Below are 576,716 nucleotides of genomic sequence, written 5' to 3' on the forward strand. Positions count from 1 at the left end.
AGACTGGAAGCACTTTGGGCTGTAGCAACCATGTTCTTGTTGAGTTCATGTTCTGAAGGAATATGGGCACAGCAAAGAGTAAAGTCAAGACCCTGAGCTTCAGGAGTGTGAACTTCAGGCTTTAAAGAACTGTTTAAAGAACTGCCAAGCAAAATTGCATGGCAGGAAACTCACTACATCAGTAGTTCTTAAGACTGACCTTTTACTAGCTTCTAGTAAACCATCTACCAATTCACCATTATTTGTAAAGATATGGCAAAGAACTTTGTCACAGTACTGCTGTTACTGTTAAAAAATTGTAAAAAACCAATGATTGCAATTGACCACTTCATGTTGTTTTGTATCCCTTCATCACAACGTTTTGGTTTCTAAGAATATGTAGAATTATATTATTTAAGATTATATACTTTTGGATACTAACTGTGTTTCATCGTACATGCTTGTAATATGAACACAATTATGACATTTTTTTTTCTGAAAACAAGGATTTGCTGTTATTTCTCAGTCTGCATAGTATGCTCTCCATATTTGAAGGGGAATTCCCCAATGAAACTGGTGAAGTTAGAGAGATTTAGAGCCTTTCTGTCAGTGAAACAATTCAATTTTTCCATCAAGTTTTATGTTCTAATAGTTATCTTTGGGGCCTTGATTCAACATCACTGAAGTCCATCAAGCTCTTTCCATTGCTCACAGAGCCAATGGCATCAAATTTTCATTTGGCTTTGGTCACTACTGCCTGACATTCAATATGCCTTCTTTATCATCATACTCCCAGCTAGCTTTATACAGATCATAACTGTTGACATTTTTATCATTTAGCTTTTTATTTATTAACCTGCTCAGCTATTGTTCCTTATATTAATACTGCATACTTTTGAGGTGTTCCAGACAAGCCTATATGAAGGTAGTCTAGCTTGTATTCAAATATTGATAAGTATCTTAGCATTTTGCAAGAAGAGGTTTCTTTCTCTCTTGACTCTGGTATGAGGTCAATAATTTTCCGTAAGTTTATGTGGGGAAAAAGTTTGTTGAAACGATATCCAGGGCCTCTTTTTAACAATAATTTTCCTTTGCTGTATCTTGCCAAGATTATTTAAGCCTCCCAGTGCATATTTATAGGAAGTTTGGACAAGGATGGAAGGAGGATTCATTTTCTGAGAGTCTGAGTATTTCATTGCTTTATTAAAAAGAGAATTTTCACCCTGCTGTAGCTTTTGGATACCTGCATGAAATGTGTTTTCACAGGTTACTGCAAGGGTTTTAGTGCAAACATTTATATCCAATATGCAGTCAAGGCACATGCCAGACTAATTCCTGTGCCTTTGAGGTGATGGATAAACTCCAGAGCCTTTTGCACCTACCGGGCACAGATTCATGCTGCCTGACTCTGGATGCTGCTGAGCACCCTGTGCTGGGCAGATGGCTGTAATGCACTGCTGGTGAGCAGAAATGGAGCTCTTCAAGGCAGGCTTGGTAATGTGGTCCTGAGTCACGTCCTGCTTGCTTTTTACTGGAGGCTATGAAATGGCTTTCACCTGAACTTTGTCTGTCCAGTTTCAACTGCCATTAGATTACACTTCTCTTCTTTGAAACTGCTGCTCTTCTTAGAATCATAGAATCATAAAATTATAGGATGGCTTTGGTTGGAAGGGACCTTTAGTATCATCTAGTTCCAACTCCCCTGCTACAGGCAAGGACACCTCCCTCTAGAAAGGTTGCTCTTGCATTACCTGAAATATAGATCAAATGGAGGCAAATATATAAAACTTATGCCCAGTCATTTTGACTGTTGCCTAGGCAGAGTGATATGAACACACACCAAGAGAGTGCTATAAACTTACTTGTTGGATTTTAACATATGCTTAAAGAATTTTTGGTCATTGTCACAGATCATAGAATGGCTTATAGCCCATCCAGTTCCTGCCACAGACAGGGCTTCCACACACCAGATTAGGCTACCCATCCAACCTGGCCTTGAATGCCTTCAGGGATGGGGCATCCACAACTTTTCCAGGTAACCTGTACCAGTATGTCACTGTTCTCTTGAGTAAAGAATTTCTGCATAACATCTAACCTAAATCTCCCCTCTTTTAAAGCCATTCCCCCTGTCCTATCACTATCTGACTATATAGGAAGTCAGTCTCCTGTTTATAAGCTCGAGTATTGGAAGGCTGACATGAAGTCTCCTCAGAACTGGTTATATTGAGATATAACATCATAGAACATGTTCAGTGATCCTGAAAGGTTCTCACCCTGGTGCTGGTACATATCATTTGGAAATGGAAATACTCCATTGTGTGTTCCAGATAGAACCAAAAAATTAAATTATAAGCTCTTGACTCAGTCCAACCAGCAGAGTGAAAGGTTGGTGGAGCAGCAGGAAGAGAGGTGCCTCCTGAATCCTAGGAATAGAGAAACACTGCTCAGTACAATACCTCCACCAATGGACATGACCTCTCTAATTGGTGAGGAGCACAGGCCCTGGTACCTTGCACAGTCTGTGTTCTGTTCATGATTTCCCAGCAGAGGTCTGTCTCATCAGATAGCTGACAAATGGAATGCAGCTGTCATTCTTCATTTCCTGTGAAGAAGCTTGCAAGAGGTGAAGATTCAAGCACAACCCTCTCTCCTTTCCAAACTGCATTCCTATCAGAAAACTTGGAGAAATTATGATTGGGAAAAAAAAGAAAGAAGATTTTGTGTGTTCTCAAACTGTTACGTAGGGTCTATTAAGCAGGGCACGCTGCTGTGTGCTGGATAGGCTGTGTACTTATTTGTTCCCCGACTGCAGTGTAGAGGCTCCTATGCATCAATATATGAATTCCGACTGGCAAAGGGTCTGAAAAATATATGTACGCACTGCTGTTGCACATCTGGAATTCAGAATTGCTAATGGATATACTGTGATAGAAAAGTGTCTGGCCAATAAACTAGTTTTATATATTTATTCTAAAAAGCATTACCACATTTCTGGCTAGTAGCCTTTCATCCTCTAGACTTTACACCAGTGCATTTGGAATGCTAAGCAGCTCTGTCAGGGATGCAGCCATGTTCCAAAAGGCACCCTGTGTATCTGAAACAACTTGAAAAACTAATTAAAAAGAAGGAAGGTGGTGGTTTTCCTCAGGGAAACCTTTTTATATCAACTTCTATTTCCTCAGAAACCACGCGTGAAAATTCTCTCAGGTGCTCAGTTAACCCACTGCATCTTCCAGGGTGCTACTATAAACACATGTATCTGTCTCAGAGTAATATATCTTGACCTGATATCATGCACAGTGCCAGAGGATAATGGATTGTGAATGGTGCACTGTGGGATTAGCAGTGGAAAATGAAGCCCTTTGCATTTCTATGTGCTGGTTTGACATCCGTCGTCTCCCCATAGCCACGGAACCTGAAGACAGGGCCAATGCCTGAATCACTGTGCATCTTCTCAGTAGCAGCAGAGATTTTCTGATTGCCATCTTGGTTTCTTGGAAGAACTGGGAAACTGCAAGGAAGATTTGGTAAGGTAACAGGCATGCCTTGTCCTGCTGGCCACCTTTACTGACATGAAGCACTGGCAGCCATGGCAAGTATTTAGTGTACTGAAGCAGAGGGAATCTGAAATGCTCCTCCACACAGAGGTAGTCATCCATTTTATTTATATTTGCTTCTGTAAATCTCCAACCTTACATACAAAGTGCTCTGTGCACATATTTTTAAGACAGGAACCAGCCCAGAACCAATGGCAGCACACAGTAACTCTCTGTTTAGGAAAGATTTGCAGGATTAGATTATGGAACCAGAGACATGTTTTAGTTTTCTTCGCTCCTGATAAGGAATTGGATTCAAACTGTGAAATAAGGGCTAAAAGATCCATTCTTCGTGCTCACACTGCCAAGGTGATTTAATAATAGCTGTTTAGCAGTCTATGTGTTGGCTTTGCAGGTACTTAGAGGATAAGAAGAAACCAATCCACAAGATCCCTTCCCACCCATTTCTTACTAAAGCTCCCACCATTGGCTCCACCAACAAAAACAGAACTAGAACAGCCACTGCTTTATAAAGCTTTATTGCATGATGTGTTTACATAATGCTGTAGAGGTGAGCTCTTTAACTACTTATATCAAGAAATTTTGGACACAGGTCTGTGGTCACTTTTCCAAATTGACCCTGCATGGCACAGAAAAAAAGTGTGATTGCATTTTTCCAGACAGTAAAGAGAAGAGAGTGTGGGGAGAAGAGGCAGCCAAGGGGTGCGTTGAAAAGAAAACCCTCCTGGTTTACACTACGTGTGACAAAGCTTCTGAACGATGAATACAAACTGTAGGTGAGCTCTGTGTGTAGTAAAATATTAAAGAGTAATTCAAGTTCTTTATGAAATAAAACTGAGAAACAAAACAAAAATGCAGTTTCATGGACAATTAAATTTAACATAAAACAAAATTGACCTAAAATGAGAAAACAACAAACAAAAACAAAACCCAACCAAACAGAAGGACCTGCAGATAATATCTCTGACCATGCATGGCTTGTTTTTTTAAATTACAATTCACAGAATAACACTGCTGGAAAGTCTATTTTACACTATGCTACACAGAACACGAAAACATGAGTAGTGACATTTACACAATTTTACAGTATTTCTCCTTCGTCTAAGAAACACGTCCTTTTCTACTTTACATTTTTTTACAATTCCCAGCTCACAGAAAGGACACTGTACGCGCAAAGACAGTCTTTAAAAAGGTGAAATGCACCCAATGCTACAAATAAACCTTTTCTTCCACAGAAGCCTCTGTGTTAGTGATTAAACAAAATACATCTCTATCTGCCACTCAATGTGAAATGAATTAATTAGAAATATTTTATTTTATTTTATTTTTTTAATAATTTTTGTCGTAAACATGAAACTATACGTCATCTCAGAAACTCCTTTTGATGCACTTGCTATGGAACTACTAAGCTGCTATCCAAAAACCTCCTGCTATTGCATCTGTGATGCCAGTTCCGCCAGCTGCTGCCCTGGCCTCACGTGTTGTTCAAGCGTTTGCAAATCATATTCAATAGTTTTCCATAACCCAAACATTTTTCCCTTATGAAAATGCTTCAGTTTATTTTACTTCTGAGCCTCTAAGTACCTGGCAGTTTTCCCTGCAGAAAAACATCAGCAGTCACAGCCCTTACAGCCTAGACAGCGTTTCCGGAGTCCAGATGCTGGAAACCCAGGGCCATATGAATGCTGCATGGGGTTACGCTCTGTCTACACCCACATGCAACACCCATCCCAAAGGCCATAAGAGGAGTGGTGTGTGTGCAGTGTGTGCACAGGAGAGAAAGGGTGGGAGGACAAGAGCTCAGGGACGCCATGACCTCTGCTCAAAAGGCAGGCTATGTGTCTGCTGCCTCTGTAGACAATGGGAGTGAAGTTGCAGGACTGCCTCCTTGTCCCCATTGCATCCAAGTGAAGTCAAAGTGTTGTGAAAACAGCCACCACGCAGCATTTTGAGAGCATTTTTGGATGGACTCTTGTTTTTGTTGTGCCACCAGGGACAGCAACGTAGAGGGGACACCTGGCAGAAGGAATACTGCAGCTGATGTGGAAAGGAGCACCTTGCAACAGGCCCTGGTGACAGCCAGGCTCTCACTCTAAATTTCTGTTATACTGGGACATGAGAGCCCATCTAGATACTCCATGTAACTTACTACTAAGCAATAAACAAAGGCTTGTCTGCCCACAAAGCCTTATTTTGCTGATACAGTCAACTAGAGATCTGCAGTAAAAGGAGATCAAAAGAGAAAAAAACCCAAAACATATTCCAAACACTATCTTTGACACCGTTTCCAGTATTTAAAGAGCAAGAAAGACCCTCATTAAAAACCATTTTGTTAAAGGTTTTGGATTATGGATAGGGGTTTATCAAGCAGAAGGCTCACATGTGGCATCCAGTGCGCTATAAAACAACTGCAATCCATGAGGCAGCTGCCTGGACTCACAGAGAGATGAGGAGTGATGCCTTCCATTGTTGTGAGGGATCTTTCTTTCCCAGTTGTGGAATACAGAGTGGAAGTTTCTTCATCACAGCCCCATCACTGCTACTGGAGGCTATCCCTTGGTTGGGACTGAGGGACTACAAATTATTTAGTACATTCTGCTTTTAAAAACCAAGGGAGACAAGGAAATTAGGACAGCTTCCCCCTGGCTCCCATTTCAGATGCTAAAGTTTAACTTGGCATCCCAATCAGGAAGGTATTGGGGTGGTAGACAGGCAGACAAGTTACTGACAGCAGATGGGTGCTGAATGGAACACCATTGGTGACCCTGAGAACTCCGAGGCCACTCAAAACTTTGAGCACAAAATTTGCAACTGACTGGTTCTGTGTAAAAGGCAAGTGTGGGAGTTATTGTGTTTTCAAGTGTTGTAAACTAGCCTTAATGGATCTCTAAGTGAGAAACAGCTACATTAGGTTTCTAAGACCTTTGTATTTGCCACAAAACCAGTCCTCATCTCATGTGCATTTTAAAACGGCTGCCGTATCCTTAGGGTGATCTCTCTGGATGATGAAGGGACAAGCAGTAACTCAAACCCCGTAGGCTGCAAGACGATCAGACAGAAAGAGGCACACAAACAAAGCCAATTCTTCCATTTCATCTGGAATCCATTGGTTAGATGATGGGGAACAAATGTTATTCCCAGAATCGGGCCATGCTATCAGACACAGGAGGAAATAATGCCACCTTCAGTATTAGCACATTGGGCTTCTAGCCATTTTTATGATGAACTGAAATAGAAAACTTTCCTGTAGTTACTACATTGTTCCTGCTCTTGATCACCTCGTTGCAGTAAACGCTGACAACCGGGGATTAACCTTACAGCATATTACTGCATAAACAAGACCAAGTTATCCTTCAGAACAATTGGTGTCAGTTTTACAGGAAGAAAGCAGAAGATTGGGAAAAAAACACAAAAAAACAATCATAATGGAAGAATGGACATGGAATAGAATGCTTCACGTGTACACACTTGCATCCAAAGAGTCTGAAAGAAATGGGAAATTTTTCTGACCATATTCTAGCCCTGTTCACCATATTTAAACTTCTCCTTGGTAAGCAGCATATGAAATTTTACACTTTTTTTTTTTTTTTTTTTTTTTTTTTCCCCCAATATTTCTGGAAAATACCTAAGTCCAACTATTTCTAATTCATGAGCAATATTATTCTTACAGGCACAGAAATTGTGATACATCTAAATGACACAAATATATTTCCAGTTAGCAAGTCACAAGCAGCTAACCACTTTGCACACTGAGTAAATTTTAGTTAAAACACTGACTTTTAAAGGTGTGTGATTCTCTCCCATCATACGCAGAACCTCTGTCAATGTAAATACATTTTGTTGCATTTGGGCTTCTTTTATCACTAAACAGGTATAACAGCTCGACATAACTATTACATTCAGGGTGTCTTCCTCATTTCAGACCTCAAAGACCTCCACAAACCCCCATTACCTTCATTTCTTTGTTTAAAATGTCCTTAAGAGAAATTCCTAAAGTTCATAGTAGAAGGTAGCACATAAAGATCAGCTTTAAACCCCAGATGCTAGTAGGTCTTGCTTATTTTACAGTGAGAAAATTATATGCCACTTCTTTCTGTTTCCTGACCTTCCTTTTTATAGCTTTCCAACACACAACACATTTTTAATTACAAAACTGCTGCCTTCTGCCTGCATTTAAAATTGACTTTTTAACAGAGGAGAAAATCACATCCTACTCAACGTGTAGTCTTAGAATCAACAGTGCCATCCTTAAGAACCTTTACTCAGAAGTGATTTTTTACTCCACAGACTTTCACATGTGAAGATCCAAGGCAACAGCAAATAAAAACTGAAATGTTACTACTGAGAGTGAAGACAGCCCAGATAGGATGCTCCAACACAGATCTTGTTGTAGAGCTGTCAGCTACTTGATTCTCTAACCAATTGGATGCTCCATTCAGTGTGACAGCATGAATGATCAAGGTTTCACAGTTTTATTCTGTTTGTTGCTAATAACCTGTACAATCTAGGACTTTCCTGTCCTTAGAAGAGAGCAGAGTAACTTGCAGACGTACCTGACCTAACTTAAGTGAACAGAAACAACACAGCTGTGACACTATAAGCCCAGCATAGACTAATCCTACCTTTCTAGTGTGTTCTGCAATCAGAATTAGTTCCTGCAACCATGACTAAACTGCTGTTCCCCAGCCATCTTATTTGAAGGAAGCCTCAACTGCTACTCCTAGGCACATATTCCCTTAATCTTAGAGTCTAAGGCAATGGAAAGAGATAATCTTGTGCATCCTTGAGAATAAGATAGACTTTGGCTTAAAAAGTTCCCTTTTATTTTACTGTTAACTGCAGTTCTCTTAAAAATGCTTCAGCACTGGCTAAGGTGACTGTGTTCAAGTCATTTTCACTCACGTGTTTGTCCTCCACTTAAAGGCAGATGAGCTGACTAAAAGTTCTCCAAATACACATGTTGAGGGCAGTTACAAAAAGTCAGCTATCAAACAGTGAGATGAGGGCAAGCATACTGGAGTATTCCCTATGGTACCCTCTCCACTTGCATCAAGGATAACCACAAAAAAGAAAGAAGAAAAGAGAGTAAAGAACAGCAAAACCACAGCAGGCTTTTAGCAGGGCCATTTCACGTTCAGATCAATTACTTTGAAATAAATCACCACCACATTATCTTGCAGCAGAGAAAAGCAGCATGAAGGGCACAGGCAAGTAAACAAAACTTCCTGATGTTACTATCTGAATGCATTTACTGAGTGTGTAAATTGTAGGCGCAGATTTCTTTGAAACCGTACAAATGGACAGCACAGCCAAAGCTCATCAAGAGAGAAGTATTCTGTGACCTCTCCTCTGTGTCCATGGTGCTATGTACAGTAAAAGCGTGTATTAATACACACAAATTCAGGATCCTACACTCTCTTCTTGTATTGCAGGCCATTTCCTACCCCACAGGATGAATACACTTGAATAACATTGAGCTTCTACAAAATGACATTCTTTTCCTCCTGTCCTGGTGGAGGGGTAAGGCCCCAGAGTGACAGTCATGGTCCAGCTAGCTTCAGCAGGAGCATGACTTCACACCATGACTGTGTATAGATACATGCACATATATCCACACATTCATTCTGTACATATACAAAGGTACACATACATTTTTACATTCTTTGGTGGCAAAATAAAACAAAACAAACCACAGGGTTGCACAGAATGTGCATCTTTGCTTAATGAATCAGCTCCAGGAAAAATTGGGTTGCTGTAACAGGAGTTATTTTGCTTCTTTAAGGACTGTTCATTGCATTGACAAAATGCCATGCATTTACAATGACTAAAACGGGGCATGAGGAAAGCCAACGCAAACACAGCTCACATAATGACAGATAACTCAGAGAAAGGCCTCTCCTACCCACATCAACACGTCATGAGAGAAGCAGCCACATGCTTTTACCTACAGGCACTCATGTGCTTCCCTAGCTACCGTCAGGATGTTGTGCTGAGCCGCGGCACACCCTTCTCCTGCCCTGTCTGTGGGTTTCCACTTTTTGTTGCTTATTAAAATTGAACTAACAGAAGACGGGATGTTGGGAGCAGCAGACGAGGCTGGCACGACAATGCCACGCCGAAGGGTTGTCAGCCCATGTGTTTCAGATGACAGATCTTCTTGTTGCCACCTCTGGGATGTCAAACCTGCATCTCAGAGGTGCTGATGAGGCCCAAAGCTTTGGCTTCTTCTGGTGTCAGTCCGCTCTTTAGTGTCCTTCTCACTGCATGGCCATAAATTCCAAAAGGAGAGAAAAAAAAAAAAAAAAAAAAAGAAAAGAAAAAAAAGAAAAAAAAAAGAAAAAAAAGAAAATGCAAACAATTAAAAGTGATAATTACAGGAGAATTTCAGCTGAAAAACACTCAACATGCATACCGAATCAGATCAAGAGTTGCTATGCAACTCCAAAAAGTCAGGGGAAAGCCATTTGTCATTGTCATTTAGTCAACAAAAACTTCTCAGGATAAACATCACCACATTTTATTCTTCTTTCTCTAAGATTTTATGAGTAGATTCTCAGTGCACAGAAAATATTGTGTACCCCATTATCTCACAAAGAATTTTTAAAAGAGCTTCTGGATCTTTATAGGGCTCGATTGAATTTATCACTATTAAATCCTTTGTGACCATTCTAAAGTGTAAAAATAAGCTCCCCACACTTAAAAGATTTAAAATGTAATAACTTTATAGTCAATTCAAATCATAACAAATCATGTGCTCATACATGCTCCCTTTTCTTCTGTCATGTTCCCTCATTGAAGCCCACATCTGATCATCTTTGTCACTTTGTACATAATTTTATATGAATTTGAGTGTTAAATCTTGGTCAAATTTTCTTACTTTCCTATGAAGTATTCTGAATGGTATTTATAACATAAAACTTTTAAAATTCACATTTACATTCTTTACTCAGAAATCTAAGTGACAGTGTGACTGCACATGGTTTTCAGGCATGTTCAAGATGCAAGCGAGGTGTTCACTCCAAACTTTGATATTCTTTAAGTACATTACATTACATTTAAGTACATATGCACATTTAAAAGTTTTATCTGCATGCAAAGCATAAACAGTGACTACGTTGAACAAAATATATTCAGAGTTTCAAAAGAATTAAGTCTAGAGGAAAAGCAAAAGAAAGGAATTACAGGTGGTGGTGAAGAACTTCTTGCATTGCTGTTGTCTAGTGCAATTCAGACATCTAACTTCCAAAGATAATGACTCTGTGTAATTGAAACTGAGCAGTCACGTTCAAGGGTCTGGTGGAAGTGGGAGGGGTGGATGGGTCAATATCAAAAACAAGGAAATAACAGAAGGGCAAAAGATGGCATATCTGTACATCTGGCACCATGCAAGTAGGACAAATACGACCTATGTGTAATAGTCAAACCATTTCCATCAGTTACTGAGTTTAATTGAGATGTGAGTACCAAATTTATAACTGTTCCACCATTACCGAACTGTTGCTTGAAAGTTTCTTTTCAAGATTAAATCCTACCTCCTACAGTGTTTGAAAAATGATTAAAGATCACCAGAGGCCTGCATGGCAGCCTTTCTTGACATCCACTTTTTCCTACAATAGGGATCAGCAATATCTTCCAAGTTTAACCATGCTTTGGTTAAAGCAGCATGGGATTAAGTTAAAAGCAACTCATAAAGTCAAAGTGAGTTAAAACTAAACATGTGTTATCAGAAGAGCAAAACACTTTGAAAATGCTCTGAAAGCCGCAGCAGAATTTTTTCTCTCGTTACAAGTAAAGGTTACCCTGAACTGCTCACCTGGCTTAACAAACTGCTCAGATCATTTTCTGTACACTCTCTAGTACGTGAGCAAAGAAGGTACCACGGCTAGCTTAGCCATCAACACTGCAGGGGTATTAACAGAGACTCACATACACTGATTTAAAATGGAGCTTTTCAGGTACCAGCCAAGCCCAAATTATGGAATTACTAGCTTACTAGAAAATACCAAATGGATTTACAATATCATATCTCTTCAAAAAAACTTGCATGAGCTTCCTCTAAAAAGCCATAATCAGGAGCTAAAATTCCACAGCAGAAACCATCTTCATTAAAAACAAACAAGAATAGAAACAACGCTTTCTTCTTTAAATAAACAAGGCTTCTCTGAATCTCCAGATGCAGATCTATTAAATGTATTGTGCCTTTTGTCAGAGAGCCTTGCATGTAACCCTTGGAAGACTAAAAAATTCCAGTAAGGCAGCATGTGACACGGGCCAGTGCCTTGTCCTGGATCTGCCACACACCTCATGCAACAGATGCCAACCCCTGGTTTATACTTTTTGTGCCACTGCTAAACAAATAGGAATGACAGCATTCAGTGAACTGCTGAGACACGTGTAACTGTAATTAAACAAAACAATCTCTTTGCATCCCTTGGTTGATTGTTCTTATTTATCCAGGTCTCTCTTATGACAAAGATAATTTGCATTTAAGACATCTCAGTGACCTGAGCTTTTAAGGGCAGCAGTTCTGAGGAAACAGCTCCAAACAATGTAAGAGTTTGGCAGTCCTAACAAGACTGTCAAGAAAATGGTTAATAAAAAGAGGTGAAGAAACTCGCCAGCGACAGAATGGTTCCCATAAACACAGTCAGCTGCTGACTTGTATAAACTAAGCATGTGGGGCCAAATGCTGCAAAGTACTGTGACTATTTGCAAGATTCAAGCTGTCCACCATCAGCAGGCAACCTGAAGGATAACAGCTGACAGAATCACAGTCCAGACACAAATGACTGAATTCTTGCTTTCAGCCAAGCAGACACAGATGAATCCACTTGTAGTTCGCAGTAGTTTGCACTCAGGGAGACACAAGTGGCCTGATAAAGGGTATTGGTATCTTTGTATGAAAATTACATGCAGTATGTGCAAATTACTCACAGTACTTATCCTCACTAGACAATACAGCTGATGGATGCAGCATCAGCAGTAGCACAGAAGAGTTTTCACTGCTCTCTGCACTGGCTGGTAGACTGTGAAGGCTTGTGGGCAAGGAAGCCGTAAGGCATCTGAGCTATCTACAGGAGCAGGGACCACTCAGGGAGGTGGGTGAACTTTGTGTCATGTTGTTAAACAGATGTCCTTGGACTTTTTTCTTTTTCCTCATAATGGATTTGGTAAGGCTCCTTTGCTCTGGGAGAGGTCATGGACACGTTCAGTCATCGGAATTGAATGTGGAGAGATATTTTCCTTTTGTGTTTTATAGGCATTGCAAAATTACGTTTCTCTAACTAGATCTTCACTCTCCCCTCTGCAGTGAACTCTGTCGTGTCTCTGACTGGACTAGACATAATATCTTGGCTTGTAAAACTCTTGGCCTGCTGCAGATCACATTAAACTGAGTTATGGAATGTATTTTGGAGGCAGTGACAATAAAAATAAGGCTTTCAAATGACCTTTTAGGTTCTTTAAGCAATTTTTAAAATGTTTGCTAAAGAAACATAACGGAGAGAGAACATAACTTTGACTCTTGCCACAATCAAGGCCTGCTGAGATTCCATAACCAAGAAACCAAATGTTGTTTTTATGGGGTCAGAGGGTATGATATTCTTTGTTAATCAGGAAATCTAGAATTCTATTTTATATCTTGGCAGAATGCTTTGTGCTTGTGAGGAACTTGATGAATTTGACTATGCCCACTGGGTCAGAATCTGCACAGACATACGGCCCTCACAGAACATGGGGATGATTCTGAAAAGGTGATTTCCTAAGTGTAGTTTTGTCGGATACTAGTTATTGAGATGCTGATGGCTCTTTAAAGGGCAAATGGTGCTCCTGATTTACTCTCCTACTTTGTTGTTGTTGTTGTTTGATTACTTATTTTTTAAAATGCAACAAACAGTTGAGAAAAATCTGCCTGGTGCCATTTACTCTTATATTTGCAATGGATTCTGGAATGTCTACATAACACTTGTATGGCAAAGTCATTTGCAACGCAGAATATTCTCTGCATAGATAGGACCATTTTCCTCCTCTAGAAGTTGCAGAGTTCGTGTCCCTCTTACTATAAAAAGATGTGGCAGCCACAGAACTTTCCTCCAGGCCCAGATGCAAAGGTAATGCAGCTGCTACTTGCTCATTTGGCACAAAGAAAATTACACAGCAAGGACAGCAGGAAAGCAGATTATAAGAGGCAATACAAACTAGCTCTACCATATCATTTCATTTCATGTATCCTAATTTTATTTTCTGTTACCCTTTGAAAATGCAGCCTGCACACCCAGTCTTTTTTTCTCATATATTCGATATGTTGCCTTGGACTTTACTGCAGTGAGTTTGCCAATGGCAATTTGCAACACAAAAGCTCTATCTGGATACTCTCAATCAAGTTCGTTCCTTTTAATCTTTTTCTGCATTTATGTATATCACTGTCTATATAAGCCATACTTAAGCTCAGTTACGTGTATCTCATTGTACAATATGAGTAGGCCAAGATGTGTAAAAATTATAGTAAAAGAATGAAGTGTATAGGTTTTCTTACAGTGATTTGTAGGTGAGTTTTTGGATTTTGCTGGCACCTCTCTGAAGAGGTAAAGCCAAGCAATACATGGTCTTTGCTTTGCCATACTGAGAGCTCCAGGAGACAATGTATGGCTGCCCTGCAGTTCTGCTTCATAGATGGTGCAAGTCTCTCCTAACAAGAAACAGTAGTGCAGCTGCCACCAGGAGTAACTGATACTAAAAGACATAAAAAGGAGTCTGGCATTGTTGATGGACAAAGTAACATACTCTAATTTGTTCCCCTCTGGGTGGCTTTTGTTTTAAGGAACAAAAAGTAATATTGCTTTAAACACCATGAAGATACTGTTTTTAAAGCAATATCCACATGTAGTTGAAGCTGCAATTTCCAGCTTATTTCACATATAATCATTTATACAGTCCTAAAAGTAAAGCGGAAAGAAGGACATAACTCCTTTCTTGAAAACTTCCCATGACATAAAAATGCACCCTCATTTGTAGGAGTTCTGTGAACTAAACTAAAAGCAATCCTGCTGCCACCTCCTTCATCATTTTTCCCACTTAAATCTATCAATCAGAAGTGAGTTCACTATTAATAGGTGAAGCATCAAGAATACAGAGCTCAGTAACAACTGAGTCTGAACTTAAGCACTATGTAAGACTTGACCATACATTAGAAATGCACAGGACAAAAAAGGCAGGAAACAGGATACAAAAAGTAAAGCCATCTAACACAAGTGCTTTGGACATGCAGCTTTTAAATTCTATTTTCAAATTGTGAAATGACTTGAAGTCTATTTTCAAGTGATATATGATTAAGTAACAGACTCTCACTAACTGGGTAGCTCAGGCTTATAAACACAGAGCTCAGGATTTACTTGGCAGGGAAGTGTGACCATGTTTGAATACATGGGTTCTGAGGAACTCAAATCAATTATCATCTCCATCAGGAATCTGTGTTGGAAAATACAACAGCAGAAGGAATCATCTCCACAGGCCCATCAGTTTTAAAATATCTATAATCAAAACAATCCTGTAGTTATGCTGATCAGATGGCACTGTTCTGCCTAGAGAAAGCCATATACACACACACACATATATACACTTTTTGACTGAGGCAAGATAAATGTATAGTAGCTTTGTGTGAAGCTCTTTTTTTTTAATCTCCTAACAAAGATGCATTCAAATTCCTGCTTACAGAGATCCTTGTGTTACACATCTTTGTGGCAGCAGAGGGCTCTCTTTGGCAGCTATGGTATCACAACAGACTTCTAGAAAACTGCATGAGACACCATGTCTGTTGCTGCACTTCTTTTATAAGGAGACTTGTAAAGCAACCTTCTACCTCATTATTTTTCTCAGTCTCAGATGAAGTGCTTTCCACAACAGCAGTTTGATCTTGATTATGTACTCTTGTTGCTGAAAACAATTCCCCTTCAAGAAGGAAGGATGATGTACAAATAAGGAGCATGCTGCTGACCAGTGTTAGATTTGAAAGCCTTACAGAAAGAAAAAAAAACACCAAAAACTTACAAAGGAAAAAAAACTTTCAGAAAGAAACAAAACAAAATGTATATCCTATCAACAGAAGGCTAACAGTGTGTTCCTCAACCATTTATTAGTTTTTTAATACTTGGAATTTAACTATCCCAAGATAGAGAAATGGTGTACTATAAATAAATTCACTGACACAGTGAATAGGAAACTGGTGAAAGTGAAATGATCTATGTGTATCTCTTGGAAAATGCAAACTGATGATGTAAAACCAGCTTTCTTTTCTACAGAACTACAGCTGAATAATTACCAAAAGCACAAATTCTTAAAGAAAAATATATTTTAATGAAAATGTTAATACCAAACTTTTGTGACCAGGGAACGTGAACAGCTCAATCTCCTAGGTATACTGATATAACTTGCTTTTACCAGCTGCCCATTACTTGCCAGTTTCTTCCATGTTACCTTTGTTTCTTTCTTGTAACAAAGAAAGTGCCATTTGGGTAAGAAAAGATGGCCGGAACAATTCCAGCACCTATAAATCTTTGTCTAAAAGCGCAGAAAAAGTTGCAGATCAATCTTATTTTTGGTTCTCCCAATGCTGAGATACATCAGAGGGAATGTGGCAATGGTCTGGCTCAGCCGTGGGATTCTGCTGAGCAATGGGCTTCATTTGCCAGAGTTTAATCTGTGCTAAGACCAAAATCCAAGCTGTGGCCACCTCCTCCATGGAGCAGCATGTCTGGGCAAGACATGTGATCACACAAAGTGGCGGTCACTCTAAAATCACTAGGGATAATTTACTGCAGCAGCAGTTTTCTCCATATATCTACATCATCTCCTTTGTGCTTGTGTTCATATTGCAACATATAGGAATGTCTGTATAGTGCTCAACATCTCCATCTTCTCTCTACAGGGACAAACTGATGTAAAAATTGCATTTTTAATTCTGACTTCCCAGGTCACTGCAGTGTTTTCTCACTTTTCATTTTCTGCTGCTGTATCAAAATAAAGCTGCTTAATATTGAATAAATTATATATTTCACAGGATCTCTGAACCCTGTTAACAGAATTCAAAGGAAAATTAAGGAGATCTGAATTATATAGGTTTGGTTACTATACAAAAAAAAATTTGCATCAGAATAAAATTCATTACAGCAATGACTCATAGATTCCTCTAAAAAAGTGACTGGAAAATGAATTTAAGCCTCTCTTAAAAGTAATTTTTTACTGGATTTTTAGAAAACGCTTTCATGAAATCTTTTGTTCTGAAGGATACCCCATGTTGAACTGTGCAGAATTATCCCACCTGTCCTCTTCTTTCTCCTACAGCTGTTGATACTGGCCTCTGGCAGTGGTGAGGCAAAGGACTACAAAGGCTTCACCCTGATAGGTTACATTCATTGCTACCATTTACTGTGGTCATCTGTAAGCCCACTAATTAATTATTATTGATACTGTTTTTAAAATTACTGTTACTATTTTACCATAGGCCATTCAGCACAGTTTTGTCACTCTTGCAAAGATCTTGCCATTCTAAGAATGAAAGAATGTACTACTTAAAAGGCATCCAAAAGACACTAGCTATCTTGGCATCTTGGGGAGATAACCTCCCAGCTGCCAGAGTTTTAAGAGTTTTATCTCACATTCTGCTTTCATTCAATAATTAGATTTTTATTAACTGGGTGTTGACCTGGAGACTCAATACTGAGGACACACAGACTTAATACAATCTGTAAAATATTTACTTTTCTAAATACAAGGAACTGTTGATAAATGTACATCACTAACTAGATTACCTTTCTTCTAACTTCTGATAGGATCTTCTTACTCAAACCCTAAATCATTCACTGCAAATTCTAGGTAAAGTTGCTATTCTTTAAAGTGTTTTATATAGACCTTCTTCTTGTAAGGTTTCTGTTGTTTTTTCTTAAGCATAATTTCCATTAACTCCTGCTTTTAGTCTGGCCATAAATACCAGAACAGTCTCCCTCCTGGTATTTTGGCACCTCTATATCTTTTCATAGCCAGAAAAAGTAAGTGAAGTGACATGAAAATAAAAAAATAATGAAAAAAAAAAAAAAAAAGAAAAAGAAAAAAGGAGAAGAAAAAGTTGACCGAAGCACTCCGTGATTTCCAAACAGAAATTACACACTTCCAGATTCAAATAGACTCCCACCTATTATTTTGTTTGCTTATAAACACATCTATTCCAAAGCAGCTCTGCATGTGTTATTAAAACTTGTCTAAAACCTGTTTCCAAGCCTGGTCCTTTGGCAGAGTTCTTCCCCTTATTTTGGCACATGATAACAGCATGCTTACTCCCATTTCACTTTTACTGAAGGTGGAATTTAGCAGAAATACCTGACCTGGGATGTTCTGCAGTTAAACTTAATCCATCAGCCCTGAGCTTATTTGTCTAGGATTCAGATAATCTTGATTCAATTCCTATCTTCTCCACAGTCCCCTTGTATGAGTTTGACAGATTACTTGAGTCACGTCTCAGATCCATTTCACCAAAAAGACTGTTTTACTCTCCACAAGACATTACAAAAATAAATGATTAAATCCTTATGATGTATCCATATCCCAGAGGTCAGTTAGCAGGTATATTTTGGGCCTAAAATATGATTCCAACATCTAATAAAAGAATAAGGCATCATGGAGATGTTCAAGGCCAAGTTGGATGTGGCCCTGGATAGCCTGGTCTAGTATTAGATATGGAGTTTGGTGGCTCTGCCTGTAGCAAGGTGTTGGAACTTGATGATCCTTGGGGTCCCTTCTAACCCATGCCATTCTATGACTCTATGCCTCTCCTGTCTCTTATCTAAACATCACAAGTAATTTCAATCAAGTCATTTCACTCAAATATTGGATACTGATTCAATTTTCTGCTCCAAACTGATTTCTTCAATACAAATCTAAGCAGATCTTTAGTTTTAATAAAATCTGTGAGAAACCAGAGTGCACACAAAGAGAGATGCTATGAGATAAAAACCATGTTGGGGAAAAACTAGCCTCCGGCAGAATACAGTGTAACCACCACTAGAATATATGGTACTTACTGTCAGATATTAGTCACACCTTGGTCCTACATTATGACCATTCAGGGTGAGATGAAGATCCAAATGCATGTAATGTTGTATAGTTGTTTTTAACGACCTGTCTCCTTGGAGCAGTTATCTGAAATTATTTGTTGGAAAGAACACAACAGGATCCTCACTCTTTGTCAACGGCCTTGAGTTTAGGGAGCCAGGAAATACATTTTCAACTATGAAATACCTGCTGATACTAATAATACTAATGCTAATATTTAATTCATAAAGGGAGAATATAAAGGTTTGTGTTTCAGTCTAGTTGCCTTAAGGGAATTGCATGTTGAATGATGATATGATATCTCTATGATACACCGTGGCTTAGTGAGCATTTCAGCAACGTAATGAATCTACAGGACTTTTTCTTTGTCCTTTTTCAGAGCTCTGACATAGTCATTCACAGAGGTCAGAAACCCACCTTGTCTGGCTCAACATTTCCAAGTATTGCGCTCCATAAGCAAAAGTTATTTTGAATACTTTATGAATGCTGGCTCACTCCTAAAAAAAACGGAGTATGATCTTTGTGATGCTGAGTTATGGGAATTATATCACACTCCTGACACAGATCTGCCCAGTCAATTGGAACAAACAGAAAGATGTCCAGTCTACTCTACAACAACCTAATCCTGAGACAATGATTTAATGGTAGGAGATGGATGCTGTAAATAAACAGCCAGATCTAGAAGGAAAAGAGCATCAACTTCCTACTTGTCCAGCACTGGTGTTTGTTTTTTTTCTTCTTTTAAGTAAAGTCTTCTATGGATGATAATCTATGTCTTTACATGTCTTCTGTTGTATTAAAGCTGCCATGGCTAGAATAATTTTGTTTTTTTTTCTCCCCCAGATAGACAAAATTTGCACAGGCTGTTCATGAATTTTCATTTAAGAACAGCCCTAGTCTTTGTACAAGCTGTTTCTTCCATCACTGCTTGTAATCTACACAGCAAATTCTGCTTACACACTTTGCATTCATCTTCCTTTTTTTTTTTTTTTTTTTTTCCTTTTTTCCAATTCAGACCCATTTGAACTAAACGAGTAAGTTCCATTCTTTACAGTTGCTTTTTGAAATATCAGTGGTATCTCATATAAAGGATTTCATTTTTGGTCCCCAGTTCCATTTTGTAAGTTGCTAAAATTAACTTTATCAATTATATTCATTGGAATTTGGACTATCAAATAGACCGATTCTTAAAATTTCCTTATTCCATCTTTCCTTTGCACTCATTGTTTGTTATGGCATCATTTGTAAAGGTCATCTTAACCTGGCAGAAGATTCAGACAATCCAAATTATATTATTGTTTTATTTCTTTACTGAGTTGAACAGTTCCCTGTTGTTATGAAAACTTCTCTCACAGAAAGCTGCCCTCAGTCTTCTAGAATGGGAACAATATATTTTGCAGCCTAATTTTCATTCCATGCTTTTAAAACACACTGAACTGGTATCTCTAGAAGTTGGAGTCTGTTGCTGACACATCAGAGCAAAAAAACAAAAGAATCTTCCCATGGCAACTTGCCTTGAAGCTGTCTTTGAATGACCACCTCCAGGGGTGAAAGAGCATTTCAACTTCTGTGGCTCATTCACTCCCGCAGCTCTCTGTTGAGGCTTCTAATCAAATAATACAACTGTAATGCTGTTTTTGCATATATAACACCACTCAAGTACAGTAGGCAGGTCACTGAACACCCATCATGAGGCAATGACTTCCATTTGGTTATTGTATTTCTAAATGTCAGATTTTATCTTTAAAAACCTTCACTGTGTAGAGGTCCAGAACAGAATAAATTCTCCCTCGGCAGATCACCACAGGAACTCAGACATCATGTATTTACCATGTACATTAGCTTTCATTAGTTCATTTCAGCCCCTGCTGAACAAATCCCTTCCTACCAGTTCTCAGTCAGATTCAGTTACATTTGGTTTTATCAGTCACCCTTTGTATCTTCAACTAGCAGATAAAGGTATTTCCATCTGTCTTTGGATTACTCACTTCCTTATTCCTCCTCCCAACTTAAGGTTCTGCTGATTGCCTTGAGTGTTTAAATTTTTTCACATCATTAAGATCTAATTAAGCTTTCTGCATAGCAGATACAGTCACAATGCTCAACAAAGACAAAAGATAAAACTGTTCAATGAATGTTACCAAAATAGCCAATTTTTCCAACTGCAATTATTTACTGAACTTAACCGAACCTTTTCCACATTCCTATTTCGGTTTCCCCCTAACTTACTATGACTTGACTATCACTCGCTTTTTACTTCATATTTTTGTGTGTCTATAGCAAAAAACTTCCAGCCCATCTGAAAGTTTTACCTAAACCACAGCAAACATACACAGTGCACACAAATCTTTTGGGTTTCCGATTTTGCCGAAGGCATAGAATTCATTCCAGTTTCATTCAAAACAGGTGAATTTTAGGTGAGCCTCAAAGATTTTCAGTTATGCACTGAAAACAATTAGATACATGGTATATAATGCACAGAAAAAAACATTCCTGTCAACTGAGTTTCACTTTGATGAGACTAAATACTTATCTAATGATGAAAAGATGTATATGGGATCCTGAAGATTGAACCTGGTGAACCAAACTGAACAGAAATTTGAGTCTCTTTGTTCTGCCAATAACAAATACCGCAAATCTAAATAGTGAAACTATGACTAAAATTTCATAGAATCATAGAATCACAAGGTTGGAAAGGACCTACAAGATCATCTAGTCCAGCTGTCTTCCTTTTACCATACCTACAGAAAACCCCTAAACCATATCTCCTAGCTCCCTATCCAGACGCCTCTTGAACACTGCCAGGGATGGCGACACCACCAGCTTCCTGGGCAGCCATTCCAGTGCCTGACCACTCTCTGAGAAAAAAAAAAAATGTTCCTTCTTATGTCCAGTCTAAACCTCATCTGATACAACTTGTGGCCATTTCCTTGGGTCCTGTTTGTTGCCTGGCAGAAGAGGCCAAGCCCTTCCTCATCACAACCTCCCTTCAGGAAGTTGTAGAGTGCAATGACGTCTCCCTCATTTACTTTATTACATGCAGGACTTGTGTTATATTTCTACTAGGGAGATTTTCTGCTTGTTTAACTCACATTCTGCATTAGCAAGGGCTGATCTCTGCTCTTTTTCTGGAGCTGTCATGTTATCAGTTCAGCTGAGTGCATTTTACAGTTAAGCTACTTAATTTTTTAGTTACTCAGGTACACCAGCTACTACCACATATTTCATTTATGAAAAGAGATGCTAAACTGCTGAACTTCATGTTTGTTTTGAAACTGCCTTTTAATCGAGTTTAAAGCCTCATCCAGATCTTGAAGAACAAACAAGCAAAAGAGCTGGAGTCTATCATGATTAATTACTGCGGAAATCAGTTGCAGCCTAAACATTTAGTGAATGCTTAATCCCTGTTACTGTTTGCACTGAGTAAGTGTAAAAGCCAGCTCTGTAGAAAAATAGACACTATTTTTATTATCACTATCTCTTCTTTTCTTTTCTTTTCTTTTCTTTTCTTTTCTTTTCTTTTCTTTTCTTTTCTTTTCTTTTCTTTTCTTTTCTTTTCTTTTCTTTTCTTTTCTTTTCTTTTCTTTTCTTTTCTTTTCTTTTCTTTTCTTTTCTTTTCTTTTCTTTTCTTTTCTTTTCTTTTCTTTTCTTTTCTTTTTAATAATTCAGCAAGTGCTTCCTTGGGAAAAAGATGCACAGTATAAGCAGAAATCAGACTTTTTGGTGAGTGTGCACAAGGACAGGGTTGCTAACAGATGAAATAACTTATAATCTAACAGATGAAATAACTTAGAATAGGAAAAAACATAGAGATAGGCAAACACACAGGAGGTTCATTTCATATGCACAAGCCAACTGGGGCTGTCAGCACGTGCAGAGCACCAGAACCAAGTGGGGAAGTGGGGAGCAGCAGAAGGTGATGCCACGAGGAGGTACGGCACAGTGCATGACAAGGGGTAAGGTGGATAATCCAGTGTCAGCTCATTTCATTTGCTGAAAGTCTGCCTCATCTATCAAGTGTCCACTTTGAATTTAGTCTTGCCACATGCAGAAGTTCTTTTCTTAGCATGTTGGTGAAAGTGAATATGCTTTCAGCACATGCTAGTTTATAGCAATCAATCGACTACCGCTTATATCAAATGGTTTTGATTAACAGCTTTGTTAGAGCAACTCCAAAAATAAAAAAAGTTCTGTGTGATTTTTCACTCACTGTTGTTGACTTCTCTTTGTCCTAACTTCCCAGAAATGCTAAAAAGATGGATGGAAAGGTAGTCAAAAAGCCACATTTGGTGAATGACATTTAACACCAAATTCTTATATCCTTTGGGTACTTATCCATCTCACAGTAATGGCAGTAGTCCCTGCACGTAAGGAAAAAAAAACTCGAGAGATCATAGCCTCTTAAACATTGCATTTTTTAAAGCATGAAATCAAATTGTTCAAACTAGTATGCCACAGCTCTGCCCTGTGGTCACACTACAACATTAGACCATTTTATAAATGTGTGACCTTTTCTTCCCAGGGGCTTCTCCACAACCATTTTTCAATCAAACAGCAGTAGACATTTTGCTTTACAGGGCAGCAGAAGTATGGTATACAACATGAAAGATTTTTTAAAAGATAAAATCTCCCAAATTGTGTCTTGCTTATGAATAAATTCAGCTTACAGACAGAACTATTAATCTTTATGCCACTTCACAGTAACTTATGGCATTTAAGCGAGTCTCAGTTTGAAGTCCTGATCTAACTACTTTAGTTTTGAATAAGTACTGTCATCAGATAAGCCCTAAAGCACCATAAAACATTCTTCTGTTGCTGCTACAGACATCCAAGTTTCTCTAGAAGATAGTCACCCACTGTACACAACACTGTTGAAACAACTGTAGGAGACATATATCCCAATCATAAGTATACTCCCAAGGTACTACCAGCGCATGTCTGCAATAGTAGAAGACAAATTCAATCACCAAGATACATAAATGTTTACTCTTTTTCTGATAGGTTTAATAACCATTTACTCACATGACTTCCTATTTGCTCGTGACCGCTTTCTCTCTCTAGGCACCGCTCGCTGGCTTGGCACTTGGGTGGCGGACTTTACAATGCGATCCATGATCTCATCTGCTGCATCATCTGTTGCATTAGGTGAATCATCATTGCCAGCATTCCACGAACCAATACGGCCTGGAAAAGTCCAGCAAATATACTTAGGGAAAAGACAAGAAGAGCCTCTTGCATCACTTTGGATTCAGAATTGGCTTTCTGGAGAATTGAAGCAGGCAGCTCAGTCACTGCTACTTCAAACCAGCCAAAGGAGAAGAATCTGCCTAATGAAGAATATTTTAAAGTAACAACCTAGACTCTCTGCTGTATCAGCAAACAATGTAGAGCTCAAATGCAATTACAACTTTCTACTCCTTTTAGTCTCAGAGTCTTATTCATGATCATACAACTGGCAAATGTCTGCTACAGACTGTGTAAGAGCTGAGAATTGCTGTAGTGTTGTATGGCCATGTCTGTCTCTGCTCCAATTACACAACAACTGGAAGACAGAACATATGTTAGAAACTGATTCAAATCACCAGGACAGGTCCTTTTTACCAAAAGAGGAGAATAATCTCTTTTAAAACATCTGTATCACAGTATACAGAAAGGAGAAAAACAGCATTTGACATGTCTAGCTGTCCCTTTCACAAGAGACAATCCACGTCCTCAATATATATGTGTCCTGGCACAACTGCACATACTCTGCTGTGAGCAGAAAAGCAAGAGTTGTTGGCAAGCTAAAAAGCTAAATAAGCAATTTTGGTTAAAGCCACAAATAGAAAGCCATGTCTTTGAACGCAAGGATCTGGCACTCCTTACTCCACAGAGCTGTGTCAGACACATCTTTTGGTTCCTTCACAACAGACTACTGTTCCACATGCTTTTTCTTTTTTGAATGATTTGAAGGCTAGTATGTAGTGAGAACACTGACAGCAAGCTTTGCAAAGGAGTGGGTGTGTTAGAACTGCAAACAGCTAGAAGTCACTGGCAAGACTACTCCATATTACATTTCTGATGTCAATAAACAACAGCTTTGATTAGCACTTTGTTCTGCTGCTTTTCTCCTGGCTCTCATCAAGAGCATTTCCATTATGATAGTGCTCCTGACAAGCTTCTGTCTGGCTCACCCTTCCTCTGCCTCTGCTACTCTTCAGGGGAATGCAAGCTGACTTTCATTATCAGGACACACTGCTTGTTAGCAGTCAATGGATTACTTCAGCTGTTCTGCTTGAACAAAGCAACTTAAAGTATTTCATCTTTTTACTTTAGCTAGTTGGCTTGCTTCTGAAACTGGAGCAGCGTAACTTAATTAAACAGAATCATGGTTTAAAACCTTAATAAATACATAGTGGTTAATGCTCTGGACAAGGTATTAGTGTCACCAAAAAGAAGGAAGAAAATGTAAGATATCTAGATATAGTGGAAAAGAAATACAAAAACAGAAAGCTATGAACTTAAATATTGGTGTATTCCCCAATACTTCAGTAGCATCTCCCAGGTAGCATTTGTATATGAGGGCATAAGGCAGAGACAAAAGAAAACAAATTGGTGATCTCAGTCTCTGCAAAATGATTTAGCAACAAGGAAGTGGTTTAGTGGCTGCTCTTCTGAAGAGGTATACTGGTGAATCACGTCTTGGACAAAAAGCAAAGGTATCTTATTGCCAAGAATGGTTGTATCATTGAACTCTTCTGTCAGAGTATCAGGTGTTGGAAACAAAGGAATGGGTCAGATTTTCACTTCCTCTGTGTCAGCTTTCAGAAGTCACTTATGCTGACACTAGAAACAGCATAGCACTGTGGACCTCAGAGAAGGAGGCTGGACAGCAAGAAGGCACAGGTCAGTCAACAGCAGTTTTTCATGTCCCTAAACCCCACTTAGTCCAGTAGCTCTGCTGCTAATCGAAGATCCTGTCTTTTTCTTGCCCCTTTTTTTCTCTCCTATTGCTCAGAAAATGCTACATGGCCCTTTCTCTTTGAGTTGCTACTTTCATTATCTTCTGCTCAAAACCAGGAGAAAACCACACCATGTATATTCCATTTTAGTTTCATAATGAAAACAGGAATAGAAACTGGAGTGTGAGTAAGCAGTGAAGCTGATGAGGCAGAGGAGAGAACTTTGCTGCTCTGTGCTCACACCACCCTCCAGCACTACTGTGGCTGTATGCTCATGCTCCAAATCACCACCTCCAGTGTGCAAATACCACTGGGGTTTTCACCTCCCTTTCTGACTCTCTCTGCCATCTTTTCACCTATGCTTAGGCCATCCTGCAGCTGCAGTATCACTTAGGAAGATGGCTAAGAGGAAGCTGCCAGCACTTACCCCTGCTGATCCGGCTGCGAGTGCGAACCCCCAGCGCCGTGGTGCTCTCCCCACTGACAGAGGAGGTCTTCAGTACAGCCTTCATGTTCTCGTGCTCTGCGGCATCCTCAGCGTATTGCAGGCCTTGGGGCTGGACTGGGGAGGAGGGTGAGGTGCTGGAGAACTTGCCAGACTGTGGAAGGAAAGCAGATTTGTTTTTTTCAAACAAAAAAACTGGTCAGTGTCCAGGTGATGACTTGTAAGAGGGGAAACCTAAATCCTTGTCCTTGCAGATCATAGAATGGTTTGAGTTGGAAGGGACTCTTTGAAGTTCATCTAGTTCAGCTCCCCTGCAATGAACATCTACAGCTAGATCATGGTGCTCAGAACCCCCTCCAGCCTCACCTTGAGTGTCTTCAGGGACATGACAGTTACTACCACTCCCAACAACCTGTTCCAGTGCCTCAGCCATCCTAATCATAAAACACTTCTTCCTCATCTCCAATCTGTATCTCCCCTATTTTAGTTTGAAACCACCTCCCTTTGTTTTACCACAACAGACCCTGCTAAAGAGTCTGTCCCCTTCTGTTTCCTTCTTTCCTATAGCCCCTTAGTGTGGTTTTATCCTTTGCCATAACCTTTCACTATCAAGGCAGGACTCTTAGAGCAATCTGGGAACACGGGGGTCTCTGGTCTGCCTCTCTGCACTGCTACACAGAGAACTCTCAAACTGCTCAAAAACACTGACATGTGCAGTAAACTTAAAATACACTGCCAGTAATGCTGAAAAAATCCCCGGTCCACAAACACCCAGCCAAATTATTTCATGGCCAAAACACAAAAATTGCTGTCAGCAGTTAGAAGAACAAACAAAACCTTAGAGAGATTTTGGAATCTGCCCTCTGCTTGCCCAGCCCACCCGTGACTTCGCTGTCACCACAACAACGTTAACAACAGCAACTGGATTAGCTACATGCAACAGCTCCATCAGCCACTAAAAACTGGCCTGCAGAATTGCAGCCAGGTGAACAACAGCAGGAACAGACGCTTTCAGAGAAGAACAGGGGCTTGCATCACTGTGCGTTGGAAGCTGAAGCACTTCACTGCTCTCCTCCTTCAGCTTCTGCCTGAAAAAGGCTGCAACAGTGGTAATCACTCTGTTACTCTCATCTACAGAAAGACTGCAGCATATCTGAAATACAGTCCTAGACAAGGAAGCAACAGGCTCTCATCAGCAAACAGACATCAATAGATAATGATGCCCCTTGGTATTTTCAGTCCTATCAGTTTTCAGAAACTGAAATATGTTTTCCTTTTCTTTTTAATCTTTCTTATTCCTACAGATCCAGCACAGATAAAAAGGAAGGTGTGCTGCATTCTGTTCCTCCTCTGCATACTAAACAACATTACTTATTAACTTGATGGTATCAAGCCAGTCAGCTACAGCAGTGCAGACATCAGAGTCCTTCTTTCGGAGAACAGTAAACTGGAAGAAAAAGCTCAGCCCTACTTTCAGAGCTTTGATCGAGTCCCCTGGGCTGTTAGGCTGCAAACTGAAAATATTTCATCTGGAAACCACCAACAGGATCATTCTATTCTAACATAATGACTTTTTGGGGTAGGACAGCAAGCTGAGTAGCAAAACAATAATCCCTACAAGGCACTAAGCTAAATATAACAGTGTGATATTTATTTTTAATACTGAGAAGTTTGTTTTGTTTTTAAAGTACTAGCTTGGAATATTTTGATGTGGAAGATGTGCAAGTGCTAGAATACCATGTGCAATTAATAGACAAAAAATAAAAAATAAAAATAAAAATTAGAAACTTCTATGAAAGTACATGCAGCTTTTGCATTTAAGAATACTCACTTCTATACAACTGGTTGTAAATCTAAACAATACTGCCTTAGGAAAAGTAAAAGGATAATGACTTCATATAACCATTAGTACTCACACGTGTTAGTTGCACTTCGGTATAAAAAGTCTGTTTCTGTAATTTTCTTTCTGCAGCCCAATTTATACAATATAAACCATCACCAGGGAGAAGTGACATAGCCAGGAGATTTAGTTTAACTTCCTAAACTTTCAGACACTGATGTAGATTAATGCCCAAGCTTCAGCCTCTTGAGCAAATAAGTGATATTTTGAAACACCGAGATTTAAGCCACACTGTTTATGTTCAGAGCCTGATGCTGAACAAAAAATGCATTGCACAATAGATGCTCTGCAAAGCAATAAACTGGTTTATTATGAATATAACCAGTACTTTATAGTTCTTGAATTATTTATTCACTCCTCAGTTCATTCTTAACATCATCTTCAGGAGGAATTCATGATAAATTATGAACTATGCCATAGCTAGCCTCTATGGTGAATCATTTACCTTGTTCACATTTCATATGGCAAAGATAACCATTAAAATTTACTTTGCATCCCTATATCCCTATGCTTTTAAACAATATATAAAATAGGAATAGTTGGACATGCGCCGCTTAATAATGGTTATGAAATTACCATGGAAATCTGTAATGCAAATAAACTGATGATCCTTACAACATTTAGATCACTGACTACTTTGCAGTGTAGCAGAAAGATGCTAAAAGAAAACAAATGATGAAACTTCAAATTATTAAGTCCTCAGATCAAATCAATCTCAATGAATATCAATAGGGATATCCCTATTCAAGAGAGCAGGTATGCATACGGTTAAAGCTGACTGCAAAAATACACTCTTATGATAGAGCCAAAAAGCTATGAGAAAAGTGTCATGGTTTGTAGTTCCATTTGAGAAGATGAGTTGAGCAGTCCACAATATCTGAGTTAGAAGTTAGATGTCACAGCACGCAGGGGACATGGGAATGACATGCTCTTTCAAAGAACCATACCTCAGTGTCCTCTTCTTCATCAGTCTGCCACCGGAGACAAAGGACAGGGCAGAGAAGGACAACAGGAAGATTTAGGAAGGACAGCATGATCAAACCACGACAAAGTAAGAGGTAACCATGGTACTGTTTATACAATTATAGGAGGCCATAAAAATACGAAGCATATAAGGAATTCATTCCTTAGACAATCGACTGGCTAATGTCTTTCAATTAATGCAACACAATCGTACTATAAACAGAACAGACTGTCACTGTCAGTTGGATAAGATTTCCTGTTTTTTCTTAGAGTGTTTATGAACTGAAATTATTCCTCTACGCCATCATACTTCTCTCTCTCCCTCTAGTCATACTGTTGCTTGCCATTTTTTCATCTTGAGGAAACAGAGCAATAGGAAGGACTCTCCTTTTTTCAGCTCTGTTCAGATCATGGAGGTCCTGCTAGCTTTCTCCCAGTGCAGAGGTCAGTTTCTAGGTGATTCCCTATTCTCTACACCTCAGTGCTTGCTTTAAATCCCTTTTAAGCTGTTTTTTTTTTGTTTTTTTTTTTTTTTTTTTCTTCCCCCAACTTCAAGTTCCAATTGAATGGAGCGCTAAAATCAAGTGCTAAGTAATCTTTGAATATGTGTTTAAAGTTCTTCAGTAGCTGCCTAATACCATATCCTGGGAATTACAGGGATGTAATTATCCTTTGCCATTCAGGGCTTTCTCTCCTGGTCACAGCACGCATGTGTAACTATTCAGATAGTTACACTACATAAAAGATAATGGGCATGTCAAAATATTATGGTACATGGAGTGTTCTTGAACCTGGAAGTTACAGGGAATTAGGAAATATTTTTCTTTGCCGTGATGTAAAAAACCCACTTAAATGGTTCCACAAGTGAAACAGTTTCTGAAGAATCTGGGCTGCTTGTTTCCATAAGTTTCATTTAGACCTACAAATTTGATGCATCTTTTTAACCCGTGGGTTTTATTTTGTTTCTATAAAAGAAGCATTCCACCAATTTTCTTCCCTCCTTTGTGTTACTAATACATATTTTTGACCTTATCTCCATCTCAACTATGATTTCTGTCTGGGATTGATACATTTTGTTCCAGAAACATTCATCATTAAAAGTGAAAGCCTGATTTACTTTGGCCCTCAGCTTAGTTTCAGCACAATCTCCATAAGAAGATTAGCTGTGAGAGTGCAGTGCAGCATATTAACATTACTTTTTAAGGGTATGTTTTATTCAAAGCATGAGATGCCTATTTTGCTTAGGACACAGTGGCACTGACAGTTAGACAAGCAGATATTTTGCAGAGGGACCTTGGCAGGTATGTTCCCTATGCATTATGAAAAGATCCATTTGTTTTTTCCAGCCCCTGGGGGGGAGGGGAGGAGGGGGGAGGGGAGGCGAGGAGAAGGGTAGGGAGTCACACAGTAAAGCAATTCATCTGAAGAAGGCCACTTCACTTTCTGGCATGAATTAGAAACAGAAAGGAGAAGAAGGGGAAGCAAGAACATGCTTGTGTAACCGTACCTAATAAATAAAAAACAGGAGGAGAGTAAATTAAGCTAAAAAACATACAGAAGGCACTGAAGGAAAGGTGCAAGAGCAGAATACATACATTACAAAGAACGTGCTCCAGACCAAAATGAATTATGTTATCTCAAGCCAGATTTTTACAGGGAAAGTCCCAGATGCTGGCTTTCCTGTCTGTTTAGTATAGCTAGAAGGGACTTATTTGCAAAGGACTTATATTAAGGGCAATGTACTCCTCCTATCACTAGTTTCCAGGGCATTGTCATTCTCATCCTCACACCTCCAACCACTGCTTGACACCCAAAGCTGTTCAGGAGTTCATGTTTCCATATCTGGAGAGCAATTTGCCCCTAGTAAATACTGGCAACAGGAAAAAAGTAGCAAAATCAATCAAACTTTAGTTTCAGGAAGGGAATACGCTCTCATTCCACTGTGCGCATTCTACCTTCCCTTCCATCTTCATTTCATTATTATACATACACTTAGAAATGTGAATAAATTGGGACAATTTTGACAGATGTACCTCCTGTAGGAATAAGGTGTAAATTTTGAGAAAAAAAGGTTGCTTGATTCTTCTGTCATCCACTGTGTTGCAAGACAGTTTGTGGATATCTTCTCCCTTCCTTCTTCTCTCTCTCCCTTCCTACCTCCCAGTTTTCCATTAGGCTAGCATTTGTATGTGGTGGATTTACCATTGAAAAATATTTCTATTACATAACAATTTTGGAATTGAGACTCTTAAGCATCATAAAAAGCAGAGCTTCATAAACCTGGGAGACAGACGCTTATATTACCTACTATTACTAAAAAACATTTAAAAGCTCAGACTGATCTATAATTCCATTTCTTTTCTTTTGCTCGCTTATTATTTCTAGCTGTGCCTGAACTGAGTGACTGCCATCACTGGCTCAAGTCAGATACAAGTGACACAGAGTAGGCAACTTTCCTGTGAAACTGTGACAACTTGCTCTTCTCTTTTCCCCTCTCCTTGTTCTCCCTCTCTCTCCTGCAGGCACCTTTCACTGAGATTTGAACTGACAGTGCCCAGTCTGTTTCAGCTACCAAAGAACATGTAAAGATCTCTGTCGTAAAAGGCTAAAAGAAAGATGAAAATTGTGCCTATTTCTCAGCTCTATACCCTGTGAGCAGTTGCTGAAGCTGATGAAAGCTCTCCGTGAATGGAGCCAGCAGATTCTCCAAGTGCCAGTACCCCTCTGCCTTCCAAGTCCACAAGAGGCCAACAGATCAGAGATGTGCCTTCGTGTTAAGGACTGGGATGGTTCTGGCTCACTGCTTTTCAGCTTTGCTAAAATCCTTCTTCTGCCTGAAAACAATGCACTAAAGGGCAGGACCCTAAGGAAACTTTTAGAAGGACACTGAGGTAAATATCACAGAATCACAGATAAATATTTAAAATTTCAGGTCCATATTCTTATTAGTGTTAGTTTCTACATAATGTCAATGTCTCAAATGTCTCAAATGTCAAGATCTAAAATTTCTTCTCTGTGTTTTCTCACTAATTCAACACACTGTCAGTGAATTACTGATATAATTTCCCTTCCCAATGTAAGTATAAAGCAGTGAGAAAAACAGAAACAGCTACAAAGCACAGCCAACACAGTACTACAATAAGACCCTTGTTTTCATCACTCTGCACACAAAAATCTTCCATACTTCCGACTCTAAGATTTGTTTTGAGGAAGATTTGACTTTGAAGTTGTCAAAGGAAGCTGGAACGTAGTTTTAATTGTTTGAATAGGTGTCGCAATCAAATAAATGGTTATTGAGGCCATACCACTGGGCTACAGAATAAGTATTTTAATAAGTCCTGAAATAACCATATGGCTACATGAAGAACTCCTGCAAAGAACAACTCTGTAAGGGGAATTTCAAAGAATACGTTTATTCTCTGCATCGAAGTCTTTTTCTAAGCTAAAAGACGATTATATAATTATTAAATAGTGATAGACAAAAAATGTTCCCTTTCAGTGGACCTGGAAGATTTAGGTGCGATATCACCTGTCAGATGGCATTTAATTGCCACATCTCAACATAATATTGAACTCCAAACAGTACTCGTTCTGGATAAAGCCTAACTGCCTGTTTTCTTACATTTTCAGTCAGCCTTACTTTTCACTTACCAGCTATCAACCCTCACCCTTTTTCTTGTTTTAAAGGCTACTTTCTCTCTGATTCCTGAACCTAGCTTCCAGTAGTCACATCTTCTTTTTTTCTATCACATTTTCTGCAGGAATAGGACTTAGAGAAACTTCTCAGTTATGCTGCAGCCAATTTTCCTGGACATGCAATATAGAAACACTATGCTATATACTAAAGACCAGGAACTCTTTTACATCCTCCTACTCTTTAAATTAGTAAAAACCATTGAAGCTACCTGAGGAAAAGAAAATTTTAATTTACTAATATATCTGATGAAAGATATCTCCTCTAGAATACTGTAGAAAGACTGGAAAGCAAGTGAAGAAAATTATCTCAGTTCCTCAGTGGTAGTTCAGAAAGTTTGTGTGACTGTATTATACCCTTCATGTAAAATTAAAATCCCTTCCTTAACCTGAGGCTAGACCAAAAGGAAAATCTTTGGAGATAATAACACAGGTTTAACATTCCTTGTAGATGGGGCAGATATCCAGACTTAAAGAGGATATTGCCAGGAAAGATTTACCAATGATTGTGAGTCAACGGATTAAAAATAATCTTTATTTATATCAATCTCAATGCATACACATTTTTTGACCTAAGTTGCTGGACTCATAAAACTCCAATCAGCTTTAGGCCTTTTCCTGCCAAAGGCAGAGGTAGCTTCATATGCAACGAGCTACTCTCATCTAATTGAGACTCCAGATTTGGATTTTGAGACAGTTGGAAACTTTTATTAAGTACTGGCACTCCTTAAAAGTTTATTTGGATTGAGTTAAACTACATCAACTTAAAAAAGATAAAAACAAAATCAACTTTTTTTTTTTTTTTTTTTTTTTTTTTTTTTTTTTTTTTTTAGTGCTTGCCATGATGAGAAAAATAAAATAATATTTTTTCTAAAGATTTCTTTTATCAGAATGCAAAAATCCTTTCAGCAAAGCTTGCAGGTAACATCTATGGTGTACATAAATTTGTCAGGTTTTTCAGAATCTCAATGAAGTCTGTTATAATAAAATTCCCTGGTTTGTGCTTTAAAGGTAAGAAGAAATATTTTTGAGTGGGCATATATGTATATACTCAAAAAAATATGTCAAGTACTAAGATTAAAGGCTATACGAATCAGGATATTCAAAAATGCGAAAAAAAATCCTTTTAAAATTCAGTTGTAATCACTTAAATGGTTACAGTGGTCCATCATTTGTGATCTTCTGATGCCCTCAACCAGCAGCCTAATTCTACAGTTTTATTTTGTCTTTTTGTATTCTGGCTGACTAGATACACAAAGCTCCTGGCGTGCCCTAGAGATTCTGTGCACTGTTTTAGCAACACACAGAGATAGTCTTTTTGGACGCATTGTCTGGGTTTGTTCTCATTCTGTAAATTAGTACAAAGCAAAACACATTCATTCTCAAGGATAGAAGCTGTTAATTTCATCAGAAGAACTCCCTAATAATAATAATAATAATAAAGGTTAGCAACACTTCATACACAACATTCAGTGAAAGTCTGTTTTAAAAATTGATGCTCTGGGAGATGTACTTTGCTACTTACATCTGTGATCATTTTTCCTCTAGTCTTGTTTCTTTCCCTGTGGTTAGCTCGTTTCTGTTTTTGCTGCAGGACTCGTTCCCTGGTAGTGCGGTATTCCAGAGCAAATTCACTAATAATTTTGCAGAACTTATTGATGTTGACTTCACGTATTGCATAGGGAGGATGGCCCATAAATAACAAAAATGAGTGAAACCTGAAAAAGAATGAGTTTATGAATGCAAAGGAGAAAAGCCTTTATTTATAGTTTCTAGGAAAAACAGCAACATTTCAGTGAGTTCATTTACTAATTTATTAGCTCCCATAATTTCATTTGTGCTACAAAATTTTTACGAATTCTTTGCATAACATTGTTATGCTTTATAATTAAAAACATAAAAGTGTAGTCTATGATAACTTCACCCCAGTCCAATTTCTCAGGCTGATTCAGGAGATAAGATTTTTATAGAACTCTATCAACTTTATATGACTAATTTGGCATGTGAACAACCAACTTCATTTCAGTTGTAGAAAAAAGTATTTATTAAGTTTCAATTATATTTATTTGTATTAGGCAACTTCAAAGAGGCTGCTATGATGTTGGAGAAAGTCTAGACAAGAAGAACGCAGATTTACAGGCTAGCAAACACAAGAAGAAAAGAGTTTCTGTTTCATAAAAATGTCCATAGTTATATTATCAGCTGAATACTTTACTTTTCACAGTTTTACCAGTTCCATGGCATTCAGAACTTTCACACTACTTGCAACTTTTACTAATGCTTCTGTTTTGCATGATTTACAATTGCACACTGGGTGTTTAGAAATGCATGTGAATCTCTTTAACTGCAACAGTATCCCCAGTGATAAAAGTTTTCCCAACCCTAGAAAGACACAGTTTCACAAATACATTTCTGGAGAAGTTTATAGCATTCATTGCAGCACATAATGTGAAGAATTTAGCATTCTTTTATTATTATTTGTACAATGCATACGCAACAGGAGATTGGTGAATCCACTTCCCTTCTTCTAAAAGTAGGATTTCTGCTTATGTATGGCATGAAAAAAGAAGTCATTATGAAAACAAAAGAAGAGCTAAATTAAATTCTCAGCTTGTATATCCACAAATATGGGATCACTTGGAATCTAGATCCTAATTTTTATCTGAGCAGTAAATGGAAACTCTCAAAATTTCATTAATAACCTGTAGGAAAGTAGTTAAATTAATCAGATGACTCAAACTCAGATAGCTAAATTCATGAATCTGAGAAAAAACATCTAGGTTTATCATGAAATTATCATATATATATGTACATCATAGAGCACTAAAGTTAGCGCCAACTCCATTGGATGAAACTAAAACCAACAAGTTCTAATGAAAGGAATTTTAAATTCCATCTTCAGATATAGGCACAAAACACATTGTAATAGATTTTGTAGACAAGGATGCTGCTGATCATAGAATAACTCATGGCATAGATGAAATGAGTCCATTTCAGCTCACACGTATGACATTTTTGTCCTTAGAACTTCAGGACTGTGCTACTATGTACTCTTGTTAACCAGACAGCAAACTGATTCCCCACCAAAGGAAGGATAGAAAACAAAGAACTTAGTCAAAAAGTCACTAGCATTTGGGGGTTAGGAGTCCAAAGGCCCAATTACTGCACATTGGCAACAAATGATTGCCTGGATGACTGCATCTTTTGCTTAGAAATACAGGAACTCTCTTGAGTGAGGATATTTCTTGAACAGGTGTCAGTGAGAATTTATGCACCATATACACACAGTTTAGACATTTATTAAAATCGTATTTGTCATAATTCATAATTTTAGTGAGTTACGTATTGCCAAGATAGTGCTGTCTCCAGCCTAATTGTGTACCTGTTAATTATTCTTCTATGAACAATCTTCAGGATTATGATTCTTTCTGCACAGTCCTTGAGGAACTCAGACATTTTTTGTTTTAGAGTTGGCTTCATTTCATGCTTTGCTATAGCTTTAAGGTGATCCCAAGATGCTTTGCACCGTCTTTCCATCTGACACAAGTTTTCCTGGAGTTGTTCAAAGTCAACCTAATAAAGAACAAAATAAAGAATATTTAACACTTCAACAAAAAAACATTTTGGTAACATATTTGGACATCTGAACAGTTCAATTCATGTAAAAGGATAATATTTATTCACATTATTAATTACTTCTTAATAATTAATGAAATCATAGAATCACAGAATTGTTTGAGTTGGAAGGGATCCTTAAAGGTCATCTAGTTCAACTCCCCTACAATGAACAGGGACATCTACAGCAGATCAGGGTGCTCAGAGCCCTGTCCAGCTTGAAATCTCTCTCTCCATTGTACTTAATCTACATATGGAATAGTGGTATGGAAAAGTGAAATAAAATAAATATTCTCATATACAAATATTTTTAATTTTGGTTTAGGAGCCCTAGCACCTCCAGCAAGTACAACAAAACACTGTGATGTACTCTTTTCCCTGCTAAAATCTTCACAACTACATGACCCAGTAAGTTCTGTTGAGGCAACACAAAACTTTATCTCCCCTTTTCTTAATCTTTTTCTCTACTACCCATAGCTTTTCATACCATGGCTGTTGCTCACTGTATTCTCCAGCCAACACTTCACTAGTTTAGAAAGCACTTGGATATATTCCCTTCATTGCGTGCTGACTTCTAATCACAAAATTCAGAGGCTAGTTTTTTTTTTAAAGTGTTATTCAAAGCAAGTGTTACTTAATGATCTCGGCACTACCTTTCATCCCTTGATATTCAGTGTGAATTCTTTAGCTTCTAACATGATTATATAATGTCTTTGAAACTCATCAACATAGTTAAAATAAACGATTGCATCCTACAGTAACGGTCATCAGGACAGAAGCCAACACATTCCATGGAAGGTGAAAGAGAGGCTCTCCTTTACTTATCATCCAAAAAAGGGGTTCAGATCACAATGATCTACAGAAGTCACTCAGGATGCATTGCTAACAACTGGACAAAGTGCTTTAATTACCCAGATGCAGCAGACAAGTGTGTAAAGTCAACAAATTTGTAAAGTAAAACTACCCAGCACATTCTTAAATTCTGAGAAAGGAAAAATGTATTTTATAATGCCACTTTCACAGTTCAGATGAACTCGAGCTATAAAACGCAGATTTAGCTGTCAGATTCCGAACACATCAGTTTGAAATGTTACAATCCGGAACTCCAGTTAATTCCTTAATGCTGAATGAAAATCAGTGACAGACACAGCTTTTAGTTCACTGCAGACTGAACTACAAGTGGCTGTGCTCAAATGGGAGTGTATTTTCCTATCTGTGCTAAAAGCTATTCATGACTGCAAAAGAAATTAGTCTTGGAAACCAGCTATTTCAATTCTGGAAAAGTCTGGATTAAAATCTGTTCGGCTGAGATGAATACCTAATGGAGATAAGTCTCAATGCAAGTTTTCTTCTTTTTAAGTCCCAATACCTAATACTGGTTCCAGCATCACATCACACACAACGAAGTTTTTATCTGTATGCAGCACTCACTGTTGAAATCTATGCTAAGTACAGCCATAAGAAAGCCATTATGACTAAAAATCTCCTGGTATTGATTGTATTTTTTCTTGCCATGATTTACAAAGTGATGATTTTATCCCCATCACAAGGAAATAAAAACATCCTTTGATCCATTCTGCTATTCAGAAAAGCCCTGCAGGCGGAGCAGCTGTGGGTTTTTTGTTTTCTTTAGCATATCAATGGACGCACACACACACATACATATATATTTAAAGTCACTTCCAGGTCAGTGTTTTCACTGTTGAAGATAAACACATTGCTGCTTCCCATAGATGATGCATCTAAGACGCACATGGGAAGAAATGCTAGCATTCCTAGGAGGAAAAAAATAAAGTCAGGAGGAGGTATTTCTAGATTTTACTACTAAGAATTATCTAGTTTGGTAGGGGAAGCTTCTTAGCCCCCACTGCACAGAACTTTAAGAAATAAGCTTTCACTTTAAGAATAGCTTTCACTACAGACTGAGTTTTAATCTATAAAAAATCTTGGATGATCAAGCTTGAAGATCCTCAAGAGAGATATCTGGAGAACAGCACATCTGTATGGAATAGTTCTGGCAGATTCCTTGATGCCTGACACCTGCCAACTGTCAAAGGAATGTATCACAAGAATGAACAATTTCACTGGGGATTGGGGATATCGAGTCTTGCTGAAGGATGCATCAGGATCTTTAAGCACGAAAGAAATTCTTGTGTTAATCCTAAGTAATCACAGAAATGAGAGTGCCACTTGAGCTTCCCACGGAACACAGGTGGCTCTGCTCATGCAGAAGCTGTACACTCCTGGAAGGAGGATACCAGGAAATCCAATATGGAGTAATTTGCCTGCAAATTCCCAATGTGACTAAAGCATGTGCAAACTGTCCTGTGCATAGAAGAATGTGACATATCTTCATCAAATCTACAATCTTCTAGCTGCAAGTTCTCCACAGTTTGCTTGTGGATAAAAAGGAATATGCTTCTGGAAAATTATCCACTTGTGAAATATTAAAATCTACTCTTCAATTGTGTTCCAAGCAGCATCAATTCAATGACTACGTGACCAATACTCTATGCACATTTGTATCATAAAACAGCAGGTAATTGCATCACTGAGAAATGTATGTAAAACATGAACAAAGCAACAGTTTAGCCACATTTTAATTGAGGTAAATGGCTATGAAAGATGAGAGCAGATGAGTATTTGTACACAACCTTTTAAAAGCAATCACAGTGTTCAGAAATATCTTTTGCAATTTGCTTTTGTTGTCATTTTTGCATCTGTTGTTCTTTTTGGAATGTCTTCCAACAATGAAAATGTCACAAATACCTTGTAAAAGTGACAGTGATAACTAATGATCACAGGGACATGATACATTTTGGGGATAAGGAGAAAAGGATAGTGTTCCTTGTGCATCAGTCTAACATACACAACAAGAATAGACATATTTACCACCACACTAACTTCCTGGTATCCCAGATAGGCAGCAAGGATTGAACCTTTTTGTATGTTTATTTCCAACACTTTACTAAAATAATTCACAGTGCACAATGGTAGAAATATTGATTTGCTGGGGTTTTTTTGTTCATTTTTTTTCTTGAAGGGAAAGAAGCGCTCATTCTTCCTCGCAGCTGAAAGATCATGCTGCGGCTAAGAAGAAATTCAGGGGAGTTTTGCATCGTGCTGTGAACTTCAGGAGACTTTTAAACAGCAGGTGCTCAGATAACAACTGACAAGGTATTATTTTATAAATAACGCTCTGCTGAATAAAAGGAAGCAGTAATCTGAAATGGACATCACAGCTTTCTCCTTGGACAGCAGCATACTGATACTGTATCCAGCCCTGGAACTTTCAGTAAGGTGGACCTGCTCCACACCTCAGTGTCCCATCTGTATTCAGGTGCCCAAAAGTGAACACAATACTCGAGGTGAGGCCTCACCAGCACCAAGTACAGGGGCACGATTGCTTCCCTAGTCCTGCTCACCACACCACTCCTGATACAAGCCAGGATGCCATCTTTTTTTTTTTTTTTTCCCCAGGCAAAATAAACTGTGGTCTTAGGCTCTTATGCAATGTAAAAATGGCTCTTCTTTCAGACACTGAGTAATGTTTATTTTCATTTATAAACCAATTTTAAAAAAGGCAACTTTCTAAATTCTTGTGGGTTATATTTGATATGTTCCTCCTTCCTGCTGATGGGTACTTCTCCATTCACAACCACACTAGCTGAATAATATTCAGAACTAATTGTGATTTATCTGTGAAATCTCTTGCTAAGCCCACTGTTCAGTCCTCTGAGAAGTGTGTTTGTAGACACTGATGCATCAGAGCACAGTAGCCAGAGATGTTCCATCCAAACAGGCTAGTTAATGAGATATAAGCCCTGCAGGGTCAGTTTCATACAGAAAACCACTGCCATAAGTCATTAATGGGCAACTTTAAAAAAAACGAACACCTATTTTATATTTTTTTAGTTTAAGGCACCACTGTATTTTGCACAGTGGACACTCAGACCAAGAATAAAACTTTCCAACCTCATGCCAGCAACTCCAACACTGATTTTAATTCCTTTCTATCATTATTTATTGCTTGCTACCACAGTAATGGATGACTTGGAATAAATCACAATAACAAAAATAAATTCTATCAGGTTTCTCTTCACTGGGTTGAAACAACAATATCACAAGATATGCTTAAAATCAAAATGACTTCAATTCTCCCCCCTTTTCACCTGAATCTTTTTTCCTCCAAAAACAATCACCACCACCAACTGGCTCAGCAGTTAGCTCTCTGCACACTCAAATGCCATGAACCTTGATCCTTTAAAAGGCCTGCATTCTGTTCAATTGTAGGCAGTAAATCCAACCTCATGTGCCGTGTTTATAAATTGCACATTTTCTCTTACATGAAACGATAGACCATGCTGGTCACTCAGGTAGGACATGTTTTAGAGAGAATCTTCTTGGTCTTTGGGTTGGGATGTTATTTGTCTACACTTTCAGCTGTTGGCCACAAATATCTCATGGTAACACAGGAAATGGACTCATAATTTTTTGGGAGAGGAAGGGCTGTTTGAGGTGATGTTGGGAATTAAATGGGATGGTTCAAACCCTAAGCTGATTCCTGTATACTCCTAAGCACAGAATATGCAATTCTAGGTATGCATTCCCATAAACAGCCAACATCTGTAGCTGTTGTGAGATACTAGGTTATTTTCCCTCAGCATTTCCTCATCTGTAATGTGTTCTGAACATAAGTTTCTTCTTCTAGTCAGATTTCGTCTATTATCTGGGCTAAACTTGCTGTTACTGAGTACAAAACTGTACTAAAATCAAAGATGCTGCACCTGATTATACTGTCTCCCGTCTCTTTATTTATGTACTTCCAGCCCTTGAAAAGGGTAAAAAAATGTACAATTGGATTGAAGTAAAAAACCCAAAAAACAGTGATTTTCTCACACAACTGGTCAACCTGAGGTTTCTCTTCGAAAAGCATTTATTTTCAAAATCCCTCTAAACTGTCCTAACACTGTATTTTGAATAACAGTACATAATTTGTTATTTAGTCTTGGTAACCTTGTTTAAGTTTTCTGTTGTTTGCTAGTACATTTATAGTCTATTGCTACTGCATGTTTCTCTTAGTGGTAAACAAATCCAGACATTTTCTAAGCGAAACTTGAATATCTGCATTTTTGTTATACCCACAAAGTGCACTGAATAGTCTGATACCTTCCCAGTGACAAATATTGCCTTAAATTCACAATGAAATGGCAACTATTTTATCAAAGGTATTAGAAAGATGTAAAGCATCATAGATAAAAACTTTCTTTCTTCAAAGTTATACAACGTTCTACAGTGGTAAACAGATAAATTTGAGGTGTTTATAATTCAGGGTCAGACTGTTCATTCTCACATTATTACAGGGATGAATTCTGTCAGGGAACATGAAATCTTTGTCTTTTCCTGAGATGGTTCAGTGTCAAAGGAAACTCTGAGCTTTTCTCCTTGCAAGTATGCTGTCGTCTGAGTGCAGTGACCTTCGGTGGCTTACATTCTAAACTCTGTCTTCTCCACCATTCCCACTGTTTGCCTTACTGAACATTGCAAGAATTAGCTCAAGACCAACATCAGTGCAACCTGCACACTGTTGGTCACATACTGTAAGTGAAGTGGATGCCAGATCTCAGAGCAAGCAAAGGATAAAGGAGTTTCTGTTCGTGCATTTCTGATTCCAGGGAAAGAGACAGCATCCCACTAAAATAATTCTGGACATGAAAACATTGATTGATTGGAATCAATCCACTGATTAACAATTAAAGAAGTGCTTACTGACAGTGTGAATCTATACAATACTTGCATTTTTGTTGTTTCTTAGTTTCTCTAACAATCTACAATAAACACACTAATATGTGTGAGATCTATTGGCAAATGTTTCTGAAAGTTCACACTGGGAGGAATAGAAGCAATAGCAGTAAGCAGTGATGCAGGTCACTTCTTGGTATCATGGATTTACAATACCCCTTGCTGTCACTACATCAGAAACATTACTGAAATAGCACTGTCAGGTATATGTGCTAAACTAAATGTGCTCTATTTTAGACCAGATCCTGAATTCTCATTCGCTACTGCAGCTTTGTCTGTCCCCCTTATTTCAGTCTGCCTACAAGCAGCCAGCTGCCTCATCCTGCTCTGCTCCCACCTTTGCTCCTAGCAACCCATGCACAGAGTTGGAGTAGCTGCAGCTGGCACTGTAAGGAATGACACAGCTGTAAGAAACCTTGTGCCCACATTTCCAAGCAAGCTTCCTTTTGGCACTTGTTTTTAAGTAATGCAGAAAAAACACCCTTGAGTGAAAAGTGCAGACAAATAGTTTCTGTTGAGCAAGACAAGAGAAGTCCAACTGAAGCAGAGCAGGAAGGAGCATGAGTTTCCTACTACAGGGGTTAAAAAACAGACAGAAATTTGGCATTTTGTAATTAAACCCCTAAGACAATTTATGATTTACCCTATGGAAATGGGTCAATGCATGGGGAAAACTGTTCAAGAAAAGATGAACAATTTGAATATTCACTAGCAGAAGATGTTAGCGTTAATGTAATTTCTTCCTTTCCATACTGGTAAGAAAACTGATAGAAACAACCCCAAGTTTAACTGCAGAAACCTGGGGGTTCTGCTTCTGTGTTAGGTACAACACTTGTGGTACAATGCCACTGAAAAATAGCAATAAAACAAATCAAATTATGTAAAAAAGACCAAATAAACAAGGGTTTATAGTCATGGGATCTTAAGCAAATTGTGTTCCCAAGCGTCCCAAGTGATTTTAGGTATTTTTATACAACTATGAATACTTACACTTACCTAGAATTCTATTTTTTGGTTATTTTTTCACATGTTTCTGGTTTCTTTTTGCCATTTTATGAATTCAGTTTTTCAACAAAAGGCAAAGAGTCTTGCAGTGACTGCACCATTTGGTTACAAGTCTGATTTTTTCTTCTGTGAACCGAGACTCAGGAAATTCTCAAATGATGTGCATCTCAAGGGATGGGGCAACTCCGTTTATCTATGGCACGGAAATTGTTTAGCCTTTGTGGTTTCTGAAAGATGTTTGTAGACAAAATGGAGCTCAAAATACAGCCTAATCCACAGTGAAATATTAGTTTTCCTTTCCTGTCAGCTTTCCTAAACTAGGACTTTGACTAATCTGTGAACATTCTCTTGAAGAGGGCAGCTTGGATGGCTTCCATGTCCTAACTCTTTGATTTGTGGCAGCTAAGATCAAGTGGGAATAGAGCTTGTTAGAGTAATCCATCAGTGGTATAACACATGTAGGAACATCCCGAGGAGGGAGACCTTGGGCGTCACACAGAAGGTTAAGGCTATAATTTCTCTTAATGTGATTTTGTCTGGCCTTTTCAGAATTTCATCCGCTTTGGGCAGGGCCACTAGATCAGCAAACCACAGACTGAAAGACTTTGCTCAATTTTGCATGCTCTTAGACCTACAAATTTTTTACAAGTGACTGCATCGAGTTAAGCTTTCTTCCACTTTCTAAGGCTGAAAAACAGAAATAGAAGATTCACTTGAGAGCACCCAGTATGCGGTGGTGTGGATTTTAGAAAATGACAGCTGTTCTCTCCTGTGGCGATTTTCATTTCAGCGATTAACTTATGTAAAAAAGTGAAATAATTTCTTAACAAAGAGAAAGGAGAAACAAATACACCTAAGTTTTAATACATGAAGAATCACTCAACAAAATCAACAAAAATTAAAAAATCCTCAGCATGAGAAATCAGACCTAGCGAAGGCAATAAAACATAATCTAAACATAGGCTGTACAAGAGGAAAACCAGTAGCATAGAGATGGAGTCCAAAGAATAAATATCTAAGGATACAAAACAAAAGCCACAAATTCCTTTATGGTATCTAAAGAAAGAAAAATATGTAGGAGGTCCTGGATGACTGGGGAGGAGAGAAACAGAGGAAGACAAAAGTTAGGGGAGGGAAGGAAGATGAACTTTCTTCATCCAGCTTCATTATGTAGGGGGAGAACCAATTCTGGTACTTGCTTGTATTTTCTGTATTTTATTTGTTAGCAGACATAAACAAAGAGCAAGTATTCAACTGCAGAAACAAATGTGCTGGAGGAAGATATCTTACAAAGCAACAAACAACCAGAAGAGAAGAATTTCTAAAGACAATTAGAATAAAGCAATTCAGTAACTGACTAAAATGGGTATGCTTTCACTACACTTAGTAACTTGGAAAATGAGAGGACAGCAAAAGTTTCACCTAGCTCTTTCAAAAACAGTAAGGGACATTCAGAAGACTGCACAGCTTCAAGCTTTATTACTGTACCAGGTAATCTATCTGAAAGAACAAATAAAAACAGGAGAACAAAACAGCATAAAAAATCACTACATATCTAATATGTTCATGTAACAGTGAAAAGGATAAGAGCACATAAAGAAAACTGGACTTTCAAAATCTTTACAAGAAGCCTCAGGGGAGGTAATTTATGAAGCACAAGGCTAAGAGAGCAAAAGAAAAGAAGTAATTCATACATATTAATTCTCAACTGATGACAAAGTTAACAGTAGGTGTCTTGTGGTTTGTGCTACATATTTAAAAATTATCTGGAAACAAGGAAGCAAGCTGAAAGGGTAAAATCTAGAGATGGCAAGAAATTACTTAGATTAGCCCTGACTTCAAAGGGTTATAAGGGATTTAAGAGATGAGTAGCCAGACTGCCTCAGATGATCATGGTCATTACTTTGAATTGCAATGAAGTGTACTTAGAAGGCACTAACTGGGAATAACTCAGTAGCTGGCTGAGTTCTAAATGGCCAGATGAGCTGTCTGGATGCCCCCAAGAGAAGTGCAAAGTTGACTTATTTCAGAAAGACAGCAACAGTCAAAAAACACAAATAAAATCTCAGGTTACCTACAAAAGACAGCACAGACAGGATGGGCAAATGTAGAAAGCATGTAACATCACTAAGCAGGGGCTGGAATGCTGTGTTTTAACACATCCCAAAAGGGAAGATGGAGAAAAATTGTGAAAACAGTGGAAAAAAAAAATATTGTAAAAGGGTAAAAGGGTTATTTGAAACACAGGCAAGGATCTGAGGAGTCTGCTTTTATTGGGCATCGCAATAGAGTGATGACCAACTTAAATAAGTCTATGATTCCATGATATATATAGAAAATAAAAAGTTTCTACTGTTCAATATATTAAAGGAAGTAAAACCTGAAGGTGGTGAACACAACAACAGACAAAATCTGATTATGGAATTCAATGTCACAAGAACTTTTCTAGAAGCCAAAATATGACTTGATTTTTGAAGTTTAAAAAACAATTGCCTAAGAGTTTTATTTTTCCCCCCTTAAAATATTAAATCAACATGTTTTTTGAAAAATAAATAATTCCCCCATTTGATGCATATAATGAATATTATGATTCACGAAACAAAGATATGAGAGATCTACTCCTTCAAAGCAACATATGCTTTCCTCCCAGGTAGCTGGTACTGGTACTGGCAACTGTCAGAATCAAAACACTGGACTAGATGGAAATATTAAACCAGAATTTTCATGTTGGTTATCTCAAGTTTACTCCGCTAATGGGTTATATATATATCCACCAGACATACCTTGGCTGACCTAGTGATGGCCCCAATCTCTGAATAAAGATCAGTGCTGTCTGGGAACTTTTCCACAACCATAGTGCAGACATGGTGCAGAAGAGACTGCTTATGCACTGTGTCCTTTACTTCTGGAACCTTCTCGAGGTAGCTCAACTCAAAAGCTTTGGCCTGTATGAGGGAAAATAAGAATAAAATACAAATAAAAATGTTACTCCCTGCCATGAAGGTTAGTAGTTGAAAATACACAAGTAGAAGCATAGAGGAAAGAAGAAGAATTCGACATCAGAAGAAACTTACTGCTTTATTTATTTATTTATTTATTTATAAACTGGTGAAGAATAGGACTAAAATCACTCCATCTGCAGTGAAATGACTTAAGACACAGTTATCACTGTTTGAATGGTGAGCATCAACACTGAACTCAAAGAACTTACAAGAGAGAGTGCCTAGCTTTAAATTTCTTTCAGGTTATGCAGGAAGAGGCAAAGAGCACTCATGGAACACTGGTTCCACAAACTAGAACTAGTAAGTTAGTTTTTTAATTTACATTCCTTGTAAGAAGTAAATAGTGGCTTGTAGCTGTCACAATGACTTCTATTTTTTGAAGGAAAAAGCTATAGGGGAAATGTTGGGAAACAGGACTTACATTGGTTCCATTCAGAAAGTTCCCAATGGCTAGTAGAGTAGAAAGGATAAATCCCAAAGTTTTATTGTGCTCCAGTTGGTCCATTCCTTCCTTCAGGTCTAGAAGTGGTTCTGCAACTTCCTGCCATGAGAAAAGAAATGGAAAAGTAAAGGCTGCAGTTGCCTATGGTTTCTTCTAGCTTTTTAATACTATTTATAACAGTTTAGATTAATAACTGCAACAAGTACCCGAACTGCAATCTTGCAGAGCGTAAACTGGCCATGTGTGATGGCTTTTTTCCATGTTCCAGTTAACCAGTCACAGCAAAGAAATACATAAAGTACTTCCCCAATGTTGCCTGCTTATGTATACAATTAACTTATTTGTACATTGGATTGCTCTATGACTTCTCTCCAAATAGGAGAGGCAGTATCAGTAAAGTGGGCTGTTGCATTTGAATTAGAGGTTGAAACTTTAAAACTGGTTAGGAAAAAAAAAACAACACACACAAAAAGAACCCCAGCACACCAAAGTAACTAAAAAAACTACTGCAAATATGAAACTTTACAAGTGGGTCTCATTTTGATCTTTTAACTTAATGCAGGTTCCATCCACACACATTATCTGAGAATAGGTATGCAAACTGATAAGACTTGAAAACATAAATTATGTTCCATTACCTCAAGAAGTGCACTACAGCATAGAGTTCAAAGGAAGACATTGAAGGCAATTCAGTTGAGTGAGTTTATTTCTATCTTTGTGTGAGGCCCAGGGCTATTTATTTTACGTGCACAGTAACAGCTCACGTTGTTTCTATCTCCGAATGCGATTGCATTCTCTAAGCATCTCTGGGAAGCACTCTTTTCCCAAATCACTACAATTTTTATGAGCTAAGAAGCCAAAAATTAAGCTGTTACTTTAGACCAAGAGGGAAAATAACAGTACAATTTACTTTGTCAGGGAAACGCAATGGGACATTTAAAACCTGTAGTGATATTTTACCATAAAAAAAAAAAAAAAAAAAAAAAAGAGAGCAGAGAGATAAAAAAAAACCAAAAACAAAAACATGCATTTCTTGTCACTACTGTGACTAGAAATTCAACTATTGAAAAGAGTATGTCAAATCCTACATAATTTAAGAGATGTCACAGCAAACGGAGTTATGCATACTTCATAGGAGAACCGCTAAATAATCCAAGACATTATCAAATTGAACGAAAAGCAATAAACTGATGCAGAGAAATCTCTGGGATTTTTTTGTTTTGTTGAACTATAGAGATGAAATGGCATTGCTATAAAACTGCTGTAAACACAGACTTTTATGTGCATTTTGCCTGCATGAATTTGCAAACTGTTTAAAAATAATTCCTAAAAGGTTCATTTTAAATAGTCTGTGGATGTTTAAAAAGGTAACACAAAAAGCTTCCAAGCAGGTCATTTTGTACACTTTCATGTGTACAAAAGTGTACAAGAGCTCAGGATTTCTTCTATATAGTTTGTATTTATAATTACTCCAAATTTGTCAGTTTATTGTAGCAAAAAAATACACAAAGCAAAACAACCAAAACAATGCCAAACCAAATGGTGTGCTAGACACTGGACAAGCAGAAGAAATACTCATGCTTGTTCTCTTTTAAAATTCACCTCTTACCTTGACAAGACAAATACATAATGCAGAACAATCTTGTATCCTTCACTACCACACAACACCCTCCCCCCCACCTTTTTTTAAACCTTAAATTATATTTGAATGAAATTTAAGGACTGTCCCTGAATCTGCCAGACATCTGCCAGAATAACGTAAAGGATAAATGTAATGTAATATAAAGAATAATGTAAGGTAATTGTTCAATATGCATGCATAAGTGAACTCAAGGACGTGTGTCATGAATTCAGTAGTCCTGGTACAGCGAGGACCTGACAGAATTGAAAAGAACACCCTTGAAGGATGCTCCTATTTTTTGTTTATAATTCTGAGAGTTACATATAGAAATAACTTTAATTAATAGTGTTTTCCTTAGTTCAAATGGATGTAAGATCAGTATTCTCATGATACATGAGTGAATCCTGTAGTCCATTCAGTCTTCATCTAAGGAAAAAATTGTACTGCCTGAAACTATACATTTCCCGAATAGCAACATCTGGAACAAATATGGTCAGGATTTAGCCTGCTTCTTTGTTCCAATGTCATTACTGCCTAATTAAAGGAAGGAAGAAATAATCCCTAATTTTCTTTCATAGAAGGAACAGACTGTGAAGGATCATTTCAGCTGTTTCCTGGTCAGCCACTGAAACAAAAGTGACCCATTAACTATTCCCACAAAATACACAGTCAAAATATATAGTTAGGAGGACAGAGAAAGACTAAGCAAAGACTCAGAACAGTGTCTCCCTCAGCCTCCCCATGCTCATCTCACCTTTTCCACTATCTCATAGTCCATCTTGAAAGCCCAAAGCTGGAGCCTGGCGGAGAGTTCAGTGATAGAGGAGAGGATGAGAAGGAACTGTTCAGCACTGCCCAGGGGGACATCAGGGTTCGCCAGCTGTGCCTCCTGGATCTTCTGCTTCTCCTCCTCGGTTGGGATCATGGTCAAAATTTTCTGCAAAGGGAGATAAAACGCAATCATCAGTGGAGAGACTAAGATGTGCTCAAGGGGTGGGCATAGTGGTATGGAGACACATCAGCAGCGAGCACTGAAAAGCTTCATTTTGACTTCATTCAAGCTTGTTTGATACTGGGTGACTTTTCAGTGTCAATGACAGAAGCCCTTGATTAGCAAGCACTAAACCATTGTGGAAGAAACCAAAATGCTGTTGAAAAATACATCTGTATTAGAATGCATTGTTAAAATGTGTATTCAGCCCGTATGGTTAATAATGGGATTAAACCCTGAAGGAAGACAGGGAGACGAGGCAGGACTGATCTCCTCAGTTTTATGTCTTCAGAGCAAAACTGGCCACCTTTCTGCAAATGATGTATGAAATGTTTTTAGCCTCAGTGTCTATCCATCTCCCATTGTACATATAGGTATAAAAGAAATATCAGAGGACATATTCCACCTGGAGGAAGGTTTCATACAGTGCAACTCAACAATCTGCAGTGTGGCAGTCTGGTTTTTAGGAGGGAAGCCTGGAGGATGAGAAAGGGCTGGTCCTCAAGAAGATGGCATGAATTAGATACACCCACTCTGTGGCATAACAGGAATGTCTGTTCCTTGCACTTCTTATCATTTACTGTTTTTCATTTAAGCAATTTTGACTCTTAAGAAACCTAAAAATGATTACAATACATTAGGACATTCCTAAAAACGTCACTAGAATTGAGGACAGGCTTCCAAGGGTCACTCACATAACTGCACAGATTACAGCTGCTTTCTTTTATGATCTCAAAAGTCCAAAATATTGATGAAAAATGATGTCAATATTTTCAGTTTCTGTTGCCAGCATGGCTCAAAACATTTACATTTCCCCTTTAATTCTTGGATTTTACATGCTGGTTTACATGCAGCAGCTTTCCTCTACAAAGGTATTATTTTTTATTTTATAAAAGAATAAATGCATTTCAAAATGAAAAAGAGAAGCAAACCCACATAAAGACATCAGATAAGTCAAGGTCTTTGCCCTGCTGATCAGTGCCTTATTAAAACAAATCAGTAGGCCTTAAACACAACTTATGTTTATTCATCAGAGGAATTACATTTTTGCTGTAGCCTTCTATAATGATAAAATACTGTTTTGAAGGTAAGAAAGGAATAATAAATCTACAGCCTAAAAGCTACCAGACCTGCCAATTCAAAGTATAGCTTTGTTGGACAAAGTACAGTTTCCTGGACAAAGCCAGTCCAGTTCAGGTCCAGAAAAGAGCTGCAAAGATGATCAGAGAGCTTGAGCACCTCTTTTACAAATAGAAGTTGAGTGAATCAGGCTTGTTTAGCTTGGAGAAGAGAAAGCTCCATGGAGACCTCACTGTGTCCTTCTAGCACTTGAAGGGAGCTTATAAGCAGGAGAGGGACCAACTTTTTACACAGTCTACTAGTACAAGAACAAGGGGGAATGGCTTTAAAGAAAAAGAGAGGAAATTCAGGTTAGATGTTAGGAAGAAATTCTTTACTCAGAACATGGTAAGGCACTGGAACAGTTTGCCCAGAGAAACTGTGGATCCTCATCCCTGGAAGTTTTCAAGGCCAGGCTGGATGAGGCCCTGGGCAGCCTGACCTTGTAGGTGGTAGCCCTGCCTATGCCAGGGGACTGGAAATGGATGGACTTTAAGGTCCCTTCCAACCTAAGCCATTCTATGGTTCTATGAAATTGGCACAACAGTCTCCTTCTAGTACCAATAATTCATCTAGCTCCTTGTACAGGGCTGCACCTAAGTGTGGAGAACAAGGGATTTTCCTGCTCAGTCAGGCAGAATACAAGGGTTAAGCAAGCAAATAATGTTAGTAAGGGGGAAGCAAGCAAACAAGCTCCAATCTGATGAACTGGGACTTATCTAATTTCAGCCAGAGGATTTGTATTGCTGATCATCTTCATATGCAAGCTTCCACAAATACAAATAGAGAAGCAGTTTTTCCTATTGATGTTGTCTTTCAGTTTAAAAGAGAAAAAAATCCTCCTTGCTTAAATGCTGCAATAAGATGCCCTGGCTCTCACCTATGACTAAAGGCATCATAAATGTTAAAAGTCTATGAGCTTCTACCTAATGACAAACAAAGACTTTCAATCCATTCTTATCCCAATGGAAAAAAAGAAGAGGAGAAATATTCCTTTCCTTCCCTCATCAATAGTTATTTGGAAAATGTTCTGCTCAGAACTGGTAGTAATTGTGCTGATGTTCTATCCATCCACCCACAGATGCTGAACTCTGTAACTCAGGTGACAACGTTAAACTAGAGATTTTAACTAGCTGCTTCATGACACTTCTCAGCACTCAGCCAATATCATTTTAAAAAGTTCACAGAAGAGAGACTGAGCCTCAAGAGAGAGCCTGAACCTTTGAAAAAGTATCTCTTAATAACAAAAAGTAATGCTTCTCCAAGTGAGCCAGGGAAAATTGCAAATAGGATCACAGGAACATCCCTACATGGTGAGTTTAGCAGTAGCCATGTGATGGATGTAAAAATGCTTCTCAGGCATTTTTGAAGGCTAACACTTCAGCAGTATTCTCAATTGCCTCCTACAAATAACTAGGGATTTTGGCAGCTACCCAGGGATTCCACAAGTATTTTGTGGTGATGTAGGGCCTATACTCCAGAGATTCTGCTTTGCTTTCGGGCATTTCTAAGAGGGCAATGAAACAGTAAGCTTTACTTCCAAAGGGACTCTCCTCCTCTTCGTGCTTCATGTAAGCACCATGAGCCAGATGGAGCTGACAAAAATCTGAACCCAAGTATCACAGAGTACTGCAAGTCTGCTGTGCTGTGCACTGTAGTATGTGAAAAAGGGAAAGCCAAGCAAAGAGCCTGTAGATGATATGTCATGACAAGAATCACTCCTGATGCTGCAAGCATTGCCTTGATAGGATCAGAGCTGCATTTGTGAGCTGGCAGGACTCATACCATCTGCAGCCCAACCACCCCTATAACAGCTATTTACTCTCCAGAACTTTTAGTCTGTTCAGGCAAACAATTCTTACCCTGCTGGTTGTCATCCCTGTTGTGTTCCTAGGCAAGTAGGCACATGCTCTTGTTTTTGATTTCCACTCTATGACTAACTTGAACCATTTGTTCAGCTCCAAAAAACACCTGCCAGTTTCTTACTATTTTTCTTGCTATTTTTTTTAAACATCACTGACAATAAAAAGAGAATAAAAACTCAATAGGGAAGAAGGTTACTGGCACCTAATTTGACCATTAAATCATAAATAGATTTGAATCCAATGATCAGTTCATAATGCTCTCCTCAGTGTGACAGTATGCTGGCAGGTTAAAAGAAGATTGGTTATCAGCAAGCCCTACACTCGTATCCTCCCATAACGTGACACAACACTGTATCATGCACATATTTCATCTGCAGGAGTTCTCATAAAAATTGCTTGGGTCAATTACTAACATTCTGAGGAAAAACAGTACACAAATCTTTACACGGAGAAAAAGACAAAAAACCCACAAAGGTGATCTCATTCGCATTAGATCATCAATCCTATTTATTTTACTCCTTGAACTTTCAGTGAAGGGATCAAACTAGTTATTTCCTGAAGTCTGCCTTCCTATTGTATGATTTCCAAAAACTTCTCAGAAACCTTGCAAGGCTCTGAGGGTGAAAGTCATAGGAGACTCAGGCCATCCCCCAGGCACTCAGGAAGAAGTAGGCACCTCTGAGGGAGTTCACAGCAGAAGCTGCTTCCACTCATTAGAGAGACAGACTCACAGTTTGCAGAAGGGCAAAAAAAAAATGGACTGTGAGGAGGCACCTAACCAGAAACTTTTAACATCCTCTCCAGAAATTAGGTGCTTAAGTTATCTCTTCCAAGAGATAAGGGGGCTTCTCATTGTTGAAGCTGCAAGAGTAGCTCAGTGTTCACATGTGATTTCAGTCAAACAGTAACCTAAAAAAATTAGGAAATGAAATATCTGGTTGTTATTGTGCCCTAAGCTTTCTGTGGCTAAAGGCTCATCTGTTCATAGGCTACATAACCAAATACACATTATCTGACATTTGACAAGTCTCAACAGAAGATTCAGATGCAATAAAGCTCTCATGCTTCATTTTTTCAGGCATCTACTATGGAGCCACATCAGTGGTTTATATTCATCATTCATTATATACAATCTTCATTACTTGGAGAAAATATATAAGTGCAAAGGAATAGAATAAAAGAACGTGAAACTCGTGATTCCATAGTAAATGAGGCTTCCTACACTAATTTTTACATGAACTATTAAAAGAAATGAACAAATTTCGAGAAGGGACTATATCTAAAATGCCTCACAATGATCTCTGTAAATCAGAAACTGACAGCCATGGTTTCAGTCAGATTGCTTCACATTTTCAGCTCTCTACTGAAATACATTAACATGCAATTGCTGTTCACAGAAGCCATGGAAAGTATTTTTGTTTTCTGCAAGGAGTGAAAGGGAAGTTGTTTTTTTTTTCCCATTAAATTAAGTCTGAAACTTGTTAGGGCAGTGATACACTGACTGCTAAAGTACAGCCAACAAAGTATTGCTTATTCAGTTCTGTGTTTTGTCCAGACTTGTGAAAAAAGGTGTTTTTCCAGGTCAAGCAAGCTAGCATAGTTTGAAATACCCCATCAGTCTTTTACAAAGCTTTAGCTAACCCAATTGGAAACTGCGAAAGCCAAAACACTGTGGTGGCAACTATGAGAACAAATTTAAATGCTTTGATCATTTCTGAAAACCAGCTTTGGTGGATATTGTTTGTTTATAAATGTCACCATCTGCCTTCGTAATACTAAGCTCTCATTTCTTATCCCTTTTTACATCTCAAGGCGATGTAATCACTCCAAACACATAGCCTTCAAAATACTTAACTGTTTGGTTATGGAGGACCTAGGGCAGCTTTTTCATTTCAAGTAGTTGGCAGTAGGACCTATGGGCAGCTTTTTCATTTCAAGTAGTTTTACTAAATGCTATGCCCACCCACATAATACAAAATTGCACAGCATCACAAAGCTACACTGTAAAACACAAGGCATACAACCTTAATTTCCTCTTGGAATTATCCCCCCATTTTACTTGGCTAAATTAATTAAATTATCTGGTATAATTTGTTTTTTATTCTTGTTCCCTGAGTAGTATTCTGCGGATGGACCTACTTGCTTCCTTTACTGAAGACAACCAGCAAGGACTGGTCTGGTGGACTGTTCTTGCAGTAAAATTACATGCCAGGATTTTAAACTTGCTTTTTTACTTAACTCTGAGAGAGCCCTCATCCATGCTAAGCAGGCAGTTCTTTGTTTGCAGCTGAGTTCCAAGTTGTTTGAACACAATTGTTGCCAAGTTTTCAAAGAAAGGAAAGCACAACCACTTTGGCAAATGTAAGGTGGCAAAAAAATTGTTTAGCTAGATTGATGCACGCTCATAGACACACATTGTGCCTTCTTTTGAAAGCATGTTTCCTAATAGTGCCCATTCTGCATACTAAACTGACTGCATCTGTTTTTCTAGAACCACATCTCCATTCTCAGTGGTCCCTAAGCACTTCAAACACATGGTCTAAAATACAAAACCTCTAAAATATACATCTCCTGTTCCCTTCAATCTAACTTTAATACCAAAGCCAATGAGCAGATGAAAATGGGAAAAAAAGTTAACAAAGTTTATCCACACTGTTGGTCAAAGGAAGAATTCAGAAAACTGTAGAAAGGCTCTACTGAGAACAGCAGGATTCAAGACAAAGCAATTCTATGTCTCTTCTTGTACCTCTTGTCTAATTCTACGTAGCTCAATCCAGCCCTCTGTTTTGCTACATGTTTCTCTGCAATTATGTGCTATAAGAAAAATCTGTAAACTGAGAATTGCAGAATAGAATCTGAATTCATGGTGCCATTTAACTTGACAAACAGTAAATCATAATGGAACTACACATTTAGGAAAAAATACATTTTTTTTCTCCATGAACACTAACCTTCCCAACTAATGAAGGCTTCATCCTTCAACATGGAAAGCATCTGGACTCAAGCCTATTTATCCTTTCTCTCAGTTTTAAATACCTGAATGATCACATCAGGATTACTCACATCCTTTAGCTGTGGACACTCAGAACACACAGAAATTCTATTTTCTTTAGCACTGGGCAGGTATATCAACAATGTAGCATTTTCTGGTTTCTGAATTTTTAAATTTAAAGCTGCATGCATTTATTATATATATTTTAAATTAAATTACGGGTTTCTGGCAGCTAATGGAAAGGCTACCCAAATAAGGGTGTGGTGGTACAAGGCACTCCCAATTGTGGACACTGCAGGTGGTTGGCAGATGGGCACACCAACTAGAAATGGTGGCACTGGGAGGGTGAGCGGAGCAGAGCAGCTGAGCTGCTGTAGAGCACACCAAGTAAGGTAGCAATTCAAAAGAGATGATGCTTTATCAGCCATTTTATGCAGGACTTTCTTTGTAAACATCTTCTGCAACACTTTGGTCTAACAGGTGGTCTGAGAGCTGGATTTGGCTGAGGGGGTGCTTCTCTCCCATCCTGGAATGCTTAGTACTGCAAAGTATAGTGGTGGATACATGGGGCTAACAATATTTTGTTATAAGTATTTATTTTGTATGAAACTGTTGGCAGCTCCACTTCCATTCTATCCAGCTTTCCTCATTTTCTTCTGTAGTCAGCACAGAGAAGGTGGAAAGGGGGCCAAACCACTTAAAGGTGACTATGAATCAATACAAGACATTGAAATTTGCAGTTGTGTAGATTACTCAGATGATACAGGCTTATTAAAAAAAAATAAAAATGAAATGAATACAAGCACAATGAAATAAAACACAAATCAACAAAAAAAGGGGGAAGCAGAAGGCTCCTTTTTTACTTCACAGAAGAAAAATGTTTTGATAAAAGAATAATGAGCATTGCTCATCCTGGATCTTGCTAAGAATATCTGCAAAGTCTAACATGTAATGGTAAAAATTACATCATCTGTAATCTTTATACCAACTGCTTTTCTTCAAACAACAGTAACACAGAAATGCTATTTTGAGCAGAACTAGTCACTGTATTTGTTTTCCATTAGATATATAATCTAGAATGACTCCAACAGCTAGCTGGGCATGAACTTTATTAAACTGCAGTGGTTGCATCAGCTTTAGAAAATCACTGCTTATTATTCGGTGCTTTATAAGTGCTCAGCATCAGATACCGTTCCAATGTATGCATGAAGAATCTGCTCTGTTTACAAGTTTAATAGCTTTAATAAAGGTAATAAGAAACTGAGCTTCAGAATAACGTACAATACTCTGAAAATCTCAATAGGAATTAACACCATTGTTATTCAAGCTTAGATACAAACTAAGCAGAGACATCCATGTTTACCATCCACAACTTCAAGTGAGCAATATCTGCTTAAGTACACTGCACTGATTTAACAAGACTCAGCTCTGTAATGATGTTATATATTATCTTTTCTCTCCTCCAGTAATTATTTGGCCCATACCGTATGTAATATTCAACACAATGAAACATTGAAAATGCAGACTTGAAGACACTGACTACTCCTTACCTCTATTCCTTCTTTGTTTAAGGCATATTCGTCGAAATTCAGAATAGCAGTCTTGATAGTCCGTGGAGGGGGTAGCACAGTCAAGCCAATATTAATAGCATTGCTTCGTTTTGAGTCCAATACAATGATCTCCTGTCGCTTCCCATCTGCAGCAGTTTTCTTGATCAAGAAGAGAACAAGAAGAAAATTACCCCTCCAGTCTGTTTGTTGAAGTCACTCCTTTCACCAAAAGACTTTTCTGGTGCAAGGGTGATGACAGTGAGTGCAAATCATTTAGAACCACTAACGAAAGCTGACTCAGATACTGAACAGGAAAGATGAGCACAAGACACACAGGTTATCACCAGCCTTGGGAAACTGCAAGCCTGACAAAGGCTGGAGGCTGTCTCATGAGCTGAGGGCTCTCCATGTGCCCCAGCAGCTGCTGGAGCCCAGGAATGCCCAGGGCAGGGCTGCCTGAAGGACTCCAGACCTCTGGGCTGTATGGCCCTGGAGCACTCACTGAGTCTCCTCCAGTTGGGGCAAGGTGGTTTTTGCTGGCTTGCAGGGCCTCTTCTGTGCTGGGACACAGGATGAGGAGCTGGAGAGACCTTCATGGAGACATCAGTGTGCCTGCTCTCCCTTTGACTGCCCAAGGAAGGATAATATTTTGTATCTTGCAACTTATGGTATTTCAGTTTACGTCCAGTAAAAATGATAGTACTTTAAATGACAGTAAAGATGAAAAACCAAAGAACTGATAACAAGCTTTACACTTCATTTTTGAAATAAATGGGATTTTTTTTTTTTTTTCTCTGTCTCTATTCTTCTAATGGTAAAATGTATACTCACTATGCACAGTGACTTACAAACCACTTATGACAAAACACAGTGCTGAACATTGTCTTTACTTTCATGTCACGTCACAACTTTTATACTCTCATCACACTGTGCAAAAGGGTGCCACTTTGGCAACTGAATATATCATGTGCCAGGTAGCTGCAACGGATCTGCTCATTGTATGTGGGGGTATTGAGAGAGAGAAAATGAGAGCATACAGCACAGTCCAGCTTCTTAGTTTGGAAGCAAGTTTTCTGTTTTCTCCCTTCCTTTTCTCTATGAGAGATGGATTGAGGGATGCTGCCAGGCACTTCAATGTAGGGAAAAGACTAGCACAATGAAGCAAGCAGGCACAGACTTGCTCTGCTGTGTACAAGCCCAAGTTTCAGCACAGCACAGAAGGCAGAGATGTGACCATACAATGAGATGTTACTGCTTTTAAAAATATATATATATAAAGAAATGACACTTTCAGAACAAACAGGATAAATTTCAGGAGTATAGTGATGGCATTTTATTTTGCTAGAACTGCTCTTCTGTTAACACCTTAAAAGCATTCCTGAGCTCTCCCTGAACCTTTCCTTTTTTAAGCATGAGATCTCTTTTCCTCAGGGAGCCAGCTGAGTGATCTGAGATAGCACTTCTCCCTTAAAGCAGTCATTTTTACTTTCTGGGCCATTAATTGCTTTCTCAGGGCCAGAGTTAGTGGCCAAGACCACATAAAAACAAGTGGGGTTCACCACAGCCTGCTTCCTCTTAGTCTGTCCTGCACTCCTCTGTATTTACACCACCATTTTTGCAGCACAGAATCACAGTGCTCTGAAGGATCCTCACAGAAGGGAAGAGGCTGGGGGAAAGGAGTTAAATTTAGGCTTCTCACATGCGGTATGGGTAAGTAAGCCTCGTATCTGCCAGCTCTGTGTTTCGGTTCCTAAGTTTGTCAAAAGAGACATAATAATTTGTGGGATGTCTGATGCCAGCTGCTGGGATGACTGTGATCACAGCAGTGTGATCCCTCCTCAGCACTGAGTTAGGAGAGACACGTGAGCTCTACTGGGGACATAAGCAGGAGAGGTATTTTCCAGAGCCACAGCTGCACACTGCACACAAAATCTGGAGTAATTCTTCACAAAAACAGTGGCAGAAGAGATTTTAAATCCATTCTCGGGATGAAGGCTAGGTTACAAAGAAATCCCTTCAGAATGAACAAAAGGATGAAGGAAAGAAAAAGATTTTACTGCTTCAAATTTTATTATCCTAATGCTAGGAAAAGAATTCCTTTTGGTCTGCAATTAAATCACACAGATGTAAGTGCCTAACTACTACAATGAGTTACAGCAACCAATTTCTGCTATACTATTAAGTGATTTCAGAATGTGTTTTATTAGTTCATTAGTGCACTTGATTTCACATCTCAGTGTGCCAATACATAGCCTTGAGCTGCTGGTTATTGTATTAGGGAATATAAATCAGGTGGTGGAATCATTTCTACAACGTACCAAGAACTGCAGTGAATTTAGACTTTTATAAGACCTAACTGGCCAGATGCTGTTGCCTTTTACTGAAGGCTTGGCAGACCAGATAGGTTATTCAAAAACACCAGCGGTCTCACAGAAGGTGACCTGTGGTTTGGTAGTCTAAAAAACACCTATCTGCTTTAATTAAGCATGCAGAAGAATTTCAGTCACTTTTTCAGCGCTCACGTAAACAAGCAATTTTACATAAAAGCACCAAGATAGAAATATTTCTTCCATTTAAACTTGCAGAACTATGTGCATCAGTAGTACAAAAAAACTTGGGAAATCCCTTAATAATGAGATGGCAATTTCTTTTTGTTTCTATCTTAACTAGCAAGGATTTAACACTGGGGATTTGAAAAGGAATTATTCAGCTGACACTTACTTTGCTGAGGATACCAAACAGGTCATCCTTGTTAGAAATGTCATTCCACATGTATGACAAGGCTTAGCATTCATTCACCTCACAACAATCATTTTTACTAGGCACACACACATACATACACGTGAAAATAAGTTCCTTAATTTTTCACTACTGCTTGCTTTTGTTCCTGTGGATGCATGATGATGATGACTGTCTCCCACTGGGTATAGATGAATCAGCAAAATGATACTCTCCAATGACATGCAGAACCAAGCGGATTTCAGAAGGAGTGGGCAGTAGCTTTAGATTCAGTAGCACACACAACTATTAAATTTCTTGTCACAGAAAAATAAACATGTTGATGTTCTTTGCCAAAATACCTGCTTTGTTTGGCAGTATACGAAGGAAAGAAATTCTAGGCTTGTTTGGAGGGGTACCTGATCACTCCTTCTCTCCCACTTATAAAACGTTGTGGCCCTCCAATTCAGAAAATAGGCATTCTGCAACAAAAAACTGCTCCACCAACTATAATGAATGTGCATACTGCCCAAAGCAGAATAAATTTTCCTAAAATCAAGAACCACCCCCCCTACCTTAAATTCCCTTATTATATCCTACAATTTAAAATCCGTTTTATTTTATTGGAGTCTATTGTGTTTAATGAAAAACTTCTCATAAGCCAGGAAGTAGCTGTTTATAGCTGTGTGTTGTGGAAATCACAGTGAAGGATTAGAAACTGGAGTAAAATTGGTTACAGCTGGATAAAAGCATATGCTCAAGACTGAGCCAAATACCCCCAGCCCCCGCCCCAACACACACTCTGGCTGTGCTTCTCTCATCCTTCTGGACTATTCCTTTTCCATGCACCTGCTTGCATCTACTGCTATGAAATCTGGAGGTCTGACTTTTGATTTGTTGCTCTGTGCTCTTTATTTCAGCTGAACCAACTGAGCTGTGAGTCAGACTTTACGATATTATAGAATAAACCTGTTTTGGATTGCAGCCATTGGACACGAGAAGCTAGACACAACGGGGAATGTACTTCCTGGAAATAAACCAAGCAGTCTGGAAAAAGCGAGAGTTATCCTAATTTGAGTGCAATCTTCATACCAAACCTCAAGTCCTCTATGGATTCACCCGTCTGCTTAATTATTCCCACTCTCACTTCATCTAAAGACCATCTCATGCTCTGCAAGATTTGCAGGTATTCACAAAAAATATGCAAGACTCTCAGAAGTTGGTGTGGAGCTCCTTTATGATTATTTTCAGTCATCATTGTTTTCTGTACTGAGACAATGATACACTATGTCTGTGTTACGGGATGAGATGGAAAGCAAGCCAAAAGTATAATGTCTCATGCAGAGAGCAGTACTAGTGTCCAAGAGAAAAGCAGTCACCTAAATCATTCCTCAGACTTGCACTAATTTCAAAGAAACCTGCTCACTCATCTTTCAGCTAGGAGCCAAAAGTTGTGCCAAAACATCAGGCAGCCCAGGCAGGTTTGGGAAGACTGCATATGGTGGGGGGGAATGCCCAGAAGTTGTTTGGGAGCATAAGTGACAAGTGACTGGAGAAGTAAACAAGTCCACATTCCGACAATTCAACATTTTATCAAAATTCAGGTAAGAATAAAACCTAAGAATCAACCAGAAAAATCCATTACAATATTGGCATCTAGCACAAAACTAAAGTTTGGAAATGGCAAATATGTCATAATTCCACATTAAATTCAAGGAATTAAATGCTTCATCGATCTAAGAAAACGTTCTCATTCTTTCCATCTATGAACCATCTGTGGCAGATTTGTATTTACAGGGAGAGAGATGAGGAGTAACACGCTACCATGTCACCAACATTCCTTCCTCACCAGAAAAGGAATGAGTGAAAGAAACGAATCTCAACATCTGCCAAATGAACTATCAGCTGAATATGTTTTTAAGGCATTGTGCCGTACATTTCAAAGTTATAAGCAATGCATGTATGAAAGCTGTTTCTGTATCACAGAAAGTTTAATTTAGAAGAGTTATATGTAAGATTTAGGTGAGTCATATATTCTTACACATATTGTTTGGCATGTACTTAAAGAGGCACTGGATTGGTCAAACAGTGGTGTTTCTACTTTCCCAGAAAATCAAGAACAACCATTAGAAAATTCTGAGCAACTTGGGCAAGGAACGTGAGACTGGGTAGCCTTACCACATTAAGAGTAACAAATAATACTTACGACATATGAAATATAACTTTTGTCAGTCAAGAAGAGGTTAAATATTCAAGGTAACGGTTGTTTTTTATGTCACCATAAAACATACAAGGAAGTTATTTGTTTATTTTAACAAAGAGAGATGGATAGCCCTATTATCCAAATTAAAGATTTTAAATATGTCTTTTAACCACTATTAAAAAATAAAAAACAAAATCCCCCTTCCTCACAAAATCCTGCAGAGTTTAACTGCAAACTTGGTATAGCTTATACAGCAACCCTGCACAATAAAACACGAGTGGGCACTTTGCTGCGGCACAAATCTGATATTCTAACCTTTCTACGCAATTATTAGGAAAATACTACCAAGTGAAGAACTGTCAAATACAGATATGAATCATCATGCTCTGACCTTTACATAAGGGAGGTTGTGGTGAGCTGGGGGTTGGCCTTTTCTCTTGTGTAGACTGTTGCCGTGCGCAATTATAATCCAAACCCCATACTTGCCCAGGTGCTAGCGAGACCCTCGCTAGGGCCAAAAGGACCACCGTGACTCATCAAGAAAGGTGGCAAAATGGCGTTTATTAGGAGTAATCAATACCTTATATACCTTACTACTTCGTCTACGCCCCCTAGGGCACGTTTGAAATGCGCGCGCCCAAAGTACATCACTAGATTAGGAAGTATTTCTTCTCAGAAAGGGTAGTCAGGCATTGGAATGCACTGCCCAGAGAGGTGGTAGAGTCACCGACCATGGGAGTGTTCAAGAAACGTTTGGATGTTGCGTTGAGGAATATGGTTTAGCTGGGAAGTATTGGTAATGGTTGGACTAGATGATCTAGGTCTTTTCCAATCTGAAAAATTCTGTGATTCTGTGATTCTTTAAGTGTAACTAAACTAATTAATTGGCATAAACTACAAACGTGTCAATGTAAAGTTTGTTGGTATTCCCCACCTGAACCGATATCTTCAAACTGGTAGACCTGAGACAAGAGGACAGGCTTGGCACAGACACCACTGTAGGCTCATTTCCTAGTTTCAGGTTATGGAATATCTTCTGTCATAGACCAAGCTAGAAACACATCCTGTAATTTCCACTGTTTTCATACAAACAGCATAAATCATCTACATCTAAGTCAAAATGAATACCAATACAATAGCAAAACAACAGTGAGCTGAATATGAGCTGTACCTTTGTGACAGGCAGTTCCTTGGACTTCGACTCAAAGAGATGCTCCAGTTTGGAAGTGTCCACCTTAATGGGTTCCAGTTTCGACCACAGGAATTCTCTGCAGCGTTTGTTGTTTTTACACTGCCACTCAAATGGCCGTACTTCGTTCCAAAACAGACGGATGGTTTTCTTCTTCTTTATAAATGCTGGCTGACCCCTAGAAACCTGGGGTGACCCTAAACCCTGAGGAGTGCTGAACAGCGGAGGAGGAGCCAATAAATTAGCAGAGGGTGGAGGTGGAGGCGGACATCCAAACAGTGGGGGAGGTGGTGGAGGAGGCAAACCCAGGAAAGAAGGTGGAGGTGGAGGAGGGGGAACAAGGGAGTCCCCAGGACCCATATCCATGTCCAACACATCTACATCATCCTCCTCCCCCAAGTCTGTAAAATCCATGTCTTTGATTTTAAGTTCTCTAGGATTAGCCATGAGTTGATCCCAGATGTAGTCAGATTCCTTCTTTGGCTGTGCTGGTGTTTTCTCAGGGACCTGTTCACTGATTTCATCTTCAGGCAAGGCTGTCCCCTTGGCCAGCTCACCACTGTTGAATTTTTCTGCAAAGGCTTTCACACTGCCTTGGTTGTCCAGGTTTCCAATCTCCATCTTTTTGACACTTTCATCTTTGGCCTGCTTTGTGGCCTGAAGGATAGAGATCCTACTGGCTAGACTAGTGAGGGACTCCTCGCTTTCCTCCGTCTCCTTCTTTTCCTCCTTCGCCTCCAGCTCCTTCTCCTCTTCATCCTTGGGCTTTTTGTTATGCGCATACAGCATGTCCAGCATAAACCGCTTGTTGTTGAGGATGTTGCTGCACTGCTCATTCACGCCAGCATCCTGAATGGTCTGGGACCATGGACCTGCAATCACACACACACACACGTAGAAAAAGTCAGGAGACTGGAGCCAGAGCATCAAGAATGCTCCCCACCACAAGAAAAACATTTTTGGGTTGCATGCACAACTACTTGGAAACTGGGTAAGCAACGGGTTGGGAAATTTTGCAATTAGTGACAGTGCTGATATATGGTTCAATCCCAGTGGGCCAGGAGTACTTCTCAAAGAAAGAACGGGAGCAGAAAATAATCTGTTTAGCTCAGGAGGGACATTATAACTGTCAGGATTTTGAGATTTTGGGTTTCTTCTGAAATCTGTCAGATTTTATTTTGTACTTCCTATCCCAGCTCATTATATATTGTGCATAAACGCTCAGAATATTTTGTAATCCGAAGTGGGGTTTGAATCTTGTGACCATGGCACAAGACAGGTTGCTGTCACACTCTGATCAATCCATAAACTGGAAGGAAAACTTCCTCAGGAGAGGAAGTTTACATGCCTGACTTCGGGGTCAAGATGTAACTACTTCCTCCTCCCCCTTCTCCCTCTCTGACCACTAGGGGAAGACAGCTTTCACATCTGGCTGCACTTTGGACCTCTTGGCTGGTGCCTGGGCTGTTTTCATAACACAGGCTACTTGAATCACAGAACTGATTGAATAGTCAGGGTACAGCTCTCAGGAAAACTTCATGAGTAGAATCATAAAAGCAAGATTTTCAATATTTTAGGAATACAAGTGCCTAAATAAAGTCTGCTAGTGATTTCTGAAAATGCTGCTCATCAGATGCTGTTACCCTTCTGTAGCATATGATGGAACTGAAAACCTAGTAGCCTTCTTCCCACATCACAACCATTTAGAACATCACTGTAATGAAGCTTTTTTTTCCTGACAACTGCTTTTTAAAACTATAATCTGCATAATAATCTGTTTAAGACAGAACTATAAATAACAAACCATATCAGTCAATTTGTAAAAATAAATGATGCTGGCATCTCAGACTACATTTTCCTGAATATAATACTGTTAACCAGTGTGGATAATGTGACAAAAAATTATGGTGCTTTTTTTCCAAAGGGCCAAAGATGAAGTGGTTAAATATGGACAAAGATAACTCTTCACACTTTATGTATCCTCTTTATGAGATTCTTTCTTTTCCCCATAGTCTGTACATGTTATTAACATATTTTTGTAAATTCTATTTCTTAAACATTTTATTTTGACTGTTATCCTGTCCTTTTGGCCAGATATGGTTAAAGGTTTCAATTTATACCTTGCAGTTGCTTTTTCACTTATACTTCCATTTCAGGTTTATTTCTCATATGTTCCTGATGTTTTCAATACTTAAAGAGTTTTAAATATCTTTTAAGGTTTCTGCTATCATAGAATCATGGAATCACAGAATGTTTTGGGGTGGAAGAGGCCTTTAAGATCATCCAGGTCCCAGTTCCCTGCTATAGGCAGGGACACCTCTCTCTAGACCAGGTTACTCAAAGCCCCATCCATACTGGCCTTGAAAGCTTCCAGAGAGGGGGAATACACAACCTCGCTGTGCAGCCTGTTCCAGTGTCTCACCACCTTCACACAGTAAGTCATTTCTTCCTAATATCTAGTCTAAACATACCCTCTTCTGGTTTAAAACCATTTCCCCTTTCCCTGTCACTACCTGCCCCTATAAAATGTCCCTCCCCAGTTTTCCTGTAGGGCCCCTTTAGATACTGGAATGCTGCTATAAGGTCTCCTTGGAGACTTCTCCAGGCAGAAGAGCCCCAGCTCTCTCAGCCTGTCCTTTCAGGGGAGGTGCTTCAGCCCTCTGATCATCTTCATGGCCCTTTACTGGATCTACTCCAACAACTTCATGTTCCTCTTGTGGTGGGGGCTCCAGAACTGGATGCAGTACTCCAGGTGGGGTCTCATGAGAGCAGAGTAGAGGGGCAGAATCACCTTCTTCAACCTGCTTCACTTGATGCAATCCAGTGGGCTGCAAGCACACACTGCTGGCTCATGTTGATTCTCTCAAAACTCAGCACTCCCAAATCCTTCTTCTCGGGGTGGCTCTAAAGCCATACTCTGTCAAACCTATATCTGCTCTTGAGATTGCCCCGACCCAGATGCAGAACCTTGCACTTGGACTATCTTACTATGACAGCTACCCCTGCATACTGATCAAAAAACTCTCCAGACAAAATCTCTAACATGGGATCTGTTATTCTACCTGCATTTCCCCTATTAATTCAAATGTTTTTGCTCTGAATTCTTCTTCTCTTGCTACCTAGCTGCTCACTTCTCTCCCTTTGTCCACAGAGGTAAAGTTGTGTCGTCAAAGAGATACGAAGAAAGAAGTCAGGTTTAGCAGCATGGCTGGCAAAGAAGGCCTTATTTCTTTGCCCTCAGTGCATCTGAGTAGAACCAATGGTGGTTCTAAAAAGCTCATGAATGGTAAAATATCTGCTGGGAATCTGATAGCTGCTGGAAACCAGTGCTTCCCTTTGTTTTCTGATTCTCCTTATCTAGTAGAATGCAAACAACTAGCTACATAATAACTCTTTCACAGCCCAACCTAATAAATCTTTGGCCTACTGATAACATATGTGACTTTTAAGAGGCTGTTATTTGATTACTAGGATACATTTCTTAGCTTTTAACAAAAAAGGTACATATGCATTTATTTAGAGCGAAAGGATCAGGACAAAACACATGAGATTTGGGGAAAATTGTAACCTATTCTCCTTTATTTGCACTTGGAAGATCCTGAACTTTGTCACAATGCAATGATGTCTCTTATCTATCATATCCATCATGCCTTTCCTACACATATACTCATCTACTGTCTGTAAAACAACATTCTAAGTGCCTAATTTAACTTAATCTTGAAGCTGGTTGAAAAGAAGATAGCTCTTAAATTTAGAACAAAATTAGCTCAGTGCTTCCAGAAAAAAAGTGATAGTGTTTATGCATGAACATTACAATCTAAAAATTCGTCATGATGAAGTAATCCTTGTTACTGGGTCATCACTTTTCTTTCAGTAAGAAGTGAGGTTGTTTCACACTGTGTAGCAATTTTTGTTTTCTTATCTAGAACTTAAAGCACAGGGCTCAACAGTTTTTCACTGTTGAGACCTAAGAAGACTTGGGAGTACCCTAATTACACTTACTCCTTAACCTCTTTACAAAAGCCAGCAAACAAACAAACAAATGAGAAAGGAAAAGTATAATTAATCAATGAAGGTCAAAATCTGCCTTTTACTCTCTGCCTGGACTGCATGTCTAGCTCTGGTTGTAATTATCAATCCTGGACGGAAAACTGATTCTTCTCTTAAGATGTTTTCTAGGCTTGGCTACCCTTCGCATGTCTAACCAGAAACACTGATCACTACAGAGCTGCAGTCTTTGATGTGTATTTTATGGGCCTTTTCCACCTGAGCTAATGGAGGTCACAGTCTAGAACTATAGTCTGCAGCTCCTATGTCTCTCTCTCTGCTTTCTGAAGCTTAAGAAAGGAAAATTACAAGGATGGAATAAAGAGCTCAACCTTTATTTCTCTTCCTATTTAATTAAATCTAATGGCATGTGAAAATTGGTTTGGAATCTCATGAAAAGCTGTATCAGCAAAGCCCCTTATCTCATTGTTTTAAGTGTAGAAACGACAGTTCCTTGGGGGGTAGAGTCACTACAACATCATGATTCAGCAGTCACTGCATTAACACTCAAGGAAGGAAATAGTCTCACATTAAAGGAAACCTCATTTCATCGTGGCTTTTTTGCCCCTCAGACACAGAAATCCCATCAAAGTGTGTGGATTTCCGAGTGGGGAAAAGACACTGATTTGGCCAGAGAAGGAAGTCTTCAATTAAGATCAAAGGGTTTGTTTGCTAAATAACAAAACAACAGAGCTCCAAATTTTACTTTTTTTTTTTTTTTTTTTTTTTTTTTTTCCACACCAAAAATTCTTCATTATTGAAAAAACTTCAATTTACCAGTTTCATTGTCACTGGTTAACTTGTCCTCTCTCTCTTCCCTCTCTAAAGTGCTGCTTGCTGAGGATATGCTGGATGCAGAGCAGTTGTCTTTTTCATTCACTTCCTCATTCTGCCTCTCTTTTTCACTGAGTATTGCACTTTCTTCTGGCTCTCTCTCTGGTCCTTGCTCCACCTCACTCTCTGGTCCCACCTCTGTAGCCTCTATTTCCTTGGGTGTCTCCGTTCCCTGCTCAGGCTCTGCCTCAGTCTCCTGCTCTGCTTCTGGTTCTGTCTCTGTCTCTGGTTCGGGTTCACTGGCACTCACTGGTGGAGAGAACAATGGGAGAAAGAGATGCACTTAACAGCAGAGTTGTGTCAGGCTCACCCGTCTAAATGAGAACGACGTGAAAACTGTACAAGTGCCTTATGGAAAGAAAATAAAAAGCAAGTCCACAGCATGCTTAACATTATGAGCAACAGATTGATGAATGTTGTATGACGACAGCGTTGCACATGAGAGTGGCCTGGCAAACCCCTTCGCTTACTGTCTGGAGCCAATCCACTGTTTTTATACATACTTCCACAGCTGGAGTGTTGGACTCACATAAGGATTTGAACCAGCAGAAAATGGGCATCCCACCCACGACACTGAAAACTCAGTGCCTAGACAGAGTCAGGAAACAAGACATCTTGTACAAAGCAAAAAGGAGAGAGACTGTGGTTTTTTGGTTGAATTTTCTTTGGTTTCTGGAGGAATTCTTTTTTCACCTGATGAGGAACACTTCAACAAAAAAATACAGTATTAGTTTTATTAACACAATGAAATGGCACAGTCTGGAAATGGCACTGACACACATCTGTTTGACGAAAAACATATGCTTTTTTTCATGCACATTTACTTCAGAATAGCCACATCAAAATTGAACAAAGTTTCCAAATGCTTGGCATATGGCCCAAATTTAGTTTCCAATTGGTTGGCATATGTCATACATTGAGCTTTTTATCTGTTAGCAATGTGGCGAATACTATTGATAGCACACCTGGTTTCTTCTTCCCTGCTTTATCACTGACAGTGAACTTCATTCTTCTGTATTTTTTTTTAGCTAAAACATCTGATTTTCACATGCAAATATTCTCTGCATGCGGCAAAGAAACTGGAGAGCATCCACTCATATTCACATCAAGCAGCTCATGATTTTACAAATGCTGAAAGTGCCATGCAAGAGTGATGAAAACAGGCATGCATGTTAGTTTTGCATACTCCCCAAATTCCCTTTGTGCTAAATTTTGTGTCAGGTGACTACAATGACCAAGTCATACTCATTTTTTCCTTCTACTACTTGTCATTGCAATGTTGCAAAATATGCTTCTGGACTTGTCATCATCTTTGGATTGCATGATGTACGATGAGACTTTCTTCAAGAATTAAATGATCCTTTAAAGGCAAGAAGTATCACACTGGAATGTAGCTGAAACAGGTCAGTCCTCTAGGGAACAGGTAGTGGATTTATCCAAAGACAGTGTAAGCCAAAATAACAAAAGTCACAACGTTTTCCGAAGACTGCAGCACATTCGGTGCCTATTCTTTTTTCTGTGACACCCACACAAAGAATGATGATTACTAACAATGCCCGTGCCTTCTCTTTACAACAACACACATTTCTGTACTAGCTTTGAGGAACGCATCTTCAGTAACACACTATTTTGCTTCATTTTATATAATTTTAGTGTAAAAAATTGCAAATTAATTTTGTCCTTTGTTTTGTTGGACTTCAGCTTTTACACTTTCACAAATGACTTTAAATGTGTAATTAGTTAAACAACCATCTATGCATAAATAAAAGATAAACATAAAATAAATGTTGATGTATTCTATTTAATAAATAGTCCATGCATACTCAATCTTCTTTAAGATGTTTTAAAACACAATTAGCAGCTTACCTTTTTCCCTCTTCAACAAAAAGAGAATTTAAAAGTCTAACATTTGATTTGTGAGCAGCTCTGCACAGGCCTTGTCTCTTTAAATGTCTTACTTACAACTCTACTCTTGGCATCGCCTGTGAGAGAATCAAAATTTTAGAGAGCTGGCAAGGATTTGGGCAAATACACAGTGGTGTATATCTGACTACAGCTGTTAGTTTGAAGGTGTAACACAAGAATATTTTCAAGTCAAGCTAAGATTTGAATACAAATGGGGTACAACCCTAGGTATCCTGGAACTAGCATAGTACTGCACAGTGAGATTCTGAACTTCTCATTCTGCAATGGTAACTAATGTTTTGTCACCACAAAGGTACACTTAAGATTTAGTAGGATACAGTCAGGGAAGACATCAGAAATGTTTGAGAAAATGAGAATTTAAACCTACAAAAGCAGTATTCGAAAGAATTCTGAATCCTCAGCACACCAGAAATATTCCACTCATAGAAGAAAGATGTGGTGTCTTAGAAGATCTTAATATATGCCAAAGAGTAGACAGCAATATGCTGACACAAGCTGCCTTTTTGAGTTCAAATAGTATCAAAATCTGTATGCATCTAGAACAAAACAAGGGTACACTGTTATTTATCTTGAAAGGCTCTTTCTCCTGTGATCATGTCAAACTACCTACCTATCAACCAAACTATATGTAGTGAACTGTGTCCAGTAATGCTTCACTTAAAATACTGTTCAGAAATCAGTTTTGTCAACAAACACTAGCAGGAGAATGAAGCTAGTAAGTCAGCCATATATCCATCACTTGCAGTTCCATTCATGGGCTGATATTGTTGAGAATTTCTAAAGCTGTTAACAAAACTTTTGGTGAGTGAAATGAGATGAAACGTTCAGACTAGTATAGACTCACAAGCATGAGGAAAACTGAGCATGAGTTTAAAGAGTAGTTTTTGAAACTTAGGCCCATTTATTTTTTTCCCCAAAAAGTGAATCTCTGAAAATGCATTGTTGGAAAAAAAAAAGATTTCTGAGGAGAATGAAATCTCCCAAAGCAGCTGCATATCCTCAGAACTGATGGACATGGTAGCAGGGCCCTTCAATGAACGTGTAAAGATTTTTCTGTTTTGAGAATTTTCATCTCCTAACACTTTTAAGACTTTGTCACACACACACACAGAAACAACATAACAATGTGATTTGCTGTGTTATGATCATATATTGGTGATAGCCCTTTTCTGAATAAGGTTGACTGGACAGCAAGCTGCTTCCTTCTGAAAATAGCTATGAACTCACAGTGCTGCACAGTGACATGGAAGGAAATTATTTTTGATACTCAGCTATTAAAGAACTCTGAACCGACATAGGTTGTCATATCCTTACTATCTGCTAAGATCTCAATCCCTTAGGCCTATAAACCCACAGAGAGAACAAATATCCTAGGCCTACACCTAATCCCTTGCCATTGTAATAAACTAGTCAGCCTCATCTTCACCTCTTTTCCTTGCTCTCTATTTGGAGCTGGGAAATGGCGTCTCTTGAGAAAACATACAATAAGTCTGAAGAAGGTTAGTTGAATTCTTCAGGCAATTCAGCAAAAACTTAAAGCTTAAAGTCTTGGCTGGATCTCCCTTCTGCTCTTCCAGCACAGGATTCATCTTGCAGTGAATTCAGAAGGGCTCATCTCCTTTTCTCTTTCTTTCTTTCTCTGACACCAACCTCCAACCTTTTCTCCCCATCCCTTGCAATGGTAGAAATTAGCATAGTGTGATTGCCAGGAGGGAACTATCTCTTTCTTCCTTTGGCCCTCTCTCTATATCTCTTCCTCCTCTGTTCTGCTGTACAGCTGTGGCTGTGATGGCCTCACTGCACCTTCACGCTTCAGTGCTTCACCATCTCCAGGCAATTTCACTGGTCATACTTAATGCAGTATTTGGACCTTGCTTTGCTACTGATATGTCCAGAAGGCACACTTAGGTTGATCTGTTTACTTCCTCGAGTACGGCATGAAGCTGCACCTCTAAGAGAAAGGATTGTATCTTATACTTTTGTGGTTTTATTTCAGAGATTTCTTGGTTATTGTTGCTTTCCTTTAATGCACATGTGCCTTTCATAAAATATCATCCAATGAAATTACAAAAGAGGAAGTAGTTGCTCTAAAATAAATAAATAAATAAATAAATTCTATTTTGCAGTTATGGGACTGCCTTCATTTCCTCTGAATGCCATACCACAAGTTTTACAAGAGTAAACTGCCTAAGACTTGATTACTTCAGTGGAACCAATTGTTTTATATGAGAAAACACCCCAGATCACTAAGTCCAGATTTTTATGTGGAGACACTGAGATGCTTCACAGCGTGGGAGAAAGTTCCACAGACAAAATCAATTTCCCACTTAAGCCCAGTAGATACTGTATGGCCAAAGCATACTTCAACACAAGCAGTGTAAAATTTAACTTCTAAAACCAGGTATTATTTTGCTACTAGAGGAACACACTTCTCATGTGACTTTGTGTCTGAATACTGCAGGCAAGTATCACACATCCGTTAACATTACTATTGCAGAGTCTTTGGAGGGTCCTATGAACAGAACTGAGGAATTTTTTTCCTTCTGCAGTTTTATGCTTGTTTGAGAGGATGAGAACCATGTTCAACACAACTGGTTGAGGTTAATGTAAACTGGCTCTGTTCAGGGCTCTTTTTCAGCTTTCCTACAACTTGCTTAAGCAAGTTAATGTCTCAGTTTCATTCTCTATTAAGTGCAATTCGTAACATTTCCTAAGAACAGAAATGAACATAAAGAACTCAGATAATAAATGGCCCAGATGCCATGGCACAAAATCTGCAAAGAAGCCTGACAGTTGTTGGTTGATCCAATCATTTGTCCACCTCCAGAGAACAAGAGAACGTGCCCTGCCCACGTGCTCATTATTTCAAATGACCTTTCCAATATTTTTCTTAGGCCTGAGAGAGCTGTCCTTTCTCATGCACAGCTTTCACTGCAGAATGCAGATTTCAAGCCCATGTTTGGGTGCTGTCCTGGCTGTATGCTTTCAGTTGCCCTTGGCTGAAAGCTCACCCTGCTCCGTCTGTATTTTTTCTCCCTGTAGTTTACTGCTAAGCTTCCAGGTGTTGCTCTCTGATGCTATTGATGTTGCCAGGATTTTCAGTACGGAGGTCCTGCCTAGCCATGTCTTGATAGCTTTGCCACAACTGGGCTGTCTAATGTTACCCTGTACACCTGCTCTAAATGTACTCTCCAAATGGACTGTGCTGTTCCATTTCATGCTTTTTTTCTTTTTTTCTTTTTTCTTTTCTAATGCTTCCAGAAGAAATATGTTAAAATAATCATCATAAAAGAGATACTTGCTCCCTACCCAGCTCTGAAATCGTAATGGTGGAAAAATCCAGCTTACTTGCTCTAAAGGTAATATAGAGCTCAAATAAATGGGTATCTGGATGTTTCTGACTATCAGATTTACAGGAAAATATCCATGTTTTTAAATTCAAATGATTCCGCTGAGACTTTTAAGGTGCTAGATAATAAAACTGGGAATATAATTGAAAAAGCATATAAACCTAAATTAAATAAACTTCACCTACTTAATGCAGTGAGAATAAACATATGTAACATTCAGTATTTGTAACTTTTTTCTTAAATTCCCTTGCTTTACAGCATGCTACTAGCCAAAACACTCAATAAAACCAAGCAGTGCAAGTTACAAATGCATTAATCACCAATAGCATGTAGCAGGAAATAAAATAAAAATGAATGATGGCGATAATTCACCCTCAACATGCACTCTAGCTCCCAAAGTTAATGCAATATTGTGTGGTGCAAATATAAAACCATATGGTGGGTGTTTTTTTTCAAGACTGAAGGAGGGGAACATGTTGCAAATGGCAGAATGACGTGCACACACAAAAAAATATTGCTCTGTACACCAATAAATTATACGACAGCAAACCAACCGTGCAAACACTAATTATACTTTCCTTTTCACTAATTGTCTGTGGTCTCTTTTAAGTCCTTTACTACTTCTGCTACAATTTTAAAAGCTTTTGTTGGTGATAAAAATAACCAACACACCCTCCCTGCTTTCAATTAAAGAGCCTTTCTGTTTGCCCCATTCAGCCTGTGCTCTACTGGAAGATTATTATAATCCTGGCATTCATCTGTTGTTCCAGAGAATCCACACAAGGAAAATCTGCTGGCAGGAATATTGTTTGTTTAGTATTCAGTAACTTCTAATATACAAGGGGCACGATGTTAAAATTAAGACCCTCTATATGATATATTTTCCAATTAACCCATTCTAATAACATTAGACAATACTAATATAAATTGTAGCAATGATTAGCGGTGTATCATTTGCTTGAATACAAGACATCCAATTCTATGAATAAAAAAAATGGAAATTTAGGAAGACAGCAAGGACCAATATAACAGGACCCTTTACTTTGGCACCTCAGAGGTGATGTTCTCACATTCATGCATGAAAAATCACTGCTAGTCAGAGAGAGCAATCATAAAAGCACCCCTCTTTTCCCCTTGCCCTGTTTTTTACCTACCTTCTGAGTGCTGAGGAGTTCCACAGGGGGTAGAAGGGGTCTTCAACTCTTCCTGGGACTCTATGGATGCTGGGCTGACACACTTGGGTACAGGTGAGGATGGGGCTGAAGGAGATCTCAGGTTCAAGGACAGCTCACTTCTGCCTCGACTCACACTTCGACTCTTCAGCTCCTTCTCATACTCCTCAGCTGCCAATCTCTCCAAGTATTTGTATCTGAAAGTTAAATTCCAAAGGGTTTCCGTAAAGAAAAAGAAGTCTGTGGTTGATGCTTGTTTATGGATGAAACACCTGCAAAGAGTGAGCTGACTTCCAGACTCAATGGGTACAGCACTAAACTGGTTCCCTGGTCAATCTGCCAAAAAATGCACACCAAAGCAAAGACTATTGCCCTGAAAAATGTTAAACTGCTCATGACAAAACAAAAGCAAAAGAAAGTCCTTAGATATAGTGTTGTGTCTGCATAGCACTTCTCCTTTAGGAAGCATTTGTCTGTCCTCCTTTTCACCCTCCTACTTCATCTCCTGCTCCTCCCAGCCCTCCCTCTCCCAAAACTAAAATGGGAGAAAAAAAAAAAAAACATCGAACAACCTCCAAAGCCAGACCCCCTTAATACTGATGCAAGCAGCCAAAGTCTGAGACTAGCTGCAAGGAGAGGAAAATGGTTCAGTGCAGCAGACAAAAACAGATCTCCCTGAAAATAATACCAATATTAAATGTTGGATTGACTATCTAAAGTCTCTGAACCTGCTCCTATTTGCTCTGAGAGCAATGCACTGGAATTCACTTTGTTCTCTCCAGAGCCTACAATGGAAAGTTTTCTTTTTTCTATTCTAAAAAATTTCTCTGCCGGACTCAGACATCCAATAGCTTGGACCTGACGTCACATGTAGTTTATTCATCAAAGTCACTTTAAAAGAACAAAGATACATCTGTTTTGCATTTTAGGCAGGCAGAACTCACTAACTGTTTATTAAGACCAGCTACCAATCATATTCTTCATAGTGTGCTTTATACATTGTGACCAAAATAACTTTGAAATACGTGCCTCTACCAGATGCCTGCTAATTTTATCCACCATTATTTGCTAACGAATAAATTCACGAATACAGCTGGATCAGGCTTTGTACTGTTTGTCTCACCCACAAGTGAACTGTTAAACAGGTTAATCAAGACTACTATCTACATCCCTGAAACTCTGCAGTCATCCTCCTCTAAACCACTGTTGTGAACACTTTGTAACACGGAACACCTCTCCTCCTCCAGCCTGTCTCACTGACAGCCTGAATTAGTGTACAAGTGTGCATTAAAAGCAGGAAGGGTAAAGAAGTCAGCACCATGAGACAACAAACATGCTTTGTACATATGGTAAGCACACACACATGCACATTTACAAACATCCATGCGGAGCACAGAAAACATGTCTTTGAAGAGCTGTTCTTGTGTTTTCAGAGGCAATTTGCTTTATTGCAAACAGCAATAATGAAGAACAAACTCGTTTTCTTTTTTTCCTCCTGAGGTATGCACATGCTTTGAACAAATTTTGCAAGAAAAAAAGAACCCCTACTGATTCTGGATGAAAATATAATAAGCCACATACTTGTATGGCTATAAAATAGGAACTGTTTACAGTTCTAACATGAAGCCAATTCTAAAGAATGATTTTTGCCTTTTCAATGGAGGAGAAAGCCTTCTGCTGGCATTAGCATAATGTTTTGTTACAGTTAATGAAGCCAGTCTTTCTTTTAACTTTGGTTGCTTACAAACCGTGTTTTCCACCTTCTCACAAATAGAGCAGAAGGGATTTAAGCCTCATAAAGAGCTATTCAAATTGACCACTTAGTTAAAACAGGTACAGCCCAGCTGGCTGCAGTGGAAGCTTTTGCCGTTTGCCAACACACTGCAACCAAGATCTGGACAGATCCTTCTGTAACAGGGGAGCTACAATGTTTTATTGTCCTCAGTTTTTTGTCAGCTGTTTTAACATTTTAGCTTCTGCTGCTGTGTACTACAGTTAACTGGCAGAGCAGAGGGTTATCATCAAGATGTGTCTTCTCAAAATATATCTGCTCATTAGAGTGAAAGAAAAAACAAACAGAACCAGAACAGCATCTCTCACGACAAGACAGAGACTGAACTACTTAGCAAAAGGGCAAACTAATAAGCAGGTGTGGCAACTTAACCAGGAACTAATATCATTCTATAACCCTTTATTAATGCTTCAGCCTTGACAAAGAACATATATTTATCTATTGGACTTTAAAATGAAGCAGATGAAAGGATGAGGTATCTTCCTTCTGCTACACTTCCACCAGTACAGGATGGACACATTGATTCTATTCAGAAGCAATACTGCCATATTCATTCAAATCATGGAAACCTGCAGCTACCATCATGCCTATGCTGACTCCTTTCTACAGACAAAGAGCCAAGTATTTATGGGCTATCCATTTGGTACGCCTCATGAACATTACATTCAACACCTTCAGGAAGATAAAAAAATACTGTGAGTTGTCAAGGTCTCTGAGCAATGTCCTTAGGTCAACTTGAATTGTTTCTGTGCCAACAAAACCAGTAGGTGAAGTGTAGAATCATCCCATCTGATCTGTAAATCACATCAGGGAGAGGGTTTGGAAGCTCACCTTTGTAGGGTTAAACTACTACTGGAAAATACCCAACCAAGCAAAATAAAGAAGCCTCAAATCATCAAACAAACAGAACTCATGAAATGAATGGTGCACCAATGTTTACTTGTTGTCAAAGCAAATACATCTTTCTTCTTTATGAGAAAGAACTTCAAGTTAGCTTAACATCTTAGTTCAAAAGCAGCCTAATGATAGACACACACTCCTGCTGACCAGTGAAATTGTATTAGACTGCACAGCAGAAATGCCCTGCTGGTGAACACTTCCAAAAATGACTCCAGCTGACATAGCATGCTCCCTTACAACTTGAAAGTGATGAGGAGTTCACTTCTAGCTTGTTTCAAATTCTGCTGATGAGCATTCTCACTGCAAAAGATTTTACTCAACTGAGATCTGTGTAAGATGATCACACACATTTCATTTTAGAAAATGTTTTAAAGCATTCGTAATTGTTTTGCATGGAGTGACAAAGAATGACCACCCAACATTTGTTACTCTTAGAGATGTCAAAATCATGTTTTAATACCAATTGCTTTGTTCACAATAGACATGCTGGCAGATCAGACTTCAGTCTGCAGAAAAGAATTGCCTCATGTCTGATGATATGATGAAAAAACTGCAGTAGCACAGTAATTTGTGAGATGGCTACTCTCATAGTTCAATAATATAATTCCAGATCTTGACAATTCCAAAAGCACCTCTGTACAGCAACCTCCAGAGGACCATAAAAGCAGAACTGGGCAATCTGGGTCATTTTTCATCTGCTGTTTGTTCAGTAACATGCATATTTTCCAGGTAGAAACAAGAAATCCCTCCAGAGTGTAATTACTAGTGAATATAGAGATGAAGCTACTGAAAGGCAAAGGTCTTCAGTCAAGTATTCCTTGAAAAATGTGCTTTCATAAGCACTTAACTCCCAGTCTAGCCCAGAGCTTTGAAATTCTCTAAGTGAATTGGAAAAAGAAAAAGAGAAAAGTAAAAAGTTCAGTCCCTCTAAGTACTCTATCTAAAAACTAAATCAAACTCGTAATGACAAACACTGCTAAGCTTCATAATTTCCTCACAGATGCTTAAGAGAGATCGACAAAGAAAACCTGGCCCTGAAATACTAAACTATGTTGGGAGTAGGTGTCAGACTCATTTCCATCACCCAGTTTTCCAGTGTTTGTTACCCCACTTTCTTTGCTATATCCACAGTTACCTTTTCTGACCCTCCAGAAAGCTTGGGACCTACTGAGTGAGAAACACGGGCTTCTTAGATTTATAGCTACTAAATTTAAGCAAATTTGTGAGGTAAATGGAGAAAGCTGATTTCCCACACAAACAGATAAAAGGTTATCAATCACTCTTATTCATTACCGTCCCACTGCTCCTTATTTATTGCTGTGATTACAGCTGGACTTGATTTTCTTCTTCAAATAACATAACAGCTTTCTTATAGACTTCTTTTTCAATGGTAGTGTCCTGAGCATGCATGGTTAACAGTGTAAATAAACAACAATAAAGAATAAAGAAAGTGGAAACAGTCAAAGTGAAGGATGGATGCAGCATATACAGACCTCTCTTCTCTTGCTTGTCTTAGTTCTTCTCTTTTGTCTAAATAATCACGGCTAAAAAGAAAATTGTAGTAAATTGCAGAGGAAACCAAAAGAACAAGGTAAGTTACAGAATTATACGCACAACAGAGGAAACCAAGAGCAGTTTAAGAAAAGTGATCAGAAACAATGAAGGTGGTTTTCAACAAAAAACATTAGACTCCTCTGAAAAAAATTATTATATGTATTTATGTACATTTATCTATGCATATAGTACATATATGTGTACACCAAATACATAGTTTGGGGTAATTAAAAAAACAAAAACACCCCCCAAAAAACCTCTTTGTTAAGGAAAAAGCCCATTAGTGGCTGTAAGACAATTATTCATTGGCCCCACATGGAATACCCTGAAACAAGGACTGCTTGTATCTGGCAGGTTCTATACACGGACATTAAGTGTCCTGTTTCTAACATACTTTTCTTAAGCGTATTTTAGCTTACAGTTGCAAATGTGACAGCAAACTGGCTGAATATTTGGCTTTACCAAGTAGGACAATTCTTAAAAGGCACATTCAGGATCATCCAGTGGTGATGTTGTTTTGCTATTTATTTTTCACCCTGAATTTTAGACACAGAACTCCATCTATCTTATCTCCTCAAGTAACTCGTACGTAGGTCCCTCTGAAAGTAATGCCTCCTATTTATTTCCACAGAAACTACTACAGATAAAAAGATCAATATAACACTACTTGATAGAGCAAACTTCCAGCTACACAGCATTTTCAACATAACCACTACCATCAGCTCTTCTTTTTTGCTAGAGCTGAACAAGAGCCTGCATGCTGCACTCATAAGAATCTGCACCAGCAAAGGTGATACACTGTTGCCGTCATCACTACTGAAACACACCACCCACTGCCTCACTATACTCATGACCATTCTTTGGTCTCCTTAAACGTTCAACAAGTGTTGATGAATGTCAGTAAGTGCCATTTTTTTGTTTATTTATTTTTTTTTTTTTTCTGCATGGAGGAATTAAAAGACACACCTTTGCTCCATATGCATTTCCATGTCAGATGTCATTTTGTCAGACTGCCCCTCTACTATCTGTATCATGGCAACAAAATATAGTGAAATATTGGTGGGAAAGTTCAATCAGTACTGTCATATGACCAACATCCACCTCTGATGTTGTGGGCTAACATAATAAAAAAGGAATAATTACTTTCAGAGCAGCTCCCACACATTTAACTTCTGCCAAGTCAACTTTGCAGAATACCTGAACTCCATGATTTCAAGTAGGCCTGCTGTACCACATATAAAGAAAATATCAGCAAGCAAATTAGTGAATAATTCCTTGGCAATCAAATTTAATTCAGATAATAGTAGAACCCAATAAATATTCAATAATAGTTTTAATATTTAGTTGAAACTGCTGACATGGAGGATGTCACTGTAGCTGTTAGATACTTTTCCATTACAATATACGAGTACCAGAAGGACTTTCAGAACTATTCCAATAAAACACTACTTTTTATATTTATGATCATCAAGCTTGCCATCTATAACAGTAATCATACAGTAACAACAGTACTAATTACTCTAACAGCTATTAAAAGTCTGCTCTTCAAAGATCAGCATTAACATAAAACACACATTGTTTCAGGCTACCTTCCACATACTTCTGAATCACTACCGGTTATCCCTTTTTTGCAACTACAATAGTTACAGGAATAACCCCAAGGAAAAAAAACAAAACAAAACAACAACAACAACAACAAATATCCAAAGAATTTTTCAGTGAAATGTGAACTTTACTCACTCCCTTCTGACTACTTTCACATCTAAGTACATCTGAAGAATAATCCACTCGTTTTAGGACAAATTGTTCTACATATGCGAATAGGGACAAGAGGCCTTCTACTGAGAAAAACATCCATTTTGTAAAGCATTCCTTTTGCTAGTAGTAGCTTTTAAAGCATTTTAACACTTATGAAAAAAAGGTCTTTCACAAGTGTTGATGCTCTCTCCTAAATAATTCTCAATTTGTCAACAATGGTGCCAGAATCCACTATGATGTTGTCAAGGCAGAATTGGAAAGAATGAGATAACGAATGAGTCATGATGGTAAATCCAGTACTGCTCACAAGTTTGAAGGCTGTGATTTGGAAGTGTTATTTTTAATCAAAAATACATCTTCAGAGCCTGATGATACAGTAATGAAATCCCATGAACTCTTACGAAACTGTCCACAACAGCTTGCTGTGGCTTTGTCCTCCTCTTTCCAGACTGGTTAATCAACTGTGGGATTCTGCCTGCAAAGTTAATGGCTTGGGAGACCCCTCTTCTCAAACACAACCTCTAACTTTTTTGGGTGAACAGGGAACTCAAATATTGAAGATGAAAAGACTGGGCATTGCTGTCTCAAATAAGTAACAGTCATAACATCTAGTTAACCACTTCCTGACTCTAGACTAATGGGATGAAGATGTAAATTTTAAAAGAAGGGTTTTTTTTTATTATTTTTTATTCTTTTTAGAGAAGCTTTTTCAGTGACAGAACAACTATTTTAGCCAACATTTAGTGAAATGTGTAGATCTGTTATTCAAACAGGTCAAGCTGCCAAATGTCCTAGTGGCTTTTTTTGGTCTGGGAGTTTCCTTTCTGAAAGATCATGTTGGCTTTCCATGACAGCCTGCTGCAGACTGATGCTACCACTTAGAGGGAAAGTTTTTGGAAGACGCCTGAGGACTGAGACCTGATTGTTTCTGTTTCAGGAGAATTTGGGCAGCTGTTGGCTGCCAAAGATCCTATTATGGTGCACTTCCACCTTCCCTCTATCTCTCATTTTCTTTCTAACTAGCTATCTTCTGGAGCCAGTAGAGTATCTCCTTCAACCAAGCAAGCAACCAACCACTAGCAAGTTATTCCTTTTTCTAAATCCACCATGACTTAGACCATTTCCACTTCTTACTTACTAAAGAGATGATTACAGTGAAAACAATCCTGTACACTAATACTCAAACTGACATGAAACCTAGGGCCATGCTTCCCATAAACAGCATCTCTTGGGCAACAAAACATATATTCTACCATTATTTATATTACCGTATTATAACTTCTGACTACTGAAAATGCTTACTTTGTACTCCTGGCTACAAAAAACTAAAATTGCTTCTTGAGATGCTAGGCACATCATCAGTAGGCACCTTACATATCCTAAGCCCACTGCTGTTTTTGCCGATGGCTACACTGGAGTTTCTAGCCATGTATCAAACAGGAAGTGAGAATTTGGCTCCTAGTATCTGCAGGAAGAACATCATCGTACATGACAAGGGCTCGGATGTGAAAATGCAGAGTCCTGCATTCAGCTGGGGTCCTTGACCACAGTCTGAGCAATAATTTTGATAATTGCTTTCTGTTACTGTTTCCACAAAGAAGAGACGCATGCTCAGAAAAGCAGGAAAATGTTCAGCTATTCAAACACTGCCTCACATTCTAAGACAGCAAAATGCCTTTACTTTGTAAAACATAAAAGCAAAATATATCTCAGTGCTTTATCTTAGTCCTTTCTTGATTCCATTCCTTCCAGATTCACCCTTAAACTTATGCCTCACTGAGACTATACTTTGAGAAGGGGCATTTTAGCTATTAAAAATTAGCTTTCATGGATATCCAAACAGAATAATTGACTAAGGTAGATTTGACTTTAAAAGTGCTGACTTTTTAAATGATAAGATTCATCATAATGTTTAATATACCAGTTCTTCAGACATCTGTATCAAGAAAGGTATCCAAAGATAACCAGGAAATATTCAACAATTCAATTTTTTCACAACTAAATGTCTCAATAATTTGCAGACCCATCTCATATTAAGACAACAGAGTAAATGTGATTCTTACTTGAATTTGTTCCTTTCTTCACGTTCTATCCTTTGCAACCTTTCTTCTCTCTCTTGACGTCGTCTTTCTCTTTCTGCTGCCAAGGACTCCTGGTGCTGACGGAAAGATGATGTAAGGAGACCACCCAAAGCTGGCCTGCAGAAAAGGAGGAATCAGGTTTCTCAATGTCACTGTTATTGATTATACTGGCAAAAAAATAGTAGTAGTCATTTAGCAAGTAACATAAACCCAACCAGTGGAATGACATGGCAACATCTATGTATGGATGTTTCAGACTACTAAGTATCTTCTTGATTTTAGGCACTAAGATGAGCTTAAGAATGGCAGATAATGTAGGCTTCCTATATCACCAAGTTTATATAGAGTACAAATAAAGTACCTATAAGAACTCTTCAGCATTTTTCAATTGCAATATTCTCTACTCTAAAACTTCGGTGTTCTTAAAACCTACAATGGGTTTTTGAAATTTAGAAGAAAAAAAAAAACAACCTTGAACACTTTTCAAGCACTTTCCAAACATCTTATGCAATAATGTTAAAAACAGTCATGTTGTAAGCAACTGAGATTCCTGTACACAGAAAAACAGAAGTAAAAGAAGATTTCAGAATTGCCTATCAACATTTTAATGCTCTCTTAAGAGAGAGGCCTACTTTTTCTTTACACACTGTCAAATTCTGTTATTATCATTTTCTTGCTACATCTCATGCAAAGGCAAAATTAGTAGTGCAGGAACATATCAATAAAATACCCAGGGACTGCACAGCTAGTCATAACAATCATTAAGTGTCTTCAAAATAGCTATAACAAAATTAGTTGAAATGCGGCTGAAGAAGAATTACCCATGTTCTTTTCTTCATTCAAGGCAGTGTATAGTCTCTTCAATCCATTCCTGAAAAGTGTTTTTCTGGACTGCCTTCAAAGCCCCTGATGGATGTATCATATCCAGCCATTTCAGTGCTTAACTATCCTTACGAGTAGGAAAGTTTTTTTGTTTTTTCCCCTTTTCTATTATTTATTTATTTATTCATTTATTTTTCTGGTCATTTAGCCTGTCTCGTTCTTGTTCTATCTACAAATGAACAAAAAGAACAACTTACCACCACATGCCTTATGGATAAAGAAGAATTAGTCTGAAATGTAACATTCCCTGCAGTTCTCTTACCATAACTTAGGACTGGATGCACCACAGTAGTTATTATAATGAAGAGGTCTAAACGACACCACTAGCAATGCACATCAAACTTCTGGCTGTTGTTCAGAAGGCTGTTAAAATGCATGGCCATGAAAATGACCAGCCAATAATGCGGGAGTTTTTTTCATCACAAACAGTAAGGCCTTCTCAGATATGAAACTGATTTTTACTTTGAGATGAAACAGCTCCAGGCAGTAAATGTACTTTAAAAAGCTACATTTATAAATTCTTATAGTTTGGTCTGGACACAGTTTTTTTGTTTGTTTGTTTGTTTGTTTGTTTGTTTTCTTCCCTTCTTTATTTTTTTTAACCCTTTTATTTTTTTACTGTAACTTCTGCTTTGGATAAGGGAGTGATTCCTCTCACACATCTTTTCCCCAGAGCAATGGTATTGGTACCACCAACCTTTCACATGGCAAGAGAGCTCCCTCAGAGAGAACGTGTTTTCCTTTCTGCCTCTTAGACAGGAAAGATCTATATAGTAGAGGATAGATTCATACAGATGTAAACACATCCACACTGACTGAATTAAACTGATAAAATCAAACAGACATAACTCATGTAGAGCAGTTTCTGTGCACTGCTGTAACATGAGTTTGGTAATGAAAGGATTAAAGAAATGTATATTACCTTTTTTGAAAAGAGAACGAACTCTACATGGAGGATGGGTAAGATCATTTCCATTTTTGATTTACATGCCTTCAGTGCACAGTGTAGGTCTTTTGTGTAAGGGCACTGGTTTGCCAGTGAAAATGGGTGTAGAAGAAGACAAAAACATTAATGCAAACTTATTTCCAAGTGCCTATGTCTGTGAGAGCAGCAACGTCACAGAACATAGTCATTTTAGCCCAACTGGCAGCAGGGTAGCATGAAAATAATTTCAATAATTTCACTAAATGGAATTTCAATATGTTCTATCCACCAGCATAAACATTACATAAGAGGTATAAAACTTGATATTCTGTAAGCCTACTTTCTGGCACTTGTCCAGAGCTATAGTATCAATGCTGGATCGTGCTCAAAACCATAAAAATCTACAATATTCCTCAGCACAAAGAAAGAGGGAAAATATCCCCCAAACCCTGACAGTCAAGTATGTGTGGTGATTTTTTCCTTGAACTTACTTTAACTTTTGAACTTCTAGTGCATTCTGCAAGAGAAAATTCTCAGCAGGAACACTGACATTATCAAAAAATCACTGTCATAAGATTGAGTATATCATCAAAATATGCTCTAGGAAGTGGAAAACTGGATGCCATCTAGATAAGAACAGGAAAAGATGGCAAGAAGAGGGTTCTTATCAAGTGTATGCTTTTGTGTGTTCCAAGTATTTAACTTGCCATCCCATTCCGTCCAGGTTCCTTAAGTCTGCACTCTCCTTTTACAGTCAAATAATGGTTAAAGTAAACACTCTCTTTCAGTAACCTCACAGTTGAGTGGCAAATGGAAGAGGAATAATACAAATGAGCTTGTAGGAATGCTTGGAATAAGCCTTTCCATAGTTTTGATGTTTTGATGCTGTCTGAAGGGTGATGACAACTCTGGGCTTCAAGAAGGCACAAGTCTAAATGCTCTAGGCTGCATTTTAAAAATAGGTAAGTAAAGAAAAGGTTGAAAAGAAAGAAAGAAAAAAAAAATCACTGAATTGAAGGCAGTAAGAGATTTTAGAAGAAAATAATACTTGAATACTCAATGAAAGCATAATAGAGTAATAACCCAGAAAATTGAGTTATAGCTAATATTTGACAGCATTTTAACACTGGTGTCATATGTTACGAAATGGTAATATCAGCCACTGGTTCAGCTCCACAAACATATCCAGAAAGATCCTTACTGTGAAAACTATTTTTAGTCTTGAAGAGAACTTAAGGGTACTAAGAATGGATTGGTAATATAGAAACTAAGAAAGCTTTGTTCTGCCTGCTGCTAAAATCAGCAAAAGCTAAACAAGATGAGCTATCACAGCCTTGAGAAAACATTCTGAAAGAACATGTTAGAGTCCAGGGATCTGTGAATATAGCTCCATAACATACCATTTTGAACTTGGAACAACAACAACAAAAAAATAGAAATAATAGGTGACAAAAATACACACAGGGTTGAGGATACAAAGCAAAAACAGTCTGCCAGCAAAAACTCTTGAAGAAAAATTCAGCTCATCTGACCTCACTGTTGCAGTTATCTCAATAGTAAAATAGCCATCATTATAAAAAAAGAAAGCTCACAAGATATCTAACCATTTTCTGACAATATTCCATCACAGACCATATGTTGTAAAAGTGAAAAAGGGACCTGAAGTATTATAATTTTGTTGAAAAACAAAGACAGCATGTCTGTCTCATTCGAAGCCACTCTGTTATACTGCAATTGCATTTATCAGCTTAAAATGTTCTTCATTAAATTTGGAAAGAATCTTCTGTGCTTGTCTCTGTTGATCGAATTTCTAAAATTTACGAAATGGAAATCATATCTATAGCAAGAACATCAAAAACAAAAGCTTATTTTAGAGCTAAACAATAATCAATTGAAATATGAGGGGAAATCCCCCTAGGTCATGAGGTTAATATTCAGGATTTTCTTTAATATAACAAGGTTAAGAATCATTAATAACTTTAATAAGCAAACATTAATTACCCACTCTTCCAGAGTGCTCCTACTCCAGAAGTCATGGAAAGACTGCAAAGAGGGGACAGTAAGCAGCTCCTGCCCAACGAAGGCCTCAAGTAACTCTAAATGCCTCTTGGCTTTAACAAAATAAATCTGCTTTCCAGCTTAGAAAGGGACCAAAGAGTAGACAAAGCTGCCAAGAGCCATATTGCTTTTCACAGTTAAAGAAAATCTCCTTGTGTTATGTCTCTCTACGTGACATGGCAAATTCAAAAGTGTGCTGATATAAGATTTTGCAAACAGACTAAACATTACTAGAGGAAACTACAAAACTCCTCTCAAAAAATAAACAAAACTTTGAGAGATAAAACTACTGACTAATGCTTTCTTTGAGGAAGAAACTTGAGAATGACCAAAAGAAGAACCGATTAACCTTGGACTTTTAACTGGCCTGAAAGACTCCATAAAATGAAGCTATAACATAGAATCTCTGTGCAGAGTTGTAGCAATGCCCCAGGACCTTTTGCACATGTAGAACTCCTGCAGACTGACATTTACAGTTTTTAAATCCTGTTTCTGTCTTTGTGCAACACAGTGGCCAATCTGTAGCTCCTTACTGCTCTTTGATTCACAAATCATGTGGAAGTGACTTGCAAAGCCACTCTCTTGACAGAGGCTAAAGTATGTGTTTACCTAAATACCAGTACTGCTGGTATTTGTGAGTGACCACGTCCTCCAGTCCTCCACGTGCACTGTGTGTTCAGCCAATAATGCTTATATTTTAGCCTGAGGCTGTAAATTGTCTCATGTTTTTTGTTTAAATCTATGCTGCTGCCATATAACAAGGCATGCAAAGCTGCAATCAAGAATACTGCTTACACAGTAGTTCAATGAGCAGCTAGGCCAGTGTAAGCCATCATTGCTTCCCAAACTGTAAATCATCCAGTAATTCCTAGGGTCTCTTTTCCTAGTAAAATTTCAGTAATAAAGTTGAGGCTTTTGCCCTGGGCAAGTATTATCAACAACCAGGCTATCCCTTCTTCATTATGTTATTCAGAGTGAAAGATGTGCTTGGCATTTACCACAAGAGAAAACAGCCACAGTCTCTGGTCTGGAAGTCCAGAAGTACATACTAAGGCACACAGAAGATGGTAGAAGCAGCAAGAAAATGAAGCCAAGGAAAGAGAAACTGTTCTTGGGAGGGCAGCAGTCTTACAGAGTGTACACTGGGTTTTATTTCATACATTTCTTGCTTTTCTTCAGTGTTTCACAGCTGAAGTAAAGTAAATCCAGAGTGCAGTTTAGTGATAGATAGCTAATTGGAAAAAAAAGAAAAAAAAAGAAAAAAAAAAAAGAAAAAAAAAAAAAAAAAAAAAAAAAGGGAGAGAGCCTGCCAAGAAGCTTCATCAAGCAGCACTTCCCTGATGAAATAAATTACAACATCTAATTTTAGAATTTTAGTAGAAAATCTACCGGAAAAGCTGTTTACCATTCTCAAGAATTTCTGCTTTGTTTTTAAGAGACACAAATCTGAAAAACCATCAGATTGCCAGAAAATCACTTTCAAGCATCTGGAGAGGAAACAAAATTCTAAGGAAAAGTATTTATAGACTTGTGCTGAAATTCTTGCTTAAGCTTCTAGTATGATATTTAACATATCTTTAAGATCAGTGGAGGAAAAAATAATCTATAATCCAGCCATGCTAAACTCAGTGTCTCTGTGCACCTTGAGTGCACATAAATGCCTTAAGGATAAACTGGGGGGTACATTACCTCTAAAAGATCTATAAAAACATTGAGCTGAGTCAGTGTTCAAGGTTCATTAAAAAAGCCTAAGCTAACCTACTGCTGTAGATCATAATGCAAGCAAGAGAGAAGACAAGTTAAGGGATATGAAGCCTTTCTTCTTTCTTAAGTCTGTTTTCTATTAATCTGGAAATGCTGGAGAGTGCATCAAACTGGAATAATCTGCAAGTGTTCTAGCAGTGTTTTACCAAGCTTGTACCATCAGAGGAACATCACAATGATCAGCCAGAGCTGAAGAGTAAGTCTGCACCAATTGGCCAAGCGGATTCAGCAGTCAAATTTTGCAAATTGAACTTTCTGGCATTTGAATGATCAGATAACAGCAAGAGAATGGGGTCTGTGAGCTCCTGTTCCTAGCACACAGTGCTAGCTTGGCTAATTGCGTAACTATGTGACTACCAAGCCCTGTGGGAACTGTCTCCTGGCAAATGCTTCAGAATAAACTTACCTTGGCAAACACAGCAGCAGAAAACAAAATATATTTTCCTGGCAATGAAAAGCTGATGTCAAAGTCAGGTTTTCTTGCCACATAAGTTAGATCCTTTCAGGGTCTCCTCTATATACTATACTACTCTAGCTACTTCAACAGTGCATACACCTCAACATCAGAAACACAGTGTGAGGAGCTGACAAGCTTTGCAAGCAGCTGTTCCAAGCTTTCAGTGACTCCAGAAAACTGCAGACTGAGGCTGCAGTTTTCAATTTCAGTAACCATATTAGATTCAAAATCTGAGAAAGCAATCTTTGGTGAAAATTAAGTATCACAGATGTGAAGATAAGGCAAGGAAATACAGACCAGTCTTGCAACAAACACCTTCCCTTAGACAAGAAGGTAATTCATCAGATGTACAGAAAAATGCTTCTCTCATTGATGTGCTCCAACAATGTCTGGCTATTCCCCTTTGTTAGCAAAATTTATGAAGCCATGAAGTTGAAACTGAGATATATTTTTTTTCCTTTGGGACTGGAGGACAGAGTTAACTGGTGATTTAAGTCATGAGGACAGGGAGCAGTATATTTCTGGAGCAAAGCAGCCTTTAGCAGTTAGAAACAGGAGGACTGGGCTATACTGGTATGCATTAGGAACAACTTTAATAAGCAGAGAGATATGAGAGAATCAATAACATTTCTTTCTTAATAAAAGGCCAAGCTGAAAGGGCCCTACAATTTGCCCTTCTTCAGCAGGATTTCTATGGCTGCAATATGCACTTCAGAAGCACAGCTCTCCACAGGAGATCCAGAGAAATGAAAAAGAAGAACAGTATTGCAAGAAGTTGGCAAAAGGCTGCAGCTGAATTTAGAAACCAAGAAACAGTCAAGTAAGCCTTTTCTTCTGCTGTACAATCAAAAATACATACATTATGTGTATTTCAAAGAACAAAATCTGGTTACTTTTGCACTGAATCATGCTGATCTTCTGGATTTCCTATGGTTCTTAGCCAAACAGGGTTTTAAAAGTATGAATGTCAAAATGTAAACCACTCTGCTGCTTTCCACCTAAGCTGCCATAAGTAAAATGCAACTTGAGGTTTGGGAAGGCCTGTCAGGACAATTGGACGGGGAATGAATCATTCTGCGGGGCACTGCTTTATGTGCTGCTGCCTCTTTCTTCATCCTCCTTTTGGAGGTCAGATAAACAGTACCAGGAGCTGCCTCTGAAGCTTGCCCCTGTGTAACAAAAGATATGGGTCTTTCTGCAGAGCCCTTGGATAACTGCAATCCTAAACTGAAAGCAGAAAACTCGCCGCAGATAAGCAACTTCTTATCAACTCTTCCACTCTCCTCATCTTTTAACTTTTTTTTTTTTTTTTTTTTTTTCCTGTGCAAATTTTTGTCATATTCTAAGGCAAATACCATTGGTAGAAATCTGTGAAAGCTTTCACAGTATCTTCCACCTAGTAGTTAGTGATGAGCAGCATGTTATGCACTACACAGTTTACCCTCTGATGAGCAAAATGCTACCTGTGGACCTATGCACGGCCACTTCTGCAACTCACATGTTTCAGGACAATGAAATGAAAGCAGACAACTGACCTTCAGAATAGTTGTGTCATTAGAATTTGCTGAACTCTATGTCTGGAGTGGCAGCATAGGAAAAAATAACACGTCTTGATGCAAAAAAATGGCATCCAAATTTGTATATTTCATTATCTTTCAAGAAAAACTGCATCTATTCTGCCGGCAACATGCAGCTGTGACATGTGGGCATTTTTCACACTTCTCAGAGACTCATAAACAAAATGTGTCAAATGCAAGCATGTGGAAAGACTGATGAGATCAACAACCATAAATAGTAAGCTACAAATTTAAACAAGAAGGAAGAGATTTTATCAGGTGAGGTGAAAAATGGTAAATGTAACCTGAAGGAAAGACAGAGATGCAACTCCAGCAACATGTAAAAGAGATTTGTTGAAGGCAGAGTGTTTGCCAGTTTCAGAGAGAAGCAGAACGAGGTGCAATGGCTGGAAGATGCTGCTAGACAAAATTTCCTCCAAAACATGAAATATTTTCCTAGCATGATGATAAATACTGGAATGCTTTCCAGAAGGAGTCACAAACTGTCTCTTCAGTGCTAGTGAAGATATGGGGGCTTTCACTTAGCTTCTGGGAGACACATAGCAGGTTGGAACAGATGATCACGCAGCTCCCCTTTGGCTCGTCTATCTATGAATTTGTGAATTTTACAGCTTCATCCTGTGGGGCCAAGGCATTTTGGCTCCCAGCCACCAACACACTTATGCTGAAATGAAAGCTTGCCTCCTTTGCTGTATTGGAGCCAGAATAGTTGACCTCTTGCAGGACAGTCTCAACTGTCTTCAGCCATCTCAATATGTGACCACTCGACTTTCTTTCCTTTAGTAGCAACCAGAAGCTCTAAAATGGAAAGGGTGTAGAAAGCTAAACCTTCAGAGGCAGTGGGATATCTTTGATTCTTGCTTATCTTACATCTATTTTGCTAGGGTAAAAGTGGGTGAAAATGCTGCTATGGAGTTTTTATTATGGTGTCACTCAGCAATGATTTAACTCAGATCAGGAAAGACAAATCAAGGCAAGTTATTTGTGGAAGAAGAGCAAATGAAAAATGACGCCTTTCTCCAGGGATAAACTTAATGTAATTACTCACTTGAAAAAAAAAGATTAAATCAATACCTCATGGGTAGAAATATACACATGCTGAAAGCCTAACTTGAACCGTTCTGAGTAGTAGACTCAATAGGATGTGAGGCAATTGGTAGGTTCAAACATAAATACATACACACAGAAGAACATACATATATATTTCTATACACATAAATATCCCAAAACAGCTAATAAAAATTAATTAGAATGTAGACAAAGAATATTGAAAAAACAGCCCCCAGTTCAAACACAGAGGAGGGAGATGGAATTTTTTTGAATCAAAGGCCAATTTGGCACCAAACAATATGAAGCCTTCCTGGCCTAACTGGAAATTAGTAGTCTGCCTTGACAGCATGTGTAATTAAAATTTTTTACCCTTCCTTCGTAAACTCAGCATGACATCCTCTGAAGCTGTCACTTACTTTCAGGTTGTAACAGTCAGTTCATTTCTGGTGGTCCAAATTTCTTGCCAAGAAGACTTTACTTTTCATGTATTCATAATATTTTCCTATCCTTTTTCTTCCTGAAGTATATTACATAACTCAAAATAGTATTTCAACTTTTAAAAATACCTTGGTTTTGTTGTTGTTGTTGGTTTTTTAGTTATTTTTTCCTATGTGAGAGGATTACTGGTATGTTAACTTGAGCTTCCTTTACCTACAGTAAGAAAGTTTTGCCCTTAACAAAATACAGTGAGACAGATCATGTGTATTCAAGGAAGGACGAGTTAAGGCCTAGGAAACTCTGAGCTAAGTACATTCCTGTGATTTTACACTTCATGATGTGAAAATGATCTGTCTGAATTGAATTTAAAAAATAGAAATAAACAAAATGTGCTTTAATTCACCTTTTTGATACGCAGGACAACATACATGTGAGAGAAATCCGTTTTATCCATTTGAGTGAAAGAAGTAGAATTAGGATTGAAATACACCCAGTCTTTAACATTAGCTAAGCAAATGACTTGAGAATGAGCAGGAAATGAAGATGTTGAGATTTTTGTACATTCTCTTTTCAATGTTAAGGAAGATCTGGCTCTAAGATATTTTGAAACAGCCCACAGTTATCTCCTCCGTACTCTATATAAAGTAATTGTATCAAAATGGTGATGAAATTACAAACCTGTCAGACTTGGACTCCTGAGGTGGTGAGAGAGTTGTCCCATAACGAGAAGTGGGTGTTGTAGGAGCACTCAAACCAGAGTAAGGTCGTGGAGAAGAGTAGGAGTTGCTGCCGTAGCTATTGTATCTGAAGAAGTGAGAAGAAGTGTAGTACAAAGGGAGAGAAAAAAATCCATCAGCAAGCAGACACAGAATAGTCAATCCTCTTGCCTAGAGGTTGGCAATGATATCATACCCCAGATCTATGTACCTTCTGAAAACTTTTTTCTAACCTCACTTCAAAATATGTACCTATCATTTCACATTAATGTAGACTATGTCACAGAAATACTTAATTCAAATACTAAAGTATTGTTATGGAAAATAATTACAGACCAGAACAATCCTCTAAAGTGACTATTCTGAGCCAAAATACTCAAATTACTGCTCAGTTACTTGAATTTATTAGCTGTTTTGGGTGCTTTTTGGGACTCCCAGAAGTCCATGTCAACAATAGCAATTCCTAGGGAAATTAACGCAAACAACAGCATTCCTGAGTATCCTCTGAACAGGGACATATACAATTTGTGAGTATTTGTGTTATAAATATAAAGCATCCACATCCTTCCCAATTGAAGCAGGCAGTGTTTTCTTTCCCTCCCCTATCGTAAGTCATAGCTTATGTGCTATACATGCTTACAATGTCTGTAAAAAATCATCACCGTGGTTAAAACTACGTGTTTCTTGAAGAACGGCTTTAAGAATTTCTAAACTGCCATTCCCTCTTACAAAAAAAAAAAAAAAAAAAAAAAAAAAAGAGAGAAAGAAAGAAAAAAAGAAACAACCACACATAACCACTTGATTTCATTGCGAGTTTGCTGATCAAAGAGAAATTGCTTCCAGGGCTCTTGAAATGGCCACCTCTCCAGAGTCCCTTGTATCAACGTTTTCAACCTGGCTCCTGTACTGAGCAGGAATGGCAGTTGTGTTGCTTTTATGTGCCTTTTTAGCCACTGTATTTAAACAGCATTTCTTGGAGGCACAGAGCTTCCGGATTTGTAAAAATGATAACATTTCTTTATACACAAATTACCATTTTCCCTTTTGGAAAGCATATGAAAGCATACATATGCATGGTAGGTGAAATATTTCACAAGGCCGCCTGATTCAAAACTCAGTTCAGAAGAAGGAGCACCATCATTTTCGTCATTACAATTCATAATGTATAATAGATCCCCTTTTACATTATCCTTTCTGTGATGCTTCTTCTACAATGCACATCAGCACACAGTAATTTCTCTTAACTCAGCAACATTATTTGAAAATACTGTTTGTTTTCCTTCAGCTCCATTTAACACACACATCTAGTCATGCAAAATTTCAATTCCTAAGGGCACAATAGCATTGCTAATTGCCAAGGTTCGTGTTAAAAACAAAATACATTTAATTTAGCGTTTTTTAATAATGCAAGGGATAGTACTTTAGAGTTCCTTTTTTTTTTTTTTTTTTTTTTTTTTTTTTTTTTTTTTTTTTTTTGCGAAAGCCCAGTTTTATGTTCTAGAACACAATACAAATCCCAGACACTATGCTGCAAGTCTAGGAAGCGCGGAGTTGTTTGGAGAATAAACGCTGCTATGAGTATTTCTATACTACAAAAGGAATTTTGCTGAATGGGGAATGATTGCCTTCATGGAAATCCTCCCCTAGAAGAAAACCAACTACAAAAACAACCCTTGTGGAGGACTGTGCAGCTAGGTAGGATAGAGCTGTCCTGTAGGCACAGACCTCACACAGGTCTTCTCTCCAGTATACTCAACTCACAAAACATCCTGCCTGCGGCTATACTGAGTGAGAAGGCAAAGCTCAGTTGTCCCAGGAGAATCTCAGTGCTTACTCACTATGTTCTAAACACTAACAGAAAGCTTCACTTCAGTTTTAGTCATGTGCTATAAGACCTTCTTATCAATTATTACGTTTACTTTTCTTCGGCTTTGCCACTTGAAAAAAGCTGATACAGTGCAGAATCCCTTTTTCAGACCAAGGAATTTCAATTAGTGCAACAGTAACTCTCACAAAATTGGATAGATCTTGCTTTCCTGTCCAACCCACTCCAGGGAAGCGATGTAGCAGGGAGGTTGGATTAGATATCTCCAGAGGTCCCTTTCAACCGCTACAATTCTGAGACGTAATTCCAAGGACTGATCCAATCACTCTCAGTTTTATATCTTGAAAGCTCCATTAATTTTCATGAAATCATGCCTGCAAATTAAATTGTTTTAAATGAGAGCAAAATGATGCTCTTTTATGTGATCTCCCAGATCACATGTTATTTATCTACTGCTGCCCAGAGGAGGCTGGAAACTAGATGAGATGAAAGCAATAGAGGCAAGGGAAGAATATCAATCAAATCAAAACACAGGCTTACATGACTAAAACTAATACAGTATGTTCTGGAAATAATACAACATTATTACCACTATAAAACTCTTGAAAGGTGTTACTCATTTATCTAAAAATTCGTGTCAGCTATATAAAATCTACCTGTTTTCCCTCATCACCTCTGCTTCCTTTTCTTTCACAGATGCTGGAGACTCTTCAAAGTCATATGAGAAGAGGTGAAAAGGAGTATGTGGTACATAAGGCAATTTCTCTACCGTTGGAGAAGCCTTTGGAGTAATGGATGCTGATGAATTTTGGGAAGAGCTTAGCAAAACTGCTGCTGGTGAGGATGGTGGTGAAAGAATAGAATTATGATGAGAGAGAAACGAATCAGGCACAAAAGAGGTGCTGCTAGAAGAGCTCTTTGCTCTAGTGCAGGGGAGAGGCCTCTCAGCTTGAGAAATGGCACCGGAGGTGGCTGAAGAATCACAACACTGTGAAAAGTTTTCTTTCACAGCTTCCTGTGCACCTGGGACCCCACTGCAGGAGGAAAATATTGTGGGAAGGGGAAGGATGGGAAAAGGAAGGGAAACAGAGAAAAGAGAGATAAACAGATCATATCACTTGGAAGGAAAAAAAAAAAAAAGTCTAGGAGTGTCAGGCAAAAAATAACCCCTTTCTAATTGTAGATAATCATATTTTCATTTTTTTTTTTTTTTTTTTTCCCAGAAGTAATGAAACAGATCTTTGTATCTTCTTGGGATTAGAAATACATAGGCATGGAAGTGACTCAGACAAAATGAGTTAGTTCAGAGACTTCTTAACAAATTTTCATGAGCATTTTCATAACCATTTTCTGAATAATTTTCAAGTAATTCAAATTAGGTTGAAAATGTAGTCAGAGCAGCACAAAGCAGTATCATGCCAGATGATCCATTGCACTGAGTATAGATACTCAGATAGACACAATCTGCATGACCGCCTCTTGAAGGACAGGTATCTGATTATCATTCCCCCCAGTGAATGGATATTTTTTACCAAAAACCCCATAAAAATCCTTTATCCGTCAAAGAGGAAAATTAAAACAAAACAAAACCAAATCAGCATTTATCTGAGCGTTAGCATCCCAATCAATTGCTGTGTTTGTGTTAGAGACCTGCACTGTGTGAACAGAAAACACATCTGCTTTGCTTTGGTGAAGGTAGGTGTTGGTAAGCAACAGAAGCAGCAAGGCAGGGGAAAAGCCATGAGATACACATGCCTGGACATCTGTTATCCCAAGCATCTCCAGCATAAACACTGTGCAGGGATTTGGGCTGGATCACTCAGCAAGTGGCTGATTAACTCTTCTTGAGACCACCTCTGCAATACACCTACATGCATGCAAGGCACGGACTTTATCTGAGGCTTGGCAAAGAATATGCAACAACAACAAAAATAATATGTGCTATATGAGCTAGAATATTATGAAGTTAATTAAGTATATAACAAGTAATTGCTCTCACAACTGAAGCACAGTAGGCAATCTGGAAGCCTTCATCTATTTCACAAGCTGTGCATGACAGGAATCCCTGAAGCTAGGTTTTTCCTACTCTTCCTGACAGGATTTAAAACAAATGGCAAGGATTCAGATCTTTTTTATTTTTTTTTTTAAGCCACATCAGTAATGGTGAAGGGAGATATTTAAAAAGTCATGGGAGTATCACCCAGTTATCTCAAATTGACTATTACTTCAAATGAACAAAGTCTGAAGCACACGTTATGTTCTTTACATGGCTCTTGCACTCAACATTTTTACACGGTGTTTTGTTATTTTCATGTGATTTACTAATAACTGGTGTCTTAGCTTTGACTTTTAAGAATAGGATTTGAGGAAATTATCACTTAATTTTGAAATTTCAGGCAGCCATTGGCTACATTTGCAGACTGGAAGATATTAATAACAACAGTACAGTATTTTCTTTGGAATTTGCACATTAAACAGTTTCCTTTCTTCCTTCCGTGCTGTATAGTGTCTGCATGAATGTGGTTTATTTAAGAAAAAATCCAATCTCATTTGCCGAGTTGCAAAGCCAAACAATTTAACCTAAATCAAATGGCTGTCTGGAAGAAAAAACATATTTTCTTTCTTCCAGTTTATTAGGATAAAGTTGCCAGATTCCAAAACCATATATACCTCAGAAATAAGTGGAAAATTTTACATGAGAATATTGTTTTGGTAAGTGGTTTGTTTATAGCCATATATACAGAGGTGGGCGTGTATGAATAAAATGATATATACCTATCAGCTTTGCCTCTAAGTAGTTCTTTCCTATTTAAAAATGTGCAAAGCTGATATAAATCACAGGCAGAATTTTAGAAAAGTCTATCTATCTTCTTCCCATCTACAGATATTGATAATAAGGCTACACCATCAAAATATGGAAGAAATCTTAAGAAGTCAAGCAATATACAGCAATGCACTGCATTCTTTCAGCACTGTTCTAACTAAAAGATAAACTTACACCATGCTTAGAAATTATTCTATCAGCTAAATCTTCTTATGATTTGTGACTGGTACTCATTAGGTAATAAAAAGAGGGAATGCAAACAGCTCTCAGTGCCCTGACTAAAACTATTTACTTTTCTTTAGTTGCATTCAGTGACAAAGCTTTTGAATTCAAAAATATTTCTTTAGGAGTGACTTTAAAAAGAGTGCTGGAAACGTGAGTGGAAAGGTAGATACTGCTGCACACTTAGTGGTGAATTAATGCCCGAGTGAGAAAAAGGTGCATGGATGATGCTGAATCCCAGTACCTGGCTTTGACCTGCCTACTGGTCTCTTCCTCCCCCTCATCCTCAGTATTGGGTTCTGTGACTGGCTGTTCTTCTTCCTCTTCTTCATACTCCTCCTCCTCTCTGAGGTCACACCAAGGAAAGAGGCATGCAGTGGTATGGAAAGAGAAAAGTTGGAAGAGAAAATGACATGAGTCCGCAGAAAGAGAAATGCAATGAGGTTAGAAATGGAAAGAAAAAGTTGAGAGAAGCAGTTGTGGTGCAAGCCAAACAGTCACCTAAACTTCATGCTAAGTACATGTTGCCACAAGGGTAGCAGTAATGCAATAAATTTTATCCTCTCTCCCATTTATGCCTTTTTTTTTTTTTTTTTTTTTTTCCTTATTAAAGACTCCCCAAAATAGCTTTTATTATTATTATTTTATTTTTGTTTTTTTAAGCTTGGCTTTCCATTCAATACCACAGTACCACTGTTAGACTCATTAGTAGTTAAGATGTATCTGGCTTAAAGGACAGCATGCACTGTGTTGACACTGAACAAGTGGAACTGCATATTACACCTTAAAATTAACACAGATAAAGCATTCTGGTTAAGCAGCCAAAAGCTCAACTACAAAAAAGAGCAGGGTGAACCATTAAGTTGGAAATAACAGAGAGACCAAATCAGTTCAGGTCTATTTGCACATAGCATTACTTAAGTTATTAAATGCCAGTAAATGAATTATATCAGTAAAGAATCATTAATATGGTCGATGCAGGCTTTGGTTCAGCCCTCAGTCTGGCAGAGAAGAATTTTAAGTCACGCAGAAAGTCTCCATAACCTACAAACCACATAAGTAATAATAAAACTATATTAAACAAAACAAAAGACTGTATTTTCTGCCTCATATCCTTCCCATTTATACCTCTTCTTCCACAGACCAACAGACCCACAGAAGATTTAGAAAATATTCTCTTTGGACTTCTTTTGCAGTCGCAATTGATTCAGTTTTCCATTTGATTCAAACGATGAATACTATTAGTTTATGTCCCACGCAAAGAATAAAGCATATGAATTGTAGTAAAGTTTGTAAGAAAGCCATACATTTCTTGCATTTTTCTGAAAGCTGGTTATCTTTAATTGTAAAGGAATGCTTTGTGATTTTTTTTTTTTTTTTTTTCCTATTTAGAATTGGTATGGTTACATGTTATAAGGAATATTTACAATGTGAGATCACAAACTCATCATGACAATGCAAAGGGTTAATCCAAACTCTGTTGTGTTTGTATGTGGTTAGTCTTATAACAATCAGGAAAATGGCAGTAGTTGGAACTTCTTCCAGAACTCAGGCAAAAATCTAGTGTTTTTAACAGTTCCTAAGGTATTGCAGCATCATAAAAATGTTGTAGAAGATCACAGTATGTACTACCCATATTTAAAGGAAGAAAAAAGAGACCAGAGAGGACCCATACTGTCTGTTCTCCTTACTATCAAGTAGACCAACACTAACTTTGCTGTTTTCTCCTGTGAAGGGTAAAATGTCTGTATCTGCCAAGCAATTATTTTTAGGAAATAACTCACAAAGCTCTGTGAGATCACAGCTTTCTGATAACAGCACAGTGAATCCTATAATGTTGATAAAGTGGCTATTGAAAATATAAACAAAACTCGTCCTGTCACTTCTCTGTTTTAAGATCCCACCAACTTTCTGGACTGATGTCAAATTTCTCACTTTCCTCACTCATCTCAAAAACGCCCCACCCAAACCATTTTGAAAGGTCTTTATTCTTTGATCTGAGTAAAAACTATTAAGGACAGGAGCATAAATACACTAAAATCTTGTACAGTGCAAGTGGAACTGGGAACCATCGATTTTATATTTGCAACAAACTGAAGAAGAATAGGAAAGGAAAAATATACCCAGAATTAAAGAGAGTTGGTGCACTGGATAAGGCCTCTTCAGAGCACAAGAACATCAGGCCTCTAAATGAATGCTTGCTGTGTGAGGAACATGCTGAGTATTTTTCTTGAGATCTTGTTATCCTGTTTCTGCATCTTATGTTTACAAGCTTGAACTTACATTCTAAATCTTGATATTACATCTTTTATTTACAATCAGTGACAGCCACTCCCTTCCCCATTTTAAATCTGTATTTATCAGATAAGGATATTAATTGGTATCTAAAGCCCCAAATCTACTTTTACCCTGCAGTCTATTCCCCTACAGCCCGCTGAAGTTTGCTCAACTGGGACTTACAATTCCATTTTAGACACCTGTTTTTGAAAATGTTGAGCTTCTATGTAAAAAGTGAACAGCTTTCTAGAGATCCATACAATAAATACAGCAGGTGAGCAGTAATCGATTAAAATACAGTACTTGGGGTTTCTAATTACTTTGCAAATCATCCTTCTAATCCATTAATGGGAAAATCTAATCCTTGTTCAACTTTATTAACTGCAAACACAAAACCACCCCAAATTAAGCCTATATGTTATAGCCTTTATAAAATTTGGATATATAGCCTTTCTGTTACAAAACATACAGCATCTTACCTTAGAATAGAAGCTAGTTTTCTGAAACAAACAAACCTCCTGAAAACCAAGCAGCTTAAACACTTACAATGGAAATGCTCCTTACAAACCCAGTTGAATTGGTCAGCAGTTCAGAAGACAAATGTGGAAACTGAACTACATTATCTCAGTTCTCAAGGCTACCAATGACATATTTTCCATAACCACTGGCATTTCCTTAAAAAACATAATTAAGATATAACTCTTCAGAATGTATGTAAGAAAGCCATGTTTATAAAACCTGAGCTTTTTACATACACCCTTCTTTCAGATGAGCTGTGCAGCCATACACCAAAGACTAAGTGATAAACAAAAATTAATTTTACCTTTAAGTCAATTACAAGAAATTAAAACTCTTCTCAGAGAGACCATTTGAGGACCTGTTTTAGTTCAAATTTGTCTGAATTGTCTACAACAAGAAACAGCACTTCAACTGTGAGGTGATATGAACTACATGGATCTGAAGGAAATGTGCAGGCTCTGATCCCTTCATGATGCTTCGCGACTGTTCATAACATGACTTGAAGGAAATACTTCTGCCTGCTGTGATGTCTATCTTCAATTTCACCTGAAGAAGCCAAAAATCAAGAGCTCTGCTTCTCAGACATTATGACTTGCTGTACTCCAAAGGAGCCAACCAATAGTTAACAGCCTTTCCATTTGAACATTTCTTGAGAATATCATGTTTCAAATAAACTTTGCATGCGCAGCTCTGTATAGAACACTTTTTATTATAGAGTATAATCAGACATTAAACACATCCCTAGTGGGTACTGTTTCAAAGTTGAATATTTTATTGGAGGTTTATCTATTATAGATTATTGCACATATTATTCCCATAATTGCAGTCAGATAATTCATGTGTCAGGCCAAGGATTTCTGTGAGTCTCCTTGACTTCTTAGTGAGCATAAGTTTTGATTAGAAAACTCTCTTCCTCTGCTAATGTTAACTCTGTGTTCATGACAATTAGCTGGGGAAGTCCGAGGAATGAGCTGATTTTTTGTTTCTTCTGTACTGGTGGCAAGTGCTACACACAGACATGGTCATACTCCCCAGCTGAAGGAAGCCAAGTTCGATCAAGGGAAATTTACACCATGAAAATATATGTGCACAGGCTCAGTTAGAAGACCTGGTGAATTGAGCATGGTTCATTCAACAAAGACAATAATTATAGTTGTTTGTCAGTATTCCACTAGGTAAATCATTCCCAAAAGACAGAAAAGAAAAAAAAAATCCACTTGAATATTTATTGAACAGGAAAACACTACCAAAAGACAGACAACATTCTTGTAAAGGAAAGAACACCAAACAGAGGGATGCTCAAATAGAACAGCAGACAGATTTGGGAACTCATCTGGGTGCATAAGTATTCTGTGCTCATTTTTTTTGTGTGAAATGAAAAAGAGAAGGTATGGAAAAACACTTTCTCTCCCACATACAAATGCAAATGCTGTGTCAGTGCAATAATAGAATTAAATGAAGAAAAATGATTCATAGGGAGGTTTTCAATTGAACTAGGTTGCAGAAACCAGCACATTTTTCAGTAGCACAGAACAATTTATCCTGTTCCAACTCAAGGCAAATATTTCTTTCCTGAGACAGCAATGAAGAGCTTCGGCTAATGCTGAAGGACCTGATATATTCAGCTAACGTTAAGGCTATTACTAGATTATTTCAGTTCCATGACAACAGTACCAGATTAGAAATGCTTAAATAAGAGCTTTGCAGCAGTGAAAACAGATTTAACAATCATTCACCATGTTTATTATCATCTTTAAATGGATTGCTGCTACAGGTTGTCAGACCTTCCAACCAAATGAAAATTCCAGTCCCACCAATCTTTATAAATTGCATCATCAGCCATGGCAACTAACAAACATCTACTAGGGCACTGTTTGAACGTGGTTGAACAAAGTATTTATAGCCACTCAAAATACATGTATGTTTAAAAAGATTATAAAAGCACAGTTTATGGATAAAGAATTGCTGAGGCATCAAAATGAAATCTAAAAAAAACGTAGAAGAGTACCAATCAAATTTGTCCTACTGATTTTAAATAGTTGCCTGAAGTTAAGCACAGGTATAAATGTTAATGAATGCAGACTGATGAAAGGAAATGATGATCAAGGGACCAACCTGCAAGTTATCAGAAGGCAAGGCAATGACCACAAGATGCTGAGCATCTTACCTAACTTACAGACACTTAACAATCCTGACATTTACTTCTTCTTCACAAAAGTACAAATGAGTACCTTCCATTGTGAAATATGATTTTCAAAATCTATGAATTGATGTGTCTGCTATGTACCTGAACAGTGTGTACAAGGTTACCTAGTCAATTACTAGTTACCCAGTACAAAAGTTCCCCTCCAGTCTTCCCAACAACACATCCCTTTATAGCTGATGAATGCAGCTTGAAGACACTCACACCTTTGGATGTTCTAACTTGTAGTCTTTCAATCTTTCTATTTTATTTTATTTTATTTTATTTTATTTTATTTTATTTTATTTTATTTTATTTTATTTTATTTTATTTTATTTTATTTTATTTTATTTTATTTTAATTTTTAAAAACAAAGACATAACCAATAGAAAAAAGGAAAGGATAGGACTGTGCTGAAGGAAAAGAAACAAAGCCAGAAAAGAAGCATGAGCACAAAACCATATTCTACTCTGCTTGATACCAGTGGAAACTTTTAAATTAAAAGATATGCTTTAAATCATTTTAATTCAGTGTGGAAGAATTTGACCACTAATATTTGAATAGAGAACAAAATGAAAAAGGATGATCTTGCCATATTCAGACTACTAACTTTTTGGTCTGCACATACAATGCATATATAACTTAAAAAATGAGATAACAGCATATTAAAAAAAAAAAAAAAATCTTACTATGGTATATGATTCCAGTTCATGAAGGGCTCATTTAACTTTCGCTAAAGTCATAATAAATATTTCCTTCAAAATTTTTCAGGTCATTAGACAAGGATCTAAGTGCACTTCTGAGCCTTTTTAGACCACCCACAGAATTATATTGAAATTCTCAAGAAGGGAACACTGGACTTCAGTGAAGAAAAGGGCCTTTAAGTTATGAAGTGACCCAGAAAATAAAGGACTGGGAAATTGTAGAGCTATTGACCATTATTCCCACACTCCCTGAAAATCACCCTATGTGCAGTTAATTGCTAATTAGGGATTTTCTCTCTCTCCTTCTCTTTGTAATTAAGTCAAAGGCTTTTCAGTTTAGCTTCTTTAAATTACTTCCATTTAAACTTTCAATGTCTTTAAGAAGCAGCTACTAAATAGGAATAGAGGCCACATTTAGCTAAGAAAAAGTGACCATTAGCCATTCTGCAATATTATTATAAAAGAAAAACTGTACAGTTGAACTCAGTAGCATGGTTTTTCTTTCTTTATCCCTCTCACTTCAAACCTCCGATCCACATTACCTCTTGAACAGAACTTGGAAAACTGCTTCTCTGAACTCCTTACAGGTGAACAAACAGAAAATGAAAAACGTTCCATCAAAGAGAAATCTTTATAAGTCACCGTAGATGACATTATATTTTCTTTTGTATTTGCTAGCCACTGTCCGCAATTTATGAGTAAAATTCCACTTTCACTGGTTAGACTGCAAAATTCATACCTAAATTATTAAGTCCTCGTAAAACAAACAAATGCTTTGGTACACTTCTGCTGCTTCTTCCTTTCTTGTATGCTAGCTGCCAGAACACAGTCAAGTGGTCTTTCAAGAAAGCTGAAAGCAGTGATAATTGAAATCTGTAATTTCTTATTTTGTAAGAAACAAGTATTTTCCTCCTCCACCAAAACTGAAAGGAATAAACTATTAAGTTCCCAGTTCCCTTTCCACTCTTCCATTTGGCAGATCACTGCAATTTGTGCAACTACTTGAAAATGAAAACACACAAAATGGTATGGAAAACAAGTTACTTGAAAAGCCTAAAAATACGGCATTTTGCATAGGAAGAAAACTCAAATGCATAATTACAGTGGTTAAAAGGGAACTTCTCCTAGTATTTTTACCCTAAATAAAGAACTTATCAGAAACAAAGTTTTGGAAATCACAAGTAATGTAAAGTACATATGTTTTCCATGCCTTCATTTTATGCTGCTCTTTCTCTTTAGATTACTGCTATTTTCTTATTCTGAAAATGTGCTCAGTAAGAACTTTTCACACCTAAAAATGTAGGTAATGCCTTCACACTTTATTCATTGCTGCAGTTTGTTTATATAGGACATATCAAAGCAGTGTGGGACAACAAAGTCTTGCTTAAGATACCGACAAGGCTGTGCAAAGACTTCAAGAATCACAGCTCTCTGATCAACGAACAGCACTGCTGTTTTTATATCTGTATGAGTAGCAGAGGTAAAGAAACAAAATCCTGATGAAGAGAGGTTTTAGGAGCAATAAATATTGAAACACATACAGGAAGAGAGAAGAAATAGTGTTTTCAGAGCTTGGAACTGCATATTGGTTGACACCTTAAGGTCATTGTTACTGCCCCTTACTTCAAAGGGAGGGTTCTGGAAATGGAATCCAGCCAAATCGTTGTCTTTTTTTCCTCCCATCACATCATATGTGTAAAATACTTCCCTGGCATTACAGAGTCATGTTTACAAATACTGGGAACGTGCTGGAGAGGTTAACTCTCTGAAACACATATGCCAGTCAGTCAGACACAACCATGGACCTCCAGATATACAGATTCAAATCCTTATTCACCATTACATTCCCTCAGATAGTTTCTTGAAGCTAAATGTGCAGTGGAAAAAAAAAAAAGACTTAAGTTATGCTGTGCTTGCACTAGTCATGCAGACATAACCTCACTTAAGTCTTGGTGTTTTTTCATTACTCTTTACATTCAAACTAGGAAAATCCACCATTTCTTCTACAACAAAATCCAGAACTGAAAACTGGATTCTGTACATAATTGTACCTGAATGAGAGAAGTAAGTGTGGCCTCCATTTTTCAAACCCTAAACTAGCACTGCCTTGATAGAACAGTTTTTTACATGTTTCTGTTGTCTGGCTGTTCTGTGGCTGATAAAGTGTGAATGGATGCTACCTCACCAATCTTTTCAATTTGATACATAAATCATAGAATCATGGAATGGCATGGGTTGAAAAGAACCTCAAAGATCATCCAGTTTCAAGCCCCCTTGCTATAAGCAAGGTCAACAACCACCAGACCAGGCTGCCCAGATCCACATCTGGCCTTGAATGCCTTCAGGGATGGGGCATCCACAACCTTCTTGGGCAACCTGTTCCAGAGTGTCACCACTCTCTGAGTGAAAAACTTCCTCCTAATATCTAACCCGAACCTCTCCTGTCTCAGTTTAAAACCATTCCCCATCAAAAAATTCCATAGTTAAAAAAAATCCACGCAGAAAACCTACCACTATACCCAGAACTTCAACTCACAGTCATACGTATTTACATAAACATTTCACGTTGTGCAGCAGAGTCACCAGAACTTGAAACATCATGACAAAAACTAGCATTCTGCCACGGTAAATGTTACAGAAAATAAGAAATTAACTATGGCTTATGCTGTCAGAAGACAGAAAATCACTTAAAAAACAAATAAGAAGTCTCAGCTGAATTTTGGACAATCTACCCCTGCAGGCTTGGCTTTATATCAAGCAAATTAAGTAATCAGTTAACAGGGCATAATAGTCACATAAAGATCTGAGTAGTTGGTTAAAAACTCTACAGGAATCCAAAGCTGAGCAGAAAAAATGTTTTAGCTCAGCTATGTCCATTGTTTTCTGGCAAAACCAAAATAACATCAAGATCTTTTCCTGAATCTCAGCAATCCTCAAACATCAGAAGCACGTATTTTCTGACAAACAGATCCTTATGACTTCTCAGCACAGTTTTTCTTTGTTCAGACAATAATTTTCCAACTTTCTGTGGGAATGTAAAGGGCGTGAAAACCTTGAGCTCAGTGTGCACTGTGCAACAGTGCTGTGTCCAATGAGCCCTGAAATACATAGAAAACTTTGGAATTCCCTGTGCTACTCTTTGCTTAGAAGAAGAGTGACTAAAGCCTTCCTGGCAAGACCATAACACTGCTACCAGTGAACCTGGTCTTCTGAAGGCCAAATTTTTTCCACCTGAAAATCTGGAAGCCTCAAGTGGACCCACACGTTTGCTCTTCTTTTTACATATTTAGCCTCTTTAGCTTTTTAGGTCCAAAAAAGACAGCTTTCTGGTGCCCTATCAGGTTGCAAACTCCACTCTGATGAGTTAAGATGGCAGTCAGATATTCTGCATGCTAGGTTCAAAGAACAACACCAATACAAAAGTCCTACCAAAACCTTGGTTATCTTCGGAGGAATATGTATAGTGAGCAGTTCTGGTAATTTTTATTTCAGTTTTGGATGATGTAAAATAAATGAGACTACGTGGGGAAAAAAAAAGAAAAAAAAGAAAAAAAAGGAAGCAGAAGAAAGCAGAAAGTTTGGCAAAATGAGGTAAATACCTAATCCTAGCTATCTGCAAGTTTAGAAACCACAGATTCTTTGAATATAACCAATTCCACAGAACTTTGAGAGCCATTCACTCAAATGTTGGTAAGAGCTCTCATAGTAAATCTCATAGAAGCTTGCCTGAGTTTGTTAAGTCTGGCTAACTCAGTTTATATGGTACACCAAAGGAGAGAGACAGTGGTGGTCTCTGTGCAGTACTGACTGAAGGGAAATGTACAGCAAAAGGAGAAGTTGGCTCATTCAAAAAAAAAAAAAAAAAAAAAAAAGAAATGAGATAAAGAATTGTTTCTGGTTTGTATGTATACGGCTTTTGTAAAGCACCTGTTCCAGGAAGACAGTACTGAGAAATTTCAAACTATCTGTCTTCTACTCTCTTGAAGCCAGACACAGTGAGACTGAAAGAGAGAAATGCCCATTTTAAGACTTCTACCCATAATTCACTGCATATAATAAAAACAGCAATCTAGTCTAAGTTCGATGGTACTCCTTACACATGCATTGTGTGGTTGGAAAAAGCTAGCTTTACTTTAAAAACAAAACACTCTCACACTAAACAACCACGAAAGAATTTCTTTAAAACTCTACCAATTAAGTAACAGAATGCGAGACCACAGATTGAGAGAACTGAATTTGAACTAGGACAGAAAACCATAGGAGGTACCCTCAGCAAAGCACTTAAAAGTACCAGGTGGTAAGAGGAAAGATGTTCCCCCCCGGCCTTTTTGGTGCTCTATGCCATCACAGTAACGGAGAGAGGTTTTGAGCAAAGCAGACCTACTGGTGAAGTATATAATTTAAAGTATGCTGTAGCAGCTATATATCACTAAACCAACCTCCAGCCTTTCTTATTTAAGTAGTTGTTATCATGTTATTTATTTATTTTGTAACAGGCACATTAGGCTCAGTTTCACTCTCCGTGAAAATTATTTTAACACAAAACAGATTTGGGCTTTTGTTTTTATTTTATTTTTATTTTTTTGAACCACGAGCCAAAAAGCAATGCATTTGCTTTAGTAGAAGGTTTCCAAATGGATGAAAAAGGCCTGCAAGTTTTTGTTTTGCTTGCCCTTAGCATTTACGGTCAACTTTTCCCAGCTCAAAACCCTAAGTCTGCTCTCAATTAGCCTGGCATAAATCAGAGCAACTCCATTAATTTCAGACAACTTTTCTGGGTAGAGAGCATTGTAAGACAAAATTTGGCCAATACTGTCCTTTTTGTTTTACCGGCACCATGGGTTTTTCTCTTTTTTGGAAGACTTATCGGTTGACACAAAGCAGATGACTGTGGATAACCTGTTTGATGTGGTAAACAAAAGCAAAATAACTGCCAAACCAGCCAACACAGTTAGAAAGAAATGAAACATGAACACTGTGGGAATGAGAATCTGAGGAGGATCATAAACCTTCTACTGATTTTGGTAGTGAAGTCCAAAAGTAACCAAGAATATTGTCTAAAACAGAAGTATGAAGTATAGAAGTATGATTTTAATCTCTAATTAAGTCCAACAGAAGTAATTCCACTGAACTTGATAGTGTTAATCCAAAGTAAAAACAGACATTGAATCTGCAACCACACAGACAGTTCAGACACCATCAGGAGCAACACAATAGCATTCTCACAAACGTTATAATCTTTTTACTGGTTTCCTACCGGTGAAGAAAATGTAGTGAATGAGTAGAGACTGAAACCCCTTTTGAAGAATCTATTTCTGTAAACACAGCACTGCAAAACCCTACTGCAAACTTTTTACCTTCTTTGAGAGAGACCACAGTTATGAGCCAAAAAGAAAGTTAGTGGCAAAAGACAGATCTTTCCTGCATGAACAAAGTTTTTTGAAGGCAATAAATAATTTTAATCTATTCTTACATATTTGTCTCTATAACACCAGTGATGGAAGCACAAGGGACACAAGAATATTTCTTTTGCAAGAATCATAATGCACCATGCTTTGACTTACAATTTTAAAATTTCATTTTAAGTTGTAGTAAGGCCTAGACATATGTTGCTCCATTAAAATCCTTTAAATTGATAAAAATGTTGCTTCATAGACCAGGCGCTGAAGTTTGAAAACTTAATTCTAATAGGAACACCACAGAGATAAAAACGTCTTTCAACTTAGGGTTAATTCAAACTTCAGAAATGTGCAAAAAATTTTAACAAGTCATTTAATTTTTTTTCTGATTTGGCTAGGCAAAAAGATGAAAAATCTGAAGGACAGAAGCAGTTTTTCTGAAAAGCTTCTTTATCGGGAAGCCAGTAGGATATACAGAGGAGTCAGTGTGGACGGCTGACTAGCTTCCTGTCATGTCAACTTAGAAAAATTCACTGGGCATAGAACTTATATCCTTGGACAAAAAAATGCATTGTGTGGTCTGTAAAGACCAATAGGGAAAATAAATTATTTGGTAGAACAACTTCAATATGAAATTAAACTTGAATGTTTACACAAGTACATAACTGTAAATGCTTAAATGAAGATTTATTTATCAAATTTAAACTTAAATTATACTTAAAATTATTATCAACTTCAAGGAGGATATGGAATAGAGATGGCTATTTTTTCACAAAAGGAAGATAGTTATTGAAATTATGCTATATTGGTGAAAAAATGTTTCAAAGAACTTAAAAAACTAATCTGTCAAGTAGTCTACTAGCTTGCTACTAAACATCAACTCAAACTTAAATTCATTAGGAATTATGGAAGACTACAAAATAAAATTAGTAAGCAAACACTGAAAAATGTACTAGTAGAAGCTTCTGTCTTGCATGACTTGTTTAATTACAGCCAGAGAATCAAAAATTTTTGTAGAGTTAAAGCAGTTCCTCATTTTCAACCCCAATTCACCAGTTTAGCAAATCAACTGCATCTGCTTTACATTGGTTGATGCAGATTCTTAGTCACATTGGTAAGTCCTGAAATGGAGACTAAGACCATGCACAAGGCTTTCCACGCAGAGTAGCTGAAGCCCCCAGCTGTACTCACACTGAAGATGCTTTAAACTCAGTCTCAGCTGCACTGTCATCCTTGTCATCTGTCTGTAAGACCATGGGGCTCTTGGCCTCCAGCTCGCTAAACACCCAGGCAATAGGATGGGATGGGATGGAAAGACATGAATATGTTGCCCAGTGTAAAAAAACAAAAAAAAAAACCAAAACAAAAACCAAACCACCAAAGCCACATATACAAAAGAAAAAAAAAAAAAAAAAAAAAAAAAAAAAAAAAGGAAAAGGAAAAAAAATAATAAAAGAAAGCCATTTTATGGTATACATTATTCAACTACTATTTGAATTATTTGGAGTCTCACATTTTCATACCAACAGCAACCATTAAACTCTAGATTAAACTTAGTTTGCTTTGTAGGAAGGGCAACATTATAGGAAACATGGGGTTTTAAGGCTCTGAGTTTCCACGTGGTGCTGATCAATGGGGACCCCAAACAACTTCCCAAGTGCTATGATCAACACAGGAAATATGCATCATGGAGCATGCTTTACTTTTGCAAATTGTGCCTTGAGCCACTCTAAGAAATATTTGTCCATCTTTAGTTACTTGTAGCAAATGTATCTTCACGTGAACTACTCAAATAGATTCCCTTTATAGTTAAAAGAGAGAAACAGCCAGCTTCGAAGCATGATTCCTCTTAGCTGAAATTTCAGATGTAGAATATATTAGATTGCTGAAGGCCTACAAGCACTTGCTACACTCCACAGACATCAAAGGAGGCAAGCTGATCAGACATCTTACTTAGGCAAAATTAATTCCAGCCCTCTTGTGCAGTATGCAGATGTGCTGGCAATCTTCAGCTCCCATTTTTTTCTAAGCCAACAACAGTGGTATAGACAGTGACACTAGCTCTGACAGACTCCACTGTTGCAGACTGCTTCTCAAGTAGTCATTACTGTCTCTCTTTCTGTAAATTACAGAAGATCAGATACATTCACGAGTACAGAAAATGAAAATATTTATGCTGGAATGCCTTTTGCAAAGGGAAGAAATCAATTAACAGTGACATAAACAGAGCAAGTAACTGCATTAATGTGACTGTATCCTTGTACAATCTTCCATTATTGAATGCCAATCTCCCTGTATTGAATACCAAATCTATCAGTGGACAATGTTATCCTTGGTTAGTTCATAATATCAAAGAATACCTCATGTATTTTGGCTCTATTTACTTAGGGTAGATTGTGTCAAAGAACCATTTTTACCTACATACTGAATAGCATGTAGGTAAATCAAGTCACCTACAAATCGATGCATCTTTTTTTAAACTTCAGATGTTCTCTTTTCTTTTGATTCATTGGAAAGAGGTGAGAAAAACAGTAAGAAAACAAATGCTAGCAATAAACATAGCGGAAAGTAATAAAGAATAAGGAAGGCCCGCCCCTTAGCTCAAGCACCTACCTCTCACTGAGATCTTCAACACGCTGTCCATGGCCTAACATGAAGCTGGGGTTTGACTGGCTGCATGGGCTAGCGGGTGCTGATAATGTGCTTTTGACGTTCTGCACTGAGTGCCTGCGGCTCCGTCGTCGCTCCAGGCCCCTTCGCTCACTGCCACCCAGACTGGCCCTTCTTCTGTCTTTGCGCCCACAGGGAGGGGGGTCAGCGGTCTCATCACCATCCTCGTGCCTCAGGGTCATCTGAAGAGGAAAGAGAGGCAAGATTTCTGACGTGTTTCCTATAGGGTTTCACACCTATGCTTGAAAAATTTACTGCTCTCGACAAGATTGATTCCTATTAGAGTCGTCATTTCTACAGATATTCCTCTACGTTGCCATCTACACATCAGTGCACTGTAGCAGCTCTAGTGATAGAATTCTACACTGACATCTTGTAAAGAACACGGTAGGACTTGAAACAGATTTGTTTATGTTAGATCTGGGCTTTTTTGTTTGTTTGTTTTTTAAGGACTTAATTTACAAGGAATCCAAGCAGTGCTAGACACCTAGCTCTCTTTATTTCCTCCTAAAATACATAGGTAAATTCTTGTCTACGCTGAAATCAACTGATAAAACTCCTACACACTGACTGATTAAACATTTCCTGATGTTCAGACATGCCACTAGAGATGACTGAGTGAAAGACAGCCTACTGCTTTAGAAAGTATTTCAGAAAAACATCATCATTTATTCTCAGCCAAGAAAGACACCAGCTGACGCATATGTAGTTGCATTCTTCTTAAAGATCTAGACTTTTACAGATCTCCCTGAAAAGTAAACAAAAGAAATAATAAATAAATAAAGCAAATACTAACAAAACAAACCTGTTTCTGTGAACTCAAACCACAATGGATTAAAAGAAAAAAACAGAGACCACACATCTCTGCTGAGCTTCCCAATTTTTAGGTTAGCATAATTACTTTCACATATGCCATGCAGTGGAAAATCCAGCATTTCCTGCCAGTTCAGAAGCACTGTAAATCCAGAGGAACATATGCATATTTCAGGAAAGAACAATGCTGAGAATAGCATGGCTACAATGACATTTGACAGAAAAATCTGACAATACATTGTGAGTTCATCAGCCGGAAATAGTAGAGGAGCAGTATGTGGATGTAACTGTATTGGGTTTATGTGGCAAGGTTTTTATAGTGGAGGGGCAGCAGAGATGAGCAAAGCCCAGCACTGGACACCAGACTCAGCTCCAGCTTCCTAAGGGGATCTACTACTGCCAGAGCTGGGCTATGAGCAATGCTGGGTGCACTCTGGGAAAGCAGATTTAAGCAAGGGAAACATTGCTGCACAACAGCAGCTGGGAGAGAAGAGTGAGAAGCTGAGTGAAACATCTCTCCAGGCACGAAGGTCAGTGCAGAAGAAGAGCAAGCACAGAGCAGCAGCTCCCTGAAGCCCAGAAGTCTGACTCTTCCTGTAGTCTGGTCTATGTAGAAAGTAGCTCTGCTAAAGTTAGTTTTGTGACAGGGGTTAAGAACAGAAAAAAAAAAAAAAAAAAAAAAAAAAAAAGGAGAACAAAATCTACCACATCTTTTGCTGGACAAAGATGGAGATAAAGTCATTTCATTTCATAACATTATAACATGAATTCACATTTAAATTATATTAATTTCTGCCTAAACCTCCCCACTGCCAATACTTCCTGAAGTCTGAAAATTAGGGCTGATTATTAAGAAACAGGATATCCTACCCTTGCATATGAATATTTCAGTGGTTATTTTATGCCTAGGTGGTGATTGTGAAGTCATTCATTACTCCATTTCTGCACCGTATAGGATCTGGTCCAGTGTAAACTTGTAAACAAGGACTTGCTGGGTATTCAGCTGCAGAAAAAGCGGCACTGAGCTCAGGAGAACTTTTATGGTGAGTTGAATATTTCTGCATATTGCAAGAAATACTTCTTTTAATTGCAGGTAGAAGTGCCTCTAAAGAGGCTAGTAAATGTGCTGGTTTGCCTTGGAGCATGCCCTAGCACTAATATGAAATGCAATTGTATGAGCTGACGAGCCACGTACTTGTATCAGGTCACATATACAAATGTGTATAATACTTCCAGCAAGCAGATGTTTTTCTTTTAAAATAAAATAGATAACCAAATTTCACCTAGGTTACATTCCCCCTCCTTTCAGCTTTGAAGTTTACACAAGCTGTAAGATCTATAAAACAGGGCATGTTATGTTACCTCATAAATGTTAAATTGCTCAACTAAGTCCAAGTCTGTTCCTTTCTTGTTCAAGTGTCTCTGTGAAATAGCTTCAATGCCCAGCTCTTCAAGACAGTCCACCACATCGTAGAAAGAGTCTTGATCTGGCAGCCCCGACAGCGTCTAAGAATCAAAGGGAAAACACTTAGAACTGTTTGTTTTGTAAAGAATTAAACTAAGGTTTTTAAAAGAGGGTAGCAAGAGGTTCTATGTATGATTTCAATAAAATAAAACCATGATGTGGGATTAGAGACACCGCTAAAAAACATAAAACAAGTGGCACAGCTTTTAACAAACAAGTCCATGCACTGTGTAGAAAAAATGATTAACTGGAAAAACAAATCAATGTTGTTATTTCATACAAAAAAATATGGAAAATGTGGGTCTTTAAAATACACAGTTGGATTCTTCCTGGCTTCATTCAAGCACCAATTTGAAGAACAGAGAATGTTCAAGCATCAAACACGGGGATAAAAGCAAAGAGAGAAAAAAAAAAAGGTTTAGATAAAACCAATGAAGCTGATTTCCTACTGATTCCTATAACTTTGGCCTTAAGAAGAAAAATTTGAATACACAGCTGTGTGATGTCAGGACAGCAGGAAACATCCTGAACCATGAACCTAACTGTCCTCAACACCTGCAGCAGAGATCATTCCCCCAAATCCACAAATTGTTTTATATTACAGAGGTACTGACTTCTTTCTTCCCTTTCAACTTTAGAAGTATTAGCTAAAAGCATGCTGACTTATTAACTCTAATATGTTTAAAGTTGTACAAATTCCTGATTATGGAGTAAATTGATACCAGTGACACTGGAGCATTAGCACACTAGAAAACAAAGAATGCCAATAATAATAGTGATTGAAAACAAACTTTATGAACTCAGATCTTTATATGGCACCTGCTCTATGTTCAAGAAAGCACTTCTACCACAGTTGTTTCTCATTTGGTGAAATCAGAAAACTTAAAAGAAATGGAAGGTAGTTTTCTGTAGTATACCATGTATTTTATGTATGCCACTGAAGTGCAGGGACTGAATCAAGCCACTCAACACTGCACTTTGGAGTGACACATGGGAAGAGGACATGGGTGTCAGACAACTGTTCAGAACACACGTGAACTTCATCCATCACAGTCCTGCAAACAACAAAGTCAACACAAAACCCAACTATTTTGGTTTGCTATTGTTTTCTGCTCAGCTTGTGCTCATTTTTAACTGCTCTTTATGTGTGACACAGAAGAATGAGTCTCCCTTGCACAAGCAGGAACTGCTGAATATTGTGTGACCTTTGTGCCCAGTGGCACCTGCTATATTGCAAGAATCAGTCTATCCAGAGACATTTCTGCAAAGTAAGGGAGAGATGCACTGGAACCAACACAGATATTCTGGATTAGTGCTCTAAAGGGATACCCATGCTGAGATAGATAGCTTCCACTCTCATAACAATATAATTCGCTAAGTAACTTATCTATAGTCCTAGTAGAGGTGAGAAAAAGGAGGAGAAAGGGAGAGACCAGGGGAAAAAAACAAACAGGTACTCTCCTGAGAGAGTTTTGTTCTCTCATGAATGGAACAGCATGGACTATGCTGTGACAATACTGTTTTTCTGGAGCATATCTTTCACAAAGTTGCTTGAAGTAGCAGAATGAAAAAGAGAACTGCTGCTCTGGACTATTTCCCTGTACCAAGAAGCTTTACATTCAGAAAAATCACACAGAATTACATGAATAATGAGAGCAATTGACAGCTAGCATACTCTACCCCTTTAAGCCTGTGTATGAGGCACTGGAAAATGTGCCAGGTTATTTGTTTGTTTGTTTGTTTTTGGTTTTAATAAATGCTACAGCAATGTTTCCTACTTCAGTCATAACAGAACCACTGCCTGATGTCTTATTATTATTGGTAAATGTAATAGTAAGAGGAATGCTTAGCACAAAACTCCAATGCGGTGTTAGGGTTATACATTCAGGCTTTAATGAAAAAAAAAGCCAAACATTTCCCATCTAGGACAATATTGAAGCCTTTGTTTAAAACTCACTGAAGAAGAGGGAACTAAATTTTCCCAAACAGTACAGAAAATGGACAGCATGTATCTTCAGTGGAGCTTTAACATGAACATGGAAGTACTTTCCTCTAAAAGGATGTGTTCTCTTGCTTACAAAAGAAGTAGACAGCTACTATACCGAACATATTTCAAGCACTGTATGATGTGATGTCTTATGTCCAAAAGGGTGGACAGACCTTCTGCTTATATACTCATCAAAACACTGAGGTGCTTGATTACATGACTGTTTAATACTGGCTTGTGGTATTAGAAGACTGGGTTCTCATTTTCTTGATGCCTACATAAAGAAAACAGCAGCAGCACAATCAGAAGACCAGAGGTCTTAAATTAGGCAGATCTTTCATGGTCTTTGCTGTTTCCCAAGTACCGTGTTAAGTTCTTCAGTATCAAAATTCTCCAATATCAAAACACTTGTCTAAATCCAAAATATTTCCTTCTGCCCTGGAGACAGAACCTGAAAAGAACTAAAATCCTACCAGAGAATTTAAATCGAGCCCCTTGGAGCAGTGTGTTTAAAACATATTCTTTGGTGTGCTTGCAGAATTTTGTTATTACTGATAGCTTAGAGGAAAACAGATATTTCAAATCTGAAACTCTCTAGAATCTTGCTCTACCAAGAAAGAACAAATATAGATATCAGGAATCATTCCTATGTCTCCACCCATTTCTAGTTTGAGGAAAAATCTTCGAATTAAGATTTTAAATTTGTTTGTAGTAGTCTTGTGCAAGTCACTCTCAAGACGTTATGGGAACACTTGCACAACTTTGAGTTCTTCTCTTTCAAGCATCTGCTTTTTGTAATGATTAACTAAATAAAAACCAAAACCCTACCCTGGGAGCTTTGAGTTTGATATTTCTTCTTAACCACACTTATAGTGAAGTGAAAACAATAGAAACAGAAGAAAGAAAGGGAAAAAACTGATTAAGTTAAATAGGTAGTAAAGAAGGATTACAAGAGAAATATTTTCCATGATGATAAATCCAACCAGATGACATACAGAACTGGTAGTAGTAAAATGATCATACATTTGCATGACCTCAGTTATGCTTCTTCACAAAGACAGAAATTAGTGCTAACCTATTCCTAGCTTCAGACTGAAGGGCTCTCTTTGTGATTGTTAAAATAGGTACCCCTGGTTGATACTAGGCAGCGAAATTAATTAGTATGTTTTGCTGTTTATGAAACAGTCACAGTATAAAGCACTGGTGCAGACAGAAAATAGACATCAGAAAGTCCAGCTCAATGTGTTTGGTGTGCATGTTTTGAGTGGAAGTGCAAGTAACACAGAAGTACTGCTCTGGTTACTGTTACCTGCGCTGCAAAAAAGAGAAAAAAGAGACCCCTGTCCCCCCAGGCAATCTCTACAAAGACGAGAAAGCACGCTCGTCGTCCCCCGAGGTGCTCCCTTGCGGGGTGCAATGCCGTCATCAACACCTTATATAACCTTAATTACTTCGTCTACGCCCCCTAGGGTGCACGTTTGAAATGCGCGCCCAAGGTACATCACAAGGTAGGGGACGGAAGAGGGGGGGCTATTATCACCGTCACATCCCGAAAAGCCCCCGCTACTGCCTACATGTTTACAACATCTCCCCCCCTCCGAATACTACAAGGTTCAGCCTCGTTAGCATCTACAACATTTGATTACTCCTAATAAACGCCATTTTGCCACCTTTCTTGATGAGTCACAGTGGTCTTTTTGGCCCTAGCGGGGGTTTCGCTAGTACCTGGGCAAGGGGGGGGTTAAAATATAATTGCACACGGCAACAGGTTACTGAACATCCAACAGATTGGGTTTCAGTAAAGCACCCACACAGACAGAGGGATATTATCTAAATCTTACATGCTATGGTGAAAATCATAGTAAATTTACATAGTAAGTAAACACACTTAAGGGCATTAGCCAAGGTTTCAGCTGCTTTGGGATGAGAAGAAGCAACTCTCTTGCATTTGTTTTCCCAAGAACCACAACTTCTAAAACACACGCTGCTGCCAATGTTGGACACAGGATGTAAGGACATCATTGTTCCAGTGCGGCTACTATGATGTCCTTAAGGCGGGTCACTGAAAAAATGTGCCAGCTGCTGCGCTCACACCACAATGGCCCATGACAGTACTTTTTTAGCTGCAGCTGCTGGACCACTGGTGGGTGGCACACTACGCTCCCAGTGGTTACATTGGACTGGAAGCTGGTATTTAAGTTCCAGTCTTACAGTAGATCTGTTAAAAAAAAACATTCAGTGCTTAATCTGATTATACTAAAACATATAAATTTTTACGTAGCGAGTAATATGAAATCTTATCTACCAATTTTAAAAAAGGTATTGTCTATTGTGACAGAGCAAACTTAGTAATAAAGTTAAAAGAAATATTAACAGTAATTTTACAACTCCATAATTACTGGTGTAATCACAGTAATAAAAAGGTTTCTTAGCAAAATTTATTAGAACAAGAAGTCTGGAAGTAAATAGAGAAGTCAACTGAATTCAACACAATTCTCTTCCTACATTTAGTGATTAGGGGTTTTATAAATGTATGTATATATGTGCATGTGTCTCTAGAGGTAAATGTAAAGGGATTCTATCTGGACCTCAGTAAAAGGTCTAATAAGTTGTATTTTTGGAAACAACAAATAAAAATGAAAGTAGCGATTAGAAAAAAATCTAATAGACATACAGAAGATGACAAAGATTATACAGGAGCTATACAGAACCCAAAGTGTATGTATTAGGATCAGTCTCATTTTAGAAATGTATTAATGTCTAAATCTCCCATAATTTATGCATCAACAAACTGAGAGGACTGAAGTAGTTCTTCCATCAGTTTCTGAGGAAGAAGGAAAGCAGTCTGTAAATGTATATACATGGAAAAAGAAAAAGGAGCAGAAGTATGCTTCCTTAAGGCAAACTTCCCATGAGGTTTCTGCCTGCACTCAAAACCTTGTCAGTTCCTCTACTAGAGAAGCTGAAAGCATCTGAGCCTTCTTTTTATTCTCTGTGGGGAAAAAAGATTACATCTCTGTCATATTGCTTGCTGTTTTCTCTATAATCATGAAAAAAATCCTATTAAAAACATCATAAATCTGTCCATGGGCCAGATCATAATTATAAGTGTGACATTGTGGGATTCCTCTGTTCCTTGATCTTCATAACTCCTTTGACTGTGAGATGCTCTTTCTTTTTGTTTGCTTCTAAAGAAATACCTCCTCCTAAAAATATCTTTAAATGAAAAATTTGGACAAAAGAATCAACTGTATCATGTATAGAAAATAATTGCAGACACTAGCTAGACACACACACACACACACACACACACACACACACACACACACAAAAAAAAAAAAAAAAAAAAAAGAGAAAGACAGAAAATTATCTCAGAAAGAAGAATCAATATACAACATAATGAGGCATAAAACAGAAACATTAAAAATGAGTTGCCTCAGCTTTAACAGCATCTGAATACATAAGCATAACAAGCAGGTGATGCCTTTCAGAAAAAATACATCATTTCAGCGAGATGCTCTTTTAATGTCTAAGAGGATTTTTACTACTGTGTAAGCAGGTGCAAGAGTAGCTGTAAGTAAAAAGACGGTGACAATAGGGATGTCATTAGGTCAGGTCTTCTCAGTCACCTTGAATGGACAATACCAAACATTAAGGAACCATCTCAATTTAAAAAATAAAACAAACCATAAAACAACCCATGACTCCAACCACACAGAACACAGAAAGTTGGCATATTGTTCTATGATCTTTACTAACAAACTCTGGATCTTCACATAAATATAACAAATAATATTAATATTCTGTTGCTCTCTGGCTTATTAATTACAGGACACAAGATTATCTTAATTCTCTCATAGTATTCTGACTTTTTGTGTTCTTTTAATTTTTTTGTGTACTTTTAATTTTAGTTACCCAAAGATTTGTTTAGAATTTGAGGACTACACACTAATTTTTAAGGCATTTACGGTAATAATTCTCTAACATTTATAGGCCTTTCGACCTCCCCATAGTTCAAAAGTTTGATTTTACTGCAAAGCTACTATAAGGGGCACCTGAAAACATAAAGAAAGAAGAAAAGAAATCAAAGCATATTTTTACTTCCTTTTCTAAAGTGGAAACACTCTTACAAGCTCTCACACTTGTTTCATTTACTGTATTTGGTTCGCAGTAAAAAAATAATTTAAATGATCTGGAACTGGAAAATTGTGTACAACACAAGCCTTTGTGAACACATGATCTTTTCACAAAGTTCTTGCTTTCATTATTTCCCAGGTAATTTGTTGAGTTAGTTTGTTGGGTTCTGTTTTGTGCTGTAGTGCCAGCTCTGGGAGAAGAATCACATCATAATATGTTTATGCACAGCAACTAGGAAAACAGCAAATCCACTCCTAGCTACAGTCTCAATAGGACTACAATGCAAGTAATAAGACTGTATTGGAAACAGATGATCCTACAACTTCCCTGGGACAGGTCTTTGATGTATATTCTCATAGACCATCATTACACAACAGAAAATACTGATATTATTACTATGAGTTACAGTTAGAAAGGAAACAAACCTTGTTAACCAAAGTCATTGCATAAACCAGTAGTTCAGTATCAACCCCATCTTTCTCCTCCAGGATCTCCATGATGTTGGACCAAGGCTTGGCTCCTACATGTAAAGCAGAAAACATTGGTAAGGGTGACTAAAATAGAAAGCTGTGGCAGCAACATTTATCCAAGAGGCAGCACAAGTTGGAACAATGTGTTAGAGTGGAAGAACAATTGTATGATGTTATCTCCTGCTTTTTCTACAGACATGGAGAACAGAATTAATACAATCGATTACAGCTGTGGTGCATCCTAAGGCAGACTCCTCTAAAATCTTACGTGGACTTTTCCCAGAGGTACCACTGTATCTTCCTTGATGATGAAAGAAGTTTTGATAGTGAACTTCTAAAAACTGTGTGGGAGGAATTTCACTATACCTATCATAAGTTCCCATAGGCACAAATAAATCTTACACAAAAATTTATATGTTGCTCTTTCAGTCAGTTCATTGCTTACATTCCAAGTGATATTACTGAGTTATACTGCATTAAGATAAGTCCTGTTAACAAAACAGTGTGAAAGGGAAAGACAAAAACTCAAGTGGCATGACTAAGGTATTGTACCAAATAAGTCAAGCAGTAAATGCCAAGCAGATTCACGATAAAGTCCTGTGTGGAAAGTACCTTGTAAAACTATTCTATTTTAATTGGCTAAAAGGCAGATAGCAAAAATTTACTGAAAAAAAAAAAACAAAAAACATTGTTATTTCATCTAGTAAATAATGAAAGATCACAAACAAGTTCTTTTGTTTGGAGTGAAGTTAAATGTTAGAAAGAGAAATAAGGAAACTAGCTCTAACTCAGAGATGCTTTACCAGCTATACAAGCAGAACTGCAACAGTCTTTCAGTACAGAGAGAAATGCAGAGTATTCTCACAGATCACATCCCCCCAAATGTATAACGACAATAATTTGATTACAATCAGGCTGTAAAAAGGAATTGTTTCATCCCACAGATCTGTTGCTGATTGATCAATGACCTACAGGTTAAATCACTGCACTGCTCTCATAGTAATCATATCCAACACTTATTTATGCTGGTATTGTGCATACATACAGATATGTCCTCATGCACAGACATCAAATATCTACAAATCAAGCATCTTCATTTCCAAAACAATGGCAGTGTAAAGAATTGTCTGTTAATGAACACACAGATAACAGTATTTCTCTGCTTCTTCCCACTCTTCTCAGACTTTCTCTGATCTTCACTACTGAATAATAAAGCAGAGCTTCTTTATCTAAAGCAAAATCAGAGGGGGAATTAACTCTCATCTCTCAGAAAGTATTTATGTGCATTACTGTACTAATTCTCATATACTGCTGCAATGAGAATACACTAGACATCACTTTACCAGATTCTCTATATTACCAGACATTTTGTGCTGTACATGTTCAAAAGACATGTGGAACAAATTCACTCAGCTCACAAATGATATATGATCAGCAGGAATGATATCCTTACTACAAAAATGTCTTCCTGTGGTTTCTAGTGAAAAATAAAAATGGAAGAAAATAAGAAAGAGAAACAAAATGGGAATACTATCCAAGTCTGACCTATAACAATGTTATTTGGACAAAAGTCAGTTGCCAACAATATGAAAAATTAATTACTTAATCCACACTGTATTATTCAGTGAGAGTTTGTCCAGGGAAATATACTGTTGTTCTGCAGACAAATTTTATTCATAGTGGAACAAATCCTATTCTGTTTCCTAAAGACAGCATCCTGATATGGTTGTATACTTCTCCATTATCGTAACAGAATACAACGTTTGCCTTGCTGTTTCCATGCAACTGAATCACTGAATTGCTCAGGTTGGAAAAGACCTTAAAAATTATCGAGTCCAACCACAACCTAACTATACTACCCCAACAACCCTCTGCTAAATCATGTCCTTGAGCACCACATCCAAACAGTTTTTAGACACATTCAGAGATGGTGACTCAACCACCTCCCTGGGGAGCCTATTCCAGTGCTTAGGCATCTCTCCCATTCTCCATAGCCTTTCAAAGGTGACAAAGAATAGTTTGGCAATCACTCTCTCTCAGCACTTGTGGGTGCATCTTGTCATGGCCCAAGGATTTGCGTGTGTGGATCTGGCCTAAATGTTCTCTGACCAGATCCTTGATCAAGGGAAAATCTTCCATTCCCTAGACACGCTCTCTTATCTCCGGAGTCTGAGATTCCTAAGTAGCCATATGAGCAGTAAAGACTGAAGCAAAGAAGGCATTCAGTTAACTACCTTCTCAGTGTCCTCCTTTATGAGGGAACCCACTTCATTTAGCAGCGGGCCCATGTTTTCCTTAGTCTTCCTTTCACTACTGTACCCCCAACCCCCAAAAGTAAATGCATATAACATTTATAGGTTATTGAGTTTATTTTTAAAAAATAGAAATAGAATTTTTGCATGCCAATTGTCAAAAAATGCTTATTTTTCAGCCTTTTGCTTTACCACTTGATATTGGTGGTAAGTGGACAGTTTCATTAGATAATTTTAGAGGTTGTTTCTAATCTTAACGATTCTGTGATTCTATGATTTGATGTTGAGGTAAAAGCATGATGGTGTAGCATCCAAGATCTTCTTATGAGAGCAGACTGTGATGTTCACATAAGGTTACAATGCCCAAGAAGGTCTTGTGGTGTAATTGATAGAAGAGATTAAACAGGCTCACTAAAGTAAAAATGTAAAGCTTGAGTTTTGCATGTGTTCTCCTGCCTTCTACTGGGTAAAATGAAAATTGCTCGACAGTGTTTTCTGAGTTTCTTTCTGGTATCTGCTTTTATTGTGGCTACTCTGTCAGGAAGACTGCAGCCTCAACCATGATGCTACCATAGCATTCTGACCTTTCAGAGATGGTCCATCAACACATCAGTAACAGTGGGGCTGCAATAATTAGCATATATTAAATGAATAAAGCATATTGAACAAAGCTGTTCATTGTTTTAAGTCTCAGTCTTTTCTCAGTACTACCTTGAAATGTTTTTTCATTTGAATTGTCAAAAGAAAGAAAAAGAAAGAAAGAAAGAAAGAAAGAAAGAAAGAAAGAAAGAAAGAAAGAAAGAAAGAAAGAAAGAAAGAAAGAGAGAGAGAGAGAGAGAAGAATTAGCTTAATGCTGTCATTCATGCCTTTCATAAAATTCTGTTATCACTACTACACAGGATGTAAACATAATGTATAAAGCACGGAAAACTTCACATCAGGCAGGAACTGTACAGGAGGACTACCAACATACAGACTGACTGTCTAGATGCTATAGGCTGGAAAGACCTCCACATCTTTTACTGCTGTCTATATAAATATGTGTTAACATGGCCTGCTGTCTGAGCTATGGGATAGGTACTGGCTATTTGTGTATGAACTAGAAAGAAAAGTAGATAACTGATAATGCAGGTCATTTACAAATAATTCAACAAGAGGTCAGGTAGCAGAAATGTAATTCACAAACAGAATGCTACAGAATCCAGTTCAGCCACAGGACTTTAATCTCTGTACAAATAAAAGCTTACGATAAAACAGCTCCAGACAGCAAGCACAGTGCAATGCCAGCTCCATTTTCCAGAACCCATACAGTTCTGTTGTGCCTAAACTTAAAAGAGATCAAATTCCATTGTGGCTACAAAATGAGAAAAAGTTGAGGGGAGGAATCTGGATGGCAGTATAACAAAAAGCTATGTCCCATATGGTGAGGACCATGCCGTTACTCACTAATAGTCTGTTTGTACCTGAGAGTAAATCAGGCACTTCCATGTACTTCAGGTTGCATATGGCTGTATTCTTGCATAGAAACCACAGATGGGATCACTTTGAAACAAGTCTGAGTTATTATGGGGTTCTTTATGTTAATCATGTGTGATACACATGCTGAGGAATTATGTCATATCTCATCACCTTGTATGTACATGAAATACTGGACTTTTTTCAAAGCAGTGGTAAACTTAATTATATATGCCTGCAGGATTTATGACAATGTTTTAAGAAAAGGCACATCACTTTTCTTCCGTTTTACTTCTATTCCATTAAATCAGTCATTAAAGGCAGGTACTCTTCAGTTATAAGACACTGATTTATAAACTAAATTTAAAACACAGAACTTCCACAGCTTAAAGTAGAAGGCTATTCCACTGATGACCTAAAAAAGAAAAAAACAACTAAATATAGAATAAGAAAAAAAAATCCCTTTTCTAGCTTTCCCATAAAGCCTCTCCTCACACTCCTAATATCAGCCATTGAACTGTATGCATGACTTCATTCATGTTTTAGGTCAATTCCGAACTTTTCCTACTCTGGGGCATGGAAACATTTGTCTATATTGTTCTACAAATTCAGAAAGGAGTACACAGCACATGGTAGCTTGTTCAGGGTCCTACTTTCTCTTTCCTTAATGAGGTTTACTTGCATGCAAACAGATGGTAGTTTGAACATGTTGAGTATACGAGGGAGTTTAGGAGAGCAAAGGAAATACTACAAATGGCTGTAAAAATAAATAACAGGAGTCACAATTGCATGAATATTGTAATTACCTTTCTGCTTATGCAATTGTGAGGTTTATTAGTTTAATTCAAAACTGAAAGCCAACCTGAAGAGTACACCATTTAAAGCGTAACACTGATTCTTAACAACCCCTGCCTATTCCTCTACCATTGGAAACAATTTGGGGTTTGTTTTTATTCTCTTTTCAACATAATTTATAGTTAAAAAGAAAATCTGGCTACTTTCTCCTATTCTGCCCACACACACACCTCCCCCTCTCCTTCTCCCCCATCCCCCAACTTTTTGCTTCACTTTTACCATATCAAGTTGCTTAAACAAGTTCAGTGTGGAGGCAGCATGCACCTCAGAGAGGATGTTGCTTTAAACCTCCATGTGTTTGAGACCACAACAATGGTTCTCCCAACCTCAAAAACTCTCCTTGAGGCAAAGGAATGTTTTGCATCAAGACAGAGTGCCCTGAGAGCTTAGCAATAGCTTTGTGGGAAGAATAAGAAAAAAACATTTTTGTTCTATTTATTTGTAAGAAATTCAGTGTGCATATTCAAGTATTTCTCATGAGCCTGAAGGGTAACAGATTTCATAGTATAATATCTGCTCAAGGGCTTTATTTTAATGTAACAACAGATGGTTTTGCTTTTACTATAAAGCCTGTACTATTACTGACCTCGTCTTTGTCTTCAAAGGGATTACACCGATTAGATATCATTTTCTCTTCTAAACCAAACTGCTTCTTTTCAGAAGGAAGTGCAAAGATGGTCTGGCCCAGAGGAGCCTCCAAGGTCAGGATATGCAGTGGGGCTTACACTGCCTGCGGGTGCAGGGAAGGGGAAGCAATGACTATGGTGTATTGGAAGCAGCATGGTTCTTCAGCTTTTCCCTCCTCACTTTTCCATTATAATTCATTCCTCAAAACAATCTTAAACTATATGACTATTCAAAATCCACTTCAAATTCAGAAATCAAGTGAATAGCACATAAGGCAGGCATCATAACTGCAACTCTGCAGTCACTGACATCAATGACAAAATGCCACGCGATCACAGTGGTGCTGGGTTTTTGCACCCCACAAATAAGGCTACTCACCTCTCTTTTCATCAACTGTAGATACTGCCTGGATTAAAAGTGGTGCATTGGATTCAGTGTACTCCACAAACACCAGCAGCAGCTTCAGTGCTGTTTTTACCACCAGGCGGAACTGAAAAAAAAAAGCACGACTTGTCATTCAGCAAACCACAGCATTTCCAGATGTGCTACATGGCACTGAGAAAGAAACAAGCAGAGCAATCCAGATCTGATAGTAATACATAGGCAGAAGAGATTAAACTGTGCCAGGTCTAAATACACGATAGGTAGCCATTTGGCTGATCGTTTCATTCACTTGGCGGTAGTCTTCCAGGGAAGCTCCAGTAGTCAACAGATCCCACAGAAGCTGGACACTGCCACACATAATAAAAGATTGAACATCCCACCTACACATGCACATATGGCTACCCCCAACATCTCTGTCCAAAGATTAATGTGCATGTAACCTAGTCAACTAAAAATAAACATGTTGCTGTTTCTCAACATGTTAATTCCTGTGTGAAAGAATGATTTTCTCCTTGTGTATTCTTCTTCTTTTTCACGCCATGTTTAAAGGATAAATTACTACATGAAACAATATCCACTACTTATACAACTCAGAAGAAAGTCTCTTCAGCCTCAGACCATTCCTTCCTGTCACAGAATGTATGATTTACTTAAACTGAGCACTCCGACGGTATGGTTTCAAACTTTATTTGTACATTTCCAACTAGAAACCAACAGCCAAGCTCTATCGGTTTCTTTACAGATCTCAAGTTTCCAGAGAGTACATGTGACTATTATGCAATTTTCGAAGTGCTGAGTAAGAATTTTCAGGTATGTGCATGGCATGATCAGGAATGTGAAAAAAAAATACACTTCAGGGAGTTCTCAATTAAAAAAGAACCAACAAACAAACATGGAAAAAGAGGACATCTTAATAGACAGGGCTCTGCATGTCCAGTTGAGATCAATATTACCAAGAGAAACGATTCTCAGTCACATCTGTTATATTCTCAGTCTACATCATGGATTTAAAGACAAACTAAAAATGATACATTGTTGGTCTCAGAAACACAATTCCCAATCCACTGTGATTGAATCAGGCTGCAAAAGAACCGGTAACTAAGTTTATAGCATTTCTGTGCTATATTACATTGTAACAAATCTAACAGCTTGTGAGAGCTTTAACAATATTATTATGCCAATGTGGTCTTTACTGTCCTTTGCCACCAACAGATACACAAGTAGTCATGTACGGATAAGCCACTCTCCAGGAAATCCCCGTTTTTGTCTCATTGTGTTAGGCTGGTAGGATGCCTCAAACAGAACCAACTGGTCATTAAAATGCCTCACCCACAAGAGAAGGAAAAACAGTTATCCTGTATTGCTAACTGTTTCAGGGATGTATATATAAAGCAGTATTAGATCATTCCCATTTCCACACTGGTTTTTTCAATTACTCACAAAACAGCTCTCCTAAGAGGCAAGGAATCACTGTTAATTGTTTTTAGACTCACAGACAGAAAATGTGTATATGCTAAAACAGACTGCTATTACAATAGGCATAGGCTCAAGCTCCTGTGTTCATTTTGCCACTCAGAGAGATGTAGTACAGCTCAATTTAAGTTAATGAGCTAAAATGCAGCTTGCTGCTTACTGCTATAAACACCAAATTTACTGTGAACAAATGACCCAGGTATTTCCTTCGTTTCTCAAGCTTCTCGTGCAAAATTGAGCTTAATGAACTGCAGATACTGCTAGCAATACAAAATCTTTTGCTGTTGAACTTAGGTTGCATCAGTCTCAATGAAATGTTGCATCAGATACTTCCACAGTTGACAGCCAGGTGACAAATTTTAAGACCCGGGTCCTTTAAGACTCTTGTTCAGTCTGCTTCTGCTGAACTCTTCAGTGATATATATTACAGTATCCAAATTAAAGGAAACTGAAATCCCTGGATACACAGGGTAATTGCACCTTGTAAACGCACTGCTGGTACACCAACATATCACTTCCCCAAAGTTGCGCAGGTCCCTTATGCACTACCCTGGCATGCTAATACCATAGTCTTTCTGCTTTACCACCACACATCCCCTAACACACAAGTTCAAGTGCTTAACAGACATTTGTTTTGTAAAAATTCTTCTTAACAGATTACTGTAAACAATTCTTGCAATAGCATTTTTCCCAGATACACAGCTGTGTGTGAATCTGCACAGGATCCTTCCCCTAGAATGGAAATCTTACTATTGGATACTGCTTACAAAGGCTCTTAAAACCTCATGCCTTGGCCAAATAGTTTATACACCAATACTCAAATGTCAAGGTTTTATATGTATCTATTTCAGAGCAATCAGGGGGACATAGTGGGCTTATCTCAAATTTTTGCAGATCTCTTTCTCTTCCACAAAGTAAGAGAAGGAGCTTCTGCAATAGTTTTGCTCTAACTCCTGCCTTCTCACCACTGCAGAGGCTGTAGCAAGCAGCCAGCCTCTGCCAATCTCACCAGGCCTCAGGGCAGCCCAGAACTGCCTACAGCTGCTGCCTCATGGCTGCTGGAGTGTAGTCATCAGGTGTTAGCTTCCTGCTCTTACTAAGCTTGCAGATAACAGCACAACTAAAGTAATGCCATCCAGAAGCAGTCATGGCAAAAAAAAAAAAAAAAAAAAAAAAAAAAAAAAAAAAAAAAAAAAAAAAGAGCAATTAGAGAAGCATTGTTTCACTTGCTGTTTTGCTAGTAGAAGAATATTAAGTTAGCTTACTCAAACAGCAGATTCTCAGGGCTTTTCCAGCTCCTCACAAAACAGTTAGCTCTGGGAAACAGAGGTCAATGTAGTTGAAGGCACATAGTGTGAAAAGTTAGTCCGTGTGGCCACTGGTTTTGAATAAAATTGCATTTAAAATACACTGTTTCCTCATCAGTAGACAATGGCATTTGAGAAACCTGTGAACACTTTTAGACCTCCATTCTGCTTTGGATATTACAGGCAAGTACAAGGGCTGCTCAAAAAGTAATGAATCCTGTTTTATTATGTTGCCCACAAATTCAAAGATAGATGCTGGTGGTATGGCAGTAGAGATTGAAACTTCCCACTAATATTCCATTACATGTTGTTATCACAGGACAGATGGCAGCAGAGGGGCAGTCTGATAGAATGGAAGTGCATATGAAATGATGGTGTGCCACTGAATTACTGCATGTGGAAAAAATGGCACCCAGTGATATTCATTGATGCTTGCTTAATGTTTACAGAGATCAAACAGTGTCCATTAGCACAGTGAAGTGCTCTTTGCAGTTGTCACAGTTTCCATGGAAATAAGTAGGCACTACTTTTGGATCAACCTTTGTATAAAACTAAAATACTACAGGTCCTAAAGTAAACTGCATAATGTCTACAATCCAATGCTGAGACTTACTAGCTGCTCATAACCCCACAGCTTTTCCACAGATCCTGCAACTTGGGCTTTTATATACTGGATAAACAGTGCTTCTTAATAAAAGTAGACAACCACTGAGCAACTGCATTACTACTTGGAAAACGAAGTCTGCAGCCAATCAAAGTTGGATGACCAGACCTGACAGTCTGTCATCCTGAGATGCAATGACAGGCCAGAGCCTTACACACTCACACTAAAATGAAATCTTATTTATCCAGTATGCCAACAAAAGACCTGTACCAGAAGTACTTGTTGCCAAAATCTATGTGGAATCATTGATTTTGTTACATCACATCCAAAGCTACAGATCTGTTCATGACTCTTGTGGGCATGACCTGCCTGTAGCAGCACATGCATGCCACTGCCAACACTTTAAGAGCTGGTTATCACAGTTGGAAGTGTTTTAGGGGTTTCTATGAATAATGAGAACGACTGTTTCACAACTTTAAAAAATACCAGAGGTACTCAGAAAGTTTCCATTTGTGATTAATTACTGTGACTTTCAAAGTAGGAGATCTTTAAATCTTTCTTCACAAGTGAATTACGAAATACGTTTGCTGCACACATCTTTTCAATAACTTCAGTAGTAAACAACTACATTGTAAATAAAAGAACTGCAAATCTCATCATGGGGAGACTATTTAACAGGAAAAAAAGAACAGCAAATCACTGTCATTCTTGCTCTAATTTGTGAAATCATGAGTATTTGCCAGTCACTAGTATTATTTTACTTTACATAATGTACCCAGATGGCATAGTAATGGGAGCAATAAAAATAAGTTTCCTATTTCACCTCTAATCATTTGAATTGCTGTTAAAAACTTACTGAAGGTTTTTAAGATGATTTCTGGGACCTACTGGACTCTTGTTTAGTTGCAAAGACATTTCTGAATCCATTTCAGCAGCACCTCTGTTAATATCCGCTGGGCAATCACACTTAGTTTGATCAGGACTAAATGTAAGAGCAATAAGGGAGGCAGAAATATGCTTTGCTAGCTCAAAACAAACAACCTCCTCCAAAAACTCAAAACACCAACACCCTGGTATGACCACTTTGTAAACATTGGTTGTTGTGACCAATTACAAATTTCCACTCTGAATGTCACTTCTTGGTTGAAAAAGGCTCACTGAAGCAAGATGGATATCCACTGGTGTAGCAAAGTGATATTTCAACCATTCTGGAATTAAATCAGGATTTCTGAATTTTATAGCATTGATGTATCAAAATTTTTATTAAGAAAGTTAGAAAAGAAAGTCTTATTATGTTTTTGTAACATTTGCAAGTCAGTTTAGAGACAGGAAATGATGCGAACATCTTCTGGCTAAAGATAAAACGTAGACAGCACTGTAAAGGGAAGAAGAAAAATTATAAACATTTTTCCTCTGTCTTGCTTTATGTTATACAGTGGAGTTTGGCAGTCCCTTTCCTTTTTTATCTCTTTGCATTTAGACAATTGGATATGCATTACAGGCCCAGACAAACACACTATGCAGCAGGCAGCAAAATTAATGTCCCATGGAAGGGTTTGTCCCAGCCATAAATCACCACTTAAAAAAAAAAAAAAAAAAAAAAAAAGTTACAATTGTTAATATCAGATTTTAAAATTTAGGTATATTTTTGAAAAGGAAGAAATTTAAACTCAGTATTTCACTGAGGATTATACAGTTGCTTTGGATTTACATCATTCAAATTTTAAAGGAGAAACAGGCATCCAATTTTTCACAAATTATTTACTATGGCCAAATGACCTGAGACCTAATCCCAACACGGACTCTGCCTAGTAGGCAACGTACTCATCATGTTGATAGATACAAGCAGTATCTAACAATGAAGTAACATTCAGTGTAAGAAGTGCCAAACCAGCTGGTGAGAGGAGCACAGAAAGCTGAAAATCCTTCTTGCTTGTGAGATGTGAAGATTCACAGTACTCTGTAACAGCCTGCAAGAGTCCCAGTTGCATCTGCAGTTCTGCTCAGTTTCATGTTTCTCAGCAGGGCAAAACTACAATCTATTCAGAAGAGGAGGGAAAGACCTTTCTGGGTGGGAAACAAGTTGCTGGTCCTGAAGCCAAGTATAAAGGACCTCATCCTTACTCAAATGACCTAAATCTTGGACTAAACTCTAAAGTTTTCATTCATGTAAATCCCAGGTTGTACTCCAAGTTGACTTAAGGCGTTCTATCCAGAATCAGGCTGTGAGATGCTTGGGAAAACTGAACTTGGCACTTGGTGCATGATCACCAAATGGAGGCCAAAAGAGAACTAGTTTTAGGTTGATATCTTTGGACAGCTTCATTTAGAACCTCTCTAGAGCAAGTAAATTCATATGCAAGGAAGATTAAGGCAATATGCAATTTATGTTCCCTATGTTTTATTTCCGAAAAATTCTCTTCATACTATTTTAAAATGCTATTATTGTTTTAAAATGTAAAGGTTTAGTTTCAAATCCTTGTATGCAAACACATACATGTATTTCTTTAACAAAATGAAGCAGTGAAGGAAGACGGCCACAGTAAGAAGGTCCTCTAACCTCAGTCCATGTTTCAACTCAAGGTCATTATATCTACTGATGTTACCTCTCAGAATATTGCATGACAAAAATGTCAATCTAGAAGTAGACAACTGCAATACAACTAGAAAATACCACACATTTTTCCATTCTCTGACCTTCAGTAGAGAAGACAGAAATTTAATTTAGCCTAAGATACAAGTGTTTTCTTTACATGACTATGTGCACTGAAAGTTCAAGAGGGAGTACTCCAAGAGGTCTTAGAAGAGGGGATCATATTAACATAGATTATTCTACTAAAAGCAGAACACTCCAGTGTTGAAAAAGTATAAAAGGTATGGAAAACATTCTGCTGTGACACATCTCAAGCTCCTTTTGCAGTGAAGTGAGAAGTTCTACCAAATGTGCAATTAGCCAATAGTAACATCTGCAACACTACAGTCTGAACTTCTTTTGTGTGATCTACAGTAATTCTTACCACTGTAGAAGCAACAGTAGAGTTTCTTAGGGTACTGTTGTGGCACAATCCCTTTGCTGTAATCTCTCAGTAATTTTAAAATTGAAACTACTTCCCAAGCACAGATCAACTTTGATGTTGTAAAAGGAACAGCCTCAGAAACAAATTTAAATGTAAAATGGTATTCCTCTAGCACATTTCCTATTCTTGATATTACAATCGAAGATTTGAAGTAGTAGTGTAGGAGTAGGGCAGTAGAAGGCTTCCCTCTAATGACCTATAGATTAATCTTGTCTTGCTAATGCTCTGGAATCAGCTGTCTGTAGTTTGTGGCAGTTTCCCATAATTTAGCAGATAATTTGGTTGCTTAATTTCCCTGGAAGTCAGAAGTGCATCCAGAATACTTTTGTTCTCAGACAAACATAAGTCCTTGAAATCCTCTGCACAGATGAGGAAGAAGAAAGACAACTGCAAAATGAAGGCTATGGGGGCACAAGGAACTGGGAGGAGACAAAATTAGGCCAGCTGACCTAAACTGGCCAAAGGAATATTCTTTATGGCATGACATAATGCAAACAAGATTTGGAAATAATGGGGAGTTGGCCATGTGGGCTGTCACTGCTTGGGGACTGGCTGAGCATCAGTTGTTGTATATTAATAGGATACTAAAGATCATATTTAAGATCCTGGGATTTTTTCTCCAACTTCCATCTTGCCTAAATAAGGCAGATTTACCACTGCCAAGTGCTTTGCAGGCTCAGGACAGAAGGTGCAGACAGTGCAGAAATTTGATTATCAGTTTAGGTTAGATTCTATGAACCAGCAATGATTAGCTGCTTTACCAGCTGCTCAAAACACCGTTTCTTACTTGTTCCAACTAAAACGGGGATAATATTACTTCTGAAGATAAATGGGGATAACATTACTTCTCTTCCTGTTAGCACTCTCAGTTCCATCAAGATGAAAAATCCTATTAGTGTAGATGACAGATGCTCAAAAAACATCAATTAAATGATCTTTTAATTCAGAATGTTCCTTTAAGTTTTTCTCTCTGTAGACCAAGTAATGGTAGAGAGAGCAGAGAAATGCATGCATTTACTATTCTTAAAACGAAATTTCTCAGAACTTTTTAAATGTACTGGATAATGATTATAAGGTCTGTGCACCGTTACATATGTGGCATGCATCTGCCATTTATCTGTGGTGAGATTTCTGACATGAAGAGAAAGAAGGCCATTAAAAAGAAATTCATCTGGCTTACCAACAAAACATTGAGATGAGCAAGTAGTGATTAGTGACTGGTCAACAGAAAAAAAAAAAAAAAAAAAAAAAAGAAAAAAAAAAAAAAAAAAGAAAATAAAAGGCTCGTGCCTGGAAATGATTATTTACATCATCGATCATGGTCCAGAACAGAAGGGGGAAAAATGAAAAAAATCTGTACACAGAAGCGAGCAATTCATACAACAAATCAAAACATTATATTATAGGCCAACATGGCCTTCAGATGAACACATGAAATTCTGACAGGAGCTTTAGAAGAATACTTTGGGGCTGAAAGTTGGCCCTATATTAAGTCATTTGTACTGAATGAATGAAGTAACTGTATTTCTCACAACAATAACCACATAATCTTATACATGCTGATTTTAAAAAAGATAAACATTTCAGAACCTGAAATGAGATAGGAATTGCTACAGGGTTTTTAAGTGTTTCTCCCTCCTGCCTTTTGGAATGATGATCTTCTAGTAAGACAGTGAAGTGAATTTCTCATCCCATGAAACAGTCAGAAATCATGTTTTTCTGAGATCACACACAATTTTCAAGGAAAAAACACAAAGTGAGAGAAGTGTCTCAAAATTACACATTGAGCTAGAAAGGAGAAGAGGACAGAACCTGGCGATTATAGATCACTACAGAATCAAACTCTGCTGTCAGGTGACTCTCGAGATGGTGTTGTCACACTTTTGTGTCAAAGACCCAAACCACAGAGCCCTTAGTTGTTCCCTGATTTTGAAAGTCTTTTTCTTTCGATCTTCTGGAAATTTCTGAACCACAAGGGTTTGGTTTCTATTACATTTTTAGCTTTTCCTATTGCAAAACAGAAAACAAAAATATTCCATGGGAGATCTGCCATCACCCTGTTTTCAGAAAAGGAATTATGCTTCAGTTGTAAAGATTTACAATGAAATTCTTCCTTGCTTGAGATTGCGAAGCTTCCAGTTGTTTGTGTTATTATTAACTCTTCACAAATTCTGATGTGTTTGGGAACTCCAGGCAAAATGAACACCACCGGTACACCCAGACTTGCCCTTTCAGTAAAGGCTGTGAATGTATTATTTTAAATAAGGTACAGAACACTACATTCATAGAAACTAAAGTAACATGAGAAGCAGATCTTGTTAAAACTCATGCTAGCATGAAATGTGTTACCATCTGATAAGGAAGGGGCATTTTTCTTCTGTTTTTTCTTCTACAAACTTGTACCTCAAATAATTTATATAGACAGTGTCATGGTTTTGCAATTTTGTAATTTTGCTATCAGTATTCCACATCACAACATCATGATAAAGCATAAATAATGTTAAATAAATGTGCTGCTCACAGAAGAAGACTACATGTCCCAGAGAACATCATGGTCAGGGATAAGTCATATGACAAGGACACTATATAATCTGACTTCGGGGCTGGACTTCCGCTCTTGGACCTTGCCAGCCAGGGGGGAGCCGTGTGGGAGCGTTCTATCCATTTCACCTAGAGTTACAGTAGGCCTCTCGGTTTCGGGACTCACTCTTATTTTACTTAATTCGTTAGCCTTAATTCCAATTATATTGTATTATATTGTGTCATTCTGTATTCCGATATAGTATTTAGTAAATAAGTGTGCCTCCTTAGATCGTTGCCGCTGTATTTGTTTTCCTTTTCCCTTTTTCCCTTTTCCTTTTGGGATAGTGGCCCTGCAGGCCGTCTATTCCCCTGTCATGGGTGCAGGTAGATTTTTGGTTAACCCATGACAGACAGCAAGGGTTTTCTAGCATTTCTACGTTAGGGATTATAGAATAAGTCTGTCCAGTGAAACCTATTCCTTTCATTTGATAATGTAATCTCTGCTGGTCACACATGAAACTAGTCCTACAGAAAAACAAACACACAAAGTAAACATAAGAAACCCCAAATATATCTAAACTATGAAATACCTTATGCCATCCTAATGCAACATAGCATTTTGAAAAATACTGACAATTTTTCGAAGTTACTGAAAGTGCACGATCTATAGTGCAGGTCTATAGGTCAAAAACAAAGTAGCTAAGGAGTACATCTCACATTTTAAAGAGGAGCGGTGTTTAGGAATCAATCATGCTATTCAATAAAACGAACATTTCTGGTGAGTAGAATGAAGGAAAGATAATCTTGTCTCTCTTGAACACTACACTGATAATCTGTCCAGCAACAGATAGAATGGTGATACTCGTGTTTTGATATGAAGTAAGAAACAAGAAATCAAATCATGAGTAATTAGAACTTCACATAACAGATAAATTTGCAAACTAAAGTTTAACCAGTGAGCACTGCTATACTGATTACATGAACAAAGTGTGCATCTACATAAGAGAAATATGATTATGGCCATTTGACATCTGATTTTGTCTTTAATTTTTAAATTTTCCTTCTTATAATGAAAGAAGTGTTGCATGCCGAGCCTTCCCACCATCTCTTTACATTGATGTATGAGGCTAGCCTTGAACTATGCTGTCCTCAACAGATGTTCTTTGGGCTGAACCTCTGGCAACAGGAAGCGTTTGGGAGAACGGCAATTTCAGCAACTTCTTTTCCTTGGGCAGGGCCAAATTGATATTTCCTTAGCTGTGTTCCAAATAAATGAGGAGAGGAAAAGAGTTTTTAGGAGTTTAATAACAGACAGGACTTTCTTTTCATTCCCATCTACAAAATCCCCTTCAAATCATATTAGCTTCCATTATGCAGCTGAGTGCCATTGTGCTTTGTGAAGGCATCTGACATTACTACAAGGCTACTGTACTCAAAACAAAACCAAATCAATTTTTAAAAGGGACTAAACAAGTGGTTACTACTTCAAAAGACTAAGATGGTACCAGCATGCTACTCATTTCATGCTTTGCAATTAAGAATCTGAAAGGTATCTACAATTAATCAAGTGAAGCCATAGTTCTATGATGCAGGCAGTGATTCACCACATTTTGTCTCGGGGAAATAATTCAATATGGAGAAATTTTAGGAGGCATATGAAAGATGTGAACAATGCTTTTTTTTTTTTTTTTTAATTTTATTTTTTATTTTATTTCAGCCTCCAAATAAATAGCTGAACAAGAGTATTTTCAGAAATACTTTTCATTCTGAATGCTGGCTTTTGACTTAAGATGAAATCACTTCTCTATCATTTTTGTGAGGGATTAGAAACTATTTAAACAAAGTAAGATGCTCCATATCAATTATCCGTACCAAATCACTACCAATCACTACCACATCACCATCTCCTATCATAGCCAGATACCTGATTTGTACAGATTGGCTTATAGGTGAGACTAAAGAAAACTTCCTAATGACACAAGCCTCAGATTATCCACATATTTGACATGAGAAATGTTTACTGGGCAGCATCTCACGTGAAACTGAAGTTTTCCCCCAGTGTACAAAGTAGCTCAGGTGGAACTAGAGGTGACCCTGTCCCTGCCTGTGAAAGTCATCACCATTAAAATGTGTGGCTCTTCTGAGCTATGACTGAAGCCAGAGGTAACCAAAGAAAATGAGGAAAGTCTTTAAGTACTTTCTCTCCATTTCCTTACAAAATTAATCCCAGACAAACCTACAATAACCATGAAGAACACTCCATTTTTACCTTTGCTTCCTTAGACAGACACATTGTCTCTTTCACTGTCCATTTGTAGATTAACTCTTCTCTCTAACTATGGTATCTTCCCACTGAAGTCAGTCTTACTTGCCAGTAATGCTGAGTTACATTCCTAAGTAAATTGCAAACTGCATTAGAAAAGACCCCAAGCTGCTGATTCTTTCAGACAAAAGCATGCCAGTTTGAAGGAGAGCCAGATAAAAGATTAGTCTTAATGTATGTTCCCATCATCCGCAGCATGTAGAGCCAGTGGTACAGAAAGGGCACAGGACGCGCAACCCAACTGATACTATCAAGAGGGTGTGGGATGGGAAGGAAAAGCTGAGGAGAAGAAGGAAAACAATTTGCTTCATTAATTCTATTGCTCATTAAACAGTTTGCTAGTTAGTGGCCTTGACGAAGTCCTGTTTAAATAATATCAAGGTTGAGTTCAAAGGCTCTAGGGGAAAAAAATATTTGAGTCGCTAAGTACAGTGAAAAACTACTCTGTTATTATTCTGTGGTTTTATGCACGTGAAATTAGTTCTTTCAACAGTTTCATTATAAAGTACTTATATAAATACCAAAACTATGGCTGGGTTTAAGTAACTTCACCTGAAAACCCCTGTAAGTTTAATGATATGGTTGGCAGTCCTTTACTGACCTTGTACAATCTCACAGACAATATATTTCAATTTAAAAAAAAAAAAAAAAAAAAGAGAGAGAGACAAAGAGAAAAGCACAAAGGGAAAATAAACTATGTATAAGACGTATGGAAGTGGTTAAAGACAGTGTATTAACAAAGTTTTCAATATTTAATATGTTCTCTATTGCAATATTTTAAGCAAATAATTGTTAACAGGTTATCCTTTTTAAGCACCCTGAAAAGCAAAATACTGGTGGTTTGAACTACCGAAACAATAAAATTGTTGAAAGAACAAGTATCACACATAAAGTTATGAAACAAAACTACCACAAACCCTACTTGAAAGAATAACTAATAAAGAGATAGGATATGTATTCCACTCATTACTGGAACACTAAGACCAATGGCGTTTCACTTTACATATGTACTAAGTACTTCTCTCTGCTCTCAACCTTATGAGTATTATTATGCACAAAAAGGAACCCAGAAGCAGTGCTTTGACTGCAAAACCAGACTCATTTATTTACCTTTGCACAACTTTCCAAATAAAATTGAAGAATAAAGTTGAATTCTGAGGAGCATAGATAAACATCAACAGCAACCATATTTTTCCAGCAATCACCACCTATTTGTCACAGATTCCCCAACTGCTCTTCAGCCTTCATTCCTGCAACTTAGTTTCTTCATATCCGAAAATAAAAGAATTATACAGTAAGGGCATTGTTTTTGCTAATGTTACAATATGTCTACATATTGCAAATAGACATATATTTGATGTATATGCAAATACATGTATTTACAATTAATTAAATTTATCACAAAAATTTTCATTTATTTTTTCAGTTTATATCTAACTAGAGTTACAAGTTTGCAGAATATCATGCCTGTACTGCAAACTTAATATGAAGTCTTAAAAACACTCTAAGATAGTTCATTAAGTAAATCTTTTGTGTGTTTCCATACAAGGAGATAATGTAATTTCTCTGCCCCAAGCTACTTTCCTCTCACTTCAGCCAGGTAAGCCTTCAGACCCACTCTCTCAGACACTACAGCAAATTAAACACATCAACTGAAAAGACTAATGCTTGGTTTTCAACCAAGCAAAGAAGAAGCAGGTACTAAGAGAGCAGTCAGAGTCTACTGTTAGCCTAACAAGAAGGGAAATGTTTCTATAAAGCACTCCTCAGGTGATGTGGCAAAAACTTTGCAAGTCTGAGTTGGGGTTAACTCTAATTACACTGATGCACATTTGCCATCTAAAGGTTGGCAGATTAGAGAATATCAGCCTTAGCTTCATCAGTCTTCATCAGAGAACTCTTGATATCCAGATTCATAACCATGCCCATCTCCCACCTCTAGTTGCTAAGAACAAATATCTTCGGTACTATTTATAAAAAAAAGATCTTGTTTTTTTTTTTTTTTTTTTTTTCTAAGTGTGAGACATAAGAATGTGGGTACTACCTTGTGTGACTGGATTTGATTAAATGATAACAACTGTATCAACATCATCAGCAAATAAATGGAGACCTCCAGATAACACTATAAAAGCCTTCCTTCTTCCTGGCATCTCCAAATTGATTTTTTCCATCTTTCTGTCTCACCTCTCCAACACACAGATATCAAAATGGACATAAAGTTGTCAAAAAAAGATCAGTAACAGTTTTTACTTTCACCAGTTCACAGCAATCATGTAACTCAGGCATAACAGAACAGTCCTACATGCATTAAGACTCAGATGTCACAGAGATGTCTAGGGAAGTCCATAAATCACATGAAGATAATTCTTGCCAAATACAGAGAAATAAAAATACCAAACAGCAATATAATGAGATGACTGAAATTAAATTGCCTTCTTTTGGGATGAAAAGGGTTGATATTGCTAGGAGTTTGTAGCTACCAAGGTACTGACAAGTTTTCAGCAGCAGTGACCAGGACAGGGAAGCAAATGACAGAGCCGTGGAACCCAGATTACTATGAACCTGAGAATGAAATACCTTTGATCAAGCTATTGCTTGGGCAAAAGATGGACATTTATAGTGACATTATTTAACATGCATTTCAGTTTCATTATTGGCAGAATGAAATGTGTTTCTGGTGCAGTATCTGAGAACTTCAGCATCAAGGGCCTGAGTAACTTTTAGCTAAATAACTGCCACAGCCATTAAAAGAGCTGAACCACACAAGTATGAGATCATAATCAGCAGTGATTTGATTTGCATCACAGACCATTTTGGGACTTTTGTTTCAGTTCTTTGGACGCAGTAGAGACAGAAAAGCAGGAGAGAAAGGAAAAAAAAAACAACAAAACCAAACCCAAAAACAACAAATCAATAAAACAAAACCACTCAACCCTCTCTTTTTCCTGAAGTAACCACAACAGATTTCTTTCACTTTCTTCTGAAGTCAAGAGTTACTGCAGGCAAAGTCAGTAGACACAATGATGCCCTAATGAAGGGCAGCAGTTCACAAAGGCAATAAAATAAACTGCTGCCTAACGTGATCCTTTGTATTTCAGAAAGCTAAACTGAATTGCACTGTGGTAGCTGTGTAATGTCTGATGGGAATGGTTCCTGTGTATTTAGCCAAAGGAAACGTAATTGAGATTTGACCCTTTCAACTCAGAAAATGTGAGTTCAGTAAGAGCAGTAAAATCACACAGAACTCTTGGTGTTATTTTTTCCTAATTTTAGAATAAGTTTCACAGTAGGCTTTCATAGCACTTGACAAAGAATATTTACTTAAGCATCTAAATAGTTTTATAAGTGAAGTATGAGAGAAAATCTGGGTGAAGGGCATGAAAGATCACAGTGATCAGAGAAGTACCTGAAAAAGTAGTTTTCTCTATTTTCCTAGGTACGGCATAGGCACATTTCCTTTAATAGAAGTAAAATGTTTCACAGTATCTGAAAGTCCGAATATTTTACATGTCCACATATGGATTTAGTTGTATAATTCTTGGCTCTGAATAATAATAATCATAATAAAAAAGTTTTCCCAATGCTATGGAGTAAATTAAGAGTCTTGATAGCCAGTACCCTGTTTTAACCAGGAAAATAAGATCTCAGAACCTGGAAGGGAATGGATTTCAGTACTAATGCCAGAACTCTCTCTGTACTACCTCTGAATAGTAAAGCAGATCTGCCTTCATGTATAATGCCAAACTCAAAAGCTTTGCAAGATGAAAGTCCTGCAATTCCTTTCTATTCCCGAGTCATGTTTATTGCAACCTGTGTCCACAACACAATTCATAGGAAGATCAGCACATCCTTGAATATTTCCTTGAAGAACTTAGCTAGTTCTCCACAAGTGGGAGAGCATGATGAAGGTTAAAATACAGTTCAAGGCAATCAGAAAAGAAAAAGTAATCAAGTATCACAAGAAAGGTGACAAACTCAAATATGCTACAACTTCACAAATAAATATTTCGTATTTTGCAGTCCAAAAGTAAAAAGTTCAGGTTCCCTCTCTGACAATGCCCTTACAAAATGAGGCTGCCAAAAGCTGCAGCTTAACTATTCTCTTAACACTTCTTCCCCAGCTGCAGTGGGTGGGACCACACTGTGTTCCCAGTGCTCTTCAAAATCTGTATTCTCAATATAGGATGCTGGGCAGCTCTGGACCTGGTGGCTTGGACTAACACAGACAAAAACATCAATCAGTTGCAATACAATTAATAATACCACCATTCCAATTAAGCTTGGTGTTTTAAAAAATACTTGGTGCCAAAGATCACAAGACCTGAGCGAAAACAAAACCTTTCACTGAATATGCACAGAGATTAACTAGCTGTATTAGGCTACAAGTACCTGATGCTAAGAGCTACATGAGGAAATGACAAAAAACTTCAGCTTGTATAAACGTCCTGAGCTAGACTTATAAGGCAGAATTGCAGTTTGAAACTGCACTCTCAAGGTTTGATCAATTTCATATTCTATCAGACTTTTCCTCAGTCTATTCATATCCATCTGTACCTAACAATATCTGCTAGGTGGTGCTGTGGGATGGCTATTCTAAAGCAGAGAAAGCACTCTTTTTTTCTTCCTGCACTCGCAGATGTTTTTTTTTTTGTTGTTTTTTTTTTTGTTCCTTCATTCAACATGAGAACAGATGTAGCGTTTTCCACTTTTCACTTCCATGGAGAATAGCTACCTACTGCAAAAGCTTTAGAAGGTACCCTCCTGGAAGGACAGGTAACTTGAAGAATGCTGCATTAGGCTTCATACTCATTCTGGAACTAAGAACTGGCAGGATTCTATCAGTGCCCTAACATTCATAACATTGTAAGTGATGCAAATTAGGATAGAACTACTCATGTCAAAACATTCTGTGCTAATGACCTGCAGGTAAAGGCAAATCACTATCCTTATTTGTCTGGTTGATATCTGTCACATCTGTTTCATGTAATACCATGTAAATTTAGCCAAAGATAACAAATAATCCTAACTCATGCTTTTGAGCAAAAGGGAAGAAAAATAGAACAACCCTCTGAATGAGAAACTATAGTATTAACTACATCAGAAGATGATGCTTGCATTGTAAAATTTGCAATCAGTTTTTGGGCCTTGTCCCAAGACTCAGTTCCTTTCTGAGTACTTTCTATTCGTACATAAAACCCAAAATAGTAAATGACAACAGTATCTTCTTTGAAATATACCGTAGTTTCTACTTAGCAAACTGATATTTTCTGTCTTATACATTACTCGGAAATTAGATCTTCCATTGGCAGAAATAGAACTTGGGCATTCACCTTGTGTCTTCTCTGCCAGAAGGCAATGGCAAAAAAATCAGAATGGATATTGTGCAGGGCAGTGATTAATTTTGAAGTTATCAGGACTTTACAGAACTTTGACACCAATCTTGCTATCAGATAGTCAGCTTTTACAGATGGTCACCTCAGTAAATCACCAGACAATGAAGATCTGGTAGCAACCTCACCTTCAGAAGGTATGCCCTGTCTTTTCCCTCAGCAGACACACTGAAGTCTTAATATGGCAGATTTTACAGCTCCCCTATTCACGAACGAGTAGCCCAACAGACATCCAAGGATAAGAGTCTATGCATGGGGGAAGGTAGACCACAATTAGGAAGACAAAAAAAAGAAGTGACCTGAGTGCTTGAAAACCAGTGAGAGACACATTAAATTTCCACTACAAGAGACACAGAGAAGAAAGTCTGAAGAAGTGAAATTCTGTTCACAGGGTAAAAAGAAACTCAGTCCACACGGGATAAATCATTTTGAGGCAACCCCAAATGTCAATACCTGCTGGGGTCTCTTAGCCCATTTTACTCTTTTGTTCACATTCTGCACAAAAAGCTGTAAACATGCAAAGTTCCATTGGGAAGTATTCAAACAGTGAGTTAAAGAAGAGTTGCTTTCTCTGCAAAATCATAAAAATAAGGTGCCTGCACAACCACACAGGTAAATTTTAAGTACAGTGGAGGTGGAAAAAGCCTTCTAGAGAGGATACTTCAATTTTATCACTAAAGGATGCAGCTACACACTGCTGGAAATGAAACAAGCCTAACATCTGCTACAGTACTGTGCCTTTTAAAGAAAAGAAGTAATTAAAAAAAGGGACCAATCTAGACAAAAATCACATGACATAAGGTATTAGCAGCATTTTTATACTGAACACATTCTTATTTTTTTATTAGAATAGTCTTCAAGAAGAAAAACAGTAGAAATGGGAGTGGGAGACAAATCAGAAAGTATCTGACCAATTGCTGTGATCAAAGAGGATCACAATATTGAAAGAAAGTACACAGCAGGTCCAGATGAGAAACATTTCATTGTGCCATGGGAGCCAGTTAGAGAACCTGCTGGTATGCTAGAAATTGTTTTGAAGAGACTTTTTATGGTATAAACTACTACATGAGGACTGAGGGAAGAAAATAAAATCACAGCAGAGAACTTTTCTTTTGATCTTACGAAAAGTAATTTAAGTCCACAGATTTTACCAGACATCCTCCTTCCTAAGGACTGGCCATGTAACCATAGAGGCTGACTTAAAACGTAAGAGATAGCATGATGAGTTCTATGGCAACAGACTTATGCAATAACTTTAGGGAACTGAGCTGGCTGCAACTCACAGGTTTCTTGGAGTTCATTATACACTGAATATAAAGACATCACAAATGTTTTGATGGTTTCAGTTTTTTTTTTTGTTTGTTTGTTTGTTTTTTTTGTATAATGTATTTTTTAATGTTATCTAGGTATTTTCAGCTAGTACAGCTCACTTAAAGAATGAATGTACCTTAAAAAACCATTTTTGAGAGATGCCAGAAGAAAAGACAGGGTAACAATTGCTACTAGGCTCAACTTCCACTTGCGTACCTGTCTTTAACATATGTAATATGTCCCTTTTCTCCCTCATGTTTTCCCCTCAGGGCTGTAAAATCCAAACACCAATTTTCTGTATGAGGGACTGAGGGACAAAGGGATTTGAAGATTGGTTCAAAAATGTGCCTGGAATCCAGATTGAGTCTATGTCTCCCAGTCATGGACTCCTTCCAGATCTGGGTCATTCTTTTATGCTAAGATGCAAGAAAACCACTCTTCTATGGTGATGATGTGAAAAATGTTGCATACCACCTTCTTTCCTGTAGGCAGGATTCTCCACTAGTGTATTATATATATATATTACACACACACACACATATATATGACAACCAGAAGAGAGAAAAATTTAATAACAAGAAAATTAGTAAGTATATGAAGATGATATTGTGTTGATTAGCTCAGTTTCTCTCTCACTGTGTTTTCTAGCTCCAGAAAGATAGGCAATTCAGAAAAATAAGTTTGAGAGGGGAGGTTATGCAGCACAAGTCAACAGAAAAAGAAGGATCCCAAGTACCTCACATCAAAATACAGAGTGGATTCAATTCCAACAGTTGGAGGATCCTCATAATGCCTAAAATTCAAACCAAGTTTGTGTGGAATTTCTGCTGTTGTTTCCTTACAAACTCTGCTTGCATTTCTGTAAAATCATGTAGAATGGGACTTTCTCTCAGAAAATCAACAGTCAGCATAACAGAAGTAACATGAAGAAGCAACTTGATAACAAAGTTTGGGTCTCCAAAAGTTTACTATGAACTTTGAGAAAATGGGCTAGCTCATAAATTAAACCATGCTTGCCACAGAATGAATACCTTAAGGTATCATAATTAACACATAAGGTAAACCTAATGCACTGCTATTAAAAGGAAAGCCTGCCTACATTCTTCAGACCCGAGGGAATAAATCAAAATTAACCACAATGCTTACTAACAATCATAAAAGCTAGCATGTTAACGCAAACAAAGAATGCAGAAATTTGACCGTCTCGTTTTTTCCTACAAAACTGTGTGTATGGTTTCATCACACACACCTGTGCTTTCTGCAAATAGAAAAGACAAAACATGTGTCTAAGGATCAGTATGCTTAATTAAGATCCAGAGCATCTGGATGCCAGTCATTTTTCCTTACATTTGTCTTCTCTACTTTACGGAAACATATTCATTATTCATTATGTGATGCTGCATACTTCTGCTGCCACACACAATACAGACCCCGATTCCCTATTCACCAGGACTCAAGGCCCTGCTGCCACTGCACATCACAAGAGCCTATTTCGTTTTCATAACATGCTGTATTTCCTTAAAATGCAGCTTACTAAAATCCTGACTTTGGACTAATGATATTTCTACCTGCAAAATAACAACTCAGCTATCCCAATAGCTTTGGCATTACGACAGCAATGTGTTACACAGGCAGGCCAAGTTGATTTCTTTGTTTAGATGTGTGTATTTCAGGGAATCACACTTCTTGCATCTCATGGCATATACTGTAAACTTGGATTACAACCATCTCCATCTGCTTTTTATCCTTGGAGCAACTATTTGGTATTTCTTCACTCTTTTCCAGCTGACAACTTACAGTTGAAAATTTACTGTTTTTCTTGTTGAGGCAATTGATTTTATAGTTAAGGATCTTTCAAACCAGTGGCTCCAGGCATGCTGTAAAGACAAGTGGGTTCCATTTTCTTTACTCACGTCTCAATACAAACAAGCTTTCCACCTGCACCTTCTACTTTCACATGAATGCTGGACTTAGTGCTTGTTACAAAATACTAGTAGCTAATAGAAGATATTAAAAGCTAGGACCTGGGGCACAATAAGTCACCCACAAATTATCTCTGAATCTGAACTGCTTTAGTGGAAGAGACCAATGCAATTCTAAAAGCTAATACTGATTTTTATGTTTTCCCTTTCTTACCCCCTACCTAATTCAAGTATTATGCTTGCTTTTTTCTTCTTCATGCCTTTCATTTATGAAGAGAAATTTGTACATCTGTATAGATGCATGATATTTTCTAGAAATATGTGAATATATTTTGTTCCTTGCTAACAGAACATTTTCTCATACATACCTGAATAGATGTGATAGAGTGAAAAGCTGAGCCTGAACATTTGCCACGTTGCCGGCAGTTAATCATTGTATCTTCTCATTCTCCAATTCAAATGGGCTGAAATAAGCTCTATGACATGATGTAAGGGAACTTGTGTTTTCTAAGCACTGTCTTTATCACAGAATCACAGAATTGTAGGGGTTGGAAGGACCCTCTAGAGATCATCGAGTCCAACCCCCCAAATCTACAAGCATTTATCTACAAGAATTCACTATAAACACAGAAGAATGGGTATTTATCCCTTCAAACTATCCAGAAATTAATGCAACAGGCTTACTTACTGCTGCAGAACTGGACCTACTGCTAGCAACCATGCTTGATTACTTTAAAAATCATCTTCAAATATAGCATGTAAAAAAACAAGATGACTTGAAGTAGTCTGCCTGCTGAGTTCGACAGACCACAATGAGTACATAATGTAGTCTGCACTTGCTGGCTTATCCTAATCCAAGTTTATTGCAACATCTTGATCCCTATCTTCAAAGCACTAATTAAATACAATTCAAAACAAACTATACTCATGCAACAGCACAGTTTCAGATTCTGAGTAAAAGATTGAGGAAAGCTTTCCTCTGGTCTGGTAAGATTTGGCTCAAGCCCTCCAAAGGCTGGAAATAGGAAAGTTAATTTCTTATAAAGCCAGGATTTTGTTTCTCTCTCACACAATCATTTTCATGACAATAGTTCAATGCCTAAATGCACATCAGATTAAATGCAAGAAGCAGCTCCTAGACAGACATGGATGTTCAGTTTCACTGAACTCAAAGCAGTTGCACCTATTCACTTATCTCAACCTCTTGAGTGCAGGACAGTGCACAAGGAAGACCATGCTTACTTCAGGGGAGAGCCTTACTTTCTAGGAAGGGAAGTGGCTTGAGTACCCAAAACAATAGTACTTAATGGGCTCTTCTGCCTGGAGTAGGCACAAAAATAGAACATAAATACAGGTTTACAGGAGAAACATCACAAACTGTGCTGCTTATAAACTAGCTATATATGAAGCCTCACTTTTGAAAGGTTGCAAATGAGTTAATTAACCATACAGGCAGCAGACTGAGAATGTGACAGCACAGTTCATACACTGACTTTGATTAATTTCATGTGCATTTTCTCGTGCATGCTTAATTTTTCTAGCAGGCCAGTTTTTCTAGATCACCTTTGTACACAATAAGAACAAAGCCCAAGAAAATCATACAGCACTACTTTCTGCTAAAAAAATCTGGCATATTATTATGCATATTCCATCTCACCTTCCAGGTAATGTTAACTCAGAACAGGTCATGCATATGCAATCATTTAAATATGTATATATGCAGAAAAAAGTCAAGAAATGCAAATACAACACAAGAAACTCATCAAGAGATTAAACCATCCAATGTCTCTCTTGTGTTGAGTCAATTTAATATGTTTTTGGTTTTCTGTGCTACTCAAGCTAGTAGACTCAGTCTTACTCAGATTTTCTTAATTCTCTTTGAATTCTGACTTTCTCCATGTCTATGAGCCACTTTAGTGTACAGATCTGTAGATCTAATTTAACATCCATTTGTATAGGATTGGTGACAGACTTTCTGAGAAAAAGACTTAGTTCAAGCAGTATTCTCTGCTATTCTTACAGCTTGAGTTGAGTGCATGTGTAAAAGGCTTATGAAACACTGATTTCATCAAGTACTTAGTTTATCTGCTTCTTCGTACCTCAAATTACTCACTTGCAAAATTAGGTTTAGTGATCTGTGCAACTAAGAACGTCAGTTCTTACAAAATTCTCATGTAATGACAGACCCATCATATAGATGTTTCAACACGTTGCTGTAACCTCATTGGAAAAAGGTCTACTGAACTTTTCTTTTGTAAACAGAAATTTTATTCTGAAATCAACAAGTTCACTACAGCGATGTCCTGATTGAACATAGTATTTTATTTTTTTTCCTTTCTTCTGCTTTGAAATCATTCTTCTTCTGCTTTTGGGTTAGATTATGTTTAAAATATTCAGAATATCAGTACTCCAATTCAAAGGGAAGCAAAAGATCGAAACAAGGCACAGGAATAACTTGCTAGTTAAAATTCATATTTAACCTTGCGATATAGGACCCAGACAGAAGAAATGCAAAAAAATAAAAAACATAAAATAAAAAATTAGAACAAGATGTGAGATAGGAATCTTTAATCAACCTTGTTGTGTCAGCCTAGGCCTAGCATTCCTCACAGACTTCTGAAGTTACCCAGTACCACTTTGAAAATGGATTACTTTCCACAGAAAACAATGCCAAAAAGGGGCTTTAGCTCCCCTGGGGGAAAATTAGAACAGCCTGGGTCATCAAATGGGAAAAAAATAATCATTATCAGTAGCAGTAAAAAATGTGGGGGAACAAAAAAGGTGAAACTAGATTCAAGTTTTGGAATGCTTTATGTCTTATACATTTGAAGATTAATATGAAGTGGCAAAAGCTTTCTTGATGCAAAGGAACTTCTGCTTCCTCTGGTGGGTGATATCAATGGTTGGGTTTTCTCCAAGATGTTTTGTTCAGAAATGTACATTTTGTAAACACTCGGTAACTAGTACTGGAGAGAGAAAGGCAATGATACACTGTATGCTTTCTATTAACACTTCAGAGAGAATACCAATGCATATGAAAGATAATACATATTACCTCATATATGCTAACAGATGAAAAACACATTACAAGGATTTAATACAGCTTAGCACTTACACATCTTTAACCTGGTGTTCGTTGTTTTGGGTAAAAGAAGTCTTCCAACAGCCCTGCCTACCACCATTAAATCAAGATTCTATATCAGCAGGTGACCCACAAGAGACCTCCACAGGGCTCTGAGGTGCCAGCATGAACAAAAACTTCATGTCCCTTTACAACCAGGCTAAATGCGACTTGCAATTTGACACAAAAATTTAATTCTGATCCAGTTCTATAAATATTTGAGGTGTGAGGGGCAAAGTGGCGAGGCCAGACTCTTTTAAGCAGTGTGTGGAGACAGGACAAGGGGAAATGGACAGAAACTGGAGCATAGGAAGTTCCGCACAAATGTGCACAATAACTTCTTTACTGTGAGGGTGATGGAGCACTGGAACAGGCTGCCCAGGGGGGGTTGTAGAGTCTCCTTCTCTGGAGATATTCAAGACCCGCCTGGACGCCTACCTGTGCAACCTGGTGTAGGGAACCTGCTTTGGCACAGGGGTTGGACTCGATGATCTGTTCAGGTCCCTTCCAACCCCTACGATTCTGTGATAAGCTTAGTCTTTGACACATTCAGCGACAAAATCACCAGTGCCTTCAAATACTCCAACTACATAAGCAACTAGTCTGGCGTATAACGGTGACAATCTAGACATGTTTTCAGTTAATTGTTTATACTCATTCTTTCCTGCTAATTTCAAGATTTAGTCCTCTTCCTCTCCCCATCCCTGAACAGAAGAATTACTGGGTGCCAAATTTATGGCTGTCACAGTGCTGAGCATGACAAAGGACACTAAGGTCCCTTGCTGAACACAAGTCCTTGTGGTGGAAAAGTGCATGCAAACATCTTCCACACTAAGTGAGCATGAGAAACAGAGCCAATAGCCTTATACAAATTCAGAAAAGCAAATAACAACAAAGAGTCAAAACCATTACAGAATTTGATAGAAAAAAATCTGCAATGGAAAAGATTCAACCATCTCCACTGCTGAGTTTACTAAACTTCATCAGAATTTTCAAGAGGGCAAGAAGCAATGTGTCCATCTGCAGTTGTGGCAGCTGAATGACTACATGCCTTCTGTTTCCTCTTAAAGGGATTTGTCCTGATACTTAATCAGCACTTTTACAATTCCTTTTTGTTTGGCAGTGTTAAAAAATGTTTCCCCTCCTTTTTTACAGAGAAGGAACCAGGAGAGCAGGACTGCAAATTAGGGTGTAGGTGTGTTGCAAATTCCATGGATTTGCTGTTCACAGAAAGCCAAGAACATCTTAAAGAGCATAAAACAGCTACCAGACCATACTGTGATAGTAAGCCTGTCATGCCTTCGATTAGCTTCTGGCACACAGACATGGACTTAGATCTTTTCCAAGACAGTCAAACAATAATGAAAAATCAACTTTGATGCTACCTGAAACCAAACTATTCAAAGCACATTGCCTGCATTCCTTAGCTGCAGGCACTGAGCCAGGATATGGAGATAATCACTTGGGCTGACCATGGGGGAGGGAGAATGGAGTTCTAGGACTGAAGAGTTAAAGAACTCTGGTCAAGAAAATTTAGGCAGAAATTATTCTGCAGGTAGAAATACATCTGTTTCTCCTCCACTAGCTCCAATAGAGAATTAAAATAATTGTGGATACCATGGCCATTTTTTTTTTTTCTTCTTTCCTTTGTTTGTTTCTGCCATCTGTCCCATAGAAAATGAGGATCCACAGTAAGAAATCCATTTCTCTCTCTTCTGGCACTGCGTTTCCAACTGTGGCTAACATTCCCTGCTTGAGAGGGCAAAATGCCCAGAGTAACATCCAGCCAACAGTGGAACACTTTACGTGGGGAAAATTTTCTCATCTTCTCCCAAATATGAACTGCTCATTAATCATGTCCAGTAAGCCTGATGCTTGATAACCACAATTATTATCTTACTTTTACATATCTACCTGTAGTAGCCGTCAACTCAAGATAAATCAATTCTTTTAATGCTTTAGTATCTATCCTTTTGCTTACTCATCTTCCGACACAGGGAAATTTGCATATCAGAGAAAAAAAATAAACTGAAGTGGTTAAAAGGTGCCCTTTTGATTTTTTCTTTCTGCTATGAAAGCTATTTTTTGAGAGAGAAAAGAGAAAAGCAGCAGAGCCTCTATGTCGCTATAGAATCCAAATAGCATGACTCAGACACTTGAGGAAAAATTCCTGGAAATTTCTGAATAATTCTAATGATGGACTCAGCTCCACCAATTATGGCATCTTTCAGGTTGTCAGGAGGAGCTAAAGTACCCTGTTCCAGTTATTGTGTCATTGAGGACTGTGCCAGGCAGGTCTAAATAGCAGGAGCAGTTCCTGTGGGATTTCACAAACTTCAAGCAAAGATAGCCAACAGATTGCAGATTTGTGGCTTTACCTACACTGTAACTATTCAGGATGGAGTGTAAGCAGAATTTATGTTCTGTTTCCTTTTCAACTTCCAAAACTGAAAGCCTTATAGTGTATTGTGTACTATATAAACTTGTATTCCACTCAAGTGGCACAGACTCTGGTATAAGGCTTCAGTTGTTGCCTCCTCATATGCAAGGAACAACAAAAAAATCTATTGCAGGCAGGAACCAGATTTTGTCTTCTAGGGCTCTTCAAGTGCAAGAAGCCCCAGAACAGGCTCCCCAGGACAGCGGTCAAGACCCCAAGCTGCCAGAGTTCAAGGAGCATTCTGACAATATTCTCAGACATAAGGTTTGATGTTTGTGTGGTCCTGAGTGGAGCCAGGAGCTGGAATCAATGATTCTTGTGAGTGTCTTCCAACCTGGGATATTCTTTGATCCCAGTGCCTTTGCTTTCATAACCAGAGTATGTACCAACAGCATAAAGGAGTAGGAAAAACATGGAATAGAAATGACAGCCCAGCATGCCCTGGCTTCTAGGCAGTGAGTTATAGACAACCCAGCGCATAATCTGTTGAAAATCTAGTGCATATATAGTACAAATAAAATGCATCTTAAAATATCCAAAAACATGTAAAACAAGAATTTTGGTGAGTGTCTTACCTTTGACCCAATAAGTGTGTACAGCCATTGGATAGTTTCATTGTGGTTTATTACTCCATTCATGCCATCAACATAGAGCATAATCTGGCCCAAGGCTATTGCAAAGAAATGAAAAATAAATAAATAAATCAAACATATGTATATACACGTTCATTACAACCCTAAGCATTACTGACAATTTACTGTAACCACTGTTTTCCAGATACATGTAGAGCTCAACTAACAGAAGATATAATGGGTAGGATTCTTCTAAATGAGATCCTAGACAACTGCAGTAACTTTACTGACTTCATCTCAATGACATAAGTGTGAATTTTGTGCAGTGCTAAGTATGGATATTTGTTCCTTTCTAAAAGATGTTATGTTTTATTGCCACAAATTCTGCAAATAGTATTCTGTGTATATGCTGCTTGGTGTTGCAATGGACCCATTGAAAATAATGGGCTATATCTCATAAGCCAAAATGTTTACCACTTGTTTCAGCACCATATAATGCTTGGGATCAGTACACTTGGATTAAGGCGACAGTTTCGGTTAATTTCTGTCATCTGCAATTAAAGCAGGATGATTAACTAAAAAAAGGACAGCGAATATTCACCTTTGCATTTTTGTATTTTAGTGAGAAAACACAACAAAGCATGGCCAAAAATGAATCATCTTTACCCATTCATTCTGAAGTATTAACAACATTTCAAAACATGTAAGCAAAATATTTCATAACAATAATTCCCTAGTTTGTAATCCTGATAATATAAGGCTTTCTAGAGACAACAGTCACTAAATCTTTTTAGACTGATAAGAATAGATGTTTTTCACAAGGATTATGAAAGCTGGACTAGCAAAATTCATCTACCATCTTCAAAAGTTTCCACTTTTAGATCTTATGCTTTATAGAAGGAGATCAAAGCACAGTGGGATGAAAAAGAGATCACTGATGTAACCACCTTTCTGCACAGCCTCTTGGCATAACAATTCAATTATATAAGGCACAACCTGACAAGCCCCTTCTACGCTGCTTTATGGGGGGAAAATGAATAAAGAAAAACAGGGTGAGGAAAATTACAACATTAGCAATCTTCCAAACACATTCTGAGTACTTGTTGACTTTTACATAGGTTGCGAACTATGCAGTACTAGGGGGAGGTTTTCAACCACAGTAGAAGTTTTCAAATAAATGCGTGTTAGGCAAGCAATTTAAGTACCCCTGTAGTTGAGCAGCTAACTTTCACTTTAAAGTTGTGTCCTCCTTTCTTCTCTGCCCTAGTTGATCCACTTACATTAAAAAAAAAAAAAAAAAAAAAAAAAAAGGTACTAATATAAGGTACTTACATTTCTTATCTTATCTGTTAAACCAAACTAGAAGCAAAGCTTCACCTTTTACAGTTATAAAGACAGTGAAAAAGGAGAACAAGAAAATGGTGTAAAGGAGGCAATCTTAGGCAGATTAGCCATGCCCTTGGGATGTGCTGTCTCTCTCTGTTGATATACAGGAAGTAATCATTCACCAAGCTTTTAAGACATGTCTTGGGTGAATAAAATTAAGTGGGAGGGACACAAGCCCAAGTGTTAAGGTAAAATGAAAGATGTAAGGCAGTCAGAAAAGAGATAAGAATTACACTGACTGAATAAATGCCTTCTTTGTAGCATTTCTTTGCAGGTCTAAGAAAGAGAACACTGCTATCCCCATCAGTAATCAGAGAAAGTTCTTAATTCTTGTTTTTACTTCCTCTCAGTACCAAAAAGATTTGGCCCTTAATCAGTATGAGATCCAGCCATGATAAGGTCACCAAGCCACTATTCTTTTTTTCCTTGCGTATAAATTCTTTGTTGGGGGGGGGGAAGGGGTTTAATTTGAATTTGAAACAAATGTGATACAAATTTTACACTTGGCATATCTTTCCAAATTAATACAGAAATCAAAGGCAGCAAGAAATTTGCTTTTAAAGGCAAAGCACGTACCCAGTACAAACTTCTTAGACTTAGACTAGATGCTTAAGTGAGATATGGGATACATTGTTCTTCAGCTTAGATGTAACTCTTCATAGCAATAGATTAATTGGGAGACTGTAGAAAGAAGCCATAAGAATGTATAATGGATCCCTGACAGGTGTAACTTATTACTAATGTTGCCCTGCCTCTCCCAGTTTTTCCCCCCCACCATTTTTTTTTTTTTTTTTTTTTAATTACTTTTTGTCATAGATGCCATTCTAAGTATATAGTAGTATCTGCATCTCTCCAGCAACAGAATGGGGCTTCTGACTACAGGTAAAAAGTTACTAACACGTGACAAAAACCACTATTACTGCCACTTGAACTAGACAGAAGAGAAAGAAAGAATGCCACAGAACAGCTAGAGAGAGAAGATACATTTGCTACAGTCACGTTGTACACATACAACATATTGTCCCAGTAGTTATTTGTCCCACATCAAGTTATCAGCTGCCGACAGACCTTGGAACAGAGCTTCAAATGGTTAGGGGTCAGAAAAATGAAAGCAGACAGGATAGGTGGGGCTGAGAGGAAATTATCTTTCATTAGAAGGAAGAGTAAGTTAAGAAATATCAGTGTACTTTATACAAAACTGATGCCTGATAAATTCTTAGAGAAGGAAAAGAATTCCATGAAAAGAGTTTTTTAAAAAAAAAATATAAATAAATAAAAAAGAAACCACACAGTATTGAGGTAGAAGGAAGAGAAGAAAGAGAAGTAAAAGCACTAGAGTGTATGCTCATCAACTGGGCTGAAGGCTTTCCTGTGACTTAGGGCCAACTGAGCAGGGCACACCAGTTTTGTAGTACATGAACACAGAGGACAGACTGGCCACCATTTGATGTTCCCTGTAGCCTTAGCGTGCAACTATTAGCCTACATCTCAGCCTATGGCTGTAGACAGATCACTACGATACCTGTGGCTACAGTGCATGTTCCATGTACACATTTCTCCCCACGTGCATATCTGCTTGCACAGGCATGGCAACACACACATCCTCATCCAGAAAAGGCAGGATAATTTGCAAGGGAACCTGAGGTTATTCAGAAGGACAAACTAGTCTGCGATCATCTAAGTTTGCATTTATAGCTGCCTTCATCAAACTTCTTTTCACTGAAAATCAAGGAGGTTGTTTAATCCATTTAATCCCACTTCTCAGCTAGCTGGAATTCTCTTTGAAAGTACATCAACAACATGCTTGCATGAGAAAATTTTGCTATTGTGCAATAGGGGGCTGATAGAGGGATGTTTAAATAGGGAGCAGACTTGATTTGGAATTTCTTTGTTCCCACTACCCTTGTCAAACCCTTAATCTAATGTGAAAGTAGTTTGTGACTTTACCCATAGCTATTTTCAAGTAGCTATGGAAAATTGCTGCATTTCTTAGTAAAGGCTTAGCTAGAAAAGATCAGCCAGAAACTTCATAGATTTCTGTGAAATAAGAGGTTTAAGGAGGCCTCTGAAAACTTGCCAGTACTGGCACTAATGTTATCCTGGGATCCTGTATAAAGTTAACAGAACTAATGAAGAAAAACTGTAGCCCAAAACACTATCACAATCAGCATCACTAAGTAAATCTTTCTCATCCAGAATGTCAAGCTGTTTCCTGACCACACATCTACTTCTCTAACCTTCTCTATCTGTTTCATATTTTACCACCAGCACTGAATGAGCAAAAGCACTATTTGCGTTCAGCTTCTGAGGAGTCAAAAAGCCATTTATCATGTCAAGAGTTATGTAGCGGTGCATCTTTTGTTTGAATCAGAATAGACAAACATATACAGTGCTAATAATACAGTGCTACATAATGCACTGCTACAAGGCTAATGCCAAATCCTGCCTCTGCTGGTTTTAGCTCCCAGGGAAGATTTCTGGCCAAAATTCAGCAGGCACCTCATCAGCAGCAGTTGCAGTGCATACTGTGAACTGTTTAACAACAATCATCAGCACTTGCACACAATACCTTATATTCAAAAGACAGAATGCCACAGTTCACTAAAGTCCACGGATGGTGATGAGAAATCATTATTACTTACAACTTTGGTACCATGCATCTAATTGGCAGTTAATACAGCAGAGAGCTAAGTCTGTAATAGCTGACATCAGGTAAAACCAATGGTCTGGCCTTTCCAGTACTTCTGAAATCCATCTTATGAAGAAGCACTGTACCAAACTTTGGGACTCTCGCTCACTCCACAACCCTGGAACTGGTTTAAGTTTCAGAAATTTTTCTTTTGCTTTGTTACTACTGGTAGTAACTGCCTAGTTTCAACTTCTGTGCAAAATCTGTTGCTTATATACCTATTCCTGTGTTAGTGATATGTTATCCAGGAAGTTAAAAACATTTTTATTCTTGGCTACAAATGCAAGAACATTTTGTTTCATATCAAAGTTTCTTTAAATCCCTCCTTGTCTAATCCTTTCTTTTAGCCCCTGCTCATTTGTTCTTTCCATTATCACAGACATCATACTGAAACATGCTAAGAAATTAGCTCACAGGACTCTCACATTAACCCATGCTAGACTAAGAACTGAATTGCCTCACAAAATACACACTTCAGAAACAAAGTTGTAAGCTGAAACTGCAAAGATAATTCCATACCATAGATGCAGAACATTACTACCATCAAGGAGAATTTTAACATTAGCTGATATTTCTTGAAATCTAGCTTTTAGTCTTAGGATGATAGAATAGTCAGTGTTGGAAGGACCTTTAAAGATCAGCTGGTTCCACTGTCCATGGCATGGGCAGGGACACCTCCACTAGATGAGGTTGCCCAAAGCCCCATCCAACCTGACCCTAAGCCTTCGTAAGGAAGGGCCATCCAAAACTCTAGTAACCTGTGTCAGTGCCTCATCACCCTCTAAGTAAAAAAATGTTCTCCTAACACCTCATCGAAATCTTCCCTCTTTTAGTTTAACTGTACCCCCTTATCCTATCAGTACACTCCCTGATAAAGAGTCTTCCTCCTACACTGGTCGCTCTGAAGCTTTCTTCTTCCCCAAGCCAAATAAAGCCAGCTCCCTCAGCCTTTATTTGTAGGAGAGGTGCTTCAGCCTTTTAATCATCCTTGTGGCTTTCTCTGGACCCACTCCAACAGGTCCATGTCCTTCTTGTGCTGGGGGCCCCAGGCCTGCACCCAGTACTTCAAATGGGGTCTCAAGAGAATAAAGCAGAGGGAGACAATCAAATTCCTCACCCTGCTAGCTTTGCTTCTTCTAGTGCAGACCAGGATATAATCAGTTTTCACCAATGTGCAAGCATGCACTGCCAGCTTACATTCAGGTTTTTGTCCACCAGCTCTCTCAGGCTCTTATACACATGACTGCTTGCAATCCACTCATTGCCCAGCATGCATTAATTTAAATCTAGAGAGATGGCACATGTGTTTTGGCAATTATTATTTCAGTCAGGCTGTTAAAGCTCCACGCTTAACTATAAGCTCCTAAGTGGCACAGGCAGGCAATAGTTTCCATCACCCACAAAAGCCACAGGAAATACTGAGGGAGATTTATAACTTGATGCACCTGGCACAACAGAAAAGCCATCACTAGTTGTTGTTACTCCATTCTACCTAATTGCTCATCTTAATAATAACCTTAATTTTGGTGAGCCACTGATGACATTCATAATCATTTATGCTCCAAGAATTCTCAGAAATAGTCCATGCAGAAGATGGATAAACACTCATTCCCAAAAAATTAATTGCTGATACAGCTCTTGCAATTAGGAAGCAGAACACCTTGACCAGCTGTGACCACAGTGTGGGGAGCAGAGGATCTGCTGCCTGCTGTGTTCTTAACTCTCCCTGAGGCTCCTGATCTAGAAGGGCTCTGGTTGCCATTTCCACAGAGGACACACGGACACACACACATACACACACAAATCTCCCTCCCCTAAAGCTTACTACCAATGGCTCTTAGTGTACCTCTAGCACTTCACAAAAGAGAAGCACAGGTCTTTTCCAGGACAAAGGCAATGCACTGACATTCCTGTACACAATGCACAGACATTTAGTCTGAGAAAGAGGAGGCTGGGGGGAGACCTTATTGCCCTCTTCCAGTACCTGAAAGGTTCTTACAGTGAGAGTGGGGCAGGTCTCTTCTCACTAGTGACATGTGACAGGACAAGGGGAAATGGCCTCAAGTTGCGCCAGGGCAAGTTTAGGTTGGATATTAGAAAGGACTTCTTTACAGAAAGGGTGGTTAGGTACTGGAATGGGCTCCCCAAGGAGGTGGTTGAATCGCCATCCCTGGATGTGTTTAAGAGCCGTTTGGATGTGGCACTCAGGGATATGATTTAGCAGAGGTTTGTTGTTGTGGTGTTGTTTTGTGGTTGTTTTTTAAGAGATAGGCTACTGGTTAGGCTGTGGTTGGACTTGATGATCTTCAAGGTCTTTTCCAACCTGAGTAATTCTATGATTCTATTCTAATTCTATGATTCCAGGATCTCAGAAAGCCCTCACAGTTTTCTCTCCTGCATGCTTCTCTTACCACCCCTCTCCTCCAGTATTCTTTTCAGAAAAAGCACCTAGTAAGTTTAAAGAACATAACTCAGCTTTAATTGGCTCAACTGATTCAAAAGAAACTGGTCCTTTACTTGACGTGCAACACCTGTGGCAATACACCAGCCAGAGTGATGCCAAGTGACCACACCAGAACCATACCTGCTCTAGTGTTCCCTTTGTGATATTTCTTGCAATTCATTTGATATTAATGCAAAGAAAGGATACACTCTGAGCTGACTCTATTAGAAGTTAACCAGCTGAATGACTTTCTGTTTGAACTAAAATCTGACTCAGGCACATGCATTATAAAAACTTTAACTGTTTAATGGTAATTGTCTTAATTCTTATCCTATACTGTCAGCAACATATCCCAACATGTTTCACAAGATTAATAACACTTAACAACACACATTAGGTTACATTTCACAAAAATAAATATGCAACAAAAAAAACCTATTATTAAAAGAAAAAGTCTACTCTAGTGTTAGAGCACTATTTCACAAGCTGACTACAAGCACAGGAGTATGAAATACTCGAATAACTTTTCTAACAAAATCTTAAACAAAGATACAAAATCCTCAGCTCTGGAAATGCGTGTGATTTCAACCACAGGCTGAGGTTTACATGCGTGACAAACTAAAACTTGTATTTCCAAGATTTTCAGAAGAAAAACTTTAGACAAATCTAATGGAAATTTATAAATGAATACAGGAATACAGACTTCTGCTGATAAACTCTACAGAAATACTTATAGCTTTATTTTATTTTATTTTATTTTATTTTATTTTATTTTATTTTATTTTATTTTATTTTATTTTTTTAATATCCTTGATTTCTCTGTAGCTCATATTTATTTTCTGCATCCAGTGAGGCTATTGCCTTCAGAGCACGAGTATGAATAGTGCATACAGTGAGGCACTGGTTAAGTTTAGAAAAAGAAGGAAAAAAAAATGTTTGTCTAAATGATTATTAGAAGAGGATTAGTCTTCCATGGTACTTCATGATAGAAAAGTCCAGTGGAAAAACAGAATGTGTGGTAATCCTGAATTATACTGACACACTATAATGTATACACACACATATAAGATTGAATTCAGGCAGATACTTCTCACCTGAATTGATGTAGGCTGAAACACTAATGCTATTCCAATATATGTATGAAGTTATGTTTTTTTTTTTCTTAAAAATTCAGACTTCTAGAATTTAAACATATATTCTGATGAGACTTCCACATGACAGAACTTCATTTCTTGAGGAGCAGAAAGCGATTGCTGAGATTCTCAGGGAGATTTTTTTGTGGAGGGAGAAGTTCTGCAAATGCACTGGGCAAATGCAGGACACAATTTGTGTAAGCACTACAGCATCAACTCCAACTGTCTTATGTACCTATGTCTGAATTACACCTTCTTGCTGCAGAAGAAGGGCAGAAATTAAGCTCTGTATGGGTGTTTCTCCTCATTTCCAATGAAACAGTTCACATATCTGCACAGTTCTGAGAAGGCTCATCTTTAAATTTTGCAATGGAACTATCATGCTTGTGCATCTGAGTGTTTTATAACAGCTGTAAAAGTGAAGCGGAGCTTCACAGGCTGGGATGGCACCTCTGGAGATTATCCAGACCAGGTCCTGCTCAAATCGGGATCAGCTGGAGCAGGTTGTTTAGGACTGCTGAATGCTGGAAACTGCACAGTCTCTCTGGACAGACTATGTCAGTGTTCAGTCATCTTCACTGTTTTTGCTTTTTTACTCATTTTTACTTTAGACTTTTTTAAGATTAAATTTAAACTGAATGTCCAGCATTTCAGACAGTGCCAAATGCCCCTTCCCTTTTCAACGCCCTCCACTGAAGTTTGGTAATAACTACTTTACTCCCTCCCATCATGCCTTTACTCTTCCTTACAGAATATTCAATTAAATTAAGCTTTACTGAAATTGAAATTTAATCCATAGCCAAGAAATGATAACTAAATTGAGCGAGAGTCCAGAATAGATTTCTTTAGATTAGGGCTAAATCAAGGAAAACAAACTACTCTTCCAATTAATGTATGCAGTATTTAAACAAGCAACAACTCCAATTAATGTATTTCAGTAGACAAGATGCAAAGAAAATTACCTTAGCCAATCTATTCGGCAGCTGATTGAGCAATTAAGTCTGGCAATGTGTTAGACTTGATTGATTTCAAGGCCTTTCCCTCCCCATTAATCATCATGAAGGTAAATGTTCTGTGTAAACAATGTTAATCCTGACTTTGAAGGTACAAAGAGAGAACAAACCAACCTTTGCAGACTGAGGGGAAAAAAAAAAAAAAAAGACAAAAAACAACCAACCCCTTTCTGCATCTCTGTCTTGAACTCCTCAGAAACCTGTTTACACCCTGCACAAAGAAAGGTTTTGCAGGTGCTAGCTGTCTTTTATCAATCATTATCAGTTACACCCAGCACATGGGGTTGGAATTCCAGCTTCTCCTCTTAAATGCCAAGAAGCTGAGCCTCAGGAATGAACTGTGCATTTGTACAGGGAAACATACCAAACTGAAATGCAGAGCTGGAAGAAAATGCAATCATGGAACAGCAATGGCTTATTTTGACTACACCTGGAATACAGAAAACTGAGAATATATGAAGCTTGTTTTATTTGTTTCCATGATTATTTGCCAGGTACTTTTGCAGTGATTATCAAAAAAGCAGACTGTCTTAAGTTTCCTGCCCTATATGCAAGTTAAAAAATGGGTTACACAGCTGCACTGTTTAGCAAGTGGAGTAGAACAGGAACAGACAATAGACAAGCTATACCGTAACAGCGTTCACATACCAAACATTTTTAGTCATCAACAGCACTTCTAGTTAGGACAACAATAAACCTTCCAGCATAAAACTGACAATTCTGAAGTGAACAAACCAATGGATTCTCCTTGACTATATTTTTTTCTTTTTTTCCTTTTATCTCTTCAAGTTTCTCTCCCTACACACACAAACTTCCCAGCATTTACATTTTTCCCTAAGCAAAAAGGAAGACTCTTAGGAAGCAGAAAGAGGAACCACACAAGAATGCCTAGCATTACTGTATAATAAGAACAATAAGCATAGTCCTTGTAACGCATGTTGATGTGTGATGCTCTGCTGTCATGTTATTACTACCAACAGTACTAGTATTTCCCAGGATTGCAAGCTTTTTTTAAATTATTTTTTATTTTCTTAAGCTCAGCTGACTCTGCAGTGTGCTACTCTGAGCAAGTTAACACGAGGCTATTTAGCAACCTGAAACAGGAGGACTGCATATGGTAAGGAGTCTAAATATACATAAACTAGAACTTTGGCAAGGAAGCTTACACAAAGTCATCATTACATCAATGAGCACATACAGCTATTTCTGCTAATCAAAAACCAGAAGTCAGTCTTCAAAACACAACTTTTATGATATTTTGTTGACAAGCATGTACTGCCAAAAGCAGTATGTGTTATATTCTTGAAGAAGAACAAGAAAAGAAAGACAAGCGAAAAGTACCACTGGAAGCAGTAACCTCCTACCAGTGATATTTCCCATCACTTACCACGGAGGATTTTGTAGGAAACAAAGTTAATAAGAATTCTGTCAAAATTTATACCTAGACAGCTTTCCAATTTTCAGTGAAACTGAAGAATTCTAACTGATAGTGTAAAGTTTGCTTGGGGAATACCATGGAAGAGTTGCACTGGAAACAAAAAAGAGAAATTCCTCCATACATTCTATGTGGAGCTGTTTTAATTTTCACATATCTTTTGGGGGGGGACAATGTACATCAAATGCTGTTCTCTCCCGAAATAAGGGACTGTAGAAGTTTCACAGTAGAAGAGATGTTATACTACAAAACCCCTTAACTAGCTACCACCTTTAACATTTAGTTTTAAACTAGTCAGATATATTTGATTTATGGAAGATCTTCATATCTTCAACAATAGACAGAAATGCAACAAGCAAACAAACAACACAGAAGCATTATGATAAATTCTGGGGACATGTGCCCCAGTGGCGCAGTGGTTTAAGCTGCTGCCTGCGGCACTGGAGGGCCCGGGTTCGAATCTCCCCTGTGGCGCAGGGGTAGAAGTGCCGCTTCGCTACACAAGGGCCTCGAAACCCGGGAGTTGGACTCGATGATCTCTAAGGTCCCTTCCAACTCGCACGATACTATGATACTATGATACTATGATTCGAGAAGTGCTTGAAATGTCAGTGGCAAAAAAGTATAAAGAAACTTCCAAAACTGTTGTTTACAATATGAACTTGATATTTATTCAATGCTCTTCCATCCTGAAAGCAAGTGATTTAAATGTCACTGCAAAATGGATAGAAAGTCGTATTTTTCCTGTCTGACCTTAATCCAAACCATGCCAAATCACCAGTGAATAGTCAGAAGCTTTCTCTGTTGCTTAGGCAGTATTGAATTGAGATTACAAATCAGGATTTAAGAAACTGAATTGATTTTAAGATCAGCAACTAAATTAAAATAGTACATAAGCAAAGACCTGTGTCTAAAGCAAAAACTGGAAGGAAGACTTTCTTACAGTGCCCCAGTGTCTTTACCACAATGCCCTGAGTTCAAAAAAACCCTCAAATGAAGATGCCTGAAAGTAATAGATGACCTCAGGACATCATGACCTCTGTGTCTTTGTTTATAGAGAGATGCATTCCAACATAAAACAATTTTAGGAAAAAGGACATTTGTAACTTTTTATTCACTGTGCTACTTTGGAAAAACAATAGTGAATATATTCTACTAATTTTTCTGCATTGGAATTATACCATGATGGATATCAAAACTGAATTCCTGATAATAAACACACTTTTCAGATATTTATTGTTCTTCTGCTTGTCTCTAATGTTTCTTACAGACTCCATGTAGCAATAACATGCATGTCATTAAAGAATTCACTTTCATCTCTTGAATTTTATGCTTGTTAGGGCAAATTAATGAAAGACACTATTCTTTAAGTACTGGCTAAACAAAGCCAAAGTCAGCACTAGAAAGAAAACTGATGTAACACTTCATCAAATGTGCTTTTTATTCTTTCTGTTTCAAGTACGTCTACTGCTATGTGAAACTTAGGGTTATGTGGTCTCCTTTTAAATCTCAAAGTAAAGAGTGTGCTTGAGTCACAAGTTCATATCTTGCACTTGAAGTGCACTTCCCGTGAGAAAGAGGTGTCAGGATGAGACATCATTACAAATTCTTCTAAAGTACAGACCTCACACTTATCCAAAGTATTGATTGAAAATGCTGTTTGGTGCTGACCTATCTCAGATAATGAGCAAAGACTCCTTCCAAATTAACTGTAATTCTCTTTTAGTCTTACTATTCTTTTTCCCCTCTGCCTTCAGCACAGTGAAAGTGAGAACTCCTCTGAATACTGAATTTCATCTTCCTACAGTTCTTCAAGAGAAATGTAGCCAAATCTTCAGTGTCCTGTTTAGGCTTCTTTTATCTTTTCTAACTGAATTGAGATGGCTCAATATCCAAGCGGAATGCACACCAATTAAACCTTAAACCTTTTATCCCTCCTCATAATTCTCAGGAAAAAAAAACAACAAAAAACAAAAAAACAAAAAAACAAAAAAGTTTTTAACCATATATTAAATTGTAAATTATGGTCAAGAAAAGGCAAATTACAGAATCTGTGACCTTCCTTTTATTTTGTTACAGGACTAAATAGCTGGTAAAATATATTCAGAACAGAAGAAAAATGTTAGGGGGCATAGGCTTCATTTGATCTAAAAACATGAGGTCTGACGTGGGTGGCTGCTTTTCATACAGGGTGGCAGAGGGGAGAGAATCATGCACAGGCTAACCATGAAAATGAAGGGGATGGACCTATCAGTGCAACAAGGTAAATTTCATGTTTACTTGTATCTAGCTAAATGAGAAATTCCATTCAGGAATCCAATTTACTTCCAAAACATTTTTGATTGATTTTATTCCATTGCTTTGATGATATGATCCAGTGACCACATTCAATTGGTAATCCTCTGTATGAACGCAAGATTGTTTATATGACAGTATGATTGGTCACTGTTCTATTAGGTGGATCCTACAGGACTGGGACCCCTGGGTAACACTAACACTGAAGATGACAGAGAAGAGGCAATTCGGATACAAATTGGCTTAACAGCTCCTTGTGTTAGAGTGGGGTTGCTGAAGTCTGCTTGGAGAGAAATAAACTCCACATGGGAAGGAGCTAAATTACTTCCAGATTCAAACCAGTCCTTTAAGTATCACGGACACTTCCACACAAGGCTTTTTCAGTAAGTAATGTGGACTGAACCCAAACCATCTGTGCGCAACCAGTGTAGAAAACTATTACAATGATACCATAGCTAGACCACAATCAAGACAAATCTTATACAGGTAATTAACAGTTTCTACGTACTTAGAACTAAGCAGGAAGAACATCAGACATGCAAAAAATAAAGCAAATTTTAAAATAACAGAATTAGGATTCCTGTAGAAAACTTAATTCAGCCTACTCTGTGTACAAGATTAACAACGTCAAAATCAATTTAAAGAAACATTATTGCTGTGCTTTTCAGTATTACCCCATTGAAAGTCAGAACTGGAAAATATTCTGTAAAAAGCACTTTCTCAATAAGCAGTCCTAGGAATTTTTTACAGCAGGCATTCGAAGACAGTGTTTCATTTTATGCAGAGTTTTCTGTTGATCAACCTACTGAGTTCTACAGCAGCCTGAATACATTTTCTACATAGCACACCTAGAAAATGTGTCTTATTGTATTCTGCAAAGAATAGTTTCCACTAGCTCTGGATTTCACACCTGAGATGATTTTTGAGAATGCATTTTGATAAAACAGAACTTTAAGTATTCACAGAACAGCTGCAGAAGATGTTAGGGCCAGTTCTTACAATATGGTCTCAGATGAGTTCCCCATGAAATGATGGGGTGAAAATGATTTGAGGTTCAACAAGGCCAAGTGCCAGGTCTTGCACTTTGGCCACAATAACCCCATTCAACGCTATAGGCTTGGGGCTGAATGGCTGGATGACTGTCAAGAGGAAAGGGACCTGGGGGTGTTGGTTGATGCTTGGCGGAACATGAGCCAACAGTGTGCCCAGGTGGCCAAGAAGGCCAACAGCATCCTGGCCTGTATAAGACATAGTGTGGCCAACAGGAACAGAGAGGTAATCATCCCTCTGTACTCAGCTCTGGTGAGGCCACATCTTGAGTATTGTGTTCAGTTTTGGGTTCCTCACTACTAGAAAGACATTGAAACCCTGGAACGTGTCCATAGAAGGGCAACGAAACTTGTGAGGGGTCTGGAGCACAAGTCTTGTGAGGAACAGCTCAGGGAGCTGGGATTGTTTAGCCTGGAGAAGAAAAGGCTCAGGGGAGACCTCATTGCACTCTACAACTTCCTGAAGGGAGGTTGTGATGAGGAGGGGTTTGGTCTCTTCTCCCAGACAACAAACAGGACCAGAGGAAATGGCCACAACTTGTATCAGATGAGGTTTAGACTAGACATAAGAAGGAACTTTTTCTCTCACAGAGTGGTCAGGCACTGGAATGGCTGCCCAGGGAGGTGGTGGAGTTGTCATCCCTGGCAGTGTTCAAGAGGCTTCAGGATAGGGAGCTAGAAGATATGGTTTTGTGGTTTTCTGTAGGTACGTTAAAGGGAGGACAGCTGGACTAGATGATCTTGTAGGTCCTTTCCAACCTTGTGGTTCAATGATTCTATGATGAACAGGGAACATAATGATACTACCTTAAAAGTTTAACTGAAGTTACTCTTCTAACATTCACTGCATAGTAGTACCAAATCAGAGATTCAGATTTCTATTTCCTTTTTATTTTTTTCCCCTTGCATTTTCAGGATTCATTTGCCTTATAATTCTGCAGCAAAACAAAGGCCAGAGTCACTACGACAATAGTTTCTCCACTGGATGGTCTCTACTCTTTGTCCAATCATGTTGAGCTTATGTACTAAATGAAGTAAAGGCCTAAGGAAAAAATAGCATGTGGATACAATTACTTTAAGACACAATGGAATGAAACTGCTATACAGGTTGCTCCAAAAGTAATGCCTCCTATTTCCACAGAAATGACAACTAACATCACAATAAGACCATTTGATAGAACTAATTCTCAGCTCCAAAGCAATGTTTTTTTATGTAGACACCACCATTAGTCATGCAGTTTCACCAGTGATGAGCCTGCTTGTTGTGCTCCTAAAAACCTACACCAGACAGGTGACCCACTGTCTCTGTCACTACTGCAGAAACACACCCACTGCTTTACTTTGCATCCACTGTTTGGTCTCCATAAATGTTCAGCAAGCAGTGATTAATGTCAGTGGGTGCTATTTTTTCTGCATGGAAGACTTCAGTGACACAACTTGACTTCATACAGACGTCCATGTCAGATGTCATTCTGCCAGACTGCCCCTCTGCTGCCATCTATCATAAGGCAACAAAATGTTACAGAATATTGACGTTGTGGACCAGCATAATAAAATAGGAGGCATTACTTTCAGAGTAGCCCTCATAGATTCATCACACTGCTTATATCCTTGTTTCCTTAAAAGGAACACTGAAAAATTGTCACCTAACTCCTAACTTTCTTATCACCTAACCTAACTCCTAGAGAACCAAGGACATCCTATTTACACCATACTACGGGAAGATGAGGAGAGGCAGTAGACCTCTATATTGCTGCTTTTGTAGCCTGCCAGTAGATATACTCATTTTGACTGACTGCTTGACTTAAAGGGATTTACATTCACAAGAACTGCAAAAGAAACAGAATAGCCTAAAAGCAAGTAATTCACTTTTTGTGGTCAAATAGCAGAAAAATTAAATGTAAACTGCAGTTATCAATTAAATAAGGACAGCTGCTTACTACTATATAGGAAAATCTCAAAGAGCTTTACAAAATCAACACCGCAGTAACATGGCTGATTTAAACCTGTAACAAATTATTTCACAACCATTGCATAATAAACGTTACCAAACTGTTTTACATCTTCCTGAGAATGTGTTGAGACTTCAAAATACTGCTCTGCGCAAACCTCAGTTTTTGTACTTTGACTTGTGAGAGAGTATCTTAGTTACATAAATTAGTAGCCTAAAATGCATCCAACTCAAGTGACTTTACAAAAAGAAATAAAATATGAAGTGGTGAGAGAAAGAGTCAACATCACTGGTACAAGCATTAAAAAAAATGTGAAGTCTATTCTTTCCCATCTTAATCACACTTCAAGCTTGACATACAGAAGGGCTCAGAGCCAGAATTCTTATCCAAACTACATAAATCTCTAGACAAACTGTACAGACTATACATCCCTGTCCCCATAAAACCTTCTAATTCTTCCCAATGCTGCTTTTTAGCAAGAAAGACAGCTATCTTTTCCTCCAAAATCTTCCTTTAGAGGAATGACCGTTCTTTCTTTCAGTGTGTTTATTCAACGAAGCAGGAACAGAAAACAGCCCAAGCCTCCACTGAACCCTAGTGACTGCAGCAACAAGATGTCCCATACTGCTTCTACTGCTGGAAAGGATGCAGTTTCCCTGTAGCCCTCCTGAATTCCCAAGCAAGGTCAGGGGTAGGCACCTGTGTAACCTATTTCAGGCAGCTGGCCCAGTTTACAACATAAACAAAGTAACACCTCAGAAAACTCACTTGGAGGAATGGAAGCGTTAGGAAAGCAATTAATCCATGGATTTTTTTCTTCCCTGAGGGTCGGCCATGTACATAATGCCTTTTTGCTTTATTTTCCTTCTTTCCACCCTCTTGTAGAAGGAGACAGAAAGAGTTTTTACTTGTTTTCTGAAATTTTCAAAAGTGAAAGAGGATATTTGCTTGAACACTGAGAATGTCTCCCTTTTTTTTTTTTTTTTTTTTTTTGGAGGGGGGGGGGGGGGTTAGGGTTAGGGTTGGGGGGGGGGGATGATTTCCAGCATGATATTTCATTTATGTCTTGCCAAAATAAACACTTTATAGTTTTCTCATTAGTCAAAGGGCTTTAAGAACATGCTTGAAGGAAATGATCCAACTAACAAAACAAACAAAACCTTTCCCTGCACTTCACATGCTCTGTGAAAAGCAGCTGCTTCATGGAAACAGCATCTGTAGAGCTAAATGTTCCACCTGAGCAGTATTTGCTATCTAAAAATCCTCACGCAAAAGTGCCACTGGGAAAAGTTGCAGGTCCTCTATGCCCATTTATCTTCTGAATGCTAAAGAGTGAAATTCAAGGGAAGGGAGGTGGGGGTGGAAAGGATGTGTTTAAACTTGTGAGATTCAACCAGCCACCTTCCATTTCTTTAATATTTCACACAGCTAAATGTAAAATTAGAGATGCAGCAAGGGGCTGGTCCCAGGTAGAGTACCCAGGCTCCCATTCTGCTTACATGGAGCTGCCTGCCTCAGAGCCTTCCACGGCTAGAAAGCTGCAGTCAGACACAACCACACTTACCACCTGTCCTCTCTCATCCCATTTTTTCTCAGATCTTGACTGCCAACATTTAATAAGCCTTCTGTATATAGCACGCACAGTATGTGTTCCTCACCTAATTAACAATACAGAGTTGATACAACAATGAACACAAAGGCTAGCTATACTTTATTCTCTGTATGAAGGGCTGACAAGGTACTTTCCTTCTCCAACTTTTCAGTTGTGCATTTCCTTGTACAACCAGAAGTGCTCTGGAATTAGCAACACCATGCAAGAAAAAATTTGCCTTTCAATTAGGAAAGTGTTATCATTTTAGCTTTCCAGAGCCATCTACATTAGCATATAGATTTGACTAAGCAAATAAATTTAGGAGAGTTAAAAGATTAGAAAAACTCAAGTTGGAGATAAAATTCATTACAACAGTGTAAATTACTTCTTCTGGGTCATCTCCTCAACCCAGCAACGTGTTGTTTTGTTTTTCCTCCCTGCATATCACACTGACACCTACTTGTTTTAATATTTGTGCACATATTTATGGTTATAGATATACATCCTGTACATAAATGTGTGTGTAGAAAAACATATCTAACTATATGAATTTGTTGCATTTTAGTTTGATACAAAGCAATACTGTGCCATTCTTAGTCTTGTTTCACACTTGAATATTAAAGAAAATGTATACAAATGATTGTAGATATCCATCTACTCTATCTCTGATGCACTCTAATACAAATATTATGTTGTTGTGACATTAACTTTAAAGCCTCTGCATGTTCTCTGGCACACTTTAGAAGAATTCTACACTTAGATCCCAGCACTTGCTTCTTTAGGTATCATCTGGCTTTAGGTGTGTTTGTATGGCAAGCTTCCTAAAGCACGTGAATAAAAACTGGGCTTTGCTCTGAAGTATTTGCTTGAGAAATCTGTTTCTATCCATTACCCAGCAGCCCCGAGGAAACTAGCTTCTTCATTTGGCCAAATTGGTGCGTAATGTTGAATAACATAATACTTCATCTCCCTTGTTCCCTTCCAAACTAGAGAAGGAAAATATGATATTTTTCCCCACCTTTCTTTTCTCTACTCTGTTTCTACATGAAAAAACATTATTTTCTAAGAAAAAAGAAATCAAAAGGTGCCATAACAGAGAATATGGCTACTTCTAGGTCTTCTAGTATGCATCAAACTAGCAGGGCAGACAACCACCAAGTGCTTTCTAGTGCTATAAAAGCCAGGCTGATTCCAGACAGCTGTAACAAAATGAAGAGGCAAGGGTGGCAGCTACTACTGGAGACGTGTTCAAGAAGTAGCAACCATACGCTGCTCCCCTTCCTTGTGGAGTAGCAGGAAGTAGAGCTTTCCAAGCCACTTCCTGGATGTCTCCAACTCAACCCTTTCCATTCACAACTCTGCTGCCTCTGTATTTTTAATTTCAAAGCAGCACAATTCAAGTCCAGTCATTACAGGGATATACCTCATGTCATTTCTATGAATGTTCAAGAGAATACCATGAGTATATAATTTTAAAAACAAAATTCAAAACAAAATTATTATTATTTTTTTTAATAAATGCAACAAGATTTCATGGGTGGACAAATTGAGTTGAAGCTGCCTTGCATGCAATCAAGCCACAAGGTAGTAACAGCAAGGATAAAACACAGCCACTTCAGTTACTAGAGCAAGAACTTCATATAAAAAAAGAGAAAAAAAAAAAAACATACAAATGGCCAAAGAGCAAGCCAATACTGTCACTGGGAAAAGCAGCCCAGCCCTCTCCTGCTCAAGGGAACTGCTTACTCTTATGCTGCTGCAGCTGTTCATACACACCCATGATAAACTGGATCAAGAACTGAAAGAAGTCAAATTGACCTGCCAAATTAAGTAACTGATAATTCAAGCCAGAAGAGTTTTACATTCTGGACCCAGGGAGCATGTTATGGGATGCAGGAACAAACAGAAATAGTAAAAGAGTACTGTGAGGAACTCATTTTTCCTGTACTTTTTGGGGACAGAAAGGTAATGATTTTCTTAAATTCTTTCAGCTAAACTCAGCAGTGGAAGGTATCTTTTCACTAACATCTATATGTAATAGCATACTGTTGTAAAGTGTAAAGTGATGCCAGTGAAAAGCTTAAAGCCTTTAACGGTGGGGATATTACTTTGTAAAAGTAAGGCTGTCTTTTTATTTGCTGACTATTTTTCTATTGACAGTGGTGAAGAGTAAAGAAAATGTCAAGAATCAAAAAAGAAATAAAAAATTTAAAATTTCTTTAAGTGAAAGCCTATAGGTGCAGCATGATTCTTGTCTGGAAAATGGTGGTTGGAGGAAGAATAGAAATGCAAAAGAAAAAACTCCTATATTTAGCATAGTCCTACGTATTCTGTATGGAATATGTATTTGGATCTGCACTGGCATTTCAAGATATGCAGTCAAGAGTCTGTCGTTCTCACAGGAGAGAAGCAATCCCGTAAGCAATTTTTTAAAAAAAGCTTATAAACAAACTCAGAAGAACATTAATGAAAAATGAGAACTTCAGCTAAACCAGCAGTAAATTACCCTGATTATTTTTAATTAGCTTTTCCAGATATTTCAGAGCATTTACATATTAAATCCTCTTGTGTTTCAATGAAGTGATTATGATGCCCTTCAAATGAAGAAAAAAAAAAGTCAATTAAATGTCAATACAATCCAAAATGATCTTTGGTTCTGTAAGAAAAGCAGAAATTACTTTTTCAATATTAACATTATTGTCAGTATTTTTAAAATCATTATTATTAACTTAAGTGTTCTGGACCCAGTTGTTGTGTTTCACACATTTGTCAAGACTTAACTCCTGTTCATGTCAGCATGATAAACAGAAGCACAATCAAGGACATCAGGTCTTTACCTTGCTTGAAAAAACTTCAGAAATTCCTGCTCATAAACACCATCCCAGTTTACAACACCCAAAGACAGATCTGTGCCCAGTGTGTCACAAAGTGTATGCATGGTATCTGTATGAAGCAGCAGCTGTTTGTTCTGAGGTACGTTCACATTCAGAAGGAAGAGTATTCCTAGCACTATCACTTAATAAGCAGCAGTTGCTGTAACTTCAGAGCAATCTGTCCCTGCCCTAACCACAATCTCAGGTCTGGAATGATGCTATTCATTGGGAATCTTCTCAAAGATTTTTGGTCTTTTGACTGTAGCTAAAAATTAAAAATATTATACCTATTACATGCCTATACATTATTATTATACATTATTATTATACATTATTATTATACATTATTATACCTAAACATATTATCAGGTGATAAGTGCACAGATTCCATTTTGTTTTATTTCCAATAACTTGTAATTTAAGCTAGTCTTACAGTTTAAGAGCACTGGAATTCTCCATGTTCTCCCTTGTGGTCTTGTAGTTCAAAATTTGCAGCTCAGAACACACAGCGAATCAACTTATTCCTGAAATCTGGCAATGCCCAGATACACGGACAAGGAAACTCAAAAATCAGACTTTTAATTGAAGAATTCAGTCTGTAAACTGAATGAGTGAAGAAAAAGCAAAACAACATGACATTGCTGTAAAAGAAAAACCAGAAACCTAACTATAAATAAGACCAAGAAATGATTAAGGTGCAGAATCTGTTCTCATCTACAGATTACTCCTCCTGGATTCACTGTGACATTACATATGGCTCTCCTTATTTAATTCAAAAATCAAATAAATTCAAAAATATTCAAAAATTCAAAGGATAGAGAATTCACAATACTGCTCTCTTACCCTGACAATTACAAGTGAAGCACAGGGGGAAGGGTACTTAAAAGGATAGAAGATGTGTTGTATTATTCAAGTATGTTAAAAAAACAAAAAAACCCAAAACAACAACAACAACAACAACAAAAAACACAACAGATTCTTGAGAATAACCATTAGTTCTTCATGTCCATCCAGCATGATTAGCACTGACATTTCAGAGAAGCAGTATACTCATAGTATAATGGAAATAAGAAGCTTCAAATTCTCAAATCAATTTAACACTTTCTTTGGCCTAAGTATACACTTTTGTTTCTTCCTTTGTATCTGGTCTTGTCCGTAAAAAACGAACAAACAAAAACAAACAAAAAAAACCTCTCACAAAACAGACTATGTCAACTGCTGTTAGTGAAACGAGTATTTACATTTCAGGATAGAAACAGAAGGAAACTTTTTTAAAGCATAGCCTTTGCAAAGGAATGCTTTCAGCAAAACTCACCTATGTGTAAAAATGGCCTAATAACAGACTGAATGCTCTAGTTGTAGCAAAGTAAAATTTTTCAATACACATCTGGAAGCATGTTAATGTTCCAGTTACAAGTTTGCTCACATTAAATTCTAAAATCACTTTAGGACAGCATCGTGATGTTCAGATGAAACATCATTTGAAGAGCAAAGGCAATGACCACTTGAAATTCACTCTACATAAAAGTCAATGGAAAGACTTTTCTCTGTACAAATTGTGAATCATTCTGCAAGAGAACTTCATGAAAATCTGCACCCCTGGACTAAACACAACTGATTAGGAGTTCTGAATCCAAAATGCCTGAGAGAAAGAGCTTAAGATGGCCTATTCAGCATGCAATTTAAAACTGATAATGTCACACCAACTGTGCATTCTTCTACAAATATTTAGAAAACGCTGACAAGTGCTGATTGCTGTACAGACTGAGCAATTATGAGAAAGGTCTCACAAAGTTAGAATATGAAGCGTTGATGCTTACATTCTCTGACTCCTGTTCAGGAGCAGGCTATCAGGGGCTTTTTTCTTTTTTCTTTTTGGTCATCTTCCTCATCTCATCTCCCTCCACAAACACACCAAATACAATTAAAGGACAAATATTTTTCACAAAGCCAGCTATTTAGCTTTTTCACTTTTTTTCCAACTAGTCATTTAAACAAACAATTGAGTGAAATTATCACAGTTGAGCTGCCCCTGTCCATGGTACTCAGCTTACCAAACCCAGGCTCACCTGGGCCACCATGTTCACCCATGTTGGCTATAGGTGGTACACATGACAACAGAGCTGCCATGTCACGTTCAGAAGGACATGCATTAAAGCGTGTGCACCTTAGGAACAACCTCCTGGTTCTTATTGCAGCCCAGCCTGAACCCTGAGCCAATTTAAAACATCGTGAAGTAAGCAGTTTTTGACACTTAGAGTATTCTTTCTCTACTGAACATATGCAGTCAACAGAAAGCTCTGAATTTTTGAGCATTCTTGGTGCTCAAAAGATTTCTGTAACAATCCCAGCAACTGCCCACCAAAGAAGGACCTGACAGCATGTAAAGGCTTTTTGATTTTAAATGAACTGTCTGGTTATCTAGATGGTAAGGAGGAGAAATCTGATCAGAACACAGAAAGAAACAAAGCTTAAACCCAGAGAATTTCAAAGAAATGGATGTTAAGGGAAGAACTCTGAGAATAAGCCTGAGGAGTATCTGAGAGTGATGAAAAGAGATGAAGTGACTGGGATAGATGAAGAAAATAATGGAAAAGACTAAGATCTATTTTGACTGGAGGGAACATAGGGATTAGCACTGATGCAAGATACTGAAGAAAGAAATGGACAAGAGAAAAGAGACTGAAACTGTGACTGCACCCTTGATAGCGGTACTGCAACACCCTCTCTTGCTTGTCTCAGGTCAAATTCAGCATTTTTCAAGCACAGAGGGTTGTGTCCTACTACAGAGAACTGGACTGGGTAACTTGACAGAAATAAAAGAAATCCAAAGCAACAAGGAGATATCCACCTTTTCTCCCCATCAAACCATTTTTCAGATGAACACATTCTTCTGTCAAATTCATTACAACATAACACAAACACAGCTGTGGTGCCAGAATCTTGGAAACATTGCAGAGGTGGGAAGAAGTGATGGGGAGAAAAGCTGTTTAAGCCTGCTTAAACTGGTGAAGAAGTTCAGGCAAATGAATTGATGAATGTTGATGTGTAGTTATTATTTATGAAGTATTATTTGGTGAATATTGACTGATGACATAAATGAATTGAAAGCCCGATGAAGGTAAAAAGAAGATGATGGGAGAAGGGGCAAAATGATACTGTACTGTATAGGTACATCAGAGATAAATAAACAAAGACAGGCTAGACAAGAGTCTAAATGGGAAAAGTCCAAAAGAGTAAAGAATAGAAAGGCATAAACAGAAAAATCAGCTCAAGCAGTCTCAAAATTAGCACATAGGCTTACTGAATCTTTCTGAATTCAGACTGCATCTCAAGTACCTCGTTTCCTTATCTGCTGTGCAAATATAATGCTGCCCTTTCAGCTTTTGAGAACAGTTTGTTATTTGTGAAGCTCTTGGATAACAATTAGTGACAAACCACAGAAAAATCCACGAGGAAAGCAAGCATATTATAACAGAGTTTGCATAGCAAGAAATATATCCAAGTGCCTCCGGCAATACTGATGATAAGACAAGCCGTTTAAAAGTGTTCATTAAGTGCACAGGTGCAATGGTGCTCACTAACTGAAGCAGAGCAGCTGCTGAAAAAGTCATACAATGTGATCAAAGACTATCTGCTTGCATATAAAGGGGGTATGCATGCATGCAAAGGCAGACATACAGGTATTTTTATAAATCTTTTATCAAAAGCTCAAATAAATAGTGACTAATATATGTGGTTAATAAATATAACAAATGCTTTCATCATAAATATTAGCCTATATACTAAAAGCAACCTTCTGGTGTCCCCAGATTAAATTCGGAGAAGATGGAAATCCCATTTCAATGTTGCTTTAAACATTCGCCTTAAAAGCAAACCTTTGTTTCATCGTAATGCACAGGTGAGAAAACATCATCTGCTCCCTGACACTACTCAGTGCACAGGGGCATGCTGACAACATGCAGCACCCAGAGCAAAAGTCTGCAAACAGACACCTGAAGCTCGGGAGGAGTAAGTGCTGTGAATGCCACTGTACACAAAGACAATCTGGGGCATGGTTTTAAAAAAATAAATTTAAAATTTAGAGCATGTTTTTGAAGCAAGGATCTAGATTACAAAATTAGGAAACTAGGGCATTGAGTGGGGGTGCACTAGAGAGACGGGCATAGAAGAAATTGAGATCCTTGTCTAGACAGGTGGTAAGAAATAGTAAGAAGTTAAGTAGGAGGAAACAGGATATAGCTCAATATTAGCAGAAGTCATTGAGACTCCACATATCATTTAAATCCACTTAAAGAATACTATTTGTATACTAATTCCTCAGCTGTAATTCAGTGACTGAGCTCAGCGTCTCATAGCAGTAGAGCCATCTGATGGTACTTCTGACAAACAGTCCTGTTATTTATTTATTTAAAAGTATCTCCATTTCGGGAAACTGTAAAACATGAAAAGAAAAACAGCAAACTGCAAAAGTGTCTGTCTGTCCGTGCTTTTCATTAAAGCCATAGCCACTTTGGGGGGTTGGAATTAGATGTCTTTAAGGTTCCTTACAACCCAAGCCATTCTATGATCTTCCTTTAATCAGCAATACTTCCTGAGGTTTGCCACCACACCTGGGCTTCCTGGCAGCATTATTGGAGACTCAGACCATTTTCTTTCCTTTGATGAGTCCTTCTAGGCCCAACATGACATGGATCCACTTGAGTGCAAACCTTGAACAGTTCTTCTCCAGATTCTTTCTTACAGACAGATACAAATTAATGAGTAATACCGTCAATGAGACATTACCCTACTCCTATAACTTACTTTCCATAACCACCAATCTGCAGGACTGGAAGTTCAGCCTTGGTCTCAAGTCTACAAGGCTATGATCATCTTTGAACCCTTCATTCTGCAATCATTTTTGTCATCTCTACAAGTATGCTCATGGTAGGGGGTTTGAAAGTATATGATCATTATGATCATTTTCAACCCAGGCCATTCTATGAGTCTACAATTGTATAAGTGTGTGGTTGGAAAAAAACTTCTAAGATTGGAGGAAAGAATAATTGTTCTCTACATGTCAACAAATTAAAAGTGGCAGAGTAAAATACCAGCTTATTTTGCTGGCATCTACGTTAGTAAACTCTCTTCACTAAAATCTCCAGGGATAATTTTGAAATGATACATTGCTGACAAAGTCACCCTAAACAATGCCCGTCATTATTTCTGCAAGGTAAGGAAACAGAGCTCTCACGTCACTAGGGGGCAGGAGATCTGTACCTCCAATCTCAGCTTCACAGAGGTCTTTAGCTACCAAATTTAATTGGATAACACTGGAAGTGGTTTGCAGAGCAAAAACTGGAAAAATAAATAAATAAATAAATAAATCATTCTAACCAGGAAATGTGAGAAATAAAACATGTTACAATTCATAAATCTATTGTTAAGGATGGTCTTTCACTACTTTTGGTTAAGTGACTTATTTTATTTTCTTCTGAAGTCTGAGGAATGCATTGAACCTGTGTGGCTCCTGCTGCTGCAGGCAGAGACTGCAGACTCCACTAATTTTCCCTGCAGCTTCAAGAGGGAAGATGCAATAATGTGTCTGCCCCTCCATGGTGGCTTGGCTTTGCTGCATGCTCAGGGTTTGCTTGGTCCCTGCCCACACACTCACTCCCTTCACGTCTGTACAGGGAGTTGAAGAAGCAAGTTCTCCTCTCCTTGCTCCAATGCCACCATCAGTAGCTTTCACGAAGGAGCAGCAAAAAGAGTTTCCATCTTTTCTCTTTCAGCCCTTGTAAACATGCAGCAATTAGCTGCTTCTGCTTTCCCAAAGGGCAGCTGGTACTGTGCGTCCTCAGACCCATGAAGCAAAAATTCTCCATAGCAACAAACAGAAATGTTAATATTCCCATGTGCCTCACTAAGATGATCCCTTCCCATCATCAGTTTCTGATTATACTTTTTTTCCATATGCATGCATCTATGAACATAATATTTACGACATGTTTAGAACTAATGCTGTGCTAAGATACACAAGTAAGTCTTAACTTTTAATTTCTCAAATTCTCCATGGCTTTTAAAACATTTTGATGCTAAAGAACGCAGAGCCTTAGAGAAAGTCACCGCTGGTGGCAGTTAAGATAAATATTCTAGGAGTTCAGTCTACTGCTCTAATTTTCTGATCACACCTATGAGAACACGACTGCTAAAAATGCACATTTGTAGAATCAACAGTGCTAAGATGTAATTTACAATAATTCAAGTGGTGGTGGAATGGATGGTGACATTAACTCTGAAGATAGTCAAAGGATCTAATTTTTAGACACCTAAGTATGTCATACAACAATCATCTCCATGGAATAACACTTTATCATGTTTAAAAGGTATGTTTGATTTCACCTTCATTGTGTTCTTTTTATTAATTTTGCCTGCTCAGGACAGAGCACTTTGACACCCTGGCAATCACTAACACAAATAGCTACGGAAGCATCTAGTCCTGAAACAGGCATAACCAAATGTTATTTTCTCCACTGGACATTACAGTGTATTCATATATAATGACAAATAGTTCAACAGCTGCCACATAGATCTTCTCTTTGCTCTAATGAATCGCTTTATAATAATTCAAGCTAAAATAGTACTGCAAAAAGGCCCAAATCCTTTGTAGTAAGCTCCTACCAGTTAGAACCAGTACACTATTTTGAAGATTTGTTCATCAAGTTTGAGTAGTTAAATCATGTAATGCTCAAAATGGCTTTAATGGCCCCTGAGACCACTTTTCAACTATTTATTCTTTGCTTAGAAGTTAAGGATGTGCATTTTTCATGGTTCGGCTCCTCATTTTACACGGGGTCTGCATTGCTCGAGGTGTCACATTTCATGGGAATTTCACAAAGCATAAAAAATTACACAGAAAAGGAAGATTCATTTTCACATAGACAGAAAGCAACCCAAAGCCTTCCAGCCTTGGTCAGCTTTAAAAACAAGGGAAATCCATAATTTTATGGTGGTGTTATTGCTGAATTGCATGCAGACTATGAGAATCCCATATCCTCCTCACAAGCAGTCACAACACCAAAGTCTACTTCATACAACATGCAGAGCAAGGAACTGCTCAGTTTATTTGTAGATGTGTAAATTACTGTTTGGTGGTTAAACTTTTGAACTCGAATTTGCTTCAGTGCCAATTCCCATCCCAGACTGGGAGGACTTGTGCTGTACACAGTGCGTTAGGACCATCTGTCTCTGCTTCCAGACGGAGCACAGATCAGAATCACTTACAGCAAGAGGGGGAGAGGAGAAGAGAGGAAGGAGAGGGGAGGGACTGCTCCACAAACTTAGAGAACAGTTCAGGTTTTGGTTGGTAATTAACCCTTAGCATAGTAAATACATAAGTAGACTCTAATGACTGTCATTTAAAAATATGCAAATGAGAAATGAATAAAGGATATGCTGAAAATACAGGGAGGAAAGCAAGTAGGATGCTTTTTATCATTTTAAACTGCATGGTTTCCAAGGTCAAGCTCTCCTGCTACCCTTGTAAAAGTAAACAACTGCATTTGGGCTTAGAGATCTGAAGAAATGAGAGGACTTGGCTCCTGAGCTAAAAGCTGATGTTTATATAACTGATCATGGAGGTGGTATACTCTGCCCTCTCCTCTGATAAAATGAAAGGCATTGTAATCTTATCATTTCCAGTCTAAAGAGTTCATGAACCAGCACTCATTCATATTTTTGATTTTGGAACTTATCAAGATGCACGAAAAAAGAGAAACAACTTAAGGCTTCTGCACACAACATTAAAGGGTACTGATCCAACCAGTCTCCAGTTTCCATGTCTGTTTCCATCCACATGAACTACAGCTACCAAGCTCTTTGATGCAAAGCCAGCAGCAGAGGTGATTTCACAAAGGGAAACACCACAGCTACATCTCAGAGATGTTGCACTGACCCTCTGTAGTGCTGCTAACTGGTAGGTCTTACTGGCACAGGCACCACTGTGGTTCTATTCTACTCAGGACAAGCATCTAATTCTGATACCCTTGCTAACAAATTCTCTTTCAATAACCAAAGAATTGTCTTTACAGGGAGACTGAGTCATTAAGTCCACCTCAGAAGCAATGAAGCTAAGTGATCAAACTTCAGACATTTCATTTCTCTTTAAGACACAGGCCCTACTAAAACTATTTTGATATCATCTGAGAAGTTTAACATAACTTATAAAGGGCTGCACATAAGAAGGCTACTTGAACACATACTGACACGGATGAGAACATCACAATTTCACATGGACACCTGTGTACTGAAGGTCAAGAGTAGAGCAAAAGGAAAATTTTGATATTTGGATTTGGGAAAATAAATAAATGTCAAGGAAATCCTAATCCTGTGCTGTCTTTTCTATTTACTTAGAGATTTCAGCGTGCATCCTCAAAGATGCTGAAATACTTTTCTACAGCTGGTTTACCTCACACAGTTCTAAGTTCACACTGATACAGGAATAGTGCAAATATATGTGTTCCATATAGCATTAGCTCCATTTTCCATGCTAATGTTATACTGCTACCATGTGCTTTACTGCTGTGGTACCAACTCAGCACAAGTGTATTTAGGACAGATGTATTCTCTTACAGATTTTATTTCTATTCCTTTGGTATTTGTACAAATGGTGCCTATGACACAAAGCATCACATATAGTTACTGCCAAAATGTACCCTTCCTCTTACTAAGTGCTTTGTAACACCATTTAACACAAAAGGCCAAAGCCCCACAATCTGTCTGGGTGAAAGAGGACAATTCAGAAGCACTGGAAGAATTCTGGTCCATGCACTAAGCAGGGGTCTTTGGCAAAAACAGCTGCCTGGTTCCTGGAAATGGATTGCCTCGTTACAGAGAGCACATTTACAAACCCCAAACATTCCAAGCAGCCCTTGGCTCAATGCAGAAATACCCTCAGCTTACTGATAATGTCATGTTCGGCTCTCAGAGCAACGGGTTATCAGCAGCAACTTCCACTGCCCAATTGCAAAACCTCACCCTCGCTTTCTGCTTCTTCCAGCTTCTTGATGTCCTAGGCCACATGGCATCCCATTGACAGACAGTAACCAGATGGTCTTTTACCATAAAGCACTGTGCTGTTTTAGGAATTTAATCAGATTTCCCAGAACACGCAGCACAACCGGTTGTACTAAAGTTGGTGTGCAGGTGAAATCGCGTGCTTCTGGTGCTATAAATAGGCCCAACCAACAGCAGTTGAATTGCCTGCCTGCTGCTCTGGAAAGCCCTGCCTATAGCTCAGATCTCTGCCAGTAATGCTGGGTGACCCCTGAGGCTCCAGTGAAGGCTTCAGCACTTCAAGGATACTTCTTTTCTCTCCATCTATCTTGTTGCAAAGGCTGGCTCCCATATACTAATGAGGAATCATATTTCCTCATCCTTACACCCCAATGCAAGATCAATTCCCACTCCTGCCCCTTTGGAACCACCGTTTTTCAAGGGAACTTCTCTGGCATTGTCAGCTTGCAACTTCACAGGCTGCAGATACTAGAGTTGCACAAAAGTAGAACAAAATAACTAAGCTGTTATTCTGGCAGATTGAAGATGCTGCTGACTTTGCATATGAAACTATGATTTATTTTTTTTTATAAGACATGTCATTTTCCCTCAGAGTCATCTGTGAGGGACAGAGAGGACAGGACCCCATGGACAGAGCCTCTCACATCATGGTGTATGATGAACTCCCTACTCTACCTTACTCAGCCTGGTTTTAAGACAACTAATCCTTGGTCTGCACAGGATGTTTTTCCTTCTCACTCAACAGCTGAATTAACAGAAAAAAAAAGACTTCTATAATTCTATCAATTGTTTAATTAACCTGTGCTCAATCACTGCATTTCAGATTTTGAGTTTTCATTCCATGAAAAAAACACATTTCCAAATAATACCCAAAGCACTTTCAAAATTACAGTAAGGTTTATATTAAACTTCATCAAGTGTGAACAATCTTATTTCTTTTCCACCACTGCCATTTACTTGTGAAAATCTAGGCAATATCACCAAACTGCAACCTTTTAAACTGGCACAGAAGCATTTACCCTCCACAAAATGAGTGGAGTTCATGTCGATACTCTGAAAGAGAAAAACCAAGAAAGAAAGGAAAAAAAAAATAAAAATAAAAATAAAAAAATTGTATCCCATAAAACAGAGTTTCTTCATGTCTCCATGATAATGAAAATTAATGGCAAAAAGGAAATTTAGGATGAAAAATGAATAAGTAAGAAGGAACAAAAGATGTGTCCTAGAGCAGTATTTCAGTAGAATAACTTGCGAGAGAAGTCCTGGCTACTGTTGTTTTGGGGCCTATAGACTATACGTTGTCAAAAGGGAATATTTTTTTGGAAAGGTGCTGTCAAACAATGCTATTTCACAGGATGCAGCAGGAATAAACAGTCACTCTTCAGCACTTGACAAGGAACTGTCTTCATTCCCCAGCATTGCATGCAAAAGACACACTTATCTTCCGTTCTCCCATTAAAGTAACTAAAACTTCTGTGACTCATGTTTAGTCATTTTTTTGGCAGCTCAGTCTGGCTTGAACCTAGTTAGAACTGCTAAGCAGAAAAGCACAGCTAAGAAGCACTGGAGCAAAGCAATACAGACTTTTAGGGGAAAAAAAAGAAAAAAAGCAACCTCAAGAAAAAGTCCCTGAAAATGCATAACAGCATAAACACCTCCAACATTTACAAATACCCATATTTCCAAACTATTTTCACTGCTAGGCACAAGTTATTTCTTTGTATATTTAAAATACTTAGTCAAAACCAATGACAGAAACGCTCAGGTGAACCTCGCCAGAACAGGCAACACCATGGCTAAGGCTGCAATTTGCTGGCAGCCCTGTAAGTTGTGTTAGTGTCATAGGAGGAAAACAGTTAATTAAATGAAGCTCCAGGAGAAACGCAGTCAAGATTTGGGACTAAACAGAAATCCCATCTCTTGACGATCCAAGTCAAACCAAGTCAAACCAAGTGAAAACAGGGAGGATATATTTTACTCCAACAGGAATCACAAGGCCAGGACACCACAGCAGTAAAGCAGAAAAAAAAAAAAAAAAAAAAAAAAAAAAAAAAAGATTTTTTTTTAATTTTTTTTTTTTTTAAATCTCTGTAACAAGCATTGTCTATGGCCTTCCAAAAATAATACATCAGAAAAACACCCTTACGTGATGTATTTAATGTTTCTTTTCAGCACTCTCCTCAATGTACTTGGATAAGATTGGCTGGTTACACTGTATTGTACAAACCTATCTTTATCTCTTTGTACATACAGATCTATTCAGAGAGAATATGCTAGCTCCTGGAACTGCAAACCAGCTGACAAAATATTGGAGTTGTAACAAGCTTTAAACTTTCTGAAAGACAGTCACAACAAATCTGTTTTCTGATATAAAAAACACGTCGCATGGAAAAATCCTATCACTGTTATAGATGCTCAAAATATTTTACCCAGAAAGAAGCTTCAGCTTCATGAATCAGCAAAAGGGGAAGATAGGAGGGAAGACTTGATTTTGGTATTTGGAAGATCGTACCAATTGCTTTTAGGGCATTTCAAAATAAGGATTTTAGTTCAGATGTGACTGATTCTCAGGGTACTACTGTATTGTTTTGTCAACTATGAAGCTCAGTGCCCCAGATCTTATCTGATACTGGAAAAGAACAGCAGAAGGGTTACCCAGCATTTGGACTGTAGAACCACTTGGGTACTCACATAACATCAGGTTTCCTTCAAATTTTCCCTCTCTGTCTGCAAAAACCTGCTTAAGGGCAAAGACATCACTCAGCCACGCCAGATGAAAGCTGAGTGGATGAGGCAGTAAGCCCCTAGACTCAAGAGCAGACTGTTGGTGCAGGTCACCACCTTTATTTTAAATCACAGAAAGAATTAGGATGGAAGGGAACTTAAAGATCATCTATTTCTAATCTCATTATATGGCCAGGCTTGTCATCCACTAGTTCTGCCCAGACCCCACTCTACCCAGCCCTGAACACTTTCAGGGATGAGGCATCCACAACTTCTCTGGGCAGCCTGTTCCAGTGCCTCATCACTCCCCTAAGTAAAGAATTTCCTCCTAACATTTAGTCTAAATCTCTACACTTCTAGTTTAAAGACATTCTCCCTTGTCCTATCACTACCAGGCCATGTAAGAAGTCCTCCTGCTTACGAGCTCTTCTCAAGAACTGGAAGGCCACAATGACAGTTCCCCAGAGCCTTCTCTTCTCCAGGCTGAACAAGCCTGGCTCCTTCAATCTTTCTTCATAGGAGAAGTGCTCCAGACCTCTGATCATCTTTGGGGCCCCCTCTGGACTAACTCAAGAGCTCTCAGACTTTCTTGTGTTGGGAACCCAACACAAATTAGGCCTCACAAGAGCAGAGTAGAAGGGGACAATCACCTTCCTCATCCTGTTGGCCACTTCTCTTCTGATATAGTTCAAGATACAGTTGGTGATTCAGGCTGCAAGTGCACACTGTTGGCTCATGTCCAACTTTTTGTCCTCCAGAACCCCTATGTCCTTCCCTGGATGGCCGCTCTTTCTGAGTTCTTCTTCCAGTTTGTACATGTTTGGGATTGCCCTGACCCAAATACATCACCTTGCACTTGGTCTTGTTGAGCCTCATTAGGTTCACGTGGGTCCACTTTTCAAGCTTGTCCAAGTCTCTTTCTTTGGATGGCATCCCTTCCTTCCATAACATTAACTGCACTACTCAGCTTTTTATCATCAGCAAACTTGACGAGGATGTACTCAATAACACTGTCTACATCACTGATAAAGATGTTGAAGAACACTGGTTCCAAGACAGACCTCTGGGAGTCACAACTCATGACCAACCTCCCCCTGGACACAGAGCCGCCAAAAACAACCCTCTGGCTGTGACCATCCAATTGATTTTTAATCCATTTAACAGTCTGGCCTTCAAACTCATATCTCTTCAATTTAGTGATGAAGATGTGTTGCAGGACTATGTCAAAGTCCTTGCACAAGTCCAGGTAGTCGACATCAGTTGCCCTTCCTTTGTCAAGTGATACGATTAGTCCATTGCAGAAGGCCACTAGATTGTGAAACTGCGCTGGCTGTCTCAGAACACATCCTCATCTCACATGTTCCTTAACAACACTTCCGGGAGGATCTTCTCTGTGATCTTCTCAGGCACAGACATGAGGTTTACTGGTCTGCAGTTACCTAGATCTTCTTTTCTACCTTTTTTTTAACAATGGAAGTGATGTTTCCCTTTTCCCAGTATATGGGGACTTCACCTGAGAGACATAACTTTTTAAGTATGATGGAGAGTGGTTTGGGAACCACATCAGCCAGTTCCTTCAGGACACCAGGAAGCATATTATACAGCCCCCATATACTGAATACATTTTGCTTCCAGTCTGAATTTTATGAGAACATCTATAGCTGGTTTTCTCCCAGAAAGTTTTTGTTTCTTTTTTAGCAGCAAAGAAAATCTTTCTTGCTCTCACATTTCCCCATCCATGTCTAGTTGCATTGTGGTTAAAAGTTTTTTGTTTTGTTTTGTTTTTTTACTTCTGAGTATATACAAGCTACTATCCAAGTAGATTTACATCACTGCTCAACTCCTGACATAGAATACAATTTCTGTTGTACTGATTCACTTTTTTTATACAACCCCAAAATAGAAATTTGTACAGTCTGATCTTCAAATTATTCAAATGAAACCACATTTACTGTTTGAATCCTAGCTTTCAGTAACTTAGCATTTCTGCTTCTTATGAAATCCCTTTATTTATTTTTGTATTTGCTTTACTCCTCAATTTGTAGATTGAATGTTGGCAGCTTAAGATACCAAACTGACATTTTTAGAGACAGCTATGTACGTCATTCTAAGAAAATTCAAATGATCAATCCACCACAGTTATGTATCAATTACTGCTCTCTGTTGACTATGAGATCACTCAGTAGTCAGGGTCCCTTGGTATGATGGCTCTCCTCTCACTCATAGCCCTTCAAACCACTGAAGAAGCTCTCCTGATTTGCGGCTTAGGTTTCCTTGTTAAAAACTGCAGTCACGCACAGTATGTATACAAGAACACAATACCATAAGTCAGCCTTCTAATTCAGTAAGATATCTTTTCCAGACCATTTCCCAAATTCTATCATCATCTGTAGTCCTGAGCTCAAAGAACAGAATGTAAACCTCAGATTACCTGTTTAATCAAAATATAAGATAGCTTAAATTGCTTCCAGCCAACTAATCATACAACATGACCATTTCACCATTTATATTATGCCTTTTCTTTCATAGGATTAAGGCTTTCCAATATAATCTAAATGAAAAGACAAACAACTGAGAGAATATCAGTATTTTAATTTTCCTATTTGTCCTAATCAGAGACGTGTGTTAATTTCACCTCAGTTTTCTTGCACAACATTCAAGATCCTGTACCGAAAATATAAATATGCTTCAAATATACTGTGAGTCGCAGCATACCTCTAAGAGCTTCGCAACAAAAAATGAAACAACTGCTTCTGGATACATTTATCTTACCTCTCAGGATGTAGTTCTGATAATTCTGGTCTGCCTCTGCTCCTACTTTGATTAGGCAAGTCAGGCCTTCAGCAATAACGAACTCATGAACCAAGTCCTTGTCATCCTATCACAGAAGAAAGGAAAAGCCATATTAGAATTCCAAAAGCAGAATATAGCTTAACATAAAACCAAATGCATTCTTACAACATTGATTTCATCAGATTATTTAAGTGAGTTTATATGTAAGACATTATACAGAAGACATTTTTAAATCAAATACTTGATACAAAAAGATAAAAGCCATATTTTTACCTTTAAGTTGACTATGGAGTTTTAATATCAGGAAAATATTTGAGTTCAGATTTTTTCCATTAAAGCCTTGCAAACATTCTGCCTGATATTATAATATCTTCATATTTCATAAACAGACATTCCTAAACTCTTAGAATGTCAGTATTAGTATGAGAAAGTCATCTCTATACCTTAGCATAATTCCAGTTTCAGTATTTCAAGTGTGTACAACAAAATTTTTAACACTGGTTTTTACTGCAATGTAATATTGCTCTGTGACAGTCAATATATTTAGAATGGGAAATTATAGTGTTAAACATAAGAATGCCAGTAGACAATATTCACACATTTTGATGGAAAACAAAGTGAAAGAACAAAAGAAAATACTCCTTAGTGTAGCAGAATGACAGCATATTCCTTGCTGGAACTACATGCAGAAAACGATGCCAAGGAACTACAGAGTATGATATCTATTGCTTTGCTTTCTCATCTTACCGGAGCTCATGAAGACAAACAGAAGACTATTAAAAACTTGATTAACCAGCATTTAATGAATTTGCTACACAAATTAAGCAGGAAAAAAAAAAAAAAAAAAAAAAAAAAAAAAGAAACAGAGCTACTCTGAGGACAAAATCATCACTGCTGCTCATTGACACTGTCTTTGGATTATTCTTAATACACACTTTTTCACATACAAAAGGGTATTCAATAGAAATTTCATCTTTCCAATAACGCAGTTCTAAGAAACCAAGATCCAAACAGTAGCTTTGTTTAGAGTGATTTCTGAATTAGCTGCATATCCTTTGAAAGCTGCCAAATAAACTAAAATAAACAGGTACCACAGTAAGAAACCCAGGCACCCAATTTAACAAACATGAGAAATGTCTTCTACCTATCCATTTGCCAAACTCAAAACAGTGGTACCACTAGTATAGGAAAGAAAGTGTATGCAGACAACCTAGTTGTTAATCCAGAAGGCACTAATCATATTCTGATTTTCTTGGTTTTATGTAATGGTATTTAAATGCACACACAAAGATCCCCTCCATTGCAATAGCAGTGAATCAACTTCTTTTGCCTTCCCTGCACCAAGCAGCCAAATGAAGTACTTGCACTGAGCATAGAAGGAGCTCTCCCCCGCAAGGCAGAAGTCCCTTCAGCCAATGCAATAACCTAATCAGCATGTCCTGATGCACAGGATGAGAACCATGAAAGAACACAGTCACAAGCCTGTGGCTGTTCCCTCATAGACACAGGTCCACCTTGCCAAATGCCACCACAAAGAGGACTGAACTCTTCATGTTAAAGCAATTAATCCCATGTAAATCTGTGTGGCAAGTGATGCCAAAATTCACAAGGCAAGCTTCTAGAACAACATGTTACAACTGTTAAAATACAAGCTCCAATACAAAAAAGATCCAAACTTTCTGAAGATGAAAGCTGTACTTCAGGTTTGTCCCATCGTAAATGATGTACGTGATTTCAAACTAAGCAAACACAAATAACTAAATCTGCAAAGCATGCAGTGTGCTGATCCAAACCACACTGGGCAACAAGTAGCATCCACACTCAGACAGTGTGATGGAGAGACCCTGCAAGAGGGTGGGGAGGCATGGCCATGCCCAGGACAGCCCAGAGGACTCTGCACCCTCTCAGGACCAGGACATTGCTTCTTTCCATAAATCCCTTTGCATAAGTTGCTTTTACTCACAGACACCAGAGCAATCTCCAGTTCTACAATTCTGAAACTGTTTCTCAGAAAACTCAAGAGAGAAGAACATTTCCCTGGAATCTGTTGGCTAAGCTCAAAGTACAGTACATTAAGGGCTCAGATACACTAACTGCACCCTACAGAAATTCAGCAAGGAGTTTGCCTGACATTCACAGATCTTGGAAAGTAAGTTACATTGTATGCCAAAGTCAATGGCTAAACATTCTGTACTACTGAGCTAAAGAGAGAATATGCCAAATTCAGAGTGGGTGGTGGTAGGAGCAAGGACAAGGGACAGAAAGAGAAAATCCATCCTGCAAAAGTTTTTCTCGCAAAACTAGTGACAAATAGATGCATATATATGTATATTTAAATAATCCTGATGTCTAATTTAAGAGAAGAGATACAACAATAGATAGTACTGATTGAAATAACTACAATGACTAATCCAGCTGCTAATGCAACACCAGCTAGGAGCAAACTTCCTTAAATAAACTTCATAGAAAATTTAGCAGACATTCTGATTTTTGCATTAAATTCTGAACATTGTGCTGGCATATTCCTGTGTTGAGGTAAAAAATTAACAAATGAATCACAGAATTGCTCAGATTGGAGAAGATCTTAAAGATCATCAAGTCCAACTGCAACCTAACCATACTACCTTAATTCTAGCAACCCTCTGTTAATCACGCAACAAACAAATAAGAAACAACCTCCAGGACTGACTCAAAATCAAATAAACAAAACTGGAAAAAGTAGGAAGAAGGAATAACTGTGATCTGTAGGCTCTGGTATTTGTCAACAAACCTAACATATTGGAAATTAAAAAGAAAAAAAGAGAAGAAAAAAGAAAAAAAGTTATTCAGAAGATACTGAAGAAATTATCCCTACACTACAGAAGTTAGAAGTGATCTGACTATAAAGGACTCCAGATCAAAACTGAGAATGAATCAAGATTTTAACAGCAAACAGCAATTAAGGGCTGCTGACAAACTATGAAAGTAAACCTGAAATAGCCTTTACAATTTTAAGAAAAATCTAAAGATTGGGAAAAATCAGCCTTTATTTCCCAAAATACTTTGTACTGAAGATCTGTTTTTTGTTGGTGAAAATGGTGAGATTTGCCTTCTGGAATTTTTTCAAAGCAGCTGAGGGGAGGAAACTGCTGCAACATAGAGTTGTCCCTGACTGAAATGAGATATATTGCAGGAGAACTGCAGAGGAAATGAAGGGGATGAGGGACTTTAACCAGACTGCTTTTGGAAAGCAATGAATAAACAAATCAAACCTGAATTAAAAAAAGGCTTTTAAGGTACTTCTCCTCTCCCAAATAAAAGGGAAAAAGAAGGTGTAATGAAGCGGAATACAAACACATCATGCTCCAGACATAAATTTGAACTCAGCACATTATCTATCCCATCATGTATATACGGCGAGAGGAAAGAAGCAAACATCTGGAATGTGCACAGAAAGATGAAAAGGAATCCAGACCCATATATTCCAAATTGAAAGGAGAATGTTTACATCAATTTTGTTCTAAGATAATCTTTTCAGACCCATTAACTCACTGACTTGCCAAGTTAGGTGACCTCAAGAGGAAAGGCTACTCTCTACAGCCGTAAGAGGTTCAGGTTTCCAGGAAGGGAACATTCATTGCACAGAATATATAGCATGTGTGACACCGATATGCACAAGTAGCTGCCACATGTGTGTGATAACAGCCAAAAGGAGGCTGAGAAAGGTTGTCATTTGGGATGGAAATGGACTCCTCCACTAATATCACAAAAATTTATGAGCCCTTTATCAGTAGGTATTAGAGCACTGATGAGAAAAGCAGCAAAACACAGTTAAAGCTCTCTAGGCTTCCTGTTAAGCTCCCGCAGCCATAAAGATTGCTCAGTGACACAGAGACAAGCTACTTACAGTCTTTATGAAAAAGACTTTACTGATGGCCTCATCAAAGAAATATATTTTATATATTCAGTCACAGACTTTGAATGAATCCTGTCTTTTCTTTGTTTAGGCATCTTAGGTGGATGAGAAAAAAACAAGACAATATATGCTGCTTTGTAATAGAACTCTGTTTTAGACTAGCATATGTTGAAAAAGATATTCAATATAGTCAAACTGCCGAGTTTAAAGCTTGGTTATTGAGCCATGTCTGACAAAATGCACAAACAGTACTTTTACCTACACAACAGTCTTGCTCTTCAAGAAACCCTGCAAACAAGCCCTATGTGAAGCAGTATCCAGCATGCTCAGGTACCACTAATGCAAAGAAGTGTAGCCAAGTTTCCCCTCTGTCCCACTAGTTCTCCTGTATCTGCTCCACCAGATACATCTCTAAGGCAGTTTTGTGGGGTCTTTTCTGAAGATGGGGAGACTTCTTTTTTTTTTTTTCAAGGAACAGCACCTTGCAGGAACACACTTTATCTGACGTTCAGTGTACACATGCAAAAACAAATTGTTTACATAATGCTAAAGATAAATCTTTCTGAAGTCTGCTATATTTCCACAGGTTACATGCTGGAAAAAATTTACACAAAGCGCCATTATTTTCCTGCCACAAAAAAAGTTGCTTCACTTTCTAATGAGAATCAAGGTTTCAGAATACAGTTTCTCAACAGGATTTATTTTTTTTTTAAACTTATTTTTGGTTTAGCTAACAACAACTGCTGAAAGCTCTGTTCCAAGTATTTGAGGAAACTGGATTAATAACTGAATAATCACATTTGGATATGCACATGCATATTTCCCCTTTACATGGCTAGCAGCTGTGCATTCATCTGATGAATTATATCAAGATGCTTGCATGTGAGATTTCTACTGGAGAGAACATCATTTTTATTTATTTATTTATTTATTTTCCTTCTTTTCATAAGCTCCATTGTTTTAGGTCACTTGAGCATTTTAACATTTAATCCTTAATTCTCTCCTGTTTCTGTTACAAAGTAAGATATTGTCCATTTTATAAAGTTCACTTATATAAATAAGGAGTTGTGGATCTCCCCAGCCTGTGCTCTCCACACAACATGTTCTTTAGTGAGCCAGCAATCATGTTATCTACTGACTGAACTTTCTGAAAAGCTCCCCAGTACAAAAAAGACAGGGATCTCTTGGAAAGAGTCCAGCGGAGGGCCACAAAGATGGTGAAGGGCCTGGACCATCTCCCCTATGAGGAGAGACTTAGGGAACTGGGTCTGTTTAGCCTTGAGAAAAGAAGGCTGAGAGGGGACTTGATCCAGGTTTATAAATACCTGAGGTGTGGGAGCTATAGTGGCGAGGCTGGTCTCTTTTCAGTAGTGCGTGGGGACAGGACTAGGGGCAATGGGCTGAAACTCCAGCATAGGAAGTTCCGCACGAATGTGCGCAAGAACTTCTTTACAGTGAGGGTGACGGAGCACTGGAACAGGCTGCCCAGGGAGGTGGTGGAGTCTCCTTCTCTGGAGATATTCAAGACTCGCCTGGACGCCTACCTGTGCGACGTGGTGTAGGGAGCCTGCTTTGGCAGGGGGGTTGGACTCGATGATCTCTAGAGGTCCCTTCCAACCCCTATAATTCTGTGATTCTGTGATTCTGTGAAATGTTGCAATAATCCAGAGTAGAAAGGACTACATACTGGCTACATCCACAAGAATTTTCTTGCTAAGCACAAGCAGGAAAAGAAAGAAACACTGACTATTGGCATACAGGAAAGGACTGCTTTCACACAAGGAATGAAACAAGAGTTCATGCACTTCACCCTCTGAAGAGGACCTTCCCTCACTGCTTCTCATCCCACACAATCACTATTAAAAGAGATTTAAGATCTGATTCCTTAGGCTAGCTCTGATTTGGCCTCTAGACTGAAAAACACAACTTCTTAAAGCATTCACAGTTCACACTGGGATAATTCATGTAGGCAAGAGGTTAATACTGCCAATTCAGTGTGCAACATAAAGTGAAATTTAAGCCCTACCTGCTTCAAAGAGGAGAAGCATCCTCCTCTGCACCCCAAAACCTTGAGGGGAGGATGCCGACAGTGTACTGACACATAGCCTGATCATCAAGAAGGGCACAGAGTACCACACACTGACTAGTTCCAGGACAAAACTCTCAACTTTTTAAGAGAGGGAGCTAGGGAAATCTTCAATCATGGCTGCATTCATCAATCAGATAGCATATTGCCATTTTACATTAATAGCAGGACTGATGCCTCCTTGGAAATCCCTCTTCTTCAGATTCTCCTTCCAGGAACATATGTTGCATAGCAAGTGAGCAAAATTGAAACAGAGACACAGGATGATTCTGCTCAATGTGGAAAAAAAAAAAAAAAAAAAAAAAAATAGCAAGAAAAAATAGATGGGTGACTAAAATACAGCCCACTCACAGAAACTCCTTCCAAAAATGTAAGTAACATCTACTCTTTAAGAAGTGTTTTTCTGTTGTTGCTGTTGTTGCTTTTTAAGTCTCCTATAAAGTCAAGATAGGACCACAAAGTTGAGCTGATTTTAGGAGGATTAAGGGTTAGGGATTAGGCTATATTCACTGGGGGATGTAAATCAGTAGCAGGGGGACAGCAGCTGACTACTGAGGAGAGGGAGGAAGAAGGCAGGTCAAAGAGCAAAGCATGCACCACTGCAGGCATTTGCTTGTATATATCTCAAATGACAATACATCTGGACCTCTATCACACAAAAGTAAGATGCATCACACATTATACTCAAAAAGCTTCCTAGCTAACAAGCAAGTAAATGCTGAAATGTAAAATCTGGATTTCTTTTTGTTCAAAATACTATCAATGAAAGTCAGAACTGCCATCTACCTCTTGTGTTCCCAGTATTGCAAAGAGAACAGAAAATTCCAGGTCTTTTCCTAAGCATTCCTCTGGTTCTGGAAAACCCTCTAAAAATATGCAAAAAAAAACGACGACCCAACCCACAGCTGGTCCCTAACCTGACAACACCTAGCAGTGCTTGGAATGTGAGAGCACAAAGCTATGACCTGAACTCACTCCCACTACCTGAGAGCTTCACATAAGTTTTTCATATAATTTAAAATATGTATATTCAAAAAATGCTCTCCCCCAGTAGCAATAGATAATGAATAACCAGTTCCTCTTGGCCCTTCTTTCAGCTGCTTAGCTAGCAACATGACCCCAGAGCCTACATTAGGATATATAAATACATTAATATACATATATCACAATGAAGTACCCACAAGACTATTTTAAATTATTACTATCTGCCTTGAGCAAGCACAGCATCTGCTAAGTCACCAGCAAAATAATTACTCCCATTGACAAGACTACAGTAATGGAGTAATAGAAGAGTTATGCTGAGCTCTATTAGAAACAGAAATCCCAAGCCATTTCTGGAGTCCAGCTTTTTTATTGGCTAAGCAACAGGTTGCATTTTATAGATCAAGACTGGTTTGCAATGTTTGCAGTTAGAAAAGCCGATTTTGGCTTGAAAACTGAGTAAACATGGTCAGGAATTGATTGAAAGTGCATAGAATGCCAAGATTTAATTTATAGTTATTTTCCCACACTTTAAAGTTCTGCTCTTTGGACTCTAAAATCATTGATATAATTAAAATATTAGATTGCCAGTCCAGAAGTGCCTGATACCATCTAATTCAATAGTCTCTGTTTATTTCAGTCCACTTTAAGAGCTAAGTCACATACTGTGAACAAATCTGAAAAGAGATCATCCAGAACACATACGCACACATGCACACATATTTATACATATGCATCCATGAACGTGAGTTCTCTGAGTACCTCCAGAATGCATCACCATTTAAACTTCAGTTACTCAAGCATCTACATTGCAATTCTATACATGGATCAGTCAGTGCTCAAGCAGGAAACCACTGAACTTCTGCTCAGAGTAAGGGGCCTACTTTTAAAGCATAAAGAAAGCACAGCTCCCAGTCAGACAGAAGAAGAGTCCTCTCTTTCTAAGTGTTTTCACTCTGATCCTTTGTAACTTAGGAGCAAAGAAAAGGTTTTAATAGTTGCTATTACTTAAAAAAAAATAAAACACATGAAAATTAGAAGAAACTATTAAAAGAGCGGGGAGGAAAATAGTCTTTAATGTTCAGACTTTTCTGATATTTAATTGGTCTGTAAGAGAGATACAATTGGCACTTATTCATAGAAGGAAACAAAAAAAATGGTGACACGTTCATTGAATGTAACTGAGAATTACAAAGGATCATTCATATGCTAAGTTGATAAAAGATAATTTAAATTTTAAGGAGAGATGGGTGCTTAGTTTACAAGGGAAAGTTTTTCCCATACTACATTTATGTTCATGCTTAAAATTCTCACTTCTCCAGTTATAAAATCAAATTATTATGTTGCCGCCTGGTCTTTACCATTATCTCCAAAAAGTTCCTTCCCTTTACTCTGAAGGAAGTGTTTTGCTTCTTTAGTGACTCTGGTCTTCAGCTTCACTACTTTTGCATGACCTGACCATTTCATGCATCAGATGAGAGAGATGCAGACAGATTGTCAACCTTCTGTGACACTATGATGCTTCCTTTTAGGGCTTTCACTACCTAACACAGAAGATGCAAGATGCCATGTTTATATGAGAAAGAGCCCAGAATTACCATCCAGTTCTACCACTTCTAAAGCTGGACTACCTGTTTCAGCTGTACACAGCACTGCAGTGATGCAGTCCCTCTTTCAGAGGGAACTCTGTACTAATTCTTCAAACAGATTCAAAGAAAGAACTTTGAAAAGAAACTAATGATATTTCACTAAGCTGAATTTATTACAAATTTGTTACAAATAAATTTGCTGCTTTAAATATTTTATTATGAAGTTAACGAAGAGGTAGATAACTATGGAATCTTTTTTCCCAAATAACATTATTTCCCTGCAAGTGCAAGAAATGAGCACAAATCACACCTCAGTATAAGATTAATTTACATAATCATTAGCCAGAAAAACTTGATTTGCTTCCCTAAAGACAAGCTATAGTTACCCCACTGTAGCTTGGAATCAACACCAAAAAAATGTACTGCTGTGGCTGCCTCCATTTCTTTTATCCTTTCCACATATGTACTCTACTAGGTAAAACATACATTGAAATTATCAGTTTTATCAATCAAGCCGCTGACTTCATGGAGACCGAATTCCATCCTTCATACTTTGAATGAACAGAATATACATCAATAGACTGTGTTCTGCTCCCCCCCCCCCCCCCCCCCCCCCGCCCCCCTTCCTCCTTAATACTAGAACTAAAAACACTAGAAAAGCCACCTAGAGAAGACCCTATCAAACCTTTGATGGCATCTAAGTATCAGATTAAACAACATTCTTGCATTGTGCTACTTACCCAAGGAAGTAGTTAGGTAGCAGAGGTTTATCTCTTTTGTGACTTAATCAAGAACCCATCCAAATGGGGACAGGTGGCAGTTTGCCTTACAAGTGATGACAGAAGCCCCTAAATCAAGTCCCGCACAGCTTCAGACCCTGAGGAATCATCAGTCATCTCACAGGAATGGAAGGAGCAGCCTCCTTCCTGGAGATCAATGAAGCAAACACAGAAAACTTCTTCTGCTCAACTAAGAATGATTGATGACTCCTTAGCAGAAGTGTGTGACATTTGATTTCACTCACTGATAAGATTATGTCTATCCAAACATCTTTTAGTTAATGTTTTCAAGGCCCCTACATAGCTGTTCTTTGTAACATTTTACACAGAGCTCAATTGTGCAATGATTAATGAATTTTTTAACAATAGAAGAAAATTCTGCAAGGGAATTTCGCAACAGTGTCATCCAATATTCTAATCACAGCACAAAAGGGCTCCACAAGGAAGACAGTGGGAGATCTCCCACATTTGTTGAATGACACATAGAGGGGAAAAAAACGTCCTAAAAGAAAATAGGCTTTTCTTCCTTAATACTTATAAATACATCTTTTAAGGTTTGCATTCCAGAAAAGCTAATGTACTGATAGATTAAAAATACTTCCCAGAATATTAGGAAGGCATGCAGACTTACACATGACTATAGATTTCCATCTAATTGAAACATGATTTGTACTTTTCTATTTCTCTCACATCACATTTTTATACAGCTTTTTACAGCTTTTATACAGCTTATGTGATACAGCAGTATCACATAAATTGGATAGTACAGTTTAAAATTATCATATTTAAATTCTATTTTTCTGATTTTAAGATTGTTTAAGACTGAATTCAACATCCTAAGCAGTTGCACTTTTATCACATTTGGAATATCACAATCATGTACTGCAAAGTTTTTAGATCCTGATTTTATGTAGGTCTCTCCAAAAGCAATGCTTACTATTTCTATGGAAACTACAATAAAGAGCACAATAATACTGTTAGATAGAGCAAATTCTCAGCTACAAAACACTATTTTTCAACACAGCACCACTAGCTTTGCATTTTAGTCAGCGATGAACAAGAGCCCTCATACCACACCTGTAAATAACTGCAGCAGTGGAAGTGACCCAGTATTCCTGTTGCCACTGCTGAAATGCACCTCTCACTACCTCACTGTTGCCACATCCACTGGTTAGTTTCCATAAATGTTCAGTAAGTGTCAGTGAATGCCAGTGGGTGACATATTTTCCACATGGAGGAATTCAATGTCACACCTTTGCTTCATACACACTTTTATATCAGACATCATTTTGCCAGGTTGCCCCCCTGCTCCCATCTGTCACACAACAACAAAATTTAATGGGATACTGGTGGGAGGCTCAATCTCTACCTCCATGCCACCATCTGTCTCTGACATTGTAGGCTGTCATAATAAAACAGGAAGCATTACTTTTGGAGCAGTTCTTGTATAAGTACCATGTTTGAGTTCTGTCCTTGTACGCCTTTGGGACTTTGTTTGTTTGTTTGTTTGCTTTGCACAAAAGTTCACAAATCTCTGATAATCTCAGAAATATGTCAGAAAATACATCCAGAGTGAGCTAAATTGCAGTCCAACAGATTGTCAGTAAGATCTGTATGGGCATATACCCATGGTGTATAAACACATGCACACTTAGTTATTTTAAAGTCAAGTGCTCCCACAGTACAAACATTACTTTCCTTGCTTGTGGAGCAATGAAAAGTGTATTGGCAAGTCAGACGAATAATACTAGAGTGCAGTCCAGCAAAAGATCACAGCTATGACTATATTAACCCTTCAGAATGAATTACAACAATTGAATAACATTTCTGTCAAGGAAGAACGCTCCTTACACCTTTTATCATTTTGCCAAAAACAGCTCACCATAAGAAACCAAACAGAAATTCCAGGTCTGTACTAGCCAAATGAATCTTTCATTTAACATTTCAAACAAAGACCCTGCTTTTGCCAAACATTGTTAAGCTTTGCTGATGCTGTGCATAAAAAACCAAAAGCTCTGACTATTTGAAATTCTATTTGATGGAACACTTGGGCTTGTTCCCACTTAATGCAAATAAGTGACTGCACACTACCTTGAAACTCTTTAAATTAAAAATGATACTGATGCAGAGCTGTGCCAAATTAACTCAGCTATGTCGAATGATTATAAAAATATGGTGTTATGAACTGTCTTGGCACTGAAAGACATGATGAAATCTCCAAAACTTTCTGAAAGCCATTTAAAAAAAAATTAAAGACTGGTTTTGAAGTCAACATTTTATTTCTGCATCATTATAATGTTGAAGAATTTAAAATACTAAATACGGCGAGATTCAAAATTAAACAAATGTTTATGTTGAAAAGCAGATTTCTAATGCTAATTTCATTTCATGTCATGAACTAAAAATAAATTAAATATGACTATTTGAACAGCATTGTTTGGTCTATGTTACCTCATTATGTTAACATTTATTTTCCTTCACTAAGAAAAACCTACACATAACAAAACAGCTTATTTTTCTAAAATATGAAAAAATAATCTTATATTCTCTCACACTGTTCATTAGGAGATGAACTATGTACAATCATACTATGCCCTCAGTTATGCTACTATTAATTACAACAAAAGCTTACATCATATAGCATTCCATCTTCCAGTATTAGGTACACTACTTCAAACACTACCTCAAAAAACACGTGATACAAATACTATGCATCTAGAGAAAGTTTTGTCCTCACTTCACTAATTATAGCCTGTATTCTGAGGGGCATCCTTGATCGACAAGTTACCACAGTTCTACTAGATGTAGATACTTAAAGTAATAACACTTCATTCTAAAATTTCTTTCTTTATTAGGAAGCAGGGAAGTCAAATTATTCTAGGATAGTTTATTCTGAAACTGTCAAGCACACTTACCTCAAAAACTAAATTCACTCCTGTTGCATTTCCAATAAACCAGATTTGAATTTAAGTCTTTCTTTACAACAAAGGAGGCAGCGCCTCTTACACCAAAGGTCTGATTATCTCTTTTTTTTACAGATTCAATGTTAAGAGACTGACTTACCAAGACATAAATTAGAAGCCAGGAAACACAAGGATAATATCAACTACCTATGCAGCTTTTATGACTGGGTTCTGATAAAGTCTTCAGCTGTGCTACCACAGTTCTACTGTCCATGTTTCTGTAGAACCATGGTTCCTGCAATAGTGGAGTGTTTGTGTGCCACTCTCTTCCCCTTCCCCTCATTTCTCCTCAGCTCAGTCGACTGCAATTATTTTTATTAGATGGATAAATATTGAAACATTTCCATGGAAAAGCTAGTGAGATGGAAGACAGAGATCCTACTGGTGGGTCAGCTGAAAGCACTGTGCATAAAGTACTCGGAAATAAATAGCAGGTTTCAAAGATCTTAGATTTAAGAGAAAATGAAAACCCAAAGTGGGAAAAGTTTTGATGGGAGGTATGAGGGCTGCAGTAAGGGTTGAAATAGAGAAGCTTACTACTTACTGCTACACGTGCATGAGTGCTCAGATTAATCTATCAAATATATAAATTGACGGAAATACAAGTACTTTCCCAAAGCAGTTAAGGTGAACCAGAAGGAAGAAATCAGAGAAAATTCTTGGAAACCTGCCTCATTTCCTCTGAGCACACAGTCTACCCTTGCAGAAAGCTTACAGGGAAACTCAGTTTGCATCCTCACAATTCTCAAACAGTCTTTCCCCAGGAATGCTTTGAAGAAATGACATTATTTCCAATGTGCAACTACGAAATAACCAGAGCATTTTAGAACTGCAACTATGCAATTGCCTTGAAACTTACAGAAAATATTTTGTGTCTGGGAAATCAGCAATTCTGTGGTCTCAAAGAATTGTGATATGTTATTCTCCTTAGAATAAATGTTTATCTATAACAAAATAAAAATTTCTGAAGTAACAGCTCGAAACTTTTGTAACTATTTCACAGATTTGCACCTACCAACTGCAGTTGGACAACATTACAGATTGCTACTTCATAACAGATCCACTAATAAAGGAGAACAGGTGTTTTTCCTATTAATTTCATTTGTATTTCCTGATAGAGAATGATTGTGTCCGCTTAAATTCCATTTTAGGATCATATTTGCAGTATGCTCTGGATTCCACCTACTTTTTGTTTTCCCTTTAATGACCACCTTTTTCTAGTCAAGGTTTCGTTTTGGTCAGGCATCTTAACCAAGTCCATCTGACTAGCCAGCAAAACCAATCTGAAATCCAAGCTCTTCATCCAATTCAGTTTCATTACACCCACACCACTTATCTATCATATCAGCCCCTTCTCCACAAGACACAAAATCCTGCTGATCTGAGATCTTCCCTAAAATCACAGTATCACAGTATCACAGCATCATGCGAGTTGGAAGGGACCTTAGAGATCATTGAGTCCAACTCCCGGGATTCGAGCCTTCTGTGTAGCAGAACGGCACTTCTACCACTTGCACCACAGGGGGGATTCGAACCCGGGGCTCTGGTGTTGCAAGCAGCACTTCTACCACTGCGTCACTGGGGCACACTAATACAAAATAATCAAATGTATGCCTTTCTTCAGACATATCAGTCACAAGTAATACTCAGCTCCATAAAGTATCCCTTGGATTAATCAATAAATCAATAGTCCTAAGTTAGAACTGAATTCTATCATCTTTAGGGTTCTCCCACTACACCCTTGTTTCTTAAAGGTTAAGATGTAGCTTCAGCCTAGCTTGTTTTTCAACATTTTGTCTGTAGAAATGCTGGGCCACTATCACAGTAAATGGTTTCCTAGCTCTGCTTTTCAAATCCCTCTTTCAGTTCTCACAATCAAGTTTCCATGCAAGAGGAGGTCCAGATTTAATCTCTTCTTGGCACATCCCAACCAGTAAGTTGACCTTAACAAGCAATTGGATAATCACATATTACAAATAATGTCCTAAAATATTTTCCTCTGCCAGAACTGTAAGTTATTCCCTATCTAAAGATAAAATAAATAATAATAACATACGCATATATATTAAAGTTATTATTTGATCACCTGAAATATTTGCTTCAATGAGAAAAGTGCTCGTCTCAACTCCCGTCCATTGGAATTGTAAAGTTTTTCTGAAAGAAAACAGAAGGAAGTTCAATATTAACAAAACTGTCAGCACTGCAAACAAAGGTAGCACACACTTCAAAAGAATTGATGAGTAGAGCCCGTGCCCCATAAGCTAGACTGCTGTCAAAGAGAAGAACTTTCTTTTTTAATATAATAAACTTAGTCATTAAAAAAACAAGTAAAAACCGGGCTACTTGTCCATAACTTTGGACTGCATCTCCCAGGTAATTTTACTAGATGTTCAACAAGATCAGTGAGAAACAGTGTTATAAGGAAATTTTGAAAATACCTAGAAACATTCCTCTTTTTCATTAAGGTAAACTTAGGCTTTATTGAAAGAACCAGCTCAGTATCAAAAGATACAACTGAGAACACTCTTTGCTTTTGTTATCACAACTTGAGCCACTGAATCCCATCCTTGACTGCCTTCCCTCCAGACATTCTTTTCTTGTGCTCTCATCTTTCTATTGCTAATTCCTTTCTACAATGGCAATGAATGTTAATACCAGAAATAGCCGGACAGTCTGTACTAAGCATAATTCAAAACAGTGTTTTATTCTCATGAAAACCAATCTTGATCTTTTTCTAAATGAAGCAAAAGCCTCCTTTACATCATCCAGTACTGAAATGTATTCCCCTTCATTTATTTCTCTATCTGGGCATACTCACAGGAAAAATTTTATGCAGACAAAAGAAACTCTTTTGCTATCTTTATCCTGTCATAATATTTGTGCCTTTGGAAAAACTTCTGTGTTACATATCTTGTGTTTATTGTTGTGTATTTGGAAATGGATGGGTAGAGCTGAATATAAGGTTCTTTGAGTTTTTTTGGACTACTGCATTAACATATTTGACAGAGAGAGACTACAAACAACACTTTATACTGTCTTAAATTCCTCCACGTTGAATTGCACAAATGCAATATAAGGCCAATTACAAACCAACACCTAATCTTTGTGGCTGCCTTTGCTGCCCACAGTGATCCTCATGCAAGAGCCTGCAGTGCAGTGGGTGGCAGCAGTGGATTGGCAGCAGGTCATTCAACCAAAGTGGGCATGCTGGTGAAGTGGGAATATTCTTAAAAGAAAATAAATTTTTAAAATTCTAAGTTTTCTCTCTCCATTTCCCTTCCTATTTCTCTTTTAATTACTACACTACAAAATGAAACAAATTCTTCTCTCTTTGGAATTAAAAAAAAACAAAACAAAACAAAAAACCAGTCCAGCATTTGAGGGTTTCATGCATTTATAACTCAGTAATCATTTTTTAGCTTCAATTAAAGGTGGCAGATTTTAATTTTAGGAAAACATTTCTTATTCCCAACAGTCATCTTCAAGCAAAGGAAAAAGTGAAATAAAGCTTCAGCAAGGCTTAAAACTTTTTTTCTTCTGAAAAAGCCTTTGAAAGTTGTTTTGTTCATCTCTAATTGCCTTTGATTTCAAAGGCAGAACGTGTAGAATTGGCAAAACTATTATTGTTGCAAGTTGTCTCCTTCCTTGCACTGTTTATAGATTCCTGACAAAACACCGTAGGAATGAATTTCACTTCAAGCCATAAACTTGGAGGCATACTTTAATTACTCTAGCTTAAAAACACACTGGCATGTGAAACTACATTTCTTGGCAGGATAAAGAGTAATGTTGTCAGAAAAGCTTAAAGAATAATAAAGGCCTTTTAAGACCTGGTCTGTCAACTTTACATGCCATATTATACAAAATATTCCCCTTTGAAAGATACCTCCATCTGGCATTTGTTATTACTAATTTCTCTCTATTCATAATTCAGCACCATTATGAGCAGAGTCTCTCCAAACAAGGCAGTACATTATCATCTTAATTAAGAGAGGCACCATTTCTTTAAGTGCTGGCAAGTTCGTACATAAATATCAACTTTCTAACAAATGTCATCTGTTTTTTGTTCTTTTTTTTTTTCTTTTTTCTTTTTTTTTTTTTCTTTTTTTTCTTTTTTCTTTTCCGTTTTTAACAGGAACAATCATCATCTCAGCCTGGGGTAAAGGGCTAACAACCCATTGTTATGATCCTTTAGCGCCAATTGCTTTCATTGGTGCATGCAGATTTTTGGTACATCTCAGAGAAACAATGCCGAACATTTTTTTCCCTTGGTCTTTTCACAGAATATAACATCATCCTTGGCAGCCATCACAAACAATGCTCTCTCCCTCTTCATCTGCAGCAAAAATGAAAAATTATTACACGGAGTCTATAACAGGGTCTATTATTAAAGCTAAAGAATCAGTAATTACTGGAAATACTGCTTTCTGTAAAAGCAGAGGCAACAGGACAGCAGCACACATCCCAAATACTTGAGCTATCTATGCAGAGACAGCCAGTGTTCACAGTTCCCTCCTTGCATTGAGCTGACTCTTTTGAATTAGGTTGGAAATTCAAGTCTCTAACCATTTCACCTGATATCCTTGCCTATGGGTCAAAATACTGACTGTTTAACTCTTGTACTGCTGGCAGCCACCAGAAACATTCACAGAACATAACTCAAGCAGGTAAGTGAAAGACTAGTTCCTCAGAGCTCTGTTAGAAAATGCTTTTTTAGAAAGCAACAGTTCACTATGAATCTCAGTGAAAATAAGCAAGTCAAGTAAGACAAGGTCTATCAAAGGTTGCTTTCTACAGATTTGTATATTTATTATGTTTCTGTATGCTGCACATCAGAAAACTCTAAGCCTGTACACCATGTGAAAACTCTGGAGTGCTTGGGCTTATGGGATTCCCATTTGCCAACAGTGAATTTAATACCATGGGGACCTCTGGAGCTTGTCCCCAAAGGATCGGATTAGAACCGAGGCTGTGAAAACACACCAACAGAAACTCAAAGGCCAAAAGAACCAATAAGCTCTTTTGCTATGGTAGAGAACAAATCAAAACACAGAGACAGAATGGCACTTTTGCTTATGATGTTTTCACACTGAAGACAACACAGAAACTAGAGAAAGCAGACAGCAAATGCTTTTTAGCACTGGCTGGTTTACATTAGCAATTTAAAGCTTTGCTCTCTTCCAAACAGAATGAAAAGTAGCTTTCCTCATTAAGGAGTAGAAGTGACCACAGTTTCCACAGGCACATCCCTGACAGTGTCTTCTGCAGCTGAAACAAATGGTGCCTATGGCTTTGAAGCAGTCTGCCCTGCTACTGTTACTAGAACTAAAAAGCTCTGAGGTGTTCCCAGGGCGGCCCAAAAGACCCCACTCTGACTGGCATCAACATGCTGTATGCAAGCTTATGTCAGGACTGAATTACACAGAAACTGAGAGTTTGAACATCAGGCAGGAAGACACACTGCTATGCCACTCTTTAAAACTCTAGGACTACCCATCTCTTCTGTTAAAAAAAACCAATACCCCAAACCTTCAGTTCTCACACAGACCAGCTACAGACTGCAGACATACCCACTCCTATGCTTCAAGATTGGAGAAGATAAATTAGGTCAAGAAGTCTGAGTTGATTGAATGGGTCTACTTAATTATAAATGGACGAATTTCAGAAAGGTATGTAAGCTATGCTATTGCATTTATTTGTTGAATAAAAATAGTGAAGAGGAAAGGAAACAGTAGCACCTGCAGCTGCAGAAAAAAGTTTAACCGTGATTATCTAGATGATAGAGAAGTCCCCTTGAGGTTTCCTTTGATGGTAACTAACACTAGAGGGCACTGCTTATTTCTTTATTTTAGGAGAAAGATAAAAGGCACTGTCCCTCTTTAGTAGCTTCCAATTGATAAGGTAGTACTGATTGACTAAACTGGGACTCTGTTACCCTTGAAATTCTACTTTTCATTTATAGCCTAAGGGATGCTGGAGAAACTATAAGGCTTCAGCACTGACATCCTTAAACATTCAACATCAGAGTAAACTCTTCTGAAACCACAAAGTAGAAAAAACTGGTACTGGTATGGTACAAACTTCATAAGCTTCATTCTTATTTGCCATCCTGTAACTAGAGTCACATTTGTTAAATCATCCTTTGCCCCATATGGCCTACATGCATCCTCTTGAAAGACAATGACAGTGCTTACTCACCACCTCTTTCTATAAGTGGGATGTCAAATAAACTGGGCTTGTGATAATAGACACGTGCACAAGAGGCTGCAAGCTACAAGTGCCTCCCTTCTTGCAGTCATGGTGCTTTGTTTGAGAGAAAGCTTCACACTTTAAAAGAAAACCATTATTTATTACCCCGGGGTTTCTGTTTGTTTGCTTTTACCTCTGTAAAAATAACTCTCCTGGAGAGGAAAGAAAAACAACACACACTAGATGAAAAGGGATTTTTCTAGAGAAATTCCACTCAGACATGACAGAGGAGGTGAGACAGTTCAGTCTGCAGTTGGTATCTTTTCAGAAGGCATGAGAAGCCTTAAAGATCTTTATTTTATCAGACCACCGGTAGCTTTCAAAAGGGACTATATATTTTCAAAGACGAGTGTCAGAGGCTCAGATTTCATTGAGAATTCAATTCCTTAGACTATGTGGGAAGTAGGAATTTTTTAAAGAAAATAGAAATTGGCCTTTAAATTCCTAATGAAAGTTGGGACTTTCTTTCCACTTTCTGTGTGAAAACAAGTTTTTTGTTTTAAAATCCACAATTAAAAAATAATAAAAAAGAAAAAACTGTCTGAATATTGCTTGGCTCAGTGCCATGAGCTACACCTGACCTCTGACCGACAGGGCACCATTCTCCTCCCTTCCTCTTCCATCACACCCATTGAATTAGTCCCTGGGATATAGTAATTTATGTAGCATCAGCCTTTTGAGCTATTGGCAAAGGCTCATGAACATCTGGCTGAGCACAAATGGGAGTTGCTCTGCTTCACTTGCTGCTGCCTGAATGACCTCAAGATCTCCTATCCATGCTTCTTCCCTTTAAGCTATAATTTCAAGATGAAGCTCCCTTCCTAACAAAAACATAAAAGAGAGATTAACTCTACATTTGATTACATTAGCAGGGCACCTGGTGCAGATCTAATTAAAAGACATTTTAAATATTTCCTGCCATTCACTGCCCAAGTCCTTGCATGGGACAGAAGGAGTAATATTCTCTCTTCCATTAGCAAACCGACAGATGCTAAGAAACTAACATTTCATTTCTTGTCCCTGCAACAATGATTAAAGCACTTTTTGTCTAGAATGTCCAGTAGAAAGAAGTAATAGTGAATCTGACTTTTAGAATTTAAATCAACCACAGTTTTGCACCAGCACTGGTTGTGGGGGAGGGTAAACAAAGAATGAAGTTGTTTATTATGAAAATAAATAAATAAATAAATAAAAATAATGGAAAGGCCGAGAGCCACACCTCTAAATTTATTACCACACTACTTCAATTTTAAATGGGTGTTACTCTGAATGAATTCACACAACCATAAAGGTAGGCTAAAACTGGAGCAGAACGACAAGAACTCAGGTGCCTGGATCCCATCCTGAAAACAGGCTCCAGGGAACTGCCTGGTAGACTTCACCACACTAACTCAAGCAGATGCAGAGGTACCTACAGGACTGCAGATCCCTAGGTTGACTGTATATAAAAGTAATTAGTGCAGTGTGCCATTAATCCTTATACATCAAGCAAATTAAAGCAGTACTCTAAGAAAGAACCTGGTCCAATGCCAAGAAGAGCCTCAGTTGTTTTGTTTTTGTCCGCAAAGCCTAGCAGTCCATTTGCTGGCAAGATAACGTGCACTCCTTTTACTCTCAGACCCCCCTAGAAGGGGATTCACTCATGGGCAGATTGCCCACTAACAAATTTACATAATTGCTGCTTCTGCTGAGATCACTTTGTTTTGCATATTACGAATCCTTATTTTTTCTCTTTACCTGATCTTGGTTTTATTTCCTTTTCCTGTACAAATAGTTAGTTATGCATTCATGAGTGCAGTGTCACATGTAAACTCTAGCTACATATTCTCCCACTAATCCAGGGATAAACGCCAGGCACTTGGCGAGGAAAAAGGACTTTTCCACAACAAAGTATGAGCTGATGAAAAGCAATGGGCTGCGTGTATGTCACTCCAAGCCCAGCAGTAGAAGCGAGATCCCACCTTACCGTCAGTGCTGACCAACCTCGGGAATTTCCTCACTGCCTCCTGAGGAATGCTGCCAGCCTCACAATGAGGACAAAACCCACTGCAGTTCGTTTTCATTCAAAGACAGAACAGCTGCTTGGCTAATTAGCTGGGACAGCCCCTCTGCTCAGCATGGGGTTCTCTGCCCCTACCCCATGAGGCAGATCCTTTGTGGGGCCTGCATATGAGTAGAGCTGTGAGCCTGCATCTTTCTTCCCTTTCTCTGTGAAGGATACACCCCTGGGGAGTGAGAGGAAAGAAAGCCATAAAAAAGCCTCAGATATCGTTCCCTGACTTGCCCTCTGCCCTAAGCCAAAGGCTTAAAGAAGAAGGTACCAAGAGCCAGCTGTGGGAAGGAAGCATCTGTAAGCACAGGGCAGCCTGTGGGTTGGGCTGCAAGGTGAGATTTCTGCTTGCAACGACAGATATCCCATACTGCCAGAATTGCAATGCAGCTCTGTACACTCGCACCTCAGGTTTTCCAACAGCTTTTATAGAAATGCAGTGCATTCCCACAGTGAAAGAATGCAGGGTGGAAATCCCACTTGGGGAAGAAGACTTTGAACTGAGGGGTTTTTGGATGATTTTCTGAAGCACCAGTCATCCTACCTACACCTTCTGTCACAAATGAATTAATATGAAGTTGTCAGAACAATTTTAATTCAGCGACAAATGTATCTACTTCTCCAAGTGTCACTGTCCTCCAAATGAAGAGCAAAAACCAAGGTTCTTGCTCCTATATTGCCGAGAGATATAAAAGACAGTTCAACTATTTGGGGAAAATGAAGTAACAGTAAGAAAGCTCTAGAGAACTGAAAAGAGAAATGAGGATCTAGAGGACAAGGAAACAGAGATGAAAAAACAGAATCATAGAATCATTGACTGGCCTGGGTTGAAAAGGACCACAATGATCATCTAGTTTCAACCCCCTGCCATGTGCAGGGTCACCAACCAGGACGTGCTCAGAGCCACATCCAGCCTGGCCTTCAATGCCTCCAGGGATGGGGCATCCACAACCTCCTCAGGCAAACTGTTCCAACGCATCACCACCCTCTGAGTGAAAAACTTCCTCTCAATATCTAACCTAAAGCTCCCCTGCCTCAGTTTAAAACCATTCCCCCTTAGTCTATCACCCTTGTAAACAGCCACTTCCCATCCTGCTTACATGCTCTCTTCAAATACTGGAAGGCCACAATGAGGTCTCCCCAAAGCCTTCTCTTCTCCAAGCAGATAAACCTTTAGCCTGAATTTCCCCATAGGAAAGCTTTGAGTTACTATTCTTTTGCTCTTGTAGCACATCCACATGCACTGGAACTAAGAAGAGCATTTATCACACTATCCATATGCACTACTGCACACAGATGAAAATCACTTACCCTAAAAGGAGATGCCAAGATGCAGCAGTTATTTACATAGTGAAGGACAAAAAGGAACCTTATTTTTCTCCTGGATTCTGTGGGTTACAGATATGGAGGCTGATAGGCTGGTACTCCACACACGTACATCTTCTCATGCTAAGAATAAAGGTAATCTTAAAGCCAAATGATGTAAAAACTTCCTTTCACTGTTTCCATTTCTAACTTACTTGGTGTATTAAGGCCCTGTTTACTCACTAGTAACAAGGAATGAAATACCAGCTGATGTGGGCTGAGGACAGTGTGAACCTTGCTGACATAAGTGGTCTGGTGCTTTTTCCCTTACTTTTATACCTCTGCACTCACTATTATATTCCCTACTCAGTTCTGCAGAAATGCTGCTGCCAAAAAAAAAGATGTGAGTGGTAGAACAGCCCAATAACAGAAGAGCATAACAGTAGGCTATGCATTTAAATTATGAAGCAAGCATTAGAATGGGACAGTAAAACACAGTCTAAGAGGGATGCTACTAACTGCACAGGAAACAGAAACAACATTTAAATAAAGGAAAAAAAGACCCACTCAAATGGTTAAAAAAAGCTCAAGCATTTCACAGCAAAAAAATATTTATCTTTTCTAGAACTGGTTTTCATGGACTAACTGAAGCTGGGGAGTTCTCAGGAATCATTGCTGGTCCAAATCCAAAAACCAGCATCTGCCCTTATTTACAAGCTGAAGGCTATGAGCAAACAGGGACAGCAAGGCATCCAAATTAGTTCTCTCACATTTTTCCTTTCTGATTTTGCAAGCCAGTATAGAGAATTTCCCTTGAGTTATCCTTCATATCCAGTACGATGCCTACTGACGTATTCTGAATGCTGGAGGAAAGAACAATGGCAGTGAAGCACAACATGCAGCCTCATCAAGGGAGTAAAGAGCTAGAACAGACTGCTCAAGCAGGTTTTCCTTCCTTCCACAACATAAAAAGCAACACTAGAAAGGCATGTTTGAAAGTAACAGCCTTGCCAATGTATTACAAAAGAATAGATCTCCTCTGCCTGTTCAGCATATTCAGTCTCGCTATGGAAGCACTGCAGCACATTTCCCTGCTTGGATTTATTTAGATGGGTCCTCCTCACTTGAATGCAAAGGGAGTAATAAGCTCTTCAATCCTGAAATGCAGGAAACAGCATTTAAGTTTGATAACTTCTTAGGAGAGCACTTTCATACTGCCAAAAATGCTGTGAATGCTCTTTGTAAGAGTCAAAGGGTTACAGAAGGAAAAAGGCTAAGGAACGAGGTCAAGTATTACAGAGCTGTATTACAGAAGGTGGTGATGGCAAAGACTTGAGAGGTCATCTTATTCATCTCCCTACTGATGCAGAATTGTTCCCTGGATAGTAATACAGTAGGAAAGTAGTTGTTATGCTAAAATATAGGTTACATCATGCAAGTAAATGTAGCCAGGGAAAATTGCTAGAAAAGAAAATAATGTAGAAGAACATACTGTTTTCTTTAGAGATTACTGCAACCAGTCTGAGGATAAAAAATAATTAGAAAGAAACCTAAGTCAAAGCAAATCTTCAACCTTTGTTTCAGTTTACAACTAGGTCTTTGAATTGCTGAATTGTATGCTTGTGCTTACACAAGGACATCAGTGCTTTTTGGATTGCAAGCATTTAATAACATGATGCCGGTCAGTATTTGAGTTTTCTGGTTTCATTCCATTTAAAGCATACTGTGCCAACATGTTGCCCTGCACGCTCAGCAAATATGAGTAAACAGACAGCAACAAGAGAATTATACCAATCAATTACCAAAAAAAAAAAAAAAAAAAAGAAAAAAAAAAAAAAAGGCAAAAAATGTAGGCTCACACCTGCTCTCCTGAATTGGGTTTTATCCGTGCTGACAGCTAGGAAAGAGGCAGAAACATCTGAGCTCAAAGAGACAAGTTTCTGCCAAGAACGTGAATGAGCTCCTGAGCTTATTTTGCTGTTGCATAAGACTTGCCAAAACGGGTCAGAGGATAGCTGTAAGACCTGGTGTGTTCCAGCGATCCCCATCCATCCTCAGGAAGTGCATCAGGGTTCTCCAGCTGAAAGACCTCTGGGGACTCAGCCTCCCAGTTAACTGCAGATGTTTAATGCTATCAGAAGCTGCTTGAAAATGTAGACAGTGGGCTTAGACCACTCATCTGAGAATAAGGCAGCAGGCAAAAGAGACAGTAACAGCAGGGAGTGATGATAGAAATCTGATAAAGGCACTGCTTCTCAGAGCATTGCTGGTGATTGCAGTGGTATTCCACACCCTTAAATCATAGAATCATAGAATCATAGAATTACTCAGGTTGGAAAAGACCTTGAAGATCATCAAGTCCAACCGCAGCCTAACCAGTAGCCTATCTCTTAAAAAACAACCACAAAACAATACCACAACAACAAACCTCTGCTAAATCATATCCCTGAGTACCACATCCAAGCGGCTCTTAAACACATCCAGGGATGGCGATTCAACCACCTCCTTGGGGAGCCCATTCCAGTACCTAACCACCCTTTCTGTAAAGAAGTTCTTTCTAATATCCAACCTAAACTTGCCCTGGCGCAACTTGAGGCCATTTCCCCTCGTCCTGTCACAAGTCAGTAGTGAGAATAGACCTGCCCCACTCTCACTGTAAGAACCTTTCAGGTACTGGAAGACAGCAATAAGGTCTCCCCTCAGCCTCCTCTTCCTCAGACTAAACAGCCCCAGCTTCCTTAGTCTCTCCTCATAGGGCTGATTCTCCAAGCCCTTAACAAGCCTCGTTGCCCTTCTCTGGACCTGCTCCAGTACCTCCATGTCCTTCTTGTGCTGAGGTGCCCAAAACTGGACACAGTACTCGAGGTGAGGCCTCACCAATGCTGAGTACAGGGGCAGGATGACTTCCTTAGTCCTGCTCACCACACCATTCCTGATACAAGCCAGGATGCCATTGGCCTTCTTGGCCACCTGGGCACACTGCTGGCTCATATTCAGCCGACTGTCCATCAGCACACCAAGGTCCCTTTCCGTCTGGGAGCTTTCCAGCCACACCTCCCCAAGCCTGTAGGATTGCCTGGGGTTGTTATGACCAAAATGCAGGACCCGACACTTGGCCCTGTTGAAACTCATTCCATTAACCTTGGCCCATCGATCAAGCCTATCCAGGTCTCTCTGTAGTGCCCTTCTCCCCTCAGGCAGATCAACACTCCCTCCCAGCTTAGTGTCGTCTGCGAACTTACTGAGGTTGCACTCAATCCCCTCATCCAAATCATCAATGAAGATGTTAAACAGAAGCGGCCCAAGCACCGAGCCCTGGGGGACGCCACTTGTGACCGGCCGCCAACTGGATTCCACTCCATTGACCACAACTCTCTGGGCCCGGCCATCCAACCAGTTCTTCACCCAGCGGAGCGTGCACCCATCCAAACCACGGGCAGCCAGCTTCTCTACCAGAATGTTATGGGGGACAGTGTCAAAGGCCTTACTGAAGTCCAGGTAGACCACGTCGACAGCCTTTCCCTCATCTACTAAGCGGGTCACCTTGTCATAGAATGAAATCAGGTTAGTCAGGCAGGATCTACCATTCATAAACCCATGCTGACTAGGCCCGATCCCATGGCTGACCTTTAGTTCGTCCATGATGATACCTGAGATTATCCTTTCCATAACCTTCCCAGGCACCGAGGTGAGACTGATGGGCCTGTAGCTGCCAGGATCATCTTTCCGGCCCTTTTTGAAGATAGGCGTCACATTTGCCAGTCTCCAATCCACCGGGACATCCCCAGTCAGCCAAGACTGCTGAAAAATTATGGACAGTGGTTTGGCGACCACATCCGCCAACTCCCTCAGAACTCTAGGGTGCAACCCATCCGGCCCCATGGACTTATAAACATTCAGCTTTCTAAGTAGATCCAGAACCATCTCATCACGGATCACGCAAGGCTCTTTTGGTTCCCCCTTCCCGTCTACCAGTGTAGGGGGCTGCGTTTCCAGGGAGTTACAAGCATAACTATTGAAGACCGAGGCAAAGAAGGTATTAAGTACCTCAGCCTTGTCCCGATCCTCAGTGACCAAGTTGCCCTCAGAATCCAACAAGGGATGGGGATTTTCCTTAGCCTTCCTCTTGGTATTGATGTGTTTATAAAAACATTTACTATTCTCCTTAACCTTAGAAGCCAAGCTCAGTTCTAGCTGCGCCTTGGCCTTCCTAATTTTCTCCCTGCACAGCCTCACTACAAACCTGTAATCCTCATAAGTAGCTCCCCCATTCTTCCAGAGACCGTAAACTCTCTTTTTGTTCTTTAGATCAAGCCAAAGGTCTCTGGTCAGCCAGCCCGGCCTCCTCACCCGTCGGCTCATCTTTCGCGATTTTGGGACAGTCAGTTCCTGCGCCTTTAGGACAATTTCCTTAAAGTATTCCCAACCTTCCTGGGCTCCCACACTCTCCAAAGATACTCCCCAGGGGGCCCTCTCAACCATAGTCCTGAGGAGGTTGAAGTCCGCCCTCCGGAAGTCCAAGGTGGCAGTTCTGCTGACTCCCCTCCGCGGTTCGACAAGGATCGAGAAATCTAGCATTTCATGATCACTTTGTCCCAGACGGCCTCCAACCTTTACATCCCTCACCAGACCATCTCTGTTAACAAACAGCAGGTCCAGAGTTTTGTTTCCCCTCGTCGGCTCCTTCACCAACTGTGTCAGGAAGTTATCTCCCACACACTCTAGGAACCTCCGAGACTGTTCCCTGTCTGCTGTATTGTAATCCCAGCAGATGTCTGGGAAGTTGAAATCCCCCACCAGAATGAGGGGGAGTGACCTTGAGACCTCCCCCAATTGCCTATAAAGCATCTCATCCACCTCATCATCCTGGGTAGGTGGCCTGTAGCAAACTCCCACAATAACATCGGTATTGTTGGCCTTGGTTTTTATTCTGATCCATAAGCTTTCAACCCTGTCATCATCATTATTGATTTCCACGCATTCACAATCTTTTTTAACATAGAGAGCTACACCACCACCTTTCCTACCTAGCCTATTTTTTTTAAAAAGTTGGTAGCCCTCAATCACTGCACTCCATGTGTGGGAGTCACAAATCCCAGAGTCCACATTACATGAGCTCACGAGAGACACTCCAGGCTTTCTGCCAGTCACTGCACATTCTTAAATGGCCAAACACGGACACAGCAATTCAACTTAGGCTTTACCAATTTTGAAAATAGAGCATTTCAACAGACCAGGTCTTTGTTCTGCTAAGTATTACACAGCCACGAAGCAAAGAACAGTCCCTTAAGCAAGTCTTAGTTTCCAGCTGACACAGTCTCAATAAAAAGTGTTAGACTGGTTAATCAGCTCTGGTTGAGGAAGCTGGCCTGTCCCTTGCCATGCGCCTTGACGTGTTTTAGGGTTCTTATTAATAGTAAGGTAGCTTAGTCCTGGATATCACTGATCTGTTTGCCTTCAGTATTCACCTCATTGAAGTCACAGGCATACTTAAAATATACAGATCAAATTGAGAAAAATAGAAACTATGCTACAGTTATTTGAAAGACTGTATGCAAATCCAAACCTTTAGTAGGTTGTATACCTAAAGGATATAGTTAAAATAACAGAAATCAAGTTTAAAAAAGCTGATTTCTAGCCTAAAAGAAATTAAGAAATCATCAGATCTGTGAAAGGACAGAGGGTAGCACAAATACTCTAAGATGTCAAAACAGTTCAGGTGCACAGATCTCCCATCACTCTGAAGTTGCTGGGACAGATGAAAAATGCACCAATTTAACAACTGAAAGGAAAATTCCAATAATAAACTAGAATGGGTATGAGAGAAATAAGTCAAAGTGGGCCTCAATTTAAATCCATGCTGGTGCAGGATTCTCATCTGAAGTGGATGCCGGCTGGCTGACTCATTACTGCTACCTGTGCTACCAGTGCCTTCCAGCCAGAGAGACATGAGGAAGCAACCAGAGAATGCAGCATAGGCAGCAGGATAAGCACAGCAGGCTGACAGGCAAGGTAACACAGTGCAGGAGATAGCAGTCCTGAGCTCCATGTGCCAGAGCACACAGCCCTACCAGACACCTCACATTTCCAGGAACAAGATGTGTGACAATGGCAGCATGATTGGATATACAAGAGAATATCTGAGCAACACTTTCACTTCCCTACACCGATATAGCAAGAAAAAAAAACTCCATAGTGAATGCTTCGCTCAGTTGCCTTTGGAAATGAGTAAGTTTGCTTAAGTGCATGAGCCTCACAGATATTACATACCACTGTGAGAGACACTTATGTGAATAGCAGGTTTGGATTCAGCCTCTGATAGAGAAAATTATTGCACTTCCTCCCTCACCACCAAAACCAGCTAAAACAGAGACAGGAATGATCTTTTAAGCTCCACATCCTGGAAACTCCAATCCCTTAAGCTGAGGCTGAGAGCTACAGAAAGTCAGTGCTGGGGCATCAGCTTTGCATTAGTAGGGGACCTTGTTCCATTGACAGCCCTGATACAGCCTGCTCTTCTGTGACTCCAGCCAATGAAGGGAGTGAATGACTCCTGCCACTGAGGGCTGCTTGAGCAGCAGATCCTGTCCCCAGACCTGATGAGCTGGGATCACACTGGCTTGTTAAGTTCCAGACCCAAAATAAAAGTTTAGGGAAGGATCATCAGTGACAATTACGTAAGAAACTATATGAGGACAAGATTAAAAGTATAGAGTGCTACTCTGAAATGAAATAAACAATGTCCAAATCCTTGTTTTCCTTATCAACAGCACTGCATTTGTTTCAGTGGATTATGAACTATACACCTTTTTGCAACTGAGATCAAGGGACTTTTCAATACATTTGTAAATTTACATTGCCAGAAAATGCTTTTTTCTTGCCTTTTCAAAATGCTTTGGATATGGGTTCCACAGAGGAACTTGCAATATCTTTTGTTACTTTTTTTGTCCTGTTCAAGACTTAAATCATTCTTGCAAGACAAAGAGAATGAAACAAATAGGTAATTAAAATCTGTACCCTTACATTTATACACTGTGAACTTCAAAACACATGAATTCATGGTTGCAATGTACCTTCCCCAACTGCAGCAGCGATATTATGTATACACGTGTATGTGTGTAAATATATGTGCATATATATATAAATACACACACAGAAATGCCACAACAGTTTAGAAAAAAAGAAGGGGGGAGAAAAAACCAAACAAACATAGCTTTGGGACCAGGGTTGCTTTTCTGAAAGCATGGCTGCCCAACTCCTTCCCAAGGAACAGCATACTGCCCATTAAGGGAAGGAGCTCCCTTCAGCTCATGAGGTTGACAGTACCAGCAGCATTCCTAGATTAACTAGCTTTACTTTCTTGTGAAGTTTCACTCTCTAGCAACAGTTTTCCTGATAAATAGAATTTAAAGGAAAAATCCCTCCAAGTATTCTTTTCTTTTCCCTACAATTTAGTTCTGCGCTGATCCAAGGCAATTTCATGCCTACTTCAAACCTGCCTGGAATGCACTGCTCAAAACAGCTGAACAGCCCAAACAATTGCTTTCAGTATCAGCAGACTTCTATGTCTGTACTTGTTAAAAACAGTAATAATAGTAAAAAGTTATATCTGAAGCATCTTCGAAGAATCTTTCTTTTACCCTCCACAGAGAGAACACTATACTCACAGTGCTACTCAAACCATATATCATCCATTTATATTTTCAAACATTCCTGAAGCGCAATCTCTGTTTACCATACTGTACTGCTCTTGGCCTGAACTTGTTTAACACATGTTAGCATTATTTATCTGGAGTCATTTATCATGGTTGTAAAACATCTGACATACGATGGAGCTTTTCCAGTATATATTGTGCCTCTCACTTAACTAAACCGCTTATTATTTCCACCTCTAAGTAATTTGACCAAAGACACACGAAAACACTCATCTAAAATACGTTTTTCTCTGTTCATTATTAATTCAGTCACTGGCTGTAAAAAGCCCTAGCTACTTCCCTAATTAATCAAGGAAATACAAACTATAAACAGGCACACACATACTATATACACACAAAATATATACAGACATTACTTATACATAATATTATACCTATTGTAATGTATATTCGTATTATGCATGTGCATATAATTTGGACATATCACAATCATAAAAAGGCAATGGTTTTCTTTTAGAAGATTCCATGTGCTAAGCTACTTTTTAGTAGCTTAATTGCCATGGGGAATGGAAATTTTAATTTGTAATATAAATTCAGTTAACTGCTAGGCAAAGTGTTTCTTTATGCAAAAGTTCCCTCGGTGCACTTTCCTCCCATTCTCTCATGGTTACAGGGAATGTGAGTATCACAGTGGCCCTCCAAGTGACACCCTCTGGTTCCTCTGCTCTGCTCACAGCAATGGCAGAGCTCCCATCGCCTAAGCCCAGATATACAGTCAAACCACACAGTTCTGGTTCTGTTTCCTTTTAAACCCATCTTCTGCTACTTCAGCATAGCTAAACTACAGCCTCTTCACCTGCTGAACAGACCTAAGAAGTAGCACCTGACCTGTGCAGATGTTTCCAGTTAAGGCCATTAGAATCTTTATGGGCATTTTCTCAAGTCCTTCTACCAGCAATGGGATTTCTAGTGGAAACTTAAAACTAATTTAATAGTTTGATAACATGCTGCACTCTTCATCCCTCTTAACTTTCCCATTTGTCTCAGCAAATACACATGATCTGCATTTCAGAGCCTCAAGAGCACTACAGGAAAATCGAGAATCGATAAAGATGAGATGTTTGGCTCCAAAGTCTTGAAGACTTCCTTTCTTTTCTTTTCTTTTCTTTTCTTTTCTTTTCTTTTCTTTTCTTTTCTTTTCTTTTCTTTTCTTTTCTTTTCTTTTCTTTTCTTTTCTTTTCTTTTCTTTTCTTTTCTTTTCTTTTCTTTTCTTTTCTTTTCTTTTCTTTTCTTTTCTTTTCTTTTCCTTTCTTTTCCTTTCTTTTCCTTTCTTTTCCTTTCTTTTCCTTTCTTTTCCTTTCTTTTCCTTTCTTTTCCTTTCTTTTCCTTTCTTTTCCTTTCTTTTCCTTTCTTTTCCTTTCTTTTCCTTTCTTTTCCTTTCTTTTCCTTTCTTTTCTTTTCCTTTCTTTTCCTTTCTTTTCTTTTCTTTTCTTTTCTTTTCTTTTCTTTTCTTTTCTTTTCTTTTCTTTTCTTTTCTTTTCTTTTCTTTTCTTTTCTTTTCTTTTCTTCAGACAATACTTGAATACTTGTCCAGGTCAGCTATTTCTATTTGCTTTCAAAATAACCCAATTTAGGATTATATCAGTTGCCCTAAATTATTGGTTATAAGCAAATGTGGACACTACAATTAAGTCTTCAGAAATGTGACATTTTGCCTTCTTGCTTTTTCTACTTTACTATCATTCTCAGCTACAGCTCTACCATTTCCATTTACCAAACTGCAGCATATCACAGTTATGATGATTAGGGCTGGCTGTAAAGTCTGTCAAGAAAAAGATATTCAAGCACTAATAATGATACAGAAGTTATTCACGCATCAGCATGTTGCTCAGTCTTTCTTCAGGAAGCGCTACACCAAGTTATTCAACTGATCTTACATTACTCATCCACAATACTGCTGATAATGACAAATAATATTTATTGGGAGGCAATCACATAAAGACTGCATCTCACTGTGCAGCAAAAGGCAGTCACCCATCACAGAGCTGCTAAGACAGAAATAAGTCCCAACTCCCCACTGTAGGCACCTTTTAAAGAGCACTCGTGAATTCGCGTACCTCATGGCTTCAGGGAGGAAATACTGTGATAGATTCAGTATGATTTTTACATAAACTACTTTATTTATGACAGAAGTGTGCATAAAGGTACTGTAACACATGAATTTCCTTGTTGGTATCCACACTGCTAAACTAAACCTAAGTATATACTTTATATATAAGTTAAAAGAATCAGTTAATTGTGAAGTGGAGGCATTCAGCACTCAGCCCTGCACAGCCCACTGAGCTGACCCTTCCCTGAGAAGGTGAGTTGTGCTCCATGACATCCCACCTTGATGGCTGCATCAATAGGCTTCCAACAATTCTGCCGAGTTTCCCATCCACTTGATGGACATGACGTATGTGCCCACTGTGGCATCCATGCTACACACATTCACCATTTTAATGTATGATTTTGGAATCAGGGATTTAAAATTCATAAATTCACTCAGTGCAAGCATTCACTGTGGTATTTTGGAATCAGATTCTACAACTGAAAATAAAAACTGTTTTGCTTTTGTACCAAATACAAGTACTTTACTGCCATTTTTTTTTCTTGTTTCTTACTCAGGGAAGATCTGTCATTGTTCCCTCTTTGTGTGTGTGTGTGCGTGTGCGTGCATACTTTACATTGCTCATTAATCATACTGACAAGTATATAACTGTGCAACTAAAAGCAAGTGAACAGCTAGGATCTTCAAGAACACTAAAGGACAAGATCTTCCCTTCAGGGTAACTAACAGGCACTGCAGATTTTAAGAAAATGTCATTCAGAAAGTATCATGCATTCTATGAGAATTCAAGATCCACTCACTATTCCTGGTAAATCCACAACTGTTTCCTGCATGGTTTGGCCATCTTATATGTTACATTTCTTTTTCTTCTTCTAGAGTTGTGTAAAACAACATTATGAACTACATCATAACATTTTCACTTGACAGTGTAGATTGGTTAGCACAGACCTCAGAGTAAATAAATAAATCCCAATTCAAGAACTTGACATGAGTTGGCAGTGTGCTCTTGCAGCCCAGAAAGCCAACTGTATCCTGGGCTGCAACTAAATAAGAATGGTCAGGAGGGCGAGGGAGGTGATTCTCCCCTTCTACTCCATCCTCATGAGACTCTGACGGTGCTGCATTCAGTTCTGGAGCCCCTAGCACAAGAAGGGCATGGATCCTTGAAGAGGGTCCAGAGGAGGGCCACAAAGATGACCAGAGAGCATGAGCATCTCTGCTATGATGATAGACTTCAAGAAGAGAAGGCTCTAAGACCTCATTGAGGCCTTTCAGTTCCTAAAGGAGGGCTACAAATGGGGGACTCAGTGTCATGATAGGACAATTGCTTTAAAATAAAAGAGCAGATTTAGATTCGATATCAGGAAGAAATTCTTCACTATGAGGGTGGTGAGGCACTGGAACAGGTTGCCCAGAGAAGTTGTTAATGTCCCCATTCCTGGAAGTATTCAGGGCTATGTCAGATAGGGCTTTTGGCAGCCTGATCTGGTGAGTGGCAGCCTCACCCATGGTAGAAGGTTAGAACTAGATCATCTTTAAGTTCCTTCCCAGCACAAAATGTTCATTGGTTCTACTCAACAATTCCATTATCCTGTATAAAATTACTTCTTGTGAAACTGAATCCAGAATTAGAACTGCACACATATTTTAGTTTGAACTTTCAGATATTCTCTAGGGGAAAACGGAAATTCTGTCTTTTCATTTAGGGTTTCTTCCCTTAGCTTACCACACACACCAGAGACAAAAAGAAGGGGATAGTGAGGTGTAAGCATTGCTAAGTTCTTCCCAGGAAGAATTTCAGTTCCAGTTTGCTTGAAAAAAGGAGAAGAAAAAGCTTAATCACTCATCCAGCCTGTTTTTGTAAAGAAAAAGTCACTCCTGTCACCAGTGACTTCTCCTGTGCAAGAGTGTTGGCACCAAACATAAATCTAATTCATTTACATGGTCATCAAAATGAGCTGAATTCTTCTGCTGAAGACATCAAACATTCTTGCTGGCATCAGCGCTGGCTGTCAAGGATTTAACCAGACAGCTGGAAGTTGTTCCAGATACTGACCAAGACGAGCACAAGACACACAAATTATCACCATCCTTGGGAAGCAGCCAGCCTGACAAAGGCTGCAGGAGCCTTCATGGAGACATCAGTGTCTGCTTGCCCTTTGACTGGAAAGGTACACTCCTACTCCTTTCTACTCATGGTGCTGAAGTCAAAGCCGTCACAGATACAGACCAACTTCATTCTCTTCTTCAACAGCTTTATTTCAGAGCAGAAATGTAGGATCTTTCTTACTGCTTTTCTGCAGGTTTAGCAAGAGATAGTAAACAATCATACATCAGCAACTCAGGAACTTTGCTCACTGCTATATTCATCACAGCAACTACTTCACTACTGGGGTCAAGCACACGGAACAGAGATGTCTCAATAATTAATATTATTTGTTCATCCAAAGTCACACTAAGTATACATGAAAGACAGAAAGATCACTGAGAAAATTGTACAAAATTTAAATAACTGCCACAAGAAAAGAAGAGTTCTGCGAGAATGACACCTGGGTGGAAGCTACAGCAAAAAATTGAGTGAAAAACCTCAGCCTTATTTAAGCCCATTGGATTTTTAGAAGTGCATTGTAAAGTCTTCACCTTCTGAGAGCTACTATGGATCTGATCCCTTTTCCTCCTCCAAACACACTGCCATTCTTTCTAAATTCTTTTAGAAGTCTATACAAAACCACTAGAAAACTAGGATGATGACAGGGGATGAATACAGAAGAAGGCTCCAGCAAATAAACAACAGGGTATATACATCTAATTATATTCCATTACATTCAGAAAACAGGAAAATGTGGTTTCTTAGAAGAAACACAGGACATGTTATTACTATTCTCTACAAAAGGAAAACCGTAAAGAAATAACTAGTTGCTCAAGGTTGCCTTATTGGCATTCCTGGTCTACAGCTACAGCTAACTATTCCTCAATAAAGAAAGCAGACAGTGAGAATGAAAGCAGAAAATAATCACAAGAATAAAAAGAAATCCTTTTTCTTGGACTGAAGAAGTATTTCCTACTGTGCACCTCTTTTTTATTGCTTTTGGCTAGGCTACTTATGCAAATCAGTGCCTACAGACCGCTGCCATATGCTGTGTATGAAACAACCTGTCAAATGTGTACAGAAAACTTCAGCTAGTGCAGGGTTTGGCAACTTGCTTGTTAGTGGCATTTTAATTCATGAGCATATTAAATCTGTGAGGTACAATCTGCTTGGGCAAGCCTGCTAGTTTTAAGATATTAGTCTAGACCTATAAAGCCTTAAACGGCTTGGGACCCATTTATCCAGGAGTTGAGAGTTTTGGAGATTTTCTGAAGAAACAAAAAATATAAGCAGAAAAATGTCAGTTGCTGTGTTGGAAACACTACAAAGTCATTTAGGGAGCCTGATTTGCAGGAGGTTGGACTCAATGATCTCTAGAGGTCCCTTCCGACACCTACAATTCTGTGATTCTTTTGCAGCTGACAAATATTCTCTAGATTTCCCTGGAATCCTTATAGCCAAGGACCCAGGAAATATACTATTTAGTGCTAAGATGGCCTTGTGGCAGACTGCTAAGCTCTCAGGGCTCAACTCCACTACAGCAATCCCAGAGATCTCAACGTGGAAACAAAGCACTAAGAAAATAAGAAATATGCATTTCAACTGCAAATTGAATAAAGGGAAAATTAATTTGTACTCAAAGAACATTTACTTCCGTATCATTCTCCTGCAGAGGCATTAGGATGGCATTTCCTGAGCAGTTTCGAAGCCATGCTACAGAATATTGGGTGTGTTTGTGAAAGCTCTGTCACTCCTCACTCCCTGAAACTTCAGGGGTTTGCATGTCTGGAACAATCTTATTTTTTTTCCGGTGTTTTATTAGCAGTCCCGTTCTAAAAAATGCCAGGTGGCAAGGTGCCCAGAATCATTTGCCAACTAATCTCAGGGGATTGGGCTTTATGCCATTTGAATTTAAAAAGCTCAGCTCTTACTCACTGATAAGATTCAAGAACAAACGCAATAAAAGGGAGAAGCAAAATGAATAAGAATAAACTCAAAATGCATGCAGATGATGGCTTTCACTGAAAATGTTTACATTCATGAAGGAAGACAAAAATTTGTAGGGGTCTCTTCTCCAGAATGTAAACCAGCTTCAAATGATGATTTGCTATGATTTCATTAGTTTCTGAGAACAGCAGAAAGAAAAAAGGTATTTGCACATTTAATGGCAGAGGTAACAATAGGTCTCTTCCTTCTATCATCATGGGGTTCCCTGCAATGATGAGCTCAAGTTCCTGACAAGCTGTGCTACTCTGGTCACCCTACAGTGCACAGGAGAAAGAGGGAGAGAAGAATTTGCATCTCAAGGGAACAAAGAATTTGTTTTCCTCTTTCCCTTTCTTCTGGCATTTTGATGTGTCCTTTCTAAAATAAAGAGGATATTTAATTTATGAAGAACAATAAAATCATAAACAGCCAATTAAGAAGCCTGAATAATCCTTTCAAATCTTGCCCACATATGCAATAAAACAAGGGGCACTTCAGAGTGTGCACGTAGATGAGCATGCAGTACAAATGACTAATGATTCTATAAATTATGAACTGTTTTTCTCTAATGAGTTTTTAGGTTTTATAGTGCAGAAATTCCCACATACAATACAGCCCACAGCAGTAGTATGGGAAGGAAAAACATGAGGCTAATAAGGATGTGACTATTAGGAAATAAAACAATTCAGAACCATTTCCTATAACACAATTAAAGAAAAATATGGGAGGAGACTTTGGCTCACTCTGACTGCTGTCTTTAGATAGCATATCTGCATTATTTACATCTCCACTATTCTTTCAGTAGTACATGGTTCAGTAGAGGACAGTTGTTTTGCCTTCAACTTCCTCAGTACATCTTGCAGGGTCAGCGAGCCCACCACGAGAGCATTTCTCTCTCTGAACAGTTCATAATTTAATTAAGGGAGAGAGCAGCTAGCCATATTATATAAAACACAATGAGAAAACTGTTCTTTTCCAGCAAAATAATTACATTCAGACTTTTATGTCAGTAACTTCTATTGAGGAACAACTAAGAAAGGTGCTTGCAGGTATCTTCCTATGTTATAGACAAAAGTAAAACTTCTCTGCAAGGCAAAGCAGTTTTAACTGTGGTTAGAAAAAAATCTCAAAGCTGGAGGTTTTTACAAGTCACTTGTATTTTATTTATTTATTTATTTTTAGCCTGGTAAAGAAAGAAACGCAATGGAAATTAGCTATGAGCAGCCATATCAGTACCCTGAAATGGATGTAGCCATTTAAGGGAGATAACCACCTTGTGATGGGTGCTTGTCTGCTTTCCACTCTTGTGCCAGCTACCTGCCACCACAGCAGTATGGACATGCTCATCTCATGGTTACAACACAGGAAGGGAAAACAAAGCATTACTCGAGTTAAGGCACTGAAAATGAAGCTTGAAGCAGTTCACTCTGCCTCTATACGCAGCATGCTGCTCTCAGTTTCAGCACTGAAATGTCTCCCAAGCCCCTTGGGGTTCTGTTGAAATGATGTTTGTCCAAAAGCAAAGTCCCTGATGAAAGCTCTAGGAGCACTCAGCCTCCCCAGATCTCCAACTGCAGCAGTCCCACTTTGGCCTGGACAACTCTTTTGCAGCCTGCTGCTTGCTTTCCTTGCAGCTTCCATCTCAACAAAAACATGGGAACTGCTCTTCCAGCCTCAGTGCAGCTCTGCCCAACCACAATAGAGCCAGGCTAGCCCCAAAAGTACTGCAAATCAATATACATTTAACACATCCTACCTACTGCTTAAATCAGCACATAACAACATTTTGGATCAAATGCAACAAAACACAACTGTATAAGTTCATATTTTCCGGACAAACTTAGCCCTACCATGCATATTTCAAGCCAACCAGAGACCATCCAGCAGCAGAGAAGGCCAGGCCTACCCCATTAGGCTGGGATGGACCCAGGGGAAAAGGCCAGGCTCTAGTTCGTCTCTTGTGAGCAGCCCAGCAACTGTGCTGATGAAATACAGTGAAGAGATGAGACCACTGCTGCTCCCTGAACTCTGCAGCACTCGTTCATCTGTTCTGCTGGCACATCTTGCAGTTGCAGTGACGTAAACAAGAAAGTAAACAAGAAATGCAACATCACTGGAATACTGAATTTCATACTATCCCCATTCCATTGAGCAGTTCTTCCACTGCACAGTGGCATGTGCTTATGCAGGTAATTAAGCTGCTGTAGGATCAGATTAGTTACAGTGCATACACTGCCAGAGACAGCCACAGATTTTTAAATACTTCTATGCATTCCCTACTTTCCAAGGGCACCTTACATAGTTCCTCAGGACATCAAATGTTATGGATAGGCAGGCAACACATAGATGTGTGCTCTGTGTTATATCAAACCCATTTTCAATACCAAATGGATGATTTTAAAATATTTGGGTAAGTGCCTAACAAATGCACACATAAAAATTCATTTATGTAATAAAAGCAGATTGTGCCACTCACAGCCTTTATTTCACTCTCGCTTTTAATCAAAATAAACTATTGCTCCCCTCTACCATCAACAGGGCTGGTAATTTATCAAATACCTGAATACCAAATAAGACATTTCACTGAAAAATTACGCACCCTGAAACGTGTAAAGCAATACCCAATGCAACTACTTTTTTCTTGGGTAGGCTGACCTTCTTCCCAGCATGAACGGATGTGACAACAGACAGGCTACAGTTCAGAGATTACAAGTAAAACACCCTGTCTGGCAGCCGGTTGTACATGATCAGAAAATCAGCTCACTTCAAAATCTCTGACACTAGAAAGCAGCCATGAAAAAATATCAGAGTTCCTGTGAGAAGTGACCCAGGGCCTGAACTTCAGATTCAATTACTCCCCAACCCTTGGATTTGTAGATGAATCTGAACGTGGTGAACGTGCTCTCTCTACATACTATCAAAATAAACCAGACTTTATTATGCAATTAAAATCAAGCACCATTTTTCTATCATTACATCAGAATTTGCCTGAAGAAATCCACATTCCTGAAGCTGTGTTCTCCAGTCCTGCAACATGTGCTGTCAGATGCGGGTTAAGTCATAAGGAATACTTGCTGTCTCATATCTGGCTTAAATTTTCCCTGGCATTTATTTCCTCAGTGTTAAACTACAGTAAATCGGTAAGCTGTAAGGAGTATTTCTTTTTTCCTTTTGAAGTGCTGCCCTATGAAAATTCTATGCAGAGAAATCTTTTGCCAATAGATGGAGGTTGTTTCCCATGCTACTGGCCGTTGCTCTCTGTACCTACTAAAATCTTTTAAACTGGACAATGATGTTTGCATCTCTCCTGGTGATGTTTTTGCCTTATCTCCCATTGTAACTATTCTGTGGTGGCACAAAGATACAGCATTCCATGTCAGATGAAGTCACAGAATCATAAAGTGAATCAGCTTGGAAGAGACTTCAAGGATCACCAAGTTCCAGTCTCCCTGGCACAGGCAGGGTTGCCAACTGCTAGATCAAGCACTAGATCAGGTTCCCCATCCAACCTGGCCTTGAACACCCTCAGGGATGGGGGCAAAGTCAACACTGCCTTGTGCTGTCTAGGAGTGAACTTCTCCTCCTGTTTCCCATGCTATGCATGTAGAATCCACAGATGAAGTCTGGTCAAATTCTGAAGAGATTAAGTGAGGGTAAAAGAAAACATTTTTTCTCTTTAGCAGAAAACTCAGAAAGCTACTATGAATATAGCAAAGGTACATAAATGTGGTATGCGCAAACACTCTGTGCTTTCCTTTCTTTACCAAAACTGCTAACTTAAAAAATGCTTTGATGACAACTGAAGACTGAAATCTTTCAAACTTCCACTCTTTCAGTTTGCTTAAATGAAAGTCCAGAACATAAAAACTTCTGTTTCCATGCCATCTCCAGCAAGCGGAACCAAAGCAAAGGCTTCGGATGGCTACCTTATATCAAAAGTAACAGCTTCAAAGCAGTAGAGACAACACTGCAGCTGCCTTAAAACAAAGAGCCTATGTATTAGAAAAAGTTCACTGGATTTATGCCAGGGAAAAAATTTCATCCAACTATAATGAAGATAAGGATAAGGACATGAACACACTTGTGCTCAGAGTGGAAGGAACAAGAGAGTAATCATTTAGTGAATAAAAAATAAAAGGACACTTAGGAAGGTTGCACCCAAGTCCAGTAGCTACCGCTTACATGGGCACTATTCTTCAAGAGTTTTACGACTGCTTTATAGTACATGAGAGACAATATATAAAATAGGAAATAAAACTTGAGCTACCAATGGTGCACAACACATCAAAAAATTGGGATGTCATTTTAATTCCATTCCATTCTAGCTTTAATGATTTTATAATCACTGCTTCCTGGACTTCCACACAAGAAACCCAAAGGACACAGGAGATATACTTGAGAAAGACTTGTGAACGCACAGCCAATGAGTGCTGATGTTTGCTCTCATGAAGAAAGCAGTCACCTCCCCCATGTGGTTTCAGCATCAGATGAGCCAGCTCCTCCTTAACCTGCCTTTCACCTCTGGTACCACACAAGCCACAGTCAGGGACTACACTCCTCTCTGTGGACACAAGTGGGATAAAACAATGTAGGATGCATTACCAGAAAGAGATTTGTCTCACTACGGAAAAAGTAAGGATGCTATGGAGATGAAAGATAAATTACACTGTTCACCACCTCTGTATCTAAGAGACTTGTGCACAGAAGCTGGGACCCTAAGACTAAGAATAATTATTTTGCAGGGGAAGAGGGAGCCTGGCGTTATTTGATACTGATGCAGAAAGTACACACATGGCTCTGTTCACTCCTCACAAAGTATTTCACTACAGGAGCCTCCATGAAGATTAAAGTCTGAAGTCTCTTTTGCTAACTTTCCTTTGTTTTGTTTTTCCCTTTTGCCAATTCTTACTACTCCAGAGTCACTGATAACAAAAGCAGATGTTTACAGCCACATGGGAGGCTTCTCTGTATACAGTGGCTACTGCATTACAGCACATTACTCACTCCATGACACATACCATATGTATCACATTGATTAGTAGATATTTTAAATCCCATTGACAGTGGTGGGATTAGATGTGCACAAATATTAACGTGTAGACACTCCTTTTCCATATGGGGATCATAAAAACAGCCCTCAAGCACTGGTTTTCTTCACTGTCCTCATTTCCTATCAAGGAAACATGCATGGCTCATTGTGCATTCTGCTGAGAAGCAACAAGGTTTATTGAGAGGTTAATCTAATTGTAAGACCTATGATAAAAACATCACATTACAATGTACCTTAAAAAGTAGAATCTGTCTTCTATTTTGCATATTTCTGAAGACAAGATGATATACATGCACACAGTGCACACAGCACTTCTGAACATGTAGGTAGTTTTCAGGATCTTATAAAATGCAGAAAAGAGCTTCTGGAAGAAGAAACAAAGCTCCTTAAAATGATTCACTGATGCATTTTCCCAGAGAATCCATAGATGTCCCATCCCTGGAGTTATTCAAGGCTGGGTTAGATGGGGCCCTGGACAATTGAATCTAGTTAGTGGTAACTCTGTCCACGGCAGTGGTGTTGGAACAAGGTGGGCTTCAGGGGCCCTTCCAATACAAGGCGTTCTATTTTTTTTCATCCAGTTCAGCACTGATCAACTTACTGTTCTGATTCACTCATAGTTTTACATGATACCACAACCCCCAATGCTAACCATTATCTTTGCTTCATCTGTACTGAACCTGCACTGAGACTCCTCCTGTAGCTTGTTAACTTCATGCAACTGCTGAGATTACAAACATCCTGATGTGTTCCAATTGATAATGCCACCTTTTTTTTTTGTTTGTTTGTTTTTGTTTTTTTGTTGTTTTTTTGTTTCCTGTAGCATACCATGCAAGTACCATGCTACAGGTATTAACCTAAACCAGAGCTCCCTTGGCGGGATTAATGGCACAGGAAAGAGGGGGAAATAGTCTATGTATAGTAAGGTATATTTTCTTAATTCTGATGCAACTCTTGCTTCCTATGACAGCTGCAACAGACTACAGCTCTCACTGAGACAAATCCCAACTGTGTTAACACACTAGGAAAAAGTTTTGAGCACAAGTGCATGTGAAGTCTCATCAGGATCTCCTAATTGACCACTCCAGCTGATAGCTTCTGCCAGCAGTATGTGAATCATGTCAAAGAGAGCACCTGCTTGAGCTTTTAGGTGACAGAATGAGCCAGTAACATTGGGCTGCATGCAAGCATCCATCTTTTTCTTTTTCACTGCAATTGTTTGCCTTCTCAGCTTTTACCTTTATACTGTAAGTACCTTCCTAATCCTTCCTTCCAGACCAGAAACAATAACAAACAAGGTGATTTTGGAGCCGCAGAACTGAACTTCTCTGAGACAACCCTGACATAATCCTACTGCTACAAGCACAACACGCTTTGATCTACAAAATTTTGATTCATTTTTTTAATTCTGATTGAAGCCACAAAGTCAAAAGTAATATTTGTGTGCAAAGATTAAGGCTCAGTCCAGCAGAATCTTTGCTTAGCTACTTTGTAACTTGGTTTCCCATATTTAAAATGGTCACAGTAGTAACTTCATACTTAGGAAAAATCAGGTATGGCTCTGGAACAGACTGTCTTAAGGTGTTTTATGATATATCTGTAAGCACAAGTCAAACAAAAAAAATTGTTACTGGATGCAAGACTGCAACAAACACACTATATTCAACCCTGTTGGTTTAAGCATAAATGAAGTAGAGTCAAATCGGATTCATCCTACACAACTACCTAAAATGCCAATTTCCAGCCTGCAGGGCATGCAATTTGCTGCTCCACACCCTTTGCACCTGACTGCACAGCCAGCTGAAGGAGCTGAATCACTCTGCAAATTCTTTTCCGTTTGGAATTTGACTTAACTGCCTGGCCAGCTATTTGCCTCAGCCTTAGATCTGGGACCTGAACAGCATCTTGTTTTATTACCAAGCACATTTTCAACTGGAAAACACTTTTAGAGCAGCAATAGGAGGCGCAGGAAGATGTCAGGATGCTACAGCTCCACTAGTCAAGGATCTAGAATTTCAGCCTACTTTGGGAACAGCATGATTCCCATGCAACCCCTCTCTGTCGTTCAGTGGCACTGCTCCTTTCCTGGCAGTGGACGCTTGGAAACTGCAGAAGGTGCAAAACCCAACCGAATCAGTGTTCTCCTAAACATTAGAAAAACATGAGGCTGAAGCCTGCAGCTGCATTTTATCACATTTATCCATATAAATAGACCAAACTCAAAGCGGATCCAGACCTGAACTTTTCACCTTGAGTCCCTCTGTGATGAAAATGTATCTCATTTTGTTAGTCAGACCAGAAATTCTTTGAAAGACTTGTATTATATTTCTAGCTAAGGAATAACACTCACCAAAACCCTACTGTGCTGTGGTGCCTAAAATAGTTAGCTCACTAATCTTGTCCAGGTTCGGAGGTTACATTTTGGACAAAGTGTTTTGACTGAACAGGGCCTTTTCTTTTTTTTAATAATCTCTTCAGCTTTTCCCCATCATTTATCTTCTTGGAGCATAAGTGACTGAGCTTGGACCGGTTTCAAACACTAGTGAAGAGAACACTCCTCTCCTGCGGGCACCACCAGAACACCACGTAGAGGGGAAGAGATTCAGGAGGATACCGCAAGTCCTTTGTCTGATCTTCAGCATATCATATATCTTGGAATGTCTCTTATTATGTCTTGAATGGCTCACATAATGCATAATAAAATTACAGATGACTAATCAGCTACTCTATTTTATCAAGTCCTGTCTTTGATCAGAAACAGATACTTTCACAGCCCTGCAGTGATTCTTTCCTCAGGCTTAATCCCGAGACATCCTCCTTTCAAACTGTAACTTCCAAAATTTCACAGAATACTAAAAAATATATAGATTGTATAAAACACATATAAAGACTGATAAAGATTGTATAAAACATATGAATCTAAAGACAAACACTATTAGTATTCAGATTGGAGGGCAGGAGTGGGGAGGGCTAGGCCCCAGAAACTGAGATTGTAGTTTTAAGCAATGTATTTAGCTGAAGTCAACTTTCCACTGACCATTCTAGCAGGGAGTGAGGGATATGCTTGCTTTCTTGCTGAAAAGCAAATATGAGTAACATTATTGCTTGCTGACTTCTATCTTGGAGAACTGAACTCAGACCAAAAAAGGAAAGTGATTTTTATTTCCCCATTTTCCCAAATATCTATAAACAAATGTCAGATTTTTAAAGGTAGTCAGATGCCTAAATAAGTTCACAGCATCTCCAGCCAATTTCAAAATACTAAAAAGAAAATCAAGTTCCCCACAAAACATCAGTCTTAGCATGAATCGTAGGAGACTGCTGAAACAGAATGCTTTTAAAATGAAATAACAGATTCCTAAACAGATTCCTAAGTTCTGGAGAGCATCTACTGTGACACTCATTTACTCATGTTCTGATTCTCTGACTTTTTCTAAACCAGAATACACTACCAGATTCTTTTTCTTGTTTGGCAGGAGAGATATTTGGGCTCCCTTTCCCAAACAGGCTGTTTTTCAAATGCCACAGTTCTGTTCAACATACAGATTTTTACAGTCTCCAGAGTACAGAGCCTGCACAAGGAGGGCAGAATTCAGCTTTGCAAAACACAATTGCTGGTACATTAAAAGAGGACACCTGATTCAATTCCGTTGCAAAATAAATCAAGAGCAACTCTGGAAACGCTGCTGCCGTGATGCAGAACTCACTCTCCTATTAGCACATGAATATGCAAATATACAGCACATAGGACTAATGAGGTTGCAGTGAAGTTTGTACAACTCACAGTACTTCAGTGTGGTATATTGCACTGAGAACAGAGAAGCCAGAGCTCTGAGCTTTAAACAGATTTTTGTTCTTGTGCTCAAGTCCATGCTGCTGCAGACGCGCCAGCAGTGAGTTTGTGGAGCAGAGTAGAACAACGGGGTGGCAGATCCCTGCTTATGCTGTGCAGAGAGAAACAGACTCTCTCTCATAACAGAAGATCAGCTGTGTCAACCTGGAGGTACTACTGTCACCATCATTTCATCACCCAGCTCTGGAATACATCTTAGCCTTAAATACAACACGCCACAGCTTCACCTTGTCATACCTGCAATGCGTAGGTGCAAACATGCTTCTATGTTTAAGGTTATAGAATCAAAAAATAACCTAAGTAGGAAGGGAAGTCAAGGACATCTGGCCCAAACCCCAACTCAAAGCACACCAGCTAGCTGCCACACTGTATGCAACAAAAACAGGAAATACCACAACACCCGAATCCTGAGTTCCCTTCAATGGGATGACAATTTGCTACATCCACTTGCAAAGTCTCTGTTGCACTAATGAAAAGTATCAAATCCCCTTTCTTCCACTGAATGGCTCTCAAATGAAAGAGTCATATCATTCAAGGGCTGTTTATTCTATCCAAAGACATCCATTACACCAAAGAATCTGCAGCTGTTAAAATCGGTTGGACTCACACACTGAAATAGCTCTGCCTGACATATGCTTAGAAGCCAAGGGTGAGATGCTCCAGCTAGGGTTAAAAGGGAGCCTGAATCTACACAGGGTAAGGAAAATAAACTAGGAATCACCTTGCTTGAGCTGAAAATGACATCTGATCACAAGGCAACCTGCAATATCTTGTTGCAATTGAGAAAATGAAGATAGGAAGTGATCAAATTACGGGTGGGGAAATAAAAAAAGACAAGAGCAAGAAATGGCTAATGATTCAGCTTTTCTTGTTTTCAGCTTTTGAAAGCATTTGTGTAAGCACTAAGAATCAGGAGTATGTGAGAGAGGAATGGTTCCTGTTCCATCCCCTCATCTTTTTCAGTGCATGAATTTCAGCTTTCAAATGGTAGCACTTCCCAGCAGTGCAGAAGGCAGGAACTTGCACATATTGCCATGTGAAGTGAGTAGCTCTAACAGCTTGCAAAGGTTATTAAATTCATTTCTGAAGTGTTCTGCACAGCCCTTCATGCAGGTATGCAACATCTTAGCAAAGTGCAAAACAAGCAAAGGCAGGATTCACGACTGTACCAAAAGGACCAGCCCAATCTATTTGAGTGGTATTACCAATTGCTCTCTTAACTATGTATCTCATTGCACTTCAAAAATAGCTTTACAGAAACAAAGTAATCCATACTCCTTGCTTATTATAACCTACCAGACTTTGTGATTTCTACAGATGCTTCCCTGAGGCAACTCTCAGACAAACCACATAACTATAGCAAGTTTGTGCTTCTTTCTGCCACAGCCCAGACTTCTTTCCTGATGTCTGTGTTGCATCCAAGCCTCGGCTGTGATGAGAGCCCAAGCTTTCCAATTGCAGCGAGGGCACTAACGCACCCAAGCAGGGATCACAGCAGGATGTGACCCAACATAGTCATCATGTCCACCTGTCCTTTTTGTTTGCCCTGTGGTCTCCAGCCATCAAGACAGGATATTTAATGCCCCAAACCCAAATGCTGACTGTGTAACTCCTTGAAGAAGAAAAGGCTCTGGGCACTTAGATTTAGCCCTGCCAAGCAGCTGCTGGAGCGGCAAAAATAACGTAAAAGCAATGCAGGGCATGAAGTAGCTTCCACTGTCACTGTGCCCCAAGTGCCACAAGATGAACTGAAACCAGGAATGTCGCAGCAACACCTGCAGTGAAAGGGCACATTCAGACATAATTAAGCACTGAAACAGAATACTACTATTTAGCTATTGTCTGAAATGCCATGTATTTACAACGCCCACTTCTCAAAGGTCTCCTCGGGGCATGATGAGAGCAGATCCAGTGTCTACCAACGAGGTTCCAGTTTGAATGGACAAAAGCACAAGTATGCGATGATCTGCACACATATATCTATGTACAGCCATCATTCTCACTGTGCATTTGATACCTTTACTTTTCAGTAGGGAAGAGTGGCACTTCACTGAGAACAGACTATGGAGAATTAAAAACAAAAAAAAAGAAGTTGAAACATTTTAGAACCCTGTACATGGCGTGACCTATTGCATTTATGACACCTTTTCAATTTAAGCAGCAAAGATTGCAGAAAATAAACAGCTCACGTCAGAACCTCCGCATAAACAAATCAAAATCTGATGTACACCTATTACTTATTTTAGAAGAAACCGCTTTTCAAACTCAATTCATGTGGATTCATTTCAATATTTGCACAGGACACAAGAATCTGAAAACCCCTCAAAGGACATTTCTTTTGTTCTGACATATATCTACACATCTCAGTGAACAACCAGTCAAGATTAACCTGCAATGTCTTGCCATAACGACAATTTGGATTCAACCTTTATACTTGTATCTCTCTTGCCTTTACGGCAGTAGCATGGCAGGGAGTTCAGATTACAACTTTCCCAGCTCACAATCTGTGCATAATGAGCCAAGTTATGGGAGCTGACTCATTAATCCTGCAGAAAATCACACTGCTATAGATGCCTCTGGATTTGCCCTTTCACTGCACCATTATCTAAATGCAGACTATTTCAGCTTTTTGTGGGATTAAATTTATTCATTTATTTATTTGTTAGAGACTTCAGAAACTTATGAAAATTGTTTTTCTTATCACTTAGTGCAATAATATAGCTTGAAGCGTGAATCTCTCCCCAGAAGCAAGCATAAGCTTTCACAATGTTTTGATTCCCTCTATTCAACAGTATTTGCTTGGAAGCACCAGGGATCACCTGGGAATTTCAGACAATTCAGCTCCTGTCAGCAATAGGGAGATACATTGCACCTGCCCTTTGGTTAATGCTGATCCCCAAGCGCCCTAATGTGCACATGAGCAGTGCTACAGGCAATTTCCATGCCTCAGGATTTGCTAAAACTGATCGGTATTCAGCAAGCACCTCTAACAACACATTTTTGTGCCTACTGAGCCCCTCACCGCAACCTGCTGTCACCTGCTAGCCATAATAACACACCAGGAATAACTTGGAGTTGGCAGTGCTTCCCTACGCCTTGTAAAAAGTTTCTTCCGATCACAAAACAGGCTTTCTAATATGTACTGCTCTGCCCATTCAGGAGAAAGGTATTATGGTTGTAACGCTATCTTTCTGGGCAAACATCCTAGATGTAATTTAATTTATATATATATATATATAAAATTTGATCAAGAACTACGGCCTGAAGTCTCAATATAAAACTGCACCAACATTTCAGTGCCATTTCTTTAATCTTGGCTCATTCTATATTTTTTAGGCAAAATCCAAGGCATGTCTGAGCACATGATTTGTTCTCATCACCTTTTAGGCTCCAAGAGCTATTTGCAGTTCAAGACCTAACTTTTAGTTATAGCCTGCTCTACAATCCGTAATTGGCCATAAGGCTTGAAATATGTTCTGAGACCCCCCTCCCCCCCCCTTCCTCCCTCAATGCAAGAGACTGACAGGCAAACACTGGGAAACTACCCAGCCTCAAAAAAGTTATTGGAAAGTAATCAATCTTCTCCTTGTTCCTGACCTGTTTCTTTCAGCCCTCCTTACACACACCCTTTTGTCTTCTCCGCAGCCTGCAGAACAAAGTGTGTGCAATTCAGCAGTGTTCCCTAGAAGAGGGCCTGGGGAAACCTTCTGGTACAATTGGTCTGCTGTTCTGAGAAACCTGTCTTACAGCCATCGTTAAGGCCCACCATATTAAAATGGCCCAAAAGCATCAGCCTGAAAAATTCACTCAAATCTGTCTGCTAATAAAGCAGCCAGGTGCCCTAAAAATGTATGTTGATGGTATTTCTGTGTTTTCAAGGTAAGGAAATAAAAAACAGACATCTCTCTTATTTAGCAAAACACAAGAATACACTGAGAAAAGTTTTAAGAATTTATAGCTGCGAGGTAAAATGGGGGGGGAACTTCAAACTGAAAATACTTTCTCTAGAGCTATTAAAATATGACACGAGAAGACAGGACGTTGGGGGGGGGGGGGGGGGAGCGACTGCTGTGATTTACAAAAATACAAATGTTTCTGACTCCACTTTCCCATGTCTTTTTCAGCACAGAGACTGACGATACATTGTGTCAAAGCTAATAGAAAAGAACAATAAGGTGTAAAAGTCTTGAGTATCACTGAGCAGAGGGTTCCCAGAGCTGGTAGAGGCTGGGAGGCACCACCAGCTCATGAGGCTGTAATGCGGCAGCCAATCGGACCAACTCCAGACAAACCAACTCCACTGCCACAGCTGACACAGATCGACAACCTGCGTAATGCTTGCAGACTACAGCCAGGAAAGACGCAGTCATGGGGCATCAAACACCTACCAAAGGGCAGCAGTCACCTCAAGACTGGCTGTGGAGTCATGATGTCTGGTTATCCTGGGAATTTTGACTTGTTCTCATCCATAGCATTTAATGGATTTTAATACACTGGGGTTAAGCAATGCATGCTCTGGGGCTGGAACGTCTGTGAATGTCAGAAGCTACTCCAAATTTCTGAGAGATGTTCAACTTTGAAACTTTTTCCTATGCACTTCCACTAACAAAAACTTAAAAAAAAAAACAAAAAACAACTACCCTCAAACAGCAAGCACATCTTACCTACATACATATTGAACTTCTGTTTATCTCTGTTGTCAATTTAAAGCAAAACCAATGGTTAACCTAAAAATTCCAGGATTTACCAAAGCCCAAGGACATAGTAAAATCTGCCTGTAGGTTTTAGGACAACTTCTCAGACTTGCAGCACAGCTCAGGCCGGAAGGCACCTCTAGTTTCATCTGCTCCAAACCCTGTTCCAGCAGGGCCATCTAGAGCAGGGTGCTCTGGCCCATGTCCAAGTGATTTCTGAAGATTTCCAAGTAGGAGAATCCACAACCTCCGGGCAACCCATGCCAGAGCTCCAGAAAGCACTGCCTTGTGTTCAGAGAAAACCTCCCATGCTCAGTTTGTGCCTACTGCTGTTTGGTTATCAGAACAGAATATGGCCCCATCATCTTTGCACCTTTCTCTCAGGAATAGGTACACATTGATGAGATCTTCATCATTCTCCTCCAGGCTGAATGTTCCCAGCTCCCTCAGTCCTTCCTTTTACTTTCAAGAGTACTGAAGTCAGTTGAAAGCCAAGGTCAAATTTTGAAAAAGTGACCTAGGATACGGTTCATAAATGCTTATATGGCAGTATCAAAGTCATTTTTCTGCCTTTCCACACCAGTGACAGAGCATGCTGGTAGAGAGTCAGCAGAAATGGAGTCAGCTCCTGCAGCTGGCACCTGCTTCAGGTGCTCTGTGCAATGGCCCCTGCAGCACTGCTGCGGGTGCTGAGTCACACAGTCCCAGCCATGCACCATTGCCAAAGCGCAGCTCACTGGCCACAACACACAGTATACAGAATTCCATCTAAGAAAGAATTAAAATTAATTTTTTATTAGTATTTTGTACTTAAAATCCAGTTTCGCTAGAACTATGTTTACTAACGGCCTCAAAAAATGCTGCAGAAAAATAATACACATGTTCCTGAGTAGTAATTTTTATAGATATTTTTCTTTCTTTTTACTTGTTTTTTTTCCTTACGTGATTAACTCAGGCTGGTTTGTAAGCAAACACTGAAGTAAGAATATGCTTGAAATTTCTCCATTTTAGAATTCAAGAAAAACCCTGAGAAAAATACACCCTTCTGAGATCAAGGAATTAATAAGACATGGAAAAAGGACAACCAGTGTATCCAAATTTATCTTGATTCATCTTTTCTACCATCACTGTATCCCTCTTACTGCTTGAGCAGCAGTTCCTCAGTTATGAGGCCTCAGCTCAATGCTCAAAAAAAGAGCTGCACCGGTTCTTCACCTCAAGCAGATCAAATGTGGTTAGCTCCTGTTCTCATGTTGTTTTTTAATAGCACTAACACCCAAACTGAACTCAAAACAATCTGTGGACATATTTGTGTTTTCTGCCTCTAGCCGTCACAGAACAGTGGTTTCATGAGAAGTTTTGCTTTGAAAGTCTCAAATCACTGACTTATGTTTAATACAGAAAAACAGTAATCATTTTACTTCCGTGTCAATGAATTGGGCACATCTCATCTGCAAAACAAACAAGCAAACACCCCAAAAACACCATAAAAGGAAGAGAAGAGGTGAAGAACATGATGCTCGTGTATTTCCTAACTGCATTTCAGCTATTGTTAAACTAATTTTTTGGCACTTGAATCTTCAAGGAAAAACAATACTTACAGAAAAGCAAGACAAAATGAGTTTATGCAAGGAACCCTGTTCAGTTTACAGATCATATTTTTATTTGTACTGATGGAAGACTGATTGACTTATGACATGGAACAGACAGTGACACAATCTGTTGACCCCAATTAACCTCAGCTCTTTATTAAAGACTAGTAAATTCACATTTGGAAAGGAAGTCAAGCCCAGAAGTTCATAGGTGTCTTGTCTACCTTTGCTTGTTTTTGTTTTTGTTTTTTTTTTTTTTGGTTTTTTTTTTTTGTTTTTTTTTTGTCCCCAAAAATAAACTAATAAGGTAAAATCACGTACTTTGTTTCCTTATCTCCATTTATGCTTCATCATTATCGTTTAATAATATTTCTCCAGTGATAGATTTAAAAATGTCTATATATATTCCTTTTTGTGCAGTGTTGCCACATTTGCTCTAAGACAAGTCAAAGACTGACAGAACATATCTACAGGATGAAAATCACAATGTCCTTGTTTCTTTTGTTTTTAATCAACGGATTAAGTATTTAGAGAGAAAGCTATGTGAAATTTTAGTAATGACTCAGTTGACTTATACCAGTAGAAGATCAGATGGCTGTGGGGTCTCCTCCTTAGAGATCTTCAGAAGCAGCCTGTAGACTTTGGCACCCTACTAAGGGTGGCCCTGATGGAGCACATATATCTAGAAGGCCCTGGCAGCCTCAGCTATGCTGTGAGTCTGATTTACACTTCCCTGTGTAAATGCTATGTATAGCCTTCCAGACATACTGATGATTATATTCCTGCTTAAATTAAAACAATGACAGGTAAAGATTAAGCATCAGAAGTGTAATTGTTGAGTACTGTCCAATCTAAGACCCAAGAAGACTAATTAGTAGAGTACAAGTATATGGAAATAACAGAAGCAAGCTCTGGTATTTGGATGTGAGGATCTATTTTTCAGCCTTGGACTGGGGCCCAGGCTGAAAAGCAAGAGTTAATCTAATTCCCTTACAATGTAAAAATCAACGTACTAGAGCTCTGTTGTTCCCATATGAAAGAGGATACAAGCAGACTTTGTGAACCAGAAAAAAAAGACTCAAAAGTATATAAAAATTACCATTGTGATCCAGAGTACAGAAATTTCATCTAAAAGCTGGCTAATGTGGCACTGACACAAACAGTGGGGATGGGGTCAAAATAAGACAGAAATGAGCAACTCAGAAACGTTGGGTTTCCAGGGCTTACTAAAACCACCCCTCCAAATAATTCTCTTGCCTTGGACAATTGCATTACAGAACAGCAAATACTGTGCCCAGATCCAGCTTGTTGAAGCGATTACACAGAACTGCAGAGCACTGTTGCCATGGTCTGTTAATACTTGAAGGGTTCATCTCCCAGGATGGCTAAAAACCTCACATTAAAACATTGTCCTAACAACCCATGGCAGCCATTACCTTTGGAAATAACTACGCTGTCCTGTTATACACAATGTATCAGATCAAACTTTCCAAAAGGCCGTGCACAGCAACATGCGAAGCAGCAAGACACTTGCTGAGGATACCCATCGCAACAGAATATGGAGCAAGGCAACCGTCTGACCTTTTCTCCAACACTTGAGAGGCTTTGAGACTAAAGACCAAGAATTTTCCCACAAATCTTGGTAGGAGTTAATCATTTTTTGAGAAGAACAACTGACAAATCATTGCCAAAATGAAACTTCACATATAACCTTCCAGTAAGGCATATTGAGGGGAGGGAAAAAGGGAGAGAAAAGAAAAACTAAACCTCACAGAAAGAAAGACTGCAATAACCCAAGGGTTATTCTTTCTGAAGGAGATTCAAGAACGTATTTGTAATGGCAATAAACACTCCAGTTACGTGCTTACTGTATTTCAGATTAGCAGATATGTTAGCAAGCTGTCGTATAATAGCTTCGGGGGCCAACGAGTTTGCTCAATTCAAGTATCTACTCTGAGACCCACAAGAGAATAAAGTAAAATAATTTGAGCCAAGTATTTGTGTAAAATTCTTATTTTGCCAGCACTCTAAGGAAAATAAGCAGAAAAATCTCAAATTGCAACTTAAACATGAGCAACTATTACTGCTGCCTTGTGGTTTATAGATCTAATCTTCCTGTTCATATATCAGATCTAGCCATGTCTTCTGTGACTCCTAAAGTATCTTTTCTTCTACAAAGTTTTAGTCTGCATTAGCTTTTCTACTTTACATGTATTTGAGGTACAAAACTGACCTTTCATTCCTGTGATCATATCTTTGAAAGACCATACAATCACTTCAGCCTTCTGCTTTTTCTAACATGATGTATTAACATAATGTATTAACATAAATCCACAGTGTGGCAGTTGTCCTACAACTGACTCTGAGGTTCAGCAAATTCACTGCAGAGTCAAAGGCAGAGAAGATCACACTGGTAAGTGTTTCAGAGACAAAAAAAAATTGCCCGCCTCTCTTTCCAAAAGCTCCTCATTTATGCCAATGTCAAATTACTAGGAGATCAAAATTGGTTTTGAAGTCAATGTTGTCCTTCTACTTTGCTGTTGCAATGTTAGCCTTTCAAAGTCATTTTTATCTCAACAAAACAAACAGTTCGCTTCAGTTTCAGGGTTGTATACAAAATCTATTTGAAATGTGCCTTATGAAGAATGGAGATAACGTTTTTTAAATAGTTAAATTACCCATTTTGTATGTGAACGTTCTGTAACCATCTTTACAAATGCATAAATTTCATGGCCATGGGGGAACTAATATGCAACTTTAAAACATTTTTGAAAAAAATCAGCCTAGTAATAAAATAAAACTTACTAATATACTTAGATAAATAAACAAGTAATGAAAAAACAGCACTATGTAAATATAACTGATGTGAACGACTTACTGCTTCCTCAGCTGCATCCTGACTCTACAAGTAATCAATAATAAAATTACTGTTTCCTTTAATTCCAAGCAATGTTTTCCCATGGTCAACAAACAGTACAGAACTAAGTTTTAGAAAGCTAGCCCACAAAAAGCAGGATGAGTGCTTATTAACCTCAAAAGACTGACTCAGAGGAAATTGAATTCCAAAACTTGACACATCCTACTTCTTCCATCCCAACCAGCTCTGTGGTTTTCACCATGATTTCTCCATTCTTCAGCAAAAACATCAAGCTATTTGGAACCAGATGCAGTTCAGACAGCAATGGAGATCCCAAAATACAACTTTTGTGAGCCATGGACAGACATCATTGTCCAAGACTGGGCTTACGCAAAGAGGCATGGTTAAATAACAGATGTTATTCCACTGGCAATGCAATGGCTTTGATGTTTTCTAACTCATTTTAAGAAAATCGTTCCCCAGTTAGCATGCTGTCATATGCAACAGTGACACAGCTGCTCATAAAGCATCCATAACTCCCACTTATGCTTTTATGCTCGCATTGTAGTCAGTGGGATGTAAAAAGGTCATCATTTTCCTAGACATTGGACTATACCTTCCAAGAAGCAAGACAGTAATTCATAGTTTATTTTTCCAGGACGCTACAGTCAAATTTGTAAAGCTGGTAGTTTTTGAGGATTGCTGTTTTCTACAGGTAAGGCATTAAGATCAATTTATTTTCCCTTAAGAAACCAGTATAACTCACATCAACAGAAGAACAAATTATCATTTTTAAATGGACATCAGCCTGAAGAAAGGTCCCAGATTGGAAATTACCAAAAAAAGCCTTTCAACACAAATATTCAAGACAACAATCCTACGGAACCTATAGAACATATTTGTTCATTAAAGTATATAATTCAACATTCTAACATCTGTTCAGCAGCTGCTTATGAAAGTATCTCAAAAACTTGTCAGAAATGAAATAATTTCATACTTTCATCAATTAACTGGTGAATATATCCAAAAACAGGCAGTCAGCTTCCTCTGTCTCTACAGTAGAACATACTCAAAAATGAACTTACACATGGCTCTTAAATGGCAATGCATGGACTGAGTTTATGACATTTCTAGAACGCACCGCCATCACTGCTTGAAAACTGTGTAATGTGGCAAAAGATAATAAAGGATGGTCATGTTTTGGAGTTCAACTCATAAAACGTTTGGAGAATTTCATTAGAAGGGTCATTATGTTAGAAGATTTCCAGCTACATCTGGAAAGGTCCCTTTTTAGACCTAATTCAAAAGCTAACCCATGCAGATATTATTAAGACTGCAAATTCAGCATTCATAAAGTTTCTGGTATGATCAGAAATTGTCTGTTAATCCTAACAGTGACTGCCTTCTTTACAGTAAACATGCACCACATCCTCCCATGGCATCCAAGCCATGCTGCTAGCCACAGACATATGATGTACATTATTATTTGCGGCAAAAGTCTGTTTTCAATCACAGCTTCTTGCTCCAGTTTATCAGCAAACTTCTGTCACACAATGCGCAGTAACATCAGTGGTTTTGTTTTAATCATTTTTTTAGTCTTGTCTTTGGTAACTTCTGTGCTCCAATTTTCTAAGTGCTGGAATTTAAAAAGCCCCTCAAACATTCAAAGCTATAAAATAATGAAATCAACGTGCAGAAACAAAGCTGTGTGATTGTGAAATTACAAGTAATCGTCATCTAAAAGTCACAGTCCCATTTCTATGCTCTCTGGTCCCTGGATATACTTCAGAAATATTCTGTGTTTTTACCTAGCACCTACTGCCACTTTAAAAAATTATTTTAATTACTATTATCATTTTAAATAATATTTAAACGAATTAGGAAAGGGGGACAAGTATTATCCTGCACTAGTTTAAAGCAAGCCATGTATCCAATCCGTTCTTCTTCAACCCTGTAATAATCTCTCAAGTCACTCAGGCAGACTGTGTTCACTGCCCTCTTTACTGCTATTTCAGTTAGGTTTGGCAGAAATGAACTGCTGCTTTGCCACTTATTTTTCTGTCAACAAAATCCGTGTTGACTGAAGGAAAGATTTCTCATTGCAAAACAGCCAAATGATTAAAGCTGCTCCCTTCAATCAATAAGAAACACTTATTTGACCTTTATTAAGTCAGTATCCATGCACCAGCCCAGGAGTCTGTACACATTTCAAATAAAGAGATGAGATGCAGCACAACTTTAAAGCAACCCAGTGGCTACTGGGGGACAGGAGTGGGCAGATTTGAAAAGGGAAAACTGGGCTCAAAGTGCATCCAGTGTCTGTGCTTGGTTGTGGGAGCATGTCTTCCCTTTTCTGCATTAACCTGGAGAGAAGTGATGGAGGACAGAAAGAAGTCACCCAGCCTGATGGTGACCATCCATCCAGCTACTCCTCTGAAAACAGATGACAAACCCTTTTACCATTACATGTGCTAAACATTAAACAAGTGATTCTTTCTGAAATACGTTCTTCTTTTGAGTTTAATCACATTTTACACATTCCCACTGTTCTTTTCCATTTTATAGAGACTGCTTCCCTCAGCTTTTCCAAAGGTATTGCCTTTGGAAGCAGCACAAGACAACCTGGATTCTGTACCTCTTGGCCTGCTGTGCTCTTGCAGTAATTCTGAGCAAAGTCCTGAGTCAACACAATTCCAGAACTTAGGCTTCTTTGCAAATCACCAGGAGCAAAAAGTTTTGCAAGTCTGCAAAGTATTACAAGGACATGTGCCACAGTCAAGGTCTGTTGCTTTCCCATCCTCGAGCAGCAGCTACAAATCACAGAACCCTCAGGACAGCATGGGATGCATTTCCAAGGGCACCAATCTCACACCACCACCAGAGAGCAAGCAGAACTTGGCACTGCTTTCTAAATGAGGGCAAACAGGATTTTTCCATCCTGCCATTCAATATTACAGAGCAAACATTCTAATTGATATATCTGGTTGTCTCCATCCTTCAAATAACCTCTGTTGACCTATCTCTCTAGGCTATATACTGCTAACTCAGTGACTGTGCAGAGCTCGCCACTAAATCTATTCTGTAGTCTTCTGCAAACTGAAGGAAAGACTTTCACCTGGACTTTAGGCAAAAACATGTGAAGTATTTTAGTCAACAGCCTTTCACAGCACACCCTTTTCTCTCTTTCAGAAAGAGTTCCTTAAATTTGAAATACTATACCTCTTCTTTAAATCCTGGAAAGCATTCAGCTTCCCTTTTCCATCACAGTTCATTTATCTTGCAAGAAGTTTGTAAGTGCTTGCTACAGAGAGAAAAAAATGCATGGAGAGAGAAAAATTTCATTGTGGCTGATATTAGCTTCTGGACCCCACTTACTGCACACTGCAGCAGAGAGAAGCATGCACTCTGAGCCTTACGGGAGCCAGCAATTCAGTGTAAAACAGTTTGGCCACTCTTGCAAGAGTTTCACACCTAGAGTTATGCAAGCATAAACAAAAGCACCACAAAACTACACTGCCGTCTTGCTTAGGATTTAACAGATGTTCTTCCAAAATTCTATTTGGGATTTTATGTCTTCAGAAACTTTTCAAACCCTTGCAACAAAGAATACAAAACCTTGTAATAAATGTGTCCAAATGAAGAAAATTCATGTAACTAAGTGTTGAGCAACACTAATATATCTTAAATGTGACAGATTAGTACTAGGACTAGAGAACAAATGATCAGATTTTTGTTGATTTTGGCAGAGTGCTGTATTACATGTATCTGAGTATGATACCAATCAAGGCAGACATGGCATCAAATCTGGGAAGGACAAATTCTTAATGCTGTAAGGAAATGAAATAAAAGTTGTCAGATGGAAGTTGAACAAACACTGTGCAACTAAAACCTGGGTGCATCCTTCAGGATCTGTCATACTAAAAACCCAAGAAGACGCATGCCTAGTTCCTTGAGGACTCCTTACAAATCATCCATTTGCAATGGGACACCAGACATATATACATTATTTTTCTTCCATCTATTCCTAACTTGCTCCTTAATTGAATTAAACTTTGAAAACAGAATTTAAATTTGAAAATCATTATCATTTACTTATGTGACCATAACAGAATGCCTGCAACATATCATTCGTTAGGGTAAAACATATACTAGAGGGTAACATTAAAGTGCAACATTTCTACAATAACTAACATTTACTACATTAGGACGAAGGATAAAAAATATAGAAGTTAACATAGCTACAAATTATTTTTCTTCAAAATATTCTCATAACATAGCATCAGCTACCAGCACTGCCAGACAACATTACTCAACTGTTCCCCATGAACCCACACTGTTTTTCATGCATTTTATATTCTGTTGAGTGAGTTGTTCTCTCCTAAACTCATAGTGACCAAGTACAGAGATTTACACACAAATCTTGTTTAGCAGATTGTTGATAAGATAAAACCTTTACACTGAAAAGCAGTTATTGGTTATCTGTAATGAGATTTTTTCAAGCTTTTTTTCTTTTGTTCTTTTAGCAGCAACCTCATGTTGCATCAGCAAGACAGTCTTACCACCCCGTGAATCATAATTCACTCATCACTACATACAGGCAATGTAACAGTTATCTCATTAGTCAGTACTGGTTCCTCAGTCTAATTTATTACTTGTTCTGTCTGAAAAATTTAGACATTGGTTAGAATGAGGAATTAGTATGGGGATTTTTCACAGATGCACACATGTTTAATAAGGCCAAGTGATGTGAAGACCATGGACTGGATCCAGTTAATTAGGGTCAACGTGCCAACTTCTGCATTTCCATGCAAACTCTCAGCACAAGTATTTGCTGGATAAAGTGGGTCTGTAACACCTATAAAAAACACCAGTTTTCAGAAAATCAGGGATAATTCTGAGGCTTTTCTGTGGCCTGATCTGTGAAAGGAGTTGAATGGTTTTTCACCCTGCAGGCACCACACAGACCCTGGCAGATATTCTCATTACAACAAGAATAACTATCAATGACAAAAGAGTGAAATAACAGCAATGGAACTGCTGCTGGTTTCTACAAATATATGAAGAAACTGAGGTGTAGTTTGCAGTTCTGGATACACTGCTTGGCCCATCTTTTACATTATGCTCTGCATGCTGGCACAAGGAATGGGCTGCATCCCTTAGGCTGGACATCCTCCTCTGCTGAGCAGGACAAAGTGAAGACGACCAAAATGAGAACAAAGCATCCTGTGATTAGCTGTGCTCTTCCTTAACGTTTGTTTTAAGATCAAATGACTTTAATTTGTTCATTTGCTTGTTTTATTTTATCAGGACAGCGTGGACAAATTTGGAAGGATTCTGAAGCCTGCCACAAAAAGAGCCTGGAAGATGAATTAATATCAACAACGTGAAGAAGAAGACTTACAGTTTTGGAGTTAAATTTTTGTTAAAAGGCTTTGGCAGTCACAAATGCCTTCAATGAAGTGAATTCAGAACTACTGCAGTATCAATCCTTGGGAGGAACTCCTTTTTCCATAGGGCAGAATAAAGAAAAGAAAAATCATGCAATACAAGACCCTATTTTGTTTAGGTCAGATAGGGTGTACTTCCAACTCTGCAATAACAAACCTTTCTGAATTTGGACTTGGTACAGGCTGGAAGTGTCTTCATTCCATTCCAAATAATATGAAGTTGATTTTTTCTCACAATGAAAGAAAATTAATCTCATGAAATTTTATCTTTCAGTAGATAAGCTCAGTGATGGCGGCAATTTGAAACAAACAAACAAAAACTTCATAAAAACATGCCAAGAGATATATTATACGGTATATTATAGAATAGTATATATTATATACTATATAGTATATACTAAATATATTGATATATTATAGTACTGATTTGAAACTCTTACCCTTTTAAAGAAAATATTTCTTCCTATCATTCTACAGGATTTTAAACAAGAACAGTCAAAACATTTCTTAAAAGACATAAAAATAACTGTTATGAGGAAAAGATTGAATTTCTACTCTAAGAAAATGACTAAAACCCACAGAAAAAGAAAAAGAACAAAAAAATAAAAATAAAAAAAAATTAACAGAATGTGTGGTTCAGCACCCAGTTCAGACTCACGCAGCTCCCACTGAGCTGGGCAGGGATTGCGTGTGAGCAGCTGAGCACAAAAATGGGTCCAGGAAAATCCACGAGGCAAGTGTGGAGCGAAACAGAAAAAGAAAGATTAATAGCTTCTCCTAAAAAACATGCACTAGGCTAGAGAACAGTTTGTCGGTTCCAGAGAAGATAAGCAGCCATTCCTTTTTGGTTACAACCAAAGTATAGTCTGAGATTTCAATCTAGCATATAGCTACAAAAGAGCCATATAAGGCAACAGAACAGAACAAAAAGGCTCCACAAAATACATTTCTAAACATCCCATAAACAAAAGACTATTTAATAAAATAGAGTACTCCACAATTCAAGAGGTTCTCGTCAAGATATTACACATAAATAAAACTAGATTTTGACAAACTCAATTAATTCTGCAATTCCAGCACTGGAATTCTACACAAATCCATGGTATCTTGGGAGAAAAGAAATGCAGAGTAAATTCCCTTTGATACTTCAGCTTTGGCTTCTACAGATAATTAAGTGTTCTTTTTTTCATTTCACTGCTGTTGCCTTACTTGATTTTGTTTTCTCAATACGTCAAAGTTCTGACTTGCAAAAAACAATAATAATAACCTTGACACGAAAGTAGCAAGTATTAAAACGCTCCTGTGGGAAGAACCGCATCCTTATGCACTCTAAAATGAGACACAGCAAAGGAAACATTTCATGAATGTACATTGAGATTCACTGATCCTCAGTCTTAATTCTGGATAGGTCAGATTCATGCAATTACACTTTTATATAAATCTTAAGTAAGAACAGTGATTATCTTTTCACCATTTTTATTGTCTGGAGAAATGTTTATTGTATATCCAAATTCCTTCCATCACTTGCCTAATAATATATAACTGAAAACAAAAAAAAAATTCCACAGTGCACACATGCAAAAAGATCATAATAAAAGCAACTTGGAAAAACTTCAACACAAATGTTGCTGAGAACACTAAAGTCAGAGACAGAAATAGGCAACTGTCATTTTCACTCTAGTTTCAAGTGGAAGCAGTCATTTTTCTTACAACAGCCTTTAACTCAACTTTCACGCAGCCTTCAGAATGCGATGTGTGAATGCACTGAATAAATGTGATTTCAGTGACTACTTTGTTTTTTGAAATACCTGCAGCAACTTGAATCTGGGGTATGTATTTATCCTGAAGCAGTAAGGGAGAGCGCATTAATGCTTCATACAATGTAAGGAATGCTACTGTCTGCATAGTTTACATGTGAATGGAAACAACAGCTCCTACTCAGAAAACAAAGACTGCACAGCTCATGCCTTGATACATATATAAATGTCTGACCTTGAGACATGCTAGAACCTAATTAAGTATAAGTGCAGTCGACCATGGACAGATTTTCAAGCGCTTAGTATCGGGTTGGCATCAGTCTTTTAGCTCGGCTCTACTTAGCTCCTTTGAGAAGTGGTCCATGAAGGCAAGGCCTTCAGCAGCACTTCAAACCCAGCACTGAGTCATCACTGTAAGGAGATAGCCTCTCAGTGACAACAACTGGATTATTAGCCTGAAAAATTCTTACATCAGTATCATTTTATTACAATCTCAACCATTATTTCCACTTTCAAAAATAGTCCACGTGCCTACCATTGATATCACACCCAATTTAAAATAAACATATATACATTTCTCAAAAACAAAAAGAAAATCCTGCCAGAGAATTTCTCTCTGGCCTTACAAGCACCTATAGAACTCTCAGCCCCCACTTTGTTTTAGATGTCACCCACTGACATTTTCTAAAAAACATCTGAATATGGGTCTTTAAACATCAGTGGATAATTGTCACGTCAGACCACAGCAGTCTCATGCATTTCCCTTCATGTATACAGAAGGGCTGTTGAGTAAGGCTACACTGAAATAAATATTCCTTTACCTTTCAAGTAGTAAGAACCTTCACTATGCATAGAAGTTATTTTCTAGATCTTTTCCTACTTTAATCTGCTTATGTTGTAAGTAAGGAGATTTTGCATACTTGCTTTCATAACTACTGTGGCATATTTTTTGCCACTTATCCAAAGTCATCAAAAGCATCTAAAATTTTTTGGAAGAACAAACTAAACTAACAGTACCAATAAGGATTCAGGATTATTTGGAACTTATTTGCTGAAGTAAAATCTGCCTGGATTTCTTACTGTCATCACTTCCTTGTCTCAACGCTTCTCTTGGAATCACTCAACTCTGTTTGCTTCAGAGGGGTTTGGCAAATGCTCACAATATTGGCAATTTAATGTTTGGGTATGTGGTGTGCCTCCACACATGCAAAATGTGTAAGCTACTTGGGCACCACTTAGCCACAGATGGGCAAGGTCTCCCAGTTGCCATCTGATGGCCTGCTGTCCCCAGCCTATTCTGGAGTCTATATCCTCAGATACAGGGCTGTTGTAAAGCCACCAGTTGGTCTCACTGCCAGCACTGCTAGCTCAGAGGGCAGCCCTGGATGTCCAGCCCTTCGCCAGCTCCCCAGCAGTACACCAGCCACTAATGGGGCCCAGATGCATGACGCCAACTTCATTCAAGCAGGAGAAACTTCTCAAAACAGGGCAAACCAGATCTCCCAGAGAGAATTCAGCCTCTCCCTCGGCAATGCACAGGCCACGCAGGGTTGGACAGATGTTTTATTAACTGCTGGATAGCCACAAAAGGATAATACAAATGTTTTGGTTTTCATCAGGGATTCACTCAGACATTAAAAATCAAAGGCTTGACTGGTTCTAGAAACAACCTCTTAACCTTTTATTTGTGCTCATCCTCATAAATTTCAAATTGGCATTGTACTTTTAGAACTTCTGAGTCAAGGAAAGATTTATCAAGCTAGCAGGTGAATGATTCAGGCTCTAAACATGAGACCACCATGCAGAGACACATTCTCAAGGAAGGATAAGGAATTACTTGCACAAATGAGGCTGAAGGAGATCACAGCACTGCATAAAGCTCCACAATCTACCATATGGTCAGTGTGCTTCATGCACATATACAGTCCCACTTGGTGTTCAAAATTAAGTGCCCATACAAATTCATTTCAGTTTCACAGATCAAATACTTACTACATGAAAGGGAGAACAATTTATATGATCTGAAAGTTTGCAGAAGCACATGCTAGTAACATAGAAAGATTAACAAGCTTTTTTAAAACATCAGATCTTCCTTCTCACATAGTTATCTTACTCAAACTAACCATCCTCCATTTCTCTCTTTTTGCATATTAGCTACTCCCTCATGAAAAAATAAAATAAAATTAATCATTATTGGACATTTCATACCTGTCCTGCTTGAAAAATGTAAGACAGCATCCACTCATTGACATACAAAAGAAAGAAAAATGCTTATATGAGAAAAGGAAACAGCTGCAGGATATCTCTATTATGCCCCATAAATAGTTGACATCCCACTCCGAAAGAAGTTATACAATCATTACATATCATGGCAAGAAAAGTTGTAGAACAGAGATCAATTCTGGTTGTGTAAATTACGTTCTCTAGGTGTTCCACCTGGCACCTAATGATAGAACAATATTTCACTGCTCCCAGTAACACCTGCTTTACTATTCAGACATCACAGAAATGTGCTTTACTTTAAGGAACGCATTTTCTGAACTCCAATAATTGCAAGCCTCAACTACCCACTATCCTATACACTTCAGAATTATCTGACAGAAACGGTAACAATGGCTTCAGTTTATCAGCATCCTTCACTGCAATCAAAAGTTTTCATGTGCTCTGTAGTAAGTAAAAGAATATCACATATGTTATGAAGCTGGAGATCAAATGATGAAAATCTAGGACACAGATGTATGAATAAAACCTTAGTGTTAAGGCACTAAGCCAAAAGGTAACAATTGCCAGGCACAGGACTGGAATTGGACTAGACTAAAAAAAACAGATGAAAATTAAAATTGCAGAACAAGGACCCATTTGCCACTGTCTGGAGAAAAACAGATAAAAATCAAATGAATAACTGAAAATGTGTGGCTAAGGTCTTTATGATTAATTCTTGGTTACAGATGGATGACACATAATTCCCTGTGTCACTGGGTCATTTTTGTTCTTTGTTTTATCTCAGTTTTAAACTCAAGGAAGTTACATTCCCAAGCAACTTCACTTTTCTCAACACTTTGAGAGCTATTCTACTGCCATTCATTCTCTCCAGTGTCAAGACTTGTGGCTGATAAGAACCAGAGCTGGGTGATATTTTCTTCAAGGAGAAAGACGTGAGCTTCTCAGGGGAAGCCTCACCTTAGCAGCAGGATTGTAATCCAAAGTACTCTGACAGAATTAAGTGTCCTACAACAAAATTTGCTTTAAGGAAGAATACTAAGACATCAGTCTATTCTATTTTAAAATGTTCTCCTATGGAGGAAAAATATTATCTTGCAAGGAATAGGGTATTTTCTCTGCTCAGTCTCACACTGTCTTACTCTTAGTCTCCCTACGTCCCAGCCCATAAAATATGGGAACAATTTATAGACTGCACTGTTGGTCTGACCCTACATATATAGCCCATCTACAGATGGTTTTAAGTATCGTTTGCTTGGCCATTGAGTGAAAATGTGCTCCTGCAAACCTGAAGAAAGGACAAAGGAAGAGCTGGAGAGAAGAAGTTTATAAAAATAAATAAAAATCCAACTCTTTTTCAATAAATTCCTTTCCAGTTTTGAAAGACATCCATACAACTTTTTTTTTTTTTTATATATATATATTTTTTTTCTTTTTTTTTTTCTTTTTTTTTTTTTCTTTTTCCCTTTTTTACCCTAGTTGTATACAACATTTAACAGGGAAAAACATGCTGTTATGTATTTCCATGTTCCATATCCCTTGAGAAAGTTGAATAGAGATGCTATACACCAATACTACTTTATTTTCACTACATCTCAGTTCACTTCACAAACAGAACTAGTCCTCAAATAATCAGTGATTTCTGCTTATCACAAGCATTTCAAAAATCTCTCTGAGGATGGAGCCAGACACAAACTCTGCTAATGCCTCCAGGTCGTATTCATTCTTGTATACTAGGACAGCCCAAGTGTTTAGTCAGGCCTCAGCTTGCACATGCATCCTTGAGAACAGACATATGTACAGGGCTCCATTAAAATCTATTCAGGTCATTAGAGTACTGCTTAGAGTGTATGGATCCTTGAAGCAGGACCCCTCCTATCAGCCATTGACAGAGACTAGATAAAGAAAACTCAACAACCTTTCAAATGCAAACAAAAATTCACAAAGCCAGCATTGGTTGGTGATTCTTACCCAGTTTTCAGTGGGCAGTGCAGCCATAGAGGGCAGAGCATCACCAACACTATTTCCAGTGCTGCTGGCCACTTCCAGCCATTTTAACCTCCATCTGCTGCTACCACATCTTTTGCTGGGGGACAACAACCACATTTACATTTAGCTGAACATGTTTGTTCTTGGTTAATTTTCAAAGGCATCAGATCCCTCGTTCACTTACCACATGGAGTAGCCCTGGAAATTGGAAAGGGAAATTGGAAAGGGAAATCACTGGTACTTTTTATTTTCTATCCCAGCTATACAGAGAATGCGTTATAATGATGGTTGTACTTGCAGTATAAGCAGAGCCAAGCACATCAAATTTCAAATTCTCTCAGTGAGTTGAGGCCACGCTCAGCTTAGATACGTTAGCAATTCTATTCAGGTTACCAAATATAGTTACAGTCAAACATTAGAAAGAAAGACATTTAGATAGTACAAAATAGTTAAAAAAAATAAAAATATAACAAAATTGCTCAGCTGTTGATACAACAATTAAGAAACAGAAGAGAAGGCAGGGTGGGGAAGGCCAGGGCTGCCTACAGTGGGAATGCAATGAGCTGTCTTGGGGGTTCCTCTGAGGAAACCATGCTGAAATGATAAACCTCCAACACAGCAAGCAGGATTGCTATTCACATCTTTGCTGCAGTGCAGAGCCAAAGGACCAAATTAATTCCTTCTGTAACCCCAGTGACTTCAAAGGAGTTAACCCAGAGATGAAGTTGGCTTCAGGAATTTCAAAATGGACCCTGACCAATTTCCCCTAAGTAGGCTTCTTGTGTTACAAAACTGTCTTGGCTTTGTAATGTTATTATGTCCTTTATCAGTTTTTCTTCATACAGAATGACTAAGGAACTCCAAACCAGTAGCAGCACCTGATTAATATCAACCACTCTTCAAAGCATTTGTCTTAACACCAGGGGTTGTTGTTTTTTCAAGCTGGTGGGTCTCAGCGCTGATGACTTCATTGTGTGGTCTGTCTGGTCAAATTTGCTGCTGAAATCCAGCCTTTAGCAGCTGAAGGGTAATATTTTAAGTTAGTCATGAGCAGGATTTGAATGTTAAACTTGACCTTTCCACCTTTTCCAGTGTGTATATTTCTCTGCTTCCTTTGCAGTCTCTGTATGCCCATCTGCGGTTCTCTTCTACCATCTGCCAGAGAGCCAAGATTAATGTTGCCTTGTCATATATCAATAGCCACCAGAGAAATATAAACAGCTAAAAAGCTGTAATTACTTCTTATTATCTTTATATAAAATGGGATTTATGGTGATTGACCACATTTCCAGCAGCCAAAAGATGTATAAGAAGTGATTATACAATCTGATTGCCTCTCTCTGCTTCAACTGTCATTACAGTTTGAGGTGGCTTGCACTAAGCACTCAATTTTTACACCTCTCTCCTCTAAATGTTCAAAAGCTGTGATTCAGCCAAAAAACTACTTTTAACCAAAAGTAGGGGTTTAATAATCATAGATATCTAATTATACTACAGTTTAATTAGAAGGGAGGAAGGTAATACTCAGCATGAGTGAGGGCATCACTGTTGGCCTCAGCAGCATCCACACAGCCCTCATAAAAATGGTCTGCATGAATTATTTTTCAAGACATGAAGCAACCAGTTAATTCCAAAACTTCTGTCTTCGCTTCTGAAACTCCTGTGATAGCATAAGTGGCTGAAAGAATTGTCTGAGCCTGCTTCCATGGTGCTTCTTTTCATGGCAATTTTTATATGTCTCTCACAGGATATTCTGTCTTTCATCAAATGCAGACAGACTTTCAGACTGTGTTGCTAAATCTTGATTTAGCCATGTTACAGGAGAAGGAAGGATCTATTAAAAATGTTAGGAAGGTAATATACCTTGTAAAGAACATTCGTTCCTGGCATAATTTCAATTTTTATCACGCATTTTAACTACTCTCTTTGTACAAACTTAATTCAAATTCATATAAACACACACTGCTATTGCAAAAAAAAAAATGACCGACTACCAGCAGAACAACTAATTTAACAAGCAGCAAAAGGCATATAAAATATTCTGGTTTTATACTCCAAGGATACGCAAGTTGGTAGCTTGTATGGCAAAGGATTGATTTTCTGTCTCATTAATGAACTCATTACCTCAGGCTCGATGCTTTCATCAAGTACATCTGCCTCCATTAAGGAACAAGTGATGAATATTTTACACGTGATTTTGCTCATCATTTCAAAATTATATAAAAATCAGTTAATACTAGAAGGCAAAGCTGGAACTGAGGAGGACAGAAATTGCTGTGTTAAATCAGACTGGAGGTACTATCACTAGAGAGCTGCAAAACCCAGCTGCTCAAAAGCAGGCTGCAAGACCTCCCTCATAGACAGATGTGGGATAATCATACAGCATCCTAAGATGTATCTTGATCTCTAGCAGATAAGAGATTGGATTAAGACAGATACTTGTTAACTATCTCTTCATAAACAGTAACTGGACAGAGATTTACCCAGAAAGGAGGAGGATTCACAGGGGGGAGGAAGCTTTTAATCCTTTCTCTTGGATATTAGTATGTGCCCAATAGCTTAGCAGAAGAAGCCTCAATGGCCTTTGCCTACTAAATAGGAAGAAAGGACAGACTTTTCCTTCTCCCTCCCCTTCTATTCAGGTTTGGAAATGGAAGAGATCATCCTATGAAGACAAAGATGTCTGGAAACTCAATACAGACTGACAAGGGGGTGAGGACCTGAGTGTTCCTTGAGTTGACCATGAGCCAGGAGAGTGTCTGTGCAGCCAAGAAAGTAAATGGTATTATGGGATGCATTAAAAAGAGCATGGCCAGCAAGTCAAGGGAGGTGATCCTACTCTGCCCTAGTGAAGCCACAGTTAGAATACTGTGTCCAGTCCTGTGCTCCCCAGTTCAAAAAAGACAGAAGTTTCCTAGAAGGAGTCCAACGGAGGGCCACAAAGATGACAAAGGGCCTGGAGCATCTCCCTTATGAGAAAAGGCTGAGTAACCTGGGTCTGTTCAGCCTGGGGAAAAGAAGACTTAAGGGAGACCTGATTTATGTTTTTAAATATCTAAAGGGAAGTGGGAGGCAAACGGATGAGGTCAGGCTCTTCTAGGTGGTGCGCAGCAATAGGATAAGGAGTAATGTCCTAAAACTTGAACATAGGAAGTTCCATATAAACACGTGGAAGACCTTCTTATTGGTAAGGGTGATGGAATACTAATGCAGGTTGCCCAGACAGGTTGAGGACTCTCCTTCTACTGAGATATTCATGACTCGTCTGGGCACCTACATGCAACCTATTATAGAAAACCTGGTTTAGCAGGCTCCTCCAACCCCTGCAATTCTGTGACATCTTACTAAAAAATATCCCCTATAAGTCTTACTAAGGTTTTCTCTCCACATGCCCTGAAATACTGAAGAAAAATGAAGGATATCTTTAGCAGTGAGCTCAGAACACATTTTTCTCTTACTGTTTCACTAAACCCATTATTTGAAATCATTGTCTAAATTATGGACATGCATTAAATAAAAACTAGTGTAATTCTCACATACCCACCAAGTAAAAAACACACATACCTCATTTCATGACTTAGGTTAATCATTTATCTCTTGCTGTAGTGCTGTTATCTACTATCTAAATGACACAGAGAATTACCACTATCGGTGTCCAAGAACTGATATATTTTCCCTATCTGGAGTCATTACTTGGTTTAACATGTAGAGTTTAGTCAGCATCTGGGGTCTATGCCAATATGCACTCAACATCAAATAAAAGGGCAGTCATGTTATAGACAAACCCTTATCGCTCTTGTGATAAATACCAGTAAATCCCTAAAGGGTTTCTGTTTGTGGCTTTTCTGTAGGACTTTTAGCAAAAGAATCTTTACAAAATAAAGAAAAAGTCTTCCCAGTATTCAAAGATTCCTCAAGACAGCTGTAGTTACTCTTTTCTATTACGGATCTAATGATCTCTTGAGGTCCCTTCCAACCACTGTAATGCTGTGATTCTGTGTGTGTCTGCAATCATTAGGGTTCTCAATACATAGAATTCTTAATGACTCATTTCTAAACCTTGAAGCGCCTTAGAATTTTTCCTTGTGTCCCAAGTGAACAAATACTAATAACATTTATCATAATACTGTAAAATAAACAGGAATTCATGCAATACGCAAGCCAAAATGCCTCTGAATTCTCCAATTCCAATCACTTAGCCTTCTGAAATGCATAAAATTGAGCTATTAATAACATCTGTCTTTTTTCAAATTTTATTTTTCACCACCATCCATTTTAAGAAGCTGCAGGGGACAAAGTCAAATTTGGTTTGACTAAAGAAAATCTGACAGTTGTAACTCTGTCTCCAAAATCACAGTAAGTTCAAAGAATAGGGAACTAATCACAGGCTAAGTTGGCTTGTTAGTGTTTACACCCCACTTCCAGACACACAAGAATAGGTTAAATGAATAAATAAATAAATAAATCACTTAACCTCACAAATCAGAAAGTTAACTGTAAGACCTCCCTCAGATCACCTAAGAAAACAGGACTGTTACTGGACAATGAAATCTGAGTATAACAGACACAAGATCTATCTGTGGAAAAGCTGCATCTCTAGAGATTTGGAGCTCTAATAATCTGAATTTTGACTTCCCAGCCAATTTATAAGGAAGTATAGGAAGGTATTCATACAATATGGATGAGCTCAAACCTATTCCACAGTTTCTCCAGTCTGGCATCAAGCAACAGCCAACTGAGTCATTCCCACATATAGAGATATTTTATGCAGGCTAGTAAATCAGCAGATTAAACATATCAGCTTAAAATATTCACCTGCATTCAGGCTCTGTTTGATACATTTTGGTAAAACCACATGGCCAAATTTAATACTTCTAGAATGCAAACATTTTTAATGAAATATTTAAGTTACCCTGACACTCTTCTTTAGAAACCCCTTCTTTTGGCTTCAGTCTAATCAACAGTGTATTATGATCTTGGCATTTCACCCAAAACATCCACCCTGAAAATAAAGTTGAACAGGAAAAGCACCAGTTCAGTTTTTACAGAAAGTGGAAAGATGCAGTGTTTACATCTGTATGGGTGGCCCTGAACAAGCTGCCTGCCTGAGCTAACCTACCCTTATGATGAATTTTGAGTTACTCTGACACTCCATGCTCTCAGTATTGGCAAAAGTTTGCAAAAGAAAGCAAAGACATTCAGTAAAAAGGAGTATAGCATCCATCAAATGCCTCCTTTCTCTAGTGTTTAGTTTTATTGTTTTGTTGTTTTGTTTTGTTTTTTTCAGAAAGGTCACAGCATTATCCTCTGCTAATTTTTGGAAGTAGTGAAAGACTTCTAGAATGCAAAATATACCAGTGTTCTGAAACAGGCCAATATCCATTTTGAAATTCCTAGTCCTTACTACAAGATAAATTGAACATTATCCAACCTCTGAGAATTCCATACAGTTAAGACTTGGAGACATGCTATTAACAGTAGTAAGGAAATACTTTTACTGAACTCCAGGAGCTAAATCATTCAAGAAACATATGGCAAGAGACCACAGAGGTAGGGGTAGGAGTTTATGTTATAAATAATGATGACATCACTCACTAAAGTGATGCATTCTTCCATTATATCTAACAGTTCCACAAATCTGACAAATCCATAAGGGCTGCTACTGAAGAAGCATCATTTATATTACCGCTTTACTGAAGAGAAATTGCTGCATGATCTAGTGAGGTGTTTCTGTGCATATGTATATGCAATTATATAGTGTGTGTTTGACACATGTACATACACACGTGCACACATGTTTTTCTATAAATAAATAAATTCCAAAGTAAAACTAAATGTGGTTTGGATATTTTTTCTGGGCTTCTTTTTTTTTTTTTTTTTTTCCCTCCTTTTTTCTTTTTTTTGGTTGTCGTTGTTTTGAAAAGGAGGTTCGTTACTTCATATTGTTTTTTCAAAGAGATTGCAGCACATCTGAAATAACCAGGAATGAGAGTCAAAGGATCCTAGGCTTGGGTTGGAAGGGACCTCAAGGATCATCAAGTTCCAACCTCCCTGCCATAAGCAGGGCCACCAACCTCTATATCTGGTACTAGACCAGGCTGCCCAGGGCCCCATCCAACCTGGCCTTGAACCCTTGCACACCTCCAGGGATGGACCATCCACAGCCTCTTTGGGCTGCCTGCTCCAGCACCTCAACATTCTCATAGTAAAGAACATCCCACAAACATCCAATCCAAACCTCCTCTCCTTGAACTTAAGATCATTCCCCCTTGTCGTACCACTATCTACCTGAGTAACAAGTTGATTTCCTTCCTTTTTATAACCCCCCTTTAAATACTGTATGGCTGCAATGAGGTCTTTTCAGCCTTCTCTTCTCCAGACTGAACAAGCCCTATTCCCTCAGACTGTCTTTGTAGGGGAGATGCTCCAGAAACCTTATGGCAAATCAGAAATAAAATATGCTATTCCCGTGAACACTTCCTAATACAAAAATTAGTCTTCAAAACCTCTGAATTATATACACTGAAAATAATTATGCATATAAAATGACATTCTCTATTATGACAAACTCTCCTGTCTTTCCAGTTCAATTTTTTAAAAGTGAATCATGTTTCTACTGTAATGTGCCAGCTATTTTACATTTTTTTTCTTTTTAACTGTAAGACCCAAGATGACTCAAGCAGTAGAATACAGGTGCCCTAGTACTATATGTATCTACATAAATCTGTGAAAAGGAAGGATTTGGTATCAACTTATCAGCTTCTAACAAAGGGCATACAAATCCGGAATTTCTAGGAATTCTATGACTTAGTCAAACATGGAACATGTGTCCAGATGTGGAGCCCTGAGTATAGGAGAGATAGACCTGTTGGAGTGTGTTCAGAGAAGGGCCACAAAAACGATCCATGGAATGGAACACCTCTCCTACACAGGCTGAGAGAGCTGGGGTTGTCCAACCTGGAGAAGGCTGTAAGGTGACCTGATAGCAGCCTTTCAGTATCTTAAAGTGGAGCTACAGGAAAGAAGGGAACACTCCTTTAGCAGGGTCTGTGATGAAAAAACAAGGGGAAATGGCATCAAGCTCAAAGAGGGTCGATTTAGGCTAGACATAAGGAAAAAATCTTTTACAGTGAGGGTGGTGAAGCACTGGAACAGGTTGCCCAGTGTTGTTGTTGGTGCCCTGTCCCTGGAGACTTTCAAGGCGAAGATGGATCAGGCCCTGGACAAATTTATCTAGCTGTGGTGTCCCAATTCACTGCAGAGGAGTTGGACAAGACGACTTTAAAGGTCACTTCCAAATTTAAGGATTCTATGATTCTATAAAAATATATCTAAATATTTCAAATACTGTTCAAGTAAGTCCTTGTTTTTGTAAGTCTTGAAATACATGCAGTTTTGACATTATTTCCATTATTTTCACTCTAGGAAATTAATTCTTTCCACTTGGTAAAATTAATGATAGTCTAAAGAGATAACCAATGCTACTTTTATTTCTCACTTCAACTTGTACATCTATACAGTTTCAGTGCACGTTTTTAAGACAGAACATATAATTTATGGTATTTCTGCAAAAACACTGTGTAGATACTGGCTCTTGTGTAAGTTCCATTTTATTTCTCTAATCAATTGTTCACAATTTTTTTTTCCTTATAACAGAGCTAGGACATAAAAAGATTTGATCTTTTTTAGGCCTAGGGTAGTAAGAGTGATTCAGTTTTTTTATAGAACACATGACTATACTTGCTAACAACATGTATCAATACACAGATAATTATCCAGGCTGGAAGTAATTACATTTTCTGTCCTTTGGGGTCATTTCTAGAGTGATCAATTTTAGTTATTACTAAGAAGTAGTATAGTTATTACTGGTAATAAAATAACATACTAAAATACAGACATTAGCTTATAATATGTGATTTTATCTTTTACCATTATTTCTGTAAGAAGGCTCCCCTACTATGGCTAATTTCAATCTGTGTTCCCTTCCTGATACTACCATTGCTTCTTGAACACTGTATTTTATCTACATTCTTCTTTCTTCATGAAAGATATCACAGAGCACAAAAAGGCTCTCTTTTCCAATTCCATCATTGATAGAGGTAGCACCTCCATTGTTGAGAGAAGCTGAATTTGCTGCACTAGCATCTCAAAGAACCATCAAACACAGATCCTAATTCAGTTGTCCTGGCAGTTGTTTCTACAACTGATTTCATAACTACAAAGCATCACCAGTCTCTCCTCCATGGGTGGGTTCTCCTGCTTGGCAGGACTCACTTTTATTTTTCTAACTGAATTTACTATTTATATGAGGGCTTAATCCACAGAATGAAAGTAATGACATACAGAATAATATCCATTATTTTTAAATGTGCAGGTAAAGGGAAAAGAAAGGTCAAACAAGGGAAGCCCCAGTAACAACCAAAATGAAATTATATGAATCCCTGTGCAGTAGGCCTGAAATCCATCTCAAACTTTAAGAGAAAATTTGACTATAGCTTAGTGAGCCAAGAACACCAGTCAGACACAATTAAGACAGTGAATTGATCTTTAAGGTTTTTTCCAACCTGAGCAATTCCATGGTTCTATGATTCCGATGTGAAGACTGTACTATGTATGGCAAAGCATCCTGTTTACTTTGTAACTGGTAGTATGTTATCTCTCTTGCAGAAATCAGAAATTCAAGCAATATTTATTTACATGGCAAGCATGGTAGATATGTGTACTTCAAAAAGACCTGTTCAAATGCTATCTTCTTTAACTTAAGAACAACTATATTTTCTACCTTAGAAGGATTTGAATAGACATAGGAATTCACAATGTAATCAGTTACAGAGTAATAGCAAAAATAACACACCTATTAATGAAAATCAAATAGAACAGTAGAAGATCTCATATAAAATTAGAGCTCATCTAAGACCAAGAAGAGTTGCTTTTATATTTATTAATTGGCAATACTAGCATTATTCCTTATTAAGGAATAACAGCTAATTTTATCTCAGATCCACTGCAATTCCAATAGTAAGGATTTGTCTTTGCAGCTAGCAGACATTAGGTGTACCCTTCTATAGAACTAGCATTCTTCTGCAGCTTGCATGTCAGAATCCTCATGATATAAAATGTGCTCTGGCAGCTGCAATCAGAAAACCAACACACATTTTTACAGCTTGTCATTTTGACAGTTTTCTCCTCCTTTTTATTCATAATGACACAGTACTGTCATTACCACAAAAACTGGAAGTATTATCATTTCAAAATACTATTCTCTATCAAACCAAACTTCTTAGGATGGTCTTAAGTAGACTAACAACAATTTATAAAAAGGTATTATTTTTACATATGCCTGTATCTAAATGAACTATGTTGCCTTGAAAGAGAGTATTTGCAATGAAAAAATTAATTATGGTCTGAAGATAAAAATCAGTAAAAAGGAACAAAAAATGTTGGCAAGGAAAACCACCCAACACAGGTGTGCTGCCATAATTGTGTGTGTTACTGGAGTGTTGGTATGTGGTTGCTTGTGGCTGGGTGAAAACTGAGGAATGCGGATTAAAGCAGTTACGGATCAGAATTCCACTTTGCATTAAATTTTTGTTAACAACACTGGACAAATATCTCAGTCATTTCTCCACTCACGTGATCAAGAAGAAAATTCCTCCATCTTCTGTGGTCACAAGTGAAACTATGGAGTATCCTTGGCCAGGAAAATACCAATTATCTCAATAAAATTTTAGTTACCCAAATGATTCCAGTTCATCCAGCAGATCTTTCCTACCTCACAAACTTAACAGATGCGAATGCTTGATATGTTTTCAATTCTGAACAAAAGAAGTTGCTCTAGATTTTATACTCATTATGTCCTGTGAAGTTTCTTTTCAGTTAAAGTTAAGCAGTGGTGCCAGCTATGGAGGGCAAAGGCCCTTGTGCCTCCTGTCCTGTCCCACTTGACAGGCTTTACAGCTATGCTTGTGTTTCAGTTTGGTGCCCAATACATTTACAAGTTGTTTTTCATTTTTGTTTTGTTCTTTTCAAATACTGAATAACATCAGGAAGATCTGCCATGTTGAGTTTTCAGACCTGTACCACAAAATGTTAATAAAATGGATGAGGAATGACATCCTAAGCAGCAGCTACGAGCCAGATTTCCGGACAGGTTATTATCTGCATGTTTGACACAACTGGAAACTTGGATTCAATCTTAGATTGATTTTAAATTTTAAATTTTTAAAAAAGTTTGGGTTTTTTGTTGTTTTCTTTTTTGGTGTTTTTTTGTTTGTTTGTTTTTTATTTGTTTTGTTTTTTAAGTCTGAAACCCCTGTAAACCTTCCCTGGACTTGTAGATGTCCAGTGTTTCCTTCATTCTCCTGTCACTCTCTTTGCCCCTTCCACCATGCCAAGGCCTTCTTGTTAGCACCCTCAAACTCTGTAGGCCTGCTCACCTACTCTTTCCCATGCTTTTCTGAAAGACTGAGCCTTAACACAAAACCTCTTTCTTCCTTGCATCTTTTTATCCTGGGCCAGCTATTGCCTACTCCTCACCTCAGAAGTAGATTTTTGTACTTCTGCATCAGAAGTGGAGTTGCATGACATTTCCGAGGCATTTACTTGTACCTTCATTGGATCACTACTGTACAATAATTTCATGCAAATTTACTGGTTCAATTCATTTGCATTTCATCACTACATTTTCCTTCATAAGCAGTTGGATTGCAAAACCTATCAGCTTTTACAAGCCAAATGATAACACAAGTCTTAATATCACTTAACATCCTCCTAAGACAAAAGCAAGTGAAGTGTCCCATGCCAACAAACAGAAAAATCTCATAAATATACACATTTTCAATATAATATAGAAATGTTTGCTGTTTGTTTTCATGATTTTTCTTTTTTAATTTATTTAATGTACTTTCTGAAATCACTTCAAGGCTTTGATACGGTTGCCTTTCTTGTTTTTCAAGACCACATTAAGTCCTGATAAGCAGTACATCCAAGAGAAAACACAGATAATCAAATCATATTTCTCTCACTTAAGCAATTCAAGTGTATCACTTTCAGAAGACAGTATCTGGGTACAAATCAGACTGAACTAATAACTAAGCTTAAAAGCCAACTGAGAGAGAAATTTAATTTCATTGCAGTCAAAATCCAATGAAATGCTGAATGGCAGAACTAAAGAAGAGGTTGTCTCGGCTGCGCCTCAGTCATATTCAAGGAAAGAAAGACAGCTCTTCGAAATGTGGATAGAAATAGTTCAAACTCTAGAATTTGAATGAGAATTCCTTGCTCTGCTTCAAAAATCACAAAATACAAAAATATACAAAATACAATATACTGAACACAAAAAAAAGGAGTAGATTCACCTCCTAAGTTAGTCTTGAGTGACAGCAAAAGAAAAAAAATTAGACTTGCCCGGAAGCACCTGAAAACATTATAAGATAATGAGAGTGACAAACAACACTGCTCCCTGTTTGTCTCCATCTTTCTCCTTTCGAGCACTGCATGCAGAGGAATGCCAACAGCTGCAGCAGGAAGTGATAGACTCCAGCAGAAGGAGTACAGAATAACACAGCCCCAGCCCTACCCCATATAGTTTACAGCTTTCTGCCTGTTTAGACTCAAGAGAATACATGATTTATCATAAATTAATACCGCTGCTGCTAAATCTGGTATTATTGCTCACTCACCCCACACTAAGATGTTAGATCTGAGAAATTCTACCAGCGTCTTTGAATGGACACCACCTCAGAGACCAGCAAAAGGTTATAGCATCTTGCTCTGGCTTTGGATTCAAATACTTGATAGTGGATGTATTCATCATTTTTTAAGCCAGCCATTACTCAGTAATGTCAAACACAGCTACTCAAAATAATCATGCTTCCACAAGTCTTAAGTTTTTAAAAATGAAACAAGCATTTGGAAATTCGTAAATCAGAGATTCATTTTTGCATTTCATTTCACCATTGCCTGTGGTGACCTTCAGAAAAATTTTCACATGAACGTCCAAGACAGCTAAAAAATTTCCATCTCTCCTCAACTTTTCTTCTGGTCACTTCATTCCTAGAACTGCTTTAATTAAAAGTAAGACACCTTACTAAAGGATTCAATACCACCACCAATGTGAGCATCAACTATCCTTGGCTCTTTTAGGAAAAGAAGAAACACTCTGGACCAGACCCACTGCCTGCCTGGTCTACTAATTCAGACTGCAGTCAGCAGTAACTTAAGATCTTAAGGTGATGTGCAAGCCTGTGGCATGCCAGAATTTCTAGAACATCCTGTGTTCTACCAAATCTCATTTCAGTTTGAAGCTGAGTAATTTTGTCAATAATTATTACTGTTTCCTCTACTGAAAGGGTAATGAGTGTCTAGACAACCCCACAGAAGTCTAAAAGACTGTGTTTAATATGAAGAAATGAACCCTTCCTGTGTCACTCCAACTAGCTAAGCACACTGGAGTTTGAACTCCTCTTCAGTACTTCAGCATAATTTGTGTTTCTTATAAACAAGCTTCCTTCACAGAGCTGAGCTGGAGGGGAGAAAATAACAAAAAGAAGGCAAAAGAAGAGCAAGAAGTGCCAAATGTGTGTTGGCTGCTTGTGACAAAAGTACTGTTTGTCATGCATTATGCTAAGTACTGTTCAGCATATTTCCAAAGCTGCTGAGAAACAGGATTGTCTGTAGCATAAAGTACTTTCTATCTGTGTTTCAGATTCTATATTACATAATGCTACTTGTACCCAGAGGAATGAATGGCAATGCCTACTCGGCTTGGAGGTGGTACATGGACAAGCACTGATCCTTTTTTTCTGTTTGACAAAATAACTTTTGTCACCTGTCCTCATAGTGCTGCAGCTCAAGAGGGGTAATCCCAAACATACGCTGAAGTAAAGTCCCTGGGCCAGTAGCAAGCATCATACTCCTGACTCATTTCAGATAAATAACAGTGCCATCCAGGAGCAGTTCCTAAAAAAGAATCAGACACTCAAAACTTCAGTTTGCAGAGGTTAAACAAAAAAATAAAACAAGTCTGTATGATGATACTTATCTTGTTTGCTGCAGTTTCCAGAAGAGTAAGAAATTAAGAAGGGGTGGGGTAGAATGAAATCTCTTTTACACTGTTGAAACTGGGAAGTATTAGAAAGAGGATGGTTAGTAGGTCAAAAGAGTCTGCCCTGTGCTGATGAGACCACATCTGGAATACTGTGTCCAGTTTTGGGCCCCTAAGTTCAAGAAGGACAGAGTACTGCTTGAGAGAGTACAGCGCAGAGCTGTAAAGATGATGGAGTGGAGCATCTCACCAGGAGATCTCCCTCACCAAGAGTGGCCGAGGGAGCTGGGTCTCTTCAGCTTGGAGAAGACTAAGGGCTGACCTTATTAATGTTTATAAATATGTAAAGGGCAAGTGTCAGGAGGAGGGAGCCAGGCTCTTCTCAGTGACATCCAAGGACAGGACAAGGGGTTCAAGTTGGAACACAGGAGGTTCCACATTCATATGAGAAAAAAACATCACAGTAAGGGTAAGAGAACACTGGAGCGAGCTGCCCAGAATGGTTGTGGGGTCTCCTTCTCTAGAGACATTCAAAACCCACCTGGATGTGTTCCAGTGTGACCTAATCTAGGTACTCCTGCTCTGGCAGAGAGATTGGACTAGATGAACTTTCAAGGCCCCTTCCAATCCTGTCATTCTGTGATTCTATGCAACTCTGATGCTATCAAAAACATGAAAATTCTGGTTATTCTACTTCTGATAGAAGAAGTGATAGCAAGTACTGCTTCAGCTATCTTCATAGCTAAGCCAAACACATGAAGATTTCTGAATGTAAGACTCAGGATTAAACAACAGCACCAAAATAAGCAACTTTAGCAGACAAACAAACAAACAAAAAAAATTAAGAGGAAAAGGATCAACTGCTATATTCAACAGTGACATATTAGAAGCATAAAAGTATACATGCCAAAATGAAGGAGGAATAAAACAGCAGCCACTGAAGGTAAATAAAAAGAAGACTGAAATTAATGCCAAGCTGCACTACTTAAAAGAATTTTAAACCAAAAGAATTTACTGTGAATATCAGTGGTTTATCTTTACTTCTAAGACAAAAGCATTCCAAATTTACATCCAATATCAAGCAGAAAATGTTTTTTGTTGTTTTTTCCAGGCTTCTATAAGCTGTATATTGTTGTCTTCTTTTGCACTGATTCTTTCTTATAAGCATACAATACATATCAGACAACTAAAACCAACCCTGAACATTGGTATATCTGCTTTAGCTAAGATATTAACAAAAAGTCAAGAAAGCATCTGGTTTATACTGATTTAAATTACAAACCAAATACCCTAGGAAAACAACATGTGTTTATACATTGTCATGCCTCAATATAGGGGAAAAAAAAAAAAAAAAAAAACAAAAAAACACATCTGAGGGTTTTCTCTAAATGATATATACATAGTGAACTCATTCCAGGCAGAGAAAAAGCTTTTGCAAGGGCACAGTGAGTACAATATTTATTAGCCTTCTCCAATTTACAGATTTCCCAAGCTAACTTGCAATGTCAAGAAATTGCTGCTATACACACCCTAAATCTGCCCAAAAAAATGAGTTCATTGAGACGAATTAAAAGAGTGCACGGCTTTTCCTGCCTTACTTCCCATCCTTTACAATGTGCATCCCGTGAGGACAACCTGTCATGATGACCAACTCAATACATGGCGCTATGTCCTCAGTCAAGGACAGTTTCTCATGCTGTATCACCTTGAAATTTATGCAGCATATCAGTACAGCTTGGATCAGGACATCCAATGTGTGCTAGTGGCTAGCCTTTAAAATCCCCCAGCACATTCAAAATGATGCAGTGCTCTGTAGAGCTACCTCATACCACCATTTCAGACCACACAACTAATAGAAGATAACAACTACTGACTCTGACACCACTACTACAAATTAACTATTGCCAACCTATGATGTAAAAGTTTGCCATTCTACATATCTAGAGCCCTCAGCACAAGACAAATGTGGATCTGTTAAAGCAGGTCTAGAGTAGGGGCTACAACTGGAGCACCCCTATGAAGAAATGAAGAAAGGCTGCAGGAGCTGGGCTTGTTCAGTTTGTAAAAAAGAAGGCTCCAGAGAGGCGTCATTTCAGCCTTCCAGTACTTAAAGGGAGCTTATGGAAAAGATGGTGAGTAACTTTCTACATAATCTGATAGTGGTAGGACAAGGAACAATGTGTTTAAAATGGAAGAGGGAAGATTTAGGTTAGATGTCAGGAGAAAATTCTTTACTCAGAGCATGGTGAGGCCATGGCTGCCCAGAGAAAACTTCATGTTTGAATGGCTCATTCCTCAAGGAAATCAAGGCCAGGTTGGATGGGACTTGGGGAAGTCTGATCCAGAAGGTCACAACAGACTATGCTAAAGAGTCTGTCTCCTTTATTTCAGGTACTGAAAGGTCACTATCAGATCTTCTCTTCTCCATCCTCTTTTGGGCATGCTCCAACAGGTTAGTGTCTCTCCTGTACAGAGGACTCCACATCTGGACGCAGTACTCCAGGTGAGGTCTCAGCACAGAGTAAAGGGGCAACATCACCTCCCTCAACCTGCTGGTCACGCTCTTTTGATGAAGCCTAGAATACAGTTGGCTTTCTGAGTGGCAAGAGCACACTGCAGACTCACGTCTAGCTTACTACCCACCGGTACCCTACGTCAAATTTCAAAGCACATACAATCAGTGGATTTACTTATTCAGTAGTTCAAAGTTGCACTTCATATCAACATTGCCTAAGACAATTACAATCATTGTTTTAAAAGCTAAATACGAAAACTTTCAATGTAGTCTCCATTTAGATTACTGTGATAGGGAGTGGCGTTTCCGTCACCCCACTAACACAGGCACTTTGTCAGAAAGCGGCCAGACAGAGGAAATGAAACAGAGTGTTCAATGCCTCTATGTCAGAACTGTTCTGGCTGGCAGCAGCATCTGACTGATGAGGCAGCCGCAGCCCAGGGCTTCTCCAAGGACAAGAAGCTGATATTGTACCCAGTGCCTCCCCTTCAAAGTATTCTACTTTCCAGTGCCAGTGAGTGCTGCTCCAATCAGGCCAACATTTACATTTGCCAGAGAAGGTCAAAGACTTCTCTTCTGCTTTAAGGAATAGGATGCACTCCAGGGAACTGGACGTGCTGCCACCTCAGACGGACAGCAAAAGCTGCTATCAGTGACCAGCACTAAGGTCTCCAAACTACATCTAAGCCATGTTATGCATTGCAGACACTCCTTATTCATGGATACTGAGAACCCTTGAATCAGAAACTTTTGACGGCCTTCCCTTCCTTCAAACAATCATGAATTAGGGAAGGAGAAGTCCTTTGCCTTGCAAATACAGAAACATATTCGTTTATGTTCTGTGATACAAAATAATCTGTAATATACAATATAAAGATAATTTGGCCCAAATGTGTAGCTATCTGTTGTTGTTTTGTCTGTTTGTTTAGAAATGATACTGGATACCTTCTCCTTCCTTGAGAATTAGGGTATGGAATCCTGTACTAGTCATGTTTTGCAAGTTAGCCCCACGTTCGAGATGGTTCTCCCTTGTCACAAAGCAACTTACAACTTCCCTACTCCCCCCAAAGGTATGAAGTAGTCCTGCCTGCTACAGATATTTCACAATTTTATTATTTCTGTATTTTTATTAGTAATTCATAAACTCTGATACTTTTTTCAGGCCCAGGTGACATCTCCATTAATACATTTCATGTTCATTCTCAATTTTGCAATAAATTGAAGGACTGCCAGAGGTTACTCTTAAAGGGTTATTTATACAAACAAATTATTTCAGTTGAATATTTTTTGAAGTGAATACTCTTTGGGTGAAATGATGTGAAGATGTTGTAGTTGATTTGTAAAAACATAAGCAGAAACTATTAAAGCCTTATTTGTCTCAAGCTTTGCCTATAACAACCATGTCAACTTATTATACATCTTTTAATACCTTTACCAACACAGCAGACCCTTCCATGCCAACCTACAGAAAGGTAACTGCAACGTACACAAAGGTAGAGCAACCCAACAACAAATACAACACACTGCTCAGAAATTTACTTATGCCTTTTCTCTCTCCTGGTTGCCTCACTCTCTCCCAGCAAGTGTGAGGCAGGGTGGGATCAAATGCTCTCTCAGCCACTTCCCCAAGGGCAGCCCCCATTGCCCTCTCTCATCTCACCTCTCTCTCTCTTCCACATTGCTTCAGTGCTTTCCCACCAGTCTTCTCTTACAGACTGATTTAAAGCTTCCTGAAGTCACTAAAAGCAGCTTCCACTGATGTCAGTGATTTAGAGTCTGTGCTATCCTTTCAAGGAGGCACATACTTGACTTATTTGTGAGCTTTATAAACGACTCTGAAAGCACTGTGTACAGATTTACATTACACCTCTCACAGCCCTGTATAAATCTACTTTTCTATGTCGCAATCCATACCCTCATTCTGTAGACGATGCCATGATAAAGCTCTGTAAGTAACAGAGACAGACCACACATCTACAATGCTCAATACTGTAACAAGGAGAAAAAACAGCCAGAAAATTGTAATTGGTAGTGGAACTAGTTTCAGGGAGCTATACATAAACCAGAAAAGAACAAAGGGTGCAGAGTGGATTCATAAAGGAAGATGCAGGGAAATGTTGAGCATGTGTAAGAACAATGTACAACCAGGTAACTAGACAAAGGATGCAACTGCATGCAAGACATGCAAAACTCATCTGCAGTACAATAAACAGTACAGTACAGGTTTTGAAGGAGATTCTATCCCCACAAAGAAAAAGAATAAAGATTTTGGCTATAACAGAGCCAAAAGAACAGTATTATTAAATCAGAAGACAGCGCTTGCTAAGTTAAACTGTTTCTAACAAGAAGGGAATTTAAAAAGATATTATAAAATAATAAAAGGCGGCAATCTGCTTTAAAACTATGAATTCAGTTGGCTTACCATCTGATTGAAAGAAAATTATAGATCACAATGAACATCATGGGCAAAAATAAAGCGTAATCAGAATCTCTCTCAAAAGGAAAAAAAGTCAAACCAAGAGAACCATCCATAAAACCAATAATTCTAAGGGACCTCCATGCCAGCTGTAATTGCCACATTGCAAAACACATTTCTCTTGAAGATACTCAGCTTCTTTCTTAAGTTTGCCAAATAGCTATTGAAAAGCAGAAACAGCAGAAAAGAATTGTCAAGAAAATAAGTTAAAAGCATCATTATAAAAAGAACTGTTTACTTGTGGAATTCAATCATATACCACATCAATGTTGAATGTTACATCAAATAACGTCATAGGACTTTTGCTGTTTCTTTAAATGCTGAAAACATGTTAAAGTACCCCAAGCAAATTTTAAACATACATCAAAAACCAGTTACAATATTCAAGACTGGGCATACCCCATCTGATTTTCACATTAACAAGTGTGTAGAAAAAAACTTGAGGGTGGAGAAATGGTTTTCTACGATACAAATCAACACTCCAGTTGAAAAAAAAACCAAAAACAAACAAACAAAAACCAACCATGTAGAAAGGATAAATACTGTGCATTGTATGCTTTAGCTCTGTAGCAAGAGAATCTTAAAACACTTAAGCAGCACAGTAGCAAGCTGTCCTTTTATGCCCTAAGATCAATCAGCAGGGAAGAACACTGGCATGGCTAAACAGAGAACCTTCTCGGAGGCTCCAGGAGAAAAAAGTCTATGTCCTGTGGAAGAACAAATGGGAGACTAAGGGAGAGTACAAAGAAGTTGTTAAAAAATGCAGGAAGAAAATCAGGAAAACAAAAGCCAAACTATAACTCAGCCTGGTCATGGGGTGAAAATAAATAAAATATCTTCTTTATAAGTATATTAACAGTAACCAGAGAACTAAGGAGAATCTCCATCCACTTTTGGATGCATAGAAGGTGAAATGGATGCATAAAGAAAAGGCTGAGGATCTCAATACCTTCTTTACACCTGTCTTTAAAAGTAAGACCAGTTATCCTTGGAGTACCCTCTGACGTGGAAGTATGGAATGAGGAACAGAACAAACTACCCCACAACTCAGTCAGAAACAGTTAGAGATCTACTACTTCAGCTGGACTTTCACAAGTCCATGACAGATGGGATCCACCTGAAGGTGCTGACAAAGGTGATTGCCAAGCCACCTTCCACCATCTATTAGTGAGCCTGATGAACCAGAGGGGTCCCAGAGGATTGGAGGCTTACCAACATAACCCCCATCTACAAGAAAAGTCTAAAGGAGAATGCAGGCCTGTCAGCCTAACCTTGGTGCCTGGAACAGTTATGGAACAGATCACATTGAGCAAGATCACACAATATGTGCAGGATAACCTGGGGATCAGGCCTAGCCATCATGGATTCATGAAAGACAGGTCCTGCTTGACAAACCTGATCTTCTGCTGTAATAAAGTGATTTGCCTAGTGGATGAAGGAAAGGCTGTTGATGTAGTCTACCCAGACTTCAGCAAAACCTTTGACGCTGCCTCTCACAGTATTCTCCTGGAGGAGCTTGCAGCCCATGGTTTAGACAGGTACACTCTTTGCTGGGTAAAGAACTGGCTGGGACCAGACAGTAGTGATGAATGGAGTTAAATCCAGCTGGCAACTAGACATGAATGGTGTTCTCCAGAGGTCAGTATTGGCATCTGTCCTGTTTGGTATCTTTACTGATGACTTGGATATGGGGATGGAGTACACCCTCAAAAGGTCTGCAAATGACTAGGTTTAACGCCAGGTTGAATGGGGCCCTGAGCAGCCTGGTCCAGTAGTAAATGTGCAGGCTGGTGGCCCTGCCTGTGGTGGAGGGGGTTGGAGATTCATGATCCTTGAGGCCCCTTCCAACCCAGGCCATTCTGTGATTCTGCGACAGCAAGCAATCGTCCCCCTGCACTCAGCACTGGTCAGGCCATACTTTGAGTGTTCAGTTTTGGGATCCTCACTACTACAAAGATACTGAGGTCCTGAAGCATGTCTGGAGAAGGGCAACTAAGCTAGTGAGGTGTCAGGAGCACAACTCTTATAAAGAGTGGTTGAGGGAACTGGGATTTTTTAAGCTGGAAAAGAGGCTCATGGGAAACCTTACAACTCTCTACAAAGACCTGAAAGGAGACCAGGGCAAGGTGGGGGCCAGCATCTTCAGGGAACAGCCTCTAGTTGCAGCAGAAGAATTTCTTCTGCAAAAGAGGGATCAGGCACTAAAACATAATGTCCAGAGAGGTGGTGGAGTCACTGCCCCTCGAGGTGTTCAAGAAACATTTAGATGTTTAACTAAGGGACATGGTTTAGTAGGGAAATATTGGTGGTAGGTGGATGGCTGGACTAGTCTCTTCCAACTTTAGTGATTCTATGATTCACCGAGTAAACTATTTTGAACCAAAGTAAGACTGAGTACAAATTAAATTGACAGGAGCCATCAACTAACACCTTCTGGGATGTATACAGTCTACAGCTTTATTTCACATGAGCACTGATTTTCTGCATCCCACTATCAGATAACACAAAGATACACATCAACACGTGGCCTATGAAAGCTGTTCAAAAGGCTTCAGTGGCCCCTAGCAAGGAGTCAGTTCCCTGCTCCCAGCCTACAGCATGTGGCATTAACCCATGCGAGAATCAACAATGACCAATGTCAGCAAAGCTGGAGAAAGAATTTCATGCTCCAAGGAACACATTTACTTCACGCAAATTTCTAGAATACAGATTACGCATCGGAAAGAAAAAAAAACAAACACACAAACATGAGATATCTCTCATTAGGTTCAAGTGAGATTCCATATGCTTTTTATTATACAAATGTGTGTTGAACATTTAATCATCATTCTCTTGCTCATATATGTTCCCTGCTCCTCAGCCCTGACCTTCTGATATGTTATGATACGTTTACAAACCAACCAACTTTAATACACGCTTCAGAGTTCATTCCTCATTCAGAAAAGGATAAATAAGCTAAGTCAGGTTTGTATAGAAAGCTGCCCTCCTTATAATGGCTTTTTAAAAATCTCTCCTACTGCAAAAAGGTTGTTCTACTCTATAAACTGCTGGACACTTCTCCTAGAAAGGAGAGAGATGAGATGGGGTAAAAATTAAAAGCAGCAGAAATGAAAAAGCAAAAAGAAAGAAGAGTACAAAAACTCCCCAGTCAAATGTTGTATCAAAAGCCAGGTATCATCACTTATTCTGCAAGAATCTGCCACGCCATATAGTTCCCTACTTACAAAAATTGCAGCAAACATTTTAGTGTTAAGCGTTATGATGGCTTATTCATGCTTACACAAATTAGACACACAGCACAGACCAGACAGACGTATGTGGAAGACTGAGCCTCAAGCTTAAAATTTGAATTTTACACCTCTTGTGTCTGAAGTGCTTGAATTCAGGGACTAGACAGAGCCTGAGATCTCAGGGCTGGGTTCAGGCTCCAATGATGGTAAATGTCCACAGCACTTCTTGATGCTTGGACCCATCCTCCCATGCCAACAGAACAGCTGGAAATAATCAACATCTCTTCATACATGAGCCTTCATCCCCATGGAGAAGAAGAAAAAAGCTTGCAGGAAATCCAGCTTTTGTGTTTGTTCACAAGGCAGATAAAATGAGCTGTCATCATCGCTCACAGCAGGAAGAAGTAAGGAGGGAACAGATGAAAGCTTCAATAGCCTGGCTGAGGGTGTTGCACCAGACCCAGAGCATCACATACTCACAGAACTCTTGTTACCAAAGCAAAGCCCTGCTTAACATCAGGTGCCTCCGCAATGATTAAATACAGCCAGTTTACCCAGCATTGCTCAGCTTGACGTTACTTTAAAAGTTATCACAAAAGAATAACTGTGTAAACAAGAAAACAAAAAAGCTCAGTGTTTTACTGCAGTGCTCTCCCATTCTTTATATTTGATTGCTATCTCGCACTTTGGTGACCTGTTGCAGGAACCTGTTGCAGGCTGAGCTGCCTGAGTCATAAAATACTACACAAGTTCTGTACATATAGAGTGCTCTAGCATCACAGTGCCAGCAGTGTGTAAAACAGAAAGAAAAATAGATCTAAACCAAGCACTAAACCAAGCAAAGATACCTCAAGACCATTAACTCACAGTTCAACATTTTCCAAGTTAGCCAGATTTTACATGTGCTTTTTAGTCAATGTTCTGAAGAAGCTTAGTTTGTGGGTTTTTTAATAGAATATAGAAGAGAACATTTACACTGCCAGTAAGTGCAAGCCTTGGGCTCAAGTGGCAAACACAAGTCTGCAGGAGGAAATCTTCCCTGATAAGATGAGAAAGGAACAACTTACCCCTTTGACTCTTTCTGGAATCTAGTCCATAACAGTGGGTAGAAAACCACAAGTTGGGACCTATATCTGGATACAAAGGCTCCAAAAAATATCAGTGGAGTATTTCAGTTTCTTAGAAGGGTTTCACTCAGTTTAGACAGACCAACTTTAAAAAATTATTTAAAAAAAAAAAAAAAAAAAAAAAAGTGGGAAAAAACCAATGCAACAATGCACAGACTTACTCCTTCACCTAAAGCTATGATCTCCAGTAGAAGAAACTCCTGATTCCATGATTTGATGTTTTAGGAACTTAAATTCCTCAGCATTTCTGATTGAATGGCAAGACAAAGGAGAAGGAAAGTTTTTATACTTTTAAATTGAATTTTCAAAATGCGAGGGTTTTTAACTGATCCAAGTCTTCAATTACCATCCCTAAATAATCTTTCGTCTTCAGACTAAACAATGTCTTCACAAAGAAGAGATGACCAGTAATTTCAGCTGGCTTAAAAGGGAAGCTAAACCACCATGAGCACTTTTTTAAGCAAAGAGAAGGGAAACCATCATAGACTTAAAATGAAATGCTTGAATTCTGAGCTTCTCCGTAGTTCAGGTTCAACTCACTTTTAAGAATCAAGGACCAAATCAAGGAGCAAATAAAGAAAGAAAGTGATAACAAGGTAAGAAGTTCCACATTTACAAATATTCCTCCCATTAGCTTCAATACATTAACAAAAGGCTGCAGTGCTGGGCTGCTCATTATAATATCTGCCTTCCGTAGCATGCCAGTCAATTACTTGCAATAAAGGATGACCTTTCCTTTAAAGCTCAGGGACACCAACATTCACAGACATTCCAGCTAGGGCAGGTATTAACCTTGTTAAGCTGATATCATGTTACTTTACTGTAAGCAATCAAGTTCACACCACCAAAAAGTCCAGTGTCACTCAACTGTAAGCTCTACAGTTTGTCAGTACTGCTTAAAGCTAAAGCTTGTCAAACCTGTGATATCTGGCAATAGCCTATAGCATGTTATTTCAACAGGCAACATGAAAGACTATAAACCAGACAGTTTTAACCTAATAAGTATCTTACCTTGAATGCATGACAGTTTATAAGACCACAACTGATATGTGAAAACATGTGAAAACAAGGGGGAGAAAAAAACATCCCCACATCAATTATTTTTGCACGAAGATCCCAGAACAGCAAATGCTTTGTGTTATCAGACCTCAGAGATATTATCTCAGAAGCTTTTCCAATGAGAAACAACCATAGCTTTGCTTGACAGAGCCAATAAAATATGAATGCATACAGGCTGTGCTTTGTGAGAAAAAACAAAACAACGTAAGACAAAAAAGCAATTTTTTTTTTCTATAAAATGCATATTATAAAAAGCCAGTGCTAGCAATTCCAGTCCTCATTTACCTACAAGCATTCAGAATGCAAACATGTTTGCAGCTTCCCTACAGATGGTTTGTTTAGCAATCTTGCAAGAAGTTTTGAGTGGGTTCAGTGACATACAGCAAGTCAAGCAGCATGGTAGAACCAAATGCCTTCATCCAAAGAAAAGAAAAAGGAAAAAAAAAAAAGCTTCAGAAGCCACCCTAGAGCCCTGCTTGACCACCCCATGGGGCTACAGGCTGATGCCAGCCCTTTCTCACTACACCTACCCTCCTCCTCCCCAGCTCTCCCTCCACCTCACAGAAGACAGTAGCATGTCACAGATAGGTAAGAGAAGTGCTCTGCTCCCACCCTACCAATGCTCATGACAACTAGATCCCATAAATATAAATTTGCAGAAAATGCAGCTGCGAATCCGAGGGTACAGTTTTTAGAGGGAAGATCAAACACACAGACTGCTACTTGATTTCTGTGCTGGCTCTTAGCATTTTGTCCTGATTAAATTGGGAAGTTGAAAGGAAGTGCTACAGCTATAGAGGCCAACAATTTGACCCTTAAGTTAGATGGTGGGAACATAAAACTTTCATCTAATTTTTAATCTTCCCAGTAAGTTGACCTAATATTTGCTTACACAATTTCCGGTGTGTATTTGCTGTGTTCCTGTTGAAAACTCTTACCCTTAACTTCTGAGGTCAGGATTCTAACTCGTTTCTTAATAAAATTTTCTCCCTCTTCTTCACCCCTTCCCAGAACTTTCTGCCCTCTGATCTTAATAAAAGTAATAAGCCATCATTAATTTAATCAGCAGCTTACTTTTGAGAGGATCATGAAACATTCTGCATACTACACAGAAATTCGGCATCCAATTCCCACTCCTTAAACCAGCAAAGGAGAAGACTGGATGAATACACTCATTTGCAATAAGCGAGAAGTTTGCACATTTCAGGTGGTTACTGCAGAATACAATTAGAAACCCACCTTGAGTTACATATTTTCTGATCCACGTTTTCCCCAATTTTTCCATAAATTAATTAAATGTTTGATGCCTAAAGGGTGACATTACTTTCAGAAGCAGTAAAGTATACAGCTTTGCCTTGCTTTACCCCCCACCACCACCACCACACACACACTCTCCACTGGAGTTTACACACAAATTCTGGACAGGATTAGGGAGAAGGGAAATAAATCAACTGAAAACATTTCCAATACTTTTCAGTTTAAATGTCGTCTACTTAGGTTTCTGTAACCAACTAACCAGGGACCCGTTTCCCTCTGGAGCTGGTGCTGTAGTGCCAGCCCTTGCACTACAGCAGGGCTGCATACAGTGGTTAGCGGAGGAGGAAGAACCACAAGCTCCCTGCTGCTGCGCTTATGGTTATCGACCTCCTCCTCCCTCCCTTCAGCAGATGTTTCTGCTGCTTTGCCACAACAGGATCTTTTTATACCTTCTGGGTTTCCAAAGCTAAAAGCTGGGAGCCCATCTCCAGAGAGCCGCAACAAAAGCGCAGACCCAAACAACCACCACAAGGCAACTGTAATAAAATCCTCAGCCCTTGGGAGAAAAAGAGGTTGTGTACAACGTCACAAGGCCAGTGACTAATCTTTGGCAGCTCATGTGAGAAAGTCTTGAAGTAGCTGTAGTGACAGAACAGCATGAAAACAAAGGGATGATTCAGACATGAATAATATTCTTTAAAAGTGATATTATCAGAAGCTACTATAAAACATTATCCAATATTTTCACCATTCAGAAAAGCCAATGACATTCACAGCAGTTTTGCAGATGTTGGGTATTTTCATTTATGTGTGCATCTATGTGCATATAAGTCACTAGGTTCAAAACAGGTGGGATTTCTAGCATCTTCATATTCAAACAAATCCCTCAACAGCACTGAATTTAACTTCCCCAGGACAGGACAACTCAAGTTCCAGGCAGTTTACTGGTCGAGACTCTTTGATCTCACACAGAACCTTCACTAGCAGTTTTCTCATTGTAACTGTACCATACTGCTGGTCTGAAGCAGTCCTTGCTGAGCTCCCCACATAGCTAGGAGGTAGTAAGGACATCCATTCACATCAAAATACAGTAACACACATCAAATAGGTAAGTTAGATAGATACCCATTAAATTGATGATGTAGACATGCAGGCTCTCTATTAGGGTACTCAAGAGTACTCAGTTTCTCCCTATTCCCCTGCTCTCCCCCCAAAATCATCTTCTTTAAGCCTTACTTCTAAGTACTAAAACTTAACCCTCTTTATATGCATAGAAATACACATTGCTTCGCTTGTCCTTTTAGTGTGTTGGATGCACGCAAACTGTGGTACTCATAGCAAACCCTACATAACATGTTGACATTTATTCACTGTCAAAGGACTTTGAACGATCTTGTTCAGATCATAAGCAAAGCTACAGCTGTGATGGAGCTAAGTAAGGTCTCATGTTGTATTGCTACTACTACCTGCTTTGAAGATGCCACATGTAAAATACTATGAGGTGATCTGAACACTAACCAGATGTTCCATCTGGTTTCAAATGCTCCAACAGGGTGAGTGTGCACGCTCACAATACAAATGCACAAAGAAACTGTACAGTCTAGAACACAAGCCTGTTTTGTAGCATGTCCTGCTGCTGTCATCTCTGCTTAACACCTGTACAGCAATGATGCCATGCTCAGCAGCTTCAGCTGGAACACTCTCGCTCCTAATGTTATCCTTCCAGCCTCTCCAAACTAAAAGCTCAGCTTGGCCTCAGCCCAGTGACTGCTTTCATCTACTTGTCCACGTGTTTGCTTAGGTATGCTGTTTTTTCTTCATCTTCTTTGATGCTTGAGTTTTCATCTGTCACAATAAGGAGGACTCATCTGTCTGCAGAGGAATGCGTGGTTCAAGATGCTCTTTGGAAAGAGACTTTGGATACCAACAGCACCTATGCTACAGTACAGAACAACAGCAGCAGCTCAACAGCAAGAGCTTTTTGCTCTTAAACGAGCTATACACTGAAACAAAAGGAGTGATTTCATTCTTCAAGTGACACTCTGAAAATCCCATGTAGAAGAAGCTACATTTGAAGAATTCTTGGTGAGCCTGAAGTTGAAATAACAGAGAGAAGGCAGCAATAACAAGATGCTTTTCACAGATTCTGTTGAACTGTTAAATTAACAGTTGCTCCCTACACCCAGGATTGAAATTTTTTACCATGCTTAAACAGTTATATTGGTATGTTGTAGACATCACTGCAATGCCACGTAAGAATCTTTAAATTCTAGACACGAGCAGTGAGACTGGTGTTAGACAAGGACATAAATATGTCTCTGTGTACATACTCTATGTATGTATTGGTCAAAGCAGACACTTCCATAAGACAGTTGACAGCTTTGACCTTGGATGTCTGGAGTTAGATTGGCAACTACTGTGCTGAGAAGATAGCTTCATCATTTTATCTTACAATACAAAATTTGTCTTAACTATTCTAGGCATAACAACGGCTGGAAAATGAAGTAAGATTTCAGTCACCTCAATTTTGGGGACAAACCCCACTGGAATTAGACTTTCAAAAGAAAAATGCTTAAGCTCTCTGAAAATCAGTTTATGACTTCTCAACTATTGAAGCAACATTCAGACTTTGTTATTATTTTCCTTCAATAGTATTACACTGTTCAAAGCAGGGCTTGTACAAAGAAAGAGATTGCACAACTGATTCAATTCAAAGAAACATGGAAACAAAAAACATGAAATGCTTCTCCAGGACTAAAAAAGAAGTAGCAAGCTTCCAAGATAAACAGCTTAGGAAATAACTGCTTCAAGTTTAATTTGATAAACAGCACTACAACGTGGTATTACAATACTTGGCAGTTTGATGGCACTGGAGATACCTGAAAACAGGAAAAATCCAAGCCTCTCATGAGAAACTTACTGCTGCTTAAAATAGCAAATTATGGAGAAAAACAAAGCAAGAACCTCTAATATCATATTTTACATTCCATCTTAGATCCCCACCTTACATCCCTTACTTCAGCAGTGATCAAACCATGGGCAGCAGAAGACAATGTTTTTACAGAATTGCTGAATTTCATTTAATGAAATAACTGTAATTTAATAAAACTCTTCATACATGCGTTTGTTATAAACAGTGAATTTTTGATACTTGTGCATTTGTTGCTCCATCCTTAGAAAGTCAACCTTCCTTTTTTCCCAAATTAAGTTACTAAATTTCATCTCTGGAGTAGTGGCATTACAGCCATTTAAGCATCCTGTTGGATGTTCCTCTGAAAAAGTGCGCTTCATTTCCAATAGTTCTACTCCTGCTTTTTTTCTTTTTAACCACATTCTTCCACATCACATTTCTCCTGACACACTGAAATGAAATAAGTTACTGTAATATTTGGCTACCTGTAATTAAGGAAATAGTGTCAGAAACCTTTGAATGAACATTGACAATTTTTATTCCTGCCATTGCTTTGTGTTTTTTTCTGTAAGAAGCCTACTGACATCTTTACTGAAAATATAATTCAGTCAATAAAATCAGCATGAACTCTGCACCCTCACCTGCATTCTGGTTTTAAACTGCTATAACTCAATACTTATTCAAGTGAAATGAACTAAACGGCTGAAGACTGAATTGGAAATGTTCAATGAATAGATACTTTTCAAAAGCAGTCTATATGGCAAAATCACATACATCTCCACTTTTGCACCCAAATGAGAAATCTGAGAGCACACCACTCCAAAACACTGCACATGAATAAAGAAGCCACCACAAAACATAGAATAGCTCAGACTAGAAGGGACTTAAAAGACCATCTAATTCCAACCCCTCGTGCCTTGGGCAAGGTTGCCACATACTAGAGATATTCATGGCAACATCACACAGCTGAAGAATAACTAAACCAGATCTTTATTTCTTAAACAATTAATAATGAATGTTTATTAAAATGTTAAAGAAACAACAACAGTACTTTTATTACTAAGTAGCCGAAACTTACCACAGTACTTTTTCCCAATTAAGAAACAAGCAATTACCACGTGGAAAATAAAACAAGTCTCATGGCATTTCAGAGATTAAAAGAAAAAAAGTGAATCTGAATGATACACTTCTTAAGTTATGAAGAGTTAAGCCACCTTTTTTTGGTTGCCTGTATCTCAAAAGGCAGCACAAGCAAAAGCACAAAGCTAACAGCAGTGGCACAAAGTGCTCTTCTGTAGATGAATTATCAACACAAGTAAAACTCACCCGTAGAAAATCAAAACTGACACCAGCAAGCTAGTTTTTGAGCCATTCAGAGAGTTGAGACATTAACCCACTTCTGTAGGACTTCTCTGCTATTCATTATTTTAGCTTATTCTCTTCCAACTCTACCTACTATTCACTGAGCAGCAAACCAATACAATGGCACACAGGAAGCAGCAAACAAAAGTCCCTTTAACACTCTTTCACACAATTTCCAATGTTTTCCAGGGCTGCCCAAAATTTACTGGTTTACATTCAAAACCAACTCAAAAAAAAAAATAAAAAAATAAAAAAATACAGGAGAAATGCGATTTATTCTGAGGATGGAGAAAGTGAGCATCTCACAGAGCAGTACAAGAGTGAAAGTGCAGGAGGAAACTGTTAAAACTGAAGTACTGCACAACTAGCTTCCTTTATTATTTTATCATTACTATTATTAAATATTCTAAACATTCAGTTCAATTTCACAAGTACCTTCACAAGAGGCACCTAGCAAGTATTTTGCTGCATGTTCTGTTCAGTGGTGCTCCTCTGCTGCTCCTGAGATTTCTTCCTATGTAATAATTTTTGAAGATTAGAGGCTACAGAAGATTATCTATTTGCTTTTTGGGCTGGGCTCCAGCAAAACAATGAAGTCTGCTCTCTTTGAATGCTAGAGAAATGAATTGATAGGTATATTTAGCTAATGTCACAGAGTTGTCAATCGGCATCTGATTGACACACATCTGATCAAATAACTTACTGGAAAAAAAAAAACACACCTCTCCCTTCTGAAAGTATGACCAAAAGTTTAACAGTGACAAAAAACACTGGGATTTCAGTATTTCTCAGAGGTGTTGGACGATCTCATCAGTGCTACACACCTTGCTGCTGAAAACTCTCATAAGACTTCACACAAACATTTCATGAAAGAAATTCCAGTTAGTATGATCTGAAAGGATTATCGCTTCCGAATAACAAAACAACAACAACAACACAAAAACCCACCTCCCTGTTTACACACTTGAAATCACTTGAAAACTCTAAGGACAGAAGGCACCTAAATTCAGGAGGTAGCCCAGTGCAAAATATCCTCCTCCTCCTGCAGGCTTCTCACCTTGAAGCTCCTTCTTTCTGCCCCTCACAGAAAGAAATGCCCAGCTCAGGGATACACCTCATCCCAGGGTTGCTGGGTGAAGTTACACAGAAAAAGCATTTGTGTACCAGTTCTTGAAGAATTGCTTTAATGTCCTTTTGAGACTTTAAGGGGTGGTGGGGTGAGAACAGGAGGAAAACAAATTATTTCATTGTTTTCCTTTACCCATCTATTACAGATCAACATGCTCTTGTTTCTGTTGTTCTTGTTTTAATCTAATGCCATCAACCCAATAATGGAACAGACAGCAGCAGCCTGGGATTTGTTTCATATTTCTTTTTCCCTTTGTACTGTAGGCAGTAATAGCTAAGCAATGACAATGAAGCTTCATCCCTACTTGTTTAATTTTTATTATTATTTTGGCAGGCATAACTCCTTGGTAAAATCATGTGGGTTTTGGTGGGTTTTGTTGTTGTTGTATTGTTGTTTGATTTTTTAAAAAGAAAATGAAGAAAATTACAATGGTGATGGAAGTCAGTCTCCATCAAAACAAGGAAGAATTCAGACTCTAATAGAGGACACATGTTAATAGCAAGATCTGGCAGGAAGACTAGTAACTTAGTAAATAGTCCTGCTACCTTCCTATTTGTGGTGTAAGAAGCTATTCCAACCAAGCAACTCTGAACATGTTCCACAACATGCTGCCACCAGAATAAGAACATCAGAAAGATTTTTTTTGTTGCTCAGTGGCAGTGGCATGTCTCTCTTTGTGTCCTTTTAACAAACTTAAGAAATAATCAAAGTACACAAATGAAGTGGGGGGAAAAAAGCTATAAAACTATAATACACACCAAAAGAAAAAAGAACATCATTTCACAAAACGTCAGACAAAACATGAACACATTAGTATTTTGTTTTAGCAGGAATGCTGCCTCGCATTTAACTTGTGATGCTTGGGTATTTGAGTGAGGGAGAAATCAGGCTGAAACAACAGACCCATGAAAGAAAGAAAAAAAAAAAAGGGGGGAGGGAAGGGGAAGGGGAATGAGCAGGCTTTCTCACCAGACCAAAATCAACAAACAAAAGCCTGTTTACTTCAAGAAGAGTAAACCACTGAGTGTCTTAGCAAAGCAAGCTCTGCATCAGCAAAACCACTTTCTATCAAGCAAGAAGGAGGCCAGAGAATTCAAAAGCAGTATTTTCCTGCTCCTAAGAATGTGGCCAGTTCTGTGGCAAGGCGCATAGCCCACATACAGGTTAAATAAATACATCTCTATTCAGAACAGGCACTGAGCCAGAAAGTCCCAGATACTTTACAAAGTTATCTCTTATGAAGCTGGCAAAAAAAGCATTCCACCTGTTGCGGTGGTGCCAACCCCCTGCCTTCAACCCCATCCCATACCTCCCATATCCCTGTGCCAGCTTTTTATAGATCAAGGAGCCATGTTGCAAACCAGCACACATTTACGGTAGAGTGAGAGGCACGCAGAGAGCTACCGCAGAGCATTTAACTAAATTATAAGCATGTGTTTCAAATAATAAGGACTGAGAACTAAATGGCCCCAGACCCCTTTCTGTAACCATGTGAGAGCCAGGAAGATGGCACAGGCTGTTCTCCAGGAGCCTGTGTTCCTCAAACACGACGGACAGAACGCTGACTGGGTAGCAGGGCCTCGTACACCTCATGGCCAGCACAGACCTCAGCAATGCTTCCTAACTCCTGCAACGCCTGCTGCATCACTCTGACACTAACTCATGGTTTGGCTTAACACTACTTCCGCAGCCTCAGGCAGACTTATGGAAAGCCTTAAGTCTTCCCACCGCAAGAGGATTGAGCTTGGACTTGCAGTAGATGAAAAGGACATTTCTCCAGGCCTTGAGAATACCGACTACATGGCAAGCACCCCAAATCCCCAGAAAGCAAGAGTTGGATGCTGTGTAGCAATTCAAGTTTTCAAGAAATACGAGATGTCTAGAAGATAAATTCTATTGAGAATAACCCAACAAAATTCACAGGCATCCCTATAAAGAGCTGTTTCAAGTAAGGTAAGCTTGCCTAAAAAGGCAAGGATTTTTCAAAGCATTATGTGGCACCTTCTGTAAATCATTCTCTCCATGTTCAGTTACAAGTCAGTCAATGTCAGCTCATCCTTCTCATGGCAGTGCTCCCATCTGCACAGACCTCACAAAACCTTACTGTGCTGCTTGGCTAAAATCATTCCACACTAGTACAGAGCAACAGGGACAGCAAATGGCAAGCATGTGCAAAGCTGCTCCTTCTTGCTCCCTACAATATGAGTATAGACAGAGAAATAATAGGAAGAAGCATGAAAAAATTATGTGATACAATAAGTACACTATAAAGGATGACAAACAATGTCAAGAGCTTAATTTCCTTTTTCTCTCTTGTATGAGATCTGCTTTGAAAGTAAGTATCCTATTTTACTACACTGGCCCACAATGTCAGATGTTGGTGGCATCACAGTAGGGGTTGAAGCTTTATGCCCATACCCCATTACATGCTGTTGCCATATGGCAGATGGCAGCAGAGAGACAGTCTGACAAAATGGCATCTGACATGGAAAAGCGGATGAAGCTAAGGTGCGTCACTGAATTCCTCCATGCAGAAGTTGCATCCATTAAAATTAATCAACGCTTGCTGAACAATTATGCAGACCAAAGTGTGGACATCAGCACAGTGAGATGGTGGTATGTTTCAGCAGTGGAAACAATTACAGTGGGTCACCTCCACTGGTGCAGATCTTTATGAGCATGCAGGCTCTTGCTCATCACTGGCAAAACCATATAGCTAATAGTAATGAGTATGTTGAAAAAGAGTGTTTAGTAGCTGAGAATTGCTATCAAAGTGCTACTATGTTCTCTGTACCTGTTGTGGTTTCCATGGAAACATATAGGAGACATTACTTTCAGAGCGACCTATGTACACATACACAAGCTTCTATGCTAAAACCTAAAAATCTGCAGATGAGTTTGTGCTCAGGTCTTGCCCTCCAATCTCTAGGAACATGCTGCAGCGCTAGAGTTCAGCAGCGTTTGAGAACATACTTTCAAGAGCATTTTATCCATTGTACACTAAGTCCCAACTATTTGCCAGGTTCTTATGACTTCTTATTTTTGCAATTAGTTTGCCTTAAGCAGATGCAGATACAGTCATAGGAAGGATTTCTCATTATCCCTTTCTTCCTAGTTAAATGGAGGTTCAAACACTCATCAATCTCAGGCAGGCAGGCAGAGAGGAAAGGAAGTCTCAGCATGGTTTCTCAGTTCCCTCCTCTAACTGGCTCTTGCTATTTACAGCTATTATCTTCATATCCATGGTTTATCCTTTTGCCCCATTTTATTCCTATCCTTGATGGGACAAGGTGAGCAACCGTCACAGAGCTCCTGCATGTCCAAGGCTGGCACAGAAAAGCTCATTTCAAGAGATGCTTGAAGTGGTACACAAACACACACACACACACAAAAAAAAAAAAAAAAAAAAAAAAAAAAACAAACTAAAAAATGTTATTATTATTCTTATTTTCTCTTAGAATTTGCATGAAAAGCAGATGCTACAGTTTTTAAAAGACCAGCTGGATGAACACAATTTGAATTGTTCCCATTCCCACATAGCATTACTGCAGACAGAAAGATGCCACAACCATCTAACACAGAGGGTATCCTCATGTCTAGCACCACAGAAATAAAGGGAGCAAAGACTTCCAGGCTATTTTAAGAAAGCCACTGCATGTGAATGCACTGACTCAAGTTCTTATTATTAAAAAATTAAATCCTTCCTCTTTACAAAAAAGCACATACTAAATGTGATGCTTAAAGTGGGGAACACACATTCCTGACCAAATACTGGTATTGCAGTATTATTTCTGGTCCCGATAAACAAGCCCTGACAGTAAAATAAGGGCAATGCAAGGAGAAAAAAAATAAGAAGTATAAAGCTGAAAATGTGTGAACAGAAGAGATTTCAGCCCAATCATTTGAAATTCAAGTTTTTGTTTCCACTCATTTCTAGCAGCTAACACTTTCAAAAGAAAACATTCATCTCTCAAGCTTGCTTTTCCTTCAACTGTAGTAGAACTAAAAAGACATCTGAAACAGTAACTCCTAATTATCTTCCCACAGGTCCTTTTGCAAACCATGGAATTAATTATTCCTGGTATTCACAATTTATTAAAGAAAAATAAAAAAGAATTCTGAAAACAAACAAGCAAATAAAAGAGTCTCCCAAAATACTTTGCATAAGGGAGCCTAAGCAACACTCAGGAGTCCTTTAAGTAGTTCTCGGCTATCTGTAAACAGACCAAGAAAAGAAAAGACCACTTAAACGTTCCTTGTAAACTTAGTGAAAGCTTGCATTGCCCATTCACAAGCTTGACAATCACTTCCCAGACTCATTGCTTATTCTGCAGATGGCAACACTGAACACTCACACACAAACGCAGCCCACAAAATCACTCAGCAAGCTTGCAGAACATTTTGAATTGTCTTTGGGAGAAAAAGTTTAAAAGTGTCACCAGGAAAGCTTCATATTAATTGTATTAAACTTCATTAGGAAGAGATGTACACCTCACACAGTTCACTCATTCTGCATGCAACCCCTGGGACTGCAGCACGTGACCCTATAAGAAGCCCGACTGCTGCAGAGAAGGCTTGTTCTCTTTTCATTGAAAAGTTTCTATATTCAAAATGTCAGAGCCTCTTGTTGGAGATGCAAGGCAGTTAGTGCAATTTCTGCCAGCCTCTTGCTTCACACTAACTCCTTATGGGAATGGCAAGGGCTGCAAGGCTACCAGGCTTGAATTTGTAGGCAAGCCTATGAAAAGCAATCCATAAAAATCCTCAGTTACAACTCCAACTTGGAAAATAAAGAATGACAGGGGAAGTCAACACAGTACAGCCACCTGATTCTTGAAAAGCATGATAGATATTTGCTAGGCACTTCTCATGGGAAGTGATGAGGCACAGCAGAAGTCCTGTCCACAACAACGTAGCTAACATCTCTAGAGCATAGTGCAAGGATCCAGAAATGCAAACGTTCAGTGTTAAAGTAACCCAGAAGCTTTACAGCCCCATAAATATCAGCATTACCAGAGGTAATTTTGACAGGTGCCATTCGGTTTGGGGCTATTACATCTAGAGGCAGTAAAATGCTAAGCCAACAGCTGATGAGAGACCACTGGGATTCAAGTAATGAAAGGAATTCTGCTTTTCATGGAGTGTAAGAGAAACAGTTGAGAGATTTGTCCCTCTCCAACAGAAAGGCTGCATCCACACACTTCAGTCTTACACAGCTGTATGGTAAGAGACTAAAACAGGAAGCATAACTCAAAAGCAGCTCCCAAAGTTATTCTCTTTCATGTTCATGCGCTCCTCCTATGCACTGGCCCCACAGAGAGGACTCTTGCTTTCTGCACATCTTTGGTAAATCCCTTACTGGTTTGTTTTTCTGATTTTATCTGTATTCTGAGTTTTAAAAACACAGATCAAACTGCCCAGACAAGGAAGGTCTGTAGACATCTCAAAGTCTGCTTAATGTGAACTACTCAAGAAAATATTACCTACATAGAATTTAGCTTTAAAACTGTTAAAAGCATGGATTCATAGAAGACTATTAAAAAAATGCCTATGTTTCAAAGCTTAAAAAAAAAACAAAAAACAGATGAGATATACTTGCCAGAATATAATGAACACATAACCACAACCCCTCTGAGGGTCTGACATCATCTGATGCACAGAAGAAAAAAGAACATTTCAATTTCACTCTTTGTTCTAAAAGACTTCTTGTATCACACCAAGAATTTCAAATACTGACTTTACCTCCGGTAAGCACTGTATATTGTGGAGCAATAAAATTACCCCTAACAGGATGTTATAGTAGAAATGACTTAAAAGTGTGGTACTCTTGAGGACTATTAATCTCTGAGAAAGACTCGTTGGAATCACTTCAGTTGGCATTTTCCAAGACCATCCATATGTGATGCTGACCAAGAAGCCAAACACACTTTTTTTTCTTAAATAGAAACTATGGGGCAAAAATGAGAGTGTAGTAAGATGCCTGTAAATGTACTTCAAAGTCTACACATTCAGTGATATTCATTGTACAGAAAAAACAACTCTTCAACCTGCAGTCTTTATTCCACTAGCTCTCATTTAGCTGCTAAGATAGGTGTTTTCATGAAACTTCCATAAGATTTCAGAATCTCATTGCACAAAATCACCTAACCTACAAACTTCAGAAGTATGGCTTGCTCATATGTTTATGAAGTGAAGAATATAAAACTCAAGCTGAAATACACAAAGGGGCCTAAAATGGACTTATTCCATTACTGCTATGAATGTAAGCTTCATCCAACATTTCAGTGTCAACCTTTTGTCTTCACTGTAACCTTCTCCAAAAAGCTCTTGCAGAAATAAAATCACAAACAATTTTCACATTTCTCTAAGAAAGATTTGTTAACAGTAACTTTGGTTAGCAATTTGGACAGTCATTTCAGTTCCAAGATCTTAATTAAAGAGAGACCAGTCTGTTCGAAAGCATGACCATCCCCACGGGAGCAAGAAGAAATACTTCCTACTGAAATAAGAAGCAGGAAAATAAAATGGAATTCATTCTTGATTCTGGCAAGAAAAGCATTTTCAAATCCCACTTGGTATTGTATTTCTAACAATAGCTTCTTCTTTCAACACTACATCAAAATACATTTTTTAGTCTTTCCAAGACTCTGGTTTCCCTGTTGTATGGAATGCATTTTGTACATGTATTTAACATGAGTGCAGCCATCCATGCACACACACATTCTCTCCTTCCATCTTTTTGTACATCCTATATATGTTTATCAAATGAGGAAATGGAAGTAAGTATCAGAACAAGTCAGGAATTCAATGAGCCCTCAAACCAAGAAATGAAATCTCGGGCTACAAGATTAAACAATGCTTGTGACCTAACATTTCTGACCCCACCCTTAACTGACTGATGCTAATTTTATACCAGTTTTTGCACCTCTTTATTCCAAACTATTATACTTTCAGTTACAGATAATTTAAGGAGATTTTTTTTTTTTTTTTCTGGGAACTAAAGACACCTCGACTCCTTCCTGCCCAGTACAGACTCCTCCAGATTGTCCTACCTTTAACATCACTACATCTGCAGCTCCACAGTTGATTTAGTTGGCCAGCAGTCAGAAAAGAACATTCAGAACAATTGTCAAGATTTCCATTCTTCCTGAATATTGCAAAGATTCTCCCATTTGCCTCAAAGGGAGCTCAGATGGCTGCAGATTCAAAGTAGCAAGTAACAGTCACTGAGACTGTTGATTTTTATTTTTTTTTTAACCTTACTACAAATTCACATTACAAGAAAGAGAAAATAAAATGACAGATAATGGAAGTCATGCGTTACATTTTGTCCTCTGAGCCTACTACAACTACACCATACTTATCAATGAAATTACTATTCAGAGAACAGATATGGCATTTTTATCTGAGGCTGACTTCAACTGCTTATAACATTATCTTACAGAATAATTTCCAGCCCATATGTTTTTGTCATGTCAACAGTTTCCAAAGATAATAAATGCTCTTCAGTATCATGCCTGGCATATCTAAACATTTGAGCAGGCTGCTAAAATTATATGCAGAATGTACAAGCAAGCTCTTCAAGCAACCCTCTAAAGATTTCAACCAAAGACTAGCACTCCAGCAAAACAGGGATTTGGGAAGGAATGCAGACTATACAATAGCCATCTGTAAATAGAAGCCCGCTATCATCATTGCAAGAATTTAAAGCACATCTCTACACTATGTTGCGCAGCGCATGCTTGCCAGCTTAGACACAGGCAGGCAATTAGGTTCACATCCCTCCACCACAAATGGTTCTACCATATAGGCTCTCTTGTATTTTGTTTCATATCACAAAATCATAGGGGTTGGAAGAGACTTCTGAAGATCATGTAGTGTAAACCCCTGCTAAAGCAAGTTCCCTAGAGGAGGTCACACAGGAAAAGGTCCAAGCAGGTTTTCAGTATCTCTAGAGAAAGACGCTTCACCACCTCTGTGGGTAACCTACTCACCCCTAAAGTAAAGAAGCTTCTTCTCATGTTCCTTATGTTCCAGTTTGTGTCTGCTGACCCTTGTCATGTCCCTCAGCCTCTCCTCATAACAGGGATGCTCCAGGCCCATAACCATCTTTGTAGCCCTCCGTTAGACACTCTCTAGAAGCTCCCTATCTTTCTTGAACTGAGACACCTAGAATTGGACACAGTACTCTAAATGGGGCCTTACCAGGTCAGAGTAGAAGGGGAGGATCACCTCCTTCAACTTGTTGCCATTTTCTTTTTAACACATCTCAAGATAGCACTGGCCATCTTGGTCATGAGGGCACACTGCTGGCTCATGGCAAACCTGCTGTCTGCCAGGACACCTAGGTCCTTCCCCACAGACTGCCTTTCTGGAAGATCAGTCCCTGATCTTTACTGATGCATGTGGTGGTCCTGCCCTCATTGAACTCCACAAGGTTCCTCTCCGCCCAACTCTCCAGTCTGTCCATGTCTTGCTGAATGGCAGCACAGTTTTGATACATGACAGCCACAGCACCCAGTTTCCTATTGTCAGCAAACTTAGTGAGGGTGGACTCTATCCCTCAGGCCATACAGGCCATTGATGAAGATACTTGAACAAGACTGGACCCCAGGAGAACACTGTCACCAACTAGACACTGCATTGCTGATCACAACCTTCTGAGCTCTGCCAGTCAGCCGGTTCTGTCACGGAGTTATCTCTAGATCTATCTCTGTGCATGACAGGGGAACAGCAGGTCTACAGGCCCAGAAGAGGGGAGGGGAGGCTGTCGACTGTTTACAGGCTGGTTGGCTTGGTACGGTGACTAATGGGGCAAGGGACCTATGGACCCACGCCCTGGGAAAGGGGAAAAGGAAAGGGAGAAAGGTAGGGAGATGAGTCTAAAAACAGAACAGTGGCAATGATCCAAGGAGGAAAGTTAATTTACTAAATATTACATCAGAATGCAAGAAAACACAATACAACTAGAATTGAGGCTAATAAATCAAATGAGACCAAGTGTCTGAAACCGAAGGTCTTACTCTGAATTGAGGGCAAAACAGCAGAGGAGGACACCCACACACTGCCACACAGCAAGAGAGTCCCATGACTTGCCAGCCTTATTTGCCCCTCTGAATGCAAAGTCCTCTGGGCTAAGTAGTTCTTCTGAGAGCTAGGAAAGCTGGTGATCCATGGAAGTGGGGCATTAACTGTTTAACTCCCAGTGCTTTACATGATGTCATGATGCGGAATGCCAATAACAAAAGTAATAAAACTACAACAGGTTCTTAGTCATCTCACTGTCCACTCATCCCAATCTGAGATGGTGGGTAACAGCCCTACCCATGGCAGGGGGTTCAGACCAGATCCTTTAAGGTCCTTTTCTATTCAGGTTATTCTATGATTAACAATAATTATGAAAATGAAGACAGAGCAAACAATTTCATTTAGCATACTATTGTTTTTCAGTATCTATCTAGAGGCTGAGCCTATGTTTCCCACAAACAAGAACTGGAAATTTCCAAAGATCAATTTTTAGCACAGCCACAGCCGTAAGCAAAATTAAAGTGTTCCTAAAGCTAACAGCACAGTTTTGCAATCCACTATAGATTCCTCTATATAATCCAATCATAGAGCTTCACTCTTTCTTTGAGATCCTTTAAAAGAGAAATCAGATGAGAATTTTGCTTCCATTTCAAAAATATATTTTACCTTAAAAATAAATAAATAAATAATGAAATTTTACTTTTCACATACACCCTGTTCTGATATCACAAACCTTCACAAGACAGAGTCCAAACCACTGCTGACAAAGGGATCAGAAATGACTTCCTCCTCCAATGGCACTGTCTCCTTAGTAGTTTCTAAAGGGTATCTTAAAATGCAACTTCTTTTAGTCTTTCCGTAAGCTGATTTTATAAGGCCTGATCCAACACTGAGTGAAACTAGCAAAAAGATTCCAGAAAGAGTTTGGATTACATTTGCAAGAGTTCCTCTTCATTAGCGTTACATTTAATGTAACACACACCATAAGGAGGAAATCATGTATCATCTTACTGGTTAAAAAAGCAGTTTAAAAAAATCTTCAGACAAAGCTGCTACTCGGTTTTCTGCTCCGTCTGAAATTTTCAATGTTTAATAATATCAAATATTTTTTTTTCCCTCCTTTTCTTCTTTCTTGGCAAGCAGCTCTCCTCAGTTCTTCCAGAAATAATAATAATAATAATAATAATAATAGCATAGGTGATCTTAAAAATTATGATGAATCCTGTACTGCACCTTCCAAAACTGAAGTTAGTTTAAGATGAGGTGAGGTCTTAAAATGTAGAGAAAGGGCAATGTTTGAAAACACCGACAAAGTTAAACTTATTCTACCTTTTCCTGAGGATCACCAGCTATGCTCCTAAGCATGAAATGATCAAAAACAACCTTTCAGAAACATGTTATTACAAGACAGCAGCAGTGCCAAAAACTCATTTAAGTTCCTATGGTCTACTGAAATATTCCTTTTAAGGGCTTTTCCACCTGCAGAGTAAGAAAAAACACTCTCTTTAAAAATGCATGGGCTAAACTGGCTTTTGTCTCCAGCCAAAGAAATCAAGAGGGACAACATTAAGGCCTCATCTCACAACACCCAGCTGTAAATATGACACCACTGATAGGCTTCACACTTTCACGTGAGAATTTTGTACAAAAGCAGTCAAACAGGACCCCAACCAGGAACTGTAATCACAATTAAAGCTTCTTATTACAACTTCCTTCAGGAAGAGCTACTAGTACTTGCTTTTCTTTATTCTATATTGTTCAGCTACCCTAAAAGCATTGAATCAGAAAATCCGATTAAGATGATCTCTTAATGCCTAACATTTAAGGGATATTGTATTGTCTATGCTAACATGACCAAATGTTCCTCTAAAGCCACTGACTAAAAAATGAAGTTTGCAACAACACAGACTGAAGCTGATAAAGAGCACTTTAAGAATTACTCTGAATATCTGAGCTCAAGAATTAAAAACTGTCAACTACAAATGGTTTTCTATTTTAGATTAAGGTGCTTCCCAATGTTTTAATTATTCAGATTCAAAAGGGATGCACCAGCAAGTCAAATGCAAGGTTCATAGGATTGACTCCAGTGGTAAGTTGTATAAAACTGCTCTCAGTAAATAGCTTTCAGGGAGAAGAATGCTTGTTTTGTTCCTTGTAGGAGCAGACAAAACCCAAAACAGACAACATTAATTTCACTCCAGGAATACAAAGAAAAGTGGAAAATGAGGCTCTCATGACAAAAATCCAAACAGTGCTACTGAATGTTCTGCACAGACATAGTCTCTTAAAGCACCTGCAATTACTCTTAAACTTGAAGACACCATTAAAGTGTTTCTGTATTAACAGACACATGACTGACTGTATTTTAACAAAACCAAACTTTCGAGATCTATCTGAAACTAACTGAAAGTGTTCTTAATGTAACAGGTACAACATCTTTCTTAAACTCTAGGTTGAAAATGTACCCCATGCTGAAGAAACATGGAAGATCTATCAGAACAGCCTCAGCTGTAAGCACCACTGGAGACACATTTCTTCAGCCTATCTGGCAACTCCAGATAACCACAGGAACTGGTGGACTAAGCAGATGTCCAGGCAAGTATTTATATCACACTTATGCTACAAAACTTGATTAATGCACTAAATTATACAAAGACATTACGTTTGGTTTTTGTTTTTGGTTTTTGTTTTTGTTTTTTTTTCAATATTTCAGTACCTAAGATGCAACATTTTTCCTTGCTTTTTATTAAGATTTTCATTAAATGAATTACGTAACTGTTTGTTTCTTTACTGTCTCTTTGTCAGAACAGTTTAAGTGCAAATAGGTTATACCTACATCACCGATAGATAGGACTATTAAAGAAAAATAGTGTAGTTACAAACAAATTATTAAAGAAAAAAACAACAAATTATTATTTTTAAAAATGCCCTTGAACACCACCACCTTTCAATCAATTTTATGTTAATTTGTTTTCAATGCTATCGTGGAAAAAAGAGAGCCTCGATGGGACCCTAAGCATGGGGCCATTCTCAAGTTGGTTCCTCTTTGTTCCCAGTGCAGTAGGGTCGCGTAGATGCACCTCGGACCAAAACAAAGAGCAGTACAATGCCACAACTACTCTGGAGTTTTTCCCATAACCCCCTGTGCCAGGGGTGGCAAAGGCCTTTCAGGGGGTGCTCTGGGCCCCCCCCTCAGCTTACATTTTACATGCAAATGATAGCAGAGATTTCAATCGCACCTCAAGGAGAGAAGAGAAAGGCAGCAGTGGCTGGCTCCCAGAGGAGCCCTGCTCACAGCACAGCAGCCTTCATCTCTGGGATGCCAAGACAGCTGCACACAGGAAATCAGGTCTTTCAAATGACCTCCAGGATGAAGAAAACAAGCGAGGAGAACTGGAGGCAGGGACTCCAGAACACAACACTACTTCTCTCCATGCATGACAACAAATGATCTTCAGAACTATACTGTTGCCTGCTTTTCTAATGCTTGGAAACTGAACTACTGAATTTTATAAATATATATTATTATTATAGACTTAAAGCATTTCCATCTTATATGTGAAGTAAAAAAATTATTAAAAATATTTCCTAATTACAGGCTCTGATCCCATCTTGTATTAGTCTTGCTTCACATACTGGTGTTTATCAACCAATGCCAGTGGAATTCAAACATTGTAGAGCTGTGCAGCTTCACAGACAAATCACCCTGTAGATAGCTTATAAGGTTAAGTTTCCACTGATATTTTCAACCTGAACAAACTGCATCTCCCTTCTATTACAAACATAACCAAAATCCTTTTCTCCTTCCAGTTAACTATGACAATCTGAAGCAAACATTTTCAAATCGGAGGATTGAGAGTTAACTATTAACTGAAATAAAGCAGATTCCTTTTCTGAGACAGTGTAATTACACAGCCATGTTCCAGTGACTTTAACCAGAAGAACCCACGGATCATACCATTTTGCAAATTAAAGTTCTACTGTTTAGGCTGCTAAATAAAGATATCAACATACACACCTCAGAAACACGGGAGAAAATCTAGGTAAACTGCAGACTGGAAAAGCCTGTGTAAAATAAGATATTTAGTGTCATTTATTTTAAATGTTAACTAGTAAGGACTTGTTTGTTTTTTTTTTTTGTTTGTTTGTTTTTTTTTTTTGAAAACTTGAAACCAGCACAGAATCCATCATTTTAGAGACACATGCATCAAGCAATCCAAAGTAGTAAAACACCAGTATAACTATGCTGAATCACTCACACAGTACACAAGCATCTAGCCCCTCTGAGTCACATTGGTCTCTCTCATTAGCTGACACACTGCAGACTGAAACAGGTGTCTTCAGTACTAAAAGCATGAGGATTATTTTAAAAAACAAGAAAATCCCACAATTATAGGGACCAGAAACACAAAGTTTTCTAGTGTTAGCTGTGACATTCCATGAAATTGGGTAGCAGAGCACTTAAGCTGCTACACAAATCAATACACGACGTACACGTTTGCCATGGCTGAATTTCTTATTTCTGTTCTTCATTCATGCTTTTTTAATTATTGTTAATAGCAAACAGGACAGTTTGTAGTTTAAAACAACTTATTTCATTAAGAAGAAATAAGAAGCATCACTAAGACACAGCATAACAGTACACATTAGATTAGCAGCAGAGGAAAAATGGCACCACAAGCAGAATGTCTTTCCATCTACTCTCCTGAAACCATAAGCTCATTTGCAGAATTGGTATTAAAAGGTAATGACTTCAAAATTAAAGGACTTAGACAAATAGCAGTTAATTATCAATAAAAGTAAAAGTATGTAATCACTAAATAATACCAAAGGGACAGAAGATGTTTCATTCTTATATAGATAATGAAAACTTCATTTTCACAAAATTCCAGTTATTTGATTGAATACAGTAAAATAGTATATTAAAACATACTAAGAGGATATAGGGGAAAAACAAACAAAAAACAAACAAACAAACAAACAAAACAACACCACAACAACTAAAGGAAGAAGCTGAAGAATAAGCTCATTAAGACAAAAATTGCTAACCTAAAGAGGTGAAAATCTATATCATCTGGATACTTTAAGGACTGGAAACTTATAAAAAATCATTAACACTAACCTATACTGGAAAAACAACCTTTCAATTTGTTCATAGCCACCTACCCTGCAAAATAAAGCACCAGCCAGGAAAAAATTGAAGTGAGAAGATTATATCGAGTTCATAATAACATATTAATGGTTCATAGATCTGACAGGCTCAGCAAGCATTCATAGTTATACATAGGAGCACACAAGATTTTTATTTTTTTTTCCTAGACCTCCTAATTCATTCCTTAGCATCTCCACACTAAAGCTATTTGGAAGGACAGAAAGTGACTTTCCATGTTTTCAGAGAAAAATGGATATCCAACTCAGAGTGGTACTGCTGAAAATAAAGATACAGAGAGGGTGAAGGAGAAGAATGAACACACTGGAGATATACACAGAATAAGCAAATAGACACTGACTGGTAAAACGTTACTACAGAGTTGATCTAATGGCTTCTGATATCCTTGAAATAAAAGTTTTAGTCAAAAGACACTGATGGAAAGGGCTAACAGGAGGCTTCCCAGGACTCTTTCTTAACAGCTCATCTTATCTCCTTCCAAATTACACTCCATGTTTTCATTTCAAAAGACTTATTTCAACATTGAGAAGAGACCTGTAGCAATCTTCCGAATGACATGGTATCATCCCAATATAATTTTAACAATCCTGTTGGCAGTTACAGGCAGAAACCAAAGGCATTAACACAAAGAGAACACAGAAAGTATTCATACTTCAAATCCAGAATTTAGTCATAAATGTACTTTATTTTGTACTTTTTCCTACTGGCAACAGTGAGAATGGGCTACCCATCCTGAAACTCGTCATGGTTATGGACTAGAGATGCAGCTCCTTTGGCCATGACTTTGCAAAGGCCATTGTGGAACATGTATACTTTATTCACTACAGATGCAACAAAAGTAGGTTGGCAAAAGTTCTTTTTTTGTTGTTGTTTTTGTTTGTTTGTTTTAACCACACTTCAGTCCCCAACTTCCCTAAGACTTCAGGAATACTGGACAGCAAATTACGAGTAGCAAAACACTCCATAAAAATAATACTTCTAATAACTGCACTTGCAGGTCCGAAATAAGTTCAAAGACCTAGACATTCTACCTAAGCATCACAGTTCCACAGTTCCTATGAGCATACATCCTTGAAACTGAATAAATCTAGAGTGAATTCATAAACTTGCATACACTTATCGTGATTAAAAAAAAACAACACCCCGTGAAACACATTCCAAATCCTGGCATGCAGGATCTCTTTAGTCCCAGCATCTACCTTATTTTGATCCAGTGCACATCTGTGTATTTATGTATAGTGAAACTGTATGCCTAAAAATTAAGACAAGATTAAGATGCAAGAACAGTGCTGTTGTTCAGAATATAAGTCACAGTAGTTCTGAAACAGCTGGTATATGCTTATTCCCCTAAGAAAAACTCTCCCTCTACATATATATGAAATAAATATAAATATCTATACGTATTTAAAACTACAGGAATGCTTAATAGAAAGTCCTAAGTATCTCAATGTTATTGCACAACACACAAAGCAGAACTCTGTACCAACCAGAAAAAAATTCTTTGTCTTCAAGTTTCTGAAGAGAAAAAGTCACAGTATATTAAGGAGTTAAACTCTGTATATGGGGTAGTACACTAAGCATTTCAATGCACAAATTGGAAAACTTTTCAAGAAACACCACCAACTAACAAGGAACAAACTGGGAAACGTGAAGACTGAATTCTTCATTTTTAAGAAGTATGCCATGCTCCTTTCTGTTTTAGGCATCCATAAATGCTCTAAAGCAATAGCTCTCTTTCAGGAGGTGCAAAATTATCGTTAGGTTACTGGCATGTTAACTCCCACAAGATCTTGATCCAGGGAACTGCAAATGAATATAATTGCCCTGAACAGAACCAGAAGTCAGCTCACATGCTTAGAGTTATTTAAAATGCATCACCACTCTGCCAGATTAGAATCACAAAGACCTTTCGCATTATCACTGACTAATTAATATAACAGAACAATGAAACTACTTCAGTTGGAACAAAGATTTTCAGATACATGCCCCATAATTAACTCATGTTAACCTCTTTCTTCCAGCATAAAACTGAAAACAAATATCTCTCATTACGTTCCAAGTTTTTAATCCTTTAGTAATGGATTTGAAATGAAAATATAAACACAAATTCAGCATTTTGAGGATTTTATTGCAGACAAGGCTCCCATATTAGTATAACTCTCTTGGAATACCAATATACATAGAAAACTTCTCTGTCAGGTACATACATATTTAGCAAATAAAGGAATACAAACATGGTATTTTGCATAACACTTCATTCAGGAATCTTCAGTAACCCCTCCAAAACTAATTGGAAGACAAACCAATCGAGTACATTGAAGACAAGTCATCCAGAATAAATTGCTATGGTACTCTGGAAGCGAACTTGTTCAAATTACTCTTCTCAACTGCTTCTTAAATTAAAAAGACTTCTTAATGCCATCAAAACCCAGCACTTATGACTCGCTAATCAAAGAATAAAGCTGATCTCCGTTTTCTTCAATGCTCTAATGGCTTGCTGATTTATGTTAACATGCCTGTAGTGGATGGGTGCTCATATACTTTTACACAGTGACTAAGCATGAAGGAAAAGTCAGTTGTGAAATAATGCTAATTTGTGTATTCACAATTTCAGCTCTGGTGCTCAACCAACAAACACGATCCACTAGCACAAATCACTAGAAATAACAATGTGGCATTGAAAGATACAGGATCTCCTCTTGTCCTGGAGCCTGAGAGCATCTAGAGTAAAAAAATGTAAATATGCATTTGTTTTTTTTTGTTGTTGTTGTTGTTTTTTTTTTTTATTCCAATGAATCAGCTATATCATCCTTAAAACAGCAACAGAAGTTTTTCTGGTCAATATCAAGTCATTACTGTGCTCTCACATTGATCTCTGACACACACACAAATATATAATCAAGTAAGAGAAGTCCAGACTAAAGAAGTCCTGCCATTCGTACAGGACACTAAGTTAACTTGATATACATGCTATATATGAAACCTTGCATCCCAAAACTCTTTATTAATAGAACTCAAGATACAATGAACCAAGTTTGCCTTGTAATTTACAGTATCACAAACTAGTAGAACACAAATAAACCTAATTAATATTATAGGATATATAAAAACATGATATTTAATTACTCCTACTCTAACAGTTTATTTCAATAAATCACTCCCAGAATTATAATGAATTAAGTATACAAGGACATCAATGGTCAGAATCAACCCTGTTGCAAAAAATGTCCAGAGAATATAACCCAATGCCCAAACTTCTCAATAACTTTGTGGATATATGATAGCCTCTGATAGCTATTCTTAGCAGTTGGTGAAATGACCGCTATGATATTAACGGTCAGAGATAGTATATTGTGCATATTATCAATATCTGCACAATTTTGTTATAAACGTGAACATTTTAAAGCTGCCAGGCTCTATTTCCAAATAGACTCTACCTGTTCCTTGCAGTAAGCACGGAGTAAAGCAGTAAAGCAGTAAAGTAATATTTATTTGCTTGCATTGTGTTTTCTTATGTGTTCTGGAAATGAAATACTTGACAGTGAATCTGTCCTTAACTGCCATCTGAGACTGCCCTAGTTACAGAAAACATGGGGCAAGTGACAATCATTACAACCCCCAGGCAGAAGAAGGTACCTCTTCCCTAATACCTGCACAAGGAGAATACACATGCATAGCCTGAACTTGGACACAGGAGTAGCTGCTTATATTGTACCACATTCTGAATTCCATTGCCATTATTTCCAACAGACATGGCTATCACACAGTCTGTTTCAGACTGTCACTTGCAGAGGCCAGTGAAAGAAGACAATATTCAAGGTTGAATTTGAGGCTGGGTAAGGCTCAGGGCACTATAACACTGAACTGCTGAACAACAAGCTCAGAAAGGTGAGAAAGAGTGCTGTCAGTTTTCAAAAATCTTGTTCTACCTTTTATCTGATTCCATTTGGTACAAGCACTAAATACAAGTGCTCTTATCTTTTTAGCCTCATTTCAACCAGAGTGCAGCTGTACCTGGCAGTTTCCCATGCTGCTTAAAACCAATGAAGAAAACAACTCCTGTCCCTTTGCAGACCACTTCTGCAACTTGTTCACCTTTACAACGGCTTGAGAACATTCATAAAGAGTAAAACTTCTCAAAAAGACAACATAAAACAGCATCAGTGCTGCAACCAATTTTAACTGTAATTGCACTTTCGTCCACTATAACAGGTTTCTGCTTACACAAGAAGAGAGATTTGATTCCCTTTGACAGACAGATCAGCCCTGAAGTACTCAGCTAAATGCTTCAGCAAGGAACCAAATCTGATTATCTACATTTGCCATCCAAATCCTAGGAATGCAAGAGGGTTCAAAGGAGAAAGTGTCGTATTAATTTGTCGCTCTAATCCAGGATATATTTCACCAGTCTTTTGAAAAGCTAGCAAGGGAGGAAGCAATTTAGCTGTAATAGGACTCTCTTGAACTTCACTAATTAGGATTCCCAATATATGGCATCAAGAAAAAAATAATAACTCCAAAATGCTTTTGAAAATTTACCTGTCGAATTTTTGCAGAGCTGCTGCGCTGCTGTGGCACACCTCTAAACAGATATGCTGAATTAGGCCTGAAGAGAGCACATACTGGTCTATTTTAAAAGAAACATTAAAATGGAGATAAACATTCATCTGGCATTGTACAAATTAAGTCTAAATGATACGACAAGAATAAATCAACAGACTTAATAAAAAATAATAATCAGAGTTAAGATGTTGTAAATTTCAACTTACAATAGCTACCACCTGCTTACTTTTAGGTATCAGGTTCTCTCACAGCACAAAATGCTTTTTCAATCTGTATCTATTCAATTTGTTTTAAAACAGCAGATAAAGCCGAATGCTACAACCTTACTATCTCTTCTAAACAAACCTCCAACAAAACTGGACTTGGTGGTTGCTGTCAGAATAAGTATTTAAGTGCCCCCAGCTTCCAAAGAATAATAAAGAAAAAAGAACCAAGTATACTTCTCCTTTGAATACTGATATTTAGTTTATACCCTCTCCTTTCTTCTTTCCACTGCTCTCCCCTTCTTCAAAACGATGTGCTTTACTGCACTACAGAGCTGGCTGGGAATGTACAGACTTTGGTGCACATGTGTACAAACCCATGCTAACAGGTGATCATTTTTTCTAATGTCACAACCCTTTGTGTAGGTGGATGAACAAAGATGCTATTTTTATAATTTCACTTTTCCTATCAGATTCCCACAATGTGATCCACAGAATCATATCCTACAGCCAAAGGGTTCTTGTGGTTTTGTTTGTTTGCAGCACTTTGTTGTTGCTTTTTGTTCTTAAGACAAAAATAACATGTGCAAGCAAAGAAAGATGCTTGAAGGTAACAGCAGAAACCTGTATGTCTCTCAGATTGACTGCATATGTCATTGCTTTCATACTTAAAACATCCTCAACTAACTACAAATAAATACATTTTAATAAAAAAAAGAAAAAAAAACAGGACACAGGAAACTGCCCAAAATTTCCATTTCACTCAATCAAAAGTCTTATTAAACTTATCCATGCAGCCTCCCACAATACAACCACCTGTAAGCTATGCACTCACCCAAGGACAATGAAGCCATAAGCTGAGCACAAAACACCTCACACACTACCTTCTATAAACTTCAGAAAAAGCAAATATGAATGATCAGTGATATAAGAGATTCACTAAATAATTATAATAGTAACGTACCAGAATCTTAACCTAACTGTTAAAAAAAACCTTCCTCATGTGAGCATCTAGAGAAATTTTTCAGAGTATTTTTCACATGACAAACATGTATACTACAGCAGAGCTGAAGAAGAGCATGGCAAACACTGCAGAACACAAGTATCAGCTTGAAAAGTGAAGTCCAACCAAATTCAGTCTGATTAGGAGAAACTAGGCTTTTCAGAAGAAACCAGGCCTCATAATGCCTGCAACCATCATGTTGCAAAATGTTTCATGTTTCTCTCATCCTCTCATTCGAGTCTTTTACAGATAACAGATCATTCAAAGATTTCTTTGAGATACCTAACATGAAGTACAAGAAATAGAAAGGGAATGAATGCACACTCTACTGTGAACATTTCCTAAAAAAGAAGGCAAGAAGTGAACAGGCTTGCTTCTTTTTCTGAAGCACCAGACGCCTAAATAAGCCATTTTAGCATACCAGTACAAAGGAGAGATAGCTGCAGATTTCTGTAGGTTTTGATTAGAACACTGGGGAGGTGATGTGGAAGAGAAAATGAAAAGCAGTAAATGATGCTGATCTGAATGAAAGGGAGTTCTGGCCACACAACATATACTCAAGGCTGCAAACAGAAGTACTACAGTCCCAAATCCAGTGTTTGTCAACTGAGGTACTTCTGCTTTAGTGTGTCACACTTTTCTGTTATAAAGTGTCTTCTGGAGGTACTGGTAATCATGCATGGCATATCTCCAAGAGAATTTCTTGGCAAGGGCCTCCTTTCAGAAAGATACTTGAAAAATTGATTATTATCCTGAAAGTAGACTTGCAAAACAGCTTAAACACATGTGCTACTTAATGAAGATTTCCTTGAATAGCCTTTCTACCAAAATATAGAAATTATCCTATTGAGTATTGTCCTAAGAACAGGAGGAAAATGAGTTGCACTGCACCAATCAACTTAGTGTTAATAACAGAAACTGGTAAAATTCAGTTACATTTGGTAAATTGTTGGTGAGAATCAAATCCCTAGACCTGCACTGCTGATAGTAGAAGCAGATGGCTTACCAGTCATCCTTCACAGCCTTTGAGTGACGTTCCTGGCCCACAAGAATACCATAAGGTTAGCAACAAGTCAGTCTGGTAGCTTACCCTCTTGTTAATGTCATCTAACACTTGTTATTGTAAGACCCTTCTCTCCACTGTTTATTTTTTTAACCAAGCTTTAGCCATATGGTCTGCTGCCTCTCTCCTTGAAGGCAAAGAAGAGGTAGTCAGGGAAAGATTTAAAAGAAAAAAAAAAAAAAAAAAAAAAAAGGAAAAAATATTTCACCTCAGACCAGAGAAATTTTGCTGAGCCTTTTTTCCCCCCTATTATCAGCAGATAGAAAGGAAATCTACTTACTGATAAAGAAAAAGAAATGTGGTTTTTAAAACAAATTACCTCCAGCACCTGAAGTTAAATTTGAGGTGTTTTTTTTTGTTTGTTTGTTGTTTTTTTTTTAATGTCAACATTCTTTTTATGTCAACAAATAACTGAGAACATCACTGGCAAAATATAAGTTCCCGTACAAGACCTCAACTTGACACCTGCCACCCATTATTATAGTACAGTAGGTGCCAAGAAGCCCACAAAACCAATCTGAAGATTCACCAGAAGTGCTGCATTCAGCTTTGGGTTCCCCACAGAGTTTTTAGGTTCCTCTTTGGAGTCTTTTTCACAAAGCTTTGTTTTTGTTACTGAACTCCCTCAACATTTATATGTGAAATGTTCTCTTCTAGACTACAAACACACTACTGTCTACAAACAGACTACAGACTACTGCCCTTCAATTGCCTGCAGGCTGGAGAGAAGTCTTGTGTAACCTATAGCATGCACAGTTATTCAGATTTATCTCATCCAGCCACCTAATGCACAGAGTGGTATGAAACGGCAGAAACTAAACTCTGTAAAATAGAAATGTCCACTCAGTCTTTCCTTCTGTGGCTAAGAACAGAAATAGAGAAATAAAACCTCTGCAGTCTACAGTAATTCCAGTGCTTTCCAACTTTTGAGGTTCTACCTCTTAACTTTGACCAAATCAAATCTCTTCTGGATGCACAACTAGGTATTTATATTAAATATGCATTCCTTATTTAGTTATCCTTCCTTTAACCTGTCTACCTTTCTGCATTTAAAAAAAAAAAAAAAAAAAAAAAAAAAAAAAGTATGCTTTGAAGATGCAATTATCCACTTCAACTATTTGGAAAGTACCTTGCACACGTACAAAAGAAATCACAATAGAAATGTTGTTTTGTTTCCATTTTATATGCTTTCCTTTTGGTGTTACAGCCAAAAACCTTCAGGAAGTTAACTGTTGACTCTAGCCCTTTTCGTGTAAGTAGTGTCATGCAATACATTTGTCTCTCCCCTAATTACCTTATGCTATTTCAATCTCTCTTTCCCAGACTGTTATCTGTCTGTTACAGCAATATTTTACCTTTGCTCAACTGACCTATTTCTAGCAGCGAGCTTGTACTAAATTAACTCAGCTTTGCTTAAATCCAGGTATCCCTTTACAATAGAGCTGAGGTCCTCTAAGCCAGCCCTGTCTCATCTCAGCCCCCCCCTCCTCACCCTCCCCGCCCCATGACAGTGTTTTCTTAATGAGAAAATTAAATAAAGGTGTTTGTTTTGGATACAATGGTTAATGTGACCACTCTACTGCATAGATACATCCACTAGCACGTTCCTCATCTTCAAGACCAGGCATTCCCCTAGGGATGAGGAGAAAGTTTTTGGAAGGCTTTCTGGGGGGTCCAGAAGGAGTTTTATTTCCTCCTTCTCCACCCCCCCGCACTCCCCTTCCTTCAATTAGCTTAGTAGCCTCAAGCTACATACTCATATTTCACTGTCAGAGCCAAATACCCTACTGTAACACCAGTGGAAGCCTTCACTGCCTTCCCAGCTGCTCCTTTGGAAGCCTGCAGGGTATGTAACATGGCAGAGTCAAGGAGCAATCTCTGTCACAGTTTGCTGAAGATAAATTACCCAGATTCAGAAAGTTGAGACCTAGCTCTTCCTCCATCTCTCTACAAGAGTCTGCATTTGAGGCAATCAATGTTCAGTGGCTACATGCCACTTACAATGCTCTTCTACTCAAAATCAATGCAATGAAACACGCTTAGCATAAAACAAGCTTCTCAGAACTCCTCAGGGACAGCCAAGAAACAGAAACATCTCATTTGAAATTCAAGCATAAGACCTTCATTACTCCTCAGCTCATCCCTATAACATACATTTATACCAATTTATTTCTACTGTTAGATTCCCCTGAGGAAACTCCTTGCAGCTTTTTAACTCAGGATCCACAGAGCAGCAACAAAGATCAATATGTTTTCTCTTCATACGTGACAGAGGTGACAAACACACTGTACAAGCTTCTCAGTTGACTTACAGGAGAATTACTTTGCACAGGCTGAAGATCTGATTCAGCACACACAGCTGTTCCCAAAGTTGGGATGCCAAGTGAGGTCAGCAGTAATTAAATCTCAGGCTGCTGCGTGGCCAGCGGCAATTCAATTTTATCCAGTATCTATAGGGTGAACTTAATTTGTAAATGCAAGTGAAAGCTAGAAAGCAGCTATTGCTATGCTCCTGTATTTTAGGTAGTAACTTTATAGAAAAGATTATGTAATGCAAGATAGAAGAGGACTGGTCTCCAAGGATGAGCTTTCTAGTTTTAAATCCCTGCAATGCAGAGACTAGTAGAATACTTTTCTGAAGTGATCTTTACCAGACATGATATAGTAAACTAGCTTTACTAAAAAATAGTACACAATAGTACAGATTTTCCAAAGCACATTCTTTATAGCAGTATTCCACAGTTTGAAAGCACACACAAGTTTCCAAACTAACATCCATAAACACTTTCATGCATTAAAATTTAATCTGCGGAGATCTTCTTTTCCTTTGTGAAAACAAGTTTACAACTCCCCAGTGTCTTTCTATTTCTGATGTACATAGCATATTTGCAGAGATTTTTTATGAGTTTCTATGGTAAGCTGATCTCTTCTGCAAAAAGAGTTCATCAGCTGTCCTCCACACTCACCACTGATCACCCTCAGCAGGCTCATACTTCTGTGCCACTGTAAGACAGATTTACACATAAAAACAGACCATGAGGCTTGATGGTTTGCAACGAGTTTCAAATGGAAGTTCTCAATTAACAAGCAGCTAAATAATAAATCTGAAGTCATCAGCATGTTGCCTGCTGGTGAACAAGTACAAATGAGCAAAGTGAGTAGTTCCACAACTGCAAAGTGGAAAGGATGGCATTTTCCCCTCTACTCTCTTCTATTGGTTGATGGTCAGATTTTAATTTTTCAGATCAGACCCTTAAAGAGTTTTCTTCCATTTGTGCAAGTGTTCCATTCAACAACAAAAAACAACTCACCCTCCTCCTAAAATGAGAACCAAGTCTCTAGCTTTATCCCAATAAAGAGATCAACAGGAACTTTACACAAGTGGGATCCTACCTCAAAACCCTTTTAAGTTTATACACAAACTTTTCTTATAGTGTAACTGACCTCTTAACATGTCAAAGCTCCAAAACAATCCCCAAATTAATCATCCCAAAATGATCATCTCTGTCATCTGAGGGGAACAAATCAGGTATTTCAGAAAATGACACGCAAAGCTGAATCCAGGTAAAAGTAAAGGAGTGCCCAGCAAATGCACACAGCAAGTGTCATACACCGTGGTTAAAGCACCACTCCAACTCCCTTCAAAAAGCCTGGGATACTTATGGGTACAATCACAAGACAAGGTTTTTCAGGTGGCAGAAACCCTGTTTCCACCTGTTTCTCAGGTTAAAACTTCCCATCTCCACAGCCCTGCCAGGGACACAGCTGCTCTGTGCACCTAATGTCTTCGGTCACGTGTATCTAAAATACACCTCCTTCCTATCATAAGACACAGACTGCTGGAAAAGGCAGGGCCTCAAGGATTTCACAGAAAACATGACCCAGTGTATGTCCCTGTACAGCTAAGGGATTGGTAAAACATGGCAGAGCAGCAGGAAGGAGCACTGTGCTCTCCCACACAAGACATACTCTAAATTTAGCTAATCTTTGATGTACAGAGGATCTTCCAACTCACCTCACAGTCAGAGTTTGGGGAAAGGAGGTTACTGATACTTTTCAGTTGCCTCTTCCGTGGGGCACAAGACAAGAAAATAGAGGTTGAGACACTGCTCTTGCACTTATAACCATAATTAAAGTCATCAACAGGCTCGCTGAGTCACTGGACCTTCCCAAACGTTAAAACAGCATATTTACACATAAATTTCTAGAGCTCAGACTGTATGAATCTACCATCATGGGGTAGAAGAGAATTTCATCCTGCAAGTGCTGCCTCTGCAGCAGCTCAACAAGCAGAAGGAATGCATAGTAACAGCAGAGTGATGTTATTTCACACAGGATAATGAACTCATACAAAGACCTGCTTTGTGTCAAATTGAAGTAATTATAGTCAGTATTCATACTAAATAACATTAATTAAGATTTAATGGCCATGTTCAATCAATTATAGTGAGATAGAAAAACGATCTTGAATTTCAGCCAAATATGCTGACTTTTTTCTTGAGACGAGCTCTTTAGGAATCTATGAAAATACAGCAATGATGAACAAGCAGAAAGTATTACTGATTACCTTTTAAATAGAAAGGAAAAAAAAAAAGGGGGGGGGGGGGGAGGAATTGTGCAACAACCTGTGCAACACACCTGAAACTGCATATAGTGACATCTTTATCTTTACATCAAAATGATGCATTAGGGCAAATTCAGGCCTTCGTTAACAACCTAGAAATTCCAGAGCTAAAAATTATATCCGATTTATACTTTAAAAATCTGAATTCAGAGTCCAGCCAACTGAATCGGTGCTGGGGCCTGTGCTGTAGCCAAACAAGGTTTGTTACTGCTCATCTACACAAAGCAGGCAAGAGAAGTATCAAGCATAAAAGAACTGCCAAAGGAGCATACAACTTTGACTAGAGGATATAAATGACAGATGAAATTTAGTGTAGAGAAGCATTAGACAAAATAAACTCTTCAAATCTTTCATGCAGTTATGGCTTTGAATTGAGTATTTATCACTTAGAAACTGCTCAGAGATAATACCAGATCTGTAGCATTTTGTTTGTTTGTTTTTATATGCTTTTAAAAGCATTATTTAAATAAATCGTGTATCCGCAGTTTTAATAGTGGATAGATGTAAGGTCCCAATTTCAAAAGATCCAGAAAAGGACTACAGAAGAGATAAACGTAATGAGGTTGATATATAGCAAATAACTGCTAAAGTGCTTTAAGGAAACATCAGGTAATGAAGATGGTCCAGCTTCCATCACAGAAATGGTCAACCAGATCAGGGATTTCCATCCCGTAAAAATGGTGAGGGTGAGAGGGGAATGGAGACCACAACTGAGATTTTAATGAAGGTATGGTGAATCATAAACTCCTTTATCAATATAGCTAGAATCACAGAACAGCCTGGGTTGAAAAGGACCACAATGATCACCTAGTTTCAAGCCCCCTTCTATGTACAGGGTCACCAACCACCAGACCAGGCTGCCCAGAGCCACATCCAGCCTGGCCTTGAATGCCTCCAGGGATGGGGCATCCACAACCTCCTTGGACAACCTGTTCCAGTGTGTCACCACCCTCTGAGTAAAAAACTTCCTCCTAATATCTAACCTCAACCTCCCCATCTCAGTCTAAAACTATGCCCCCTTTTCCTAACACTATCCACCCTTGTAAACAGCTGTTCCCCCTCCTGTTTTTACACTCCCTTCAAGTTATGGAAGATCACAGGTTACTCAATGAAAGTTTCAAGTCCAAACAAATCTGAAGAGCTTCTGCCTCATCAAGAATACTGAACCACGATGAAGAACGATGTCTTAACAGTAACCAGGCAGGTTTCCAGGAGAAAAATCCTCAGACAGTAAATAAATGTGAAGACAACAACTCAAAGACTACAAAGCATAAAACTGTCAGATGCCAGAAAATACTCGTGTGAAATACCTGCAACTTGTATTGTTTTCATATTGTTTGCTTAGGCAACTGGTCCTGGCTGTTGGAGAAGGAAGCAGGGGAACTGGTCTCCATGGACATTTGATCTGACCCAGCAAGGACATTCTGTTCTATAGACCTCCATAACTCATTCATGTTTAACCACTCTTTGCAAAAGGGAAGATGATAATCTTTCAAAAGGTATCCAACAGGAATGACCTAAACATTTGTGTAAGGTAACCCTCTACAGAATAGGAAAATCTTAATGATTTATTTTGATTATGCAGGATAACAAAATAGTTCTGCACTTAACTTGCATTATACCTGTTGGCAACGTCTTTACAATGCATTTAAGGCTCAACAAAACAGTGTGTACACACCTTCTTTACAAACTACTTCCTTAGGCCTGTCAGAGTTATTTCCCATCAAATTATTATCTGCTTATATTTGTAAACACACAAAGCAAGCCACTCTGCAAGGGCTGGGTAGCCTATCATTCCTTTCACTTGGTTGCTAGGGATTAGGAAGTGATTTCATTTACGTTCCTCAGAATGCATTTTTGTGCCTTCCTCTTACTTGCTGCTAGCAGTACTGACAAAGATTCTGCCCTTACACACCCAACTTCCTGCATGCACACCAGTTACCAGGCAAGAAAAGCTAGCCTTAACAACTGTGAGTGATTCAGCTGCTGAAAAGAAATATTAAAACAGGTTTCAAGAGACAGTCAGAGAGAAAGTATAGTTAAAGGAAAGTTGTCATCAAAAAGAAAAGAGAAAGTTCCTAGAGCTAGAATACATAGAATCAGATGCTTAAGTAACCAATATTTATTTTGCAGAGGCACAGAAGCATTCATTCATTCTGCGCAAAACTAAGCAGTACACCACTGCCTTCATGATTTTGGAGCTCAGAGCAGCTGAAATACCACACAGGTTCCTAATACAAGTTTACATTTCAAGGGGCAAGAAACCACAGATTGAGAAAACTGCTTCCTCAATTTAAGTGTTCTAGATCAAAATGGAAAAGAAACATCCACCCTCAGGATAAACTGTTTTTCCGAGAAACTTATTTTTCTAGCATTTGACCAAGACTGTCAAGGATGTGAACCTGAGAAATGTAATCCTAACTGCATCAGAATGGAAGAACTGGAGCAGCAACGTGTGATACAAGGACTCAATGACAGGGATAACTTTCTTTCATTGAGCCCTTGTTGTGCCTTGCTCCCAGCGCACACTTCATTCAGTCAGACTGAAACTGCTGAATGTCACAAGGAAGCTGAGAGGCCAGGGCTCAGGAGTCTAAAGCCTAACTAGTCAGTAGTAGTCAGGGGCTCAGTTGCATGCAACCTTCTCCATGCTCTAAATCGACTAAGGCATTAACTTCAAAAGCACCAGACTTCACTTCTATGCTCGCTGCTGAGCAGGCAAAGCTAGGGAGTGGATGCTGAAGGGGATGATCTACACTAGTGGAAACCAGCTAACAGCCTTCACTCCAACATCAAAATACAGTCCTAACCTGCGGAGGCATTTGTTTCAAAGTTGCAAGTAAGTATTTGTGAGTAAACAGTAGTAGCTACTACTACTACTCAAAAATTAGATATTAAGAAAATTTAAGAGCTTCCTTTTTTAATTTTGGTGTAACTTAACCCCCTAAAAATAAATAATCACAAAAAGAAAGGGCAGAAGGATGGAACATTTGGCTCTTTTTCCAAACGACGCTACTGTTTTTCTTGCTGGTTCCCTGTTAAGCACTAAGGCTGTAATATGCTAGAAATGCTATCTCTAAGGAAAGAAAAGACTGAAGAGCAGTGACGTCACGCGTGCACAAGCATGCAGAGAACAGCAGTACCAAATGCTGATCGCTGCGATTAGGTCACGAGGACATAGTTTGTTCACTGTAACGCTCTTCGTGTTATCAACTAATGAAGGCAGAAACGATATGCTAAAGTCACCGTTTCACTATCTACCAACAAGATGATGTGAAAGGGGTGAACGGTGACATGCACCACAGCAGCCTCTGATAAGGTATCACATTTACATGCCCAGAACATGCAGCTGCCCTGAAAATAGATCCTTTGTTTTCCCAGCAGGGAGAGGGCAGGTAGCCTGCACACTGCCTCTCTCCTCCTTTTTCTTGTTATTCACAGGAAACAAGGCAAAGATCTTTCCAGTGGGGAGCTAAATGCCAAAGCACAGCTGACCTGACCCTCACAGGGAGGGATGCACGAGGGCGTGCACGCTGTGCCTGACCGACTGCCACTGACTCATTCATCAGCAGGTGCCGACAGGCAGTGTATGTGTCTGAAACCCCCAGCGACATGCCAGAGTACTCAAAAGAAATAGGAAATATGAAAACAAACAAAAAAAACCCAACACCTAAAATAATAGGAAAGACACAAGGATGAAAAAAACACCACACCTGCCTCTTATGTGGAAAGGCCTCAGAAGCGGGTGATTGCAGCTCTGCATGAAGCACAGTAAGCTCTGTAATGACTGAAATACAGTGATCTTGGCTTGCTTTGAAGCAGCTCTGGTCAAAAATACCATGCTGAGAGCTAACTTCTTTCTCCTGGGAAGGGATGTGCCTACAAATCTGATATCCAGGAAACAGATCCATACAAATTATCAAAAAACCACCATTGATTTTCAAGTGCTCCACAGAGGTCAAAGGGATTACCTTTGACCCTAAACCTTCATAAGAGAGAGGAGAATCTACCCAGGAAGACTTGTGTTCCAACAGTCCTAACAAAACACTTGGGCACAGTAGCAGAGATAACACTGGTCTTTTCCTAAAATTTACACTAAGAGTTTTAGAGAGCCAATGGAGTAGCTCACAGCCCTGACCTCTGAATGTCTCTTATTCTTTCCTACAACTCTTTTTGTAACACACAGGTCTGAGTGACCACACTGTCATCCTAACATATCTACTGACGTTGTCCTTGTTACAGTAGTCATGATTCACCCACTGAGCAGAAGCTAATTTTGCTAGAGGCAAGATGAGTTTCCAAAGATACTGAAGGTATCTGTCAGACAAGAAAGGGGAGAACAATCTACTCAACACAGCTGTTCTTAAACTTCATCTCTGTCCTTCTGGGCCAACAAGCCTTTCACTAACAGCTCCTCCATTTTGAATGGCAAAACATCATTCTCCTACACACACTTCCATATACACATTTGGGATTCTTCTGAAAACAGAAGGTAGACATCACTAGAACATGCTATCAAATATATATTTATTTTTTTCCCCAGAGAGTTTATTTTCTGTTTTTATAAGAGAAACAAATGGGCATGTGTAAGAGAAAGTTAAGTCCATACTGTGTTCTACCTGATAAGAAAGCATTCTGGGGACCAGGCTGAGATAGGTGAGGCAAGCTGAAGTTGACAACTCTCCCAGCACCATCTTCAAACATAAGAAACATTCAGCTTTTCCATCAGGCTGGAATACATAGCGTAGCTCAAACACACATTTGAATGTGGTTTCCCTTGCTCTTCCCACTGTTAGAAGGACCTCCCTCGTGCCTTCACATAATGTGCATACACTGGGTGCTTTTAACAGCACAAAAGCATGTATAATGCACACTGTGCGTACAGATACAAACATATGAACCAAGTGTGTCCTGTCCTGCCACACAAACAGATAGATACCTTCCTTGCAGGATAGGAACTGACTGCATTTAAACTATGCTAGAAGGTTGTAACGAGGAAGGTTAAGGCATTTCCAAAATAAAGCATTAAAAAAATAAAAATAAATAATCAATAGCAATTGCTGGATAGTAAAGATGAAAAAATTCATTTATTGAAAAAAAAAAATAAATAAATAAAAATGGGCATGTCAGCCCATCACTGATACAGGGATTTCCTGTTTGGTCACTCAAGAAATGTAGTCAGAATACACAAATTTCCCTCTGACAGCCTACAAATTTTATCTAGCTATAAAAATAGAATACTGAAGAAAAAAACTGAACATAGTTCTCATCAGCAGGGCTACCAGCACCACTTGGCCATTTACAGTAAATGCCATCAGTGCAACATAGACAATATGACATAAACAGATAGCAACCTAGGAAGAGAGCAAAGAAGATTAAGAACCAACTCAGATGTTTCTTCCCAGAGTATTTTAAAATGAATAAAAGTAGTCATTAAGTATACAACAGAAATAAAGAAGCTATATTTTTGCCTCTAGGTAATTGTTCAGACACTGTTCCCATAACAATTCATTTCAAAGGAGTTATATCAGTAAGTATACTCACATAAAGCAATTGCATATTAGACACTGGTAGTAATTAGGGAAAATAAATGACTAGCTATTTACAAAGCTTGGTGAAGAATCAGATTACACTGAAAACTGTTGTCTCCCTAGAATGACTGTCAGGGCTCTACAGACACAAAACAGAGACAATGGTGAGTACATGAGCCCCCCAACCTGGCAGCTTCTCTCCCAGTGTTCCCTTTATGGTCAATGGAAGGAGAGCAATTCAGGGCAGGAATGCAGCTGGGATGCTCTGAAGTACTCTCTAGACAGTGTCCATTTACCAAGGATAGAGGGTGCCTAGAGGCTAAAACGGAAGCCAAGTTGCACGTCAAGAGTGATCGAGAGGCTCATGAGGGGATCCATGGCAATGATACAGCAGTAAAGTTTCACCTAGAAGTTATTTTTTTTATGCATATTACAGCAAAGGGAAACTCAAAGCCCAGTGCCTTCCCATTCCCTGTGAGCAACTTGGTGATCACTGATCTCTAAAAGAATGCCCAGGAGATAGCGTGACTGCTGGTAGTGCCCCACTGTGTATTATGTAGGGTACATAGGGCTGCTTACGCATGCACCTGTGCCGTGTATGAACCTCTGCAGTCCATCTTGTCTCCTAGAGCACACAACCTCCAAAACACTACAGTAACTCAGGTATAGATATAAGGAGGTTTCTATTTCCTCACTTGATCTTTTCTTGGATCAGAAATATTCATAATACACTGGAAATTGATTAACACTGAAGTGAATGACACGTGACAGTACTCCCACATGAAGACTTTACCCAAAGATTTTCAGAGTACTGCTATGCATGATGCAAACATGCTTTCTTTAGCAAAATTTTCTGCAGTACATCAGCAAAAGACAAAAGTAGAAAGGCCTCCTGATGCGTCTGTTGGAGGGACTACGCATGCATGTTCTTCTAACCAACAAGCCACAGAAAAGGCCTGACAGCTGGCCGACATCACAATCTTCCTCTGCTGTGCAGAACAGCTCACCAGGCTCTTGCCCTGGCAGAACCAGCTCTGCAACCACATGGGCTGAGCTATAAATCCTTGCTCCAGACCTCTTCCTATGCCCAGCATGCCAAGAAGCTTTCCACGCTCACAACTGTGTTTCACATGAGGCCAGGAAGTAAGCAAATCTCTCTAGTGGCATTTGACTTTGAACATGCTCCTGAACAGTCAGTGAACCTAATTTTAGGATTATAGGAGCAAGGAATCCATCCAACTGTCACACCTTCCTTCTCAGCATAGCAAAAAGCTAACTAGAAGTGCCAGGTTTAGATGTCCTGAAATTACAAGTAGCCCTTAAAGCTGACATGTAATCCTTGTCAACAGCCACGGTGAGAAATGAGCTAGCAGAAACAAGATTTATTTTTATTTTTGAAGCATAGAGTTTACAAATGCGCTCCTGTTCATGTTTTAAGAGTAAGACCAGGGCTAAATATTTCATGTCTGAAAGGTTAAAAGAAGCCTAGTATATAACTGCAGACATACCAGGATCATCTCAAGTGGTTAAATATGAATTGACAAGTCTTGTGACATCCCACTATGTAAAACAGTATGCCATCCATTCCCAGTAACCTCTGCTTAGGTTTTAAATAAGAAGCTGTCATTTTTACCTCTTTGGAATCTTAATTTTTAGTGTGTGTGTGAGACCTAAAGTGGAAAAAAGAAGACTTAAATGAGATATTTCTATCCTTCAAACACAGGAAGGGAAGCTAACAAAGTAACACTAGAAAAGCACAAAAGCTGTGAAATAAACAAGATCTTCTAGATTAAACCTTATAATGGTTACATCATTATCCATGAAATAGCCTAAAAAATTCCATCCATCTCTCCGTTTTCCAGAAAGCCATCACAACATCTTCAATTTCAGCAGGCTCATACAAGTACAAAGCCATAATGGCAACTCAGCACATCTGTTTGTGGCATACCCTGAACCAGAGACAAGTATTTTATCTAAATGCTTCTGAAGGCACCATGGACATATTCTGCACTACTGTACATGTTTTTTGTTTGTTTTTTTGTTGTTGAATATGAATGGATATCTCACTTCTTTTACAGAAGACAACGTATTACATCAGGGAGCTATGCCAGCTATTTTAAATAAAGCTCTACAGCCTTTGGGATATTTCTTTCATGAAGGAAAGAAGTTGAGATTCATTCCAAATACATATTAAAACATCTCAATTTATACAGAAATAAAAGCAGCTGTAAGTGAAAAAGACAAAAATGATACTGAATGAAAGAATTGAAGATAAGAAATCAACAACAGCACATATAACTTGAATGGCAGAATGAAAAGTTGTGTAACATGCAGTTTGGAAGTAACACAGATACTAGACCAGAGAGCAACTTAACTATTAAATTAGAGATAATACATTTAACATTACATATGAAAGAAAAATTAATAATCTGTACAAAACTATTGTCCAACTACATCAGGAAACCGCGTGTATTTCTTATCACCACCCACATGGACCCTGAGATGGCAACAAAAGTGTCCTTTCATTACATATAAGGACTGAAGCAGCACAGTCCTAGTTTGAAAAGAAGCTATTAATATACTCAGCTCAGAAATGAGGTCACAACAAGTTAGCAAATGGCATCAGTTTTTGAGACATCAATGAATATTCTGCTTACTACTACTAAGTAGACTGAAGCACACATCTTATGACTGTGCTTTAGTGGCATGCATTCATTCTCTTATTTAAGCCAACAAGAAATAATTGATCATAAGGCCTGAGTATGCATTTATCTGTGGTAAGTGGTAGTCAAACAGCAGAATAAGAATCATTCATTAGAAAGCAGAAATCAGACATGCAGCAAATGAAAAATATACATTACAAAAGAAAACGTGCAGGAAGCATTTTCCTATTTCCTCCACAGGATCTCTCTCAGTAATTTGCTATTGAAAAAGTAGCCCAGACGGTTTCTATACTATAATAGAATTTTCAGTTTGGTATTTTGTTCCTATTAAATAGGATATGGAAGGTTTCGCTAAAGCTCTGATTTATTTATTATTACTTTTATTTTTTAAACCAGTGTTCCCATTGTGGTACTACCATACTACTGTCTCTGATGTCATGGGCCAACATAATACAATAGGAGCAGCTCCCATACTACTCCAGAAGTATACTATAGAAAAAATAAGTATCACTAATCCATATCTTCCTCACCACAAAAACTTTAGTAAGTGAAAGCCACAACTTGCACTACAGCCACATCCAAAATTACCACATGGCTCTTTGAAGAAACCCAAAACTATATCTTACAACAGAACAGGACAGACCCAAAGGATGGTTAAGGCTGGCAGGGCCCCCGGGTGCATCTGCTCCAAGCTGTGCACCAGCAAGGCTACCCAGAGCAGGCTGCCCAGGTGGCTCCTAAAGGCTGCCAAGGAGACTCCATAGGCTCTCTAGGCAGCCTCAGGTGAAGAATCTCTCTTCTCCTATACATAAAAGCTAACAGAGAAACCATATATTTAACATTAATGCAGTCATTGGCATACATGATTAGAGACCATTGGCAAACCAATTCCACCCATGAGGCTTAGAACATTTTAGTGAGGTAAAGTCATATTTATTTTCAGCATGAGTGAAATCAGTGCCCCTCATCTGCCTTAGAGACAAGTTGGTGACTAAGAGGCAGAAGCAAGAATAACAGCCAAAATAAATATCAGTACTTCCCAGTTCAAACTCACAGCTTTTAAAGTGGTTCCTAATTTCTCTTCCATAATTTTAAGTGCATAATTTATTTTTTAACCAGTGAATCTCTAAAAAAGTTTTGCAGAGCAGAGCTTAAAATAGACCTGAATAGCACACACAGTTTACTAAAAACTGCAGGGGATGATCTAAAAGTAATGCATGTGTGCAGGCTCTGGTTTGTCACTGGTGAAAATTAACAGCTAAAGATGGTGATCCTGTTGAGAAAGTATTCTGTAGCTGAAATTTGCATGATCAAATAGCATTACTGTGCTCTTTGTGTCTATCATAGCTTCCATGGAAATAAATAGAAGACATTACTTTTGGAGTGACCTACATAATCAAAACTGAACACATTTGGTTTATATCCTCCAAATGGAACAGGTTTAGACACAGGCAAAACAAACAAACAAAAAAAGAAAACAAAACAAACCACAAATCACATCATTCTCATCTACGTATAATACTAATTTATTTGAAGCTATTTAACAAGAACTTAACCTTTCTTCCCTTCAGTTGAGGTCTTTGAATTTGCTGTGCTTCAGTCCATCACAAGATGAGTTCAGCTTACTTAACACATACCAAAAGACTAAGAACTGCTTTGTCTTTCAATACAAAGATCTACAAATTCAGAAGCGCAAATAGCTAAAGAAAGAAGGTATACTGAAACCAAGTCAGCCATTTCTGCAATAAAAGGCTAAGAAAGGCTATAACCACATCTCCCCACCGAAACATCCATGGCAAATAAAGCTGCATCAGTTCCAGCTAGATGATCCAAGAGTCAAGTGCTGGAAGTGTTGGGATTTGAGCCAGACTGAGCACAAGTCAATCTCTGAGGGAACAGAAAAGTCCTATCAAATACAATTGATGCTGAAGTGAAGGAATCTTCATCCCTTAAACACAGATCTGCAGCATGAGAGTTAGTCTGTTGGTAGCAGACAGGTGGACCAGCCTTGGCCACTGAGACTTTACAGTCATAAAAGAGATGCACAGAGAGTTCTTACACTGACTTGATTTAGTTTGGGCAAGTATTTCTCAAAGTTTAGTATAACATCTATGATATTGTTCAAAAAAGATCTTGATTGTCCACTGACATACTCAATTTTTGGCCACAAAACCCAGCACAGAACATAGTACTGTTCCTACCAAGTATTTACAGTGTCATGGTTCTGTGATTTTTGGTTACTGATATTCCACATCATAACATCACGTAGTGCATTGGGAATTAAAGTGTTAAACTGGTTAAGCATTTTTGTCAACCATTATTAGCAGTCTTAAAAATGGTTTTAAAGGTTACATTCACTTTAAAGCTAAATTTGCAGTGACGTTCAATTACAACATTTTAAACCTAGCCTTGACAATAGCAACACTCTTATAGGTAAGACATTTCAGAAACTGAACAGCAGTAAGGTTAAGTAGTTTCATGTTAATTCACTAATTAACTTCATCCTCCCTTTGGTGAAATTTCATTAGCAGAAGTACTCTTAAAGTACTGAGCAATACTAAAAGCAATACTGTTCAAATTTCCTGATCTTCAGAAAGATGCATGAGTAGACTAAGTATAAAAATAGGCACACTAAAAATCTGTGTATCAGTAATACGATGCTTTATAATATCTGAAAAGCTTAAGTTGGCTTGTAGCAGTGGAAAGGAGAGGAAATAAAGCATCATACTACTTAATTTCTGGCTTTATGAAGAGTTGATTTCCTTTAAGGCATACTAAAGATAACTGACCGTTTTTTGGTTGTTTAAGAAAGTCCTGCAATTTATTTATTTATTTTAACAAGTGGCAAGAAAAGCAAACTACTATGGAAGTTTAAGTTGTGTTAAAAAGTCATGAAGAAGGTATCCCAATTCAGACTTCTTGCTCAATTTCCATAGCTCTTTCAGGTGCAAGTCATATAAGCTTCCACATTGTAACACAAAGCATCCCACGACAAGAAAAGCATCCCACTAGCAAACTCTACAGCAGTCCTTTCAAAAGTGGAATGAGTTCCTTTAAAACAGGAATTCACTGCTTTAAAGCAGCAACCTATTGCTCAGGGAGGCTTTATCTGCTCCATGGCTTATTTTGCTACAGAGCCTATTTAAAGAATTACAGTTTACATGAAATACACAGAGAATTCTCAGAAATTTCCCTGTTTGATATGAAAAACCTTCTGAAATCATACAGAACTGGTTCTGAATTTTCTTGGGAAGACCAAGGAAGGAAAATAACAGGTTATGTGGAAGTGCTACAGATAATCCAACAAAAGAGACTGACGAAAGAAGTGCATTAGGAATACAACAAAGATGTCTAACATTTCAGCATAATGGTGTACATTTTTAAGAGCATAACCATAGGTTTATTTATATGGATAGATTTTCACAAAGCAATCTGATCAAGGGACTGTGGGATTCTACTTAGAGCATCTGTGTTCCACATTTTCAGTAAAGCAAATTTAAATAATCCTAAAAAGCTCAAAAAAGTGTTTTTATCATGGCTTTCGCAGCTATTTTGTGTTTCACTCAAATTGGAAAAAAGCTGAACCAGACATCTCTAGTCACATCTGGAAGCAGGCCCCAGTACCATCTGCATTACACTAACTAGAACTCATGTTATGCTACTAAAAAAAAAAAAAAAAAAAAAAAAAAAAAAAAAAAAAAGCCCAACTTAAAGAAAAATAAATTAAAAAGACTTGGAAATGTCTTTGAAAGTCTGTTTACATCCAATAAACACATTTATTATTATCTTTATTTAAGCCAGGACTTTAACCAAGTTACAGCAAGAATTATAGGAAGCACATCAGGAGTACAGATCCGTAACACAGCACCGTTAAATCCATTAATCACCATTTCTTCTGTCCCAATTATGCAAAGATATTTTATGAAGCAATTTCAGCTCACCTCTCCATTACCATCAGCGCAAAGAACTGAAAACAAATTCTTGAGGCACCTCTTTTGTTCCCTCTAAATTAAATCCAAATCACTTGTGCATTTTGCTGAACTGCTAATGTTCTCCACATGTTCTCTCTCTCCAACTGAAAGTTTTCTGTTAGGAATGCCTCACATTGAACAGAAAACTGTAAAAATGCCCTTCAAACAATCTAAAGTGTCTCTCTTCCTTTAAGTTCCATCTGAGCATATAAATCCAACTTGTCCAAATGAAGAGCTGAAATGAAAGACCTCACGCCAGAATTAAGCTTCCTTTAAGAAAGTGTTCCAAACAGACTTTGGATACTTGGAGACTTCTGGGAAAAAAAACGTTACTTTAGGTTCAATATACTGTGCCCTTACAATATCAGACAATTCTGCAGTATCAACTACAGTAGCTTCACAGTATCTCAGCTTTAAGTGCTCTATGCCAGCACGCATACAGATATCATATTGCCTGTCATATCTGTAGAAAGACATATCTGAAGTGGTAAAGTATCAGCAAGATGGGATGTAGGCACAAGCTTAATTCCACCCCCCTCAGGGAATGAGGTACAACAATTTTGCACATTTTCTTAACCAAAAATCAGCTTATTTTCTTCTGTACAATACTTATGAAAAGATAATGTGTTTGGTTTTTTTCAACAGTTCTATATATCTTCTCTGTAACAAAGTGCCAGATACAGTTACTGACTTGAGCCATGATTCTGTCTTAGCATTGTGGTTCCACTGAGAAGGCATTTGCTGCTCAAGCTCTTGGAAAGAAAAGGGCACAGGGAAGGTTCAACACATGAAGGAAAAGTTGCAGGACATACCTGCTGTAACACATGCATGAGCCCACATAATTAAAAACAAAAGACAAAACTGTACACAGAAAAATGATCAAATGCATACTTTGGCTATTAAAGGACAAATAAAAACAGCTGGTTTCCACTGCAGTTACAGCTAGCTTATGGCTTCCCTCAGGTATCACAGGACAAAAAGAGCTCAGCAAGATATTTATGATTCCATTTCATGAGAGATAACAAGAATAAGATGATGTCATGGCGACCCAAAGAGTTGCATGAAAAGGATAGATTATTGGTGCTAACCTTGCTGGATAAAGCAGGTGCTCCAGAAACAGTGGCTGGTCATGCAGAGCTGCAACTGTTTTTGTTAGACCACATATTTGGAAATAATCTATGGCCAGTGTTACAGTGACAAATAATGTAGATAGATTATACATTTTGATTGAGCACAGGCCTGCCAAAAGAGACCTGGGGGTACTGGTAGATGGGAAGCTGGACAGGAGCCGTCAAGGCACCCTCACAGCCCAGAGAGCCAGCTGTATTCTGGACAGCATCAAAAGTGTGGCAAGCAGGGCAAGGGAGGTTATTTGCCCCTCTGTGTTGGTGAGGCTCACCTGGAACACTGCATCCAGATGTGGATTCCTCACTACAGAAAAAGACATAGACCTGCTGAAGCATGTCCAGGTAAGGGCCACAAAAATGATGAAATAGGAACACCTCTCCTACAAGGACAGACTGAGAGTTGGGGCTGTTCAGCCTGCAGAAGAGAAGGCTGCGAGGTGATCTGATAGCAGCCTTTCAGTATCTAAAGAGAAGCTACAGGAAAGAAGGAAACACTCATTTAGCAGGCTCCGTGGTGACAGAACAAGGGGAGATGGTTTCACGCTCAAAGAGAGTAGATTTAGGTTAGATATAAGGAAAAAAAGTCTTTTACAGTGAGGTTGGAAAGGCACTGGAACAGGCTGCTCAGAAATGTGGTTGATGCCTCCACCCTGAAGACTTTCAAGGCCAGGCTGAATAAAGCCCTGGGCAATCTGATCTAAGTGTGGTGTCCCTGTTCATTGCAGGGGAGTTGAACTGATGGCCTTCAGAGGGTCCAACTCTAAAGATTCTATAATTCTACGATTTAATAAGAATCTTGCAGTATTATGCTTGCACATTGTTTAGGTATATACCTGGTTCAAGCAAAACACTTGATACTCACAGATATCTATACAAATTATTTTTATCAAAGACAAGCAAAATTTTGCATAAATACAGGGAAAAGTTATTAACACACACACACACACACAAAAAGATAGATTTCATAATGCAAAAACATTGCAAATAGAATTGAGTATTTTCCCCCTTTTTTTAAAAATAATAAACTGATATGAGAAGTAGGATTCAGTACACTCTGCACTATCTGCTCTTCTTCCAAGCCACAGTACTCTGACTGATCCTCAGCCAGTACATGTATCCAGAATGACATAAACCGATTACTGTCATTCTTCTTGTATCACATTGTATTAACACCTAAAGCTCGCTTTCTTTTTTTTCTCCTGTCAGAACAATTCTAAGCCGTTGTCATGGGTATCATCAGCATTAAGGAGAAGGTTTGGGCTGTCAACTTTTCTGATGATTCACAGGCAAAGGCTAATGCCTTTTTTTAAAGGCCTTGTTTTAAAACAAGACATGGGACTCTCTTAGGCTATATACTGCAAGCAAGTACACAAGAGCAAATGGTGCTGCCTCTCTCTGGATTCCCTAGAGAAGCAACTAAGACACAATGGCCAGACAAGTGAAGCACCATCAGTGAGGTAGTAGAAGCAGCTGCAGCAAGCAGAGCTGTCCGAATAGCCACACAGTGAAGAGCAGAGCTTCAGCTTCACAGGGGCTTTAAAACTACTCTGTTGAAGAGTCACCCCGACTCAAGACTTCAATTTAGTTTCAGGTGCAAACATTTTCAGTACTGTGGTATTCTCACTTGAGACCTGCATCCTTTGTTTATGGTAGATGTCATTAAGACTTCAGCTTAGCCCTGTAATCATTACATATCTACAAATTAAATTTATTAACATTAAGGCACAACTGAATATAAGCAAGGAAAGTCACGTGGCTGCCAAAAATACCAGACAGACTTTTCCCCGCAGGGTATTAAATCACAATAAAAATCAAAACACACAATTGTGTGCCCCGGTGGCGCAGCGGTAGAATTCCCGCCTGCAACACCAGTGGGCCCGGGTTCGAATCCCCCCTGTGGAGCAGGGGGTAGAAGTGCTGCTCTGCTACACAGAGGGCTCGAATCCCGGGAGTTGGACTCGATGATCTCTAAGGTCCCTTCCAACTCGCACAATACTATGATACTATGATATGATATGATGATACAATAAATGTAACTAGAATAGAAGGCCAAATTTGACGAGCCTTGGGGGGGGGGGGGGGGGAAGCCATAACAGCAGCAATTTACACCATGCAATTTAAGAGCTGGTCTTCCTCCACTAAGAACCCTTAACATCAACAGGTGCAAGAGTGCCTCTATAATTTTCAGTTAGTTTTGTTCATGGAATCTGTTTTTGCCAAATCCCTTCACATGAAAGACAACTCTAAATATCAGTGTAAGAACACTCAAGTCCTATCTCTGAAAACATTCTTAAATTAGTACTGACATTTTAACCAGGATCAAGCCAAAATAGGAGAATAATAAAGAGAATAATTTAAAAAATAAATTATTCATTGGTGCTGAAAGTCCTTAGTCTGGGCATATAATACAAACTCAACTTGAGATAAATATAGAAATATAAATATCAATGGATTAAAGTAAGCTGAAATGCTCTGGATTTGAATGGTGTGCAATACAGTAGAAAATAGTATTCCCTAACAAATTTTAAACTCAGGTTATTATGCTCTATCCCTTCCTTGTACTGCTAAAAACAAAACAGAACAACAACAACAACAAAAACCACCACAACGCCTCCATAAATTGCAGACTTGACTTGAAACTTGCAAAAACTCAAAGTCATATTAAATACTGGTCTGTAGTTAATACATTCTCTGAAACTAAAATCCATGAGAATTCCCCAGAGAAGTGAAGTTACTAATGCTCCACTTGGACATTAGAACATAAACACTTGTGTACTTCCCACAATTTAGAGCTATAATATACTAGGAGAGATGAAAATGCATTGGTACAACTTCCAAATGGGAGCTTTAATGACATGAAAGCTATTTCTCTAAAGCAAAATAAAGCCTTCAAAGCAAAAATGTCAGGAAGCTCTGAGGCAAGGGCACTACAGGACATGTTATGACTTCTCAGAAAGCAGCCCTAGCTAGACAGCATTGACACTGCAAAGGCAGTGACATTTCCAAACACAGTGCTTTCCAGGGATATTGTGAGGACAATCATAACTCCAGTGCAGACTGGCAGAAGGGAAAGAAAACAGTCAAAGCAAGAGGTTTTTATTCCATGTGACAGTCTCAAATAACTCCAGCTCCTAACTTCTGCTCCACATGTAATGCATAAGAAATTATACTGAAAGTGGAATATATTTCAAAAAAGAATTAACAGGCAACTGATGTGAAAGTACATGCAAAAGGAAGCAAAGTACTCAGTGTCAGTGAAACAACCCCTCTATTTCATGAGAACTCTGATGAACAGGCACTATGAGGCCAGTATTAAGAACAGCAGAGGGTTTCTGACTGCCTCAAACGATCTCACACAAAAAATAAGACATACTCGGTATGTAGAAACACAGAAGAGGAAAGAAACTACAAGTTACAGGTTTTCAATCAAAGATTTAGCCTAGAAATCAAAACTTCAGCAGAGGATGGAAGCCTAGAAATCAAAACTTCAGCAGAGGATGGAAATTAGAAACAGATCTTGCACTTGACTTGGCTTTTAAGCCTGTAATGAACCAAGCCAAAAAACCCATATACAAACACACTCCAGTTCCAGAAGGCTGAATTTGGACTTGAGCTTTGCAGCCTGGCTCCTCTGCTTTCAGCCCTAAAAGCATCACTGCCGCCAGAGTACAACAACACCTGACAAAGAAATACGCTTTCATACAGGAACAACTACGATACATACACAGTAATAGGCCTAATTGCCCCCAGCGAGTTCACATGCAAACAGATTAAAACAAAGCAACCACACATAAAAATCTCAAAACCTTGTGCTGATTCCTGCACTCCAGGAAAGAATGAAAAAAGAAAAGTGTTTTTTAAAACCTCAATTCAGGACAGACACTGCTGCATTGGTCTGTCTTGCCAAAGACATTCCTAGATCCAACAAGAACAAGTTTCCCTAAACCGTTTGTAATTTCATTCATATTTATAAAGTCATCCTAGACTCTGCACCATCCCTGTTTCTCCTCTAACACTTAACAAGTAGGCTTGCTCAAATCAACCGTAGTAAAGGAGAATCTGTTCCTGCAAGATGAAGCCTAAATTTTGCTCTCAATGGGAGGTATTTGAGGAATTCTGTAGGTTGCTTTTGCTCAATTCAAATTCCCATAAAGGCCATTTCATAACGCTTCCTGGAGGCAGGGGAAGAAGTTCTGTTGTATTTAAAGCCTGAACCCTCTGACAACAACAGTACTGTGGAAATAAATGAAAGTCAAAGTTTCGTGTTAAGGAAAGTGTCTGTATTCTAATGCTTCAGCTGAGAATTAATGAACCAAGATTAAACACAAAGTAGACAACTAGGGCATTGAATCTGCTGTGGAAGAGCTGAAAACAAAACAAGCAGCTATGGCAAACATAATAAATCATCTGCCCATAGCATCCCTCATAACATTACCTGAATGTGAACATTAACTTTAGATTAACACTGAGTGTTAACGTACAGAATACAGGAGAACATTAGTCTTATCACAGTACAACTGCCTCCATTCCTGCAATCTTAAAGCTCTTATGACACGTATTATTACTTCGAACTTTTCCTTGTGATAACAGTGTTTTTAGCAGGGTTCTTCCAAGACACCAACACTATGAAGACGGCAATAAATGGCCAAGATCCACAATACCTTGAAGTAATAAACAGTCCATGCTATTAAAATGCTGTAGCTAGCTGACTGTCAACAACAGTTCAGACTTCCTTCACAGTTCAGAATGTAATCTTCTCTAGGGATATACAAAGGCAGTAGAATGACAGAATCTAAGATTCTTCAGAGCACTCACAACCATCACACTTCACTGTCAAACATTATATATCTCTGATCTGTTTAACATTCTTAAAGGGTGACCAATATAACAACTTTAGCAAACAGCAAACACAAAGAAACAGGTTTAATAGCACACTACCTTTTCCTTAGAACACTGCAAAGCTTATGCACATTCGCTAGATTTGCTTCTCAAGAGACCATTTTGTTTATTCCTTCTCTTTTTTTTAGTTACATAAAACTTCACTTACCAATACAGGCATGGACTCTCACTGACAGCTGGGTCCTCAAAATTATACTGTGCTTCTTGCCTCTCCTAAAAAGAGAAGAAAAACATATGAAAGGGATAAAGAAACTTCAATTTAATTGAACTTAGGGGAAAAAAAGATGAGAGGCAGTGCTGTGGATTTATCTTTGCTCCTTACAACATAAGTCTAATTTAATTTGCAATAAATTGGTCTGCCATAAGCCTGTTTTGTCCTTAAAGTTATTGGTAAATCATAACAAACAGAAACAAAAACAACAAAACACCACACCCAAAATGCTATTTCATTTTGCATTCTTTCCATCTTGTTGAGATAGGGACTGTGGCTAGGTGGGCATCTGGAAACCACAACAAAGTCAACCCCTCATAAGGATTCTCTATAAATCTGTACTCAAGAAATACCAAGTGATGGCACGCAATTTTCATAGAAATACTTTAAACTTAGTCAAATATAAAAAGAAAATTCAAGGTCAAGGTAGAAGTTGCTCAAGCTATCATGGATAAGGTATTTGAGCAAATTTTTCAAGGCCATAATGCATATCCTACACTGCTGTGAACAAGTGCAGATAGTTGGTCAAAAGGAGGCAGTTCTACCTCTCCCCTCCACCCTTGTGGGACTCCACCTGTGGTACTGAACTCAGCTCTGAGGCCCCTGATATAAGAAGGGCATGAACCTGTTGGAGAAGGTCCAGAAGAGACTGCAAAGCTTATCAGTTCTGTGTATATCTCATCCCCAGAAGATGAGGAATCTAATGTAGTGGTTGGCAACTCAGCCAGCAGTGGAAGATAGAAATCAGATGAACTCCAAGGTCCCCTCCACTCCAAATCATTGGATTCTGTGATACAGACAGATGTACTACTCATGCAGCAAAACAAAACTGAGCTCTCCCTTACTGTCTCAGTTTCATCGTTGTCATAAACAGAACGACTGTCTTAATATGCCACCACAGTCCTCATTTGTTTTCCTTTCAATCTGGAAAAGAGCACCATTATCTTATTCCTAGGTGCCAGTCAGCTGGCATCTAGTCATGGGCAGCACATTGCCTCCTCACCCAAGCCTGCTCACACAATAGAATTATGGGAAGGCAAGGAAAGGCAAGGAAAGCCAGAAGTATTTTCCACTTGTACAGCAGCATATTATCCCTCTTTTCTGTTAAATTAAAGACATAATTTATTGTGGGAAAACATGCCAGAAGTAAAACTATTTTTAGAACAAACTCAAATGCAGTCTTGAATTATATTAACCCTGGACTCAGCACTACACAGAAGTCAGAGGCAAATTAAAAAACAGCACAGCCATCCTCAGCTACATGCTTTATGAGACTGCTGAGAGACTTCAGGCTTCAACCTTTAGACCACCAGAATTTCCCTGCCAGTAACTTAATCAGAACAAAATCATCATTTTCCAGATGATGGGTTCTTCCTCACCTATTTCTCATTAATTCAAAGCAAAAAAATAAAAAAAAATAAAAAATAATAATAAAAAAGAATTATCTATGTTATTTGCCAGAAAACTTCATGGAAGTTCTCTCTTTTAGAGAAAGGGCGCTCAAGACTCTTAAAGCACCTACAGCAACACAAACTGTAAACTGCCACCCTACTCTTTGCTACATCCCCCACCCAGCATCAGATTCACTCCAGAAAACTTCTCTTCAATCACCCTTTCTTGGCAGACATGCCTCATTCTGACATGTCTTGTCTTCAAAGGCATACAACAAAGGTGCTGTGACTCTGTGTACATCATTCTTTGTGTTATTTCTGAAGCTTCTGGAAATGGGAAGTAGTTCTGACAAGGTCTTTAGGTCAGATGTAGTTACAAGACAATGAAAGAATTAACACAGCATCCAATCAGTAGAACTGCTATCAGCTTCACGTGCTCTTTGGGATTCAAAAAGCTGTTGGAAATCTTAGAATACCCATCCTCAAAGGCAACATCTCAGGGCTGCAATAACTTACACATGTAAATGAGTATCAGGTTTCTAAAAATTGCTCCAATAAGGTAACAGCATAAGTGAGTTTTCAACTGTTCTCATGTTGACACTGGATTCATTATTGCTATTAGACATAGTAACTACAGAAGTTTATGTTGTTTGTTTTTTTAAACTTCGGAAGTGGCAGTTCCTCCAAATCTCAACTGGGCATGTCTCAGGTCAAATTCTAGATGTTTCAGTGCAAACTGAAAACAGTTGCAAAGGGATCCCAAGTTCAGAGTACTGACCTCATCTTCCCCACTGCTCTACTACATGGGGGGAATGACAGCTTACATCCTACCTCCTCACATCCATGCTTCCCCATCCTGCTTCAGAGGGCTGCCACAAAGAGTAATTGGCTCATGTCTGCAGACTGTGTGTAACTTGTGAAACGCTACACATAAAACTGTATACATGAGACAAGTTTACCCTCTTCAGGTTCACCAAAAGAGAAAGGCAAAAAAGCCCTAAAACAGGATACTGACAAACACCGATGAAGAAGCAAGATGGCAGTAATTTCAGTTGTTATTACACAGTAAAGCTTTCTACACCCCAGCATTCAAACCTTCCTGGCCGTGATTGGTCTTCCACATTATACAGGCTTAGTATCAGTAAATTCCTCACACCAAGACCAATTCTGAACCAGAAATCATTAGATCAGATAGGCACCCATTTATCTGCTGAAATATCAGATGTTATTTTCAACATCCTTCATAACCACAAGCAAAGCAAGCACAATAGATTACTGGACAGAGCTAACTATTGCTATGGCTGTTACCACTTCACTTTCATTAGGCTGGATAAAAATTAACCTCTATTTAGTAACCGAGTGAATCTATCAATAATAAACATTGAAAATGCTTTAAGATTTGGCCAGCATATAAAGCCAGCTTAACCTGCCAACTTACCATATAACAGTTCCGCATCTACTACCGCCTGACATAACGATCTAAATGTTATGAAAACCTACCTAACACAGACGCTGCTTTTAGTGGAAAGCTTTCAAAGCACACATGTAGAACATATGCTTCATAATTTCTGACAGCTTCTCATTGCACTCAGGTTTCGTGGTATACCATCAACCTCCTCCAATAATCACATCCATGTTTTTCAAGAGGAGTAACTTAATGAGAACAGCTCCCAACAAGGATCCCTAAGCACAGTGAGCCACTGACTCCTTGGAGAGGAACTTGAACAGCACACCATCAGAAGCAAAGGTGTGGCAACAGACTTTCTCTAATGTATGTTATCTATGCTACTACTCTTCACATTTTTATTTCAGCACCTATGCATGTCCATCTTCACTTGCACACACCTTTCAGACACTGAAGAACACTTCTGCAATGCAATATTGCTTCACAGTCAGTTGCCTCATAGTTTAAGTTACTCAGCATCAGTGGAAAACAAGCTATTCCTTGTTGAGCACATGAAGGATGGTATTTTTTGCACTCACATCTATCAGGTATTCTGTTTTTTGTTTTTGTTTTTGTTTTTTTTTTTTAAAGAAAAAAAAAAAGATAGGCAAGCCAGCTCATACACAATAAGCAAAGTGTTTCTTAATCTCCCATTAGTCAGACAGCATAAACCCGAGGTTCTGATTTCAAGGCTGCTAAGAATAGTTAGACTGCAGTTTCAAAAAGATAGGCTTCTCCATTCTATTGTAGATCTAAGAGACACACACACACAAAAAAAAAGAATTCTGATTTTTTTTTTAATGTTGCATAAAAGCTAAGAGAGCAACATGTGCATGGAGAGAGAAATTAAGAATCTTCTGAAAGTTATCACCAAGTTATATCTAAATAAATAACCTGAGGTTCTTCACAAATCACCATTATCAATCCAAGCATCACATTCCCTTTCTTCTTGTTAAATAACAAAGGAGCTCAGGAGGCAAAAGCAAGTTTGTTGAACACTGAAATTCAACTTCGAATACTCTACAAATGGATGAAAACATTAACAGCTCTCTCCGGTACAGCATGCATTTGGAGGCAAACACAAATTTCACCTTTAAATGACTTCAAAGGATTTTCTGTCCCTGTCTCACTTTTTCCACCTAACAGTCTTGAGTGAAGTGACAACATGTCTACATCCTGTTTTGCAAATTATCTGGTCATTCACACAGTTTTTATTCAGAGCATTTCTAGACAATAACGCATTGACTAAAGCAACGATCATTGGACAAGAACAGAAAATAAGTAGAAAGACAACGCACGTTCATACTTTCCTTTAAAAAAAAAAATCTAATTTGACTAATTCATGTATAAATCATTTCAATCGCACAGCACATACCCAAAAAGAAAATCTGATAAGCAAAATGTTGCAAATAATAGCATACACAAAAATCTCCTGCAGCTGAATCACCCGGTGCTTCCACCTCTTCAGGCAGAGTTCCTCTGATGTTTCTGACCACACTGGGGTCTAGCTTAACCAGACTGCTATGTTTTTTCCTCAGAATGCACTTAGTTTAACCATAATCAGCAATAACCATTCTAAAACTGTCCTACTTTGCAAAAGGATATGAACACTATATATATATATAATAAATACATGTATACCAGTTCTATCTTGAATGATAGAATCACTTCTTTGGCTTTACCTTCTGCTTTTTAGAAGTTGTCTATTTTCATATTTGGCAAAAGTTACTTCATAAAATGACATATGAGATCTTAAACAGCATTTTGCCCTCCAAAACTTATTTATCCATATTAATCTAATTTAGACAATAGGCTGTATTTATCGTTGGGCCACTAATAGCTTCATTAGCAGGAACAATTACTGAGCAGTAAACACGAAAAAACAAATAGTAGTGACCTGGCAGAGGTCACTACTTGCACTGCTTCATTACAGGAGACTCTGCTAGTCCCAGACTTGAAGCGGTTTAAGCTGTTAGTTCACCACTGCAAGTTAAATTCAGGACTATTAGTATTTATTTTTTAAACAGAAGCAGATTATTACCTTAGTTTAGTCCGTGGTAAAGGAAATAAGAAAAACCACACACCAATTGCACAGACAGATGAACTCTCATAGTATAAATGAGTGTGAACTTACTTATACAAACCTACTTTGTAGTGCAAGAGCAAGCACATGAACTGTTGCATAGAATAGGAGGTATAGCAAATTCACACCTTTTACTAACTACTCATCACAAGCTTGCTTGGCTGTCAGTACATGCTGAGCAAAGATGCCAGTCAGCTGCAGCAGCAGACAGTGGGTGCACAACATCTTCCTGAAGGTTGTTGTTCCAAGTTGAGATCCTCAGAATCCTCAGATTTATCCTTATTATCAAAGCAGGAGTCAACCTCTAAGCTGCTCTACAGCCTTTCCTGGCAGACCTAATACCAAATTATCTGTTTATTGAGAAAGGAAGGGATTCCCTCTACACACAGTGAAGAGACACAAATTTCCAAGCCTGGAGTGTTGCTTGCTTTATAACCTCATCAGTGACGGTAGAGTACAAAAGCAGCTACCAGTTTACTTTGACAGTCAAGCTAACTGTTTTCAAATAGAACAGCTGGCATCAGTTGTTTTCACAAACTTCTTTTATTCAGGTTTCCACCTTAAAGTATTGGGCTCCTCAGCAATACGCATAAGTAAATCTGATTGCTAAATTAGACTTTTAGAAAGTATTGACCTAGGAACAGCTGGAAGAAACACTCAACATTTTTCGTCTCAGTGCTTCATGTAGTATACAACAGTCTGGGAGAGAGATAAGCACAATAATATTTTAGCAATACATTTTGCAGTGTGATCAATTTTTGAACAAAAGTGCTACAAAAAAAAAAACACACATTTTGTGTACTCATGCACTACAAAAGCAGATTTATTTACCAGTGGTGATCACAGCAAGAGCAGATCTTTAACAGTCTCCAAAAGCACTCCAATACAGATTAATTCCCTCTGCGGCACAGCTGTGAGTAAACTTTGGGGTAAAGCAGAAGACACAGCTGATTCAATACTGACTATCACAAGATCTAAAATCAAGGGTCAAGCTCCTTCAAAATAAACAAAAAACCCAAGGTATCAGACAAATCCAAACTGTAGAGCACTTTTGGTATTTGCAGTGATTGCTTGTTACAAAAAAAATTAAGAAATATCTACAGTTCCTTCTAAATATTCCAATGTTCCATCTGATTTATTTATTTAAATAGATAAACAATTGCTCTTAGGACTAAAGACTTTAAAAAGCTACTTAAAGTTTCAAGAACATGGGCAGGAACAGCTATTGCTCTGTAACTTTAGGAGGGAGGAGAGCAAAAGAGCTGTAACTTCTACATCCAGAACAGTTTAATTAAAAACCTGAAAACTTTATGGCAATTTGTTATGCAACAGTACAGTTTCAGCTAATCATTGACTTGCAGTTCAACATTTTCACCTGATACAGCGCAGACTGGAATACTGTTGCCCTATAGAAAGTCCTATATTTTCCAAAACTTACTGTAACCTCTCAGCTGCATGACAAACCGAATAGATCTGGACTCTAATCAAAGAGCATAATGAACAGCAGAGGAAATTTCTCTTGAGGAAATTCCTTGAGCACACCAGGCTATTCAAAGCCTATGAGGGCTGGGATCAAAGACTGTCATTTGAGTCACTTTGTTGGTCTGCACCATGCAGTACTGAGTTCCTACAGATTTCTGAACCTCTGCATTCTTTGCAGAGGTTTTCTGTCTTTACATGACATATGAAGAACACCTTAAGCAAAATACAAGAAAAAAAAATACAAATTCCACCTGCTCTAGATACTCATCAGCTTAATAAACTTCCAGCCCTCACAATGAAGAGCAGATTTTCTCAACAGTATTTTAAACCAAAAATATTTCTTTTATGCAAGCATTTATCGCAATCATCCACTAGTGTTTTCAGATTCAGCACTTTGTCAGAGGAACATCTAAGCATCAAAAAATGTATCAAAATTCAGATGATCAAATGCATTTTTCTAAAGGTAAATAAACCATTACAGTGAGCCATTCCATTCCCTGCAGTTTGCAATAACACCATAACAAACTTCCATAGGCATCTCCCTTATTTTTCTTATTTGAACTGAGAAAACCTACAGAAGACAACAAAACTGGAGTCTTCCATCAGTACACTAGTAAAAATACACTGTCCAAATTAATACAAAGCAAGTGTACAATCTACTAGTTTGCTCTGTGGCTTCAAGAAACAAATCACATCATTTTTGTTAAACAAAAATTAAGTCGACCTTCAAGTGCATCACCCAATTTCTTCCTGTTAAAAAGTGACAGAAGTTTTTCACAGCTATATTATATTATCTGCAAAGTCTAAGCAGGTAAGAAAATACATTACACTGAGGTTCAATTAGCTGAATCAGTTTGAGCCAAGGAGTCTAAAAGATGTAAAATAAAAGAACAGCAAAGTGATTTGTCAGAAGAACTTCAAAACAATCTGCTAAATAAAGGTCCTCAAAAACATATTCCCTAAGGAAATCCCCATTGCTTGCAGCATGCTATCTGAAAGAGCTTTTGTACTCTGTGATTTAGGACTATGTTACTTTGTTTGATACCATTAGGGTCTGTTAAGACATGCCTATAAAAACTCAGACAATTATACTTTCATTTAAATACATACACTTCTTGAGAGTACCTGCTCATCCTACAAGACCACAAGTAAACTGAGTAAAAGACCATTATCTATTTCAGGCACCTTAAAGAAACAGAGCTGATTCTGCCTACCTCCACACTACCTCCTTACACAATTAGGGAGCCACAAAATAACTTATGTTAGGACAGTAAGAAAAATACAAATACATGCCAAACTTGAAAAGCAAGGAGGTCACCAGTCACTCCAACTGACTTTGTCTCCCAGTTTGGCCACACTGCTGTTCATCCTCAGTGTTCCAAGCAAAAGTTGCATAAAAATACATCCCATAGCTATGTATCTAAATTTGCAGACTGAAGAAAAGTCTCCTGTCTCAGCCTGCATTTAGCTCAAAGTTAGTCCTACAGACTAAAAGCAACTTGCCTTTGTGTTGGGTTCCTCCCACCCCAGCCCCCCAAAAAAGTTTCAACTATCCTGGACTGAAGAGGAACTATCCAAAAGAGTATTTTTTATTATATGCACGGAATGGCTTCAGTTGGAAGAGACCTTAAAGAGCACCCAGTTCCAAAGACCTGCCATGGGCAGGCTTGCCGCCCCTGCCAGATCAGGCTGCCCAGGGCCTCATCTACCCCAATCATTAACACTTCCAGGGAACGGGACTTTCTCCTAGCTTCTCTAGGCACTCTGCTTTATCTCCCTCCTTATTAAGCAAAGGAAGATATTTTACTTATTTAACTTGTGTACAGGTGCATGATTTCCTTATTCCTGTTATTTACAGCTACACAAAACTGCCAAATCACCACTTTTTCTTTCCTCCTGAAGGAAAATAATTCCAGTTTTTCCAATATCTTTACCCAACTCTTCCGAGAGGAAACACATAATGAACACTTCCCATTAAAAAAAAAAAAAAAAAAAAAAAAAAAAAAAAAGTCAGTGCTTCATGCTGAATTCATCATTAACTCCAAAACTCCTTTTAGGAGTATGGTGGGGTTTTTTTGGTTGTTTTTTTTTGTTTTTAAATACTTTGGGAGAAGTTCCTGAAAACTAGTAACAGAATATTCTGGTTATTTTTAATAGATGTTTGGGACCAAACATTTAAAAAAATAACAACAGTGGGGGTGGGGGGGGAAGCTACGAATATCCAGCTACTAAATCCTTCATTCAGAGTTCAGCAAGCTTCAGTGACCCTGATGAGCACAACAGTTCTGCAATGGTAAAGGTGTAGATCCTGAGGTAGCCTAATCTCAGAAAATTAAAAGCTTTGAAGATTAAGAGCAGGACCTTGAAATGACCCAGAGAGAAAGAAAGAGACTAAGTGGTTTCTGCAGCCAGTCTTTCACTGAAAGCAGGCCACTAAGCCCCCAAATGCTCTCAGCCGACTGCAGCTCAGGAGCTTTCCAGCTCAGTGCCTTGGTCTCTGCAGGAGCAAAAGATCAGAGCCACAAGTCCCCAGAATGGATTTTAGTTTGCCAGAAACTTGGTACAGAGGGCAACATTCCTGCTTACATTTTCTACTTCATAGTTAGAATATTTTATTTTTACTGGAAAATACTGGAGTTATATTTACTCTTAAGTAACCAAGCTACTAGGTCTTACAAGAAGGCTACCTCACAGATTCCTAAAATTCTGGTTGTTGATCTTGCTCATCTTCCTCCTACTCCCTCTTTAAACACAGACTACAGGAGGATGCAGAAATCCAGATGAAGCCTAACCAATACTGAACATGGAAAATTCATTGGATTTCACAGGCTAAATGCCTGCCTTACCTTAAGGCTCTCCTTACCTTTTCACAGCACTATAGTCACTGCTTCCAGCTTTCAGTTCCCTTAAACATCAGCTCCTTTCTTGCAAAGCTATTGACAAGTCAAATACCCCTTTTATCTCATTTTCTGCCTGACCAGCAGTACCTGCTTGCCTTTTAGCCAACTGCCCCTAAATGCAAGGTCTTGTACTTTACTGTACTGCATCCAACCAAAATGGTAAGTTCTTGGTGCTCCAGCCTGAAAGTTATGGGGTACCTATAAGCAGAGAGGAGGAAGATGGATCTAGAACACTCTCAGCCTCACAACAATTAAATGGAAACACAACCCCCACATCCTTCAGCAGCCTTGCAAGTAAAGTACATGCTTAAGATCATACAATGGAAGTAGCATATGGCTTGTTTCTAACTACAGGCACCTCAGGAAAGTTACTGATGGGAGCATCCCCTCATGCATTCACCCCTTCTGCAACAAGGCATGTGTCTTTCTGCTCACATGCTGTTTGCTCGCTGCTTTACTCCACAGAACACACCTCAATGTTCCTTCTCTCCATTCTTACTTCTACAGCCTCTTCCAACTACCAGCATCCACACTATTTACTTTAATGACAAGGAAAGCAGGTTTGAAAGAAGACTGTAGAACAGACCGCGGGATCAGATGGGTCGCAACAGTAAAATAGGCCGCATCTAGCAGACTGTTCTGTTGTTGCACTAAAAGCATGCAGCTGAAGCAGGAGAACACAGTACTTCCCATCCACCCACATTTACCAGGCAAATAACTTCAGTGAACACACACACAAAAAAAAAAAAAAAAAAAAAAAAAGGATATGGGACAACAGATACACACTGTTCTCTCCATTTCACATAACTCATGCAATAGTAATTTGTATCTCAAGCTTTTATGATGTACCACAATATGCTGTCTCCTATCTCTCTATTCATCTTGGCACAGGAATGAAGGAACTCCCAGTACACTTCACATTGGGAGTCAATGGAAGATTCAGTTGCTTGACTGACAACTGGTTACACAATTAGGAGGAAGCCTGCACACACTTGTAAAATACACAATAATATAATCGTTTTTTCAGATCAACGCAGTAAACACACAACTCCAAGAAACACAGTTTCACATGTTCGGCTTGGGGGTTAGTTTGTTGTTTCCACATCCTTCTCTATTCTGCCCCTAGGATTGCCACTACAGAGAGGATTTGTTTCAGTAACAATTTATATCATAGACTTAAAAATGCCCAAAGGAAACAAATTAAAACCAAGGTGAAAAGAAAGTTGCATGCAATTTGGAATGAGAAGTCCCAGAGGAAAAGTGCCAACTGATCGCTGGCTTAAAAATTTAAACAGAAAAATGATTAAGAAGTATTCATCAGAGATGTAAGAGCTCTCATGGAAGGTAGATAAACCCTTAAAAGCAAAAGGGTTACATCTTAATGCTAACAACCCCTGATCAATTAAGAATGTAGTTAATTTCTTCCAGCACAGCTAGATTACTCACATGCACAAAGTCTATGCCAAAACACACCCATGCAATTATTAACAACTAGGTAGTCCAATATAGCAACTAACAAGGCAAAAATAGCTCTAGATCTATCTGGTGATTATACATCCTGAACAAGACAATCACCTAAAAGGCCCAGAAAAGATATTTCTAAATAGCAAGCTTTATGCGTGCATATGTACGCATATACACAAATAGATTCTAATCCTTTTTGTATTCTTGATTCTCATCACAGAGTTTATGGAAAGCCATGCCATAGCAACAGGCATGTGCAAGCACTAACTCAGAAAAGTCAGTACAAGTTTTCTTCAAGAGCATACAAGTATTTAAATTCCAAGGCAAAAATAAATTGAATTAATAACTTCAAGAACACCACTGACAGTATCTCCTACATTGGTTGTTATGAAGATGGGCAAGATCTGGGTTATAACAAAACATTTACCAAGTTTCAAAGCATATATTGATTTATTAGACTTGTCAAGGCAGTCACCCTGGCATTTCTTTTCAGTACAGTTATAAGATTCTTGATCACAGAAAGAGAGGAACATACATGCTTGTAAAGGAAAGGAACAGAAAAGACAAAATTCTGCGTTGACCTAAATGCACCAAGTTAACCACAAAAACTCCTGAAATGTTAATGCTTCTGGAGAAGCATGCTTATTTATCTGAATTCAATAAACATTTACTTACCCAGCATCTTCCTGGAAGCCCTCCAATTCATCTCTTTGTTCTGCCAGAGTGGATTCCAAGTCCAGATAGGTACCATTGTGGGACAATTGAAGAGTGCAGTCATCAAGCTGTAAAACAAATTTCAGATTGGATCTTAGTATTAGTTTGATACACCTCTAATGTAGGCATCCCCCCTTTTCATGTCCACAGACAAGATCTTCTTAAAACAAACACATACAGGGAATAGAGAATGTGTGGTGTTACATAATTTATACAACCCCAAGTACACAGTCACTAGATCACGCTTGGTCAAAACAACATCAAGGGTCCAACAAAGTTAATGACTCAAGGAAAGGTAATTACAACCCTTTATCACACTCATCTTTTTTTGTAGTTGTTCTGGCTGTTTTCCTTTCAGCACTAGAAAAGTAAACCAGGGAGAATTCATCTATGACAAACCACCTGTATTAACTTCCCATCAAAATTTAAGGCTTCCAGTAATTCCCAGGAAGTCACACTTCTCTGGTATAGACATCCAGAGAAATCAATTATCCAATTTCCTATCACTGATTTTTATATGCAAGAAAAGAATACTGTTAATCTTCTCAGGGCTGCCATGGAAATATCATACAAGAGCTATTTTTCAGCATGTAACTACTGACAGAACACAACTTTCGAATTAGCCGACACCACTGTGCTTTGCACTGTTTACATCTTGAAATAAAAGTTCATCTTCTGTAGAAATGGAAAGAGTAGAGGGAGGAGGTGAAGTTGTACTTAAGCCTGTCCCACTTGTGTTTTTTTGTTGTTTTTTTTTTAACCCCCTGGTGAAAGAGTAAGCACCTCAAATAATGCGAACATGAGTTTTCACTTTAACTCCTGGGGATTAAAGAAAGAAAAGAACCTCCAAGCCCAGCTCCCAGACATTAAGAATAACAACAGTATTACTATTCAACATCTTTCTGGGTACAAAGGATATTATTAACCTATGCTAATTTAATATAAGTCCTTAGAGAAGAAAGACTAAATACTGCTCTGGGAAACTTTCTCCCAGTAGCACAGGATATAAAATGAAATGCTAATTTATTCAAAGTAATGCCAAAAGGCAAACTACTAATTAGATAAATGTTCTGCTGTCACTATGGAGATTAGGAGATTTGCCCACAATTTCCAATTATACTGCATAATTAGGAAAAAGGAACAGTGCTTTACTAATGCACTATGACTTTAGCGTATAAAAAGCGCGATGTGAACAGGAAGTACTTCGTGTACAAGATAAAGGAAAATAGTGCATTCTACCTATTTTCAGCTCATCTCCATAGCTTCAGCTGAGCATAGTATTTATTTAGGCTTTAAAGCATCATACATTGTATCCAATAATAGGAGTTAAGTAAGGGTACTACTTCCATTACTGTAAGGATGAATCCTGCCAAAAAAACTTCCTCACTTATACACACACGCGCGCAGAAGGCCGCAACACAACACTTTCAAAAGTAGAGTAAATATTATGGGAATAAACTCTTAGATTATCCCTCTATATGATCATTATGCTGCTCTGCACCTTCACCTCCATGCTCGCACTCTCACTTTATAGGCAGAATAGAAAAAAGAAGAGATATGTTATAATTATTTTTTTAATTCGTAAATTGTCTGACTTCTTCAGCACAAAGAATGACTGATGTTCACTCATTAGTGCTTATTAGTAGCAATTCACAATGTCAAGTCTCTCCCCTCTGTTCAGTGTTAATCCCATGTTTATCGGCTACGCATCACTTCTCCCTGTCTCTAGAGGCAAGCCTCTAGCTAGCTCATTTAGGACATGCTCTTCCCATTGATCATAACTCACATTAAAATTCCCTATTAGCCCTTATTAGCACACACATTCTTCTAGGACAATCAAAGGGCAAACATTTTTAATAAAAGTCTTCCAAAAAATAAACGATTTAATTGAGCAGTTTTCCATGACCACGAACAAGATGGCCATTCAGCATTTTAGAAGTATTCATTGAATTCTTTACAATTTTTTAACACTTCAGTATTTCCTACTTCTCCAAAAAAAATTGAGATTAACACTTCGTTGTTGTTAAACTGCTTAGCTCATTACTACTACCATTATAAGGTATGGGTTTTTTTTCAAACCCATTTTCCTAAAACTTCTCTTGGCAGTCCCTCCAAGTCATTAATCATATTCACATCTTCTCTTGCATGGGCCAAAAGAGCCAAGAAGTGTATGCCATTACCAAAACAAAACAAAACAAAAAAAAAAAAAAAAAAAACAAAAAAAAAAAAACAAGAATTACATCTACAGGACAATCTTTCGTGCATAATAAACTTATGCTGTCTTTTTCCACAGAAGTATTCAAAAGCACTTTAAAAACAGAAGCTGAACAATAGCTTCAGAAGAAACTGAATTGATGCCCTAGTGAGTCATCTCCACAATTAGAAATTCTTTAAATAATCCCGAAATAGAGCTTTCCCACAGATAATTATATCAGGGAAACTTAAGGAAAAGAAACAGGAAGCACACAGGACCATAAGATTATGAGTGCTAGTTATGCTACCCCAATTTTACACTGAACTCTGTTATGAAAAAGCAAACAAACTGACTAAATATTTAAAATATTAGAACATCTAAAATCAGAGTTTACCACACTACCGTCCTTTCAATATTTGTCAGCACAAATCCCTACCACTTTACCAGGGCCTCAAGCCTTAGAAAACCCCAGGAGCAATATTCCCTGATAGTCATGGGAAAACACATTGCTTGCAGTGCTCCTTTGGGGTTCCAGGAAATGAGGAATACTGAACAGATGCTCAGTTCATCATCATCTCCTGCAGGTAACCAAATTCAGTCAGTTTGGCTAGTCTTCCAATCAGTGGAGCCAAAATAACTTGTATCATACGGCCATTGAGCTTCAGAGTTCAGTAGCATTACACAGGTAATGACCTCTCACCTTGTTTTAAATGCTGATCCATAGGAAGAGGTAACACCCCACTTCTCTTCATTGAGAAGATAACCACAAAGAAGTGTGTTACTACACAATGAGAAAGTGTGCTATTTTGTATATTTGGAATAGATGTTAGAAAGGAATTCCTTATTATGAAGGTGATGAAACACTAGAACAGGTTGCCCAGAGGAGTAGTGGATGTCCCCATGGATCCCAGCAGGTAGTTCAAGGCCAGGCTGGATGGAACTCTGAGCAACCTTGTCTAGAGGAAAGACATCTCTCACTGTGGCATAAGGTCAGAACCAGACAGTCTTGCGACACACTTTTCCCATTGATGGTAACTCACATTCAAATTTCTTATTAGCATACGACGTGAGCTAATAAGGATTACTCTTTGTGACCAAAGGTCTCAAACAATTCCATGTAGTTCTACAATTCTCCAAATTTCATAGCTTAAGGAACAAGAAACCACTGGGCAAAAGACTTAAAGCAACAAGGGAAAAGACAACTATCATGCTGTTATCTCACACCAGTTAAATTAGCACTGCTGCCTTCAGAAACTACAGAGGCTTGTTGAATGAAATAAAAAAATAAAATAAAAATAAAATAAAATAAAATAAAAAAAAGCAAAGTTCAGTTATTGTTTTCATTTAATGCCTTCAGTTCCTTGCAATCCAAGAGCAATACCCAAATGAAGCACACAGGGTGGAGGTCAGAAGCGCGAAGCACAGACATATACAGCAAGGCAGATAGTACAGCTCCTCCACGCATGCACTTGTCATATTGCACAGGAAGCACAGTAGGTAAATAATCTAACCAAGTCAACATACACTGTACCATGCCAACTGAAATTTTTCAAAGTCTACTTTCCTTTATAAGACACTGCTGAGTTAGCACACCCTCAAGCAAACTTTGCTTTGGCTTGTTTTAACCCCACTGACCCAAGGTAGTAGTAGGATGGCAAAGGTTAAGAGGGGTGGAAATGCCAGATTCACCTTCACTGCTGTTTAGAAAGCATAACAGCAGTACCACAAACCATTAGAAAAATCTCTCTGCTGTTTATTCCAAGACCACAAATGCAATTTATTGATTAAAAAATAAAAAAAATAAAAAACATCAAAATCATGGAGAACTGCTCTTTCCTCACCTTCCATTCCCATCCCAAGAATCCATGTAAAAGAATGGATTTCAGACAAATGACTGTTCACATCTCTCTTGAACTCCAAGAACGCATTGAAGAGTCAACAGCCAACAGAGACAGAAACTAAGCCAAACACCTTTGTGATTTTATCTTAATAGGATGAACTTGTTTATCAGTGTTAGCACGCTACTGCAACTGCTCAACACTGCAGTTGGAAGCAAAGACCAATCAAATTTCCAGCAGTTCTAGCTGGTGCTACTGGACAGATTACTTAGCTCATTTTGCTGTTTCCAGAACTACAGGGAAAGGAAATACATAAAAATAAGTTGAAGTAATTTAGTATCAAGCTGCAGAAACAAAATTCCTCTTCAATTCTAGCTTCTGGCACAGACTCAGAAAATCCTTATCTTACACAAGTGTCTTAGCTCATCCTTCACTTAAATGTCATTTGGTGGTAATTGTTATTATCAGTGCTGGAATGCTCTTTACTTACCTACAGGATACTTTGCAAAGTAAGGAGAGTTATTGATAGGAAAAACAAACAAACAAACAAAAAAAACCAAAACACCATAAAGTCTCTTTACATTAAATCTTTCCTTTTTCCATCCAAAGCCTTGTTTTACTTTACAGATCCCATACCTGGTTTTCACACACCAGCTAAATGTGCTCCCTACTGGTTCAGCTGTATCTAATGGAATTACAGTTCCGTTACTGAGGCCTACAAACACCAGCTTTCCCTCTGCTTTGCCATCTCCTTCCTCCACCTTCCTAACAATTTCCCCCCTCCCTTCATTAAAATATAACAGGATTGCCAACTCTGTTAGTTCTTATAGAACAGTGGACTATCCCCCTTGTTTAATATGCATTGCACAGTCAACCTCCCCATAATACTGACATTCCTTAGAGTTACTAACAACTGCCCTCTCACTAAGGACCTAATTCTCTCATTCCTTTGTGAGTAGAGCCAACCAGACCACAACAGGGACACAAATGTTCCAGTCACAACCAGTTTAGGTAACACAGCATGGAAGATATTGAAGCACCCAGACAAGGAGCAGTGCTGCACGACCCATCCAGGTAGAAAGCCTGACATCAATGAGATTAAATGTAAGCAAGTAAATTGTATGCTGGATGTTAGACAGCAAAATTCACAGCATACGCTAAAAACCACTCTCATCTTCCAGTTTGACCACCACTCAACATCGCACACAACCAATGTACATTGATCTAGAAGTCCTTATGCTCCCAGCAGCGGCTAACAAAACTTCTTCTCTCCTGTCTTCTCTCCTGTAATTTTTTTTTTTTTTTGAGTCTATTTTCTTCCCAAGTATTTTCTTTACTTTTTTTTTTTTTTTTTTTTTTTTTTTTAATTAAATCACAGTAACACGAATGCTTTGAGAGTCACAGAATTAAGGTCAGCTGCAGGCTCCATACAGAAGGAGTGATGGAGAAAGGCAGCCATACCACCTGCCCACTCACAAAAGTCAGTGTGGTTTCTGAAGCTTAGCAAAAATCACTCCTCAATATTTACTACAAGGATAGAGAAAGAAATTCACATGCTAGATCAGTGGCTTTACATTATAAGTTATCTAGTACATGCAATATCATCCCCTGATTTTCAAAAGCAACTAACACAGTTTGGGGGAATAACTATTAATGTTGAAGCTCCTTTGATTCTCAGCCCAGTGGTTGTCAAACTACTTGACTAACTCCACACATGCTATAGACCTTGTACAAACAGTTGCATTGATAGAACAGTACCCATGCAAAGTACATGCTGAAGGTTTGCACAACCAGGCATAAAGTAGTCACAGCACAGTTTGAAGGGAACTTGCTACTCCCATATGAAAGTGTTGGTATTTTGAATGTAACCTGCAGTCCTACTATGAAACAGCAGCTTTTATCTCAGGCCCAGCTGACGCCATGGAGTACTACTGGAGTCAGGTAATACAGCGCACCAAGCGAAACATTAATGCCATGAAATCCTCGAGAGCCACTGGAACAACACCCTGCCAATACAAATATTCTGCTGAAATAACAAAGAAACTGAAAACAAACACAGAAAGCTGTTACATTAACATTATGGGTTCGACTTCAGAATAACAAAAGGAAGTTCAGAGTTCAAAATACTGGAACTGTGCTGTTTCAGGGGGTTTCAAGCAAGGGCAACACATCACAGTGAAAGCATAATGCACAGATATGTACCTGTTGCTATTCTTAGGTAGTGAATTATGCGCCTGGCTTGCCAGACCTTGTGCTTGATGATTCCCTTTTAACACAGTGCTCCACAGGGAGCTGTTCAGACTTTACTAGAATATCTGTTTCCAAATATGACACCAGGGCTTCCACCAGCAGCCACATGAGCATTGTTCAAAAACGTTAGTGCTCAAAATGTCAACAACTGTGGAATGAGAAAGCAAGTTAAATTCATCTAGAGATGGGGGGTTATTAAAAAGTAGAATATAATCTATCAAAACATTAAGAATAATTGCATTTCTGCATAACTACACGAAATTTCACTGTGTGGGAACTAACACATTCTTCCTGTCCGATTCAATCTTTTTAAGTTAAATCAGTTAAATTTGAGACAACACACAACCACACAGTCAAGCGCAGAGCTCAGCAAAGTGAAATTGTTCAGACCAAAAGCGTCTCCAACTCTTTAACTGAAGAAAAAAAACAAAAACACCACATTCTCTAGTTTTCTTATGGTAAACATAATGAGCATACGTGATGAGAATAACCTAACCACTGTTCGTTAACTTTCTGGCACTTCAACTCATCCTTGCTCAGCTTTTCCTCACCACAAATACAAAGCACAAGCTCTTCCAGCATTCACGGTTAAGTATGTCTTTAGCCAAACAAAAGGGAGAGCGGCCATAAGAACAGGATACTTTCTTTAGAACCGTACACAGCTTTTTGGCTGATACACAGGGGTTACCTACAGCTGACATGCTCTCATTACCATTTGGTTGGACTCACTGTGAAAGTATCCAAGGAAATGGAAATAATCTCTAAGAAGGAGATAGGTCAAGAAAAGGGAGAGGAGGAGGGAAAAGGATTAGCTTCAGTGGAGTGCATCATCTGAGGAATCTTTTGTTCAAACTTATGTGTGTAGGAAAAATACCGAGTTAAAACCACAAAAATCATTCTGTTAAAGATAGCAGTAGTCCGAGACAGAAAAAAAAAAAAAAAAAAAAAAAAAATAAAATAAAATCATTTAACTACTTCTGTACTTTTTATTAAACTGAAAGCTGTGAAATACTTCATACTTAAAAATATATGGGATGTGACAGAATGAATCAATGATTTAAACGCTTTTACTCTAACACGTGTCCCTAAGAACAAGCTGCCTACCAGCAACTTTCAATTCACTCAACCATTCAGAGAACACAGTCTGCTTTTAACTGCATTTAGCACACTACTGCTTGCTCGCTATCCTAGTCATGGAACTAAAATACTTGACTGCTACACGACCATCCCAACAGTTTACAGAGGTGTGTCAAGGACACAATAAGCAGTAAATCGCAATTCATCTTTAGCAGTGGTGGTTTCACCGATGCAGCAGTTAAGCACCCAGTAGAGAATACAATGAAAAGCAAGACTCCAATCTGTAACCTCCTGAGCATACTGTATTTCCAGTCTCATGACCCTCACCTACATCTTTTCAGAAAGAGGAGAAGGAGTATCAGTGTTGAAACAAGGTGTACTTAAAAACAGTATTTGAGCACATTACAGGTCTTCAGCATCCTTGTCACCAGGGAAAATATCACAACTAAGGAAAACACTAAAACAAAAGATGAGATGTGAGGCCACATGGAAAGTCAGAACAGAGAGTCGGGAGAAAAAGACAACGGATTAATAGGGAAAAAACCTGACAGTAGTTCTGGCAGACTTCTGGCCCGAACAGGGGAGAATTGGAGTTAACAAGAGACAAAGAACATACTCAGCAGTGAAAAGAGAATCCCGAGGCAAACTGTCTTTCACTATAATCAGAATTTGACTCTGAGGCTTCTGGTTAGCTATTTAAAAGCTTTAAAAGCCCATAAGCACAAACCCATTGCTCAATATACATCAAAATGCATTGTGTTAAACACATTAACACCAAAGGTATACGCAGAATATGAAGGAAAATAAAGCACAGCAGGACAGTGGAAGAGAACATCATGCACTTGTCAACAGAATCATTTTTGTAGTCAGTCTGAATCCTGGAGGTTCTGATGAATGATTTTGTCGGTTGACAATTACACTATTGATTACTGTCATCAGCTCTTCTATATACTTAGAGTGTCTCTTAAAAGCTTTGTGATTTTGAAACCTAACATAAGCTGAGAAATCATTAGAAGAGAATGATTGCTAACTCAATATGAGAACAGTGCACAAATGGTAAAGATTCATGTATGCTGCAGACTCTCTCAACTCGTACTTCCAAATCTATAAAAGCACAAGGGATCAAAGTCAAATTTTCTACCCTTAAGCAGAATTTCTTTGGCACTTGTTCTTCACCTACTTCAGTCTTTTATCATCCATTTTTTCCTTCCATTTGATTAGCTGCCAAACAGCAGATTCAATCCACAGATTTAAAGCTGTTGTCCGGACTAGACTAGGAAAGCTAAAAAGTTACACTCCTAATGAACACGGTTCTCTTAACAATCCTCAAACAGAAAGCCATACTCTCCAACTCAGTTACAAGCGAAAAAACAAGTATGCAGGGAAAGGATGAATGTAGCATTATCACCAGCCATATATCAAGTATTCATTCCTTATTTGCACTCTGATCACTCCGTTTTGAAAGGCACACAGAAAACACAGCTAGAAACAAATAGCTTCAGTAACAACTCCTGATCTATTTTTCCCCAGAAGTGAACAGGCCCTAAATGGTAAAAAGAGAACAAAAGACTGAGATAGCTCAGAAGGAGCAGATGAGAGGATCATGGTACAGAAAAAAAAAGGGGGGGGAGGGGAAGTCAGGGTAATTATACTATTAAGACTTTTACAGAACAAAAAAAGAATAAATGAAAAATTATGAAGCTGGTTATAAGTTAGACTTTATAAAGTACAAAGTGGGCCAATAACACTCATGAGATCAAAGCTTAGAGATCAAATACAATCAAATGCTTCTAGAAATAAGAAAACTACTTTCTTTTAATTAAGAGCATATAAAACTTTTATGCTTCAAGAGCTCAGTAATCTAATACCTATTATTTAAATTTGCCCATTATGGTGGTGCTCAAATATCCCTCTAAACCATCTGGTACTACCTACTATCAAAGATCGCTGTCATAGTTATCACTTCTTTTCTGTGCACAGAAGAACCACAACATGCCTTTGCTTTTGTGTATGCATGAAAACTCCTTAAACAAATCCACATGGGGCTCTTATTTCCACTGCCTGCTCCTAATACTTTTTTCCTATTTAAATAGAAATATTTGAATGATGAAAATAAAATCCAAACAGTAGTTCTGATAACTAATAAGGGTTAAACCCACTAAGACTGAACAGGTTTTCTGCAGTCCTCAATAAATTAAGCTTCCAGATGTCTAGTTTGACTCCAAATGAAACTGCCAGCAGAAGAGATACTGAGAATTTCCACTTACTCATACAAGACCAAACACAGCAGCTTTGTGTCTAAATGCTGTCAGAAGTCAAGGCCTTAGTAACTGTCACCTTTAAAGCCAGTAACTCCACATATCACAGAATTCTATGATTCTTTGATTTTATGACAGAATAGATTAAGATCATCTAGTCCAGTCACTCACATATCAACACCACATATCCTATAGTTCACTGCCCTCCACTTCCAAAAGCTTTCTTATGGTTACTTTTAAGATAGCAGGGGGACAGATCAAAGTGGTCTAACTGCTCGGGTTTCCTTGCAACACCTCCAAACACCAAGCCATCAAAACAGCCCAGAAGCACCTGGCTAGAAAAGTGTCACACCAAGCTGATGCTAAATTTGATGTATTACAGAAGAACAAACATCTACATATCCATGAGTTGGTGAGTATGGAGTAGATTCCATGAACATCTTTTGATGTTTGAGCAGACAGTATTATTTTAGAGATGTCTAAGTAGGCTGGGGGAACGTGGCATTTAGAATGCCTAGACAACTCCTTATTCCCAGAGTATTTTGTTCAACACTTTCTATCACAAGTAAGCCCTGATAACCATTTCATTGAGTTCAAGTTCTCCTTGCAGCTGTCTGTAGCACAGTCATTTAGAATACCCTATCACACACGTGCATTCTGAAGCTATGTGGACTAGCTGCTTTGTCATTTCCCAGAAGGCACGGAAAACTGCACTTGCACCAAAGAAACCTGGAACTTCCCAACTTTGTGGCAGAGGACTGTTCTTTTGTAAACAAAACTTCAACAAGCACACTGATTTACATTCCAGAGTTGAATGAGAAAGTAAAGGTGGTATATGAAAGCAATAATTTCATCAGCTATTTAGAAGAGACGTGTTTAATAGTTGAAAAGAGTGAAGACTTTCACATGAAGAAAAATGCTCAGCACATGCAGTTTGGAACAAAGCTATAAATAAATCTAAAGCAGCATGAGGAGTTAGAAAGAATCAGCCCTGAACCCATAGTCACACAGCAAGTTTTTGGCACATTAAAAAATAGTAAGTGTTCTTCCAATCCTTAGATTGAGGTATTCATCAGCAGATCACCCCCAACTCCAAACAGGGCCTTTCGGTACTTGCTGCATTCTCAAACTTCTGAGAATAAGCATAGGCTTTCTTTTTCCATGAGAATTAATTAAATACCACTACATGCTAGGCAAAGCACCATGGTAGTTAATAACAGCAAATAAAATATACTTCCCTTTCACACTACTTAATTTTCATATTGACTCTAAAAGTCACACTACTCTTTTGACTGTTAAAAAAAAAAACAACAACACAACAGTACAATCCTACAGCATAAATGACAGTCAAGAAAAATAGCCATTAGTCCCTCGTCAGTAACAATATTATGAATTGTATCAATAATTAGTTTCTCTTCAAAAGAATTTAACTGCCGATACAACAAAAATAAGAGAACTTTACCTCAGATCTGTCACTATCCATCCTTCTAGTTCCATCCACTAAGAGTAACTGGCTCACAAGCTCTACTGAGAGCTAGCTACAATCAAAAAGTTTGAAACATGAAGCACAAAGCTCTGTTTTATTCATAGTACTTTTGTTTGCCAGTTAATTTACAACAGTTCTTTAAGTGGGAAGAGCAGCTGGTTATGCTGTCTTAGACTACAGTAGAAGGACAAATGCAAAACACCTAAACACTTGCATTTAAAAAAAAAAAAAACAACAAACAAACATAAAACCAATTGCTATTTGCAAAGTATGGCAGTCTGTGGTACCATTCTAATCTCACAATTTATCCACTGATGTAACTCTATCAGCTCTAAAGGGATGATGTCACCTCCAGCCCTGTGTCAGTGAAATAAGAAACAGGTCCTTTCAACATGCAAGGCGGAGGCAACCTTTTGTTTGCCTTTCCATTCTCAAGCCTTCTTCCCTATTGAAAAAAAACTAGCCCCATTCTATTTAAAAAGTGAAAAGGATCAACTATTGGGGATGCATTCAGGAGTCCATAAGCAAAAGAGAAAGGGATACTGAAATTCTCCAGTTTGCAGCTGTTCTGGACCACAGCCAGACCATAGCAAATGTGAGCACCCAAAGCACTCCCAAAGCCATGGAGACACACACCACTAGCACCTCTGCTTGCTCCTGCTGAGCTCTTGCTTCCAGGAAGCATTAAAAAAAAAAACAACTTGAGAGCAGCAACATTAAAGAAAGCCTGTGTTTGACGTGGACCAGAAAGGAGAAAGCAAATAAATGAAGAGGGTAGATTTAGACGAGATATTAAGAAGAAGTTCTCTACTGTAAGGGCAGTGAAACGCTGGAACAGGTTGCTGAGAGATGTTGTGGATGCCCCTTCTCTGGGAAGCACTGAAGGCCAGGCTGGAAGGGGCTTTCAGCAATCTAGTCCAGCAGGGAGGCATACCTACCTATAGCAGGGTGTTGGAACACAGAAGGGATCTGAAAGGTCCTTTCTAACCTAAACCATTCCATGATTCCATGAATGAATAAGTAAATAAATCACAGATTAGGAAACTGCTGACAGCCTGAGTAGTAGGAAGTTCCTAATGATCCAAAAACCATTATCAGAGAAAACAACAGCTACGATTGTTCAGCTTGACTAGGCAAAGAACAGCTGACTCAGTCATCCCAAACAGAGCAGGAATGCATCTTTTTGCTGTGCATGAAGTTCAAAGTAAGAAAATAAAAGTATAGTTTACCCCTCTGTGAAAAACCAGAAAACATTTTCTCTACTCATTACTGCAGTGTAAAGAGCAACTATGCATAAGTCATTTCTACCCCACCCTCCATTTTATTTATTTCTTTTTTTTAATGATATTTTAAGTTCTATTGAAGGAGCGTTTGGGGTATTTTAGATTTTTTTTTTTCCCTGAAGCTTTCATTGCCCTTCATTGGTAGGAAAAAAAAAAAAAAAAAAAAAAAAAAAAAAAAAAACCCAAAACACATTCTGCTAGCTTTTATGTTTAAATACATGCTTCAAACAGTTTTCAGGTTATTTGGTTTAGCTAGAGAAATAAGACCCAGATGTTTCACCAAGAAGGCTTTTTTTTTTTTTAACCAGGAAACCCATGGCCCTTCCAGATGTCTCAGATATCTTGCAGTATGAACTTATTTTTCCAACACGACAGCCATGAATATTCTTTCTCCGATGAGGTAAGACTGTTACAGGGTTATAATAAATGTACCTATGAGTTAAGGGTACAGACTGCACCTGAAGGATCTAGGATCATTTAACAGAGCAAGTAGCAATTAAGTCTCCCTAATCTTTTCTGTTCTCTATTTTTGCTCAGCACACTAAGGTAAGCAATATTTGACAGAATGAAAATAGCTCTAAACACAGCTTTAATTGCATTTAAATGATGTAGGTCAAAACGAGGGCCTGCTGTCATTTCTATAGTGACTTGTAAATGACTACTTTGAGTGGATGGTCTCACTGCGGATTTAATGATGTAAAGACCCATCAAGCACCTTATAATGCTAAGATGCATAACACCTGATAATGTTGTTTTTGTTTTGTTTTTTTTTTCAGTAGCCAGCATTTCACGCATCCACCTGTATTCCCTCATTAACAGGTAACTTTCTAATATCGTAGAGGCAACAATTGCTTTTTCATTCCCAGCCACCACCACAGGATCTAACTACTGTTGTTAACCTTGTCTCTGTACCACAGTTATCAGCCATCTTCTCTCTGTAATTGTTCAGTGTTAACATGATCCAGTTAAATTATCAGCAGGTGTTCCCAGCACTCAGGCCAGTGAGATATCTAGTTTGTATTTCAGACCTGAGGCTCGCATAACTATGTAAAAGAGTACTACTATTACTCCTTGTAGCTTTGTCTTGCTTATTTAAGACTTATTTCCCAGCAGCACAAGATTTCTTTCCAATGTTTGTTGTTAAGAATAATTAATATCACATGCTTTTTCCTAAATAGAAAATGTGTAGTGCTGCCCAAAGTTGCAGCTGACCTAAAACTGAGTCCACAGGTTTATTTAAGATAGTCTTGTCAGATTCTTCTGGCAGCATCTCCTTCTCCTGGTACACACACTCAAGCACAATTCCCAAAGAAGACACTGGGACTCCACATGGCCACCTGTAGGAATAGCCAGATTCTGTGCCCAGAATTTCAAACTTGCAAAAAGCAGAAAGATGTGAAGGCCCTGATTTGTGGGGAGCAATCAAACAAGCAGGTGTCCTGTCCCTCTGGAGCGAGACAGACCCTATAATCACAGCCACACTGACTTAAAACCCTCACCTTAAGCCCAGCTCTTTCAAAAACCTCCACACACAGTTCACAGAACCACAAAATTGTAGGGGTTGGAAGGGACCTGAACAGATCATCGAGTCCAACCAACCTGCCAAAGCAGGTTCCCTACACCAAGTGGCACAGGTAGACATCCAAAAGGGACTTGAATATCTCCAGAGAAGGAGACTCTACAACCCCCCTGGGCAGCTTGTTCCAGTGCTCTGTCACCCTCACCGTAAAGAAGTTCTTGCACACATTTGTGTGGAACTTCCTATGTTCCAGCTTATGTCCATTTCCCCTTGTCCTGTCTCCACGAGTTGTTCTCATTACCTCCAGTGTCTTAAGGTAAGAAGCACTGGGAATCTACTTTATACAGATTTGCTTACAGAAGTAATTTTGTTTAGCTCTGAAGGTATTTTGCTCTCGTTATCTTCTCTGAACATACCCAGGCTGAGACCTGTAACAGGGTGATACCTTTAAGAAATTAAAAATGGGCACCTTGCAAGAAATCATATCTTGAATCACAGTAAAAAAAAATTTAAACTTTTTTTTATACTAACTGGGACATATAACATTTTTAGTATAAGAATGAAATCTATATTTCTTTTACTCTTTTTCAGTTAGACAATGTTTACAGTAAGAAATCAATCACACTGACAAATAACTGGAATTAAACACACTAAACTCTATGTACTCACTGAAAAGCATAAAGGCACAGCTCATTTGTCCTGACTGCCCTTTTTGAACCACGTGAAAGTATTGATTAGCAGTGAATAACCATGGTTCTTCTTTAGAAGCAACTTATTAAATAATTAATGGAGATTGTTGACGGCCTACAGTTCAGAGCTGCAGTCAATTTCCACTATACTTATCAATTGTTATGTAAGTGGCAACCTTGTCCTTATGCTGGAGGGGAACCACAAAACACAATGTTCAGTGTTGTGTACAAAATCCAGCTATGATAGAAGTACACGGTTGACAAATCCCAACAGCAAAACTTTGCTATTTACGCTTACGTATCTCCCTTAACTCCAGTGTAAGGCATCCCCCAGCTGGCTTTGGCAATCCTGGTTTTCCTGCCAATTGTAGATCAGAGAAGAGAAAAAACAAACAAGCAAAAAACAAAAAACCAAACCAATTAAGGGGAAAAAAAAAAAAAAAAAAAAAAAAAAAAAAGAATGACAAAAAACAACCAACCAAACAACCTCCTACCCTCCTACATATGCTGTTTGCAATTGCAGTCTTGGCCACACAGGCAAAGTTCCTGTCCCCAAAGCAACCATTATGACTCTGGTCTCACAAGAGGTATTCTGGGCAGCCACCACCTTAACTTCAGACTAAGATCAAACCACAAGAAACAGTGCCAGGCCACAAAGGCACAGCTAGCCACTGTCCTCCTGAGAAGGGGCAGCAAACAGAAAGCAATATAGAATCTAAGAACAGCTTGGTTTGGAAAAGTCTTTAAAGATCATCCAATTACAAGCACCTGCTATAGGCAGGTCCTGATAGCGAAATATCCCACGAGACAAGAGTGTAAGACGCTAGTTAAATCACATCTATATTTGTTGGGTTTGGGTGTTGTTGTTTTTTTCCTGAATTGTAGCATCTTAACTTTATTAAACCAGAACACCCAATGCAGTTTCCCAAGACTGCCAACCAATCCTTGCACATAGAAATCAGAGGTCAGTGTCCCAACAAGTGAAATCTAGAACCCTTCTGAAGTAGTAAAGCACCAATGGACTGAATATTTCAGCCATTAGGCATGAGCAGTACATTTTTAACATGACACTACCAATAGCGTAAGTCTGGATTTTAAACATTTGTGCAAATGAATGGCAATGTGAGCTATGGGAGTTGAGTGCTTTGCAAAGCGAAGACAACAATCAATGTGTGGGTGACAGAGCCCAGCTCTCAGTCACCCCATCTGGTGAGATAACAAATCAGAAAACTGAAACTGATGACAACAAAGCTTACATAGCTTTAGTGCACAGAGAGTCATGTCACAGAAGGGCATAAAAGCACCTCAGCACATAAATTTAACCATAACACGTGGGTCTGCAGATTCTCAGGGGCTGACACAGGCTTCCTTGCTTTTCTTCCTCTATGATCTCCTTTGGGATTCAGTATCAGATAACCCAGACTACATTTGAGAGCAGTGGTACATTTAGCACAAAGTATTCAACAGGTTCCTCTCCCAAGTTATTACCAATATTTTTGGAAGATTAACAAAGAGTACCAAAGATCAGACTCAAGTAATTCAGTAATTTCCACCCTGACAGGTCATTGCTCAACAACGTCATCATAACAAGCTGACCCTTCTTTGGTTGAGAATGATAAAATGGTTGTCAAAACCTCGATGGAATGCTAAGAAAAAGAAATTTATACTTATTACAATACATTGTTAAATTTGCGCCGAGACCACTTTTGATGTACAAACCAATGCACTGAGTTACCCTTAAACACACCAAGCTTCACATAGCTTTATTGTCTTAGGTACTCCCTTATTTCAGAGGGAACTGCATTTCTTTAGCTTCCAAATCTATAACAATATGAAAACAAATGCAACAAATCCCATGCAAAGACTAAAGCAGTTAATGCCTGACTGCTATATAAGCCTGAAATACACTCCTGACAACGTAACTATTCCAGTACAAAGTAGGATACAGTTTTTCGAGGAAACAGAATAAAAAAAGTATAAGAACTATCACATTAAATAGACAAGTTAAAATTAGAACCTATTTAATCTTATATTAAGATGGAATAATGTGACAGAATGATCAAAGCGCACTAAGAAAGGAATGATAGGCATGAAAAGTATATAGTCACAAAAAAATGGTAGGATAAAAGATGCACGTCAGCTGTGCTTAGAGGCACCTAAGTGCCAGAAACCAAATAGTATCTATTCTGTATGAAAGAAGCATCATTTTGGATAATAAAAACCATTTTAACTCAGGAATAGCTTTATCATAGAAGCTTACTTCATAAGGTGGTCCTCCACCATAAAGCAGAAGTTGTTTATCACAGAAGGTCTAAAAGGATTGCTGAGCTGTGCTTTAAGGGCATACTCATGGCTCACTAGTCCATTGCATTCACTTCACACGACTAAAAATTCCAGAAAAAAAAATGCCTCCTCTGACCATACCATGCAAGGTTTATATTCGGGGAAACAAAGAGTCAGTTCAGATGCAGCTTTATTGTACTAACCAGTTCTTTGTGGTAAAAATACCTAGCACACTAAAATCATAAATTAAACACATTTCACCTGGGATATACTAAATTAACAATTTTTCTTTACAGCAAATCTAAACACTTGTCACTATATTACTGATGAGATTGAGATACAAGCATTATTTTTCCCTTGGACCAATAAAATAGTTGAATATCATATTTGTGAAATGAATTGCAAAAGTTCTCAGAGGCTGGCTCAAGCATATAATAATAATTGAAGCTGGAAAGAAAGCTTGGTTCAAAACAAGCATGCTTTTCCAACCTTATTTTGACTTACAGAAGCTTGAAAACTGTTATATTATGATTTAGAGATGGAGGAGTGTTAATCTATTTTCCCTGGGACAAAAAAAAAAAAAAAAAAAAAAAAAAGCGCCATATATAATAAAAGCTTACTTATCAGTTTAGCACTTTGTTTTGCTTTGTACCGCCTTAGGGGGCTATGTTAGGGGCACAATATAATATCCAAACTGCATAAGTAAAACATTAACTCTAATATCTGCTGGCAGCAACAACAGTATTTAAATCTTTTGAAACTAGGAAGCATTCAGCTTAAGCTCTTCTTGTGGAATCCCAAAAGCCTTTCTCCTCTACCTACCCACACCTGTGCCAATCAGCCAAAGTGCTGTGCTCCAAAATCTCTCATCTTTTTGGGAAGAAGGAACAGCCATCACCCAACAGTTATCACAGGAACAAGACTAAATATTTATTTGGCATTCCCCATTCTGCCACAAAGATACTCAGGCATCCAAGGGCAAGTTAGACCTTATCCATATTATAAAGGTTTTGTTTCTTCCTTTTGCACTGGAGTAGCTCCAGCAGCCTGTCCCCTCATCTATGGGCTTCAAAGCTTTAAATCTCCTCAGCTGTATACACAAGCTCTTCAGTCAGAGCTTATAAGTCAGCCTTCCATTACCCAGTGCAAGCATCTCTGCAACTCACAGTATGCATTTTCCAACTGTAACTAAGAACATGGGCATGAGTATACAGGTCTTCCAATATGAGATCGTAAAGCACAGTGTTAATGCAATTTCATGACTAGCTTACCCTTCTGTTATGCTACAGGTAATGGCAGCACTTGAGAAATTGCTACTGAGAGTGAAGATACTACTTTTTTTTTTTTTTTTTTAAATGGTACCCAGAGACAGGACAAAGGGTAACAGGCATAAACTGGAACCCAGGAAGCTCTATACAAACATGAGGGGAAAAAAAAAAACAACAAAAAACCTTTTAAAGAGTGACAGACATCTAAAGCAGCCTGCCCAGAGAGGTGGTGGGATCTCCTTCTCTAGAGATACTCAAAATCTGCATGGATGCTTTCCTAAGTAACTTACTATACAGAATCTGCTTTAGCAAAGGGTTGGACTAGGTGATCTCCAGGGGTTCCTTCCAGTCCCTGTGGTTCTGTGACAAACACATCTGCTCTTGAGCACAATCCCATTATTTCCAGGCTGTAAGTAAGTACTTTTGTTGAAGATAAATAAACAAATACAGTCACTCTCTAGGTCAGTTTTCTTTCCTTTCACCTACCTAAGCAACAAAAGCAGCAGGCACTGGTTACACTTAAGACATCTGTCCCACTGCACAGCATCCATCATCATGGCTTCATCAATCAAAAAACAGTTATTAAAAAGGGCAAAAAACCTGTCTGCTAGTGGAGACTGACTGACAGTGACCTGCAAACCACCTCACCTTGTAAACTGAGCTTGTACCTTCTGCTATAGTGAGAAATAGATTATCTTACAAAGAAAACAAGTCTCACCATAACACTTAATCATAAAGTTACAATTGATAAAAAACACAGTTTAGAAGAGATGCTAAATTTGGCTAACAACCCACTCATTCCTGTTTCCAAGCCTAGTAGAACCATACAGACCTTCCCTTACTCCCACCCCTCTCTAACAGTCTCCTCAGTTCTATCAGCCTTCAGTTCTGGTAGGAAGGTGACTTAAGAAATAACTCGGACCATAAAAATTAGCAGTAGGAGCAGTAGGTCATTTTTATTTTTAAATAGCCAAACACACCGCCTGTTAAAAAAGTAACATGCAGGAATAAGCTCATCTTCAATACTAACCTTCCATGAGTCCCCTACAGAATATATATACTTCAGTATTGACTTAAATTATTTAGATGTAACCAATTTGAGAAGACAGGGGTAGATTTAAAATTACTTAAAGTTCCACTATGTACACACAGAACAGCTCAAGAAAATACTTCTATGGTAATTACTTGCAGTTTAATTTGACTTGATTTTAGCATAAGAATACATAAATGAATTTACTTTGCAGCATGAAATCCATTGGCAGATCCTTCTAAAGAACTCACTAAAGAATTCTTTTGTCATTTGATAATTTCTCTGAAGTATATTTTATGAGTTGATGCTTAGTTATCTCAGAGATTTAGATTACAGATTTTATTTCAAGAAAGAATTTGGTGGACAAAGAACACGGGAGCATGATTTCAATCTCCGTTGAGACTTTTTAAAATAACACTAGCTGATAACTACTAGTGAGATAGCAAGCTCTTCTCTCTGTTGGCTGCATATTTCTTTCTGAACTATTTGTTGGAATACAAGCAACAAAACCATACCAACAAAGGAAACAAACATAATTCAATTTACACTTCAGTGAGAAATATTTCTAATCTGCTTTTTGTCACTCCAATCACACAGAGCATTAATGATTGCCAAATGCTATGGCCTATTACCAGTGGCTTTTGCAAAGAAGTAACATCAATCTAAAGAATGGTTTTAAGGTAAAGGCATTCTCTCAGGAGCCTAACAGATCTATCAAAGAAGTTATTGAAGTAGGCCATTTATTTGAGGTATGACCACACTAGCAAAGTTCATCGTGTTAAGAAAATACTTTGGTCAAGCATAAGATCCTAGAAGTCACTGAACAGCATTCTGCCTATTAGCTTTGTCAAGTTTTAATTATGTCATATTAGCACCAAACCGCATGTCTGGATGCAGGCTATTTTTAGCCTGCAATTCAATTGGCACTCTTACAATGGCTGGGATTAAAGCTCCAAGACAGCCAAGTTACTGTATATAGGCCAATGCAATTACATGTTGAAACATGCTGCAGGAACATGATCATACTCAGCAGTCAGCATGGTGAGGAACAACGCTAGGAAGGCACTTACTGTGTGCTAGCGAACACATTTATTAGTGGAGTGCACGCTTTTATCTTGCCTGTCTCAATTAAGAGCCCACAAAGGAAAACATTAAAACAAATGATAGTTTTATTCCAGTTCCTTTCAATATGATTTAGTGCTTATGACAGAAAGATAACATTTTGGCAACCTTGAAAAATCAATATCCTTCACCTTCACTGGCAGCTGTTCAGATGATTTAATTCTGTCAACACTGAAGTAGCCCACTTCAGTCTTCCCCTGAAAATACTCCTAAGCATGAAACTACACAGTCCTCACCCTGCATACTCCTTAACTTCTGTGCAGAGGTAGCTGGTAAAGGGTCTGTTTTAAAGAGTACCTACAAGGATGTTCTAAAACACCTGCCAAAAATATATACATACATATTCAAAGTTTCTTTTTCAAGCTACTATATATATCTTTAGTAGCTAATACTTGAATGTATAATTTAAGATGCTAAGCTCTGGTTGACTTACTAACCTTGGAGTCATTTTTTTTAGCCTTTCCCTTTGCAACTAACTATACGTACATTTTTGTGTAACAAACAACTTCAGACCTAGGGCCTAAAACACTCAGGACTCAATGTTTCAAGACTATGAAAACAAACAAAACACATAACAAAAAACAAACAGAACATCATGGTTTAACCTTTAGGATATTTTTTAATAGTATACCAAATGACTCTCATATACTAAAAGTGCAGATGAACACTGACCAGAGAAATGACTGCGAGTGAGGCTGCATTTTACTACTACATTAAGAATACATTCAATCGTTTAAGTTTTGCTGTCGGTAGTTTCTGAAAGCTAGCCTGAACAATCTTCTCTTCCTGTTCATCCTTCATGTACAGCTGAATATTAGGATATACTTGCTTCTAAAACAGACCCTTTGATTAGAAAGAAAGTCTAGGAGAACACGTGGCTGCTTTGATGTTCAGTAAACATATTAAGGCACATCCAATTAGCAAAAGAGGAATATCTTGAGGTAATTTTGCCCATTATTGCAAGCTCACAGGTTTCAAACTTAGTTCAGCGCATCAGGCCTTGAAGGATTCTATTTTTTTGTTGTTTTCTTAGTGAAATCACCTTTCCTCAGCAAGTGAAACAAAAGCACCAGGAAAACTGAACTTGAATATTTTAAGTTCAAAAAAGCAAAGCAATGTCATCTTCTAAGTTTGGCATGAATTCACACACACAACTGATGTAACTTTTTCCCCCCTCTACATGTCAAAACCAAGTGAAAGTCCATCAAGAAAACAGGAAACACAAAAGCATAATTTAATACAATTTGAGCTGAGAAACAGGCAATATCTCAAATACCATCCACCTTTACCTCCTGAAAGAGCTGAATTTTTTCCCTCCCAACAACCAGCTTCACAAGGAAAAAAAAATAAATCTCTTGTTTCTCTTCTTCAGCCAAAAATTCACACTAGAAGAAGCTTCTTAACTGTAGTAATGCATGCATGTAAGAAAGAATAATCCCCCGAAGGAACAGTAAAACCAGTACACAGTGGGTGAAACAATACAACACAGCAGTTAACTGTGTGACTAGGTTGAAAAAGTAACAGTTGAACTCAGCGCTTATACACTAACAAGTTATCATCTACAAAGCAATTGTAACACATTTAGAAGCTTTATTTTGTACATATTTGAATGATTTTAACTCCCCAAGGCACTGCTTGTCATGTATTATAATCAAAGCAGAAAAAAAAATAAAAAATCATAGTGAAATAAGAGTCTCTGAACTTCGACTAGCAATGACCATTTCAAGATGCAAATCATTATGCAACTAACAGATCACATCAGACACAGAATCACAGAATTGTAGGGGTTGGAAGGGACCTCTAGAGATCATCGAGTCCAACCCCCCTGCCAAAGCAGGCTCCCTACACCACATCACACAGGTAGGCGTCCAGGCGGGTCTTGAATAACTCCAGAGAAGGAGACTCCACCACCTCCCTGGGCAGCCTGTTCCATTGCTCACATCTACCTTAAATAAAATACACGTTTTTCTTCCACCCTTCTTCTCCATTGCTAATTAAACCAGATCATCTTGTGGTCACTGAAAAGCTACAAGCTTTTTGCATTTATAAAAGAAACATCACTCAACGGACAGTGTAATACAGAATACTTGGGGGGCGGGAGGGAGTAACAACAAACATGAGAACAAATCATATGCAGAGATAGAAAGGCACAAATAGCATTATTTGACCTATCAGTACCTCTTCTTCTTCAGACATGGCTGCCTTATCTGTTTTTGAAAAAACATTTAGTTTACATTCCCACTTATTTCCTATTGTAACACAACAGAAAGTACAGCAATGGCAGCAGAGCAGCAAGATTCGAGGCTGCAGCAAGTAAGGACATGCTCAAATAGAACAGCCACATGTACAGGAAATAAAGGAAAGAAACTACTTACCTTTGGAAGGTATCAGGTACACAGGGAACTTCAATGAGATACCCTCACCTCCCCCTGCCCTTAAAATGGGGTCTGGGAAGGGGTGGATCCTGGTTCCACCCCTTCTGTCACTCAAGTACTCATGCACCTGAGCTCTCCTGGGTTGCCTTCTTATCAGGTGTTCAATCAAAGTTTCAAGCCCTGACATAGCATTTCCACCACACTTGTAAAGACACCTAAAGGAAGAAGTTTGAAGAAAACTGCCTCATGATAGAAAGCCTTTAAGGTAGTAACAAAGGTGATGGTCTTCAAACCGTCATCCTTGCAACCAGACAGCTCACCTCTTTTCCTTAGCACCAACTACTAGGAATAAAGGAATAGGCAAGGAATAAAGTGCAATAGGCATCCTTAAGTCTCTCTCGGGCAAACCTGGGGGAGTCTACACCACCAGAGACTTTACCACTTCCCATAAATAGAGCAGAGGACAACTCTTTGCAAGCAAATTTCTCCCACAATGTTAGAGATGAAGAGAAAACAAAACAAACAACAAAAAAAAAAGTAAAACTCTACCTTCTTTGTGTAGCCAAAAGTCACAGATGCTGCAATATAGTAATAAATAGCATGTAGCTAAAATACCATGTTTTTTTGAATCCTAGAAAGTCCCACTTACATCTGCCCTACAGCTAGATGAATGTCATCAACATGCTCTGGTTGTGTCTTACAAGTTATTTATGACACTTTTTTCCTTCACCTTTAAAATATCAAGAGTTTAAATATCAGTGACCCCAGAAACACTGGGTCCAGTTTTTCCAAGTATATGTACTTTGCCTTAAAAACCATCTAGAACTATGACTAAAGGAGAGTAAGCTACTTTTTAAGTCATCTCACTCTTTGCTATAGAGTCTACTGAGCCACAAAATCACAAATGATACTACTAAGAGATTGATTAAGCACAATGCTTTGTCTTGGTTTAACCATAGTGACTGGGTATCCAGCATGAAAATTAAAGAGTTTTTCCAGACTTTGTAATTCACATAAATACTGCACTCACAGAATGGACTCACAGTTTAATAGTATGAATGCTGAAGTCAAATAGTCACTCTGAAAATAAAGGAAAAAGTCTAAGGTTTTGTCTTGGTATTTTTCTAAAAGCATTCTTAAAATGCTTGGAATTAAAGAATTGTTACTTTTTAAGTGTTTGGAATTGTAAACTGCAGTGCATTTTATACATATATGTGTTAAGCTGATGACATGTGGAAAGTGAGCTTTTAAGTCTCACTCACCTTTCCTTCAGTAATTTCACATGCCAGATGGTTGCAGATGTTTCTAGGTAGCTGGGCCTACCAGAGAACTCACTGCTACTTTTGTCCCAGCTTGTTCCTCTGCTAAAAATATGTAACAGCATTCCTTGCTGTCTTCTTAATAACTGTAATACAATATAAAGTTAATATTAATATAATGCAATCCAGGTGGTGTGGAAAGTGATGACAGAGGCATAGAGGCTGGCACTCTTTCATCTGAGCCAATAATGAAGTAATATCCCAATACATAGGTACAGCCTAATGATGCACTGTTTATCAAAGAATTGTATAATCCCAGTTCAGACCACTTGGGCTCACTGAAAAATACATTTTTTTGAAACAGCAGAGGTCCTAACCTGTGCTTGTTAAATTCCAGACAGAACAACTGTGTTACTTTAAAGTTTTAAATAGGTACATCTTTCTCTTCCAGTCACTGTGGTTCTGTGGCTCTTTTAAGAAGATCCTCCAGAGAGGTGTGAGTGCTTCAACAGTCAAGAGGCTAAACTGTTAAGCTGAGAGAACCATCACAGGTGAGAATGTGATGGAAGGGTGACTAAACACCTGTTTGCCTTACATAGGGGCAGTGTATACAGAAGCACAGCCAAGCAAGCCAGACCAGATAGAAAAAAAGACCCAAAGTACAAGACAGGATAGCTCTGCAAGCACAGTAAAGAGAAAACAGCTCCAAAAAGTTTTCAGAAGTCTTGTTCTTATATGGGACAGCAAAAGACGAGGAGTGATTGCAGCACACCAACTTCTCATCTTTCTTTGATCATTTCTTCACCAACACAGATACAGACTGAAGCCTTCTTAGTCTCTTGTTAACTGGAGCTGTCAGCAATCTTCATAGAGCTCTTTCAGAGGAGTTTGGAAGAAAGGACATATCTACAATTAGACTCGAAAGAAAACTTAGTAATCCGTAACTACAAGTACAAGACCTGAGGAATTACAGCACCAAGGTCTAACTCTTCCTTTCTTTGATTACAAATATCCTACAGTGATACAAACTTCCATACACAGAGTGTGACTGAACCAATTTCAAAATCTAACAGCACTACAAGATCTACCAAGTTGACACCATGCTCTTTCCAGTCATTCTTAAAACTCTACAAAAACTCTTGAGCCATTAGTAACTAAGCTACATAACCTAAAAGAGAACTGTCCAGTTTGGTCCCTAGAGCTCTGAGATGGTTCTGCTCTACTGTTTTTGCAATACATTTCTCAAGACTAAATCAAATAACTAAGCTGGACCATAATTTGTTAAAACTATCACTGATCAAAAGAACCTTTCAAGGGTTTCAAAGACATCATACATTAAACTGTCTAAGTTCAGCATCTTACAGTTAATTTGTCCTTGCCGTACCGGGATCTTAGCATCTCTGAAGGCTGACACTGCTGAAGCTGGGTAGCTTTTCACGGTTGTGCTTCCAAGTGAAGCACAACCGTGAAACGCTACACAGCTCTCCCAGCAGTAGTCAGCCCTTCAGAGATGCTAAGCTCCAGGCTACAGGCCAAGCCACCATATTTTCCTTGGTAAATGACTCCTGTTCAACCTCTTTAAGTATGAAGTTTTGTAAACTCTAGAAACTCTTGGTTAAATCTGGAAAACTTTTAAACCTGATGGAAATAACTGCTCTCTTAATCTCTCTTCTCTAAAAGGATGAGAAAGGGCTGATGTTCACCTGCCTCAGAAAGAATTTGAAAGACCTGGTCATCTCATCAGCCCTTGACTGATATATTCCTCAGCTATTCCATTGCAACCCTTAACAGCGATATTTGAAGAAGATATTGGCCAGTTTCCTTTGTCAGCGTGTTTAAGTCCAAAGGAAGGCACAGAGATGATCAGAGGGCTGGAACACTTCTCCTGTGAATAAAGGTAGGGGGAGCCAGGCCTGTTTACCTTGGAGAAGAGAAGGCTCTCGGGAGATCTCACTGTGGCCTTCCAGCACTTGGAGAGAGGTCGTAAGTAGGAGAGAGAACAACTTTTTAGACAATCTGATACTGATAAAACAAGGCTTTAAACTAAGAGAAGTGAAAATTAAGTTCAATTTTACAAAGAAGTTTTCTGTTCAGAAGGTGGTGAGGTTCTGGCATGGGCTGCTCAGAAAAGCTGTGGATGCCCCATCCCTGGAGATGCTCAAGGCCCTGGATGGGGCCCTGGCAGCCTAATCTGGTGAGTGGCAGCCCTGCCCAGGGCAAGAAGATTGTAACTAGATGATCTTTCATCTTTCCCTTCCAACTTAAGCCATTCAATGATTCTATGATTTTCCAAGATACAAATAGGAAAAGATTTTGTCTTCTATTCTTCAGGTCCAGGGAGAAGCATAACGGAGCCAAACCAAAAATGCTTTCTTGCTCACCAGGATCAAGATCTAAACCATCCCTTTTCTCTTTCTAAATAGCCTCTATGCACCGAGTCATTTCCTAATGCTACTGAGACAGCTGGCTGCTGTAAGAAAACCTGAAGTTGTTGGCAGGATTATATCCTCTGGCACTGAGCTCTGTGCCAAAGCTGAGCCTTATACCAGAACACAGCCCTGTGGAGCAGTCCCTGCTGTCAGTCTGCATCGCACCACACCCTGAGTCAGACATGGCTTTTAATCGAGGGTTAAATTCCTTCTTCTTTATGAATGAAACTTCACAATCCCTCTTCTAGTGCCAATTATACTTATTTGCTTATAGCACTGCTTTTTGAATGACACTGTTCCTACTTACAAGTTCCTGGAGAAAGCTGCCTCTGTTTTTTTTTTCCAGAGAGAACAAGAGGTGGAAATAAGTATTCTTATAACACTGTACCTCTCCTTTTCCACCTGGACAACCAGTACAAAACCTGCACAATGAATTTTTTTATTTTTTTTTTTGTTTTCCCCTATCAAAAAAAGTATTTGAATTACATTTTTTTCATAAATTAAACAGTGTGATTTCCTACACTACTATGAACATGCAGTTCTTACACAGCTGCCCTAACACTAAACAGTACAGTGGAATGTGAGAACGGAATATGGTAACATACTCAGCATGCTGTAATTATATGAATAAGATCTCTAAAAAAAAAAAAGAAAGAGCATACCACTTGACTTTGGCCATGTATATATATCCACTCTCCTGAATGACCCTGTGTCAGCAAGTCAGAAGTATCAAGTAACTCAAAGCAATTCAAAACCAACAAACCCAAAGTACCAAATTAGATTCAAAGAGCATTATTGGCACAGCGCCCAAGCCACAAATTTAGATCCAGTCCTGATTTTTCCCAAGGTTCACAGAAATGGGCAAAAGGGTCATCTGAATTCACAGTCCAGACTAGATCCAGTTCTCATTAATACCACAGACAATGAGAGATAGACCAAAAATATCCCAAACCAATGCGGTAAAAGCCAAATCTGAAATAACACCTTGAGCACTCGAACCAATAAAAGCAACCCACAAAAACTCTGTAATGTAATCTCAACAAGGTTTTTGCAGACAAGACTAGAAATACTATGACAGAATTTGTGGTACTTAAATGCATCTACTCATATCACCATCTCAGTCAAACCAGCATCAAGGCATCTTAAGCCACCATGCATTCCTGGTGAGTAATCCTGACCACAGTGCCCCATGGAACTGGACTTGGAACATCAGCCCCACGCACATTAGGCAGAACCAAATGCAATACAGTGCAGGTTGAGCTGCTTCATCCAAAGGGATGGCTTTTGGGAAAGCCATGTGTAGAAAGAAACAGGAAAAAGGGGAAGGAATCCTACAAGAACAAGATTGCAGACCCTTCTCTTCTCAGTCTTCCCTGTCAGCCAGTTGGTATTTTTCACCTCATCCACATACTAAAAGCATTCAGGGTTGTAAATCCCATCCCAGCCAGCATTCATGAACCTGAGTCATCTAACTTCAGTGCACTCCTCCACAAGAATCTAAAGACACTGCCATTCAGAAGACGCATTACAGATTGAGACTTGCTTCCAAACCTAAGTGTAAGCTTAAAAGGAAAATTCTTTGTGATTTCATTGGTTTTATTTCCAAATAATTAAATTGCCACCTGGAGCCAAACTCTGACATTTGTTCACTACAAATAGCTGATACCGTAATTCTTTGACAGCCCGACTGATTTTTCATTTAAATTTTAAGGGGGGTTACTGGTAACGTATTACAATATACAACTTACAGTGACTTGCAGTACACAAGTTACTCTAGCATTAACTACAAAACTTCTACAGTAAAAGCAGGTTTTATCTCCTTATGTGCATACGACTCCTCAGTGCTATACAAACCAGCTCGTGGTCCAAAGGCACCAGGTGGCACCATGCTTCCAAGGAACATGTTTATATTCATCTCAGTCAAAAACTGATAACTTAAAAGCAGATTAAAGGAGCAAGAAACATAGATCATTTTCCTGCAGAACTCAATGGCAAACACATGGTCCATCTAGAAGAGTTCAGGACTGATTTAGACACTGGTGTTACTACATATTTCAGCTATGAAGCGCTACATTTGTTTCAAGATTTTTTGCACTAGTCACCATCAAGACACTAAACGGTCTGCTTAGCCATTAGCTCACTAATTTTCAAGGTAATTAATTAACCGGTCAAACCTCAAATATGTCAGATTGAAGTGACAACTGAATTTTAAGCTGCACTCTGCTTTGACAGATGCATTCCTCTGAGATCACAGAGATCAGGACAAATTTGAGGACAAATGTGGAAGAGCCCTGCTCGGTCAACTCACGTGGTGACCTCCTAGAGACCCAGCGAACATAGCCTGGAGGAAAAGCCACAGAAAAAAAAAGTCCCCACTACCACAAAAGAAAGTAGGAAGCCTGCCCTTAAAAACTGACAGAAATCAGTTGGCTCACAAAACCACACCAACACGCAAGAAGATCTAATGACAAACACAGAAAGGCTGCGCTAACAGCAAGTGCACACAAAGAATTAAACTTTACATGCATCCAGTAAATGTAAACAAGTTTAATCAACTGTATTTTCCCCCTGGTAAAAGCTAGGGGAATGCCAAGAGACATAATAATTAAGGCACCCCAGAAATAAACAGCCCTTGATTTTGCAAACGCAAAGGTAACTTTAACCATGTAAGCAGATTCCCACGAGCCTACCCACATATGTTGTTAGAACAGCAGAAACAAATGTTTGCAATAGTCAGAGCCCCAGATTAACAAGTCACTGCCATTAGCTGAGCAGCTATCGTTCAATAGCATCTCAAGAGACTTCTGCCATCTTTCATCCTAAGCCTGGAAATCCAGCTTTCAAACATCAAGTAAGCTCCAGAAACGCATTTCAGTACACTGAAACGCAGGGCAGGAGTTAAGCACATAGAAGTGATCGTGGATTTGGGGTGGCCCCTCAGACACAGAATCCTTGGGGATTTTTAGTTAGAAAAGGGTTATAAAAAAATGCACAGACAGCATTGAAAAGGAAATAATGGCAAAACACAACACAGTGGAATACTCTTGAAAATGAGGTCGGTTTAACTGTAAATCCAGATTAAAAAATGATCTTTTTATTTACTTTACGAGGTGTCAGAATCTGCCCTGTCCTTTTAATTAGCTCTGACTCCAAAAAAAGCCTCCCTTGGAAACAATGGGACCAGTCTCTGAATGAGGGAGCACTGAGCACATGAAAACAGAATTGACCCAGTGCACCAAGAACTCCCAATGTTTTTGTGCGCAAGGCAGAGCTCTGCTCTCTGGATGCTGTATCCTTGGCAACTATTATGCAAGAAACTGTTCTACAAATGCAAAACTTCTGTCTGCTCTGAGAGCTTTTCTCTGAAATACTTTTATTGGGCTTTGGATATCCTTAAATCTGAGAGCACACACAGCCCTTTGTCATCTCCCTGCAAGCTCCCCAGAGCAAGATATAATGCAACAAGTGATGTTAAGAGAGTATTTTCCTCCCACTTCATCAGAGAGTGAATAAAAGTTTTACAACTTTTGCCTTGCTTTCTTCTGTGAAAAAAAAAAAAAAAAAGAAAAAGTAATAATAAAAGAAATCACACATACACACACACACACACACACACACAAAAAAAAAAAAAAAAAAAAAAAAAAATTACAAAAAGTCCGCCCTGCAGAACTAATGTGCAGATGTAAGATAACAGGGAAAGGCCGTTATTATTATGTCAGTCAATGGAACTGCTTTGAAATCTGAAAATTCAAGCACCATGCCTGGCTGCCCGGCTTCAAGGGCAGCATGTGGTTGCCAGCACACGCCGAGGAGAAGCACGCAGCAGAGGCAGGTAAGATGTGACAAGGGCTGTGCCGGTGACACGCCGCAGCTCCTGAGCTGTATCAATTGTTTCAAGGGCAGCAGACAGGCTGCTATTTTTACCCAAGCCCTTGCTGTAACCGTCTGGCTCATACAGCCCTGCCAAGCCCAGCTCGGATCCCTCTCGCAGCTCAGCTGTCCCTAAGCCCCGAGGCGCTCGGATGGGGCAATGCTGATACCTAACGGGGGGCCAAGTGGGTTGCGGTGGGATTTTTGGATGCTTCCCGGCTCCCTCACCCGGCCGCGGCTGCAGAGAGCGCTTTGGGGGTGCCCGGGAAGTGCGGCTGGGGGCGGCCCCGCATCGCTCCCGTCCCATCCCCGAGTCTCCGACCGCCTCCCAGCCCCGAACCCCCGGCCCGAATCCCGCCATACCTTCTGCGGGGCGCGGAGCAGTCGGTGCACGCCGGCCAGCTGAGTGCCGAGCGGGATGTCCTCGCGGAAGGTGTACAGCGGCGGCCGGGTGGGCTCGGGGAAGTTGGTGCTGTTGAAAGGGTCGGTGTCATCCAAGAACTGCACCCGGCACACCAGCGTGGCCATGGCGCATCCATGCACCGGCGAAGCGGCAGCGCCGGGGGCGAGTGGGCAGCGCAGGGGGCCGCGGGCGCCCCCTCGGCAGCGCAGCGCAGCGCTGCGCTACGTGCCCGCCCGCCCTCCCGGCCGCGGCTCGCAGCCCCCGGCTCCCCGCTTTGCGGCACGCCGAGCCTGCCGGCCGTCTCACAGCCGCCGCGCCCCGGGGAGGCGGCCCATGGCCCCTTCCCCGCCGGGATCCGGAGTGCGGGAGCGCTTCAGGCCGACTGAGGAGGAGAAGGAGGAGGAGGAGGGGAAGGAGGAGGCGGCGCCGGAGCCGCGGGGCGCGGGCAGAGCGGCAGCAGCTCCCCCATGCCCGGCAGCAGCACGCCGAGCGGGCAGCGGGACTGCCGCGGCTCCGGCCGGCGCGGGCAGCCTAGCAGAGACGGCGGCGGGCGCCTCCTCGCGGTCTTCGGTGGCGGCGCCTCTCCGGCGTCGTCCTCTTCCCAGACAGCCCGCCCGGGCCTAGGGGCTGAGAAAGGGAGGCCGCCTCCGAAGCGATAACGGTCTCCGGGCGGCCCTGCCGTGAGGGATAGCGTTGAGGTGCGCGTCGACCCCCGGAGGCTGGGGTGGGTCTCAGCGCTGCACCACTAGATCGTCTAAATCCCTCGTGTGGTGTTACTATGGTTCTAAAGGGAGATAACTGAAGTTAAATAATGCCTGCTGCAAAACTGAGAGATGGGAACTAGCCTGAAACACGGTATCAGACCAACTGTGCTGAGTGGATGTCTCTTCATTCTTAGAGAATACCTTCTAGGTATTGGGGTTGTATATATCTGGGGCTGATTTGGCTTATCAGCCAACACACAACCCACCCCCATGAAGACAATTCAAGAAGTATCATAGGATCATAAAGGTTGGAAAAGACCTCTAAGATTATCTAGTCCAAATGTCAGCCTTTCCCCACCATGCCCACTGGCCAAGTCCCTCAGTGCCACGTCTACACGTTTCTTGGAACACCTCTGCGGACAGTGACTTTTCACCTCCCTGGGTAGCTTCAGTCTTGCATAATATCTCACTTTCCTTAATTCTGGCCTGTTCTTTTCTTTGAGTTGCAGATGCAGCACACAGAGTGCAGCCCTGCACACTGCACTCTCATCTTCTTGAACCTGTACTATGGCCAAATCCACAGCCCTGTGGACCACGGGCTGCCTGTGTTTCCACGTACCAAGCATGGGCCCATCTCACTCAGCACTCTGGGTGCACAAAGTTTTATGGCTGTTATTCCCTACTCTCTGCCTTGTTATCCTTTCAGAGAGGGCAACAGGACAGGACAGGAGTGGCAGTGCTGTGAGAAATGGGGGAATTTGTTGCAGAATGAAGCATCTTAAGCAAGAAAGCATGACTTCTAGATCATAGCAATTAGATGAAGCAACTGTTTCCTGCCCAAATTGATTACTGGGTTGGGAAAATTTGCCAGTTCTGGGACAAAAGGGGATTTCTGTCCATAAACTATCTGTCCCACTGGCCTTGATATTCTCAGGAATTGCTTGTCATGGTTTTGCCTACAATTACACATTTTCAGGAAAGAACTTCTAGCACAAAGATTACAGAAATCAGAAAGGATTTTAAAACTCAGAAACTATTTTGCTGTTTCAGGTCTTTCACAGCCAATGTTTTATCCTTTTTTTTTTTTTTTTTTTTTTTTTTTCCCTTCTTCTGCCTCAGCTTGGACAAGAAAAGGGTGTATGGGTTCTCTCACCCCATTTCTCATCTCTGTTGTGATCCTCACGAGCCACCACAAGTTATGTGCTGGGAAGTCTTTATTTTGAGTTTTGTATCCAGACCATTTAAAATTCAGATTTTAAGAAAATATTTTCTTGTGTCTGCCTTAGTGCTGTGTATTTAGATCCTAGGAAAAAAAAAAAACAAAAAAAAAAAACAGTATTACTGTCTGTATGTCTGCTTATTTATGCTGTACATTTCCCTCACAGTGTAAAGCCAAAATTAGATGGGATACTTTTGTTGTTGTTGTTGTTTGTTAGTCATAATTCAGTTATGTGCCATTTATATTAAATCTCCATTATCATAAAACAAATGCACATCTGCTGCTAATCTATGATCAGTATTAGGCAGAGTAAGATTGTCAGTCACTGGATTAATCCTGACTCTTACTATATTATCTCATTAGAGAGGCATTTGCACTCAGAGGGCACTTTTAAATAAATCACAGAAGCCAAGAAGCCAGCATGAACGTGACAGTATCAGCTCTCTTTCCTCCTATTCCAGAAAATGGGGGAAAAAAAGGATGAGTACAATCTTTGTAGCCATTGGAGGTCAAATGGTTTGACAGCAGAACAGCTAGCCACAAAACATAAATCCCACTGGGAAGATACGGTATATCATGCTTTTCAGTTGAATTTCCAAATACAAGGTGGCTAGTATGAGTTCTTCCTATGAGCAGACTGCTAGAAAGAAAACAGAGATTGCAAAAATGGAAGGAGCCTGAATTGGCCAGAGCTCTGAGGTGCATCTACCTTTGCTTTTTCCTTATTGTAAACATCCCCAAAGCCCTAGATATCTTTGAATATCTGAAGTTGAACTTTATTAGAATTTGAATTAATACAGAGGAAACAGAGATCTGCCGGTTAAATAAGGGTAACCTTACAAGGTCAGTGTGTATCTGTGCTTATGGCAGGAGAGATGCATTGTTTAAATTCTGCTGTCCAACTGCAGTCTTTTGAACGAGCATAGATGGCTTTTAAAAGAACTCAGCACGCAGTAAAAATGCAACTAAACAGCTAGATATTGTCTGTCAGAGGCATGCAGCATGAGGCAAGACAGACACTGAATCTGGGAAGACAATTAGGGACATGACAAGAACAGTGTATGTGGTTGTCTCACCCCATTTCTCTTCAGAGAAGATAAGGCCTTCTCAGAGGGCATGGTGGTTTTTCTTGGTCATGCTGAACAAAACCAGTCTGGGAGTTCAGCAGCTCCAGAGAGGCCTCAGTAAATTCCAGGCTGCATCCTGTACACCTTCAAAGGCATCGTGGAAGAGTCAAGCACCAAAGGCAAGACCCTGGGGACCTTGACTGGCCTTGGAGTCCCTTGTTCCATCTCACAAGCGCTTACTGAAAAACAAAGCCTGTGTGTCATCAAATAAAGTTCACAGACCTAAGCTCCCAAGTTCTTACAACAAACGTTTCAGGAGGAAATTCTTCACGTACACACATTTTTTAGGAGTGAAGCATCACTTAGAAGTTTTCAGTTAGCGGTGTTTTATTCTTCTTAACTCACCCTATTATCAGCATTTCATACACTGTTGAATGAGCATGTCGAGCTTAAGTTTGAATTTCTTTACTGTTGAAAACCAAATGTTAAAATAACACAGATTTTTGTCTTTAATTTCCTCTTTTTGATTAAAAATAAAAAATACATATTTGATGGAAAGTTATCAAAAGCATATTCTTTAACTCAAGGACCACCCAGAGACAGTGTAAAGACGTATTTAAACAGGTTCTTAAAAAATATACACTGGGTGTCTGAGCAATTGGAGCAGCTTCACAAGAATAGTAGTTTTTCTGGTACATCGTTGTCTTGATACCAATATAGAATGCATGACCTTGACATTACAGTGTGAGCATATGGAACAGCCTCCTCTTTAACTTCCCTATCTCTTTCTGTTGGACAAGTGGAACCACTCTCCAGTTTTCATTTTTCATATTCAAGCCAATTTTAGTCATGGGAGAACAAAAGCAATTTTAGCTTCCACAATTTATTCTCTTAACATTAATAAAGCTGAAAAATAGCAGTCTATTTGCTAGCGGTAATCAAACTGGGCTTGTAAACCACTGGAATTAAAGCATGGTAATGAAAGTGCTGACAGATCCCTCACTGTAGTGATGGGAACAGTATTTCTGCCTTATCCACACTATAATCTGTAAATAAAACTTAGTTCTCTCAGCAAAGTGTAGATAGTGATTTATTGTCATTGTTAACACAGGCAGGCAAATAATATAGCACACTTTGCAAAATATGGAGTGCGAGTGAAATCCAGTCTGTCCTGAGACTAAGAATAATACTGTGGATTTCAGCATCCTTCATCCAAGGATCTCAAAGCACTTTGTTATCATTAAATTTTGCCTTCAGATGGCAGATGGGAGAACTGAGGAGGGGTAGCACAGGGATACAGTTCTAATATAAACTTTTCTTTTTTCACAGGAGGTGTTTTTCTAGTGGTTGCAATGGAAAATGAATTTGGTACCAGAGAACTGTTTCACAGAAAACATCTTTCACGGGGAATAATGAAGCCCACCCACACAGAAAGGTTTTTGTTTTGGTGGTAAGGACTCGTAACGGACCAGATGATTGTCAGTGGTGATTTAACTGCTGCATCACACGTGCAAATTCAGCAGGTTGCTACTGAAAATTATTTCCATTTGGTGGCTGGCTGATAAATAAAGTAATACTCTAGGCTGATAATAGTTGCTAGTACTGTCCATTGCTGGTGAAGGTGAGTTCAAGACATGTAATTCCAAAATCACTAGATCATAGGTGTCTGAAAATCCTGCACAAATTGGTGAGAAACAACTGCTGTACTTTAATGCAGATCATACTGCCTGGGAAATAACATGATGGATGTTCTGACAGCGTTCCCACAGAATTCCTGGTCTTCTGTGTACATCTTTCCCATTAGGTAAGCAGCTTTGGAAGATACTGCCACTGATAAATGGTGGAATAGTGAGGTTTATGTGATGGGCCCATTACAAGCATGGTGCCACTCACTACAGCACTATCACAGGACTCTTAGCTCCTCTAGTCCACAGGCAAGGGGTATTAAGTCGTGTGCACAGACATTTTATTTCACCTTCACTGTTTCATGCTCAAGGCCTTTCCCTGCCTTATCCTTTGCATGCTGTTTAAACCCTGCTCTGATGACAAAGCATATTTCTTCAAGAGCTTCCCTCCGGTATGACAGATGAAAGCTTCACAACTATTTATCTATATGTTTTCATAGCAGGAAAGAAGTAATTTCACCCTCATTTTATGGATGGAGTGTTACTAGATGAAATGGAGACTAAGTCAAAAGTAACCACTACTGCTGCCTGTTCAAGCCCTGGCTGCCCGTGACTAGAGCTTGAAACCTTTAAGAGCACTTCAAGTCAAAAGTGCAGCTGCCAGCGATCTCAGCTTAGGTTGGATGGATATTCTGCAAATAACATCAGGCTGTGCAGAAAAGAAGGAAACATGCAGTGAGACTCTGAAAAAGTCATCGTAACTGATCTTAGCATTGCATTCACATTTTACTGTGGAGCCATTTACAGGGGTTAACTATGAGGTCCTCTTACCTGATTTTTCAGAATGTTGGATTAATTCACCTTTTAACTCCTTAGCAAGTGAGAAGATGAGCTTACAGAAACTGCACTTCTCTGCTACTCAGTCCTGTTTCCTTTTCAGAAAGAAAAGACATAACATATGAAGCTGTAAAGTAAAATTTATTCTGAAAATAATCTGTTTTGCATCTGTGTAAACATATATATTCGTGCTTAGAGCCATTTCTCTAATTCTGAAGTGAATGTTTCATTCCCTTATTCATTAACCTCAAACCAAGAACCAACTATGCTTCAGCAAGTTCCAAATAATTATAACTGCTCAAGCTCTCAAGCCAATGGATGTCAATGAGGCCACAAAGGTGGCTAAGGTGTCTTTAGGACATAGGTGAGACACAATGGCGACAAACAAGCAACCCCAAGGACCTATTTGGGTTTGCAAAATCTTTTACTATTTGTGATGCAACAGGGCCAGAACCACATGGAATTTTTGAATGATGACTGTTCTTCAGAGCTGGCCATTAAAATCAGACAATCTACTCAAACTACAGATCCAAGTCCTCCTCTTTCATCACTATGCTGTGTTCTTTATAGATTTCCTATCCATTTTTAATTATCCTTCCTCAAAAGAATAAGAAGACTTATTTTTCTGTGAGTGGCTGTTGAGGATGAGGTTGCACAGCTTGAACAGTATGGTCAGGGTCACAGGAGGACATCAGTTCCTGCAGACCATGCTTAGATGGAAGGATTACTGAATTAAGATGCTGAAGTGCTGGAAAGAAAACCTGCTGGGAAGCAGAGTGGAATCTGTGGAGACTGCTGCATCTCAGACAGTCATTGAATTGACTGCTTATAAAACCAAGAATAAGGGCTGGTTCCACACTGAGAGAACATAGCTGAAAGAAGTGGCTATAAGCATTTCTTCACTTTGATCTTACTGAAAATATATTATCATGTACTTGTAATACAATTTGGCTTCTAAGTTGAGAAGCTGTTGCATTTTGAGAAGTTCATTTTAGGGAAAGTTGTAGACAGACAAGTCTTTCTTCATTTTTCACATCTTTCTGTGATGCACATTGCATGCTGAAGTGTAACAGCAGAGTGGTTACAGGAGTTAGCAGAACTTGGAGAGGACATGAGACAAAGCCTACTTCCAGAAGAAAGAGGAGACTATGTTGGACCAATTGTCTATATTGGTTAAGTAAATTCTGGATGGACCCAAAACAAAAACAAAACAAAACAAAAATACAATCTTATTTCCTCATTGCACAGTGCAATCAGCTGATAGCGCTACTAGAAATGATTTTTTGACTCAACAATGAAGGTTGGAAGTTATGTTTCAGTAGGGCAAAGATTATCCCACTCACCCATTTTAAAGGAGAGAATAAAGTAAGAAAATGAAAGATGAGACAAAACAAACAGAACAACAATAACACAAACCAACCCCAAAAAAACATAAAAGCAGTGAGAATTGCTTGAAGAGGTTTTTTTCACTTTTGAATTACTATACAAATTCACATTTATTTTCTCAAAGATAATGGTATCTTGCCAGTACAAGATCTTACCATAAGATTCAGCTCATAGTCTTTCTTGGAGAATGGGAAGAGTCTATCAATGTCTGTATCAATTGGTGTATGTGGTCTTATATTATAAAGAAACGGCATTTTCAGATGGAATCTGTGCCACTTTCCTTTAACTTTCTTTAAAAGAATTTTGTTCTAAGCCAAGAAAGCTCGTGTTTCATACCTGTGTACAGAAATTTTCTGTTATTAAAGGACTAACAAGAGGAAGGAAAGAAGGAAATGGTACAGAGATTCTGTAGCCATTTTGTGTTGTTTTTGTTTTTAGTTTACATCAGACTGGACACAAACAAGAAGGATGTTCAACAGCCAACAGCAAGGAATGTGGCAGCCATTTGCTAGCACATGAATATAACTGAGAACTTCTGAAAGACTCTTAATACCTAATTTTTATTATATTATAATATAAATAAAAATAGTTTTTCCCTAAAGGAAACTGGACATTTTTTTGAAATTCAAGTGTCTGAAATTAGCTCTAATTTTTATCTTATCATCAACACTATCCTACTGAATAAATACTTGTTATCACATCTCTTCATATCTCAAAAGTAATATGGTGCTGAGTTTTGTTTTGGTGACTTCCATGAAATAAACCTTGGAGGAGAAAAAAAATACCTGCCATTTTATAATAGGTATCTGCTTTCTCAACACAAATTGATCTAGAAAAATACGAAGGTTAAAGTAAACAAGCTTCAAGTGAAAAGTGTTTATGGGAAAAGAGGATGGAGGCTTGGACGTGTGCTTGATAGTTTATCAGTCATTATGTCAACCAAATGAGCTTCTATGGGATTTAAAACTTGTCTTCATGGTCAGACTTTTGCACTTCATGTCAGTTAGCAGGTAATTAACGTATTACTGAAAATGTATTTTCCCCAGTCAGCATGTACACATCCAACAAGTGTATTTCCAGCTCTGACCAAGAATAAATATTTGTAGTTTGAGGAAACGGGGAGTGTTCATATCAGTTTATATAAACATGTAAAGTGACTTGAGATTATCCAGAATTATTTATCTTGACGTAAAAACTCCTATGCTGATATAAACACTCTCAATGCAAAATTTCTCGTTACTAATTTTGTAAAGGCTATAAACAAGGTTATAAACAATATGGGAGGGCAGTTACATCAGAAGAATATTGGTTAGTTACCCATGTTAGCAGTCTCAGAGTGAAGATCAAGAGACTTCATCATAAGAAACTGCAAGGTAATTTGTAATAAAAATGTTATGATAATCGTTATTTAGCAGATGCTTTTGTATACTCCATACTTCTTTAGTTGTACATTTTTTTCTTTAATATACATTTCTGAGTTCAGATATTCTTCTCATTGTTCACACTCTCTCCATTTTTGAATGCTGACATATACCTGACCTCATGACCATTTCATAGCAATGAATTCAACAGACTAAATATACCGTTTTAAAGTATTTCCTTTCATTTGGAATTCCTATTTTCACTTTTCTTGAAAACTTGTACTACAAGGCTGCTACATAGATATTAATACTCAAAAACATTCCTTTCCACAGCATTCATTGTTTTAAGTAGTTCTATCATCTTCATTTTTATTCACTTCCTCTGTAATATGAATATGTCTAATACATTCTTCCTCTCTTCATATGGAGGTTTTACAGTCCCCTGTGTTTTTTATCTATTTCTGAATAACCTTTCTGAGCTATATTTTTGAGAGTGGAATAATGAGAATTAGATAGAGAAATATAAGAGCAAAAGTAGAATAAAACCACTGTACTCTTTTCTGAATTAGTTTTCATCCAAATCTTTATTCATCCAATTATTTTTATTTATAAATTTCTTACCTTTCAGACCCCTAACATACACAGATATGGACTCTCATCTAACTCTTCACAGTAAAACATTTTCCTGGAATTGGCAAGCAAATACAGAACCTAATAAGAAAGTGTACCTTACTGACTTTTCCAATGTATAGCAGATACACAAAGTGTATTTTAAGGTTCCCAGATAATTTGTCATAAAGATGAGCCTTACTTCATGTCACTTGTGTAAGTTGATGTGCATGTAAATTTGATCATACGTATTTGTATGCACAGGCAAACAGAGAGCTCATGCACATCCAATGTTTATGGGAATAATTAAACATCTCTTGGGATTAAGGTTGTCATTTTGAATATCAGCTTTTGATGACTTGCAAAAAAAATTCCTTACTAGGATTCTTGGTTAACATCTGGTGCTTGAGAGCTGAATGGGACAAGAATCGTGTTGCCTTTGGACCAGTGAGCTGTTTTCTGTTTTGCCGATTTAAAATCTGCTGAGGCCATAGCTTATATTTCTTGCTTTCGGCTCAGAAAATTCCCATTCCTCTTTCCTTGAAAAAACACGAAGGCATCCCCAGGTACTCCAGCAGGACAGAAACCTGTTCTGCTGGTTTGAGCTTGCAGGCTCCATCCCTGGACCTGTGCCAGTTGACACCAGCCACTAAGAAGCTTGCCTTTTAGTTTTACCCTTCAGCTTAGTTTTTTGGAATTCCACTAAATGGTAAACAGAAATGTGCAGGAACCCTGTAGAGAGTTTGCTTGTCCCTCTCCTTGCATTGTGCAAGGTAAAGATGGAAAAGGACTTCATGTCTCCAACAGTGTTCTAAGATGGCTCTGTAGCGCCAGCTGGTCCCAGCAAGCAGGCTCTTCTCCAAGAACTCGCTGCAGTTCTTCCCTAGGGCAGACTTTTCTTCTCAGAGTCTGTTAGAAAACTTTTTATAAACTCTGGGTCCAAACTTGGAGCCATTTTTATCTTAATGGAAGAGGTTTTATATCCCAGTGATGTACACAGGCCCTGAACTAAACACAGGTGCAGTGCCTGTAGGATCAGTGATGCCAAAGCTCATCTCCTAATAAGCAAGACTGATAGCAAAATCAGACTCACTTGAGCATTTCATGTGCACTTTCATGTTGGAAAATAATGTCTGGTGGTTATTTTACAGTTGCAGAATTTTTAATTAGGCCAAAGAATACGTTTCTTCAGCTTGTGGTATAACCGGTATAAATTTATCACTAGAACTGCTAAGTCAGAAGGCATCAAAATCTGTACTTCAGTGTAACATGGTTTCTTCCTTTCTAAATTAGGAAGATACTGGACATTTTATCCTCATCATGAAACGCTACATAATTGAACATTACAAAATATTTTGTGAAATTACATACCATTAATATTGTGAGCATCCCCTGACTGAATGATCTCATTTCCATCAGAATGCTGCCCTCTGCTAGCTATTGTTTCACTGTACAAAGGTACTTCTCAGTGTTATCTGTAGGAAAGCTTTTAGGTTTGGTTTTTCCCCTCTAACTGCTGAACGGTTGGAACAGGGCAAATAACCTGCAGATCTCTCCTGAGATAAGAGATAGCAAAGGGAAATTTTGCTCAAGGCTTCTATGTTCAAATAGATTGGGCAGCTCCTACTAAACCATTTAATCAAGATTCAGAACTTGACCTTGCCCTACCTCTCCTTTCAAGCCCCCAAGTTAAGTCTTGTTAGGCTGCAAGCACTGAAAGTTAATGAGGCTGCAGCTACAGTAAGTCTCATGTGAGAATACGGATGGAGCACAGATGGCAGGGGAGGAAAGCAGGCAGCTTTCCTGTTAGAGAGAAACACAGAGAACTGAAGCTCAGCTGGGAACTAGAGAAAGAGGGGGAAAGTTCTGGTTCCCAGCAGCATTCGTGAGTTTGGCGGATAGACTCAGCCAAGATGAAGCTGCTTGTTCTCAGTTCTGCATTAGCAGTGAAGGCTGCCCCTGCATCCCCACTCCCCCAGCACTGCATGCTGCTGCACTCTGCCCATCCCGGGGCTTACCCAGATAATGAAATATGACACTTTGCACCATATACAGATTTAACATGAATTAGTGCATTGCCAGAGAGGAAAGCAGGTCAGATGTCTGATAAGAAACTGTTGGGATTCATCAGTTCAGTGTGCAGAATCACTGACTGTCCTTCTTAGCTCTTTGAACTAGACTGAATCTGGGCATCTTCTTTGATGAAAACATCCTTGAGATATCACAGGCATCTTTCCCTTCTTTCTGTCCTCCTCATAACATGAACAGACTATGTAGCAGACACCACAGCAACAGTTAAAATCTGTGAAGGACCAGTCCCACAGAAATCACGGCAGGGCGTACAGCAGATAAACTCCTAATGTTATACAGCCTGTTTTCTTCTCAGTGGTGAGACTGACATTCCTACCTGCAACGCTACCCAATGTTTTGTTCTGTGGTATTCAGATTAGTCCATCTTTAGGGCTGTAGTCAAATCCAGTTTGGAGTACTTTCCTTGATGTGTTCATATTCCTTCCAATCTCAGGCATGACTGGAAAATAAAAAGCTTGAATATGACTCTACGGTATTAAAAAGGGAACAGATTCACTTTCATTTTTTACAGCACAATCTCAGCCTCATGCCCAAGAGAAATTTGCAATCGGATTGCATGACATCAGAATTCAGCACCAAAAGAAAAAAAAAACACCTGTCAGGTTGTGAAATTCTTGTAAGGGTTACACTGTTACAAAGCTCAAGCAAAGCAAAAAACAGCTTTAATGTTCACCTTAGAGAAATGCAGCAGCAACAACAGTAACATCGACGTATGGATATACATTTTTATTCTGACACAGGTAGTTATGATTTATGGCCAACAAATTCTTATGCTTGCCTTACGTGGTTAAATGCAACTGGTAATTCTTAAAATGGAGTCAAATTGTCAACTGAATTTTAAAACTATAGAACAGATACATTGTGTTAAAACAGTTTAAGAATTCATTGCACTCAATTATAAAATCTTTCTATCCAGGTTGATGATCAGAGTATTGTTGCAGCATCTGTGAAATCACGCAGCAAGCAATATATCCTGATGGGTTTTATAGTTAATAAGGAATGACACAAAATTCTAATCTCTTATTAATCTGGATTAAGCAGAGAAGAAAAACTGGCTTTAAACCTAGTCTTATAAACAGAAGGCCTAATCCTGAGCCTGCTTGCCGAGGGGTGTTAAACTACCAACAGTATAACTGCCATGTTTGCTCAGTGGCAGAGAACAAAGCTGCCCATTCCCAGGGAGCAGCAACGTGGTGCTGGGGAGGGGATTGCTCTGTGCAGTGAATGCGGAGCATGAAGTACAGGTCATGGGATCGCACACACGATTAATGAGCCAAAATCAACACAGGCGGGGAACATTAGGCTCATTTATTTAATTATTCACTACAGGAAAAGTCAGATGTTCATGAAATTTCAGAATCTGGGCAGCGCGATTGTGCACTGGATCAGTCCACATTCGAGTCTGCCTCTAGACCAAACAAGGGAGTTTCTCATCCAAGCAATGGCCACATCTAAGAACTTTGGATAAAGCAGTATTTAGCTTTTGTCTAGGAGTTACAATGACTTAAATTTACACATACCAAAAGATCACTAAATTTTCAACAGCTGTATTATGTATTAAAAAGCAATTTTACAAGTAACATTCACAAGCAAAACATTTTACAGTTAAAATCAGATGCATTCAAACACCCAGGAATTCTGCAAGAATTTTTCTTTTTTTTTCTGTTTTATAAAGAACATTTAAGTCACTAAAATATAACATTCCATCAACACCGAAACATTTCATAGGGATGTCATTGCCAAATGGATTATTGATCACACCACATGCGACCTTCACAGAAAGATCAAGGTGTTCTTTTTTATCAGATGTCTTTTTTTTTGTGAAGTAGATGCTCAGACTTCAGAACCTGCCTGGAAACTGTGCAGTGGTCCACAAGCTATTTCCATATGGCAGTACTGTTTTGCACAAAAGGAGAATAGTGCATAGTTTATCTTTTGCTTATGAAACACTAACTAACAAGTAATCGTCACTGAATTTTAGCATCTATCTTTAAATGGAAAGATGAAATTAGCTGCTGTCTCTCCATTAAACGTGAGCTCTGGCTGCTGAACTGAACTGACCTTTGCATGAGTTAAGACAGAACTGATCAGGGATATCAGACAACAGCTTTTCTATGACAATGGAGAGAAAAAAACATTACCTAGGAAAAGCCATTTGTAATTTAAAAGTGGAAAGAGAATTTAAAAAATTAACAACAAAACAACTAAAAAGAAAGACTTGATCCCATGTTCCAGTGAACATATTCAGGCACTTAGCACACAACTGGGTATTTCCAGGCCTGACCTCTCAGCTGGTCTGTGGATTTCAGTGTTTAAGTAGCTGAGCAGAAGCTTGCAGGCTGAGCACTTTCATACATCAGGCCACCTGTTGAAGTGCCTAAATATAGTTCTGGGAGCTTAAGCTCAGCCTTTGACAGTCTTAGCTGTTAGAAACTCTTATTGCAGATAACTGAAAAGTAGTTGAAGAATCCAGAGGGTTCAAAAATGAGCATCAAGGCAGCTCCGTCTCTCTTCACGCAGAGAGAAAAACAAAAATGAATACATTAACAAAATAACAACGTGAGGTTTGGCAGATGGGTGATGCATGAGAAATGACTGTGTTATACCACGGCTCACTTCAAGTTTGCCAACAAAGAACTAACACAGGCTGAGCTTCAACCACTTCTTCCTGAGTCTGAAACATGTTTTGGTTATCAAAGAATAAAACTGTACCTGTGGCGTGTAGTTCAAATATGGAAACACACAGAGCATTCTTCTGAATGCTGGATACAGTTCTTTGTCTCTCTTTGTAAACCTTGGTTTGATTTTATACCCTGCCAAGTGATTGGAGAACAGATTTTAGTGGTTAGAATACATTGGGTAGCATTTCAAATGGAAAATTCTAGAGATTCAATTATTATGTAAGTGGTTGTTTGCATGTTTCTGTTTTTGAAACAAATTCTTTGCAGCAGCACAAGTAGGTCCTTGTGTAAGCAGCTGTAGCACTGTTGAGGAGATGGACAGCAGTGTGGTTATTCCACTTGTGTTGAAAGGACTGGTTTTATCTTAAAAACAAAAACAACAAAACCCTTCTGTCAGTGGGTCTGCAGTGACATTACATTTGTGTATATACCATGTAAAGTGCACTGCTGCAGATTATGCGAACACAGACCTCAGATTAGCATTTTCTGCAAGATCGATAGGTAGCAAGAGGATTAGATCGCCTCATTTTTAGAGAGATGAAATAAAGATTTAGTTTCTTGGCAGACCTTGTAAACATAAACAAAAATACTACTGAAGCACAATCATTTCCAGATCAGAAAACTAGCACTGCATATCTTTTGCAAAAGCTACAGATCCTTTGAGGGAACATCCAACTGGATCCTGGGCAGAAATGCAGTATTTTAAAAGAAAATGTGATGGCAGTTGCTGTAATAAATGCACTATTTGCCCAGCCATCATCCTCAGGGGAACAGGGCCAAAGACCTCACATTCTGGAGGATGTTTTGCCTGAATAACCACTGACAGCACAAGTGTTGGGAGCTATTGCCAGTAAGAACTTTGAGCCTTGTTTGCAGCTATTCAGCTCCAACAGCAGCCACCTGACTGCCCATGGTGCCCCCTCTGTGATGGCTGATGCTGCGGTCACCTCGTGCAGGGGAAGAGGCTTTTGACCAGGATGCCATATGCTGCCCTCAGCATGCAGCTCCAGCCACCACAATATGCATTTGGACACAGCTGCATCTCCACTACTCATCTCTACTGCTCTGCTTCCCCTCATCGCTTGCAGACTGGTTGTACAAAAGCTTTGGTTATATACCCTGGAGATCACTGTAAGTGGAGACAGTTACTCTTCAGACACACGCTGCATTCACAGACAGATGCAGGGCTTCAGTACAAATAGGCTTTTTTCCTGCTGACTTTTAAATGCTAACATTTTTCAATCTACCTTAAACAGAAAATAAGAGGATCATGCAGAGTCAGCCTGCAGGTTTTTTTTTTTCAGTTCTTTTTGCCTGCTGGATTTGAATACGTCAAGGGGAGAGGTTTTCGTCCTATTTTACCTCCAGTTAATTGATTACCAATTAACTTGAGTTAACTGAATTCAGCACTAAGTGCTGGTCTAGACATGCCACAAATGTTTGTTCCAGGACGTTCTGAAGAAAACCACAAGTATTTGAGTCCTGGAAGAAAAATCTGTGGAATATCCCGACTAGCATTTGCAACTGTGCTATTAGGTCAAGTTAGCATTGCAATTAATTATCGTGGGGTAAAGGGTACGAGAAATATTAGCACTGACATTACCTAATAAATTTGGTGTTCCAGATTGCCACTGCCAGAAAATTAATCCTCCCATGCCACTCAGAATTAGTCAGTAGATATGTGAGAATTCACTGCTCTCAAGGTACAAGGGTATAATAAATATGTACACCGTTTGGATAAAATAAACTTAGCTGCACAAATATTAGCAACTTTCTTGTTTGTAATTTCAACATGTTACTTAAAAGACTAACAATGTATTTACATTACATCGTTGCTTAGGTATGTTAATTAACTGAAACTTAACAGTCATAAACCACCAGGAATGTAATGAAGAAAACTAGTATTTGCTTTACTACCTTTTTCCATACTTTAAAATATTGATGTAAGCTCAATTTTTACATTCTTCTGCCTTTCCCATTTTTTATGTCCCCCTCCTTTTCCTTAAGTCTTTGTTCTTCATGTGTGGGAGCGAGCAGCTCTACATCTCAACCTTTTCCAATTAAAGAAATAATGAAAAACAACACTGCAGTATTTTCTTTGACTGACATCTTCCAGAAATATGTGTTACAGTGAAATGATAAGCCAATTCCCCTATGCCCCCATGCACAGCACATTTCTGTTCTGATCTGCAGCCTCATATAGCTTTGCTGCCAGCCAAGTGGGATACCTCACAGTATTTGCAGATTTCACCTAACTTTTTATCATCTGGCACTCAATAGGCAAAGTTCTCAGTTCAGTTCAGTACCAGCCCATGAAACACTATGCCTTGTGTTAAGCGAGAAAGCAGTGGCAGATTTCTGGCATTGGGTAATGCTACAGACCCATAAATTATGGAGTTGCATGAAGAATGAGGAATTGGCATTATGTGGCTATCTGGGGAAGGGGCATTTCAGAGTCTCTTTTAAGCACAGTACATAGAGAACCACAGCAACAGCCACAACTAAGGGTTGCAGAACCTCCCCTCTAGAACCCCATGCATCATCTACACAGTGGAAGCCAGTCGCACAAGCTTCATGATCAGAGCATGTGAAGCAACAGATTTGGAAAGGGAGGTTGCTAGAGACCTCAATTCACATCCAAATTGATCTACAATAGACTAATTCGAACGCTGAGAGCTCATCTGTAGTACCAGCTTTCTAAACTTGTCCCTGTCTCACCCCTATGTGAATGAACAATCCCTGGACTCACAACCCCACAAAAAATGGGGCAACAGCATGAACAACAAGAACGTGGTCAAAAGTAAGAGTGAGGCTACTTCGAAGGAAAGAGCAAGCTGGGAGCTGAGACAGCCATGAAACAAAGGTCTCACTAACAAAGCACAGCCCCACAGCAGGGTAGGAAGGAGGACAGAATTGGCAGACTTTACTAGCACCTCACTGAATACCAGAGTGTGAAAATAAGTCAGGGAAATCAAACAGCTAATCAAGAAAAGCAGGAGGGAGTACTAGGGAAAACTATACCTGTGGCTTAGGAAATTAGAAAGAGCTCCCAGCCTGAACTTAACTATTGCCCTGGGGCCATGGCCAAGGCTAGAGGCACCCAGGTAAGCGTGGTTGGGGTTATCAAGTTCTATCAGGGTTCTTGGGAACTTCAGTATGCATCCTCACCTTACAAAGCTGTGTGGTTGAGGAATAGCTTCTTGTAAGATGGTTTGAATGAAGAGCATGTGCTACCCCCTTAAGCTTAATTTTTGGTCTGTAGTTATACCAGCTGTTGAGGTAATAGAGTTTCTTGTGTGCTAATTTGTAGAAAATGCTTCTTCTAATGTAGTGGTTGCCTTCCTGCAAGATCGTAGAATCAAAGACTGGCTGCAACTGCCTTCACATCTTTTCCCTTGAACATCCTTGCTTCTAAGTATTGCCAGTGATGTTAGCTGCTTTTCATTAAAGTGTAACTCTTTCATAAAGCAACAAGGAACTTTGTACCTTTGGGGATATGTTATAATCTCCTTCATTCATGTGCAGAGTGTGAGTTTATCGGATCATTGTGCTTCTTGGAAGAGCTGCATCCACGTAAATGCATTTACTGCTTGTGTGTTTGTGGCTTTTTTTCCTTTCTTCAATGTGATTTCTTCAGCCTGTGCTGTACTCTAGATAATAGGCTGACAGAATGCAAACTCTTATTCTTTTCTCTGGATCTTAGTTTCCTCAGATCTCATTTCACATATGGAGTGGCAAGCTAGAGCCTCACATGAGCCCACATCATTATGAATCAACTACATGAGAAACATGTAGAAAAAAACACCAAAAAAAGCAAAGCTATAAAAACAACAGTGCCTGAAGATTGGAAGAGAATAGGGTCTCATTAATGTGATACTTTATCCACCTATGTACATATGCTGAAGTGAGGACAATGCTGAAAATAGCCAAAGAGGACACAAAACGGACAACCATTCTTCCTGGAGCATGAGAGAGGAGCACGCAAAGAGTACTCTGCATGGAGGGAGAGGAAGGCTCTTACTCCCTCTCTCTTCCATCTTAAGTAACTACTGTTGTATGCTATGATTTTCTGCCTACACGCAAGACACATCAAGTAGCCTTTTTATTTAAACTACTGCTACATCTACTCTCCCTCCAAATACATGGAGGTAATTATTGCTTGCTTTTTATTAGGATATTTCTATGAAGGTCTAGGTTGTCCAGAAGGTTAAAATCCTAGGAAGCTAAAAATTTTTTTTAACCTTTCAAAACATGCGTGGAACTCCATACTTACTTAAAAATAATTAAATACACAGTACTAATTAAATGCCTAATGTAGCACTGTTTGTCATAAAACCAAAATAAATTATTTTTTAGATAAGCATTGTCACTGCTATTGCACGTTTTAATGACTTAAATCATTAATTGAACTCATGGTCTGGGAATGAAGGGGATCAACTAAACATTATCATGCTGAAGGAGAATGATTTCTTTTCTGGGCCTACAGTGCCATCTACAGCACCAAGCTTGCAGCTGAAAATAAGGTATGAACTATAAGTATGAACTATAGGTAACTGCTTATTTTTATTAATTTAAAGCCTTTAAAAATCAATATAGCTGTTATGTTCCTTTAAAATGTCACTGAGAAATTAATATGTAAAATGTGTATTTGATAAAGCTGGTATGTAATTTAATAAAATAACAGTTCATATTTTCTGAAGTTTTAGGTGGGTTTTATATGGGTGTATTTGTTATCACAAATGGCAAGTATGTATTGCTGCACATTTATTTTTTGCTCCCAGATCTTCTTAAGACTTAGGGACTGTATAGTTGCAACTATACAGCACAAATGTACAGTACAAATGTCAAGTTGACAGATAACCAGAGGTTATGCAGAAAGGAAGATAAACAACAAATGCTCATCAATGTTGAGGCTTGCAGTAAGATGCTCACTGATGCCAAGGATCACTCCAAAACTCCACACAGGAGTGATGTTCAGAAAGAGATCCTTAAATGAGATCTAGGAGAGGTGGAGCCAAGCTCCACCCCTTCCAGGAGCACAGCTGAATTACCTTCACCTGTGCTCCCTCAACTGACCCGTTGCTTGCCTCAGATGGTCAATCAGAGGTTCAGGCTGTGATCCACAGTTTCCCATACAGGGATGCATACACTTCATTAGTTAAAAAGTTGATTTGCACACATATCTTTATCATTAATATCTGAAATAGATGAAGATTCCTGCATTACTAAGTAGTTAGGTGGGATCTGAAAGTTTTCAGCTGATCCCATAATTGCTCTTTTCTTCATATTTCCATTCATTTCAAATCTGGAGAAACTGCAGCTTATTACAAAGACTTTAAAGCTCAATTTACAATAATTACCTACTAATCTTAAAAATGCCTCAAAAGAATATTTTACACTTCAACGGAGTATTGCAGGCAGTTATTTAAATATGCCGATCTAAGATGATTGATCTTGAAAAAACTTAAAAGAACAAGAAACTTTTAATGGAAAAGCAAATGCAGCTGGTGATAGTTTTGGCATCTTTTTCAGGGTGAGGCCTTGCAGCCATCATATCTCTGGCTTGGGCTGCAAACCCAGGATGTACCTTAGAAAAATGGGAGAGAGCATTAATTGCAGCACAAATGCCCCTTGATCACTAGCCTGTTTGTGATTATGGGAAACCCCGCATGTTTGAGTTCACAAGAGATAAAACTTAATTATATCTGCATCTTACCACTTCTAGTTTTATGCCACTAGCAGGAAAAGTAACTCCTCATTAACAAGGATCTGTCTTCACAGAACTCATTTGTGCCTTCACTGAACAAACTTTGCTCTAGTCTACTGAGCCAAGCCCTTCATCATCAGTCCATGGTTTTAAACCCAGCTTAGAGTGGCTGTTGCCTGTATAAAATGAACTTATTTAATCTCTCCTATCCTTGGTAAGTAACCAGAAACATTGCTCCATTGCTAATTTTCCATTATTTGCCCTTTTCAACAGCAGGCTGAAGACAGCCTTTGCTGTCTTTCTTGAAGGATTTACACAAGGCGATGCAAAGCCCTACAAATTCCCTGTCTCCCTACTGCTACTGCCTGGGACTTATGCTCCTAATGTCAGGTGGGGGAAGACCTGTGCTTTCAGCAAGGTCAGCAATGAGCACCAATAGTGGTGAGCCCTCCAGACTCAGTTAAATGTTATGTCACCTTGGGAATTACTGTAAGCAAATTTGTTTTATTTACTACCAACCTGAGTTGAAGATGATGGTGTTTAAAGGTTTGGGGGTATATTATCAAAATTGAGGATGAAGAAAGAGTGTCTTGTATTTTAGGACTGGATTAAATTATTTCTTTTAAGCATAACTTCTCTTTCCCTGTACTCACAAGAAAAAAAATAATCTGAAAACAGAGTATGACACAGAAGTTCTCAGAAGTGCTCCACTTCACTCTAAAATAGAGACAAATGACAGCATCTACATGCAAGGATGTCTGTTTATGACCCATGTAAAATATCTGTTGTAATCCATTAGTTTAAGTGATGTTCTCTGAATTACTCTTTGCAGGATTTTCAAAGGAAAGAGCAGTTAATCAAAAAGCCTCTCAATCCCAATTGGCTTTTGGGCCAAAAATCTGACTCAGAACTGTCACCGACACATTAAAATGTCATCTCAGGAGCTGGGTGTTTTGAGTAATCTGAGAGGATAAGGGGGGGCATGGTATTCTTTTGGTTAGAAATGTACCATTTCAGATTGAGGGAAGGGGAAGTTTAAACTATAACAGAAAATGAAAGCTGACATATAGCTGTCTTCTAACACGTGGACTGCTTCTAAAATGTCCTCTCTTTATTTACTAGGCACAAGCAATTTATTCAAAAGTAAACCAGTCATGGTTATCAAGAACAAAAATAAATCCATGTTGTAAATTAGTCTGTTGAAGAGCAGAATCAAGACTCATAGATTTCAAATGAAGGATCTGGAAGAATGAAGCTATCTTCCTCAAGAAAATAAAATCAGTGGAATAATTACCTGTTGCTTCATCTGAAGAAAGCCTTGAAATGAAAGGACTGGATTTTGAGCTAATGCAAGGTAGTGTAATAAACTGAATTTTCAACTCTTTGTTGATAGTTCTCAATCCTAAATATTACAAATTATACAGTAGAAGTGGATTTGCAATGGGAAAATATAATATTTACTATTTTCCCTTTTCTGCACTTTCAGTTTTACCATAATGTATGTGTGTATGTATACACACATATAAATGCACATGCATAAGTACACACCTGCATTACATTTGATAATACTTAAAGGACCCTGAAACCGAAGGCTGAAAGTTGAAGATAAAGTATTCAAATCTAAATAGCTCACAGTGGTGCTGCAGCTGAGTGATACTGCTAATGGAAAAGGGGGTTGGGAGGTGGGAGGTGAGAACTGAACAGGAGCTGGCAGTCTATCACCAAAGTAACAATGGGAAAGCACTTAGTGAGTGGACTGGGACTTGAAGGCTTCTGTAACACATGTCCAGAGGCTGAGCAGCCTGCTCTGAGGTTCATCTGCAGGAGGAGCAGCTGTTGCTGGTAGCTCAGGTGGCTCCTGCCTAAACTGGGTCTGGTTGCTACACCTCACCACAGCTAGGGCAGGGAACAGGTAAGCTGGAAGGAGCTGCTGACTGTGAGTCCCTTGGATATGGTGGAGGCTCCTGTGGCATCCCAGAAAAACCTGCACTGTGAAGTCCAACAGAAATCAGACTGTGGAGTGGATATGGATGGTGTCCCAGTCTGAACTTCGCTCCATGAAAATCTTCCTTGAGATTTTGAGGGATGCTTTATGAAGGGTCCTGCATGACATCATGTGTTCTGAAGCACAAGAAAACCCTTTCAGTCCTATGCGACTGTACTGATAATAGTCTAAACCTGAGAGGATTATATTTAAGTCCAATCTTATTAGAGATTTTTTGTTTGTTTGTTGTGTGTGTGAGTGCACTTGGATTTAATTTTAGTTTATTCCACAGGAAAACAGTGAATTTGAGGTTTGTGTGCCCCAGTGACGCAGTGGTAGAAGTGCCGCTTGCAACACTGGAGGCCCGGGTTCAAATCCCCCCTGTGGTGCAAGTGGTAGAAGTGCCACTATGCTACGCAGAAGGCTCGAATCCCAGGAGTTGGACTTGATGATCTCTAAGGTCCCTTCCAACTTGCATGATACTGTGATACTGTGATACTGTGTGATACACTAGCAAAGAGCAGACCTTTCTGTTTCTATCTTTAGAAGACACAATTTAAGGACTGGCTGTGCAGGCTTGGGTAGTTTAAGCCACTTATTCCCAAACTGTAGTGCATAAGACCTAAATAGCCTTTTTGCCATGTGGCTTTCCCAAACACAACCCTTCAGCTTCAGTGTCACAGTTTCTTCCCTTTTGTATTACTGGAGGTGCAAGATGCTCCCAAGTACAAGTGAGTCTGAGGCAGACATTGGTGTTGCAGTAAAGAACATCAAGAGCATCCCTCCAAGAACAGCTAATTTGGATCTAGGATTTCAAATACAAAAACTTAATATTAGAATTTCAACAAGGTGACAGTTATAAATATTGAAATAGCATTACTTTCCCAATATTTTTGTAGGAAGTTGTGCTGACAACACGATTCATCAGATGTAATTTATTTTAGTTCAGTTTTGCATAGGAGTACTTGACTTCTGAGGTAAAGTCAACAGTGGGCAGCAAATATCAGTTCTCTGAGTTGCTTGTTGCCCAGGATATGTGCATGCACTATCGCTATCTCTCCTGTCAACCTGATAGGATGGAAATAATATTGTGAAATGAGGTCCTGGAGGTCAGTGCTTCATAAAAACTAGTCCCTGTCTAGAAAATGACATGAGAATGTGCTTTATATTAATTACCTTTACTCAGATATCCTAAGTACATATACTTGTACATCTTTTCGGGCCATCACACTAAGCAGAACGAGAGAAGCTAATAAATGCTGCAGAGGGGAATTTTAATCTTGTGTGTAGGAAGAGCTAGAAAAATAAATGGAAGAAGTCATTAGGAAAAGTAGATTGTGAGATGTGGGAGATGGGGTGCAGGAGATTGTAACAAACCTTCAACAGCCAGGATAAAAGTGGGTGGGGGGGTTAAATCACTGCAGAGAAGTTAAAAGAAAAATATAGTGAAAATAGGTCTCCTTGGCTTTCTTTTTGTTGCAAGCTACAAGGAAGTGATTACAGTTAAAATTGTGATTGTTCCAAAGGATGTTCAATCACTGACAATGGCCCCAGTGCAGAGGAGAAGATGGTCTAGGGTCCAGTCAGCTTTCTGATGTATTCATGACCCTGTACTCCTCTACCCCACAGACTGCACAGGTTCATTTGCAAGGACTGTGCATTTGTTTGCTCTGTGATGTCAAAGAGCAAGAATTTGGGAACTGTCAAGGGAAGGAATAAACAGAAGTGATTATAATAAGGAAATACAACAAGAAAAAATACTGTCCTCAAGGGAGATTCAACTTTGTGGCAGAACTCAGATTATCTTCAAAATTATTATATATTTTGCCATTCACCAAATCTTGCAGGGGAAACAAAGACATGGGGCCAGAGGATTTTTGTCTCACCATTACTCCTGCCTCACGACTCCTGCTTATTTTGACATGTGTGTACAGCACAGAGTTGCTTTGTGTACGTGTCTGGTGGCTTCTGTAGAGTACAGCCAAAGCCACTATAGCGGTTATAAAGCCTGAAGGAATCATTTCCCAGCTCCTGAATCACTATGTCATTGCATCCAATTGTGCAGAAAACAACTTCCTGTTGTGTTTTTGCTATTGGGTTTTTGTCAAAATGCTTCCATTTTTATTGTTCCCACCCCCACCCCCTTGTCTGCCTGATTTGTTTGCTCATTTGTTATTTTGTTAACTAGAAGGATTTAACAGCGTTCAGTGAGTATACAGGACTGACTTGAAGTAATTATTTTTCAAATGGATTTTCATGCTTGAATGATCTCATCTTGCCAATAAGTTCCTTTGGCACTGAACTTTATTACTTAAAACACATTAGAAGAAGAGCTTGCACAATGCAATCGCTCACTTCAAAACTGTTATTGCAGTTACTGCTTCCAGCACACTCTCTGTGGAGTGAAATTGTTAGTACACCTCTGAAAGTATTACAACATACCAACCAAACTTGTTGTTTTTTCTAGTGGGAAGGGAACGACAACACTTAAGTCCTCAAAAGGGGTCTTAAGCATGCTGTAACCATTTGAAATATCAGCTGCATGCATGTGCCTGGGCACACAGGGCCTGAGAGATCTTCCCCCTTTTCTGAGGCAAAGATGGGGCCACATCCAATTAAGGAGTAATCATCATCCTGGTGGTAAACAACCAAGAATTATTATTATTAATAATAAATTTAAAAATATTAATTCTTCCATCTATTACACTTCTATCACGTAGGTCATCCCCATCCAGATGCGTTTGGAAAGCTGAGCACAGCAATACGTAGAAGGATACCATGGACCCACAGGGTGGTGCCAAGGAGGCAATGATGTTTTTGCTTCTCACTTTCCCCCAGTGGTACTTGAAAGATGCGATGGACCATAGAGCTCCTTAATAGTAAATGTGTACTTCCTTTCCACTCTTTCTTTTCTACAAAATGTTTGTAATTTAAAAATGAAATCAACAAACAAGATCTCTTCTTGTATCTTAAAATATGCGTATTCTCTCAGGTTTTGCTTATTTATTTATTTAGTAACTGTTCATTTTTGTGTTAGATAGTTTTACATACAAAATATTCCAGAGGTAAAAACAATTCAGCAGGGTTTCTAATGCCAAAGAAAGGACACTTTGCATTTGCAAAGGGAAATTCTGTCTCAGTAACAGGGTATGCTACTTGGTGGCTCTACTTGTGGCATAAATGGTTAAACTGACTTCTAATATGAAAATGTTTGCATTTTTATCTAAACTTATTTTATGTATTTTAGCTTCTGCAAGTGGTGTGCCTTCAACAGTGACCCAGTAAACAACGGTAACTGAAGAAAGCCAGAAACAGTTCCAGTTTTGCACCTGTTTTTCATATATTCGGTGCTTACACATCAATATTAATATACTCACTCTAAATTTATACATGAGCGATTCTAAATGAAAGTTAATGTGCAAATGTTTGCATAGCAGAATTATGCTGCTAGCAATCGTGACTCATTCTCTTTTAGCCATATTAGTAGCCCTTAGTTATACATTTTTCTCCCCATTATCTCTTCCAGTAGGATATTTAGAGGTCCTACTTTTGGTATTTTCATCATAATAAAGGTGCGTGAGCATGTGTATCTCTACTTAGTTTCAATATCATAAGCAGTCTTCACTTGATTTATTGTTTTCCACCTGAAATGGAGAAAGAGTACCAGTAACAAAGGTATTCATACCTTTAGAGCATGATCTGTTGTACTTGAAAGCATAGTGGCAAGTGGCGCTGGCAGACTGTTTCTGCAATAGCTCAGCACTGCCAAAGATACAGATATTTTGAGGATCATCGGACAACCTGAAGATTGTTCCTTTAGGTGAAAATCTGAAATCTCATATCGCTTATCTAGCAGGTGACCTTTCAAGTTTCTTCATGTTTCCCCTCTGATGAAAGATAATGGGGAGCTGGCTTCCTCAGACAGAAAAAGCATAGGTAATCAATGAGGGCTTTGCTGCAGTCTTCACAGGTGGCCAGGCTTCCAATATCTGCGAGGACCATGAGCCTCTAGGTGAGGGTGTGGGGAGTGATTTCTGTCCCACTGTAATGGTGGAACAAGTCTGAGTCCTCCTCATTAAACTAAACGTGTATAAGTCCATGGGGCTGGATGATATCCATCCTAAGGATCTGAGAGTAATGGCTGATGTGGTTGCTGAGCTGCTCTCCATCACATTTAGAAAGTTATGGCTGTCTGGTGAAGTCCCCAGTGACTGGAAAAAGGGGAACATTCTTCCTTTTCCCCTTTCTTAAAAATAGGAGTACCCAGGGAACAACAGGCTGGTGAACCTCACCACTGTGCTTGGGAAGATCATGGAGCAGGTCCTCCTAGAAATTGTATTAAGGCACAAACAAGACAAAATGGTGATTTGAGACAGTCAGCATGGCTTCACCAAGGGCAAATCTTGCCTGACCAATCTGGTGGATTCTATGTTGGAGCAATGGCTTTGGTGGATGGGGGAAGGGTAATAGATGTCATCTACTTGGATTTCTGCAAAGCCCTTGACATGGTCCCTCACCATATCCATCTTTCTAAATTGCAGAAGTGTGAATTTGTAGGATGGACTGTACAATGGTGTACAGTTATACAGTTAATAGGTAAACAGAGGTTAAACAGATGTTTCATACAAAAGATTATCATGATAGAAAGATAACCTATGATAGATGAAAAATGCTCACCAATGCTGAAGGTTCACAGTAAACTCTACACAGGAGCAATCTCCAAAGAAAGAGATCCTGCCTTAGTGGTAATCAGCCCTTAAATGAGATCTGGAAGAGGTGGAACCAAGCTCTACCCCTTCTGGTAGCACAGCTGAATTACCTTCCCCTGTGCTCCTGCAGCTGAGGCATTGCTTGTGTCAGGTGGTTAATCAGAGGTTCAGGCTGTGATCAAAAGTTTCCCATACAGATGGAATAGGAATTTGCTGGCTGGACATAGCCAAAAGGTTGTGATCAGTGGTTCTGTGTCAGGGTGTAGGCTGGTCACAAGCAGTGTGACCAGGGGTAGGTCTTGGGACCGATGCTCTTCAGCATCTTCATCAACAACACAGACGATGGCATTGAGTGTGCCCTCAGTAAGTATGCAGATGACACCAAGCTGAGCAGTGTGGTCAATATACTGGAAGGAAGGGAAGCCATCCAGAGGGACCTGGACAGGCTGGAGAAGTGGGCCCATGAAAACCTAATGAGGTTCAATAAGGCAAAGTACAGGGTGCTGCATTTGGGTTGGGGCAATCTCAGGTATTTCTAAAAACTTGGAGATCTCCTTGAAAGCAGCCATGCAGAGATGGACTTGAGGTTCCTGGTGGATAAGGAGCTAGATATGAGCCAGCAGCGTGTGCTTGCAGTCTTGAAGGCTAACTGCATTCTTGGCTGCATTAAGAAAGGGGTGTCCAGCAGGGAGAGGGAGGTGATTGTTCCCCTATACTCAGCTCTTGTGAGGCCCCATCTGGAGTACTGCATCCAGGCCTGGGGCGTCAAGCACAGAAAGGACACAGGGCTCTTGGTGTGGGTCCAGAGGATGGCCCCCTAGGATGGTCATAGGGCTGAAGCACCTCTCCTGTGAGGAAAGGTTGAGGGAACTGGGCTTGTTTATCTTGGAGGAGGCTCTGGGAAGACCTCATTGTGGCCTTCCAGTACTTGAAGGGAGCATACAAAGAGGAGGATGTTTACAATGGTGGATAGTGACAGGACAACGGGGAATGGTTTTAAACTAAGATAAGGGAGGTTTAGGTTAGATACTAGGATGAAGTTTTTCATCCAGAGGGTGGTGATGCGCTGGAACAGGTTGCCCAAGGAGGTTGTAGATGCTCCATCCCTGTAGGCATTGAAGGCCAGGTGGGATGGGCAGCCTGGTCTGATGGTTGGCAACCCTGCACATAGCAGGGGGGCTTGAAACTAAATGATCATTGTGATCATTTTTTTTTTTTTATTTTTTTTTTTTCCCCAGAATGCTCCATAAGAGGCACAACTCCAGGTCTGGCTCAGGAGCTAAGTGTTGGCAATATAACACGTCTTCCTTAATTCAGTCAGTTTATGGAAGTTGAAATGATGCATTATTTTATTGAGGCTATATATGAACCTATACAGTACAATTGGGCATTTTCTAAAAACATCATAGTATTTATATCTAAGCATAAAATGTGCATGAGTATACACAAGGAGATGAGCTGTAAAACGAAGTTGTTTACTGTACAAACTAGAAATTAGGGTAAATAAGTAAAAAAAAAAAAAAAAAAAAAGGAAATGTTGCAAAATGTAGACTGGGAACAACAAGCAATAAAATTCTGAAGCTGGGGAAAGCAGAATACTAGATCTGGAGTTAATTCAAACAATTTAGGATTGAATATTTTGTTTTAGGAAACTCACTTGAAGAGCTGTAAAATGAGGCTTCATAAAAAGGTGAACAAACCATAGCAATAACAATAGATGGCAGTGTAACCTCAGAAAAATCTATTTCTTATTTTATTTTTTTAGCTTGGGACTGAGATTTTCTCTCTTAATGGGATGGAAGTTCACTTTGTGGAGAGCATAAGGAACCAGAAGCCAAGACAATTGCTAACTTTCATCTGAGGCTAATTTTCTTTCCAGCTCTTTCATTTTACCATCATCTTGAGGATTTGTGTGAAAATTTTATACTTGGAATTGATCTTGAATCATACAGTTACAAATACTGACCAGAAAGTGTTGGTTTTGTTGTAATACATAGTCCATGTCTTGGGATTTGAGAGCCTAAGGGGCCCAATCAGCTTGAAAGTAATTCAATCAAGGAATGAGTTAAAGTGTTTTAGGATGTTCTGCCTGACTGTCAGATCTTCTGATGATTCCTTAAGGTTTTATATTTCCTTGGTTTTTGAATAATGTTTTCTTCCCTGTTGCAGTGTGAGTTTACAAACACCAGTAGGAAATTCAATAAAGAAGATTAACAAAACTCTTTATTAAGTTAATAAACTTGAAAAACAGCTTTCCTGGCTCTTAGGGGTAAAGCTTTTTCCTGAAGCAGGATGAGTTTTAAGGCTGAAGAAAAACAATGTTCAGTGACTCTGGATAGGATTCAAAGCATCTTAGTTCCTTAAGCTATAACAGATATTTTCTAATGTGACCCTTGGCAGCTGGCCTAGTCTATTCCTCTGCTTCTGAAGTCTGTACAATGCAGATAGCAGTTTAATTTGTCTGTCTTTGGGGTAAAAGTTGTTTCTCACTCTGCTGTTGCTTGCTAGTGGAGTTCAGGAATTGAATGGGGCTTTTTAGTTGTATATTAAAAATAAAATTAACAATATTTGTTTACAAGTTTCAAGGTTTGAGCAGAGCATCAGAAGCAAAGTAAAAGTACCATATGGATTAACTCCTTTAATATCAAGTACTTCAGTGGGCCATGATCATAGATGGCCTGATCCTTAACTGGATACCAGCAATGACGTCTGCTCTAGAGCAAGATATTTCTAGATTATATTTTCTCATCTGTTGGAGAGCACTTGAAGCTTCCAGCTAACAGAAAAATGTTCTAATTACCAGGAAATGGGATATTTATAGAAAACAAGGCTTGGAAGCTAATGCTCATTTTGCACACAAAAGTGAAGATTGCGTTCTTTTTTTCCATGTTTAGGGCACTCATCTGAGTAATAAAAACTGCAGCTCAGGTCTTCTCTGCTCATGCTGATGTGAGAATTGTTTATCATGGTTAAGGAACAAATGAACCTATATAGGGTTGCAAATCCCCTTTGGCATTTCTTCTGAGGCAAATAAGTTGCCTTCCCCTGTTAGTTCAATATGAAAGGCTGTATTATTCAAACCTTCCTCCTTGCACTTGAATTATTCACAGCAGTATTTTTTGGTGGTGACTATATATGTATTTCTTCGTAATACCACTAGAAAAAGTGGCACTTTTTCTAGGTACCTCCTGGCTTAGGGTGAGGTTATGATCTCCAGCACTGCCTCTCAGGTACATGAGAGCATCTTCTTTCAATACGATGTATGCCTTTGTGAGCTCTTGGTGTCTGACCATCAGACTATATGAAAACCCCAGTACTGAAGATGTTATGGTGGCTGATGCTTGGCAGCTAGTAAACACCAAATGTTTTCACCCAGTATACTCCACTGAATTTGAATGAAAGAGCTTATGCTTCACTGACTGACTGGAAAGCTGTAAAACACCACTTCTTTTCTGTTCTGAGGAACTTGCATCTGCTACTTTTGTGCATGCAAGTGAAGCTGGACATGCTTGGGGTGGGATGTTGTCATACCATGGTTGAGCAAGCTGATGCTTCTGGGCTGCCCCCAGGTTCCACTCTCTGAATCTTGCATTGTCAGTTTTGCTCTGCTCTGTAGAGAAAAAAATAAATATATGAATGTAAATGCTTTCATAATTGTCATGCAAATAGCTCATCTGTACATAAATGAGGCATGAGAGAACTCCCATGTGCCAGGTTCCTTGTGGATAATGAAGGACAACAAATCCAAAATATATGTGGAGACTAGGGCTGTCTAGCAAATTTGTACAGCCGAGAAATGCTGGATTCTGCAAAATAAGTTCTTAGCTTACAAATTTTGTAATATTTTAGACATATTACAATTATTTTCTAGACTGACAATTCTTTTTCCATTTCTGATGCTCATGGAAATTGTATTTTCAGCAAAAAGGTCTCCTGAATATCTCCTTCCTTTGTATCTGCACTCTCTGAAGTCTGTAGGTATTCATTAGGTGATGACTGTTTTCAAGGTTCTCTGAAATGTGAAAATGCTTAAATCTCTTACCACAGAATTCAGAAAGAATGAAGTACATTTGGAGGCCTGGATTCTCAGAACAGTATTTTATTTATTTGTTTATTTATTTATTTATTTATTTATTTTTAATTAAAACTTCCAGATAGGTATAAATAATAAGATTCTAGGCACAATCAATATGAAATCTATGGTTAAAAGTGTACCGAAGTCCACTCAATTGAGCTGTTGTGAAAGGAGCAGATATCTTAGCACTGTTCCAAGTGGAAGAGAGCAGAAGATGAGAAACCATGAAAACAGGCGTCTGATGGATAATACTTCCTCATCCACTGCTCATCAGTTTGTGCTGCTGCATTTTCCACCATGGAGTGACTTGCAGAAGACAAGCTACTGTCCTGAACTATGCTCCGATAAAACACTACACATAGTAAAGAGAGGGGAAAGACTCCCATGTGGCTCCTCCTACAGAAATGCCTTCAACTCTGGAGATGAGTTAGCTATGTGAGCCAGCTTCCAGAACCTGGATGCTCACTCCCACTGCAGAGAACATGTGAGGATTTCTGTGGTTTTTATTAGATGAGAAAAAAACAGAAATAAGACCACACAGAGCTGAATTGCTAATAAAATAAAATAAAATTCACAGCCTGTAAAAATATAACTACAAATACTCAAACAAAACTATCAAATGATCTGACACTAAACAGAAATGAATTATTTCTTCAGTATTCAGTTCTTTATCTTCCCATTCTTTTGCATTATTTTAAGAGCACATTATTCTGCTGTTTCTCTCCATATGAAATCTGAAATTATATTTACCTCATCTGTCAGAGCTGGCCCAGAGCACTTTTAGGAAATTTAAAAGCTTTATAAATAAAGGAGAATATAATTTGATTGTGCTTTCCTTGGTGAGATAAACACTGCAGTAGGTCTCACTTTCTCCTCCTGTTTTTCTTTTCTTTCCTTCTTTCTTTCTTTCTTTCTCTTCTTTCTTTCTTCTTTCTTTCTTTCTTTCTTTCTTTCTTTCTTTCTTTCTTCTTTCTTTCTTTCTTTTCTTTCTTCCTTCTCCTTCCTTCCTTCCTTCTTCCTTCCTTCCTTCCTTCCTTCCTTCCTTCCTTCCTTCCTTCCTTCCTTCCTTCCTTCCTTCCTTCCTTCTTCCTCCTTCCTTCTTCCTTCCTTCCTTCCCTTCCTTCCTTCCTTTCTCCTTCCTTCCTTCCTTCCTTCCTTCCTTCCTTCCTTCCTTCTTCCTTCCTTCCTTCCTTCCTTCCTTCCTTTCCTTCCTTCCTTCCTTCCTTCCTTCCTTCCTTCCTCTTCCTTCTTCTTCCTTCTTCCTTCTTTCCTTCTTTCTTTCTTTCTTTCTTCTTTCTTTCTTTCTTTCTTTCTTCTTTCTTTCTTTCTTTCTTTCTTTCTTTCTTTCTTTCTTTCTTTCTTTCTTTCTTTCTTTCTTTCTTTCTTTCTTCTTCTTTCTTTCTTTCTTTCTTTCTTTCTTTCTTTCTTTTCTTTTTTTTTTATAAATAAGTAGAACCAAAAATTTAATAGCAAAAAGTTACATTCCGATAGATACTAAAGCAATGTCATGCATGTATTCACATTTGTGGTCCCAACAAATGCATAACTTAATAATTAGCCTCAAGTAGCAAATCTGAAACCTAAATATTGATTCTTTTGGATCTCCACATTATCCCTCATTCCATAATATATATATATTATACTAACATACAAGAATATGCCCTGTCAAACAACTTGTTATCTAGCATTTGCTTAGCAATGGTATTTTCTGTATCAAATTTAGTTGAAAATTCGATGTATTGTTTGGCTAAACACTATAGAAATCTACCTTAAAGGCCTTGCTGTAATGATTGGGGAGAAGGAGGGTGCTGAATACCTGAACAGCTATTTCCAGCCATTAATATTTATTTATCTGCACAGAAAACTTTGTAGCTATACAAAGTAAACTGCTACAGCTGTAGTCCAAAATGTAAGCCTGAAATACATCCACATGCAGTTTCACAAGAAATTGCTATCAAGACTAAAGTGCACATGCAAGCTAGATTATGTTGTCTGTCTTCTGCAAATAAAAGCTTTTCCCTTTCTGTGCTGTCTACAGAACCTATTTTCATGTTTACAAATTTCTGTGGGGTGTAATTTCAGTTCAGTAAGTTTTCATGTAGAATGACCTGCAGTATTTTGCAAAAGCAGAGGTTGTGACACTGGAACTGAACTACCCTGCCTACAAAAGGTAACACAGGCTGAGTTCTAAAAATGGCTAGCTCGGGACAGAACTATCAGAATGTTATTTCAATAGTTAAATGCAAAGCTTCTATGTATAGATTGGGAAGTTTGTTGTTGTTTCGGGTGGCCTTAATAGGCTAACTTCATTTTTCTGCACTTCAACCCCCACTCTTTTGAGTGCTTTTCAAGAAGTAAAAGACTGTTGCTTTTATCTTCCTCTTCCCCCCCTCCATCCATTGTCTGAGAAGAAAAGCGGATTTCCTATTGGGTTAAAATGAGAAGAGGGAAAAACTGATTCAGGAACCAATCTTGCTTTAATGTCAAGCTTAGTCAAATTCTTTTAAGTGGTGTTGTATATGAATGCATGCAGACACCAAATTACTGTTTTGCTCTAAACTAGCTTTTTGGACCTCTATATTTTTGAACACTGCAGGAAAGACTTTATCCTTGAATTGCTTTTCTAAGATACATGCAAAAAGTGTTCTAGTATGTGTAATGGAGTTGTTAATTATATTGCAGCATGAATACAGTTATTTAAGTTCCAATTGGTGAGGTACTGAAAATGAGCATTTTATTTTGCAGGATTATTTCAATTTCCTTATTGTAAATACAGCTCTTGATCCGTCAAGAAAGACTCTCACAGTAGGATTCTTCCATGTTTTCAGAGGCTGCTCTCTCCTGCTGTTTCCTAAACAGTTATTCTTTCAGGTCTGTTTTGAGCACCTGTGAGAGAAAAAGGGAAAGCTGATTTGAAATTTAGTTTCTTGTTCAGTGGGGAACTGGAAGGGGGGGGATGAAAGGAGAGAGGACAAGAGAGGAAAATAAGGATTAGTCTTTGTCACTATACCACTAATGAAAGTGTGCTTCCCTGTGAAAGCAGTTTGCTCTGCTTTCAAGCCAGTAGAAGTACTAATGATATGTAGTTGACTACTGACATTGAGAGTCACATAAATTAGCGCATTTTCAGTTTTAAAGTGCAAGTAATTAGTGTCTTCTGTAACTTCCAAGGAAGTATTTTTCTACCACCTGCTGTGCATATTGTTCCCAAAGCATCTCAACTGAGTATAGCACTTCCTGCAAACAAAAAACCCTTTGGTGTAAGCATGGTCCCTGCAGACCTAAGTTCTGCGGGACTTTTCTCTGTATGGAAGAAAGTTTGGATGAGGCTAACACTGTGCTGAGAGGCATGCTTCTGAAGAATCATGTTTTCAGAGTCTTGGGTGTTTATCTTCACTTTTGTGAAGACAGCTGATACCCGCCAGAAGGTTGAAAGTCTACTGGGACCACTACAGGAGGAAAAAAATCCTATTTTCCATACCAGCTTTGAGAAAAAAACAGATGAAATAAAAGCCTAAATGATGCTACAAGGCGTAGCCTACTGGCTGGGCTTCTGGCACACTGTGATGCTTCAGCCAAATAGATAGACACCCAAAGACTGTAATTTGCTTAGTGAGTGCTCCACCTCTGTCCACAACTTCTTCCCTCGCGGTTTGAGTTACTGTATTATTACCCTTTTAGTTTTAGTTTTGCTATTAGATAGCAGTACTTTGCCAAACAGTTCTGCTATATATCTGTATTTGTTGCCTCTTTTGTTTAAGGATGAATTATTTTTCTCCTCTTGGAGAGTGATTTTATCAACACTCAAGTGTTCTACTTCAGGTTTTCTTAGAGTATGACATTCTGAACTTATTTTCTCTAAAAGCCTAGTATTATTTCTCTTTAGTAATAAATAAATAAATAAATAAATGTAGGCAATTCTTTATTGAATCTGAACTCATATCTGTGTCTAAGTTCAGGCAGGCTTATATGACTATCTTTCTCATACAAAAGGCTTTAGTAAGATTTTAGGCAGTTTAAACTTCTCTTACCATAGGGAAAGAATGAATTCAGGAAGTCTAATTATTCCAGCTAAAACTGAGCAGCTGAGCAGCATTTTGGGGGTAAAGCAATCAAAACAGACAATTCTTTGTCTTAACAGAACAATAGGTCTTATGCTGAAAGGAGCTGTAAGAAGGATACTGTAGTTTTATATACTTTGTAATGGTTTGTTTTTATTTTCATTTATTTATTTATTTTCATTCTAACTCAATGCAACCACTTTTCTTTCTTTTACCTGCCTTCCAGTACTCAAAGGGAGCTTATAAACAGGAGGGGGACCAATTTTTCACACCGTCTGATAGTGGTAGGACAAGGGTGATCTTAAACTAAAAGGGGAAATTCGGGTGGAGGAAATTTCTTACACAGGGAGTAGTGAGACACTGGCACAGGCTGCCCAGAGAGCTTGTGGATGCCCCATCCCTGGTGGTGTTCATGGCCAGGTGGGCTATGGCCCTGTAGTGGTCTGAGCTGGTTGGTGGAAACTAGATGAAACTTAATGACGTTTAATATCCCTTCCAACCCAAGACATTCTATGATTCTACGATTATGTGCAAATGCTTGAATTGTTCCTGGTTATTTTTTTAAATGCTATATTCTCATGCATTTGTTAAACATTTTAAGAAAATCTGTGGAATACAACTGAGAAGCTGCTTAATGCCAACTTGAAACACAAAAAGCTTTTTCCCGTAGTACCTTAACCTCCTTTCTAAATTGTATCTGTTTCTACATTTGCTAGTCTCAAGATATTGCCCTGTCTTTACACGTGCCTTGACAGGCACTTCTCCCAGCAAGATTAATCTCAGAGGAATCACTGATTCCTGTTTATAGTAGCCTCACAGGAACAGGGGGAGGTTTTGCATGTCTAAGCTAGGTCAGGAAGTAAACAAACCTGAGTGCAGCTCAGGCTCTGAATGCTACTGACATGAGCATAGCATGGTGCTGGAGAAAAGCAGGATACTTACAAGAGAGGCTTCTTGGAGGTACTTGTCAGCTCTTTGTTCCTGCCTGCAGTACTCAACCCAGTGGGATACAGAAACTCCGTACATGAGGAACATGTGAATTGCTCTTGTACGCGTCAGCTGGAGTGCTGCACTTGAAAACAGTTGAGCTTGTAGCTCGCAGCTGGTCTCTGTCCTCTGCTTGGACAGCAGGTTTGTTGCAGTCATTTCACCTGTGAGGAGTACAAGTGACTGCAGTTCAACCTACAGAGCAGACACTACATGAGGTGGCTGAGCAAGAGGCTTTGATGCTGGGGTCCATAGCCACAAAGCATCAGGCAGGGTAAGTTTAGGTTGGATATTAGGAAAAACTTCTTTACAGAAAGGGTTGTTAAGCACTGGAATAGGCTCCCCGGGGAGGTGGTTGAGTCACCATCCCTGGATGTGTTTAAAAACCGTTTGGATGTGGTGCTCAGAGACATGATTTAGCAGAGGGTTGTTAGAGTTAGGGTAGTATGGTTAGGTTGTGGTTGGACTTGATGCTCTTTAGGTCTTTTCCAATCTGGGTGATTCTATGATTCTATGACATACTCAGGGACTTAACTCCTGCGAGAGTAATGACTTCCATCACTAGCTGCCACCTGACAGTTTGTTGCAGTGAGTCTGGCTTAATGTTGGCAGTGAAAGCCACTTTTCTTCTACAGAAAGGGCAGCAAGTGCTGATGCAGGCAGTCTGCACTGTGCCACATTTTGCTTCTGTACTGCTTTCCTACTAAAATTTTATTCTGGGCTTTTAATCATGGTAGGGCAAATTATATAAACTGTACTGACACTCCTTTATTATGTGCTAAACGATCTCCACCCTGGCTTCTTGAAGGAGATCCTCCAGGCTTGGCACCACATACTTCCCTCCACAGTGAGGGATGGCACAGCATGCTTCACACCCTGCTCTTGTCCCGAGTCCCAGTAAATGTTCACTAATCTGAGACCATATCTCTAAGTTCTTGTTGTCTCTCTGGCCACTGTTTCAACAACAAAGGGCTACTCCCCTTCTCAGGTAGGGTAGCATATACTTTATCTCACATACAGTTGCTGTGCATGTTTGATTTCCACTTTCACAAAAGTAGCGTCTGCTTTGGTTCTGGTTTGGAGCCCTCCACTGAGAGATGATCTCTACTGTCAAAGAATAGCTTCCTGGCAAGGGTTACATGTGGCGTATTTAAATTGGGAACTTAATATTTTATTTTGCATGAACAGAATTGTCATTTGTATGTCAAAGATCAGTACTTCCTGAATCAGAGGGCAGTTGAGGGTAAAATAGGAAGTAAATTCAAGTCAGCAGAGAAGTTCCTAAACAAAATAAATCTCTAAAAAATCCCCCAGTCATGTTACTTATTTACATTGTAAAGTGGCTTACTGTCATTGGCAGTCACCTCTGACATTCAGTATATGAACTAGAATTAAAACATCCTAGCAATGCCAAAAGGCAGGACTTGCAGGGTGACAGACTCTTCTTGCGGCTTTCAGTCAAAGCTTCCATTTTCTTTCCATATTGATTCTTTCTGTTTCTTCTTTTCCCAGTCTCTTATTGCATCTGAAAATGACATAAAGAAATACTGATCTTGGAGTTGCACTGGTGAATTTAGAGCAGTACAGCTTGGGTAAAAGGCACTAAGTCCCAACCCTCCATAGCCTTTATATCTACTCCAGAATCATTTTGCAGAGATACTATCAATCTATAAGCAGCAACAGGGCACCAGCCCGATATATTTATGGTGCCACTAATGGGTCTATGCTGTAACCCTATGGTACTGCTGCACAGTCTGAAGGCACCAAGCTTGATGCTGCAGCTCCGCAGACTTGCTGGGGTACCTACATGATTGCCTTCCTTCCCTCTAGGGGGAAAGTTTATAGCCTGCTGCCTGTTTGCAACATGACAGTTTAGAAATGCCAGAGATTGGAAATTGGACCAAATGTGCCATTCATAGAGTTACAAATGGGAATCATTTAAAGCTCAAAACACCTCCTGCTTTTTCCCCCCTCCTTTTTCTAAAGGTCAAGCTATTTGTGAAAAAGCATTAAGCCAGCTGTAGAGAGGTTGCAAGACCATTCCAGCTACACTTTGATGTGATTTTTATCTCTCACTCTAATAGGCAATGTCAGTCATAATTAGTGTCACATAAATTCCTAGCTGGGATTCAGGCTTCATATGATTAGGGACTAAACTATGTATAGTGCTGATCTTGTGACTCTCTAGTTTCAATTAACAGATTCAGGGATGAAAAAACACAGTGAGAGATGATTGCTGAGGTCAGGGAGGTTATCGTTTTCATTGCAGCTGACATCTTAAAGGAGAAAATACAAATTAAAGGAGGTTTGATTAACCTGACTGGGGATATGGTTGCCACAGTGCATCAGCAGAAAAACTGTAGTCAGGGCAAAATTCTTTCCATGACCTTGATCACTGCTGTAAGTATCCTAATCCCTAGTGGGTATGATAATGACACGGAGCAGAAGCCCATCTACAGCCTGGATCTGTTTCATCAGTGAAGCAAGTAAGCAGATTATTGCTGGGCTGATCAATGCTCTTTTGAATGGAGAAGCTCTTGTGATTTTAGAGCAAAGAACAAGAAAGCCAGAACCTGAAATAAATGCCTTACAGTGCTGTGCACAGACAGAAATCTGCCACTGTAGGCCAGAAAAATGGCCCTAGACTTCTTTTTCTTTTAAAAAGCCTTTAAACTCTGGATTCCAATCCTAAGAAACTTGTAAGGGATAAATTATTCAAATGGAAATGAAAACACAGAATACATTTGACAGAGCAAAACATCGGCAAAGTAGGTTTGTGTGGTGTAGACCATTAGTGGTGGCAAGATGCCTATAGATATGCCTCACGGCTGGACTGTGCCTGAGCTGTGGAGAGCCAGGGGAGGCAACTGCTTCTCAGAGATGTGTTACAGAATTGGCTCCCATTCAGCAAAAGCAGTTAACATCTCTCTCCTCATGCTCTTGGTAGCACTGGGAATCTTCTCTGTCTCTCCAGCCTTGGCCTGCTTGCTGTGTTGCAGCCCTCAACTCCAGGAGAAGGAGAATGAGACAGTGAAAATTTAGGGCAACAACCAACCCACCTCCGTTTCTGAGCAGAGCTGAACCAACTCCGAGCTTGTATATATCTTTCCTCACAAATTTTGATTCCCTTGTCCTATAAAATACTAATGCTATCACATATATATGATATATATATATACATATGATTTTTATTTATTTATTTATTTATTTTCAAAAGGAAGATGGAGGACCTTAGCTGAAAACACACAGGATTTTGCTCTATATTACAAATGCAACTGTTGGTTCGCTGCTTGTGGCTAGCCAGAGTCCCAAACTAATGATACCAAACAGCATATACTGGAACTCGCGCAGGGAGAATAGTTTCATTCAGAAAAGAAACAGCTTGAAAAATTAGACATAGTTTCCATCCCTACACTGGAAATAATAACAATAATAATAATAATAAAAATGAACAAACAAAAAGCTCACAACAAAACTGTATGATAATTCCACTGTCTTAATGTACTTGCTTATATGGCCCACAGTAGTATGAATAGTTGCATCATGTATTCAGTAGCCCCTCTGCAATATGTTAAAAATGAGGCAGTTCTCTACATGCGAAAATGCTCTCCAGAAACAGTGAAAATACATCTTCAAGCCTATATTCTTTCAGTTTGTTTGCTGCTTGAGAGATTGTATGAAGGAAAAGGCATGGAAGAAAATGCGATTAAGGATTTGGAAATACCTACTTATGTTCAAAAACTCTCTGAATGTATCTCTGTGTACTTTGGCTTCCTACTGGGCTGAAGATAAAATCAGAGACATGGCATTAATTACCTACTTTTGCAAACATGAATGTAAGTATAACCACTCAGATGAGAAATTCTAATAAAAGTGATAAGTGAATGGACTGCTTAGTCAGTAAAATTGCTTCCATAAATATTTGCAGAATTGGAGATTAAAAGGGCAGCTGCTGCTATGGCCATCAGAGCCAGGCAAATAATTCCCCCCAAATTTAAATTTAGTTTCTTTCTGCTTAGGGAATACTTATGAACTCTTCTAAAATTAGTATTTGTAAAATCCTACGCACAAAATCAGTAGAGGGAAGAAAAGAGTTTAAGATGGGTTCATGGATGTGAAGTCTTCAAAAAAAGGCAACAGGTATACACATCCTTAGTATGCCAGTTCAGAATACTGGAAAGGCTTTCCATGAATGGTGTTTCTTAGGATCTCAGAGTTATTTGAGTTGGAAGGACCTCTGGAGATCTCTAGCACACAGTATCACAGCACAGCTAAGGCTGGCAGGGCCCTCTGCGTTCATCAGGTCCAACCAGTGCTCGAGCAGGAACACTTAGAGCAGGGTGCCCAGGCCCACATACTGAGGTTTTTGAAATTCTCTAAGGAGAAGATGCCACAGCTTCTGGGCAGCCTATGCCAGTGCTTTGTATCACTCAGCACAAAAGTGCTGCCTGGTGTTCAGAGGGAACCTCTTGTCTTCCAGTTTGTGTCTGTTGCCACTTGTCCTGGCAATATGCATCACTGAAAAGAGCTCCCTAAGACTTTCCTCATAGTACAGATACTCTATTCCCTTAATCATCTTTGTGGTCATTTGCTGGACACCCTTCAGTTGCCTCCATCTCTTTTCTACTGGACACAGTAATCTAAATGTCAGCTCATCACCAATACTGAATATAGGGGGGAAGTTCAATCCCTTGCTCACCAGCAGAGTTAGCTCTGAGGTCACATCAGGTTTCTTAGAGCTTTGTCCAGCTGGCTCACAAAATCCTCTAAAGATGGTGTAGCGGAAAGGCTAAGTCATGACTTGAAACAGTGATTGAGCATCTGGTGGAAAGGCAGGGAGAACCCATGGAGATCAGATGTGTGTAATGCACCTGAGTGACTGGAAGGTGTGGAGCCAGCCCTTTCCAGAACTCACTTAAGGGCTGGTAGAGAATGCAGGAGTATCTTGCTGGAGATTCCTGCATATCTGAGGTCTTCTGAAGGTAAGCAGCTTCTTTCATTTATTTCTGTGCCTATAGCTGTTGCATTTGAGCAAGTACTCACTTGCTACAGCTCTGCTTCCAGAGCACTGTTGTGATTTCTACTGCATTTCAAATGGAGATTTCCTTATTTAGTCAAGCCCTCTACTGTTACAACAAATGCCTTTTGCCTTGTGTACCTGATGTATGCCACTGAGGAACCTGGCTACTTCTTGTTGTCCTTCTTGTAGGTGATGAATGATGCAGCCATATCTCCCTGAAGTCATTTCTTCCTCATACTAAAGAAGCCTAACTCCTTCAGCTTCTTCTTGCTGTGCAAGTGCTCTTGTTTCAGCTCCCACTGTTCAACTGGCTCCTGCTGAACCTGACATATCTTATTGATAGCTTTCTTGTATCACAGGACTGAAAATTGGACATAATGCCTGGATGTAGTCTAATAAGTGCCAAGTATGAGAAAATTGTTTTCTTCAAACTAGCAGCTATTTTCTTGTTAACTCAGCTCTGGATGCTGTTATCTGTCCCTCCTGCTGGAGCATATTGCTGGTTCATGTTCAGCTTGCTATCCACCAGCACCCCTGAGGCCTACTCAGCAGAGTTGCTTCTCAGTCAGTCTGTTTCCAGCCTGCTGTGTTTCAAAGGGCTCTTGCTTCTTGGGGACAGGGCTTTGGATTTGTCCTTACTGAATTTCATAAGGTTAATACTGGCTCTTTTTTCCAGCCTTGTCCATACCAATAGTTTGATAGGAGATAGAATGCTGGATTAGCAACTCGTATGACATATAGGACATTCTTTATATTTTTATTTATTTAGGTTAATTTACTGTTTTTGTACTTCTGTCTTTGTTATTATTTCTTTTCCTCGGTAGAATCATTACAAGTGAGTTTCCTTGGTAATATTTCCATTAGGACGCTCCCCTATTAATAAAACAGAACACAGAGCTGCAATAAATAAATATTTCTGCTTAGACCTGTTGTGGCCTCTTAAACTCCTCAAGACTCCTATCTAAATTACGTTCTTCTCCCTGCTAGAGGGAAGAATTCCAGAGAATAGAATACTTCCAAAGAAAACCAGTTAATATGCACCTTGGGCATCAAGGTACTGAATCAACATCCATCAGAAACAGCCTTATTTTGCACAGGAATTAATGTTATTCTCTTCATTCTACTTCTGCATGACTAATATTAGTACAGCATGGAGCTCCTTTATGGGTCAGGACTTTTTGCTTACCATTTCTTCTTTGGGAGGGGTGTTCATGTTTTCCAGGAGTCGTTTGGTTTGGGTACATGAATTGGGAGGCTATGGCAAATAAATGATGCAGAAGGATGTTATTTATGTGCAATTTTTGAGGGCCTTAGATCAGAAGGGAAGAGTAGGTAGTAGTGTCTTACTGAATAGTTTCCTCACTGTGAATGATTGGATTTTATATATCTCTGTCTTTAGAAATCACAGACTGAATGATAAAATAAAGGGGGAATTAGAGTAAACAATCCTGTCTCCTCTTGTATATCTACAGTCAGTGTCACATAGTGCCAGCACAGAATGACCTACAAGTAATGCAGATCACATCTTCTGGTGTTAGAACTCATCTGCATCTATAAATGTTCATCTTGATGATTGTCTCTGCCACATGTTTGGTGGGGCTGGCAGTTTCTGTGGAAGTCTGTGGAAGTCAGATTGTCTTGCTGACCTCCAGGCCTATCTCAAAGCAGAATAGCACTTGTTCCCCTACAAATCAGATCTTGGAGATAGTGAAAGCTAGATTTGTTTTGTTTGTTCTGTTTTTTCCTCATAAAACTGGGCTTCTTGCATGGCAGTTTGGGGAGACCATTAAAACTGAGTGACTTAACAGTGTCCTTTATGCTAGCAAGGATCCACCACAATATGGGAGAGCAAAACTGAAGTTATAGGTAAAGAGAAAAAACCATCTGAAATACACTTTTATAAAGCTAGAAACAAATGTGACTTTTCTAGTACATTTGTAAGGAATTATATCAAACAAACGCTTTCAAGCAGACAACATAATGGCCTATTAGAGAAACACAATGTCACTTGTAGGTGGCTAGAAGTACAAAGTAGGAAGATGATAGTGTCACTAAATGCTTTTTTGTAAATTGCAAGGAGGGAAATGTTTTCTGGCTGAGTAGAGATAGAAGCACGGATAGATGGAGGGAAGAGTATGTAAGAATGCTGTTTTCTCAGTGATCCCTTAATCTTCATTCTAACTCAGGCATCCAAAATTTGGGGGTTCATTACTGAGACTTTAACATCCTTTATCTGTGAATAGATAGCAAAGGAGCATAGAGACTAATGTCTGTGTCTCAATCTTTTTCTCCTAGAACAGTGTTCAAAATGCTATATTCTTGCTATCGTTCTGCAAGAAAAGAAAAGCAATTTCTTTTTTGATGCATAGGGAAGAGTTTTTCAGTTGTCAAAAATCAAGAGTGTCTACAGGCTGTGCTGCAAAATATAGTGTAGCTTAGATATACCTCCACAATTTTTAAGGATGCAGCTTAAACACCGGGAGTCATATAGTTGTCACAGCACAGTGTTCTGCACTGGCTCATACTGCTGTGTTTCTTCAGCAAACTATTAGTCAAGAGTTAACTTGGTACGTGCATCACCGTGGCAACCATTAACATACTATTCCAGGAAAGAACAGCCTTATATTCTGGTTTTTTGCATAGCAGTTTAAGGCAGTGATATAAGAGCTGTGCAGGATTGGGATGAAAAGTAATGGCAAAGTGAAAAAAGATCCAAATGTAATATTTATTGTGTATCTAATGCTTAGGCAATTGTGGAGTCTTGAGTGATTTCTAAGTGAAAAAATAAAAATAATACATGAGCTAGAATATATAGTCAGATCACTCCACATTCTCTTTCCATTTCTTTGCCTAAATTTCTTTAATTTTACATTTTATTTCATCTTGAGCAAAGCCTATTGTAAGCTTTTTAGTATCCCATATATATATATTTTTCTGTCATTCACGTATTTCATCTAATATTCAAGGTACATAAATGGAAAATATTTTTAAACCAGCGAATATATGGGAAGTGGCAGATACCTGGCAGAGCATAATCTAAGAATAAGCAGAGCACTTCACCTAACTGGCAAACTCCAGTTTAGTGTTTAAGTGATGCAGTATTTCTCTATGTGCAGATCCAAAGTAGTGTGAAAGCCAACATCATATGCAAAATTGCCACTCAGGACAGCCTTCATTCACCTTGTTTTGATGTCTGCTGCAGTGGTAGGCAAACTATTCATTATTCTCTGAAATATGTTTTGCCTAAAAGTATTCTAAATTAGACCTCTCTCAATTTAAAATGTACAAATCCATTCTAGTCTGGGAGGACTCTTATTTTGAATGCAGGTGAGCCATAATTACAGTCTCCAGATTTTACCCAGTCATGTGAATGTGACTGACCTCTGACAGCATGCAGAAAGCTATTTTTAAGTCTAACTTCTATCTCTAAGTTTGTATTTGGTTGTAAATGAAAATAAGTGTGAACTAACTCTAGAGTGCCCAAGTGGACACTCCAAAGCTATGTGGAGTAGTTTCTCAGGGTGCCTTTGTTTGTTTTCCCACATCCTTATGGCTAAGCTATGAAGAACTCCCTCTGGCATTATACCATCACCAGGAAAATCATCTTTGGCCTCTTACTGAACAGCTTGTTGTTATACAGAAGTTACACTTTGAGAGTGTGGTATTGTGTCTGTAATTGCATCTAAAGAAAAAGGAAAATATGTTTTTTCTTTTGTCATTGCACTCTCATTTTAACTGCATATCTTGAATACTGTTCTTGAAGGCTGTCTTGGTATGCATGTAAGCAAAGCAAGCAAACTAAAAAGCCACACCAAAAAACAACCATGCTAAAATATATTGGATATGATGCTTATGACAATATATTTAATGTTCTTTTTTGACAGCCTCTTTAGTATTCCGATCTGGTGATACACAGAACTCCAGGCAGTTTGACAAACCTGTGTAAGATTATCAATGAGGTGCAGATTTTCACACACACAAGCAGATGGCAAAGCAGTGAGCATTTCAAGAGAGACAGGCACTGGGAAATTACAGCACCCACAGAAATTAAACAGCTACTGACAGTGCCCTAGTTTCTTTAATGATGCAAAGTTTTGTACATGGTAGCTACTTTATTAGGAAGAAAGGAGAAAAAAAGGAATGAAGCACTGTGTTACTGTTGTGCTACTTAAATAACCTAATATGTATGAGATGTTCTACAAAAAGGACTCTGTTAAAATGCAAGAATTAAAACAAACAAACAAAAAGCCACCAAATCTAAATTTTGGGATATTTTTTTCTTTGAAATTTGTTATGCCCTGCGGTTGATTTGAACTTTATCACAATATGACCTTGACAAGAAAGGATTGACTTACCAGTTTGCTGCTGTGGAAAGCAAATGTGAGACCCAGAGGGACTGTCTGCAAGGCAGGAGTTATAATGAAGAAGTACTCATGGTGTGTTAGCAGAGTAGTTTAAGGAGAAATTACTGCCCCTAACTGCATAAAATGTTTGGTGGTGAATGTAGCTGGCTGATAAGCGAAGAGTAAAGAAATGTTTCACATGGATTTTCCAGCTCTCCTGATGGTATATCTTATATAAGATTTTTGTTACAACAAACATTTAATTCTGAATGTAAAATAGTGAAATCCTATAGGAAGATATTGAAATTATTATTTCACTTTCTTTTGTGGAGCTCTCTTCAGGATAAGCAGGAAAGAAAACATCACTCTGAAGGTACAGGAATTCCTCTCGTGTCCATACTTTCACTAGCCAGACCCCCAGCAATAGCATTCTTTTATTATTTTCTCTGTCCTTAAAACATTTTTTTCTTTACCTCATTACTGCATCCCCAGCAAGAAGATCCCAGAACATTTCAGTTTCTGCAGGCACATGTGGTTCATGTGTACTTTTCCTGTTTGGCACCAGCTGCATAGGTGTGCAGCATCTGTGTGTTTGTGAAAGTATCTCTGCCGACTTGTATGATTCCCTGCCAGCATGGCTAATGTCAGCATTAAGTGAAAATAAGAGTTAGAGAGAAAAGGTTACAGGGAAGAGAGAAAACTTGGAGAAAGGAACAGAAACATGAAGAATTGGTGCTTTGGATTTGAACCTGGTGACTTTTTAAATTCTGGGACCAGTAGCATGTTCTGCTAGTTCGGATGCTTTCTCTAATGACAGCCAGGTTATTGTTCTGATGGGAACTCTCTACACTACACTACTCTTGTAAATTGATCACATAATTTTGTGATCAGCTGAAGGTGAATTCCTGAGCATCCTGCACCCTGCAGGAAGTTTAACATTGTTGCATGCAAAGGGCAGTTCCTTCAAGCACAACAATATATATATATATATATATATATATATATATATATATATATATATATATATATATATATATATATATATTCATATATATATTCATATATATATATATGTATATATTTAGAGTTTAATTGCATAAATGCAAACAGCTCATCTTTTCTTATCCAGGGTACGTGCCATATCAGAAGGTCACCAGAAAAAAGCATTCCAGTATTTTTGGAACATATAGGCACATTACTTCAGAGGTTCTAAATAGCTGTTCTACACACAGCCTGAAAATGGTGATCCTAGTACAGAACAGGAGGGCTACAGTTTTATTTAGAGTTTTATATTCTGTCAGTTTTACCATTAAAATTGAATACTTTGTCATGGATCCTTAGACCATGTACTTAACAAAAGTAATAGGTTCTCTGAAATTACTGCAGGTTTCTTTTCCGCTTAATGAGTTCCTTATCCTGATATATGATCTCCCTATGACATCTCTTCCACATATGAATGTCTTGCTTGCAATGAATCCTGAAGATTTGAGTTCTATGTATTAGGCTATGTTCTAAAAATATAGCTCTTGCTGGAATATCTCAGAAGCCAAGGTCATAGCTAATTGGTGATTTAAAAAAAAAACAACAATAAAAAAAACAACCCTACTTATATTCCTGTGAGTTTCACTGGGAAGTAGGTGTTTTGGACACTTAGGCCCTTTGGCAAAGACATATGACAGCTGTCAAAAGCTATTAAGGAGAGGAAAATCAGTTTCAAAAACAGTGCTGCTGGTTATTTGAAACAGTTTCATTATTAGGAAGCCTGAGTGTTACCCTCTCACCTCCATACCTATGTTTGCTTTTCTGTGTGGTTAGTTTGCTTTGCAAATAAATTGGATGAAATTAAAGATCAAGTATTCTTCAAATTAGTAGATTCTACTTAAACTAGCACCTCTAGCATCTAGAAATGATGAGATCTATGAGGAGTGGCTCAGGGGGCTGGGATTGTTTAGCCTGGAGAAGAGGAAGCTCAGGGGAGACCTCATTGCACTCTACAACTTCCCCAAGTGAGGGTGTGATGAGGAGGGGCTTGACCTTTTCTCCCAGGCAACAAACAGGACCCAAGGAAATGGCCACAAGTTGTATCAGATGAGGTTTAGATTGGACATAAGAAGGAACTTTTTCTCTCAAAGAGTGGTCAGGCACTGGAATAGCCTGCCTTGGGAGGTGGTGGAGTCGCCATCCCTGGCAGTGTTCAAGAAGCATCTGGATAGGGAGCTAGGAGATATCGTTTAGGGGTTTTCTGTAGGTATGGTAAAGGGAGAACGGTTGGACTAGATGATCTTGCAGGTCCTTTCCAACCTTGTGATTCTGTGATTCTATGAAGTAAAAGGAATGATGGATCCGTATCAAATTAATTCTGTCAATAAAAACCATCTATAAATACTGTAAGATTCTCAGGGAAAAGGGAGATGGAAAGACGCAGGAGGGGGAAAAATGATTTTGAGGATGACTTCAGTGTTTCCTTTTGTAGGCGAGAAGTATGGAAAACAGTTTCTGCAGAACTAAGTACTTATTAATCAGTCAAAATCTAGGAAGATTCTACAGATGAATAAAAATGGTAGACTAGATAAGTTGTGTGGAAAATCAATTATGAGTTTATTAGAATTAACGTGACTTTGTCCTTGTGTTTGGTCAGGAATAGGCTTACACTGTAAATGAGGCATATATGATAAAACTGAAAAAAAAAAAAAAAAAAGAGTTACCCACTAAGATTCATAGCTTTGAGCAGAATAATTCAAAAATATTGTTGGCATGGATTTACAAATGCATCATCTGTATTTAATCATTTAGACCTGAAGAGTCTGGAGAACTGGATGGGGGAGGTATTTTAGGAGGTTCAACAAAGAGTCCTGGGAAGCAATAACCACATGCATCAGTATAGGTGAGGGGCTGACATGCTGGCGAGGAGCTCTGCAGAGATGGACCTTGGTGACCTGTTGGGCAACAGGTTGGCCATGAGCCAGCAGTGCACTCTTGTGGCCAAGAAGACCAGTGTTGTCCTGGGGTGCATTAAAAAGTGTGTGGCCAGCAGGTTGAGGGAGGTGATCCTCTCTGTCTGCTTTGTATGTGAGTTGGCATCTGGAGTACTGTGTACAGTTCTGAGCTCCTCAGTTCAAGGAAAATGGGAATCTTCTAGAGAGAGTACAGCAGAGGGCCACAAAGACGATAAAGGGCCTGGAGCATCTCCTTTATGAGGAAAGTCTTAGAAATCTCAGACCGTTCAGTTGGGAGAAGAGAAAGCTGAAAGGGGATCTTATCAATGCTTATAAATATTTAATGGCTGGGTGTCAAATGCACGGGGCAAGCTCTTTTCAACAGTGTCTGGCAACAGAACAAGGGGCAACATGTACAACCTGTAACACAGGAAGTTCCATACAAACATGAGAAAACACTGTTACTTTGAGGGTGACAGAGCACTGGAACAGACTGCCCAGAGAGGTTGTAGGGCCTCTTTGTCTGGAGATATTCAGAACCTGTTTGGATGTGTTCCTGTTTAGCCCGTTCTGGGGAACCTGCTTTAGCAGGAGGCTTGGACTAGGTTATCTCTAGAAGTACCTTCCAGCATCTACAGTTCTGTGATAAATGAAGATGCTTTGATCTGTGTGATTCACAGCTTCAACTTTTCGTTGTAAATGAAGACTGATAGCAAGGATGCAAAGCTAAAATTTTTGAAATAATAATCTGTTGAGTTTTTTGCCATTGACAGTAGTTTCCACTTATATCATCATTTGCCAAACGTGCTAGTGTGTTATCATTTAGTACAAATATAACCCTTCTTTGTGTTATTTTATTATTGTTTTGAAACATGATTTTGGTCCATACTTGTTCATTTTGCAGTGTTTTTCTTAGATCTTTAGTTTTCTTAATGAAACTATGTAATAATACTTTTGGAAATAGTTCTATGTTCACAATTATTTCTTTTATTGCTGAATTCAGTTGTCTAAAGTTCTCATGCATTCTACATGGAAGGTCTTTGTTTTTGTTGTAATATACAAGTTTGTATCTACAAGATAGATCTGAGTCCAAGTAGGATAAATGTGAGGCCTATTAAGCTTCAGAATGTCTCTGGCAAAATTAAACAGTTTTTATATATTTGCTGCATTTTTTTTTTTTTTTTTTTTTTCCCACTTTCTTTTCCTCTCATTAACATAAGGGAAATCTCTGTGGTTCATCACTAAATGGAAGAATGGAGGTACTTAATCTTTTGTACTGTTCCACTGTAATGGAAGTATATTTTTGTCTAGGTTATGGATCTCTGCAGAAAACAACAGAGAACCAAACCAAAAGCTGGACCAAAGATCTGTTTGATCCAGTGTCTTCACTGAAAGCACTGAAATGTTAGAGAACAAGAACAGAACAAACTCATATGTATTCTCAACCTTCAAACACTTTCTATTTTAGCTTAGGTGTTCCATGCATATATAATATCTCAATGGATGTATGCATGAATATATCCAGTGTTTTTTGTTTGTTTTGTTTTGGTTTTTGTTTTTTTACATTTGGGATAAAATTTTAACACTTATCACATATTGTGGTAAACTTCATAGCTTAACTACTGTGATGAATCAGGCCCTGCATTTATTTAGAACTAGGCAGCCAGGCCTTTATTGGAGAACTTTCTTGCATTGGAAGGGAGAGTGAACAATTGGTTCCTACCTATCTCCCTATTACTAAACACAGATTTTACAGACCTCCAACATGTCATTCCCCAGTTTTCTCTTTTCCAAGTTGAAAAGAACTCATCTTCTCTGTTTCTCTTTCAGAAGCCATTGCATTTTTAACTCTTTTTGTTGTAATTCTACAAACTCTCTCTGGAGGGAATGGGAAGGCCAGTTCTTATATATGGTGCTCAGCTATGATTGTACGCATAACAAGAATGAGGGTTTACACTTTACTATTTAATTCTTTCCTAACAGTACCTCAAATTCCATATGGTTATCTGACCACTACAGAGCACTGAGTTAATAGCATACCCAAGAGTACATTCTATTGACTGGCAATCTGTTATCTTATATGTGAATATAGGGTTATTTCCTACATGTTCCATTATCTGAAGTAAAGTGATTTTATTTTTCAGCAACATGAGAAAGCTCATACATGCTTTTTCTTTTTTTTTCTTTTATTTTTATTTTTTTCTTTCAAGGGCTGAAAGTCAACTGTAGGAGAAAATCAGAGACGCATCCTTGAGGGCACAAGAACCAACTTTAAGCTGTTTTTATACTCTGTAATCTCCAAGGGGTGTCACATTAAAAAGTCTGTTTTTTCTTTTTTCTTCTTCCCCCATCCCCTCAAAACTCTGAATATCCAGGACTCTATATAGTGCCCATAGGCAGCTGTCAATCTTCTGCTGTGTGTCCATGCATTAAATTTTATGTATTGCTAGAGATCAAATTGCATTATTAAGAGTAAGCAGTCCTCCTTTTCAGTGTATCAGATACACAACACTGAAAAACAAGGAATGAAAATGAGTTTTTGAAAAAGATACTGCATTTGGGCTACGTTAGCAAAACCTTGGCCAAGCATTTGACCTTGCCCACTTCCACTTCTTTTATGACAGTTAGATTTTCAGCAGTAAACACAATTTTGCATTGAGCCTTGTTTTGTAGTACAGTCTTTGTTTAAATGGCAGATTTTTTGTCTGTTATGTCTGCAAATCAGGAAAAGAAGCTATCATTTTGAGGAAGATAGACACATGAGCTTGCCATGTGGGCTACTGGGACTACTCCTACACATTTGAAAGTTGGTCTTATTTATTGAAACCCATGTTACTGATGTGTACTTTTCAGTATGTGTGGAAAGAATGGAAAAAGGTAAGAAGAAACAAAATGGCTTATTGGCTTCTGGAAGCAGACAGATTTTTATAAAATCTCATAAATAGCTCTGTTTCCAGAGGATGGACTTGCAGAAATATAATATATATTTTTCTATTCCTGTTTATGGACATCTGTTCACGTTTCCTGGTGGGAATTCTGGGATTTAAACAGCCATCTGCTTTGTACTCTTGCAGCTCATCAACAAAGAGAATTTTCTCAACTAACAAATAAGAATCTTTGACTAATAAAAAGGTATTGTTAGGAACATATGCTACTTTATCCTTTTAACCTTAGTCAATATATTTTGAGTCCACTTAGATTATACTGATTTATCAAAATAAACTGATTAAGACGCAAGATTTTCAGCACCTCATGCAGAGAGTGAAAATTTAAACTAAGTAAAGCATCAGGTACGTTGCTGTTTTGTGCTTTTTGCTGAATTCTCCCATCTAACAAGGATCAAGAAATTCAGTGGGTTTGTACTATGCACATTTTTTTGAACAAGACAAAGGAGTAAGCATGTATTTATTACTGTACAAAGTGAATGAAGACCATCCTGTCTATGATGAGGAAGGCATGTGGCAGCCAGAACTTTTAAAACTTTTTGTATGAACCATTCCATTAGAACCTAACAGATCTCCATGGAGTATGAGGTAACAGAGCTAGACAGCTTCTGATGTGTGCTTGTCTCTGCAATGATAGTGAAGACATCCTTTAGGACAGTGCATTGTATTGTGTATCAATTTCCTATAACTGGCAGGTACTAAATTTAATGCGAAAAGGCCAGTCTCTCCTTCTTCCCTCCTGCTCCCCCGAGGGCATCATGTACACTCTTGATAGTGCTTTGTATTATATGAATAATCATATACTACTTCCAAGATATAATGTTTCCCTGAGCTTTAAAAAAAGATCTTTAAGGATTAATTCTGGGACTGATCTTCATTTCAAGTATGTAGCATATGCATTATAATGTATATTTAATGGACAGAAATCAAATGAGAAGTTACTCTCAATAGAGGAGCTTAATACACAGAACAGCTAAGATGACCTAGAAGAACTTAAATTGATAAAAAGGGGATGTAATACAAGGTCATGAACAAAAATTTCTGCCACAGTAGGGTTTTATTAAATAGGAGCTATGCAGAAAGGCTTGAATATACTCATTAAATATGAATCTGGATCCTGAATGCAGTTTAAAATTGTACCTGAAAACATATTTCCACTTATTACACACACGACATCAATGACCCTTGTAATATAGTATACACTAGCTTTATTTCCTGCATTCAGGCAATGCTTATTGAGAACAAACTACCACAACACTGAAGAAAAGATAGAAGACCAGTCAGAAGAATGGCATATTTGACTTATAGATGCAACTTAAACAAAATCCTTTTAGGAAAATGAGGGATAAGAAAAGATGGATTTACTGTCCACAAATGACTTGGCATGTAACAATCACACTGGTTGATGGGCAGGGAGGAAACACTCAGGGAAGACTCAGGCTTCATATTCTCTGCAGTCTCTCGAGAAGGCAGCTGTAGTCAGCAATCAGGCACACCCCTGAGCTTTTACTCCTTAATACTGACCATTAGTGCCAGCAGCACACACTTCTATGCCATGGGCCACTGTCTTAAGTTCTCTGGGAAAGACCCAAACTGCACACACTAGTATCTTTCCTGTAGTATCTCACTTATTTGATCTATTTGCTGCTGTTCTTTGTGCACTACCATGGAGGGTCTGTCTTCATGTACCAGCACCTGTTGGGTAGCTTGCTTGTCTCCAGGCTGAGATGCCCCTGCCTCCAGGATCCAAGGCCTGTGGTGGCCCTCACAGGTGGTCTCCTCTTGCCCCAGTACAGCAGCCAAAAAGAAGCCAAGTCCATACCTACTTGACTGCTTCCTTGTGAATCCATGAAAAATAGATACCATCTCTTCATGAGTAGCAGGTAGTCTTGAAGTTGATGTTTGCACAAGAGTAATAGGAATAAGCTTGCTATCAAAATAATTGATGAAGTATATTAGACTTGGGAATAGTTTTATAGTGGGAGTAGTATGAACAAAGAATAACTGTCTTGAAACTGAGTTTAATAAGTTGTTGAATGGAGATTAAATAATACATTTTATGAGAATGACACATGGTACTTTCCCATTAGAATTTGGGGGAGTTGTTACTCCTGTTTGACCATGGAGAAAGATTAGGAAAGTCTTTGTGACTTTAGGTCATGAAGATCCATAAGCTTTCTGTTGTTAAGCTTCTGTACTGCAGCTGTCAACTTTTCACATCTCATCCTTTTTAAGGAATTTTTGCAAGCTCCATCTGCTGTGTATTCCTCCATTTGCAGCTACATCTGTTTTCTTCAGAAAACAGTGCAACACTTGCTTGGCAAAATAGCAAAATTATTAATGAGATTATAAAGGCCATAATATAAAAATAATAATTTTTAAAGTCTCCATATCTTCTGAGTGTACTCTTTCAGTGTACCATATTTATTAGGAATTCAGTGTAAGCTGAAGATTATTTACGCCTAGAATTCTTACAAGGATTTTTCTGATATTCATAAAGTTGTGTCCTGCTATCATGTCTGACCAAATTCCCTGGTACTTCTTCAGTGTCCACAGTGAATTTATTTTCTGGGTAATCCCATCTAGGGAGTCTGTGAGACTGAAGGTCCTGCCACATTAGGTCTTTTACTCAAATTGTTGTGGAAAAGTTTCTGTGATACAGATCCACACTTCCCAGCTATATATGAATCATAGAATCATAGAATCACCCAGATTGGAAAAGACCTAAAGAGCATCAAGTTCAACTGCAGCCTAACCATACTACCCTAACTCTAAAAACCCTCCACTAGATCATATCCCTGAGTACCACATCCAAACAGCTCTTAAACACATCCAGGGATGGCGATTCAACCACCTCCCTGGGGAGCCTATTCCAGTACCTAACTACCCTTTCTGTAAAGAAGTTCTTCCTAATATATGGTGTTGGTTCAAAAAAAAATATGAAAGGGAGCCCATGTTAATGTGAAAACCTTTAAAATGTGTACCATTCTATAATGATGGAAGATAAAACATCCATTTCCCACTTATTTGCCAGACTTGGGGTCAGTCGACAGTTCAGTTTAGAATCTAGAAACACAGCATAAGTTATCTAATTTTTTTTTTTACAACATATTCCAGAAATTCTGTTACTACTACAAAGGCACAGAGATTAGAGCATCATGTCAAGCCCTGTGGAAAAAGATCAATTGAAGAAAAGTAATTGTCATTGCTCTCAGATTCTGTATAGGTATTTCATAGCATAACGTTTGTGTTGCTGTTTGCTTAGTTGAAATTTTGGTGAGATTTGTGTTATCATTACAAAGGGTCCTATTGCTAGAAATTTCTACAGATGGTCCTCTTCCTAGATCTGTTTTAGACATGAGTGACACTGGTTCTACCAAGGTTAGAGGAACATATTTTAGAGATGTGATATCTCCAAACTACCCGGAGAGACATATATGACCTTTGGAAAGCAGTTATTGACTTCTGAAGTGTTAGCTGGGATTTTTCAAAAGCACTGAATCCTTCAGAGATTGCCTATTTTTACACACAAGATCATCCAGAAATCATTACTTTTTTTTTCAAGTCTTGGCCAATTTTATCCATAAATTATCTCCTTTGTCCACACAAAGCCTTATTAAAATATTGAATTATGGCAGAATATGGCTCACCCTGGAAGTGTTAAAATCAGAGTGGTGTTGGGGCTGGGGAGAGAAAACAGGAAGAGTGACCTCTTACGTACTGCAAACTCAAAAATATTTAGGAAGAAAACAATATGTATGTTTCAATAGTCAAAACAAGAGAATTAAAAAATAAAGCACAAGAGAATTTAAAAGTGCAATTAGATAAGACAAGTCTAAGGTGCTACTGAGATCCGTGTACATGTATACAAACTCCGACTGAATTCTGAGTGGTTATTAGAGATTAACCATCATTTCAAAACCACTAAAGTTGTCCATGCAAATCCACATTTACTATCCTACTGAGATGCGTTTAAAACCCATTAGCAAGATAATATTCATATGCCTCATAGAAAGGACATGAAAAGAGTAGATTTTTAAAGAGATGAATCCTCACTGATTTTGTAGCTTGCATAAGGAAGGACAGAGAACATTTCAGCAACTCTATCAAAACTAAACTAACAAACTGGGCCAAAGGGCCAATTATTTTTGGCAACCAAAACTCAGCAAACAAGTTAGCTTTCAAACTCCTGAGACTCTCAGAGGCACCTAGAAAGCTTCAAGCAGTTAAGTAGGTTTTTTCAGTGGAAACTAATTAGCTTAGGTCTTGAATAATGTGTTCCAGTGCCGAAAAATTATCTCAGTAACAGGTCAGAATATAAGGCTGCACATCTTCATCTAGTTGTGCCTGAAGGCTTTCTAATCTGTTTTGCTGAAATGTCCCTTGATGGTGATTAGAATCTTTGTGTTAGTCTAAGTAAAAAAGGTTTGACTCTTTCTTACTGGTTTGTTTTTGATGCACCTACTCAGAAAGGGGATGTAGTCTTTCACACTATAACCACTTTATTGACAATCACAGCAAGGTTTACATGCCTCTGTAAATCCAAAGATAACATTTTTTGTGGCTTGGTGTGTGTAATTATTTTTTTCCTCAGTATAGCACTTGTTATCACTTGTGCCTTAATACAGCAGATAACTTCCGTGGGAAATGTTTTAGTAGCTAATTTCCCTCTTTTGTTTTTACATTCCTTCAGTGCACTGAGATACCAACATTCTTTTGGTCTCATTTAATTTATTTAACCGGCATCCTTACTCCTCTGCTGTTTTAGCACTTCTCTGACGGGAACTAGCTTTATGGATTCATATGCATTCCTTCCAATTATTCTTGACTTTCTAAAAGGAGAAGCAAAACATCCTTCCTTCTTATGACCAAACTGAAACCAACTTCAAGAAGAATCAGGACATTTAATTTTCCAAAAAGGTACAGAGAAAAATTATCATGGTAACTATTACACCGCAAAATGTATTTGAGCTTCTAAGGAACTTTAAAACATGCCCTTGACAGTAGAGCTACATGAAACAGTGATTCTGTGACTGTGATTCTGTTTGACCATTCAACTCAAAAACCATGATAAGCCCTACACAACAAAACATGAGATTCCATTTATAGCAGAAATTTTAAGTCACAGCTTGAAACAGTGATTGAACACCTGGTGGGAAGGCAGGGCCAACCCAAGGGAGCTCAAGTGACTGGAAGGGATAGAGTCAGGATCCACCCCTTCACAGACCTCATGTAAGTGTTGGCAGTGGAGGTGAGAGTATCTCAGTAGAGATCCCTACCTGCATAAAGCCTTTCATTGGTAAGCAGCTTTTTTTCCCCTTTGTTTCTCTGTCCATGGTTACTTATCCTCACTTGCAGGCTAGGACTTTGCTACCCTGCTATTATTGCTGTGTTCCATCACATTATAGTGTCACACCACTTTAAAACTTAACATTTCAATCTAAAGACTTGAAAGGCAAACAAAGAGTAGAAGGGCTAACTTTGCAAAATCTGCTGGGGTTGGGGAAGGAGGAAAACTCTTTCCTTTTTTCCTATAGTTCAGGACTGCAGCTGGGGTAAAAACCTTTGTTGCAGACAAAACAATTTTGATCTCAGGATTTTACTAAATACCTATTAGCAAACTTGATGTGACTAATTAGACTATATATAAAAGCAAGATGATAACTTTAAAGTTCAGAAGAACACTTTTCTCAAGTCTCAGCTTCAGTCCAGCACCTGTCCTCTTACCTCTCAAACTTCGATTTCCCTTCTTCTCACTCCAATTTATGCTCATTTCCCTCTTGACCTCTTCTGTGAGGCATCAGGTGTTAATGGATGATGAGCTCAGTGGATAGTAATTTCTTCCTGCTGCTCCTATGCTTCTTTCTTTCTTTTTCCACTCCAGTACTCTTTGCTACTTAAAAAATGCAGAAACAGGAAGATAATATTGGTTTGAACTCACATCCATTATAAAATCAACCCCTTATTTTTACAGACTGGACCTCATAATAGCCTGAACTCCCATTACAGACTTCTGACCTTCTTCCTGAAAAACTTGCAGTTAAGAACACTACATCAGTTTGATTACACATGCTCTGCAAATTCCACGCTTTGACACTGCAAAGGGGTGTCTCCTTTAGAGGATCAGGCCATCGCTGCTCCCAAAGTACATTCTATATTAAATTCAATCATGCAGTGTTTCCAAGGTGCACACTCCCTATACTATATAGATCTATGCCCTCTTAAAGCCATCACCTTTATCCTAGTAGTATTGGTTTCACTGTATCGTCACTGCATCCACACTTCTGTACAACAGCAGCTGTAGTTGCCCATCATTTCCATAATCTCACTTTAACAAAGGACCCAGGATCCACACCCTGGGGAGCACTTTCCATAGGTCTGATCAAGCGCTTTAGGATGTAACTTACTTGATTTTCTTTTAAGCCTGCTGCTTCCAACCTCTGTTTCTCTAGCTGAGGTGCTGATATACTCCCCTTCACAACCCTCCTCCCTTCTCCCAGTCTAATGGCTACTCCAGCAGCAGAGCCAGGAAAACACCACTAGCTACTCACCTTCACCCTGGTGTTTTGCTTTAAGGTTAAGCACTTGCCAGCTCTTCTGTTAGCAGCAAGTTGCCCACTGCTATCTGAAAAGAGCTCTTTCTTCTTGCTACTCAGCCCTCAGGCCCAACTTCACAACAGCACCCCTCTTCTTTCTGTCCTGGCCTCCAGCCCTCACAGAACCCAATCCCGCTCAATCCCTTTGCTGAGGCAGCAGGTGTTAACACACAACAGCTTCCTTTTGCCACAACCTGCTTCTGGTTCAGCTGTTATATTTTTTTTTATATTCCTAGCCTGCTTTGCAGCTCCTCTGGTCTCTTGTGGATGCCCTGTGGTCAGCATGGTACAACCACTGAGACTGAAGAGATTTGAAATGAAATCCCTGGGGATTCCATAGTCCTGCTATAGGGTATTAACTAGGTGACCTCAGATACAGATGCAGTCTTGCTTGCAACAAATGTTGACCTACTCAATGATAAAGGGACGGTGGGCCAATGGGACCTCTGTTAGGTACCGCAGCACAAGGAGCCTCCTCAAGGGTCCAGAGGAAACTCTTGTCATCTGGAAGAAAAGAGGACTGGATAAAATAAAAGTGTAGGAGCCCTCTGTCAGTGGTGCTTCAGAGTAAGGTACAGAATATCCTCACAGAAAGTTAATGCATCAGATTCAGAACTCCATCTACAGTGACTTAACCTAAAGGGCCTGGTTAAGTGAGAAGGGATCAGTTACCCAACAGCAATAGTACTGTGGGAATATTTGATTATTTTTTTCCCCACATTAAAAGAAACATTTAGGATCAATCTATACTTCTGTTTTCTTCTTGCAGTTCTGTAAAATTTTTTCTGGTACAGTTTTAAGACTGCAAGATACAAGGGCTGCTCTGAAAGCAAAGCCTCCTATTTTATTATGTTGGCCCACAATGTAAAAGGTGGTTATTGGTGGTATGGCAGTAGAGGTTCCCACCAACATTCCATTACATTTTGTTGCCATGTGACAGATGGCAGCAGAGGGGCAGTCGGACAAAATTATGTCTGATGTGTGAGTGTGCACAGAGAAAAGATTTGTCATTGAATTCCTCCCTGTGGAATAAATTGTAAGTGTTGACATTTATTGATGCTTGCTGAATGTTTATGGAGACCAAAGAGTGGATATGAGCGCAGTAAGGCAGTGGGTGGTGTGTTCCAGCAGTGGTGCCAGGGACAGTGGGTCACTTCCCTTGGAGTATTTCACAAGGCTTTTGAGCGTGGCTGGTGAAAATGCATAGCTAATAGCGGTGACTGGGTTGAGACATAGTATTTTGTAGCTGAGAATTTGTTCTTTTTACATAGCATTGCTGTTTTTATCTGTTGTAGTTTCCATGAAAATAAATAGCAGGCATTACTTTAGGAGCAACCTACATACTTTTTCTCTAGATCTGATGCATTGAAAGCGATTCTTAAGGCATGAGTGCTTTCACACTACACTACAGATTGCAAGCTGATTCTGTATAATTTTGTCCCGTCTTGACTCTCTGAAAGGCAGTGATAAACTCCTTTTTGACATGACCTGCAACAGAATTGGACCCTCACCATGAGTGATGTAGCCTTTAGGTTGTGCTCTTATTGATCCTGTTAGCTTTCTTAACAATTCATGAATATTTATGCCAACATACAAGCTATACAGTTCACTGAGTTCTTTTTGAGAGGAAGTTTTATTAAATTGGACATAGTTCAGTGATTCATGGGCATCAAATACAGCATATTTTTAACCTTGTCTATTTACACTGAATAAGTCTCCAAGTGGATATACAAGTGATATGTGCTAGCATCTCCCTCATTCTGTTTTCACATGAGTAGGTTGCCTAGAACTGAACTTGCTGTGGTCTGAACCTTAGTCAAAGCCTGCTTTGCAAAATGGAAATCTATGCTGTCCCACAGAAAAGTCTCCAAAAATTGGAGAAGGAATTAATTTTAGGGCTGGATCAAGTTTTTGCTGCAGATGGAATGGCTTACTTCTTTAATCCTGGCATTATTTTTAGGAAGAATTTCAGTTTTCTGAAGAATCAAGGCATATTGAAATTGGGGGCCAGGTCCCTTGAGCACAGGAGGAAATGTCACATGTAGCTGACTGAAGGCAAGGATTGAAAATATGAATTTAAACTGTTCCTGTACGTTCCTTATCCTTGTATGTTTTGGAGTTTTAATCCTGAGCACTGAATGGAAGGACTCCGCAATATAGGCAGCACTTGGATTAATTAAATTCTCACTATTAATAGCTCACTTCATTTGCATAGTTCTTTAGAAAATAATGCAACTTATTGTATGAATTGCAGACCAAAGCCTATGAATTGTGTCAAAGAGACTTTAAGCTGCATTACAGATGACATTTCCAGAACTGAAGATCCCATTCCACACATATACAGTAAAAATAGCCACAGCAGTGCCCTGCATCTGCACCGTAGTGGCCTTTCTGCTGTTAGGCCTCCCCTTACAACTTCCTGAACACCCCTCCTGTCAGTAATTTTTGCCAGGGTGTGCTCATACTGACAGGTTTCTGCCACAGATGGTGCTGAGTCATTGTCTCATGAGTTGTACTTAGGAGGTTTTCATTTGGTATAGGATTCTTCTGATTAACTACTGGGGTTGAGCTGAAGTGATTAAAGCTACGCAATTAAAAAGAAGTAATCACTCGGAATGCAATCCACAGAAGCTATCCTGCTACTGCAGTGGTTTCACAGCTGACTGCTTAAGTGGATAGCTGACATAACAAATGTTCTTTTGAACTCTGTTTTTTGCTGAGTTGCAGGGGTGATTCTATGGACCCTTGCAGATGGGTCTTTGATAATAAAGACTACTGATTAGAAAAATTAAAATAGCGATGTTTTTATTTCTCTCACCTTAAAATCTTATATCTATCTATACGTATATGGTCTCTCTGTAGGTATACACACTAAAGTATTTCTGATAGAAAATTCTCCCTATCTGTAAGAGTGGTGAAATCCCTAAGTGTGAGGAATTTTAAGAGCATTTGTCAAGTCGATAGTTCACATTAAAGGTGATCTTCAGATAATGAACAGCAAAAGAGGAATAAGGAGGAAAAATAAAGAGGATATTCACCTCTTTTAGTGAATAGAATTGCAGACTCTAAGATGACTGGTAAATTTGTCAAAGGCTATCCATTAAAATTAAATTTTGCATAATCTCTGTACGACTGTACAGAAGGTTTAAGACATCACTGTCTAGGCTAAAAAGGAGAGTCAGGACAGAGAAAGCATTAGGGAACAGGCAGGAGCAGGAGAGGTGATGGGGTATACTAGTGCTCTGAAAGATTAAAGCAGCAGGCACTGCCAATCAGATCAAGAGGTTGCAGAAGACACAAGAAAATGCAATTTTATTTTATTTTGGTGTTATTATAGATATATATATTTTTAATCTTGCTATCTCTGAAGTCACCGTGTATCGTTATTCTCAATGAAAATTTAGTCCCAAGCATTAAAATATTTTCTACGTGCCCTATCTCAGATGCTACAGGGTGATTTTTTTATGGAAGACTCCATTGCTTGAGAGTTGTAGGTGCCAGCTGAAATCACCTCCTGCTGTATCACAAGAGATTTAAAAAAAAAACAAACAAACACGGAAGACTTTCTGAGCCGAATAGATAGTAGCTTACATGCAGTATTGTTTGAGACACTGCAACATTGTTTTGGTATGAAGATGAGAAATAATGGGGTTTTCATCCTGAGCTACCGAGAAAAAAGACTTCTTGTCAGCCTAGTGCAGAAAAGTGCACTATAGACAGGGCAATAAAAGCTATCATTTTACAGAGGAAGAATTGCTGAATACAGTCCAATGCTGTTCTTATTTCACTTGCAGCGAAGGTAGGTAATGGTAATCAATCTACACCTTTTAAAGTCATTTTTGCCTTTGCACCTATTCTTAATTATGTATTTGGAACCTGTGAATTTGTCTGATGAACACTGGAACTGTCACTTCCATTAGTGGCAGTTGGAACTTATGCCACTTTCACAGTAAGCCTATTTCAATATTCATTCAGAAGGGATTTTGCACTTTGAACATAGGAAATATGGAAAAATTTGTCTCCAGGCATGATTTTAATAGTTTAGCATGTCAAGGTGGTTAGATGTTAGCTTGCTCCTAACCTGTCTGTCTGGTGAGGACCTTAACGTATAATGTAATAGTTCCTTCCCTCATGTACAGATACATGTTCATGAAAGGATATATTTGAGGGAATGGCATGAGGAAAAGTAGTAGATAGCTATTTTAAAGTTATATCATAGAGATTCCAGCAATTGATAGAGTTATTTAGGGAAGTGATGACATAAATGATGCATTTGGCCTCTGATCTTTTAATGCAAGTTCTTTTAGACAGAATTTAACCTTCCTTCCTTCCTTTTCACTGTGTGTATTTATGTGTGCTTTACTTTTCTGGTACTGTAACTTAGAGAGCTTTTTCTCTCAGGAATGGCAGTCAGTACTTCATTCCAAAAAGCCTAAAGGAAGATGCATTGTCATGAATTTTTTGATCAAATACAAGATGGGAGAAAAATCTTATCAACAGGCAAGGAGAAGGCTGAGCTATTCAGCAACCTTTTTGCATCAATCTTCTCTAGCAACCACTTTATACGCAGCCCTCAAGTGGAGGGTCCAAAAGGTGGGAAATGGGGGAGCAATGTCACTGCTGAGGAACCCAAACATCCACAAATCTGTGGGTCCCAATGCGCTTCTTCTCAGAGCACTGAGAGGATTTGCTGGCATAGTCACCAAAACACTTCCAATGATATTTAAGGACTCGTGGCAGTCAGATGAAGTCCCTGGAGACTGGAAAAAAAGAGGCAATATATCTGCCATTTTGAAGAATAGTAGGAAGTATGACCCAGGGAACTGTGTCCCATCAGCCTCATCTCAGTGCCAGAGAAAATCATGGAGCATATCCTCCTGTAAGCTATGCTGAGGTATATGGAAGAGAGGGAGGCTTTACTGAGGATATGTCCTGCCTGACAAACCCTGTTGCTTTTCATGGTGCATAATGGCACCAATGGATAAGGGAATAGCCACTGATGTCATTTATCTGGACTTTAGTAAAGCCTTTGACATGGTCCCCCATAATATCTCTCTCCTCAAATTGCAAATATATGGATTTGACAGGTGGACTGTTTGATAGATGAGGAACTGGTTATGAGATTGATCACTACTCTCTAGGTACAATGTCTCAATGTCCAGATGGAGATAGTGACAAGTGGTGTACCTCAGGAGTCGGTGCTGGGGCCAGTGCTCTTTCATATCTTCATCAATGACATTGACAGGGGTCGAGAGCACTCTCAGCAAGTTTGCTGTTGACACCAAGCTGCAGGGTATGGGTGACACTCCAGAGGGAGGGAATATCATCCAGAGGGACCTAGATAGGCTTGAGCAATGGGCCCAGGTGAACCTCATGAGGTTCAACAAATCCAAATGCAAGATCTTTTTCACTCAGATGGTGGTGATGCACTGGAACGAGTTACCAGAGAGGTTGTGGATGCCCCAACCGTGGAGGCATTTAAGGCAAAACTGGTTGTGGCTCTTGGTAGCCTGGTTTAGTGCTTGGTAGCCCTACTGAAGGCAGGGAGGTTAAAACTACATGATCTTTGACATCCTTTTCAATCTAGGACATTCTGTGATTCTATGATCTTGCACCTGGATCAAGGCTGGGGCTGTTTATCCTGGAAAATAGAAGGCTCTGGGGAGACCTGATAGTGACCTTTCAGTATCTAAAGGTTTCTGTAAGAAGGAAGGGGACAGACTCTTTAGCAGAGTCTGCTGTGACAGGGGCAAGGGGAAATGGTTTCATAGTAAAAGAGGTGAGATTTGTATTGGACTTAAGGAAGAAGTTTTATACTAAATCTTAAGTGGGAACAGGTTTTCCAGAGATACTTAAATACCCCACACCTGGAGAAATTCAAGCTCATGTTTGGACAGGCTCTGAGCTACCTCACAGCTACCTAGCTGTGGTGTCCCTGTTTACTACAGGGGAGCTGGACTAGATGAACTTTACAAGTCCCTTCCAACTCAGAAGATTATATGAGTCTATATTGTAGGAGGGAGAGAGGGCTTAGAACCAATTGACTTTCTTGAAAAAATATCTTCCAGGGATTCTTAAATTAGATGTACAAAATGACCCAGTTTATGAGAAATGAGGCTTCTGTGAGAACCTTTGTCTAGGCAAGCTTTCTAAGCAGGATTGGTTACACTTTTTGATCGATAGAGCATCTGGGTAGCCCTGGCAGCTGGAATGCAGAGAGGTGAAGTCCTCAATTGCCCTGTACTGGGAAATGAACTAAAGCAGAAGAGAGGAACAATTTGTCTAACCAAGGAGAGACTTGGCACAGCACTTAGGATACCCCCTTTTGTTTTCTTTTTTCTCTTTAATTTTCATGGCAAACTAAATACAGCAAAGCAAAATAATATATTCTGTCAGTTTTGATGCTGGCAATTATACCTCCAGTCTTACAGCAGTGTAACTTAAATGATAATTTCCAATAGCGTAATAGAAGAAAAGTCAAAGCAGTTAAGTGACGTGCTAATAGCATACCACTGTGTAACTTTCCAAGAATGTCTGTCAAGTGGGCAGAGATGCTGCAGTGAAAGATACCTTGAAACCTTGACCCTTTGTTTGTAGGCCATATGAAGTAAAACTGAAGACTGTGTTCCACCTACTCTGGTTTGCTGGAGATTTCCTTCCATTTCTAGTTCTAATGCAGCCTACAGAATTGCTGGTATCAATCAGTACTGCAGAACAGCTTAGCTACTTTGAGTAACCTACTTATCCCTAGTATTATGACAGATCTTCTTTGATGCAGATGCTTGAAATTAAATTTACTTAGAGGTAGAGGGTATGGAGAGCAACAGAAAGGAGAAAAGCACTGGGGAATACATCATGGAGAGACCAATGTAGGTTGAAAACAGTGCTGGTAACCTTAATCTGTGCTGGTCTACAACAGGCTGACAACTGCTAGCTTGTTGATATCCTTGTTTCACCAGCTTTTTCTTGGGATGCTCTCTTTGAGTGAAGACATCTGGTTAGAGAACAATGAGCAAAAAAAAGGCATGGTTGTTAATAACATGCTATGTATGGACAAGACCATTATCATGGGGAGATTTTAGTTTGGCTCCTGGGGAGCATTTTAGAGAGTTGTAAACCACTCTTTCCTCGGGAAGTTTATTCCTTCACCCAACTATTACCAGGGATAATTAAACCAATAATGGTAGCCATATATCTGTCAGGAAGCACTCCCCTCAGACACATAACAATATCTTGTATCCTTCATAATCCTTCCATTTTCATCTCCTTTTTAAACAATTTATTACACTCCTGACAGTACAACTATCTAATTACTGAGTCTAGTCATTACTGCGTAATTTGAGCTATTAATAGAGCAACACAATGTGTTTTTTTCCCGCTCACTATTTTCTTAACATAAATCCTTGAAAATGTGGGTTTTCTTTCAAGGCCATCATGTTGTTTTCTTCACCTCCAGCAAAGGTTTTAGAATGTCATAACACTTTTTTTAACCTTTTTAACTGATAATAATATCAACAAGTCTTGTCAGGAAGCCTCTGAATATGCACATGCTTCATGGCCTCCTTTTCCTCCCTTCCTTCACTGCACCTTTTACTACAATTAGTTTGTGTACTTCTTTGTATCTGCCTTCTGTGCTTAGGGAAGTAGTTTTGAGTAAATACAAGCTGTTGTAGCAATGTTTTTTAGAGAAAATAGTAACTATTGGATGGAGCACTAGTTTGAAATTCAGGAAATCTGCACTGCTATAGTTTATACAGTGGGGTTTACCTTGAAGTTTTACAATGTAAATAGTAATAATAATAATAATTCAGGATTTCTTGTCTGTTGTGTGTGATTTTAGGCATTGTACTCATTTTAAAAGTAGAAAGAGAAGGAAGGTGTAAATTGGTCATTCAGAGAACCCCATTTGGAACCCAGAGGTCAAACTGAAGCACTAATTTATGTGTCATTGCCAACATCAAAATTATCACTGGCAAAATTATTTAGTTATCCCATGTCTCCCATCTATGAAGCCTTAATTGTACAAGTGGAAGCTTCACATGTGGTATATGTAGCATCATCCATGTTTATTTATTCTGTATACTATTTTATTTTTCTAGAAATCAGCTGCCTATAGCCCTTGGTTGGTGATAGACAGAGATGAAAGAAAATTAAAGGCACACCCTGTTCTTGAAATGGGACTTCTGATGCTTTGAATAAATGTTGTGGGTACTGAGAAGGTGTCAGTTCCTTCTAGAAGGAATGCTATTGGGGTGTTGTTACAACATGATAATGGTTTATGGTTTTAGTTTTGCATCAAGGTGGATGTTTAAAGCTCCTATGACCTGTGTTATGTCCCATGCCAGCACAAAAGGGACAGAATAATGTCTTTTAGTATAATTTGTTTGAAATAGAGCATAGAATAAAGCTTTTTAAAAAAATCTAATTGAATTATATCTGTAAGAGACATAGAATGGACTTCTATTGTTGATTTTACAAATGTATAAGCCTAGCAGGGTGGAATAACCTATTTATTTCTTCCCTTCCTCCCTCCCTTCTTTTTTACTATGAAGTTGCACAGGTGCACTTATATGTCTTCACTAGGACTAGATTTTATGGAGAAAGTAATTTGCCTCAGTTTCAGCTGATGAGTCAGTACAGTGATGTGTCAGAATTTATATATTTAAATAAACAGTCTATACTGTCCTCACCTGTAGTATATTGACTTTGAGGTGTCTACAGAAGTAGAAAGAACTAGTAATTTAGCTAAGAGAATGCTGCATGTTCTTCAAAAATGGGTATACACAGTGAAAAGATGCAATCTCTATAGAGAGTAATTCTCCCACACAGAGACAAAAGATATATTTTAGAAGGATGAACTGTAGCTAAATATACAAGCAGCTGTACCTACACTGTGTTTGCTTTTTCAGGTATGTGTGTATGCAGTCTTGTGCTTCAAGAGATCCCAACTACTTAAGAGCAGGAAATCTGAGTTTTGGTGTTTGCTCATGTAGAGTTGGATTAGTTAGGAGCAAAAGTGCATACATAATGTTACTGCGGCTGCAGAAGGGCAAACGTAGTGTTTTGTGCTGGTTAAAATTTAAAGGTACTGTGGGTAGAGATTTTAGTGATTTACTCTGAAGTCTGGATGGGCTGTCTGGGAGCTTAGCTTGGAGAAGCAAGGAGGCTGATATTTTTAACACATTTTCATGAGAAGGATGTTAATAAATGAAAGCAAAATGTTGTGGTTTTGGAACAGATAATCTCTTGCTCTTACAGAGCTCTGCCATACTACTATGTCTAGAAACATAAGCATATTCAAGTACTTGAAGATATTTTTAAATGCTAGAAACCATTTCACTGGAGCTCTGTGTTTGTATTCCTCTAAAGCAAGAACAATCTGGAAAGACTGTACTCTGTTGTAGTTGGTAGTTGTTGGCTACAGCGAAGAAGTTTTATAAGTGATTTCTGTAGTATGAGTGACATTTTGAGAGGAAGAAGAAATAAGGTACAGATATTTTTTTAGCTCTTTTCAGAATGAAGTTACCTCACTAATATTCTGTTCACTACAAAGCATTCAGAAGATACTGTAAGTAAAATAATGATTCCTTTTTTCTTTCCTCCATTAAGTAACAAATCTGAGGCTGGGATATTATGTGGTAGCAAAGTCACAAGGCCTTCCCAGTGGATCTACACCAGGATTGTTGCGTTGAGGAATATGGTTTAGCTGGGAAGTATTGGTAATGGTTGGACTAGATGATCTTCTAGGTCTTTTCCAACCTGAAAATTCTGTGATTCTGTGATTCTGTGATTATTAATCATGCTTATTAAGCCCACTAGATGAAGCTGTGTAGAAGTAGGGTGGAAGAATAGTTTGTCATAATCCCTGTATGTGTGGACTGAGAAGTATTCTACCTGCTCTGTAGAGTGGCCAAGCTAGCTGAAAAGGTAAAAGAAGACCCATGCTGGTTTGGGGTGCATGACTTCTCAAGACATTAAGAGATTTGATGGTAAGGCTTCTCTGGTAGACTAATAGTTGCAGCATTCAGCTGGAAGAATTAAAATGAGAGTTTAATGTTTGAGAGATTGCTTTGTTTAAATAACATAGGCCAGAATCTGTAGGGCTGATAGACTTGCTCCTATAATCATGAATCATACGGAGTATTTCCAGTTCTATAGGAGAATAGATGCTACTTTCTAATTACTTGGAATATGTAGAAGAAAACAGATTTTCTGTGGTAAAGCTTCAGATTTTCTTTTATTGAGTTAGATGTCTGTAAAGTAGCTTCTCATATGTTGTAGAATTTTACTGAAATTTTCTGTGTGTTTTGAATGAGTCACTATATATAGCCATCTCCTCCCACTCTATACTGAGGCTCACTTGTTTTGGTTTGCACTTAAACAGCAGAGGAGTACTTAGGCAAGCAGAGACATCAGTTGATACAGCACAATTCTGAATCTGTTGCCAGAGTAGCTGTATGATTCACAGCTCCTGCTGCATAAAGGAGGAGCTCAGTCTTCCCAGAGAATCAGACTCACTCTTGGTACTCTCTTTCAAGGTTTCCAGATATTTCAGGAAAAAAACAGAGCCTCTGGAAAGACCAAGAGGAGTGATCTGAAAATTAAGGCAAAGATTGTAACTTAAATGGAAATTTGTCTTGAAGATCAAATATATCTGAAGCTAGTTAATGTAGAGTCCTTCTGCGTGTATAATATACTTCTGAACAGCTGAGTTCACCATAGATGAATGACAAAGAATGATAAGTATGCTGAATTTAGAAGTTGATTTAAACAGATTCACATGCAATACTAAATAATAGTTAAAAACATATAAACTTTCATTCTGCAAGACTATGATGAAGTTATTTTCTTTGAACCCTCATCAGTTGTCCATGCTTAGCTTATATGGTGCTCTTGCATATACCCACTGAGATAAAAGAATTTGGACAACGGCATTTTTATTTCTGTTTATTTGTTTGTTTTAAGCTTCTGATGATCCAATGAGAGATGAGACATTCACATGTGAGATAGGTTCAAATTAATTAGTCTGAGTCTGACTAATGCATTGAAAGTGATGTTACAGGCTTACTTTAAGTGTCTGAAGAAAGGTATGGGGAACAGATTTTTGAAACTCTGTAGGACTGTTTTTGCTGTGCTCATTGTTATAACTGATGTGTCAAATTGCACTCCGAAGAATCTTGCTAAATGCCTTGAATTAAATTATATCAGCACGTTGCTTGAATTTAATAGGGGGAGATCTCTTTGTATCTGTAGCTCTTCTGACATCTATTTGCCATTCCCAGAAATTCTTAATGCCTCTTCTTGAAGAAAGCAAGACTGAAGCAGAAACTCTGTCTCTAGCATGTGTATCATTCATTGATTTTTTTTTCTTTCTTTCTGAATCATTCATGGCCATTAGGTTAATTACTACTTTGTAATGGTGATTAGTTATTAGATGAAAGTAGAAAACAGAAACGCTCTGGCAATGACCTTTTAGAATAGGCCTTTATGTGTGAAGAAGTGGTACTGAAGTTGAGGCGATGCAGCTGTTGGCCACCAAAAAGACAAGGTGCTTAAATGAGCTCATGCACGGAAGGCTGCTGAAGTGAGGGAGTGCATTTGCTTGGGCCCATTGCAGCCATTCTTCAAAAACCTCTCTCACAGCATGTAATCGGGTTATCTAGATTTACCTGTGATAGAGGCTGCTGCCCCTGCCATTAACAACTACACTTTCTTATACCACCAAAACAGTTTGCCACTATTTGTACTCTCAGTTAATGATTCATACTGCACATGATATCATGATGTAGAATATTGACAGCAACAGCACAAAACCATGACACAGCACTATTTTGACTGTGAATAGTGATTGGTAGAGTGACTTCTCAGGAAATGTAGGTTACAGAAATTGATGGAAATAAATATCAGGAGAAGGACTGTCTTCCAGGTTGACAGTTACTTTTATCTTGATGCAGTAACTATGAGAATATCCTCAGAGTTTTTTGTCAGCAGCAATCATGTCCCTGTTCCGTCAGTTTGGACTCATTAAAGTGGATGGCATTTGCAAAGCAATAGCTAATTACTTTTTAAAAAGCTGCCTCCTTTCTGTTTTTCTTTCTGCCTCCTCTCCTACTTTTCTTTAAGAAAAACTGAGAAAATGGAAAGTTTTGTTTCTTTCTGTGATACATACATCTTAATTAGCTGAACCTAGCAAACTGAAATGTTTGCTATTACTAGCATTTTATATTACGTACTGTTGAAAGAGTGATGGTATACAAGTTATGTAGATGACATCAAACAAATTAAACCTATACTTTTCTTATACTCAAGAACTATGAAGCCATATGTAATTATATTTTTAGTATTGTGGCTGGTATAAATTTGTACCTGAAAAACCAAAAGAGGTCATTTATCTAAGAGATAAATAGGACTCATAGCAAATTGAAACTTTCTGGTATGCATAAGTTGGAAGAAAAAACAATTACTAGTGATGACACATACACATATAACAGATCATCAATGGATTTACTTTATTGCTATGCACAGGTAAGATGGATTGAGCACATGGGATAATTTAAAACAATTTAGGAAAATTGTGCCACTTATTCATGCACTGTAGCAGCATATTTTCTTGGATACTGTCTATAAAGAACAAAGTTTAAGAGCTCAGCTATTCTGCAGTGGTGCTTAAAATAGCATCTAAGAAGGCCTTGAGAGATACTAATGAGGAAAATACTGAATGTCAATTTTATAAGTAATCTTGATAACATAGCCTCTGTGGAGCATGAATGCCACTATCAAAAGCTTTAGTCAATACTTTTTTTTTTTTTTTAGTTAATGATATTCAAAGGCTTGATTGTCAAATTTATGAAGTCGCTGTCTGTCATGAGTGGGCTTAGGATCCTATCCAGATTCAGTGAGCCAGCAAGCATGATCCTCACTTTTTGAACTTGGCAGCTGTGTGAGGAACTGAGTATTTTTTCTGCTGATAACGTGTATTTTGGTTGATGGTGTTTTGAAGATATGAGCAATATTATTCTGAGATCTTATTTTCATTATTCTGTGGAACTACTGGCCTGTGTGGTTCAGCACACCACTACTTTCTATACAATAAGATTTCTTGTGCATAAACTTATTGTTATGCAGGTTTTAGAAACTGCACATTTGATTATGCCTCTAGTTACCATCTCATTTGCTTGAGATGAGGTTATCTTCTGGCCTTTTGTAGTCTACATCTGACAAAACTGTTGCTAAGATAGTTCTGCATTCTTTCAAGTTGTTGGATAGTGAAAGTAGTTACATGCATCAAAGACAAGATATGAAGTAGTTTAGCAAGTAGCTGTTATTTTGAGATGGTATAGTAATTGTATCTTTTAGGAGTAAATTGACAAAAAATTCTTCTTCCCCATCTCTCCTCTGCTTCTACTGCAGGTTTGATGCTAATATATGCTACTAGAGGTGCACTGCTAAATTTTTCAACTATAGAGTGGAAAAAAAGTGTTTCTAAGCTAGTGAATTTTACCAAGTAGAACTATTTTTACTACTATTTTTATTAGTAGAACTAAAATTCTTTTCGTTATGGCTCATTAAATTTTGTCTAAAGAATACAATATGCCAAAGTCTTCTAAGATGTTTGTAGAAAGGTCAGTGTTTATCTGGCAGTATCGTGTTTTCTTGCAAGCTCAACTCATTGCTTGAGACCACCAAAGACCCCATCTTGTAAATTATGGACTATATGTTCCTGCTGAGTTTGTATGAAACTGTACTGGCCTCTGTTACTGTTGGCTAACTTTGGTAATGCATGGACAGGCAGGTTTTACTATTTGCATGTTATTCTAAGACCAGGTGCATATTTCTGATTCATAAATCAAGATGTGTTTAAATTCAGTTTAAGATACTGATATCAGTAAAAGCAGAGCACCTGGGCCCACCTGATTGGTCTAGCAATAGTCTAAGTTGCAGTCACTTTTGGGAGAACATTGCATGGACTGCCTGGCCTGAGAAATATGAGAGAAATAGTAAAGGGGGACAAAAGAACTATGAGAAAGAGACTCTGGTGTTTTACTAATATTTGCCACCTTTTCCAGGTGAAATAAATAAAAACTTGAGAAAAAAAAATGGTGAGTTTTTTTTGTTTTAGTTTTTGTTTTTGTTTTTGTTTTTTTGGGGGGGGCATTAAATAATAAATCAAATATTGTTTGTTTCATCTTTATTTGATACTTTTTATGTGTGATTTTTGAAGAAAAAAGTACTATTACATGCATGTGCTGATTTTTTTTTTTCTTGTTTTTATTGATAGGAATGTGTAATTAAACAAATTTGGAAACTATTGATACGAGGAATAAACAGCTGACTAATAAATAATGGGTAAGATCATTGTCCCTTCTACATCTGCTGTCCTACAGCACTCTGCATTGTTGATTTTTGGGGGGGAGGAATTGAAATTTTCCCATGGTCAACTAGTCTGTTTGAGATAGGATGTTTCAGAGTTAAATCTGATCTCTAATATACAGAGAGCAGTGTCCTGAAAAGCTACTGCTACTCTGAAGTCTATGATGTGCGATCTGAGTAATGAATTCTGTTAAAGAGCCTATGTATTAACATCTGGTATTTTGTTGAGTTCAGTAATGTAATTTTTTAGCTCTTAGCTTTTCAAAGTTAATGGTTTTGACTGGAGTGATTAACACCAACCTTGCTGCCTGTGGCAAGGTTAAAATAACATAAAATGTTTTGGAACACAAACTTTGTCATGGTCCTCATTACACAAAATAACACTGCAAGTCAGCCAAGGACACCTTGATTAGTCTGCAATGTCCTTCTACTAAGCAGCCTTTTTTCCCCTCAATGATAGATATTTATTAATGTTTGGTGTATGAAAATATTATTCCTTTCAGAGAGCTATGTATGTGATTGTGTATTTCTGATTATATAGCTATTTTTGAACCAATGGTAAAAGACTAATGACCTGAGGAAAAGCATGTGGAGATTCAGAACTGCCAACTCTGAGTGCATAACATGGTTCTTTTTATGTTGATTCTATGTCAGTGAATGTATAATGATATTCTAAATGTGAATATCAAACATTGCTCTGTGATGATGGTTTGGCACTTTATATATTTTTTTAAATATTGCACAAAGAAATGCAGTCACTGACATTTGATGTTCATTTCAGCTAAACTGGTTTTATAGTGCTATTTCTGTTTTGTTGTTGTTTTTTCTCTGTAAAAGTTTAATCATATTTTTGTGTATATGCGAAGTAAATTTAAAACCAGATTTAGTAAGGGCCGAGCTTTGTATCCTGACAGACTCTAGAATTTAAACTGTAGTTGTGCAAGTTAGGGCCTGAGATAAGATTTCCTTGAAGTGATTATCATTTCTGTGCGACAAAAGTCCTTTGCTGTGAAAAATAGCCACCGGAACAGGAAATAGTTTTCCTGTTTTATTGTTTGTTTGATTGATTATAATTTTTATTTATTTATTTATTTATTTTCTAATGGTTTCCATCATACCAATGTGTTCTATTCAGAGGAAATGAGAATGTGGATATAATTCATACTTATATCCATAGACAATCAGCACGTCATAAGGAGTTTGCTCTAATTTGCATAAGCTGAGGTAGAGACAATAAATGATCTATCTTGTGAGAAAGACTTATGCAAAAACTGGTCTGTGGATCAAGCTTGTCCTTTTTTTTTTTTTTCTGTTTTCTTTCTTTTTTTTTCTTTTTCTTCTTTCAGATTTTGATTTTGAGATCTACTGACAAAAAACCTCTTAACATAAAGATCTACTGTGGAGGGATTTATGTTAGTAATTATATCAAACTACAGGAAAGTGTTTCTATCTTGTCACAAAACTGCTGTTTTCAAACTTGATTCCCCCACTGCTCTAGTTTGTTTATTTCTTTGCTTGTTTATTTTTTAATGTAATGGCTGTTGTATGGAAGAAATTGTACCAGTTCTTTGTTTGAGAATTCATCTCAAAATGGATGAGTTTTATTAAGAAAGTTTGGCTCTCCTCTTTGAGTCACTTTGAGGCAACATCCCAACAACTTTATACAGTTATGTATTTTCTCCTATGTTGCTTCAGTTCCTGAAACCTCATCTGCTTCAGATTGAATTGTAATTCTGAGAGAAGTTTCTCCTCATTTTATTGCATTAATAATTTATATCTAATAAGGGGAAACAATGGAAGTAACAGGCAAAGCTGAATCAGTTATTGTTACAAAGTGGTACCATGGAGATGCAATGACTGAGTCAGACGTTTAATTTCAAAGAGTGACATCTTGATCAATTTCATTTCATCAGTGTATGATCCTCTACTCTGTCAGTGATTAGCATGAAATGACAATGCATTTGTTGTAAATGGATTTTCAGTTACAGGTATATGTTAAAATGTTGAATGCCAAGGAAGGAATATCTTTCCATCAGTTTCTGAGGATTTCTGTAGTTATGCTGAGTACGCAGAAGCATGAAAATAAATTGTAAAATACATCTATGATTTAATTAAGATGTAGTGGTCAGTTTTCAAGGAACTGAACAGTGTTCAATTCCACTTTTCCATTTAAAATTCAGTTTTTAAAAGTACAGATACTTAGCTCTAGTCTGATAGCAAATCAAGACTAAGACTCTATATTTAATCCTAATCTACTAAATTCTAATTTTTATTCAGAATACAAAGCCACTGATGTATAATACCAAGTCCTTCACTATTATTTTTTTCTGTTAGCCTTAATTTCTCCCCTCCCTTATCCTGTTTCACAGTAACTGGGTGTATATTTTTAAATTGCTTAAGGTGAAGCAGAAAATGGAATGCATTTTCTTTGTTTTCTTAAGCTCCACTTTGTTAGCATGATTCTCAGATGAAAAGAATAATGAAATCAGAATGAGAGCAGAAGTGTTATTTCTTAAAGACAATTAAGTCTGTTTTACTTAATTGTAAATTAAATTTACTTTTGAATTAGCTATACAAAACTTTACTGATATTATTAGCAAAGCAACACAAAAATTGGTCAGGTAATCACTCTGATAAATTTCACTGATCTGTTCCTAAAAGTCCCTCCTTCCTTTGTCTTTCAGTTTTGTGAGCCAACAAGAGTAAGGAGCTGCCTCAAGAATGAATGCTCCAGTATCTTGATATCTGCTGTCTTCAGCATTCAAGATTCAAGGCTACTTCTTGAGCAGCTTTTTGACTATGCTTTCACTGTTGAACAAAATATTAAATCTGACTGAAAAATACTTGAATTGTGGGAAAAAAAGGCTTTGAGTTTGGGTAGCTATGGACAGCTTAACGTATCCAGCTATTGAGTTGATTGGTTACAGAGGAAATAATCTTCTGTCATGTAGGTGAGAGATTTTAGCTATAATACCTTCCTCATGCTCAGATGACACACCTTGAGTGTTATGGCATTTGTGTGTCTGTAAGCAAAGTATTTTACTTGACTCTTTATCCTTGGTGTATGGAAAGATGCTATATTGTACTACAGATCCATTAAAACAAAGAAACATACAAAGAACACCCCCCAGAAAATCCCCCCAAAAGTGTGTGTTTTCACATTTCTTGGAGTTTTAAAGTTCTAATATATCTAAATGTAAATCATGAGTAGTCCAGGTCAACTTAGATGAAAATGGTCTTGCAGAGTGGTGAGAGAATATTTCTGAGCTGATGTGGTTCATAAATGTTGTGTGAGTTCCACAACATGCAGATGGCTCATATTTCATTTTTCCTATTGTGGCAGGAAAGATTTCCAGAGCCTTCTAAGGTATAGAAGGTCAGGTAATGCATTGGCTCTTCTTGCTTCAGACCTCTATAGGCAAAGAAATGGTGTATGAAAGTACTCCTTGGAGTGGAACCACAAGCCCAGACTTCCTCCTAAGTCTGTTTTATTCAGATATCCAGGAAATGCTGTTTGCTGCATGAAGGAGGGGAAGAAAAAGGGAAATAAAACACTGTTTAGTTTCAGTTCAGCTGTGGAAACTTCAAAGACAGCTTTTTGTATGTAAATGCCCTTGTAAAAAGCATCTCTCCTAAAGCACAAATTAGCTTCTAATAGCAAGTCAGACTGAATGCTCTGGCTTGTCCTTCATGCCTCCCTAAGGATTTTATCCCAGATTGAATCATGATACCATAGCTTTACTAATGTCACAGCTGACCAGTACAGTTGTATACATTTCTTTACACCAGAACAGATTCATTTGAAATCTCAACCTGTTTATTTTAAAGAAGGATGTCAGGATAAATTGAGTGTGAGCAGCAATAGTGACTACATTAAAAAGCTGAATAATGGCTTGTTCACAGTGCATTTGTTCTCAGTTTTCCATTTTTGACAGCTTTTTATTCTGTTCTTTGTTTCTACTGAAGATGAAACAGATTGAAAGTAGACCTGCACAGGAGAAAATGGGAAAAAAAAAGTGATTAGATTTGTGAGACTGAGAGTCTAATCTGTTTAGAAAGATGCAAAAAAGATTTTGTCATTTAAAGCAGATAAATGCAGAACCTCCTATAGAGATTTTTTATTTTTTTTTTAGAAATAGTGGACTTCAGCAATAAGCAAAAATGCTGTCTTACTAAACATAAGGACTTGTATAACTGTCTCTCAGAATTCCTAAGTGCCTAAGAATTGTCTTTTGAAGTTTTTCCTTTTCCTTTCCCTTCCCTTTCTCTCTCATTCAGCATGCATTTTGCAGGTATAATGCCATGAAAGTCTTTAGTATCTGTCATCAGACTTTAAAATGAATGAATAAATGCATCACTTTTTATGATGTATAATAGACAGAGGATAATATTTTTCTCTTGTGTAACTAAATTATATAGACAGATCTTTTTAGAGTTTTGTATGGAAAAGAGGCAGAGCTGATGACTTACAAAAAGGTTAAAGCTAATATTCTATTAACTAGGTAGTTTTTTAAGGCTAAATTGGTAACAATTGTGCCACTTCTTTTAATATGAAAGAAAAAAAAGACTATTCTTTGCTCTCTGAGTACTTTGTCCAGTGTAATCACACAGCAGCCAATGCGATTTGTCTTTAAAGGTTATTGCAGAAGTAAAATGACTGCCTTCTTTCAGAAACCCTAGGGAAACCTACAGGCAAGAAATAAAAGTTAAAAGTATATACTGATGCTCTGCCATTAAAGAGAAAAACTATAGAGTGCTACTGAAAACGTTAAGAAAATGAAAAGAGGCTTTTCTGTTCTACCAATAGCGAAACTATCGAGTGTGTGCATATTTTCACAAAATACAATTAATTTTGAGAAAAAATAGCTTCAGTAATTTCATAACATCAATCTCTAGATAGGGAGGGGTTGAAAAGGTCAAGAATTTTAGACCTTTATATACATTTGGGAGGTGGAGGGAGCATTTTTCTCTTGCCGAAAGGCAGTGAGTTAGCCCTCTCTAACCTTTAATCTGAAGTGCATTTCCAGGAGTACTTTTCATTACAATTTTCTATGTCTACATATAAAATCCACTTACCTTTCTTGACTATCTTTCAGGCATCTGTGCTCTGTCTGCTGCCTTGTTAGTGTGATACCAGAAGGAAGGAAAGTCTGGTCAAAGGACTTCTTGAATTTAGATTCCATGTCTTTGAAAGCAGAGGAAAGGGTGTGTATGGAAACTTACAAAGGAAAAGTTATGGCAAACTCACAGAACTGAAAACCTTCACTTATTCTAAACCATGCTTTTCTTATTGTTGTTTGTTTGATGAAAAAATGTGTTGTTCCATGGGATTCTATGCATGTGACTGCTTATTTTGTTTCTTCCATAGTGATATCAGTTTAGGATGGTTTGCAGCAGCAAATGAGACCAAGGTGCTGAAACTACTTGACAGCTCACCTTACACTTATCCTAAAGTGGATGTTGAAATTATGATCCAGATGTGATCCATTTCACAAGTCCTGATTAGTCCAGTAAGGTCAAGGAAGGCATATGTCAAACTACAAGTGCATAACTGCCATTAAATGCTATGTGCTGGACATGTGAGTGCAGACGTGCATTTCTGTGCATCCCAGCCCTTTTTATGACAGTAATATCTGAGAGAGAGCCCAACCTGCAAAACTCTCAGGTTTCTGGGAATTCTGCACATAACAAGACTAACTGCAAAGCTGATGAGAATGAATTTTGAAGACTGTTCCATCAGTAAATTCAATGAGGACAAGGACAGCTTAAAAGTAGTCAGATTGTCCTTATGGTGAGCACTGTACAGATATCTAAACAGATACAGAGAAATGTGCTTTTGAATGAACTGACTTTCTCTTTGTGTTTAAGTGGATGTGCAAACAAACCAGTGCTTTTAACCTACTTTAAGATAAGGGGGAATTGAAGGAAGAATGAGTCAAAGGTTGTGTGTGTGTGTATAAAATTTTCTTTGTGGGTTTTAATTTCAACTATTAGATTGCTGTACACTGAAAATATCTTCACTGTTCTGAGTTAGTGTAGAAAAGTTTTTTTTGTCTGTCTTTGTGCATTGCTTCAAGTATCTAAATTCAAGGATGGTTTTGAATCTCACTGGAGTGACAAGAACGATGTATGACAGGGCAGTACTTTCAGGTTTACCAGAAATGTGTCAGAGAGCCAGATATGTTAGGTATTGTCAGCTGCTGTGCTTGACTGCATAGCTAGGACTGATAAATGGAGTTATTACAGGTAGGCTGATAAAGGTCATCATGATTCCAACACCACTCTAAACATGCTGGTTCTGGCTGCAGTATTTCAGAGGCATAAAGCCTCTGGAAAAGGATGGTGCTACCAGAAGGAATCAGAGAATCTTCATGTCATACATACAGAGGTAATGTCATTAGGAAACACTGACAACTGGGGATTAGGCCTTACTAATGGATTTAGTCAGATATGACCAAAACATTATCAAGGGCTGACCAAGTTATCCTTTTCAATCATTTGGGCTGAAGAAAAGACAGAAACTGACAGGCATATGTTTGTAGAAGTGACATGTTTGTTAAATTGCACTGATTTGAGTTGAAATAAGCAGAAGCTTTTGGTATGCCTTCTTTGGGGCAAACCTTTCTGTGGCATCTGTTGGACTGAGAAAACCAATTACTCATAAAACAATAGAGAACAATGCTTTTTAGCCTTCTTATGGCTTGCAGTGTTACTAATTAGTAACTTTTATTTTTTTTAATGACAAATTTTACTAGCTAGTGTCTTTAGGGTTTTCTCATTCTTGCTCTCACCCCTTAATTTCAAATGAGGAAAAATATGCCTACTCTCAAATAAATGATGATTCCTCTCGTTTGGATTTCTTTACTTTCTGCAGAAGCAGTGGCATATTGTAGTGCTGAAATCATAGCTGACACTGCATGGTTACTGGTAGTGAATGCAGTGATGTTTGGGGTACTGTACTGAGCCCAAATCTAAACCCACTAGGAAACACGTTTTCTGTTTTACACTGTTACTGCATGACTGTTCACCTTGATTCTTTAGTAGTCTGTCTAGTTTGATGAGACAGATGGTATTTTACTGTAGCTATAAAATCAGAATTTAAACTTGAAATGTCCTGGGGCGGTGATTATTTTTCCTCATAAATAATGGGTCATGATTATATCTGAAAATGTACAGAGATGTAAATATGTCTGAAGCTTTTCTGTGTGACAAAAACAAGACCATTATTTCAAATGGGGATGAAGTGCTAAGTACTATAATAATAAAAAAGCTACTAGAAACACTTGCGTGTCATTCAAGAAGAACACTTGCATGAGAGGATTATTTCAGGGAAAATGACTCAAAAACATGATGAAACGTGTAATGGAACCATATACTTAGGATTAAATTAATATTCAGCTCTACTTTATGTTTTTCACTATTCTAGAAAAATCCTAATGACGGCAGGTCTTTTTCAGTTCATCTGTTGTGTGCATGTGTATGTGGTGTCTTTTTGCTAATTCATTAGGGGTTCTGATATATCAGGAGGCTTCTTCATTTTCATGAAGAGTGAAGAAAGCATAATCATGTTGATATCTGTCTGCAATTCAGCACTAGAGTAATGCAGGGTGATCTAATGTTGTGAACCTTCAGAAATCTCAGAGCTGTCTTTGTGCCTATGCTAATGTTGGAAATAATGCAAAATTAGTACAACCTTCATTAGTATCTTAGCTTCTCTTTTTGTTGTATATCTAGTACAGTATAAGAGTTGTGCTGCATTAGTGTCAGGAAGTTACCTGAATGAAAATTGCTGGTTTGCTTCATTTGTCCCATAAGTGAGTTTATTCTTCAAGCTCATTGGGAATGTAGCTTGTCTTTCACACTGCTGTTACCACTGCTGCAATGCACCACCCACCACATCACTGTGCTCACATCTGCTGTTTGGTCTCCATAAATGTTCAGCAAGCATCAATGAATGTCAATAGGGGCATTTATTTTTATTTTTTTATTTTTATTTTTTTTCCACGTGGTGGGATTAAATGACACACCTATGCTTGATACACACTTCCATGTCAGAAGCTGTTTTGTCAGACTGCCCCTCTTCTGCCATCTGTCGCATGGCAAAATAATGTAATGGAATCTTGATGGCAAGGTTCAACATCTAATGCCATACCACCAATATCCAGCTGTGATGTTGTGGACCACTGTTAGCTAAAAGGAAGCTAGCTTGTGTGCTTTAAAAGAACAGGGGGTAGACAAGACCAGAAATTTACATTTTGTTTGAACTAGAAGAGTTTTTTGATGAGTGGTTTTGGTCTAAATAGATATTAATTGCTTTGTGTTTTTCTGCTCATTCCATTGTCTGGGGAGGTATAGCATCATAGATCTTCATTGAATGAAATGAAGAAAATCTTTACTTCACAGTGTATTCAGTGTTCTAAGTTGCTTCCCAAGGATCCAGTATTTCAACATACTCAAATACAAACTCAGTGGCATCAGTTCCAGGTAAAAATATCCATGGTGTTGGAGCAGAGCAAAATTAATAATGTTTTTAATATTTTCAGGTTTATACTTTTTTATAATTTTCTAATATATTTTTTTTCCAATTGCTGCATGAAAGCATCTTTTGTTGTGTATGAGCTTTAAAAATAATCACCACTTAATCGAAAAGCACATGTGATAATGAAAACTCTGTAAAATCATTATAATGTCATAGAATTATAGAATCACTCAGGTTGAAAAAGACGTTAAAGATCATCAAGTCCAACCATGACTTAACCATACTACCCTAACTCTAACATACCCTCTGCTAAATCATGTCCTTGAGCATCACATCCAAACAGTTTTTAAACACATCCAGAGATGGTGACTCAACCACCTCCCTGGGGAGCCTATTCCAGTGCTTAACAACCCTTTCCATAAAAAAGTGTTTCCTGATATCCAGCCTAAACCTACCCTGCTGCAACTTGAGGCCATTTCCCCTCATCCTGTCACCTGTCACCAGTAAGAAGAGACCAACTCCGCTCTCACTGTAAGTACCTTTCAGATATTGGAAGAGAGAGAGCAATAAGGTCTCCCCTCAGCCTCCTTTTCCCCAGACTAAACAGCCCCAGCCACTGTCATTTATATCTTATAAGAAAACTCTGACAGCTAGTACTCTGCTGGAGTTTTCTTTTGCCTCCATGGACTGACATCTCATCCCTGGTTAGTTTGTGAAAGAATGGATCCAATGGGGAATCAGAGCACAGTGTACTGTAACAATGAAGCATGCAGGTCCATCTTAAAGTCTGGCATTTCACCACCATAGAGATTTTTAACGTAGGTCTTAAAATGAAGAGATTTTTTTTTTATTATTATTATTTTTTTTTCTCTGTAGTAATTCAGTGAAAATGGTGATTAATGCAAAAAGATGATGGGAGATTTCTGAGCCTTACTGTCAGTAGTTGTGCGGTGTTCTACTGCAGTCAGCCTACCTTCCAGTCATAGAATTGTTGAAGTTGTATGGAATATCTTGTAGATCGTCCTGTCCAACTACATTTTTTACAGAGCTAAGAGCAGACATTTGAGTCAGTTAGGTGTTGAAGGTCTTCAGGGAAAGAGATCCCACAACATCTTTGAGCAATCTTTGTGTTTTATCACATTCAGAGTAAACAGATTTATTTTTTTTTCTAGTGTTTAATGGAATTTCCTTTTCCTAGGCTGCACTATAGCAAGAAGTTATTTCTCCCTAGAGAATGGTATGTGTTTCTTTTTCTTGTATTACTTATTTTCATATCAGCTATCTGAGTTGTCTAGAGAAGTGATTGTTTCTTTAGCAAAGCTGTAGGTAGGAGACTTACATAGAAAGATGTATCACTCAGTTGGAAACAACTTTTTCCAACTATTTCTCTCTCTCTCTTTTTGTTGTTGTTGTTCATTTCCTTGTTTTTCTTTTAGAGTCTCCTTCTTCCCTGTTCTTATCTCCCTATAAGGAAGGAGAGGCCTCAGAAGACAAAACGGAGGAAAAGACCGAGCAGATTTAGAATTTGAACGAAGATGGTGTCCTTTGGCAAACAGATTTTGTTTATCTTTCCACAGCTGGGGTGGAAATATGAAGCTTTTATGATGACACCCGTAGAGGTTCTGTTCTTTGTCCATTTTTTGGTGACATAATGGACTAAGGAGAGAATCATAGAATCATAGAATCATAGAATTACTCAGGTTGGAAAAGACCTTGAAGATCATCAAGTCCAACCGCAGCCTAACCAGTAGCCTATCTCTTAAAAAACAACCACAAAACAATACCACAACAACAAACCTCTGCTAAATCATATCCATGAGTACCACATCCAAGCGGCTCTTAAACACATCCAGGGATGGCGATTCAACCACCTCCTTGGGGAGCCCATTCCAGTACCTAACCACCCTTTCTGTAAAGAAGTTCTTTCTAATATCCAACCTAAACTTGCCCTGGCGCAACTTGAGGCCATTTCCCCTCGTCCTGTCACAAGTCAGTAGTGAGAATAGACCTGCCCCACTCTCACTGTAAGAACCTTTCAGGTACTGGAAGACAGCAATAAGGTCTCCCCTCAGCCTCCTCTTCCTCAGACTAAACAGCCCCAGCTTCCTTAGTCTCTCCTCATAGGGCTGATTCTCCAAGCCCTTCACGAGCCTCGTTGCCCTTCTCTGGACCTGCTCCAGTACCTCCATGTCCTTCTTGTGCTGAGGTGCCCAAAACTGGACACAGTACTCGAGGTGAGGCCTCACCAATGCTGAGTACAGGGGCAGGATGACTTCCTTAGTCCTGCTCACCACACCATTCCTGATACAAGCCAGGATGCCATTGGCCTTCTTGGCCACCTGGGCACACTGCTGGCTCATATTCAGCCGACTGTCCATCAGCACACCAAGGTCCCTTTCCGTCTGGGAGCTTTCCAGCCACACCTCCCCAAGCCTGTAGGATTGCCTGGGGTTGTTATGACCAAAATGCAGGACCCGACACTTGGCCCTGTTGAAACTCATTCCATTAACCTTGGCCCATCGATCAAGTCTATCCAGGTCTCTCTGTAGTGCCCTTCTCCCCTCAGGCAGATCAACACTCCCTCCCAGCTTAGTGTCGTCTGCGAACTTACTGAGGGTGCACTCAATCCCCTCATCCAAATCATCAATGAAGATGTTAAACAGAAGCGGCCCAAGCACCGAGCCCTGGGGGACGCCACTTGTGACCGGCCGCCAACTGGATTCCACTCCATTGACCACAACTCTCTGGGCCCGGCCATCCAACCAGTTCTTCACCCAGCGGAGCGTGCACCCATCCAAACCACGGGCAGCCAGCTTCTCTACCAGAATGTTATGGGGGACAGTGTCAAAGGCCTTACTGAAGTCCAGGTAGACCACGTCGACAGCCTTTCCCTCATCTACTAAGCGGGTCACCTTGTCATAGAATGAAATCAGGTTAGTCAGGCAGGATCTACCATTCATAAACCCATGCTGACTAGGCCCGATCCCATGGCTGACCTTTAGTTCGTCCATGATGATACCTGAGATTATCCTTTCCATAACCTTCCCAGGCACCGAGGTGAGACTGATGGGCCTGTAGCTGCCAGGATCATCTTTCCGGCCCTTTTTGAAGATAGGCGTCACATTTGCCAGTCTCCAATCCACCGGGACATCCCCAGTCAGCCAAGACTGCTGAAAAATTATGGATAGTGGTTTGGCGACCACATCCGCCAACTCCCTCAGAACTCTAGGGTGCAACCCATCCGGCCCCATGGACTTATAAACATTCAGCTTTCTAAGTAGATCCAGGACCATCTCATCACGGATCACGCAAGGCTCTTTTGGTTCCCCCTTCCCGTCTACCAGTGTAGGGGGCTGCGTTCCCAGGGAGTTACAAGCATAATTATTGAAGACCGAGGCAAAGAAGGTATTAAGTACCTCAGCCTTGTCCCGATCCTCAGTGACCAAGTTGCCCTCAGAATCCAACAAGGGATGGGGATTTTCCTTAGCCTTCCTCTTGGTATTGATGTGTTTATAAAAACATTTACTATTCTCCTTAACCTTAGAAGCCAAACTCAGTTCTAGCTGCGCCTTGGCTTTCCTAATTTTCTCCCTGCACAGCCTCACTACAGACCTGTAATCCTCGTAAGTAGCTCCCCCATTCTTCCAGAGACCGTAAACTCTCTTTTTGTTCTTTAGATCAAGCCAAAGGTCTCTGGTCAGCCAGCCCGGCCTCCTCACCCGTCGGCTCATCTTTCGCGATTTTGGGACAGTCAGCTCTTGCGCCTTTAGGACAATTCCCTTAAAGTATTCCCAACCTTCCTGGGCTCCCACACTCTCCAAAGATACTCCCCAGGGGGCCCTCTCAACCATAGTCCTGAGGAGGTTGAAGTCCGCCCTCCGGAAGTCCAAGGTGGCAGTTCTGCTGACTCCCTTCCGCGGTTCGACAAGGATCGAGAAATCTAGCATTTCATGATCACTTTGTCCCAGACGGCCTCCAACCTTTACATCCCTCACCAGACCATCTCTGTTAACAAACAGCAGGTCCAGAGTTTTGTTTCCCCTCGTCGGCTCCTTCACCAACTGTGTCAGGAAGTTATCTCCCACACACTCTAGGAACCTCCAAGACTGTTCCCTGTCTGCTGTATTGTAATCCCAGCAGATGTCTGGGAAGTTGAAATCCCCCACCAGAATGAGGGGGAGTGACCTTGAGACCTCCCCCAGTTGCCTATAAAGCATCTCATCCACCTCATCATCCTGGGTAGGTGGCCTGTAGCAAACTCCCACAATAACATCGGTATTGTTGGCCTTGGTTTTTATTTTGATCCATAAGCTTTCAACCCTGTCATCATCATTATTGATTTCCACGCATTCACAATCTTTTTTAACATAGAGAGCTACACCACCACCTTTCCTACCTAGCCTATTTTTTTTAAAAAGTTGGTAGCCCTCAATCACTGCACTCCATGTGTGGGAGTCATTCCACCATGTTTCAGTGACGGCAACTATATCAAAATTTTCTGAACAAACAATGGCCTCCAGCTCCTCTTGTTTATTACCCATGCTGCGTGCATTAGCATAAAGGCACCTGAGCTTGGCCTCCTTGCGATCAGCAGCAGCCCTAATAGCCTTGTGACTACTATTAGGCGTTTCCACAGCCACCAGCTTAACACCAGCCCTCGTGTTTTTCCTACAAGGAGGCAAGTCATCCTCCTCCTTCACCAAGGGCCAAGACCTTAGGGGTTTAGAAGCATACCCCTCTCCTGCAAGCACAGGGACATTGCATGCAGTTTCCATATTGGTGACCCCAGCTACTGCCCCACCCCCCTTCATAACTAGTTTAAAGCCCTCTGGATGAACCTACCCAATTCTCTCCTTAAGATCCCTTTTGACCGGTGGAACCCAAGGTCAAAAAACCCAAACCCCTGCCGGGCACACCAAGCTCGGAGCCAGGTATTGATCTGTTGGCCCATTATATTGAATCCCTCATTCTTCCCTGAAGCAGGTGGGATAGAGTTGAACACAACTTGTGCTCCCGAACCCTTTACCTGTCGCCCCAAAGCTCTGAAATCCTTTTTCAGAGTCCTCATGGAAGTTCTGCCTACCTCATCACTACCAACTTGGAACATTAATAGGGGATAGTAGTCAGAGGGGTGGACTAGAGAAGGAAGCTTCATCCTTACATCCTTAACCCGGGCACCCGGGAGGCAGCAGACCTCTCTATGTAGAGGGTCTGGCCGACATATTGGCCCTTCTGCTCCCTTCAGCGCAGAGTCACCAATAACGATGACCCGTCGTTTTTTCTTTGATGGTGAAGAGAGCTTTGCTCATACCTCTTAACAGAAATCAGAAGGTGGTTTCCTCCAAAACTTTTTACATTTATATCTTCAGACCAACAGAAGGAGTCAGCTGGAGGATAGACCTTGCCTATAAGAGTATAAATGGATACTTTGTGAGCCTTGGAAGCAAATGTTGTATTTCTTCATTTATTCACGTGTTTTGGTAGCAATTCTCAATTTTTAGCATCTTTCACACTTAACAGAGTTATTCCTGCTGTACTATAATTTTCACTGCTGATATATATTTTCTCCATGTTTGAGAAGAAATGATCAAAACCTGTTCCTTTAGGGACACAGCTGACCTTTGGATTTCTTTGGATTCATGCATGGTGAGAAAAAATAAAAATAAAAAATAAAAACTCCTGATCCTGTTCCTTTACAACTATCTGTCTAATCTCTTGCTAATAACTTTTATCTGATTTATTTTCTTGTCTCAAAAGATGTGTTTGTGAGAAACAGCCATCTCTTTCCTTGGTGAGAAAGTACCTTTTGGTAAAAATACTAACACTGGAAGAAACTGCAGTGCTGTAGCATGCTAATACCTGAAGTTCTGCATTATAGCAAACTCTACAGACTAGACTTCTTCAGCCTAGCAAATTCTTAACTGCTGACCCTGTCATATAAGGAACTAGATTTTAATAGCTTGGAGAATGATTTTCATTGCCCTTCTCAGAAAAGAGAAAGAAGCAGTTGCCATGGTTTTGTATTTTTGCTATCAGTATTCCACATCATAACATCATGTAAAATATGGATAATTTTACCGAATGTGCAGCTCACAGAAGAAGACTACATATCCCAGAGAACATCACGGTCAGGGATAAGTCACGCGATGAGGACACTATATAATCTGACTTTGGGGCTGGAGCGTGTGGGAGCATTCCAGCCGTTTTGCCTAGAGTTACAGTAGACCTCTCGGTTTTGGGACTCACTCTCTCTCTCACCTATTTTACTTGATTCGTTAGCCTTAATTTCAATTATATTGTATTATATTGTGTTATCCTGTATTTCGATATAGTATTTAGTAAATAAGTGTGCCTCCTTAGATTGTTGCCGCTGTTTTCTTTTCCTTTTCCCTTTCCTTTTTGGGCCAGCTGCCCCCCTGTCATGGGCACAGGTAGATTTTCAGTTAACCCATGACATCTATGAAAATATATCTTCTTTTAATTGAGTTTTCATTCCTCTGAAGCCAGTCTCTCATGAAGTCAGTATCAGAACCTTCCGGTAGTCAAGTCCTCAGTGTCAGTAACATGCTTTGGCTTCTGGGAATTTTTAAGGTATCTTCAGTGTGGTTTATCTGATGAGATTCCTGGTAGTCACTAGCATATTTTAAGGTTACTAGTAACTCCATGTACCTCCTGTGACTATGGTAAAGAAGCTTTTCTCTGTACTTTCCATTGAAACATATCTCCTGTAATTATTGTGTTGCCCTGGTGAGTATTAAAGATATGCCTATCTGGAATACTTACTTGTGCTCAGTTTCCATAGACAATTTTTTAAAGCCCATAACAATATTTCAGTACTTCGGGTCATGGCTTTTAGTTTTTAATACCTCAGTTTACTTTTCTTAACCTTTCAATAACTACTTGTACACTCCAGATGTTCTGGTCAAACAAACTGTTTCACAGCTATCACTTAATATATTAACTGAATAATATTTTTGGACTTACTAATTTTCATGGGTTGATTATGCCTCAATGTATCCAGTATTCTGATGATTACACTCAAATATGGCAGGTTTTTTTTTTTTGTTTTTTTTTTTTTCCTTGCTTCTGTAAAAATTGTGGAAAAACTAGATGTGCAGATGATTGATGGACTTGTGACCTGTAGTCATCTAAAGACACTGACTTCCTTCCTCTGTGTTGTGATGCTGGAGTAGTACAGATTTTCTCTTGAATTAAAATAGAACACTCACACAGTGTCTGTTTCTGAAAATTTTACCTCTGGTCATCATGGATGCTTAGATCAAATTTCTAAGCCAAAACATTGCTGATGCAAAAACACTGTCATTTCATACTCCTTAGTGAGCTGAATAGACAGATTGCACTGGGTTATAGTAAGTAAGCAGTACCGCTTCACATTAAGATAATAAGTATAAGCTGCAGTCTGTCTCTCTGAGTTCATTGCTACAGGCACACAAGATTGTTGATTCTACTTACGTGAGAACTGAGAGTTTGCTGTATTCTTAAACTGTGAAAAGCATTTATTGTATTTCTAGTGTTGACTTAGAAAATCAATACTGCTTTCTGTCAGATCTCTTGCTACTTTTTTCCCAATATGAACTCCTATCTCTTTGTTTTGGAGACAATTCAGAAAGACTGCAAAAATCCCTGAGAGCCGAGGAAAAACTGAAATCCCAAAAAAAAGCATTCCTTACTTGGTCTGAGGTGGTAACTGGCAAAATAAGTGACTATCAAGCTTTCAGTTGTGATTTTTCTTAATGCAGCATTTTTGAACAATTAACATGTAAGATCAGTGTAAACTTATTTAAAATATTTCAGAACTCTGCAAATGGAAACACTGAACAACTTCAAACTACTATATTGTCTGTGACCAATGGTATTTGTAAGGTAGAATGATACAAAGATGGTAACAAAGATGATGACAGATATTCAAAAGGTTATTTATGAGGAAAAACTCACCAATATGGCTGCCTTCACTGATAAATACTGAGGCAATCTCCACCAGGGAGCAATCTCCAAGAGATTCTGCCTTAGTGGTGGTCAGCTCTTAAATGAGGTCTAGAGGAGGTTGAGTCAAGCTCCACCCCTTCTAGGATCACAGCTAAATTACTCTCACCTGCACTCCCACAGCTGACCTGACATTTGCCTCAGCTGATTAATCAGAGGTTCAGGCTGTGATTATCAATTTTCCATACAGTATTATTGACCTAACCAAGGGTAGTGCTGAGAAGGAATAGGGCTACAGGGAGTTTTCTGTTTCCATGGATTTTACTGGGGTAGGATGTTTCTCTGTGTCCTTTGGGTTTTTTCCAGGTCTTGGCAAAGAGTGAAAGAGTGTCACCTAAGGCCTTCATTTATTTTATTTTATTTTTTTTATGCAGGTGCAGAAGTACTCAACAGTCATAACCTGATGTTCAAAGAGTGAAGCGAATGTGTTTGTACATTTGGATGTGGTAGTACAAAAGGGGTAAGAGCAAGATGCTGATGAACACTGAACCCTTTAACTTTTCTTAACTCCAAAGTGGATGTAAGGGGCTAACATAGAACTCTTGTGCTTGTTTTATATACACTGAAATAATAACATAGTTTGAAGGTATGTAGTATAACAGTTTTTAATACTTACTAAACTACAGCTTAAGGTTTATATGATGATTGTGAAGGTCTGCAGAGAATTAATAAAGTTAGTAGGACATTTGAGGGGGCTAAACGGGAACAAGGTCAGGATGCTTAAGCTCAAATTCAAATTAGATAAAGATACAGCAAAATTGGTGACTTCATTTTTTAGTGTTGCATATGACTACATGGGGTATATCACAAGCAAGGAGATGGCCCTGCCACACTAGAGACAAATGAACATGTGAAAATACTTTATGTAGAAAAATAAAAAATAAAACTTTCAACATGGTATCAGCTGTCATTCTGAAAACATCCGTTTATCAAAATGATATGTTCTTTCATACTTGAAAGTGAACAAAATTCCCACAGCATTTCACGAGGAAAGGATTTTAAAAGTTGAGTCAAACTTTATTTTCATCCTAATTCAAAACTGAATATTTTGACAGTTAAACACCCTTGTGTTCTGCTTACGTAGCAAATACTTAATGTTTTATGTTTGGATGCCTGGGACTATATTGCCTGCAGCATTTTATTATTATCAGCAGTTTTTGCTGTAGAAAGTAGAAGGTTAAGATCATTCTAAAGATACTCACGCAGGGGAAAAATAGTAACCAGGGTATTTCAGTAAACTCTTGGAAATATAAAAAAAATCAGTGACTATAAATGAAACTGAACAAACTCAAGCAAAAGTCAAACAATTAAATCATAAACCCTTGGAAAAGTTTGGAAAATTAAAAATAACTTTCATGTCATTCTGGTTTATTATATTTTCTAAACAAACCAATAAAAGATACAGATTAGAATGAAATTAATCAATTGAATTCTTTGCCACAGTTGTGCTGGTTATGTGTGTATCTACCTGGCTGGATAGGAGAAAATATATCACGGTGATGGAGTCTGTGATTTGGAAGACTGATTATATTCATAGTCCTAGTATGTGCAAAGTAGCATGAAGGTGAGCAGAAGAAAAATGAGTGAATCTTTGTTATGGATTGCAAAGATCCCACTTTTTAACCTTTAGCTCACAGATGAAAGATGATAACTCTGGGTAGCTAGGCCACCCATTTGGCTACTTTTTTATACTGCTGTATTTCTTCGCTGACGTTTGCTATCATCACCAGGTTAAGAGCAATCACCTCTGTGCAGGGGATGTTGTTAAATCATGTGGCTGGAATGAAGTCTTAGTTGTTTCCCCTCCCCTATCACCCTTCCTGTGAGAAGAACTTTAAAGAGTTTTTTTTTTGTTTGTTTGTTTGCAACAGTACTGCTGAGTGACTCTGGAGAAATACATTGATTAAAACAAAACATACTTCTAAGTTTGTTGTTGTTGTTTACTTATTTATTCATTATTACAAGTTCTAGTTTTATGCAACATGACTAAAATAATGCCATTCTGCTGCTGTTACTGCAGTCTGAATTTCCACAACTGGAATTACTTCTTTAAAATTTCATGAGTAGTAAATCTTCATTTATATTTTGTGTAATTCAAACCTTGTATCTGTCTTTACAACCTAATATTAATGTTTGATTCCTTGACCTTTACAGCTTTGCTACTGTCATAGTAAGGCTTTGCATACAGACCTAAACGAGGAAGAATTGTCAGTAGTCCAATCATTTGCCACTTTCCTATTTCCATCTAGTCTCTGCAATCTCTTTGCTTTATTTCTTTAATAGGTAGAAACACATCCTTCTTGTACCATGATAGCTTTCTTTACCCCATCTCTCACAAGATGCTCTTAGGATTTATTTGATACATTAATAACACTTCCCACTTATTTATGCCAGCTCTTCTTTCTCAGAATGTGAAGTGCCCAGTAACAATTTATCCAGAATGGTTGCACTCTAGCAGGAAGTATAGGGGAAACGCTTGAACTGGAAGCAAAATTCATTAACTGATTCCTATCAAGAGACTATTTTTTCTTAAGTCGTCTTCTGCCTTCCCTCTCCCTTCTCCCTCTGCTCCATTAACTAATTCAGAATGCCAGGGAACAGGTCAGTTTATTTTTTATCCTCTGTTGCTTTACACACCTTTACTCTGGTCTTCCCCTTTTTCATCTTGAATTTTTTTGTTGTGATAAAAATGAGCTTCAGCACAACACTGTAGCCCAATGTGGACAAGATATTTAGAAATGCAGGTAACTTAATCAGTTACGACTCACTGATACTTATTTCTTACTGTTCAGCTTCAGATTCCATTTATGAAAATACTACTTCTTTCTGGAAAAAAAATATATAAATGTTGTCATGTATATAGGATTTTGACACCTTTTGATGAAGAATTGTGGTGATATCTCTTACAAATTGGTTAGCAGAAGAGACAGTATTGAGGTGTAGTTACGGACAGCCTGAATGCTGTGCTCCATTTCCCAAAATATGTGGGTACAGTGGTGACATTCCTAGTCTCCATATCACATGAAGCCATTCAGCTGCCTTTTGAGAGTCCAGTGAGCTGCTGAGACAGGCAGAACAAATGGACATTCTTCCAATACTAGTTTGCCTAGTACTTGCCTACACTGGCTGTCTCATTTTGCTTATGCAGTCAGTTTCCCTAGGCACTCTGAAGGCTGAATTCCTACTTCTGTAACTTTATAACTTGAGTAATAAAACTTTTTAAGGCTTTGCTTGAAAATGTCACTTTTCTGCTTGAGAAGCCTTGTTTTTGGAATATCTAACTGGTGCGTGGTAGGATTTATGCTTGGAGACAGAGGTAATTGCTGAGGCATGGCAAAGCACCTTTACCTAAAAATTCAGCTTTTTTTTTTTTTTTTTTTTTTTTTTTTTTTTTTTTTTCCAGGTAAAGAAAAGAAATAGTGCAAGTAAATGAAGTGAGGAATGTTTATGAATTAGATGTGATATAAAGAAATGAATCTCTGAGTCAGCAACCCGAATTGTTGGAAATGTTTCTATATTTGAACTGAATGTCAGAGATGCCCTTGTCAATATTAAATCCCAGCTATAAACACTCCCTTATGTATATGTATGAAGCATGGCAGATTCTTCAGAAGAACTGAACTAATCTTTAAGTGTACTGCTTGAAAGATTATGTGTGCTAGTGTAGATTTTTCTTCTTTTCAAAGGCAAGAAACAAAGTAGCCAAGTGGCTTCTTAGAGAATTTTAAGAGTTAACTTGTTATTAATTGTTCATTTATTATCTGCTTCATGAAAAGATATGTTTTTGTTTGTTTGTTTTTTTCCACTAGTCTATGAATTATTGATCAGTTTTAAAGGAAAAAGCACTTTTCTCTCAAGTGCAGTCTTGGCCACCTTCCTAGAGGGCAAAGCATGAAGAAAATTCTGTATTATATTTAGCTTCATTCTGTTGTCTAACTCTGTTGTTATGTTTTTGAATTGAGAATTATCACTTCTTTAGTGCTTCTAAATATTTTGGATACAATGCTATCATGGCAGCAACTATCAGGAGTTCTTTAATACTGTAACTGGAGTAAACAGTAACAGTTATTCTACTATATTCTTGAAAGAGATTTGGACAAATTGGCTCACAGTAAATGTACTAATGGTGTAGTTTAGCTGGTCGTCTAATCTATGTAGGTCACAAGCAGCATTTGTAGTTATTACTTTTGACTGAAAGTGAGGGAAGCAGTAGGTTTTCTATGGGAAACAGAGAATGATAGCATGTTGTTTGTTATCTGAAGGGGGAAAAACAGTTTCAGTTTTTCATTCTATTTCCATCCAATAATTTTGTGTCTAAATGTAAGCAAATTAGTACTTGATTACCTGTTTGCTTTTTGTTTGTTCATTTTAAATAAAAGGTTAGCTATATACCCTTTAACTGGACTTTTTTTTTTTCCCCCTCAATTTGTTTCAGTCAGTGTTCTCTCAGTCTTTGAATTGTTCTTCTCAAATCTGTGTTGATGCTCAAATCATTGGTGGATTTGGATGGAATCAATAACTCATTATCCTTTTGGTTTTAAGGGCACCTAAAGCTTGCTGAGAGATCAATTTTTCAAATATGAAATGTGAGTGGAAACAATGATTGGTTTGTTAAACATGTGAGGTGGTGGGGAAGATTTGGATAGGAAAAAAATCACTTCCAAGTGTTGAGAAGATACTTGAGAAGAGCTGCTCCTGATACAAGTGGAATGTGTATGATGTTACCTGTTATATTATGGTCAAATGCAAAAAAACCACTGATGTCTTACTGATTATGCTTAGAACTGAATCCTGTCATATATTAACTATTCAAGAAGAGCTTAACCTTAATACCCAGACCAGGCGGTTATCCTCAGTGGATTGCAGGAGTCTGCTAGGCTTCTTATAGCCTATCATGCTGTTTTCTCAGAAGACACCCAAGTGGTTGACATCGTATATTAGGATGAGAGCCTGCTATGTACTTCCTAATTACTTTTTGACAATTCACAAGTATTGCCTTGTTACTTCTTAAAGTGTTTCCTGTCTTTTCTCTGTCACTCAAAAGAACAAAACTGTACCCCTTTGAATCTAGTTTAAATCTAGTTTAAGTTTTAAACAAGCTTCAAATAAGTCAAGCTAACTTGCTGTCCTAACACTCTTGTCCTGCTCAAGTAGTCATGTCTCATCAGTTGTTAACAGGCCATTTGATATGCTGGAGTCTTGTTACTGCAGCTTCATTCAATCCTATATAAAAGAAGAGGAATGAGTGGTAGTCATCCAGCTTTACCAGGCACAGTAATCTCTTCATGATATTGCTAATGTGGGCCACCACCAAGCAACAAGAAATTGTCTGGGCAGCAAATGGGTGCTTCAGTACCTCTCATCAAAGAATCTCCTTAATAACACCCTTTTGTACTCTTTTTAGTGGCATTGTCTCTAATACAGTTTTATTTTGTTTTCCTGTTTTAAAGACTCCACAGAATGACACATGATGATGCTGGTAAGGGTCCTCTTGAGATGTTCTAGCCCCAAAGCCCTGCTCAAGCAGGGTCAGCTACAGGAGGTATCCCAAGACCCAGTCCAGCTTCATTTTGGATATATTTGAGGATGGAGACCTCTCATGAGGATATCTGTTCTATTATTTGATCATCTCTGTTTGTTGTTTTCTAAGGAAAGAGAGAAGAGTCTAGTACCTTCATCTTCACTCCTTCCTATCAAGTATTTATATATGCTCATAAGTTCTCCCCTGAGCCTTCTCTTCTCCTATGCTGAGAAGTCTCATCTCTCTCAGCTTCTCATCATATAATGGAATCTCCAGTCCTTTCTTTATCACTGTTATTCTGCACTAGAATTGCTTCAGTCTGTCTGCATCTCCCATGCAGTAGGGAGCCCAGATCTAGCACTGTGTCTCACTAATCTGTATCACTCCCCTTTAACTTAGTGTTTATGCTTTCTGTAATGCAACTTAGGATGCTGTTGGTCTTCTTTGATGTGTGAGTGCATTACTCTTTCATGGTCGGCTTGTTGTCTGCCAGGAACTCAAGGTTCTTTTCTGCAGAGCTACTTTCTGTTCAGTTGGTCTTTGGCATGTGGTACTTGGGGTAATTTCTCCCTAGGTACAGGAAGTTGCACTTGGCTTAGATGAACTCTGAGTTTCCTTTCTGTCCATTTCTACAGCCTGTCCAGGTTCCTTCAAATTAGCAGCCCATACACCTAGTGTATCACTTACTCCTCCTGTTTTTATAACATCAGCAGTCTTGCCTATGGTGTACTCTGACTCATCATCTAGGTCTTTAATGAAGGTGTTCAACAGTCTTGGCCCAGCTGTCAGCCCCTGGGGTTCACCGATAAGTGGCTTGCCTCTAACTGGACTTTGTCCCAGCACTTCAGTCAGTTTTCAGTACACCTTACTGCACACTTATCTAACCCATATTTTGATGGCTTGCATGTAAAGATGACCACCTTCAAGCTAATAGATCTGAAAGCAGTGTTTTGGTCATATGTGTAATTCTCCTTAAGTTCTCCCAAAATAACTGAAAACTAGGAAGTGATTAAGGAAGAAGGAATGTTGTAAGATCTATAGCACAGAGTTCTTAGTTATGGTTTACAGTCCTTTGTAAGTACATGCCCAATGGTCTTATAAAAGCAGAAGAGTCAGGTATGGTTGACTAGTTCTTAAGGAAAAGCAAATGAACTTGAAAAATAACAATCAGAATGTCATTGAGTAAGGCTTTAGAAAAAAATAATCTGATTGTGTTTTACTTTTGAGTTAAGGAGACACAATAGTGGTTTTAACCTGTTCTAGTAGTGATCTTACTACCCTTTTGGGAAGAAGCAAGACTTAGTAATAAAGATTTGAGGATAAACAGGGGACAGAAACTAAAAAAATCCTTTTTTTACTTCCCATTTTCCCCCTTCTCCCCCCTGCTTTTTTATTGTTTTCACGTATCATTACTCCTTCAACTGTTATAGGAGTTAAAATGGCTTTATGAAGCTTGGGCACGTTTCTTGTATTCTGAATGTAGTTTGTAAGCTAAATAGCACTTCAGTATCTTAATATTCTGCCATACTATCTCCAAATAATGAATCCTGACTATGTTATTTGCTGGAAGGTGGAATCTGTGCCTGAAGGCTTTGACCAGTGAGTTTATGTTCAGATGATACACCACCCAAGTGTAAGTAGTTAAAACTATTAGCTTTGGTAGCTGGTCCTTTCAGCTGTACTTTACATGTCATTAAATATCTAACTTTAATTTAAAATTTGTTACTTTTTTAAAAATATTATTTTTAAGCTCCTTGTCTGTATGCAAATAAATTGCTTCAAAGTACAGAAAAACACTATTCAAGTTTACATTAGCACGTGCATCTTACATTCTGTTTAGTTCAGCTGAGAAGACACTTCATGTAAAGAACTAGATTGCATTATATTTTGTAGCTGGCTGCAGAATGTGCCTCTTGTTTCCATCTCATGAAGGGAAACTGAGATTAGTTCATTGAGTTCATTCACTTCCTGCAGTGAGTAATCATATACCAAGATCTGTATAATTGTTCTTCAAATTTGGTCTTGATTTAACTATATGCAATTATTGGTAGATACCTCCAAAGTCATCTAGATGAGTCATTATGAATCTCTGGTTTGTGATTTTTTTTATTTTTATTTTTTGATTCTCTGTGCTATTCTTGTTTTTTGATTCAGTTTCTTGGGAAAAAAAAAAAAAAAAAAAAAAGCTACACAACCACCTAATAAAAGTGATTAAGGATTCATTCTAAAAATACAGAAGACTTTTGGGATTTGCAAATGTTGTTTATGGATATTTGTTACTATATCCACTGGAATAACAACAAATATAAAGCTCCATGAATCACAGAACAAATATACAGGGTAATATTTTGTGGCTTGGATGCTGTTTCTAGATCAGCTTTTTCAGCTGTTATTGACTCTTTCAAAAAGTCATAACACAGATATCTTCTTCAAGGATAAGATATTGAAACACCTCAAGGAAAAGTATCTGTTTACTTCCAAAATTTGTCTTATTTCTAGCAAAGCACCCAGGCCATGCTTTTCTCTTCATTAGGGCTTCTGTATTCCTTTGTATCCATGGATTGTGGTTTTTTGGTTTGTTTTGTTTTTTAGAATGGAAGCTGTTTCTATTGCATTTGTGCTGCCAAAAGTGTTAGTTCAACACTCTTGTGTAATACAGATTTTTTTCTGAAAGCTAATTCAGAAATGCTGTGATATATTTTAACCAATGCCCTGAACATTCTTGTATCTTCTCACTAGTGTATCACTAAGTAATTGTAAAGTATGTAATCTGTCAGTGTCGAACTTTACAGGTGTATGGGAAATTGGTAATCACAGCCTGAATCTCTGATTAATCAGCTGAGGCAAGTGCTGGGTCAGCTGTGGGAGCACAGGTGAGAGTGATGTAGCTGTGCTCCCGGAAGGGGTGGAGCTTGACTCCACCTCCTCTAGACCTCATTTAAGGGCTGACCCCCACTGAGGCAGCATCTCTTGGAGATTGCTCTCTGGTGGAGATTGCCCCAGCTTTTCCCAGAAAAGACATCTATACCAGTGAGTTTCCCTTTACAAGTAACCTTTTGAATTATCTTTGCTACCATCTTCATATTATTCAACCTTACAACAGGCTTTCAGGAAACCTTTTAAATCATTTTATCCTACATACTTCAACCCTAGTGAATGATCCTGAATCCTGTTTTAATATCATATAGTTGGGCATCCTGGATATTCATAGTACCAGAAGATCATTTAAATGAGAAAAGACTTTGAAAATGGTTTCTTCCCTAATTTTTTTTTAAAATACTTCAGTTGTTCACTGTACTCATAAGCAGAGAGTGTAGAGCAATTCCTCAAAACTACTTTTGAGAGCTAGGACATGTAAGAAACATTAAAAATAAGTTAGCATAAGTTCATGTAAAGAATAATAATACTTACCTTGAGTGTGCATTATGGTGGAGAGACAGAAGAGATTTCTCTGAGAGAGTTTGTTGTAGGGCTGTCTATAGGAAATATTGTTCTTTACCTCCCTGCAGTACTGGTATCAACACAGCTTTGGATGAAAGTTCTCTTTGGGGTAATAACTCTCTGGAGTTAAGGGCTTTATTTGCTGTTCCAGCCCAACTGAGGCACTGTGGCAGTCTGCACTCAGTATGGGACATGGGGTAGGACTAAAGCACCGATGGCTCTATTTCACTTTACTGCTACTTGCAGCAAGTCTAACAGTGAGCTCAGTCCAGAAAGAACAGCTCACTTTAGGCTGTAGATCAGGACTACTTAAGAAAGATGCACCCTATCCTACAGTAAGCATCTCTGGGTGAAATGTTCCTTTTATGTAATGTGAGAATGGGACTTTGTCCATGTAATTATCTAGATCTATCTGTGTCTGTGACAAGGAAACAGCAGGCCCACCCGCCCAAAAAGGGGAGGGGAGGTGAGGGGTGTTGATGGTTTATGGGCTGGTTCAGCCAGGTTCTGTGACTCATGGGACATGAGACCCATGGATCCACACCCTGGGAAAGGGGGGAGATGGGCCTAAAAACAGAACAGCGGTAATGATCTGGGGAAGAAAGTTAATTTACTATATATGATATCGGAATGCTAGATAACACAATATATTACAACATAATTGGAACTGAGGCTAATAAATAAAATGAGAGAGAGAGTGTTTGAAACTGAATGCCTTACTCTGAATTGAAAGCGAAATGGCAGGGGAGCATACCCACACAATTCTAGTTAGCAAGGGAGTCCCATGACTTGCCAGGACCTTTATGTTCCTCTCTGAACACAGAGACCTCTGGGCTATGTAGTTCTTCTTTTCTGAGAGCCAGGTATTTGGAAAATCGGCAGTCCATGGAAGTGGGGCATTAACTCTTTAACTCTTAGAGCTGTGCATGATGTTATGATGTGAAATACCAGTAACATAAATCATAAAACCATGACAGACTTTTCCATATGTGTCCTAAATTTAAAACATTTTAAATTTAGCTGTTCAAATAGAGTGCTTTCTAGGGGAGTGGTAACACAAGCTTAAGTGCAATGGATGCTTAGCAAACCTCAGCTTTCTCAAATTTTACAGAATTGGCAGTAATATCTGCTTGCTTCCTATAATTCAGAGAAAATATAACATTTTTTTTTCCTTTTCTTCATTAAAATAAATCTGTTTAATGGCAATTCTTGACTCTGAACCAGACTGAACTGTTCCCTGCATAAAATTAATATACACACTTTTGAGCTTACCAGCTCTGTGATCATGAGATCAATAATGTTCTCTAACCACTCATACAAAACTTATTTTATTAGAAAGAGTATGATTTCTGTACCACAGTGACAACAGCAACCCTTTTAAGCAGCATTTAAATCAGTCTTTTAAAGTGGTGTAACTAATGTAACTAACGAAATTTGAGTTTGTTTTTTTTTTAAACTTGGAAATTGTTCTGTGGAATGTTGAAGCTTTTCTTCAAAGTAGCTCTAAGGAGGGTCAGTTCTGTGTTGTTCTGTTGTAGGCTGCAACTGATTGAGCAATAGTTTTCTGTGTAACAGATACTCTGTTTGCAGACCTATTAAAGGCTCAGGCATCAATGCTAAGTATTGCATTTCTGTTGACTTTTACCCATGAAAAAAACTAATGTCACTTTTCTATCTTAATAAGAATGGATGAGTTTTCTCTATTAAGCTATAGAACAAGTCAACATTTAAAAGAGTATTTTATTTTTATTTTATTTTTTATTTTTGTGGCAGAATGCAATAATACAGATTCTCCACAGCACGTGTATTTGAATGTGGTTTCTGTTTTAATCAGTTTGTTCTGAGTAGAGTTTTGGCTAAGGAAAAGTACAGAACTTGAGAACAGATATTTAATGTGTAAATACACTAAAGACCAGTGTTCCTTAATGATCAGAAGAAAACTTTTTGATCTGAGCTACAGAGTAAGAGCATTGAAAAAGATACCTGCTCTGTAAGATGTTTATCAAATCTTGTCTGACTACTTGTATATATTTGTTCATTGACAATTCAAAAGGAAAGAACTAGTTCTGCTCTTCTTTGTGTTGATTCTAGGCACAGAAGGTATGCAAAGTAGGTTGACATTTCCTTTCCTCATCTTTCTGTGCTAATTCTCCAGTCTCTGACAAAGAATAACTATCCCTTGAGATTTGTGGAGGAAAAGCATTTTAGTTTTCAAAATATGTAATTGCTTGGAATCTTAATTATTTTTGAAGTGAATGCCTCTGGAAAGAAAAAAAGTGTCCCCCATTTTGAACATAGGAAGCTAGATACTGGGGAGTGTCACTGATATGCTTCATACGCTTCTTGAGAACAGAATATTTGTTCCTAGCAACGTGCAGTTATGAAGCTCAGTACTCATAAACTTTTTTGCAGATGATAAGAAAAGGTTATTTGCTTTGCTGACAGTTTTCATAGACCTTTGCTTTTTGCTTTTTTCAGTATGATCTATGCTGTCCAAGGGGAATTTACTACACATATATAGCCAAGGATGGCCAGAGATGTTGGCTTTAAGACCCAGAGGTACTCCTCTTTTCATTGTCTACAAGACTTTTGCAGACCCAGGCAGATATAATTCTGAGACAGACACAACTGGCTGCACAGGGAATAAAACAAACAGGAGAAGAAACCCATGCATGTAAAATGTGAACAAAGCTGCTAGCCTGGCTTGATCCTTGCCTCTAACTAATTAGGTTTGAAGTATGCTAGTTGAATGCACAAATACTTCCACTCAATTCTCAAGAATTACTAGTGGGATTACCTGGGTACTCCTGGAACAGAAAGATTTGCATCTCAGAAGATCCCCTATTCTTATCTTCAATTACTAACTGTGTTTTGTCTGTTTCTTCCCTAACTACTGCCCCATCTCATATCCAATCTGCACTTTTATCATGTATCACTAAAATACTGCATGTGTCTCTCCATTTTTTGGTCTATAAAGTTATTTCATGTCCATGTGTGGGATTCACAGTGTCAAGCTGTCTATCAGTCTTAAGCGAAGCATTTAATTGGCTGTGAAGGAATGTCATGACTACAAAAGCAATGAAGGCCAAATTGCAAATGATTGAACAGAGCAGTGTAACTAAGTGTAGTAACTATTTTATTGATGAACTGCTAGTCCTAATGCTTCAGAGATCTTCCTGATCTCTCCTCCCTTTTTTTCCTATCATTTTTAGCGATAGTAACAACAATGAAGCTGATTTTCTTAATTGCATTTCTTCCTATAGTGTCCGAAATTAAAAGTTTAGCTTATGGGATTTGGAATTCAGAGAGAGAATTATTAATATGTTGAGAAATCCAGATGGTTTCTCAACCAAGTACTGTGTAGGCCTTAACACTGTTCGGTTTCCTATACCATGAAGTTGTACTGGCAGGAACATAATAGAAGAAAATGAATATTGAAACAAATCAAAGAATTCTTTATACGTTTTTGGTTGCAGAGAGAAAGCTTAGGATGGGGGGAATGGGAGAGAACAATTGGAGTGAATAGTCAAAAATCAAGATTTTGTTTAAAAACAGTACATAATTATGTATTTATTCCAAAAATATGTAAAATCTACATAACATTTGGTAAGAAAGCAAGTCTTTTTCAACAGATGTGAGGACTCTCTTCATCTAAATTGTATGGCACTGTATAATATTACTTGGCATTCTGAATCTTCCTGTAATTATTAGAGAATTGTACTTCCTTGACGTTTAGAGAAATTTTCCAGTTTATTTGTAAAACCTACTATATTGTGATATTTTTAGATTACCTAGCAACTTTTAAATAGTGTATTTTGCTATGTGGGAATAGCAGAAAAAAGAAAATGTGATTTAGAGAAATATGTCAGTTTTGATAGTGTGAACAAGGTTAAATTTTGATAGGCTTGGTAAAAGTTCTGCTATGAGAGAGGTCCATAATTCATTTAAATGATTCCAAGAATACTTAGATGGAAGTACGCAATATGCAACCTCTGCTCCCCATCAAAGCAACCTACCACAGAAAAGTGCTGGATCCCTGTGGGACATGAGTGAAATACTGGAGTATAAACCTGTTATTTCATTCAGGAAGAACATTTCAATCTTTCTCATCCCTGAGAGAAAACACTATTTCACACTGGTCAAGAATGTATAATACATGGACATATTTGTATTCATTATTCAAGAAAAGAATGTTCATTACATTAGGGGAAATCTGAGTTACATCACTGTGTTCTAAAGCTTATACATGCTTGATGAGCTTTTCACATGTTTTTGAGAGGTTTATCCATTACAGGTGTTTCTGGAATGAAGGTATGTATATTTGTGGGGACACGGACTAATAAATAATCTAAGTTTTCCATTTGTTCTTGGGTAGAGAAAGTATAATCCTGGAAATTTTTGTAAGCAGAACTGTAAGAAGTGTCTTTGGATGAGAAATAATTTTTATTGGGTGTCTTTCATGTGATACCTGTCTTTTTTCTCTTTTCCCATGGGAGAAAAAAATAGAGGATAAACTTATCCTCTCCCAGCACTGTGATGCCAAAACTTCTTGTCCTTCAGGTCTCCAAGAAACAGTTTTTGATGGGTTTCAGACCAACCACTTTGAAAGGAACAGTTTAGTGGATCAGTTCCTTTTCTAGCATGAAAACTTTTCTGTTTAGTGTATCAATTTGGGCTACTTCCTGCTTTATGGCTCTAGGTTTGTACTTTCCATCCTTAGATTCTTCCTACTGTTCCACTGCTCTTGAGTTCCTGCCATTATAATGTAGGTTTTCATAAAAGACTGTTCTTGCCTCACTGCAGACTGCTTGTTTAAAGAGGAGGTGAAGCTTTAGGCTTTTTCCAGATCCTTGATTACCTGATTTCACTCATCACACTGAGCAAGAAACACCCTTCCTGCTTTCTGCCTAGCAACAGTAGCCTTTGATACGCTTTCTACTCATGCAAACCTGATGCAGCATAGGTTACTGGTGTCTTCTGCTTCCACCATTTCTGTTTTCTTTCTGCAGTGTTGCCTTAGATCAAAAGAATAATAAGACATATTGAACACTTCACATAAGAGAGGATAATAATAATAAACAATTTTTGAATGAGTAGGATGAAGCATACTCTTGTAAAGATATTCAGAGATGACTTGTGGGTTGAGGAGCTAGTGGGCTGGAAAGAATTGCTGCAGAAAAAGACCCTAGGGCCCTGTTGAACAAGAAGCTGGGCATGCACCCTCATATCAGTGCACCCTCAGATCAAAAAGGCCAAAAGCATTCTGACTTGAGTGTTTTTTTGTTGTTTTTTTGTTTGTTTGTTTTTGTTTTTTTTTTTTAGTATGAATGGATATGCTAGAATAATACATCTAAGTCTGTCCTGGTTTCAGACAGAACAGCATTAATAACACACCAATATTTGGTTGTCTGTGAGTGATGTGAGGACACCAGAGGCTGGGGAAGAGCCACTGCCATGATGATGTGAGGCAAGAAGCAGAACCAGGATAGGAGACCTGAGTTAGCCTTAGGGTTATTCCATCACATGTGACACCACACAGAAGGTCATAAAGCTGTGAGGAGTAGCCAACTCAAGAGTTGTGGGGCTCAGTTGTTGGCAGCAGGTGTTCATCGGCTGTATTTGTTGTTGTTTGTCTGAAGTTGGGTAATTGCATTTCAAATGTGCGTTATGTATATGCATGTATGTTGTTTTCATTGTCTTTTTTTTTCATTTTCTACTGTCTTAGTAATTTCAACCCTCAAGTGCTCTTTTCTTTCTAATTCTCTCCTCCATCCCACCTGGAAGGAAGTGAGCAAATGGCCTTGTGGTGTTCAGCCGCTGCTGCCAGGTTAAGCCACAGCAGAGTCAGAATTTGGTAAAGTTGCTTATTAGTAGCTTTTTTTTTTTTTTTTTTTTTTTTTTTTTTTTTTTTTTTTTTTCTTCTTTAATCTATTTAGTGCTTTCATAGGGCCTGGAGGCTTTGATGTTGTGATTTCAGTGTTCTTTATGAGCACTAAGAAGCATATTGAGTAGTGTAGGGTCCAAAAGGTGTTATTTTAATGACTTTTCAAGGAATGACAAGCCTGACTTGCTGAAAATTTTGTAGTACTCTTATAGGAGCATTTGTTTGCAGTCAGAAGCATGGATTCTGGATGAATTTTTCATCTTTTCTGTAGCCAGCTCAAAACTTAGACATCACTTAAATCATAGGTGTCAGTGACCTTTTAACTCCCTATTGCTTATGGTAAATAGCACAGGTAAGACAGAAGCATTAGTTCCTTGAAAGCAAGATGTCACTGTAACCTGCTGGGTTTCCCATTGTGTGATTATTATCCAGCAACATCTGACATTCAGGACTGGAAAGTCTCTGTAATGTATACACAAGGAGCTGACAACCAACTAAAGCTAAGCATTAGGCTTCAAAGAGAACATCAGTAGTTCACAGTCACTGGATCTGTCTTCCAGCCAAAGATGTAAATTTTACTTTTTGAGTGCTGAATCTGTTAGATTTTCATTCTTCTTGCAGTCCTTTTCTACTCTGCAGTCAATGGCTCTGTGTAGCAGCAAGAAGTTAGTATTCATTGTCAATGAAAAAAGCCAGGTGTTAGCTTTCAAGGCTGCAGCTGTTTCTACTGCTGAATTGGGAGCAAGTGGTTTTTAAAGGGGAAAGATAAATCATAGAAATAATGTATTGTTTCAAAAGAATGAGAAGAAAGTGGAGAAATATGATGTATTGGAGAAGCATCTACCACGTTTCCTAAGATTTAACTTTCAGAAATTGAAATGGACAAGCCGCAGTTAAAGCCTTTTCTAATTATATGTTAGTATTAGATCACTCTGTTTTAGGTGTGTAAGTTATAAACAGCATTATTTTGACTCAATTACCAATTAACGAGGCAACAAAAGTAGCTGAACAGAAGAGTATCTCTGAGGAGTCTTATTTTAAAAAATCACCATGAGAAGAACATGAAGAACGAGATACCTCATTGCTGCTACAGCAGCTAATACTGACGTTTTAATTAGTTGTATTAATGACCAAAATGATGCATGATTCTTATTCCATGTTCTAATATAACTTGCAGTTATAATGAATAAGACAGTTCTTGAAAGTGAATTTTAGCTGAAGGCTTTAATGTAGACATCTTTATACCATGCACGCTAATGAACAGGACAATCAGTGAGTAAAGTTTATTATTAAGGCCCTTCCCCAGTTGCATTAACTGAACTACAAAGTATTTTTGTAATCTGACTGTTATAGTGCTACAGTCTCCAACTAGAATTGGGCTAATCTCTCAACCTGCTAGCTATCTAGGCATGCTAACTACCTAAGTGTTTTCACAAGACAAGTTCGGTCTTCTCATTGTGATTAAGAGTTCCTTTACTTATATAGAAGTATATATTTGCTGCATCCAAGGATACACATATGAAGACTTGTAAAACAGTTCTTACTGACAACATTCTGACAAATAGCTCTGTCAAGGATCATTACGACCATATGTATGGTAATAGCTTTTCCAGTAAGATCTGACCTGTTTCTATCCTTGAGTTTTCTTCCATTCCTCTTAAATGTAACAATATCTAAACTGTAAGTTTCCCCCAACTTGTCTAGTTTCATTGTCAATGTATTGTAATATGGTAGTGAATAATGCCTGTACTGATTCTGTAATTAATTGAACTAGAAAGCAGAGGGTTTTTTTTATTAGATTTGTCATTCCCTTTGAGTAGTGAAAAGGATTCTTCTTGTGAATAGGGTTTGCTTGTTTGTTTCAGTGAGTGTATGGACTTAACTACAATCTCAGAATGGTAATACCTACTCCAAAATGTTGTCAATTGCCTCATACAGGCTAACTGTAAATCCTGGACCATTCTTTTTCTAATCTTCTATGCATCTTTCAATTCTCACAATGCATCTTCTCTTCCTCCCTACTTGCTCTCCCTCAGACTTTAAGTTACAGTTTTTCGCAAAGTTAAATTTGAATTCTATGATTCTGCCTTCTATTCTTATTAGTACAATAAAATTTAATACCTGCCTGTTTCTTCAAGATTTAGTGTCTTCTTGTCATGGTTTTCTGATCATTGGTTACCAGTACTCCACATCATAACATCATGTAGTGCACTGGGAGTTAAAGAGTTAATGCTCCAGTTTTGGGTACCTGTCCCAGAAGAGAAGAATTATGTACCTCAGAGGACTTTGCATCCAGAGAAGAGATAAAACAGCTAGCAAAGTCACAGGGCCTGGCTCTCTTCCCTTCTGTTTACCCCAACCGCACATCTCACCCCAGCATTAGAGTAAGGCCTTTGGTTTTTGGACACATTTTATTTATTTGCTCCAATTCCTATTATATTGTATTATAGTGTGTTATCTTGCATCCTGATATGCTATTTAGTAAATTAGTTTGTTTTTCCTCGGATCATTGCAGCTGTTTTGTTTTAGGCCCATCTCTCTGTCCTTTTCCCTGATCTCATTCTGGGACATGGATCTGCAGGTCCCTCTGCCCACAGAACTGGGCCAATAAGCCTGTAAACCTTTGACATTTGTACGGCAGCAATTTGGAAATGTAAGATTTTTTCTATTACTGAAGGTAAAATCATCTTGCTTGTGTCTTACTGCTACGGAAGGCTGTGTTTGGCATTCCAACTGAAGTGCTAGACTCTGTTCTTTTAAAGCAGAGGATAAGAGCACTCTCTGTTTCTAAATGAAGCAGATTTCTTTGCCATTGAATTGCAAATACTTTTTAATAAGGACATTGAGTGCCATTTATCTCTGTCCTTGTCATCTTTTTGTGTGCATGCATGTTCCCTCTTTGCATACCTTTAACTAACACCAATCAACTGGTTTTTAGAAAGAGGTAAGACTGAAACAATAAGTATGTGAAACAAGCATTTAGTAGTTAGGACTAACCGTTTTTAAAGTGTTGAATCATACAATTCAATTCTTCTAAAATAATGAGCTTTCTTGAGAATGTAATTCTAAAATGAAAAAAACAGGGATTTAAAAATTGAAGTAGCACTTTGAAACATCCAAATAAGTTGTTTCTACTGTACATGCTGAACAGCTTGATATTACAACTTTATTGCTGCTGTGTGAATGCCTGACTGGAATTCGAGCACTTTGCCTGGTACATCAAGACATTGTGGGATTTTACTGTTCTGTGGGTAAACAAAGTAAACAGCAAGGATTTTTTCACTTGTCCAGGGTACCGTTTACAAACTATCTTTCTTCTCATGCTGTATAATATCAAGAAGCTTTGCTGCATCAGAGAGCACTGCATAGAGAACAATTTTGTAGCTTATGGTTAAGTCCATTGTGAAGGGAAATGTTAGGGATGTGCTACGCGTAGTGAATAGGAGAATGACTTGTGGGCAGTTTTGCTGGGGTACTGCAAAAGTGACTATGCAATAGGTCCTAGATGTATTAAAACATAGTATTAAAAATAACTGTTCTATCATTTCCTTTTGCTGTTTTATTTCTGTCTGCACAGATTGTAAAGACAGAAATGTCTTCTGAAAATGTTTGTTTCTGGAGGCTGTCAGTGGTCCTGTTCACTGACACTGAAGTCTGTAAATGGAAACAAGCTGCTGGTGCATTTTTGTTTCTTTAAGCATGAAAGAAAATTAAAAGGAAGTGGAAGTAGAAGACAGAAGAAAAAGCTAGTTCATATGGATCCCTGCTCAGTGATAATTCTAAGCACCGTGTCCTGTTAGAACTTGAACAAGGACAGAACTTTATCAATGGTATTAACAATCCATACAGGGCATTTTAATATTTGATGGTGAATATCAATTTTGTTTAAATTATACTGAGAAAGTTTTCATTTTTTGTTCACAAAAGTGGTTATAAGTCTTCTATTTCTTTGGCCCAAAAGAGTTTTGCTACACAATGGGTTGTCCTTTTGCAGTAGTCCCAGTGGAAATTATTCCCAGTGGAAATTATTTCCCTCTAAGGTGGCACCTTTCTCATGAATGAAATTCTAAGTAATATGGTTGGAATGAGTGAAAATAGTTTTCATCCACATCTGAGAAGCAAAATGTATGTATTTATGGTGATGAATTTAATACGTGAAACAGAGAAAAATATACCATTCTTTCATGCTCAAGTTGAATTCAACTAGGGTAACAGTACTATGTAAATTGTGGAAAGCACTATCTAGTTCTCTGTGCATATCAATATAGCTTGATAACAATCAATGATCTCCATTTACCAAAGGGAAGAAGTAACAGTATAGCTTTCTGCAATTTGTGGAAACTCAAACTTAATTCCCAGAGGAATATATTCACTGTTATATTATTAAGGTTAATGATATTTTGGAATTATTTGGCAGACTGGTATGTTTAAATAATATGTAGTACTAAGCACAGTAAATGAAAAATACTAATGTAATTAAATAGTAATATGTTTCAGCTTGTCTGAAGGTGAGGAACAAAAATTAATATGGAAGCATATAAAGAATGAAGCAAGTAGGAAAGCTCAGAATACCATAGAATGTGTTGCTTCATTTACTGCAAATACTGACCAGCAAAGAGATACAGAAAATTACATCATTTAAACTGTTTACAGAATCATCTCAACAAATACCTGTTTAATGGCTTGAAAATAAGGGCTGCTTTTTCCAGACATGAGCATAGGGGATTCTATTAAGATTACCATCATAGAACGGATATATTCATCCTTCATCACTTTCATTTGTATTATCTATATAGAGAACAAAAACTGCAGAAGGAGATCGTAGGTCATTTAGACATCTGAATAGTATTTCTTTTCAGCTCCTTGCACAGTCAGGCAGTAGAAACCAAATCGGCATTCTAGGTGTTCCTGAAGTGGTCTACTTCCTGATAGATACCTACTCTGAAAATGTCATTCTTAATAATGCCCACTTCCAAAGAGTTAGCATCTGAGGGTTATTTCTGATATCCAACAGCCCTGAGCGCACAATCTGGTGGAATATAAATTTTAGTTTTACAGATTTTAGTTTCCTTCAGTTTATAATACAGTTTGAAGCTACAGAGAAGGACCGCAGCTAACTAAAACCAGATTTTCCCTACTGTCCTAATTTAATAGCCCCATGCCTCGCAACTATTTGATGTAGGCATGGTATAACTTTACTCTTTTATCTGAAACTATGATAAGGTTCCAACAAATTTACACTTAAACTATGTTATTCATAGGACTATGTTGCCACTGAATTGGGAAGTGTAGAGGAATACATAGTTGGTCATTAAAAGTTGTGCTGGAAGCAGATCAGCATCAATTTGAATTTCTCCTCTGACAGTAAGGTTGTTCTGCTGACAACATGAGGAAAGCCCCTGAAAGCAGCTTTGCTCAGAGGTGACTTTCTTCAGTGACTGAAGAAAACCTGATTTTCCTGCCTTGCTCATTGATAGGTTGGTTGAGATGCATCTCTCAGCAACAGTTTGATCTGGTTTGAGAAAAATGTATCCATCCTGAGGCAGATATGTCATTTGGTCTGGTTTAAAACTGCGTAGTGCTTGAATATGCTTATATAAGAATTTTAATAAAAGTCCTCTGCAGGAATTACAAAGAAATAAGAAATTCTGGTTTTGGAATGAAATGTATCTTGCTGTTTTGTGTATAGATGTCAAAGATTTTTTTCGGTAGTGACAGAATGGGAAGCTGCAGGGGTGGTCTTTGTGGGAGATCATAGTGATGAGAGTGGCTGGGTGGGATCTGGACTGATAACCAAGGCTTAAGCTACCTAGAATTAGGTATATGGTTGAATGTCTTCACATCTATATAGCAGTAAGCTGAAGAACTGATCCCAGTGACCTTTAGCTTGCAAGTTATGCTTCACTCTGTATAAAGGAAAAGGTATCAAGAGTTGTTTTAGGACCTAGAATGAAGAGTTCAGGATGTTGTGGGACTATGCATGAAGGAGAAATTTAATTGTCTTCCTTATTCCCCCTGGGTGGCTATTTACTTCCTCAGCACCTCCTGGCATTCTGTCTTACCCCACAGGAGGTCCTTTAGAGGAGCTGAATCTCAGCTGATGCTCCCTTGGGTAGAATTGGTTTCTGGTGAGATAATCTTTAACTTTTTTTTTTTTTTTTTTTTTTCCCTCTGCATTTCCCAGTGTGTTGGGAAAAAGTCCAGAAGTTGTTACTGATGCCCCTGAAATTCTGAGACCCTGTTGTGAACAATGTTATGCAGAGTACAAAATGTTGTGATTAAATATCTCACAAATAAAAGCTGTTATGCATAATTTTCATAACATGGAAGATATTCTACGTAAAATGATATAATGGCTGTAATTTGCAAAGGGAAAGTGATAAGCAGTGGGACACAGAAGGGACAAATCAAAGTGAAAAAAGATGTGAATGTATGGTTGGAAATTCAGTTGAATAGTTTATTGGTGATGCATAACTAGAGTGTAATTACTTAAAATTATTACCCTGCTTTACATGTTTAGAGGTATACTATTTTTTCCACTTTCAGAATGAGACGATATAGCAGTGTTGACGAATATAAGCACCTTAATCATACCAAATAATACTGAAAGCCTTATTGAGAGCAGTAACTGAATAGCTGACCTGTGGGAGTATGCTTCATGCTGTTCAAATGCGAATTTTTACAATATGTTGCTGCTGGGCTTGCCTGGCATTCAAAGAACTTTGCAGATGTCAATTTACCTGTGTAATCATATGATAATTTAGTACAATTAGCATGTAAAATACATCAGCATCTCTATGTAGCTAGCTTATAATTATAAAGCAACTGCGTACTTACCAAGATGTTGCATTGCCCTGCGGTCATGTAGCGACTTTGTCTACCCTGTGATTACATGTATGTGGAAGGTGTTGAAGTGGAGGTGCTACAATAGTTTTGACCCAAAATACTGATAAATGAAAAATAATATATCATGGAAGGTAAGGAATAAAGAAAGGTGAAAGAAAAGGAAGAAGGTATTAAAGTGCCTGACCCATATAATCTTCTGTGCTGTAGTAAATGAACAAGGTCAGCTGAAGGATGTGAACATCAGTATGGGCATTTTTTTGGTGCTTCTATGCAGTCGAAAGAGCAAATGGTATCCTGACATGTCTGAGGAAAAAGAATATGGTAGGGGAAATAAGTATAGTGGATTGGCTGCAAAGGAAAATATCGTTCCATTATAAAGTAAAAATGTGGTTTTAACTTCAATAATGTTTATTCTGGCAGCTGCCTCCCCTGCTGCTACTGATTGAGTGAGTTTTGGAGAAAATGATGGAAATTATTTTAGGCTTCTGTGAATGAGAATAGGCTCACTTATTTTAGATGGGAGATTAATGAAGGTGGGTGTATGTATTAAATATGATACATGGCAATTAAAAATGTAAACCCTGTGCAAGCATGGCATTCAACTGGGCTGTTTTCTGTTGATTTGAAGTACTACTCTTACAGCTGTAAATAGAAAGGCATGGTATGTCAAGGGTAAGGGAAACTGGGAGGGCCTCAGAGTTGTGTGGTGAAAACAAAACAATAGCAACAAAAAGCCTCTATGCACCCAACAAGACTAGGAGATTCAAATTATGTTTAATTTCTGCCTTTTAAAAGTGGAAAGATGACCCATTTTGTCAGCTGAAAATGATAAAAGGAATACTGCATAAGCAAAAGATGAAGTTAATCACTCTTAAATCTTCTTTGGAACTCCAAGAACAGGAAGTGTGAGACTGAACCCAATAACAAACAAGAAAAGTTTGGTTGGTTTTTTAGTGAAACATCAAAATCTGATCATATTCAGAATGCTGAAAGGAAGTACTGCTCATGATGCAAGGCCTTAGGTAATACTGCACAGTCATAAGCTGTTGCCAACACCAAGAAGTTAGTAAGATTCAGAGGAGGTTCTGAAAAATGTTGACACAGATATGAAGGGGGAGTGGGGGGTAGAAAGGGAACTTGAAGAATATGAAACAAAAAACAGAGCAGCGTTTGGAAGCAATGTTCAAATGTTCAGAGCTACTATATTTTGTACATCTATTTGACAAAAGTCTTTAAGCTAAATGACTGCAATCTGAACAGTGAAAACTGATTAAGTCTGCCCTAGTGGAGGCTGCTGTTTCAGGAAGTGATGCTTGATTGTCTTTTTGAGCACAAGGTAAACACTGAAGGACTGTGTAAAGGAAACAGAGTGCAAAATCTGTGGTGATGTCATCTGTCCTGCTTGAGGGGAGCGTACTTTGGTGTCACTTCACCCTGGAGAACTGCACCCAGGTAGAAAAATATTTAGAAAACACGTAGTCCAATGCAGAAAGTTGTCAGGAATAGTATTACAGATGTGCAGTGTGAATTATGTGGAAACACAAGCCTGGCTTTAGATGGATTGTGGGTTCCTTTGTCAGTACTGGTAAAAACTGTGGAAGTCTGAGGGTTGATGCTTTGTTCAGAAGCAAGACATCTGTTCAGTACAGGAGCAACTGCTGCATGAAACACTCACCATGGGCTCACTAGTAAATTGCCCATATTCTAGAAGCTGGTATGAAACCTTTGCTTTATCTTTCCCACCGTGGGAACGTTAGAAGGCATTAATAACCTGAAGCAGTAACTGAGATCAGTAATTTCTAGAAAGATTTTCACAGTATCACAGTATAGTGCGAGTTGGAAGGGACCTTAGAGATTATCGAGTCCAACTCCCAGGTTTCAAGCCCCCTGTGTAGCAAAGCGGCACTTCTACCCCCTGCGCCACGGGGGGGATTTGAACCCCGGGCCACCAGTGTTGCAAGCAGCACTGCACCACCGGGGCACACATTTTGAGGGAATGTTTGGGAAAGGAAAGGTTTGTATTTTTTCTACCTATACTTTATGCTGCATTTCTTCATGTTGACAACGTGATCCATCAGTAGAAGTCTCTGGAAGGAACTGGATCATAGACATGACATTTTGAGCAGAGTTCTTGTTCTGCATGGAGAAAGCACATGGTTCTTTCTAGGTCTCCAGAAGAAAAGAACAACATCAAAGAGTAATATAATAAAGATGTTTCAATAATAGGATAGAAATAGGAAGAGAAACATGGATAGTGAGTAAATCTTATTTCTTTTCATATGCTGAGAACCATTCTTTTGTATAGCATCAGATGAACCACTGGTAGATATGCAGCTAAGGTCCCATCTGCATAGAGGTTTGCTCTCTCCTTAGTACTGTGGCTACTTATGTGTAGTGTAATAGCCCATTATATGCATCTTGTTTGGTAAGGGATTTTTGCTTTCTCGATGTCTACACTTACCAGGGTGCATCTAAGAACTGTAGTCAGGACAAGTTCATATCCACATCCTTCCAGCATGTACTTTTACACTGTTAGACATTTTAGGTTTGTATAGTACTCCCTGATACTGACATAGAGATATGTCAGATCTTAGGCACAAGGCCCAATGGGGCTAGCAGGGCTTGTTCAGAATTGTTGACTTGCCTAATAAAATATTTGATGAGTGTCCCAATACACTGTTTAAATTTAGAAAATATTTCTGTTTCAGATAGTGTTTTTTACTTCTGCTAGCCATTCTGTTCTGTTTAATGAATAGAAATTTTCACTATAATAATAATATTTAATATATAATAATAATAATAGATATATTGTGGAAGGTGATCAAGGTTGATGTTGACCTCTTCCACCAAGGATTCTGTACTTGATTAGGATATATAACTGAGCTGTACTCAAATATTTCTGAAGCACAAATGAAGGAAGACTGCAATCTGTTCTTCCCATGTGTATTGTTATTGCCAGTTGCTGTATGGATGTCTATCATTTCTTGGAGTATCTGAGCAAAATCCTCCTAGTTATTCTGATCAGCTGGCTAGAAGATATTTTTGGCAACAAGCACTCAAATATGACTGGGACGGAGGTATTCTTTTGGGGGAAAGTGGATGTACTGGTATTTGTGTAGCACATCCAATAACTGAACAGACAGAAAACCAGGAAAGAAGAAAGCTCTGTTGGAATAAGATAGTTATTGACACACTCCATGGACAAGGCCCTTTCATACTGCATTTTGTTATCATCAGATGCTTCCTTATTCTCACCAATTCCTTGGTGGTGGTTCCTCTCACTGAAACAGTATCTTGGTGATTTCTGCTTTGATGCATCTAGTTCTCATTCTAAGTGTATTTTTGTTTTGTACTTGCTAGTCTATCTAATTAGGATAGTTGCTTTGCATGGAAGATTTTCAAGTGATACTGTTTGTATAAGAAAGAAAGAGGGATAAGATAGGAAGCAATCATTGGCTTTGACCATTGAAAGAACAGTGATGTTTCCTCCAGTGAATCCAGCAGCAAGCAACTGATATACTTAGTTGAATTGTAATGTAATGTCCTTAATACTATGGCCTAGTCTTCCATATTTGTTTGATACAGTCTAGAATGATTTGCTACATTCCCGTTACTTTTACTCGAATGTTGCTTTTAAATCATTTCAGATACTGTATACTTCTTCAGTGTTACACTGATGATTCGGGGTCCACGTATGAACTGATGAGAAATTTATAAACTGGGGAGGAAAGGGATGTGAACAATATTCCCTAAAAAGTCTTTGAAACTTTTTAATGAAAGCTTATGCACATACAAATAGGCAACTTGACTTTTGTTTTCATTATAATCCTGGATTCTGTTTTGAAGCAGAGCAGGTACAGAAGAATCTGTACAGATTTCAAAAGAAAATGTTTGTCTGTAAAATAAGGCATATTTTTAGCAATGGTACCTTGGATAATGTGATTTCCTTCACAAAGAAAACTGCTGAATGCCTGTTTTGGAAGAAATTCAGCTTTGAAAGTAGTTGAATTAGATATATTTACCAATTAAAATGAAATCTGTGGAGTACCATACATAGCAGGAAGACATACATGTGTAATTCCTTGCAAGGTTTAACAAATAATGTTTAAAGAAAGTTGGAAGATGATATAAAACAGATAACTTTATGCATCAGTATCTCAGTTTAACTCCAAGATTTTTGTGGTGTATTTGTTGACTCTTAGGACTCCTGAGTGAGGTTTCATAGTTGTAGTCAGAAAGCTGTTTGCTAGATTGTGATTTCAGACATTTACTGATAAGGAGGCTAAGTATTATCCACATTTCCATCTTAGCCCACCCCAAGTCTTCCAGCTTGTTTGTAGAACACTGAATCTGTTGTTGCAGCCAACAGAAAACTGGAAATAATTTGCATTTCAGGACAAGGAAAAAAAGGGCTATGATTCTAAGATGTGTAATTTTTATTTCATTTTATTTTTTGGCACATCAGTTAAATATCCTTATAGTAATGTATACAAGCAGTGATTTAAGAATAAATTTGTAATGAATTAGGAGGACCTGTACAGTATACTGAAAAGAAAAAAGAATCAAAGATTGGAAACAAGGATTTTCCTCCATGTGAATCATTTGTTTCTTCTGTTTCCAACAGCTTCCAATTCTATGATTTATATCCTTCTCTTACTAGTAGGTAAAAAAATAGTTTTTTCAGAGATTTTGTTTTGCAAGTAACAGAAGTTTTGCCTCCAAGTTATGAATGTATTTTATCTATTTAGAAATTAAAAATAATTACAGGTCTAATGCCTATTTATGTAATGACTTATTTCCACTTCTGTGTCTCTGATGCAACTGTCACCCTACTCTGGTGCCTGCTTTTCCTGCTCCTGTATCAAATGCCTGCTATGCTCCCAGTATTCTCTTGATTGCCTGTCCCTCCATTCTCTTTGTTCTTAGCGTAATCTCATTGCTAATCTTTTACAAATATCTTGGGTGCCATATCTTTCTGTGTATCTTTTGCTCATCCTCTATCCACTGAAGTCTGATTCTCCTGTACTTTTTTTCAGTCCTTTCAGTGTAATGTTGTATTTTTGCGTTGGTAAACCCAGTTGCTGTGGTCTTTTCTCACTTCAGGCTATCCTTCCATTTGATGTACTTGTTGTTTTTCAGCCTTGGTGGTCAGAGTGCTACTCCAACTCTGATTTTACTCTTCCTGAATAGATTCCATCTGTTTTCATCATGTCTTATGGTTCTTCTCATTACTTTCCATTTTTCTCTCCTTTTGTTCTATTTAGTTGATAATGTTGTTTAGGTATTAAAACTATTTGATGTTGAAAGTCCACTGGTGTGTTCCTGTGATGCTGCAGCTCAAGGCCAAATCTTGAATGCCTCATTAATTAATTGGCTTAAGTAAATTTAAGCAGCCCCATTGAGATGTTTCATCTGAGAACCAACTTCCTGTGTCATGTTTGTTAGTCAAAAATGTGTTTCCTTTAGGAATAGCAAGTAGCATCTAAGGTTTTCTCCTTACTTTGTTGATTGTGTAGCAGTGTATAGAACTGAAGAAGTCAGCAGTGGTTCTTGGTATTCTGATTTTTCAGCATAGTGAGGGGGAAGTTTTCTTCTTTTATCTCTTGTCATGGTAAACTGAAATTCAACCTTTTAAATTTAAGCTGCCAGCCTTGATCTGATGACACATAAAGCCTCCTTCTACTGTTTTGTTACTGTTTTGTTGGATGGTTAACCACATCCTTTCTATTCTGTTTTTTTAATTCGTTCATTTTTCTCTTCTTTTAAAATCTCTTTGTCCTAAAGCATAAGATAACAGAAGAAAGAGAAATAAAGTACTTACTAGCTTTATAACTGTGAATGGTATGCAAAATGTGTTCAGAGAAAAACTGTCAAGATCTTGATGCATTTTTAAGTACATGTGGACTTCCAGTTTAAACTTAGTCTACTAGTCTATATTGCGTAATAAAAAAGACTAAAATGTCATTCCATTTTTATGGGTCATAAAGCAGAAAAGCATCTATCCACCATGTCCCTTCTCACTAATTACAGTCATTATCAAACCTATGAGAAGAATTAATATCTCTTCTAATAGCTGTCTTGTGTTGAGTACTGAGTCACGGAATACTGAAGTTGGAAGAGCTGTTCAAGTCTGCTCAGCTGCACAAGAACTTGAACATGAAAAATTATCTTGCCACGAGCATACCATCAGATAGTTCATGGAATGGATGATGTAAGATATTAAATGAGTGTTTAGGCAGCAAAACCATCAAATACACACCAATCACGTACAGCAGTGTAAAGATCCAGTTTACTTTTATTGAGGATGTTGCTGAGGATGCAGTGGGATTCTGTACAGAAGTGACTCAGAACAAGGCAGTGTAATCAAGCTTTTTCATAGTACACAAAGCCAGGACACCCCACTACAAAACAGCCACAACAAACCTGAGGTTACAAGTCTGGGAGTCTGGGGAGGTGTACTTAGCTAAGGTGCAGTGTGGTAGGGGCAGTTCCGCCGCTGAATCTGTAGGATTGTGTTTTTTCTCTCCCTTTTCTTTGCCCCTTCACTGCAATTAATAATCTTCTCTTCCATCCTTTCCTTTCCTCCTTTTTTTTTTTTTTTTTTTTTTTTTTTTTTTTTTTTTTTTTTTCCCCAAGTGAAATGTTGTGTTACTTGGCCTTAGCCGCGCTTCGCAAAGAGATCTTCGTGTTTGTACCTGTAGATGGAGCTCCAAACTCATCTTCTTCTATCACAGTTGGACTAGTGTTAACGAACAAGTAAATTGTAAAGGAAAATCTTCTTGGAAGACCACTTCTGAATACACTCTCCAAATTGTAAAATTTTACAGGAGATGCTTCGAATTTTATAACAGGCTGCTTTCATTTTGCAAATTAATGAGAACCGGTGGGAGTTTTATGGCTAGAAAATAGTGTTATTTATTTCTGTTAGTTGCTCAGTCATCTCAATGGAAGCAATTTCTTCCTGCACAGCCATGATTTTTGGTCTTGTAGAATTTTAAGTCTTACTTAGAAAAAGGTAATAAAAAGAGAAAAAATATATTTTTCCTTTTTTAAATGCTTGCTTGGTCATCAATGTTTAATGTATTAAAGACTTGCTTCCTGGAAAAAGGATCTTGTTTTGTCTATGAAACTGATCTGACTTGGTGCTGTAAAATGTCATAAATGCAGATGTCAGAGCCTGGATCAGCTATTCTTATGTTTAGGTTAATTATTGCTTTCTGAGGAGACTTGGTGAGCTGAAATGTTGTTATCCTGAGAGAATTTAATTTGGGTCATAGAATTTTCAAAAGGTTCCTCACATATATGTACTTTAGATTGCCACCGAATGCTTCTGTAGCTTCTCATCTGTATATAATTAAAGGAAATAAAAAAGAACACTCTCTTCCTAGTGGATGCCACTAGAAGAATTGTAATTATGCCTTCTGCATTTTCCAATCATGCTATTTTCTCCTTCAAATATGAAGAGAAAATATGCTGCAGTGGAAAGTAATGCCCTCTATCTACTGACTTTATCCATTTGTCATGGTTTTGCACCATTCCTCTTCAGAAGAATAATGTGGAAAAGTAGCTGTTAGTGTGCTTGGTGTCAGGGTAATTCAGAGATATTCATAAACACAGACCAACAGAGTAGTCCAGGTACAGATTCAACACTGTAGGTAATGTGCAGGAAGAGGCATTAGTGGCTCCTTTAATGGGTTTCTAATCTATTTTCATGTTAGTACTATAATGACAAGTTTCTTCTGGTATAAGTATGTTTTTAAAAACAGGCCTGATGTGTGTGTTTTTATGCAGTCAGGGTTTTTAATGTTTTTATATGTTATAGTGATATTGTCTGTTGACTGAATTATGCTTACAAAAAAAAACAAAAAAACTTTTTAAAGGATTTTTTTTTGTTTAATTATCTACATATTATTTAAAGAATTATCCTTTCAGAATATGATACCATATTTTCTGGGTTGAAGAAATATTTGTATGTCTGGAATAAAGGTTACTTGGAGAAAAATGAGGCTGTCCACTGGTGTAGCAATATGGCAAGGAAGGCCAAGCTTGAAGATAATGAGCTAAAAATAGAAAAATTGTAGTCAAAGCAATAATTGATGTGATAAAGGCCAGAACACTTTTAAATTTAATAAAACACACAATTTAAATTAAATTTAATTTAAGAACACTTTTAAACTGAAGGGAGAACTGAAAAGAGATTTGAAGATCCATGACACATGGAAGGAAGGCTTTGTGTCACTGAAGGAGAAAAATAGTATGTCAAGTAAAGTAGGTTTGTTACATGCTGTGTAGGTACAATGACTGTTAGGCATTTGGGTAATAAAAAATAAGAATCCAAGAGATTATTGTTGATAATCATTCTAGATTTTTCTTCTATTTGTAGTTGTCATAGTAGAAAGCAGTGGAATGTTTATTGTTAACTCCTTCCTATGAGCCATTCTTGTTTATTGAGATGATAAGATTCCGTGCCAGTAAAACTGCTGTTAACAAGTAAGAAAAAGTAAAACAACTTAAATAAAAAACCTATTTTTATTCTGTCATGTCTATTGCCTCTATATAGAGCTGAAGTCTTCTGAAGACTTAGCATTTGTTCAAAACACTTTGTGATATAAATTTGACCCCTGCCGTGTGGATTAGGTTTCTTTGATAAACTTTTTCAAGTGTCTATGTCTGTCACGAAGTAAATCAGTCTTAAAACTATGGCAACTCTGAAAGGATTTCAGAGAGGTAGATCCAGATTGCTAGCAAAAACTGTAGAGTTGCCTGGAGACTGTAGAGATGACTAGCAAAATTTATGAGGGAAATTTAGGTGCTTGAATTGTTGAGAGACTAGAAAGAAGACTGAGGACTTGCAACCCTGCTACAAAGATCACGAGAAGTTCTTGGTGTTTGAAGTATAGTATGATTTCCTGAAAGTTGTATGACACAAATTGACAGTGCAGTCAGCAAAACTGTAGACTCTGTAGTATGGTAAGAGCAAGGGGGAATAGTGTTTTCCAACTATCAAGTGTCAGCTTGATCATGAAGCTAAAATGAAGTGTGATATTTATTTAATATATAATATAATTAATATTTATGTACTTTTTAACATTTTAAAAAAACAATACCCTGGGGCCCTTATTATATCTAGATTTGATACCTAATAAAATTAACTATGCAAAAATATATTGGAAATTAATATGAGCAAAAAATTCTATATATGTCTGTGCAAGATTTTAATTTTAAGGAAGATTTTGACCAAAACAGTTCTGGTAAAGACAAAGAAGTTAGGAACAATGCATTTCATCTCAACTGTTTTATTTTTCTGTTGTTGTTTTTTGTTTTTCTTTTAGTTCTCTTGTACCATACTCAAATTAAAAACAACAAAAATCCACACAAACATCCTTGTATTTCCGTTCAGAAGATACCTCCCCCTTCCCCTCAGAAGATACCATTTATCTTTGCTTTCATCTAGAATTTAGGCTGCAAAGCTTCATGATTGTTGTTAAAAAAAGAGTCTTGCCTAGATACAAGATTCAGTATATCTGCTCTGTGAAATCCTTGATTTCTGTCAGTATCTTACATGGTTAAGTATTTGAGACCTCTTTTGAAAAAAAAGACTGATTGGATCAGTTCTAATATGTTCATGTTCACTTGTCTAGGTGCAGTGAATGCTTTAGCTGCAAAGCCTTGTCAGATCTGCCTTATGGGACTGTTGTTATTCCATGAAATGCACAGAAGTGTGTTTATAGATTCACATAATTGTAGAGATTGGCAGGACCATCTGAGTCCATCTGGCCCATCTTCTGCTCAAACAGGGACACTAAGAGCATGTTGTCCAGGTCTGTGTCCAGGCAGCTTTTGAAGACCTCCAAGGAGGAGACTCCACAAACCTCTTTGTGCCAGTGCTCTTTCACCCACACAGAAATTGCAGCCTAATGTTTACACAGAACCTCCTGTGTTCCACTTTGTTCCTGTTGCCTCTTGTTGTGGGCACTGGGTGTCAAAAGATCAGAACATGGCTTCACCTTCTTTGCATCCTTTATTCAGGCAGTTGTGTACGCATACACTGATCAGAAACTTCCAAACCCTCTTTTTAGGCTAAAATGTCCCACGTTTCTTGGCCTTAAGTTATGATTGTGAATGAAATCCTATAAAACTTGGTGTATATTCAGTTCCTTTAGGCAAGTTTCTAAATACATCTTTAAAACTGTGTAGCAGGAAAATAGGTTATTCTCTGTTCATCTCTATAGCCTATAAAATAGGTTGTAAAATAGACTCTAGGAGTCCTATTATAGGGATAGGACTCCTATTCAACATCTATGAAATTCTGCAAAACATTTCAGTTTGTTTTATGCTTCACATGAGGTTATAGTCATTTTTAACAGGAAAGCATTAGCAAAATTCAGGGCCACAGACCATTGTTTACTAATGACAAAGGCAATTAGCACTGGAACGTGTTAATGGTTGTGTGTTAGCTGGCAATAATGTCTTCATTAATGCATGCCTCTATTGTCTTTAATAACTTTGTCACTAGGTGGAAGGAATGCTTAGGGAAGAGGGAATGCTGTTTACTACCAACTGTCCAAAGTCGTTAACTGCATAAAATGGGATACTCTCTACTTGATGGTGAAGCTACCTCACAGATCCTTAAAGGCCAGACTTGAGTCCCTTGAATTCACACTACAAACTCTGTCAGATCAGTTTCCACACTTCCAGCTCTTGGCCACTCTTCTATAGTCTCTAATTGTACTTTAAACGTGCTTGGAGTGAATATTTTTCTATTTGTTACCCTACATAGCAGATGCTTACTAAGTCGGAGCTTTGTTACTGAATTTCTGTTTTCTTTTTTTTTTTTTTTTTTTTTTTTTTAATTTAGTTGAAGGAACTTTATAAATAAAATAGTCAAAGCCTGCTATTTATGGTCAAATTCTTTTATCTAGTACTTAAACTGAGTAAATTTCCATTTTAAATAAATAAATAAATCATTTTTGTTGCAGTGTGAAAAATGTATCTTATTTTCCTTATAAACTCGTACTGCTGAACATTTCACAGAAGGTGTGATACACTAAAGGAATAGTTTAAGATGAAAGAGACAAATACTTTTTTATTCAGTCTGTAGCCTCTGTGCCCTAACTAAGGAAGTAGATATTGAAGTATTTAGTTCTTTTTATCTCTTCCTGAACACTTATTCCCCAACCTGATGAAAACCAAACTGAAGGCCTAGAAGCTTAAAGACAAAAACAGAAGAAGCTTGCTGGGAAACAAAGTCAGGTATGATGCTTGATTATGTATTTTTTCCGGTAGTAATATCTATCTTGGCTCATACTAATGTGGAAAACAAATGAACTACCACGGCTTTTACTCATGGCAGTGAATGCTACTTCTTAACTCCTGTGGATTCTAGACTGTTACTCTCATGTTAACTCAAGGGTACGTCACTTTAAAAACTGTTGTCTATAATACAAATCTGTTGCTGCTTTTAAAAGACTTGTGTGATCTAAGACTATTCATGTGTGGATACTTATAGGAATACTAATGCATTACAATTACTTTTTAATTATCCTTTTGAGGATGTTCAAGGTTTTACATTTGTAAATGTTGACTTATGAACAGTTCTGAAAATGTAAAATAGTGTTTTAGTACTGATGGTTATTAACAACTTGACAACTGTCTGTACTAGAACATTCAATTTTTGGAAAAGCAAAGCAAGCTTAGATTGTTTACCATTCATAGAAACATCATCAACTCAATACTTCGCTAATGAAATAGGAAATGTGTCCTCAAATCTGTTATCTCAGATAATGATGAAGGAAGTGAATCCTGTATCTTCTTTCCTACACCTTGTATAGCTGATATTTCCAGCCTTAGGCCCTATTCAGTACTTTCTTGTTTGGAGTGTTGCTTTTACAGGTTTTATGACCCAGTAAGTGCAGTAGAAATTGAGATTTTTGTTACCTTAAATCATTCTGTGGGAAAGTAATGAAATATACAGATGTGTTGTGCTGGAGTGGAAATGTTTTTTCCAGATTTGTTAACTTTCCTTACTCTAAAAACTAGTTGTGATACCTGATCTACCATGGGAGTACTGTGACCCGCTGAAGTATGTCATTTTAAGACAAAATATGAATGAAATCATGCTGTAACAAAGAAATTTCAGTTTGACAATTCTGTTCATGACTACTAAGTATTATGTGGATAAGAATAATGAAAAGTGTCACAGGATTAAAGTACTTAAAAAAGGTGTTAAGGGATTTCAGTTAGTATGCTGTGGACAAAATGAGTATAGTCATAAAGGTGAGAAATTAAAGAAGAAACCCAATCTGCAATAGGAATTTTACTAGATTTGTGCTTCTATAATTGTTGCAAAGCACCTTTCATGCTTGACTGACTGCATTAAAAAATATGCTTCTGTCCAGCAAAAGTTATACAAGTTAAGAGTATGTTTCTGAATTTTTTACATTCCTAATGTTAAAGTTGTGTAGAATCTTGAAATAATTGAAGCTGAGGGATGGGGTGAGGGCTTACTCTTATGTGAAATTTGCTGATGGAAATGTTTGCTGAGGATTCTTTCATCAATTTCTGTTATTCTAACCTTATAAACTGGATTTCACTGTGTCTTATTGACTAATTCAGAGTCAGTTGAGATTCCTTAGAATATAGTTTCAGGATCATTAGATAATTTATGGACTGTGCTTTTGTTATTGGGATCAATGGGAAAAACCCTACTGTTATATGAGGTAGTATCAATCCATCGGGAAAAATCTACTGTAACACAAAATAACTGTCATTTCATACAACAGAGACAATCTTCACTATGTATTGAGGGCACGAATTTTGCTTCCTATCCTGAAAAAATGATTATCAATAAGAATAGAGAACAAATGATTAAAATATTCTTGAAATAGAACTGGGAGAAAAACTCAGTACCTTAAATGATTTGTCATCATTTTCTGATCTCCATATGGATTTTTATAGATTTCTTTTACTGTGCTTGTATATTGTGTTTGACTGGAAAACAAAGAGCAGTTATATCACTTCTGTACTTCTAATAGCCACTGTTGTCCTCTCAGCTATGAAGCTGAGAAACTTATATATTATAGAAACTTCTCAGTCTGATCAGGCATGACTTGTTCTTAGTGAATGCATGCTGAGTACTCCTGATGATCTCCTGATTTCCAGGGGCAACATGTACTTTTCTCCAGTCTTTGGGCACTTATCCCAGTTTCCATGATTGAGCAAAGATTGAGAGTGGCCTCACAGTGACATCTTCCAGTCACTCAGAACTTGCTTATGCATGTATCACATCATGCCCAAAGGACTTGTGAATGTCAGTTTACCTGAGTATTCTCTGCTCTAATTCTCTTTCACCAAGGGTATACTTTCCTTGCTCCAGCCTTTTAGTCTGGTCTCTGGGACCTGAGATTCCTGGGCAGCCTAACTAGTAAAGACTGAGTCAAATAAGGAATTCAGTATCTCAGCCTTTCCAGAGGTGTGGGTAACCAGTTCTACCATTTCTTTCCGCAGAGGGCCTGCATTTTCCCAAGTCTTCATTCTGTCACTGATGGAAGCCCTTCATGATACATGTGATGTCCTTTGTCATACTCAATTCCACTTGGAATTTAACTTTTCTAATGCTATCCCTGAGTGCCCTGACAATCTCTCTGTATTCCTCTCAGGTTACTGGTCCTTGCATCCATCCTCTGTATGCTTTTTGTGTTTGACAAAAAGCAATATTTTTGTCAATATTTTTTTCACCTTAGGTTTCTTTTGCTCTTGGCCTTGGTGTAGATTTGCATAACTGTTCCCTCTCTGACTAGTTTTGTCTTTTGCAAGTGTTAATTTTGAGATTGTATCACTCATTTCGAAAATCACATATCTGTCTGAGCAACAACTGATAATATACTGTTTTGCACTGGGGACTGAACAAGTAGAATTCTTCATAAAAGTTTATCAGTAAACTTCATAGAAATAAAAATGTTTGCACAGATGTTGTCAGTAAAGGAGGAAAAACAGAGATGAGTGCTGTGAACGTACATTGCTTTGTGGCGATCCCTAATTGACAGGGGGAGACTAATCTGTCATCCTGATAGACATGAAGCTGCCACAGCTCGATGTCCTCAGTTCCAACTAGTAGCAAGGTTGAGAATACATTGCCAGTAAGCATGCACACAAACATAAGTATTCACTATATATATACATATAAACTTATCCAGGCACACTTGGCACTCTCACAAATATTGGATGATCAAGAAATACTCTTCTTCTTTATCTCATGATGTATTCCAGCTCTGTAGACAGTGACCACCTCAGTCCAAGAGGTGATTCATGGAGCTGTTGCCCATGGCTTATCTGGAGTTTCATGTGGGTGTCTGGACACTGGTGTGAAGCTTAGACAACATTAGAGTTCCTGCCTGCTCTTGTTCCACGGAGTGCACGTGGGCTCATGGAGAAGGACTTGATGAGCTGATTGTTCTTGCAGTGAGCCTGGATGTAGCTGCAGCAGACTATTACTTCACTCTTTCACCTGCCATTGCCTCACTATATCCTTTGTAGGTATTCAGATGAGCTTCTTATCACATAATCAAACACTCATACGTTCAGAAAATTCTATGTATATATTTTACTGATCATCATTGATCCTAGTCTACACCATGCTTGAGAAAAACTGGCAGTTACAAATAAACTTTGTAGGCTGCTGCTGAATCGTTCTCTGCCTTCATTTGTAGCGCGGGAAAAAGATGTTGGTATTGTGTTGATGAGAGCCTTGATGTTTGCTAAGATAAAAGCTGGAAATTAGTGTGTGCAATTCCTGCATTATAATCACTGATAGAAGTTTTCTCTGTTGACAGAGTAAACAGAATTGACCTTCAACTTCAATACGGGAAAGCCTGCTTTGCCATAATGGGCATAATAGGCAGGGCATTGTCATCGCAGAGAACACTTCCATTGACTGAAAGAGAGCTTTAGCACCTATATTCCTGTTATGTATGTAAGAGCTCTTAAAATGTAATTATATAAATGGAGCTCTTGGTGGTGTATCTTAGAATCTAAGGTTAGAAAGGACCTACAAGATCATATAGTTCAACCATGTGACTGATAGTTTAAATATATATCATAAACTTGTGTCTTTTTTGGTCATTGAAAGATTTGAGTGTGCAAACTTTAAATGTCTTAATTTTGTAGAGACCTCGATGACATTCTTAGTCAAGTCTGCAAAGCTGGTAGGCCTGTGAGTGAAGGCTGCGGAGTTTGTTTAGCCAGCTTGTGTTTTTGCATTCCTCCACCATTTCTAATTTTTTTCTTTTTTTAAATCTTTTTTTCACTTGTAGTCTACATAATTTCTGTAGATTGAAAGACCTTTGAGAGCTGAGGCTGTTATGTGTTTGCATAGTAAGATCTCTACTAAAAGCAAAAAAAATACAAATAATACAGTTTAGAACTGTCCTTCAGTCAGCCCAATGCAAACAAAAATATGCCTTGCTCCTCTACTTCTAATGTATGGCACGTGAATAACAGGAGAGAAATGATAACAGAAAAAACAAAGCTTTTCTTTAATAACCTGGTTACAGGCAGCAGAGCGTTGTACAGATCCGTGCTTGTCCTTAGCGCACAGCATATCACTCCTACTGCTGGACTGGATGTACATAGCAGTTACCAGGGTCTGTATTGCTGCTTGGTTTTTATGGCTGAGCCATGGTTCCTCTGCCAGGAGCTGGCAGGGAGTCATACTCAATTACTATGATTAAGATGGATACTTTTGTCAGTGAGCCTCTGAGATAAGCTGGTAATGTACAGAAAAAAGTAGGTTAGTAGTATTAATCAAGCTTAAAGGGTATGAAATCAGGAGGAGAAGCATGACAATCTTGAGATGAGAAACTGGTGTAGCAGCAGATGAATACTTGCAGATAATCCTTTAATGGACAACAGGTCAGGGAGACTACATGATGATTTTCTCTATGCACAACCTCTGGATTTACCAAGATTCATTTCATGTTTCACAGCTGTACAGCATCTAACACTTCAGTAATTTTGTTAGTCTACCATACAAGTAGTCACTGGAAATTTACTTTTACTTGCAGCATGACATTTAAATATTTTTAGATGTCTTTTCAAGGTTTTTCCTGGATTCCAAATCCTCAAAACTTTTGATTCCAATATATTTTTATAACAATATAGTTGTATTTGCTGGCTCTGCTGACATTTTAGAAAACAGTATCTGTTTTTCATTACTCCTTTATGCTAAAAGAGATTATTAATGCTTCATTAATCAACTGTTCAAAGTGTGATTGCTCCTGAATAGCTCTCAAAATCTGTCTTTTTACTACTTACTTTCATTAGCGCTTAATTAACAGAGAAGAGGCAAACTGAAATCTCCAGCCCACTCAATGATGAGATACTACTTTTCAGAAGAGGCATTCAGAACGTGGTCTGTGTTTTGCAAGTGAGTTTAAAAAAAACAACAACTGTAAATTGAAACCAGAATTTTCTGTATGGACTAGTAATACAAATGCTCTGTGCAAAGAGGAAGAGTGTTAAATGGGGCCATCACATTAATTGGCAATCTCCACAGCATGCAGAAATAGCAGTAAATGATTCTGGAAAAATATGGATATTTTTTGAAAGAAGGATTGCCCACATAGTTACAGTTGTCTCTGTGTCTAGTCTTCTCAGATTCTTTGCTTTGTGTGGCATAATCTACCTAATGAGTAGGTTAGATGGAAACAGTATAAGTTCCAGCATTAAAATCTGACTTATACTCAGAATTTTTGGAGTTACTTTACAGGAAGGGATGTTTTTATTGGTGTAGAGATGGAGAAATAGACCAGTTTCTGCTCTGGACAAGTGAAGAAGTAGTGATAGATTAATGGGCAAGATATATTTGGATTTCCAAGGGGAAATATACCTATAACTGCCAAATAATTCCTTTCCCCATGCAATAGATGTGTTGTTTAGTAAACCATATATTTCTGCCAAACTTTTTCATTTTTCAGCAGACTAAAAAGTTGATGTTAAAGGAAGTGAGCTTATTCTTAAAATCTTCCCCATCATCAAACATGGAGTTGTAAAAAGAATCTAAGTAAAATGATGTATAGAATATCTTTTTATTTGTTTTAAGGCTTTTAAAAAATACTGCAATGAAAGACTGTTCAGGTTAGTGTGTGTTTGAATACAGAAAAAGCTCCTGAACTCTTTGCCAGCCAGAGGAAGGCAGATTTTGAAGAAAAACTGGTAAGTTTTACATTGTCAGAACAAAGATGTAAAGAGGTAATGGTGAATTATCTGATAATTATGAGACTTGTGTCTTTTTTTTTTTTTTTTTTTTTTTCCTGAACACATACTGGTATCCTGTTTTGATCACCCTCCCTTCCCAACTTTTTCTTCCCCCTCAATATTTTAAGTGAGGTAAATCACTGCCTGTAGTAGTCATTGCCTTGTTCACACACAGTCCATATGAATAATGTATATTAAGTTGAAAACAGTATTGATATAATCATCTGAATATTATGCATATTTTGGCATTTTAAAAATAATACAGCAATTGTTTATCAAATGCTCACATTTGAAGTGAATATACATTAAAATATTTTCCATATTTTCCTTATTTTCTGTATTTCTCTCTTTCACAGAGCCTCAGAGAAGTCATCTTGTACTGATCTCTTTAGCTACTTGAGTACAGTAGCAGTGACAGTGTTGCATGTCATGACTTCGGGAAATATTTTCATGAAACTGGTTAAATTTAGTGCAGGTTTATGCAGGAGGAACTCCATAGTTTTCCAAAGAGATGATGCTATGCCCCACTTGTTCCAGTGCTTGATGCCTATTTTCTGACTTTTTTTCACAGCAGTAGTTCAAGTCATTTTCAGTAGACAGCTGTGCAGATCAGGATCAGATGTTAGTTAAAATAAACATTTGCATTTTTACCCTCAATCTGTGCCAAGGTGATACAGAAAAAAAGTACACCAACAAATACTGAGTTCTGAATTATTAGGGTTTATTAAAATTATATTTCCATGAAATCTTATGGATTTGATGTCTGAGAAAAATGCATTATCTCAATTTGAAAATGTGGTGGATTTGATTCTTTACCACAGTGAAGCCACTGCACAGTTGCTTCTCTACTGACCCATTCCTCTCTGGGGAAAAAAAACAAAAACAAACCTGAAAGGAAAAAGCAGGAAAAGCATCTTGTTCAAGATGAAGATGGTTTAATTAGTGAAGGCAAATCAGTTAACAACAAACCAAATGAATCAAAGGCCCCAACTCCCACAAGCAGACTGATGCCCAACTAGTCTATGAGTAACAGTTGCCTTGGAAATATAGTTTTACCAGGCATGGTGTTACTTGGCACGAAACATCTCTTTGGGCTATTTGAGTTAACTGTCTGGTTGTGTCTCCTCCCAGCCTCTTGTCCAATACTAGCCTGATCACTGTGAATAGAGATCACTGTAGAGAAGGTCTCAGTGCTGCTGTTCAGCAGCTGCAGAATCATTACTGTACTATCAACAACTTTGTTGGTCACAAATATAAATATGGCTCTGCATGGGTTGCTGTGAATAAAGCTAGTTATATTCTAGCCAGACTCACGATAGAAAGCATTTTTGTTATGCAAATAAGAAAAGCAAGTCACTTGAATTTGTCCATTAGAAACATGCTTGAGAAACAAAAATCTGTCTATCTCAAAAATAGCAGAATACTTTCTTTTGGAAAAAATGTGCAACCAAAGACTTTGGTTTGGTGGAGGATTATACATAACTGTAAACTATTTACTTATGGATTAACCGAAGTGGTGACTTTAGGTTTGGAGGGATAGGTTTAATGTATTTTACTTTGGATTGCAAAAGAGTCCCAAGATCTTGCTGTTAGATTATCTTACTCATGATAGAATTAGTTTTTGTTAGTTATGACTGATGAAGACAGATGAAGAAGTTATGACAGATGAAGAAGAAAAGTTGGAAACGAGAGACAGAATTAATCAGCTGATTATTTATGAAAAAGTAGATGGATAGAAGGGAAGCAGTTTTACTTGCAAGGTCATAAGATGTTCTTCCTTTCTCCTGTAATGGGAGAGCACTCCTCTATATGGCAAAGAGCTTTCACTCTGCTAAACTACACTGCTTTTTTTCTGAAGTAGTGTCACCTGTTCTTCCTTTCACAGAACTAATACAAGTAAATGTAGCTACAGTTATGGAAATATTTGCTTCTCTTTTCTTCACAGTGTACTGTTTACTCTTCATCCACAGATCTGCTATATATGCCATTTGGCTTATTATTCAAGATGTCTTGTAACTACAGGTAGTAATAACAGCAGTGGCCTCTGACATAAAAACAAATGTCTGTAACAACAAGAAAAAACTTCAATGGCAGAATCTGTCCCCTTAGAAACACAACTTAGTTTAAAAACAAAACAAAAACCAGTAATTTTTAAAAAATATACTGTAATATGTTCAATGACTGTATGTTTGACGTCATTTTTGGAACATAAGGAACAGCTGCCACTTCGTTATAAAACAAGCCATATCAGCATCTGCTGTTCAAAGCAAATTCTTTACTGCATTCTATGTAGTTATTTATTAAGAAGCTGGAGACAGATGTCCTGGGAAATTCTTAACAGTGTGTGTATTCTTAATGCCCAGGCTTGGGTATGATTTTGAATTTCCAATTAGATTGAACTATTCCTTTCCCTTGCTGTGGTGCAGACTGTAGTTCATAATAATTCTTCACAGAATTTCCTCTGAAATAGGCATGCATTGATCTTTCTAGGAATTACATGGTTCAAGCCTGTCTTGCATCATCATCTACACTGGACAGTTAATGAGCACTTGTGAAAGCGTTAAGAGGTTTGAATGCACAGTTGTGGACTTTCATATCTTTTTTCTGTGTTCACTTAATAAAACTCACATTAGATCATAGACCCTACATTCTGAAGTAGATGTGCTATAGCTCTAAAACTCCCTTAATTTCCATACTGCCATCTGGTTGCAATGAACTAGTAGAGAATCATCTGCAGCACAAAGAGAGTCTGTCTAGTACTTTTCTGTAGTTTCTACAAAGTGCAAATACTTCATATAGTTCTTGGGCAGAGATAAACACACCTTTCATGAAATGCAGTGACACATGAAATAACTTCTTCAGGTTGGAATTAAGCATTCCACAAACATGGATTCAGGCTCAAAATACCCATTCATTAACTCATTAATTCATGATAAAATAATACAAAGTTTCTCAGAAGTATAGAAAGATCAGATCAATCTTGAAGGTCATCAGCTATGTTTGCTGATCTTCCTCCCATCACTCTCTAGCAGGTCATGACTGCATTCACAGAACTTGAGATATATACCATGAAGTAGTCCTGCATGGAGAGGTCTTCCTGGAAAAAGGAGGCACGCACATTTTTGTTCCTGTGTTTGTTAAAATACTACTGTCCATGTTGTCAGTCATGTCAGTTACTCCTTCATTTAAAATGCTTTTGTGAAGGCATAAGGGAGATGGATGCAATCAAAGAAGCTAGTGGCTCTGAGTCCTTTGCCATTTAGCTGTGAGAAAAGGGAAAAAAGAGGGCAGTCAGCAATTGCACTCTCATAGCCGTAGCTTCCCTGAGCTTGGAGCTCTTATCCAACAAGCACCTGAGCAAGCCAAGACCTTTCTTCATTGCCGTTTTTCTCTTCAGTGCTTTACTGTGGTTTTCATCTCTCCCTTAATAGATAAAGAACGTTATTATACATTTTATTAATTGCTTTAGTGATCTGTTTTCAAAGATGCATGTGAATTTAACTGAGACATGTTCAGATAAGATCAGCTTGTTCTGAGCCAAATATTGAATAGCCGACTATGTAACAGCACAACAGATGTTTTCCTGTTTCAGTTGCTATGTTATGGCTTTAGGAGAAAAAGAATGCTAGTAACACACCAGCGTTTTAGTTGTTGCTGAGTAGTGCTATACAGAGCCAAGGATGTTTCAGTTTTTCAGCTTCTTGTAGTGTCCTGCCAGCAAAGGAACTGGGACAGGACAGAACTAGTATAAATGACTGAAACAGGCTGAAGGGATATTCCACACCATTTTTCAGGATGTGAAAAAACAATAATGCTTGAGGGAGTTGCCCAGGGAAGCAGCCACTGCTCAGTGACTCACTGGGCATTAGTTGACATGTGGTAAGCAATTGTGTTTGTCCATCACTTGTTTTTGTAGAATCATAGATTTGTAGAATTAGAATGGTTGAAAAGGACCACAATGATCATCTAGTTTCAAACCCTTGCTATGTGCAGAGTCGCCAATTCTTTGTGATAATTATTGATGTCTATCTTGATCCATCTATTATGTCTGTGCATATCAAAGATGCTTTAGCTAGTATTCTCAAGATTTAAAATTATTTGTCTCATAGTCTGTCTCAAGAAGTCTCTGCCCATCAAGTAGAATTTAGTGCATGAATGTGAAAGCTAGGGCATGCCAATTAACACATATCACTCAAGTAATAGCAGACTCTTAAACTTCAGAGGTTTTGACTTTATTGCTTTTGATGACAGGAGCTCTGATTTTTTATTTATTTATTTATTTATTTATTTATTTATTGGGGGGGGATGGGAAAATTCATTCAGGCTCTTTAAATTCTGAAGATTTTGTTCTATTCAAATATATGTTTGTGAATTAGAGAACTCGGTGTTTCATTGAATTTTATAAAAGCACCAGTATGTCTGTTGTATTGGAACTGCTCTGCTTTTCTGAAGATAAATAGAAAATATGTAATGAGCCACATACATGAATCTTTCACTCATATTGCATTTTGTTCTTTTCCTCTCATCATGTGGTGATGTGGGTGGATAATCGTAAGCATAGTCTCTTCCATGTTCACTTCATTTAAGCTAGAATGTGTTTTGCTTCAGTATGAGATCTAGCCTATCTCATTTCCATCACATTAAATCCTGTCACTTGAATCACAAGTGATTTTTTTCTGGTAAGAATTTAACATGTTCTGGTTCCAAGCAGAACATATTTGAAGATAGTAATATAAGCTGCTTTTTCATGCAGCTTGCACACATCTCAACATCCACTTTCTTGCGTGTCAGTTAGCAGGTGATCAGCAATTGTGTTTTGTAGTATATTTTTCCACTACAAGAGTTAGTGGCTAAAAATGATTGTGTTCCTGTTGAAAAAGAATATGTTGCATGAGTAGTTTTGTCCTATAGTTCCCTACTTTAATAAAGCTTAATTTCTAGCAGGTGTTCAATACCTTTAGAGTGATGCTGTTTTTGTTGCAGGTTTTGTGTTGTGGTGGCTTTTTTTGTTTGTTTGTTCTGTTTTGTTTGTTTGTTTGTTTGTTTAGGATATGACAAAGACATGTATTAACATAGGTTGCTTTTAATATTCATTGGCAAGATTTTACTGTTGGTAGTATTTAATTTGTGCAGATTGGAACAACAGGCTTTACAGGGTAAAAAGTGATCTACTGTCACTGACTGGCAGTTTTCTTAATCCATGATTTATACTTCTTTGACTTTTATTAGAAGTTCTTGGAAATGAAAGTTTTTATCATTGTAACAATGTGTTGTTTTTTCCTTTCCCAAAATGTTTTTGCATTTTGAACGTAGTCTTGTCTGAAACAAAATGTATGTGAATTGCTCAGAGAAACAAAGGCAAACTATTTACAAGATCTGTTTTGTTTTTGAAGGTGAACCAAAATCCAATTATTATTTTTGCTCTTGGTCATGTGTATTGACAAAATAATATGAAAAACATACTTTTTTTTTTCTTTCCTCAAACCAAAAATTTGAGATTTCTATACTTCCTTCTCCTCTTAATATTTTACATCACAGAAGTGATAGCTTATGTAAGAATGTAAACTGACTTGCCTAACAAGACACAGGGCTATAGACTGATATTTTAGGTGATAATGTGAGAGCTATGTCCTGAGTAATCATAGAATCATAGAATGGCCTGGATTGAAAAGGATCACAACATCTAGCTTCAAGCCCCTCCTATGTGAAGGGCTGCCAACCACCAGACCAGGCTGCCCAGATCCACATCCAGCCTGGCCTTAAATGCCTCCAGGGATGGGATGTTCACAACCTCCTTGGGCCACCTGTTCCACTGCATCACCACCCCCTGAGTGAAAATCCTCATGTTCCAGTCTTTCCAAATGTGTTCATTGAGTATGGTTTGAAGACAGGATGATGTACTGGATTATTTCTTCTCCTTCCTTAATGACTGACTTGTAAAATTATTTAGGAAGAACCTGAGGACATATTTGTTGAAATGTTTTATATAGAAAATGTAAAGAATGAAACATTTGGACTTTTCATAGTGAAATACATGTTTTTATAATGTTACTGTAAAATGTGTCAATTGTTAAATTCTATTCCATTGAGGCTGAGCTCCTTTGCCAAACTTGATTATTATATGCACTTCATTTTTCTTTGAGATAGAGCATGTGATTGATTTACTTTTCCTGGAGGTGCCTTATCTTTAAGGAAAAAGTCTTTCAGTTCTCATACTGTTTTTCAGTTACTTAGCAGTCAAAATTTCATTTAATCTTTCTTACTTTCACAATTACAGAGTACTAAAAGTTGTGCCCTACACTTACACATGTAAAATTTTAGCCTGTACCAATTCTATTATGATTGAAAATTAAGCATTAGCAAATGACATTAAAAGCTAACAGAGTAGATATGTCAAGAAGGGAGATGTGTTGTCTGAACTTCTTGTAAAGCATAATAAAAACTTGTTTCTAGAATCTTTGTACAACGTACTCACAGCTCTTAAGACTGTTGTTTTTAAAATCAATTTTCTGCCAGTTGTTCCTTAAATTTCCCTTCTTATTTAAAATATAAATAGAATATGTCAGACAGCATTTGTGATGAAGTTATTTTTATGGAGTTATTTTATGGAGTTTGTGAGGTGATTAGTCAATATAATTGGTAATGCTACTGGTGCTGATGTAAGATGATGAAAAATCTAAGGTCTTCCATAACCTTCAATTCAATGAAGTTTATTTTCTCTCTTCACTGTACTTTTCTTCATACCTAAGGAGGCAGCCTGCTCTTTTCAACTTGCTTTGAATTCATCTTTTAGATATGTATAAAATGTTTCCCTTCAAGTAATTGATCTTTTTGTATTTTTCTTTTCTTTGAAAAAGTCGTTCCCTTTCACCACAATCTACATAAAAATTTACTTTACCAATATTCTGTTGCTATCAGTATGTACTTCCACATTAACATTAAAAATTCTGTCTACTAAATAAAATGTAAAGCATGATAAATATGATTATGACTGTGCTCCTCTATGATATGAAAAGCAGAGATGGCCATTTGAAGACCACTTAATCAAGGAAAGAAAATTTCTTGTTGGAGAATAGTTGCTTGGCCAGAGAAGATATATCTGTGTAAACAACTGGTGCAGTGTGAAGAGAGAAGAACTGGAGATGGTTTGTTTTGGTGTATTATGTTACAGTTTCAGTATGCCAACGTTGCATACTTCCTGGCACTGACTTTCATGTCAGATATCTCTTCTGTGTATGATATGCATTCTTTATCTAATATGTGATGTTGAAACAGATTTCTGGATAGATATTGACGATTGCTTTCATCTTACAAGCACAGTCCTGTGTACCTGTAAAGAGCAAATTCTGAAGGACATTAGATAAGCTGTACTTCTTTTCTTTTGTCTGTGGTGCAGCTGGAATCTGCCATTGCATGTCTTCAACTTTGGTTCATCCAGAAGAGAACCAGTTTTGAGCTCACAGGTGATGAGACTAGGAGTGTACTTCACAAATTCAAGGCAAATGTACTCAAAAGGGAACCAACTCTGCACTTGCTAAGGTAGACTTACTCATAGTATCTCAGTGACAAACAAGCATCAAGCATAAATAAACCAGCAGTAAAACTTTCTTCTTCTCAATGCCATATCAAATTTTTTAACTGGAGTGAAATTTCAAAAGTCAAAGGTGAATGCGTAAGTGCTAATAATATACTGACATTCTATCAGACTTTCAGAGATGGGAACACAGTGAAATTGTGGATTTAAACTATTTGGAGAATAAAGGATCATTTATGGGTCCTTAGATTGCAGGTTTTATGCATAACTGAAGGAAAAGTACATATATTTTTACAATTGTTTTTAGCGATTGGTAGGCAAGTTAAAAATCAAAACTAAACAAACAAACAAACAAAAAGCAGCAGTGATTTTGCGTTTAATCAGTTGTTTCTTCTCTTGAATTCTGTTGTCCTCCAATCATCTGGTTTGCCTACCTATGAAATTGCTGGTAATACCAGATTGAAGACTCCTTCCAAGATGTCTCTCCCGTGCTGATTACTTATGAGATTTCAAATATTACTTGCCTTGCTTATTGCTTTTAGTTTCCATTACTCAGGGCCATTGAATGAATGTATGCTTCTCTGGCTCATACGTTAACTGTGAAGTTGCTTGTGGATTCTAGTCAATCAGAGTGGATAGGTCTCTACAGTGCACTAATTTCCCTGCATTTGTTAGCCAAGGGACTTGCTGAAAGGTGTTATAAGTTTTTGTTTGTGGTGAGTACTAAGCTTGATCAGTGCAAACTTCTGTTTATCCTGAAGACAGCTTCTGTTTAGTAATGTACGTTTTAAAGAGAATTCATTCCTTGTGTAGCTTGGGAGACCCATACAACAACATTTAGTACTGTGTTTAAAGAATCAAAAACACTTTAATCTTGCTTCTGAATGCCTACCTTCTTTTGGATGAAAATGTTACAAAATGTTATATGCCTATGGATGACTAGGATGACTAAAGGCTTAAAATTTTTTCCTCTTGTTGTTGGTGGTGGTGGTACTCAGTATGCTTAATATCAAACCTCTCTGCCTCCCCTATGTTTTGGAATTAAAAAGAACTCTGATGTCTGAGGCAACCTAGGGAAAAAAGAAACTGATTGCAGACATTTAGTGTTAGAGTTTTTAAGTGAAATCATCATGGACAATGCTGAATATTATTATTATTATTATATGTATTTATTTATTTATTTATTTATTTATTTTTGTGATAGGAAGGTTAATGAGAATTCTGTATCAGTTACTGAAGTGATTTTAAGGTCATGATATTGAAAAGGAAAGATGTTTGCTACTTGACAGAAGTCTCACTTGATGACAGTTGATACCCTCCTAGCTCAGAGTTGCTGTAGATCCCAGAAGTCCATCTCTAGGAGTAACAATAGCAGATACTGATCAGGCGTTGTGTGGTTATACACATTTCCTGGTCCTTTGTACTCCTTTTAGCATCTACCGAGATATTAGATGCATTAGAGAGTGCATCTTTTCCCGGTTCTTTATTACCCACCATGTATGGTGACTGAAATTTATTCCACGTACCCACTAACATTCCCTTCACACTTTCCTGTGGCAGCAACATTCTCTGCTTACTATCAAAAGCAGTACTTTTTATGTTCTTTGGGCTAACAACACTGTTTTCTTGAAGTGATTCCCTCTGTCTCCTATTGCAGGGCTGGGTGAATGGCAATATATCTATTGCTTTTGCTACTTGGTAAACTGAAATCCTGTACCATTCTGAATTAGGGCTCTCAGCATTTAAAATATATATATATATATATATTTAAGTCTCTGTGTTCTGCATATTTATCTAGCCTCAGCTACTGGTGCTCTGTTAATGAACATAACATAACACGTACACTGGCTGGAGTCCAACCCTATAGGGTTAAACAGCCTTGAGGGAACAGGTCTGCTGACAGCAAATTTCAGATATGTTTGTTATGTTGCTACTAAAATCTGAAAAGAACTAACATTAGCATAACAATGATGTTATTTTATACCTCTATAGAAGTTTTTGTGAGAAAAACTGGAAATGTTTATATAAATATTAATGAGTACTACTTTATAAGAACTTTATAAAGGTTTCAGTAAGATAAAGAAGAGATGCATGAGTCTAAATATTAAGTCCTAAAATATACTGTACAACAAATGATATTCTGCACCACCTTATAATTTTTACATAAAATATTTAAAATGATTTAATTACACTGTAGGTTAGAATTGCTTCATCCAAGTCATTGCTTTGGGATTTGAGTTTAACTGTGATCTTTTGATTATACACATTAAATCTGCAGAGTGAAAGTAACTAAAATGTTGTTTTGCATATGGCCCCAAATATACATAGTTTTACCACTTGTTAAAATAGGAAAATGGTGACATTATTATGAGGCAGTGAGTATAAAACCTATTTAATAAAAAATGTTACTGTACAAATAGTAGTTAAAAATTCATATTCTTTCCTTTATGAAAAGAACATTGCTTGTTTCTTGGTTTGTAAGCTACAATAACTCTGAATTGTCCAAATGTTTTGATAATTTCTTCATGAATCTTGATTAAACACTAACCTAAATTCAAGTTTTGCCCACACTTGAATGTAATCCTCAAATTCAATTGAAATTTCTTTAATAATACTCACTAATATTTCTAAATCTAGAATATCTATTCTTTGTCATATACTTTATGTAAAAGATGTTATGTGAAAAAGGAACATACTCTCTGAATATGCAATTACTACAAACTAATCTGTGAGTTAAGCTGTTAGAAGGACGGGCTTCTACCTAATTCCAGAACTGTTCACAAGGGGTAATGAGGAATTTCTTACACTGTTTTCCTTTCTGTGCTGGAGCCAACAGGAAATTGAGTGGTAAGGGTGGGATGCACAGGTGCAGTTTTGTAGTACTAAATAAAATGTAGGTCTAAATAAAACTACTAATAAAATTATTTACCACTACTGAAATACACTACCAATACAAAGGATGCATCTTTACTTTTATGTTGCCCACAGATGCTACAGATTTCTCTAGCTCACCTTGTTGTTTATTATTATGCACTACAATTTTATTCATAGATCTTCTCTGAGCAATGTTTTTTTTCTTTGTAGCTCATTTCTCTACTAGCTTGGAAGAAGCATTGTGCATGTCTTTTCAGACTCTGGACAGCACTAAATAAAAATAAATTGCCTGTACTCTAGCTTATGAGAAAATACTTGTTTGTCACAGTCAGTGCTAGAAGGAAAATTTTCTGCTTAACCACAGGTAATGAAGAGCTAATCCTCACCATTCTGCAGGAGAAGCCATGTGGACTTGGGAAAGGAAAGATAGGAAAACGAGAAGGAAGAAGTCAACTCTGTTCTAAGATATGCACTTTTAAATTTCCCTGTTGTCTTGGTGCATTAGTTGGCTTGTCACATCATATTTTCTCAGCTTCTTTGTATTATGTCACGTAATATGACAGAGACAACCCTTGTGACAAATCACACGAGCCAGTGTGTCAGCAGGGAAATAGAAAGCTGACAGTTCTCTGAATAGTTCCATAAAAATACTCAATAGAAGGCTATAAAAACTTTCTGAAAATCTAGACCTATATTTTTTAGTGCTGTAAACCTCCTCTCCAAACAAATTTCAGAATACTAATATAAAGAATTAAGACAAAAAGTGAAATTATCTTGTATAATAGGAGCTCCAGGTAATGTGTGGAAAAAGCTAAGTTTGGGATGGCAGGTGGAATCTATCCACAGCTTTCTGTTCTGCCCCTATTGCATGGATGATCTGTGCACTTCAATTCCTGCTCCTGAACTGTAGTTTTAGTTTTGGAGCATAACACTGGATACTGCAGTTACTCAGGGGTAGCTTGTGAGCAGCTTCTGTCTGAGGAGAACCAAGTAATATCTGCTAGTTGTATTAATACAAGAAGCTCCTACGTGTCCTCAGGCAGAATTGGACAGTATTGGTAAGCCTTTTCCCCCAGACCTTATCCACTGGCTGTCTTTGCACTAAATAGTAAGGAAGTGCCTATGTTCTCTTTTCTGTTGTGAGGCGATGATGCTTGTGTGTCTGTATTCATTATTTGTATTCTTTCATGCTTTGTAGCTTTGATTTCAAAGAGAAAATCTTCCCCCTTTTTAGATTTCTAATTAGCAAATGGCTCTATTTTGGATGGGGGGTGAGAGGGAAGTGGTTTGACAAAATATTCTGCCTCGTCTCTTAAGTGGCACAACCTGAAGCTGTTGTAAAAAGACAAAGCAATTAGAAATGGAGTACCACATCTTGAAAATTTACCCTATATCATTTTTAGGACATGTATTCTGCTTATGTTTCAGTGACTTGTTACAAGTAATATTAGGAAAAAAGTGCTTCAGTATGGTAGGTGCTAAAGTCATGTACAGATGCAGGACTAAAAAACTGATATACCACAGTTCTCATTTCTTTATTGTAGATTTAAAATTCAAAGGAAATTGGAATATTGATTAGCATTCATTGTGTTTAAAAAATGCAATCCTATTTCTCTCTGATACAATTACTTTTGCTGGCTTGTGTTTTCCATGTTTCTGGACAGCTAAAGCAGCAGCATTACTCAGAGAACTTTATGATTAATTTGTCAAACTTATTGGTGGGTGGCATATTTCATTCTCTTTTTCATTATTGTTTACAATAATTAAAAGCTATCATAGTAACTCCATCTCTCAGTGCTGTGACTACTATTATCTAAAACAAAAATATTGCTGTGTTTGAGATGTTACCGCAACTGTAAGTGATACCCAAGTCCTCTTCTAGAAGTTATGATAGCTAAGCTAGTCAGCATTTCCATCACTGCTGTTACAAAGCAGTCGTATCTGGCAGAGGGTCATAGTGAATAATAGGAAGCAATGTCTTAAGCTCTTGGAGTTGGATGTATGTACCTGTGTCTGTGTGGAGTTCAGTTTAAGCATGTTTGTCTATATATATATGCAAGAGGCTTATTACAATGTTAGTCGCCTTAATTTTGTAGAACTTCTACATAACACTTGTATCTTTATTCTGTACTGAGAATGGTGTAGTGTTGAGGATGAGAGATGATGCAGCTTTCTTTCTGTATCTCAGCAGGAAAAACTTGAAAACAAATGATACGATAGATTTTAATACTAAAGAACTAAAGAGAGGAATACAGAAAAAATTGCTGGGAACCCCAGTTCCCTTCTGCATTGTATGGACACTGGGTAGGTTTTCCAACAGCATGCTGAGCAAACCCCATTTAAGAAGTTCTTCCTTTCTCACAGATGTCTGTTCCTTTCATTGTGTGCAACAACAGAAATAAGTATTTTCTACTGCCAGTTTGGAATATCCTCTCTTAACAACTACCAGTACATAGCATAAGCTAGCACAGGGAATTCTGGCAGATTTTCTTACAGCAGGTGTTTGTGCTAATGTATAGGTTTGTCAGATCTTATGTATGAATACAGTATATTAAGGGATACTGAATGTCAGTTATTCCTTGAAGTCTTCTGAAGGGTTCACAGTACAGTTCTATAGTGTACGTCAGCTACCAGGTTTTGAAATGATGTTTTAACATATTGAAGTTGGCTGGGGAGGAGGGTCTAGAATCCTAAAGAAAAGGGGTAAATCAAAATTTCCTGCGTCCTTCATGAGTGCTCACTTGTATATTTAAAAAGCTGTAGTTATGTGTATATGTCTACTGTAACACATCTTGATGACATAAAAAAGAAATACCTGATAGAAACAGCTCATTCTTTGATCAGATAACTGCAAAAATATTAGAGAAGTAGTTGTCTGTTTCAGAATTTAATTCCTGTGATGATATAATCCATTAAATTTACTCATGCTGATTCTGGAATCAGAAAATAATTTGTTGAATGATTCTTGCTGTTGCCATCGATATTTAAATGTTTTTGAAAAATATGCTTCTGTTTTTGCTTGCAGGAATGTTTCCTGCCCTGGCAGGAGACTGCATAGGCACTCCTATGGAGTTCGTAACTGACTTATTTCCCCTTGGAAGATACTGCAATCTGTAATCTGGACAGTCAAATTCTACACCTTTGCAGTGGGAACTTCAGTAAGAAGTAAGTACAATGTAGACGATGAAAGTGTTCAATACATTTTGAGGAAGAAAAATCAGTTACTGTAATCTCTTGTAGATTGCAAGCTACTAAACTTCAGTTACCTCTGTGTTGAGACTAGCAATTTGACCAAAAACATCCATCAGAACAACATGTGCTATAAACTTCTTTATTGCTATTAGTGATCCCTTATCCATCTTCTGTCAGAAAAAGAAATAGTGTCTGAAAATGCAATTTCCCTTCATGCCTGTGATTTGGTGTTTCATTTATGTAAAACAGTAATGTATAACCTTTCCAAATCTGTTTAATCTTGTTTTCTTTTCCTTGTTAATATTTATAAATTCCTGTATATAAAGATTGCTTACAGTTTATAAAAAGTGGTGCAAGCATTGGTTAAGATAATGTTATTTTTCTTCATTTTGGTTACTTGATGTATAATGTAGCTTTTGGTTTTTAATTTAGGCAAGTGTTGCATAAAAGTGTGGTTGTTTCAGGAATCCCTTCTATCTTCTGTCTTGACCTTTTATGCTTCTCTTCTGCAGTCAAACTGTGCACAGTTCTGTGGACTTCACTTTTACCTCAATCTTTAATTCGTCCAAGTCAGTTTCAAAGTCTGTGATAGCACCTGCCACTTGAAGTTTATGACAGTCTAGCACTTGTTTTCCACAGTGATATTATATCCCCTCACTCTTAGCCATTCAACTGTACAGCCATAAACTCTGCCATAAAAATGCTTTCTAGCCAGGAGTTCAGTGCTATGCTATATATTAGAGTATAGTGAGATATTTACACAGTACTCTATAGTTCCATATAATTCTGTCAAGTGTGGTATGTCCTTATAGTTCTGGTATAAAATACTGTAACTAGCATTCTCCTAATTTGTTTTCATGACTTTTTTTCTGATGTGGTTTGTTAAGATCTGTGATGCAATTAATTTAACCCCAAAGTGAAATGTTGCTTATTCATTTCTATTTGATGTCAATACTCATTTTCTTACATAATTCATTACTGTTTTCAGTATTCTATTTCTTACAAGGATAACTTTAGCATAGTTACGTTAAGTAGTAATTTGATATGCAACACTGTGTTAAATTCACCTTTTTTATCTTGTGCAATGGGGCATTTTGTCTGGCAGGGATGCAGTAACAGAAAAGCATCGATGAAAAGCACCTTCACATTTACTGTGTCCACATTCTGTTTTACAGAATGTGCAAACACTAAAACAGAAGACCACCACCAGAAGATAGAAAAACACCCTTGTTTTATTTTTTGTTGTTGTTGTTTTGCATTTAGTAATTCTGTAAAAGTTTACGAAGGATTTTTATCTGGCAAATTTAATCATAACATCAGTTGACTAGAACCTTAATCCAGTTTTGATGATCAGACACATGGAGTTGTTATTTGAAAAGCATCTCAGTAAAGCATGTATGTTTTCAGAATTCAAGACTCTCCTTAACTTTGAGACACGGATGTGTGATAGTGTAGTCTTCATATGTTACATCTGTGGATTTTGTGCGCTGTAGTTCATACTCCTGATCTTAAAGTGTATGAACCACACCATGTTAGGTGTGTTTAAGATCTCACACATGGACACTGTTAGAAATAGAAGCATACTTAAAAGTGCGGTTACATATGAATATTTATTCAGGAAGCATCTTGTTACAGTTCTTGGCTTCCTTCCTCCACTTCCATGGATATTTTTATTGGCTTGTATTTTTCTAAGGTTACTGTCTATTAAGCCCCCTGACTAATTTAGCAATCTATTTCCCACATGGCTATCTTTCTGTCTTCTGCTTATAAACTTTTTGATGAAAGCATGTGCCTTATTGCACTTGGCTGTTCTGTGCTTTCCTTGCTTTTTCACTTTGACATTGCATTCATGTTGAGAACACACTAGTTCATTTGCTTTTTAATAAACATGAATAATTGAACATACACATTGAGTTTATATTCTGCTCTCCCATAATAAAACATGTGAGGGGAAAAAATATTGCTGGATTTACTGTGGTTTAATGCAGTTATGTTTGAAGTCAAAATTGAAGAGCTTTTGTACTCATTCTTCCCTGTTTATTCACTTATATATTTGTTTCCCAAGGTGCATGAAGGTCTCACTTCAAAATATTTTCAGACAGTTGAAGTTGAATATGTCCAGTCCCACTTGTTTTTGTATATCTGTGATAACAAATATCATGAGAATTTTGCACATAGACAATTCAGTGTCAACTGTTTTTTATAATATTTATTTTACAATCTTTTTATCATTAGTGATTTTATATTTTCTGATAACTCATTAAATATATTGAGGAAATTCCATCTGTGAACATGCATTGACTAAAAAGAATAATCACACTGATTATTTTTTGAATTATTATTTTTGTTTTATTAAATTCTTTTTATCTCCTTTTGGTATTTGCAGATGCGTTGTGTTGCACGGATATTAGCAGAAATAACAATCATCTTATTATCAACCCAATATTGGTTTGGTACAGATTGCTGAAACTGTACACCAGAACTGGCTGAATAATAACAGGTTATTTAAGATTTCAAAAGTTTTCAGTTAGCAGTGGAAAATGTATGCATGCATAGTTTCATGATTAGGTGAAATGCTAAAATCTCAACTGTCCCTCTTTCCCGCACTCTTGCCCCCTACCCCCACCTCTCCTCTTTTGTATTCTTGATTTGAAAATCTGTCCCACTGTGAATTATTTCTGGGAGAGTTTGACCAAAAGGTTTTTGACACCTGTAATGGAGAATGCTTTATCTTTGTGACAAAACTAACAAGGTGAAATGAGGGTTATACTGCAGTGGCAGGTAATACATGATTGGCTGTTATCAGACTTCTTGCAGGCAGATTTTTCTTTACAGTTTTTTAAGTATTTTTGTTTCTAATCTGTATTTCTAGGCTCCTCTGAGAAGGAATTTAGAAAGCAAGGGGAATCACTCTGAAACTCATGACTCAAATGGAAGGCTTCCTGGATGAGTGTGTTTAATTCTATTCTCTATGCAGTAGATAATCAAGTGTACCTTGCCAGCTCTAAAAGTGTTAAATTGCTGTCTAACTTATGGTTGATCTTTTTAAAATAACTATATTCTATCAATAAATATATTCCTACTTCTCTCTTATGAGTGAGGTATATAGTATCCATCTGTGATAGGACTTAACAGAACAGGAGAGAAATCTGGAATAAAGATGAAAAAAAGGTTTTGGTCATTTGGCTTAAAAACAGAAAATGAAAACTAGAAAGTAGTGGAATTAGATAAAGACAAAACAGGCTTGCCTTTGAGGTATCATAGTTTGAATCAATGAAATGACATGAAATCTTCAAGAATTTATTTTTCTTTTTCTTGCACTCAGATCTTTGTTAATGCTACAGCATACTTTCCGCTGGCATTGCCTTTACACAGCTTGCATATTTGGACTGTATCCTAAGCAACAGAGTCTGTTTAGGAATCTGGCACTGAATAAAAAGGCTTTTGCCTTTTTATATATATTGCCTTATTTTATCTTTTCACAGTTTTGAACTCATTCTCCAAGTTCCTGCATCAAGCACACTGTCTGGTCCCTTTATAGTCACAGAAGTCAGAGAACAAAACCAGCTCCTCTGCTGAACTTAGTTCTGAGTCGGGAAAGAGTACTTATTATGATAGGGTGTCATGTTTTTCCTCAGTGTTAATTCTGAAGAGGCCTATTGAAGTATTGAAAAACATCTGTAACTTGCATTAGAAAAAGAAGAACATATTGCCTTGTTTATTATTTATGTAGTATGACTTGTAAAAGTGCAATATTATTTTGATGATGGCTGCATATTTTGAAGTTTTCCACAGATATATTATCAGTATGTGATTCTGAGAAATACAGAAGAAAATCAGTGTATTTATATTTATAAAAAAGACACTTAGCCTGATTTTTAATATATTATGTGATTTAAATAGTCATGAACAAGGAAAAAGCTTTCTTCAGGGAAAGCTGCTGTTATAAATGCAGTGGTTTAAAAGCTGATTTTTCTATGACATCTCCCTTAGGCATTATCAACTGTGTTTATTGCTGTCTGCATCTGGCATGTCTAAATCAACATCAGAAGTTGGATCAGAATTGGTTCTTTTAAAATATTTCAGATCCCAAGGCACAAATAGTTTTCTCATTGTTCTCGCTGCTGTCAACATTATTTTAGCGCTTTGTGAATATTTTGATTATTTTTAAGCAAAATCTATACTTGCTGGCTTATAAAAATATTATTTAGACAAACTGAAGTTCATTAAGAAAAAAAAATTAAATGTTTTGTTGTTTTTGACAAAATGTGATTTCTGTGTTTGTAATTTAGATATCCTCTTGCTTTCACTTGAATCCTCATCTCTGTATCATGCAGAATCAACTCACCCTCTGCTAAGAAGCTTGTTCTGCATGCTTACTTTAATGGGAAGGAAATGATGAATAGAGGAGCATCAAATGTTTGTGTGCATCATGTCTTGTCTTCTAACTATAGCTGTTTTTAAATAAGAGTTGAGGGTCTGCTTGGTAAACAAGGAGATTGCCAACACAAGTCTTTTTGAGAATGGAGTGTTTACTTTTACTTTAGATCAGACAAGGGAAGGATAGATTAAACACGTATCCTAGACACACAAATTTAATCCAAACTTCTTTGTAAAATGTTCTGTAGATGGAAAATATATTCCAGTTCTTCAAAAAACAAAAACAAACAAACAGAAAACCAAAACCAAGTGAAGTGCAAGCATATTTGTCAGAATCTGCAGCTTTACTTCTGATTCTGTATCTACCAGCCTGAGTACAGCTGTCTTGAAGACATAGCTGTGCAGAGTGTGGCGAGCTGTTTCTGAGCAAGCAAGGAAATGGTTGGAAAGTTTGTTGCCTTGCTTGATGACTTGAAGTTTGTTATCACTCCCTGGAAAACTTTATTTTTGAAGTTAAGTACTGTTTGTTATTCTGTGTTTGGTGTTACTGCCCCACATTCTTCTGTTCAGATATTTAAGACTGATTTTAAGTATCCAAACTGGTGTCAGGCATGAAAAGGACTGTATCTCCTAGTGTTTACTCTTCTGTTACTGCTTAGAGGTAGAACCCTAGCTGTCCATTAAAAGTTTACTTTGTTCTGGCATCAGCTTTGAGATAGGAAGTTGCTACCTCAGCCTGTTAGCAAAAGAGAACATGCGAGACGTGGAAAGCACTCTAACATGAGAAGTGAACAGCATACAAATTGGTTTCCCCTTGCCTGCATGCTGTATTAAGCTACCTGCCAGAGTACTGCCAATAACATTTCACTGCTTTACTTTTGAATAGAAGATCCTGTAATTGCATGTAAACAGATGATGAAAAAAGATCTGGAAATGTAGATTGAATTGTGTAAGAAGTGAAGCCTGAGCAAATGGACAGGCAAGCAATAGTTCTTTTAGTCATGTTTGATTTTCATACAAACACTGGAAGAATATGAAAGGAAAGGAAAGGTGGCAGATAGACATGGGAGGTTGAGATGGCCGTATTCATTGTGAAGGTTTAAAAGCAAAGGTTGAAAACTGGCTTCAAAACCCTTTCTGCCTCACAGAGATATTTTTCAGTCATCAAATGCCCATTCTTAATGTTCTTTGAAGTTTTGTGAATTGTTTTACTATTTTAAAAAATTCAGAAAGGGGTGGGGACAAAAGCCATAGCCATACATTCAGGCTGATACCTGAATACCTGAAAGTGTGTCCCATTTCTAGTTTCGGGACCAAGCTTCATCCTATTCAATGTAAATTATGTTTTTCCTCTCTAGGACAGAAATTTCAGATGTGAATTTGAAAGTGAATTTTCCTACAAGAACAGTGGTCAGACATGAAAGCCAACTTTTAGTACAGGAGGAAAAGTTCATAAGCTTTTCCCAGTATCTTCAAAACATCTGAACTCTCAGTATGAGAGATCAGAAGCTGGTGGATGCATTTTGTAGAAGTTGAAACAAAATGGACAAAATCTCCAATTAGCTTCAGTAGACTTAGGGCGTGTTTAGAAAATGGAGCTATCTCTTGTTATACAGCTTCTCTGTGGTTTAATTAGTTATAGAAAAAGCAAGTGGTTAGATTGGACAACTGACAAAATAACAACAAATATGGAACTGTTATTAACAGTACATCAAATAAGTGTTTTATCTCTTTTTTTATTTTTTTTATTTTTTTCCCCCCTTTAGAAATAAGGACAAGCATTCACCCGAACTAAAAAAACAACAACAACAACAACAAAAAACAAAAACAAAAACAAATACAACAAATAAATCTCTCAGCAGGGAAGACTAGAAGAGAAAATCCTTTCCTTCACCCTTAGAAAGCCTCTGCATTTTATACACGATGGCATTTATTTGCACTGACAGTGCAGATACTGAGCTCCAGAGAAACAGTAGTAAATAAAAACAATAATCGGTGAACTGCAAGAGAGTCCTTTTTTCTTTGGTTATTTGAAGCAATATTCACATGAGCAAATAATATTTGAAACAAAACAAAGCATGTATGCTGTGCTTCAGACAATAGTTATAACTGAACAAATCTTTGGACTAATGGGTGAATATTATCTTGGCTGTACAGAAAAATGAAAGAGATACTTCAGTAAAATATTCAAGAAGTGTTTTGTGAATGCACAAAATGGATCCCTGTGGAGATGAAGAATGAGATGAAGAGAAATCAGAAAGACTGATTATACCGAAGCCAACGCTACAAAAACGGGTGCTTGAAAAAACAAGTGGTAAGTGCTTGAGAAAGTCTGCGTGCATCAACATTTGTGCGTTAAACCAGCAAAAGCCCTAATATCAAGACCTAAGGATGACTGAAATCATATCTACTTTTTACTCTCTCAAGGATTTCTGAGTCACTTGTGAGAAAGGCGTTTTGCTAGAGTGAAGCTGCAATCAATTGTTCTTAAATCTAGGCCTTGTCTTCTTTGCTGTTGTTTCTGATGGTGCTTACACATGAATGCCAACATCAGAGAGCTGGAATTAGATTTTCTTCCTTGATGTCATTGCTGTGCTTAGCTTATGTACCTGGCTTGGCTGTTTCCCTAACATGTCTCTGGATTCTTTGGATTTAGAATTTGAAATAAATTAAATAATGTGTATTAAACAGATGATTTCAGCAAACCAAAATATTACAGGCATTAATTCACCAGCATTTCTGTGATTTTTAAGAAGGCTTGAATTGAGCAAACGCTTATAATACGTATTGCTTATTTATAATCGATTTTACAAACCATATGTTTGATTTTTCCAACCAAAAGTCAGAGAAGCATTCCAAGTCCTTTCCTGTTTCCTCTAGGACAAAATACTAATCAAATATTAAAACTATGTAATTAATCCTATTTATTTAATTAATCCTGTAAGGGTAGTATTTTGCTGTTAAAGGATTACATTTAATAATACACTAGTATTCCATAACGTTCTGTTTTATCATTCTTAGGATTACAAAAATAATGTGAAAAAATTCATGTATTTTATGTATGCATAAGTGTGACAGAATTTCTACTCTGAAAATATGTCTGTTTTCCTTGGAAAGTATATTTCTGAAGCCTGCATTTCTTGTCTACCACTGCTTGCAGATCTGTCCTCTCCTTTCTTTCCATAGCTCATAGCTGCTGTTCTCTCATTCCTCATGTCCTTGATGCAATCTTGGGAACTAAGATTAAAAAAGGGAACTCTCTTCTTTCATTAAGATCTGTTTATTTTACTTCATTAACTGCTTGAAAGGGATCTTTTCCTTCAGCTGACTTGTGTGGTTTGTTTGTTTTTTGTTTTTTGTTGTTTTTTTTTCATAAAGGGTTTTTTGTTTTGTTTTGTTTTTCTGGCACTTCAAAATCTAGAGTTTCAGATAGTAGCCATTTCCTTCATGTAGTACTTTTTCTATCCACTACTGTGTGGGCCAGTATACCATCTTCCAGAGCACTGGCAGTAAGTTTGCCTTTGTTTGGCCCTCTCTTACCGTGATCTCTTCTTTTAGTGTTTCACTATTTGATTAAATACAGTGAGTGGATATTTGTTGTCATGAGTTATGTATTAAATTAGATCAGTTGTAGCTTTTGTTTTAAGAAAGTGCAAGGAGAAAGAGGCCTGAAGTGAAACATGTCAGACTTGTGTATGTCAGCCTGGAGAAAATTTCTCTGAGAACTGAAGAGTTCTTGTTCACTTGTCTATCAGAAATGGTCTTTTGTATGTTTTGTTGTTTTGTTTTTTTTTTCCCTTTGCTGCTAACCTAGGATGAACTCAAGTTGATGACATACGCATTGTTCTTTGCTGTGTGATTTGACAAATAAATGCAAGTCTATTTTCAGCTCAAGGTCAGGTCAGCTGTGATTCTGTGTAACTATGGCAAGTGTTGAAAAAGCGACAAGGATGGGGTTTCACCATTCTCTCTGGTGGTCCTGTGTAGAATGTGTGTGTACACAGGAAGCAGCAGAGATCAAATCATTGGGAATAGCAGGGCTGAAATACCTTAACAGACCTGGGATTTATTGCTGCTACAGTCACTGGTTCTAAAAACTGTTATCTTTGCAGTGGAATAGCACAACTTTAATTCACAAGCTTTTTCCTGTGAGAAAGAAGCTAGGAACAAATTCTGCAGTGTTTCATCTCAGTTGGTTTTAGGATGTGTACTATCTTTTCCGTTTACAACATGCAGCATTTTTATTTTTATTTATTTATTTATTTATTTATTTATTTTGCAGTTGGTAAGTTGCTAATTATAATCCGTTTGTTTGCTTTTATCAGTGTTTATCAGTCACTTGTCCTTCAAACAACAAAACCGTCCTTGTATGTATCTGCTTCATCCAGTTTATCAGCATCTCTCTTGATAAACGTGTATTTCCACAGTCATCAAGTGAGGTCTGGATAATCTTTGTAGTCAACATGTTTGGAAACAAGACACAACATTCCTCCTTGTTCAAATGAAACAAAGATTCAGGAAGTAATTACTATACCTGACTACTGTGTCTCATCCAAATTGAAGATGCTAAGCACTCCTGTCACTGAAAACAACAACAACAAAAAAATCTGCGCAGCTAAGGCAGAAAGTGGGAATTAAAACAGGAAAATCTGGATGGTAAGAAAATTAACAAGAACAACCAAATGTATTAAACTGTGATAAAATTATTAGTCTCACTGCCACAAACAATGTAAAGAGGGTTTTATAATAGTTTTGTGAAGAAGACCTGTTTTGGACAAAGAATCATATAATAATAGTTGTAAAGGTACACCACAAAACAGGAAAGCATTCTCTGACTGCAGAAGAACTACAGATGTACATGCAAAAGTGTATGGAATCCGAGAAACTGATTGCAACTATCAGTAAGGATTTCTGTGAACATCTGATCACATATGCAGTGTAATAAATACATTGGGCACAGATAGGAAGTAGAGAGTCCAAACCCTAACTCATAGAGTGAAAAATCTCGTCTTCAAATGATAGGTTTAACTTCCTTCCTCCCTTCCTCCCTTCCTCCCTTCCTCCCTTCCTCCCTTCCTCCCTTCCTCCCTTCCTCCCTTCCTCCCTTCCTTCTTTCCATTGGAAAACCAGAGTAACCTCCAGTTCATAATGGTTCATGCATTCTTTGAAATGGCACAAGTGGATTTGAAACAAAAAACTGTGCTCCCCTCAACCCTCCCCAACTAAAGAGCATTTCTGTAAGAAATAGTATGTAAGCTCTTAGTCTGTTTTCACAACAATCTCTTATATTTCTATACTATGCAGTTTATTCATATTATCCTTCATTTGAATAATGCTCTTTAATTTGTTCTGGATGTAATGTATGCTGCCTACAAAGATTTCAAACTAACTTTATTTTTCAGAGTCACTCTTTTGGCTTTTGTTGTTGTTGTTTTAATTATTTTTCTTAATGCCTCTTATTCTGATTTTCTTGGCTTAGTTTTTATTTCCTTGTTTTCTGTTGTTACAATTTAAGCATTTTGTGTAGTCTTTGTGAAAGCAGTGTAATCAATTCAGTATAGCATTAAAATAACTCAGTGTATAATTAACTTCAGGTTTTTCAATACTTGCTTTTGATATGATGTACAAAGTTATTTCCCTTATGAATTTCAATAAGTTAAAGCTCTTCTCTTTAAACAATGGTTTATCACACTAGCAGTATTTTCTACTATCTCCATCTTTAAAACAAGTGGCAAATCTGTGCATGTAACTTTTGTGTTTCCTAACTATACTTATGGAGTATAAGGAATAAATAGAAACTCCATCTATGAACTGCTTTAATGTTTACTAGTTGATGATTGGAACATATATGTATAAATATTAAGCAATACTATTCATTCAGTAATCAATTTTCAAAATATTGAGCAATAATCTTTTTTAGAATTCTATTAACTTCCTTTTAAATACTCACTTTTTTTTTTTTTTTTTTTTTTTTTTTTTTTTTTTTTTTTAATTTAAATGCCCAGAATCACAGAGCCATACAATGTCTAAATTTGAAAGGGACACATAAGGATCATAGTGCAGATCCTCCTGTTTCATATCATTTTAAAAAGGAAAGATATTAAAATTAGATTCATCACATGCTCAACGTTGTTTATATGCTTTCCTTCTAAAATATTCAGTCTGTGGATTTAAAACAAAACTAACAAAACTCAGATCTATGGATGTTACAAACAAAACAAGAAATAGATTAAAACATGACTTATTTGAAGTGTGTGAATAACTCCAGTTGTGTTTTTTGGGGGATGTGTGATATGTAAGGGACCTTTCTTTCTATAACCCTATAATGTATGAAAGGTGCAGGAATGTCATAAAATAGCAAAAAGGAGAAATGAAATGCAGAATTCGGCTTTCAAGAAGACAGGTGGTTTATATGAATCGATTTGGTGTTAAGATTTTGAACAGCCTTCCTACATAGCATAATTGTTGTAAAACATTGTTTTTCACATCTTGTTTCTTCTTCCTGAGGTGCTTTCCTCAGTGCTTTAGCATGTTTTACACATTAAAAAAACATCTTTTTCGAAAAAAAAATCTTCATCAAAAGTTGAAAAAAAAAAAGAAACAAAGTAGAATGCGAGAAAGAACACAGTAGATGGAGAATATTTTCAATTCAAGATGATATGAACTCCAAAAATTCTAATGCAACTTCTGAAATCCTGAAATCCACTGGAAAAACTGTTCTTTCATGCTGCCCCTCCATTTTTATTTTTTTTATTTGTTTTTTTTTTTTATTATTATTTTTTAATTGTACTGTCTGTAAATCCAAGCTTCTTCTATACAGCTACATTTGATAAGAGAGTAGGTCCATTCTTTTGGCACAGGAGAAGATTAATTTTTTCATTGCCTAAGGAGATACTCCTGCCTTCAGTTTTAATCCTTCATAATCCCCTCACCACCTCTGTGCAAAAGTGCACAGAATAATTTAGATATGTTTTCAGGCTCAGAAAGGCTGAAAGTGGATTTGGGATTTAATTTAATTTTTCCTCACAACTTTGTTCTGAAAGCACGAATCATAATTAATTGACTTGTGTGAGCAAACTTGGCACCAAACGGTTAGCAAGGACAATCCTTTCTACAAAAGCTAAAAGTTAAAAAAGTATAAACTACAAAATAATACAAGCCTCATTATTTTTGAACATGGTTAACAGTGGTTCAGTTTTGTTTTAATGAACTCCACAAAAACTGCACCAGCATCTGGAAGGAAAGTTAGGCTAAAATAACATCCAAGCAGTGCTGGATTCTTCATGAGATCTCGTTTTTGTTGTGGGAGGGACAGAGCTTTGCTTTAGCCAAAGTTAAAAGATAAGTAAGATCTACATGCTATCAAGCTTTTATTTAAGGTTTTAATCTTAGATTACTTACTAGGCATATTTGAGTTAGACACTTATGTGTATAGAGTGAAATATAGTGTTTGGTTTGGTGGCAACCATGGAAAGGTGCACCATCATGAACAAAGCAAGGGAGTAGTCACAAAGTACCTTAAAGGAGGAATGAGTTTGCAGAGGAGATAACTAAATATCAAGTTATGTTATATCATATGTATAATGCCTCTGGAGACTGAAGATGAGAAGATAATATGGAGTCCAAAAGAACTATGGTAGGTTCTCATGAGTGAGGCAGTAGAGAATAAATCCAGAAAATGACTTCTAATGCCAGTATTTTGAATGAGCCCTAAGAAAGGGAGAAAAAAGCAGACAGCATACAAAGAACAAGCAGTTAGTAAGAATGGGATTAATTTTAAACTGTTTTCTGTCAAAAGTTACACATTTAATTTAGTTTTTATGGCCTCCCTTAATGTGCAGTGTGGCTCTCTGGAGTAATTCATTCTATTTTTTAAACACCTCTTTTTTAAACACCTCTCTTTTTTAAACACCAGGCAGCTGGAAGTAGGAATTTCTCATCCTACAGGAGATTCAAGAACTGAAGGAGTGTCCCCACCGCCACTTCAAAAAAAAAAAAAAAAAAAAAAAAAAAAGAGGTGACCTTTTGTTAGATTGATGACTTTGCAAAAAATAAATAAATAAATTAAAAATAAATAAAAAAATAAAAAATGAGTTCAGTGGTATCCAACACATGTATTCCTGCACATACAAGCATCAGTTCTTCTGACAAAAAGTAAAGTTAGTTCAAAATGTAACCCCCAAGAGAGAGCCATCTGCAGCATAACCAGCGGCAAACTGCTTCCACTTGTGCTTCATTGGCATCTGGAAGGATTAGGCATCCTTGCTTCAGTTAGCTGGAATTCAAGAACTAATTTTTATGTGTTTTTAAGTAGCTAAGATCTTGCTGGTGTTCCTGAGAGGTCTTGTCAATGGAACAGACTGTTTACTGATTTCATGCAAATGACCTGACTCTAAGATGCTCTCTCAGAGCAAATCCCTAGAGACCATAGAAATTGCAAGAAATACACATAATTCTCAGTTTTTATACAATTCAGTGTACCTTCCCCCGTGAATTATGAAAAAGGAACTGTAACTAACTAAAGCTTAGATAAGTAGAAATATGGTTAATGAAACAAGTTTTTCTCTATCTTCATTTCCTCTAATGTTGTTTATTATATTTGTGTTTCAGAGAAAAAATTCATCCTTTGGGCCTTCTAGAGTTCTCTGTCTCTAGAATCCTCTGTCCTGGAGCTTAAAAGAATCCATTCATCTCAGAGGATTTTTTTTCCCCTTCAAATGACAGTTGTTCTATAATTTTAAAGTAGGATTTCTTTTTATGGTATTATCATACTAAATAACAGAAGATTAGACCGTTCCACAGCAAATTTCTATTCAATGTACATTATTGTATTCATGAGAAAACACACTGAGAAACTTGTGGAAAAAAAAAAAAAATGGCATGGAAGGAAGGAAGTTTTTCTTGCTGATGTTCTGGAAGGAAATGTCTTATTATGCTGCTTCTTACATATCTGACTGCCTTTGTGTGCAGAGGCAAGAACTGAACTATTCTTACACTTTATCCTGGGCATTTGTGAAGACAGATGTGGTAGAGGAGATGTTTTAACTTCAAGCCTTCATTTTTAGTTGTCAACTGGGACAACTAAATATTAATTCATAATAAAATGATGTTCACATTATTATATTGAACTTTCACATTTTTTGAAATGGAGTCTTTCCCAGTCATTTCCCTTATAATCTGTACCCAGCCTGTCACAGAACACTACTATTATTTTCTCTCAAGGATGATATGCTGATATGCTTCATTTCATAAAGGAGGCGTTCCTAGAAAATGTTGTCTCTTTCAGAATTTAGCAGTCTTGACCTCCAGTTCTCAGATCCCTTATGTATTCCTGTACAAATCTACTACATTCTGTATTACTGGGAATTTTTATCCCATGAGCAACATCTGTGTTAAAATGAGTCATCTTGTAAGAAAGTAAATGGCAATTAAGTTTAGTTCAAGCGGATTGGAAATTTTATCCTGATGGCTTTGCAGTTGCTAAAGCAGAGGTCTTTCTGTTTGAGAACAGGGACTAGGAATTAAATGCAAACACTCATAAAAAATGATTGAAAGTGGTTTCACACTGAATGCCTATCAGTTCATATGCTATACTCTATCAGAATAAGTACTGTATAAAAATAGTCACAGGCATTAAAATTTTGCTATTTAATAAAGAGTCAGCAAGTGTAAGAATTTTAAAAATATACCATGAATATTTGGGATTTCACAGGTCCGTAAATATGTTCAGAGAGATATAGTAATCAAGAATTCGGAAGATGGTATACTGAACTGTGGTAAGTCTTATAAAAGATTGATTTAAAGATGCTTCCAAATCAAATGTGAGTTGATGTTCTTTGCACAATTATGAACCATTATAAAAGTATTAATCTCTGCTTTTCAAAGTGAGTACAGTTTCATGTCTGTATCAAATCTGTGCTTTCAGCATTATATTGCTTATCAAACTCAACATTGAAGAACGTTGAGTTTAACAGTATTCCTAGACTCCTGATTATTTTGACATCAGGAAAATGAAAGAGATGCAAATCAATGCTTCTGTATTAATGAAGTAATGTTCTATTAAGAGTAAAATTTTTTCATCACAATATTAAGTAGAAGAACAACAGACTCAAGAACACTCTCTAGAGGAATTAATTGTGCAGTACTTGGAATTGTTTAAAAAGCAAGTACAAAATGTGTTGCTCCAGGAGAATCTGGGTCCATTTTGCTGTCAGAATAATTAGAAAGTAAGTATTCTTTGCAAAAAGTCTTGAGGCATCACAGATTTTTCTTTATTTCCTTTATCTATCTTGTAGTTTGTAGACATGTTTCTTGTTGTTTTCTATTTCTGTTTTTTTTTTTTTTGCTTTTTTATTTTATTTTTTTATTACATTGTATTAAATAATTTCCTTTGCTGCTGACTGCTAATGTCATCTACGAAGTCAAGTCCCTATTTTATTTTGGTTGTTATTTAAAAAATAATGCTGAAATTAGTATGTTTAAGTTTGATGTTTCTTGTTAGATCTTTGACTTGTGTGCTTTTCTGAACTTGTATTTAAACTTAACTCTTCAAGCATCGCCTTCCACGTCATTAGAAATATATCTGGAAATCCAAGTAGAACCAAAGCAAACACAATGCCAGTATCATCATTTATTATAGAAAGACCAAGCTTGTTACCGTAAAAATAAGTTCATAGTTCCCTTGTTCGGACAGGCTAATTTGTAGTGATGAAAATTTCTTGCATACAGTTCCAGATGAAAATTTGTTTAGAGCTACCTCTGTTTCCTAAGCAGGAATAAACCCCCTTCTGCAGTGCTTTGGCTGGGGTGTTGAGATTCTGTATTGAGACAGACTGTGGTGATTCCCTTGTTCATAGGAATGTTCATGGGAACTGGCTGAAACTTATCTCTTATAAAGAGATCTAGTGTCCACTTATCTAGAATATTGGCTGCTTATTAAGCAAGAAAGACTTCAACCATCAATCCACTTAATTAAATGATGAACGATTTTATTAGTAGCTAAGAGCGAGACAAGTGAGAAAAGTAATAAAACAGCAGCTGGTGTATTACATGCTCTTTGGGGGCACTTTTAAAAGTTTGTTTAATTGGAATATTTTATCTGAAATTGGAGGTGACAGTTGTAGATTTGATTAAGGGATGGAAGGAATAAGAGATAAGAAGTCATAAAAAGATAACTGTCAGAGTTGCAAGTTTTTGCTATAGCGCATCAGGTCTCTTCATTGTTAGTAATATTCTCAATTGAGAAAGTAGTAGAAAATTAGCAAGCAAGTTATAAAAAGTAGACCAGTAAAAGTTATGAATATGTGCTTACTATCAGCATAATGTATTATTTCTGTTATGTATAGAATTATCCAAGACTCACAGAAGTGTAAATGGTTGCCAACAGCTGTTTCATTAAACTGCTCCAACTCTGTTACGAACACTCTATGTATATATCAGGTTGCACAATGCTTGACTGTGTGATCAGTGAAATACAGAACAACATAAGACATTTGCTTTTACAGTGGATGAAGAATGTTAATATAGTACAGTGAAACACTGCAGATAAACAGAACATTAAATGAGGAAAAAAGTTACTTCAGTATTCCTCAGTGTCTCTTCCTTTTCAGTATTAGACTGGAGCTTAAGTATATATACTCTATTATTAAATAACGATAATGAAAATGAGAGTGATTTGACTCTCATTGGAAATCTGTTGATGACAATGAAGTGAATGTTAATTAAACTAAACACGAGGTTGTGCTTTGCATTAGGAAATGCTAAAAATGTAGGATAAGTCAGCTCATATATATTGGCCTAATTCCTAATGCTATTACTAGTCTCATCTCACTCAAGATATTTCCCAGGAAACATTTCAATCTACTGTTATGCACTTGTAATTTCATGCCATGTAACTACATTAAAAAGAGTCCCTGTACAGATTCTACCTTCATAGTCAGTTTGTTCAGTGTCAGAATATGTATCTCACTTATGTGCTGTTTTCCTACAGATGATGTTTACTGTGGTTTATCCCAACGCAGGTTCCATGTCATTGGTGATAAAGATTCTTTTCCTCTGTTCATATTTCTCAACTAGTTGTTTTTGGGTAGACATGTGCAAGGAGAACTAGAGGAATTAATGCCTTGGGTCCTATGTACTAGTTTCGTGATCAGAGCTGTATGTGCACACAAAATGACCTTGTTGGTACTAGTCCTTACTCCTGTGGGCCAGAATCATTCATTCTTAAACTACTTAAGATAATTTTGTATCCAAAGCACATATAATCTCTAACATAGCTAAACTTCAGTTAGGGAATTTAAAAGCTACTAATTAAACTGAATTGTGTGAAATTACATATGAATATATCTGCGGAAGGCAAGCCCTTGGCATCTGTTAAAGATCATTTTTCAAATCTATATAACACAGATCAGATTTTGGAATACTGAGCAGCCTTGTCATTGTCAACATCAGCCATTATATGTGTTTTATTGAACTCTATGGCTCTATTTATTCTGTACTTAAGCATTACTTTATTTGAAAGATGAATCTTTGGTGAAGCATCATCTCAGGTGCAGCATAATGTATGTCTAGTTCTGAATACTGTTGAAACACTCACACCGAGATCATGTTGAAATTTTACCCTATAGAAACCTGCACTTGATTAAATTAGCATTTTCTTGACAGCTTTATAACATTCAGAATCTGTGACTGTTACTTTTGATAAATGTTCTCCTGTTGAGAGTGTGAGAAGTACTTTTAGCAAGTTGTATTGTGGATGCTTCTGTGCCAAATGTAATGCATGGCATCTGTTCAAAGCAGTTTTATTCCAATCTGAAAAGAGCTGTTTTACTTGTTAAATTTAACTCAACCTCTGCTGTAGTATACCTTTAGTAATCCTATACACAGAGCATGAGCTCATTAGTTACAACAGACCTTTCCTCTTCATTTTGGTGTCCCACATGAAGTGATGGCTTGTACAAGGAGATTCTGATGATTGAGAAAGAACAGTAATAAACAGCTGTGACCAAATGGGATATTTTAACTAGAAGTCATTGATGGGTGGCCGGTAGCTTCTTAGTTATTGTTGGCCTCTTGTTTTACAACTAACCAAATTAGAAAGAACATTTTCCATTCTGTTCAGAATATTAATTTGGATAGCAACCTTATGCTAAGTAAGTTAAACAATTTTAAATATCTACTAAATGTGTTGTTTTAGCATCTTGTTTAGAATCAAAATGCTTATGATAGAGGTACGTGACTCCAAGGTGATAACTAAAAGTCATGCTGTTCTTAGTGTTGAGAGCTGATAGTCATCTGTACCCTGGGTTCACCAGCAGGCTCTGAGTGTCCTGATCAGTCTGTAATCCTTATATCTACTTGACACGTGTCAACTGTTCAGTGGCCATCTCCTTACTTTCACATATGGTTCTCAACTGGATAATCATCTCTTACTCACTGAATACTCTGCCACTGTGACTGAGGAACCTGATGTTGGCTGACAAATTGGCTTATCTCCTTTATCACCTGTTACCAGGTACCATGGCTCCATATCAGAGCTAGCCTTTCACTCAGCAACCAAATCCCAGGTCAGTTGCTGGGGAAGTACTTGTAGAGGAGCAGAGACACAAACTTGTCAAGGTAGATGGGGCCCTCAGGCCCCTGTGATTAGATGGAGATTTTGGATATGATCTAGATCACACAGCATTCAGGGCAAGGTTTTCTGTTGACTTCAATGGATTTTGAATTAGCTGCTAAGGCAATACACATGCCTGTACTTGCACACCTGGTTCTTTTAAATAATACCTGTTTCCTCTTACCATTCATCTCTTTGTTACCTTTAATGGTCAACATTTATAAAGGAGGCTTTTTCTTGTTCCTTACACAGATGTGTTTATTGTCATATTTCACTTTTTGCTTGTACTTACAGTTCATTCCTTTGCTTATTATTTTATTTGTGCTTATTTACATTTGTATAAAGTCATAGGTAAGTCTGTTATTAGATTTTCTGTCCCTTTTCATTATGGGAAGAGCTCTTACCCCAAGAAGTTGCATGTAATCTTAGAAAGGCTTAGGTTGGAGGGGACCTGAAAGATCACCTAGTTCCAATCTTCTCCTGCCACAGACAGGGTTGCCACCCACCCAGTCAGGCTGCCCAGGGCCCCATTCAATCTGATCTTAAACACCTTCAGATTTGGGGGCATCCACAGCTTCTCTGGGCAGCCTAAGCCTCACCACCCTGGGAGTATAAAATTTCTTCCTAACATCTAACTTAAATCTCCTTTCTTTTAGTTTAAGGCCATTCCCTTCTGTCCTATCACTATCAGACCATGTAAAATGTCACTTCCCCTTCTGCTTATTAGCTCCCTTCAAGTACTGGAAGGCTACAGCGTGGTCTCCTTGGAGCCTTCTTTTCTCTAAGCTAAACAAGTCTAACTCCTTCAACCTATATTCATAGGAGAGGTGCTCTAGCCCTCTGATCATCTTAGTGGCCCTCCTCTGGACCCACTTCAACATCTTCATGTTGTTCCCATGCTGGGGGGCCCAGGACTGGATACAGACTCAAGATGTGGACTTACAAGGGCAGAGTAGGGGGGAGGACAATCAGCTCCATCTATTTCCCTGGTGTCCAGCCTTATTTTGATGCAGCCCAGTATACTGCTGGCATTCTGAGCTGCAAGGGCACACTGCTGGCTCATGTCCAACTTCTCATCCATCAGGATTCCTGTAATCCTTCTTGTAAGGGCTGCTCTCAGTGGTTACTTCTCTCTGTCTTTACTCTCATATCTGGGATTACCTTGACCGAAGTGCAATACCTTGCTCTTAGACTCATTAAACCTCATTAGACTGTCATGTGCCCACTCATTGAGCATGTTTAGGTCCCTCTGGATGACATCCCTTCCTTCTACTGTATCAACTGAACCACTCAGCTTGGTACCATAAGTAAACTTGCTAAGAGTACACTCAATCCCTCTGTCTATGTTGTTTCTATCTTCAAATTAAGGGCTGTAGTCATTTTTGTTGTTGTTGTTTATGTGGTCTTTCTGCCCCCCTCATCCCCTTGTGTTGCATGTTTTCTTGTACATAGGTTTATCATATTCCATGAATTCATAGAAAAGTACAGCACAGTCTACTTACTATTTTTATAGTGTCTGAAGACTTTTCTAACAGGTGCTTGTTTGTTTGGGTGGTTTTTATTTATTTATTTATTTTCCAAACAGTAGTGGGAAGAGATAATAAATGGAATTTTTGTGTTGAGTTAATGACCTGGAAAACAAGATGTCATCAGATTTCCTCCATTGCTAAAAATGGGATTAAGTGTCATAGAGAGTAGACAGAGACTAGATGAAACTGTGCACTGTGTTTGTATTTCTCATACAGTCATATTTTTAGTCTTGTTGAGAACATCTCAAAATTTGAAGAATTTAAACCAAAGCATGGTAACTTTTTTTTTATTGCCACTATAAATTCCACAGTGCTATGTCTGTAGTCCTTCCTCCAGCAACTCTTTTCATTTCAGTAATTGTAAGACCTTCTTGTTAAATGGCATTCTTCAAATGCTTAAAATTAAATGTCACATATTGTTTTTGACTTTGAATCTGCACATTTATTTATTTTTACTAACTGTATTTTACATAAAAGGAAATGTTTCCTAATGTTTCATAACAAAAAGTGTGACCTTGACCATTGTTATCTTGTTTGCAGTTTGTATAAAGAGGGGGTAAAATAATACTCCTTGGCAAAAACTCTGGATTAGTTAAATGGGGAATAGTGAAATGTAACTTGATATGGCAAAATGTTTTCAGTCACAAGCAATCATTATGATTGTCTCTACATTATGCTTAAAAGAAGTCACAGGATTTCAGAGGCTGTTGGGTCCTTTTTTGTTGTTTTGTTTGGCTGTTTTTTTACCTTCAGCACTGCAATCTAAATGCAAATTCTATAGCTGAATAAAATCCAAGAAGCAACTATCAAAGGCGTTTGACAAAAAAGAATCAGTGATAATGATGGTTGGAAGATTAGTCTGCCATGCATTTTGAATATGCAAGCTTTTATTTTTTTCTTGATTCATATTACATTTATAAACAAATGGAACAAAATCAGCTCCTATGCTTTAGTAAATACATTCATATTGAATGAACTAGTCTGGAAATCATTAAAATCTACTCTAATGCCAGTGTTAACTGCTCTGAATCTGTGAATCAAGTTCCTTTGATTTAATTCCAAGTAAGATTGTAAAGCACAGTTACTTCCTTATAATAAGAATAAAGTATAAAAAGGAGGAATAGAAATCCTTTGATTTTTAAAAGTAGACGATAATGTTTTAATCTAGTGCTACTATCACACTTGTATTTATTAAGAGTACTTCATCAAATATTATCATGTGGTTATATATTTGATTATGATTTCTGTGGTTTTTTTTTTTTGGTTTTTTTTTTTTTTTTCATTCGGAATTTGTCTTTATTCACTCTGTATATTCGACATTCAACAGGATCAGAGAGGTGTCTGAAGTATATTTAATTCTGTTCCAAAAATTTTAGTTTTTTAAAAAATTGAAGATATTCAACCTTTTGGTGTCATACTTACTGAAAGCACTGATTAAGCAAAATTGCTCAAGTTATAATCCTGAAAAATAAGTGACTGATATCTTACTTTGTTATTGTATACGTCATGTATCAGTCTTTGAGATGATGTGATGTGATATTTTGGTTATAGCATATGAACATTGAAATATCATTCTGAAGCATTTAATTATTTTTCAATCATAGAATCACTGAGGTTGGAAAAGACCTCCAAGATCATCCAGTCTGACTGTCGACCTACCACCAATATTTTCCCACTAAAATGTGTTTCTCAGTACAGCATATAAACATTTATTGAGCACTTCCAGTAACTCAGCCACTTCACCTGCCTGAGCAGCCTGTTCCAGCACTTCACCACTCTTTCAGAGAAGAATTTTTTTCTAACATCCAAGCTGAATAGCCCCTTGTGCAACTTGACACTATTTCCTCTAGTCCTATTTCTCATTACATGGGAGGTAAGATTGATCCCCACTTTGCCACAACCTCCTTGTAGAGAGCTGTAAGGTCTCCCATGAGCCTTATCTTCTCCAGACTAAATAGCCCCAGTTCCCTCTGCTGCTCCTCCTAAAACATGTGGACCAGAGCCCTTACAGCTTTGTTGCCCTTCTCTGGGCACACTCCAGGGCCTTAATGTCTTTCTTGTAGTGAGGGGTCCAGAACTGAACACAACACTCAAGGTACTCTCACCAGGTACTCACCAGTGTTGAGTACAGAGTTTTTTGGTTAGTGGCTGAATTAACCCAGAGTCTCAGCAAAGATATAATTAAAATTATTTTCTCTTATTTTTGTTTTTAGTATTATATAGAGACATTGAAGAAAGTATTTTTACATATGAATAAACTTAAACAGAAACATTAACCAATTTTTTCATTATACTTTTAAATCAAGAAAAGCCCTATTTCTCTGAACCAGTCTATATGAATACTCTCATCAGTTTCAAAATTTAATTCTTGGCTTCAAGGAGAAATGGTGTTTTCTGATATCTGCTGCTCATGTGTTTCTTTGTTTTGTTGTTTTTGTTTTGTTTTCTAAATGCACTATATTGCACTATATCCAGACTGTCTTTTCTACTGTCCATTTGAGACAGAGCTCTTCAAACAGTGTATTCTGGTGCTAAAATGTCAACATAACAACAAAATTTTAAACAAAAGTTTCCTTAGCACCCTCCCTACATTTTTCTTGTTTGTTTTTGAAGGGTGTAATTAAGTTGTCCATGTACTTGTGGAAAATTGCAGGTTGTAATTGATCATTACCTTTTTCTTAGTAACAAAAAGTTAAGTTCGAGTTATATTAGATCTGTGGATCTTTGGCTGTTGTAGAGCTTGTATCCTGAGAGGCTTTGATGAAATTGTTTTGATCAGTCTGAGAAATCAGCACTTTCTTTTAGCCTTTTTATTTATTTATTTATTTTTTAAGATAGTCTGTCTTTGCAAGCAACTTTTGAGTATATATATTTTTTTACCAAATGAGCATACAGAACAAACCTCTTCATCTGTACTGTCTTTTAGTGCGTAATGGGTTATTTTGTGCTTGAGAATTCATCATACTTTAGTCATAATTTTTTGTTCCTGAAATAGTTGGCTCAGTTTCCAGTGTGTTTCCTTAGACAATGAGCCATACATTCACTATGTTTGTCAACAGCTGTAAGTATACTGACAAAGATGTAATTAGAATCTTACTGAAGTGTACTTCCTACAGAAAAGTACAACTGTTACCTATCAACAGAGACTTTGTTTTCCCCAGAGACTGCTGTAGACAGGCAGGTTTCTCATGGAATTTTTTTTTTTTTTTTTTGCTTAGTTGTGACAGTCTGGAATAAAGAAAGGCTTCATCAAAGGAAGTATCCTGTGCATTCCAGATAGATTATTCTTTTATCTCCCCTGTTACTGTGGGAAGCATTTTTAAAATGTAATTGGCGAATAGTAAGGACATGGAGACACTACAATCCAGATCCCTAGAAGTGTTTAAATCCTGATGCCATAGAAATAGATGGGCATTAAAATACTAGATGGGAACTGGATGAGTAAGTTTCTTTGAGGGTTACTACTGGAATTCAATGAAGATTTTACTTTAAAGATCCAAAACATGATTTTGTATAACAATGAGTGAGAGCACAAAAAGTTGTAATGATAGAAGATTAGTCTGGTGATAAAGAACGTGTGTAGCATTACAACTTGAAACAACTATGTTCTTAATATATTTTTTCCCTTTTCCCCTTTTTCCTCTTCAAAATATATGGTGGAAACTTGAAGATCCTTACGTGATTGTTTCTCAGAGGAAGTATTCTTTTCTAAATTGTGAGTTTTCACAGAATCATAGAATTGTAAGAGTTGGAAGGAACCTCTGGATATCATCTGGTTCAACACACTGCTAAAACAGGTTCCCTTCAGTAGGTAACACAGGAAAGCATCCAGGGAGGTTTTGAATATATCCAAAGAGACTCTGGAACCTCTCTGGGCAGCCTGTTCCAGTGCTGTCTCACAGTCAAAGTAAATAATTTTTTCCTCGTGTTCCTACAGAATTTCCTCTGTACTAGTTTGTGCCCGTTGCCCCTTGTTCTGTTGCTTGGCACCAACGTAAAGAGCCTGGCTTCCTCCACTTGACATCTGTCCTTTAGGTATTTTTATAAATTCTGATAAATTTCTGATAAATGTCCTGATAAAATTCCCTCTATCTTCTCCTAAATAATCCCAGGTCTGCACATAGGACATACACAGTACTCCAGATGCAGCCTCATCAGGGCAGAATAGAAGGGAAGCATCACCTCCCTTGTCCTGTTGACCTCTTTTTAATACATCTCAGGATATCATAGGTCTTCTTGGCCATAATTTTCATCTCTTTTGGAGTTTTTATTTTAATCTCACAATCACTTGAATAGTTGGGATTGAGACTCTTAGAGCTGAACAATTTAGTGAAAGTACTGGATGTTACTGGAGTTCTTGGTGCTTCTTTGACATGTAAAATAATCGTGGTTAATGTATTTTTGTCTAGATCACCATTAAGAAGACTTGGAATTTGAAGAAGACTGTTTTTCTTTACATAAGGGTATGAATTCCTGTTTAGTGGTTCAGTAATTTTAATTTTTTAGTACGTAAGCATGTTACATCATAATATTTTAGGCCTAAACTTATCAACACAGTGATGTTTCTTCAAATGTGAAATTGGTGACCATATAAGACACTTGGAATTGGATGGTTTGTGATTTCTAATTCTTAAAAGATATGTCAGTGAAAAGAATGTTTTATATTTATCATTTAACCTTAGTGCTAAATAACTACAGAGCATTATCATGACTGTGTGTTGCTGGTAGACCTAGAAAAGAATGGACACAAATTGGAGATAGTATTATACTGTTTCCATTACTATCCAAAACAACTAAATTATAGCACATTACATGTATTCATATACACTTTAATTACATTATTTTGTAGTGTTTAGAGGAAAAAACATATTTCTCTCTAAGCCTAGGGCAGGGGGATTGATAGAAGAATAGACATGAAAAAACTTGATTGTTGCATTTGCCAACTGAGACATCTGAATAATAAAAAGTAGAGAAGAAATATGGAGCACAGGATACAAATCTACATTGATCTCATTTTGGGTCACAGTTTACATATTTATGATTTTAATTTTAAAAAATTAAGGAAAGTTACAGTAACGTTCTATGTGTGGGCATGGTAGGAAAGTACTTTTAATAGAAATAAGATGAAAATAAGATGAGATAGAAAATAAAATTGTTTTGGCTTTTCAAGTTTTCTTCATTTTATGTCTTGGCACTATTGTTGATATCTGGCAATAGAAAATAATGAACTGTGATTTTACACCACGTTTCGTTAAATAATGTAAAGAAAGCATGCTATTTTATTTTATTTTATTTTATTTTATTTTATTTTATTTTATTTTATTTTATTTTATTTTATTTTTTGGCTTTTTAGAAGCTTTAGATGTTCTGGGAAAACTTGATTTTGTCCCAGCTACATTTAATGTAAGGTCTGGTCTGTTAGCAGTCCCATCTTACTTGTGATCAGAACCAGTGAAATTATGAAAGTAAGAGACTGATTACTAGACCAGAGTGTTGTCTCGGCACAGCCTATCACAAAATGAAGTGAAACATGATTTGAATGGTGGTTAATTAAATGATCCCTGCATGAAGGTGAGTTTATTGGGATAATTTTATATTATGTTTATTCTCCTTTTCCATTACTGATACTTTTGATAATTGGCTTTATGGTCATACTAATTTGGAATGATGTATAGCTATTTAGCTATGAAGAAATGTGAAAGATACATATTTCTTAGAGTTGCACAAATTTACTTTCCCCCTGCTTCTTATCAGTGTATAGAAAAGAGAATCATGTGAGGGTAGATTATATGATAATTTGATGTTATGGCCATTGTTATTTTAGTATTATTTTACTTAGATAAACTTTTTAGAACATTCAGGACATCACAATATGTGGATTCCTTCTTCCATCCTTTTTCAATCACCGGAGTGTAAAGTTATAAAAGATAACATAATCACTTCCTTCTCCATGCCCCTCCATTTCCCAGTCTGTCTGAGTGTGGACCTAACATAAAGGGGCTTTCTTGTATCATAAGCAGTTGCTCTCTGAAAGAATTGATACTTCCTTTCAAAACAAACAGCAAAAAATATCATAGTATCATAGTATCGTGTGAGTTGGAAGGGACATTAGAGATCATCGAGTCCAACTCCCGGGATTCGAGCCCTCTGTGTAGCAGCGTGGCAGTTCTGCCACTTGCGCCACAGGGGGATTCGAACCCGGGCCCCCGGAGTTGCAAGCGGCAGTTCTTCCACCATGCACCACCGGGGGCACACTATGAGTTTCATTTTATCATTTTCTTTAGCAGGTTATGATTATACATTTTTTGTCTATCTACTGTTTCACATTTCTGTTTCCCATTTCTGTTTAATATAGGTTAAGTGCCTTAAGCAGGTTGAACTGTGTGGTTCAAATCGTAGAATCATAGAATCACACGGAAAAGGACCTACAAGATCTTCTATTCGAACCGTCCTCCCTTTACTATACCTACAGAAAAACCACTAAATCATATCTCCTAGTTCCCTATCCAGACACCTCTTGAACACTGCCAGGGATGACGACTCCACCACCTCCGTGGGCAGTCACTCCAGTGCCTGACCACTCTCTGAGAGAAAAAGTTCCTTCTTATATCCAGTCTAACCCTCATCTGATACAACTTGTGGCCATTTCCTCGGGTTCTGTTTGTTGCCTGGGAGAAGAGGCCAAGACCCTCCTTGTCACAACCTCCCTTCAGGAAGTTGTAGAGTGCAATGAGGTCTCCCCTGAGCCTCTACTTCTCCAGGCTAAACAGTCCCAGTTCCCTGAGCTGCTCCTCATAAGACTTGTGCTCCAGATCCCTCACAAGTTTTGTTTCCCTTCTCTGGACACATTCCAGGGCCTCAGTGTCTTTCTTGTAGTGAGGAGCCCAAAACTGAACACAGTACTTGAGATGCAGCCTCACCAGAGCTGAGTACAGAAGGAAGATTACCTCCTCTGCTCCTGCTGGCCACACTATTTCTTATACAGGCCAGGATGCTGTTGGCCTTCTTGGCTGCCTGGGCACACTGCTGGCTCATGTTCAGCTGAGCATCAACCAACACTCCCAGGTCCCTTTCCTCTTGACAGTCATCCAGCCATTCAGCCCCAAGCTTATAGCACTGCATGGGGTTATTGAGGCCAAAGTGCAGGACCCGGCACTTGGCCTTGTTGAACCTCATCCCATTAACCTCAGCCCAGCAATTCAGCCTATCCAGATCCCTCTGGAGAGCCTCCCTACCCTCAGGCAGATCAACACCACCTCACAACTTGGTGTCATCTGCAAAATCTTCTATCCTGTTAGAATCATGAACACTGCTGTTTTATAATATGTTGTGAAGCTGAAAACATAACCATGCATAGAAGGAAGACTGAAATAATTCTGAGTTGCTTCATATAGTCTGGCACATGTGATGATGCTGCTCTCAGTTAAGAAAGATGATAAAAACTGTCATTGGCACATAACAGATGCTGGGTAATTTTAGGTAAACCATTCACTTCAATCTACCATACACTAGGGAGCAATTAGCATGCTTAGTGGCTCAACATCCTAAGTGCTTAATAGAACAAATTTTTCTTATTGGTCTCCATGTGGCTATAGTTCATACACTTCATTATTCCACCAGGTTTAACTACATATGTTATTGCTCAGCTTGTCTGGTGTTCAGATATTCTCCTACAATTGAAGAGAATGCTTTAGTCCTCACAGAACTTCAAGATATACAGTTCTAACATAGACAACACTCAAACTGTTGTTGACTGTTTTTGGAATGCTGTTTCTCATGCAGTGATTGTAAAGTATAAAATGTTTGGTAGTGAATTAGATTCTGTTTCTTCTGAACTTGCAGCTTTTATTGATTTTATGTGATTGTTAAAATGTTTTTTCATTCAATTGTAAAAGTTAGATGAGGTATATTTATGGCACAATCTTAAAATAAATTTCAGATGTTTCACATTGCTTGCTCCACCCTAAGGTGCTGAGGGAGTTGGCAGGGATGTTTGCCAAGCTGCTCTCTGCCATCTATCAGCATTCCTGGCTATCTGGAGAGGTCCCAGAGGACTGGAGGCTTGCCAATGTGATTCCCATCTACAAGAAGTGCTGTAAGGAGGATTTGGGGAATTACAGGCCTGTTAGTCTTTTCATTATTCTGCTGCTTTTCAGCTTCCAAAATTCATGTTCGTGTATTTTTAATATTTTTGTTAACATCTTCTATGGTGTCAGAGCAACTGCTAGCTTCTCTGTTTTGGCCATGTAAAAGTATCATGAAGTAATTATAATCTTGAGCTCCTGTCTTTGGCTGCAAGAAATATTTTCCAGCAGAAGAGTGATAAGCATAAATTCCATGAGCTCACTGTCACTTGAATATATTTATATTCCATGTTTGGTCTATATTGTTCATGCACAGGTGGCTGTAATTTATATTGTCTTTCTTTTGTCTGTTATTAGAACTGTATGTTGGAGTGTTGTTATAGTCTGGACACCTTCAGCTCCATCTTGTCAGTACAGGCACTTATACTAGAAGAACAAAGGCCACTCTGTGGAAATTTTAGTCTCTCTTTGTCTGCAGGGCACTCTTCCTTAAAACAGGGAGAGAACAGAAACATGAAGTCTTCTCATTACTTTGATCTTGCCTTACTAATGAAGGTGTTATGTATGCTAAGCCATTAACCTGCTTATTGACTGCTCCCTATAATATTATCTTGTGAAACCCTGATCCTTAAATTGAGAATAAAATAAAATAGCTGGAGATTCAGCTTCAATCAAGTGTGACTATTGTTGATGTTATGTTTAACCAGTAGACAAAGGAAAAAGAAATAAAAATTGAGGTAAAAATGTTAATGCTAAGAATCCCTTATAATATCACAAACGCAACGTATCCAACAAGAGAGAGAGAAGCATACATCTTGTGTACCTGATTGTGAATTAGTAAATTATTTGTGGTTAAGAAATTTATCCATCATTAACCCGAAAATGATTATTGTGTCTTTTGAAAGACTTAAAACACCTTTCAAAAACTGACTGAAAATGATCCTGAATTACAACTCTTACTTATATTTTTTCCAGAGAAATGTTCCAGAATAAATGATACGATAGCGCACAGTGGAAGAACTGCTGCTTGCAACTCCGGGGGCCTGGGTTTGAATCCTCCTGTGGCACAAGTGGTAGAACTGCCATGCTGCTACACAGAGGGCTCAAATCCCGGGGGTTGGACTCGATGATCTCTAAGGTCCCTTCCAACTCGCACGATACTATGATACTATGATACTTAACTCATAAATTCATAAATATTGCTGTGCATGATGCTGCCTAATTGCATTTCATCTGGAATTACTTTTTCGAATCATAATAACCACGCAGGTGGTTATTAGTCAGAATATTACCTATATCTGTAGGCTTGTGTGAACATAAAGTGTTCTTGTCAATTAAAATTCTTAGTAGGAAAAAAAATAAATTGTAAAATTGGGAAAACTGTCTGGAAGTCTATTTCATCAAATATAGTTCTGAAAATACACACTGGATGTACATTATTTTAACATTTTAATGGCTATATAAAGCAAAATAATTGTGCTCTAAATTAACTAGCTTTATGTGGTCTTGTTTCTTGAACCATGAAAACAGTCAGGCATACAGATTTGATTGTTAGAGAAAGTTCAGAAAACTTTCATTCCTAGCAATGTTTGTTTGTTGTTTTGTTTGTTTGTTTTGTTTGTTTTATTTTAATAGGAGTGAAGGAATTCTGTGCTCAGTTAAATGATAGTCTCTTTCCAGAATTTCACTGTCATGCAAAAAACAGCAGTGTAATTGACATCAGAGGTGAATTTGTAGTTTAATACCTGAAGTGGATTTTCATCTGATATTGTTCTATTAATCTTTCCCATACTGAATACTAGGAGCTGTCAGACTCCAGATAGCTTATATAAAACTTGCTTAAAAATGAAAATAGAAAAACAGATCTATAACATGGAGTCAGCATAGCCACCCAATTCAAGTTAATATTATCACCTGTTTCCTAGAACATAATTCATTATGTATATTTGTTTGTTAATTAATTTGATATAAATGTAATCAATGGCTAATACAATTAGAGAAAATTGGAGGATTGGTTTATAAGGAGGCTAAGATGTATTTAAAATTTCTTTGTTAATCTAAAATAGGTGTGAACATATTATTAGATCACAAAACAAATAATTATTTAAACCCAAGAGAAGATTTCTTGTTTGGTAAAATAATTCAAGTTAAAAATGGTGTTCTAGGTAAGTGTTAAATTGTTCTTCTACACTGAGGAATTAACCGTGAGGGGCAGGGGCATAAAAAAAACCTTGTGTATTTAAAACAGAATCCTTAACTCTAATGAAAACAGTCCTATTATGGGATGAACTTGATCAAAATGATGCTTTGTGAATTCCATGTTTCTGTTAGATTTTTGGAAGGAGATCCTGAACTTTTGGGGGTGAAGAATGGATAAAAGGAAGTTAATAATTTTGGATTCCACCATAACATATTTCCTACATGACATGTATGTACAATATTTTCTTATATGCAAAACCAAGATATGACACAGTATCTCTGGGATATGCATGGAAGATAACATACAATCAGCTGTTAGCAGTAGGGGCTTTTTAGACATGTCAGAAATGCTGTTCTTCCTACCTGTATTTGCTGTGTTCTTCATTGCAAACTGAGAAGTCTGCAGCTCCTCATGTATGTGAGGATGTATGTTAGTAAGGAAATCACCCTACTTCCCAGATAATACTTGAAATATATAAACTGTTAAAAAAGATGTAGAAGGTTCAACAGAAACTGGGAAATAATGCATTCAACAGAAAGTAAATCTCTGTAGGTTTGTTACTCTAAAAGGATCCCTGTTACAGGTATGTTCCATTAATAAAGATGCAGTAGATCAGGAGAACTGCAAAAATCAGTAGTCCAGCTGTGTTGTGCAAGAGTTTTATTTAATGCCTTCTAGTTAATCTCAGTGACACCAAGCATGCTGTGTCCGAGACTGGTCGACTCCTGGACTCTAATTCTTACAAATGGACCTGTGTCTCTTATCTAAATAAATAGAACTTGAAGAAAAACTGAAAATTGTGTTTTAGAAAAGAAGCTAAACTGGAGACATCTGCGTGAAAAAAGGAAAGTCAGTCACACAAAATAAATTATGGAACTATAAATGCATATTGTCATGCTGTATAGTTAATAATGTGTATTGTTTCAGGCTATATTTTATGTGGTTGCAATTAATAGATATATAGACTAGTGAGTATTCTTTTGAAAAGAGACTTGGTATTTAATGTTCACTGATAAATCATGTAGCTGTGCCAACTTCTAGAAGAATTAGATATCTCACAAATAGTTATCTGGCTTACACATAAAATACAAACTTGTCAATTACTATATGAGAAAAAGGTGTTATTATTTGTGCGCGTTAGATTTTCTCTGAAGATTTACTTTATAGAGATTTCTGTCTATCTATGTAACATAAATAGTTTTGGCTGGATCATATGAATGATAATTATAAGAAGTGTGATATGTGGTATCTGGTAGAACTACAGTGTGTTAATGTATATTCTACTTTTATTCTATAGCTTGTGAGCACTAACTGTAGTTAGTTTGATAAGAAGAAGAATTCAGATAACTGGCTTGCTGTTTTTTATTTTGTCTGTCCAGCTAGAGCATTGCAACAGAAAGCTGAAACAGACAGAGCATGTATTGTGTTAATGTAATGTTAATCACCATGAAAAGGGAAAGTAAATGTTCTGAAAACTTATATATTCATCTCTGGGGTACAGTCCTTTGATTACCTATAAATAATGCAGGAGGCGGAGCTCTTTTGCCCCTTCTGCATAGAATGCTGGTGGCTGATGTTCAGTTACGCAGACACAGGCTTCCTTCTGAAATCTTTGATACTTGTTTCTGTGACATAAGCAGCCATTCTGTTTACCCGTAATTTCTGGTTTCAAAGGATCTCCTCTCCACAAGCACTGCAAGTTTAGTATTTCCTGTATGTTCTCACAATCTACAACACAGTCTTAAGTAACTTCCTTGGCTCACTGGTGTTAATCTTGTTACTTTGGGCTGTTAATTCTTGTTACAGTGGGTAACAATTAAACTATGATGAAAGATGAGCGGCTTTCTCTGAGAAGGGTGCGTTTCTGGGAAGAATAATGTTATTAATGGAGTTGGAGTAACATTTTCAACAGAAATGGCAGTGTCACCTACTGGCAAGCATCACATACTTAAATTTAATAATTGTATCCCTCACTGACTGCAATTACAATTTAACCATTACAAATAATAGTAGAATTAATTTTCTGTTGAGTTTAATGAAAGTGATTCCTGAATATTAATCTAAACAGAGAGTTATGTAAGAGATGCTCCAAAAGTAATGCCTCCTATCTTATTATATTGGCATCTTCAGAGGCAGACGTTGGTTTTATGGCAGTAGAGGTTAAATGTTCCCTCCCATATTCTGTTACATTTTGTCGCTGTGTGGCAGATGGCAGCAGAGGGGCAGTCTGACAGAACGGTGTCTGACATGGAAATGAGGATGAAGCAAAGGTGTTTCACTAGATCCCTCCATGCAGAAAAATATCCACTGACATACATCAGTGCTTACTGAGTGCTTATGGAGACCAAAGAGTGGATGTGAGCACAGTGAAGTGGTGGCCACTGCATTTCGTTGGTGTTGACAGAAGGTTACCTACACTCGTGCAGATTTTTATGAGTACAGTGTGCAGGCTCTTCTTCATCCCTGGTGAAAGTATACAGCTAATGATGGTGACAATATTGAAAAATAGGGTTTGGCAGCTGAGATTTTCTCCATCAAATAGTGTTTTTTGTGCTCTTTGTCCATATTTCTGAGTAAGAAAAACTACCTCACATGTCTTGGTCTTCTTTCATAGGTTAGTAGGAATTTGTAGGCCACTCCTCCCTTAGAATCTGCAAATCGCTAACTGGAAAACAGTTGTAGAGCAAAGGTCTGGAAATCAGTCATATTGAATCATAAACCTAGCCTAGTGTCCTTTTCCTTATACCTCTTAACTTTTTATATAGAATTATAATGCTGCTGCCTTTCCTCTATGCAGGGGACTTAATTAGATCAGATTTGTAAAGCATTTGAATATAAAATAAATAATTAAATAAATAAATAAGTTTTAAACTCTTAGGATTTTACCACAGCTGTTATTTGCACTAATCCCTGCTCTCTGCCATGACACAAGTGCCATTACATGAAATGGACTATTTTTTATTTTATTTTATTTTATTTTTCTTGAGAAAGCTAAATTTACTGTTATCTTTGATACCAAGCAACTTAAATATATTAAATTATGGCAAGTCTTTGAAGGTGTTAATCTGCTGAGGAGGTAAGTATTGACTTCATTGAAGTCTCTCTGATATTCATTGTGGAATAACATCTGAGAACATTTTGCAACTTTGGATTATGTCAGGAAGAAATCATTTGAAGGGAATGTCATTCTCCAGTGTTGGTTGTATCTGGATATGCATACTATGTGAGTTTCGCTGTGGTCTCAAAAGATGGAGAGAAATGAATCTGCTTGATTAGGCTATTGCATTTCTTTACAAGTCAGGTTGCAGTATTTTTGTTTTGAATACAGCTGATTTTCATAGTTTCTGTTAAAATAAAGCACTGGTATTAGAAAATATTAGGTAACCTTAATAATATGCATCAACCCGTGTATATATGAATGGATACCCTAGGCTAAGAGTGCTAAATCAATTCATCAGAGATTTCTAGTAATGAAGCAATTAATATGAGATGATAAAAGATAACAGTTGCCTTCCAGAGCTTACAAGTTGAATTTTAGTTCACTCCCCAACAACTCTTCCTTCCCACCTCTTGGCAAAGCTCAGTTTTACTCACAGCACTGTGTGAAAAACTTACCATCTGTCAGAGTCCTATTACTGCCTGAAGATGCATTACACAAATGCATGTATCTGAGCAGTTAGAACAGGTTGTGATATGTACTTCTATAACTGTAAGCAAGGCTGTTTGCATTTTATGTCGTGCTTTTCGAAAGTAACAGTGACTTTGAGAAAGGAAAAATAAATAAATAAATAAATAAAGAAAGAAAGAAAGAACAAACCCAGCCCATTGTAAATTGCATAGTTACAACATACTTTACAACTCTCAGTAAAAGCAGCTAAAGCTTGGAGAAGAATTTGATGGTATAATTTAGGTGGTAATGAAATCCTTGTTATTTTAAAGCTTACAGCACGATAACATATAAATCCAGAGACTAAACCCTACAAATAAGATGTGATAATAGAGTGTAAAAAGAAGATGTGAAGAATTAACACTAATCTTCTGGGCAAATACAGCTACCACATGGAGCTCTACATTATGTAGTTATTGTAACTATGCTGAAACAACTTGGCATATCTGTGGTGTAATAATGAGTTCAAGTACTCTCCAGTTGGGATAGAAGAAAGCATTCATATGACCCGTGCCAAACCATTTCTACACCAGAACCAAGAATGGCTTTGGCAGGTGGGCTGATTGTAATTGACTGCATTCGGTACCTTAACAGATGTGCTCAGTACACATCAGGATCAAACTTTGCTGCCTTTATACAAATGAAACATTGCTGAAAAGTGGAATTTTGCTTTTCTATTTTTTTTTTTTTTCAAATAGACTACCCAGTCTATTATCACTTGTAAGAAATACGTCTTTCTAATAGATACCTTTTCAGTATTTAATGAAGCTTATAAACAAGATGGAGGCAGTTTTCTTGTTTTATTTTGTTTTTGTTTTGTTTGTTTGTTTGTTTTTACATAGTCTAAAAGTGATGGGGCCACAGAGAACTCTTTTAACCTAAAAGAAGAGAGATTTAAGTTAGATATTAGGGGGAACCACTGCCTCACCACTAAGAGTGTAATAAGGTATTTGAACAGATTGCCTGTAGAATTTGTGTGTGCCCCATCCTTGGGAGGCATTCAAGGTCAGGTTGGATGATGCCTCGAGCAGACTGATCTGGTAGGTGGCAGTCCTGCCCATGGCAGAGGGATTGAAGCTGGGTGATCATTAATGTGTTTTCCAAAGCAAGCATTTCATGTACTGAATATGAATTACTGTGAGTGGAATGTGACATATGTAGGATTAGACAGGCTCACCTCTGAATTTTTATTTGCTTAACAAAACTGTAGAGTGATTATGATGATCCTAATCATTGTGACAGGAAGCTTTTATTTTTACTTGAGGGACTGATAATAGTGTATACTCAAGGGATGTTCTCTTCTAGAGAAGCAAGTTTTAATTCCATTATCTCACAAATCTTCACATAGAAAGCTAGAGGTTGTAGTTAGGCAGTGTTTTGGTAATTTTATTTCATGTAATCTTAACATGTAGAGTTAACAAATTGTGTGATAACAGAATCTTACAGTTATTTTCAGGATTATTGTTTATCTTAAAACATGTTGGCAGGTAGGAGATATCTTCAAATAGTACATTTCAAGAAACAATATATTTCAAAATGAGCAAAGTGCGGACCATTAGGATTTGAAATGTATAAATCTATATTTTCATTTGTGAATCCATTATTACTTCTCCACCAAACAGTATTGTGGAGTGTTTTTATTTTTGTCTACCTGAACTAAACCTTTGAACAAAATGTGATTGAAATTGAATTGCCAGATAGCCTTTGAATATTCCTAGATCACTAGAGATACAGATTATCTCTGGCTCTATACGGAATTAAAATTAATATTTTTTGGCAATGTTTGGTAAAACTAGGAAGAAAATGGCCATAAATTTACTTAATTAACAGTAACAGTGAAGCAAATATGTGACAATAGGAATCAGACTGTAATTTCTACCTATAATGATCAGGAAGATAAGAGTGTTGTGTATTTCCCGTGTAGCCTGAATAAATATCAGTACAAGTAACTTTAGAACTCAAATTGAACTATTTCTCTGTTGGTTTAGTTGCCTCTAGAAATGTTTTGTTCTATATTTTCTTATAGCTCAACTATAGGTCCAGGAATAAATCTGGGTTCTTCCCACCTATTTCTTCACTTCATGTAGTTTGCCAGTTAATCTCTCATGCAGAGTTAACACTTTGCTATTAGCCTTAGAGATTTAAAAAGTGAGATGCATTAGTGCATTAGGGTCATGCTGCTATATAGGTAAGTGTTAGATGAATCACAGTATGTCTCCATAAAGACTTCCTATGGCTTATTTGAATCTTGGAAGTGCCATCATGAGAGAAATAAGACAGCTGTTAGCAGGTTTAACTTTTCTGACAAGATCTAAGAGTCTAAGGTAAAATTAATAAAGCAGAAGAATGTTAGTGGATCAAAAAGATCTCAACATGGCATTTTTCAGAACTAAAATGTGACAAAGTCTTCTTCAGACTGGTGAAGAAACCCATTTCATTAGAGATACTGTATCTGCTCATTTTTATTTTCAGAAATATCTTCCTGATATTGTAAATATAAGTACCAGTACCATTTTTCTTTATTGTTTTGACCTTCAGTAGAGACATAGAACTATGGAAGTAACTCTCTTTGATAGAAATAGAATAAATAGGTCTTAAAAAAACCTCACAGTTCTCTAAGAACTCTTCAGGACTATCAGGTTTTCAAAGATCTAATCATAGTGGATTGTGGTCGTTTTTATGATATATCTATTCCCAGCCTGAGACGTGTTGGAGAGAATTCTCATAATCGAAGTGTCTTAAATTTTATCAAATTGAAAGACAAAGACATTTTTAAAGATTTTATTCCATTTATTTATTTTTCTGTTAGAGGGGGATGGGTGGGGAACAGAATGAGCGCTTAGACACAGGGGCCTGGGGCTTCTTGGAGTCGGGTTGCTTGGGAATGCAGCCCAAAGCGGGTGGTAAACTCCATCTAAGGCTAAATTTGGGCACGAGACCGATAGCCAACAAGTACTGTAAGGGAATGTTGAAAAGAACTTCGAAGAGACAGTTCACGTGCGTGAAACCGTTAAGAGGTAAGGCCAGGCACATTCCGTAGTCGTATTCAAATAGCTTTTAATTGATGGGAGAACTTCATTCTGTGCAAAAGGAGCATAGAACAAAATTCTCCCAGATATCCCAGATAAAATTTTACACCTACAGGGTACGCAGTAGGAGGTTAAAAATACTTATTCATGCTTTGCATAGAAAGCATGGAGAAGATCAGATAATTCAAGTAAGACTCATAACAAACCAGCAACACTGATTCTTAAACTTACACTTAGTTTGCAAGTAGCCTTTACAGCCTCTTGCTTGTTGTTAATACTTAGGATTTATGAAAAACAATTAGTCATTTTACTAGAAGCACGAATCTAAAAGAATTCCACTTATGCCTACTAATTTAGTGTTTCTGGCTCAAGATTAGAGCTGCAAATTGAAAATTATTCATGGGAAATAGTAATATCTAGTCTGTTTCTTTGTGTCTGAACTCTGATCATTGCTGAAGACTGAATGTAGGGCTAGACAGATCTTTGGTTGGGTTTTGCATGACTTTTATTTATTTATTTGTTTGTTTGTTTGTTTGTTTGTTTTGACAGCCATGCATTATCTGCTCATCTTGGGATCATCGAAATGTTGGCTGGAGAGTGAGGAGACTGAATTTTGCTATATCAATATGTAATTATTCACAGTGGGACAGGGTCCACAGACTGATACTGAAGGCCTTTCATCTATGGTATGTGCCATTCAGGACTTTTTCTTTGGACTAAATTTTAGTCTTAGTCTTATCTTCTGGTCTGAATGTTGCTATCAGTTATGCAATATATTCATAGTGGTATTAGGAAATTGATATTGGGTTGCACTTTTTTGTTTGTTTATTTTTTTTGTCTTGTCTTAATGCAGTAATTTATAATCCTATAATTTATTCAGCTGCACAGAAGGAACATGCAGCATCACATACAATGTAGTCCTGTAATAACTTTGTGGTTCTGTGTTTTGTTTTTGTTTTAAACATAAAAATGATATGTATTCATTGTGTGCCTCCGGTGGCACAGTGGTATAAGGTACTGCTTGCAACACCAAAGGCCCGGGGTTCGAATCCCCCCTGTGGCGCAAGTGGCAGAAATGCTGCTCTGCTACACAGAAAGGCTCGAATCCCAGGAGTTGGACTCGATGATCTCTAAGGTCCCTTCCAACTCGCATGATACTGTGATGCTGTGATACTGTATTGTTGGCTCAGTCTAAATAATCCTTGTTTCTAAAAGCTTTTCCACATTAGACTATTACAGTCTAATGATTATGGTTGTACTTTACATACAAATGGTGTCATAATTTAGTGGTAAAATAATAAGTCATGCTACTAATTCTAGCTTTTTGAAAAACAGTCACTTCCAAGCTTGTTACTACCTCATTTAATGTAAGTATGAGTCATCTTCTACACAAAAGTTCCATTGAATGAGGTAAAAGAAAAACCGAAAGTGTACTGGACAAATCCATATGTATATATACTGGGGCTTTGTTTTGTGCTTTTGTATGGACTGTGACCATATGGTAGTCTCTTCCTATTCACAGTATATGATAGCCAGCTGAACATTTCACATATGATAACATGATGTGTTTGTGTAATGGAGGAGAATAAAATACTTTTTTTTTTTTTTTTTTTTTTTTTTAATGGGTAATTTTTCCTTGTTATTGAAATTTACTTTGTTGTTAGTAAAACAACACATTTTAGAGTAGTAGTTGTGGATGTTTGGGCATGAAAGAAGCTTTACAGCTTTTGAGGTCAATTATGAGGTAGGCAGTATTCTGCAAGGAATTTAGCTTTTAAGTTATAATGGAAAGGCATAATGAAAAGAGAGTAGTACTTGCTAAAACTGCAACCATTTTGTAATGAAAGAATGGATTTTAAATGTTGTATGCTGGTAAATTTTGGCTTTCTTTGTTATGTTTGCCATCTTTAATCTGTGCATGAGGAAAATTCTGAGATAAATCTCAAGAAAAACTTGAGAAATTATTTCTAAAACAAGACGTTTAGGAAATAAAGAGACAAATCCTTTTTTCACAGATAATAGAAATGTTGGTGGGTTGTGTTTTTTTTTTTTTTTGTTTGTTTGTTTGTTTTGTTTTGTTTTTCCTCATTAAAATTTTGTTTATTATTGGGAGAAATTTGATAGAGTGATTAGACATGATGCTATCAATACTTTCTATACTTCTAAATTTATGAATGTAGGAATCCATTTGGCTGGACTAGAGATTTTGAAATGAATCCTAAATCTACTAGATATTTCACACATTCACATTTCCAAAAATATAGTATTGATCACTTGTCCCATCTTAATGTTGACTGTCAGCTTAAAATTAAACTCTTTTTTGCAGAAATAGTAAAATAAACAAAAAAAAACCTGATGCTTTTGCTCCCCTTGACTGTAGAACACTGTGACACAATGTGCTCTGTGAAGTAGGAGAACGACTTTGTGTGAAAAGAGAATTAATCATGGATCACAAATTAAACTGCTGTGAATATTTTGTACTTGGTGATCTAAGAGATAAGATGATAATGGTGGGAGAAGGGAACTCAGGAATGAAACAAGGAGAAAGAAATGGAGGATGAAAAAGAAAGAAAAGGAGAATAGTAAAGATAAACAAATAGAAAAAGAAACCTTTCTCCGCAAGATGTCATCCCTGGCTTCAGAGAATTATGTTGCCAGAAGCCAAGATAATATTTGCAGTAATAAATATCAATATGTGCTATGTACTTGTCTCTCTATTATTGTCTTGCAGCTTTTGGTCCTAGATATTAGTGGAATAAGGCATGACACTAGCTAGTTCTGTATGATGAGCAGAGAATTGCATTCTTGTGTTCTTGTTACATTTTGCAAGAGGGGTGATGAGATTGAAACCCAAAAGCATAAAAAATCAGACAGACTTATGAGTAGAATTAATCATTATAGTTTTTTTCACATTTGCTGCTTGAGGAAGTGATTAGGAGCCTGGCCAAAGAAAGACGAATATCATAGTCTAAGTTTGCCCTAGCCTGAGGTAAATTATTGTATCTGGCTTCAGGAATGGTAAACACAGAAAGAAAAATACAGAACGATCTCACCCAAGGCATTTAGAGCATGCTTATGTCACTCGTCTTGTAAAAGGTTTTGTTTCATGTTGTGTAAAAAAAAAAATAAATAAATAAAAAATTGTGATTTCTTGTTTCTCAGCTGAATTCCTGATGAAACTGTGATATACAAATGGGAAGACTTCTGAGAGTCCACTGTTAAGGTCTGCCAGTCACCAAGGGGAAAGGAAAGTACCATTGTGTCTAGTGGAGTTCAGCTCCCTCTATTTTTACTAGCAATCATAGCTTTGTAAAATTGAGTTTTTCCTGACTTTAGGTAAAAATGGTTTTGGATTTCAATCTGCTTTTCTGGCAGAGTGAATCAACTATCATTAAAGGTAACAAATAAATTAAGTTTTTTGAGGGATTATGCTTCTGTTCACCCACTGATTTTTACATGCCTCTTCATCATTCTTGCATCTCTGTTTTCTCTGTAGTTTAGCATAGTTTTGATCTAGGTCAATAGGTACACATAATAGATTAAATTAATGTCACTTACATAATGTATACATATCTGTTTTATATACATAAATATGTGTTAAATCTAACTTTTAATAGCCATTATGTACCAATATGCAAACAAATATGCAAACACATACAAAATTCTGGTAGGTAGACACATTCGTTTTTATTTATAGAAAGCTGTAATTGTTTAAAAACTGTATCATTATGTAATGTCCTCCTAGACTACTGTTCTGTGTAAGTCTACCTGGGGAGGAGCAACCCAAAATATTTGCTGGGACTGACTGATTGGAAAGCAGCTTTGTGGGAAAGGATTTGGGTGTTCCAGGGGACACACAGCTAAACAGGATCAATCACTGCGCCCTTATCACATAGGAGACGAATTATATCCTGGGCTGCATTAGGCAAAGGATTGACAATAAGTCAAGGATGGTGATTCTTCTTTTTTCATTCAGCTCTGGTGAGGTCACATTGGGAGTGCTCAGGGACCCCATATGTCCTTTGATTCAAAGGAAGATCCATGAGCACTTATGCTTTCCCTAATTAATGTGACACATTAAGATCTAAAAGAAATATGTTGAAGTAGTTTACTTTAATAAAGTTAAAACACTGATTTTTATAAAGCTAAAGTAGCAAATTACTACAGTCAAAAAGAAGAAATGAAATCGTCTGTAAGCTTAATTCAAGAAGCTGAAAAGAATGCAGGTCATAAAATCAATTCTTTATTTTTTTTTTTTTTTTAATAGGTATAAAAAATTCTATAGATGACTTTATATTTAAGGAGAATGAACCAGCCTGAAGACTTCTCATTAACTTTCAAGGGCCATTTGGCAGATAATGGAATTCATCCACTAAACCATTTATTTTTCCTGTCTTATAAACACATACGCTTATCTCTGAACAACAAGATCCCCTGTAGGAGAACAAATCTTGTCTGCATTGAGGCCAAAAAGAAAAGTGGTAGAGAAATAAAATGGGGAGGGATGAGGTTGGGGGTAGATCAAGCAAACTGAAAACAAAACAAAGCCAAAAAATTTCCATGCTATAATGAACAAGAAAAATTGGATAACTACTAAAGGCTTACATTTTTTTTTTTTATTTTTTAATTTAAAAACCATGGAAAAGTTGAGATTTGATTTTATCTCCACCTGAACTCTTCCCCTCTCCCCAAGGTTTTGATATCCTTTTACAGTGGAAGGGGGCAAGCCTGTGAATCTGTGGTTTACTAAAGCTGACATTCTAAAGATTAAGAAACTTTTCAGTAGAAAACAAAGAGTGCAATCCTTTTGGGTTTTGAAAATATAAAGAAAATTGAGCATCTGACCTGAAGAGTGAAACCTGTGCAGTAATAAAAGAAAATTGTACTTCAGAAGTCAACACCATCCTGAGTTTCTTAGTCTTAAGAAATTCAGCCATACAAAAAATTGAGAGCACAAGGTTGCAGAGAAGTTTGTGAATGTGCTTTTAGTTGTTATTTTTGTTGTTATTTGTTGCTGTTGTTTTTTGATATTATTTGGAATGCCACTCACAACTTACAAACAAACGAGGTAATTTTCACTGAATGAAAAGTCTTGTAGTCACTGCTGCTTTCTTTTTAATATACCTATTCCTGATTTTTCCAACTCCTTGTGCTGGAGATAGCACTTCAATTTAATTTTTACATTGAGAAAGTGAAAGAAAATGTAAAACAACATACGAGTAACTCTCTAAAGTGTGTACTCACAGGGGATTATAGTTATATACAGTATATCTTGTGGAATTTTATGTTAGGACCTCTTATAGAAGATTTTCTTTTTAGTTTCTGTATTCTTCATCACCAAGTAAAGCCTCTTGATGCTATTAATAGTGAACTGTTATCATGGCTTGCTTGTGTCTGACAAGACTGCATGTAAGATAACATATATTTAGCACTGCAGAACACCAAGAGTGCAAGACTTCAAAAAGAGCTGTTAAATTAAAACTACATATTCTCTATGATTGCAAATAAAAACACATTAAAAAAAAAAAAAAAGGAAAAAAATCAGTTTTGTTCATTTTCTGAGGAGCAAGAGAGAGATTCTAATGTATTTGAAGAGATGTTTTTAATGTGTACTGTAAAAAATATCTCAGTGTTATAGTATGTAAATATGAAGCAAGCTTTGAACCAGAAAACAAAGAAGGGTCCTCACATGTATAGCTTGAATATTTTTCGGACTTCTCAGATACTGTTCCCCTTTCCCCCTCTAACCCTTCCCCTGGGACATCTGACTCAAGTATGGTAAAGTAACTACATATAAGGAGCCCATTAATCAAATATTCTTTAAAAAAATTACAGGATTATAAAAGTATCTAAAGTTTTTCAAAACTGTGTTAGTACCTTTCATTTCAAAATGCACTGATCCAAGGGGACACTGACGTTCCCCTCCCCAACCTATCCTACAGTTTTCAGAAATTGATATTCTGAAGCTGGTGTATAAATTACCAGCTTCTGTGGATAGAGCACCTTCTGTTCTTGCCCTCTGCTTCAATCTCTGATGAGATTGCTTTTTAGCACTGGCTCCACTTATAACTTTATTTATATGGGCACATGTACTCTTTTGCATTCTCAAATGAGTTGAGACAGCCAACTGAATTTGTAAATACCAATAGCCAACCATCATATTCAAATGTAACTGGAATAGATTCATATGTGTACACAAGGTTTATGAGCAACACTGCGGATTATTGACAGGGAATTTGCAGAGATGTCAGTTACACTGATCAGACTATTGCTCTGCCTTTGGCTTGTAGAAAAAGATGTTCTTTCTTTTCCCCAAAAAATGAAGGGATCCAAAGGGAAGAATGCACCTATGATCAATCAATAAAGTAGTATAGGGAGACCATAGTACCTGGAAGGAAAAATAGCGTATATTGCCATTGTATAACAGAAGTGTAGAACAGAAGCTGGAAATACAGTATCTCTTGTATCTTAGTTGTATCAGTGTTCTAGTTATACTCTAGGTGGGTTATGTCTTTGATGAGTTTACAATTCATATGTCATTTTTCTCAGTCTTCTAATGTATTTATATTCGGATTCTCTCACTCTGCTATGGACACAAGTGGATGTGAATTATGATGCACTGTATAAAGCTAAAAGTCAAGTATGATTACACGCATGAGTGTATAAGTGGTTATGCTGTACGTCACATACTAAAATTCTATGAGAGAGAGTTCAGGAACAAAAAATGTTTAAATTATTTTAAAATTACTTTATAATTCCAGATAATTTAATGTTTTAAATTGAATACAAAATAAATAGGTTATAATGATGAAGCATATGTTCTCTTTTTTACAATAAAATTGGCAAAAATATCTGTACTCCATTTGAGATGAAAGAGTGTAGATATGCATTTCCAAAGCTCATAGATTACTGTATTATCTGAGATAAGGGTCCCTACATTCTTTTTGAATCACATCCTTATTCTCACAGACAGAAACTTACAATCCTTAGATACATGCAAAAGTATCTAAGGATTTTGAGCATCCAGTGTGGTGTAAGTAGTGGAGTTTACAGGTCCTGCAGTCCTTAGTTATGGTTTCTTCCTACAGTGAATGCTTGGAAGTTGATCAGAGTAACTTTGCTGTGGAGCGCTATGCAGTAACCTTCTGCTAGCAAAAATATTATTGTTATATCTAATATTTAGAGCTGTATGAGATCTAAAATCTCATCTTTTGCAGTCTTTTGCAGTCCTTAAACTCGTTATAATTCATTTGTCAGTTAGACTTGTTTTTGTTGCCTATCAAATACACAGTCAACTTTTGTTTTCTAAGGTCTTGATGACGGTGTTCTATACCAGCATGCCCAAAGCACAGTTTTGCAGTCTTGCAGGTCATGATGAATGCTTTTCTCTCTCTCTCTCTTTTTTTTTTTTTTTTTTTAATTAATTAATTAATTAATTTAAATCTATAGAAAATAGAATTTCCCTTTGTTATTTCTCAGAGCATGAAGGTCACCCTTACATTTCCACCACAGATTAATCTTGATTATTGGCTATTTAAACTTTGCTGTTAAAAGCAGGAACTGGAACATTTTCCCACTTTCAGTTTTGAATTCCAACTCTGCAGATGTTTAAGCTGACTGAAAAATGAAATTTCTCTTCCCTGAAGACTTTTAAGAGTTCATAAGCTTGTTTTGAGGCTATATGAGATTAGGTTGACAACTTGGAATTTCATTTTGATGAATCTAAAGTACCATCAACATTTTGACGTTAAACTATGCAGCCTTCAATTATATATAAGTGCTGACTTTAAATAGAGAAGATGTAAGTTCCTTCTAAAAGTGTGGGCTAAGTAATATACTATCATGAAATTTTGATTTTGTTGCATCTTTGATGGTTATGACTTCTGTCACAGAAAAATATTTGACAGTTCTAATTGAAAGCAGTGTTTAAATTAGAAATGGTTACCAAGGCCTCATTTTTTAATTTATATGTTGAATGGGAGAGGTATGAAAAGTTAAGCTTCTTAAAATTCTGCTACGAATATAAAATACTTTGAAGAACTGTGTCATACTGTACAGAAAAATAAGTGTGCTACCCCACACTAAATAAAACTCAGAATACTTTGAGACTTTGAAGTCTTTAATTTGAAATATGGTAAATTAAATGAGTAACAGTTTTGCAATCCATCAGACAAGTTTTACTCAGAATAATTTCTCATAATGGGAAAAAATGATGCTGAGGTTGTAGAAGAGTGGTTAGCAGTGATAATCAAAGGAGATTTGGGGCTGAGAAGTAACACTTCTGGCCTTTTGGTAAGTCATATACAAGGATTTTAAAAAAAAAAACAAACAAAAAACAAAAAACAAAACATCAAACTTTGCAGTTCTTTGAAAACTTAATTTGTTAAGGAAATTGCTCTACAAGGCTAGGTTAGCATTATTAGATCAGTTTGATGAGTTAAAATTACAACATTGAGAAATTTAGGAGGAAAAATTTGCCAAAGACTGGTTTAAATGTGACCTCTGAAAAAACTTCAATGATAGTGGCTTATGTTTGTGAATAACTGCATGTCTTTAAAACTATTTAAAAGTGCTTTAAAAGTAATGTCCAAAGTATTTGGTCTCAAAATGCAGAATAGGCTTAGTTTTGCAAATTGTGATTGTTCCAAAGCTTATTAATAGTATAATAGTAATATTAGCAATTTAAATTTTAAATTTCCACTTTTTTTTTTTTTTTTTTTTTTTTTTTTTTCCTCCTGCAGAAGTGTCTCATGCACATCTCAACACGAATCAAAGTCCCTTCCTTCCCTACTGTTTTACCAGAACAGGCAGATAATGGATTATAGTCTTCAACACTCCCACCCTTCTCAGTTCAGGCAACTTGTGACCTACTCTGACTCCAATCAGAGATCTCTACATGAGCCAACTTGTCATTGGAGCCTACTTCATTCCTCTCTAATGAGCTCTAAGCAAGTAGTTATGATTTATTGATACTTCTGGTCACATACTTTGCAATGTAGTTCATATGCTGCACAATTTTGGCTTGTTTTATGAACTACATTTTGGCTAGTAAAGTGTTTTAGGGAGCTGTGGAGGCCAACTGAGTTGGTGACTATTAGGGGTGGGCAGAAACAAGCAAAGTAGGAAGCAAAATGAGAACAAGTGTTAAATTTATCTGTCCCTTTCTAATATGATTCCCTTGTAAGTGCTAAAAAAGCCCAAAAATATAGGTTTATCCTGTTGTTAGAATGGGATCACTCAGAATCACAGTGTATGTCTTCCAGCTACTGACATTCAGTAGGTGGCAGAAGCATGATTAAGGACCAAAGAACAGTTAATCTGCAGTAGAGAATTCTCCATTTTCATCATTTTTTCACCTCAGGAAAAGTAATCAAAGCCAAATAAACTTCCTTTGGGAGCGTGATACCAAAGTCTTATTTTCATGAATTTGATGAATTTGAAATATTTAATTCCATTTAAACTGAATTATTCCTCAACTAACACCTGGATTTGGATGGAACTGGTTCCAAAGCTTCTCCTACTGGTAATTTTCAAGTCATTGGACTGTAGAATTAAGTGAATCACATCACAATACATCTAATTGTTCTGCTTTTTGTCTGCCAGTCTGTGACAATGTCAAAGCATAGCACAAAGGTCTGAGTTCCAGTTAAAAACAAGATTTAACAGATCTCTCCATACAGTTGCCTGAATTTGGACCAAATGTAGAAAGGAGACATTTCTCACAGACCTGGCAATGAAGACAAAGTTATTACATTGTTCCCCTGCTGAAATCAAACACTGAAACACATCAAGCTCTTAATATTCCAAGATAATGTGATATGGTTTGGAATTTTTCACTCAGATGTTCTTTATGGTGGGAGATTTTGACCAGCATTCTCCTATGGTTGTGTAGTCAATAGAATTTAACTAATTACTGAATGGTGAAGAAGATGCAAATTCTTATGGTGGGCTTTTAATGTATACAGTTATAGGACTGCTGTGTCTACTACTGTATAATTGTACCTTCAGTGTTAAGGATATATGGGGATAGTTTTGATTTTTTATTTCCTTCTACATTTTTATTTTTTTTTTTTTTTCCCCTCTGGGCTTTTGTACACTCACTTTCATTTTGGAAGAGTTTTGCACTAACACATGCTAATGAATTTCCACTGACTGCTCCTTGGGTGTGTGTAAAGGGCATGGACAACACACTGGAAAATGCTTGCGAAGAGTGTTCTTTTTAAATACAGCTTTGACAAGGCAGGGTTCTGCAGTGAAATGTACAAGACCCAGATTAATTAAAAAAGCATAAAAACTGCTTCAATCAGATGGTGGTATGATGAATGGGGAAGCTGCATACTCATTAAAAAGAACCGAACGACTTGTATCTTATACCTCCTCATTCAAATATAAAGAAAGATCTTCTGAGAGGTCACTCATATTTTGTACTATTCAGCTGCTAAATTATTCTGTGTATATTGAAATTAATAGCTGAAATGAACAAATAATGCATCCAGTTGCTCTTCAGTGATAAACTTAAGTTCATCAGTCCCTCTCACCAAAACTTAATACTTTCATCTTCATCCATCTCCAAATCCAAAGTATTTTTGTGAGTAGCAAAGTAATTCAAGCAAAATTTCCTGTGATGTTCAGTCTACTGGGTAGATTATCTGCAATCTACACATGCACATAGAGGATTTTATTCTGGTGAATTTTCTGCTGTCGTGTAGTAAGGATTCAGTTCACAGTAAATTTTTTTTCATTTTGGTGCTAATATCCCTTTTTATCAGCCAGTCCACCTAGATTCTCAAATTCAGCAGGAAAATCATGTCATCACATCATCTGTTTTGTTTAGTTGCTTCTTGCATAATCATTGACAGTAGAAGAGGATAGAAATGTTCACATGCAGACAGTAAGATTGTGAAATATTTCTCTCCTTATACTCAAGGGTAGGTAGCAAACATCTGATCAGAGTTAGCAATACATTTATGGATGTTCCTGCCCCTTACACAAATATCAGCTGGTTGGTGGTACAGATGGTCACAGCTGCATGTTCAGCTCTTGAGTCTGTGTATGCATAAATTAGATATGTGGGATCTATATTATCTTGTCTGTATCAAGGGATAAATCAGTAAAGTTATTGATTCCTACCACTGCAAAAGAATGCAGCTCTGGTCCTATGAGCTCAATGTTGTGTGTGTGAGATGGCTACTTACTTTCATGATGGTATTCATTAGGGACATTTAATTTTCTGTCTCTCCCTGCCCTTAGACTGCTTAATAGGAAATGATTTTGCACTGAAAATAGACCTGCTTGCAAATCAGCTACTTGCATCATTATCCTGAAGTTATTATTTTGTACGTAAGTATGGCCGTTACGAAGAGAGTAAATATACAAATTAATGAAGCCTGTATAGGAGTGTTCTGAATGAATTTCAGTTAATCCAGCAAAATGGCTGTAGACTGTATTTTAATCTCTCAAAGGAACCACAGATAATTCTCTTCAGTCTTGCCTTCTCTACCTTCCTACTTCCCCACACACCTGCCAACTGTTTAGAGATCAATTTGACTCTTAATGTTCAGCTGAGATAGTGCAGAATAAAACAAGCCAGTGTACCCTGAGAGTGATTTACAGGTTGCATGAGCCTACTGTAATGAGCTGTGGTTCATCAATCAGCCCCAAATCTAATCTTTTAGCAGAAATAGATTATCATGAAACGTACCGTGTGTGGACTAAACCAAGCTGAAGGAATGCATTTGTCTATGTCTTCCATACAGGTTCATCAGTATAAGGTTTCTTCTGTTAGTTATGTATAGTTAGGGAGTTCACAGAATCACAGAATTGTAGGGGTTGGAAGGGACCTCTAGAGATCATCGAGTCCAACCCCCCTGCCAGAGCAGGCTCCCTACACCACATCACACAGGTAGGCGTCCAGGCAAGGAGTTCACTTGAAAAGCATGCACATATGTATATGTTAGATGATATGTTGATCAACTTTTAATTAAACATTATGATTTGAAAATGTTGATACATTCAATGTAACTTCAAAGTGAGTTTCTCTTTCAAAAATCTATTATGAAAGGTCCCTGTCTTTCTTAACAAATTGAGTATATTTGCATATGTTTGTGTTTCCATTAAGAGCACTACCTGTTTTTTGTAGGTATTATACTTGAAATTAATATAGTTTATAGCAATAATTTAAACATTTATTTGAGCATTCCTTAGTTTAGTGCCTATTTTCATATCTGAATTTGTGTTACAAATGATTTATCACAGGAGAAATACTAAGTTTTTACTTGACTGTGTCCAAAACTATTTTCACCACAGTGATTCTGTGGAGGTCAAATTGTAGCACACTGACACATTTCGTGTTTTTTTACTCAGAAATCTCATTAGAAGGCTTATTATTGATGTCAGCTAGCTTTGGTTGCTTCAATGTTTTTCCTGGCTTAATTTCTAAGTTGCCAAAAAAACACCTCAGTTTTGAGTCTAAGTATAGAATATATCTGATGATGTATTTTTGGAAGAGTACAAATATTGTATAAAAATCTGGGTAACCATATTTGAGAATGCTGAGTTTAAGTTGGCATGGGCACTGAGGAGAAAAACTGAAAGACTGTGCTACCACTGAAAGAGAAAGAAAAGCCTGGCCCACATTCAGCAGGTCAAACATGGAAAAGATGTATGTCACATTCTCTGAACTGATTTTTGCACCAAATACTGAGGAAGAAAAATGCCTCAAGCAAAATGACAAACTTGACAGACAAATGGGCATAAATTGAGCAAAAAGATGTTTTAAGTGGAAAATGTGAAGTTTTCTAATGAGGAGAAAAATATGCTAGTGAAATAAGAATAATTCTAAAATTTTTGTCTCTCATAGAATCATAGAATGGCTTGGGTTGGAAGAAACCTTAAAATTCATTAAGTTCCAGTCTCCTTGCTGCAGTAATGGTGGCCAACTGCTAGATCAAGTACTAGCTCAGGTTGCCCAGGGCCCCATCCAACCTGGCCTTGAACACTTCCAGGGATGGAGCATCTCTCTGGGCAGCCTTTTCCAGCAACTTACCACTCACTCAGTGAGAAACTTTCCTCTTGACTTCTAATCTACATCTTTCCTCCTTTAGTTCAAAACCATTTATCCTTGTCCAGTCACTATCTAACCATGTCAAAAGTTTACTTCCCTCCTGTTTACCATCTCCTTTTAAATAGTGGAAGGCTGTGATGAGTTCTGGAGTTCTCCCTGCAGCCTTTTCTTCTCAGACTGAATGAGCTTTGCTCCTTCAGCCTGTCTTCAGATGACAGATGTTCCAGCCCTCTGATCATCTTCATTGCCCTAAGCTGTATCCTCTCAAAAAGCTGAACATTCCAGTAATTTTAAAATGATGGTATATTTTATCTTGGGGAAATAGGCAGAAGGATATACTGTGTGGATGGTTGGTGATCACTACTGGAATTAGTACTTCATAAAAGAATCTAGGTCAGTGGAACAAAAACTATACAAAAATTACTGAGAAAACTAGATTTTTATTAATTATTAAAGAAAACTAGAATATCTTAGTCAAAACATTAGCACATTTTGTCATGCACAGGTACTGTTGCTCGTGATGTGCATTTGTTGTTTTATGCCTAATTCTAATCATAGCACTACTTAACCACAAGCAATCTCTTATTCTGTAATCCTGTAACAATGATTTCATGTATTACTGAATTTTTAACTTAATCATTTAACTTATCTATAAATATGGAGGCAGTCAAAAGTTAAATGACAACAACAACAAAATAAATTACATAGTCTACAAATTGCAACTATTTATACTGGTAGCAGATTAGAAGACTTGAAACTTTGGATCATTTTACAACTTGGTTTTATTTTAATTTCAACTAACTCTCTCATATTTCATTCTCCTATATTGCCTTAGGCTCACCCCTTTTCTCTCTGGCTTTCAGCTTCTCCTGTTTTTCTTGACTATGGACTGGCGTTTTCTACTATGATTTTTTTTTTTTTTTTCTTTTGATGATACTGTCATGTATCCCACTGTTGTATAGCAGAGCTCAAGGGCCTCTTTTGCTTCTCACTATTTATAGGTTTAGATGATTGATTCATAGTCATATTTGCATACTGAATGCAGATGTTAGTTGCTTCCAAATTTGGATTGAGTTGAACAAGCAGAGTGGTTAAGTGGGCAATTTGCTCTAATTAGTCCTCCACAGTTGTTTTGTTATTTTTCCCTCTAATCCACTTTGAGCTGGACTGTCTCAACTAGTCACATCCATCATGACTGTCAGTGATGTTTAACTGCTTATATTGGATGCAACCATCACAACTGTCAGTGGTGGTTATTCCTTGTGCAGGGTTACTGGAAATAAAAGTTAGAATAGGGAGAGGGCAGAAGGCTGTCGCAACTGATGGATTCTCTTTTGCTCCTGATAGGTCCTGATAGCTTTTCTTTTCAGGATTTCCTTCTTTCCTAAGAATGGTATGATAAACAGTGGACAGGGAAATATTTGGATAGATTTTCCCTTGTTTTTTGTTTTTTTGTTTTTTTTGTTTGTTTTTTGTTTTTTTTTTATTATTTTATTTTATTTATTTTTTTTTTTTTCCTTAAGAATTTTCCATTTCAATAGTTACATTTTTATTCTCCAGAATAGGAAAGAGATTATTTAGGAGATTATTTATAGCTTACATTTAAAAGTTTGGGGTAATTTTCTGAAGATGCAGGGAGATCTCAAGAGGGTATTGGCAGTTTGCTCTGCAGAGGAATCACCTACCTAGTTGTTTACAAAATAGAAACACTAATATATCAATCTTCTTTGGAAGTTTTGGGAACTTGGGTTTGCAGGTGTATTGCTTTATTCACCTAGCCTTTTGCTTTAACTGGAACAGTAAAAACATAGTGAAATAATCTTGCTTTGAATTTAATAGAACATGAGGTTTCAGATGCAGAGTAAATCTCACTGTTTGCCAGAAAAAAAATTTCTGTGTAGGCACTGAAGAAATCAGTCATCCATTGAGCCGTAGTCTACAACAAAAAGATTAGACCAACAATTTTCTTTGTCGGATTCTTCAAGAACTGTGTCAGCAGCAGCTCTGTTGCCTTCATTAAAGCTTTATCCATGTATATATCAAACTCTTGTGTCTGGGAAGAAAATTAATCTCCTTTAATGACAGAAGTTGACTGGCAATTGACTTTTAAATCTCCCCCTGAGTCTTATAACTTGGTTGAAAGATGCAAGTGTGCATCCAGTAAATCTAGTCAGATAATTTGTTTATTTACCTTCTGATTTTTCAGACAAAAAAATTGGAAGGCTTGATATTATTATCAAATCTGAGTGATATTTCTCTTCTATGAATATACATAACCACCTTCTATAAAGCGCAAATGCTTTTAAAGTCTTTTTCCCCCACTGAAAGGAAAAAGTGGATTTATTTTCAATAACCTGAAGGAGACTGAATTTTTTTAGCTTGCTTGTTGATGGCATTAGCCATAAACTATCAAGCTATGTTTGTGGGTCAGTGAACACTTTGTGGCTGGAAATGTATAAAAGTCTGCTGAGAGAGCACATCATGCCCTATTCTTGCTCTAACATCATTCAGTAGTTTTGGAGAGGTGAGAAAATTCTATTTCCCATACCATCCTCTTTTATTATTTTTAACACTGGCTTTCTGAGCAGCTGTGCCTTCCTCCCTTTGTCCTTGTTCTTTTTTATTTGCAGGAATAGATGATTGTATGGATCAAAATATACTAAACACATCACAATGACAGGATTTTTATATAGGCAGTTGTTTATGTAGTGAGCTGTATAGTTCTGTGCTCCTGTCTTTGATTCAAGCAAGTTTTAAAATATTTTATGTCCTTTGTATTTTTAAATAAAAAAGGAGTAGGATTGTGCACATACTGAGGCTGTAAATTATAAGGAATTAATTATAGCTATAATTTAGCCAGAGATTTTCTACTGAAAAAGACCTACTTATCCCAAAGACTTGCAAATATACTTTGAGATCTTGTTTTGTTGTTGAATGCTTTAACAGCAGTGTATTCTACAAATAACTGCATGCATGTTATCTGGATCATGGAATTGTATGAGCCTCTTTCTGTCACAAAGGCTCAGAGAATTTCTCACTATTAGTATTGTGACAGGAAGAATTTTGTTTATTTAATTGGGTAGATTGAAAGAATTACCTGTACTCTATTATATTTAATTTGTTAACCAAATTGTTAGATCATATTTGGTCGTCTTATGTCTCATATCATCCTGTTAATTTACACTGGAAGAGGCTTGATTCTTCTGGCCATAAAACACAGTAATTGAAGTTTATGTTTTGAGCTGCACTATTTCAAAAACTATAGGAAATTTGTTTTTCCTTTCTTATTGTTCTGTAATATATCCCTGAACCACACAGAGTGTTTGGGATTATGGTAATTATATTTATAAAAGACAAAATTACCAGTGTTCTTAAGAGCTAAGCACAAAACAGTTGACATTGTTAACATAATGATGGAATTTTATTTAGACATACATCAGACACAAAAGCAGTGTGTGATCTGACTTTGAGCACTTAGTCTCACATGAGCAAAGCAGTAAGCACTCACCATTTTTGGTGTTAGCTGTAAAAAGTTGACATTCTTAACAATATTATTAATGAAAAAACGAAGCATCAAAGACTGTCTTAGTAACTGGCTGACACCCTCAGTCTGATCAACTCATTTGTATGAGTCTGTGTAGATGCCATAAAAAAAATTGCAGACTGAAGATTTTAAAACTAGTATAAACCTCATTTTCCATATTAGAACGCTGTTGTTTACTCAGCTATTATAGCTTAGTCTGACTGGCTCTGCTTTACAAAAGAAGAATCACAAAAGGTTCTGTTTTGAATACCTTGTGAAGTACAGCTAATTGACAAACATTAGTAGCAATTATTCTTAAATTGATTATCATCAAACACATGCAAAGTTTTTTGATAGAATGAATTGTGTTTTGTGTCATGTAGATCTAAGCACGTGTAGAATAATAACATTTTTAGTCTGAGTGATTATTTTAGTTCTGAATAGTACAGTCTCTAAACAAAACATATACAAAATCATTTATAGATTTATAAAAACCAACATTTTGAATGTCAGAATCATCTTTTAATTGATGCCTCCATTAACATCTGATTCTACATAAACTGAGCTATCTTAAAAATTGCTCAAACAGCTGTTTTGTCATCATATAATTGACAGAGTTTCTGCAAAAACATCTGTTGCCATGTTGCAAAGTTTCCCTTTTTAATTATTTATGTTCAGTCTCCGTTCACAGCTATTATCAAATTATGGATGCATACAAGTAGTATACTAAATTATTAGTAAGCTAATATTGTTTTATATTTTCAGTCAATTGTGGATGCTTTTCTCTTATGTATTCAGTCTTCTCTTTTCATTCAAGTTCTGCATTTGCCCTCAGATCATTCTCATCCCACATTTTTCTCCTTATCAGTGGAATCCAAGATTGTACCTAATCTGGTAACCTTCTATGATGGAGTGATGGAAGACAAAGTAGTAGACAAAGGAAGAACTGCCTGGGCTTTGGTATTGTCGTACACATCATTCTTTACTCCAAATTGGAAAGATACAGATTTGAAGGATGAACTATTGTGTGGATATGGAACTGGTTGGAATGTTGCAGCCAGAGAGTTACAGTCAATGGCTCTACGTCCAGAAGGAGGCCGGTGATGAGTGGTGTCCCTCAGGGCTCTGTCTTGGGACTGGTGCTCTGTAACACCTTTGTCAATGACTTAGTAAGAGGGATTGAGTTCGCCTTCAGCAGGTTTGCAGATGACACTAAGCTGAATGGTGCATTTGTTACAATAGAAGAAAGGGAGGCTATCCAAAAGGACCTGCGAAACTTGAAAAGTGAGCCCACCTAATAAGGTTCACCTATACAAGGTTTGGACCTGAGAGGCTTTTGTATGGAAAGCTAACAATCAGGGCCTGAAGGCAGATTTAAACATTGACCAGTCCTCTATGTTGATATAGATTTTTAAGTAAGTGTTAATATAGCACTTGTTTTGACTTTTTTTTTTTTTTTTTTTTTTTTTTTTTCCTGTGTCTCTTTTTTTGGATCAACATATATTGCTTTGCAAGGTGCCCTTTCTCTGTGCGACTTCACTTGAAACAGTAGGGAAATGCATCTTGCTCTTTCATGACAGAAATTTAGCAGACTGAGGACCATCAAGGCAGCATTCTGCCAGAATATAGGTACTTATCTGTCTCATCTGGTTCATGGTGCTACTGCTATATGAAGCAGTAATTATTTATTGATTTCTTTCATTGCAGAGAGACTTCCACTTTTACTCTGAGAGGTGCAAAAGGAATCTTCAAAGCAGAATGTTAGAAAAAAATGTCCAAATCATAACTGTAGTGTGAGCCTACTTCTAGCAGTAGGTCGAGGCAACAGGCAACTCTGAAACAAGGTTCCTCAGTGGACTCCTTAGAAAACGATGGAGTAAAAGGATAATTCTGGTTCATTGAGGGAAAAATAGCTATGATGATTTTACTTGATGTGGACCAGGAAGTAAATTGGAGAAGATCTGTATTGAGGAGAATGAATAGGGTTGACTTTGATGATGTTAGATCTGTTGGAAGAAATGCAGTTCTGGAAACTCAACTAGTCAAGAATGCAGGAAGACGAGACACATGTAAGGAGGAGGAATGTGATGAACTGAGGAGCTCAGTGTCTGTTGTTACAAGATCATGACAGAATGTTGCTTATGCAACCACCGGCTGGCCCCCTGGTGAGCAACTTTTCTTATCGGATTGTTTTGCTACAGATGCCAGTCTGGGAAGGATTTGGTAGTGACAGTCTTTGGGCTAAACCTGTATGCCTATTCGAGTTTTCTTTTTCCACATCTTCCAGAAATGTTTGTCAGAGCAGTCATTACTCTCATTTTTCTCCTATACAGACACTGAAGAGCAGCTGACAAGTCTTGAAAGGGAATTGCAGAGAGAGTTGTGGCCAGTATGGGCAAAAAGGTGGTGTGGCAGTCAGGGCTGAGGGCAGCTGTGCATACAGGACGGATGCACATGGAGAGTGTCTCTCCAAAGGAGGCCATTCCATTATTCAAGTGGTTGGCCTGAAGTACACATACCTCAGTAACCAGGTGGTTCAATAAGGCAGAATGGTAGGCACTTTCCTGAAAGCAAAGGCTGTAGATCTGGTTGCAGTGTTTCTACTGTGATGAAGATCAGTCAAGATATCAGATCCACCGCCAGGAGTTTGCATTATTACTGGTGCTATTCTCTTTAGATTTGAATGAGGGCTCCTTTTCCTGCCTTTGAGAGGAGACACCACTTTGCATTTCCACTGCAATATAAAAGATAGGGGAGAAACAATAAAATACCATATGGTGTGGAGACAGAGGTTTGATTGGTCAAGCCTTGCTTGTTAATGTGCACTGGAAGGGACTTTTCTCTCAGCATTACACCAAGAAGGTTCTTCAGAGGTACACTTTAAATGTCTCTTAAATTACTGCAGATAGCTGCAGTCTGACCTACAGTACTACTTACAGTTGGGGAGACTGAATAGCATTAAATTACAAAGGGTTAGTATTAGTTACCCAGGAGTACCCCCCTGAGAATTGCATGTAATCACCGGAAGAAATTCAAAGAAAGAACCTTTCTTTAGGGAAGGAGATAAAGAGGAAATGGGTGCTAAGAGATTTCTGAATATCAGGTTCTTTTGGAAATAGAAAGAGAGGAGGCATTTTAATATATTTTCTCCTTCATCTTTAATCTCTGTATAGCATGATGTGAAGAGAGTGGCCTTCTGCTTTCAGTAGCTTAGCTTCTTCACCACTGTATTTCTCCAGGCACAGAGCAAAGGCAGAGGAAATGCCTAGATGTTTTTTGGAGCAGAAAGCAGGAGGTGCAGCATGCCCTCGAATGTGAAACAACCCAGGATGAGTCACCTGAGAGGTGGGGATTGCTGTGTGGCAGTCAACATCACTGTGTGGACAATTTTACATTTGAAAACATTTCTTGGGAGTTGTTTGCATTTGGAAGAGAGTGCTCAGGACTGTTTAGTGGAGGAAGAGCTGGCCCGTGACCAAATAACTCTGGCTTGCTATTGGAAATTGGGGGATGATACCATTGTGTCCTGTGAAGGCAAGATACAAGTCGGCACCTCCATGCTCCCTCTTATCTGCTGGCAAGGCCTGAAAGATGAGAATAAAGGGAGTTCCTGCTGAGATACAAAAGCCAGGAGCTGTCACTCCAAAAGGAGCTGACTCAACCACTTTGGACTTATTTTTAAGTGTGTACTGCCATTGGGAAGTTTCACTGTTGTCACCATTATCACCGTCCTCATAGTCAGTGGAGCAACAATGCCCAGTGACCCTCCACTACTGAAGATCAAGGACTGAACTATGAGCCCCACTGAACCCATGGTGGTGGCTGTCTCCCTCTTGCTTCCTACAAAGATTCTTTGCTTTTATTTCCTATCTTTTCTATTGCCCGTCTTCCCTTCCCCATCTCCCTAAATGACTAGGATTTGTAATAAATTGGTCAGGCTAAAATTTGACATGTTGTGTCTTGATCTCACTGTCGAGTATACAAATATTAAATGAACCTTTTCTCCCTCCTATAAATTGGAGTGAGACATTCATAACTTTGTTTCATCTGTTGTGGCACACTTAGTTACACCAGCTTTCAGTGCACGAGGACAGGATCCATCTGGATAAAGGATTTGTAAAGTTGGCCTGGGGAGCAAGAATAGCAGTGGAATACAAAGCGCTAAAGAATACAGGACTAAAAACTCAAAGCTGCATTCTCTGAGTCTTTACGGATGACTCCCAAAAGAGCTTCTCTTATATTTTGTTTTCTTATATAAGATTTTTTTTATTTTTATTTTTAACCTAGCTAAACCATTTTGAAATGGTTGAAATAATAGCTCATTCTGATTCGTCTGAAAGTTCTCTGTATTTCTTTTGTGGAGAGTCATTCATTTTTTTTTCCCAAATCACAATGCAAACTGGACTTTGAAACAGTGACAAAACATTGCTGTTCTTCACTTAGGTCTATAAATAGTATAATAGTGTTTTAGTAGTTTGCATAGCCTTCCTTTAGGAGCCATTTCTTTCATCTACTGATTGTGCACTGTTGTTAATGCTAAGGATTGAAAAGATATTGTTTTTCTTCTCTGAAATATCCCTTCTATTGAAAATATTTAGCTACAAGACACATCTTACTGGCACCCCAAGATCTTCTACTTCATAAGTGAAAAAACAGAAAACAAAAATATAATAAAACCTATCACGTGGTTATCCTTAATGATTCACTTACATAGCAGTCATGCTGGTTTTGCCTTAATTATTATATGTTAGCTGTCTTTGTCCAAAGAAGCCAACTGTGAATTCAATAAAACATCTTGCCATGCTGGCTCAAAAGAACATTTGTTTAAGTTTATGTGAGAAGTTAAAACGTTTTGAATGCTTTGTTTTCATTCTTCCTTGTGCCTTTCAAAAAAGGAGTTTTGAAACCATACAGAGTCTACCAATTACTTGGTAATACAGCAGTTCTGTTAACACTCAATTACTGCATTTTCATTAGAAATAAACTAGCACTCTGATAAAGACAGATCTAGATAAGATTAATCATTTTTGGAGTATGTGACAAGAATAGTACTTTGAATCTCACTCATAGCATCACTACTTTCCTGTTTTTATTGGAAATATTTCATTGGATGAATTCCTGTTGTATCATTTGCTATTTTCATTGTAGCTATCGTAGCTTATAGTACCTGATGAATTAATAACTTTAGATTATGATACGTCATTATTTCTAGCTAGTTCCAGGAGTAACAAATTGGAAGGAGGCATTCTTCTAAGCCTGGTAGAATGTTTCAGTTCCTCTCCTTGCTTACTGTCAGTGCAACACATTTCATTGCCATCAGGTATCACATTCATACTGTTTGGATAAACATAATTACTGCAAGTATGGAACAAAATCTGTCCCAGGACTGATTCTTTTGGTACTGCATCAATTAATTTACTCATTTTAATTTAGTTACATGTTTTAAATCAATTTGATTTCTGGATGTTTTTGTACCATTCTTGCCTTTTATTTGGAGCTTTTATTGACTATCTGTTTATTTCTCTAATCCATTTCCTTTCTTTTACCTTCAGAGATATAGAATCACAGAATCATAAAATGGCTTGGGTTGGAAGGGACTCCAAGGATCATGAAATTCCACTCCCCCTGCCTCAGACAGGGCCACCAGCCTCCCAGTCTGGTATTAGATCAAACTGCCCAGGGCCCCATCCAACCCAGTATTGAACACCTTCATGGAAGGGGCTACCTCTCTGGGAAGTCAGTTCAAGCACCTCACCACTCTTTCTGTAAATAACTTCCTTCTCACATCCAGCTTAAACCTTTCCTCCTTGAGCTTAAAACCTTTCCCCCTTGTCCTGTCATAGTCTCCCCTTGTAAAAAAATTGATTTCCCTCCTGTTTATAATCCCCTTTTAAATATAGATGGCCACAATGAGGTCTCCTTGTACCCTTCTCTTCTCCAGGTTGAACAAACCCAGCTCCCTCAACCTGTCTTTGTAGGTGAGATGCTTCAGACCTCTGATCATCTTCATGGCTGTCCTGTGGACATTCTCCAACAGCTCTACAACTTTCCTGTACTGGGGGCCCCAGACCAGGATGCAGGTCTGTACTCCAGATGGGGCCTCATGAAGGCAGAGTAGAGAGGGACAATCACCTCCCTTCCCTGCTGGCCACACTTCTTCTGATGGAGCCCAGGATACCATAGATATGTTTCTGGATATTCAGATGTTTAACTGGATATTCTAACATCATGGGGAAGTTTTCTTTCTTTTTCTTAGACTTCAAGTTTAAGAGAAGTTTTGCAGCTTTAACTTATTCCTGATTGTTTTCCACCACAAGTCATTCAGCCTTCTAACATCACTGACAGTTTTGTGGCTTAATAATTTAGTGCTGTGTGTGAATGTAATCAGATATTAAAACAAAACAAAACAAAAAAAACGTGTTGCAATTGTCTGTTGATCTTCACAGGAAACCTGGTACTTATGTCAGATATACCTAATACTTCCTTTATATAGCCCTTACTATGATCCAGCACAGGACTAAAGCATATGATAGGCAAGTAGTTCACTGGAAAGCTGTGATGTTACTAAAGCAGCTACTACTGTTTTTTTCAACATTGTTGTTCATGTTATGTAAAACAAAGTAGATCAGCATATTCTTTTTACCTTTCTTTCATGCATGGTCTTAATATCTTGATTTAATGCATATTTATATTTGATCTTGTCATGGTTTTATGATTTTTAGTTACTGGTATTCCACATCATAACATCATGTAGTGCACTGGGAGTTAAAGTGTTAATGCTCCAATTCCGGGTACCTGTCTGGAAGAGAAGAAGAACTACATTCCCCAGGGGACTTTGCAGTCAGAGAGGTGATGATAGATAGATAAAACACCTGGAAAGGTCATCTGATCAGCCTTTTCTCTTTGTTGCTCTTCTACTTCGCCTCTGCTTGCTGCTTCCTGTCCTGACTGCGCGCATCACTTCAGTATTACCGTAAGGTCTTCAGCTTTTCAGACAGTCTCACTGTCATTATATTTGATTTATTAGCTTCAGTTCTAATTATATTGTATTACAGTGTGGTATTTTGCATTCTTATACCATATTTAGTAAAATTAGTTTGTTTCTCCTCAGGCTGTTGCTGCTGTTTTTAATTATTTTGGGGTCCCCTGTTTCCCTTTCCTGGAGGCACGGATTTTGTGAAATACCTCTGCCTCACTAGTCACGGAACCAGGCCAAACCAACCTGTAGACTGCTGACAGATCATATTTCTTAATGCTAGAAAAACACTTTTATAGTTGCCTAATTTTTCATGTGACAGGATCTGTAGATTTTCACTTAGTGGAGCACATTAGTAAAGCACGAACTGCATTATTCTCCTGTTTCTGCAATAGCTTTGGAAAGATTAACTTACCAGACTTCATGAATGACATGAAAGTCCAGAGCAGAACCCACTGTACATCTTGGTCTAAATTTTTCTGTGATATGAGTGAAATAATCCTTTTAAAATAAAATGTTTGTAACAATGAAGTGAACTCATGCAGTCTAGACTGTTCGAGTCTGTTATATTTAGGCTCAGGGAATTTATGTGCACTGCTCAACAAGAGTGTACAGACTAACTTTCATGCGATCAAAACTGTAAATATATTTATCTGTTCAAATACCATAAACATGACATAAATACCTTGATATGCAGTGCCAGTTCCTGTCCGTTAAAGATCTTGTGCAGCATATTCTCACAACAGTTTTATTATTAGGGTTCAAAACTTAACAATTCAATCTTTAGTTTTATAGGCCCTGAAGGTTAAAGTCATATGAGAAAAGGAAGCTGACAATAGTCTGTATGCTTGTTTATCTGTTACCAAAGGAAGGTGCATCTCTATGATTAGCCCTGTTGTTTGCAGTCTGAAAAGGGAATGTCTGATTTACATGTTTTTCTTCAAAAAATATCTCTCACATCTAAGTGTCCTAAAGCCTCTCCTCCATGACTTGCACTGTAGTTAGTTTGCAGTGAGAATGAGTTCAGTCTGCTTCTCAGTTCATCGTGTGCTGAAGAAAAGATCTCCAGCTTTAGTTGGCACTCCTTAAGATTTCTGTTGCAGCATTTCTCTGCCTCCATGTTTATCTATATGGAAATGGAAAATATAAAAACAGATTGAATTCTTTTTCACAGCACCACAATGCCTCAACATGTCAATTCAAATCATATTGAAGACTGCCAGATAGTATCTAAAGTGTCAGTAATATAAAAGATTGGTAGAATTTATCTTGATAGGACACAAATGGACAGGCCAACTAAGAATGGCTTTTTTTCCCTCTCACTTGCTGCTGAAGTCCTATTCTGATTTGAAGGAATGAGGTTACAGAAGGCCTGTTCATCCTGGCTTGTATCAGGAATGGTGTGGTAAGCAGGACTAGGGAAGTAATCTTGCCCCTGTACTCGGCATTGATGAGGCCTCACCTGTTCAGTTTTGGGCACCTCACTTCAGAAAGGACATTGAGGTGCTGGAGCAGGTCCAAAGAAAGGCAGCAAGGCTTGTGAAGGGCTTGGAGAATATACCCTACATGGAGAGACTGAAGGAACTGAGGCTGTCTAGTCTGGGGAAAAGGAGGCTGAAGGGAGACATTATAGCTCTTTTCCAATACTTGAAAGGTTCTTACAGTAAGAGCAGGATTGGTCTCTTCTCACTGGTGACAGGTGATGGGATGAGGGGAAATGGCCTCAAGTTGTGCCAGGGTCAGTTTAGGTTGGATATCAGGAAAAACTTTACAGACAGGGTTGTTAAGTCCTGGAATAGGCTCCCCAGGGAGGTGGTTGAGTCACCATCCCAGGATGTGTTTAAAAAGCATTTGCATGTGGTGCTCAGGGACATGATCTAGGGTTGTTAGAATTAGGGTACTATGGTTAGTCTGTTGTTGGACTTGATGATCTTTAGGTCTTTTCCAACCTGAGCAATTCTATGATTTTTTGATTCTAGATTAAAATCAAAGAAAATGATTAAAAATAAGTAAATAGTTAGGAAATGTTTTCATTTTGATAAGGTTTTGTTTTGATTAGTAATGTCAACAACAGGAATTCTTATCATAGTCTTGGCAGTATAAAAGTGTATTATTATGATTTATTTTTTTGACTCTGCCAATCTTGTCTAACAAAATTGAGCCTGTTTCTCTGCTAGCTTAATATAAGCCAAAAATTCTTCTGCACCATGTGATACTTTTCTCTGTTTCTTCTGAAAGAAATATATACTGTTTGGTCATCTAATTACCAGTGAAAAGTGTCTGCACTTTTGATATGTTACCAAAATAAATATATCTTCTCTATGACTAGAACTGTTGGCACTCTCAAGGGAAAAGAGAAGGTTCATCCTTGAAGAAGGTCTCCCTGGATAAGTGTTTTGCCAATCTAATACAGAAAAATATTGAAGTCTCTCCTGCTATGAGTTGCGTGATTCTTAATTACTAATTACACTGAAAATTCTGTAAATTAGCTGTAAAATATTATTCAAATAGACACTGGAAATTCTTAGAGCCTTTTACTGATTATACCTTTTGTTATAAGTTGCTGATTTAATCTCAAGAGTTATGAATCTTGTTGACTCACATTATTTAATAACCAACTTCAGTTCTTTTATTATTGTCATGATTGTCCAAATAATCTTTATGATTGCTTTTTCTTAATTCATTTATGTGTAGAACTACATGCATTCTTGGCATCCATCAAAAATGTGAGCAAGAAATTCCTAAATAAATTGTTTAGGCAAATAAAGAATGGATATTTAAGTATTTCAAATATAGCTGGCAAATTAACTCATCTGTGTCTTTTATTGTTATGTGTTTGTTAGTTTGTTTCACAATTCTTTGATATTTGTAGACATTCAGGAGAAATATTTTTTCCTTTTTTCCACCCTATATTTATGAAAATCAGAAGTTTTCCACTAGGTGCGGGAGATGGAAAGGCCAGCTCGGCCTTGTTGTTTACTCACTCGCTGATAATGAGGCTGTGGAAAGGAGACAGAAGGTCTGAATGAACAGGGGTGTCTTGTACCTAGGCATAAGATAAACTCTGCTGATTATTAACACATGTTATGGAATTTGCTTGCTTTCTCAGCAATGCATTGTTAGTGGAAATGTACTGAACACACGTGTTAGAGGCTTGCTTAGAAGAATGAGAGGAATATATATACTGGATATATATACAGCATTATGATCATGATCATTGCAGCAAGAAAGAAATCGTCCTGGCACAAGAACCCTGTGTTGTGTTGCTGACTCACAACAACTAGGTATAAATAAAGTTCAGTGAGAACATTAACCTCAAACAATTGCATCCTAACTGAAATATGAAAAATGATTAGAGAAAAAAACAAACACATTTAACATCATCTTATTTATAATCTGAAGATGTGTATTCATATAAATTTCAAAAATATTTTACAATTTTTAATATGGATTTTTCTTTTTCAATGATTAGTTCTGTTTCTTTTTTAGTTAGTTACTTCCTTTATTTCTTTCATAAAAGGCAGTCATTCACTGAGTAATGATGCAAATGTGTTTGTTGGCAGGCCAGCTACACAATGCAAGCAATGGTAAAGCAGTGAGTCTACGAACATGAGGCCAAATTTGCACAAAAACTGAGAAGATATCTTCCAGAAATAAATGCTGGCTTATCGGTGTTGAGATTCATCCTGGCTTTCTTCTTCAGTACAGCTGCAGTATTTTTTTCATGAATGTCTTGATTATTCCTATCTCCTAAGTAGTATCTGTCAAGTAGTTTTGGTACACGTGAGCTAGATTCTTTTTAAATGATAAAAAAGATGCACAGGCTTTTTTCTGTATCTAGTTACACACATGTATTTTGATTTCTTTTCTTTTTTCTCTTCATCTGCTTAGCCCACCAGATCTTTCTGGAGAGTGGGAAGATTTTACTGTCTTACCAGCCTCCATTTGGGTTTGAGCCAAAAGCAACAAAAGTCTGTAAGAAGCTTTCCACTGAATCCTGCCTCCAATTATTTGAAGAGTATCATAGGGAATTAAATTTGCCTTGAGAACAGAAGACTTCTTTCAAAACTATTCAGTAAAAATGAATTGCATGTTTACCACAAAACCTGTATTTAATTGTAGAGCAATAAAATGTGATTATAATGTATACGTGTCCATCTAAAATATGTTTACATTTTTTTAATTTTTTTTTTTTTTAGTGTTTTTATGCTAGGATTATTGGATGAGAAGTAATAAATACAGTAGTATTATTTTGTGACATAAATGTATTGTATGGAGAAAAACTATTTTAGTGTAACTTCTTGTGTGCCTGAGACTGACTAGTTTTTAAAGGTTAATGTTTTGAAATGAACTCAGTTACTTTGCTGAGCCCTGAGCATTTATAAAGACTTTAGAGAGAGAGTCTTCTGGATAAATCCAATAAAATGAGTATATTGTAATCATGAAAACTACTTTTCAAGAAACTGCCAAGATTTGAAAAAGTGTAGCTTGAGCTTTTTCAGTAAGAGCCTTACATAAAGTTATCTGATTGTCCATGGGAGACAAATGGGACTCTGGGCACTGGTGGGTTTGGTCTTGAAGAGAGATGCATGTTTAGCAGTTAAGAAATTAAATCACTGTCTAGAAAATTTATTTTCCTTACTGCCAGGCTTCCAAATAAACAGAGGATTTGGGGAGCAACCTAACAGAAACCGTTTAGTGACATGTCAGAGGATGATTAAGGGATGAATTAAGACACATGGGGACAAACTGTTCTCCTGATTATTCCTATGGGGACATGCAAAGGCATCTTTGCACGTTGTTGTGGACAGAAGGACCTGCCTTTGTTGCCAGATACATTCAAGTTGATTCTGCACTAAAAACTGTGAGGCTTTGAGCTTAACATTGTGACTTTAGCCTGAGGTGAGGTCTGTTGTTATTTGATGCTTCAGAAGCCTGTACATAGTTTGTTGCTTTTTAAATTGTCTGCATCTACTTAAAGCATTAAAAATATAGCCTCCTGCCTCCCTGTGGTATGCCACTGTCTAATTTTTTTGCCATCTGGAAAAGCAGAAAAGAATGAAAAGGGACAAAACCTTCCCAAGTTTTAGAATAGTCAATAGAATAAATAAATAAAAAATAAACAAATAAACATCCATACGTGTATATTTTGTTTACAATTGTTTCTAACTGAATGGTAAACCCTGTCATAATATAAACATTGTACAATGGCAGAAATACTTGCATTTTCTATGAATATCTGTTTAGAAATGCATTACCGAGATAGTTAGAAAATGTCTATGGGCTATGTACCATAACCAGTAGATTAGCCAGATTGTTTTGCTCAGATTACTAAAAAGCCTGAATTACTTACTCTAGGCTTACACTGTGTTAAATAAAGTAAAATCAAGTACTTGAATATCACTACTAGTACAATCCGTCATTTCTTCCATGCTGGTTATTTTATTTCTCTAGAAAACCCCAGAACTGTATAAATTTGACAGATACTGTCCCCTGGCAATTTATTTAACTGAGGTAGGTGATGATAGGTTTCTTAAGACTAAAATGAAACAATATCCCTCAAGATTTGAACACTGTCATTTATTATGTGGTTATTTAAAGACAAAACCTTAGCCTTGACATGCGGGTAACATCCTATAGACTTTAAGCAATGCAGTTTCAAAAATAGAACTACATGATTGCATAATAAGGTTTGGGATAAGCAGTTGTCTGGCTTTGAATGATTTTCTAGAATATTGGCAATGAGGGAAACACAATTCTGTCACAGGATGTAGCTAAAGGCTTTCCTGTCCTGTGTGCCTCTAGGTGAGAAGAAATAACTCAAACAGTTTTGTGTATACAACAGTTTCCAGATAAGAGAGGATTTAATTATTGTATTTTGAAGATGTGATGAGGTGAAATTTAGAAATATGAAAGAACTGAAGACAGGAAAAAATGAGGTTTTAGTATTCAAGCAATTGAGGTAACTCAAAATAACTTACTTTTAATGCTGTGATCTGACAGTGGTTAATGGGGTGACTTTTCTCAGCCACCTTTCCCCTTCATCTTCTCTATTTCCTCAATGTAATAACTCTACCGTCAGCTTTGTAAAAGAGAGAAATCCTCTGAGACTCAAATCTTTTGAGATTAATTACTGAATATTTATCAGGGGGATTTTGTTAAAAAGAAAAAAAACTTTGTAGAGAGAACCAGTGACAGTGAAAGAACAAATGAAAAAGGGAAAGAGGAGTGTAAAATAAGAATCTATTTTGAATGTGATAAAATAAACTGGGAAACTGAGTGGCCATGATAAAACATTTTGGAAAGGAGTGAACATGGAAGAAGAGTGAAAGTGTAAACTTAGGCAATTGCCATGAGAACTGAGAAAAAGGTAGAGAAACTGGAAGAAGGAAAAGCCTATGGGTGGGAATATTGCCACTTTCCAAACCAAAGGGAAATGAGAAGAATGAGAAGAAAAAAAAAAAAAAAAAAAAAAAAAAAAAAAAAAAAAAAAAAGAGAGAGAGAGAGAGAAATGTGAAAAAAAAAGAAAAATCAGCAAAGAAATTAAATGAATGTAGAGAAATTTTGAAAAAGTGCACTAATCTTAGATTTTGTTTAATATGTTTATTTAAAACTGTATCTGAATGCTAAAAATTGCAATATAGTGTCTTTTATTTGAGATCTGAAGCTCTTCAAGATCATTATGATTAAGTTGTAAACCAAGACAAGCTGGCCAGGATGGTGAGGGTGCAAGTCATTCTATCACTATCAAAATGTGGAAAGTGAAGTTAGATTTCATACTCTTGTTTAAAATACTTAATTTTATGTTTAGTTATCATAACCATTAGTAACTGTAAAAAGCAAATAACAATGCATTCTGTTTTTTGCCTTTGGAGTATGTAATCTTCCACTTAATTAGTATAGGGCACTGTGTTTTTAAAGAAAAATATCTTAGATGATCTTTTATAACCAGTAATTTGAGTAAAGTAAGCTCCAATAGTGTACTGTCACTAATATGAATTGGAAACATTCTGGATTGCAATGAAAACCTCTGTGTATCTGGGAAAATGTCTTGGGAAATGTCAACAACCGTGCAAAATATTAATGCCAAATATGAGTCTACCACTTAATGGTATAATGGAAAAATTGTCATGTTTGAATTGTGTTGTATCAATGACCTAGCTGTGAGCAGAGGCTGCCTAATCTTGAAATTATTTCCTGTCTGCCAAAATTACTGAATTTCTGGTTTTGTTTTTGTTGTTTGTTTGTTTTGATCAAAGGATCATCTCTTTTCCTTCTTTATGCAGTGAAGAGGACACCCTTGATTAAGAGTCCCTGTGTATTTCCCCTAGTTCTGCTGGAGACTTTTCAGATTTACCACTACTGAGACTGTTTTCAGGCCAGATCAGAAGACACCTTTTCTTATTCAAGATTTTCCTACTTCATTGTATTTGCCTATTCATGTGATCATTTTTCTAAGCACCTGTGCAAACAATTTTCTGTTGCTTCCTATGGGTTTGTGTATTTGCTCCCTCATGTTGCTGTTTGGAGCATAGTCAGTTTTGTCTACTTTTTCAAGTGAACTTGGCATTTCTAGAAACATCATCTTCAAAGCTCTTGCATGAGGTAGTACCCTGTACAAAAAGAGCAGCTGACAGTAATGTAAAATATATGTGAAGACTGCAAAAACTTTTTTCTCCGAGCTGGCAAACACTTAGTGAGAGTGGGGCAGGTCTCTTCTCACTGGTGACAGGTGACAGGATGAAGGGAAATGGCCTCAAGTTGCACCAAGGTAAGTTTAGGTTGGATGTTAGGAACACTTCTTTACAGAAAGGGTAGTTAAACACTGGGATAGGCTCCCCATGGAGGTGGTTGAGTCAGTGTCCCTGGATGTGTTTAAGAGCTGTTTGGATGTGGTGCTCAGAGAGATGATTTAGCAGAGAGTTGTTAGGGTACTATGGTTTGGCTGTGGTTGGACTTGATGGTCTTTGAGGTCATTCCAACCTGAGTAATTCTATGATTCTACGATTTACACTGTGCTGACCTGTCTTCTTTAAAACTTTTTTTCTATGATTTGGTAAGCATTTTTATGTGATATTTAAATCATGATGACAGTGAGTTTCAATTTCTGGCAAATTTAGGCAAAGAAATTTACACAAATATGCTTAAATCATTTTAGCTTGATCAGCAGATCCCAGAGTTGCTTTTAGTAAATTTTTGTTTTTGTTTGCTTTGAGATCCATATTTGGCACAGCTACTGTCTTACTGACTAACATCAGTACTTGCAGAATATAGAGTATTGTGACTGAGGTATGACCTGTGAAAGGACAAAAAAATCTGTGCCAAAGCCATAAAGAACATTCCATTAAAAATATTTTGGAGAAAAACCTTATTTTCATATTCACTGAAATGTGTTGAAAGCTTACATATTAATGAAATGTCAATGATTACAGTGCAGATACAAACCATCCAAGCATAGATTTACTACCTTTTCTTATTCCTTTAGCTGATTCATTTGAATACTGCATACAAATAATTGCTTCAATATAAGATTTAATATGAAACAAATAATACATGCATGAGTGCAGGTCTTTACTGTCCTTGTGAGTTAACTATGGCAGTGCAATTATTAGTAAAAAATCAATTCGTCTGCAGCTTAATGGGGCTGGATTTTAGCAAAGTGTTCAAGACCACTTTACAGAAGGTAGTGTGTTCACTGGTGACAATGGATTTAGTTCAATATTTATTTGAGCTTCCTTTCAGACAACTGCTTGACGTTTATTAATATGAGGGTATAAATTCATATTCTGCAGTAATATTTTTAGCACCAACATTTCCAACTGTCTTCATTTGTAATTGCCCTGTGAAGAGTTTTTAGGAAATATCCACCACATACATTTCTTTCTTTGCTTTCTTTATTGTTTTGTTTTGTTTTTAGATGGATTTTCTTTCATTTGTTCAGAGCAATTCACATAAATTAAGAAGTTATTTCTAACTTTGAAAACAGCAGGCACATTTGTGGAATCCTATTGTACATTTGTCAATTATTTGGTCAACAACTGCAAAGGAAAGTTTACTCTGGTTTACCATTATAATATTCTTCTTAGAGGGAAAATGTATGATTTATTTTCTCTTTTTACAGATCAATTTGGTTTATTCTTACAGACTTAGACAGGGCCATCCTCAGATCTGAATATTTTCCATGTTTTTTCAGCATGGATTTATTATGTGAATCTTTGGTGGTTAATGTTCATCTTCTCCCTTCAGAATCGAGAATTCATGCAGGTTAGTGTTCACTTTTGGACATGGTAAAGCTAGTA

General features: G+C 38.0%; 1 protein-coding gene across 10 annotated transcripts; it reads right to left on the reverse strand.

The window, feature by feature from the left end:
- Positions 1–4,038: 4,038 nt before the first annotated feature.
- Positions 4,039–367,504, reverse strand: FHOD3 (formin homology 2 domain containing 3). 10 transcript variants are annotated; one of them, XM_072327324.1, is made up of 29 exons: positions 366,973–367,504; positions 336,341–336,447; positions 324,839–324,903; positions 199,919–199,986; positions 185,519–185,624; positions 151,110–151,204; positions 125,038–125,149; positions 119,425–119,519; positions 112,773–112,916; positions 110,541–110,779; positions 109,119–109,205; positions 97,091–97,192; positions 94,457–94,834; positions 91,938–92,063; positions 82,091–82,225; positions 78,209–78,259; positions 74,006–74,220; positions 67,519–67,824; positions 62,677–63,566; positions 56,585–56,743; positions 48,822–49,004; positions 46,426–46,545; positions 45,786–45,947; positions 35,963–36,153; positions 34,106–34,298; positions 28,872–28,895; positions 26,007–26,178; positions 23,661–23,822; positions 4,039–9,796 (listed from the first exon to the last, which is right to left on the reverse strand). In XM_072327324.1, the coding sequence occupies exons 1-29, from the start codon at positions 367,135–367,137 to the stop codon at positions 9,714–9,716; spliced, it is 4,935 nt and encodes a 1,644-aa protein (XP_072183425.1). In that variant the 5' UTR covers positions 367,138–367,504; the 3' UTR covers positions 4,039–9,713. The 10 variants fall into 10 exon arrangements, with proteins under 10 accessions (XP_072183425.1, XP_072183417.1, XP_072183416.1 ...); XM_072327316.1 differs by lacking the exons at positions 94,457–94,834; positions 109,119–109,205; XM_072327315.1 differs by lacking the exons at positions 28,872–28,895; positions 109,119–109,205.
- Between the last annotated feature and the right edge of the window lie 209,212 nt (positions 367,505–576,716).

This window comes from Excalfactoria chinensis, chromosome 2, assembly GCF_039878825.1.
Source record: "Excalfactoria chinensis isolate bCotChi1 chromosome 2, bCotChi1.hap2, whole genome shotgun sequence".
In the NCBI taxonomy this organism is placed as follows: Eukaryota; Metazoa; Chordata; class Aves; order Galliformes; family Phasianidae; genus Excalfactoria; species Excalfactoria chinensis.

What these genes read in the sequence shown, in the direction of transcription:
- FHOD3 (XM_072327324.1), bottom strand. Translation starts at nt 367,137, where the DNA reads ATGGCCACGCTGGTGTGCCGGGTGCAGTTCTTGGATGACACCGACCCT. An exon ending in CAATGACTTTGGTTAACAAG is followed by an intron (nt 112,917 to 119,424) that starts GTTTGTTTCCTT and finishes TTTGATTCTTAG; the next exon opens with ACGCTGTCGGGGCTGCCAGA. An exon ending in AACTCCTCAGCACTCAGAAG is followed by an intron (nt 67,825 to 74,005) that starts GTAGGTAAAAAA and finishes TCTCTCCACCAG; the next exon opens with TGAGTGCCAGTGAACCCGAA.